General features: G+C 41.0%; 46 protein-coding genes and 3 long non-coding RNA genes across 90 annotated transcripts; 20 read left to right on the forward strand and 29 right to left on the reverse strand.

The window, feature by feature from the left end:
- Positions 1–4,845: 4,845 nt before the first annotated feature.
- Positions 4,846–53,935, reverse strand: atrnl1b (attractin-like 1b). Its single transcript, XM_086064846.1, has 29 exons — positions 52,918–53,935; positions 50,959–51,042; positions 49,987–50,100; positions 49,729–49,857; positions 49,287–49,495; positions 48,884–49,058; positions 48,122–48,209; positions 47,786–48,047; positions 46,370–46,553; positions 45,906–46,060; positions 45,158–45,242; positions 44,880–45,094; positions 44,632–44,750; positions 43,539–43,671; positions 43,024–43,211; positions 41,308–41,521; positions 40,123–40,314; positions 37,238–37,462; positions 36,002–36,139; positions 34,051–34,144; positions 24,988–25,040; positions 23,012–23,106; positions 22,612–22,690; positions 20,351–20,508; positions 18,463–18,524; positions 15,988–16,066; positions 12,245–12,355; positions 7,570–7,684; positions 4,846–6,056 (listed from the first exon to the last, which is right to left on the reverse strand). The coding sequence occupies exons 1-29, from the start codon at positions 53,130–53,132 to the stop codon at positions 5,932–5,934; spliced, it is 4,095 nt and encodes a 1,364-aa protein (XP_085920972.1). The 5' UTR covers positions 53,133–53,935; the 3' UTR covers positions 4,846–5,931.
- A 4,792-nt stretch (positions 53,936–58,727) lies between these two features.
- On the forward strand, positions 58,728–86,792 carry afap1l2 (actin filament associated protein 1-like 2). 2 transcript variants are annotated; one of them, XM_086064069.1, is made up of 20 exons: positions 58,728–58,936; positions 68,262–68,390; positions 71,053–71,118; positions 72,749–72,840; positions 77,399–77,510; positions 78,496–78,573; positions 78,649–78,863; positions 80,072–80,251; positions 80,344–80,433; positions 80,513–80,594; positions 80,670–80,774; positions 81,809–82,020; positions 83,244–83,389; positions 83,484–83,595; positions 83,713–83,970; positions 84,052–84,316; positions 85,214–85,387; positions 85,529–85,716; positions 85,791–85,970; positions 86,095–86,792. In XM_086064069.1, exons 1-20 carry the CDS (start codon positions 58,921–58,923, stop codon positions 86,119–86,121), a joined length of 2,727 nt encoding a protein of 908 aa, XP_085920195.1. In that variant the 5' UTR covers positions 58,728–58,920; the 3' UTR covers positions 86,122–86,792. The 2 variants fall into 2 exon arrangements, with proteins under 2 accessions (XP_085920195.1, XP_085920196.1); XM_086064070.1 differs by lacking the exon at positions 78,496–78,573.
- Positions 73,347–75,040, reverse strand: LOC147156527 (kelch repeat and BTB domain-containing protein 13). Its single transcript, XM_086064072.1, has one exon. It carries the CDS (start codon positions 74,983–74,985, stop codon positions 73,483–73,485), a length of 1,503 nt encoding a protein of 500 aa, XP_085920198.1. The 5' UTR covers positions 74,986–75,040; the 3' UTR covers positions 73,347–73,482.
- A 139-nt stretch (positions 86,793–86,931) lies between the features above and the next one.
- On the reverse strand, positions 86,932–94,080 carry vwa2 (von Willebrand factor A domain containing 2). Its single transcript, XM_086064071.1, has 15 exons — positions 93,942–94,080; positions 93,559–93,604; positions 93,418–93,482; positions 92,195–92,269; positions 91,856–91,989; positions 91,677–91,786; positions 91,203–91,400; positions 91,010–91,143; positions 90,236–90,365; positions 90,103–90,158; positions 89,914–90,021; positions 89,204–89,785; positions 87,907–88,458; positions 87,607–87,729; positions 86,932–87,442 (listed from the first exon to the last, which is right to left on the reverse strand). Exons 2-15 carry the CDS (start codon positions 93,573–93,575, stop codon positions 87,312–87,314), a joined length of 2,415 nt encoding a protein of 804 aa, XP_085920197.1. The 5' UTR covers positions 93,576–93,604; positions 93,942–94,080; the 3' UTR covers positions 86,932–87,311.
- Positions 94,081–94,193: 113 nt separating this feature from the next.
- On the reverse strand, positions 94,194–104,478 carry tdrd1 (tudor domain containing 1). Of its 4 annotated transcripts, none has more exons than XM_086064066.1 (24): positions 104,409–104,478; positions 103,956–104,092; positions 103,822–103,859; positions 103,680–103,734; positions 102,742–102,856; positions 102,600–102,666; positions 102,435–102,515; positions 102,178–102,357; positions 101,959–102,102; positions 100,955–101,120; positions 100,816–100,890; positions 100,514–100,690; positions 100,329–100,436; positions 100,065–100,235; positions 99,608–99,862; positions 98,791–98,922; positions 98,605–98,712; positions 98,363–98,530; positions 97,695–98,021; positions 97,264–97,380; positions 97,048–97,179; positions 95,973–96,140; positions 95,551–95,903; positions 94,194–94,416 (listed from the first exon to the last, which is right to left on the reverse strand). In XM_086064066.1, exons 2-24 carry the CDS (start codon positions 104,071–104,073, stop codon positions 94,324–94,326), a joined length of 3,348 nt encoding a protein of 1,115 aa, XP_085920192.1. In that variant the 5' UTR covers positions 104,074–104,092; positions 104,409–104,478; the 3' UTR covers positions 94,194–94,323. The 4 variants fall into 4 exon arrangements, with proteins under 4 accessions (XP_085920192.1, XP_085920193.1, XP_085920191.1 ...); XM_086064067.1 differs by having other exon boundaries at positions 97,707–98,021; positions 103,956–104,103; XM_086064065.1 differs by having other exon boundaries at positions 103,956–104,103.
- Positions 104,479–105,177: 699 nt separating this feature from the next.
- ccdc186 (coiled-coil domain-containing protein 186) lies at positions 105,178–125,162 on the forward strand. Of its 2 annotated transcripts, none has more exons than XM_086064663.1 (16): positions 105,178–105,324; positions 106,256–107,148; positions 108,592–108,718; positions 109,095–109,223; positions 110,318–110,530; positions 110,623–110,742; positions 113,016–113,120; positions 115,092–115,190; positions 116,535–116,621; positions 116,701–116,843; positions 117,685–117,940; positions 118,253–118,442; positions 119,792–119,884; positions 120,457–120,676; positions 123,492–123,711; positions 124,545–125,162. In XM_086064663.1, the coding sequence occupies exons 2-16, from the start codon at positions 106,277–106,279 to the stop codon at positions 124,626–124,628; spliced, it is 2,958 nt and encodes a 985-aa protein (XP_085920789.1). In that variant the 5' UTR covers positions 105,178–105,324; positions 106,256–106,276; the 3' UTR covers positions 124,629–125,162. The 2 variants fall into 2 exon arrangements, with proteins under 2 accessions (XP_085920789.1, XP_085920790.1); XM_086064664.1 differs by having other exon boundaries at positions 119,792–119,872.
- On the reverse strand, positions 108,188–121,014 carry LOC147156531 (uncharacterized). Its single transcript, XR_015091730.1, has 2 exons — positions 120,447–121,014; positions 108,188–108,667 (listed from the first exon to the last, which is right to left on the reverse strand). It is a non-coding gene; the product is annotated as an uncharacterized LOC147156531 (long non-coding RNA).
- A 7,302-nt stretch (positions 125,163–132,464) lies between the features above and the next one.
- adrb1 (adrenoceptor beta 1) lies at positions 132,465–135,234 on the reverse strand. The gene has a single exon (XM_086064381.1). The coding sequence runs from the start codon at positions 135,171–135,173 to the stop codon at positions 133,998–134,000; it is 1,176 nt and encodes a 391-aa protein (XP_085920507.1). The 5' UTR covers positions 135,174–135,234; the 3' UTR covers positions 132,465–133,997.
- Positions 135,235–138,584: 3,350 nt separating this feature from the next.
- nhlrc2 (NHL repeat containing 2) lies at positions 138,585–149,832 on the reverse strand. The gene is made up of 12 exons (XM_086064380.1): positions 149,643–149,832; positions 148,848–149,000; positions 147,497–147,546; positions 146,402–146,807; positions 145,037–145,158; positions 144,796–144,925; positions 143,768–143,861; positions 143,414–143,645; positions 142,540–142,662; positions 141,471–141,680; positions 141,192–141,405; positions 138,585–139,942 (listed from the first exon to the last, which is right to left on the reverse strand). Exons 1-12 carry the CDS (start codon positions 149,803–149,805, stop codon positions 139,686–139,688), a joined length of 2,154 nt encoding a protein of 717 aa, XP_085920506.1. The 5' UTR covers positions 149,806–149,832; the 3' UTR covers positions 138,585–139,685.
- A 363-nt stretch (positions 149,833–150,195) lies between these two features.
- dclre1a (DNA cross-link repair 1A (PSO2 homolog, S. cerevisiae)) lies at positions 150,196–154,142 on the forward strand. Of its 2 annotated transcripts, XM_086064510.1 has the most exons (10): positions 150,196–150,625; positions 150,662–150,791; positions 150,956–151,873; positions 151,942–152,075; positions 152,161–152,279; positions 152,899–153,042; positions 153,115–153,260; positions 153,347–153,501; positions 153,586–153,727; positions 153,802–154,142. In XM_086064510.1, exons 1-10 carry the CDS (start codon positions 150,431–150,433, stop codon positions 153,963–153,965), a joined length of 2,247 nt encoding a protein of 748 aa, XP_085920636.1. In that variant the 5' UTR covers positions 150,196–150,430; the 3' UTR covers positions 153,966–154,142. The 2 variants fall into 2 exon arrangements, with proteins under 2 accessions (XP_085920636.1, XP_085920635.1); XM_086064509.1 differs by having other exon boundaries at positions 150,196–150,791.
- A 1,371-nt stretch (positions 154,143–155,513) lies between these two features.
- On the reverse strand, positions 155,514–180,147 carry casp7 (caspase 7, apoptosis-related cysteine peptidase). 2 transcript variants are annotated; one of them, XM_086064382.1, is made up of 7 exons: positions 180,078–180,147; positions 162,363–162,478; positions 159,772–159,923; positions 159,556–159,684; positions 159,209–159,384; positions 158,987–159,125; positions 155,514–158,270 (listed from the first exon to the last, which is right to left on the reverse strand). In XM_086064382.1, exons 1-7 carry the CDS (start codon positions 180,081–180,083, stop codon positions 158,044–158,046), a joined length of 945 nt encoding a protein of 314 aa, XP_085920508.1. In that variant the 5' UTR covers positions 180,084–180,147; the 3' UTR covers positions 155,514–158,043. The 2 variants fall into 2 exon arrangements, with proteins under 2 accessions (XP_085920508.1, XP_085920509.1); XM_086064383.1 differs by lacking the exon at positions 180,078–180,147 and adding an exon at positions 162,751–162,902 and having other exon boundaries at positions 155,515–158,270.
- On the forward strand, positions 163,945–179,616 carry nrap (nebulin-related anchoring protein). 2 transcript variants are annotated; one of them, XM_086064372.1, is made up of 43 exons: positions 163,945–164,120; positions 164,707–164,801; positions 164,890–164,977; positions 166,602–166,706; positions 166,885–166,977; positions 167,090–167,197; positions 167,272–167,376; positions 167,790–167,897; positions 168,096–168,203; positions 168,789–168,896; positions 169,084–169,200; positions 169,609–169,713; positions 169,824–169,928; positions 170,145–170,249; positions 170,331–170,429; positions 170,758–170,862; positions 170,940–171,047; positions 171,122–171,229; positions 171,303–171,500; positions 171,592–171,696; positions 171,784–171,882; positions 171,969–172,073; positions 172,384–172,491; positions 172,791–172,948; positions 173,204–173,357; positions 173,439–173,543; positions 173,873–173,971; positions 174,065–174,169; positions 174,257–174,364; positions 174,430–174,543; positions 174,612–174,809; positions 174,896–175,000; positions 175,078–175,176; positions 175,237–175,341; positions 175,417–175,524; positions 175,622–175,933; positions 176,016–176,120; positions 176,405–176,503; positions 176,583–176,687; positions 176,838–176,945; positions 177,059–177,370; positions 177,477–177,632; positions 178,707–179,616. In XM_086064372.1, exons 1-43 carry the CDS (start codon positions 164,055–164,057, stop codon positions 179,016–179,018), a joined length of 5,418 nt encoding a protein of 1,805 aa, XP_085920498.1. In that variant the 5' UTR covers positions 163,945–164,054; the 3' UTR covers positions 179,019–179,616. The 2 variants fall into 2 exon arrangements, with proteins under 2 accessions (XP_085920498.1, XP_085920499.1); XM_086064373.1 differs by lacking the exon at positions 166,602–166,706.
- A 635-nt stretch (positions 180,148–180,782) lies between the features above and the next one.
- dnmbp (dynamin binding protein) lies at positions 180,783–213,156 on the reverse strand. 3 transcript variants are annotated; one of them, XM_086064603.1, is made up of 17 exons: positions 212,821–213,156; positions 204,441–204,595; positions 204,127–204,249; positions 200,257–202,308; positions 188,856–189,070; positions 188,658–188,757; positions 188,399–188,546; positions 187,632–187,649; positions 186,959–187,158; positions 186,243–186,373; positions 186,032–186,136; positions 185,830–185,958; positions 184,248–184,583; positions 183,977–184,174; positions 183,116–183,314; positions 182,464–183,035; positions 180,783–181,565 (listed from the first exon to the last, which is right to left on the reverse strand). In XM_086064603.1, exons 2-17 carry the CDS (start codon positions 204,583–204,585, stop codon positions 181,380–181,382), a joined length of 4,857 nt encoding a protein of 1,618 aa, XP_085920729.1. In that variant the 5' UTR covers positions 204,586–204,595; positions 212,821–213,156; the 3' UTR covers positions 180,783–181,379. The 3 variants fall into 3 exon arrangements, with proteins under 3 accessions (XP_085920729.1, XP_085920730.1, XP_085920731.1); XM_086064604.1 differs by lacking the exon at positions 187,632–187,649; XM_086064605.1 differs by lacking the exons at positions 200,257–202,308; positions 204,127–204,249; positions 204,441–204,595; positions 212,821–213,156 and adding an exon at positions 195,380–197,419.
- Positions 213,157–213,192: 36 nt separating this feature from the next.
- On the forward strand, positions 213,193–241,387 carry LOC147156538 (integrin beta-3-like). 3 transcript variants are annotated; one of them, XM_086064197.1, is made up of 17 exons: positions 213,193–213,278; positions 214,808–214,951; positions 219,689–219,779; positions 229,272–229,357; positions 229,459–229,663; positions 229,754–230,006; positions 230,073–230,235; positions 231,564–231,725; positions 231,820–231,915; positions 233,628–233,717; positions 233,918–234,052; positions 235,132–235,564; positions 238,362–238,584; positions 238,668–238,768; positions 238,841–238,960; positions 240,207–240,373; positions 241,111–241,387. In XM_086064197.1, the coding sequence occupies exons 5-17, from the start codon at positions 229,561–229,563 to the stop codon at positions 241,177–241,179; spliced, it is 2,115 nt and encodes a 704-aa protein (XP_085920323.1). In that variant the 5' UTR covers positions 213,193–213,278; positions 214,808–214,951; positions 219,689–219,779; positions 229,272–229,357; positions 229,459–229,560; the 3' UTR covers positions 241,180–241,387. The 3 variants fall into 3 exon arrangements, with proteins under 3 accessions (XP_085920323.1, XP_085920324.1, XP_085920322.1); XM_086064198.1 differs by lacking the exon at positions 213,193–213,278 and adding an exon at positions 213,873–213,963; XM_086064196.1 differs by lacking the exons at positions 213,193–213,278; positions 214,808–214,951; positions 219,689–219,779 and adding an exon at positions 228,270–228,417.
- Positions 215,253–225,943, reverse strand: cpn1 (carboxypeptidase N, polypeptide 1). The gene is made up of 9 exons (XM_086064199.1): positions 225,438–225,943; positions 222,679–222,875; positions 221,678–221,833; positions 219,885–220,061; positions 219,683–219,794; positions 218,111–218,250; positions 216,186–216,285; positions 215,959–216,077; positions 215,253–215,620 (listed from the first exon to the last, which is right to left on the reverse strand). The coding sequence occupies exons 1-9, from the start codon at positions 225,670–225,672 to the stop codon at positions 215,510–215,512; spliced, it is 1,347 nt and encodes a 448-aa protein (XP_085920325.1). The 5' UTR covers positions 225,673–225,943; the 3' UTR covers positions 215,253–215,509.
- A 1,096-nt stretch (positions 241,388–242,483) lies between the features above and the next one.
- LOC147156540 (serine/threonine-protein kinase tousled-like 2) lies at positions 242,484–251,789 on the forward strand. 7 transcript variants are annotated; one of them, XM_086064241.1, is made up of 22 exons: positions 242,484–242,800; positions 243,565–243,641; positions 243,719–243,813; positions 244,057–244,122; positions 244,552–244,621; positions 245,550–245,587; positions 245,715–245,810; positions 246,116–246,223; positions 246,550–246,702; positions 246,769–246,879; positions 247,819–247,955; positions 248,038–248,190; positions 248,368–248,434; positions 248,537–248,634; positions 248,710–248,791; positions 248,864–248,955; positions 249,982–250,071; positions 250,243–250,412; positions 250,476–250,614; positions 250,689–250,800; positions 250,933–251,040; positions 251,115–251,789. In XM_086064241.1, exons 3-22 carry the CDS (start codon positions 243,724–243,726, stop codon positions 251,310–251,312), a joined length of 2,178 nt encoding a protein of 725 aa, XP_085920367.1. In that variant the 5' UTR covers positions 242,484–242,800; positions 243,565–243,641; positions 243,719–243,723; the 3' UTR covers positions 251,313–251,789. The 7 variants fall into 7 exon arrangements, with proteins under 7 accessions (XP_085920367.1, XP_085920366.1, XP_085920368.1 ...); XM_086064240.1 differs by lacking the exon at positions 243,565–243,641 and having other exon boundaries at positions 242,485–242,800; XM_086064242.1 differs by lacking the exon at positions 243,565–243,641 and having other exon boundaries at positions 242,486–242,800; positions 246,610–246,702.
- Positions 251,790–251,918: 129 nt separating this feature from the next.
- Positions 251,919–255,595, reverse strand: becn1 (beclin 1, autophagy related). Of its 3 annotated transcripts, none has more exons than XM_086064247.1 (12): positions 255,385–255,595; positions 254,989–255,121; positions 254,718–254,782; positions 254,589–254,647; positions 254,313–254,403; positions 254,092–254,228; positions 253,796–253,990; positions 253,536–253,682; positions 253,322–253,471; positions 253,166–253,226; positions 252,951–253,093; positions 251,919–252,769 (listed from the first exon to the last, which is right to left on the reverse strand). In XM_086064247.1, the coding sequence occupies exons 2-12, from the start codon at positions 255,113–255,115 to the stop codon at positions 252,601–252,603; spliced, it is 1,344 nt and encodes a 447-aa protein (XP_085920373.1). In that variant the 5' UTR covers positions 255,116–255,121; positions 255,385–255,595; the 3' UTR covers positions 251,919–252,600. The 3 variants fall into 3 exon arrangements, with proteins under 3 accessions (XP_085920373.1, XP_085920374.1, XP_085920375.1); XM_086064248.1 differs by having other exon boundaries at positions 254,989–255,151; positions 255,385–255,460; XM_086064249.1 differs by having other exon boundaries at positions 255,284–255,401.
- A 213-nt stretch (positions 255,596–255,808) lies between these two features.
- On the forward strand, positions 255,809–269,142 carry LOC147156542 (uncharacterized). Its single transcript, XM_086063608.1, has 22 exons — positions 255,809–255,863; positions 256,040–256,140; positions 256,417–256,525; positions 256,617–256,670; positions 257,064–257,144; positions 257,312–257,400; positions 257,469–257,505; positions 257,576–257,667; positions 257,868–260,000; positions 260,188–260,261; positions 261,150–261,246; positions 261,409–261,466; positions 262,465–262,547; positions 262,626–262,735; positions 262,844–262,931; positions 264,678–264,755; positions 264,902–264,942; positions 265,211–265,294; positions 265,842–265,899; positions 267,261–267,331; positions 267,745–267,799; positions 268,935–269,142. The coding sequence occupies exons 3-22, from the start codon at positions 256,452–256,454 to the stop codon at positions 269,030–269,032; spliced, it is 3,555 nt and encodes a 1,184-aa protein (XP_085919734.1). The 5' UTR covers positions 255,809–255,863; positions 256,040–256,140; positions 256,417–256,451; the 3' UTR covers positions 269,033–269,142.
- Positions 269,143–272,470: 3,328 nt separating this feature from the next.
- On the reverse strand, positions 272,471–285,589 carry LOC147156543 (rho-related GTP-binding protein RhoN-like). The gene is made up of 5 exons (XM_086064803.1): positions 285,236–285,589; positions 284,874–284,961; positions 277,919–278,028; positions 275,639–275,773; positions 272,471–273,065 (listed from the first exon to the last, which is right to left on the reverse strand). The coding sequence occupies exons 1-5, from the start codon at positions 285,338–285,340 to the stop codon at positions 272,808–272,810; spliced, it is 696 nt and encodes a 231-aa protein (XP_085920929.1). The 5' UTR covers positions 285,341–285,589; the 3' UTR covers positions 272,471–272,807.
- Positions 285,590–286,374: 785 nt separating this feature from the next.
- Positions 286,375–289,944, forward strand: LOC147156544 (NADPH-dependent quinone oxidoreductase VAT1-like). The gene is made up of 6 exons (XM_086064573.1): positions 286,375–286,929; positions 288,015–288,222; positions 288,611–288,781; positions 288,852–288,941; positions 289,395–289,630; positions 289,757–289,944. Exons 1-6 carry the CDS (start codon positions 286,618–286,620, stop codon positions 289,859–289,861), a joined length of 1,122 nt encoding a protein of 373 aa, XP_085920699.1. The 5' UTR covers positions 286,375–286,617; the 3' UTR covers positions 289,862–289,944.
- Positions 289,945–290,791: 847 nt separating this feature from the next.
- LOC147156545 (putative phosphatase phospho1) lies at positions 290,792–297,729 on the forward strand. 4 transcript variants are annotated; one of them, XM_086065341.1, is made up of 4 exons: positions 290,792–290,879; positions 291,164–291,310; positions 293,042–293,442; positions 295,631–297,729. In XM_086065341.1, the coding sequence occupies exon 4, from the start codon at positions 295,652–295,654 to the stop codon at positions 296,390–296,392; it is 741 nt and encodes a 246-aa protein (XP_085921467.1). In that variant the 5' UTR covers positions 290,792–290,879; positions 291,164–291,310; positions 293,042–293,442; positions 295,631–295,651; the 3' UTR covers positions 296,393–297,729. The 4 variants fall into 4 exon arrangements, with proteins under 4 accessions (XP_085921467.1, XP_085921470.1, XP_085921469.1 ...); XM_086065344.1 differs by lacking the exon at positions 293,042–293,442; XM_086065343.1 differs by lacking the exons at positions 290,792–290,879; positions 291,164–291,310 and adding an exon at positions 291,318–292,341.
- Positions 297,730–299,355: 1,626 nt separating this feature from the next.
- On the forward strand, positions 299,356–304,578 carry dbf4b (DBF4B-CDC7 kinase regulatory subunit). Of its 3 annotated transcripts, none has more exons than XM_086063854.1 (13): positions 299,356–299,468; positions 300,207–300,363; positions 300,432–300,623; positions 300,745–300,795; positions 300,867–300,936; positions 301,133–301,194; positions 301,369–301,408; positions 301,489–301,534; positions 302,592–302,720; positions 302,810–302,936; positions 303,015–303,148; positions 303,240–304,419; positions 304,492–304,578. In XM_086063854.1, the coding sequence occupies exons 2-13, from the start codon at positions 300,214–300,216 to the stop codon at positions 304,567–304,569; spliced, it is 2,259 nt and encodes a 752-aa protein (XP_085919980.1). In that variant the 5' UTR covers positions 299,356–299,468; positions 300,207–300,213; the 3' UTR covers positions 304,570–304,578. The 3 variants fall into 3 exon arrangements, with proteins under 3 accessions (XP_085919980.1, XP_085919981.1, XP_085919982.1); XM_086063855.1 differs by having other exon boundaries at positions 301,372–301,408; XM_086063856.1 differs by having other exon boundaries at positions 303,240–304,578.
- A 156-nt stretch (positions 304,579–304,734) lies between these two features.
- On the forward strand, positions 304,735–318,424 carry LOC147156547 (disintegrin and metalloproteinase domain-containing protein 11-like). The gene is made up of 26 exons (XM_086063853.1): positions 304,735–306,215; positions 306,714–306,841; positions 307,068–307,144; positions 307,289–307,355; positions 309,717–309,799; positions 309,879–309,936; positions 310,375–310,429; positions 310,705–310,844; positions 311,839–311,913; positions 311,984–312,055; positions 312,273–312,439; positions 312,526–312,610; positions 312,678–312,768; positions 313,479–313,530; positions 313,624–313,723; positions 313,812–313,883; positions 313,966–314,058; positions 314,132–314,212; positions 315,180–315,230; positions 315,308–315,371; positions 316,619–316,724; positions 316,795–316,914; positions 317,070–317,238; positions 317,317–317,431; positions 317,899–317,989; positions 318,169–318,424. Exons 1-26 carry the CDS (start codon positions 306,164–306,166, stop codon positions 318,209–318,211), a joined length of 2,307 nt encoding a protein of 768 aa, XP_085919979.1. The 5' UTR covers positions 304,735–306,163; the 3' UTR covers positions 318,212–318,424.
- LOC147156548 (peptidyl-prolyl cis-trans isomerase FKBP10-like) lies at positions 318,173–325,395 on the forward strand. The gene is made up of 11 exons (XM_086063857.1): positions 318,173–318,186; positions 318,432–320,002; positions 320,196–320,341; positions 321,162–321,351; positions 321,529–321,674; positions 322,355–322,544; positions 322,640–322,785; positions 323,390–323,579; positions 323,671–323,813; positions 323,899–324,062; positions 324,709–325,395. The coding sequence occupies exons 2-11, from the start codon at positions 319,809–319,811 to the stop codon at positions 324,895–324,897; spliced, it is 1,698 nt and encodes a 565-aa protein (XP_085919983.1). The 5' UTR covers positions 318,173–318,186; positions 318,432–319,808; the 3' UTR covers positions 324,898–325,395.
- Positions 325,396–325,934: 539 nt separating this feature from the next.
- LOC147156549 (7-methylguanosine phosphate-specific 5'-nucleotidase-like) lies at positions 325,935–328,778 on the reverse strand. Its single transcript, XM_086063858.1, has 10 exons — positions 328,601–328,778; positions 328,418–328,492; positions 328,024–328,125; positions 327,641–327,710; positions 327,489–327,535; positions 327,119–327,204; positions 326,945–327,043; positions 326,685–326,847; positions 326,234–326,434; positions 325,935–326,146 (listed from the first exon to the last, which is right to left on the reverse strand). The coding sequence occupies exons 1-10, from the start codon at positions 328,658–328,660 to the stop codon at positions 326,018–326,020; spliced, it is 1,032 nt and encodes a 343-aa protein (XP_085919984.1). The 5' UTR covers positions 328,661–328,778; the 3' UTR covers positions 325,935–326,017.
- Positions 328,779–328,989: 211 nt separating this feature from the next.
- LOC147156550 (ATP-citrate synthase) lies at positions 328,990–344,249 on the reverse strand. Of its 4 annotated transcripts, XM_086064866.1 has the most exons (30): positions 344,092–344,249; positions 342,037–342,219; positions 341,754–341,876; positions 340,485–340,547; positions 340,205–340,395; positions 340,055–340,134; positions 339,846–339,976; positions 338,837–338,955; positions 338,618–338,754; positions 338,458–338,519; positions 338,231–338,348; positions 337,081–337,235; positions 336,899–336,992; positions 336,663–336,719; positions 336,359–336,388; positions 335,037–335,178; positions 334,790–334,958; positions 334,620–334,724; positions 334,317–334,513; positions 333,646–333,727; positions 333,426–333,536; positions 333,236–333,363; positions 333,072–333,165; positions 332,845–332,999; positions 331,767–331,917; positions 331,550–331,693; positions 330,478–330,591; positions 330,264–330,346; positions 330,074–330,150; positions 328,990–330,010 (listed from the first exon to the last, which is right to left on the reverse strand). In XM_086064866.1, exons 2-30 carry the CDS (start codon positions 342,193–342,195, stop codon positions 329,916–329,918), a joined length of 3,366 nt encoding a protein of 1,121 aa, XP_085920992.1. In that variant the 5' UTR covers positions 342,196–342,219; positions 344,092–344,249; the 3' UTR covers positions 328,990–329,915. The 4 variants fall into 4 exon arrangements, with proteins under 4 accessions (XP_085920992.1, XP_085920994.1, XP_085920993.1 ...); XM_086064868.1 differs by lacking the exon at positions 336,663–336,719; XM_086064867.1 differs by lacking the exon at positions 336,359–336,388.
- A 761-nt stretch (positions 344,250–345,010) lies between these two features.
- Positions 345,011–350,773, reverse strand: LOC147156551 (dnaJ homolog subfamily C member 7-like). The gene is made up of 14 exons (XM_086065153.1): positions 350,678–350,773; positions 349,231–349,319; positions 348,970–349,094; positions 348,781–348,894; positions 348,598–348,672; positions 347,993–348,111; positions 347,753–347,906; positions 347,500–347,664; positions 347,296–347,387; positions 346,353–346,426; positions 346,134–346,280; positions 345,899–346,054; positions 345,672–345,746; positions 345,011–345,447 (listed from the first exon to the last, which is right to left on the reverse strand). The coding sequence occupies exons 1-14, from the start codon at positions 350,746–350,748 to the stop codon at positions 345,410–345,412; spliced, it is 1,494 nt and encodes a 497-aa protein (XP_085921279.1). The 5' UTR covers positions 350,749–350,773; the 3' UTR covers positions 345,011–345,409.
- An 862-nt stretch (positions 350,774–351,635) lies between these two features.
- On the reverse strand, positions 351,636–385,839 carry LOC147156552 (zinc finger protein 385D-like). Of its 2 annotated transcripts, XM_086065161.1 has the most exons (9): positions 385,736–385,839; positions 371,007–371,249; positions 359,635–359,786; positions 359,461–359,568; positions 356,593–356,764; positions 354,831–355,163; positions 354,503–354,726; positions 354,208–354,312; positions 351,636–353,249 (listed from the first exon to the last, which is right to left on the reverse strand). In XM_086065161.1, the coding sequence occupies exons 1-9, from the start codon at positions 385,776–385,778 to the stop codon at positions 353,019–353,021; spliced, it is 1,611 nt and encodes a 536-aa protein (XP_085921287.1). In that variant the 5' UTR covers positions 385,779–385,839; the 3' UTR covers positions 351,636–353,018. The 2 variants fall into 2 exon arrangements, with proteins under 2 accessions (XP_085921287.1, XP_085921288.1); XM_086065162.1 differs by lacking the exons at positions 371,007–371,249; positions 385,736–385,839 and adding an exon at positions 366,991–367,313.
- Positions 385,840–390,691: 4,852 nt separating this feature from the next.
- Positions 390,692–395,166, reverse strand: LOC147156553 (ras-related protein Rab-5C-like). The gene is made up of 6 exons (XM_086063958.1): positions 395,029–395,166; positions 393,453–393,742; positions 393,139–393,290; positions 391,910–392,032; positions 391,743–391,836; positions 390,692–391,443 (listed from the first exon to the last, which is right to left on the reverse strand). Exons 2-6 carry the CDS (start codon positions 393,625–393,627, stop codon positions 391,307–391,309), a joined length of 681 nt encoding a protein of 226 aa, XP_085920084.1. The 5' UTR covers positions 393,628–393,742; positions 395,029–395,166; the 3' UTR covers positions 390,692–391,306.
- Positions 395,167–396,165: 999 nt separating this feature from the next.
- On the forward strand, positions 396,166–398,158 carry LOC147156554 (uncharacterized). Its single transcript, XR_015091594.1, has 3 exons — positions 396,166–396,264; positions 396,627–396,724; positions 397,989–398,158. It is a non-coding gene; the product is annotated as an uncharacterized LOC147156554 (long non-coding RNA).
- Positions 398,159–400,828: 2,670 nt separating this feature from the next.
- Positions 400,829–421,911, forward strand: cpxm2 (carboxypeptidase X (M14 family), member 2). 2 transcript variants are annotated; one of them, XM_086063957.1, is made up of 16 exons: positions 400,829–401,062; positions 401,308–401,422; positions 401,563–402,029; positions 403,928–404,026; positions 407,101–407,210; positions 407,847–407,986; positions 410,702–410,786; positions 412,345–412,495; positions 412,574–412,662; positions 414,983–415,106; positions 415,446–415,642; positions 416,787–416,966; positions 418,794–419,091; positions 419,315–419,454; positions 419,725–419,824; positions 421,095–421,911. In XM_086063957.1, the coding sequence occupies exons 3-16, from the start codon at positions 401,792–401,794 to the stop codon at positions 421,352–421,354; spliced, it is 2,211 nt and encodes a 736-aa protein (XP_085920083.1). In that variant the 5' UTR covers positions 400,829–401,062; positions 401,308–401,422; positions 401,563–401,791; the 3' UTR covers positions 421,355–421,911. The 2 variants fall into 2 exon arrangements, with proteins under 2 accessions (XP_085920083.1, XP_085920082.1); XM_086063956.1 differs by having other exon boundaries at positions 401,308–401,420; positions 401,522–402,029.
- LOC147156556 (uncharacterized) lies at positions 413,149–419,583 on the reverse strand. The gene is made up of 3 exons (XR_015091595.1): positions 418,823–419,583; positions 415,393–415,677; positions 413,149–413,253 (listed from the first exon to the last, which is right to left on the reverse strand). It is a non-coding gene; the product is annotated as an uncharacterized LOC147156556 (long non-coding RNA).
- Positions 421,912–423,258: 1,347 nt separating the features above from the next.
- LOC147156557 (G protein-coupled receptor 26-like) lies at positions 423,259–429,741 on the reverse strand. The gene is made up of 3 exons (XM_086065173.1): positions 428,978–429,741; positions 427,672–427,785; positions 423,259–427,553 (listed from the first exon to the last, which is right to left on the reverse strand). Exons 1-3 carry the CDS (start codon positions 429,649–429,651, stop codon positions 427,322–427,324), a joined length of 1,020 nt encoding a protein of 339 aa, XP_085921299.1. The 5' UTR covers positions 429,652–429,741; the 3' UTR covers positions 423,259–427,321.
- Positions 429,742–438,177: 8,436 nt separating this feature from the next.
- LOC147156558 (uncharacterized) lies at positions 438,178–451,257 on the forward strand. Of its 3 annotated transcripts, XM_086064849.1 has the most exons (8): positions 438,178–438,437; positions 438,835–438,886; positions 439,041–439,177; positions 439,349–439,449; positions 439,617–439,765; positions 441,089–441,317; positions 441,555–441,760; positions 450,015–451,257. In XM_086064849.1, the coding sequence occupies exons 3-8, from the start codon at positions 439,062–439,064 to the stop codon at positions 450,180–450,182; spliced, it is 969 nt and encodes a 322-aa protein (XP_085920975.1). In that variant the 5' UTR covers positions 438,178–438,437; positions 438,835–438,886; positions 439,041–439,061; the 3' UTR covers positions 450,183–451,257. The 3 variants fall into 3 exon arrangements, with proteins under 3 accessions (XP_085920975.1, XP_085920974.1, XP_085920976.1); XM_086064848.1 differs by lacking the exon at positions 438,835–438,886; XM_086064850.1 differs by lacking the exon at positions 438,835–438,886 and having other exon boundaries at positions 439,046–439,177.
- A 1,948-nt stretch (positions 451,258–453,205) lies between these two features.
- bub3 (BUB3 mitotic checkpoint protein) lies at positions 453,206–457,139 on the reverse strand. Its single transcript, XM_086064847.1, has 7 exons — positions 456,928–457,139; positions 456,213–456,407; positions 456,054–456,123; positions 455,627–455,778; positions 455,385–455,543; positions 453,990–454,164; positions 453,206–453,705 (listed from the first exon to the last, which is right to left on the reverse strand). Exons 1-7 carry the CDS (start codon positions 456,928–456,930, stop codon positions 453,485–453,487), a joined length of 975 nt encoding a protein of 324 aa, XP_085920973.1. The 5' UTR covers positions 456,931–457,139; the 3' UTR covers positions 453,206–453,484.
- A 377-nt stretch (positions 457,140–457,516) lies between these two features.
- hmx3b (H6 family homeobox 3b) lies at positions 457,517–459,764 on the reverse strand. The gene is made up of 2 exons (XM_086064851.1): positions 459,365–459,764; positions 457,517–458,500 (listed from the first exon to the last, which is right to left on the reverse strand). Exons 1-2 carry the CDS (start codon positions 459,621–459,623, stop codon positions 457,932–457,934), a joined length of 828 nt encoding a protein of 275 aa, XP_085920977.1. The 5' UTR covers positions 459,624–459,764; the 3' UTR covers positions 457,517–457,931.
- Positions 459,765–461,035: 1,271 nt separating this feature from the next.
- acadsb (acyl-CoA dehydrogenase short/branched chain) lies at positions 461,036–465,060 on the reverse strand. The gene is made up of 10 exons (XM_086064483.1): positions 464,988–465,060; positions 464,112–464,375; positions 463,810–464,016; positions 463,537–463,707; positions 463,253–463,378; positions 463,090–463,182; positions 462,937–463,026; positions 462,623–462,760; positions 461,632–461,731; positions 461,036–461,531 (listed from the first exon to the last, which is right to left on the reverse strand). Exons 1-10 carry the CDS (start codon positions 465,018–465,020, stop codon positions 461,455–461,457), a joined length of 1,299 nt encoding a protein of 432 aa, XP_085920609.1. The 5' UTR covers positions 465,021–465,060; the 3' UTR covers positions 461,036–461,454.
- A 221-nt stretch (positions 465,061–465,281) lies between these two features.
- Positions 465,282–468,685, forward strand: LOC147156562 (zinc finger protein Pegasus-like). Its single transcript, XM_086065310.1, has 3 exons — positions 465,282–465,725; positions 466,052–466,240; positions 466,334–468,685. The coding sequence occupies exons 1-3, from the start codon at positions 465,608–465,610 to the stop codon at positions 467,206–467,208; spliced, it is 1,182 nt and encodes a 393-aa protein (XP_085921436.1). The 5' UTR covers positions 465,282–465,607; the 3' UTR covers positions 467,209–468,685.
- Positions 468,686–468,783: 98 nt separating this feature from the next.
- On the reverse strand, positions 468,784–471,299 carry pstk (phosphoseryl-tRNA kinase). The gene is made up of 6 exons (XM_086065311.1): positions 471,014–471,299; positions 470,172–470,403; positions 469,659–469,860; positions 469,510–469,585; positions 469,342–469,435; positions 468,784–469,069 (listed from the first exon to the last, which is right to left on the reverse strand). The coding sequence occupies exons 1-6, from the start codon at positions 471,233–471,235 to the stop codon at positions 468,846–468,848; spliced, it is 1,050 nt and encodes a 349-aa protein (XP_085921437.1). The 5' UTR covers positions 471,236–471,299; the 3' UTR covers positions 468,784–468,845.
- A 441-nt stretch (positions 471,300–471,740) lies between these two features.
- adam9b (ADAM metallopeptidase domain 9b) lies at positions 471,741–478,213 on the reverse strand. The gene is made up of 22 exons (XM_086064469.1): positions 478,031–478,213; positions 477,824–477,888; positions 477,653–477,726; positions 477,495–477,570; positions 477,313–477,389; positions 477,016–477,208; positions 476,862–476,924; positions 476,661–476,732; positions 476,419–476,588; positions 476,250–476,340; positions 475,155–475,285; positions 474,820–474,991; positions 474,125–474,214; positions 473,781–473,976; positions 473,534–473,645; positions 473,264–473,444; positions 473,073–473,159; positions 472,893–472,998; positions 472,613–472,748; positions 472,430–472,529; positions 472,196–472,233; positions 471,741–472,122 (listed from the first exon to the last, which is right to left on the reverse strand). Exons 1-22 carry the CDS (start codon positions 478,095–478,097, stop codon positions 472,005–472,007), a joined length of 2,415 nt encoding a protein of 804 aa, XP_085920595.1. The 5' UTR covers positions 478,098–478,213; the 3' UTR covers positions 471,741–472,004.
- A 346-nt stretch (positions 478,214–478,559) lies between these two features.
- On the forward strand, positions 478,560–497,443 carry LOC147156565 (poly(ADP-ribose) glycohydrolase). 2 transcript variants are annotated; one of them, XM_086065319.1, is made up of 17 exons: positions 478,560–478,985; positions 479,077–479,153; positions 479,221–479,882; positions 480,094–480,210; positions 480,791–480,877; positions 481,055–481,129; positions 485,521–485,613; positions 486,536–486,690; positions 488,719–488,798; positions 488,882–488,942; positions 489,018–489,093; positions 490,520–490,667; positions 492,551–492,629; positions 493,383–493,491; positions 495,214–495,319; positions 496,180–496,308; positions 496,920–497,443. In XM_086065319.1, exons 2-17 carry the CDS (start codon positions 479,078–479,080, stop codon positions 497,045–497,047), a joined length of 2,181 nt encoding a protein of 726 aa, XP_085921445.1. In that variant the 5' UTR covers positions 478,560–478,985; position 479,077; the 3' UTR covers positions 497,048–497,443. The 2 variants fall into 2 exon arrangements, with proteins under 2 accessions (XP_085921445.1, XP_085921446.1); XM_086065320.1 differs by lacking the exons at positions 478,560–478,985; positions 479,077–479,153 and having other exon boundaries at positions 479,667–479,882; positions 480,098–480,210.
- Positions 497,444–497,807: 364 nt separating this feature from the next.
- On the forward strand, positions 497,808–531,781 carry lrit1b (leucine-rich repeat, immunoglobulin-like and transmembrane domains 1b). Of its 2 annotated transcripts, XM_086063645.1 has the most exons (10): positions 497,808–498,099; positions 513,517–513,599; positions 513,828–513,909; positions 514,452–514,562; positions 523,386–524,622; positions 524,737–524,948; positions 528,579–528,660; positions 529,153–529,613; positions 529,766–530,071; positions 530,200–531,781. In XM_086063645.1, the coding sequence occupies exons 7-10, from the start codon at positions 528,593–528,595 to the stop codon at positions 531,255–531,257; spliced, it is 1,893 nt and encodes a 630-aa protein (XP_085919771.1). In that variant the 5' UTR covers positions 497,808–498,099; positions 513,517–513,599; positions 513,828–513,909; positions 514,452–514,562; positions 523,386–524,622; positions 524,737–524,948; positions 528,579–528,592; the 3' UTR covers positions 531,258–531,781. The 2 variants fall into 2 exon arrangements, with proteins under 2 accessions (XP_085919771.1, XP_085919770.1); XM_086063644.1 differs by lacking the exons at positions 497,808–498,099; positions 513,517–513,599; positions 513,828–513,909; ... (1 more) ...; positions 523,386–524,622; positions 524,737–524,948 and having other exon boundaries at positions 528,380–528,660; positions 530,200–531,780.
- Positions 506,794–516,487, reverse strand: chatb (choline O-acetyltransferase b). The gene is made up of 15 exons (XM_086063646.1): positions 516,283–516,487; positions 515,841–515,925; positions 514,422–514,613; positions 512,865–512,983; positions 511,331–511,384; positions 511,060–511,240; positions 510,176–510,353; positions 509,934–510,103; positions 509,762–509,862; positions 509,565–509,693; positions 509,370–509,492; positions 509,153–509,294; positions 508,937–508,999; positions 508,603–508,740; positions 506,794–508,501 (listed from the first exon to the last, which is right to left on the reverse strand). The coding sequence occupies exons 2-15, from the start codon at positions 515,880–515,882 to the stop codon at positions 508,232–508,234; spliced, it is 1,902 nt and encodes a 633-aa protein (XP_085919772.1). The 5' UTR covers positions 515,883–515,925; positions 516,283–516,487; the 3' UTR covers positions 506,794–508,231.
- On the reverse strand, positions 517,185–519,694 carry slc18a3b (solute carrier family 18 member 3b). The gene has a single exon (XM_086063648.1). The coding sequence runs from the start codon at positions 519,362–519,364 to the stop codon at positions 517,775–517,777; it is 1,590 nt and encodes a 529-aa protein (XP_085919774.1). The 5' UTR covers positions 519,365–519,694; the 3' UTR covers positions 517,185–517,774.
- Positions 522,908–526,716, reverse strand: rgrb (retinal G protein coupled receptor b). Its single transcript, XM_086063649.1, has 7 exons — positions 526,477–526,716; positions 526,247–526,403; positions 524,802–524,923; positions 524,421–524,574; positions 524,225–524,342; positions 523,583–523,696; positions 522,908–523,508 (listed from the first exon to the last, which is right to left on the reverse strand). Exons 1-7 carry the CDS (start codon positions 526,550–526,552, stop codon positions 523,362–523,364), a joined length of 888 nt encoding a protein of 295 aa, XP_085919775.1. The 5' UTR covers positions 526,553–526,716; the 3' UTR covers positions 522,908–523,361.
- Positions 531,782–532,294: 513 nt separating the features above from the next.
- Positions 532,295–535,182, forward strand: LOC147156570 (leucine-rich repeat, immunoglobulin-like domain and transmembrane domain-containing protein 2). The gene is made up of 3 exons (XM_086063647.1): positions 532,295–532,634; positions 532,711–533,492; positions 533,976–535,182. Exons 1-3 carry the CDS (start codon positions 532,525–532,527, stop codon positions 534,812–534,814), a joined length of 1,731 nt encoding a protein of 576 aa, XP_085919773.1. The 5' UTR covers positions 532,295–532,524; the 3' UTR covers positions 534,815–535,182.
- A 722-nt stretch (positions 535,183–535,904) lies between these two features.
- Positions 535,905–546,173, reverse strand: LOC147156571 (cadherin-related family member 1a). Of its 3 annotated transcripts, XM_086064923.1 has the most exons (18): positions 545,929–546,173; positions 545,559–545,654; positions 544,721–544,866; positions 544,596–544,646; positions 544,430–544,519; positions 544,002–544,088; positions 542,697–542,813; positions 542,053–542,196; positions 541,898–541,976; positions 541,690–541,790; positions 541,127–541,330; positions 540,739–540,891; positions 540,472–540,636; positions 540,310–540,377; positions 539,252–539,480; positions 538,802–539,056; positions 538,361–538,554; positions 537,687–537,863 (listed from the first exon to the last, which is right to left on the reverse strand). In XM_086064923.1, the coding sequence occupies exons 1-18, from the start codon at positions 545,987–545,989 to the stop codon at positions 537,830–537,832; spliced, it is 2,274 nt and encodes a 757-aa protein (XP_085921049.1). In that variant the 5' UTR covers positions 545,990–546,173; the 3' UTR covers positions 537,687–537,829. The 3 variants fall into 3 exon arrangements, with proteins under 3 accessions (XP_085921047.1, XP_085921048.1, XP_085921049.1); XM_086064921.1 differs by lacking the exon at positions 538,361–538,554 and having other exon boundaries at positions 535,905–537,863; positions 545,929–546,171; XM_086064922.1 differs by lacking the exons at positions 538,361–538,554; positions 545,929–546,173 and adding an exon at positions 545,741–545,790 and having other exon boundaries at positions 535,905–537,863.
- Positions 546,174–549,170: 2,997 nt separating this feature from the next.
- On the reverse strand, positions 549,171–551,772 carry ghitm (growth hormone inducible transmembrane protein). The gene is made up of 9 exons (XM_086065135.1): positions 551,666–551,772; positions 551,297–551,451; positions 551,039–551,141; positions 550,782–550,893; positions 550,548–550,689; positions 550,327–550,435; positions 549,888–550,076; positions 549,642–549,813; positions 549,171–549,565 (listed from the first exon to the last, which is right to left on the reverse strand). The coding sequence occupies exons 2-9, from the start codon at positions 551,429–551,431 to the stop codon at positions 549,481–549,483; spliced, it is 1,047 nt and encodes a 348-aa protein (XP_085921261.1). The 5' UTR covers positions 551,432–551,451; positions 551,666–551,772; the 3' UTR covers positions 549,171–549,480.
- chst3b (carbohydrate (chondroitin 6) sulfotransferase 3b) lies at positions 550,555–557,668 on the forward strand. 6 transcript variants are annotated; one of them, XM_086065131.1, is made up of 3 exons: positions 550,555–550,926; positions 555,408–555,713; positions 555,796–557,668. In XM_086065131.1, the coding sequence occupies exons 2-3, from the start codon at positions 555,634–555,636 to the stop codon at positions 557,027–557,029; spliced, it is 1,314 nt and encodes a 437-aa protein (XP_085921257.1). In that variant the 5' UTR covers positions 550,555–550,926; positions 555,408–555,633; the 3' UTR covers positions 557,030–557,668. The 6 variants fall into 6 exon arrangements, with proteins under 6 accessions (XP_085921257.1, XP_085921255.1, XP_085921258.1 ...); XM_086065129.1 differs by lacking the exon at positions 550,555–550,926 and adding an exon at positions 552,213–552,469; XM_086065132.1 differs by lacking the exon at positions 550,555–550,926 and adding an exon at positions 553,609–553,680.
- The last annotated feature ends 2,011 nt before the right edge of the window (positions 557,669–559,679 follow it).

Below are 559,679 nucleotides of genomic sequence, written 5' to 3' on the forward strand. Positions count from 1 at the left end.
ATAATACATTTTATTGCGGCCCCCCCTTTTAATAATAATAATAACAATCCATTTATTTTGTGATGCACTTTATATAGAAAAAGAGAAAAGTTAAAACAAATTACAATAAATAAAACAGTTAAAAAACATAAAATATAGCAAAAAACAAAACAAACTTTAACCGTGTGACACCTAATTACTGAAATGTTGACGACCTCAACCCTTCTCTGGAGGAGAGCACTTGATTTGGTTTTTTCTTCTTTCAAAGGATGCACCTGCCTTTTAAGCATGGGAATCGCACATTTGGATCTCTCCAGTGGCATTCAGGAGCACAGATAAGGAAGAAATCAGCCGCGACTACAGTCTACATAGAAAGAGAAAACTTTATAAAGCCCTCAAAAAAAAAAAAAAAAAAACTTAGATAAGACCAAGATGATGACCTTTAAGAAAGCGGCTAAAACTTTCTTTGGATTGCTTTCCTTCTGAATCTTCAGATGAACGCGCGCCCTTCGAAACTTTTGGGCGACAAAAGCCTTCGTGACCAAACACCCGATGGTCACTCAATCAGACACTCGGGGCTTCGAAGGTACATCAACAAAGTAGTAATAAAGGCTCGTGCGAGTTCAAGTGAATTTCTGTTACTTACTGGCTGTTTAGTACACGTGCCAACAATCTCGTGATATTTATCGTATCGTGATGTTTGGATATCGTTACATCCCTAATAACTGTAATTGAAATCAAAGTAAGCAAAAAAAAAAATTTTTTTAATTGAACACATTTATTTATTTTTGCACATGTCCACATTAATGGTGGAAAAAGGTTTTATATGATCTAACTTGGTCATTTTTTTTCTGGGGATGGGCAAGCACCGATACCAGGTATTGGTATAGGGCAGATACCAGTCTTATTTAAAGGTATCGGTACCCGTGATGGCGGCCGACCATTTTACTATCAGGAAGTAGAAATGAGAAGAATTACAAATTGCCATTCATTTCACAAATGCAAATTTAATGGTTTAAAAAAAGAAAAATATATATATTGGGATATATAGGTCTTTAAAATGATCTGGCATTCGTTTTTTGAGGGAAATTTTATGTTTTAAAAGTACCGGTAATAGTTTTCTAGTATTTTTTTTTTTTGGGGGGGGGAATACTACAAAAACCTGACATTTGAACAGGGGTGTGTAGACTTTTTATATCCACTCCATCAGATTTCTTTGGTTATTTTTAACTCATTCACTGCCATTGACGGCTATAAGACGTCAAAAATTAATTTGAACTATTTCTATTAGTTTAACATTTTTCCCACTTTTGTTAAAAAGAGTATGAAAACCTAGATTTGTTTTAATTGTTCATTTAGAACAGATATTATATTTGTGATTAATCGTGAGTTAACTATTGAAGTCATGCGATTAATTATAATAAAAAATTTGAATCGCCTGAATTTTTTTTAAACTTTACTAGTTAACTCACGATTAATCACAAATTTTATATCTGTTCTAAATGTACAATATTTGTTTTCTAGGTTTTCATACTCTTGTTAACAAAAGTGGGGAAAATGTGAAACAAATAGAAATAGTTCAAATGAATTTCTGACGTCTATAGCCGTCAATGGCAGTGAATGACTTAAATAAATTTCCGCCTCCCATAAAAACATTGCCATCATGAAGTGTGTGTCATGTCATTTCCAACAGTCATCTCTTGCGCGTTCCTAAGGAATGGGCCCAAAACAAACCACCATTGAGACAGACGACACCAAGTTTGTGACACCTGCTGATACACAACATGTCAAATGCCCTCAAATGCATCGTCTGCAGCGCAAGCAAAGCAGTCTGCGATAAGCAGCAGATGCCAATCATGGCTCCAGATGGAAGCCTGAGGGCGGCTGCCACGATGCCGGAGACGGCTGTAAAAACAGTGTAGATGTAATTATGATATGGGAAAAGTACTCACGCAAAATGACACTAAAAGTTGCTTCTTCTTTTTTTTTTGGGAATGTTTGTCAGCTGATTTTGGGAGCGTCAACAATGATAAATTCCTACAAGAGAAATGAGGAAGGTATTGCAGCAAAGCATGATGGGATTTTTTTTTTTTTTTTTTTTTTTTTACAAAAGGGGTTGGTGCACTGCACACGAGGGTAACGTGAGGTTAAGACGCCCCATGAAATAAATTTACAGCTTTTGCCAAGTAATTTCTTTGGCTCATAACTGTTGTATGTACGTCCCAATATAGAAGAAATACAAGGCTGGCGTCACCCGACTTGACAAGTTTGATATCCAGCGTAGCCAACACTGAAATGATAAAACGGCGGCTCGGGTGTCAAATCATTTTGAAAAGGCGCTCCAATAGTTTGCTTGGCTTGTCCCGCGATGGGATTTCTAGGAGTCAAATTGGCAGAATGATCTTCTTCCCTCATCACAAGTGACTCGCCCCCATTTCTGCTTTTAGCCCCTCGAGATTCCTTCCAAAATTGGAAGATGGCCGTCATTTTTAAGGAACGTTCTGGCGGGCGGCGCACCTTCGTTTAACAACATGAGGTCAACTTTATACAATGCGTACAGAAATAAAGAGGATAAAATACGGCATTTTGAGATGTTGTATTGTGAACAAATTGTCACCAAATGGATGGTCGGAAGAGTTCAAAACCAGGAAAGTGTGTAAGGGAACGCCCACTAAAAAAAAGTACCCCCGACTTCACGGACGGACTACAAGTGACGTCACTCTACAATGACAGACCGTGAATAATAAAACACAAATTTACTCGAGTATAAAACTAGATAGCTTTCTCCATTCATAAATATTCGACATCATTTCACGTAACAACGTACGTGAGAGTATGCCGCTATCTCGCTGCATGAAATTATACGGCGAACTACTCAACTGGATGGAATGTTTAGGAAATAAGATAAAAACAATAAATGAAGCACAATTGCTAGAAGGCAAGTTTGCTGTTGGTCAAAATGAGTTTGAGGACCAAAATAAAAAACAATTTATCACTAACCGCCATTTTTGTTGTTTACTTTTGCCTTGAACGCTTTCAGGTCGGAACTCGGAAAAAGAAAAAAAACTCGTATATATCCGACTTCCGACCATCCTCGAATGCAGCAGTGCGTCAATTTTGAGTTAAAGTTCCTTGAACGCCACAATTTTTTTTTAATGAGTGATTAAGGACTTGGAAAGCCTTTACTGGGGGAATTCCAGTCGTGTCAATTTAGTAGTAATACATTTAATAATAATGCGTATGCTTGTGGAGACTGGAGTCAAGTTGTCGTTTACAGAATTTCACAAGTTACTTCATGTTAAAGATTAGATTGCTCTTAATATGGAAAGAAAAATGCACTGAGCTGTCACTGTCTAACAAATGCAACTATGCCATCTAGTGGCAGAAAAATGAATTCAACACAAAAGAATATCATGCTTGTTTTTTTTACAGTACATCTTAATATTAACTTATGAATTATGATTACTGTATAATTCCTGTATCAAGGACTAAAAAATACAGCCATATTTCATTTAAAAAAAATTCCACTTCTTTGTTAACATTCTGAAAACTTGGGAAAAAAATGTTGTACATTTTATTGCACATTGAGAACAATATAAAATGTGCGATTAATCATAAGTTAACTGTTAAAGTCATGCAATTAATTACGATTAAAAATTCCAATCGCCTGACTCTTCTACTTATATACAATATAAAGATTTGTAAAACGTGTCCAGACACCAAAAAGTGGCCTCCAATTCAAGTTTGCTTGCTATAATTTATCTTCAGTGTAAACTTTGTATTGGTTAGGCCGGAATGCGGATGTTCCTTTCACGAGTTAAAAGATGACTTGCCCTTCATTGCTTGCCTCCGAGCAGCGCCGTAACATCGCAAAAAGACACGGCACATGAATAAGGAGAAGCAAAAAAGGACTGACCTTGCTGTAGAGTGTAATTCACATTGATTTAAACGGCAGTCTTTTCTTACCTCCACCAAGGTGGCCCTGTCTCTTGCTACTTTGAGTGCAATTACACAAAAGCAACTTACCCACGTTTGTCAAGCGGCGGGCCAAAGGAGGAACAACGTATGGTATTAAATCGGGACGAAACTGAAAATCAAGAGAGATCTTGCAATGACAAGCTGAAAAGTGTGAACAATTGCAAGGAACAAGCAATCAATCGACATCTTGTATTTATAAAAACATGGAAATTCCACACCATAGAATGTTGACATCTGCACCTACTTATGTTTTAATTAGACATGTTTTTTCAAAAAGAGGAAAAGAAACATGCATTCCGTGACATAAGCAAAAAAAAAAAAACGGATGTTTTTCTTTTCTTTTTTAACTCATTCACTCCCAGCCATTTTCACTGAAGCAACCCCCTTGCAAAGCCCACAGAATATTGTGTTCTATTGCTATAAAAACATGGAGCCTACCAAAAGAAAGATTAGAGTCTCTTCTTTTATCAGGAAAAAAAGTATATTTTTATCAGTGTCCGTTTTGCAGCAATTAGCATTAGAATACAGCTAAGTTTCATCATTATTCAATAATCTGTTTAAAACTTTGCGTAAATGAGCTTTTTGCAATGTGGCCCTGGTTGATCTCTTATACTCTGCTGCCACCCTGCTGGCCGTTTTTGTAATAACTACCATTGCTTCAACCGTTCTCTGCAGTTCAGAGGCCGCATCAAAGCCTTCTGTATGCTCTAGCATTTTTTTAAAAACAAAAAAAACCTAAAAACGTATAAATATGTCTTTTGGACACCAGCAAATTTCTAAAATTTATTTTTTTAAATAGAACGTATTTATATGTTTTGGGGAGCAAATGAGTTCATATACCATCATGTCGTTCATCCTTAAAACACATCGCTGATCACTGACAAGCAGTCTCTCTCTCTTGCTTTTCTTTATTTTTTTTCCTTTTAGTTTCCAGCGACACCCGGATTCCTGTGTAATGACACTGTACAAACACACACGGATAAGGAACATGTTAGCTTACATACGATGCAACATAATGACCGTTGTTTGCGACAATGCCCAAAGGGGGGTTTAAAAAAAACAAACAGCATTTATTTAATAAACAACCTACTATCAAAATTTCTTTCAATGTGCTATTACACAGGAATCGTATTAAATATCAAAACATCAACAGAAACGCTCTTCTTCACAAATAGTGTGGTAAATATAATAAGGGATAAATGAAAAATATCTGGCCCAATCTGTCTTTGAAAGCGGACAAAACGACAGGAAATATCAAGAGAGGAGAGTGACAAAGACTCACGTTTGTTCAAAAAGCAAACACTGTACAAGCTTGGAAAATTCTGCCCTCCGCTTTTCGTCCGGCAATACAAAAAGGTAACAGTGGGGTCAGCCGGACGCAGAATGTCCTTGCTTCAAGTGTACGACGTCGCCTCCGCGTCCCCCAAAATCGGCCCAAAAGCAACCAAACAGAACACTGAGGCAAGATTTTCCAGTTTTGTATGTACATTAAATGCTAAAAGTGACAAAACGGTGCGATTGTAGTGCGCGGAGTTCCTTCAGGCGGCAAACCGGTGGAGCTTTTAGCACCGTGAAAAACACTTGTGGGCGTGCAAAAAAAAAGAAAAATACAAAATACAAAATAAAGCAATAATAAACAATAGGCAGCATTTAACAGGCGTCGGCCAGCTTTAGCTTCAAATGAACTGCATAGCGATTAGCTTTTTCACTCATGCCGAGCAAAAAAGGAACACAAACAAGTGAAGCTTTAAAGAAAAACAAATCCTCCGTTTCCAGCTTTTACGTCCTGCAGGTTTCTCAAAGTCCTTCGTGGCAGGGTACAGTACAGTTGCGCTGTGGTTCTTCATTTCTATCCCCCCCGGAAATATTCGGTCACAGACAAACAGGCTCTCGTCCCCGTCTCACCACAAGGGAAAGTCGTCCCGCCGGGAACCCGCGATGGTTCGGAGCAGCGTGGCGGCAAAAAGATGGCGCTCAGACGCAGGTGCCCTGATGTGTCGGCGCCAGGGCCTTGCGGTTCTTTAGCGCCTGCGACTTCTCCTTAAAATCGGATGCTTTCTGCTGGGAGATGTCGATCAGTGCGCTGGCGACGATTAGGCCTGTTGGTGGGGCGACACAAAATGGACGATCATTTCAACCCGTCGCTTTGTCGCTCACCTACGACGGCGTATTAGAGCCACATATATAAAAAAAAAAAAAGTTTAGAGGGCGGGGGCAATATTCTGAGAAAAAAACTAGCAAAAGTGGCAAATTTGAGAGAAATAAGTTTTTACTTACGAGAAATACACGTAACATACTACTCGGCTTTTTAAATAAGAAAGTAGTAATGCATTTAAGTTAATTTGTTAAAATAAATATTTACTTGTACATTTGTGTTTCTAGAATTATTATTTACACATTCATAAAAAAAAATTTTTTTGTACAAGTAGCTAAGTTGAGCTAAGTGTCAAATCTGCTGCTCTCCGTCATTCACTTGCATTTACCTAAAGTATGCTAGCTTCTGATTGGTTAGTGTTTAGTCAGCTGATAGGGGATCAGGAAGTGTTGTCGCTCGAGCTGCCGTGTATGACAAGTAAAGTCTAAATTAAGAATGAATCCGTCTCCATCCTGCCTTTTCCTTTTCTAAACACTGTGCCATTAACCAACAACAAATTCTCACAGACTATACAGCTACGATACGTGTATTTCTCATAAGTTTCTGCGTTTTCTCTCTCTCGCAAATCAGCCACTTTATTAAGTCGCAAATTTGCGACTATAAACTCGCATATTTGCACGTTATTTTCTTGCAAGTTTGCCACTTTAAAGTCGCAAATTTCTGAGTTTTTTTCTCAGAATATTGCCCCGACCCTCTAAAAATATATATTTATACGTGGCCCTAATACGCTGTTGTACTCATCATTTTTCTGTATAACCAAACTCAAAACTATAAAAGCGTTGAACTCTAAATTAGTGATAGACCGATACGTGTTTTTCAAGGTGGTTACCGATTATTAGTAATCAAGGAGAACGATTACCGATATTTCAAGACGATATTTATTTCTAGTAAAAGAGAAAATATTAGCGTAAAAAAAAAATCTTTTATTTTAACATATAAAGAATAGACAGCTTTGTTTAATTTTTTTTTAAAGAAAATTCCAGGGAGCTTTCATCAGCATGTGGTCAGCTAAATTAAAAACTAAGCAAATAGTTCCCTAAAATGTTCTGTAAATTAAGTTTTCAAACATGTCAACATAATTTCTTAATTTATTTCATTATTTATTTTTTAGTGCAGCATCATTTTTATAAATTGGACATTTAAATAAACCCATGAGCGACGAATTTAGCTAATTTGGGGTATCAGTCAGGGTTCGTAAAAGGTTTCAAAAGATCTTAGCAGACAGTGAAAAATTGTCTAAATATGTTCGAAATGTCAAGTGATGACAAGTAAAAACTGTCTACCCTAATGAAAACCCTAAATTTGCTACATTCGCAAGCATTCGCCAGATACCAGCTTTTTCATTTTTCATCCGTAAAAAAATATTTGCCTATTTTTCAAAATGCCAAATATCGGCACCGCTAATCGGCTCTAAATTCGTCCAATTCCAATGAAATTCCAAGAAAATGTTTTGTCACCTGACTGGCCGGGCGGAGGCAAGTTGGTGGGTCCCGACGGCAGCCGCATGAGAACCGTCAACACGGCAGCTTTGCCTCCGGAACACGGCTCCATGGCAACGGGTTTGGGTGCACCCTGTGGAGGAAGTACATGGAAAATAAACGCGTGATCAACAACACAATTTAATGGATAAACAAATGACGCTAAACAATAAGTGAAAAAGGGTTCCCCATGCCCCAGCAGGTGGGAAAGGAGAGCCGCCGCCGCCGCCGATGCGAAGTTTTCATTAGCTAATTAACGCGCGCAGCGGCTGGCGAATGAACCTTTCGGACAGTCAAATCTAGAGACGAGCCGCCCTCCTCCCGGGACCAGCGCTTTAATTGGTCACACAACAACAACGAAGACGGCAAGAACACTTGCGTGTCCCTCTGCCTGACAGTCGTGGGGTTGAGAAAGCCAACACTTAAGACTTGATAGCCAGAAAAGTGCTCGTGTCTCAAGCGTGAAAAACATGTCATCCTGACAATGAACGTCAAGGGTTATTTTTGTGTGCGTGTGCGCTGTGTTTGGGAGAAATTGAGGAATAATAACACGTCTGACCACAATTGACTTCTTTGTGTCTGGCAGGCTCCAAATTGCGATGACGGAGGACTCGCGAGGCGGATTGTCCGAAAACAAGAATGTGTGCCGAGGGACTGATTAGTTTCTGCTTATAGAGCCAATTTATTCTTTTGAGTACTTCATGTTTTTGCAACACTTTGTAAGCTTGCCAATTTATTTGAACTCATTCGCTCCCAGCCATTTTCACTGAAGCAACCCCCTTCGCTCCCGGCTGTTTTACTGGATTTCGACAAGATTTGGCAAAATCCACAGAATATTGTGTTCTACTGCTATAAAAACGAAAGATTAGCGTCTCTTCTTTCATCAGAAAAAAAAAGTATATTTGTATCTGTTTATTAGAATATTCATTATCATAATAAGTTTTATCGATATTCACATTCCTGGTGAAAAACACTGTCACAAAGAGCTTGTTGCAACATGGCCCTGGTTGATCTCTTATACTCTGCTGCCACCTGCTGGCCGTTTTTGTAATAACTACCGCTGCTTCAAACATTCTCCAGTTCAGAGGCTGCATCAAAGCTTTCTGTATGCTCTAGCATAAAAAAAACACAAAAAAACGTATAAATATGTCTTTGGGAGCATGGTAATATTTAAAATAGAACATATTTATACGATTATGGGTGCAAATTAGTGAACTGTCAACTTTTTTAATCTTTTCAATAGTTATGAATTCCCCACAACTTTCATGCGTCTGCCACTACGGATGATTATGATTCACTTTCGTCCGCCTTAATTCTCATAAAGTTCGTCTGGCCCTCGGAGGACTGAAACGGCCCTAAGAGCAAAATGGCTCCACACTCTCGTTATGAACAATATCCATAAATACAGTGTGATGAATAAGTCAAAATGGATGTAAACACAAGGGAACTCAAATTAAATCCAACTGCGTGCCGCGAGATAGAAAATATGTTTCCGTCACGGAATATGAATATTGATGCGCGATCCAGGCGAGGCAATTAGGTCACGTGGCGCGAGGAAAACATTAGCGTGCGTCCGCTCGGGCGCAGCGGTGACGGATTTGGCAACGTGCTCCGTCTTGCGCTGGCATCCGAGGGGCAATCAACTTGTCAGTCGGCTTCACGGGCACTCAGGTGATCCCCGCTAATGAGTAGCTACATTCCCGCAAAAAAAAGAAAAAGAAAAGAAAAGTGGGCCTAAATTGTCTCACGCTAACGATAAATCAGAATCCGCCGCATTACGGATCACTTGGTGAGACGTCATTACGGCTGTTCCAAAACAGAACGCAAAACATTGGCATGGATTGTAAAGAGTGCAAATGTGGCTTGTTTTCCTTTTCTTTGCTCAATATTAACATTCAAGAACATTTTTTTGTATGGGGACCAAATTCCGCTCTTCCGACAAAACGGTGCAAAAAAAAAAAAAAAAAATCCCAAATTGTACTCAACGTGGCAACAAGCTGTCGATTCAAACAGGCGGTCAGTAAAATGTGTTGTCAGTGTCCTCTTTGACATCAACCAGTATTTCCAACAGTTAAATGACACCAGATGCTGAGCAATTAATTAGGCTTGTAAAAAAGCGGGGAAAAAAAAGGAGCTTTATGTTTATGCGGTTCACCTTCAGCTGCTGCCAAACAATGCCATCAAATAATTGAATCACTTGACTCAGCGGTGTTTAAAATTAGCTGATAGCATACACGTAGGATTTTAACGCAATCATGTGGTCGGTTTTACTTAAAATAGCCATTTTGGATGGTGCAATTGCCTGGAATGAGGACAACGGCATTGCTGCTGTCGCCATGGCAACTACAGTTTACTAAGTAATCTATTTCTTTTTTGACAATCATGTCATGTTTTTGTGGTTCAGTAAAAAAAAAAAAATCATGGATGAGGAGCCTCAAAACCTTGCACAGGGATGCAGTTTTTCCGTTGAAGGACCTCGATACATGTGTGGTGCTCAACTTATTGGATTATATTTTCATTCGTGGACGCAGCACTTGATTAGTAAAAAAAATTGTCAGATTTTTTTCCCCACGCAAAAAAACATTTAGTTCTCTTTTGTTACTAGAAAAATCAAAACAAGTTTTTCGGTAGATGTGTGGTCCTCAATTGAATGGATTGTATTTTCATTCGTGGCCGCAGCACTTCATTAGCAAAAATATTAAATAAAAAAAACAATTTTCCATGCAAATAAAAAAAATTTTTTTTAGTTCTCCTTTGTTACTAGAGAAAGCAAATGAAAATTGAAACAAGTTTTTCGGTAGATGTGAGGTCTTCACAATTGAATAGATTGTATTTTCATTCGTGGACACAGCACTTCATTCGCAAAAAATTGTCAGATTTTCCCCCCTGCAAATTAAAGATATGTTTTTGAAATAAATTTAGTTCTCCTTCGTTACTAGAAAAAGCAAATGGAAATCAAAACACGTTTTTCCGTAGATGTGTGGTCCTCAATTGAATGGATTGTATTTTCATTCGTGGACGCAGCACTTCATTCGCAAAACATTTTTTGTAAGATTTCTTTTCCACGCAAAATATTATATTATTATATATATATTATATTTGAATACATTTAGTTCTCCATCAACACTAGAAAAAGCAAATGAAGATCAAAACGAGTTTCGCTGTTGTTTTTTTACCCTCCTGGGATTTGCTGTATTTCTCCTGCTCCCAAACAAGCTTTGAAGCATTAACTTGCATCAACCATATAAAAAAAGACAATGTGAAAAACGAGTGTCTCTGCAAGGCAATGTTACAGATATACGGTGTGATTTTGTTTTATAGTGTATAATTATGACGCTCCAGAAAAAGAGCCATTGACGTTTCAGACATGTTTGTTCTCAAGTGCGTTGGCAACTTCCTTAAAAACGACGCACGGACATCGAAGTAAAAAAGACGGTCAGCCGTTGGCTGGTTCACGCCGCATCTTGTGAGGGTCAACAAACAGAGGACGCAGGATTCTTTTTTTCCGCGGTTATCATTTCCACAACAGCTTGGGACAGTGTTTACCGCAATCGTCTCCAGTGGGCGCAAACCTTTTTCCTTAATGCGCTCTGACAAACAAACAGCTTTGCCAGGCGTCCGAAATGGGACGGACACAAACTCGCGGAACTAATTTGGCTATAATTAATGTTACACTCACAAATAGCTCACGATTATTATTATTTATTTATTTTTTTTTGGGGGGGTGGGGTGAGGTTGTGGATTCAGACTGCAGCAATGAATTGCACTCCGAGAGCAAAGAAGCATTGTTGTTCTCCTCTCCTGTTCTTTCCGCTGCCCTTCACGATGGCGTAATGGGCGGCGAGCAGCGCTCAGCAATACACTAATGGCTAATGTAGTGCCTCCTCGCTGGTTGCCACAGTGATTTTATTTCTCTCGGCGGCAGGTGACACAGCGCCCGGCCTTGGCTGAGGAAACACTGTTGCTCCCCTGATGTCAATTTGAGCATGTGGCTCCCTTTTATTGCTTCCAGCTACGCTTTTATCCCCAGTGACATTGAGGCCGCCGCTGTACTTCCTTCAAGATTTCTTTTCTGTTTTGTGTGTGATGTATTTAAATGATTGGAAGAAAGGTCAGAGGATTATTATTTTTTTTTAGACTTTAACTTACAAAAAAAAAACTTTCTCTTTTGAATGTATTGAGGATGTCTCTATGCTTATTATTATTATTATTTTCTAAAAAAAATAAAAGGTGAGATTTAATTGGAAGCAGTGGTTGCAGAGGACAAGTCATAATAAACAGAGGACAAACTTTAATTTGTAAAACAGACAGACGGTCAGGTCATTCATTGGTAAGACAAACAAAAAGGAAACGTTTTTTCAATTAATTTTGTAATGACCTACTGGGGAGTAAAAAAAAAATGTAATGTTTATTTCGCTAATGTTTTATTCTATCATCTTCAATAAGTAAATCAATTACTTATGAAAAATAATTATTTATTTAAAAAAATATAAATCTATTATTTGTTTATTTATTTATTTTTTAAATTTTACAGTACTGACAAACAAACAGTAAATACACAAATGCCAAACCGTGAATATTTATGTAATATTTCTATCCAGGCAAAACTAAGCAATTTTGAAAAATGTCATGAAAACAGAAGTACAAGACTTACGTCAGCCACCGGTTGTAGCATCTCTGTTTGTTCTCCTCCTCGAGTGTCCAGCACGACGGCAGCGGACGCAAAAGGACGACTAGCCATTTGTTGACGCTCCCTCATCAGTTGCTGGGGGGGAGAACAACAATAAATAAAGACCAGAAAAACGATATATGCCAACAATCATTTAAAAAATGTACTTAAAAATTTGAGGTTTCATTTTTTATTGCCAAGCAATTCACTTTATGTGTAAATTAACGGTAAATACTTTAAGCATACTAGTTTATTAACAACTTATCATTTTTTTTATGTAAATGAACAAATACATTTAGCTAAATTCTTTAAAAAAAAGAATAAATATTTTATAAAATATAGTTTCAGCACGTTTTTTTCACAGTGTGAAAAACCTACCTGCCTTTTTATTAGCCCTTTTGACAAAAATGAAAAATAAAAATTGACACTTCCTGTGACGGCGATACAAAATGGTTCAAATAGAGCACCCGAGATCCAAATTCAATGTTTCCCAATTGGGATACAAGCGAGGTGGAAAATGAGGAAGTGGGACTATTAACGACATTCCTCAACCCGCGGGGCATGAAGCTAAAAATCAATAGCAGATATCGATGGGGAAACACTAAAACAGCATCCATGCTGTAAAAACCTGGAGGTTGTTCCCGTGACCCACTTGTGAGCGCAAAATATGCCGTCAACTCTCAGGCAATTTTAAGTGAGCAACTGAATAAAAACATTCCATAATCACGCAATCATCTGTAGGTTTGACCCACGTTTCTGTCGGGCAGAAATGAGCTTTTCTTTTTCCCCCCCATCGTCAATCAATACTGTCAAACGACTAGAGCCACACTTCTCATCCGCAAAGCTGAGGTTGATCAATAGCGATCAATAGCTGCGTTGAGGAACGAATGAGGCCGCCATGACAATTAAGTCGCAATAACCGGCTATTCCTTAAGTTCAATAAACAGATTGCACATACTAGTGGTGGGAAAAAAAAAACATCTGCTAAATGTTCACTCCCATGAAAACATTCGACAAAACAAAATATGAAACAACAAAAGGTGAAACAATTTCAGCACTATATAAAAAAAAAAATCGATGTTAAAAGTTTGTCATCAAAAAGGAAAGAAAACGGGGTTAAAGGTGAAACAAGGACATCTGCCGCATGAAATTGAGATTGATTTTACTCGCCGTTCCTCCTGTGCGTCAAAACTTTAGCCGGCCCATTGTCGCACATCTCTGCTATTAAACACCTTATAGCGACATCACATCTATAAATATAAGCCGCCGGGCCTGGCCGAAGGTCAGCAATGAGGAAATTTGCCCTTCTCGGAGAGATAAAGAAAGATGTCGGTGCCTGCAGGGCTATTGTAGGAATGTTGTTTGTTTGTTTGTTGCTGTTGTTGTTGTAATTTCCAACACCAAAGCTTCAAATCCAACAACATCCATCCTAAATGTCAGATAGCCCGCAGTGTTATTTATCACGCCGCAGGGTTAATTTAAAGCGCCGGAGAGGGGAAGCAAAGTCGGCGAAGCGCTCGTGTCCGGCAACGGCGTAAAATGCGCTGGGAATACAATCGGCACAATAAGCGAAAGGAATCCATAAATGAATAACTTAAGTAAACGACAAAAGGCCAGAGTGAAGTCCGTAAAAACCAATTAACAAGTGATTTTGTCAAGAACACAAGCTGGAGCCTTTCACCGCCGCGATAAGCTTGCGCACGCACCACATTAATATGCGGCTTGATTAATTTGGCAAGTGAGCGCATGAATTATCTGTCGGGTGAATACAGCGGTTTCTCCCTCCTTTCATGGGGCGCTATAAAAAAAAAGTGCCATCCCGCCTCGGAGCCTTTTTCGGCACCTTAGCAGGTCACTTTATGCTTTTTTCCTGCGTCACGGTGCGCGCTCCCACGGGCGCGCCCCAAAACACGCCGCCGCCGCCGTGCATCCATTTTGGCTGAAATTGGCAAGCCCCGACGTGAAATTCTTCACATTGACGCGCACACTTTTGTAAAAGAACTGAGGTGGATCAAGTAGGATAAAACGTCACCACGTTCCACATTTGATAAGACCGACGCAGACTCGGGTCTGCGTGTATCTTGAGAATTCCCATTATTACCTGCTTTGTCGGCAGGTAAAAACCGAAAGGTGAAATCCTTATCGGGTGACTTTAGAGGAAATGACTCAAGTTCAAACTCAAATCCTCAGGCGCACAAGTGTTCTCCAAGTTGAGGAGTTAGGAATGTTTCTTCTGTAAGAGAAGAGCTGATCTTATTAAAATAAGGCAAAAAGTGTTGGCTGAGCTCTTGAAGGGAGCCGCGTTGCCGCTAAGGTGGTTCCGAAAGTCGCATCAGCGCAAGTATAAAAGCTCATTATCCCATCAAGCAGGCTTCATTAGAACTAAGTGCATTAAAAGGAAGAATTTACATAATTGATACTTGCACGTACTTATGACTGCACTTAACTTTTGATTTTCAACATGCACGCTTGCGAAACACATTTATACACAGAATGCGGGCTTGTATATTAACTCATTCGCGCACAGCCATTTTCACTGAAGCTATTGCTATAAAAACACGGAACCTACCAAAAGAAAGATGAGAGTCTCTTCTTTCATCAGGAAGAAAAGTATATCTCTATCTGTTTCCGTTTTGCAGCAATTAGCATTAGAATATAGCTAAGCTTCATCTTTATTCACAAATCTGTTTAAAATAGTGAAGAGAAAAAAAAGCAATTTTTTGCAAAATGGCCCTGGTTGATCTCTTATACTCTGCTGTTACATGCTGGCCGTTTTTGTAATAACTACCATTGCTTCAACCTTCAACAAGACTGCATCAAAGCTCCAGCATAATAAAACCCTATAAAAACATATAAATACGTCTTTGGGACATTTAAAACAGAACGTATTTATACGTGTTTGGGAGCTAATGAGTCAAGGAACAAAACGTAGGCTGCTTTTTTTTCTTTTAGGTCATGAAAAGAAAAAGCAAATAAAATACTTTAGCCTTTTTCTTCAAATAGCCTGGCCCATTTGTCCGTTAAAAAAACAAAAACAAATGCGGCACTCGAGCCCAAGCATTTGCCCGCCAGAGTAAGACACTGGAACAAAAAGTGCAAGCATGTTGCGTAAAACATCTTTGAACGTATGCTTCAGTCCCGCGGTGTGAAATGTCAGCGCCTCGCCCCTTCCACGCTGGCGCCGTCAATGAGGTCAGCGCCTGCGTCCTGCGGTGTGACATTTACAGCTGTTGCCCCTTCGTACCTTTGTCCCCTGGCTCGTGATCCAACACCGATCACATGACCTCAATGCAAATCCCAGGCATATATATTTGCGTGTGCCGCGTAGGTTTACATATCACGAACGTCAGAACTTTATGATCTACTTTGTGTGGTAATAAACGTTTTGATTCATCTCATTGTTTATTTTGACGTGGGAGCTGAAGGGCAGCGACAAAAATCGATAAAACAAACACCAACCGAGGTCCCCCCCCCAAAAAATTAAGTGAGCGGCATTTTAATGAAGGCAGACCATCTGCACGCATTCATTATTTGACTGACTTTTTAATTCTTCAGACTGGCATGATTCACAGTCAGGATGGCAATTATTATTGTTGATATCCACATATCAATTAGTGGCAGGCGGATACGAAACCCAGTTCCCGATACTCAATGTCAGACCAAAACATCGTATTCCCACGCGATTAAAATCATTTGTTATCTTTGAATTTGGACGACGGGGCACTTACTTCTCGCCGCCGTGACGCCCAGCAAGTCTGCTTGACCTTCCACACCACGGCCGCCACCAGGAGAAGCGACAGAAAACAACTGCAAGGAGACGTAAACCACAGGGCAGGGGATCAGATTTTGGTGTTGTGAAGATTTGCAATGTTTTTCCTCCCCCCTCAATATTGATGATAGCGCAATCGCTGAATCAGCGAGCTCTCATCTCGGATGTTCCTCGCGTACAACGTCTATGATGTTCATAAAAATAGGACCGCAAAAAGGGTAATTGGCGAGTCTCTAAATCATGTCTACATTAATTTCCAAGTTAGAAGGGAACATGAGCCTGCTCCTGATGCGCAGGGACAAAGATAATCACGCCGCCATGTGAACTACATCCTGTAATTCGAGCAACAAGCCCCCGTCTTCGGGGGGGGCCAGCAGCAGTAATCTCCTTTCAGCGGGGACACATTACCAGCTCGGACCCGATGAACCCACGAGCATTTGTTTGATATTGAAACCCGAGCGGGCTAGCCGGTTAAGATATATGGCCGAGATGGGCGTCGCCAAAAGAGCCGGCGACGTTGATGGCGGCGTGAAACGTGATCGCACTGGCAAGGGACGGGGAAAGCAACGGGGGCAAAGAGAAAAGGTGAAATCCGCTGTAAGCAACGGGAAACATCAAACGGCGCGCGATCACACTTCACAGCGTGGGAACGCTTTCGTTCTCTTAAAAAAAGGGGCCCGCGATTGCCTTCGCGCCACTTTGAAGATAAGCGGCGATGATATTCAAGTGGGGCGAGAGATAGAGAACAGACAGAAACTTGTTGGTTAAAAAAAAAAAATGCAAAAATCTTCTGACTGCATAAACAACTCTTTTAGTTCACCTCAACCACGATTAACAAATGTATTGGCGACGACCGTGTTTAATGTAAACGAGATGAAGCAATTTCGGTTGAAATTGCGTGTGAATGAAATATATTGAATAAGATGAACAGTTAAGAATGTCGCAATCGAAATGAATGGGGGATCTTTGGCGTGAAAATGTTGAATTGTGAGAAAAATAATAATAAATAATAGCCCGTGAAGCGTGATATTTTGGAACATGTTGAAGTTGGAATGGTTTGAATCGGTCGAGAATTGTTGACGTAGTTGAAGGACAAAAAAGGGAATAAGAAGATAACTGGCACAACAATTCTTTCGCTGCACCTCAACCACTGCTAACAAATGTACTGGTGAGCAAGTTTACTGTAAATTAATTGGAAAGCAATATCAACAATTCAGGCCATAAACAGAAAAAAAAGAAATTGTATTTATACCGACTTTCCATTTTTGTCCAAAACTGTGAATTTGGCACATCGTCGTTTTAAACAAATGATTTGCTAGAATTTTGTTAAATAGCCACAAAGATTTTAGAAGGGGAACAATATCATGGATTCTCAAATGGGAAACACATTTGGGGGGATTCTAAGAGGCTTGTTGCGAAACAATTGAAACAATATTTGAAACAACTGAGCACGAGGAGACAACAGTGGTCGTCGTTCCCTCGCCTTGTGTGTCGTATCTGCGAGGTAGAAACCCTGCGGGGCGATTTGATGTTGTTGACATCAGGCTGATTAGGTTTCTCTCTTGAAATTCACACCCAGCTTCAACTAAGTGCATCAAGGCTATATGAACATTTGGTGACAATCAAACTTCTGGTTCCAGCCAAGCAGCGTGTTCAATTTTGCCTCAATCACAACAAGGCGTGATTAATCAAGCATGAATTCCAAACAAATCCAATTTCTATTTTAAATTGCACTGTGTCTATTGTTATTCAATTGAAACGATGGCCTTTGCTACTAATTGCAAATTAACTCAAGTGCATGTTTTAATTATGTCAATTGCCATATTAGATTAAATAAGTCTGCATGTTTTATTTTTTTTTTTATTTTTTTTTGCAAGAATCCCTGAATTCAGTTTTGTAATTTGAGCTGACGGATGCAGGCGATAACTGTGCAACACTTTAGCCGGATGGCTTTTGTGGACAGGGCAGTGATGGGCAGGTGCCTCGGGGCAATGGCGGCCTTCGACTCGCAACCCTGACAGCTACGCGCATAATATGCTCGTCCGTCATCCGAGGAAATGAGCAGCTTACATTGAAATAAGACACGGGGCTCAGGACGGTCGTGAGCGTTAATACAATCCTGGAAAACCAGTTTTGTTTTGTTTTTGTTTTTTTCCCAATTTGCTTTCTTGGGTTAGCCACAAATGAGTCCTGATTTATGACTGTTTTACAGCATTAAGACCTAATTAAATGATTACTGTCAGCTCGTTTCAATTGACTGCCGGGTGAGACGACGAAGAAGTCCATGAGGTTAAATTAGTTGACTGTCAAACAGGCTGAAGAAAAATCAATGACATTAACTAAGCAAATAAAGATGAGCCTTGGCTTCCTGGAAAACAAACACGGAGACGATGATCATGCATCCATCCGAGCGTGTCGTCGAAATATTACTCACCTGAAAAAGGTCACAAAGAACTGCACAAGGTCCATGATGCTGTTGTGTTGGGAAAAGGCAATCTAGAGGGAGGGAGGGAGGAGGAGGGGGGGGGGGAAATCATGACACAAATGTTGAAACAGTCATAACATAGTAAATTAATTCGTATCTTATCTAGCATTCAAATTATTATTATTATTTTTAATTAATATTGTTTTTTATTTGTATTATATATTTTTTATTTTTTTATTATTTGTATTATATATTTTTAATTTTTTTATTATTTGTAATATATTTATTTTAATTGTATTTATTATATTTATTTTGTATTGACTTATTATTATGGATTTTGACGCTTAACTCACATCCCGTGCAACGTTAATCAAAAATGCTGTGTTTATTAACCTAGCGGGAATGCACAGAACATATTGTCTCCTAAATGATGCTGTTTTGGTTAGCAACAGAGTTTCAAAAGCACATTTAACTCTTTAACCTCCGCAGGTAAAGGATGTCTGCTGTTGGAGTTAACTCTTAATAACAGTGATGATGCATTTCTATTTCTATTTCCAGAGCATATTCCCCGCTTTGGCGAAACACAGGTCGCAGCGAGGGTAGCTGTGCGGCAGGCCACATCACAGTGACACATCATTATCTACTGTAGACGCTTGGGAGGCATCCTGCCCCGAAAGCATTTAGACGCAGACGCACAATGTCAACAGCAGGCCGATTTTCCTTCGGGGCAACACGTGCCGGCTGTGCAACGGAGCGCGAGTTGCGTTAAGAGATGGATTTGCCGTCGCGCGTTTGCATGCGGACGAGGAGCAAATATAAATGTTTGTTTAGGTACAGATTGTTGGTTTCCATCTATTAATACAGCAATTGTGTGAAGTATGCGCCTTCTGGGAGGCGGCATGAGAAAAATGTTCAGAAGTTCAGAACCTTCAGAAAAGTCTGCCGCCGTTAATTTTTTTTATCTTTAAGTTGGGGAGAAAAAAAAAATGGAGTCACCGTTGTGAGACGAGATGCGCGGTGACATGGCTAACACGGCTTACAACAGCGCACTCTGCCATGTTGTTGACTTTCTAGTAAGTGGGAACGAGTAGATATAGTCGGCTGGATTTTCCACATAATGTGGGGGTCAAAGTAATATGTTTGGGGTTAATTCAGTTTCAAGACATCCAAGGCGGATCAATGGAATCGTTTGAGAAACATTGAAAACATTCGGAGTTAGCGCCAGTTTCTTTAAATTGATCGCTCTCGTAACAATTCCACCGAAAGCTTAAAAGTGGCTCTGGAAAATACCTTCTGTGTTTTCTCCACTTTTTAAAGCAATTAGTAGGTTTGGCCCTTTGGAAAGCTTTAAATTGGATTTCATTTCAGCCGCAAGCTCATACAAGGCATGCAAGAAAAAAAAAGAGAGACCTTATCGGATCCTCCGAGCGGCTTTAACAGCTCAAACCGGTCCATAAATAAGCGATTGTTTGCCAGGGAATTTAATAGAAAACTATTATTGGAACACCTGTATAGATGAGGTGACCCTAAACATACTACCCCACCACGGTCCACCAATCTACCGCGTGGAAAGCGCGTGACCGCCACAAAATACGAAAATCAATACAAGAGAAGACAAAATGATTTGCAAAAACAGACGGCTATGTTGTGTTATAACTTTGTTTGTCTCCAATTCAAAAATCACACCTCAAATATTGCCAATAGGATGACCCGATAAAATGGATCAGCACCGGTTTGTATTCAATCTACTTTTAAATAATGGACTCCAAATCAAACTGAGCGGTATAGGATTAAACAAAGAGCGTTCCCAAACGCAAGCGCAGCATAAACGTCTTATCTGGCTAAATTGGATTGCTCCAAGGTCCACCGCGAAAAAAAAAAAAAACAACGACCTTACCTGAATCTTGATGGGCCACGAGAAGTTACTGACGTAGACATAAAAGGTGATGTTGGGGTTGCTCCTGAAGGTAAACTTCTCACAGGAGAAGCTGTCTCTGTATTCCTTGATGTTGGTCTTGGACACGATGGGCACTTCCTCGCCGGAGATGGTGCCAGCTGTTGACCCAAAGAGTGCACAGTTACACATTTTGGAGCAAATGTTGTCGTAGCAATTTAACTCATTCACTGCCATTGACGTCTATAGACGTAAAAAAAAATCATTTGAACAGATTCTATTAGTTTTAAAAAAAATTCCCCACTTTTGTTATTGTACATTTAGAACAGATATCAAATTTGTGATTAATCGTGAGTTAACTAGTGAAGTCATGCGATTAATTATGATAAAAAATAATAATCGCTTGACGCCCCTAATTTTTAATAATCTTTTCTTTTTTTTAAAAAAAGAAAAAGAAAAGACAAGATAATAAAAAAATAAAGTTTTAATTAAAAAAAGAACAAAAGATTATTAAAAATTAGGGGCATCAGGCGATTAAAAATGTTCTTAATTCATCGCATGACTTCACTAGTTAACTCACGATTGATCACAAATTTTATAACTGTTCTAAATGTACAATATTTGTTTGGGGGGGTTTTCATACTCTTGTTAACAAAAGTGGAAAAAAATGTTAAACTGTTAAACTTAAATGTTAAATTTTTGACGTCTATAGCCGTCAATGGCAGTGAATGAGTTAATATCCGCAATGAACTAAAGTCAGCTGGTTTGAATGCACTTTTTAGAAATAACCCCAAAATGTATCCAGTCTAAAAGTCTATCTACTATAGCTGCGGGTGTTTGCTATTCAGTTGATATGTAGCAAGAATGTATGAAAAAGTGCTAATGGCCGTGTCCATCATGACGACATGAACACAAATCAATTTCCAAGCGTGAGCTCTGGCAAATAATTCCACTTTACATACAATTTAAATGTTCCCAGTCATTTCATATACACGCTCGTGTCACTGGCCTCGAGTCATTGACATTCCAACCCACCGCTGGGAAACAAAAGAACAGAAAATGACAGCTTGCGTGCGGCGACGTGAGCGTGTTTATCTTAATTGAAATCGCCCTCCTGTGCCACCGCCACCTCCACCCAAAAGGCGCTTAAGGCTCTTGTCAATTGTGAAGAGGCTCCAACGTGACTTCAGAGCCAAAATATCTTTGGCGGGAGGGGATGAGAGGGGACCTAACTTCAAAAAAAATAATGACAGCGCTACGAAAAAGGTTAAAGTGGCTGCAGAGGAGCATCATCGCCAGTTGATGTTTTTTTTTTGCAGTGGGGGGAAATGTCAGGTGTTATGTGGACAGAAAAGGTTGGCGGCGGGCTTGGGTGGAGGAGGAAGGAAGGGCAGGAGATAAACACACCACAACTGGATGGCTGCAGTGTCCTTGGGTGTCTTTACACCGGCGACCTGCAATGTCCGCTACACGTCTCAAAATCAAATGCAAGGTGAGTTACCTACTCACCAATTTTTCGAGAGAACGGAAATATTCACTGAAAGACGCAACTTTTTTTTTTGCTCTTTTTGCAAAGACGTAGCCAAGATAAGGTATGCGTTGAAAAAACAAAAAGTCAAATATAAAATGGCTTCCAGGAAAGTAGTGCTGCAAAATCCCGGGAAAAAGATGCATTTCATTCCATAAAAAAATGATGCAAAATTGTCACTCTGTATTATTTTACAAATTTATGTAATATTTAGTACCTCGCTTCAAAAAATTGGGATGCTTTTATTTTGAAGGTATTCCCACCAGCGTGACTTGACACCGACAAACGTTGCCCTGAGTTATTATACACGGGATTTTTACAGTAATTGGTATTTTTACAAATTCCAGTAATTTTGTACCTGTCAAAATACGACAAAATAAAGCTGCCTTGCCGAGCCTTGCCTTGCCTTCTCTCACTAGCTGCTGACCGGAAATGTTTTACATGACATGTAAACCACGGTTAATTTCATTTTATATTTGCGTGGCCGTTAATATTTAAAAAAATGAGACGCATCGGTGCCACTGACGACATTTACTACCCCCTCCTTGATGGTCGTTAAAGTTAAGCGAGTGTTTTATTGGTTTCAAGGTGTTAATATTGAACCGGCTATCTTGCAACTACTTACTGTTAATGTTTTCATTTAAATACGGCTTGACGGTGAAAGAATATAATGCATTTCAATGAGAAATTGTTTTCTGCCAGACTGCACAGTTACTCCATCATTTAGAGTAAATACCTGTTGATCCAACAGACCAGGTGATGTTGAGGTTGAAGTTGTTGGAGGCATTAATCGACATGTCCAAGTTCTTGTTGGCCTTTGGTGCGAGAAACAAAGAACAGGAGACATCAGGCAAACACTTATGAAACTGCGTCATGCGTCATGGAGCCTAGAATACATTCGGAGCCGGTCTCCCGGGAAAACAGTGGCCGAGTCATCAAGTAGTCATCGGTGGCGTTAAATGGGGGGGGGGGGGGGGGATAATTGACTTGCGATGGCTGCACTCGTGTCACCCAATCTGAAGGGAGCAGAGTGGAAACTGGGCGCGAAGGCGAAATCACACGGAGAGTTACGACTGAGTCACGTCGATGAACGCATGGGGACAGTAAGTCTTTGCGAATGACTCGCTTTCCATTACCTGTTCAGGTGAGGCCATGAAGTTGATGGCCGTGTAGTGGTTATCATCTTCTTGGATGAGACTAAAGGTGAACTGGTAGTCGATCAGCAGATTGTCTGTTGGGGGGGGGGGGGGGGGGGGGAATGAAGAAGACGCGTTATTGAAACCTCACCAAAGCTTGAACTCTATGACGAGAAAGCGCTATTTCTTGGGAAACGTAGGCTGCGAATATCAAAAGGAAGGTCCGAGGAGCAGGAGTCTGACTGATGGAGCGGAAGTGTTAAATCAAAAGATGATTGTAATCAAATCCATTTCGTCGCAATCAGGGTGTCCAATTTTCTCCTCAGGCGGAGTGCAAAGATGCAACTTTAACAGCAGGCTCCAAAACTCTCAACAATGATTAATAAGGAACGGTAGAATTTAATAAGCATTTGCGACACATTTTCTACTTTTGTTCTACGCGCTTACCGACAAAGACTGCGATTACATGCGCAGCCCAAACTTTTAATACATTTTTGTCCCAGAAACAAACTAAAGTTGTCTTTTCTGTCCGCATTCGGGAGAACATTTTTAACCACTGCAGTTTTTTATGACCATGACATTTTCAGTCTCATTTACACCAGCCTGCAAGTTAAGTGTGTTCACAACATGGCATGTGAGTGTGCATTTTTAGATTTGAGATTGTAAAAAAAAAAAAAAAAAAGAAACCGGACGAGTATCATGAAACGCGTTTCCAGTGTTTTCAGTACGCAACCGAGAGCTCAAAAACAAGTGTCGGTGATGCGGAGAGGTTAAAACAAGCTCGGGGGCCTGAACTTCCTCCTGTCTTCTCGCTGAGCTTGGCGTCACGCGATGGCATTTCAAAAGGGGGACAAAAGCTTGGCCGAAGCTCTGTTGTCTGGAGTGTGACATGGGGCGGGGGGGGAAATAAATAAATATATGAGGTAATGTGAAGGGCAGGGGCCCAAGCACATAAATATATAAGGCAAGACCGGTGATAACATGCATTCAAATATGCAGCTAAATCGCAGAAAACAATTTGAGGTGGCTATTACTGGTAGCAATTTTTGTGTCCCACTCTGCCCCACTCTCATATGGTGTTCCACAGGGGTCAATTTTAGGGCCCTGTTTTCATTGTATTCGCTTTAGATTGATTATTTCGTTTTTATTTCTTTAAATGGTATCACTCCACCTTGTGAGACCACCAAAGTAAATTCACTGAGCAATTTTCACAGATGAAAAGCTAATATTTTGTCCTGACCAAACCCAGAAAACAGGTGAGTCGTGATTGGTCGTTACTCGTTACATATTCCCTCAGCACAGGTGATGTCATCGTCAGCCGACATCAAGTGGAAAAGTTAGTTTTTAAAGCTATTAATTGTACATGAAAAATAATGAAGTTATCAAATTAATTCAGGACAAAATATTAACGTTTTTTTGTAATAACTACTATTACTTTAAGCGACTTCTTCATGTCAGAAGCTGTATCAAAACCTTCTGCATATTCTAACATAAATTTAAAAAAAAAAAAAAAAAAACGTATACATACGTTTTTGGGAGTGAACAGCAAAGTATTAAAAACGTATTTATACGCTTTTGGGATTGAAAGAGTTAAACACCCCTAGCAATTTTACATATGTGCTTTCACTGTGAGAAGTCCATCCTCTGAGGGCATCACAACAATGCGGCCCACGATGAAAGCAAGTATGACACCTCTGGCTCTCAATGAACGAAAAAGTAGGTGGGTGACGGAGTGCGGAGACGTTCCCCTCCTCCGTCCCACTTGATCAGCTCGGATCACTCACTCCTTGTGACGCGTTTGACATTTTCCCGACAAGTCACTCTGTCAGCGAACAAGCGCGGCGGGTGGCAAAGCGCTAAGACGGCCCATCTGCCGCCGAGCGGGAGGCTCGGAGCAAAGAGGCTGGCAAGAGCCAAGAGGGAGCGGCCGGGAATAATCGGCGACCGGATATGGAGCGCGTGCAAAAGTTACTCACAATAACAGGTTCCTCTGAGTGGATTGCCAAGGTAACGGTTTTCTGAGTCGCACCTGCAGACGAGCAGAGAGAACAGAGAGTCAGACGAGTGCACAACACGTAAGCCTCTGTTGCATCATTTTGGAATTTGGCGCAGTTAATTGGTTCATCAAAATCAACATGGCGACATGAAAATTTAACGTATAGTCTGATCACAGCGGGAGCTTCAAAACATCAATCCACAGTTAAATCCGATTAAAAACGTATGTAAACGGTAGATATAATCCTCCAACGTCGAAGCCATGTGCCAACGCAGGTGAACATTAAAATGCACAATATGCAAATGATCATATTTTGGAGATGCGCCACAAGTGAGCGAGCCGCCAAAGGCGACACGAAACTTGTTTTGTATCATGTTTAATGATTCGGATGTTTGGATTTGATCATCGGAACCAGGGGGCAAACATCTTAACAGGGCTCCGAGCAAACTGGCTTTCATCTGCCATTTTGGAGTCGCCTCAAAAGCGGCAGGGGAGAACTCGCTAGATGTGGGTGGGACTTTGCATCCAAACAAAATATTAACTTGTTGGGTTTGAAATAAATAAATGCTATTGATGGTTCGTTCTTTAGCAGTCAGCGGAACATGGATTGGTTTCGCCCCACAACATTTTTTGACCAGAAAGCAGAGAAAACAAGTTTTTGTGAAAAATAAGATGTATTTGGAACACCTTAATTTATAAAACAACAAAAACAAGAATGATATATATATATTTTTTTTTTTTTATGGCAAAATAGAAGAGGAAGTTTTCTTGTGATTGCGACAGGCTTTTTCTACTACCTTCCACGACATATAATCTGTTAACTCATTGACTCCCAACCATTTTCACTGAAGCAACCGCCTTCGCTCCCGGCTGTTTTACTGGATTTTGACTGATTTTGCAAGGCCCACAGAATATTGTGTTCTATTGCTATAAAAACATGGAACCTACCAAAAGAAAGATTAGAGGCTCTTCTTTCATCAGAAAAAAATGTATATTTGTATCTGTTTTGCAGCAATTAGCATAAGAATACAGCTAAGTTTCATCATTATTCACAAATCTGTTTAAAACACTGGGGAAAAGAGCTCTTTGCAACATGGCCCTGGTTGATCTCTTATACTCTGCTGGCCGTTTTTGTAATAACTACCATTGCTTTAAGCATTCTCTTCCGTTCTGAAGCTGCATCAAGCTTTCTGTATGCTCTAGCATAAAAAAACAAACAAAAATAAAAAAAACGTATAAATACATCTTTGGGAGCATGGTTTTATTTAAAATAGAACGTATTTACACGTTTTGGGGAGCAAAGTAGTTAATAAAATTTTGCACTTTGTCCTTACAGTATACAAAGTTATGATCAATACAGTCTGACTCTTGAATGAAGTCATTCAGTATCCATCATTTCCTGTAAGGGGGGTGGGGGGAGGGCATTCTAAACTGAAAAGAAAGGACATTGGCCCAACATCATTTTCCAGCAAATACAATATATATATATATATATATATATATATATATATATATATATATATATCAAACAAGGCTTTAAATTCAACTTACCCTCGAAACACAATGAGGCAATAATAAGCCTGCAATTAACATATGGCCAGTGTGAAATGACTGTAAACTGAGGGCCAATTAATCTATGAACGCCACTAATGAGGGTCCTAACTCGGGGGGCTAAAAATGGGGTGTGGGGGGAAGAAAAAAAAAAGATGCTGGATGGGCAATTACTGGGTTGTGTTTGCCTCGGAGCCACTGTTGTTATTTGACAGACGTTTTGGTTTTCATGCCCGCGGCGTCTGTGGGATCTCGCTAAAAAACACACGCACACACACCATCTGAACGGCAAAGATGGAAAGTGGCATGACTAAACGGCGTCCAGCGGCCTGAACGGGAGTGAGACGATGACAGCAGTACTTGTGAATTTTTTTTTGTTTTTTTTGTTTGCTATCAGAGAGAAGAGAGAATGTCAGATCATTTTAATCACGCTCTGAATCACCGGAATGTATCAGCCTTTTTTTTTGGATTGCAGTTTAGTCAGTGAATTTAACCAAAACTCCAACCAAACTATTTAGGAAAAGCTCATGGGGTGGAAGTTACGGCGTCATCTCAATGATGTCCTCGAAAGGTCATAATGAGATTGATGATCAGTTAAAGTGATACGGAGAGACACACTTGTCTTGTTACTTGGCCAAAATACGTTATTTACAAGACAAGTAACCTTCGCAAGTGTCGGCCAATCTCATGAGTAAACAAAGCGTGTCATGTTCTGAGTAACTGCGCTCAGGTTCGTTGTCAAAAAAAGTCGCTGTGTGTTTGAGTCACAGTTGTGTGCCTGTTTGCTTGCTGAGGGTTTTTTTTCTCCACATCTGTACTGCGCTCCTCATACAGCAGTTTCGTCTGTCAAGCGGTTTGTGTTTCGTTGCGTCTTGTGGTACCAGCAATAAAGCTATTCTGATTCTTAACTTCAGTGAAAAGCATAAATCAAGTGGAGCATGTAGCATCTTAGCTAGGTTTCAGCTTACCATATCGCATTGCATCTTGATTTGAGCGAACTGTATCGTATCTCAACCAGTCCACGGTGTTGTTAGCCTTTAGCCACAAGTTAGCTAGCATGGGCTTCACTTCCCACAATTTAGGATTATGCGCCACAGAAAACTAGACTAAGTGCAATTTCTGCAGAAAGCTGAATGCTAATAGCTGAATGCTAAGCTGCATTCTTATGAAGTAAATTGAAAGATAAATTATGTGAAAATTACAAAGTATTACCGGTAATAGTGAAATAATTTGACAATGATTAGTATTAAAAAAATAATAATAATAAAAATAAAAATAAATCGGGGTTAATTTTTCCTTTCGGACAATCATAGAGACAAAATACAACATTCACTTTTCACGTACAATTATACCCGAGGAAAAAAGAAGAAATATTGGGTTTGTATTAAAGAGCTGAACATGAATGGGGAAAAGTTTATATTTAACGTTAATTCATTCATCACTCCCAGCCATTTTCACTAAAACAATTCCCTTTCACTTCCGGCTGTTTTACTGGATTTTGGCTGATTTTGCAAGGCCCACAAAATATTGTTCTATTGCTAAAAAAACATGATCGTTTTACGTTTTGCAGAAATTAGCATTAGAATATAGCTAAGTTTCATCATTATTCACAAATCTATTTAGAATTCTGAGTAATCTGGGTTTTTTTCAACATGGCCCTGGTTCATTTCTTATGCTCTGCTGCCACCTGTTTGGCGTTTGTGTAATAACAACCATTTCTTAAACCGTTCTTTGCAGTTGAGAGGCCGCATCAAAGCCTTCTGTTTGCTCTAGCATTAAAAAACGTATAAGTATGTCTTTGGGACACTTAAAACATTTGAAAAAGAACGTATTTTTTACGTTTTTTGGGGAGCAAATGAGTCAAATTGATGAATTTATTGTGGGAATGCTGAAGCATTCCAACATATGTGCCACAATAAATTGAACATTTGTGCGAACCCCACCACATCTGAATTTGAGTGAACGGATCACACTGGTAGCATCACGTCGTTGGAAGTGTATCGAGAAAATGCGCATTTCCATCATGATCGGCCTCGCTGATGCAGATGCACATCAATTATGAGCAGGAACATATGGCAGTGCTCATTTAGGATGTGCTGCTTTTTCACCTGTTATTTCCCACTTGTGCATCTATGGAAGCTTTTATGCAATTAATGGTCCGCAGTACACTCGGGAGTCACGACCGTAACATTGCTGCACTTTAACCCGGTAGATGGGTTATTATTACACAGCACACGCGTGCGCTACAATGCGGCGAAAGAGACCATTTGAGTTTGTGAATATCCGTTATCGCCATGCATTTGTGTCACGGCTGTAGTATTTTATGCGCTGTTGGGACGATAAGGCACAATCAAAGGGTCATAGCGGAGATTGCGTGAAGGGGGGGCAGGTCACTGAGCTGAAAAGGTGACTCCGTTATTACGCTGAAGGTGGCAGTTATGAACCATTAAGGGGCGTGCCTTGTATTTCTATAAAGCATAAGAAGAACTGGTTAGGTTCTTCTTCATTTTGAGTTTCAAATCCTCGCTTTTATTTCATTTCATTTGTTTTGCGTCCGGTCTAGACGATCGGACGAGCACCGAATGACAAACAGATTTGAGCGGAAGCGCGCCGCGGAACTAAATGCATGCTTTCAGAGTATTAAGTGACATGATCAAGTATCACTTTGACATAATATCTCAGCAGCGAATCTAAAAAGGTCAAGCAAGCGTCAGCGAGTGGATCGGAGTGATCTCCGCCGCCTGGCTGTCGAACAGCCAAGGACAGGCGAGAGTGCTCTTTCATGCCGGGAGACAAACGCCGCCGCCGCCGTGCCGCCGCGACCCTCACACGCCATTGCGCATTTGTAGAACCGACAAATACGAAAGCACGCGGTCCGAGGGGGAGTGCATAATGCGCCCTCCCTTCCTGCTGTATCTTAATTTAATCTCCGCCTGCGCGAACGCACACGCCCGTCGTCTTTACGCTGTATCTTAATTTAATCAACGCACGCTTGGACCCGTGTGCTTGTGCGCACAGCTCCAATGCAATCACACAAATAACACAAATAAACACACACTGTAATATCAATGCGGCGGAAAAAAAGGCGAAAACTTGGTTTATTAACTCATTCAAACCCCAAAAACGTATAATTACGTTTTTAATACTTTGTCCTGCACTCCCAAAAATGTATTTATAGGTTTATAGTTTTTTTTAATGCTCGAACATACAGAAGGCTTTGATGCAGCTTCTGACATGAAGAGGTCGCTTAAAGTAATGGTAGTTATTACAAAAAAGGTGGCAGCAGAGTATAAGAGATCAGCCATGTTGCAACAAGCTCTTTTTCCCACTGTTTTGAACAGATTTGTGAATAATGATGAAAACTTAGCTAGATTCTAATGCTAATTGAAGAAAAACGGAAACAGATACAAATGTGCTTTTTTTCCTGATGAAAGAAGAGACTCTAATCTTTCTCTTGGTGTCGGTTCCATGTTTTTATAGAAATCGAACACAATATTCTGTGGGCCTCGCAAAAATCTGCCAAAATCCAGTAAAACAGCCGGGAGCGAAGGAGGTAGCTTCGGCGGCTGGGAGTGAATGAGTTAAAATAAACATAGTATCTATAAATTGATTATTGTGATTTTTTTTTTTACTCAAATTTAGAAAATACTAATCAGTAAACTTGAAAAAAAAAAATGTTATCTGAAAATTCAGGCTTGTAACTGAGCCACTGTATTTACCAAACAGGTTGCAGTCGGTTTCATGTTTGAAAAGCACTGAAATAAAAATATTAAGGCTTAACGTTCCTTTAATATAACATTCTTGCATGCTTAAATTGTGAACCCTAACCCCAAGTAAGACGTTTTGTTGAATATTTCCATCAAAAATTGATGTTTAAACATCGATTCGGCCGCATATTGAATCGATTCAAGAATTGCGCAGTGTTGTAACGCGATATATTGACGAATTGATTTTTTTGAACACCCCTATCTTACACAATGCTGCTGTTCATGTATTGTTCATGAATAGCTGTCACTCCACACCAATTACTACTTTCCTATTAGCCAGGGATTTGCCGTCATTTCGTGGCATTTTAGGGTGTTACAGAAAGAACACAAAAATATGTAGGATAGGGTTCACCACACCCTACCCTAAAAGGGGGGGGGGGGGGTTATGTGAAAATTATGGACTACTGCATTTTTATGCATTTTTTTTACTACATACCACAGTATTGACTAGCCCAATAGCATAATTGCCCAAGTTCATATTTGTGCAATGTTGATCGACAAAGATTGAACCTTTTGCGGCTCGTTTGTTGAAATTGTTGTGTTTGTGTTCTTGGAAAACATTCAAAACCTAAATTAAGCAATTATGCTAGTAGGCTAACATTATGTAGTATCTGCCAGCGTATCATTATGACCAATGACAATGAAATGCATGGCAAAACCAATATTTCTCCCCCCCAACGCATAACGAATGCAATCCTGATTAATAAACACATCCGCATGTGCAAAATATTTACCTCGCCCCTCCTTTTCACAGCATCTTTTGTTTACCGAAACAATTCCACCCTCTGCTAATGTACCCTCACTTCATTATGACGTCCATTACGCCGAGGCCCTAATGGCATCCGTGGTCGCCGTGCGTGCATGTGTGAACGCCCATGTGCAAAAGACGCCATTGTGCAGAGGGCCTTTGTTTAAGGGCTGCAGCGGAACTGCCAAGGGCGGTTCGAGCGGGTGGAGGGGCGGGGGGGGGGGGGGGGGGTTGAGGGAACTGATTACAGGTAATGAGATAGCGGGAATTACATCACCAAACAGCACACCAACTCAACTGTTAATCAATATACCAATTTGATTTGACTAGAAACGGGTAATTACTTGAGCGCGCTAATGTTTGAAGGTGAAAATGCATTTTGATGTTAAAGATTAGATACCGTAACATCGCTTTGCGATGAAATAACGCCGCTTGATAATAAGGACGTTAATCAGATTAGTTAGAAATGGGACTGTGGGGTTGGGGGGGGGGGGGGGAATGCATCCGTGCGTTCTATGTTCCTGGCTTAATTTTAATTTGATAATCAGTAATGGGCACCAGGAAGCGTCCCAAATCTGGTACGAGGGCAGATCCCTCCACTAAATGACTTGTGATTGGCCTGCTGGTGTCTGGACTGCTTTAATGTTCCAGTCGGTCATTTGTAGCAACTGTTAGCCACTTGCTAGTCCAGTGTCGCTCTCCATTGTACAACAACTAGAGGTGCAAGTACATGCGACATTTTTGGCCAATGTGATGTTAATTGTGTTTCATTATTATAATAATTCATAAAATTTAGTTAAAATTAAAAATATGCTTGTGTTGAGGTCATATTTCTGCCCCTAGATGGCATAATTGTATTTGTAGGACATTGGTGACAGCTCAGTGCATTTTTCTTTTCATATTTAGAGCTATCTAATCTTTAACATGAAGTAACTTGTGAAATTCTGCACATTTTTAAAATTGTAAAATACAGCTTCACTGCTCATTTTGACACTCCTATTTATTATAATTAAATCCATGTAGAAGATTGCTCTGATGATTTACAAGACTGCGACCAGATCCGGTTAACATATTTTGATGCACCGGCATAGAAACAAATGATTAACAATACAACACACCATCGGGCGAGCTAGCTGAGCTTACTTTACGTGAAAATGTCAAGAGGCAGAAAAGTACCCTGTCAGGCTTTCTGCAGGTATCATCAAATCAAACTTTTGCTTTAAATGCCCTTTTTTTTTTCTTCTTTTTTTATGCAACTTAAAACAAATTTAATGCCCATGTCATACATATACACACACGCGCACATTATTTGGGTTGTCAGTAGATTCCAATTATCAAAATTAATTACATTAACCCATAGTTTCTCATCTTCTTGTTAACATAAAAGTGGACAAATATGGTTACCAAACGTAATTCATAAAGTTACAGTTAAGAGTTACGGTGAAAAGGAGTGTGAAACATTGAGTCATAGATTTGTGTTGAGGTCATTTTCTGCCACTAGGTGGCATGAGCATTTCATGTTGGGCGTTTGAGACAGGAACACTACATTTTTTGGGGGGTTATTTGGTATTTGGAACATTAAGCAACTCGTGGACTCCAGGCCATTTTGTTCATTGTAAATTACAACTAGTCACCAGTCCCCACAAATATGTATTTTTAGCACGTTTAATATGAATAAATTGTGTTATAGTGACTCCTTTGCACAACGTTGTATGCAAAATAAAGCATGAACAAGTTACATTTTTAACGCTTCTCAACATTGTATTTAGTGCTTCTTCATGCCCTTTAAGGACTTAATTAAAAAAAAAAAAAAAATCCAATGACTTTTAATGCTTTTTTTAATAACCTATGGAAACCATTCCTGTCAACTGATTGATTGAAAACAGCATCCCAAAAATACGGGACTAACAATTAAGTCGGCTTCCAAGCTGTGCATCAAATTCAGTCTAACAAGATCTTCACTCCCCAAAACCCTGAATCGGCATTTTTTGCTGTTTTCTGCTAAAACAGCCATTTTCGGCAGAAATGTATCACAATTTATGAATTTGCATGAAGCAGTGACCTCCTTCCGTTGCTCTCACTGCATTCAAAACCCCTTGGTGTCCATTTTGCTTACAACTGGGAAAATGGGCGGCTAAGTGGGGATGGTCCTCCTACACCAGGAGGGGGGGGGGAGTTGACCCTGTCAGCAGTAATCATGCTGGAGGTGCACTTTCTGACCGACACACCGCACAACAATCTCCATTTTTCTCCCAGCAGTAAGGAAAAAGAACAAGAATCTAACGTTCAAGGCTTGCGTTTGGGAAGGGCAGCTGATTCTCTTCAGGCAATCACCGCTTATGACTGCGCCGTTAAAAAAATAAAAAAATAAAAAGTCACGATTGAGTCACAATTAGATGCAAATGTACCTCAGAGGTTATACTTCCAATACGAGCGGTGCTCTTGTAGCTTTCAACTTTGATTACGCAATTAGGAGAAAAAGGTGAGTGAAAGTCAGTGGGCCTTAATGCGATCCAAATCCCATTAATTTCCCCTTAATGTGTATATGCTTATCTGTAGTGCCCTTCTGACTTCTCCTTGACAGCAATAATGACTCGCTGAAACGTTGGCAGACAGTTACAGATACACACCCACACATTGTTTGAAAGTCGGGGGTTAAGAACCTCAACTCATCGCCGCTTGCCCTCCATTTGTGATTTGATTAATCACTCCGTCTGATTCCATTAAAAGGAAAACCCGGAGGCAGATTTGCTAATTGCTAACTTTCAATCCTTGATTGCAAAAGATGGCGAAACAAGAGAAATACACGAAAACTCGGGGATGAAAATGACTCGACTCGGCTTTGAAAATGCTTGCATCGACATTTGACCTCGGCGTGCTTGGAAAAGGTGAACGATGTTTCAGGACCGCCGTCGGAATAGCCGACCGACCGAGTCGAGCCGTGATTGTGTTCGGCGCGCGTGTGTGCGGTACTCACAGCTGGCACTGGTCCCCTTTGATGCCCTTGGTGGTGCAGAAGCACTTGCCAGTTAGCACCTGGCACATACTCGCATGGCCGTTGCACTTACAGGCTGGATGGGGACAGATGGCGAGAATATGGAAAAGAGTCGATGAGAGACTGACATCAACATCAACAACAACAAAAGGTTGGCAAACACTCGGCTGTTTTTCTTTTGGTGTTGAACCGCTTTGAAAAGGTAAACGGGGAGGGTCTCCCCAGTCAAGCCTTAAATAATCATGAGGAGCATGATGGAAATATGAGATTAGGATGTCCTCGGGGGGGGTCAATAGAGCCTCCAATTTCCATAAGACTTTGAAATTCCAAGTCTAATAGTGTCCTATTGCTCCCTGCCTTCAAGTCAATGTATTGATGTTTAATAGACAAGGAAAAGCAGTGGCTTACAGCATACTGGATTTTTTTTTATGCATCAGTGGTGTAGTGGTCCCTGAAAAAAAAAGTGGGTATTCTTTTCTTTTCTTTTTTTAATTTTTACTTTTTTTTTAAACTTTTTAAATTAGTCCAGAAAAACGTGTTTTCCTGTTTTAGAAATGCAATTGCAAACAAATCCTTGCCCATTCCAACGCCCCCCCCCCGCATGACTCGAACGGCATGACGTCTAACGGCATGACGTCTAACATGACAATGCGCGCGTCACGCCCAACAAGCCGTTTTGGCTAATTGCTATTAATTGCAACCTCATTTCAAACTGTGATTGAGGAGGGGGATCCACGGCACTTTCGGATACTTGATTTGATTCCGCCATGAATATTTCTCTCATTGATGAGCACCCGCGTACGCTTTACAGGTTGCAGTGATTTGCTTATGCATGAACAGATGTTATCTCACATTGCAATACTCACAGCTGTGTGCGTGTGCTACTTATAAATTCCCAGCAACATGCAGTTTTCTAAGCAATGCTTTTCAATGATGAACACACAAAATACAAATTTTAATATAAGACAAAATATGAACACTGCACCTCAAATAGACTAGCATACCAACAAACGCATTTATGCCTATTGCTAGTTGTCTTGAAAACACCCCCATCCCGTTTATTAACTCATTCACTGCCATTGACGGCTATAGACGTCAAAAATTCCTTTGAACTATTTCTATTAGTTTAACATTTTTTTCCCACTTTTGTTAACAAGAGTATGAAAACCTAGGATTTTTTTTTTGTATATTTAGACCAGATATAACATTGTATTTAATTACAAAATAATAATGTTTTCTTTTTCTGAAAAAAGTTTTTTTTTTAAGATTATTTAAAAAAAGAAAAGAAAAGATTATTAAAAATTAGGTCATCAGGCGATTACAATTTTTAATTGTAACTAATCGCATGACTTCAATACTTAACTCATGATAAATCACAAATTTTATATCTGGTCTAAACGTACAATAATTTTTTCCCTGGGTTTTCATACTCTTGTTAACAAAAGTTGAAGTAATAGAAATAGTTCAAATGAATTTTTGACGCCTTTAGCCGTCAATGGCAGTGAATGAATGAAATGCCTGGTACTCATTGAGAAAATGTTTTATCAAAATGCAAGCAAAAGCTCCAGAAACAGAACATTTGACCTTCCCTCTCACATCACTGCTCGCTAAATTGTCAGCCAAACACTGTGATCCTTGATATTTGCTTGTCTTTTGATGAAAATTGTGTTTCAACTCACAATGACTGAAAGAAAACAGCCTCTGCTTGTTTGGGACATTTCGCCTGAAGCCATATGCATTTATAGTGCCAAGATAAACGAGTCCAGCCATATAAGTGATGCCCAATAGTGCCATCTGTTGGATAAAACATGCCACGACCGGATATGAACGCTGCAGATGTTTGCTTTCAAGTCAACAACAGACCAGACAAACGATATTGTTGCAAGCAATTCCTGCAACAATGACCAGCGAGACTTTTTGACAGGGGACTCACCTTGGCATTTGCCGCCGTTGGTGGGGTCGCCGTGGTAACCGGCCATGCAGGTCTGACAGTGAAGACCCGTGGTCAGGTTGCGGCACTGCTCGCACACGCTGCCGTTCACGCATGTGCTGTGGCCGTTACACTGACACGCTGTGGAGGGGAGGCGGGGCACATGTGATACGTTCGCTAATCAAGCCAACATGTAGATCTGTTTTGGAAAACTTTGACTACCATGACTTAAGAATATTTCATATCAGATAAATACTTCTGATACAACTAATTACTGGGTGACTAACTTCTATCAAAGATATGTTCTGGTAAGACACTTGTACTTTTACTCGAGTAGTTTTAGTAAGCACTTTACAAGATCAAATTGAACAAATTTGGAACACAAATATTGCTGTCACAAAAATTTTTTTTTTTTTAAAGGGTCTGAAAATAGCTTTTTAGTATACACTTATTTCCTTTCGTCCCTAACAAATTTGTGATTTTTTTAAATTCTACTGTACATTTAACAAGTCACATTTTTTTGTTAACCCCCCCAAAAACAAAAAACAAAAACAAAAAAAACAGCATTTTAATGATTTAGCATTTTATACATTAAAACCAAAGTGGACTTTTAACAATAACATTGTAGCACTCTTGGGGAAGTTTACAAATTATAAATATATTTGACAATTTTAAATACATTTATATTTTTTTATTTACTTTCATTTTTATTTTATTGTTTTGCTAATTTTAAAATCATGTTCTCTTCATGTTCTACATTTAACAAACATAATTTTAACAATTTAGCCTTTTTATAAATTAAAACTGAAATATTGTAGCACTCTTGGAGAAATAAAATACATGCTTTCAATTTGTAAATATATTTGAATATTTTAAATAATTTAATAATATATTGTTTTTATTTACTTTCATTTGTATTTATTATTTGAATTTTTTACCTAATTTAAAATCACTTCCAAGACACTCTTCATGTTCTAAAAATAACAGTTAAAGTTCAGCTTGTCCTATCGTAAAAACATAATACAAAAGATCACATTTTAAAATATATTTAATTATAAATCAACCTGCAGTGAGTTTCTTATCAGGTCACTTAACATAAGCATAAGGTTGCATGAGTCCGCAGGGAGGGATCACTTCCCCGCGTGTGCCGTAACAAGACACCTGATTAAAGAGCAGCTTTTTAAAACACGAGACGCCCGCGTCAATACGTAACCCGAACAGGAAAGTCGATTTTCTCACCGGGGCAATGAATGAAGGACCACTCGTAGCCTTTGTCTTTGGGGCAGACGCCCGGTTCCAGGTTCAAATCGTGGGACTGGCCCTGCTTGGCCGGCCTCTTCATGGGCCCCCGGTACGAGCCCTCCGTGCACAGGCCTTTGCCCGTGCTGCTGGGGTCGCCGCACCAGCCGCACTCGGGCTGCTCCAGGCACTGGCCGCACGTCCGCAGACCCGAGCAGTTCTGAGCTGAAGGTGACAAAAAAAGGAAGAGAGATTTTGAAGGTGACATTTTTTTATTTTTTTTACCCGCTGCGGCTGCCCTTTTTTGACTCCATTCTAAAAAATCATTGCGGGCATTTTGCACATTTCATTTCCAGGGTCACCTTGACGCCAACATCTGCATTGTGAACCCGATGGCAGTGTTCATTCTGTAGGATTTCTCAGCCTTGGACAGATTAAGGTGCTTTAAAGTGCTTTACGCCGGCGCATTAACGCGTTATCTGTTAAGCTGTCAGAACAACAGATGTGAGAGCAGATACAAGGATGAGTCTTTTGGTTTTAAAGAGTGGACGTGGATGAGGAGGGAAAAAAAAAGGCAGGGAATGAGGCTTGAGCGCCAAGCAGCACCCCGAGCTACAAAAGGGCTTCGATCCACTCGCAGAGCCAACTTTGGCGGCCGCTATAATTGCCTGGACGAGCCGCGCGTTGCCACTTTGGCCGCCAGACGAAGCACTTCTGGGCAGAGAATGTCGCCGCCATCTTAAAGAGGCAAACTCTGAGTGCTTCTTTTTTTTTCTTTTTTTTTTATACCTACCTTTATGTCAAACAAATCTCCAGCTCGTCTGCTAATGGATGTGTCGCCATGACAACGCGTGGCCATTTAATTGTGTTGTGACGGGCAGGGTGGAGAGCTTTAAGTGGCAGACGGCGCTGGAACGAGGCGTTTTTTTTTTTTTGTGGCAACAAATAAATACAATTAAAATTAAAAAGCATGCCCGAATAAATAGGAAACAAAAACACACAACTTAAGCACGGATTTTGAAAGGTAAATCAATTCCTGCAAGCAACTCAATCCGATGCTTGGAGTCGCTCCATAAATTGGATGGCAATCTGACAAGCGTGTAAAAGTGAATCTTTTAAGGACGAGATGTACGATCACGCCACCAACGCTACTTTTAACTCATTTTCGAATATACACGTTCTATTTTAAATATTGCCATGGTCCCAAAAACGTATTTATATGTTTGTTATGTTTTTTTGCACAAGGCTTTGATGCAACCTCTGATCTGAAGAAGTCGCTTAAAGCAATGGTAGTTATTACAAAAAACAGCCAGAAGGTGTCAGCAGAGTATAAGAGATCAACCAGGGCCATGTTGCACCAAGCTCTTTTTCCCAGTGATTTCAACAGGTTTGTGAATAATGATGAAACTTAGCTATGCTAATTGATGCAAATATATATATGTTTCCTGATGAAAGAAGAGACTCTAATCTTTCTTTTGGTAGGTTCCATGTTTTTATAGCAATAGAACACAATATTCTGTGGGTCTTGCAAAATCAGTCAAAATAAAATAAAAGAGCCGTAGCAAAGGGGGTTGCTTCAGTGAAAATGACTGGGAGTGAATGAGTTCAATGCAGACAAGACTCAAATCTCACAAGTGTAATCCAAGAGAAATATGATGTTGCAGTCAAATGTCAGCTTGTGATGAGCTTGTTCAACATTCTCGTTAGGCTTGTTTGAAGTTGTCTTAACTTTTTGTCTTTTTTACATTTTCTTTCATTTTTCAGAATCCCTGCACAATCTAATGACTCAATACAAAAAAAAATTGGACTGGCTAATATCAGACACACTTTCACCACACACACAAAATAATTTGAGCCAAAAAAAATAATAATAATATATATATATATATATATATATATATATATATATATATATATATATATATATATATATATATATATATATATATATATATATATATAATAATAAATAAATAAATAAAATAAAAAAGCCAATATAGGTCCTATTAAAGTGTAGTAAGACGTGTTTTACTGGTGTGCTTTTATTTTGAATAGATTTTTGTCAGTTTGACACACCAGTGTCGCATTGCAATGCAACAGCAAGCTCTGAGTGCCAGCCATTCGATAAAGAAGGCGAGAACCTCTATAAAATTCAAGACAGAACTTGTAAAATGGCTCATTTCTCTCCTCTCCTCACTGTGTACGCCAGTAAAAGTAAAAGTGATGTTAAATGTTCATTGATCCATTTCAGTAGTCTTTTCTATTGATTTTACACCATTTCTATATGTCAAGCTATAGTTATTCTTTATAAAAAAAAATATTTTGCGGGGGTTTATGGAACGGATTAATTGGATTTATATCATTTCCTATGGGAAATTTTAATTTGGAATTCGTACATTTCGGTTTTAGTCAGACTTCTGGAACAGATTATCATTCCACTGTATTGTAACATTCTTTACTGTCCTACTAAATACTTTTTTGCAAGTTATGAGCCTATATGCTATTTACATTACCTTCTCCATCACTGGTTCCCAAAAACAAAACAAAAAAGCCAAAGAATCAAACCGCATGCCTGGGGTGTGCTACACTTTGGTGTTTAACTTACTTTTAAATCTAGATTCTGTTTACGTTCTCCTCCCTACCTATAATAAACGTCTCCAAGGCCGCAAACGGTGGCAAGTCAATTTGCAGCTCAGTCACCAGGGAAATCAAACAGCGAGAGGGACGCTGTGCGCAACTAATTGGGCATAACAAAGCCCCCAAAACACCTCTCTAATCCAATCACAAAACACTAACACGAGAGCTTAGTTTCCTCCTTGCCCGCTGTCGTGAGCGCTGACTGGCAAGCCGAGCAAGCGACGGCGATTTCGGGACGAGGCGCTCACCCAGGCAGTCTCCCGTCTGCCACTCCAGACACTGGCCGTAGGGGAAGGAGATGACGTAGGCGGTGGAGTCCACGCAGCGCCGCGCACTGCTGCACCACATGCACTCCATGGCTTGGCTGGTGCAGTTGGTGCAGGTGGTGTGCACGGAGCACGGCTTCTTGCAGGGCAGGCGGGAGCTCTGATTGGGGTTTCCTGCGCGGAACAAAAGACAGCAGGGTGTTTATTTCCTGAAATAATTGCGGAGTGCTTCCATTCAGTGTCGGTCGTTTCTTCTAGGGTTAGACCGATAATGGTCAGGCGCCAATATTGGGCATTTTTACGTATATATCGGTATCAGCCTTTTAAAAAAAATCTAAGGTCAATCTAAAAGCATTTTAATCTCAGGAAACTATTTATTCAAATTTTGTACAAAACTTTGTAATAGAAACTGCTGATCATGGGAACCTTCTGAACCATTTCGTTTTTGTTCGACATTAAGACAAATTTTTTTTGAAAGTTTAAGATTTCAGACATTTTTAAATTTTGTAAAAAAAAAAAAATACTGTAGAAAACTACAAAGAACTATGGTATGTACTTGTTTAAGTTTCCATTTAACTTTTTAAGACATACTGATAACCTTGTGAGCGCCCTGAACATTTTGCTAGTAATTTAAAAGGATTATTTAAATATCAAATTTTTTCCCATAAATTCTTAAGAAAATAGAATTTTAAAGGCAGATTTTTTTTGTATGTTGTTTTCTTGTAGTTTACTGTTCACATGAATTTAAAAGTATGTCCTTACCTGACTTACTGCGCTATAAGACAAGTCAGAATATTTTTAATTTATATTTACAATTATTGAATTAAAATGATGACAATATTCTTAACTAATCTTTGCTGATGTCAATAATTGTGTAACACTTAACTGATCATTAATAAACTAAATCATTTGACCAGATACTGCCTCTGCAAAATTGACTTTGGAACGTAAATATTGATATTTAAGGAGAATTGATGTTCCATAATTAATCCATATTGGATTGAATTGAAGTGAATCGAATCAGGAAAAATCGAATCGAACTGAACTCTCGTGAATCAAAATTGAATCAATTGAGGAAATCAGAACCAATACCCAGCCCTAATCAATTGCGACACTTCCAGTTGAAATAAGGAGATATGCGATGCCTCCATCGTCCGTGTCACTCACCCGTGGCTTTCTCGCAGATGAGGCCGTGCGCGGTGGCGGTGCACGGGTTGGCCCTGAGGCCCGACACCTGCGGCTCCTCCAGGTAGGCGCAGAAACCCGAGTCGCTGGGCTCGCCGGGCAGCCAGCGCAGGCTGCTGTTGGTGAAAGGCGACATGTCCTCCCAGCCCCAGTACGACACGTTGATCTTCCTCAAGCCCACCCAGGGCGACAAACGCTGAGGGCGCACAAGATATTTAACACACCAACGCCTCCGACCGCGGCGCATTTGTAAGGCGGATAACCGCCGTGACTGCGCTGCTCTGTTGCACCGTTTAAAAATACATCGTGTTTCATTCAGAGTACTGAGAACGGTATTAAAAAAAAAAAAAAGGCAGAGGAAATAATTTCACAGATGATTTCTCCACTTGCCTTCGGGGCTTGAATCTCAAATGTAAAGGAAGGAGTGTCAGGATTGTAGACTGACAACAAACAACATCCTGGGGACTTGCAATAAGCAACTTTAAATCAGCAGGGGGAGAAAAGACGGGGGAACATTAATCACCAGAATTGGGAGGCTTGTTTGTGCGGGTAGAACTTTTCCCAAGGACAAAATCCGCTTTATGAGTATTTATTTGGGATACTGCATTACTGTTTAGTTGATAACACAAACTGGGCATGCTTCAAGTAAGATGGCGTATTAGGGCCACGTATAAATATAAATATAAATATATATATACATGTTTTGTTTCTCGGAATATTGCCCCCACCCTCAAAAAAAAAATATATATATATATATATATATTTTGCAAGTTGTTGTTTAAATTTGCCATTTTATAAACTCGCAAATTTACCACTTTATGAACTTGCAAATTTGCAACTCTATTAAGTGGCAAATTTGCGAGATTAGAAAGTAGCAAATTTGCGAGTTTGTAAAGTGGCAAATTTAAACAACAACTTGCAAATTTGCCACTTTTTAAACTCGCAAATTTGCCACTTTTTAAACTCGCAAATTTGCCACTTTATGAACTTGCAAATTTGCCACTTTATGAACTTGCAAATTTACAAGTTTTTTCACGCATAAACTCTATGCTAACTTGACAAAGTGGCAAATTAGCAATTTTTTTCTTGAAGTATTACCCCCCTCTCTGAAAAAAACAAAAACATTATACGTGGCCCTAATACTTCGTCGTACTTCAAGTATCTAATACAAAATGGTAATGTTTTTTTTTTTTACCCATCATGTGTTATGTATGTCAATTTACCTTGCAATATTATATTCCAGTCTCCACTTTGCAGTAGTGAGCCATTTCCATGGCTCTTCTATACAAAATATTACATACACGCACATCATCTCTTAAAGATGATATAAACCTTTGCTTGTGGACATTTCTGAGAAGTTGTGCTATTTGATTATAACAAAGGATTCAGCCATCAACCTCTAAGCGTACATACATATGCAAAACCGAGTGCGAGAGAGAGAGAGAGAGCGAGCGATTCAATTTAGTTTTGATATGCAGTGTGTGGCTGACGCAAGAAATCATCTTTCTGTTGCTAAAGTGATAGCTAATCACATCAAAAGCTGCTCGTCTGCTCGAGGAAGACAAGATGATCAAAGTTGAAAAAAAAAAAAACATCGCAATCAGGCACAAACGCCAAAGTGAAGGAGGAAAAAAATAAAAGAATCAAGCAGAATGTTAACAGCAGCAAAAGAGCAGGTCATAGAAAATGCACGTCTACCTTGTCCTGCTGCTGTAGCGTCTTCAGCTGGTCCAGAACAAAGTCCACCTGCTTGGCGGTGGTGAGCGAGGCGATGTTGCCGTGGAGGTTCTTACAGTAGTGCTTGGCGTTGTCGTAGCTCTCGCGGCTGGAGTTGATCCGCAGGCAGGCCTCACCCACCTGACTCCAGCCCTCGCTGCACTGTTGGGCTGCCAAATGATGCAAACCGCAAAATGTCTCTCTCTCTTTTCTTTGCATTGAATAAACAATACAGAAATAAGTGGAGGAGATGAGACTCAAATTTTATTTTGGGTGGGATGTTACTATTTCCACACCCCTTAAATGCTCACAATTCAGATCTATAGGAGTGTGTATTAAAAAAAAAAAAAAAAGATTTAAATCTGTGGAGCCTATATTTCCAAAATCCTTAATGTTGGTGATAATAATCAAATTTAAACTTTCCAGCGTGCTGGAATATTGATAGTCTCATACTAGACTTCCATGCGCTTTAACTGGAGGGACTTTGCGCATCTTACCGGGGAGGGCGTGGCACTCGGACTGGTTCTGGTCCCACTGACAGTTGAGATTCAGCGAGCAGCTCTTGCAGTTGGCCAGCTTGCTGCAAACCCGCTCGTTGCGCACGGGACAGGCAGTGAAGTTCCGCACGTTCTAAAGTGAGGGGAAGAGTAATGAACACGGGTGGTGCAGTATGGAGGACCAAAACTGCCCAAAAAAAACTAACAAAAAAAGGAAATAAGTGAAAATAAAGACGGATATAAAAAACATAATTCAAAAGTTAAATAAAAAAAATTAGAGAGACAGAGAGAACTAAATATCAATCAATAAATAAAATTACTCTGCTCTCACATTTATTTATTTCGTCTGCAGCATGAAATAAATAAATGTGATAGTGTTTTTATTTATTGATTGATATTTAATTATATTTATATATTTATTTTTGAATTTATTTATTTTTATATTTGTTTTATTTTTTGAATCTCGTTTTTATTTTATTTACTGTTTTTTTATTTAGGGATACATATATATTTTTTGTTTTTATTTCCATTTATATTTATTTTTTGCATTTAATTTTGGAATTTTTTATATCCATTTTTATTTTCACTATTATTCATTTATTTATTCATTTAGTCATTTATTTTTAATTTGGGCAGTTTTGGTCCTCCAAAGTGTAGGGCCGTTAAAGTGAAGTAAAAAAAAAAAAAAAGTATAAATTGAGGGGCAGTCCTTGTTTGTTTATCATCTTTATTGTCAGCCCTCGTTTGATTAAGTAAATCAAGAGTGACCAATATGGCCAGAGATGAGAATATTAAAATATGAAAAAGTGGGACTGTTAAACTGTTATGTAAGGATCAAAAGGGCGGGACTACCTGTCAAGTGATGGACGATCATTGAGGGATTTGGAGGACTATCTTTATCGCACAACTCAAGCCTAAACGTTGCCTAAAGCATAAATGGAAACTAATGTTCTAAAAAAAAAAAAATAAATACATTAGTGCTATTTATTAAAGAGAGGCCCCGACAAGAGAAATGTGTGCAGTAGGACAATGAGTTGAGGAACAAGACCACAAGAGAAACTGGTGCTCTGCCGCCCCCTGTTGGTGTACTCACGAGAGTGCAATTCGTGTATACTGAGATACACTTCTTGTCGTCGCACCACTGGCACCCATTAGTGTTCGCTGTGCAGCTGGCGCAGTCCGAGAAGCGGTAGCAGAGCTCGTCGACTGTACCTGAATACATAAAATGAAGAGAAAATGAGAAGTCAGTGTGTGCATGTTGTCTAACCACGTTTAAGTTTCAATTCCTAAGCAGAGGTCCGCATTTTTGTATGACCTGCATATTCCATTTATCAACTCTACCTGGTTTTGGTGGGCAAAAAGGGGCAGGAGCGATGCCTCCCGTGCTCATGCCGGCTTCCCAAGGCTGGCAGCGACCTTTGCTCCAGATGCAGCGCACCCCCGGGCCGGCCTTGGCGCACCAGTCCTCCGTGGAGAAAGCCTGGCAGCTTGGCGGCCGATACACGAGCACGTCGTTGAGCAAGACGCCGGAGAAACCGCCGAACACGAACATGGACCTGATGTGGGAACGGCGTTAAAACGGGCGCCGTCCCTCGACTTTTTCTTCTTCTGTGACTCACCCGTTGCTGACCACGGCGGAGTGTCCGAAGCGGTTGACGTCCCTGTGCAGGTCGGGCTTCGGGAGGATCCTCCACTCGTCGCACGCTGAGAAGAAACAAACATGCAAGGGAGGATTTGGTTAATAACTGTAATGAATGAGTCATGCGTTCTTCCGGATTAACTCATTCACTGCCATTGACGGCTATAGACGTCAAAAATTCATTTGAACTATTTCTATTAGTTTAACATGTTTTTCCACTTTTGTTAAACAAGAGTGTAAAAACCTAGAATTTTTTATTGTACATTTAGAACAGATATACAATTTGTGATTAATCGTGAGTTAACTAGTGAAGTCATGCGATTAATTACAATTAATAATTTTAAAAAATGTCATCGCCTGATGCCCCTAATTTTTAATAATCTTTTCTTTTCTTTTTTAAATTGCGTCAGGCGATTTAACATTTTTTAGCTGTAATTAATCACAATAATTAACTCACGATTAATCACAAATTGTATATCTGTTCTAAATGAACAATATATATTTTTTTTAAGTTTTCATACTCTTATTCACAAAAGTGGAAAAAGTGTCAAACTAATTTTTGACGTCTATAGTCGTCAATGGCAGTGAATGAGTTAAAAGTGATTAACGCTGATGCTTAAGAAGATAAGAACGCAACATGGAATGAGGGAGGGATACCAAAATATAACCTAAATGCCAAGCAAACACATATCATTATCCTGTTACCTCGTTGGCAATCTTTGCCTTACCGATGTCATACGCCAGGAAGTCGGCCGAGAAGCACTTCGCGCCGTTGCTTAGCGACGTGTCGTTGTGCGTGTTGCCGCCGAAGATCAGCAGGGTGCCGCTGAGGAGCACGGCGGAGTGGAGGTAGCGCGGCGAGCTGCTTTCTCGCAAGATGAACCTGCAAGTGGATTTATTGTTATTTATAGGCTCTTTTCTTGTCATACAGATAAAAAAAATAGGAAAATGGTTCCACTCGCCGTCTGGTTCTAAGATGGATTAAAGTCGCTTTCTATGAAAAATACTCGCCTGAGGAATGGGAAAAGTGGTGAAGTTGGCAACAATGACTACTTTTGTGCAAAGGAATATTAAAAACAATTCATCCTGAGAGATAAACTTCAATTAATGGATCAAACTGATTAGACCCAGCCCTCGGCAGATTCTAAAATGAGTGCTGTAATAAATCGACGTCCCTCATGACTAAACCTACCATGTCCGTGTGTCGACGTCATAGCGATAAAGGTCGTCCACAAGGCCAAACTTGCTCGCCGGCAGCGCTTTGTAGCCTCCGTGGACGAAAACGCTGCCGCTAGCTTGATAATACGTGCTGGTGTGGCCGTAACCTCCCTGTGGAATGGCACCTTTCGTCTCTGGCACGACCCAAGCGTTGGTCCCTGGAGGATGTAAATAAAGATGTCCCTCAAATTTCAACCTTGATTTGTCATCCAAAAGTAGGAGAGACTGAGCCCAGCTTTCAACAGCGAAAAAAAAAAATGCAAGGAGTGAGGTTCTAAAGGATAAAACATGAATGGGTACAATTGTGAATAAGCAGGGGATGACGATAACCACGGTTTCTGCATGCATCATCAATTCTAATTTCATGCTTTTTAATGCCATTTTAAAGCAACTTAAAACTAATTTAATGCCCAATTATTGTTAATTAACATAAAAGTGGACCAATATGGTTACCAAATACAAAATAGGTTGTATCCATTAGTTCATTGTTACAGTAATTTTGTAGTAAGTACTTCATGAAGTTATAGTTAGCTACGGTGTTGAGCTCATTTTCTGCCCCTAGAGGACATTAGTGTTTCATGTTGGACATTGGTGACAGGAACAGTACAATTAGTATTTTGGAACATGAAGCACCTCATGCCACTAGTCACCAGTCCCCACAAATACATGTATTTTTATCACATTTATTCATGCTAAATTGTGTTTAAGTGACTCTTTTTCACAAAGTTTTATGTAAAATAAAGCATGAAAAACAATTTATTATTAGATATTAATATTATTATTATTGTTTTTAAATTTAAATTTTTAATGCCTTTCGACTCTGTATTCAAACCTTCTTAATTAATTTTCTCCCAAGAACATAAATACGCTCTATTTTAAATATTACCATGTTCCCAAAAACGTATTTATACTTTTTTAAAATATCTTTTCACCTTTTTATGCTAGAGCATACAGAAGGACTTTGATGCAGCCTCAGAACTGAAGAGAACACTTGAAGCAATGGTAGTTATTACAAAAACGGCCTGCAGGTGGCAGCAGAGTTTAAAAGATCAATGAGGGCCATGTTGGAAAAAAAGCTCATTACTCACATTTCTAAATAGATTTGTGAATAATGATGAAACTTAGCTATGCTTTTTTTCCTGATGAAAGAAGAGACTAATCTTTCTTTTGGTAGGTTCCATGTTTTTATAGCAATAGAACACAATATTCTGTGGGCCTTGCAAAATCTGTCAAAATCCAGTAAAACAGTCGGAAGCGAATGGGGTGGCTTCAGTGAAAATGGCTGCGAGTGAATGAGTGAATGTCATTTAAGGCCTGAATTTGAGCAAATTCACTTCTTAATGATCCCCGGAAAAACTCATCACTTTACAAATTCATCACAAGGACTCACTCAGATTATACTCCTGAACGTTGCTGATGTAGCCGGAAAGGGGCGAGTAGCCGAAGATGACGAGCATGACCACCTCGCCGCTGTCCAGGACGACGCAGTGCGCCGTGTGACCTTCCACCGCGTATATCTGCACCGGACCGGGCGAACCCGCCACAGGGTTCCTCCGCTGCCACGTGCGAGCCGGAACGTTGAACGCCCACAGCTCGTCCGTCACGTTCGCCCAGCCGGACTCCAGCTTCCCGCCGAACATGAAGATGTCCTCCTGAGTGTGTGAGAAGAGAGAAGAGGTGTGAGGTGATGCTAGGCTTCAGTTCAGCAGGATTGGTTGAGTATTACCTGGTAGGTGGCGAGTGAGTGGCTGTATCTGGCTGTGGGGCCGCTGTTGATTGGCACGGTGTTCCAAATGCCGCTCTCTAGGTTGTAGCTGTGAAGAAATACTACCGTTAATTTTCCCAATTTTTGTGTGTCTTTTTTCAGTTCTGTCTTCTGATTTAAGAATTCTTAAATGCCCCCAAAAATATAGCGTGCAAATAGTTTGTAAAGTTTCTCAAAAGTACAATTGTAAACAGTACATTATTTTGCCATCAAAAGCACTTTTTTAAAATTGTTTTGGGGTATTTTATAGAAGGAAAGGACTGTTTGTTGCCATACGCCAATCAAGTGCAATTGCACATCCACTACAGTAGGTGGCAGTGACACTCTCATTGCTAGAGTGCGAGCAAAGTATTTGGTCCTCTGCATAAATGTACTTGGGGCAAAAATAAATATTTTGTTCTTCTTGGCGTGTATAATAATTGAGAAACACTGCACTAAAGCAAAAAAAAAAAAAAGTATAGAAGTGAAATATCTTTTCACCCAAAATCTGATTTTCTGTATATATATATATATATATATATATATATATATATATATATATAAATTAAAAAAATTAAAATCTTTTGGCCACTATTGGGGAAAAAAAATCAATAGCCACATAAAAACCCATGAAGTTAAACAATGTCAAAAATGTCCATATTGTCTTTGTAAGGGCATCACTTTTGTATTGATCTCACTCGTGTGGCTAATCAAGTGTCTGCTGAGCGTTACGGCGTAGCTTACTTGAGGATCATCTGGAAGGAGGTGACGTTAAAGGTGTAGCCGCCCACCACCCACATGACCTTATCCTGCACCACGGCCCTGTGGGACGCTCGGCCCAGCGACGTGCCGAAGGGCTTGACGCTGGGCAACACCCAGAACGACTCGGTGGACGGCACGGTGAGGGAGCAGTCCGGGCCTGAGGGGGTTAATAAAGTGAGTCATGACTACACAGCTGCTTACGTTTTGCTTTAAGAACGCGCTTCGTGACATCTTGCTACAACACTAACCTCAGACATGGGTGGAGTGACAGCATTGTAATTACGTAAGAATGTAACCACGGCAATGTACTGCCAAGCCGAAATGATCGTATGATCATTTCCTTTTGATGTGTTACAGAATCGCGACTATGTTGTACCGTTCTCACCTTGCCAGCTGTCGTTGCAAACGCACAGCTTCTCGCCGGTGAGGTCGCAGTAGCCGTGGTCGGGGCTGCCGCAGTTGTTGCGGCAGTACGGGATGTCGCAGGCCTCCCCCTTCCAGTACTTGTCGCACTCGCAGTACACGCGGCTGGCGGCCGAGTTGCCCGGCGTGCACTTGCCGTGGCCCGAGCAGTTGCTGGGACACGAGTTGATCCTGGACACAAAAACCAACATCGTTCAACATAAACTTGAACCGGATTTAACTGCTAGCCCAGTAAAATTTTATCTTTGACGTCTATAGTCGTCAATGGCAATAAATGAGTTAATAACTCATTCATTGCCAGCCCACTCAAAATCGATCTTTTGACGTCTATAGTCGTCACTGGCAGCGAATGAGATAATAAATGCCGCCAGTTTAGTATTTTTTAGCTTAGCAGTTTAACTTACGAGTAGAATATTTCAAATCCTGTCAGGTTGTAGGCGGCGTCGCTGAAGAAGTGCAGCAGTGCATAGCCCGACGTCGTCTCCACCTCGGGGACGGTCTCGTTCCCTCGCACCTCCGGCACAACGAGGCCGCTGTGAACAAAAGCATAAAATCTGATTTTGCCTTTTTCTATGAAAAGTACACAACATTTTTAAGTGCACGATGACCGTACTTGCTGATAACAAGCTTGGATTGGGAGATCTTATTTCTGAGGACCTCACCTGAAAACGGCAACGAGAGGAGCGTATACCGAGTCTCCGTCGTAAATGTACATGTGGTCCCAGCTACATTCTGTAGCAAAGTGGTTGAAGCGTAAGCGAAGCACGGCATTCGGGCTGTGGAGAAAGATGGGAACAATGCAGATTGAGGATTTTGTCTTCAAAATGGGGTGTCAGGCAATTACATTTTTTTTAATCAGAATTAATCGCATGACTTCAACAGTTAACTCACGATTAATCGCAATTTTATATCTGTTCTAAATGGACAATAAAATACTTTTTTCATACTCTTGTTAACATAGAAGTGTGGGGGGGGGGGAATTAATCGAAATATGGCTGCATATTTTAGTCATTGATACAGTAATTGTATATTAATTCATGAAATTTAAAAAGATGTACTGTACTGGAAAACAAACTATTCGTGTTGAGGTCAGTTTCTGCCACTAGATGGCATCATTGCATTTGTAAGACAGTGACAGCTCAGTGCATTTTTCTTTTCATATTAAGAGCTAATCTTTAAAATTAAGTAACTTGTGAAAATTAAAACTGTAAAATATAACTTAATCCCTGTCTCCACAAATATATGCATTATTATTATATTTATTACTGCTGAATTTTGACATGGATATAGCACATTAAACAAATTTTTAAAGGCACTTTAAATTAACGCACTATTTTTGACACCCCTACTATTTATTGTAACTGCCAGAATATTTCATCCAAAATTCCACTAAGATAAAACAGCAGAAAGGTACATGAAAATCCACTGCAGCCGGCACACTATAAGTGCAATGTTCTTGATGGCAACAGCCTTGTCCTCGCAACGACTGTGGTTGCCGTAGCAACTCGGCGGATGTGCAGGTTCAGCCGTGCCGCCCCTGCGTCGCTCCGAATCGCGGCCAATTAAAGCCAAACAGTTCAAAACGGATACGTTCTGTGCAGCTCCACTTATGAACATCAATCAGGGTTACTCACTAGGCCTCGATAAGCCAGGTGCACTTTGTTTTGTACTTGTAGTTGATCGGACCGTCCGTCAGGAACCCCGAGGGCTCGGTCAACCTGAAAATAAAACGCATACGGAGAGAAGATTAGTCGCTCAAGGCGTAAGTCGGTAATTAGAGGTCGCCTATACAGTGCGTCCGGAAAGTATTCACAGAGCTTCACTTTTTCCACATTTTGTTATTTTTTTTATTTCCATTAAGTTTTTCATGTTGTCCATGTAGAGTGTTGTGAGGGGAAAAAATGAATTGAATTCATTTCGAAATGAGGTTGCAAGGTCATAATTATGGAAAAAGTGAAGTTGGATTCACAGTGTGATGTGTGCATACGCAGCAATTATTTCCAGCGACGCCATATAATGCACAGCTCCAGTGTTAAACGCTGATTAGCGACAGCATTCAGCCACAAAATGACGAGTAGATAAGCGCAGTGGTCCAGCCCACCTATTATCAAACTGCCATATGCTTTTAAAAAGGAATGCAGTCAATTAAACTGCATTTTGGCTGCAGCACTTTAATTTAAAAGCATTCTAAAGAACATTTATAGTGAGACAGAATGAAATGATGCCTCCAAATTAAACTATTTGTTGTTGGGGAATGCAAAAAAAAAAAAAAGAGCAGGGGAAATATTTTATACATTTATATAATAATACATATATTTACAATATATAAATACAAATAAATGCCTTTCCGATAATAAATGGCTAGTCAAAAAAAAAAAAAAAACATGCCCCTTGAGAAGAAAAAGTAGCCCTTGAAACAGAACACTTAATGCATTTGATATGTTATATGCTCAACATATGAGCAAATACAGACAAACTGCCGACCCTTGAAGGGACAAACCGAGCCCCAACAACTTCTACTGCGATGGACGCTTTAAAAAAGGATGACCAATTGTACACCAGCAGCTCATTAACTCGTCAATGTTGTTGTCACACAAAATGAACCCGTGACCACAGCCAGCCCAAATATCAAATGTGGTTTTTCAAAACAAGCTGCTTGCTTTTTGGTTTCCTTCGAATCGGGAGGGAAAATATGTCGGACCCCAAGTGTCTTGAGGCCATGCCCAATGACGAGGCTTACTGATGCCAGGAGCATCCACGACTTCCTGTTGATCAATGTAACCCTACTTCCGCTACAGAGTCTTGACAATGGCGCTGCGGCAAAGTGGGGTTGGATTTCTGGCCAGGGCATACTCCAAACATCTGGTTATATATATATGAAATAATTGTCGAACATATCAAATGCATTAAGTGTTCTGTTTCGAGGGCTACTTTTTCTTCTCAAGGGGCAGATTGAGAACCAAACCTGCATTATGGGGTTTGGGTGGACATTGACTCAAACTTAATGCTAGCATACTACATTTCAGCTTCAAAAAAAGCATGTCAAGGTCATTATACACTCAGTTAGCCAGTCTCTCAATGCTCACGTTAACTATCGGTATGTCTGAATTTCCAGGTTGATTATTTTGTTTATCTGTTGCAATATAAATTCCATCTGCCGTTCAGTCTCCCTTGGAAGCAATTTATCCCACCTAACAATCTTTTTTTTTTTTTCAGCTGACACTTTACGCAATCAAACTATGGCAGTAGAGAAGAAGGCGAAAAGCATAATTGAAGTAATTTACAGTTTTCTCAATCATTCTGCCATGACATGGAAAGGTTTGTTTACTAATGGTGCCATCTGGGCTTTTGTCACCAGGAAGTGTGGGTGACGTCAAAGTGAAAGTAATAACATTTTTAAAAAAAACGAAACAAAAACAAAAAACAAAGTCAGTTGTGACACCAAGAGCATCCTGCTGGACAAAATCTGCCAATAAGTCCTAACAAATAGTTATTTTGTTTGTTTTTTTCTGCCTCAAATCTGCATGTTTTACCTTTCCATGCAATCATAATCAATAAGACAGTTTGACGTGCATATTCTGCCACAAACTTACTTGAACCTGCCCTGGCAATGCTGGCACTGATCTCCCACCCATCCTGGCTCGCACACGCACGACCCATTGTGACATTTCCCGGACAGGCACGACTTGTCACAGGCTTTGGGCGGTGAAGAGGTGTGGGCGAGCACGACCAAGTGGACCAGAACCCACACCGCCACCAAGTATCTTCCACAAGGTAGCTTAGCCGAACGTCTCGCGGCTGGATCCATTTTTTTTTTGTGAGGAAAACTGAGAAACGAGTGCGTCTTTTGGATCAGTGCTTCAAGTGGGACTAAAAAAGTTCCGCATATTTAAATCCCAACTACATGCATAGCATTAGGGAGGGGGGTTAAAAAAAAATCGCTGGTTTCCAGATTGTGGAGTCAGTCAGTCAAGTAGGAATTCCTTTCACCTGGCGTGTTGTTGGGAAAAGCAACAAAACGAGTCGAACATGGACGCAAGCGGGTTTAAAGGCTCATTTCCCCGAGAGCTAACGCATCATCCGTTAGCCTGTTTAGCTTATCCGCAGCGTCCCAGCATTGATTCATGACCGCTCGCTCTCTTTCCCCCCCTCCCTTTCAAATAGCAGCCATTTTTAACGCGTCAACAATCCTCAAGACGACCCGCGGGGAGTCGTGCCACGCCGCGCGTCCTTCCACAAGCCGCGGCAACGGAGCCGGATGTCGTCCACGGGAGAACAAAGGCTCGAAGCCCCCGGAACCAGCGCGAGGGCTGCGGCCGCCAACATGGATGTGGAGGTCCGGGGAGGAAGAGGAGGAGGAGGTGGAGGATGAGGCTGTACTCTCGCCGACTGGAACCGGGGCTATAGGACGCACTTGGAGCGCTTGTTTGGAGCCCCCCCCTCGCGCCGCCCGTCGCTGGTTAGCCGTTCCGCACGGCGAGTTAGTTTCCGCGGTGGTTCATTTTATTCCGAAATGAGAAGATGTCGGGGGGGGAAATCAGCGTTGTTGCTGTATAAACATGACAAGAATCGGTAGCGAACGCGTCTCCAGACAGCTCCTCAGGTTGGAGAAAACTAAACACCAAACGCGCATGCGCAATGGAGAACGACTCCCATTTAAAGGGACAGGTCTTCTTTTTTTGGAAGGAGTCCTTTCAGGTAATGAAACAATAACAAAACATTAATGTTTTTAAACGTTCGTAATTTTTCAGTCTTTAATGTGGAGTTTTATGTTATGTTGAAATAAGTCATTTCTTACAGCACTTAAACGACCTCTTTATTGATAAAAAAAAAAAAAACGTTCCGCGCATGCGCACTAGCGTCACAATAGATTATTGTATTCTCACCAAAAGATGGCAGTGCCAAACAGCATTTTAAAGCTGCAAGGCATCAGAGTACATGGATATTACTTCTTTTTTTAACTTAAAAAAAAAAAATAATAATCTGTGCCTCCTGAATGCAAAGTGCCATTGGGAGCTCTGGTGTATTTTCAAGCAATAAAATTCTTACTTTGCCAACCTCTCACCATTTTCACAAATGTAATAAAATAAAAAGAGGAATGTTATATAATGAAGAAAAAAAGTACAATTTAAGAACAATTACAAAAAAAAAAATAATAATAAAAAGGACAATGTACTAAACAGTAGTAATGGTCTATTTTGTGCAAAATGAAAATACGCATATAAAGCGCAAAGATGCAGGCACCGACTTCAAGTATTGCAGGTTACAGAGATATTGCACAGTGTAAACATTGAAGTGAGAAGGATTACAAAATAAAAATATTGCAGTGTTACTGGGACGTGGGAAGAAGCTGTTTTTTTTTTTGTCTTGTTCTGGGGCGACACTCAATGGTCGAAGATTTTGGTTATTTATTATTATTATTGGTAGTAGTAGTAGTATTTTATATTTTGTGTACATGTTGTATGTTTGGAGCGGTTTTATGAACATCCAATTTGTAAATGCGTTTGTTTTATTAGTATCTAATTGTTTTAATGTCACTTCAATTTTATTTTCTTAACATTCACAAGAGTCTTAAAGGGCTTCACATCCATATAACAAATTCAGCACTACAATATATTTCAAATTCTATTTCCTATTTTTTGCTTTAGCTTTACAGTAATTAGCTTAAAACAATTTAAACATGAAAAATGTTACAAATGTGATTTAAATAAATACGTCATGAAATATGTAATTGGTTATTTACATAAATAAAAAATTATATCCAGTACTAATAAAGTACTAAAAACATACTTGACTTTATATTTCCAAAATCCACATACGAAGATTCACAATGTGTTTTTGAGCTGTTTTACCCGAGTCATCATTCAATGACTGTTTATGACTCATTTTCAATAAATGTGTCTGTCATATTAAGAACATTATGAGCCGTAAGCAACACTAAAGCACCCCTCCCTATTTTCCAGCCGGCTTAACCATTAAGTAAAACCAATATTATTGCGCCGAGACTCTTCTCATCTCTGCAAGGTGTTTGCGCGTGCGTTCGCCCTCGATGTTCCCCAAACAACAGGAAAGCAGCCAAAAGAGACACTCGACTCGGTTTTCTCTGGAAATTCCCAGACGTAACAGTCAGCCGAGGCACCAGATTAGATGAAAACGTCCAAATGAAAGGCAGGGGAGGTGGCGGGGTTGCGAGGGTCTTTTCTTTTCAACAATTGACGAGGGTCCGCTGCTAATTTGGAGTTGATTCAGCGACCTTTGACCTGTGATTCACTGGCGAGGAATGCTCTTTATGTGACAGTCGCAAACAGAAAAAAGGCCCAAACTGACGCATTTTTTTCAACTTAAAACATCCAAAGAATCGTCTCCTCTACTCCTGCAAGCGAACGTGTATAAATCACTGAGCGTATTAAAAAAAAACAAAAAAAAAAAACTCAAGACTCAACGCCACCCATGCAGCCCGAGCTCTTCCAAAGGTCTGCTGCACTCCAGGAATTCCCCATGCCGGATTATTAACAAGACACTTTGTCTGCCGTGGACACGGCGCGAGGGGGCGAGAAGGGCTAAGACCACCCTCCGTTTGGAGCTCACGCTGAGACGTAATCATCATCATTCCAAGCTCTCCCGGGAAGGAAAAGCTTGCCACAAACTGCACGCGCAATTTTTTTTCAATTGTGACATTACTGGATTTTTGGTGTTTTACGCAAAAAAATTTTTGCTAGCAAATATCTCCTAAAATTTGACTGTGAGAGATCCTTTTGTATGTTGTATTGTATCTCATACAGCGATTCTCTGCGCATGACTCAAGGACAAGATCCGCCCTTTTCAAGTGCTATCATGTCGAAGCCAAAAGCTAACCAGAGCTAGCTGCTGGACTGGCCATCTGGCATAGAGGGCAGATGCCCGGTGGGCCTCTTCTGGGGCCGATGCAGTGTTTTAAAAAATATTATCCTACATTTGACCACAAGAGACTGGCCCACAATTTAGAGGGACCAGTCCGTTAATCCATTTCGAATATAGATAGCAAACTGAAACATCATCAAAAGTCAGGCTGGGCCAGGCCGGGCCGATTTTTTGTGCCGGTCCAGCCCTGGTGGTACATACTTGAGAGTTCAGCTTGGTGATGAAGTGCTGCCTCAAAGAGTGAAAATACGGACTAGTAGTAGCCACTCGCCTCGTGGCAAACTCTGTTGCGTCACTCCGAGTTGTCATGGTAACAAAAGACAGTCAGAGTACAGTGGATTGGGGAGAGGTGAGCAGGAGTTCAATGAGGCAAAAAAAAAAAAAAGGGTGAAAAGCGAGATATCATTTTTGATTCTTCGAGTATTTTGACAAAAGTATGTTATTAAGAAAGTAGAGTTGGGTAAAATATGATACAAAATGCTGTATATCCAATTGATTGCATAAAAAAAAATCCATCATATTTTGCCATTTCTATAAATACATAAATCTTTACTTTCCATTATGTTAAATCGGAGGCTGTAAAGTCATCAGAATAATACGCTATTATTGGAAAACTCATTGAAACTAATCTTTTCATTATAAGCACCTTTTGTCGTTTTTTTTTTGGGGGGGGGGGGGTGTAAGGATTTGACCACTTGTGTGAGGCACACAAAAGGTGTTTTCTGAACACAAACAAAGAAACATCAGCAGGAAAATATCCCGGGAGTCCATTTTTGCATGTGCACACAATCACCCAGCTAATAGCATTAAAGGATCTGCAGTGACCTGCATCTTTGCGGGAACAAAAAGGAATATGCGAGAGAACTTCAAGTTGGGGAGCTACCAAATTATGATCATTATTTGGCCTATTTACATATCATTTGCATACACAAGTCACACCACCTGACATGGTGCATTTGTTGTCTTTTAAAATGTTATGTACATACGGTACATGAATTTCCCAAAACAAAACATTCAAGCATCCTGAACCTTTTGAAAGAAGAAAGTTGCGCACCTAAAAGGGGAGCCCGTGGGAGAGCAGCGAGCAGGAAGAGGAATGAGAGGAATGCGCCGTAGCATAACAGAGTCCAGAAGATGATTAAAACGCATGACGGGTGCAGTCAAAAGACATCGAGCAGACAAAAACGGGCCGTGGTGGGGTTTCGGTTACGTGAATGGAGGAGGAAATGTGACATGTTGTGATGTCATCCAGTGCTGGTGAATTATTTTCTGTTTGGGGATGAAAAGAGCATCCCGGTGCGATGAAATAGCTTCGAATAATATGAGATGAAGGAGATTGAGGAGTTACGCCAGATGTCTGGCATTCGGTGTAAAAAAAAAAACAACGCCGAACAACAAAATGTGCGTTAAGACCACCGAGCTGTAGGTGGCGGTAATTTGGATTTGGAAGTGGCAGCTACGCGCAAGTACAGTAGATAAACAAATCTAAACTAGAATAGTCATTTGAATTATTTGCTTTATTCACATGAGGAGTTTTGTTTTTATCTGCATATATATATATATATAAAGTAATTTAAATGATCTATTATCCATTAAAATGTGTAAATAAAACAATTTAAAGTCTAAAATTGTAAAACAAATTTTGTTTTGCTTTATTAAAAAAAGTTTTTTACATTTGTGGATTGAAATGCTGCATTTGTAAATATGATCCATATATAAAAATAGTATTTAGTTAAAAACAACAGTAATGGTAGAATGAATACAATGTTTTTTAAAGTGAATTTTAAAAATATGTGGTTCAGGGGAACAACACTGAAAACAAAAATGATTAAAAAAAAAAATCTTTTTTTTTTTATATTTTTATTTTTTTTAAATATATATTAAAAATAAAAATAAAATAATTAAAAAAAACATTATGTCTGAAAATCAACCAAATCTGTACTAAATACCAACACTAGATATAAAAAGTCTCTTATTGTGATATTAAAAAAAAGAAGTTTTCTAGAGGGGAAGTAATACGATGTGGTTTCAAAAAGTGTGCACAGTAACTAACTTCAACTAATTATCTGTAACTCTGCAAATGGGATTAATACAGTAGTTAACTTAGAAGACGATTCGATACGTATTTTGAAACGTGGAGTTTGGTCCTATTCTAAGACAGCAACATTTTTTTTTACTTAGAAAGCAAAGGGAAAGTTTTGATTTATCTCTGTCAAAAAAATTTTTTAACATCACAACAACCTGGCTTTTTAACAGGGGTGTGTAGACTTTTTAAAATCCAATTAATATGGAGACACATGCATTTAAAACTGTATACATGTAAGTCAAGTTCATCTTTTATTTTCTCATGAGACATACTGAGACTTTAACACTAAAGGGGAGTTTCCAAGTGGTTTTGGTCAGTGTGTGTGTGGATGCTGTAGGCAGGGAGGAGGAGTAAGCAGGGACGAAAGAAGGGAGGGGGTAGAGGGGGGGGGGGTACTCCACTCACCACATTGCACAGAGTGAAAGAGGACGTGGAGTGCGGGCAGCCACGACCAGAGCCAGTCCAGTGTTTTGCGGGACCGAAAAGAAGTGAGCGCGGGGGTCCGGGGTGCGCCAGACGACTGCGAGAGAGGGTGTCATCACTCTTGTCTGAAAACTTTCGGGATAGTCGGCTTGCATGAGTGGAGCGGGACGCCACCGGGCAAGAGGGAATGGACAAGCACAAAGGTAAGCAGAAAGGGGAAAGTTGATGAAGCTTGACATGCAGTTGCTCACGTCATGTACTAAGGCTAAGGTGTCAAAAAGTCATTTTCCGTTTTCGACAAGGGGTTGTTAAAAGTGCCGAAAGCACATACAGTGGTGCCTTGGGGTAAAAGTTTAATTCATTCTTTGATCACGAATACATTTTTCATTGCGCCATGAAAAAACAAACAAACACAATGTCGAGTTAAATAACATTTTTGCAGCTTAGTCGTTCTTCGCAGAGGATAAAGAATATAGCTGAAAGTGGCATGTTTGTTGAGTAGTTGGGCAAGCCATTTTCAACACTTCCAACACTGACCAATAGTGTACATTTTTTTGAAAAAATATGAAATTGAACAAATTTGGACAAAAGTTTCGGATCGACGTCAGCGAATTATGCCTGTGACTGTATTCTCTTAACTTTCCATTGCAAAAAAGGGTTCTAAAACAGCAACTATTGATGCTAATCATTAGCATGTCTTTGGTGTTTTCCATTGTATGTTAGCATTAAGCTAGCGGGAGGTCTTTCTTTTGGCAGTTGTTTGGTTGGTTTGAATGCACAATGTGTAAAAAAACAAATTAGAAAAATGAAATCAGAAATCATGGAAAATAGTGGCAAGCAAATATTTATCTTAAGGAACTCTGCAAAGCACTCATTGACTCCCAGCCATTTTCCCCGACGCAACCCCCTTCGCTCCCGGCTGTTTTACTGCATTTTGACTGATTTTGCAAGGCCCGCAGAATATTCTGTTCCATTGCTATGAAAACATGCAACCTACTAAAAGAAAGATTAGCGTTTCTTCTTTCATCAGGGAAAAAAAAATTACATAGCTAAGTTTCATCATTATTCACAAATCAGTTTAAAGCAGTGCGTAAAACAGCTTATGGCAACATAGCCCTGGTTGATCTATTATACTCTGCTGCCACCTGCTGGCCATTTTTGTAATAACCACCATTGCTTCAAGCGTTCTCTTCAGTTCCGGGGCTGCATCAAAGCCTTCTGTATGCTTTAACATAAAATAAAATAAAACGTTTAAAAAAATGTATAAATACGTCTTTGGGAGCATGATATTTAAAATAGAACAAATGAGTTAACGGAAAAATAAAATGTAACTTCAACTCAATTGATTTAGCAAGAATCATGACCGTTTCTTTCTACTTTAATAAGCCACATAAAATGATGTGCAGAGGACCCGGAATTGAACCCTGTGGAACACCATACAATCAGTTTTACCCGCGACTTTGACATTGTTTATTCCATTGTTTTTTGCCGCTAATTTCTGCTTCACTGAGCACTTTTCACTTTTAAAGTGACAGTGAAACTTTTCCGTTTTCAAGTTAAAACGTCCCGTAACGTCGTTTGCCCTGCGTCCACTGATCAATGCCAATAGCGCTAACATTGTTCTCAAAGCATTCCTCACATTCCTGCGGTTATTATTTGTCCATTTGGGATGAGCGAGGCGCTTCGCTTCCTTATTGGCCAGTGCAAATCTCCCAAGATTCAAAAATTGAATTTGACACAGATGGCAGTGGGGTATGGGAGTTGTTGTTTTTTTGATTGATGCACTTGTTTGCGAGAACAATGTCCAGCAGTCAACGTGGCCTGGAAGCAGGAGGCTTTGAAAGGAACAAGTGTCGCTTCCACAGCGTTTACTCCCACTCGCTGTGTGTGTGTGTGTCAATGGGGCAGTGTTGGAAGATGCCAAATTCTTCATGTTTTTTCATGTCTTTCATGTCATTCCGGCGAGGGAAATGGGATTTTCTAATATGAGCATTCAGGGGCTTCTTTTTTTTTTTATAACGGATCCTCAGTGGAATTGCACGGCGGGCCGGATCAGAAGTCAAAATTGTTTGTTTTCTATACTGTTTTTGTTGTCGTCGTTAGCGTCACGTGTCGCTCCGGCAGTCGAGCCCAACAAGTGACGTGAGGTCATGTTAAGGGCAGGAAAACGAAAGTGCGCTTTGGAGTTGTGTCATGAAATAACGGCTGAAATTGAAGACGGGAGTTTTTTTTGGCAGGACGCTGAATAGGATCTCGGAGAGAGCAGCAGGCAGTCGGTGCAAGGGTGGGAGGGGCGCGGTCAGGGAAACCTGGAAAACATTCCGGGGTGGTGGTGGTGGTGGTGGTGGTGGTGGGGGGGGGGGGGGGGGGGGCAAGGTGGTGGGATGACAAGGCCGGGCATTGTTTGGGACGGCGGATGGTGTGCTGCTTCTCGAAACCTGCAGGTTTCAGTGCAGAAGAGGCGAAACGAGCTAATCTGATCTCCACCTGCAACATGGATGTTGTTTTTGGAGGAGCAGCGCTGCATAGTAATCTCAATAGTGCGTGGGAAAAATGTATTTTGCTACTTTGGTCCAGAAGATATGAGGGCAGTGCTTTACCACATCCAGCAGATGGCACTGTTTCCATGCCCATTTTTAAATATTTATTTTATGTTTAATACAGAGCAGGATGACAAAATTAATCATTAATTAATTATTACTATACCAAGGGTCATATTCGATTTTTTTTAAACTGACAGAGGGACCCCTTTTCAGTATTTTTTTTTCTCATTGTTTCATGTATTTTTCAAAATTAATTTTATGCTAACATAATGGAAAATGCCATTCACATGCTAACAATTAGCATCCAAAGCATCAAACTACATTCTGAACAAGAAAATCACACACTGTATATTCAAAAAAGCTTTGCCATAAATCTGTTTAGCTAAAAGCTAACAAACAATGAAAAACGCCATAGACAGGCTAACGAATAGCTTCTATGTGGATTAAGCAAGCCGATGTTCAAACACAAACAGTGCATCAACACAAGTACACACATAGCAATACTTATTGGCATATACTGTATACTTTAAACTATAAACAAAGCAGTTGTACATTTTTTCTTCCTTTCTGTCAGCATGACTACATTATACTGCCCCCCAGTGGCCAAATCGCCTCTAGGAACAAATGGTTTATTTCTTTAAATTATCTTTTATTATGTACTCATAGAATGCAATTTTCCTTGCTAAAAAATATTTTTGGGGTGGGGGTGGTTTTGAGTTACAAGCATGGTGACGGAATGAATTCAACTTGTATCTCAAGGCACTAGTAGTGAATGCAGAGTGGCTAAAGAGAAGAAAAAAAAACTTGCTAAAGCCAAGTAATGAGTTGAGTGGATTTACTTGAAATTTCGCGTGGACTCAACTTGACTTCCATAACTTTTGCCACAATACCTTAAGAGACTTTCTTGAAACTTGAAGGTTAAGACTTCAAACTCATACGTGACGCTAAGTAAGCTCAGCAAAGTAGGCCACGGCGTTAAGCCTCACTTGAAAGTATGTCAACGCCTCATCAGGGGGGCACAGGTAATTTAAGGAAGCTGGAGCGGCCTATAAAAATGATGAAAAGGAAAGACGGTCTTCCCGCTACCTGGCAGCGGGTGGCGGTGAGGTTGGGAAGGGGGGGGGGGTGGCTCTTACGGCCCCCCCGACGACGCACTCCTGCTAGTTTACTGGCAACAGAAGCTCCGGCATCAGACGCGGGTCGTGTTGTTTCTCATCGGGTATTCTTTTGAAGGCGTTCACATGAGAAGGGCGGGCGGGCGCGTTCGTGCACTCGCTCCGCGCCCGCCGGCACTGCCGGCCACTCGTCAACCTGATAATAAGCAAGTGAAGGAGCTTTTGCATGTTGTTAGTTGGTTTTTATTTGCTCGCGGCTGCTTCCAATCTAAACAGGGCAGTTTTGCGGAGAGAGAGAGAGAGAGAGAGAGAGAGAGAGAGAGAGAGAAGAGAGAGAGAGAGAGAGAGAGAGAGAGAGAGAGAGAGAGAGAGAGAGAGAGAGAGAGAGAGAGAGAGAGAGAGAGAGAGAGAGAGAGAGAGAGAGAGAGAGAGAGAGAGAGAGAGGCCGGGATAGTAGCCGAGTTGGAGCGACGTTATTTGGAACAACTACACTGACATTACAATGTTACTATTATTTGCACAGGCGAGAAGATTTATGCACTACTTTTGACTTGCGGCTTATTGTAATCACCATGTCTTCACAGGCGACGTTCGCAAACACAGCTGTTATTCTGTTCCATTATGATGCTACACGCCAACAAATACTCATTATTATTATTATTATGTTGCACGTATTATGGGCATTCGCAGATCAGATGTTTTTATTACAGCCGCTGCTCTGAGATTTTTTGTCCGGACAGGTCAAAGGTGATATTTTTCATACATTGATGAACCATAAAGAAGATGAAGAAAAAGTTGACGTGAGAGATGACTCGTATGTTTGAGTGGGACATTCTGAAATCCTATTGTTACTCATTCCAAGGTGCGATGAAGAATTGAACTTCAGCTGCTCAACCTTGTTCTTTCAATGTAATACATGTCTGGCAAAATAATAATAAAAATAAATAAAATAATAAAAAATAAATAAATATATATATATAAATACATGTCTGACGGCTGGTTTTAATCAATAATAATAAAAGTTTCATTTTGTACGATTTTTAATATACATCTGAAACGGAATAGAAATCAATACAATAATTTTGAAGTCACATGAGGTTTGATCTCTTGTTAGCGTTATGCTAAATCTGCCGATTCACGTGGGGAAAAAAAATGTTCAAGAAGAATTTTGTACAAAAATAATGCACTCTGGAAAGTAAAATAGTCGCAAAATTGGACATTTGACTGTATTTTCTTGATCGATGATTAAAAATAACAGGGATATGAGTGAATGTAGACTAAATATAAAAAAACCCACAAAAATAATATTTTCCCCCTCAATCAATAAGATCCATATTTTTTTTTAAATTATAATCCATGTTAGTGGGTTCGCTCCATTTTTCGAATTACGCACTGAATTATGAAGACATTCCAACAAAGACAGAGCAGCGTCTTTTGCCAACAAACAACGGAGGTCAAACGGTTGTTTAACTTTCCACCAAAGGCCTCCAATCAAGCCAGTTTTTCAAGCCAGACAGGAACCAACAAGACGTAAGGAGCCTTCGGGTCACGACCAAGAGTCAAATAGCAAAGAGAAACTTCTTCTTCTTTGTTATCAAAAGAAGCACATTGATGTCCAAACACACATACAGTGCAAGTGTCATGTTTCACTTCTACTTCTTGTGCCCACTTCCTTTATCACTTGTTTCATTGTCAGACTCTTGATGGCTACTTGATGTCTAGACTTTAAAAAAAAAGAAAAAAGAAAAAAGAAGGCACTCATTGTTGTGATCATTACTTGAATGCAAAATTGAAAATTAATGAAAAAGTCAGTTATTTGGTCAAATGGGGGACATACTTTGGGAGATAGGAAATATGACGATTACAAAACATGACTTGCAACGAAAGCAGGGAACTAAATATGAACAAATTGACGAGTACACATGAACAAGACTGGAGGGAGCTGATTGGTTGAACACAAGGAGCAGGCCTGACGACGACAAGTGAAACGAAAAGTTGACAAAACATGAATAAGACACGGATAACAGAAATGTAAAATATAAAAATTTTCATTTTTTTTCTTTTTGCCAAGTCAAAACACTACAAATGAAATACTTTATTATTTATATTATATATATATATATATATTATTATGCTTTATTTATTTATATGTTATTGGGATTCTATATTCTTACTTATTATAGTATTTTATTCTCCTCACTTTTTCAACTTGCTTCAAAAATTTGCGCCCTCTTGAGAACATATCGTCTGATTCCACATGACTTCTTTTTTTTTTTTTTAAATAATAATTACAGTATTGTTACAATTTAATGTTAAATATCAACTTTTCCCCATTCATTTTTAATGTCCCACTTTCCACGCCCACTTCCATACGTACAACTTCTCAACACAACTTTTCTTTTTATTCATTTGTCATTTAACTACAATGGAAAAAAAAGAAGTAATTTTCACATCATTTTTCTTTCAATTTCCTTCATAAGCATTCAGCTTAGCATTCAACTTCCAGCATTCCCACGCAATTTCTGCAGAAATTGCACTTAGTTCTCGTTTTTACAATATTTCTGATTACTTAGTCAAATTCAGACCACATTGAAAATAAACTAAAAACACAATTCCAGACATCTTTTTTTTCTCGACAAAATTCTAGTAAAAAGCCAACCTGATAAATGAAAACAGACACACTGAGTACGCAATTTAAAAAAGAAAAAAAAAGAAGAAAGAAAAGAGGCAGTGTGGCAAGGCCAGATGTGAAAAGAGCAATGTGAGCACATCTGCTGCTATTTTCCACATGTGCGCGCCGCATCCCAAAATACGAGCGTGATTCATCCCGCGAGGACATTTTGGAAGTGTCCAAAAAGCAGCAGAGGTCCTCGCCGAAACATCTTACATGTCGGCGGACTTTATTGCATCACCGCGCTGACTTTAACCAACGCTAACCAACCCGCCCTCACATTTTGACTCGCTTTTGCAACTTAATTCAAATCATGTTGACAAACCGCAAAAACATTGCATCACCGAGAAAGCCGTTTTTCCCCCTAAACTCCGCTGAATAGGATTTACTGAATTTTAACAACAGAGTGATAATTCAATTAGTTGCAATACTACATTTAAGTCCTCATAATAAAAAAATAATGCATCAGATTTATACACCTGCACTGGACGACACGTGACTTGGGGAGAGCCGGGATCGAACAGCCGACCTTCTGGTTACTGAACACCTTGAGCCATGGCCGAGCCAGGAAAATGTTTTGAGACCATAATTGAAAAAAATATATTGTGACTTAAATCAACAAAAAATTGTTTTCCTACTATGGAGACTGTGTTTATATTTTTGAATTAAATTAAATTATTTAATTAATTAATTAAATTCAAATGAGTTATTTTTTAATCATCATCATTATTTTTTATTTATTTTTTATTATTAAAAAAGTGAATTTTTAATTACATTTTAGCACTGATTGTATTTTGGTCTTATTTTCTTACTTGAGGATAAAGTGTTTTATTTTTTTGGGTGGGGGGTCATCATAAAAGTTAACGAGTTGCTATTCTCCAACTCCCCAAACTATTTTGTATTTGTTAATAGAATAATGAATCTAATTATCCACATCAGCAGTGGATGACTTCAGTTTGAGGCATATCAATATAAATAAAGTTGTTTATTGAATACTGTTAATGAACCAAAACAGGAAGTACAACCTCTGGCTCCAGTTAGATACCCCCCCCCCCCCCCCCGTGGTGCACGCTTGAGCGGGGGGTCGAAAACCTCAATCGATCGCATTATTCCACTTCCTGTTTACCACGTTTCCCGCAGACGATTCGAGTTAAATTTACTTGTGCATATAGACCGGGGGGGGGGGGGTTAGGGTGCGATGGGCGTCCGGCCAAAGCGGAGAACGACTACAGAGTGCCATGTCCTGTCAGCTGACTGTGTTTCCCAGGGCCCCCCGCACCCAAAAGTTCATCTGAGTCAACCTCTGCAAACAAACAAGTGGAAGCAGAGCAATGTGAAAACAAAAGTCAGATTTAAGTCACCATATGAGTTATTTGGTCATAGCGGGAGCAGCGTGTGCTCCTCAAGTTCTATGAACGCACGCCAATTGTTCCACCCACACCACCACCCCCCAAAAAAATAAGCAAAATGTAATAAAAAAGACTGTACATATTGTAGTGTGCCTTTAAGAGGCGGGGCTTGGTGGGGCGGCATGTAACATGTCAAAGTCTGCAAAAATGTGTGGTATAATTAATGATTATTTTTTAAATAATAATCATTAAGATAAAAATAAAAATAATAAATATTATACAAATAAATATTTCATAAATGTAAAAATATATTAATTTCTACACTTTAAATATGATGGTAAAAAAATCAAAAATTGTGATGGTATATTTGCAAGTGTATCATTTAAAATTTTAATTCATGAACCAATTAAATATATAAACAAATTTTGTTCAATCATATATTTTTTTATACAATGTTGATTTATATAAATTGAATTAATTATTAAATTGTGTTATTAAATTAGATGTGTAAAATAAATGTAATTATTGTTATTTATCTCGCGCCATCTGCAACATGTCTTAGCATTTGACACCTTGTGTTGCAAACGCATCCTCCCGTATTCTCACTTTGAAGGCTGAAGTTTTTAAGTTTTAAGTATTAAGTCAAGAGGCAATTAAATGTTTGAGAATTTAGAAGGAGTGTAAATCAAAAAATTGCGAGTATATTTTGTATGACAAAATATGTTGTATTTTAGGGGTGTCAGGCAATTTAAAATGTAATCGTAATTAATCGCATGACTTCAATAGTTAAATCACAATTAATCGCAAATTTTATATCACAATAAAATGTACAATAACATTTTCATACTCAACATAAAAGTGGTTAAAAATGTTAAACTAATTAAATATGGCTGCGGCTTTTAGTCATTGATACAGTAATTTCATAATCACTTAAAGCTGAGTAAAGTAACTATAAAAAAAAAATGGATTGTGATATTGATTTGTGTTGAGATTTTTCTGCCACTAGAGGGCATAATTGCATTTGTAAGACGGTGTCAGCTCAGTGCATTTTTCTTTTCATATTAGGAGCTATCTAATTTTTAACATGAAGTAACTTGTGAAATAAAATGTAAAATACAATTTGAGCCCAGGCCCAACAAATACAAGTGCTCGTCAAAAAATTTGAATGTCGTCAAAAAGTTGAATAATTTCTGTAATTCCATTCAAAAAGTCAAACTTTCATAGACTATAGATTCAGGGCACACAACTTAAGTGATTTCAAGTATTTGTTTATTTTTACATTATTTGGGCTTAAATTAACTCAAAATTAACGCACTAATTTTGACACCCCTAGTGATGTTTAAATAATGCAAAAAGCCTGTTTAGTTTCATGCTAATAAAAAACAGAATTCATTTCACTACGAAAAGATGATTTGAGAGTTTTGAGTTACAAGTGCAGCATCAAACAGTTATGCTAATTTCTGTTAGCCCACCTATGGTGTTTCGCATTAAGCTAGCAAACGCCTTTAAGTGACAAAAAAACAACAACAGCTTGACAGTTAACGTCGCTAAAAAACGAACGGCGCCAGCATCAGCTCCACCTTCTCCTTTAAGAACGTCTTTCATCCTCGCTCGCACTCTTGAGGGCCTCTGGATGCTTTTCACGAGGCCCACAGACGCACACAAAGAGCTGCCCACACGGCCTGACCCCGAAGGACGTGCGTGGGAGGCACGTCAAGGCTGAAAAAGTTGGTCTCTCCCATGCAAAAAACGCTGGCGTGAAGTCCGAGCGCTAACAGACAAATCCTCCCTTGCTGGTTTATTTTCATTCTTGCTTAGCATCTTTTGTTCTGTTCTGTCTGTGCTTGCAGTGCTGGACCAGCTCCTCATGGAGCTCCACCACTTCATGCTCATCCTAGATAAAGAGACCCTGAGTGGGAACGCAACCATCCACAAGGGATTGCTGTTCGAACTACTCCAGTCCTACACTGCATCCAACGGTACGAGTAAACAAGTCTACTAGGTCATGGTTGGGCTGAGGTTTGTTGCTAGGCAACCTTTTCTTATTCTCAGGGGAGACTGGAACGGATTAATGGCATTTCCATTCATTTCAATGGGATAAGATGATTTAAGTCGCTGAACGAATTAAACTGACATCTTTGTTTATTTTTTTAAAAGTGTCGCGATTTTGCGGACACTCAGAATTTCAAGCTAACAGGCCTCTAGCTTCAACACTAGTCCAATTTCTCACTCAACTCTCGTGAAAACATGTTTAAACAATACACCCAACGGTACGAGTAAACAAGTCTACTAGGTCATGGTTGGGCTGAGGTTTGTTACTAGGCAACATTTTCCTATTTTCAGGGGAGACTGGAACGGATTAATAGCATTTCCATTCATTTTAATGGGGTAAGATGATTTGAGTAAAAGACCGAATTAAACTGACATCTCTACTTTTTCTTCTTCTAAAGTTTTTGTGACTTTATGGGCACTCTACTTTAAGCTAACAGACCTCTAGCTTCACTAGTCCAATTTCCCACTCAACTCTCGTGAGAACACGTTTAAACAATACACCCCAAAAATTCGCATGGAAATAATCTTCTAGCCACCATAAATAACATCAGCCCACCAGCAGTTTCATGTTTTAAGTGTCAGAGCCATGAACAAGGAAAACAAACAAGTAATTCCCTGTGATGGAGTGAGCGATATTCAGTTTGGCTGCCGTGGGCGTAAAAGCGAACGATCACAAATGTTCTCCAATTAAATGCCGGGGTAATTCCGCAAACAACGCTTCAGTCAGCTAGAGTGTATCTGATGGTGAGGGCCTGCAAGAGTGTAATAATTACATGGTGGTTAGGCAGATAGCAAAAAAAAGAAAAGAAAAGTGCAGCGGGTTGTCAGATAGCCAAGTGCTGACTTACAACGTTCAGTGAATTTGTGGGAAACAAAATCGGCGACCGCACGTTACATAAGGATGAAGACTGATGAAGCAAGTTTGAATAGCTTGCGGCGAACCAACCGGCGAAGCTTTACTGTATGACAAACACTACAACATGACATGCAAGCCGGGAAGAAGCCAGTTAACAGACGGCCAATTACACTCTTATTCGCCGACGCCCACGTCACTCACCAGGCCAGGCTATGCCTTTTAAATCCATGCAGATTTAAAAGTCAGAAAAGAGCACCTTCAAAGCTATGGCTTGATTGAACAAAACTCCTCCCCCTTCTTGTCAACATAATTTGCTTAACACCAAGACGCCACTAGATAGCACCAAAGCAACTAATTTTATGTTAGACACGGCTTTGGCCTGGGCACTCAATGTGAGTTTTTCAATGAATAACACCCAAAAAATATATAAATCAGTGAACCATGAATATGTGGAGGTTCATTGTATCGGCGAATTAGCACATCAAAGGCTTTTAAAGCCTGAGATTTTTCCGGAAAAAGGCAGCTCAGATGGTCACTGCAAGTGGCCTTTAAGTTAGGTTTTTTTTTCAGTGTAACTACAATCAAATAACACTTCAAAGAAATGTTTATAAAAATACCAACATGTCCAATCATAAATGTAGTACGACCCTCTGAGGAGTCGATAAAAACGGAAACGTCCCCGGAGGTTCGCAATGAATTTTGGGTTGAAAAAGTCACAGCGAGTCCCCACTCGTTGTGTGACACCGACACACTGGAATAGTTTTCCCTTTCCATGTTCAGGTCTTGGACCTGTTCCTCCACACTTCCTCTCCTGGCTCTTAGCTGTATGATTATTCCAAAGCCGCATTCATCCACTGGGGAAGCTCGCTTCCTTTGAGCAGCAGTTTATAAATAGACCGACATCTCTCCAAACACAGGCAGACACTTTCTATTTTCTTTCTTTTTTAGATTTACCTTCCGCCCAAGATATCAATTTCAAAGGAGTCGAACACCCAAAGCCGTCTTTGATGGTGCCATCTTGGTCAGCGAAAATGTATTCAATTAGGAAAACTTGCCTTCTGTGAGGTTATGGTGACCAGCTGCCAAAAGCGCACATTTTGTTTCTTTCTGAGGACTGTTTACGGGACATTGTAAAAACCATATACTCTCAACCTACAATTACTTCTCTATGGTGAAGCCAATTTATAAAATGTTAATATTTTGGGGACAGGATTGCGATAAATTTATGAGGATGAATTTATAAGCATTTCCCAAGCATTCAACATGCATTCAGCTTTTAGCATTTCCACGCAATTTCTGCAGAAATTGCCCTTTTTCTAGCATATCAGGAAATGCATTATAATTTCACTGAAATTATTAATGCAGTTTTCTTTTTTTTATTTATCATCCAACTACAATTAATAATGAGTAATTTTTACGCAATTCATCTTCCGATTTTCTTTATAAACATTTCACAAGCATTCTACATACCATTCAGCTTTCAGCATTCCCACGCAATTTCTGCAGAAACTTTATATTGTTGATTCATTGCAATGAAAGTGATTAAAATTTTAAATAAATGTGAATATGTAAAAAAAAAATTGACATTTTCGTGAATTATAATTAAATTATTAAATAAAATAAATAACAAATGGGGTTTAATTTTTTTTAAATAATACATATCGGAATGCCTTATGCATTCAAATGTTGTCGTTCTTGTGAGTGTTAATGTTCTTTCTGTGGCCTTCACACAGGTGCGGACGAGGAGTACATCTACATGAATAAAGTTGTCGTCGGTGGCAAGGAAAAGCAGGAGAAAGGTAAACATTTTAAATTCTTGCACTAAAATTGATTTTTTTTTTAGCTTCTTTTTTTTTCCGGGTGTATTTTTCCTTTTTCATTGGTATCAACTTCACGATCCTTGTGATTAAAATGTAAAACAAAATTAAAAAAATGCAAATGAAAATCCCCCAAAAGTACAATATACGATAAAATCATAATAAAATCAATTAATCTCACAACCCGATGGTTAAATACGATTACATACATCTAGCTACTGCCTGTAATTATGCTCGTCTGACAATTTATCATACTGCGGCATTACGTAACTCCAGCTCGTTTAACAGAATACAGTGACTCCCAATTAATGAAACGGGTTTGATCAATTATTCAGCAGCCTCAAATCTCACGACTCCGTTGCAACAATCTCTCTGAAACAAAACTCAAGAAAAAAAAAAAAAAGAGTCTCAAACTAAATTCTTTCTTGTAGTCCAAACAAAACAAGGCAGCTACAGATGGCGAGGAGCTATGAAGAAACAGACAGGAAATGGCGGCGGGGTGGGAGTGGGGGGGTTTGGGTTGTCTGTGACTGTAGCTTGCGTCTGCTTTTCACTTGAATTCCGTCCCGACGAGCGCGAGGTGCAATAACTCATGTCCACTGCAACGTTTGACCCACTTGGAGAACCTCAACGCAGCAGCGACTGAGACAGAAGACGACTGTTGGCCCATTGTATCGCAATCTCACTATTTAGCAGATTTTTTTGTTGCCTTTTCTCTTTTTACATTATACTGTAAACCCTTTACATAACGGTGACAGGACTTCCAGTTTTTATTTTTTTTTTACTATGGCTTGCGGACAAAAATTTGACATCAAACACTTGCTAGATGGTAGCAGAAAACAACTCAATTCACAACATACAGTAGTTTGGGAGATATTGAACAATTACAACAACAAAAAAAAAGAAGTAGCTTGAAACTGTTTATTGCCAACCCAGTTGAAGTTTTCTGTCAAGCTAAACATAATCCCATTCCAATGTTTGGGTATTTAAAACAACCGCACAACTGTGCTTTCAGAATCTTTGCTAGCTTAATGCTAATACACAATGCAAAACGCCAAGGACAAGCTAATGAATATCATTGCAATGTTTTTTTTTTATTAACACAAATAGTAAAGCAAGCAATATAACCATACTCACACGCATATATACTTTTATCCTCTGCGAGAAACAACTCATATTACTATTACTATAAACTTTTTTCCAAGCTGAAAAACACCGCAAATAATTAAACGCCTGTTTCGCATTATTTGAGTCCCTGTGAAAACCCATTACAATCTTTATCCAATTCAAATCCAACATGCAGCCTTGTCGAATAAATAAACTATGGCACGCAAAAGGAAGTAGATCCGCTGTTTGCGTTCGCAAAAACAATCAAAACTAGGTCAAGAAATACAATACACCCAAAAGTCTAATCCGCCCCAATCAGATCAGGTCTCATCGGATTTGAATGCCGGTATCCGCCCTCCGGTGTGGGACATCTGGAGGTCCCAAAATGGTGTTAAGGCAGAAAGCACGTGAAGGACGAGTTATTTATCCATTGGCTGTGTGTTTGTTTTAAAATGGAGGGCAAGCTCATGTTACTGTTCACTTACATGTTACTTTTACATTCTAGATGAGAGATCAAATGTCCTGGTCAATGGAAAAGCATCCAAACACTCCCCCGTCCCACAGAAGAGCCTTCCGAATCTGCCGCCCCCCAGAACAGTAAGTGACTGCATCGCCATGTCAAATAGTTTGATGTTAAACAAAAAAAGTTAGAAATAGATGAAAGGATCCGGAAAATGAATCCCAAAGGCTGTATTTTCACAAATCTCATTGACCCTAGCTTGAGGCTTCTGGCCGTTTTACTGGATTTTGACAGATTTTGCAAAGCCCACAGAATATTGTGTGCTATTGCTACAAAAACATGGAACCTACCAAAAGAAAGATTAGAGTCTCTTCTTTCATCAGGAAAAAAAGAAGAAGCTAAGTTTCATCATTATTTCACAAATCCGTTTAAAACAGCTTTTTGCAACATGGCCCTGGTTGATCTCTTATACTCTGCTGCCACCTGCTGGCCGTTTTTGTAACAACTACCATTGCTTCAAGCGTTCTCTTCAGGTCAGAGGCTGCATCAAAGCCTTCTGTATGCTCTAGCACAAAAAAATAAAAAGATTAAAAAAACGTATAAATATGTTTTTGGGAGCATGGTAATATTTAAAATAGAAAGTTTTTCTATGTTTTGGGACCAAATGAGTTAATTACTCAAGGGGTGAGGAAACGGTGAAAGATCAGAAGATTTTTGAAATCCTTAGAACAGATAGCTTTTGCTAACAATTCAAGGGCTCATACCCCAAAAGAAAAACGTTAGACCTCCAGCATATCATCAACCAACCGTTCCGTTTTGTCTTTCAAAGGCATTTCCTTTTCGTTCCCCTGTGCATCCACCTGAGGTTTTGCTGGCCCCGTCTTGGGAAGCCTAAGAAAACACGTCCACAGCGATCCACTCTTCGGAAAACCCTTCATCTGCCTTCGGGGCTTCCACTCATTCCCACTGATGACGTACTCGAGCGTTAGCATGTGTTTCACCGTGAACGCCGAGTCGCCCCTTATCACGGCGGTGAACAGCGCCCCCTTGCTGTTGATGTAGTGCCCCGGCATGGCTGTCCACTGGGCTGTGGTGATATTGTAGCAGTCAATGAGACAGCGGAGAAAGTCGTCGCAGGGCCCGTTGCGCATGACGTACAAATTGTCCCTGTGGGCGACCATGCAGTGGCCGTAACTCTGAGGTCTGACCATGGTGGTGGTGAGTTTCCACTCGTCATCAGATGCGATATACTCGTAAATGTCCGTGGTATCAGGTGGCCTCCAGAAGCAGACAAACATCCGGCGCCTCGCAACGGCGCAGGCGGCCGACGCCACCGGCCTCGGTGCTGGTTGTATAAAAGTCCACTCGCCCTTCAGCGGGTCGTAACACTCCGCTGCGGCCATGCTGCGCTTCTGGAACTCGCCTCCAATGGCGTAGAGTCGGCCCTCGTGCCCCAGTAAGGTGAAGTCATATCTGGGGGTCTGGGGTCCCGGTAGAGCGGTCCAAACCCCCGATTCGGGGTCAAAGCAGAAGGCGCCGTCAACAGTGTCTTTTCCGTAGCCGTGAACTCCCCCTACGATGTACAGGCGGTTGTCCAGCACGGCCACGCCGCACATGGACGTGCTGCATCGAGTTGGAAGGTGCGTAAGATGCTTCCACTGACCTTCGTTCTCATCCAGGTAGCACGCGACCCGGTAGGCGTCGCGGAGCAGCTCCGAAGAAGGAGAATGAGTACCGATTGCGATGTAAGACGCAGGGGATAACGACCGGGAACACCGCAGCAGATTCTCAGGGAGGGTCGCCTCTGCCGTTTCCTTGAGGTCTTCGAAGGCGTCGCAAAGGAAAAGAGCGGCGCTGTGAGAAAGTTTCTCCACCCCGAAGACGCAGGCGGCATGGTAAAGCAAGAGGCAGTTGTCCGAATCAACGATATCACAAAGATGGCGAGTCAAACACGGCACCTGCAGGAAAGCGGCGCACTCCACGGCGTCGACCAGCTCATCCGGCTCACAGAGGGTCGGAGTCTCCCCTTTGCAGACCGCCAGAGCGATGAGAAAACCTCTTGCGCGAACACCGCCTTTGAGGTGCAGCTCCTCCTGATGACTTTCTAGCATGCCAGACCGGAAGAGGGCCCGGAAGTAGTTGCTGTGCCTCGCCAGGAAGGCCCTCTCCACAATGAACCAGCTGTCCTCCACCTTCACCCTCACCCGACCCGGGTTTCTTTCCACCAGATCGAGGGTCGCATTCTTGTCTTGAATGGATCCCAGGCCCTCGGGCATGTCCATGATCTCTCAAACACGGGTCTCGCGACGGAAAATATGTCCCTCCGGTTGAAATGGATCCATTTATCCACAACATGTGACCGGTAAACAAACGTTTGAAGAGTTCCATTGCGGCGATTCATTGCATGGTCTGAAAATAGAACTGTTCTATTGATAGTAACGGTGCCGCTATGGAAGGAAGAAGCTGGGGAAATGAAAGCAGACGTCCATGCTGGCGACTGGTGAGCAGCAGACGTCAAGTTTGATTGGATGGCATTGGCTCAAAATGTTTATGGGAACATTCTCTGACCGCACAATGTATACACGTATGGAGGACCAAAACTGCCAAAATTCAAAATGAATAAATAAATAAATGGCTAATAGTGAAAATGAAAATGGATATAAAAAATATAATACAAACATTTAATACAAATGGAAATAAAAAATCCGAGGTAGGGTCGCGAGGGCAGCAGCTCCAGAGGGTTTGCAATGGCTGAATCCAACCCAAGACATGCTTAAGGCCCGCCCCCCTCATTTGAATATACATTATTTTGCAAATAAATATATGTTAGGAAAAGAAGAAGAGCAGAGCGTTTTTTCCGATTAATTGATATTTATTTTTGTATTTATTTTTATTTTTTTAATCTCATTTTTTGTATTCTTTTGTACTTTTATATATATATAATAACATTTTGAATTATATTTTTATATCCGTTTTTTAATTTTTCATTTACGGTATTTATTTATTTAATTATTATTATTTTATTTTTTTTGGGGGCAGTTTTGGTCCATCACATACAAGTACTGAATGAATGTAGAAATGTCTCAAGTTTGGGAACAGGTTTAAAGGTTGTTATAAGGCGGCGTCATTTCAAACTTTATACCAAAATGCAGCATGACGGAATAGTGGTGGTGGTTTAAAAAGGTGGTCAGAATTGTTTTGATTTTGACATTTTTGGTCAAAATCAGAGTGCCAGCCACTCAAGTGCTAAGTGATTGTCCAGATAGACATATACACACATGAACTGCATCTGTGACATATTTTGGTCTTCTTTTAGCAAACCTGTGACAGTCAGTGAGAATATTTCGTTTAATTTTACTTCATTTAAAAAAAAAAAGTTGCTGTTACAAAAAAAAAAAAAAAAAAAAAAAAGATTTCTTCCACTACACGCTCCCAGATTCAGACTGTTTTTCCAGATTCTTGGCATGGGAACCAGGGATTTTCCATGTTCCTCTGCCTGTTCGTCCCTCCCCCTCCACCACACCCCGATTACTCCCCCGGTCCCCCCGTTGCTTGCTTTTGTTACATTTGCTGGATCAAGTTGCTGAGGATGTCAAATGAAAGGAAAGGAGCGACGGTAAAGCATCTTTGAGTGCAAAACACACCTTTACGTTTTCTACGTGTGCACGCAGCGTCAATGTCTGCAATGGCGGACATACGTCTCTCCCCCCACCCCCCGTATTGCAACATAGTGATAAGGTGGGTGTGACAGGAGGCTGCTGCTGCCTTGGAATGCCTTTTTTTTAATTAACAGCAGATGCTTCGACTCCTGTGTGATTTACAGTAGAAACAAACCCCGAAGATATCTTTATAAGTTCCTGTTGGGTCAAATACTTCCATGGTAAAAGCTCCAATTTGAAGTTACAGTAAAACTGAAAAATAGTGCTGAGACAACAGACTTTTGTTGGCAGTAAATATAGGGCGACCTCTTGCAAGGTGCTTCGTCGTTTTTGCACCATCATGCAGTGTCAACACAGTATTGTTTGCCTACAACTGTTTTGAGGTCTTATTGGCAGGAAAATAATCACCAAAAAGATCTGCCGCTTAATAAATTTTTCATATTAAAATTCATTTGGATCATCAACTTTGTAAAACCTTCCTACTTCCCCACTAACCTCCCCCAGGGCTTGCTTTGTATGTAATTGGCACCTCCTCTGCTCCTCTGCTCCATCTTGCATTTCTGTGATCTTGCTGGGGAATGGATGTGCCTTGGGAGGGATCCTGAGAAAGTGCAAGATTTAAGATCAGACGCTTTTTTATCAGCGGCGGGAAGAAAATGTTTCTTAATTCAACTCACAGAATTGTGCACAGTTCACTTTTGTGCAGTCGGACTGAAGCGACCTATTTGTTTCGGTGCTCGGCGGAATAGTTGAAATACCTTTTTAGATCATCTAAGTAATCTCGCATGAAAGCACTTCTCTTTTCATCTTCTGGCGCGCTTTCAGTAATGTCGTTGTATCCCACCGAAGGGATATTGTGGACTTATTCTCATTAATTGATTGATCTGGATTGTTTTATACAAAATGACCCGATTTTTTTGACCCAACTAAAAGGATCTGACCAATATTTATAAATTGGGTTATTTTTGACCCGCCACAATCGGCATTTGTAGTTTGCAGAGGTGATCTAATAGTTTGGTGCCATCTTTCCCATTAGGGCCCCGTGACTTGGGAACCTTTTCCCCTACCCGGCGTCCAGGTGCCGACCTGTTCGGAAGCCTCAGAGAGTTACTACGAGGAGGCTCAGCCTTATGAGGAAACCGTCAATGGTAAGAAGTGGCATTCAATCATGTTGTGTGATACTGTTCTTCCCTCTGTCACCTTAGGCCAATGCTTTACTTTCTTCACGGACACCTGCGTAGTCTAGTGAATTACAAAGATCAAAATATAACCTTCAGGGCTGTGCAATTAATCGAAATGTAATTACAATTTCAATTATTACACTCCGCAATTACAAAATCAGCATAATCGTAAAAAAAAAAAAAAGATTATTAATACTAATTTTTGAATTGTTTACATTTATACATTTGCGCCTTTTATAAATTTTCAAATAACTAATTTAATTTTATTTCATTCAAAGGCAACGTGCATAATAGTTTTTACGTTTAAACATTTTCTTTTGTACCAAAAAAATAAATGATTGTCCTACTGCACAGTGCACATGCTGCACTCCAACTTCACGTTTTTGCTAACATAAATAAATAAATAAATATTATTATAAATTCAGTTTGGTCCAAAATTAACTTGCATAATTATAGTATTTCAATTTTTTTTAATTGGTCTTAATAGTTTTAAATGTGTAAACATTTACTTGTTTCGTAACAAACAATAAATGATCGTCCTACTGCACGTGCACAAGCTGCAGACCAACTTCAAGTTTTTGCCAACATAAATAAATATTTATTATTAGAAATATATATTATTATTGTAAATTTTTTGGGGTCCAAAAGGAAAGTAAAAGTTAAAGTATTTATATATCTATGCTATATGCTTAAACATTTTCTTGTTTTGTACCAAAAAAATAATCGTTTGAATAATCGTCATTTCAATTATTGCCAAAATAATCGTGATTATTATCTTTCCCATAATCGAGCAGCCCTAACATGATGTCAACATTTTGAGCCAAATGCCCCAATAAAGGCACAAAGTTGTCCACCTTATCATTTTGCAAGTGTCTGATGCATGGCATATTCTCACTGTGTGTTAAACTGTCCCTATTTTCCTTCTTTTCTGCTGCCTGTGGTTCTTGTGCAGGCCTGCAAAGCCTCCTCTTGAGGCGTTGGCTGCGAGTGGCGAGCTCTGACAGCGTTGTCTATGCCGTTATCACCCGCGGTAGCTACCTGTCTGCCTTTCCAACTTCCTGTTTCCATCACCATGTGCTCACGCAGTGTCACTCTTACTTCCCAGATGACGGCGAGGCGGTCAGCAGCTCGTACGAGTCCTACGACGAGGAGGAAGTGGTGACCAGAGGGAAGTCGCTGTCAGCGCAGCACCAGTGGCCATCGGCCGAGGCGTCCATCGAACTGATGAAAGACGCTCGCATTTGCGCCTTCCTGTGGAGGAAGAAGTGGCTCGGACAGTGGGCCAAGCAACTGTGTGTCATCAAAGAGCACCGTCTACTGGTAAATAAAAAATAAATAAAAATGTAGTCAATAGGGGTGTCAAAATTAGTGCGTTAATTTTTAATTAATTGAATGTTCCTTTAACGCCACAATTTTTTTTAACGGGCGATTAATGGACGCCCATTACTTGGAAAGCCTGTACTGGCGGAATTTCAGTCGCAACGCAGCAGAAACGTCCACGTCAAAATTTTGCAGTAATAAATTTCATAATAATGCATATATTTGTGGAGACTGGGGTCAAGTTGTATTACACAATTTTAAAAATGTGCAGAATTTCACAAGTTACTTCATGTTGAAGATTAAATCGCTCTTAATATGAAAAGAAAAAGGCATTGAGCTGTTATGCCATCTATTGGCAAAAAAAGGACCTCAACACAAATCAAGATCACTCGATTTTTACAGTACAATACATCTTTTTAATTTTAACTTAATTTTATGATTTATTGTATCAAGGGCCAAGCAACTGTGTGTCATCAAAGATCCCTGCCTACTGGTTTAAAAATAAATAAATAAATATAGTAAAATATCTTGTAGTTTAGTTTTCACATCCATGAACAGAAGTGATGTATTTCTAGTAGGCGTGTCAGGCGATTCAATTTTTAAAAATCAGAATTAATCGCATGACTTCAATAATTAACTCACAATTAATAGCAAATTTTATATCTGTTCTAAATGTACAATAAAATGTTTTTTTTCTAATTCTTCATACTCTTGTTAACAAAAGTGGGAAAAATGTTTAACTAATAGAAATATGGGTTTATCTTTTAGTCATTGATACAGTAATTTCGTAATAATAATAAAAAAGTACTGTACAAATAGAGTGTGATAGTGATTTGTGTTGAGGTCATTGTTCTGCCACTTGATGGCATAATTGCATTTGTAAATTGTTTAGTGCATTTTCCTTTTCATATCAAGAACAATCTAATCTTTAACATGAAATAACTTCTGTACATTTAAAAAATTGTAAAATACAGTATTAACCCCAATCTCCACAAATAGGAATTCCCCCAATACAGACTTTCCAAGTAAGGGGCGGTCATTAATCGCGAGTTAACAAAATTAGTTAAAGGAAGTTTAAATGAACTCAAAATGAATACACTAATTTTGACACCCCTAATTTCTAGCAACATTGTAGAAAACACAGCCACAAAATAATTTTTTCCCCGTACCTATTTGATTGACAACTTGTCTCTTTTTGCTCCTTTCAGTGCTACAAGAGCTCCAAGGAGCAGACGCCCCTGTTGGACGTGAGCCTGCTGGGCTGCGGCGTTACCTACAAGGAGAAGCAGCTGAAAAGGAAGGAGCACAAGCTGAAGATCGTCCCAGTGGGAGGGGAGGCCATCGTGCTGGGGCTGCAGAGCAAGGAGCAGACGGAGCAGTGGCTCAAAGTAATGTTTGGCTCATATTTAACAAAAAAGATGTCAATTTAAAAACTGGTATGATTGGCTCGTAAGCATACCGTTCCCTTTGTGCTCATTAGGTGATCCAGGAGATCAGTCCCAAGCCGAGCGAAAACGGCGACTTGCATACTGCATACATCTCTGACTCTCCCAGGCTCATTTGCACTAAGGTCAAAATAAAATATGAATTGGGTAGATTTATTCCACGCAAATGTGACCATAACTCTTGAATGCGGTTGTTTTTGACAGGGGGAGGTAGGCGAGCGACACTCGGTGGCTTCGGAAAGTGGCAGCAGCACCGACAGTCATGCTGAGACTCCCGAGAAAGATGGTGAGCTGACGCAACAAAATTGAAACATCATCATGTGGTTTTGCTTAGCGTCCCTTGTCAACTGTTCTTTTCCAGTGAAGAAAAAATACAGTGCAGGTTTGAAGCTCAGCAACTTGATGAACATCGGAAAGAAAAAAGTGTCGTCGTTGGAAAACGCGGAGAAATGTGTCGAAACGTCCGGTGAGTTAGTCTAGTGAAAATTTAGGATTGGAGATCAGGGATGGGTAAATTTGTTGCACAAATTTGTTTAACACTTTAAAATTTATAAAATTGGAAAATAAAAAAAATAAATAAAATGCAATTTTGTTTTAAATTATATTAGCAAAATTATTCATTTTCATTTTTAGGGGGCAATTATAATTAAAACGCAACTAACATAAACACATACACATTTAGGATTTACTTTTGCACATTTTGTATTTATTTTTTATTTAAGTTTTTTGTTCATTATTGTCATTAAGAAGTAATTAAATGTTAACTCTATACATAAAATATTTCATTCTCATTCTTAAACATTTTAGTAAAAGATTATCATATTTTTTATATTAGAAAATTGTAAAAAAAATAAAAAATAAGAATTAAAAAATAAAATAAAATTGTTTCATACGTTTTGTTAATCAATTGCATATCATCAATTAACATTTATTCAATAATAAAATTAATATTAAATGTACTATCCTGTATATGTAAAAAATAAAAAATATTTTTGTATAAAGTCTTTTTTTAAATAAATTCATCATATTAAATTTTATTAAATAATCTTTGTTAAAAATACAACAGTCTATTTTAATAAGCAAATAATTCATTCTCATTCTTAAACTATAATTAATTTAATAGTATCGTTAAATTTTTTAGTGAAATAATATTTTTTTATGCGTTTTGTTTATCAATTATTAATTAACATTCATTCAATAAATAATAATAACATTTATATTAAATGTACTATCCTCTATATGTAAGTTAAAAAATATATTTTTGTATAATGCAATTTTTTTAAATAAATTAAATTATTAAATAGTCTTTGTTAAAAATGTTTAAAAAAAAACATTAACAGTCTATTTTAACAAGCAAAATATTTCATTCTCATTTTTAATTTGAATAATTTAATTACAATTAATTTTACTATTATTCTTATTGTATTATTTGCAACAAATCAATTAACCAATTGTGAAATTGCATTTTAATGAACCAATTTGCTACCGTCATTTTGTCAGGCTACCTCAACGTGCTGGTGAACAGCCAGTGGCGAACGTGCTGGTGCCTTATCAAGAACGGTCAGTTGTGGTTCTACCAGGATAAGAACAAGAGCAAAGTGAGCCAACCTGCCGTCAAGCTCGAGGGTTGCCAGGTTTCGCCAGACCCCAGCCCGGAACACCTCTACTCCTTCCGGATCGAAATGAGTGGCACGCAGCTGGCAACCCTGGAGGTATTTAGCACCCATAAACCATTTTTCATGACAGAAGCATTGGATAAGCATCGACACCAAGCCAAAGTGGCGTGTTGCTGGGCTGGGTCACGTCGGGTGCTGATGATAAACAAGCTGACGTAGGCCTTGGACGTATATTTGACCCAGATGAGGACTTACGTCGTACGATAGGTGGGCGGCTCACTTGTTATGAAAACATCAAGTCCAGGACGAAGAGAAATGTCTGGAGTGAGAAAAAAAATGTGTCAGCATTTTTTTTTTTTTTTAAGACACCGGGTGCACGGTTACATGAAGTAAACATTGTCCTCACTGGAGCAAGGGTGGTCCATGTGTTGTGTGGATCTGGGTGGAGGGTGGGGATGTCCTGGGATTCGGTAATGGAAAAAGCCCTCCAGTTTCTCCCTGCTGCATATTTGAGTATCAACAACGGTATTTAATGTCCCATCTGTAGGCTTCTTCGTAAGACATATTTCTCAAAGCACTCAACATAAATCCCATTGGGCCATAAAGGCATGGAACGGTTCAGTAAGGAACTGTTTGGAAAATTTTCTTCGGTTTCGTTTGGAGGACCACACCTATAGACACATCTTGGGGAATGCAATGCAAATGTGAAAAATAAAATAAAAATGGAAATGATGTTTAACTTTCACAAGGAAAAGCTTTTAACTCATTTACTCTCAAAAATGTATATATACTTTCTATTTTAAATGTTTTAAGTGTGCCAAAGAAATAAAAAATATGGTAGAGCATACAGAAGGCTTTGATGCAGCCTCCCAACTGCATAGAACGTTTGAGGAAATGGTAGTTATTACAAAAACGGCCAGCAGGTGACAGCAGAGTAAACGAGATCAACCAGGGCTATGTTGAAAAATAACCTCATTTACCCACAGTTTTATACAGATTTGTGAATAATGATGAAACTTTGCTATATTCTAATGCTAATTGCTGCAAAACTGAAACATATATAATTTATTTATTTTTTCCTGATGAAAGAAGAGACTCTAATCTTTATTTTGGTAGGTTCCATGTTTTATAACAATAGAACATAATATTCTGTGGGCCTTGCAAAATCAGTCAAAATCCAGGAAAACAGCCGGGAGCGAAAATGGCTCGGAGTGAATGAGTTAGTCAACATTTTGAGGAGTCCATATCATTTAAAGGCTTTGGGGAGTCGAGACCTACTTTGACCAAGAATTTGGAACTCGTTTGTTTTCTGATTCTAGGCCAAAACGTCCGCAGTCATGGGCCACTGGCTGGGCCTCTTGCTGTCCCAGACGGGGAGCAAGACAGACCCGGAGGAGCTAACCTACGACTACGTCAATGCAGAGAGGATCACCAGTATCGTCAATGCAGCAAAGACGTCATTATAGTAAGAAAGGAAAAAAACTCTGTAAGGGCTGTATGGGCCCAAAAACTCTAACATTCACTGTGCTAGAGTTTAAGAAATGTATTTGTGGTTCCAGCTTGATGCAGAGGCGCTACTCTGAGCCAAACACCTATATCGACACCCTGCCCTCCACCCCTCACAACACAGATGAGCTGTATGACGACGTGGCGTCAATAGCGGATCCAGAGGTACAAATGGGTCATGAGTCAATCAGAAATAATTGTTACCCCAAACAATAAACAATGTATTCAGGTCAAATGTTCTACTTTCAGTTTCACTGTACTGTTTTCCTTCCTGTTTTTCAGGATATTGTTGCTGGCTGTCTTCCACAGAGTGAGGAAAAGGACATTGAAGGACATAATGAAATGTCTGAAAAGTACCCAAAAGACCAAGTGGCTCAAGATGAGGACCCTGAAAACAGAGTATACCTCGACCTGGTACCTGTGCGGTCTTTTTTGCATACAGTAGCAATTGGCGGAAAAGAATCGCCTCCACAAGAAGCATCCGGAGAATCCCTTCAACCCTTACAGGAACAGAAGGACCCTTTGAGTCCAACTAAAGAGGTAACCTCGTACCTGAAAGTACGATTTGCTTAATTTGATGTTCAAAATATCTGAAAAAAACTCTGGTGCCTCCAATTCCAGGTCAGTCCAAATAACCTGCCAGAACCCCATGCAGCATCTACTTTAAACGACTCCAGTTGCGCCAAAGCCGAGGAACAGCGCTCCACGAGTCCCACCGCTCAGACACAACGTCAAACTCCGCCAAATTCCAAGACCCTGCCGCAAAGCCAGGAGCCCCCCAAGAGGACGTTGAGTTCCTCGGCGGTCCCGAAAGCTTTGACTCTTCAAACAACCTCTGGGTTTCCTCTTAGTCCTCAACCGCTCCGACCTAAAGCGTTTAGCACAGGTGAGGGGATTGTTAGTTTTTATCACAGTTAGTCAACCTCATCCTGTTTTTATTTAGTCAATTTTTAGTCGACTATAAATCTAGCATTTTAGAACTTTATTGTAGTCCAAGGACACATTTTAGTCTAGTTTTAGTCAGGACAATCATTTTACCCCAGTATAATTTTTTTGCCAGCAGATAATGTTGAACATTTCGGATCTTAAATTACTTCAAATAAAATGTTCTCTCATCTTTGTGATGAAAAACAACTTGACACACAATTACAGTATATCAACAAGTGGCTACTGTGGCTTCATGCTATAAGCTAGTAAATTAGCCAGCATTAGTTAGCGGTCGGATTAATCAACTAGTACCACTAGTGAGGGATATGAATTGGGGGTAAATACTTTCACCAAATAGGGTGTCCAGAATTTTTTTTTAAAAAAGCATGTGTTTGGCTCCCTCATGTGGTAGGCTGCAGGAACAGGAACTTTGGCTCAGTGGTCAAAATTTAGAAACACCTTGCTTATCAAAAATTCCTCCAAATCTAAAAACTAAATAAAAATATTTCTTTCTGAATTAATAATCACATTAAAATGTATCATTTTGAAGGCTTTTTGGAAGAAAAAAACCCCTAAATATTTCATATGTAATGGAAAAATAATTCTAAAATACAAGCAATTTCAATACTGTAGTTTTATTACTGTATAACAAGATAAAAAATAACATTACAAATGAGTTGGAACCAACCAATTAACCGCGCATGCCTGACCTTTTCCCCCATTCGACCATAGGGGGAGCTGTAACACCATTAATACGATACAGCATTTCAAATAGATTTTACATTTGATCCTTAGAAGATTGTACAGGCATACCTCGTGATCCAGACTGACATTTGACTCGCATGTTGATTTCCAGGCTGTCCAGGTTCCGTTGAGGGGAAGCTGGGCAAAAAACGCACAGAGGCGGACTTGGTGCGCTACAGCGACGAGCGCGAGCGATTGGAGAGACAGCGCGAGGAGGTCAGAAGCCACCTGGCCAGCCTGAAAAAGGAACGGAGGGAAACCAAAGAAGAGCTCAACGCCTGCCAAGGTAAATCCCAACTACTTAAGGCAGGGCTAAAATATTTCCACTCAAAATCCGAACGCCTGGACCCCAAAAAAAAGTCCATCTTCGAGAACATTAAAGCATCTGATTTGCATACCCGAGTACTCTTCTGTATGTTGATTTCAGATGCCAAGCAGCAGGTCTCACTGGAAGCTCGGCTGAAGCAGATCGAGGAGGCCAGTCGGCAAGCTGAGCAGCGGCGTGTGGAGGTGGAGCTGCAGCTGGTTGAAGTAAAGGAGAGCCTGAAGAAGGTGGAGGCTGGGCCCTTCACGCTGGGGACCACACTGGACAGCAATCTCCAGGACACGTCCACGGTCAGCCGCCACGAACCCGAATCAGCCTTTAAGCACAAACACATGGATTAAATACGTTTTCTGCTCACCCTCAGACAAAAACAGTGACCCCGCCTGCTCCCCAAATTGCATCATCGCCGTCCTCATCCTCCTGCCAAGCATCCAGCAGTCCCACCGGTGCAGACCCAGCATCTCCTGTCAATTCAGCCTCTGCACTAAAGAACAGGCCGGCGTCCATCATGGCCACAAAAGGCAAAGTGCTGCAGAAAGCCAAAGTGAGGCCTGTTTAAAAAAATAATAATAATAAAAAAGTAGCACACTACTGCAATCTGCTAGTTTCTGTTTGAACTAAAAAAAAAAAAAAAAAAATCACAATCAAATCCTGCTTTGTCATTACAGGAGTGGGAAAGGAAGTCCACCACCTAAAGAAGAGAGTCCAATGTCTTTCAGGTCAATCTGTTTAAGCCCGTGTGGCTAGCCCACCAAGTGGTACAGTCCAGTTTAAGTTTGTCCAGGTACGGTTTTCGTACCCGAGCTCATTTGTGTTCTTCCCATTGTTGCACAGAAGAGGCCATTCACTGTCGACCAATAAATTTGGTACTGTAGTAGAGGGTTGCTAAAAAGGTGCTCTGTACCGATTACCTCTCATGGTACCCTTGACCAATTAAGAATAAATAAAATAAAAAATGGCTGCAGCAAACTGTATTGCTTGGTGGAAAACAGGCCTTTTAGTTTGTTATACCAGACAATCAAATAAATCCGCATGAAATCGTCGTCCTCTGCACAAGAGCGTCCTCTCCGAAACCACTGGATACTTTCAAAGACTTGTTGTGCTCCAAAGGGAGGGATTTAGGTGTGGCGTGGGAGCATTCTGGCCAGTCGACTAATTGCTCTTGACCACTGAAAAGCGTCTTAAGTTTGAAACCACTGACTGTCTTTAATTGGCTACGAGTCGTCCAGGAGTTTGTAGCTTGGTTCAACATTTATGCTGGTAGCCAAGATGTAAATATATGCACGCCATTTATTCAGCCTTTTTTGGGCCTGTACTGCTAGCTAAAAATGCACTTTTTATTCAAATAAATACATACTGACTACAACGTTGGCGTAGTCATTTTTTTGGGGGGGGGGGGGTCAAATAGCACATTGAGCCCAATATTTTCTGGATGTAATGAATTCAATTTGCCTAAAAGTAAGGAGACCGGAAGATTGATTTTAGAAAACACAGTGGCTGCAAAATTCAGATTTAGTTGACTTTACTAGCAAAGGTTTCGGTAAACAATCATGGAATTTACAGAAAATGACAACATTAGGCACACGATCAAATAAGAACAGAACAAAATAAGCCTTAACAAAGAAAATAAAGCTATTATTAACTTACATGTATGTATTGTTTACCTAATGTATTACAGTGCTAAGTGTATATTGCCCCATTACCCATAATGTGATGTAACAAGTAGTGTGTATAAAACAGGGGAGGGGGTCACAAAACATTGGTAAAAAAAACATGTAGAGAGTTATGAATCATAGAAAATATTACTGAATGGTTGCTCTATAAACGTCCATGGTGTGAATTATTGGTGGATGAGTGTGTGTGTGTGTGCGCATGTGTGTGTACGTCAGGCAGCGTTTCTCCTGCGGTGCAATTTGTAGTGGCGAAGGAACTCCTGGTGGCTCTTCTGCTGACTTTTAGTCTTCCTCAGGCCAGAAGGTCTGCGAGAATCTCCTCTAGGCGAAGACCGGCTGATTGCTACAAGTACACCAAACACCCTCATTTTAGATGGAAAACAGCCATCCCCTTCTATTCCTACTCATCTTTTAAAATCATCTTTAAAATATTGCAGCCTTATATCAAGGGGAGGTCAGGGTTACCACATTTATGATTAAATGCGTTAGAAAATCAGGTCCACTGACGTATTTCACAGTGAGGTCCTTCGAAGCCTCGACACTGACAGCCAAAACTTCCTCTCGAAGGAACACACACGCCGCCATTCATACAAGGGTTGGGCTTGCAAAGGTCCACTGGCTTTTTCACCTCTGTCCAAAACGACAATATAGGAAATGTTAGAATGTCATAAAGGGTGACCACATGGTCATTTTGTGATTTAAACAAAATTACTACAAAAGCATGGAAATATTAAGTGTTGACTTTGTGTATTTCATTTCTGGAAACCTTATATTTTCACACAACATTTTTACCAGAAATCTCCTCACCTGAACACAACATCTGCGCCACCACATCCTCAAAGTATTTGAGGTCCTCGTAAAACGGCACCAATATCATGTGTTGCTCCGAGCCAGTGATTCGCAACAGGCTGTCCCTCTGCACGTCCCCGACGCCGACGACAAACAGCAACACTCCGTCCTCGCGTAACTTCCGAGCCGGAACCATAGCGTCGTCACCGCCCGAACTGTCCGTCACCAACACCACGGCCTTGTTGACCCCGGGACGCGCTCCCTCGGCCACGGTGAGGACGTCGGAGAGGACGTGGAGCAAGGCAGTGCCCGCCGACGCTACGCCGCCGACGTAGCTGGCCTGGGCTGCCGCCTTGAGGATAGTGGAGCCCGTCTCGTGGGCGTCCAGCTTGAAGACGGTGGTGGCTTTGCGACCGTAGGTCACCAGCGCCACTTGGGCCAGGTCGCGGTTGATGTCGAACTGGACGGTGAGGCTGCGGGCAAAGTCGCGCACGGTGGCAAAGTTGTCGTGGCCGACGCCGGCTGAGGCGTCCAGCACTAACACCAGGTCCACTGCTTGACCGAGACAACCTTAGAGAAAAAGAAAAAAAAATTCCCAAATTATTTGTTTGTATGTGTTTCTGCTCCATGTATGACAAAGAAGCTAATATTTGTGAGCCCATCTTATTGTGTTCCACATTATATGATAGCATTGAGCTGGCAGACTTTCATTAGATGAAATTACATGGTTTGAACATTTTGGTGTTAAAAATCTAATATACATAATATAAATATGCTACTTTGTTTTTCACTTTTACAGTACATATTAGGGTATCTAAACCAATAAAAACGCATAATTTGGATGATGTTAACACTTCTGTTTCATGACTGGATCCTAGCTAACCAATAACAATTGCAAGTTGATTTGCATGATGTTAAAAATGTTACATATAAGCTTGGTAAGTTTACAACACGTAACAGCCATACTCCTGGCGTCCACTATAACAAATAAAAACATGAGATAACCTCCCCCCCAAAATTTCCATGTTGTTCTTATGAGAAAAAATAAAAAATAAAAAAATAAAAAGAGTCAAAATCAGGTTAAAAAAAATACATAAATTACAAAGCTGAAAAAATGTGGGTCTACTGTAGCAAATTTCAAAGCCTATAAGTAATTTAAAAAAATAAGTTCCACAACAGTCCTGTAGGTGGCAGCAAAAATATGGTTGACAACTGCCAAACAACTGAATAACTAACATTTCTTTTTACTTGGTGTGTCCCTATCGCCACCATTATTAGGATTAAAATTATTTTACACAAATAAACAGAGCTCCACCTTGTGTATCCACACTGCAGATCTTAGCCTTGAGTTCAGGAATCTTGGCAGCGAGCCTTTCAGGAGAAGCGTAGGTGAGGGTCCTTTGAGGATTTCCTGTGATGTTATCCAGTTGTCCTTTCAATCTGTCCGGTCCCACCGCGATGAGAAAGAGCTCCATGTCCCGTGCGTACTTGGACGGCTCCACTACCTGGTCCGCGGATGGCGAGTCGGTCAGCAGCACCACCACATGTGGCAGGTCATCGCTTACGTCGGCGAACACGGGAGTGTTCACAAAACCGTCGCGCGTGACATATCGCAGTGCTTGGCCCGTTTTGGTCGGGCCACCGATGGGTTCCAGTGCGTCCACGGCCTTAAGCAGACCCTTCAGGTCGCCTTTGAACTTCCCCACCTGAGCTTCCACCCGAGTCTCTCCTCCAAATACAGCCAGGCCTACTTTGCTTGGTGAGTTAGAGCTGATCACGGTCTGCAGAAAGCGCTTCAGGAAGGACTTGAGGCGCAGGAAGCCTTCCAAGGTGAGTGTGGAAGATCCCTCCAACAAGAAAAGAAGGTCCACTGAACAATCTAGTGATAAAGCTGGTGCTGAGGAGAGACGATGAGAATCAACATAAACATAGAGCAACTGAAATAAATGTTTTGAAAATCCATCTATTTTCTATCTCACTTATCCTCCATCTATGCAATCAACCTTTCTGTCTGGATCTACACACCACAGTGAGGGTCTCCCCCATAGCCTGGCGGACACACACAAGTGTAGTCCTCTTGGGCTTCTGAGACGCACGTTCCTCCGTTTAGACATGGCTGTGAGTCGCAAGGGTCTAGAAAAATACACAGCAGCAATAAATTAAATAATTGACCAAATATGAGCAAAAAAAAAGAAGATAGAATAACAACTCTACCAGGACAGATAGTCCGATGGCAGATGCTCGCGTGCCTCTTGTAGGCCTTCTTGTACCTGCAACACACAAACTCATCCAACAGATTAACATGTTGATAACGGCTTCGCAGTGTATTGTGTCCATGTTTACTTGCCTGTAGTACGGACAGAGAGACGTGCTTGGGAAATACCCTTTGGAGCCTTTCCAGCACATGAAATTCCCCTGCAGCTCCTTCACGGTCTCCAATGATTTTCTTTCGCAGGCGAACGCCTCCACCTTGCAGCCTTTGGGAAAAGGATACAAGGTAATATATATATATATATAGGACTAAAAATGCTAAAAATAAATGAATTACTAAATAAATGACTGTGAAGTGAAAATAAAAATGGATATAAAAATATAATTCAAAAATGAAATACAAAAAAATTAATATAAATGGAAATAAAAACAACATATATATATATATATATATATATATATATATATATATATATATATATCCCTATATAAATAAATAAATAAAATACAAAAATATATTTTTATTTATTTAGGGATATATATATATATATATATATATATATATATATATTTTATTATTATTATTATTATTTTCCATTTGTATTTATTTTTCTGTATTTAATTTTTTAATTATAATTCTTATATCTGTTTTTATTTTCACTTTTAGTCATTTATTTATTTTTAATTTGGGCAGTTTTGGTCCTTCATAAATATGATGAGTTTTTAAAACAAAGTGGGGTACCAGCCACTGGCCATGCAATACTTATGTTAATGATAACCTAATGAGATAGTAGGCCTACTATTTTGGTGTTTACATTATGATTAAAACGGAAATAAAACACAATGGAATTAATCAACTTTTTTCAAATTTCCAAATGCCAAAGCACGAATCTGTGAGGTTTCACTCTACCTGTAGGAGTGACACCGCATAAGGAGGTGGTGGTGAGCGTTGTGTACAAGCCATTGACAGCATCATGGAAATACTCAGCAAAGAAAACATGGCTCTCCATTGGCTCACTGGCCAAAGCATGAAGCTCCTCCCATCTGGACGACAAAAAGCATCTAATGAATCATGCCCATGCCATTTCGACCATCAGGCATACCTTGGATAACGCAGGCCAACCGCAAACAAGACGACGCCTTCTTCTTTAAGCTGCGCCGCCGCTTGTATGGCGTTGTCCTGCGACATCCCGTCTGATAATAGGATGACAATGCGGGCGACGGCGGACGAGTTGCGCCCACCCGGGAAACCTTTCCAAAGCGCATACTTCAGAGCCAGGCCCGTCTGTGTGCTGCCACCTCTGTATGCCAAAATACAAAGTGTAAATGTGACATTTAAGGGAGTCTGCAATGACTGACAGCCAATTAGCATCTTGCTAATTCTTCTTGGCCGACTTCCTGTTTGAAGCTTTTGAAAATGTTGTCTTGTCAGCATGGTGACAGATCTTCATCACTTTCTTAAATATTTGCAGGCTAAAAAAAATGCCATTGACATGTCAAACTGCAAGTGAGTGATGCAGTCTTTCTAGAGAGCTTCTAAAAGCCACCATGTTGCAATTTTGCTGCATGGAACACACCTGTAAGAAATCTTCTTCAGCCGTATCTTCAGCTCTTGTTTGGTGGTGTATGAATCCAGAGCAAACTCCCACCGAGGGATGGAACTAAACTGGATGAATCCTACACGCACCTGAATGTACTCACAATGAATGTTTTGCAGTGAGATGGCGCATGACAAGGGAGAGAAGGGCCATCAAACCTTATCTGGTCCGATGTCGAGGGCTTGGCAAAGTTTCATTGCGAAATGCTTGGAACGCTCAAAGCTGCCCTTCCCCACACTGTAGGAACCATCCAAGAGGAAGAGGATATCCATGACTGCAGAGCACTGCATCACTTCCAATGGGAAATATACAATTACACACAGTGCAAATTTCAGCTCAGTGCAAAACCATTATGGACGAAAAACATGTCTGCTCAAGTCCCAAATAATCCCGACTGCCAGTGTTGTCTTTAGTTTGCGAAGCACAGCGCTAACAAGAGTTTTGAAAATCGCAATCATCGCCTTCCTCAATGCAATTAATTTATTGTGATGACCCACTCTCCCCTGCAGAGTTGATCTTCAGGATGTTATCGAGGCTGGTTTGGATTTCCAGCACCGGGGTACCCTGCTGAACTGAAGAGAACACAGAGGTTAGAGTCAACCTGACACAAACACCTGAACAACTCAAAATTGTTTAAATGCTTGTAAAAGTAAGTGGAAAAAACGACTTGGCAAAGAAGCAGAAAATACCATATATATATATCTCTCTCTCTATATATAAGGCCAAAAGTCACTATTGAAGGAAACACATGATTTACCGGTTGAATTGGAGGGCCCTAACAGCTCAAACTATGATCAAAATTTCCACTCTTTTTGTCATAAATGCTTCCCAATCCTGACCCCGATTTGAACTGCCCTGGTTCCAACATCATTGCAAGATATTCTGAACTGAGCTACTTTCTCACGACCACATGAGCCATCTTCTTCCAAAACAATCCAACAAAAAAATAAAAAATAATCAAACGCCTCAAGGTAAAATGACTACTTCCTTATTAATGTCTGCTTAATACTCGAACATCACAGTCACTGGAAATAAGTATACCGGTAATCCTTTGCGTAATATGGGGTTGAGCATTCTACATCCTCTTTGTGGAAAGGACATCTTGACGAGGTGCCGCAGTCGAGTTTGCTCAAGTTCAAAGTCCTAAAATGTTGTGCAAAAAGTACTGCAGATGGTGCTAAAGCTGTCTTTTTTTTTTAATGAGTCAAAAGATTATATTGCTCCGTGACTGACGCCGCTCGCTTTAGGCATATTTTGACAAGTCCAAGAAAAAAAAAAGAGAGAGAAAAATGTGTTGATGCATTTTAAAGAAAATACACGGGACAAGGTTTTTTTTTTTAATGGTTTGTTAATAAATCAAAAATCATTTAGCAAAACAACTTGAGTTATTGTGCAATTTAAATACAAGTAAAAATGAGAATAAATCATTCCACCATTAACACCAACAAAGCATTCTACATAGTTTAAGCTTTTTATTTTATATATGGATGACAGGGCCCATCTGTTTGTTTTGAAACTACACAAATTTGGCCCTTGAGCACAAATATTTGCCCACGCCTGCATTAAGCGTTGTTGTTTTTTGGTCAATCCACTTTGCGATGTCAAAAGGTCTCACAAAGCATTCCACACGGCATCATTAAAAAGAGTAAGTGCACTGTGTACGAGGGAGTGAAATGGAATGCAAAAGAGTTGTACAAAAAAAATAAAATAGTCAACTGACCTTGAAGCAGCAGCACTATTAGAAGAAACCCATGATGGAAGTCAACACTGAGCATATTACGACACCTGCAACAACAATGTAACACCGGTGTAGAGAAATGTTGAACTTTAAAGAGCTTACAGCAGAAGGAAAATTGCATACTTCAGTGTTTGTTCCATTTTGCCGTCCTTACTGCCGTGGCAGTTACCTGGAAAATGGCAGGAAGTACAAAAAAAAATTCTTACTAACAGTTGTCACATTCTTATACATGTAACCAGTGAACCCCTATATTTAACTGGTCTGAAATGTTGGAAAATGCCCGTAGTGCAGTGCTTTTCAATTATTTCTTGTTGAACATAAAAAGGAACTCACAGGCCACGTTAATTGTACCATAGACGTACATAAACGTTTTGATCAAGTTCCTGTTAACAGCAAGTTAAAATAACAGCCGACGTCATCATGTAAACTGAAACAATGTTACAGTTTGGTAAACAGCAAAACAACTACGTTCTGAAGCGCTGTAGAACTCATTTGTCGCCACTTACCGCATGCTTTTTTTAAATCCACTTCCCATGACCTCCTTGAGTCTTTTCCACCCTGCTGGCTTCACACACTTCTTTGCTTCCAAACTGATCTCATCCACACAAGAGAGCTGTTAACACACCTCCTCACCATACCCACCATTCATTCCACCTCCACCGGTGATCCTCCCAGCCCACACACACACACACACACACACACACACTACTTTTCTTTCTAATTTTGCACAAGTGATGTACTTTGAAAAACACTACACGTTATGAACTTGTTAGTGAACTTTTATGCAAAACACAACTTGAACATATTTAAACAAAAACCATTTCAGCAGAGAACACTTGGAACAGAATTGCAACATTAAAACAAAACACCAAAAACTTAACAGCTGCTTTAACGCTGGGAGGTCTCAACAATCTGGGTGAGCGACGACGCAAGCAGCTCCATCATTTGCTCCATGCGTTCGATGATGCGCTCCAAACGCCTCTGTGGGGAGAAAATAAAGTTTTGGAGATAATACTTATTTTGGTTAAGTTTGTTTTCAAGAGACACTGTGTAGATTTTTCTGCAATTGAGTGCTGAACTAATAGAATGCAAAGTTCAAAGTGGGTGCATTTGGAATCAGGCACACACACTATTGTGCATACCACCAATTAAAACCTTTGCCAAGTTCTTCTCCTTCGGGTATTCGTAGCAGAAAGATGGTTGGCCAAACATGTCAGCCTCCTGTAAGGTGCGGCGCGACCAATGTAATATAATTAGCGATGACTAGAACTACAGTTATGTCAAAAAAACATACGTTGATGTTATAAAAAAAAATTGTGTGTGTATTATTGAAATTAGGGTTGGACCAATAATTGGCCAGGGCGCCGATATTGCCCATTTTGTCGAATATCAGTATCGGCCTTTTATTAAAATCAGACAGTTGGTAAAAAGTCAAATTTAAAACCATTTTAATCTCAGGGAACTATCTAAATGTTCAGTTAACTTTATGGCAGATGACCCTGTGAACCCTCTGAACCATTTTTTTCTTCGATATTAAAACAAATGAATGTGAAAGTCTAAGATTTCAGGTATTTTTAAATATTGGGAAAAAAAGATTTATTGTAGAAAACTAGAGAGTGCTATGGTATTTACTTGTTTAAGTTTCCATTTAACTTTTTAAGACGTACTGATAACCTTGGGAGCTCCCTGGACATTTTGTTAGAAATCTAAAAGGATGTCTATTGTCTAAGATTTAAAAAAAAAAAAAAAAATACTTCTACATTTTGAAAAGTCTGAAAAATTGCTCAGTAAACATGCTTTAAGACATTACAACGAAGTCAAGATTGGCATTTGTATTTTAATTTTTTTGGACACCAATATTTTTTCCCACTTTTCTACTGAAAATGAATATCGGCCTCCTTGACTGCTAATAATGGGCATCAGTATCGTCCCTGAAAAAAAAACATATCAGTCTATCTCTAATTGAAATCAATGTTGGGTTTTAAAAATTGAATGAACATTGAAAAATCCCCCAAAATTCTACACACTCTCCCTTTAAAATAACACATACAACACAACAGACAGCTGCTAAAATAGAATAAGATACTTAAACTCATCAACAAAAGCAGCTCAGACCTCTGGCTCCAGGTTGTGCCCAAGGCTTGCAGTGGGCTCAGTTGCATTCACTGTATTTTCCACAATCTCACGGAGGGCAGGTGCCACTCCAGGCTGAGTAGTGCTGCTGCTCTCCATCTGCTCAGCCTCCGTGACAGCAGACTGGCTCGGTGCACTATGGACTTTTTTGCTCTCCAGTGCATCAAGGATCAGAGCGCTGAGGTGGACGCCGCCCTTTTCGGCGGGCAGGCTGACAGTGACGATGTTGGTGAAGCCGTCGAAAGACAGCACGGTGGCAAGGGTTGCGTCCAGCAACAAGCTGAGGTACATCTGCAGCACGTCTGGTGGCCAATTGGCAGGGAAATGCTCCTTACCTGCGAAGGAAGAGGAGATGGTGTCACTAACACAGAGGTGAGTTAAAAAAAATAAAAATAACTACTTACCAGTCAGAGCACAGCGGGCTATCTTGAAGGGGAGTTGCAGCAGGCGCTCGGGGATGGGCAAAATGCGGGAGACTGGCACATTTTCGCTGTTGCCATAGTCGGCGTAGAGGACTGCTACCCCATTGTCTAAAACCTCGACAACCACGGCACGGTACCAGGTGTCATCAGCTGGTTCAGGAAAAAAAGAAAGAAGACATTTTGGTGAATATGAATGTAGCAAAAGGAATTCATCCCTCAATTTTCTACAGCACTATCCTCATCAGTATCCCAGGTGAGCTCGAGCCTATCCCAGAAGACTTTGGGCAATGGAGGTACACCTTAGATTGGTCACTAGCCATTCACGGGGCAAAATAGAGACAAGCTGGATTTAAGATTCTGGATTCTTCCAAAGATGCTCCTTTGGAAATACCAAAAATCCCTATTTTGTATGTTCAGACACTTTTAAAACATAAGAAGAGCTCACAATTTGTTGTTGTATGAATACCAAGATGAAGTAATTAGTACTATTGCCCTTCACACTCCTTTTTCCGGGAACTTTTCATATATTAAATTTTTTAGTTTTTAAATAATTTTTAATGTATGAATTTTTATTTATTTATTATATTTTAGTATTTTATATTTATTTTTATGTGTATGATAGTGTGCTGATCTCAATGTGCAGCACCTTGGAAACGCTTGTTCAAAAAATGTGCTATGGAAATAAAGTGGATTGGAAAATTTACCATGTTGCAAAAGCCAGATTGTAATACTTTACGTTGCCCGCCTTGTCACGGCAGTGTTCTGAGAACTCCATCAAACTGGACCCTGTTGTTAGCCGGCCTGCGGAATGCATGCTAGGCTGATTGCATGTCATGTTTAAAGGAGGGCCGCTCCTATGCTGGGTCGCGCACACGCTGTGTAATTATGTGCTAGCAGACACCAAATAACCATCTTAGTGCACCAACTGCAGGTGGGGTTTCAAGTCAGTAAACATAGAATGTGGATTGTCTAATGTTTTTTTTTTTTTTTTTTTAGGACCAGAAATTTCATTTTGTTAAGCACCATACGCAAAGATTTTTTAAGTTGTGCGTTTCACCGGTGAACTGGGCGGAGCAGGCGACCCCGGGGACAAGTTTGCTCTTGTCAGTGCATGAAGACAAAGTGGCCTTATTGCTGCTGCAGAAGGCGGCCAGCTCAAGCATCATCTCCTGGAGCTTCTGTTGATCCACTGCAGCAACAACAGAGATTGGCAGATCAGAGCAAGTTTGAACGCCTTTGTGGTTAGAATGAATTTTAAAAAAAAAGTTCTGACCCTCGATGGGGCTAAGCAAATAGAAGAGGGAAGGACTGGTAACAGCTGTGATGTAAGGCTTAAAGGATCCATTGATGGGCAACTCAACGGTCTTCCAGTCTGTTGGGAAGGTTGGACCTGCAGGGAGGAGAGCTACATTCCAATCATGTTCCTCAACTGTCAATCATTCATTTTATTTAAGATGTGAACTGTTGGGTCACGGACAAGAAGTAAAAAAATGACAGGATCTTTAGTCATAAAACATTTTGAGGTTTACGAATGGGTAAAAATGTGTCACGTGGCACACTCAGATGAATATTTTTCATTCTCTTATCTACTTTCTGTTTAAATGTATTTTTCATCACTGAATTCTGACTTTACTATTACATAAATAGCAAAGTGTTGTGCAACAGTGACACAAGTTGAGAACCTGTGATTTAGAGGATGCTTACACTCTCGCTGACCTGATGGCGACTTCTCCTCTGTGGTCATCTGTTTGGCGGTCTGCATTTGGCTGCACTCCGCTTGTGGTACGCCCGGTCGCTGGTCGACCCTGGGCGACAAGCCTGCATGCGCCTTCTGGGCAATTTCTCCAGGATATCTGGCAAGATGATTTGAGACGAGACCGGCTGCAATGTCACCGCCTCTGCACTCCAGCTCCACGCCGTAACCTTGTTTGGTGACGGAAAAGGCGCATGCGGACAGCTTTTCGCCTTCCACATGCGACTGAAACCACAAGGTGGCTTTGTGGTCCCAATCTGAAGCTATGGGCTCCGCGCCTGAAGGAAAATGCACACAAGAACCATTTTGTGGACGTTTAGAAACACAGACTGATACGAGATTTAATGGATATTCTTGGAAATGTGCTGCACTGAACCACATCGTCAGAGTTCAAAGAATAACAGGTTTGTAAATGTAAGTGATGCATTTAAACAGCTTACCTTTAAATACAAGTCTTAACAAGTGTGCTAAGAAACCATGTGCCACACTTGTTGCATCTGATGAGGCAATTAATCAGTATTGTGTGTGTGTGTGTGTAAGGTAACAACAGGGATTTGAAATTTGACCCTCACTTCTCCCCCTCTGTTGCATGGTAAGAGAAGGTCATTTTTTTGTGCACCTGAGAGGAAGCAACGAATGGCCTGGAAGGGCAGCTGGAGGAGCGGAGGCGTAATGGAGCGAAGGTTGCTTCGTTCCACTTCCATGCTGTGACCGTAGTCCACAAAGTTCACGGCCACCTTGTCTTCAGACATGCCGCTGACCATCGAGCGGTACCAGACGCCATCACCTGAGGAGCAAAAGTGTGAGCAGAAACATTCCCAAACAAAACACAGCATTGAAAATGTGTTTGGGCGAAACCACCTGGAAACAGGGCACAGCAGGGCTCCCCCACTTTGGGCTCAAAAGTCGTCGCATCTGCCTCACAATGTTGCTTCAGCTCAGCTTTAAGATCCATCATTCGCTGATTGTCTAAGATTTTTTTCCCCCCCAGACATTACACATTTGTATATCAAAAGACACTTGATTCATCATCAGAAGTGCGCATACCCGCAGGATTGTCAATGTGGCAGAAAAACTCTCCAGGGTTGTTGATGATAACTGCGCACAGCACCACTAACTGGCCGTCAGTGGGAAGCTCAGCTGAGGACCACGTCAGAGGCTCGCATACAGAAAGTAGCGCTGAGGACGCCATCAATAAGTCACAAAAATCGTTATATTTTGTTTATTTCATTTCATATATGAATTCCTTTATTATATTAACATTCATCGAGACGTGCGTTGTAAACGCCACCAACAAATAAATAATAAAATACATAAATATGCTGTGATGCTGAATGATTTCAACTATTCCTACAGGAAGGTAAAGTAAGTGAATTCCTTCCCAGCTCAAACTGTTGCATCTTAAGTGTGAAGGCAATGATTTAACTGACATTCCACAACTACATACTGTCACCTAGTGGCATTTTTAAGAATGAATACGTTTTGTGTGAAGTGCTTTACATGAGAAAAATAACAGGGCAAAAATAAAAATAACAAAAACGTCATGAAAAGCATATACTATATATCAAAATATTTGTGTCCTAATTTACAAATGTTCCCAAATTGACTTCAGTATTGGTCTGTTGCATGAATGGTAGCAGGTGGATACACGGGTTAGTTGCACCTCCTGCTATCTATGTTTGGTTAAATAAATTTTTGTGTAATGTATTATGCATTATATTGAATTGTAATTAATTATAATGTATTATGTATTTTTCTGGTTCTATTTTTCATCAGAATTTATGTTTTTGCCACAATAAAGCCATTTTTTTATTTTTTTTTTTTAAACATGACAGTTGGGGAGAATCCACTGCATTTGTCTTACCAGGTGGTTCTGCAGCAGCCTGCGGGCTATCGTTACCCTTAACCGGACCAGCAACCGGAGCAAGTGAGGCGTACCCGGCAGAGACGAGCAGCTCAGCGATGTTGTCCTGTGGGTCGCTGGCCTCGTCAAGCATGACAACCAGAGCTTTGCCCTCATGCGCCCCTTCAACAACCGTAAGCAGGATTCTGTTGCACACCCTGCGTTGCAGGGCCAACAGGCACTCCTCGGACCAGTTCTCCCCTACGGGCTGTATCCCTGGAAGGATCCCGATGACAGAGATCTAGTCTGAGAATCACTGATCAGCAGGGAGCGACATGATATAACCACAGCAAACATGGCAACTCAAATGGAAAGATAAAAATGAAGCTATTGGTCACTCATTTGCTCAGACACACGGACAAGAATTGGAAAAAAAAATAACGATGCTTCCTTCCGTTCTCTGTACAGCTCATCTTACCTGCGAGACCACAAGGAACAGCCTGCATTGGCAAGGCGAGCAGTGAAGAGCTTATGGCTCTCAAGTGGCCTATATTCACATCTTCAGAATTGCCAAAATCAATGTAGCCGACACAGACGCGCTCCTCAGAGGAATACGCCAGCACTTTGGCCCGGTACCACTGCTTGTCCTCTGGGAGAGTACAAGAAGGCCACAGAGGATATACAGTTAAGTCGCAAGATTATACTTGCAGTGCATCAAATGTACACCAGGTGAGTTTGGTACCCGAGAACTGGGCGCAGCACACGGTGCCGGGTGCTGGTCTAAAATTTTGCATCGCAGACGCCTGATTGCAATGCTGCTTCAAACTCTGCTGCAAATCGTTAATGATGCCTGCCAAGTAAAAAAAAGCGCTTAGTCTAAAAATGTCCAAACTTCGTACTACATTGGTACTTTGACAAAACACTCACCGGCATTCTCCACCTTCTGCACAATCATTTTATCAGGCGAATGGAAGTGTGTAATCACGACATAGAAGGAGTCCCCTACAGCCAGCGTGAGAGGCTCGGGTGGCTGAGCCCAGCTGTTGTCATCCTTCCCCTCAGATTGACGCTTGAAGTTTTCCAAGGAAGCACACAAAATGGCATCTGAAGGAGGCCGCAAAATGAGTGTCAGCTTCTTGATTATACGTAGATCTTCACTACTCTTAAAAATAAAAAATAAATAAATAAATAAATAAAAAGGAACTGTGAATGTGCAGGCTTACTTATACCTTTCACTGTTGGTGATAAATCAGCTGTTTTCTTGACAAAACCACGATCGATGAGAACTGAGCTTAGACGCTTCCCTGCAAGAAGTCTTAACGTCATTTTTATACTATCGGGCATATGCACACTTACCCTTGCACTTACCGATGGGAAGCTCGATGTCCACGGCGTGTGCGTGAACGTTCTCCAGTGTTTTCACCAGCCTGACGGTCACGACCCGACCAGTCAGAAGCTGGTTCACGACTGAACAGCACTCAGCGGACCAGCGGCCATCTAGCGGTTCTACGCCAGAAACACAACACTCCATTGCCTGAAGAGAAACATTTTGAAAGCTTTTATCAGTTTTACTGTCTATCAGTGTTAATTTAATCACCGAAAACTAAAAAAAATAATTTCGTCAACACAGATTTTTCACCGCACTAAAACTAGACTAAAAGCCTCATTAATAAAGTCTGTATGCATTTTTGTCGACTAATGAAGACGAGACGAAAATGTACTTCACTTAATAAAAACTGGACTAAAATCTATGCACATTTTAGTTCATGAACAAAAACAAAATGGAAATTATATGATTTTGTAAAATGTCTCTGCTAATCTGTTTTTCATCAAAAAGATGAGAACATTTTATGTGAAATAGTTTTAGATCGGAAATGTTCAACATAATCTGCTGACAAAAAAAATACAGAAGTTAAAATGCTTGTCCTGACTAAAACTAGACTAAAATGCTGACAGTTTTTGTTGACTAAAACCACACAAATAAAATTATGTTTTCTCGGACTAAAATACTGTAAAGACTAAAATGCTAGATTCATAGTCAACTAAGAATGGACAAAATTAAAACGGGATTAGGTTGACCAACTATGATAAAAACTAACAAGCATGACTGTAATTGAACTAAAACTGAAAAACGGCGGATACAATTAACACTATTGTGTGTGAGACTCGACGTTTTTGTGTTTCAGATCATCTGCTGTACTGAATTTTGTCTTCATTTATTAATATTCATTTCATTTGCTTGCTTTTTTTGTGTGTTATCGATTTTTGTTTTACCTGACTGATTTTTACTCCATGTACAGCACTTTGTATGCAGCGATTGTTCTTTTAAGTGCTTTACAAATGAAGTTGAGTTGACTAAATGTACTACTAACACAAGGATGAAAGAGCTCAAGGTCAGCAGGCAGGGGCCTCATCCTGTCCATGGTGACGTCTTCCTCATTCCCATAGTCGATATAAAGCATGTGAGCAGACCTTTTGTCTGTGGCCAATTTCTGGACCAGAGCTCGGTACCAAATCTAGGCATGACAAAACAGCAGCAAAAGGCATTAGAGCAAACGGCCGCGTTACTCTGCCTCACTGTCGCCTCTTACCAGATCGCCAGAGAACTGCGCAATGCAGACCTCTCCGACATAGGGGACATAAGGGGGCACACAGGGATAGCTGCGAGTCTTCTGGAGTTGGCTGCCGATACTCTGCAGAGTCTCCAGCAGCTCAGAGTTTTGGATAAGCAGAAAAAAATGTCCAGGGTCGTAAAACTCCACAACGGATGCCTAAAATCCCCAAACGATCAATACTTGGCAATAACATGCACGCAAATTGTCATTCTTGGCATTTAAGGTGTAAGCACCTGAATATCTGCTTCCTTATTAATCTTAATGGGAGGCAAGTCCTTCAAATACACCCTGCGGACTTCCTTGGCATCTGCCTGCTTTATTTCAGAGGGAGAGAAATCAGTAAGTACATAAGATTGAGTATTTGTTGCATAAATGTGGAAGGCCAGACTTCTAACTACCTTTGAATCCAGAAGGTTGGTATTATTTGCCAATGTTGGCCAAGCAGCAATCTGATTCGGCTTCTCCCTTCAAAATTTAATTCAAATACTTACATGCGACTTGGAATAACGGAACTCATATTTACGGCTGTTGTTGGCTTACTTTGCGGGCTCCAGGTCAGCGGGCATGCAAATCTGCTTGTGCCCCTCCCAGTCCCGGGTCTGGCACACCGCCGAGCAGTAGATTGCCTTCTTGCAACGAGTACAACGTAAATTCCCTGGAAGATGAATGAGCACATCATCACAATTGAATATCGGATGTGCTGATCAAAAACAGTGTGGGACAAGAGAAAGTATATGTTCTATTTTTATTTAATTTTAGGACATTTACAGTTTTTTTCCTGACATTTTTCTTTCTGACCTTACCTGAGTGTTTTTTTATTTTTGCATCCTTTCTTCCATCCTGCGTTTACTGAAGCCTATTTGTCTGTCATCTTAGTTTTTTTCCTACATTTGTGACTTCCTTTTGATCTCTTTCCAGCCTTATTTACACATATACTACCTTTTTTTCCTGGCCTCTTTTCCTTCCTTACCTTTTTCCTAAGACAAACATTTTATTCATGTATCCTTGCTTTGCTTAAACATATTTTGCTTCCTTCATTTACTAATTTTATTCATGCATCAATAAATCTCTTTCCTTTCACCTCAGAATGGCTTTTTTTTCTCCATCCATCTTTCCTTCCTGGCCTTCTTCTTAACTGTTACTTTTTATTCTTGCATTCTTTGTTGATAAAGCCTATTTTCTGCCTTCTTTCCTTTGTTTATTACTCCCTTCCCTCATTACTCTGTTAAACCTCAAACCTTTTCCTTACTGGCCTCCTTCATTCCTTACCTTCCTTCTTCCCTCTCTCAAACCTGCTTTTTTTACTTTGAATTAGTTGTTCATTTGCTGAAAACATGGGCAATATTTTCAAATCCACTTTCTTTGTTCTTGGCTCAAATCCTTTGAAAATATTCATTAATTTGATTCAACAAAGAGTACAATCTAGCTACTTTTGGCCCACCCTCATAAAATGTCACATATTTAATTGGGAACATTACCTTGTTGACCACAAAAGTTGCAGAGGAAAGCAGGTGATTTCATGGTCCCAGGTGACTTTATGGAGGAAATAGGACAGCATCTTTTTAAGAATTGACAGTCAGATATAACTGAGAATTATTTTAGATGGAATACTGTATATACAGCTGGTTTATTCCCACTGGCTGGTGGAGACACTGGGCCTACAGAAGAGGAACATTAAGTAATTAGACTGGCGTTCAGGCATAAATGGTTAAAAGTGTTTGAGTCAGTACAAAAAAAGAGCTGAAGGTGTTTACCGGCTCCTTGTAACAACAAGTCCGGTTTCACAGAAAACCGACACTCGACCGGACTGGATGACGGCTTCCTCAATGGCTGGTTAGGCCGCACCATGTTCGGGGAAAATAGGTTGTTCATGGCAAATGGCGTTCGAAAACTGCAATACAACTGTATAAATATAATGTTTGCGACAAATGTTATGAGCAACTCGCTAATAACATTTGTACTTTTGCAATTTAAGCAAGAAGTAGTTGTAGGGCTTACTCTAGCAAAACGAAGCAAAATTAGCAGTTAGCTTGACGATTAGCGACTAATTGCAACTAATTGACAACGTCGTGTTCGGGGATATAACGTAGCTAATATGGTATGACGACATAATATACCACGTTTCACGTGAAAAATTACATTAATTTTAAATAACTCACAATGTTAAACTAATGGTCCAACTTTTTATGACAAATTCGCGTTTTTACCTGCGTGGCCGTGGAAGCGTTGGAGTGGGGAAGGGGGAGAGGGGGGAATTAAGGCCCTACGCATGCGCAATGATGCAAGCTGCTGATTGGTCGAAAGGTTCAGAGGGAATTTGGCGATTTGGGCTGCGTATCCTTTATTCTGTAATACATAATTCTGAAATAAATAGATATAGTTCACAAAACATTTTTTTTTTTAAGAATACAATTGAACAACATATGACTAAAGAAAAAGCTGACAAGAGTTTTCAGGTCCGTGCTACCATGGCTTTGTTATCACATACAATATCAAGAGTCCAGTAGTATTTGTTTTAAGTTTTTTGGGCTGTTTTTCCCATAATTGGTTGATTCAAATGTATGTTTTTAAAAGTAATTCCTTATTAAAGATAATAAAACAAAATGTTTCACAACATAAATATTCATACACATTATTTCAATATTTTATTATTTACTATCTGGGTTGTATAAACAAAGTGTAATAAATAAAGTTAATATTGACAAATTATTATTTTATTATTAAACAATTTAGCACATTTTAGATAGGCTTACACATAAATAAAAAAAAGTTAACTATTTTTATTTATCATTATAATTAAGTCTAACTAAAAATCAAACGTGTACACAGAATGTAATCACGTGTAATTTTTGTATTTCGTTGCGCAGCTGATGTTTCGAGACAAGGAAAGGGAGGAGCAAACTTGTGACTTAATTTATACGTCACAAAAACCTTTGCCTTTCATTGGTTCACGCCTTCTGTCCGTTTCCCCTAGCAGTGGCCATATTTGTTGATGTGTCATCCCTAAAAGGACTTGTTGGGCCGATCAGCTGGCAAGACTGACAAGAGTCACGGCTCAAAGTTCATCATTAAGTTAACCAAACCGCCTGAAAGATCTTTTCACTCATGGATTAACCAAACTCGGTGGGTAACTAGAAAACGAATTTCTATTCAAACGCTTGCCTGCTTCACGGAAATAAGACATAATAGCTTAGCTTGTAGCTGTAGGCTAGCTAAATGTTTTCATTATGATCGCTAGAAGCCAAACTAAACAGTTTAGCGTGACGGACGCATTAACGTCTGGTATCGCTTTATTGAAATACATTGTTCTGACGTTTGGTGTTTATTTATATTTAATAACGGCAGTGTCGGAACTCGACATGCTACGAGCAAGCGAATAACCTTGCGTGCTATCATCTGCATAGTAGGCTTTAGCTCGATTCAAATGACTACAAATCGCATCCGAATGCCAGTTTAGCATATTTTGGTTCGCAATCTACACGGTGATACTACAAGGTACGGCCGCCACCAAATGCTTATTTAATAAGGGCTCAAAAGTTGACGTTATGGCTTGTCATCTTGACAGCTGACACCTGTCAAAAGGAGCATCCACGCTTCTTGCTGATTTAAAGGTGATTTTTTTTTTGTTTTTTTAACTGTTTAACTTCATACGTTAATGACAGATGAATAATTCTCATTTAACACTTTCAAGGTGTGTGAGATGACTAGCATAGCTTTCTGGTGTTTCGTGCCACATATCAGGAGCTGAATCAATTCAAAGGTGACCACACCTACTTTGTAGTGTGCATTGAGTCCCTTTGTAATTTAGAATATGTATTGTGGAACTCGTTACTCACAAGGAAGTCACGATACCAAGTAGGGTGGAAGCACTGATAGAATATAGAGACTTTTTGGATACCCTTCATAACGAATATTGCTGCGATTCTATTCACAACCCGGTCAAGCAAGTAGTATGAGTTTATTCTAGGTATTATAGGTTGAATAAATAGCCTAAAACAATATTGGCACCCTTCAGTCTCCCACTAAATTCTTCCTCTCCCTCTTAATTTGTCAGATTTGATGCATAAAAGGCACCATGGAGCAACCTGATCCAGCCTCGGATGCACACATGACGGAGGGGTCGGACGTGGACTTGATAGGAGAGTTGCCGCCAGTGCAGCAGCTCCAGAACTGCACATCTAAAGGAGAAAACGAAGAACCCACGTCTGATGATTGTATAGCAGATGAATGTGCGCACACAAAAGGTGACTTCATCAAAGCTAATACCGATCGTTTTTCAACGACAAAGATAGAACGACAAAAAGGAGGGGATGAGCCGGCCTCGGATGACAACTGTGATAGTATTACATGTTCAACAGAAGAGGAAAAGCCACCACCTGTTTTAGAGAAAGGATGTTTGGTGGCCCCGGGTGATGCAGTTGAAAGCTCCCCCTCCGCCGAAGCTGTATTGACTTTTGGCAAAGACAATGATTCTCCGAACGGCAGGGAGCCGTCACCACGGAGCCACAATGGATTAACCGAGAGTCCGTCATCCCCGTCAATCCACGGCACTTCCAAAAACTCACCCTGCGACTCTACGACCACCACATCGGGCATCTCCAACGGCCCCTCCACCCCCACCTCGGACACCGTCAGCTCCTCGCCGGCCTCCAGCCCTCAAAGCGGCGCCAACATGTCGGCGCCCTCCGATTCTACGTCCAGCCCGTACGACACGGACTGCAGCCGGAAGCTGATTTCGCAGATCCAGCGATCCCTGTCGCAGGAGTCTCTGTTGGACGAGTTAGAGTCGGAGCTGATGACCTGTCAGATTCCTGAAGTTGAAAGAGAGGGCGGGAGGAAAGGAAGCCCGCCCGTCAATGGAGTCCCTTCGGAGCAGGAGGACTGCATGTTGGTTTTTGAGAAGTGCGTCCAGTACAAGTATGCGCAGCAGGAAAAGTCCATCCAGAGGTATACTCTTCTAAAATGTTCATTTTTGTCTTAACTGTTTGTTAGTTTCGCAGCTTTTTTGACATTCTATTCCCACTTAGAGCAAGGGTCGGCAACCTTTCCTGTCAAAAGAGCCATTTTAGGCCAAATAAATAACAAAAAATCTGTCTGGAGCCACAAGACATTTAAACATTGTGATGAAGGAAACAGTGTGTTGGGGTTAGTCGAATTAATTAGAGTTGCACCATAACAGAACAATTTGCAGCATCCAATATTTTGAGATTCTTGTTCTTCTACTTTATTTATGTCTTACGTTTTTTTTTTTAAATATATATTTATTTTTTATTTATCATGTTTTTCATACATTTGTATATTTTCTGCCTTTCTGTCAAATTTCAGATTTTTGAAAATTTTTGGGACATTTTATGGCAATTTTCAGGATTTCTTTTTTTGTTTTTGGACATTTTATGGTTACTTTTTGAACATTTTCTTTCCTGTCTTTTCTTAAATCAATTTTTTTTGTACATTTTTGGGCTATTTGATGGACATTCTATGGTAATTTTCAACTTTTCCTCTTCCTTTTTGGACAGTTTTATGGTCACTTTCTGGACATTTTTAGACAATGTATGATTAATCGTGAGTTAACTAGTGAAGTCATGCCATTAATTCATAAAAATTTAATCGACAGCCCCCCCTAATTTTTAATAAGTATTAAAAAAAATAATAATAATTAACATTTTTTAAGAATCTTTTCTTTCTTTTTTTAGAAAAGATTACAAAAAATTAGGGGCTTCAAGCGATTGAAAATTTTTATCACAAATTTTATATCTGTTATAAATGTAAAAAAAAAAATCTCTAGGTTTTCATACTCTTGTTAACAAAAGTGGGAAAAAAATGTTAAACTAATAGAAATAGTTCAAATAATTTTTTTACATCTATAGCCGTGAATGAGTTAATTAATTTAAAGATTCTTTATCTAAAAACAATACAGACTTCCCTTGTTTTTTTGCTGGGGTTAGGTTCCAAAAAATACCCACAATAAATGAAATCCGCAAAGTAGTTAGCTGTAGTTTTTACATTTATTATAAATGTTTTAAGGCTCTAAAACACCTCACCACACAATTTATACACTTTTCTCATCGAGACATTTTACATTTTCTCTCTTGTTAAAACATTCTCAATGTTCAAACCTTCAAAAAATTTATAAAACAGGTACATTACCGTAAAAAAAAAGCCTGCAAAATTGCACACACAAAAAAATCCGTGAAAAGTGAACCGCATTATAGCAAGGGAACACTATGAAAAAATTATAATAATTTAGACAATTTTTTTCCAGAGACCCAGAGGGAAAAAAACATTCAATTACATGCCATATTTTAAAAAAAATTATAATAATAAAATCCTCACCTTCACATTCCAATTTGTCGCATTTACATATGTAAGTCAAATTGGTGTGTTGTGAAGGTTGCTGGAGGAAAACAAGAGGCATCAGGACCTAATCTTGGGCATCTGTTCTGAGAAGGACAACATGAAGGAGGAGCTGAAAAAGAAAGCGGAGACGGAGAAGCAGCACATGGGCACCATCAGAAATGTTAGTGCCATTTTCTCATTTTCCTCTTGTTGTCTATTCTCACATTTTTATTTTCATTTACCACAACTTTCAGCGTTGAGGAGATCTTAGTGGTATTATCTATTTATTTTTTTTTATGTAATTTTTTAAATGTAAAAATGCCGTACCATACATACGTGTTCCTCTTTGGCACACAAACCGTGTTTGGATTTTATCAGCGCAAACAGATTGATGCTAATCACATCACAGACAAAAAGAGAGCAATTAAGGCAGACACAGGCCTGCCGTGACGAAATCAAAGCTGCAGAGAAGCGGCCTTTGTGTCGCCGGCGGCCTGACTCATTGGCCGACAACACGTTCGCCCTGTTTACCATCCCGTCTGTGTTTGTGCTGACAGTTGGAGGGCAGGGTTAAGGAGTTGCAGAGGGAGCTGAAGGAGACCCGGGACAAACTTATTCAGCAGGAACAGGCGGCTAAGGCTGGCCTGATGCGGATGCAGAACGAGATGGCCTCCCGCCTGGAACAGGTGAAACCGGACGCTATGTTAGGGGCTCTTTGATAAACGACTCGCGTTCGTCTAGCGGCCCCCGGGCCAGTGTTAAACCTGCTTTTTGATCCATTTGCCGCTTGGCTTCAAGTAAATAGATAAATATGCTGATTTGAAAGTGGTTTTAGGAGTGGCGCGACCAGTCGTAACGTAAAACGTCTTTCTTTGTACCATTATTTATGCTGAATTGCTTCAAATTGGAGCCTCTGCCTCAAACTTTCCCCCCCCTTCCCCAAATGCAATTTCTGAAATAATCGTTATCCAATAAATATAATCTGACATCTTTATTACTAAATGAATCATCTTTTCAGCTCGACACATTTGCATACAATGTCACAGATACTTCCATATCCACTATAGTGCGGTGGTTAAAGCACACAACTGGCATGTGGAAGGTTCCGAGTTCAATTCCCGCTTGAAGCGCCTTAGCGTTAATGCAGTTTTCCTTTTTTTATTTATCATCCAACTACAATTAATAATGAGTAATTTTCACATAATTTATCTTTCCATTTACTTTATAAGCAGAAATTGCACTTTTTCTAGTTACCTTATATTATCACACTCGATTACTCTATACATTTACAAACAATACTCACAGATACTTCCATGGCCACAATAGTGCGGCGGTTAAAGCCAAGTTACCAACACGTCATGAGCAGATTTGTCATCTGTAAGCGGCCAGTAGATTTTAAACAGCAAATTTATGCATTAAAATAAAAGCTATTAAAATTTTGTGCAATTCAGTGTTTTTTTTTGTTGATTATTATTATTTTTTTGCATTGTGCTTAACTTTAGCAACCAGAAGTTTTAGCACGTCAAACATGTTGTTATTGGAAATAATCACCTGTAAAGCAAATAGGCATTTTTCATCCAGAACCGTGCACACTTCAGTTCGAGTTTTTTTTTCTTTCTCTTCACACCCAATGAGTTTTAATTTCACCGTCCATTGAACAATAAGAGCTCGAGTAGAACCGCTTTTATCACATATTACCTGCGAGAGGTTTAAAAAGTTGGCCGTCTTGGGGGATGAGCTAACTGCTTGCATCTTAAAAAACGTGTACTCTCCCTTTCAGGCGAACAGAAAGTGTGACGAAGCACGCCAAGAAAAGGAAACCATGGTGATGAAATATGTCCGTGGGGAGAAGGAGGCCCTGGACCTGAGGCGAGACAAGGAGAGCTTGGAGAAGAAGCTACGCGAGGCCACAAAGGAAGTGGACCGCCAGGCCCTGCGAGGGAACCAGCTCGCTCACGAGCGCGGCCGTCTGCAGCAGCTGTGCGACGCCAAGGTCCTCCTTTCGTTTGCGGAAATGATCGTTCCAGGAAGTCAAAGATGTTGGCTCCTGCGGTCGTTGCATTGCGTTTGCTTGGTCGTTCTCAGGAAGGCGAAGTCGGCCGGCTGACGCGCGAGGTGGAAAAGTTGAAGGAGGAGAACAACTCTCATCTTATCAAGGTCAAATGGGCGCAGAACAAACTCAAGAGTGAGGCCGATGCCCACAAGGCAAGTGGCTTTTTTGTGTTTTTTGGTTCGGACATGAACTCATTCACTGCCATTGACGGCTATGAACGTCAAAAATTAATTTGAACTATTTCTGTTTTAAGATTTTTTTTCCCACTTTTGTTAACAAGAGTATGACAACCTAGAAAAAAAATATTGTACATTTAGAACAGATATAAAATGTGCGATTAATTGTGTGTTAACTAGTGAAGTAATGCGATTAATTACGATTAAAAATTGTAATTGCCTGTCGCCCCAAATTTTTAATAATCTTTTATTTAAATTTTTGGTGCGTCCAGCGATTAAAATTTGAAATCATAATTAATCGCATGACTTAACTAGTTAACTCGGGATTAATCGCACATTTTATATCTGTTCTAAATTTACAATAATTAATTTTCTAGGTTTTGATACTCTTGTTAACAAAAGTAGAACAAAATGTTAAATGAATAGAATTTTTTTTAATGAATTTTTTACGTTTATAGCCGTCAATGGCAGTGAATGAGTTAATATTAAATTTGAGTTGTTGAAATGTATATATTTGCACCGACTCATTTAAAGCAACACTTAGGAACTTTCAGTTTACGTTGTTTATGGCTGTGCCATATGGACAAAAATGTTATGTAATGAAGGAAAACGTTTTTTTTAGTCCTTTCATCCGGGGTAGCTTTTGACGTATGCCATAAAGCAGTCAGCACATTTGTAGTTTTATTTGTGTGGCAGTGTTCCTACCATCCAAAAAAGATACAGACCCCCCTTTTAAGTCCACGTTTCATCAGAAAAGTTATGAACATATTTAATTAATTGTCTTAATATTTTTTAAATGTTTAAAAATGTTCTTGTTTTGTACCAGAAAACAAATCCCATTTCATACCTTCTACGATATTACCAGTGTATTATTATTTTTTTGGGTGATAAAAATTGGAAATACCGCAAAATTAACGTGACGACGTAATCCGTAACATCATACGTCTTCATGTCCATTTGGACATACACGCGTCGTTGGCCGCTGCATAAAAACAATGTCGGCGCGCGCGAGACCGTGAGCATCCAGTTCGGTCGCGTCTTCAGCAAAGTGGCAGTGAGCTACCTTCGTCGTTTGGAGGCTACAAGAGGTCAGATATGATGCAAAAAAATACAATTGTTTGCAGGAAAGCTGTTGCCGTTAAAGTTAAGAGGAGAAAATAATGGACTTTCTTGACTCGTGAAATTTGCCACTGACTTCTGAAGGTTTGTGTTTTGTTTGTGTAAATGTGCTTTAAACAGTTATGTTACAATTAGACCTCGCACAGGTATTCCATTACGGTTGCTATTTTTGATATTTGTTTACATTTCAATCGTGGAAAAAAAGGTGGCTTAAATATTAAATTCAGTATTAAAAAAAATAATCTATTGTTCAGTAAATATTTTTACATTTCTTTTTAAATATTGTGGTATAATTTTTCGGCCATATCACCCACCCCTAGTCCTAATCGTGATTTCATTTATTACCAAATTAATCTTAATTAATATTTTCTTCTTAAGTATTTTCTAACCTAAACCTGAATCTGCCACTGACAAAGATGACATGATTTGTAGTAAATACTCCCAAATAGAATTTCATTTTCCCGTTTTCACTTCATCTCATTCCAATACTTTTGTCAAAATAATGTAAAGCATGAATGAGAAAACAACAACCTCAATCTGTATATTTTTATCACCCGGTGAATATGCGTATTTATGGTAATGAAATGTTATTTTTGAAAAGCAATCGAGAATCATAAGCGTTGACGTGGTTAATTAAATTGCCTCGACCTTCATTTCCAGGCAACATTTTTGAAATGTTGTTTTGATGTGTATTGTCTTCATTTAGATGCAGCCTCCTTGTTTATTAAATAAGGAGTGTTTTGAAATTGCGCCAGCTGCTGACAAAAGCATGATTAGTTGCGTATATTTTCGATTTGATTGGCAATCTGAAATGGGATGAAAATTACACAGTGAGGTCGGCGCTATTTCTTGATAATGATGATGTTTTATTTATTTATAACCTCCCCAGGGAAAACTTCATCGTAACAGGGCAAACATCTTTCCGGGTCCGCACGCGTGCGCGCACACAAAAATGGATAACCCATCATATCATTAAATGCAACTACAAGTTCAGACTAACTAAACGATGGCCGAAGCAATCTATTAATGAGCGCGGCTTCACAGAAGTAAATCAAATGAGAATCGATGTATGCCAGAGACTGTTGCTCAATGAATGAGTCATGTTTTCCATCCGTCTCTCCTGTGCGCAGGAGTCAAAAGACAAGCTGAGGGACATCACGTCCAAACTGACGCAAGCCAAAGAAGAGACGGAGCAGATCCGCAAGAACTGCCAGGACATGATCCGAACATACCAGGTCGGACACATTTTGTATTCTGTTTATTTGAAAACGGGGCGAAATGCAATCTGTTCTATGACGCTTGGGCGACCTTCCAACTGAAGAAAAAAAAAAGTTTCCCGTTGAGCTCAATTATAATTGGAATAATATGTTCCAAACGCTGTGCACTTTGAACGTTCTTAACTGTCATTGTATTCTATATATTTTGTTTCATTTTCGTATTAGTGGTGTCAGGCAATTAATTTTTTCTTAATCGCAATTAATTTTATGACTTCAATAGGTAACTCACGATTTTATCTAACATTTGCATATCTGTTCTAAATACTCTTGTTAACATAAAAGTTGGAAAAATGTTAAACTCATACAAATATGGCTGCATCTTTTAGTCATTGATAGTCATTTCTGCCACTAGAGGGCATATGTGCATTTGTAAGACATTGGTTCTTTTCACATTAAGAGCCAAGATCTAATCTTTAACATGAAGTAACTTGTGGAATTCTGCACATTTTTAACTCATTCGCTGCCATGGACGGCTATAGACGTCAAAAATTCATTTGAACTATTTCTACTTTTGTTAAGAGTATGAAAACCTAGAATTTTTTTTGTACATTTAGAACAGATTTGTGATTAATCTTGAGTTAACTAGTGAAGTCATGCGATTAATTCCGATTATAAATTTTAATCGCCTGATGCCTCTAATTTTTAATAATCTTTTCTTTAAAAAAAAAAAAAAAAAAAAAATTTTTTTGAAAATATTATTAAAAAATTAGGGGCATCAGGCGATTAATTTTTTAAAAATATTTTCTTTAAAAAAATAACAATTAATAAACTTTTTTTTTTAAGAAAAGATTATTAAAAATTAGGGGCGTCAGGCGATGAATTTTTTTATCCATAATTAAATCGCATGACTTCACCAGTTAACTCACGATTAATCCCAATTTTTAATACAATAAAAACTATTCTAGGTTTTGAAACTCTTGTTAACAAAAGTGGGGGAAAATGCTAAACTAATAAAAATAGTTAAAATGACGTCTATAGCCGTCAATGGCAGTGAATGAGTTAAAATTGTAAAATACAACTTGAACCCAGTCTCCACATATATATGCATTATTATTACTGCTGTCAAAGTTAAAGCGTTAACTGATAATTAATCACAAAAAAATAGTGAATTAATCATGAATTAACGCAGATTAATCGCACTATTAATTTTGAACCTAGATTATCCTTTAGCGTGATAGGGGGTGGCTACGTTTAAGGGAGCACAGGTTGTGTTTGAGCAATAAACATAATTACATGCATTCAAGTAAAGCATTTAATAAATGTTTGCGCATTGAGAAAATTTGTTCATGTCAAAATATTGGGGTCATTTTTTTTCTATTTTAAATTATACAAGTAATTAACTGATTAGAAAGGAGGAGGATGAGGGTGTGCAGTGGATTAAATAAATGTTGAAGACGTCCTCATAACATTAAATGTCAAAATAATTAACACATGCTCTTCAAATTTGGCAGGAAATTTCTTTTTGATAAAAAAGGCTTTTCTTTTTTTTTTAAGTGATTAATAGTGAATAATCAAAATTGTATGATGTGATTAATCTGATTAAAAAATGTTATCGTTTGACAGCTCTAATTATTCTTAAATTTATTACTGCTAAATTTTGACGTGGACGTGTCCGCATTTTGGCCTTTATTGAAAAGTGGTTCATTAATATTAATTAAATGCAGTTTAAGCAAATAAATGATGCATTTGTACTTAACAATTTTCTATCAAATACAAAAATATTCGTGAACCCGAGTGAGGATAAGCAGTGCAGAAAACCAATGGGCTGGTTAATGCAATTCTTTTTGCTGCAGTTTTCACATGCGCCTTGCGGTGGCGGTAAAGAACTGCTTTCTTCTGCGTCTTAATTAATTAATAAAGAACAATGGCGGTGGATATGAGGGCAAGGCAATGATTGACGGGGGTCTTTTGTTATTATTCGTCCTACAGGAATCGGAAGAGATCAAATCAAATGAGCTGGATGCTAAACTGAGGGAGACCAAAGGAGAATTAGCGAAACACATGCAGGAACAAACGGACCAATTAGAGGTGAGACCATTTTGCATACAACGAAATGATTCTCGCATCTACATCCTGGTTACACATGAATATTAAATGGAAATCAACACCTGATAGTCATTATTTATTGCTGGTCTTGAAGCACAAAACTGTTCCAGAGGCTTGATTGCCTTTGCAAGGAGCAAGTGATACGCATGTGCACAAGCATGGACTTAATCCAAACACAATGGCCTGTTTTTGTTTTTTTTTGTTTTGTGTTTTCACCCGCCATCATCATCATCCTTTCTAAAAGGAAGGACACTTTAAAAATAAACGGCCTAGAAATAATCAATATAAAGCAGAGCATCGGGACAGCAAGCCCAGAAGACATCACCCACTTCCTGTCTTCCCGCCGCCTCGCTCATTTGCCCCCAAAAGCCTCAAATTGAAACGCATAAATAGAAAGCTCTTAAAGCTGCTGTCGTTTTCAGTTAGCTGTCAACGTTTCAATTTAAAACGCGCGTCTTCCCAACCTTCGCGTTGAATACAAACATAACATTGCTTTTCCTTGATTCGATATCGCCTCCGTTCTGAGAAATATCGCCGCGGAAAAAATAAATAAATAAAAAAACGCAGATTTGCTTCCTTTATCATAGTTCACTATTCTCAAGAGACGTCATAAATTATACAAAACAAAACTCCATTAGCATTGGAATAAGCGCGCAAGTCATGAATTAACGGAGCAAATAGGAAATACGTTTTGCTCCGTCTCATTTGGTGGCAGGTTGTCGTGGATACCGCGGCCCGCTAATAGCTTCTTGGAAAAGTTGACTCTCACCAGTCCTGTTAATGGCTTTGTTTAAAAGATGAGACGAAACATCATTACACGTCGCTTTCGTGTTGGCGACGAGCACACCGCACCACACAAACAATTGCACTGATTTCAATGAAAAATTAAACGCTTTGTTATATGAGAACTGCTCCAATCATGTTGCGAGATGAATTTTGAGAATTGTGGAAAGCAATATGTAGTTTAACGTCACCAAGTCATTGGTGGCTTATTAAATGGTGCAGGCATGGTTTTTTTCACAGTGTGGGAAAATTTCGGTTTTCTTCGATTATAACGTTTTAAGGGGAAAATAAACGGCCACTTGGCCTAATTGGCCGATTAGTTTGAAGGGCAATAATCGGCAGATTATAATCGGGCCCTACTTAAAAAACAGATTTCAATCAAATTTCCTCTGATTGGAAGTTGACTTAATTTGAACATTCCCACTGTTTGGCTCCGATTTGCTGTGTTTTTGTCGGATATTTTATTCCTTTTTTGTCCTTAAGACGCTCAAGTGCCGTTCTTTTTATAAGACACCGAGGTTGAGAGATTTGCGACTATTGCAGGTACATCGCGTGAAAGCCAAAGAGCTGGACGACCTGAAGAGGAGTTACAAGGAGAGCATGGATGAGCTGGACACGCTCCGCACCAAGGTTTGTGTCGCGGCACTCGCCGCTCGGCTGCGTCATACCATCCGCCGCCCGCCTCCAACCTGCTTGTCACGCTCTCCAGTTAAAGTGTCTGGAGGACGAACGCCCGCGCTGGGAGGACGAGCTGAGCAAGTACCGGGAGATCATCAACAGGCAGAAGGCCGAGATCGGACGCCAGCGGGACGAGCTGAACAAGATGGCCGCGCTGCAGGAGGAGCATCAACGGTATGTCATGCGCTTATCTATGGAGGACCAAAACTGCCCAGATTTAAGTCAAGTAAAATAAATAAATAATAGTGAAAATAAAAAGGGATATAAAAAAATATAGTTACAAAATTTATATAAATGGAAATAAAAACGCAAGTAAAAATTCTGATTAAAAAAATATAAATAAAAAATCCATGTGGAAATATACAAATAAATAAAAATACAAAAATAAACGAGATTTAAAAAATTTAAATATAAAAATACATGTGGAAATAAATACAAAAATAAATAAGTACAAGTAAAAAAATAAAAATAAAAAAAATGAGTCAAACAATAAAAATTAATATAAAAATAAATGAATAAATACATAAATAGAATTAAATATCAAGCAAAAAAATAAAAACGCTCTTTTCTCTTATTTATTTATTTCATGCTTGAAATATTATTAAAATTAGGGGGCGGTCCTAAGCGTGTCTTGGGTTGGATTCTGCCGTTGCAAATTGCCTTACAATAGTCAAATGAGCGGGTCAGCAAACAAGGAAGTCTCGCCGCTCCAGCAATGGACACAACTATCTTGTCCACTGTCACAAGTCTCAATTATTGTTTATAATTATTTTTATTTTTGTATTTATTTTTACATTTATTTATTTATGGATCGTTTTTATTCCCATTTATGTAAAAAAAATTTGAATGAGATTTTATTTTTAATCTGTTTTTATTTTCACTTTTATTTATGTATTCCTTTATTAATACATTTACATTTTGGCTGCCCTACTTCTTGGCTCATTTGAATGACTAATCTATTAAAATCAAAGCAAGCCCTCTCTCCGGCTGATCGTTTGAATGCGATGTATGGCAGGGACCAGCGGGAGCTCGCGTCTCGATGCGACGAGGTGGACTCGCTGAACGGCCAGATGGCCGACCTCCAGCGGGACGTGTGGGGCAGCAGGGAGCGCGAGGCCGAGCTGCTGGGCTTCACCGAGAAGCTCAGCAGCAAGAACGCGCATTTGCAGTCGGAGAGCAACGCCCTGCAGTCCCAGCTGGATCAGCTCGGCGGCCGCTTCGCCGAGCTGCAAGCCAAGCTGGAGGAGACCAACAGTGCGCTGGACGACAAGGTTGGGGGGCGCTCGCTGATGGAGGACGCGTCGCGTAACGCGCGGCGGGAACCGATTCAAGCCTTTAGAGCATCTGCCACATGGCTGTCTGTGCTGCTTAGTTGTTCATTAGCATAACATCTGAACAGGTGCATAGTATAATAATAGTGATGTTTACTGCCAAGACATTCAGGGGGGGAATCACGAATGACGCTAATCTCAACATTAGTTACACCTGCACCATCTAACGAGACCCAATTAGAACCGCATCGAAACAAAATGCCCCCATTTTAGATTCACTAATATCTCCTCCATCTGTCCGCCATCTCGCAGTCGCGACGGCTCAAGCAGGAGGAGGTGCTGAGGCAGCGGGAGGTGCGCGGCCTGCAGGAGGAGAGGACGGCGCTGCAAGGCGAACTGAGCCAGCTCAAGACGCGAGTGGACGAGCTGAGGGACGAGCTGGTGACTCAGAAGAGGAAACAGGCGGCCAACATCAAGGACCTGACAAAGCAGCTAACGCAAGGTCAGGAAGTAACCTTGAGTTCAGTAATTAGCATGTCCTTTTAACGCAGGGATTATCGTAAACTCTTTAGATACAGTGATCCTTACAGGGGGTGATATTTTTATTTTTTTACATTGCTGAGTAAGCCACTGAGAGCTAGAGTGGGCTAACTCCCATTTTTGTTTTTTGTTAATTTAAGTACAGAAATGAATAGGTGTAAAAAAATATATATATATTTTTTAGAAGGAAAAAGTCAATGTTATTACAAATTCAGATTATTTAAAAAAAGAAAATTAAGGAAAAAATATTCTTGATTTAAGTGAGCAAAGTTGTATTTTTCAAAGTTAGTCAAAATATAACGATAGTGTAACAAGGGAATATTCATATTTCAGCAAATGATTTTACAAATATAAAACTTGTAATAATATGCCATTCATCCTGAAAATATGTATTTGGTCATAAAAATATTCTTGAAAAATGCAGACTTTTTTTATATTCATAAAATATATTAATCACGGTTATTTTGGTCATAATTGAAAATCAATATTGGGACGATCATTTATTTTTTGGTACAAAATGTAAAAATTGTCAAGACAAATACAATTATTTTGGATTAAACAAAATGTATTAAATTAGTTATTTTAAAAGGTGCAAATGTATCAATTTAAACACAAAAATATTATTTATTTGTATTTATTTTACGATTATGCAGATTTTGTAAGTGTGGAGTGTAAAAATTGAAATTGTAATTGAATTTTAATTAACTTATTCACTGCCATTGACGGCTATGAACGTCAAAAATTAATTTGAACTATTTCTATGAGTTTAACCTTTTTTCCCCCACTTTTGTTAACAATAGTATGAAAACCTGGAATTTGTTTCTCTGGTCACATACGCCAAGTTCAGCATTTCGATGACGTATGCACGTGATGTGCATACATGCAGAGAAGGTAGTTCAGGTTTCCTGAAGGCAGCCTGTGATCATTCCTCTTAGTTAGGCTAATCTTTCTCGACTTTTTTTTTTTCTTCTCCAAGCTTTTCTGAGCTTAGTGTATGCACTCTCTCAACCTGCATTACTTTTCTTCGAGCAGACGTGAGGAAAGTAATCAGACTTCGCTTTGGCATCAATTTAAATGTAAGGATTTGAAATGCGCGCGATTGAAGTGTGTTTTGAATACAGTGACGTGAAGGTAATTTGGTGAGAAATAAAAAAAATAAAAATAAATGCTCAGGTTCAGATGGAAATAGATTGACGCCTAGAGTGGTAATCAGTAGAGTGCAGACCTCCTAAGGCAGAACAATCCTTTTTTGAGGAGTACAAGATTGCCCTGCTGTTTCAACCCCCCCCCCCTCCCTTTCTGTTGTCTCAGCTCGAAAGCGGCTGGAGCAGGTCGAGAACGGGGGCTGCGACCGCGATGGCGGCAGCATGGGCAGCCGATCGAGTTCCTCAGGTGCTTCACCTGGTTTGTCACAAATCTTTCATCACACCAGATTCATTAACTCATTCACTCAAAATATATTTTCACTGAAGCAATCCCCTTCGCTCCCGGCTGTTTTACTGGATTTGGACTGATTTTGCAAGGTCCACGGAATATTCTGTTCTATTGCTTTAAAAACATGGAACCTACCAAAAGAAAGATTAGAGTCTCTTCTTGCATCAGGGCAAAAGTTATATTTGTATAGGTTTCCGTTTTGCAGTAATTAGCATTAAAATGTAGCTAAGTTTCATCATTATTCATAAATCTATTTAGAATTGTGCGTAAACGAGCTTTTTCAACATGGCCCTGGTTGATCTCTTATACTCTGCTGCCACCTGCTGGTCGTTTTCAGTTCAGAAGCTGCATCAAAGCCTTGTGTATGCTCTAGCATTTAAAAAAAAAACTTATAAATACGTTCTTGGTTAGTGCAGGACAACGTATTAAAAAACTTATTTATACATTTTTGGGTTTGAATGAGTTAAAGAAGTTCACCATGAAGTCCCAATCCCATTTTATTTTGTGACAATTCGATGAAATTAGCCGTTACCTCCCACAAGGCTCGTTGAACGCGCGGCACGGGGGCGGCGGCGGCGGCGAGGAGCGCTCGCTAGAGAGACACTCGGTGGTGGTCGTGGACAACTTCCCGGAAGTGGACAAGGCCATGCTGGTGGAGCGCATCGTCCGACTGCAGAAGGCGCTGGCTCGCAAGCAGGAGAAAATTGAGTTCATGGAGGACCACATCAAGCAGCTGGTGGAGGAGATTCGGAAAAAGACCAAGTGAGTGTCAAAGGAGGATGGGACAATCAATGGATTCATACTGACATTTGTTTATTTATTTGTTCCCTCGTTTTTCGCTGGGGTCGGGTCCCAAAAAATACCGGCAATAAATGAAATCCACAAAGTTACGTTTTACATTTATCATGCTCTTTCAATACTATGAGTAAATATGGGATAACTTATGTACATTTATTCTAACCAACCAGTATTAGTATGAAATGAATGCAACTCTCTGTATATCAATCCCCTCTTGATTGGCACTTTCATTGACCTTGAAGGACATACGCTGAGACGCATTAATGATAAGACCCCGCCCCTACTCGTCCCCGACGCGCTAACACAGACACTTACAAATTCGTACCTATGCACCAACATTCATTAAAAGCTATTTATAGCCGAGTTGAAGGCGTGGGGAGTTTATGAATTAGCATGCATCTTCGGTGATTCATATTCACGGCCGTGGCTTCGGGAAAAAAAAAAAAAAGTGCGTGAAGGACGTCCGTCGGCACGATCGCACCCGAGTGGACCGCTGCCAAGACACGGGGGAAGCGGGGAGTCCCCGCCCCTCCCCTAATCGTCTCTCATAGCTGCCGCCACTAAATCCATTTCAGTGTAATGAGCAAATCCGTTAAGTTGTATCCATTGATTAGCAAATGGCCTATGAAAAGAGTCCACCGAGGCGCTGTATCAGATTGGCTCGCTGCAAATAGTCGTCAATTGCCAACCTACATTACAATTCAGGACAGATCCCACGCTCGGCCAGCTAAAAATAGCTTTGTGATATTGTCAGTTGAGTGGCAAGGAGGCAGTGGGAGCTCTTTCCAGAGCATGGGTACGAATTTGCACTTTTTTTCCCATCCAGGGCAACTTGGTGAATATCGGCTGGATGAAAATGTGAAATTTGGACATTAGTAGTGCTGTCACGATTGTATATTTTTAGAATCTATTCATCTATCAATTATTCAATCGATTAATCGGATTCATTTGAATTTTGCATTTAAGTGTATTAACAAGCATTTTTTTCCCGATTACTGTTTATTAACCAGCGATTGGTGTTTATTTCGTACCTCACATTCGTATAGTGCTTTAAAACGGGGGTTGGTGTACTATGTTACCGGTTCGCTCATTGTTTTCCAAAAACAGATGTTTGCAAATGTCTTTTTTCAATTAAACACAGACGATAATAAGTCTTCTTTCACGAAGGACTAGAGAAATCGGTGAACAATTACTGTTTATATGCTGAAATCAGAGGGTTTAAACAATTTTGAATAAAAAATGGCTCCAAACGATTACTCGATTTCAACGGCGTATTAGGGCTACGTATATATTTTTTCAAAGACGGGGTAATACTCACAAATTTGCCACTTAATAAAGTGACAAATTTGCAAGAAAAAAAACTCGCAAATTTCCAACTTTATAAAGTGGCCCCAAAAAAATCCAGATGGGGGGGGTGGTAATATTTGTAGTTAGTTTTAGTTTTTTCTCAGAATGGAAAATACTCAATTATTAAAATAGTTGTCGATTAATTTGCTAATCGATTACTTATCGATTAATTATGACAGCTCTAGTCGTATGTTTAATAATGGAGGCTAGCTATTTATTGACAACAAGGTGAAGGTGGCTGAAATCTGATTCTCTCATGTAAGTCCACCATGTTTATTTAACCCAGTGCAGCGAGTGCAAATATTGTTGCGCAATTCTTTTTTCCCCACCCAACAGTGACGATATATTCTGGTTTTTATTTGTCGACGCCATCAGCGTGCATCCGCGTCTATAATTTTTGTCACTTTTTTTTCCAAATATGGATCCCTGCAAGTCTCGTGTCAGGTAAGTCCTTTTGTGACAAGCCTGCGTGTGTGTGGCGGGTTTTTTTTATTTTTTATTTTATTTTTTTATAAATGTGAGCTCGCATATAGTGCTTTCAAACATTCAGTTTAGTTCTTACATGTAGTTGTCATGTGTTTTTAGTCTTTTAGTTTAACCTTCTGGTTCGTATGCAAAAGGAAAAAAACTAATTAAAGAAGGAATGCACGTAAGAAAAGATTTGCGACGATTTCATCCCGTCGTCGCTCGTTTGCAGTCAGCATTTTTATTATCTTGTACGTAAAACGCTGACTTCCCTTTTTGTGCGGCTCGAGCTTTCGCTGCCCAAAATGAGCTTTTGTATTTCAAAAATATCAATGCCGTGGGTGGCTGGATTGTCACCGGCATGCTCACATGTCACATTACCTCAACAGGAAAATGTTTTTCAAGTCCATTCATAAAAAATAAAAAAAAAATTTTTTTATGCCATGGGGAAATTTTTTATTTATAATTTAAATCTATTAGATGTTGCAGTATTTTACATTTTAAACCTACGGAAGAGGATTAGGGCCAGGGAAGAGAAATAAAAAAAGGTTGGCAGGATGGAAGTGAGAATGCTGACTTTAATCTCAGAATAAAGTCAGAATCCTGAGATTAAGTCAGCATTCATTCGATATCCGTCCTTGTCCTCACTGGTAAGCCAATTCTGCGTACTAGTCGAACGACTGTCTTACTTGTGCCACTCTTTGGCCTACAAGCACGACCTTAAAATAGATATTTAATAAACGCTGAAACGTCTTTTCATAAAGCCGCTTGAGCAGTTATTCGATATGCTCCACATCCAGGATATCGAATAAATGCCGGAGCAGCTTTCCATAAAGACATTTGAGCATTTATTCAATATCCTTGACGTCCGTCCTGTTTGTCCTCACGAGTGGGACAACTTTGGCGTTAAACCAAGAGTACTTGCGCCTTCAGATGGATGTCAAACTCTTCTTTCTCCTCTGCGCAGAATCATACAGAGCTACGTGCTAAGGGAAGAGTCGGGCGCCCTGTCGTCGGAGGCGTCGGACTTCAACAAGGCCCACCTGAGTCGGCGGGGGGGCATCATGGCGTCGCTGTACACCTCGCACCCGGCCGACAGCGGGCTCACGCTGGACTTGTCGCTGGAGATCAACAGGAAGCTGCAGGCGGTGCTGGAAGACACGCTGTTGAAGAATATCACACTCAAGGTAAGCTCTAATTTGGCGAAATTTCAACAACAATATAGTCATTCATGTAGTTAGAGATAAAATGGTTGATTTATTACGATTAATGATTAAATGGTAGGACATGATGCCAGCATGGATTCTCTCGTGGGGCTCGTCCGGGATAACTGACATGCCCTACAGCCATATTTTTTTTTAATTGACCATATTTGAATGTACACGGTTTCCACCTGACAATATCTATAACTAGAGCTGTCAAAATTAACCGATTAATCGATTATCAAATTCATCGACGATTATTTTAATAAGAGAGTAATCGTTTGGAGCCTTTTTTTTTTTTAGGTCCAAATCCACTGATTTCAGCATATCAACAGTAATTGTTGATTGACTTCTGTAGTACTTCATGAAAGAATATTGATGATCTGTTTTACTTAGGAAAACAATGACCGAACTGTTAACATGGTACAACATCAATCCCCACCATTTTTTTTATTACTGTATGAATAAAACACCAATCACTGGTTAATAAACGGTAATTAGGGAAAAAATGCTTTTAAAATACACTTGAATGCAAAATTCAAATGAATCAGATTAATCGATTAAGTAATCGATAGATTAATCGATTCTAAAAATATTCGATAGTGACAGCACTAAATGAATCCAATTAGTCGACTAATCGTTTAAATCGATAGATTTACCGATTCTAAAAATGAAAATTCGATAGTGACAGCACTAAAGCAATCCAATTAGTTGATTATTCGATAGATGAATACATTCAATAAATATTCGATAGTTACAGGCAGTACTAACTATCTCTGTAGAATCCCAAACTCACTTCAGGGCTTTGCATTTTCCAGGAGAACCTTCAGACTTTGGGCGCAGAGATCGAGAAGCTGATAAAACAGCAGCGGGACCCCGTAGACGGCGCAAGGCGGAAGTAAGTTAAAGGACTACTAAGGACTATGTGAAGGACGGTCCTTTTTAAAATGGACGCCTTGAATCCAACACACGAAGGACTCTCATAAATGTGCCAGTAGCATCCTTTTGGAGACCACCACCTCCTCGTCTTCTTCTTGCCGTCACCTTCCGACTTACTTGAATTGTTCTGTCAACTTTGCAGCGGTTTCGGTACGACGGCGTTTCCTCGCCGTGAGCCGCGTCGCGATTCCTCTGTGGACATTTGATGTCATACTGAATGTAGACTCGCTCGATTCTCACAAAGAAAATGGACCAAATTTTGTTTGTCTCCGGGTTCTCTTTTCAACAGCGCCATCCGCCAAGTAAACCTCAAAAGCCAACATATTTTGGAAAAGCTTGCTTGCCGTACCCCGTAAAAAACGGAGCACTCCATATGTGAAGCAGCAGCCATTTTGTGACGCGGTGCAAGCATCTTACCCAAAAGCTCTTTAAAATGGAAGTACATGTATAAAATGCCTAAATGTGATTTATTTTAAATATATATATTTTTTCTTGCATTATGATTTTAGTCTCATCGTTCCCGGCATTTATCGTTATTACTTTCTTGATTGAGATATTTTAGAACACTGCTGTTAATTTAAATTGACTTTGGAAGAATGACCTCAAACATTTTAGCTTTTTCCTCACAAGTTGATTTCAATCACTTAAAATGTGGATTTTGATTATAATTGAATCAGTTGAAGGTGATGGATATGTTACCATTAGGTTAGCTAGCTAGCTCCCTAAAAGGTAAACAAGCACCATGGGAGCTAGCTAGCTAGCACCTGGGCTAAAGCCAAACTGTGGCAGGGTTTTTATTTTCTGGACCTGGATTTGCCACCACCAATGCATATTGGTTTCCTTGCAGTGGAAGGACATTATCAGTTGGTGGCGCTAATGCGCTAGTGCTACCAAAAGACCGCCCAGAAGAAGAACAAGTTCAATGAATGCAGGCTTTTTGTGGGCCTGGAACATGTTCATGGAAACTTTTATCTCAAGGCACCACGACAAGCATGTATATTAAGGTATCGGGTTCTTGTAGAGACTGCCGATGCCAGCCACCAATCTTGAAAGGGAATACAAATCTGATATTAAGTAAGTCCTCCTCCGCAATAATTGGCGAATCATCATCTGTATTAGAAAGAAAGTTATTTGTTCACATTTTTTGTTGTGTTGAGTGAAATTTAATACATCGAAAGTACTGGAAGTATCTGTGAGTACACATACTGGTATCGGTCAGAAAAATTCATCAGGTTCTTTTTGGACAGGGAGTTGCTTATAAAATTTTATTTATTGGGGTGTCATGAGGGATTTAACACACATTAAAGCTACCCGATTATGAAGAAAATATTAATCACGATTCATTTGGTAATAATTGAAATCACGATTATGACAATGATGAGGTTTTTTTTGGTATAAAACAAGAAAATGTTTAAAAAAAAACATATTTTGAAACACTATAATTATGCAAGTTCCTTTTGGACCAAACAAGATTTATTAACTCATTCACTTCCATTGACAGCTATAGACTTTTGAAAAAATCATTTGAACTATTTCTATTAGTTTAACTCCACCCCCCCCCCCCATTTTTGTTAACAAGAGTATGAAAACACAGAATTTTTTTTTGTACATTTAGAACAGATATGAAATTTGTGATTTATCGTGAGACTAGTGAAGTCATGCGATTAAAAAATGTAATCGCCTGATGCCCCTAATTTTTAATAATCTTTTATTTTAGGCAAAAAAAAGATTTAAAGAAATTAGGGGCGCCAGGCGATTACAATTTTTACTCGTAATTAATCGCATGACTTCACTAGTTAACTCACAATTAATCACAAATGTAATATCTGTTCTAAATGTACAAAAAAATTCTAGGTTTTCATACTCTTGTTAACAAAAGTGTGAAAAAAATGTTAAACTAATAGAAATAGTTCAAATTATTTCCGTCAATGGCAGTGAATGAGTTAAATGAGTCATTTTAAAATAAAAAAAAAGTGCAAATATATACATTAAAACAACTCAAAATTAGAATTAATAATTTTATTTTTGTTTGTTTACGATTACGCAGATTTTTGAATTTCAATTAATTGCACAGCCAATGTTTTGAATGTCAATTAATTCATGCTTAACTTTTCTCGCTTAATATAGAAATAGCTTAAATGTTTAGGTATTCTTGTCATTGTCTTTCTCGCATCTCCTGCTTGTCTCGCTGCAAAACGTACAAAAATCGATCCAGGGACAAAAGTGCAATGTGTGTCCTTCCTTTTTGACTTTATTGTGGTTTGCTATTCCGGGCCCAAGCAACGTCTGCCAACGTTTTTGCTCACCTTTTTTTTTTTTTTCTTGGATTGCAGCGAGCGTTTTGGTTTACTCCTCACGTCCGCTCGGACCGCGTTGACTTTGATGATTGTTCCATTCGGCGGCGTGATCGCTCTTTGCTTTTAGGTCTCACGCGCGCATACCAGATGAAGGGGACAACGACCGGTCGATACAAAAAGGTCTTTCTTTGATCCCTGAGCTGTAATGTTTTAGGGAAAATAATGATGATCATGTAAACAAAATACACGCTCTTACGCGGATATCCCGCAAAGTAGCCGGAACAGCGGAATTTACGCTCCGGCGGCTTTTATACAGAACCCAGCGAAGCGGGTTATTGCCACTTTCACGCGCTGAAATCGGGTCATTCGATGTGTGACGACATCGGCAACAACAATGATTTCAACATATGAAAGAGAGAACGAGCGAGAGAGAGAGAGAGAGAGAATCAAATCCTTAAGGCGATGACAAGGAGCGTGAAAGGGGCTTAAATGGGATTCCCACCCCTCTAATGAAACATGATTAAGGTATCTTTGAACTGACGCCTGCAAAATGTGATTTATTATTGCTTTTTGGGTTTGTTTGTTTTTTAAATTCAAATCAAATGTTTTTGTTCTGTGCAGAGGTGGCAAATCCAAGTCCAGAAAGTAAAAACCCTGCCAGAGTTTGGCCTTAGCCCTGATGCTAGCTAGCTCCTTAGCAGGTAAATGAGCACCATGGGAGCTAACTAGTAAGCTAGCTAGCTAGCACCTGAAAGTAAAAACCCTGCCACAGTTTGGCTTTAGCCCCAGGTGCTAGCTAGCTCCCATGGTGTTCGTTTACCTGCTAGAGAGCTAGCTAGCTAGGTAGCACCAGGGGTTGAAGCCAAAGTGTGGCAGGGTTTTTACTTTTAGGTGCTAGCTAGCTAGCTCCCATGGTGATTACTTACCTGCTAGGGAGTTAGCTAGCTTGCACCTGAAAGTAAAACCCCTGCCACAGTTTGGCTTTAACCCCTGATGCTAGCTAGCTACCTAGCTCCCTAGCAGGTAAACGAGCACCATAGGAGCTAGCTAGCTAGGTAGCATCAGGGGTTAAAGCCAAACTGTGACAGGGTTTTTACTTTTAGGTGCTAGCTAGCTATCTCCCTAGCTATCTACCAAGGGTGCTTACTTACCTGCTCGGGAGCTAGCTAGCTTGCACCTTTAAGTAAAACCCCTGCCACAGTTTGGCTTTAACCCCTGATGCTAGCTAGCTCCCATGGTGCTCACTTTCCTGCTAGAGAGCTAGCTAGCTAGGTAGCATCAGGGGTTAAAGCCAAACTGTGGCAGGGGTTTTACTTTCTGGACCTGTATTTTCCACCTCTGGTTCTGTGCAATGATTTAAGTGGGCTTTGTCAGTATGGAATATTCAAACTGTGATTCTAATATATACTTGTAGATACATTTGTAAATAGCGGATCATGTGTATATACAGTACAAAATGCGTGTGTGTGCGTGCGGCTCAAGGGAATAAAATGACATGCGTCTTAACCTTGTGTAATGTTATTGTTGTTGATTTTGCTGTTTTCACCTGCAGTGAATGTCATGAAATGGAACAAGTGTGTGCGCCTGAGACAGATTTGTATTTGTTTTTGTGGACGAGGCAGGTTTTGAGTCCTTTTCTCCTCAAAAGGAGCGCAGTCGGCAAAGCTGGAGGTCACACAGCACACTGCGTGATAGGATTTAAGCACAGCAAGGATTTACTGCGTGACATCAAAACAACAAGTCAACGCACACGATTTTTTTCATGTCACCAATGTCTTACAAATGCACTTATGCCCTCTAGTGGCAGAAAAATGACCAACATAAATCAATATCGTAGTACATCTTTTAAATTTTAACTCAATTTTATGAATTATGAAATTAATGTATCAAAAGATGCAGCCATATTTCTATTAGTCTAACATTTGTTTCCACTTTTGTTACGAGTATGAAAAGCTTTTTTTTATTGTACATTTAGAACAGATATAAAATTTGCAATTAATCATGAGTTAACTATTGAAGTCATGCGATTAATTACGATTAAAAAATGTGATCGTCGCCTGACACCCCTAGTAATTTGAATAATTGGTTAACTTTCTTTTCCTTACGGCCTTTCCATCTTAGTTTCAAGCAGGGGTCGTTTGTCATTTTCATTTTTCCTCCCCAGTCGGCTGCAGGCGCAGTGACACGCGGCCGGTTGATACTGTGTAACCATTTCAAGTCGCCGGGAGGCTATTTTTAGCTCGCTGATAAAATACCGACTCTCCTCCCGGCTTTGGATGACTACACTTGAAAATGGCCAAAGCCGCCTTTCCTGATGGGGGCCCTCTGTGGAAAGAGATAACCGGCCTGACGGACTCAAACCGCACCAGGTGCCTCTCAAACTTTTGACACCAAGGACCGCCCCCAATTCCCGTCGTCATGACTACCATTGAAGTAGCATCGCATTAGCAGAAGTTTTCATCAAAATCGAGACTGAGATTTTTTTCAGAAAAAGCACCTTTAATATTATTGTAAGCTACTATAATGTATTACACAATGTGCTTAGACAAAAAAAACTGTAAATAGATCAATTGAAAATAATAATAAAAAGAAGCTTTTTGCTGTTTAACTATTTCATGTGCTGCCACATTTGAAGAAGAAAAAAGGTTGTGATCGTGTGATAAATTTCACATTTTAGCATACTCCATTTCACAATTTAACGGGATCAATTTCATGTTTTAACATGACAGGTTTTTGCATCAAAACATGGTTAAGTTTCATTTCGACTTCAGGTCACTGGCAGAGTCCTTTTTGTGTCTTAATATAAATAAACTCATAACTATGCTGCTCTTCTATAATACTGTGAAGAGAAAAAATAAGGTTAAAGTTTTTTTGTTTGTTTTTTTATATTAAGATTGACCAGGACCGTAAGTAATTGCTTTGATTTGTTTTGCTGAATGCTTAAGTCAAACTTAACGTCTTACAGAGTTAACATGTAGAAAACGCACAACTTGTCACATTAAAACTTGAAATGTATCACGTGAAACTAGGGTGGTACAATTAATCAAAATTCTATTTCAATTATTACACTCAAATTACAAATTCAGCATAATTGTAAATATATATATATATAAAAATACATATGTATATTATATTTTGTACTTGTTTGTTTATATATATATATATATATATATATATATATATATATATATACACTCCAACATAAAAAAAAACATTTATTTATTTATTTTTAAACGCATAAATACGTCTTTGGGAGCATGGTAATTTTTAAAAATAGAACATATTTATACGTTTTGGGGTGAGTTAAAGGAAAGGTGAAATTTATAAGTTAAAATGTGAAACTTACTGGTTTAAATTGTGACATAATCTGAAACTTGTCACGTTAATATCGTAAAATTTAACACGTGTGCAATTATGAAATTTATGTTATAACGTGAAATTATATCACATTAAAACATGTAATTTATCCCACTATAATGTAAAAAAAATTGTTAACATTTTATTTGTATTATACTTGATTTTTTTCCCCTCCCTTCCACATTGAACCCAAGCTACGCCTTTTCCTTCCATTTTCTGTGCGTTCATTTGGCCTATTTTCAATACACAAAAAGTCAACACCCGTGTGGAAGAATATCACTGAATTATTTTCCAATTTTTGCGGCGAGCTCGCTTCCACTTTGGGCTCCTTTCAGCTGGAATCTGGCATTGATTCCTGAGCGTAGCAACAGACAGCCGCCGCCGCCGGCCGGGATAAAAATTAAAAAAAAGGCGAAAATCTGCCATTTGTCTAATGACGTGCGAAATTGCAGGAAACATTTGCATTAATAGTTGATATGTTGTGGTGCGTGGCGGAGCCTCCCTGTGGCTGAACGCGAGGACATGTTGGTATACAATTGATGAGCGACTCGCGCTGCTTGCTGGCTGCTGCGAGACAGATACGCTTAAGAAGTCAAAGCTTGTGGGTCGCCGTTTCATGTGCTCGCCCGCCGCAACGCAGATTTTGCCACATGCTCTTCCATCATGTGCTGCCTATTATACAAATAGAGGGGAAAAAAGATGCTCAAAGAGACCATATGCAAACAACTAATATCACATTAAATGCTATATAACGGATTTTAAAAAGGCTACACACCCCTGTTCATATACCTTTTTTTTTATGATATAAAACAGAGATCAATTTCTTCTGTGACCTATAACCAGTACCGCTAAATGAAACATCTTTCTGAATGTTTTGAATTGTGAATGTAGTTGCAAAAATATTATATTTGGGATGTGGTTCTGTATAGAATTAACCAATTACGTAACCACTGATAAAGAGTTTATTCTGTGTATTTATTTTCTTTGCTCACTTTTCTGCAAACTTGTTTTCCCATGTTACCATTTTAAATGACAATAATGTGAAAACGCCACAGAAAAAAATTATTTATTCAAGTTAGGCGGGCTAAATGAGTGGCAACGTAAAATGGCCGCCAGTGGTGTCACTTCTCCCAACGGGAGCGGCATTGACAGTAGAGGCTTACATTTTATTTTTATTTTTACGGGACAGGATTGTTGTGTTTTTTTGTTGTTTTTTTTAACTATTGTCCAGTCCTGGGACGGGACAGGATTTTTGCTGCTTAAGTGGGATGGGAAAATAGCCCCAGCTAATGCTAACGTTAGCGCACATTGGGAGGTAGCACGAAGACTCAAACTGTCGCCAATAAGTAATACTACACATTTAATAGTAACGCCACTCACCTCTCATGGACGCACAATCGGTAGGGAAAGGCACAGGTTCGATTTCAAAGACTACTTGACAGGTCGTAAATCACTTATCAGCGGCAAGGGTCGGTCACTCTCTCTCTCTCCCTTCTCGCTCGACCACGGTGCCAAAAGTCACAAGGACCCAAATTTAGCTGCACGAACAATGCCTGCCAGAAAACAAAATGTGTGAGTCTTTTGTGCGATTTCCTAATGAAGACGTCATTTATTGTATGAAAAGGAATAATAGCAATAATAATAATAATATGTATTGTATCATAGCGAATATGATATGAATGAGCTTTAAAATAAATAAACAAGCAACCCGAGGATTCTGACTTCATGGACTTGTTAGTGTGCACTGCCCCGTTTCATTATGAAATGTGTTATTCTTCAAAATGCAAATGAGTGGCTCCATCTGTGAGCGCGCTCTGTTAATCAATGCAGACATCCTGCCAAGAAAACAACCGTTAATAATAATAATCAAGCACTGCTTTCTCTGCCAAGAAGTCGTCAATGACGTGAGTCGAGTCCATTCACAAAGATCCATTTGCCAAGCCCGGATCTGTTCCATTCACCTTTTTTTTTTTTTTTTTTTTTTCTGCTGGCCGAGCATGTCTCCGGATCTAAACCCCATTGAGCATCTGTGGGGCTGGAAAGTTATGGCACTTGGAGCACAATCTAGACATTTTCACCCACGTTTGTTGCCAGCGGTCAATAAAACCCAAAGAGACAATTAACAAATGTTTCTTCTTTTTTTTTTTATTATTCCACAGGACACTCATACAAGCCACATTCAACACAATTTGGGAATCGAACCCACAACCCCATGTGCAGAAATAAATACGTAGCATTTTCAAATAAACTAATTTGGCTGCAATTGCACTTGTCGACGGCTGTGAGGTAAAACACAACGTGAGCTTAAATAGAATATGCACGCATGTTTAGAAACTATACAACACATTCCTGACTGTCCAGTTTGTGAGAACTATCGTCATTGCCAGTCACTTTACGCGTTAAATTAATTGACTGAAACAAAAGTAAAAGTGCGCTCTTTGGACCGTTAGGAATCATTTGGTAACTATCAAGTGGGCGTTAATGAAATATATAATTGAGCCGTTGAGGACAAGAGTGGGCTTAATGTCATTTTTTTTTTGTCAGGTAGTATAAGTGAACGTTTATGAAATATCGATGCATGTTTGGAATTAGACCACTATTGCACTAAACGTTTAATGGCAGCGGCCACAAAACAAACAAAGGAAACACGGAGTTAACCCACTCTGGTTCTTTTCTTTCTTTTTTTTGTACAAAAAAACTATTAAATCATTATTATGGGGTCAGGCTGTTATTTTTAACTTTAGCTAATTAAAATGAAATGTTTCAGGGGCTCTTATGAGGTTAAAAAATAAAATAGTTTGCCTACATTCCAGCAATAAGCTAAACATTTAATATTTTGGAAGTAAGCCCAAATATTTCAAGGTTTGACTACTTTAGGTGCTTTTTTATATATATAAAATCCTATTAAATTGATGTGGCATCTGGCTAAATGGAGATTTGGCACCTGCATTATCATGAATGAAAATGACGTTAAATATGTTTACAGCACCAGATCAATCAACATTTGGTTGGCCCATGAAATATAGACAGAAATTTCACTTAATTGATCCAAGAATTAACTGTACTAAAAATAATGTACCTTTGTTGATCTACTGTAACGGCAAGTGGGGTCCCTCTAGTGGTATGTGAAAGAATTATGGAAACATTTGCATTTAATTTGTAAGATCGGGTTAAAATTTTAACTTAATGTGCAATACATTTAAATTGAGTCATGTAAAAATATTTACCTCGGCTCAAAGGTTTTGTGCAATTTCACTTAACTGGTCCCCCGAAAATTACTTCTGACAAATAATGTGTTCATTCAAGCCAGCGACGTATAGTGACATTCAGAGAAAAATGCTCTTCCTTTAGATCGGTGATAGCGCCCTCCAGTGGTGCATGAAAGAACCACAGCATAAGTCAAGTTCAGTTGCATTTAACTTTGAAGTCCAACACATTTGCGATTAATTTTGAAAAAGGGTTTCTTTATATTAAATATTTAGATCTTTATCAGTATTCATTACGTTTCTTTGGCGGGTGCCATATGTGCCTTGGGTCAATAAAAGTTGCCCTATATGGTTCAAAATGGGTCTTCAGCACTTGAGGATTTAAAATAATACACATTGGCTCCTTCATATTCACACATTTGGGCTAAAAAAAAAAAAAAAAAGAGAGAGAAAAAAGTCATATTCGGCGGAATCAGAAATGGGACTCGCAGCGAGGCAGCTTCCCGGTTCCGGCCAGGCTGCTGTCGCTATTGTCCATCCCGGTGCAGCCCGTCCACAGGCCGAGCGTCCCTCCGCCCCCGCCGGGCTCCAGCGACGAGGCCGCCGCCACCAAGCCCGCCGAGTAGCGGCTCAGGTCGCACGAGCTGACGTGCAGCATGCGCTCCCTCCTCGGCCGGGGCCGGCGGCACAGCAGCCTCTTGAACGCCCTGCGGAAGTCCGGACTCCGGCAGTAGATGACCGGGTTGAAGGCCGAATTGGCGTAACCCAGCCAGTTGAGGAAGACGAACAAGTTGTCGTCCACCAGCTCGGCGCCGAAGACGCGCAGCACGTTGACCACGAAGAAGGGCAGCCAGCACAGGGTGAAGGTCCCCATGATGATCCCCAGCGTCTTGAGCGCTTTGTGCTCCCGCAGCGCGGCCATGCGCGGCGGCTTCCTTTTGCAGCGCGCCCCGCTGGCGTGGATGTGGAAGCGGCCCTCGCAGCGGTCGATCTTCCGCAGCTGCTGCTTGGCTTCGCGGTAGACGCGCGCGTACACGAACACCATGACCACCAGGGGCAGGTAGAAGGACACCACGGATGACGCCAGGGCGTACGCGCGGTTGGTGACGAAGTCGCAGCACGCCGGGTCCTCGTAGCACGCCGCGTGCGCGCTATCCCGGGACCAGTGCATGAGGATGGGCAGGAAGGAGACGAGCCCCGAGACCCCCCACACGGCGCACACCGCCGCCTTGGCCCGGGCTCTGGTGAGCAAGCTCTGGTATCGAAACGGCGCCGTGATGGCCACGTAGCGGTCCACGGCGATTACGCACAGCGTCTCGATGCTGGCCGTGACGCAAAGCACGTCCACGGAGATCCAGAACTCGCAGAAGAACGAGCCGAAGTCCCAGGCGCCGCGCAGCTGCAGGGCGGCCCCGAAGGGCACCACCAGGACGCCCATGATGAGGTCGGCGCACGCCAGGGACACCACGAACACGTTGGTGCGGGTTTGGAGTCGCTGCGTCCGGGCGATGGCCACGATGACCAGCGCGTTGCCCAGCACGATGGCGAGCACGATGAGCGCCATCAGGAGGCTCATGCCGGCCACCCACTCGCCACCGCCACCGCCGCCGCCGGGCTCCGTGCCGTTGCGGGGGTCCACGGCCCCCATGACGGGCTCCCGTCGCGCGCAAACTCCATCTGGAGCTCCGCGGCTGGAGCTCCGGACCACAGCATCGAGCCTGGATGTCAATCGGCGGGGAAGGTGGCGTCACGGACACGCCGGCCAATCAGAAGGCTCTCGTCGTTTTCCAACCGAACAGTGTTTCCCGGTGGAGTCAGGGCCGCGCAGAGGGCGGGGCCAATGGGGCAGTGGGCATCCCAGCAAGGTTTCAAATTAGGGTTTTAGAACGGGTTTGGGTTTTAAAACTATGGCTAGGTTTTCAAATTCAGGTTAGGGTTTCAAAGTAGAGTTTTAAACAGATTAAGTTTTTTTTTTAAATATATATAAATACTTTTATTACTTTTGTGCTACATTTGCAATAAATAACATGCATATTTTGTACAAGGCGCTAACCTATTTGGCTCATTGGATTCACAATAACCCAACTATGGGTCATCTTCTTGGGTAAATTTGACCCAACCTTGAGTCAAGAAATGGGTCTTTTAGTGTAAAACAGCTCATAAATATTGGTCAGATCCTTTACTTGGGTCAAAAAAATGGGTTATTTTGTATAAAACAACCCAGAATGTTGGGTCAAATTGACCCATAAAGTGGTTCGGTCCATTTTTGATCCATAATTGGGTTACTTTTGACCCAACTGTGTAGGATTTGATGCAACAACAAAACAAAAGCATTGGGGGAAAAAAAGGGAAAACTAACATACAAAGTGTTCAGCCTAAAAATGCAGACTTTCATTTGTATAATGAGGTGGCGAAACCTCTTACCCGATCCGCAGTTCATCACCTCCAATGCTGACGCTGTAAAAACCGGATGACAAAATGAAAAAGTGTAACACGCAAGGTTATATTAACCCCCCCGAATTACATTTTTGAGCCATGCAATTTGATACATAAACACATTTTTGGTTATTTAAAATGGTTTATGTAAAAGCCGAGGTCCGAGCGCATCTCGCAGATGGATGGCGGTGGTGTGTGCGCTGATTATCGTTCCCTCGACTGTGAACCCGATGACACGGCACCAAGGGGGAGACAGAAAGACAAAGACAGAGCACTTGACCCAAACATAGCACAAGCTGCTATACAGTGCAGCCTTGTATGACGGCCAGTATTCCAGAGTTTCCTGAATGCACCTCCAGGCTATTGTGCAGAACAGGATGATTTAGTGGATGTTTCTAAGAAAACTGAAGCTCTATAAGGATAAAACGGCCACATGACAAAAATTCAAAAGATGAATGACTAAGTGTATATCCAGTGCTGTAGTGTATATTTTTCCCTGGTTTTTTTTCATTTGTTTTTCAAAATATGCTTATTTTTTCAGTGTATTTTTTTCAGTTTTTTTTTTAATTAGTTTTTCTGTATTTGAAAACGTGCTTTATTTCAGTTGTACAGATTTATTTTCTGTTTTTCAGAATTAGTTTTTCTGTTTTTCAAAATGTGCTTTTTGTTCTGGGGTTTCTTTTGTTTTTTCAAAATATGCTTTATTTCAGTTGTTCAATTTTTTCTTTTGTTCAAAATATGCTTCATTTCCGTTGGTCAGATAATTTTTTTTCTTCTGTTTTTCAGAATTAGTTTTTCTGTTTTTGAAAATATGCTTATTGTTCTGGGTTTTCTTTCCGTTTAAATTTTTTTTTGGGGGGGGGGGATTAGTTTTTCAAAATATGCTTTATTTCATTTGTTCAGATTTTTTTTTCAGTTTTTCAGATTTTGTTTTTCTGTTTTTCAAAATATGCTTTTTGTTCTGGGTTTTCTTTTGTTCGTTTTTTTCTGTTTTCCGGAATTGTTTTTTTTTTACACAATATTTTTTTAAGGACAGAAAAAGATATTCCATAAAAAAGAAAAAAATGACTCTGAAAACCAGAAACTAAACAAATCAAAAAAGATTGTACATCTAAGGGAAAATATCTGGCGCATCCAAAAAGCTGAGTGCCATTGGTGCCAGAATATTAGGTACACACTTCAGGCTAAATTATTAGGTAGACCCAAAATATTAGGTTCAATTTTTTTTTGACACATCCAAATATTAGGTACACGCAAAATGTTTAGTAGGAATTTGGCCAAATATTAGATAAACAACAAAAGTAAGAGTTAACATCCGTGCGTCAATGAATGACGCAAATAAAGTCACAATAGTGAGCGAATAATGCAAGTTTACCACATGAATGGTACACTCGACAAGCTCCTCTCGACTCATTATCTTCTGGAAATATAGCACCACTTTGTTGTGGTAATGATAAATGCACGCACTGGTTATGTAATTGGCCACAAAACAGCATTTTGCGCTTAAACTGAAGAGAGTTCACAGTAAACTTTTAACATTTAAACCACACTTAATAGCTTTGAGGCAACTTTTAAAAGCTTGCCTGACCTTTACACACGCTGTTGCTTTTTAGAGTGCAGAGATAGTGAAGCGACCCAAAAAAAAAAAAATGTCAGCATTGTTTCAAGGATTGTGTTTTTCACCCCCATGTGTGGATGTATACCTTTTGTTAGCATATGCAAAGGAAAGGCACATTTTGAGACATTTGCGTCAAAAGGCCTGGACAATATGGCCTTAAAATATCACCATTTGAATCACAGAAATCTGATTTCATTCGATTTTTAAGGCCACATTTTTTTTTTATTTAAACCCTTTGAGAAGTAAAACTGTTTAGGCATGCATTTTGCAGCTTTTTAGAAAAAAAAAAGTTGTTTTGACAGACAGAGTTCTTACATATCCAAATCCCCCAGGAGGCAGAGGCACCACCATTCCGGACTGCCTGTGAGCTTACGTCACACTAAAGATAAATGATTGGGTCGGAGGGCGTGTCGTTCCCCTTGAGAACATCACTGCGATTAGGACAAATTGAAGAGCAGCAAAAATCCGCTGGGTTCTTGTTTTGACACAGCAGTGGTCCCTGAATGTTTCCCTAACCCCGCAGGGGGGGGCAGAGCACGCACCCCAGGGGGACCCCAGTTGAGAGGACACCTCTCACACATCCAGAGGCCCATTGCAGCCCCACTGAAGTGATCTGACAAGGCCCCAGGAGGACCATAAGGAGACCCCACCCTGGTCCCTAACAAGAAACAAACAAGCACTTCTTGTCAAGAGTGGATAAAAAATACTTTATTTGTTCTTTCTGTTCCATTTTTAAAGTGCAGCTTCGAGATGTAGACTTCTTGGCAAAAGGAGCCCATAAGACATAAAAAAAAAGATAAATGAAATGAGTTTTAACAGAAAAGTATTATTGCTTTTAAAAAGATTATTGCCAACGGTTTTTCAAGGCACCTTAGGGCCAGGTGGTGTAATCACGCGACCAGTGTCTCGTGATATTTTTGTTCCTTTGTTTTGTTTTTGTTAAAAAAAAATCTCATTCATTTCTGCTCTATGACATTAGCAACATTTCACGCACTATTAGCAAACTTTGAATAGCAGTAAACCTTTATTAAATTAATGTCAGCAAAGGGGCTGACGAGAGAACAGTCTGTACAAAATTCCAAACAGTAATGTCAGCTCTGATGCTAACACTTGGTAGTTGGTTTGTACATAATTCTGAACAGTATGTTAGCTCTGAAGTTAACTTAATCTAATTGGTTTGTACTCACTTCTTAACAGTTGTTTTAGTGCTGATAACTAGCAACAACTTACTACACAACCTTGAACAGTAACATTAGCTAGCCTCTGCATGCTAACTCCAGACTTTGATGATGTTAGCTCCGATGCTAATGCTAACGAGCGGGCATTTGTACTCATTTGTGAACACTAATTCTGACATCAACTACAAAAATATTTAATGGCAAGATGATTCTGAACAGTAATGTTAGCTTTGATGCTAACGCTAACACAAAACAGACGCCAGTCTCTGTTAAAAGCCAGTGTGGCATAAACATGAATTTTGAAGTTGTTCTTCCTTTCCCTATTTTGACATCATGTTCCTTTCAATTTTCATCCCACTTAATTCTCGCGTCACGTCCTTGCATAAATAAAAACCTGCCGTTCGCATTTCAAGCTGCAACTCTTGTTCAAGGTGTGTTAGCGCTTTGATTTGTAACAATCAACGTCCATTACGACTGTGATGTAATGAAGTGCTTTTAGAGTGGTCTCTCCGGCGTATGAAAATCAGGTTTAGAAGAGGCCCACTCTTACCCAAATAGACTATGCGGTCAGAAATCTTCGTCGGCTCATCCATCATGAGCCCGAATGGACATTTTGGTTCTGAAGCGACCTTCTACTGAGCTCATTTGGCATGAAGCAGGAGTTCAGAACATTCAAAGCGGGCGTCTCACTTGTTTAAATAAAATGTTTGAAAAAGTCTGAGGTCACCTTTAGATGTACAACGTACTTTGTGTATATATAAATATATTGTGTTAATTGATCATTAATTTTCAATTATTTATTATTTATTTTTTTCAATTATGGAAAATAGTCTACTTTAAATCACCGTTCCCTTTTGTCTTAACATTAACAGTATTTTTAGTTAACACTCGTATAGTTCATTTATGGCTTTCCAAAAAATTTAATCTTTTAGAGAGAATGTGTCAATTTCACAGTGACCTCCCCCGTGGCAGGAATGTCACTTAGCTGGAGAGGTTGGTAGAAGGCCGCCGCTCTCATGGTGCAGGCCGCACCCGCCGCCGTGCAGAAGTACAGCCAGATGCCGAGCGAGAGGCCCGCGCGCAGGTTTTTCAGAACCCGCGGAAGTTTGGCGGCGACGCGCAACGGCTTCGACAGATCCGCGATGGCGCCGGTGACCACCTGAGCGTCGAGGAGCCACTCGTCACCTATGGGCGGGCCAAAAATAAAGGGTTGGATGGAGACACATTGAATGGGTTAATAACCGCAAACAGAACAACGAATCGGATTGGTTTCATTGAATCAGGACGTGACGTTGCAGAGTGAGAGGCAAACACGGGCGAGGGAGCGCTAATCGTTCCGCTGATTAATGACGCTGATTCCTAGCACAGCGTTCCCAGGAGGGCCGCGACTAAAACGCCACCATTTAGTCCTGGCATGCGCTCCGAACCGCGTCCTGAAATTCCCGCAGCGGGCTGATCGGATCAGCTTAAGTCTGGGCCGACTCGGGGATCACGTAACGTAGCCTGGGCGCTAATTATGTGAAGCGAGTCGCTGCGCTCTTATCACGCTGACAAAGAAGCGCATCGTGCCGCCGATACCGTTCGGAATGATGGAAAAACTTCCTATGTGGCTCATCAACTAAGAAATCTGATTGGCTGTCCTGAGGATGGGTAAGGTCGACTTAAATTAAAACGGATTCTGCACATCAAAAAGCTTTCAGAAATAAAACATTTCTTAGTTTTTGATTTTTATGAATCTGAAAAAAAAGTGTGTGTAGAATTATGAGGGAAAAAATTATCCTTAACTATTTTTTTATTAGGGGTGTCAAAATTTGTGCATTAATTTTGAGTTAATTTAAAGTTCCTTTAACACCACAAATTTTTTTGCGATTAATGACCCTTACTTGGAAAGCCTGTACTGGGGAGAATTCCCAATCCAAGGCAGCAGACACGTCAGACAAAATTTTGGCAGTAATAAATGTAATAATAATGCATAGATTTGCCAAGACTGGGGTCAAGTTGCATTTTACAATTAAAAAAATGTGCATAATTTCACAAAAGATAGCTCTTAATATGAAAAGAAAAATGCACAGACCTGTCACCAATGTCTTACAAATGCAATTATGCCATCTAGTGGCAGAAAAATGACCTCAACACAAATCAATATCACACTTGTTTTTCTTAAATTTGAACTCCATTTTATGATTTATTATGAAATTACTGTATCAATGACTAAAAGATGCATCCATATTTCTATTAAAAAAAAATCCACTTTTATTTACAAGAGTATGAATATTAAGAAAAAATATATTTTATTGTACATTTAGAACAGATATAAAATTTGCGATTAATCGTAAATTAACTATTGAAGACATGCGATTAATTAGGATTAAAAATGTTAATCCCCTGACACCCCTAGTTTTAATCCTCCCCATCGGGGCAATATGGTTCTCACCTTCGGCAGAGAGGGCCCAGCAGCTCGGCGCCTCGTCGGTGAGTGTGGCTCCTTCGGGAAGCGACAGCGCGAGTGAAATGACCACGGTCTGTCCGGCACAAACCGCCACCGGCGGCATGTCTATCCTGACGGCCCCTCGAGGCATCTTGGGGGTCTTGGCGGGAGCCTTTGCTCCGGCAGGTGCTGAGTCTGTAGTGTCTGAGGAAATAACGAACTGGAGGAAGATATCAAATGTGAGAATCAGAAATGTCAGGTGAGACATCGCACAAAGCATCTAACCAGGGAGACGGTTTTCGACCGCAGGTCCAGCACTTTGACTTGGTGGTTGTTGGTGTCGGCTACGTAGAGGAGCTTGCCACCGGCACCTACGCAGATTCCGCCGGGCTCGTTGAAGCGGGAGGCGACAAAATCAGGACCCGCGGCGTCGCCGGCTTCTCCTGTGCCGGCCAGAGTGCTGCACTGCTTCGTTTTGGGGTCCACCGCTTTAATCTGGGCACATACATTTATTCATAACATTATTAACTCATCATTATTCAAATCCAAAAACGTGTAAATGCGTTTATTAATACTTTGTCCTTCACTCCCAAAAACATATTTACACATTGTTTTTTTTTTATTTATGCTAGAACATACAGAAGGCTTTTATGCAGCTTCTGGTGATCTCTTATACTCTGCTGCTACCTGCTGGCCGTTTTTTGTAATAACTACCATTGCTTTAAGGCACCGCGGTCCTCAAGTACCCCGAGCCAGCCTGTTTTCCATGTCTCCCACAGCCAACACAGGTTTTTCCAAACGATTAGCTAATCAACAAGCTCCGCATGAAGCCTGATAACGATCCGCGGGTGTGTTGCCTTAAAGCAATGGTAGTTATTACAAAAAACAGCCAGCAGGTAGCAGCAGAGTATAAAAGATCAACGAGGGCCATGTTGCAACAAGCTCTTTTTGACAAGTGTTTTCACCAGGAATGTGAATATTGATGCAACTTAGATATATTCTAATGCTAATTACTGCAAAACAGAAACAGATACAAATATACTTTTTTTTTGTGATGAAAGACGAGACTCTAATCTTTCTTTTGGTAGGTTCCATGTTTTCATAGTAATAGAGCAGAATCTGTGGACCTTGCAAAATCAATAAAAATCCGGTAAAACAGCCGTGGGGTGAAGGGGGTTGCTTCAGAGAAAATGGCTGGGAGTCAATGAGTTAAATGGCAAAATGGCACGCCGCTTCTTCATTGACTGTTACTGTATCTTTTTAAGGCACAATATACTAAAACGTGTGGCCTCAAAAGCATATCCAGGCTCACCGTTGAACTCTAACCACGTAGAATAGCAGAACAAATCCTAACCTTGTGATTGTAGGAGTCGGCCACATAGAGCAGGTTTTGCTGCGGGGACCACGCCACGCCGAGCGGATGCTGCAGCTTAGCGTCCACGCCCTTCCCGTCCACATCCCCGAAAGCAAAAAGGTTCTGGTTGAAATATAGAAAAAGAGCGCCAGGCGACAAAATAGGATCATATTTCTGTTTAAAAAAAAAAACATGATTATACATTAAAGTCATTCACTGCAAGATGATAATCAAATGAGTTATTTCAAGACTTAAGACAGGTAAAATAGTTGATTTTATCACGTGCCACCGCCGGAAATTATACAATTTCATTTAATTGCTCCCAAAATGATAATTTATTTACTACACACACTGTTTCTATCTATGCCCACCTAGTTAGTGGCATTTGATGGCAGAATGTACAATTAAGTTTGACAGATGATTCCATATGACATAATAAAATGCTTAAAACAGCAGAAAACAAACAAGAACCCATTCATTGCATGTCACAATTGTAAAATAATTCTTGCTTGTCGCCAGCAGATAAATGAGCACAAAGCGCCACGCTTTGCTTGGCGGATGCAAAGTGATCGTTTTCCAATTATGGCTCCCCAATTCGCAAAAGTGTCGTATTAAAAGGCTAAATAAAGAGCGACATCAAAAGCTCAAAAGTGGTGAAAGAACAGAGAAGACACTCAGCGTTAACAGAGCGTCAATTCGATAACACGCTTCTCCAAGGCATTATTATTATGACATAACTCGAGACGATTGCAATTCCTGTCGAAAATGCGTGAACTGAACGGAAGCGCTGCCGAACGAATTAATTGCTGAAACCTAAAATGTGAGACTTGGAAGTTTAGTTCACCAAACGGTGCCCGGCGGACCTTTCACCCACCATGGGGTCTCTCTCGCCACCAACCAGCAGCTTGACGGCGCCGTCCTTCAGCGCCAGCGTGCGCACGGTGCTGCTTTCGCTGTCGGCCACGAAAAGGCAGCACCACGGCTCCTCGGGGGCGGCGGCCAAGCCCGAGGGCTGGGCGAAGCCGGCCTTGTGCGGGTAGGCGTTGTTGCGGTTCTCCTCGCTGCCGCTGCCGGCCCATCGCACGCACGTGCCCGCCGTGGACTCGCTGTCAACGTGACGGTGTTGTTATGCGCCGCGGGAATTTGTATTTTTGGGACAATTCTGCACTTATGAAAAGCTCTCTTGTGTCTGAGTGCACCAAGGACGCAATTGTTAAGTCTGCCTCACCTTCCTTTAGGCAGTTTCCCATCTGCTAGGAACAAAGCCCAAATCTGATGGGTTCCCGCCATGGCCACCCACAGCACGTTGTCCTCGACGCCGCCTACACACAAACATCCAGGACATGACAGTCGCCAAGTCTGGCTGTCCACCAAAAACACTCAATGACAACTAGAAGTTGTGCAACTTCTTAAAACAACAACAACAACAACAACAACTTTCTAACGGAATCATTACAATTGAATAGGGATGGGCAAGTACCGATACTCTTGTGACCGTTTTCCGATCAAGAACTAGATATTAGAAGAATACGAAATTGTCATTTTATGCAATTTTAAGGAAAAAAATACTATATTGGGTTATATAGGTCATTCTTGTCAGTGTATTTTTTTAATTAAAAGTACACGCGGTATCATATTGGTCTGAAAAAAAGTGGTATCGAATATATTATGCATATTTATATTTATGTGTATTTATTCATGTGGCGTCTTCTAAAGCGACTAACTATAATCTGATTTATGATTTACTGACTTATGTTTACACCACAATTGTTTGTTAGAATATTGTGAAGTTATCATAGTGAATGCTTAAAAGCGTTTTTAAAAATGGACTTTCATATTAATTACAGGCTCATTTGCATAGAATAAATATAAGACCAAACAATTTATGCATAATAAATCTGACAGTTTATTGTAATACAGATTGATTTATTAATAATTTATAATAGAGGAAAATTTGATTATTTTTCAATGTAACTGAATGGAGGAAAAATAACAGGTCAAAATAGAGAAGCAGCCAATTAGGAAGTGACTTTGTGGCGTCTTCCAAATGGAAATGGGTCAATATGCGGTTCTGAGGTCAGATCCAGTAGCCCATCTGCCCCAGTTTGACCCACAAGCCTGCCCCACATTAAACACGGAGCTCATATAAGTCCCTCAGGATTACTACTACTGTGGCTTGCCAGAAGGAACAGGCCCCGAGGTTCGAGGCAATTACGTTTTTAGAGCCGCTACACAAATTGGGGCTGGAAGACTCACCGGCCGAGCCGAGTGCAACATCCCAGGGAGAGCTGATTGGCTGCTGATCTCCCATCGCACCGCCAGCTTTGTCCGTACCTTGGACGCCGAGGCCGGCCAGTGTACTCACCCGCCCCTCCGAGAGGTCGATCTGCATAGACGGACACATGAGCAAGGAAGCACAAAAGTAGCTGACACTTAAAAAAAATTAAAAATAAATAAAAGAAAAAGAGAGCGATAGGCTTCTTTGTCCTTGTTTGACCTTTCGGATCAGGTGGTTCTCCGTGTCGGCCACGTAGACCACGTCGCCCTTCATGGCCACACCCTGAGGGGAGTTGAAGGTGGCTTCAGACAAGGAGCCGTCTCGCCTTCCACTTTCAGGCCCTGTACCCCCCAAAAAAGGCAACTGTTTAACTTCTTCAGCTAAAAAGCGTTATCATATTATCAAGGGTGGGCAGAAATTATATTCAAAAGGAAAAGGGAATAGAAAATGTGTGAAAAGTGAATTCATTTGAGCTAAAACATTGATATAACTTAAAAAATAATATATTTTAATACATAAAATAATTCTCATTTTTAACCAGATTAGTTACAATTAATGCAATTACAACTGACCTATTGTTTAATATTTGTCTTATAATTTACACCAAAAAAATCAGTTAACCAATAATTTAATAAGAAAATAAATTTTAAAAAATTAAATATATTTTTTAATATAATCATCCAGTTTTAATGTATTATTTTCATGAAATTGAAATGTTAACATTTTCTTAAACAATTTGAAAAATAGAGTAGAATACAAATTAATTCTAAATGTATGAACTGTTTTTATGATTAACCATTAATATATTTAAAAACAAAATTTCCTCTAATATAAATCAATAAAACCTATTAAATCAACCAATTTTGAGGTGTAAGGGTAAAAACTATTTGCAAAATGTGTACATTTTTAATATTTTTTATTTTTCATATTAAAAATTATTGTCATGAAATAAAGTAATTCACCCCTCATTGTATTGTTTATATTCTATAATTATAATTAACCGCTCATCAATATTTTATTGCTTACAATAATTCCATTAACCATTCATTTAATGAGAAAGATGAATCAAGACAAAACACATTTTCATGAATCAATTGAAAAACCTTACAGGACTCTTGAGTAAATGCTCGGTCAAAGCGCGGCGTGGGCCGTATGCGAGTTTATATCTGGATTCGCTACACTCAGCGCCAAAAAGTAGCACTCCTCCAGCGTGACATGTATTTGGAGAGCCCAAAGCAAACAGCAGCCGCCGAATGAGAACAGCCGACAGAAATAAAAGTCCCACTGGGCATTTTTGTCCCCGCGATGGAGGTCGGTGCCAGTTCCCAGTGTGCGCATCGTCCTGGACGCTGCCAACTTGTGTGTTGGCCTGGGAACAGCCGCGGCGGCCATGCGGCTCCTCTGAGGCTTTTTGAAGCCTGGGAATGATCTAAAAATATCCGAAAGTCCTGTTTTTTTTAGGGGGGGCGGTCACAGTTTAGGGTGTTAAAAGGTGGCACTTAGAGCCAAGCAAAACCGCATTACCTTTAAGTTTGAATTTAAATGAATCATCCACACTACCAGGAAGGAAATACGGTACGTTACCTCCGATGACGTGTAACACCCGACAAGTAGAGGACACCACCAGAATCCGGTGATGACCCGTGTCGGCGATGGCCAGCCTGTCGCTGGTGTGGTCCATGCAGATCTTCCCGGGAAAAGAGAGCACGCTTGGGGGCAGGGTGTCCCGGTAGAGCTTGACACCCACCGGGTGGGCCCGCAGCATCGCCATCTCCCGGTAATAACGGAGGCTGACGTCGGCAAAAAGCATCAACCTGTCACGGTGGCCCTCGCCCACCAGCGAGAAAAGCAGGTTGCCCCGTGGGCCCAACAGCACCAGTGTGGGCCAGCAGGAGACCTCCAGCTGGTGCCAGAGAGACGCCTCGCCGTCGTTTACTACCGGGTGGCGGATGTCGTAGCGGAGCACGGCGCTGCGGACGTTGTCCAGAACCTTGGAAGGGTACGCATAATAAGTCCAAAAAAGTCATTTTTGCGATTGCGATTTAACTCATTCACTCCCAAACATTTTCACTGAAGCAACCCCCTTTGCTCCCAACTGTTTTCCTGAATAATGACAGATTTTGCAAGGCCCACAGAATATTCTGTTTTATTGCTAAAAAAACAAACATGGAACGTGGAAGATTAGAGTCTCTTCTTTCATCAGGAAAAAAAAAAGTATATTTGTATCTGTTTTCGTTATGCAGAAATTAGCATTAGAATATAGCTAAGTTTCATCATTATTCACAAATCAGCTCATCAGCAAGCTATACATAAGCCTGATAATGATCCTCTTGATTGGAATCAGCTTGTGTTGGAAGTGAGAAACCTCCAAAACCTGCAGAACTCCGGCCCTCGAGGACCAAGATTGTCCACCTCTGCTCAAGCATTTAAAAAAACGTATAAATACGTTTTGGGACCATGGCAATATTTAAAATAGAATGTTTGTATACGTTTTGGGGAGCAAATGAGTTAATATACGATTATTTTTTCAAGGTCCTCTTTCCCATGTATTTTTTTTTTAAAACATGTTTGCCTATATGTGCCCTCCACTTTTATCCGATTCTTATTCAAAGTCTGCAGCGCAATCCAAAAAAAAAAAAAAAGATTAAAATAGATACAAATCTGTGTATATTGACTTACCTTTTCATTGGGGAATTTGGCCGAATGCACGCCAACAATAACCAGTCCATCTGAGATGACATTAAAGAAAAAAAAACTATGTTGTTAAAACGTACATCTTTCGAAAGCATGTTGTATGTTTATTTTTGTTTGCAAAAGAACCACAATTAATGATTTGGATCTAATCCTTCCGTTTTTCGACTCAACAACAAATTGCGTAAGCCTGATGAAGAACAAGTTTTGCTTTCATGTTCTCAATGGGCCCCAAAGCACTTAATGAAACAACTTAGGCTGTTGTCAAAGAAAGCATCTCTATCCCGGTTACAAATTCCGCCAAACGATTTACTTGAAATCAGCTGATCGTTCCGATGTTACGCAACTTAATTGCTGCTGAAAACAACATGTTCCTCAGCCTCTCGTGTTCAGCTGAGAGCAAAAGAAGCCTTAGCCAGCAGATGTCTTGATAGAGCTCAGTTTATCTCGCCAAACAGTTTTACCACCATTTTCATGAACGCCATTGATATTGAATTGGCTTGTTGACTGTTGGTGTTGCCAAAGACATCGTTTTTTTCCAACTGTTAAAAACCTCAATAGTCGTAAGACAAACAAAACATGAATCAAATCCACAGTCGAAGTGCCTCTCTTCATCCTCTGCCAAAAACATATTGCAAAGATGACGGGCGAGCGGGGGGTGCTTACTGTGGGAGTGACCGGAGTGGGAGGCTCCCACACCTCACGGAGCACAGCGGCAGACGGAATGTACCCGAAGCCGTGCCAAAGATAAGGTTTGTGTGATAAAGTGCGCTGAGTATATATATGTGCCTGTGTGCGTGCGTGGGTGCGAGCCAATGTCCGGTTTGCCTGGCAGCCGTATTTCAAGCTCGGACATATTTTTAGGTACTCATCCGCACGCTGCACAGATGACAACGGACGTGGCACGGTGTCACGTAGGGTGAAGTCTCGTTGATTAAATAAGACTACGTGTCATAATAACCGTCATGTGTAGCGCAGTATACTGTACCATATTTTCCCCAAATAGGGGCATCCTCTCGGATAAATGTAAAAAAATAAATGCCTTACTTAATATAAACACCTCCTTTTTCAGGTGGTTGCAAATTACCTTTACTGTGGTTTCCCAAGAGCAACGCCCACTTAAAAAATGCCTCACCTCAAATAAACACCTTGCCACTACCTTTACTATAGCACCCCTGGTCTGTCATCTACGTGGATATAATAACATCTGTGATGACGTGTCAAACTGCCGCAGTAAGGCGGCAACTACTGCTGAGGAGGACGCAGCCTAAAGTATCGGTAGCTGGGATCAGCGGTCTCCACGAGTACCCGATAAAATACTGCACAAACAGTAGAGAACCTTGGACTGAGTGCTTCTGCTCAAGATGGTGAAGGTCCGGCAGGATGTGCATGCAATTGATGCAGCAATAGGTAAAGAAGTCCAGAAGCACCACTTTCCCCGCCAGCTCCCCGCTGAAAGACAGCGGAGCCTCCGTGTTCAGCCATTCCAGACCTGCAGCCAATCATAAAAGAAAAAAAATCGGCATTCATTATGCAACCAACGCATTGATCGAATGATTCCCACACAAACTGGTTTCTTCAGGTTATATGGTTGGCTCTAAATCACCATCCACTGGTGTGTTGAGGTATTGCAGAACTTGCACTCGGTCAACAAATACATCAACTAATCTCTGACTTGAAATCTTTATTTTAAAACCATAAACCTTTCTTGAAATCGTATAAATCCTACAATTGAACCAGTTATAAAAAAAAACTTCTTCTTTTTTAAACCCTAACACTTGCTTGACACTACTATAAATAAAGAGTTCATCCCCGTAGCTTTATTGAAATTGTCTCAGATGCAGAACTGAGGGGAGGAGCTTCCTTTTGTTAGGCCATAACCGTGTCTAATCGCTGAATTAGTCCACTGTATTAACTTTCAAGTTTCAGCCTACTATGTATACTGAATTTCAACTTGAGAGCCTTATCTGCTAAACAGGGGGGTAAAATGCATTCATATGGATCTCCACAGGAGACAAATGACTTCACTCGGGAATCCCGAAAACGAAGCGACGTCCATGTCCCGTCTTGTTTATACATGTAGCACTGCGAGCTAACCCAAACACTGGAGAGTGTGCCAATTTGAACGGCTTACCGTTCTCAAAGTCGGGCATCTTGAGTTCTTCCCTCTCGTCCATGTCTTTCAGATACTCATAGACGAGAGCTTCCATCGACTCTTGTGTCGTGGCGTCATTTAAAGAGCCGTCGAGCACACTTTGAAGAGGAAATAGAGCTGACAAGCTGCACCCAGAAGCCATGTTTGAAACTTCAGCGAGCCCTGCTGGGTAAACTCGTCATGTAGATTCTCGCCGCTACTTTCGTCAAAATATGATAGACGGAAATACAGGAAATTAAAGGTAAAACATGATTACATGAGTGTGTTTGTCAAATGAAAGCAAAAAAAATAATTTGTTTATTTTCTATTTGGATATACTGTAGACCGTTATGTAGATTTACACAGCTGCTTTCGGCAAATGTTTGACCAATTTAAATAAACATTTTTTAAATTAAAATAATTGATTACATGTTTTTTTGTGTGTGTGTTTAAAAAAAAATCATTTTAAAATACAATAATGTTTTTCTCTCCTGTTTGGATAAATTGTTTGAAAATGCTGCTGCGTTTCCAATAATACATTTACTTAATTCAACCTGGCACTGAGGCGGTAAGTGCCTAACGTCAACCTCATTCGAATTTCTACGGTTGAAAATGATCAATTAATCTTTATACACAATTGTTTACAATAGTCGTCCGTATTCCTTTTTTTTCTATTACCCTCAGCTGAATCGGAATGTTAATAGACGTTCATTCTCTTGTTATTACGAGGGCTTTGGGCACGTCCTGTTGTGTTGCGTGACGCCCGGAAGGCTTCACTTTTGCCCCAAATGTCCCAGAAGACCGACTCTGAAAGTGACATTTGGAATTATAAACCCCTGGCGAAGAAAAAGAAGAAACGCGAGTCGTCGTCTGCCTGTGGAAATGCAGCCAGGAGAAGATGCACGACGGAGAGAAAGTCATGTAACACCCGGGATAGTACAACCACTGCTCGTGACATACCTGCCAATGTAAACAATGGACAATGTAATCCCAGCTCGTCGTCACTTGCAAAGGAGGCGCAACATGTTGACAGTGAAGCCAAGGAAGACTTTTGTCCCATTTGCCAGATGCCATTCTATATTTTATTGGTGCAGTCGCAAAGATGGCATGTTGCTGAATGTCTGGATACGACAAGGGACACTTGCAAAGGTAAGACTGAACATCATTGTGTCTGGCGTGTCTGCTATGTCGCCATTTTGTGGCATCTATGAGTACACAGCTTTTTGGGTGGATCAATTCTTGCATTCAATGCAGCGTGGATTTCCCGTGTCTGCTATCACAGCGGCGTTGTGTTTGTGTTGTCCATTTCATAGAATGTCCTGATGGTCCCCTGTGCTCGTCCTCAATTCCGAACCACTACAAGAAGTTCAACCACACGCAGTTGGCCCACGCTCGAGCCAACAGACACGCCACGCCGATCCACTCGCAGGACATCGAGCGGCACGCTCCTAACCATAATGCCTGCGGAGACCACGTCGACACGCCGCCCTCGCCGCCGCCATCCCAAGCCGCTAACGGCCTCCTGCTGCTGCGTTCGCCCGGGCCGGAGGACATGAAGAAGAAGAAAGGCTGGTCTTCCAGTGGCCGTTCGTCTGTTACCTCCTCGCAGGGAAATAGGGCGGAGACGCCGGCGGAAAACCAAGCATCTCAGGACAGCGAGGATCTCATATCCTACTCGCCTCTTTCGGTGCTCCCCGCTGAGACAGACCCAGTTCATGAAGACGCATCCGAAGACGAAGACTCCATGGTTCTCTTCAGCGAAGATGAGACTCTTCCGGTTTTATCAGATCACCTCGAAGACACGAGTAACGTCTCGGCGACTGCTGGCGAAAACCTTCAATCCTCCCAGAGGATGGTTTTGGAGCGCTTGAAGGAAAGTCTTCAAGCGTCACCTTTCGAACCCTCTCAGTTCGGCGCGACGCCTCCTCGGAAGGGTCCCAGTGGGGCGAGTGTCGGTTCTGGACTCAAGCAGATGGACATCGGAGTGTTTTTCGGCCTCAAAGCTTTGAAAGTGGAGGGAAAAGTGGAGGCTTCTGGAACTGCGGCCAGTGGTACTTCTTCCAGGAGGAATTGGAAGAGGAATGCGGCTGGAGATGTCGACCAAGCCGGGGAAGATGTTAGTAAAGGTGGCAAAAAGGTGGAGGTAGGGAGGAGGAAGAAGTGGTGGAACAGAGACAACGACGATGGAGACGAACAACCACGGCGGTGTCCGTTTTATAAAAAAATTCCAGGTAAGTCACCTTCTTCTTCCACGTGTAGCCTGAATTTTAAAAATTAATTTTTAATGTGATTTACTCAGGTACGACGTTCACCATCGACGCCTTTCGGTACGGCGCCATTGAAGGCGTCACCGCTTACTTCCTGACACATTTCCACTCGGACCACTACGGAGGACTCACCAAGAACTCAACATTTCCTATCTACTGCAACAAAGTAAGCCAAGATGGGATTTTTTTGGGGGGGGGGGGGAGGCAGATGAAGTGGGTGAGTTGTGTGGCTTAATATGTGAAGTTGTCAGATCACAGGCAACCTGGTGAAGAGCAAGTTGAAGGTGGCGGAGCAGCACGTGCACATCCTCCCCATGAACACTAGGGTGAGCGTGGAGGGGGCGCAGGTCATCCTTCTCGACGCCAACCAGTACGTATCAGCAGTTTCTTCTTCCTCTACTTTTTTTTTGTCAGCATAGTTTCTTCTTCTTTTTCATCAGCAGTTTTTTGTTCTACTTTTTTTGGTGAGCAGCGTTTCTTCTTTTTCATCAACATAGTTTCTTCTTCCTCTACTTCTTTTTTTTTTTACTAGCATGCATAGTTTCTTCTTCCTCTACTTTTTCATCAGCACACTTTCTTCTTCCTCTACTTTTCTGTCAGCATAGTCTCTTCTTCCTCTACCTTGTTGCCATCTTAGCTGCTTGGGCATCTTCTTCCTCTGCCGGCATCGCTTCTACCTCTTCTATTTCTTCGTTTGACAATTGAATCTTCCTCTTCTACTTTTTTTTTTTTTTTTAGCTAGCAATAGTTTCTTCATCTTTTGCCAGCATCACAACTTCTTCCAATTCTATCACTTATTAGCCAGCAACACTTTTTTTTGCCTGCATGTCTTCTTCTTCCTCTGCTTCTTTTGCCAGCATAACCCCCCCCCCCCCCCCTCTAATTTGGAGCACTGGAAAGCGTCATTTGTTTTTGCATGAAAAAAGTGCGAATAAAACTAGTTTTAAAACATTGCGTCAATGACCCGAAGGCTCACTTGACTTTTTCAGTTGTCCAGGAGCAGCGATGTTGCTGTTCTTCCTGCCCAATGGACAGACCATCCTCCACACGGGCGACTTCCGAGCCGATCCCTCCATGGAGGACTACCCGGAGCTGCTGGGACGTAGGGTGCACACGCTCTACTTGGACACGACGTATGCGAAGCTCTTCCCGACGCACATCGTCGAATGAATAAAATCGGATTGTTAACCATGTGCTCCTCATAGATATTGCGGCCCAGAGTACACCTTCCCCAGGCAACAGGAAGTGATCAACTTCGCTGCCAGCACCACCTTTGAGACGGTGACGCTGCACCCTCGCACCCTCGTGGTGTGCGGATCCTACTCTGTTGGGAAGGAGAAGGTCTTCTTGGGTGAGCGGCAGGCGACGCAGTGTGCAGCCTCACAGGAAGAAAAAAAAAAAACGGATAGAAATAATTAGTTTTCTCTCTCTTTGCAGCCTTGGCGGAGGTTTTGGGCTCCAAAGTGTGTTTGTCCCGGGACAAATACAACACCATGTGCTGTCTGGAGTCGGAGCACATCAAGCGACATTTAACCACCGACTGGAAGGCGGCGCAGGTCCACGTGCTTCCCATGATGCAACTCAACGTCAGAGTAGGAGAAGACACACTAACACATTATTATTATTATTATTTGGTGTGTTTTCACTGCATTTGAATTTCAATTGTCTCCCCACAGAAGCTACAGGAGCATCTGGGGAGGTTTTCCAGCCAGTACGATCGTCTGGTGGGCTTCAAGCCCACCGGCTGGACCTTCAGCCAGCAGATGGCGTCGGTGGAAGATATTCAGCCTGTCGTCAGCGGCAACGTCTCCATCTATGGTCTGCTGATAGTGTCGCTTCTGCATTTTAGCCAGGAAATCCTACTTTTGCATAATCTTACCGTCTGTCTCCAGGAATTCCGTACAGCGAGCACAGCAGCTTCGTGGAGCTGAAGCGTTTCGTCCAGTGGCTGCGACCGCTCAAGATCATCCCCACGGTGAACAACGGCAGCTGGGCTGCCAGGAAAGCTATGGAGAAGCACTTTTGCGAGTGGCTTGGAGGAAACTCAGGCATATAAATAACTCACATCATGAATAATTGCATCATAGTCTTCGTTTATCTATCATGACTGACGTGGGAAAAAAAACGAGTCAAGAAGCAGATCTATGTAATTGTGTTATGTTACTGGAGTTTTCATTACGCACTTGTCGTATTTTATTCATGAATTTCTCAAACAATAAATATTTTAAACTCCCGTCTGTTTGCTGTTGGTATTTGAATTTCTTGGGGCCAATGTGTGTGAATGGGGTCATGGGGTCAGTCGCTACAAAGGCTGCTGGGAAAACGTATTGGTAAACATCCTGGCTACAATTGTCTTTTTTTTTTTAATTACATGGTTAAAAAGGCCAATAAAAAGCTCACTACTGTATTAGTAAAGTGACAAGAAATGAACAAATTTCCATATTGTACAAATTTTGTGTGAGAATAATTAATTCACTACAGAAAACTGATGAATGGCTGATTTGTAATAAATGTGAGCTAAATATGATTTACTGAAAATGTCGAATGGTGTGTAAACATCTTTTAACAAGCACATACATCCAGTATTAAATAAGATGAGACTATAACATGATAGATGTGAAAAGTTTACCTCTGCACTGAGCACTTTCTGCACTTTGTTTTTAAGCGCCTCAAAGATGCAGAGGAACCAGCCATCCACATCCTCGCTGGAAAAACAAATGACAAATGATTTTAAGACTCCACAAATAAAGGCAATTTCCCCAAAGGAAACCATTATCACTTTATTTCCTTCTGACGCACTCAAAATGGAGGAAATGATTCATTAAACAGCAATTTGAAACAACATGAAAAGCTATAAACTGACACAATACCGGTTTGTATTTCGGCAGCATGAAAAAACAAGGGAAATGGGCTAACAATTTAAAAGGGTAAAAAAAAAAAAAGAGTAATTGGCAAAAATATAATTAGGCTACTCATAAATTTGCAAAAAAATTTGACACTCGCCCTAAAAGTGATGTTTAATTGCCTATACACGCCACAAGATGGCAGCAACACACAACTAAGGGCACCGTAACCATGCGTCTAACATGTACATAGTCAAAATCCATGTTACATAAACTACTGTATTTAGCAGTCGGAATGTTCAACAAGCTCTCTAATTACTTTTAAAATCATAACCTTGGAAGCTTGGTTATAAAAATGACAACTGGTCAACTGGGTGAACATGCTTTCAACTTGTCACTCCACATACTTCTAGTCAAACCAACCAACTTGTAATCCCAGAAGCATGGACGAGGCACTGTAACCAGGTAAAGAAAGCTGAGGTAGCAAAAAGCAGAGGAGGGTGCAATAAATAAATCCCATAAAGTAGCGGTCAGACCTTGACGTCGCCCGCCAGGAAGAGGAAGTCGTTGCGCTTGGCTGCCTGGACTGCATTCCATTACATCGAAATGTAAGCGTTGATGTTCACATGACAAATGGTAATTAAGAGGATGTCATTGGCAACGCCTAATAAAAGGTGCAACCCGGGAGCAGGATAATAGACGCGTGTATGCGTGATTCTGTTTTTTTTATTTTTATAGTAAATATAAATAAATATAAACTGAGCAATCATTTGATATAAAATGTGTTAAATGCATATGCACAATTGTTTATTTGACACACATTTCTTTTATTTACAAGAAACAACCAATTATTCAACAAAATAAATAAATAAATAAACATTTTTAATTATGTGTGTCCGTGGTATGCGCGTGGATGAGTACAGCATGCAGTATGTGGTGCTACAAACTACTCAGCTCATAACACAATAAAATTCATGTTTAATACAAGAAAGTTTTACATAAGCATTCTTCTGTTTGGATGTTTTTTTTTTCCTTTTCTTTTAAACAATCTTTACAATTTAAACAATGGTTCAGATTATATTTCTTTTTGAATTCATGCATGCATCCAAATCCTTTCAAATAAATTAATGAGGACAACAGCATTTAACACCATAAAGCATTTAAAATTGAACCCCTAAATAAAAAAATAATCATAATAAAAAAGAAAAAAAGAAAATAGTGGCGCAAACACTCCTTTTTTTTTGTTGCACAGTTTGGGCACCACGTCACTGATCAGAGATCCATGTGTCGAGAGGGATCAATACTCGGGTTTGGGTTTTAAAATGGCAAGTTTGTCATTGCTCAGATGGATCGCACTTTCGGCACCGGTGTTTAGCATGCAATTGTGGCTTCAAATTCTTTAAAGACTGATAAAAAAAATAATGATAAAAAAAAACACAAAGAACGTGTGAGAATGAGTGTGGCAACACTGAGAAAGGATATTGTGTGGTTCACACTTGCCATCGTCAATAGCCGCCTCTGTGATTGACGCGACGTACACAAACAACTGTCTTTTCTTTACTATATTATTATAGAAATTCAATTTTTTTTTTACAGTTAAATGGAAATTTGGTGCGTTTTAAAAGGCGCAATTTTCGAAGCGTTCCAAACAAGCTAGCATTGTTTAACAGTGAAGTTCTCATCCTATGGTGGAAAATGAGCCTCAACCAGATGGGACAACTCAATAGAGCTATTTATTTTGTTAAAAAAACAAAAACTAAATTATTGTTACTTTAGTGAAACGGCTCAATTATTGATTTAAAAAAAATACTTACACAGTAAGGTGCCAAATTAGGCCATAATTGTGTCAAACAATTACATGTTTTTTATTTTATTTAGGAAAGTTTATTATTCTCAATTATAGCACCAAATTGGTCTATAATTTTATCAACATGGCAACTAAAAATTAAATGTTTCATTTATACACTAAATGAGCTGGTCCACAGGTGCCAATAAATTGCTTTAAAAAATAAATACATCTAATTAAATTTTTAATAAAGAGGTAGTTAAGAGTACAATCAGGAGAGGCTACATTATCACTGTGATGTTAAAAAAAAAAAAAAAAAAAAATCTTCTTATTCTAAACTACGGAGGCCCTAAAGTAACAAGGGGCGGCGGGGATCTCATTAGAACGAGAAACTTTCTCATTTGAACGAGAAGTTTTCTCATTAGGACGCGAAACGTTCTCGTTCTAACAAGAAAACTTGAAGAAAGTTAAGAAAGTTTCTCGTTAAGATGAGAAAGTTTCTCGCTAGGATGAGAATGTTTCTCATTAGAATGAAAATGTTTCCCATCGACCGTCACTTTAGGCTGCTCCGAACAATAAAACTCAATATGGTATTTTAATGTGTTAAGTTTCAATTGTTGGTGTGCTATAGAGAAAATCTACAATTATTTTTGAAAAGGAAACTTATCATTTACAAAACATTTCCCACCATTAATGTGACCTAGAACCTCTACAGCATGGGTGTCAAACTCCGGGTCCTGGAGGGCCGCAGTCCTGCAGGTTTTGGATGTTTCCGTTCTCCAACACAGCTGATATATGATCAGCTCATCAGCAAGCTCTGCCTAAGCCTGATACTGATCCTGCTGATTGGAAACCTCCGCAACCTGCAGGACTGCGGCTCTCGAGGACCGGAGTTTGACACCCATGCTCTACAGTGTCAACATAAAGATAAAAAATGGGAGTGATATTTCCATATTTAGGTGATGTGAATATGATGCACAAAGCTGACCTTTTTCTTGCCAAAAACAAACAGTAAGGAAATATTTTCAACGCGACATTTACCCACTGTACGGGACATGAATGAACCTGAGGATGGTAGTTTCAACTTGAAGTTGCTGGTTTGTCTTCAAATTGTAGCCAAGCGCGTTAGCAGGACTGAAACCACACACTTGTGGTCATTTTGCGAGTGAAAGTAGAGATGCAGACTATTCGGACAAGAAAATGGCAGCGACAAGTGCGGGAACAAAAGTGAAGTGGTAGTAGAAGAACATGCATATCTCACAATGCCTGCTGACAAAAGATCCGATCAAACGTGACGCCATTGTTGTGAAGAAAAACCTGAAGGAGAGGGGGAAAATAAAGAAGAGGTTTCACCATCAACAACGTGAAAGCGGAGTGCCACTATAAAAAAAAATTCCGTTTCGTGCTGGAAAAAGTGCAGCGCTGGTTCCCGCTGGGCCGGAATTATCCCTGAATGCTTTCTCGGGCTGCTCCACCCGTCCCTGAAGAGGTGGTGCCGGTGGCGCTCAGTTGAAGTAGAGCTCCTTGGTCAGCATGGAGACCACGCAGGGGATCTGCTTCTTCTCGCTGAAGCGCGGGTCATCGGACCACGACTCGAAGCTGGTGGCCACCATGTAGTTGACGCGCGTCAGGATCTGCATGATCTCGAGCTGCTTGCCGAACTCGTTGAGGACGTTGCACAGCGCCTGCACGAACCAGGAGCCGCGCCCGGGGTTCCTCCAGGAGTAGTACCCTGCCCAGGTCAGAAATGATGGGTTTATTACTTAACTCACTTAAAAATATGGTCTATTTTTAATATTACTGTGTTCCCAAAGACATATTTATACGTTTTTTAGCTCTGTGACTGCGCCACTGCAGTCTCTTACAAGAGGTCGCTTAAAGCAATTGGCGTTATTACAAAAAACGGTCAGCAGGTGGAAGCAGAGTATAAGAGATCACCAGGGCCATGTTGAAAACAAGCTGGTTTCCCCACAGTTCTAAACAGATTTGCGAGTAATGATCAAACACAGCTATATTCTAATGCTAATTGTAGCAAAACGGAAACAGATAGAAATAAATATACTTTTTTTTTTTGCTGATGAAAGAAGAGACTAATCTTTCTTTTGGTAGGTTCCATGTTTTTATCGCAATAGAACAAAACATTCTGTAAGCCTCGCAAAATCAGTCTAAATCCAGTAAAACAGCTGGGAGCGAAGGGGGTTGCTTTGGTGAAAATGGCTGGGAGTTAATGAGTTGGCAAATGTTAATAAGGGCACATTTTTAAGTTGGCGACTCAAACAAATGCGTTACGACAACTCTGACTTTTCCATATTTTGAAGTAGGCTAGGCTACTTTAGCTCCTTGTCTTCATTACGAGTGATGTTGGTTATGCTCGTCACGTAACTTTCTCCAAAAAGGTCATCAAACTACAGTTGTAATGAAAAATTAGCACCTAATGAAGTATCTCACCTGGCACGGTAGAGTAGGCAAAGAGGAAATCCGCCTCGACTGGGATCTTATGTCTTGGATTGGCGTCTGTCTCCAGGGTGTCGTTGGGCGGACCCGAATCCGTCTGTATGCCGTCATCAAATTCGGAACCCCGACAGGCCTGGTGACGTAAACCCAACGATAATTTCATGAGAACTTGTAGCGTAATTCCGCGTGTGTTAACGATAATGACGCGAGTCGTACCTGGATGAAGAACAATTTGGGCTTCCCCACCAGGCTTTTGCACATGTCCCCCCTGAACAGCGAGGTCATGGTCTTGATAGGCATGGCGCCGTCCGTGCCGTAGATCATGCCCTCTTCGCCGTGGCTTAGCAGGATGCAGGCGAAACATGAGCTGTCACTGTGGTCTTCCTCTGAAGCTAACACACACACACACACACACACACACACGCACACACACACCACTTGAATCCGTTTGGGATGATTGAGGCAGCAGGATGGAACCGAATGAAATTTCACCCAAAAGCTCAATATCGCTAACTTTTTTGCGAGGAGTCTTTGCCAACGGTAACAGGGAGCACGGCCCTCACCCTCTCTGAGGAGACGCTCCATCTTCTCGCAGGTTTGATCATTGTAGATGAAGACGTTGAAGCCCAGACTCTTGAAGCACTTGAAGAGCTCGCCGGCGTCGCGGTCCGTCCCGTTGCGTACATTCATCCCTGTCGGGGGGACGCGAGCGTGCTCAGAGGCCTCGCTTTTTTTTCTTTTTTTTTTTTTGACCAAATGTGTTTTTTTTGCTTGTGTACCTGTCTTTTCATCAAAGTTTTTGTTGTTGATGATGATGCACTTGCCCACTCGCCGGTGGCTCATCTTATACTGGAATGTTGGTGAGACAATTCTGTAATGGCTTTCAGAAGAGTAGTCCTGCTCCCGCGTCTGGCCATCCTTATTCTTCTTGCTGAATACAGACACAGTGGCGGACATTTGAATAATTATTATGAACGCACGTAATGCATTTCCTCAAATAATGAACGGTTTGCGCCAATGAATGTGACTTATTTACAACAAAAGTAAGTGAATGCAAATATTTGTGGAAATGAAAACTAAATGAGGAGTGATTGTGGGAATGCTTCAGGTATTTTTATTCTCCACACATTTTTTGCCATGTAACAACTCAACAACAACAATTTAACATTACTTTTCCCAATGGGACAAACATTGAACTTTTTGTAAGTATCACTTTCCACGCCCACTTCGAGGTAATACATATAACTTATAATCATTACCAGGTGTCTGATACTGCTCGGTGGCACAGTTGGTCAAATGCATTGTCCAGTAACCAGGAGGTCATAATTTCATAATTTATATCTCAATTTATTTCATGAGCATTCCACATGCGTTCAACTTTCAGCATTCCCACGCAATTTCTCCAAAAATTGCACTTTGTCTCTTGAATTTTGTTTCCCCCACATTTATTACGGCTCCAACTTGGCACCAGTAGTTGCACAAAAATTTAAATTATAAATACACTTTGCGGTCATCAAGGGTGTCAAACTCGTTTTTACTGCTTGATAATAGTTTGTTCGACAATTGCTCAAGTTACTGTAAAAAGGGGCTCGGTAACAAAAATCACTTCCAGTATCGCTATGTTATTATTTCAACGGATGACAAATTTTAGCAAGAATCATGGAAGTTGATGCACAAGATTTGTTTCCACGGGCCACATAAAATAAAGTGGCAATAAAATCCAACAACTTCGGGTCTCAGACAAAGTAATTAAAATTGTAGCAACTTGATTGCATCCTTCTTAAACTTAAAGCGTAAAAATGATAATTTCAACACAATAATAATTGTAGCACAACACAAACCAGGCAAAGTACTTACTCAGAGACCAAAAAGTACATATGCTCTGCAATAAGGCATAAACGTGCTGGCCAAATTAGGTCACGGTAATCCACCCTAAAATTGAATCAATCCTCACACATTTCCAAGCGGCAAAATGGAGGTAGAAGTAACGTATTAAGAATGTAAAAATTGGCAGCACCTAAAGCGAGAGGAAACGTCCTTGTGGCTATTCTGGCGCGGCTGCCATGTTGGCATTCTTTGGCGGATCCATCCAGATGGGCGGCGTGTTCCAGAAGGGCCTGGCCACGGGGTCAACAAAGGCCTCGTTGCATAGCGCGCTCATATTCTATTAAACGTGTGATTTGACGCCCGACCCCCTCCCACCTCCAAATTGTGCCAACGCGCCATACCAAACAATTGAGGGTGGGCAGGAAAGAGCGGCGGTGGGCAGGGCGCGGCGGTGAAGAGGAGGGCGGCGAGCATCACGTGGCGTTGACTTACCTGGGTTCGTCATTAAGCGCTACGCCACTCTGCATCTGCAAACGAGTATGTTTCTCCAGCTGGTTTTTTGGGGGGCTGGGTGCTAGGATACTGACATGCTCTCTGTGCTGGATGAAGAACCTGACTGGGCCGCTGCGTGCCCACGGGCCGAGGAGGGGGGGGCGGGGGGGCGTCGGAGGGGGGGTGAGGTGGGGGCGGCACGTTGTGAGCCCCCCACTACCCTCCTCCTCCCTGAGTCAGCAACCTTGCCACCGCACCAGCGCTTTCTAAAGGCCTATTCAAACCCAGGGCCCCCTGAACCTCACGCCGCCGTGACCACACTCGGGGTCAACGGGGATAGCGCTACGTTTAGAGGTGAATTAATTCAACATTTATTGTTCTTGTACTGAACGGAATATCAATTTTCAATACAAACAAATACCTCATTTGTGCATTTGGTTGCACCTAATAATCTGGCCTCAGGTTTATGTCATTTTTCCGGCATCAGTGTCCCTAATAATTTGGCCACCGGTGTTCCTAATATTTTGGGTGTACCTAATAATATACCCTGGGGTCTACCTAATACTTTGGGTGTACCAAATGATTTGGCCGACATCATATTCCTCAGAGATGCTCATTGAGTTTTGCTCCAACCAACCAATCAGATGACATGGAAATGCTGACATCTTTCTCTCTGCCCTTGTGAAGATGAGCAATACTGATTTCGAAGTGGGCAGATTAGATTGACATGACAACACATAGAGGCTGAAATCTGATTGGATGGGGGGGGGGGGCGGTATCTCCCACATACATGCACTGAAAGCAGTGGTAGAAACATCACAAAATGAAGAGAATGAACTGCTGGGAATGCATAAATACAATGGATTAAGTATAGGTTATGTAACACATTCATCTTGTTTTGTTTGTGGGTTTTTTAATTGCCAACGTCGTGGCCACAAATTAAGAGTTTTATGACAATTTCTTGACCACGAATTAATATCACCTGACACACCCACTGGGGCTCCAGAGTCACACAATGAAAGTGAAAGCACTTTTTGGTGTGTCCACTTACCCAAAAAGTAAAAACCTCCCCTTGCGGTCAGGTTTAGCGTCAGTGACGTCCACCGACATCTCCTTTTCGTCTTCTAAAGCTCCAAGTTGCGTCTTGTCAGCAGGTTCTCCAGCCATCTGTTGTTAGCACCGTGTTAGCATCAGTTTACCGAACTTTCGCTGTTTACATTTAAAAATAATAATAAACAACAGCACAATTGCAATGCTAGTTAAACTAACAGTGCCAATCCACATTCAACCAGTTCTTTCAATAACAGCGATACAAAAAGCTACTTTTTAACGCAAGTGTAATGAGTCTGACTCCGTCTTGCGAGCCGTTTGCTGAGAAAATGTAAAGTTTTATTAAGCTTCAAACTATTTTGGGTAAGAGTGGCTTTTCATAAACTCACGTTGTGTTGTTATAGTGGTATTACGCCAGGTCAGCCAAGTTGTAAAAAAAAAAGGGGGAAAAAAAGTCGTTTGTTCACCAGCGACACGCTTTCACTTCCTCAAACACAACAGCTGGAATTTTTTTCGGTCAGGTTTGACTGGGAAATCTCCAAGGAGCGTCATTACGTCACGATGTAACGTAACCTGAGTCCGCCATATTTGATAATCTGCACTTCCTTGTCGTTATGCGTGCGTATGGCAGCCATATTGGAACGGTACTGGTCACAGTGGAAAAACATAATACTGTACTGTAGTGAACTTATACAAGAAAATATGTTATGCTTAAAAAAAAAAGTGACTTAAATTTGGATTTTTTTTGTACTCTAAACACAATTATATTTTTTTAGTTAATGTTTGAATATGAAAAAGTGTTATGATCACAATGAAAATGAGACTTAATATATATTGTCAGAAATAAAAGAAAATATTTAGTATTTAAAATAAAAAAATAAAAAATACTTTATCTCATAATGATAATTACCTTTGTATAATTTCAAAAACAAAAATGGTAGAAAAACTTTAATCGGGGATATATCGAATCTATATCCTGCGCTTTTAAATTTGATTTTGGGGTTTTAGAACTGCTCCATATGTAAAGTGTCCGTGTGATTTGGCGCTATGCAAATAAAACTGAATTGAATTGCTTCTATTACCTCATAGAAGTGAAAGCAAATTAAAAGCAAATTGGTAAATATAAAGTCTGATCTTTTTGATAATTTTGTGCCATACAATAATAACATTCATAAAAACAGCAAATAATAGACCAATTTTTATTTTGGAGACTAGGCCATGCTCCCCAACACCTCAGAATATGAGAAGAATATATCAATTGTAAATAAATGCCTTCAAAAAATACTTCAAACGTAGATTTATCACTGTATAAATCAAGCAAGCCACACAACATTCAAAGTTACTTCCAGGAACATTGATCTATCCTCTATCTATAGCTTTTGTTCAGCGTGTAACACTGTCACTCACTATGTGTCATAACAAGGTTGACCTAATTGTCCCAGCAAGGGATCATTACACACATACATCGAGATGTCCTGCAAACAGACAGCTGTGTCTACCAGTGGCCGAGCCTGCTTTGTGACAAGAGGGGTGGTCCGTCATGGGACACGGTGTCAAGTAAGAGACTGCAGTGGCGCAGTCACAGAGCTAAGTTTACCACCAGCGGAGAAACACACGGGAGGGACTGCCTCATAGTTTGAAGTTTGTCTGAAGTTTTGATTTTTGAAGTGGGGGAAAGACAAAGGATTCAAAAATGCAGTCTTGTGCAAGGTGTGGGTTTGTGGTGTACCCGGCGGAGAAGATCAACTGCATTGATCAGGTATTACAAGCGAGTTCCTATTGATCATTGTCTGGCAGAAATCTTTTTTTTTTATAAATTAGTTGGCTTTTTTTTTTTTTACTTGATTTTTTTTCTTTTTCTTTCTGTATTTGAGTTTTCTCTCTCTTTGTAATATATCTTTATTTTTGTAATATTTTTTTGTTTTACCTCTATTGATCTTTGTTTTTCCAAAAGTTATGTGTTCATATTCTTGGGTAATTTATTTGTGTTTTTATAATTGTTTTATTTTCCTTTGATGCAGCGTAATTAAAGCTGATGAATTATTTTAAAACTCTGGCAACAATGTTTAAAGCAGTGGCGAACAACCTGCGGTCCATGGGCCAGAAAGGTTCTGTGATAGCATTTTAGCACCGCATCCAAAAACAAATTACATATCATAGAAACTGTTCTAAAAAAGCCCAAAAAATGTAATATATAATTATATAAAGCATGGGTAAATCAGAACTGGATGCTAATGGTCTAATAGCCTCATGCTAATGCAAAATTTGTGGTCCTGCCCCCGAGTAAAAACTGTGATTAACATCATCTCCTTTCTGAAATAATAATGTGTTTTTCCTTTTTTCAGAACTGGCATAAAGCATGTTTTCACTGCGATGTCTGTAAAATGGTGCTAACGGCCAATAACTTCGTCAGCCACAAAAAGAGGCCTTACTGCTCAGTGTGAGTACTTTCAACCATTATCTGGTTTCTTCATTTCCACACACCAAAAAAAAAAAAAGTCATAAGGTTTACGTTTTGCCGCCCGCAGACACAACCCGAGGAACAACAGCTTCACCAGCGTGTATGAGACGGCCATTAACATCGCCGGGAAAAATCAGAGCAAGGCCAGCAGTGAGGTGAGATGATGTCATGATGGCTTTAGGACACAAACTACTGTCTTTGCAAAACATTTGGAACATGACACAGGTGGCTGCTATGCTTTCCTCAGGCAGTTGTGCCCAGATTTAACACAAAAGTAGGAATTTGGTGGTCCGATTACTTCCTTAAAAAAAAAAAACATTTAAAAAAGCCCTCCATTGCATCTTTTCCCAGAAAGGTGGCTGTGAGTCTGTAGTGACGGCAGCCCAATGGAATGGAGAGAGCGCCTCAGGTTATTTCTGTGTTTCGACCACGTCGCCGACCGGCTTTATGCTTCAGCCGGCTAAAATTAAACCACAAAAAAGATCCCGGCATCGCTTCCTCTCCTCCACCTGTTCCTGTCTGTTGGATTCCGTCTGCGTCTCAAAGTCCACGCAAGGCTCGCGGCTTATATTAGCAGCGGGCTAGCGAACTCATCAGCTACTGACAGACGCACCGAGAGAGACTGAGGTCTTCACATGTTGATATCTGATCTGACCGTTGACTTGTGACCAAGTCTTGCTTTTGCTTGCATGTCCCAGCTTATTTTCCATATACTTGCTTTTAATGCGTAACTTGTTGTCAATGACTCTTTGGCTGAGACTAAAATGTTTTATTGCTGAACTAAATAGCTTTCGAAAGACTATAAGGGGAAACGAACTTTGTGACACCGACAGATTATAAAATAAATGCAGTATATGTTACATCATACTAGATGAGGCCCCAGTCCACAATCCTATAGGACACCATACAGAATCAGGTATCGTTAACAAAGGCTTTCTGGCAGATTTGATATGATTTCACTGTGTCACACACAGAAATAGATTTTCATAAATTATATTCTAGATTTATCCTAAACTGCTTGATGAGATTTTATGATGACATCAAAACCAACATCTGTCCTATATTTTCCACTCAATATTTATTAATAATTAATAATTACTTTTCATAGATGAAATACCTACAAATTGTTCGAGTAATACATGTATTACGTAACCACTACAAATAGGGCTGCTCGATTATGGAAAAAATAATAATTACAATTATTTTGGCAATACAGTAATTTAAATCATGATTATTCAAACTATTATTTATTTTTTGGTACAAAACAAGAACATGTTTAAATGTCAAAAAGAAATGAAAAATATTAAGACAAATAAAATTCTTTGAAAAACTATTATTATGCTAATTATGCACGTTCCCTTTGGATGAAACAAAATGTATTAAATTATAGTTATTTAAAATTGTAATTAATTGAATTTCAATTAATTGCACAGCTCTAACTACAAATGCGTGGGGGCCTGGCATAGAACCCTGTGGAGCTCCGCAAGTACTTACATAAGGCTTTCCTATCAGATTTTGTGTTTTTATAATTTTGTTCACGTGTTAAAACCTTACTCAAATGCGTGTGTTGATTTTACGTTTTGGGATATTACTTGACAAGTTGTTTATGAAGGGATTACCTCCGGCAAAAGATTCTACAGCCTTGGGGCCCTAATGCGGACCCTTGTGGGACTCCACACAAATGTTTATCATCATAGGCACATGTCCTGTGTTGCGCTTGTGCAAATCTGTGCTGGTCTTGGCTTTAACGTTTTGTCGCCTATGCCTGTGCACTTGTAGCTGAAGTACCGCGAGGATGGCGATCGTTTTATGTCCACCTTCCACTATGACATGAAGTCCATGGAGTTGGAGAGAGCTCGTCTAGCCAGTCAGATAGCCGGCCAGGTGAGCTCCCAAGTAGAGCAACTGGCCAAAAGAGGGAGTTCCAGTCAACATTTTATTCTATCCTCAATCCTCTAAAAAAAAATAGTGACAATGAGATATTTTGTTCACCGAATCTCATTACTTCTCTCAGCTTTTGTGTCTTAAATATCTTTGAATGTTTTTTTTTGCATACAAACAGTCCTTCAAGTCTCAGTCGGAGTTCTCGCAGCAGCAGACTTGGTACAACCAAGACATGGTGACCATGTCACAAGCTCAGACAAACATCAGTGACGTAAGTTGACTTAATGCCTTTTTCCTGAATATTTAGTATGAGTTTATTAAATGAGTGCTACGGTGAAAGGCAGCGGTGTGAAGTACAAATAAACTTGCCTTTCTAATAACAGGTAAAGTACATGGAAGAATACGAGCAGTCCAAAGGGAAAGGCAGCTTCCCGGCTCTGATCACACCAGGATACCAGGCAGCAAAAAACGCCAACACTTTGGCAAGCAACGTAAGGGAACAATTGCCAAATATGGTGCATCATTTTGTGCCCATTTTGAGCTTTTTGTGCTCTATCCCTAAAAGCTTGAATACAAAAAAGGGCACGAAGAGAGAGTTTCAAAATACACCGCCTTTGTGGACCCCCCTGAGGTACTCCTGGCCAAGAAACAAGGACAGATTGTCAGCGATGTGAGTCTTTGCCAGTGACTTTCATTCACACTTTGGAGATAATAATGCTAATGCTATGGTACATTGAATCGAGTTGCAATCATCGTTTGGTCTTTTTTTTTTTTTTTTTTTTTAAGATAAATGGATTAATGGCATTTCAATAAATTTCAATGGGGAAAATTGATACTGTTTTTATTTTTATTTTTTTACAAATGTCTTGTGCCCGTGATGCCAGAGGTGGCAAATCCAGGTCCAGAAAGTAAAAACCCTGCCACAGTTTGGCTTTAGCCCCAGGTGCTAGCTAGCTGTTTACCTGATAGAAAGCTCGCTAGCTAGCATGAGGGGCTAAAGCCAAACTGTGGCAGGGTTTTTACTTTCTGGACTTGGATTTGCCATCTTTGTGTGACGCTATTATATAATATTCTTTTTTGCAGTATGCCTACACAGAGGAATACGAGCAGCACAAAGGCAAAGGCAGCTTCCCCGCACATCTCACACCTGGATACAAGATGTCAAAAAAGGCCTCCGAACAGGCCAGCAACGTAAGCATAAAATCACTCATATGTTTAGTGGTGGGAAGTAACAAAGTGCAAATTAGTGTACTTAAGTAGATTTTGAGGAGTCATTTTACTTTATTCTCAATATTTTGAAACTGATATCCGTTCTTCCTATTCCTCGCAAAATCAGCTTTTGTAACCTCTTCTGATGACAACAACACTACTCTGTGCTTTTTGTGGCAGATAAAGTATCGTCACGTATACGAGCAGGAGATAAGGGGCAAAGCCAGTGCCGACGCGGCCACAGCCGAAATGCTCCATGCCAAAGAGAATGCAGAAAACTTCAGCCAGGTCATTAATTTTCACTACTGTCTTCTACTACTGTAATGTTGTCATGTATGCTAATCTAGAGAATAAAAAAAAACTTGTTGTGCTTCATGAATCAACTCTAGTGTGTTTAACTAGTTCAATCCCAGCCGTTATCACTGAAGCAACCTTCTTCGCTCCCGGCTGTTTTACTGGATTTTTACTGATTTTGCAAGGCCCGCAGAATATTGTGTTCTATTGCTATAAAAACATGTAACGCACCAAAAGAAAGATTAGAGTCTCTTCTTTCATCAGGAAAAAATATATTTCTGTTTCCGTTTTGCAGCAATTAGCATTAGAATATAGCTAAGTTTCATCATTATTCACAAATCTGTTTAGAACTGTGGGTAAATAAGCTTGTTTGCAATGTGGCCCTAGTTGATCTCTTATACTGTGCTACCACCTGCTGGCTGTTTTTGTAATTACTACCATTACTTTACCCGTTCTCTGCAGTTCAGAGGCTGCATAATCAAAGCCTCCTTTATGCTCTAGCATTAAAAAAAAACATAAAATATGTATAACTATGTATTTGGGAGAAAATGAGTTAATTATGCGGTGGACTTTCTGTAGATCGCCTACACGGAAGAGTACGAGCAGCAGCGGGGCAAAGGAAGCTTCCCCGCCATGATAACGCCCGGGTATCACCTGGCCAAAAAGGCACAGGAAAACGCAAGTGATGTGAGTGTAAATTTCATTTTGCGTTTTGGTTAAAGCAGGAATTTGGATTCTTACAAGTTGTGTGGCTAAAAAAAGGAGCCAGGGTCAGTTAAAACTGATTTTGGTCCAAATTGTGAGTTAGTGAGGTAAGCAGAAAACACTGCAAAAAAAAAAAAAATCCACTTTCCTTCATCTGTTTTTCTTGCAGCTGAAATACAGAAAAGACTTAAATAAGATGAAGGGCACGTCACATTTCCACAGCCTGACCTCTGAGGAGAACCTGGCCTTGATGAACGCACGGAAGATCAACAAGCTCGTCAGTGAGGTGAGGCAGTCGCTTGGCTTTTTGCCACCACGTGGATAGGACGCCAGCAAAAAGGATGGTTAGCATCTTTCACATGCCGCAGCTTACCTCCAAAGCTACTATGGCGCATCCGTCCGAAATGATGTCACCATGCGTGGTTGTGGCTATATTCTTAACAGTGAACATGTTGGTGCCTGTTGCAAGTGGCTGGTGACGGACTGGCAACATTATATTTAGAGCAAGGTGATAGTCAAGTCATAATTGAGATATTACAGTTTTTAGCAAGTACATTTTTGCCTTGTGTTTGAAAATGTTGACCTGGTGATGGTCATCATGATGTTGGTACTTGGAGAGCGAATAATTTTTTGGGTGGTAGGTACTAAATTGTTCAAACATTTTGAAACGTGTATTTTCTATACGGACCAACAGATCGAGTACAGGAAAGACTTGGAGAACAGCAAAGGCCACAGTATCAATTTTTGCGAGACACCCCAATTTCAGAATGCTTCCAAAGTAGCCAAGTTCACCAGTGATGTAAGTTAAGAATTATTTATGATAAACTGGCCCGCAGCTACAATTATACATTATATTGTGGTGATAGTGGAGATAACACATGCTGTTTTTTTCTCTGTGTGGTGCAAAAGAACAAATACAAAGAGAAGTACATGAATATGAAGGGCCACTATGAAGGCTCGGGAATCGACAAGAGGACCATGCACGCCATGAAAGCCCGGACGCTGGCCAGTGATGTAAGCCTCGTCATTTACAGACCTTTCGCATGTAAAAGAGCAAGACTCGTCAAGTCACATCTATCATAAGTTTCCGCCAAGCAAGCCCCAAGTTCTAAAATCAGAAATTTAAGTCATGTGACAAGGTCCCTTCTTCTTAGTCCATATTTATTGAACCAATGTTGACACGTTTGTCCTAAAGAATTAAGAAACTATGGTCTATCTCATGCGGTTCAGATTTCATACAAACAAGGTCACGATCAAGATCAAGGCGAGTACAATTACCAAGCCACACTGACGCCAGGCTACCGCAGCCAAAGGAAACTGGACCCACTTAAAGACGTGAGTTCTCCAAAGTCTGATTAAAGTCCTCATTGAGGGATTTGCTAAGTGAACGTTTTTGTTTTGTTTCCACCTGCGCAGAAGAACTACAGGCAGCATATCGACCAAGTCAAGTACAGCCTAGTGACGGACACGCCGGAGATCCTCCTGGCGAGGAAAAACGCTCATCTGATCAGCAATGTGAGTCCAACACATGATCTCAATAGTATGATTGTACACCACTGAAATGTTTGAAACAATGAGTTTTGGGATGAGTAATCTGCGACGTGTAATCTATTTTGATTTGACGTCACTGGTATACTGCAGATGGGCTAACTGGTAGTGGTCAAAGTGAATTTTGGTATCATATATATATTTAAATTATTCTATGCTCTTGATCTGGAAAATGATCTAAATTAACCTTCTATTTTAAGAAAAGACCATTTTATTTTTATTTGAAACACCCATCTTTTACTTTGTGTTGCGAGCCAACCTTGGAGTTATGAAAACCCTTTTCGCCTTCATCCAGCTAAATTACAAAGCAGACTACGAAAAGACCAAGCATCTGTACACGCTCCACGAGGACCTGCCCCAAATCAAAAAGGCCAAAGACAATGCAGCCTTGTGCAGTGATGTGAGTAGTCACTCATTTTCCTCAATTTCCAGGTACACATATTCGCCCACTGACACATCACGTCACTCTCGTTCCAGATTAAATATAAGGAGGAGTGGGAGAAGACCAAATCTAAAGCGTGCGACATTGGTGTGCACGACCTCAGTGTCAAGGCGGCGAAGGCCTCGCGAGATCTCGCCAGTGATGTGAGAAAACCAACATAGCCGGTGTTACTTGCAACACATGACAAACAGGTCACAGTAAGTTTGATGTGTTCTAGCTTAAATACAAGGAAAACTATCTGAAGAACAAAGAATTGGCTGTGGGTGTCAACGTGAGCGATTCCAAGACCTTACATTCGCTTCAGGTGGCCAAGATGCGCAGTGACGTAAGTCATTCCGAGTAACCTGACTCGCGTGTCTATTTATGAATTCACTCCCACTGTTGAACCTCTCCTGCAGATCGCATACAAGAAGGGCTCCAAGGAGAACCAGGGCCAGTACAGCCTGTCTATGGACATGGTCAACCTAAGTCACGCGAAAAAGGCCCAAGCTCTGGCCAGCGACCTGGAATATCGCACCAGGCTGCACGACTACACCGTCATGGCTGATGACATCAAGGTCCAGCAGGCCAAGAAGGCGTATTCCCTTCAGAGTGAGGTGAGAAATAGACGCATGATCTTAAAATGAAAAATGAACTAATGAAGTCTGATTATATACTGCAGATGTGTTTTTTTCTTCTGCCCATCAGAACCAGTATCGGTCAGACTTGAACTGGATGAAAGGAGTGAGCTGGGAAACTGACGGTTGCCTCAACATCACTCAGGCCAAGAAAGCTGGAGATCTTCTCAGCGATGTTAGTTCTCTGTCATGTGCTTAATCGATCAGTGATCTCTGGATTAAGTGACATATTGAGTTACTGGCATTTTTCACTCTTTTGTAGAATAAATATCGGCAGAAGGTGGATCAGATCAAGTTCACCCAAGTGGCAGACAATCTGTCCATCAAACACGCCAAGAAGAGCCAGGAACTGCAGAGCGATGTAAGATCATTGCGATAAAGGCATCCTTTTATTGCTGCAGCTCACCTTTTATCATTGGTTGATCAAATTGTGCTTTTTTTTTTTAGCTGGCATACAAAGCGAACACAGAGCAGATGATCCACCAGTACACCATGACAAACGATGAGCCGCTGTTCAGACAAGCAAAGGCAAACGCTGAGCTTCTCAGTGGGGTGAGTGCACCTACCATGACGATGTTAAAGGTAATTTTTTTATTAGCTGAATTCGTAAGGTAGTTCATCGCTAAGGCTGGAAGTGTCAAAGAACATGCCTACCTAAACTGAAGCGGGATGTCACTTATTGAACGTAAAACACATTGCATTAGGGTTGAACATCTGCAGAATCCGGTTGTTTATGGGTCTCAATGTTGTTAGAACCGTACATTCGCCATCAAGACAAAGAAGGTCATTCAGGGTTTGCTTTAGTTGCATTTTCAAATGCAAACTGTCATTTTTCTGCCTCTACTTTCTCCTTTTCTTTCAGAAAATCTACAAAAGTCAATGGGAGAAACAGCGGGAAAAGGGCTTTGAGCTCCGACTTGACTCACTTTCTATTCTCACCGCTAGAGCTAAAAGAGACCTGGCCAGTGATGTGAGTCCCCCCCCCCCCCCCCCCCCCGAAGAACTTAAGCCAGGACCTTTGAAGTTTGGAATTCAAGAAATAATAGTGTCCTAGGGTTCTTCCATTATAAAACCTCTGCCTAGCTAATGAAGCTACTTGATAGATCTAGCTAGCTACTGACACACAAAGCTATTAAATAACTAATGATCCACAACCTGTCTATTATGTCTACTCTGTTGCCATCCAAACCATTCAAGTTCTGTAAACCTACATACTTACATACTTGGCTAAAGGCTGTTTTAAGAACACTCAATCTTGTTCCCTGGCAGGTCAAATACAAAGAACAATACGAGAAAAACAAAGGCAAGGTGATCGGAATCAAGTCGGTCAGTGACGATTCTCAGATGGCTCACTCGGCTCTGGCCACCAAACTACAGAGTAACCGCGACTACAAGAAGCACTATGAGGATACCAAGACCCAATTCAAGTGAGGCCCTCAACTGTATTCAGTGAAATAACCACATGTAATGACTTTTTCATGTGTTCTGTTCCTGCACCAAATGTTCATGAGCTCCGGTTAAACGTACTTCAAAGGAGAACACAGAGTCTGATACAAAAGATATCGCTTTATTATGTACTATCACCTCGGAGAAGATTATGCTTTTCCTTTTCTGACATAAACACTAGATATTTATATTCTTCATCAACAGCACCACAAAGTTTCAATCTATCTTCCCTCCAGTGTTTCTCTGGACATGCTGAACATCAGCCAGGCCAAGAAGGCCCAAGACTTGGCAGCCGACTACAACTACAGAACATTCCTGCACGAGTACACCACGCTGCCAACTGACATGAAAGTTGCCTGGGCAAAGAAGGCCTATGGACTGCAGAGCGACGTCGGTCCCATGAACAGAAACATATGTGATTAATATTTTGCCAAACATTTAGAAGAACTACATGCATGTGTGTGTCTTTAGAAACTGTACCGATCCGATCTAAACTGGATGAAGGGCGCTGGCTGGGAGGCGTCAAAGTCTTTGGATGTCCAGCAGGCCAAAAAAGCTGGAGAGCTCGTCAGCGAGGTAACGTCTGACCATGTAACCCAAAAAGCATTTCCGGTTACCTGATACGATTCCGTTATTATACCTACATTACAAAAACCTAGGACCATTGGTAAAATTATCTATGGAGTGTACTGTACTGTTAAACAACTTAGGCGATGAGAAACTGTAGGTCAGAATGTATTTAAAGAGCAGGGGACCTTTCATAAACTCTTGAAACTAGGTTAAGTACCATGTCAACGATTAACAAGGGAAATGTTAATAAAGTCAGGTGTCTGGTTGCCAAGACTATTGACCTTCAAAAAGCCAATGACATTTTCAAGTCATGATTTAAACCCCTCCTGCTTTAGAAAAAGTATCGCCAGAATGTGAGTGCCCTGAAGTTTACAAGTGTTGAAGACACACCAGAGATGGTTCAGGCCAAACTCAGCAACAAACTGGCCATTGATGTGAGTACTTCTGACTTTGGTGTGGATGTAATAAATGTGATTACTAGGTATGCTCATGTGAAATTATGATGGTTGATTGTGGTGTCTTTACAGAGGTTGTACAGAGAGAAGGGAGAAAACATGAAGCACATCTACACCCTCAATGAGGAGCTTCCTGAGTTTGTGCAGGCGAAGATCAATACCTTGAACCTGAGTGAGGTAAACAGATGCAAAAAAAAAAAAAAAACCAATCCATTCCATTCAGTCTTTGTCGGACTTTTACAAGTAAAAACTGTTGCATTTCAGAGTCGTTACAAGGAATCTTGGATGAAACTACGTGACAGCGGATATAAACTGCGCCTTGATGCTATTCCTTTCCAGTCGGCCAAAGCTTCTGCTGACATCCTCAGCGATGTGAGTGGCTAGCGCTCCGGTCCCATGAGGACGAATTAGGACATCTGATGTTTGTGTCATTATAGCAAAAATACAAAGAGGAGTTTGAGAAGACCAAAGGGAAGATGATTGGACTGAGAGGGCTGGAGGACGACATCAACATGGCTCACTCCGTTTACGCCAACAAGCTGCAGAGCGACGTAGGTGGTTTCTCTCTTTTTGTATGATTTCGACCTTATTAAGAACTTTCTTTCCTCCCGCAACCCAGATTAAGTACAAGAAGGAGTCGGCCAGCCAGCTCTCCAAGCACCACCTGCCAATGGATATGATGGAGGTGGCCCATGCCAAGAAGGCCCAATCTTTAGTCAGCGATCACGACTACAGGCTCTTCTTGCATCAGTACACCTCGCTACCGGATGACATGAAGCTGCAGGCGGCGAAGAAGGCATACGCTTTGCAGAGCGAGGTAAGACGCACCGCACGCTTGCAGTAGGAGGCATTAGAAGTCACAACACACCGACAGCTATACGACGCTTTTTGTCCATGTTGCAGAGAATATACCGATCTGACCTCAATTACCTGCGGGGTGCCGCATGGATCGCAACTGGGGCTGTGCAAATTGAAGGCTCCAGGAAAGCCACTGACCTTATCAGTGATGTAAGACTGATTATTTAGCTAACTGCCTACCAATCTACTGGAGCTATGATGACTCTACTCTATTTGTCCTGTCTCAGAAAAAGTACCGCCAGCAGCCATACAACTTCAAGCACACGTCTGTGGCAGACTCCCCTGATATAGTACATGCTAAATTCAGTGGACTAATCACAAATGAGGTAAGTGTATTATTTTCCCTCAACTTGATACCGTATTCACTGACTATGCCTCTCTCTTAGCGTCTGTACAAAGAGAAAGGGGTGAATGACCAGCACAGCTACACCATCACGGCCGATAGACCGGAGATCACTCAAGCAAAGATCAACGCAGCTAACTTTAGCGAGGTAAGACCGGCCTCTGTGGCCCATGGCTTTTTTTCCCACCGGTGGACATTTTAAACCAGACGGTTGTTTCTTCAGATCCGATACAGAGACTCCTGGCACAACCTGAGGGCTCAGGGCTACAAACTGACCATGCAGGACATCCCGTTCCAGGCGGCCAAGAGCTCCACAGGCATCGCAAGTGATGTAAGATTACTATTACAGACACAGACTACTCTATTAAGTCACATTCCAGTTAAGAAATACAATGACAGCATATTTGGCCTCTTCTCCCTCTCCGCAGTACAAGTACAAACACAATCACCTCATGGAAAAAGGCAAGCACATCGGCGCCCAAAGTGTTTTGGACGATACGTACCTGCTGCACTACATGCAGGCAAACCGGCTGGCTAGTGACCAGGAGTACCGAAAGGAGGCCCTGACGGCCAGCGGGCGCTACCACCTGACGCCAGACATGGTCCACCTCGTCACGGCCAAGAACGCTCAGGCCTTGGCCAGCGAGCAGGACTACAGGAAGAGGCTTCACGAGTACACGGTGCTTCCCGACGACATGAAGGTCAAGTGGGCCAAGAAGGCCTACAACCTGCAGAGCGAGGTGAGGCAAGGCGACCGATGGCCAAAAAACACAACAACTGGGATGTGAACTCAACCGAATGATTTGACCACTTCCTGTCTAGACGCTGTACAAGTCGGACTTGAACTTCATGAAGGGCGTGGCGTGGGACGGCGTGGGGGCGCCGCAGCTGGAGTCGGCCAAGAAGGCTGGGAAGCTTGTTAGTGATGTAAGTGTGCACTTTCAACTTTAATTGTGTTGAAAATGAGCACAGCAAGGCACTTTTGCAAAAGCGCTGCGTGGACATCTTACAAATCCTGATGAAAACCCTAAATTCACGACGTTCGCAAGCATTCGCCGCTCAGTGAGATACCAGCTTTATCGGTGCCGATATTTGTCAAAATGCCAAATATTGGCACCGATAATCGGCCCGGCCGATAATCGATCTATCCCTAGTAGTTGTAGTAGTAGAACACGGTACCATTTTTGTATTATTGCGCTTTCGCCATGCAGAAGCGATACCGCCAACTACCAGACAGCTTGAAGTTCACCTCAGTAACGGACTCCCCAGATATGCTCCACGCCAAGGCCAGCTATCAACAATGTAGCGAGGTAACGTGAAGGAAAATTGAAAATGAAACTGCCAGCATTTAACCACCTTTTTGATACATGATTCCGGTTCTCCACTCAGCGGCTGTACAAATCGGGCAGGAACGACGGCATGAACAAGTACACCTTACATCCAGATGATCCCGACTTCGTCCGGGCCAGGATGAACGCCCAGCACATTAGCGACGTAAGATCGACTAACACATTTAATTATTTGACCACAGATAAAAAAAAAAGTTTAGAGAAAGTCAAATGAAGTTAGTTGATCCTGAAATGTTACCTGAAAGCTGAAGATTCCTAGCTTTTGGGTAAAGTAGTGTTTTTCTCTTTGGCGCAGAAAGTCTACAAAGCCTCTGGGGAGCAGCGGAAGATGCTGGGCTACGACTTGAGGCTGGACGCTATCCCCTTCCAAACAGCAAAGGCCTCCAGGGAAATTGCCAGCGACGTGAGTGTTGTCTCCTCCAAAATGGACATAGTCGTCAAAGTTGGAAAGCATTCCCCCAAGAAAGAATCAGCGTTCAGGAGGGGCTGACCCAAGACTACTTTCCCTTTGACTAGGTGCTCTACAAGGACTCGCACTTGCGCGAGAAGGGCCAGCAGGTGGGGCTACGCTGTGTGGAGGACGACCCGAAAATGATGCACTCATTGGCGGCCAGCAAGCTCCAGAGCAACCTGGAGTACAAGCGGCTGTCCAAGGAGCAGCACTCCAACTACAAGATCCACGCCGACCAGCCCGAGTTCCTGCTGGCCAAGAAGAGCCAGGCACAGTCCAGCGACCTGGCGTACCGCAGCAAGTTCCACAACTACACGTGCGACTCGGAGCAGCTCCAGGTCAAACACGCCAAGCAAGCCTACAAACTGCAGAGCGACGTAAGTAAGGCTCACAGACTCGTCTGTGAACATTTTCGGTCAAAGTCCAATTTCCTCGATTGAGCTTTTTTTTTTTTTGCTGACTCACTGTCATCACAAATCGCAGGTGAACTACAAGTCGGACCTGAACCGGATGAGGGGAGCGGGCTGGACCCCTCCGGGCTCCCACAAGGTCGAGCTGGCCCGCCGGGCCGCCGAGCTGGGCCTGGCTGAGGGGGTGACCACAGATGAGGCCATTGCCAAGTATCAGCGCATGATAATGGTGAGACTGAATTCTTCCGTCTGGCCATTCAGCATCAAATAATCGTTCATTTTGTCTCTTATAATGCCGTCACTATCAAATATTTTTTGAATCAATTAATCTGTCGATTATTCAATCCATTAATCGACTCATTGGATTCATTTTAATTTTGCATTGAAGTCATTACAAAAGCATTTTTTTCCTGATTACTGTTTATTTTGTGCTTCATATTTATATAGTGATTTAAAAAACGGGGCATTGATGTACAATGTTACCGGTTCGATCGTTGTTTTCCAAAGTATAAAAGAGATGTTTGCAAATGTCTGATTTTGATTAAACACAGATGATAATCAATCATCTTTCACGAGGGACTACAAAAATCAGCGAACAATTACTGTTGTTATGCTGAAATCAGATGATTTGGACAATTTTAAATAAATAAAAAAGGCTGTTGATTAATTTGATAATCGATAACTTGTCGATTAATCAATTAATTATGACATCTAGTCTCGTACTGCCTTTGCTCTCATCAGCGGTTACTCGGCACAACTGCACATTTGTGATTCGGCCCTGACAACTAGTCTGTTGGCATGGCTGCTTTAGAGCGCCTCGTTGTCAACCGTGAGTTTGCGTAAGTCTTGCAGATAGCGGCGGAAGAGTGAGTGCAGAATTCTTCTCTTTTTTTTTTTTTTACGTCTGAGTTGATAGCCAGGATGAGGACTGATGTGGCCGCTTTAGAGCGCCTCATTGTAGGTTGTGAGTGCATGCATGTCATGAAGAGAAGGTGAAAGAGGGATAAGATTTATTATTATGACATGACAGCCAGTGTTTAAGACAAGGACTTAACCAGTAAATAAAAGGGAATGAATAGTTTCCACAGATTTTAATTGGTTTAAGGTGGTCGTGAAAGAGCCGAAATGTACAATTTGGCAACAACAGTATATTATTTTTATATTTCAAGAAAAATCTGACAAAATCTGACAAAATCCACACCCTTGAGAATTTACATAACGCAAAAAGCATTCAGTCGAATTGGTCATTGTTGATCCCAGAGGCTCAAAAAAAAACTTTCTACCAACCTCTTCCATGTTGTAGCTGCACTACCAGCAGCGGATGGAGGATCAACAACAACAACAACAACAACAACAACAACAACATACGTCCGAGCAGGTGGAGACCAGCAAGGAGATCCGGCAAGGCGTCAACATGGACGCCACGGAGGTGCTTCACGTCAACAGGACCAAGAGCTCCCAGACCGTGCAGAAAAAGACCACCACGACCACCACCACAAGTAGCAGCAGCGCCACCTTCAAATCCATGGAAAAGAAATCCAGCAGCACCTCGTCGGCCGCCCGGCATGGCACGCTCAAGACGTCCAGTCAGGCCAAAGCCATTAAAGATACTTAGAAGCTTTGGAGAAAATGGCTACACTGAACTGAACTGCCGCTAGATGGATGATTCGCGAAGGACACAAGCATGTTGAATAAAAACGGGGACGTGTTATGTTTAGCAAAAAAAATGTACTTAACACAGTGGCGGACTTGTATGAGGAAAAAAAAAAGTATATGGCGCGCGTAACCACTACAACTATGGATTTAAGCTATTTGAGCATTTATTCAATATCCGTGATATCCACTGTAAGGTTGGGAAGGAAAAGTCACAGACGCCAAAGAATGCTGGAAGAATAAATGCTGGATCTGGTGGGGCACTCAACCACTTGCCCCGCATGCAAAACCGCCACTGTGTGTTGTTAATGAAAATTAGCAAGAAGAATTGTGGGATTGAATGGAACAGACACGTGACCTGAAATATTATTTCAATGTTAATGTTTGCATTTAAGAATGTATTTACAGCAGGAAGTGGCCATTTAGACACAGAATAAATTGTTTTCACGTAAGCAGACATATTTGACACAACTTTTGGTTTGGTGACGATGTTTTCTTAGAGGCTTGATGTCGTACACTTGGAGCGAGGTATCAACTCTTTAAGTCTGGCAGGTTCAGCTTTAGTGACGCGTAAACTCAAAGCTGGGCTCGGAGTAAATGCTCCATTTTACTGCTTTCAAAATAAAAGTTTTTATTCTCACCAGATCTGTTTTTGAGGTTGTTTTTTTAAAGTGAATATTGAAATAAAAAACCACAAACACATTAGTCAAATACAGTGGTATGTTAATGTACAAAATTTTCGAGATAAACGATTTACCTTGTCTTTCAAATAAATAATCGAAAACAACTCTTCAAGCTGTTTGCCTCTACCTGTTCAAATGTATCGTAAAACTAAACAAATAAAAACTAAACAAAAACGACTCAACTTTTGCTCATGAAAGTCTGCTAGCTTAATGCTAACATGAAAAACGACATTGGCTAATAAAATTAGCATTTATTGTGTGTCCTAGGTTATAAACAAACTGATATTGGAACCCAATTAGTGCAACAACATATAGACCAAAAATAAAACAATACTCACTGGCATATATTGTTTTTTTCATCCTTGAAAAATTACTAATTTTATTGGAGGTCGTCTTCTTCTGTCGCATCATTTTACGTGTAATATTTGTAGTACATTGCTGTGTATAGCACTGCCCCCTGGTGGCTGAGGCACCCCTGAACAAGCAGCATAATGCTCATTATCATCATCGAGACCCAGTCACGTGAATTGACCATTTATTCTATTCATTTATTACTTCCAATCTGGAGCCCGACTCATCCATCTCCCTACCTAGGTTTGTGTTAAGATGCGTGGTGTTGAAACTAACTTTGTTTTATTGACTTGTACTGGTCACCTCATAACAACAACAAAAGTTAAAGGACAAAAAATATTTAAAAAAATACGGTGATGCCATGATGCTCATTCTGGTTTGTGGCCACATGGGGGCAGTATGAGGCATAATGTACTGTAGCGTGGGCTAATCTCAGTTTGTTGCTAAGGCAAACGTTATATGATTGTGAGTACTGTTCTGTAAGTGCAAAATCGCCACATAGATGCTAATCGTTAGCCCGTGTCCCCTGGAATCAAGTCGGCTGATTATTACAGAATTTCGTACAAAACTTGTTTAACATATTTTTGGATTACTTTAAAAATCGTAATTTCTTTGCAAGGTGTACGCCGCCCCTCGCCGGACTCAAGAAAAATGGATGAAATGTAAAAGAGTAAGTCAAAACAGTATTTTTTTTTAAAACATTTGTTTTAATCAAAAAGGTGTGATTGCACACAAATATTCCATATACAGCATTACATACAGTAATGTACACGGGGAAAATATGCTCTCCCTATTGATGAACCTTTTTTTTTGAACCTCTGTTTTTCCACGTCTTCTTTTCACAGTGTCACTCCATGTAAAAAAAAGAAAAAGAAAAAAAAAGTAGGCCACAAAAAGGAGTGTTGTTTTAAATTGCACAACACACCATACTCTCCTCAAACTGCACCCTCACTTTTATAAGTGCCTCACACTTGAGAACAGTTCGTCATAGTCACACCATTTATATGAAGCCAAATGGAGAAAGTGCAATGAACACAGTGATCGGGTCCAAAAAAATAAAATTAAAAAAAGTCTCCTTTTAAGCTTGCCCGATGTGCTCCTCTTTAATACTCAATGCATTGTCCTCATTACTTCACAGGGTTCAATAGAAAGTACAAAAAAAATAAATCTATAAATATAGGCATATGACACAAGGAGCATAAGTCAGTCACTCAAAACACAAAAATAAGCCGCTTGTTTATGGTTGTATTGCGTACACGTAAACAGTCTCACCGGCCTGTCACAAGCGCTCAAGTGTACTCGGATTTCCGGATGTAATTGGAAGGCACGTAGCCCCGTTGGCCGCCGGCTTCGCCGAGCCACCACTCGGAGTTGCCGTTCATGTCGTGGAACTCCAGTATACGCAGACGCTGGTTGGCGGAAATGCTCAGTTCGTTGGCGCAGCGAGCGCTGAAGGAGTACAGGGCAAAGTAGATCTGAAAAGCACAATTCCATAGTTGTCATTGGTTTCCAATATGTTGCCGAGCTAGCCACGCACCGCTAATTTTCATTTTATCTTCATATTTTTGTAAATATAATTCACTTAATTCTGACTCACTATTTTACTAAATACATTGTTTTAAAATATATATGTACATTTTTATATAGATTTATTACTAATATTTTCCATTAATTACAACATAAATGGTCAAACATTACTTCACAAAATTTAATATAAATCCCCAAATAAATTAGTATTAAAACATTTTTTTTTAAATGACAATAATATATTAAGTTAGCCAGTTAAAAAAAAAGAAAGAAAAAAAGGCTAAATCAATGCAATTTCTTTTATTTATGTTATTTTAGTTCATTTAAAATGTATAAATAGCTTGATACACATTTTAATATAGATATGTTTATTACTAATAGTTTCCATTAGTTCCAGGAAAACACAATATATTTAATATACCGGTACATTAAAAAAATTAAAGGTATTGAGAGATTAAATAAAAAATAAAAAAAATCACAGTAATATAATTATGTCACCCATTTTCTTTAAATGTATAAATAAATTGTTTATTTAAAAAAATATGAATCCAATTAATGTAATTATAATTGTAAGACCTACTTTTTTTGATGGCTAAATCAACCAATAAAATTAATAAAAATAATAATAATGCTAATTGGTTTAATTAAGCTAATTAGAATTCATATTATTTAATAAAGATTAAAAATATTTACTAATATTTTCATTTATTTAACAATAAATGTATACAATTATATATTAACAAAATAAGCAAATAGGTGATTTTTCCAGAAAATAAACTAAAACTTAGAACTAACCACAATCCCTCTCTACTATTCTAAACACAAACCATCCAAAGTAAACCTCACCTGATGTCTGTCCACTTCGGCATCCTGCTCAGATTCGGGCTCACTGAAGTCGTCGAGAGCGCAGGCGGACTTCTTGTGGCCGCCGTCCCTCAACTGACAAGAATTATAAGCTTTGTCGCCGTGTCTCTGCTGCGAGCCGTTTTTGTGCAAGGAATAAGAGTCTGTCTCCGACTGGTCGCTTGGGCTAGCGTGACTGGCATCGTACGAGTCTCTTTGGCGGTTCGAGTGCTGGTAGGCAGACTCTGCATTCCTGTGACCAGAGGTGGCGCTCAGCTCAGCAAAGTCCTTGCGATTGGAGGGACTGGCCGTGTCGGGGTGAAGCCCACGAGACGTGGTGGAGTCGAGAGACGGGTGCGGAGACGAGTGGCTTTGCGATTGCGTCGTGGAGAAGCTGACGGCCGCCGTTTCCTGGTTGAAGGTGAGCGTGCTGCTGCTATTCTGGCGGGAGAAAACGGGCGAGGAGCCGCCGTAGCCCGACTCGTTGGACGATTGGCTCTCGATGGACACGTCCGACTGGCTCCTGCGTGGGTTGTAGGGCTTGAGGAAGGAGGTGTACACGAAGCCCTTTGTGACTGCGGATCAGGAAACAGACGGGTTGAAATGCTGTTCACGGGTTTTCGGCCATTTTGCTGCACGAGCCAGTTCGACCTACCGCCGTTATCAATCAGCCAGCGATTGTTGCTCCCCATCGGGTCCTGCTGCTTGATGATGCCCACCAGGTCCCCCTCTAGGATGGACACGTCCAGATCCTGGGTTGCATTGAAGTTCCTCTCAGCCTGGAAGAGTTTCCCAGGACCGTAACGCGACATCAAGCCGGCTCGATGCTCATCGGTCTGCAAGATGCAGTTGGGCTGGATGGAGGGAAAGGACAAACGTCAGATGGCTCTAAAAAAAAGTATTAGCAGAAAATGCTAAACATTTTTTTTTACATATTTTGTAGATAAAATATTCAAATTAATTAATGATTAAATAAAAAATGAATATTAAATATTTAAAATGTGAAGAGTCCAAAGTTAAGTGTTAAAAGTTATATCTAAAAATTTCCAAAAAGTGACCAGAAAATGTCCAAGAAGAGGAAAAGCGGAACATTTGCATAAAATGTCCATGAAATTACCAAAAATGACAAGAGAACTAAATAAAAAAGGCAGAAATAAAAAATGTTCAAAAAGTACCCATAAAATGTCCAAAAACAAAAGAAGAAATCTTCAAAATTACCATAAAATGTCCACATAATTGCCAAAATGATCAGAAAATTGATAGCAAAAAGGCAGATTTTTTTCTCTCTCAAAAAGTAACAATAAAATGCCCAAAACAAAAGAAGAAATCACAAAAATTATCATAAAATGTCCACAAAATTTATAGCAAAACAAGGCAGACCTAAAATAGCTCTATTGACAGGTAAAGGTTGCTGAGTCCTGGGTTAGATCACGATAAAACCACCCACGGCGATGACCTTTGGAACGCTGAACCAAAACCAAGTTAAGATGCAGATGGCGTGAATTGTTGAACTCACAGGTCCTTGGAGTTGCTTTTTCGAGCTCTGTTTCTCGAGGGTTTTCTTGTTGGAGGTGTTTGTTGCCGTGGTGATGGTGGTTGCTGCGGGCAGGTTTTCAGGGCAGAAGCTGAAACTCTGCAGAAGCTGAAGAACCCGACCATACTCTTCTTGGAACTGGGCGACCAAGTTGCCCTCAGTGCCGACCTTGCGAGAAAACTTAACCAGAAAAAGTCGCTATGAAGCAATTTCCAGAAATCACCGATAACAACCCTACAAAAATTGCACTCACTACTTGAAGGAGAGGTTTGAGCTCTCCGAGGGTCGTCTTCATGAAGTCTTTCTGGGCTTGAGCGAAAGCCTTCACGCAGCCGGTGAAGAGCTCCTCGGCGGCGCCGTGGAACTTGGGGAGCTCGTCCAGAAGTTGGGCGTTGAGCGCCTCATAGTTGCTGCGCGCCACCTGCAGCTCGTCTTGAACCCGCCGGTCCTTGAGGCGATCGGCGCGCTCCTTGCAGTTGTCGTAGTCCAGCAGCTTGTCGAAGCGCTTCTGGACCAGCTTGTGAGGTCCGGCGAACATGAGGAGCAGCTGGGTGAGTGGGTTGATGACCAAAGCTTCTGTGCGCTCCTTCTGCTCGACAAAAAAGGAGAATGAGCGGAGATGTTCAAAATGTTCAGTGGCATCAGACCTATCCATACATATGTCGTTTTTATTTATTTGCTTTTGATGCCCTCCATGGAAAATAAAAGCAATATTCTCCTAAGAGCATAACTGTCATCTGTACATATATAAAAAAAGAAATTCAAAGGACATAGGAAGCACACAAGTCAGCTCAACCAAAAACGATAATTAGCTCTAGCGCCATGTGGTGTATTAAGGTTTTTATGACTCTAAAGTCAAAAATAATAATTCTACGTTTAGTTGATGCCCCAGTGAAGGGATACATTGGGAAATCACGGGAAATGCACTATAACACATCAGGTGTACAGGGCATCAAAAAACATGAACAATTATGATTTATAATGGCAGTCAATGGGCCATAATTTGGACATTTTAACTCATGTGTACCATAAAAATGTGTTTCCCACATATAATAATGACAATTATAATTGTGAAATTTTGGACCGTGCCATTTTGTACTTCAACATATTTTGGACAACTGGGTGCAATTTCAGGACACTTTCCTTAGGTATTAATTGTACATGAAAAATAATGACGTTATCAAATTAATTCTGGGCGAAATATTAACTATTTACTGCTGAAAATGGCTTGGTGAGTCGTGTCTCACATTTGATACATTTTGCCACTTGCTATCGACTAAAAATGACATCACGTGTGCTTAGGTATCGACCAATTATGGCTCAGTTTGCCAACATGTGAGCCGTGATTGGTCGTTACCTGAGCACCTGTGATGTCATTTTCAGTCGACAAGTGTCAAAATGTATTTTTAAAGGTATTAGTTGTACATAAAATTAGATAAAATATTGAAGTTATCAAATTAATTATAGACAAAATATTAACTTTTTGTTGCTGAAAATGGCTAGATGAGTCAAGTATCCATTTAAAGGTATTAAACTCAAATAGAGTTTACTATTGGCTCATTTTGCTTTATTTTTATTACTCATTTCGTTAGCAAATTTATGGGAACATGTAGCATAAAAGTAGAGCCAAAGTTTGCCAGTGGTTAAATAACATCTGACAAGTAACCAGATTTTTTTTAATTTAAAACATATTTCAGTCTATACTTCTTTTTTATTTATTATTATTATTATTATTATTATTTTTATTTTATTATTATTATTTTTTTAATAACAGTACGTTACATGAGTTGAATCAGGACTGGAGCGAAAACATCCTGAGGCTGAACTTGACTTACAAATTTGGTGAACTGTTGGTCGCTGATGCAGCGATGGGCTCTCTGGAAGCGCTCCGGGTCGGGCATACTGCGCTCCGTGTAGATGTCGCAGAAGCTGATGGCCGCCAGCACCTTCACCGAGGCCGACTCCTGCGCACGATTCAAGACAATCAGAACCCTCCAAACTGTGGATTTATTGAGAACCATGCAAAAATAAAAGTACCCTGATATGCTGCAGGTACAAGGAAATATCCCGGATGAAAGATTTAATGAGCCTCTCCTGCAGCCGGAATTTCTTCTCCGCCTCGTCGAACGCCTCATCTTTAATCTGAGCAAAAGACGGTGAAGCTTAGAGTGGCCGATTTCCCACACTCGACACCGAAACTCAAGCAGCGTCAAGAATCTCGAGCACCCGTGGGAAGCCTCGTTTGTACCTGGGGTGAAATTCCCGTCAGGTGCTTGAGGTGACTGCTGACACGGTTAGATTTCTTGATGATGGAATGCATGCTCAGTTTGGAGATTTTGTCGATGAACGTATCCTCATCGCCCTTTCGGTATTTCACCACTGCGGACAGCGAGGGGGAAGAGAAGGGACAAGATGAGCCAAGGCAACACATTTCCCCAAAAAATATTCCACTTGGTTTTTTTCATGATGGATATGTCACTGAAGCAACCCCCTTCGCTCCCGGCTGTTTTACTGAATTTTGACTGCTTTTGCAAGTCCCACAGAATATTTTGTTCTATTGCTATAAAAACATGGAGCCTACCAAAAGAAATAGAGTCTCTTCTTTCATCAGGAAAAAATATATTTGTATATGTTTCTGTTTTTCAGCAATTAGCATTAGAATATAGCTAAGTTTTTCATCATTCACAAATATTTTAAGAAACACTAGCAAAAAGAGCTTGTTGCAACATGGCACTGGCTGATCTCTCATACTCTGCTGCCACCTGCTGACCATTTTTTGTAAAAACTAACATTGTTTTAAGCGACCTCTATCAAAGACTTCTGTATGCTCCATCATAAAAAAACAACAACATATAAATACGTTTTTGGGAGTCATGGACAAAGAATTAAAAAAAAACATATTTATATATTTTTTTGGGTTGAAAGAGTTACATGTAACATATGTCATTGCATTTGGATTCTCACCAAGATCCTTCCGCCGCTTGCACTCGTTGATGTTCACGTTGATTTCCTTGACAGCCTGCAGGGCCTGAGCGAGCTGCGGCCGGTCATGGTGGCTCTCGGGCGTGGCCCCCAGCAGCTCCATGAGCAGCAGCGGGTAGCGCATGACCCGCTGCACCGGCTTGATGAGGAAAGAGCCCAGGTTGATGTAGTTGGTTTTGCCCCTGAAAACAAAAGGGAAATGAATGAGCCGAACCAACATTGTTGACCAGAAATGCGTCATGTGGCTGAGTGCACATGATGACATCATCAAATGATGACACATTTCAGGGATACGCCACTAAACAATAAGGAGGAATTAATTTGCGTAACACCATCAACAGGACAAAATAGCTCAACTTTGAAGCTGCGTCTGTTATTGTTTTGCCGTTTTAGTCCACATGATGGCGTTAGTTGCCCACTTCCCAGATTATGCCACATATAATAAATAAGCAGGACCAGCAATCTCATTCAACGTTCTCACATGCAAAGATGACAACAATCTCAATCCAAGGAGGGGAATGACACACACACACACACACACACACACACACACAGGCGAAAAAAACACACACACACACACACATAGATCAATCAAAGGGTGTTAGCAATCAGGATGATTGACATGCTCATAGCAACACTCTTTGTGGAGACTTACCACTCTCGATATATGGCCCTGTGGGGATTGAGGGGGCGAGAAGAGATAAACAGGATTCATGAGGCTAGGAATGTTTCACATTTGCATACATTCAGACCCGGATGGAGGCCCAGTGCGGGTTCAATTGGTGGCCGAAGTTTTCTTGTAACGTAAAATGAGTGTTAAAATGGTTTGAAAACAATGCTGAAGAGAAAAGATACATTTGTTTATCATTCGCTCGGTCGAAGCAGGTTTGAAACCAACCCTGTGTGTATCTATCAACTAGTCGTGTCGACTCAAGTATTTTAACTCACTGCGGGCCAAACGGGTGCAACTAGGTAGGGCGCATTCCTTAACTGCCTTACTTTGAGCTGTAGCTTGGCATTGTCAACCAAAAGCCAAATTGACAAGTAAGAAGGCGACTTTAAAGGAAGTTTATTTATCCACTTTTGCGGTGTAAAGTTGCTTAAATCAACACACTCTGATCTGAAAATGTCAAATTTAATGAATTATGAGTTCATTAAACTTAATATATTCACCTGAATTAAGTTGATTTAAAGTGACATTCACTTTGGACTAATTTAGTTAAATGTTGTGTTACCAATTAAAGCGATTTTTTTTTTTTTAAGTTGGTCAACAATTCAATTTGTAATCTTAAATTGGTTCACCAATTCTCTTTTTAGAATTTGGTAACTCCAAAGTAGCCCCGAAGGAGATAATGTAAATATAATTCATCTGTTAATCTCGGGGTCAAATTTTCCACACGCATATCAATCGATCATTCTTACCTCAACCTCTCCAGACACTCCAACACGTGGCCCTGGATGTTTTCATCTTTCTCGTAGCTTTCCAGCAGCGCGATGGCGTCGTCGTGGTTCTGGCAGTACACGTTGTACACGGACTCCAGCTCCGTTTTAAAGTCGAGGAACACCTTTCCTGGACAGTCACAAAACGCAAAAACGTTTTGAGTTAACGTTCCAAGCGAGAAAACAAATGGATGTTCTTCCTTCAAGGCCAACTGTGAGCATTTTCCTCTTCAAGGCTTACCAATAGAGTCCGTTTCCTCCAGTGTTTCAAACAGCCGCTGCGACAGATCAATCACAGAGTTGATGTTGCCGAAAAGTCCGTCAAAATCCACGTTCTTCACCTTTAAAAAAAAAAGAAAAAGAAAAAAGAAAGACACCACTTGACAAATCTTACCATTGAACCACACAGTGTAAATTCCAGATTGAAGCTTCTCTTTACCTGCTTCTTCTGCAGAGGCTCGACGATCTCCACCACGCACATTTGGAGGTCCTTGATGTAGTCCTTCTCCGTCTGTAGGAGCTCCTCGATCACCTTGGACCGCTTCTCCAGCATCCTCAGCTCGGGGTCCTCTGTGCCAGCGTCGGCAGTGGGCGTGCTGTCGCTGGGCGAGGCGGGCTTGGAAGGTTTGGGCTGCGACGACAGCTGTGTCATCTCTGAGAAGAAGACATTTTTGATTTAGCGACATTGCATTTACAATCCAAACATTTCGATTTTTTTCTGTGTTGCTCTAGCGAGAAGGTATGGGGTCTGAGAATGCTTTTAGAGCTTTCATGTCAATTGTTAATCAAAACCCACCCAAAAAAACTGCCTAGCTATCTCCCCATGGTGCTCGTTTACCTGCTAGGGGGCTAGCTAGCTAGGTAGCATCAGGGGCTAAAGCCAAACTGTGGAAGGGTTTTTATTTTCAGGTGCTAGCAAGCTAGCTCCCGAGCTATAGCTCCCGGGGTGCTTGTTTACCTGCTAGGGAACTAGCTACTTAGGTAGCATCAGGGGCTAAAGCCAAATTGTAGCAGGGTTTTTACTTTCAGGTGCCAGCTAGCAGGTAAACAAGCACCATGGGAGCTATAGCTAGGGAGCTAGCTAGATAGCTAGCATCAGGGGCTAAAGCCAAACGGTGGCAGGGTTTTTACTTTCTGAACCTGGATTTGCCACCTCTATTGATCAATGTGTCTGAACCTAACAGGGCCACATTTCTCAGGGTGCAAAGGGCCACGGGGAGAGCCCGGTTCACGCACCACTGCCTTTCATGAATGGGTCCAAAAGCGGAGTGGACTCCGGCTCTTTGTGTGTGTGTACAATGTCGTGTGACAGCGAGGGAAGATTTGGTGGCTCGCAGGGAGCCTAAGAAGGCAGAAGGGAGGGGAGATAGTGGAAATGCAGTGATGGGACCAAAATAGACCAAGCCAGATGAATCACAGCCTTAATTTAGGGGTCAATTATGTATTGTAATTTACTGGGAAAAAAAATGTAAACATCTATTATAAAAGGTCACTGGACTCAAAACATTTGAGTGCAGATTGAGATTGTGCTGTTTGATAAGGGTGACGTCACCATTGCAGATCCAACAGATGCTGTCAGACGCTAATAACGTTAACGCCGATTATCCTCGCCGCAAAGCCAAGCTAACACAGGAAATTATTGGATGACGCCACAAAATGAGATGCATTGTCACCGTCTGACTAAATATAAATGACCCCAAAAACCATGAAAGGGGGGGGGGGGGGGTGAAACACGTACTGTATATAGGGGAAGTCAAACTAACTTTTTGGGGGGGGGGGGGGGGGCAATGTGTTCTATGCAGCCCCACTGGTCTAAATATGGTATTGCGTTAGTGGAATATGAATTAAGTAGCAAAATCCATCTCATCTTTATCTTTATCCATCTCAGGGTGCGGCCATTTTGCCACTTGCTGTCGACGATGACATCAATGTTGCTCAGGGCTGAGGCAATGACCAATCACAGTTCACCTGTTTTCTGAAGCAGAGCTGTGATTGGTTGTTAGTTGTTACCTGAGACCTAAGCAACATTGATGTCATCTTCAGTCGGCAGCGAGTGGCAAAATGGCCGTCCCATGAGATGGATAAAAATGGCTAGATTTCCTGCCTAACTCTTATTCCACAAATGTAATATTAATCAGAATAGTGAGGTCACATATAACATATTATTGTCAATAAATGTTGAATGTTGACTTCAACTTTAACAGTGATCCAGAACAGACATGATACATTTCTGTTAATCAAACCAAATATTTGTTTATGTGACGTGTGGACTCCCAAATGTGCAAAATAATCAATTGTGATCCCTGGAGCCACCTGCCTCGTCTCTCCTTCTCGGCCTGACCTCATCTCTGTCGCTCCACCTTCACGCGATTTAGCTAAAGCTCAGCTCAGGGGAGCTTTTCTCCACCAGCGCCATCCGTCCGCTGGTGCGCCAAGTCGAGCGTACCCAATGAGAAAGCAGTTGGCTAATGGGTTAGTGCAAATCGGACAACAAGGCACAAAAGAGTGGCTAAACAAAAGACTGCGCGTATAATTGGAATCAATCGGCCCATTCCCACGTTTGATCTACGGCACGTTTTGAGCTGACCCACTTTTCTCAAGTGACACTTTTATTTGCTCCGCCATGTGGAATCAAAAGGGTCTGACACACGAATTTGGATTTGCATTCATTTACAGTATAAGTAGGACAACTTCCAAAAATACACACAAAATGCCTATAGAAAAAGTGTCACCTTATAAAAGGGAATACCAGACACTACGTTAGATACACCTGGGCTCCAATACACAAGCTGCATCTAATTTTGTAGTGTAGAACTTGATTGTTTGTCAAACATTTTCAGGAAAAGTCAAATAAGCCAGCAAACAACTTCAGTAGTATGCAGTGGCCTCTCAGAACCTCAAAAGTAAACAATCTACTCAAACACTATGAAAAAAAAAGTGCAAACTAGAGCAGCTTTTAATGCACAAGTAAGGTTCTGAAAGTCTTGTGGAAATGTGCTCTTCAAACAGAATTTTGATCTAAAATTCATCGCACTAATTTCAACACATTTGTAGCGTTAATTGAGTGGAAGGCGATGATGAAGCTTCACCCACCTGTTGCAAGCAATTTCCTTTTAGACCTCTTCCATCAAACACAAGCACCGCCCCCCACCTACCCCCTCGATTCCTTCTCATTCATAAACAAAAGTAATTCAAACAGCACCAGCCATTTGAAGATAGTCCATTGTCAACATGAGAGTCCAGCTCACCCGGCCGCTGGTCCGATGTGCAGAATCGCAATTCCACAGCTCCAATTACCATGAGAAAAGATTGGGAAGCCACCATGATTGCACACACCAGAGAGGGCGACCACTGTGGTGGATAATAAAAGCTGGAAGTGGATGTATGATCACATTTACTACTGTTTTTTTCCCCCACAAATTTTTGGGTTGTTTTTTTGGGCTGCATTACAAAAAAAAAAATTGGTTTTATACACATAATATATTTTAATTTACTGTAATGTAGTGTGGGACAGGATTAATGGTTTGGCTGCACTCCAGTCCAGGTTTTGGATGCAACCACTAGATGTTTTCACAGGCACCTGACCTAGCTCCACCTCAGAATGATATGCCAAAAGCTCCACATGAAACCCAAAATGCTCCACAATTACCTCACAATGTGAGACTGCAACTTAAGTTGACTTTTTTAACAAAAACAAAACAAAAAAAACAGCCAGTCAAAAGTCAAGTTGACGTTTGGCAAAATCAAGTATGTTCACAGGAGAATGCACGGTCGCCCCGGCAACCGGGCCAGCAGGAGGGAAAGCGGGGGCCCCTCATATCACAAGCCAAAGTTTTTGAGAGTTCAGGGAGGGAGTGATTTTTGCTTCCAGCAATCACAAACCAATCACAATAACTTTTTTGTATTTTTTAGTTAGGACATGATACAACATGAGAGAAGCTTCATGGAAACTCAAGCGAGTTATAACTTGCAGTTTAGTCCTGAATGTACCGGAATGAACTCTGATTCTGGTGACATAAAAAAACAAAAAAAACTTTCACCCTGTGAAGTGGATATATTATTCCGCAAAATTGTAGCATCTGAGGTCTCTTTTAAGCATACTGCAAATCCCCCAAAAATGTCTTATTACCTGACACGCTCATTTATGGCTTTGATACAAAGACGGAAGCCAGAATAGAACAGTTGGCTGCTAAATGCCCTTAATTTTCACCCAAAACAAACAAAAACAAAACAACTATCTAAACTGGCTGCATCCTTGGTTGTTGTCTAATGAGCTTGCACAGAGGGAAGCTCATATGGTGACATACCACATCCTGCTTATCTCTGAGGGTCAAATGTTAAAGGGTCACATTCCAGCTTGTGGTAGACTCTCACAGTAACCTCTCTGTGCCATCACTGGCACTACCTGCTAACAAACGCAGCTGTTACCGCCATGCTTGTCGCACTGTGAGAGTCTCCTGACCTCAGAATTTTCTCATTTTGGCTGCACCGCTTCATAAACAATATGCAGTTGATTGAAGAGACCTTCTTCAGTTTTGCATATGAGGAGAAAGCGGGCTCCTATTTGAGGAGCCCGCTCATCTATTGGGGCTTTACTATGGCTATTTTTCATGCTATAAAGACATTGCCTGAATGGTAAAGTACTTACTTGTGGCACAGCCTGTTTGCGAAGAGCTTCGCCAAATCTGTTGTCATGATAATTGTTGGAGACAAAGGCTCCTTTTACAATGCATGGAAAAGCCGGCGTACAACGTTGCGTCAACAATTTTCCACCTTTGGAGGTAGTATAACGGAGGCATGCCGTAAAAAATGACACTTAGGTGTGACTTTATACGCCGGAAATTCCATTTATGTACTGTTGAAAAAATTATTCTCATATAATCTCTTATGTTTAAGCAATAGAAATATTGATACTTATGTATATGAAGATAGGAAGTAGCGGTCCAAATCTGACATGGTCAAACATCAGCAGCATTTGTTTTTCCCACAACTCAGTCTGCAGGTTTATCAGCATGTCTACCATTTTGTTTTCACACGTGGACTGTGTGAAGAAAGAAGAATAAATCTGCCACATGAGCAATTTCATGGGCAAAGCAAAGCTCGTACGACTTTAATTCTAAACCGATACTCCTATTATGAGCATGTCAATAACTTGAACCTTAACTGTCGCAAGCTCTCGTGTGGCGTCACACGTGCACTGACTCACGCTGACTTTTGGACCGACAACATCGGGTGTGATAGACTTTGGAACAATGTTGTGCTACGACTTGAAATATGGTCTGAAGATTTGCTCGCTTAATTAAACACCCAGCTACTTTACCTCCTCCGCCCTTGCCCGGGCCCAGCCAGCCCACCCACCAATGGTGGTGATTGTTGTAACGGATTAGACAGGACAACGCACTACACGGCATATGCTGCTCGATCATAGCAGCATGACAGAATGGCCACAGACGCTGACAAATCTGAGTGACCATTTTCATAATCAAACACGATTTAACACCTTGTGTACAGGGGATATAAAAACGCTACACGCCCCTGCTAGGGTGTGTACACTTTTGCAACTACAGTATTTCTGTTTTTTACGTAACCCCTTGAAAGAGTAAAGAAACAAAAAAACTGGTTTTAAGTAGAAAATGGTTTGGAATGGCATTTTAACAGGGCTGTGTGTACACTTTTTATACCCACTGCATGATTTAATTACACAAATCTCTCAAGACATTTATTCTATATGTCAACAATAGCTTCATCTTGAACTGAAATAGCACCGTAAAAGTCACCAAACACCCCCCCTTCCATTCAATGTACCGAGGTCAAACAGAAAATGTCGCTTGGCCATCACAATGACACCGCAATGCACTTTTAAGCACTGTAACGGGATGGTCAAAATGTTTTCAGCCATGCAATCAAATACAAACTCCTGACAGGGCTGAAAATCTTTAACAGGATTAAAGGATGACAAGCCAGTAAGCGTGCATGTGAGTGTTTTGAAAAATGGCGTCGCCTCTCAGACAAGCCCCCTGAGCACGCACACATGCAGAATCAATCTCACAGTGAAGGAGTCAGGAGCAGCGCTAGCCAGTGCCTGGCACCAGACAGGCCCCCGCCATCCACTCACCATGCTGACGCTAGGGATTAATACCCGGGCTCCCGAAAGGGGGCCGCCGCAGACTGTGTGTGCGGCCGTGCACGTGGGGCTAGGTGATTGGGGGAGGGGCCGTGTGGGGCGCCACCTGCTTCTTCAAAGACGTTACATTCAAGACAGAGTTCGAAGTACACACAAACAACAAGACTTTCAAATAGTCTTGGTTGGCAATTTTCCAGGTCACTGACAGACCAGACTCAAATCAGACCTTAAACACTTTACTTCCTCTTATATCAACTAACATAATACCCCGACTTTAAGGCTTTCCAATATCATTTACATTTGATTAAACTCTATGAACTATGATATAATTGGTGTCAGTATACCAAATTTCCCTTTAAGAGAAAAGGCAGAGCAGCCTTTTATGTTATATTTAAACTAAACAGACTCGTTACGTATGAAGACTTCTTTGGCAACTACCTCGAGGACAATGACAACAAAAACCAAGAAGCTACTAAACTAGTTCTGCAGGTCGGCAGACCCAAGAAAATGCTCTCTTCCTGTGGGATGGCTAGTGCGTATTATATGCACACAAACACACCCTCGTCATGATGAGACATCTTGATGTGAAGAATGATAATCTGGCTACTTTATGTTTGAAACCTCAGACACTGACTGGAGGTCACATGGGAGTTGACTTCCTCACTCTGTTTTATCTCCTGAGAAATAGTTCATCTTCTGTTATCTTCTGTCTGTGGAGGTGATCTATGTGTTGCCTTTAATCACTTCATGTGTTCTTGTTCTATGATTAGTTTAAACATTCGAATGACACACTTCAGAAAACAGGACATTCTGTCACATGACCACATCCAGGTATTTACCTTGGTTTGGCTTCCTGGTAGTGGCGAATGCTGACTTTCTCAAGGAGCTGGGAGCTGTCTTCCTGTAGAAGCTATTGCGATCTAGAGAGCCCACATAAACAGGCTTCCGACCACGTTTCGGTCCAGTGTTCCCGGTGCTTGACTCGTATCCTTTTTCCTGCTCCCCGCTCCGGTCGTATATGATGGGATCCTCAAAAGAGCGCATTTTCCTGAGCTCCAGCTTCTTGTTTTGCTGTTCGACCCATTCCTCACAATGTGTCTTGCATTGTTTTGGGGTGTAATCCTCATGATGCGAATCCACAGACAAAGAACGCAAATCTCGATATTTGTCTCTGGGTTTGTGGGGGGAACGTCCTTCATCTCTGAATTCGTAGGGTTCTGTTTCTGTCCGGTTGTGACGGTATTCCTTCTCGTAACCGTAGGAGTCCTGGCGCTCATAGTGCTCCTTTGCTTTGTAGTCGTCCCTCCGTGTGTGGTCGTAATGCTCATCTCTCCTGTCATCTACATCCTTGTATCTGTAGTGGCGGTCCCTCTGTTTATCACTGCTGCGTTCATCCAATTCAGAGTCATAATGGCCCCTTTGTCTATTAGAGTAGTTTTCTTCACTTCTTCGGTTGTAGACGTCCTTATCTTTGTAACTATGTTCTCTGCGGTCATATTCATCCTCTGAACGCCTATCATAGTAGTTATCCTTGTATTTTCGCTCCCTGTAACGGTCATCCTCTCTATAGTGGTCTTTTTCCCTAAAGCGTTTCCTGTCTGTAGAATCGTAATAGTCCCTGTCTTGGGCATAATAACGATCACGATCTCGGGGATCGTCTCTGCGGGGATCGTCTCTGCGGGGATCGTCTCTGCGGGGATCGTCTCTGCGAGCATTGTCTCTGCGATCGTCTCTGCGAGCATCGTCTCTGCGAGCATCGTCTCTGCGAGCATCGTCTCTGCGTTCGTCTTCATAATAGTCATCATATTCATTGTACCTGTCATGTTCGCGATGTCTCCTCTCTTCAAAATGTTCTCTGTCATCATGGCGGTCATGTTTTCGTCGATCATAATTATCCCTGTACTTATATTTTTCCTTATACTCATACTCCTCTAATTCTCTGTGACTCCTGTGGCCATTACCGTCCGAGTTACGGTGGCTGTCTCTACCTCTAATGTCTTGTCTTCTATCCTCATCCAATTTGGCATAGCCTTCATGGCTCCTGCTGTCCTTTTCATGTGGCACTTGGACGTAGTCCTGGTTGCAATCCTCTGGGCCTTGGTAAAAGCAATGTTTGCCTTTCCATTCTGATATCCTCACATCTAGGTGACCGTCCTGTGAACCTGGATGGTAGTAAACATTCTGCCCTTGAGATCTCTTCTGTTGTTCATCATATTCCCAGCTTGTTTGGTTGACCTGGCCCTGGTTATCCCATTGTACAGGCCATGGAGCAGCCACATGCACAGGAAGTGGTACTGCCCCCCCTACAGCTATTTGGGCTCTCTGCACAGGCATCATTCCACCATGCATTGGCACTGGACAACCAGGAATTGGAACTGGAATACCAGGCACTGCTGCCATCATGGCCTGCTGCGGGTGGCCGGGAGGAGCTCCTCCATAGCCGGGATATACAACCTGTTGCTGCTGCAGCTGAAGTTGGTGGAGTTGCTGTAAATGTTGAAGATGTGCCACTCTCTCTCTTTCCTTAGCCCATCCAGCATCCCCCAGCTCTTCCACACTCTTCCCCCTTCTCACTGGGTTCTCATGAGCGACGTTCCAGTCCACAGGAGCAAACATGACAGGGTTGCCATAAACAACCGGGCTCTTCATACTGCTTGAAGTTTAAATCAGCCTCTCAGAGCTGATGCTGTTTGATCTTCAATGAGGTGTATTCCTTAGCTCCATATTCTGGCATTCCTTTACAAAGCGCTGTGGGAGACTCCACCTGTCAGGCATTTTGTTGAATTGTCTCCAACTTGTTTTCTCTGTCTCCTCTACATGGCCTCAGCAGGACTGCCTGGCCCAAGCGCCTCCCAGCTCTCAGCGTAACTGAATCATCCCCTCCCTGCTGTCATCTCAGCGAATTGTTGAAAGCAAGGGGGGTGGGGGGTGAGACTGAAGGAGGGGCCTCCTTGGGTTAATGATTCAGTGGAGTCACATGAGTGGAGGATTAGCCCAGAAGCCACTCCCATTGTTTCAATTGGCTACTACCACTACTTGCAGGAAAAACACTGTCCCTGGGGACATGTCTTTGATGTAAGACAAATTCCAAAGTATGACTGTGTAAGACCAAAGACATTAGCACAAAGTGAGTTTTCCCCCCCACTTCTATGAACAATCCTCCACTCTATCCTGTTTGTTTTGTTATGCAATTTCCTGGTCACCAGATTATTAATGCAGTACCTTGTAGTACCTGCAGAGATGCTCCTCAACAATAAAATTACAGAGACTTAAATTCAGTTTGATGGTTTGGACTTGTGTGAAAAGTAATCAAAATACAAAGAAAGTAAGAAAGTATTAGGCCATTAGACTGAAAAGGTAGAAACCAGAGTTCACAATGAGCTATTGTAGAACACTGTTCTCACTCTCAGAGGCGACCTCAAACTTTTATGTGTGAGAAAAAAAAAACAGGCCTATTCATACAGCTTGGGTATTGTACATCCCTCCCCCTGTGCTCTCAATCTCATCTATCTCTGAAAGCGGCAGCCACTACACGGACTGGTTTAAACAACACAATTAGACGGAAAACTAAGGCGTACCCATGGGAAGTGTCAATTTACCAGCAATTTAAAAAAAAATCCGAACAGTGTAAGAAACTCGTAATTGAGTTTACTTTCGTGACAACGAATTGTCTTGCAAACTATAGAAACATCTTCACCAAGAGTCATTATGGGATGTTTCACAGTGTATAGAAATACAAAAATAAAATCCTCATTAAATGTCCTCCCTCTAGTTGCGTAAGACAGTTCCAATTATCAATCTTAAGACAGCTCAGCTTTCATTTCCAAATCACGACCGAAACTATGTGTGTGTGTCTAATACAGCATTCCTATGGGGGTGTTAGCGTATGCAAATGAAGTTGTCGCGGGCTCACATGTAGTAAAAGGGGTAGTGATGCCCATGTAATAAGATCATGTATCAAACTGTCTGCCGTCTCACCCCGTCTCAAAGTGTCCCATTTTGTTTGGCTAGTCGGAGTTGCCAACAGACCTTCAGAACAACATTAAATACATTGGGCGGCGGTGATCTGGAAGCTGAGAGGGGGGCGTTTTAATAGTGAGTTTTAAGGAATTAAAGCAGGCTGAAGGTCAAAGAGCTTAAACACACATAAAAGAGAAAACAAAGAAGACTGTTTAGGAATGCTGGTACCATGCCCCATACACATGTACAGTAGTTTTTATCTCACAATGTAGCTGCAAAGATTTTTTAAAAACAAACCTCTTCTTGGCACTAAAATGAGTGCCAAAGCTCATTTTGAAGTTACACAGAAGCAGACAACTTAAGTGACTGGCTGTGTTATAACAATAAGCTGCCATTGTTTCTCAAAACGTCATATTTTGGTCTACGCCCTACTGAAGCGCGGAAAAACATTCGCTCCTGAAGTGTGTGTTTGTGTGAATGATAAATACGTTTGCCGCTACAAAGATCTTGATAAGAACAAGCCTTTCTATGAACTGAGTCCTCAATGGGTAACTTAATATATCCATTTTAACAAAGCAACTATCATAGTAAATAGTAAAATGAAAGCGGATGTGGGCAGGCATTATTAGATGTTATTGTTTTACATGAAGGTGTGGGAATTCCTGCCCAGTGACGAGTTAATGGTAATGCGTTCTTGCCCTCCTGCAGATTCCTGCCATTGACAGACAGCATCATACATTGGCAGTCCTGTAAAATTGACTCATTCGACCACATTGAGATCCAACACGAGTTGTCACAAAATATGGTACACATGTTTGTGTAGTTAACTGAAAAAGTCCCAAATGGATTGCTACTCGTCTTAGGTCACTCTTAGGTCCCTTATTTATATAAACAATTTGATGATGAGTTTACATTTTTGGGGGAATCCTTGCCTCAATCAGTATTCTGCACTAATACATTGACAGTCCAACATTCTCCATCCTACCTTCCAATCCGCTGGATGTATCATCCTCCGAGAGTCCAGAAAAATTATGCCAAGGGCCACGTTACGGCTCTCCACAACCGCTCTTTGAATCCCTTTTCAAAGAGGATCATGTTGAGTTCTTACCAACCCTAGTGTGAGTCTTCTCTCTTTTTCTTTCCATTTATACAGTCAGTAGAGGCAAGGAAAGAGTGGGGAAAAAGGGGCCCAGGCTCGCACTATGTGCAGGATTGCATTTGATACCTATGTGACAACACGTGCGTATGCCTCATCACATCTCTGGCCATCCGGCTACACAGATACGAACACAAGATGGAGCTAATAAGAGAGAGAGGTAGCCACGAAGGCGAGCCACAACTTTCAAGATGGCAGAAGGTGCAATTCACCTATATCAAACTGTTGTCATTCAAACAACTCAGTAGCTTTGCGTTCCAAATAATCAAGCCCATATTTCAATTAATACATTTGTGATTAAATTGCAACAAAATCATCATTATTCCAGTATACAGTATATACCTTTGATTTGTTTGGAGATGCACTTGGCTCTAAAGGTTGGAAAACAATGGTTTGGACGAACAGTATTCAGTAAATCGGAGGCAGCACACACAATAAAACATCCATCCATCCATCCAGTCTCCAAGAACATTCAAAACATGCGGACATCTAACTTTAACACATTCACTGCCATAGACTGCTTTAGACGTCCAAGATTCGTTTTCTCCTGGTCTGGCAGTGAATGAGTTAAGAGTTACTCCATCAACACAAGAAACTTACCCTGCAGTTGCTGCTGCTCCAAGGCCAGCGTCTCCAGCGTGTAGTTGCAGAACTCGAGGTTCTCCATGACCTGTACGCAGGCCGTCTCATCCTCTTCCTCTTCCAGCATGGCCCTTAGTTCCTCGGCGGTGCGCGCATACATGTCCATTTCGCTCTCCACCTCGTGTAGCCGTAGCAACAACTGGTAATTCTCCTCGTCCATCTCTGTCTCCTGATCCTTCTCGGCTTCCAGCTGGAATTGGACCTCATGATCCTGGGCGTCCGCAAGGTCAGTAAGATCCGCTTGCCCTTCAGTTATTTGGTCAAAAAGGTTTACAGTAGGCTCATCGGGGGCAAAGAAGGGATTGTTGTGAGAAGAGTTTGCGGTGGGTCTCGGGGTGGGTGGAGGTGGACGTAGAGCAGGGCGGGCTGGTCTGCTCACAGGTGCAGCTTGGGGACGAACGACTTGCGGACGAGGAGGCGGGGGCCGGAGGGTCCTGCGTCTCTCTAATGAGGAGGGAGCAGAGTTGGACGCCGGGGAAAGCGAGGACCCTCGGATGATGTCGCCTTCGTCGCTGTAGCCCAAAATGGAGAAGTGCCTGGAGATGTGAGGCTGCTGATTGGGCTCCATTGAATTGTCGGCACATATGCTGATGTCACTACATGACGTTAGGCTTTTTTCGAATTCAAACAGCTGTTGGGATAGTTTGGTCTCTAAGTCGCCGGCTGATGCCAAAAAAGCATCCAAGGTGAGGGATGATGGCATGAAGCCTTTAGAGCCCGAGCGTAAATTCTGCTGCGAACGGCTTTCAGCATCACTGACGCTTTGCTTCATTTTATGGTTCTCAACGAGGCTAATCAATGCTTGTCCAAGCGTTGCACTTCGGCTACAGGCGATGACACCGTTCCCTGTCGGACAGTGGTAGTTTTGGGGGTCTTTTGACCAACCCGAATGTGTGCTGGGAAGAGTCAGGCTATGAGATAATTTAGGTTGAGGTTGGCGGTTTCCGTTAGTATAGTTGGTCTGTTTTGCATTGATACGGTTCATTTGGCTACGTGCAGGCAGGCTAGGGCGAGGAGGTGGGGGTCGAGGCCTTGTCGGTGGCATTGATTTGGGTCTCTGTGGCCTTTGATGGGTTGGGCCAACAGGTCTTTGTGTCTGAGAGCCAATCCCACTGCCTGAATCGCGCTGCCTTCTGCTTTCATTTTGAGCCGCGCTAATCTTTCTCTTACTTTGCCATTTCTCCCCCTCACTCTTCTCAAAGTAGTCCAAGTCCCATATTGTCTGATCTTCATAAGAGGTTAAATTAAGGTCGTTCCCATTGGGGCATGGAGAATGTGTGCTGTGCTGTGCTTCTGGTTCATCATGATCTGTTTCCTCTGCCATTTTCAGGCCAGAATCTTCAATTTTGACAAAACGATATGGAAAGACACCACACCGTCCTTTCAGTTCCCCCTCAAGCCAGCCATCGTCCATAGTGTTTGTAACACGTATGCGGTCGCCCACATCAAAGTCCAACTCGCCAGGCTCCATGGCTCGAAAATCATATAGCGCCACGCCGTAGACAGCACCTTCCACCTCTTCTTCATCTTCTTGGACCGACACTTTCTGCTCCTCTACCTCCACGTCGTCTTTAGTGGACTTTGCTACATCATCATGGTCATTACTTAAATACTGGCAGTGTACAACCTCCTGAGGAGATCGAAGAGGATTCAGGAGCTCCACAAACCCCTCCGGGAAGATGCCCACGCGGCCGTCGAGCTCCCCCTCGAACCAGCCCGGCTCGGGCAGTGCGGTGATGATGATCAAGTCCCCCTCACGGAAGTCCAGCTCCTCGTTGAGCTGCGCATGGAGACTCATAAGAGCCCGGGCTTGGCCGAGGGCGTACGCCGGGAGGTCGGAAGCCTGAGCCTGGGCTGAGCGCTCCGATAGCTGCCTGGAGCGGCATGAGAGGTTCAGCCCCTCCACGCAGGATGTGGGGAAAACACCACGGGCCCCCCAGGCATTACAGCCACGAAGCCAGGACTCCTCAAGTTCCATGGACTCCCCTTTCTCTCCAACTACCACATCACCTGTGAAAACACAAAATAATGTTGACTTATGTCACCTTTTCATTTTGACCCAGACCTTTATGAGACAACCACTACTTGTAATTTAACCAGTGGAACTTTTAGATTTGACTTTGTCGTTTGGTCATTTCTGTAGTAAATAAACACATAACAATATAGTGCATTTTTACTCTTCCTATACAGCAGCCAATAAATTTGTTATTCTGACTTTTTAAGAAAGCTCAGTTTGCTTTAGCTTTATTTAATGTATTTATTTTATTTTCCCTTTTTCAATGTCAAGAAAAAGATCAAATTATTTATTATTTGCTTGCATTTTTATGAACACCATAACGGTGAATTATAATTAATAAATTAATTATTATTATAATTTATTTTAATAATAATAATTTTATCATTTTTCATAACTTATGTAAGCCATAACAGGTATCATTCCAGTCCAATTGAATGCACGTTTTTATATTTAATTTTTTTAAACACAAAATTCGTCATGCTTATATTTGCGCTGCTTATTTTTCAATAGCATTGTGAATCTGCGGACTGACTGGTCAGCTGGAAGTTATGGGGGTCAAATTCCACAGATCCTGTAGCTCCACCTCCCATTGTGTCTGTGGGCAAAACTGGTAAATGGCCAACATGGAGCGTGTAAATTCCTACTGGAAATGAACGTGCCACAACCAGTAAGGACAATTTCCTATTATGCAGGAAATGTCCTTTGCTGTATCTATTTAAAACAAGTAAATGTGATAATTCTATTAAAGTTATATTTTGGTTTCAGCCACTGCTAACACTATTAGTGTTACATAAACTACAGCAATTTTACTAGCGCGAACATCGTCTGTCATCCTGAGCATGTTGGTAAACGAATGACACACAAAAAAGAAAAGAAAAAGAACATAGCTCCTGTGGTAAACTAAAAGGAAATTCAACAGATGATCTCACTACACTAGCTTCAGTTAAGTATCTGAGGACATCTAGTGGGGAGTTTGGGGAAGTTGCCTGACAACAGAAGAGGGGAAAAGTGGGGTACACATATACCAACAATAAGGCCAAGCGTTTAGTATTTTCCCTCTCATGTCAACAGAGGCACAATTCCTGGATGTCCTTGAAAGATGATCCTGAATGATTACTTTGTGGTGTGAGGAAGTCCTTTTTCCTATACGTTTTGCCCAGAAAATGATCAAGGCGAAAATTATTAAACAAAGCCTGTTAAATGTTTTGTTTTTTTATGGTGAATCCTTATGTGCTACATCTAATTGTGCTAATTAGGAAGCGTAGCTGAAGCTCGCCGGACATAAAAATTAAAAAAAAATGGTTATGATGTTAAAAATCGGTATGTGCGTATCCCATATAAGGAGTCTAAAGTTTCAGGAATCACTTCAAACTGCATTTCCAGGCCCAAAATATTACAAATAGTACTTTACCTGGGTGCAGTGACATCAATAAGTGGTGTTATGCTAAGTCAGAAAACACCATTCATTAGAAATCATTTCACAATACGACTAATTAAGTTGTAACTTTTTAGACTGACATGTTGTATATTTATATTACTGGACTTTTTTTTCCAAGTTCAAAATAAAGCATAATCAGAGGTGGCACCACAGTTTGGCTTTAGCCCCTGATGCTAGCTTGCTAGCTCCCTAGCAGCTAAACAAGCACCATGGGAGCTAGCTAGCTAGCGCCTGGGGCTAAAGCCAAACTGTGCCAGGGTTTTTACTCTCTGGACCTGGATTTGCCACCTCTGATCATCATACTCATATGTCAACCACTTAAGATAATGAAGTCAGGGCACAAATGCCAATGGTAAAACTTTTAACTTCCTACCTCTCATGAGGGGAAGACTCCCCGGTTTCGTGGCGCAAAAATCATTAATGCACACGTACAGTTGATCTCCAGGCTTGGAGCTGGGAATGATAACCTCTTCCACAAAGGTGCTCGGAAACTGACCTGAAGACAGCACATCAAGGGGAAAACCCAACTTCCTTAGTTTTCATGATCTTTAGTCATTCTCGTCATATTTTAAGCAACTCAATGTTGGCAGCACGCAGACTAATGTATAAATATCGTCGACACTGAATAGCAGAAAGCTTCTCACGGGGTTTGTTTACGGAAACCGTCCGTGCCTGTCGATATCTTACCGGTGACGCCATCTTTGTTGCCGAGCAACCAGAACTCATCCACCACGCTGAGCACCTCAATGACATCGCCGGTGAAGAGGGGCAGCTCCTCGGAGACGCTGGGGAGGAATTCGAACACGGCGCGCACCAGCGATCCCGCTTCCATTACTCATAACCTGCGTGGACAGGAAGTCATGTCACTATTTTGAAAGAAACCCTCATGTGATCCTCGCCAGTATGCCAGAACACAAAAGAAGGCTAAAGGGGACGTTCATGAATACAGTTACAATTTTGTGTTAATTTTATCAGCCATTTTAAAATTTAGTCTCAGTTTTAGTCCCGTTTCAATCGCGCTTGTTAGTTTTTAACATAGTCAGTCATCCTCATTCCGTTTTTATTTAATCGACTATAAATCTAGCATTTTTGTCTTTAGTCTAAGAAAACAATTTTATTCGGCTAAATTTAGTCAACAAAAACTGTCAAAATTTTGGTCTAGTTTTAGTCAAGACGATGATTTTAACTCCCTGTTTATTTATTGTCAGCAGATAATATAAGAACATTTGAGATCTCAAATTATTTCACATGAATTTTTCTCTCATCTTTTTCATGAAAAACAACTTGACACACATTTACAGTACATCAACAAGTGGCTATATAGCTCCATGCTATGAGCTAGTAAGTAAACTAGCATTAGTTAGCGGTCAGATTAACATTATTGTTGGAACGTTATAGCTGTAGGATAAATGTTACATTATAATTATAATTTACTTTTCTTTTTTTACCGTTCACCGTGAATCCACCTCCTGTCTGTCCCATGTGTTTGTGCACGTTGCACTCGCTAGCTACAGATTTGAAAGGGTGTGTGTAACAGTGACAGATTAGCAGACAAGATTGTACAAAATCATCATTTCCGTCTCATTTTTGTTAATGAACTAAAATGTCCATAGGTTCTAGTACAAGTACATTTTTGTCTCGTCTTCATTAGTCAACGAAAATGCATACTGATAATAGTCCCAGTTATTGTTTATTAATGAGGGTTTTAGTCTAATCTAGTCTCGTTTTAGTCTGGTGAAAAATGTGTTGACTGAATTATTTTTGTTTTGTTTTCGTTGACGAAATTAACGCTACCACAATTTCAAATAGAACAGCTATAAATACAGGCATGGAAATAAATGGCATCAGAGTGACTGACTAATTCCAGGTGTGGATGGCCTGGCTAAAAGACAGGAAATGAGAGAAGAGGGATGCAGTTTCTCATAGAATCAATGAGGCCTCTGTTAGGAATGATGGGAGTAGGGAGAATGCAACGGGAGGAACAGGACTCAGGATCCATTAAGTGCTAACCTCACTAGGGAGTTGCCGGGGCTCAGATTAGCCTGGAGGTGCTTAGGCAAAAAAACTGATGGAACCAGATGTGAGCAGGTAAAAAGAAAATATTAATAGTCGGATGGGTGGAGGTTTCCCAACAAACATAGCATCCAGTTATAATATCAAAGCCACCACATTCCTTTGAGTTTCAGCTGTTAGTAACTTAGTAGTACGAGTACGCAAGCCTATGATTGACTGCCACCTGCTGGCAAAAAAAACAAATTTTTTACTCCTTTTAATGCGAATCTTCCCATCTCAAAAGCAACATTTGCCTGCAAGAATCTGTGACCCAATAAGCACGTCCTGGCATGAACAAAACTAAAATCATCCTGGAGGGAGTGGACTACAAGTTGCAACATTTGCAGTTGACATGCCTAATGTGTTTGGAGTAAAAATGTCAAGTGAAGAGCGCCAAAAAATAATAATAATTCCATGACACAGACCACAAATATTTAGGCGGTGCCGTTAGCTCACATGTTCTGAAAAACGGCCCAGTTGACACCATGGTTGTGCTCACAGGACTTGCAAAGGGCCGCTGGGCTGCTGCAGCCGCTTTCTGACGGCTAATCCAGAGATCTGCATGCAGCCAGACAAGCTCCTTATTGTTATTTATGGGTCTGGGTGAGTGTGTCGCCGCGTTGCCTGGCGACTTCTACGCTAGGCTCAGGAAAATGGGATGGCAACGCGCTTTCGTTGCCAGCCATGCACAGAGTTGTATATTACGGATGGGGTCCAATGGTTGTTGGCTGTTTTCAAAGAAGGGTTCCCAGAGACCCACAGAATAAATGTCCACACCGTTTTTCACTCTTAACTCATTCACTGCCATTGACTGTTATAGACGTCAAATATTCATTTGAACTATTTCTTATACTTTCCCCCCCCACTTTTGTTAACAAGAGTATGAAAACCTAGAATTTTTTTTATTGTACATTTAGAACAGATATAAAATTTGTGATTAATCGTGAGTTAACTCGTGAAGTCATGCAATTCATTACGATTAAAACATTTAATCATCTTTTCTTTTTTAAATTGCGTCAGGCGATTACAATTTCTTATTGTAATTAATCGCATGACTTCAATAGTTTTCATACTCTTGTTAACAAGAGTGGAAAAAATGTTAAACTAACAGAAATAGTTCAAATGATTTTTTTACGTCAAAAGCCGTCATTGGCAGTGAATGAGTTAATAACATGTAGAAACCGTAACAATGGACCATACGAGAAGGTTATAAACAGATTCAGAGGGTTCTTGGATTATAAATATTTTTTGTTTTGTAATTGAGTGTGTCAGATGCTTCTGACTCATCAAAAGCACCAGATGGAGGCCAGTTTTGTTTGGGTTTGAAGAATAAAGGGAAAACATGATCCTGCCTCAAAGACAAAACAAGTCAGCAAACCTAGTAGGATTGCTTTGCTATGAACGTTCAAGCTTGGCATCTCATGGGTAGACCAAAACAGGTGTGTTTCCTCTAAGGTCCTGATAACGGGATGAACTTTGCACATTCTAACAAATACTGGCGGTTCGCTTCTTGCAACATTGGAAGGAAACAGGTGAGAACCAGGGTTATTATAGTTTGGGAATTTTTCATTTTAGTTTTATTTTATTTTGTTTTGAGTTTTGTTTTTTAAATTGAGTTAGTTTTAATTAGTTTTCAGGGTGGTTCTGTTAGTTTTTATTAGTTTTAGTTATTTCATAAATGCTTAGTTTTAGTTTATTTGTAGTTAGTTTCAGTATTAGTTTTAGTTTTTTATCTATTTAAAGTGTGCATTACTTGTGCGCAATATTTAAAAAACACCATGGGAGCAACGTCATCTGAAGGTGCTTCTCTATTGGCTGCTGCGAGATGACTTTTGACTTTTGTGTGACACACTTTCAAATGTCCTTATTCCGGTTAATGTCGAAATAAATCCTCCCCAAAGGCTCATGCATTAAATTGATCACCAAAGACTAAGACTAAAAATGCATCTATGGTAGGTTTTTCATAACGGGATCTGTTCTTGATAAAGCACAGTGGAAAGTCACTGTTGAAAACCTTGAACTCCTAGAGCAGGCATTACCGCAAAGCCAGGACTGCTGCACTGTATTTCATCTGTCAGAAAAGTTCGAGTGAACCCGTCTGAGAACGTTAAAACTTTACCTGTGATTTTTTTTTAAAGACAACTCAAGATTATGATGCTCACTAACCAAGTGCAGCGGCCTGATGGATTTTCCCTGGCTTTGCGCAACTTCCTGTTAGAGATAGACCGATAATCGGCGCCGATATTGGGCATTTTGACCAACATCGGCATCGGCCTTTTTTCAAAATCTGACGGACAATAACAGGTACATTTAAAACCATTTCAATCTCAAGGAACTATTTGTTTAAATTTTCAGTTAACTTTATAAGAGCTGATGCTGACCCTAGTAACCTTCCGAACCTTTTGTTTTTGTTCGACATTAAAACAAAGAAATGTGAAGGTTTAAGATTTCAGGCATTTTTAAATTTGGGGAAAAAAATATTTACTGTAGACAACTATAGAGATATATGGTATTTACCTTTTTAAGATAACCTTGGGAGCTCCCTGAACTTTTTTTATTTATTTATTTATTTAAAATTAAGTCTATTGTCTAAGATATTTAAAAAAATCTACATTTTGAAATGTCTAAAAATTGTCCAATAAGCAATAATGCTTTAAGAAATTAAGACATTACAACAAAGTCAAACTTGGCATTTTGACACCAATATACCCCCAAATTTATATTGGCTTCAAATATCAGTCTTCTTGTCTACTAATAATCGGCATCAGTATCCGCCCTGTAAAAAAACAAACATATCGGTCAATCTCTACTGCCTGCACTAGGAGTTTGATGTTTTCATCGTAAATGGTAGTAGCAGGTCTTCTTGCTTGGTTCGTCAAGAACAGATATTTTTTTCTAAAACTTGCAACAGTTTTAAAGCTTCTCAAACTGGTGCAAACTGGTGTTCATTCATTTTGCAATAGAGACTTTTGACTTTGAGTCAAATTCCTATACCGAGCGTGATTTGCGTGACTGTTGCTGACAGTCTGCATCCTTTACTGACTCAATGGCCAACAATGTCGACACACGACTCCAACCCCATTCATCCCCAATTCAGTGTGTCACAGTGGCAGACTGGCATACACGCGCATATTGGCAGAAGCCTCTGGAGAGGCCTGGATATGTTTTGATACTAATTGTTGACTGCGTGGCTTGCTCATTCAGACTGCTGAGTCGGCGGGAATGCAATACAATACCCAAACAGCCTCAGTGGACAGTTCTGGATATAAAAAAAAAAAGAAGAAGAAAAAAAAAAGGGTTCCAGCACGTGCAATCTGAGGCGGGGATTGAGTTGGGGTGGGGTCGTCTTTGGCTTTTGCCAGCTGTCAAGCAGACCATGTGGTTTCTCACCATGTGAGTCACACATCAGTCTACTGCTCATTTTCTTTCTCATCTCAACAGCTGCAATAAAGCGAGGACACACTTCCACCCTCCAATAAAACAAATGTTCATCTTTTCTTTTTTTTCTTTTTTAGCTCTTCAATGACCAATCAAAGACAACGGTCAACATTTGAAAGGAAAAATGTACACACTGAGACTCAACTCTTTGTTTAGCTCTTGCCTGACATTGTTTCAAGTTCTACCTTGAAAAAAACTGCTGTGTGCCATCGAACTGATATTTAGCATCTCTAGCAAAACAGCTACAGCCAAATTAAACGTTAGTATGAGATCTTTGGCTTGATCTACCGCAGCTTTTGAGAACATCTTTCAATGCGATGATGGAGCACTTTGTGACCTCAGCCAATTGTTTATTGTGTACACTGTGTTTCTATGACTTTGGCGATGGCGGGAGCGCGCCACCTCTGCCTCACAACCAGGAAATGGGCGTGTGCAACGCTTGCTCCATGATCGGTTTCTTCTTCGGTACATTAAAGTAAAAAAAGAAAAAAGAAAAAAAAAAGTAGTTTTTTCTTCGGTTGTTGCTTCCGGTCTTTCCAGTGAACTGCTGTTGATATAGCGCCTCCATAATGGCGCAACACTGCAACTGCAGTTAAAATGTGCCGAGCTCACCGTAGCGCTGTGTTGAACGAAGTCAGTGGCTCAGGCTGGAGGAGGCAAGCAAATTAGGTGGAGGTGGCCGTCTCTGAATTTTGTACACAGGAAAAACCCTGGTGTTTAATCAAATTAAGACACCTACAAACATCTGTTTTTACTTTGGAAAACAATAACTGAACTGGTAACAAAGTACAACACCATACAAAGTGCGAAATAAACACAATCTGTATTCGATGAAGACAACATGTCTTCAGTAATGATGAATCATTCTGTTGTGTGTCTAGCTGGAAATAACAACCAAAGGATGTGTCAGTGCGACTACAAGAACGTAGGAGGAAACTCTGGGTGCGTCCACTGGAAAAAGGGATTCGTACGCGGCACCGTCCAACACACAGTTTTCATATTTGGTGAGCAAACGTCAGGGCATTCCACAAGAGAATGCCAGAATCTTGCACACTCCCCCTACTCTTTTCCATGTCCTTTCTCAAGCACGTGTTGAATATAAATGACAAGACACATTCTGAGTGGGACCGCTCTTTTGCATAAACATGAGAACAGCTCGGATGTTCTGTGCTCACATCGCCTCGGAAACGGGAGATCGTGTTTGAAAAAGACGAGAGAGGCTTTTCCTTGAGGGGACACGCCGCGCCCTCAAAACACGGAGGCCCTAATAGTTTGCATATGAGCCATTATGTAACTCATCTCCTCCTCGGGGGTGGATTTTTCATAGCAAGACTGCGGAAGCATCGATCCAGGAGGAGGAAATGTGCAAACATGTCGATTGTGAACTGCTCGATTGCAGCTTTGTTATGATTTAGAAACCATTTGTCCTATTAAATAATGCACATAGAATGAACTGTGGCCAGCATTAAACCTTTTTTTTTAACTGTAGTGTGAAGAAGTAGTGCTGTCACAATCCAGGGTTTTTCCTGTGTGCGAAATTCAGAGGCAGCCCACCTCCACCTAATTTTGCCTGAGCCATTGATATTGCTCAACACTGAGCCAGGAAAAACCCTGCTATCTAATATTTTTAGAATCTAATAATCTATCAATTGATGAATGGACTAATCAGATTAATTTTGCATTAAAGTGTATTAAAAACATTTCCCCCCTGATTACTGTTTATTAACCAGTGATTGATGTTTATTTCATACTTCGTATTCATATAAAAAAAAAATTTAAAGGGCGGGATTGATTTTGTGTTATGTTACCGGTTCGGTCATTGTTTTCCAAAGTAAAAACAGATGTTTTCAAATGTCTTATTTTGATTAAACACAGAAAATAATCAGTCTTCTTTCATGAAGGACTACAGAAATCAATGAACAATTACTGTTGATATGCTGAAATCAGAGGATTTAGGCAATTTGAAATGAAAAAATGACTCCAAACGATTACTCGATTATTAAAAATAGTTGTCGATTAATTTGATAATCGATTACTTGTCGATTAACCGATTAACTTTGACAGCTCTACTGTGAAGTCAAATATACAGTAAGTTCTCAAAGGACTAAAAAAAGAATACTTTTCATCACAAATGTGGCAGGCATAACAAAAATTACAAAAACACAACACTAGCGTGTCATGAGAGGTCATCAGGCGGGACATAGAAAATTATCCAATTGGTCAGAAAAGTATTATTTAAGACAAATAATGTATCGCTGTACTCAAATGTACTCATACTCAAACTGATCAAAAGTGGCATTGGTGACGCTGTAAAAAATATTGATGAAAGAAGGGAATAATGTAGTCAGAGGCTTGACTATCTTCAAGTTAACTGCTGTTTAACGTAAAATTATTACAGTAGACGCAAGGCCCCCTTCAGGTCCTACAAAACTTTAGCTGGTTAAAAAGAACAGGCAGCAAAGGAACCTTTCCCACCACATGAATCATATTCAGGAATGCACATGCCTTAAACATGTCTTACATCACGTTAGCTTCATTCTGCACATTTTAACAGCCTGTCTCTTACGAACACAACGACAATGAAAGTTCTTCTGATTCCTCGCGATGATAACTAACACTTAAGATCTGCACTAAGTGGACGTTTATAGGCTTTAATCACAGTATCAAAATTCACGTAAATTACACGTTCACGCGGGATTAATTGGAACATGTAAAGCCGCGCAATTTAGAATCAAGCATCTCCAGTTCCTTTTGTCAACGAGGCCTCGATATAAAACCTCATTGGTGGTGTTTAATCATTTAAACCTGGCAATGAATACTGCAGCATGATATCCCTCACCTCAGATGACAACTGCACTGACACAAGCGGCATAAACAGACAACCGAGGAGGGGTTACCTTGTACTCTATGCACCATGCAAATGCTCAGTTAACATTTTGACAAACTAGTTTCTATTTTCACAGCATTGACACCATAAATGACAATAAAGGCTTTCTATTTGGGAAAAGTGTGGAATAGCTGGAGAACATGCAAACTCCGCACAGACTAGAGCCAAGATTCGAACCCTGAACCTCGGAGCCTCTAAATGTAAGATTTCAATCTATTTTGAGGATCTCCAGAGCTGTGAGTGAATCCTGCAGAGTATCAACAAGTGACAGGTGAGAGACAGTAGGCGGATTATTGAGTCTTGAGCACTTCTGTTCCGGGTCATTTAAAGTTGTGATTCCCAACAAGTGTAAATTGGCCTCCAGATTAATTCCGTTTAATGGCAAATTATAAATACTGCATCATTGTTTTCCTATACCAGCGACATATGGCTGAACAAGTAACTGCGGTTCCACTACTTTACATTATTAATCTATGTACAGTATTTCGGGGTTGTTGTTGTTGTTGTTGTTGTTTTTTAAATACAAATATCTCCCTAGGCTGTGTGAAGTTTGGGATACACTGACGTAGACTTGACATCCATCGTATACATTCGTGATTTGTTATATTAAGCATGATGGCGTGTGTTATTACAAACTTACACGCGCCAACACTCATGCAACCCCCCACATTTTAAGAAATAAAGTCTCACCTATTCGAGTGATTGAAGTCCAGCGGCAAACGACGACTTTCAAGATGCAAGCAGATTCGCGAGAGGCAACTTTTCCCTCAGCTCGTTGCTGATGTGTTGGCACTCGTGTCCGCCAGACGCAACATTAGCGACTGCGCAACGTATAACGTGGAACCAATAACCGTAAAGCGAGGAAATAAGATATTCTTTTGGGCTTAAAACATGTCGGAGCAGTCCTTCGCGTGTCGCGGCCGAATCAGCTGTCATCTGGTCAGACGTCAGAGACGCTGGAAGGCGAGCTTGTCTTTTTGCGTGTCAATTCTCCTCCATGCCTTTACTCACACACAGACCACCCACTTTTTTTCCAAAGAGCTCCCGTTAGGTGCCCCACCTTGATGCCTGACTAGAAAGAAAGGGAAAGTGTACATTTTCCAACACGCTGTCGTAGCTGCCCCACGTAATGCCCGACCGAAAACATAGTACGTACTGTCTCTACATAGTCTGAAATGCATATTATCCTTTTTCATTACAAATTTAACATCAAATGTATATAACATTTATGCCTTTAACACGAAACGACTATCTGTGTACTTAAAATGCACTATAAGTTTCTGTCCGTGCTGAAGTTAAAAAATATATTTTTTAATCCTGTTATCTAATGCTAAAATGCTAATGCTAAGAAACGGCTAACTTATTTATAACCAGTTGACGATACAATATGTTTGTTGTAAGTTTTTACAAATAGGTTTAAATGCTGTAGTTGCAACTTCTAAATGTGCAAATTTATTTTAATTATAACACAAACACGAATTAAAATTTACCTTTATGTCTGTCCAGGTTATGCTAACGCTAATAACAGCTAACTCCTGTAAACTAGATGGCCATTTTTTCAATATGATTATAATTATAATATTAATGCTTTTGTTGTTGGTATTATACACAGTGTAATTATGTTGTAGTTGTCTACAACAATTACTGCTGATGTGAGGCAACAATTATGTAACAATTGGATAGATGGATGGATAAGGGATGAGGTGTTATTTTGTAATTTATTTCTACATTTAGTATATTACTGATGCTGTTAAGAAGTCCTTTTTGATGAGCTCATTTATTTCCTCCATGATATGTTGCAACCAATGACTGCATCAAACAGACTGGAGAAAGGTATTATTCTGTTCCGGATTAGCACTTCTTTTGTTCAGAATACATTTAGTAATCATAAATAAATTGAGCAACATAGTGATTATTTTTACTACGTACAAGAATACTCAAGCATCCATTTGTTGGTTGAACACATCGCTGTTTGTGAAGTGAAGAGCTATGTGCAGTTTTTTGCTGATTCTGCATGACAGCTTCCTCATATGTGGTCTTGTATGCACAAAAACAATGGCAGGAAACTGAGCCCAATCTCAAGTGTGAACATGGAAAAGGAAGGGATTTAAGTGACACTAAAACCTATTTGGGGAATAAATACAAAGGTGGGCAATCTACTGCCATACAAGGCCCGAAAGAGCATTTGATCGCACTTCAAAGAGGGATGTTGAAAAATCGAACACTTGTACAACATTTCAATTAAGGCCTCAATATTATGCTCAAGTACACTAAATGTACTAAGTCAAATGTTAAAAGAAAACAGATGGGCTTCTATATTTACAAATTATTGCATGTAACAAAATATGCGAAAGTATATGCTTTTTATCATATTTTACAGTTACCATTAAATAGTGTCGTGGTTCACATCACTTTCATGACAGTGAAATCATAAATTGTCAGTCAATGGACGCGCTTATGAAAAGTGTGGGAGATGCCCGGCAGCGTAGGTCCACTTGAGGTCATCTATGACGCTACTTTTTGTACACAAACGCCAATGAGAATGCTCCAGAGTGTTGTGTCTGCATGAAACGCTGCCTTTGTGTCTCCCCTGGCAGTGGCCACTTTCATTCAAGAGCGGTTTGGAGGTCCATTGTTGTCTTTTGAATATTTGCTCTGGTCATTTTATGCACTGTAGGAGGACACAATCGTTCTGTTGTGGAGATGCTGTGGCCAGGCCTTCCGGTGGGTGAAAGGAGAAAGGTTAATCAGTCCAACTCGTCAACTACCGCTAAGGATGAATCACCATGACTGCTTCACTATTCCTACACTATAAATTCAGGTAAAACTGAAGAGGGCTGTAATTCCCAATCACACTATAGATTTTTTTAAAAATGTGTTAGAACTTGCACTGAAATACTTCAATATTATGGGATTTATTTTTTATTTTCGCAAAAACAGTTTCCAGCTGCCTTATAACATGTCTGTGATACGCTTTCATCAAAATTACCCAATGAATCTAGAATAATAGCATCGCATTTGTCTCTCATCAAAAAAGGTTTCCCACCCACTCGCACTTTTTAGACTCATTAAAAAAAAAATAGTACGAGATGATTAGGATGTTCAATGATTACATCACATCATGACATTAGAAGAAAACACATTCTTTTATTATTATATTCAACAAATAACGTGTCATGGAAAAATATCCCAAATAAAGGACAACCATCTTCATGTGCATCTATACTGTTACATAAATACACCATTCTTGGAATAATTATTTAATTGAAGACAAAAACATGTATTAACAAACAAAAATAAAACAATCACAGGGTTACAAAGGTCAAATTCCATATTTACTCACTTCTGTGTGCGTGTGCATGTTCCCTAAATTGCGGCCTCATCTTGGGCCCAGCTTTAAGGTGGACTTGGGCGATGACAAGTTCCTCCTGCCGTGATGCTGTTTCGTCTTCACGTTTTGTTTTGGTGCCTTTTTCAAGTAAATATTATGCTGCCGTAGGAAGAAAGCGCACAAGTGATCAACATGTTGAACAGTGGTTCTCCAACTTTTTACAACCGCCTACAAAAAATAATACTTCGCTCCATCATGACCAACATTAAAATTCAGTAATTGTTTGAAAAGATAAAATGCAACTCAATTTAACAAAATCTACTATCCCAGATGAAAAGTGTTAAAGCAACTTATGCACAGTTTGAGCATTTAGTTCAGTAATTGTCTTTGCACCACTAGAGGGAGACAATGTACCATTACCACACATAAAAAAAAAACTGATACGTAACATTTGAATTTCTGAACATAAGAAGTGAGGCTTGTGATGAGGAACCCACCTGGGTGGCTTCAGCCGGTCCCACTGTGATGGTACTGGAGGAGACAGTGTAACCCGGGGCTGAGGCTGTCACTGTGTACGTGCCTGGCAACAGGAGTCGGAAATAGTCGCCATGCACTCCTGGAGAGTCAATAACAAACTTTTATTGAAGTGTGCACTTAAAAAAAACATTTTCATTTCAGACCACTAGAGGGAAGTATCAGAGGGTGGAAAAAAACAGCAACTGACCACTGGTGACATCATGGTTGACGCCTGACACAGAGATCTCAGCATTCTTGATGGGGTTGTTGTTTTCATCATACACCATGCCTTTTATCCCATGATGCACCTGCAATGGAGGGAAGCCCGCTGTTTATAATAACACTCAGTTTGGCCATATTTCAATATTAAAGAGGTGACTGCCCCTTTGCTAACCAAAACAGCAGCACTTACATAAGCATGTTGACAGTATGGAGTCTGACCAAATGTTTCCTGTATAGTGTTAAAAATCTTACATGATGTGTAGACACAGACAACGTATTTAATGGACATTAATCAACTCGACTTTATTTATAATGCATTTTAAAACAACCATCGCTGCACATAGTCGTGGCTAATTGAATGCTAACATACATGGGAAACGCCATAGGCACATGGGCTAACAATTAGCATCTATTTTAAGAGTGTTTTGCCTTTAAAGTCAAGTCAAACGTTTTCTTTACAATAATATGTTCTATGCACCCTGACTAGTCTCAACACGACATTCTGATTGATATTGCGTTTGTGGAATCCATCTCAGGGGGCGGCCATTTTGGAAATGGCCGCCCCCTGAGATGGATTCCACAAACGCAATAAAAAAAATTTAACAAGAGGATGAAAACTTCAGAAAATATTTTATTGTACATTTTATTGTACATCTAGAACAGATATAACATTTGTGATTAATCGTGAGTTAACTATTGAAGTCATGCGATTAATTATGATTAAAAAAATTAATCGCCTGGCACCCCTAATTTGAAGGTTTCATATATTCAAAAATAATTCCTTTGCAAAATGTTCAGACAACAATAATGTATACTGATTTTATATCAGTTTTGCCACAATTAAATAATTGGTAGCTATTGTAAACATGTCTTGTAAACCACCCATCCAGCATTCTGCCACTTGTGCAAAATTACAACTTACAATAAGTACATAAGTACAACATCTTTTAACAATCCAGGAGACAAAATTCCATTTCAGTATTTAGCAAATTTGCAACAATTAGATTTTTAAAATGATGATTAATCGAATTAATAAAATGTATTGCCCAGCCCTATTTTATAAAGTAAGATATCATAGCGTACTAATTTTCTCATTAAAAAAAAATCATTACAACAATTCTTCAAATCTTTGTTAGTTTTTTGGGGGGGGGGGGGGGGTTGGGGGGAAGGCTAGCACGGATGGATGTCATTTCCATGGGGAAAGGTGATTTGTTACGAGCGGGATCCGTGAATGAATTAAACTCGTATCTCGTGGCATCACTGATTTCCAAAAAGTGTCTCTTTGCGCTTTGCGCTAAAGTAAAGAGAGGTGGAAAGATTTTCTGCTCACCAAAGGTTCTGTTTCCACTCTCACTATGGAAATGGAAAATCGATCCAGTTTGCCTTTTAGCACAGCGTTGTTTTCTCAAGCTAGATTGAATTGTGCCCTGTACAAGATTCCACATTAACCCACCCCCCTCCACCGCCCCTTTTGATGCTAGCTTCCTCCACCCCCCCCCCCCCCCCCCCACACACACACACATTTCTTTTTGGGGGGGTGGCAACTAGTTTCGCCCTGTGCGACCACACATATAGCACATGCCAGAAACCGCCACTGACCTCGCCTAAAGTCCCCCCCTAACATCAGTGCTCAAGAATGCAAACAAAAGTCTTTAATTTAGTAAACAAATGCCGTATTTTACTTCAGTCTGGTATGTATAATTACAACAAAAGCGCTGGTTTGACCCTTCTATCATGGCTTTTGAAAGTGTATGTTGCCTGACTGTATACTTTGCTTAAGTGGACCGTGCACTTCTGCTTCTTCACGCAAGTCAAGAACTGTATCCAAAAATGTCTACGCTCCATTTGAACTGTTTTTAGTGATTCCGAATTTCACTGGGCGGTTTTGATGGCAGGATTTTGGTCACCAACCTGTTCCACAAACGAAACCAGCGCCTCGCGGTTGCCCAGCCATTCTCTGGGCAGCGAAGACTCGGCAGGGAACTTGTCGCAGCTCAGCTCGAGCGTGATCTCAAAACAGTTGGTGTGTAAATAGTTGAAGTCTTGCATGCCTGCAACACAGATTGACGCAAAAAATGATGCTGCCTGAACATTTTGAAATATGCAACGCATTCTCCACCGAGTTCAAGGGTAACGTACAGCTGCCAACAAATGGAGTCATTAAACAAACATAACACACTCCTACCAAATGTGATCTTGCGCAAGTTTGAAGCCTTGCAAAAAAACAACAACAACAACTTGATAGCTTCAAATTCCAGACAAGGACTTGCAGCTCAAACAAGTCAGTATTTGGCGGGTTGTTTTTTTTTTGCACTCAATTGATAAAGCGAGGCGAATATACGAGCCAGCGATTTGATGAATGTGGAGCCCGGAGGCGTTTTTGCGCAAATGTATTACTGTAAATGCTCAACCAGCTTTGCTGCAAAGCACTTAGCCAAGAAGGATGAGGGCATTAGGTTTACTGCCGCTGTTGATGTTTGTATAAAAAGTTCTCTGGTGGACGATGCCCAGGAAATATTCACTATTTCTATTCTGGACATGACCAAGAAGTAAAAAAAAAAATGGTAGACAGGCTGCATACCAGGCAAAGTGCAGTATTAAAATTGTGGTTTCTCGTCCAAATCTTAATACTATACTTTAAATCACAGAGACAACAAAAATTGCATGTAATATATTACAAAACTTTATAACAGAAATTCAAGGTGAAGATCTACAAAATGGGCTCTGTCTTGTTTTCCTTGACCTGTCACATTTGATTGGCTCCCTGTTGCTAGGCAGATTTAATGCAAATTATAATTTTATTAATTTTTTTATTTATTAAGCATTCCCACATATCTGGTTGTGATTTTTATTCGGCACACTTTTTACGTAACAGTAGTCACACAATTGAACGTTAAATATCAACATTTCCCCATTAATTTTCAATGGGACAGACATTGACATTTCTCAGCATCAGATGACACTTTTCAAAATAAATACGCCATTCGCCATGAATTGTAATAAATCAAGTTAGGTCAGTGCTTAGAGCAATTGCCTGCCACCACGGAGAACCAGGGTTCAAACCTCACTCAGACCACATTTTAGTACATTGGTTCGATACCAACTGACTATCAGATTAGGAAATGGATTATAATTTCTCTGAAATGATAAAATCCCATTTTGGACAGATTGCAGTTCAAGTTTTCTTTTTACCCCCCCCCCCCCCAAAAAAAAAGGGATTGCATAAGTGTGCACACCTTCTTATAACTACAATGTGGCTGTGTTTCAAATTAACCAATCACACTCAAAACAATGTTAAATGGGATTCAGCGCACATCTACTACCACCATCTTCCGATTAATCACAAATAAATTTCAGATGTTCTCCTAGGCTTTTCCTGTCATTTTCTTTGCTTTCTACTGTTTTTGCGTGGAGTTTTTAATATTCTGAATGCCACTTGGTAACAAGCAAATGCTATATTTCCCTTACTGTTTATTTACTGACCCTTAGACAAGGAGTACCAGCTGGCTCCATTGGTGATACCCTCGTCAAAGTAGTCGCCGCAGTTCCAGCCCTTGTGCATCCAGCTGTGTGCGTACGAGTAAGTTCTCGCCAACTGACACCGCACACACACACACACACACACATATGCAAATTAGCTATGGGTGATGTTTCCGAAAAGCCACAGTTCTATCCGGTGGCTTACGTTTCTGAAGATTTTGTCATCCGGAGTGGCGGCGTAGGTGGTCCTCCCTCGGATTCGGGCGTCCCGCGACTTGTCAAAGGGGTAGTTGGCCACCACGGCTCCGCCATGGAGATTGGCAGACAGGACGAAATTGTGGTTTTGCATCCATTTTATGACTGCACGCGTCTCGGGTTCCACCTGGGGATGGGATTGAAGGATAGAGCGCGATTAAGCTGCTACAAACCTAAAACTAAAATAATAATAATAATTAGGGGTGTCAAAATGTGTGCGTTAATGTTGAGTTAATTTAAAGTTCCTTCAACACCACAAATTTTTTTAACGCACGATTAATGACCACTCCTTACATGACCATATTTTTATTTTAAAATATTCCACTTTTATGTTAACAAGAGTATGAAAACTTAGAAAAAGTGTTTTATTGTACATTTTACTGTGCAATAACGACAGATATAAAATTTGCGATTAATTGTGAGTTAACTATGGAAGTCATGCGATTAATTACAATCGCCTGACACCCTTAATAATAATATCATTTGACCTACTATATAACAGAAGGCTCTTGCCTTTTCTATGTGCTGTATCCAGCATGTTTCAACCAAGGGAGGTATTGATTAATATGACTTTTGACATTTTCTGCAAAAATGCAGAGCACAGAAACACATCTGGTTTTCTTTTTACTCCCATACCTACTTAATGGCTTCACTTCTTGGCCGGTCAACTGGACAAATGTTGCTGCTTTTTCACCGCTTTTCCTCAACTTGCATAATCTTCAGACATGCATGTATGATTAATCCTGCAAAGTATCTTCTCAAAGCGCTTTATGAACTCTTTGGCCTTCCTTCACTGCAGTGTTTCTCAAACTTTATACACCAGGTACCCCCTAAAAAAAATACTTAGCTCTAGTATTAGCATTATGACCAACCTTTTAAAAGTGCAATAGTGTAGTTTATTATAAATTAGTCAGGCAGCGATTTCCTCAAAAGTGCATTTAATATTATAACAATCCACTGATGATTCTGCCTTTTTTTTTTTCTGGAGTGGTAGGAATAGCCGTGCTCATGTGAGGTATGCGCGGCAATAAACACCTCAGGAGTACAACGGCCTTGAACCAGGCGGTAGCAGTCTGGCAGCTATTTATTATGAGTGGAGCTTTGTTTAGCTTTGAAGCTAAATCTGTCGCTACGGCGCAGGCTTACATATGGACACATAGGCAGCCGTATGTGGCTGGGTGTTTTTTTTTTTGCGTAAACACTAAGGAGAGAGCGGACCCCCGTGTGATCCACAGTAAGTAAGGTTGAGTTTATGAGAGGGGATGTAGCAGGGGTGGGCACATTTTTGGGCTCAAAGGTTACATTTGATGTTTAAAAGAGACAGATGGTCCAGGTCATCAGATGGTCCAGGTCATTTGTAGATGAGATACGAAAAAGAAGTTATGTTAAATGAGTTAATTTGAACGCTTATATTAATTCATTGTCATTTTGTTTTTTATTTATTTATAATTAACCAAATATTTAATAAAATGTCATTTAAATTGTTTATTTTTGTATTTTTATTTACAATAGATAACTACTAGATATAACTAGATAAATTAATTTAATAAACCAATAAATACATTAAAAATAATTACATTTTGAATTGTCTTATTTTTAATTAATTTCATTCAAACATGGTAAAAAAATGAATGGATGGACTCAATTGCTGAATAAGAAAAGCTGTTAGCTGTAAAGTGGATATAAAAAGTCTACACACCCCTGTTCACATGCCAGGTTTTTGTAATCCTGTTCGTGTCTGACCTGTTGCTCCCAGTTGTCGGGTAGCGGCAGGTGGTGGTTTCGTCCGTTGGTCTTCTCGTAGTAATACATAAGCGCGTTCAGGTCCGGAAAGTTGCGATTCAGGTCGATTTCCCGCACATTGCCTCGGCCAACCAGGTAGCCGTTGAACTCTGGACCCTGTTTCGCAAAAAGGGGGGAAAAAAGCAGATTTTAAATGAATTCATTGAATTAATTTGGACTTTTTCTTTTGATATTAGGGCTTTTAATGTAAAAATAAATGCATCTTTATCCTCAAAATTAAATACTTACATTTGTATTCATTATATTTTGCCCCTTAACCTTTCCACTTTTTCCTCACATTATTATAAATGTATTCTCGTAACATTTCATCCTGCTTCTCTAGTTTTAGGTATGAGTGCGACTTTATTTTCTCTCTTGTAACTTGCATGATATATATTTCTCCAAACATTGGAACTTTTTTCTTGTACCTCTAGGATTTTTGCCCCATTTTCTTCTTAACTCATTCACTCCAAGCCATTTTCACTGAAGCAACTTCCTTCGCTCCCGGATGTTTTACTGGAATTTGGCTGATTTTGCAAGGCCCACATAATATAGTGTTCTATTGCTATAAAAACACGGAACCTACCAAAAGAAAGATTAGAGTTCCTTCTTTCATTAGGAAAAAAAAGTATATTTGTATTTGTTTCTGTTTTGCAGCAATGAGCATTAGAAATTTGGTAAGTTTCATCATTATCCACAAACCTGTTGAAAACACTGGGAAAAAGAGCTTGTTGCAACATGGCCTTGGCTGATCTCTTATACTCTGCTTCCACCCTGGCCGTTGTTTGTAATAACTACCATTTCTTTATGCAACCCTTTTAGATCCGGTTTTTGGGAGTGGAGGACAAAGTATTAATAAAGTTAAGAACACCATGATGTTTTTCTTGTAAATTTAAAGTTTTCCTTTTCAGTATTTATTTTCATTTACCAAAGGTCTCATGGTGCATCTGGGTGCGTGTTACCTGTCTCGCAGCCACCTCATAGCCGTCGGGGTTCATTGAGGGCATGATGTGGATGCGCGTGTCGTAGATGAGCCTCATGATCCGCTGGTTTCCAGCCTGGAATTCCTCGCACAGAAATTGGGAGAACTTGATGAGCAGCTCGCGGCCGAGCACCTCGTTGCCGTGCATGTTGCCCACGTACTTGAACTCGGGTTCCACTGGGGAGGAAATGCACAAGAGACGACGGGTCATCAAGGCAAAACAGGTGCTTTCAGGCGGAATCATTGAAAATGACTGCCAGAGCATGTGCACACATGTACACATAGTGAACAGAGCACTTCAGCTCTCTGTTATGTCGCAAAACACACTTGGGTTGCCTATTACTCCAAAACATTTAATATTTAACGTTTATATTTTCAGCAATCATAAGTTAACAATTATGGGACTTGTACATGAATAAAATTTACACTATAACAACGATACCTACAAGGAAAAATTTTAATAATTTTATGTAAGCATAATGAAGTCACAATATTACAAACATTTTTATTTTGTTTTACAAGAATAAAGCTGTAATATTACAATAAAATGTCAATTTGACCCCCCAAAATGCTACCCAGGACATTCCAAATAATAAATCACACAATCTTGTCTGAAGTATTTACTTAATTATTTACGCGTGGTGTCCCTCAAGGCTCTAAACATGAGCCCATGCATTTGAGATGCGTGATGAGACAGAAGTTATAACACTCCTATTCCCAAACAAAATTACAAGAGAGAACAAAGTTGTAAAGTTATGTGGAAGAAATTTGTAATTTTTGCGAGAATAAAGTTGCAATAGTTTTGAAAAAACAAAATTAACAGCTAATAACTCATCTTCTCCGTCTGGTCTGCTGACTTCCTGACAAAACGTTGAGCTTCAGGATGAGTGACTTATCTGGATAAGGTCATGGGTTTAAATACCAAAACACAAATAATGTGGCCATATATGGCCCACATTCCCTATGTTGCCCACCCCAAATTTAAAGGTTACAAGTGGATGGAGCCAAACAAGTCCACGCAGGTCACTCCCTTGCGCAAAGCGCACAGTTCCTGTCTTTCTCCCCTGTGGCACCTTGCAGCAGAACAGGCTCACATCCTTCCATTCTATTGAAGGAAACCCATGCAATGAAAACCGAAGATAAGTTAGGTCTCTTGAAATGCACCAGTGGAAACGCTGGCCAACGCAAACGGCGGCGGTTTCACGTTGGCCTTGTGTAAAATAAACATGCGGCGGTCTAATTTTTGTGGTTACAAGCAAGAGCTTGTACCTTAAATATTGCAAACAACCCCCTTGAAAGTGATTTGAAATGAATTACAGATGTTTTTACAACCCCCCCCCCCCCGCTCCAAACGTGCCGATTTGTCTTCAAGAGTTGTGCATGTAATCAACTTTCTAGACGCCAAATCCAACATTCTTCATGTCTTTTTTTTCTTCTTTTTTTTACCAGGAAAAACCAACACATTGCTCCGTCTTGCAAAAATAGAACGCAATGGCATGCAACCCAACCCAACCATGGCTTTCCCTATGCCAATTGTACTAAAACACATAATCTCTCGTCACAATGTTGACATAGAAAGTGGATATAAAATGTCTGCACACCCATAGTTCAAATACCAAGTTTTTTGTGATTCAAAATATGAGATCAAGATAAATCATTTAAAAAATGTTTTCCACCGTTAACGTGGAAAGTAAAAATAAACAACTGAAATATTGTGGTTGCACAAGTGCGCACACCCACTTGTAACAGGATGTGCCTGTGTTAAGAATTACCCAATCTCATTCAAATTCCTTTTAAACTGGAGTCTGCACAGACATGCCACCATTTTAAATATCTCTGATTAATCCCAAATAAAGTTCAGCTGTTCGAGTAGTAACATGTGCCTAATGAATAAAATAGCCCAGTTTTACAAAAAAATAAAATAAAAAAAGTTATAATTGAACCAGTAAATTCCCAAGATTAAAATTGTTAAATTGTAACAAAAAGTTGGAATTTTACTGTAGCAATATGTTCTTAATTTTTATCATCAAGAAGTCATAAGTTCATGCGGAATTTTTATTAAAGTCCTAATTTTGCTAGGAGAAAAAACTTTTATGAGGGGAAAAAAGTTGTTTCAAAAGAATAAAGCTGCAGCATTATAGTGAGGAAAAAGATGGCAATTTTTTTTTAACAATATGAAAAGTGAAATAGAAATAACCAACTGCGATAATAACACGTTGCATACATTCCTATAGTAATAGGAATGTGGCTGTGTTCAGAATTAACCAATGGGAATCAGCACACACCTGCCAACATTTAAAGTGCCTCTGAAAACAAAGTTTAGCATTTTATTTTTATTTTTTTGCCTTTCAGCAGAGTCCTGTACGTTTTGTGCTCACACTGTCTCCTATAAATGTTCATAATTCCTTTTTTATCATACCAAAACAAAACCTCTCAAACACGGGGCAATTGTATCACAAAAACCTGGCATTTGAACAGGGGTGTGTAGACTTTTTCTATCCACTATATATATATATATATATATATATATATATATATATATGGGTTTTTTTTCATGGAAGGTTGCTTCAAATGAAGTCATAATTCGATGAGGAAAAAAATGCTGTAATTTATAAAATAATTAATTTATAGCGCCTGATCAATTTCCCTTGACAATTGGCAACTCAATGACAAATTCTTTGTGACCCATTTTGGCTTTGGACACCCGGTTTGGCAACCCCTGTGCGAGGTGTTACTCACGCGCCTCGTGGATGCCCGGGTTGTCGCTGAACTCCAGCACGTAAAGGTGGCGCGCCTCCACGCTGCGGCCCACGCTGTAGATGCGCGTGACGTAGGGGCACTGGTTGTGCACGGCGAACAAAGCTCTCACCATGTCCTCATAGCGGTGATGCTGGAACTCCGAGCCGGCCACCAGGAACCCCGCCAGGAGCGCGGGGAGCCAGGGAAGAAAAAGAGCCCTCCCCCTGCAGTGCATGATGGCTGGAGTGGAAGGCGAAGGAAGGCTGACCGTTTTTATTTATTTTTTGCCTCTCTCACATGCGTTCGCCCGTGCACACAGCAAACATAAAATGACTGGGGCTCCTCTTTAGTCCCTCGCCGTGCCCCCTCCCACGCCAAGGAGAGCAAGTAAGGACAGCCCCCACTTGCTCCTTCTTTGTCTCACTCTCCTCCTCCAACAGCTGCTTTTTTCCCCGTGGCTCCTTGTCAAGTACATGCGACTGGCTGTAACGCGACATGGAATGCTTCAAGGCCCACCTTCGCTTCCCCCTCCACACTTGTTGGGGTCTCGGCAAATACGCAATTTTCATTTTGGGTCCCCCCTCTCTTTTGTCCCCTGTGCTCCTTTCCTGGGAAAAGAGGCTTGTTTCCAAGGCGCTGCTCCCTCTACAGCTTCCAGTCATCCATTCATTAACTCTTAAGTCAACACACAGTGCTACTTTGTGTGCGTGTGTGTGCGTGCGTGTGTGTGTGTGTAGACTCGGAAGATGAATCAGAGTTCTTAAGCAACCTTTTTGTCAAGTTGCTTGCATACGTTGATGCCACAGCGAATGTTGCAATTCAAGTCTTGAAAGATGCACGACCATGCCATGACTTGCACCCCCTTAACTTCCCAAAACACGCACAAACACAGTAGACATAGTGTGCAAGCAATGCTGTCCGTCAAAGGAGGCGGGAATTAGGGGAACTCTTTCCTCTCCGGGAATTGAGTAACTGTTTGTGGAAGTAAAAAAGAAAAGAAAAAAAGGCCAGACAAAGATTTTACACAAGGACAATTGAGCAAGAGCAAGGTCAACAAGCACGAATACTGGTGCAATCGGATGAAAACTACTCATTTAACTCATTCAATCCCAGACATTTTCACTGAAGCAACCCCCTTCGCTCCCAGTTGTTTTACTGGATTTGGACTGATTTTGCAAAGTCCACATAATATTCTGTTCTATTGCTATAAAAACATGGAACCTACCAAAAGAAAGATTAGAGTCTCTTCTTGCTTCAGGAAAAAAAAGTAACTTCATTATTTAACTTTATTATTTTTCATGTGCAATTAATACCTTTAAAAAAAAAAGTGAGTTTTTTAAATTATTTTTTTATTTATTTTTCTTATTATTCATTTTTTAAATAAAATTATTATTTATTTATTTTATTCATAAATCTAGCAGTTTTTATCAGTATCACAAGGCGGCCATTTTGCTACTTGCTGTCGAGTGAAAATGACATCACAGTTGCTCAGGTCTCAGGTAACAACCAATCACAGCTCAGCTTCAGAAAACAGGTGAGCTGTGATTGGTCGTAGCCAGAGGCCTGAGCAACAGGGATGTCATTTTCACTCGACAGCAAGTGACAAAATGGCCGCCCCCTGAGATGGATAAAAACGGCTGGATTTTGTTGCTTAACTCATATTCCACAAATGTAATGTTGTGGAATGTCATGTTAAAACTAGTGAGGACACATATAATATATTATTGCCAGGAAAGGTTGACTTTAAGGAGAGGCAATAAGTCGAGTTTTAATTCTACATAATAATGAAAAAGTTGTACTATTACCAGGGAAAACATATCATCAACAAGAACTATTTGCAGTTTTATGAAACTAAAATTGTAATTTAAACGTTAGAAGAGAGAAAAGAGTTGTAAATAAACCAGAATAACAACATGATACGCTGTCCATGACATTCAAAAGAAGTCAGACAACCTTGTCTGAAGTACTTACTTCATTGTTTTCACGTGGCGTCCCTCAAGGCTTTAAACACGAGCCCATGCTATTGCTCAGCAGTAGCCTTGATATGATTCACAGTTACAAAAATAACACTGACATGTACCAGAGCATCAGATAAATCCCAACTAATGGTTTCCACTCAAATATTTTACCTCAAGTCATAACAAAGGAGCACATTTCAGATAAATGAATCTAGCTCTGGATGTTGACCTTGGCTGCAGAGTTATGTGTAAAAAAAAAAGCAATGCTGCAATGTATTCTGTTTTAATGTGGTCAAGTCAGCAGAGATTTTTAAAAACAGGCCAAGAAACAAGTGTTATGTTTCCAATTTATTAATATGCAAAATGAAATCAAATTGTTGAATGGGAAAATTCATCGAAGAATTTAAATGTATTTATTTATTATTAAAAAAAAAAAAAATGAAGGCACTATTGTTGAGTCAAATGAAGGTGTTCCTCTTGTGACATCCAGTGGTTAAAATTAGATACTACAAACACTCATCCAATGGGTTATGGTGAATGCCTGGTTGGGTTAGAGTTGTTTTATGGTTTTGTTTGATTGCGTAGGTGGGTTATTGATTTTTATAAGCAAATCAGCTGCACCATCGTTTTAATTTGAAGTGAAGAAAACAATAAAAGTAATGGCAAAAAGTGTCAAAAACTTTACAGAGATTTTATTGTTCATGTATTTATTTTGCCACCGGCGTTCTCATTGCACTTATCCTTAACCTCCACTAAAGGGCAGTGTGCACTCAAGCAAACCTCACAGAGATTCAATAGTGTTGTTTCATGCCCGCCCCCTGTACTTCATAGTGAGAGTTGGGGGCGGCTTCCAGACATTTGGTCTTTCAAGACTTGAGTGGAGTACAAGTTTTTTTTTTTTTTTGTTTTTTCATTATTCTTTGCACTCGGCTGAGCCTTCCCAGAGTGCACGTATGCAGGCAGCAGGATGGACGCGATTTGGATGTGCCTTTGGATCATTTTGGGAATAACTGGAGCTTATGGTAGGGTCCAATTTTGTACAGTTTTGACTTGATGTGAAGCGGAGGAAGGATGGCAATTGTCCTAAGTAAAGATTTCATATTTACCTGTTCACATCATCCTGACATCATCTGACCGTGTTTGTTAATAGAAATAATTGACAGTGGTATCATCTGTATATCTTTACAATACCTTTTTTTATTTGGCCATTTATGACTGAAACATTTTTTTAATTAGTAAACACCTCAGCTGTTCACAATGGAAACTCCTGGAAGCCTTTTGCCAATAGTTTTCAGACTGGATTCGGGTTTGAATTTCCCGTACTATGTCTGCTGATGTGAACTCTCCATTCATTTTCACTCTGGCACAGCAAGGCATCCTTCTATACCATTTCACACAACACTTACACAATAACTACAGCAGAGGTGAAGGTTCGAATCCCACCTTAGATTGGTTGCAGTTCAACTTCTCTTTTTTTACATTTATCATACAACTCCAATTAATTAGTAATTTTCCACGTAGTTTATCTTTCAATTTACTTTATAAGATTTCACAAGCATTCCACATGCATTCAGCTTTTATTAGCATTCAGCTTCCAGCATTCCCACACAATTTCTCCAGAAATTGCACTTAGTCTAATATGTTTCCTCCCCAAGAACTTTTACATCTTAACATTGACATATCCTTATTTTAAAAACAAAGCATTGATTTATGGATTTTGATTTGATGACCGTCCAAAAACTGATCTACGACCCGTTTTGCGCACTGAGCCAAATATCAGTTAACCCCAATCAGAAATAAATGACCTCATTTTACAACATTACAGTACAGCTTTTGGAATAATATTTGAGTTTCTAATGTCTTTCTGCTGTTCCAGGTTCAAATGTGTGCACCTCCAGGGGTGCAAGCACATGTAAGCAGTGTCTGGCCGTGCACCCCAGCTGTGCATGGTGCGTCCAAGAGGTGGGTGGCTCTGAGTCCAATTTCCCCAATTTTACTGGTGTTGTGAAAAAAATGGCGATAAAATTCTAAACCTGGACCGATATGCTGCCTCCTCCTGTCAGGAATTCGGTCACGGGGAGGCCAGCTCGTCCCGCTGCGACCGAAAAGCCAACCTGGTGGCCGCAGGCTGCGCTCCTTCGGCCGTGGAGTCTCCAAACAGTAGAATGCAGGTGATAGAGGACCGCCCCCTCAGCAAGAAGGCGGCGGGGGCCACGCAGGACGTGACCCAGATCAAGCCCCAGAAACTTCACATTACCCTCAGACCTGGTGAGCCAGCACAGAAACAATTTTCATTTTGGCGTGTTGTCTTGGGTCCCGTATAAGTTTGATTGTTTTTTTTTTGTATCGTTTTCTAAGACGACGCCAAGCGCTTCACAGTAAAGGTGCGGCAGGTTGAGGACTACCCAGTGGACCTCTACTACCTCATGGACCTCTCTTACTCCATGAACGACGACCTCTACCGCCTGAGGACGCTGGGCAAGGGCCTGGCCGAGGCCATGAACCGCACCACCAGTAACCTCCGCATGGGCTTCGGGGCTTTTGTGGACAAGCCCATCTCACCTTACATGTACATCTCCCCCAAGGAGGCCGTCAAGAACCCTTGCTACAGGTACAATTCAAAAGAAAAAAAAGAAATCACAGAATCTGTCGTAATTGGGTTCTGTTTAACGCACAGCATAAACACCACCTGCCGGCCCCAGTTTGGCTACAAGCACGTTCTGTCGCTGACGGATAAAGTCAGCCGCTTCACCGAAGAGGTGAGGAAGCAGATGGTATCCAGGAACAGGGACGCACCAGAGGGAGGCTTCGACGCCATCCTCCAGGCGGCCGTCTGCAAGGTGCGCACATTTCTCTTCACTAGCTCAGTTGGGACAATTGAAGGCTCTGATATGATTGGGGCATTTCATAATGTAAATCTGACTCCCCTGCTTGAATAAAGATGAGGCAAAATTGGAACATTACTGAATAAAAAAAAGGTGTCTTATAACACATAATATCCTATTTTGACTTTTTATTTTGACAAAATACAAGATAGAATTTTTTCTAATAATTATTGATTTTCATTTATGTGAAGACAATGATCATGTTAATGATTTCTCCAAATAATAATTAAGAAATATAAATATCAACAGTCAACACTTTATTTTTCAAATTCTTTGCCAGCGTTTACATTTTAAAATCACTCCTAGAAAATTACAATGTCCCATCAATGGTGAGATAGTTTTACAACAGGCCTGCAGGCTACTAATGAGGACCTTGGGGGCTACGTTGGTGACCCATGGTTTAGAAAAAAAACGTTTTTTCAACCACATTTTTTTTCTTTAAAAAAATATGCAACTTTTTCATTTCTACAGCTGTAAGAGGTCCTCGGGGTAGACAAAAATTGGAGGACCTTGGAAAATTTGTACTCCTATAAAGAAAGAAAAATATAAATCTAAATAAAAATATATAAAAATTATATATATAAATCCTGCAACTATAAGGTTCTATAGTACAACACATTAACCTAATACAATAATTGCAAATCAATACAATCAATATTATCAATTATATCAATACAAATATGATTGTTTTTGCTCAAAAACTCATTTTTCCCCCAAATGTCTGTGTAGCGTCTTAGTCAATAAGTAACAATAATAATAATAATAATAATAATACATTTTATTTATAGCCGCCTTTCTATGCAGAGGTTGAGTTGACACAACTGAACCCTTGTTGCCAAATCGATTTTTTTTTAACACCCCTAGTTCAATCTGATATTGATTAATTGTGGAACATCAATTCCTCTTAAATATCAAGGACATGATTTAAAAAAAACTCCACAAACATTAAATTGTCATAAAGTGCAATAAGTCAGGTCTTTCATAAATATAAGAAAATACTTTTAAATTCATGTAAACAGTAAATTTCAAGAAAAAAAGTCATACAAAAAAAATGGCGTTAAAATTCAAATTTAATTTATGGGAAAAAAGAGATATTAAAATAATCGATTCATGGTTTTATGAATATCACCCTTGAAAATAAAAATCTATTCTATATGGATTATTCGATTTTTTAAACCCCGCCCTAATTTTTTTAACTTAAGCAGTCATGCTAATAGACTACTAAAATGTGTTGCTATTATAGCCTTTCGGCTTTATTTTGTTGCGATTCGATGGTAACCCAGGAGCAGATCGGCTGGCGCCCCGGCGCGTCCCACCTCCTCATCTTCACCTCAGACGCCAAGACGCACATGGCGCTGGACGGCCGCCTCGCCGGGATCGTGCAGCCCAACGACGGACGCTGTCACCTCAACTCGGCCAACATGTACAGCATGTCTACCATCATGGTTAGCGTGCGGTGTGTGTGTTTGTCCCTCACACTTGGGTAAGAGTGTGTGCACGGAGCTAAATAAACACGACTCCTTTTGTTGCTTTCAACAGGATTACCCATCCCTCGCGCTCATCACGGAGAAGATGTCAGAGAACAACATCAACCTCATCTTTGCCGTCACCAACCCTGTGGTTTCGTTGTACCAGGTCAGCACTTTACGATTGCTGTGGGAATGAGCCAAACGTTTAGCGGTTCGAACATATTTGATAAAATTATGGATGGAAAAAGCAATAAAGTCACGGTCCTATAAAGCGTCCAGTCAGATCGCTCGAATGTCATCTCCTTATGCTGTCATGTATTTTCGTCATCACTTCAATTTGTTCTTTGTCATTTGGGCTCTTCACAAATATCCCTCAGCATTCAAATATGAAGGATTTGTCTATGCTACTTATTTTCAACACACATTCGTGACATGTATGTATAGTATTTAGCAAAGTATTGAGGAAAAGTTCCTGCAAAATCAAAAACAATAGTCCTAGACACGAATGCAAACTGAGAATTGCTGCTCTGACCGGTCTGTTATTACTTAATCCCGAACACGCAGCGCGTTCTTAAACTCTTCCAAACCTCACTGGCTTTTAAAAGACATTTTTGAACGCCGCTGCGGAGGAATGGAAATTCTCAAATTTATCACCCATGCACAGTGTACTGACTCAGCAAGTTGCAGTCAGAGACAAATGAATGGAGTTAAGACAGGATGCAGGGAAAATTCTTGAAAATGTAAAAGTTCAATGTGAATTGCTAGATAGCAATTGTGGCGTTCACATATGATATTGTGATTTTTATTCTCCACACTTTTTTGCCGTGAAACAACTCCCACATAATACTTGCGATTTACTTGCTTCAAAAATTCACGCCTCCTGGGGTATATATTGTCTGATTCCACATTACTTACAGTGTTTGCACTATTTAACGTTAACTCATTGACTGCCATAAATTCATTAAAAAAAAGATTATTAAAAAGTAGGGGCGACAGGCAATTAACATTTTTAATTGTAATTAATCGCATGACTTCACTAGTTAACTCACAATTAATCACACATTTTATATCTGTTCTAAATGAACAATACATTTTTTTATAGGTTTTCATACTCTTTTTAACAAAAAGGGGGAAAACATGTTAAACTAATAGAAATGGTTTAAATGAATTTTTGACGTTTATAGCCGTCAATGGCAGTGAATTAATTAAAAGAAAGAACAATTTTATATCTGTTCTAAATGTATGATTAAAAAAATACTAGGTTTTCATACTCTTTTTAACAAAAGTGGAAAAAATAATTAAACTAATAGAAATAGTTCAAATTAATTTTTGACGTCTATAGCCGTCAATGGCAGTGAATGAGTTAAATATCAACTTTTCCCCATTTATTTTCAATGGGACTCACATTGAACTTTTTCTACTTTCCATGCCACGTCATTGCCAGGTGTCTGATACTGCTCGGTGGTGCAGTTGGGAGGTTGCAGGTTTGAATCCCACCTCCGACTGTACGTTGCAAATATATCCGTGGCCGTTACGCTAAGTGATATACATGCATACCAACCGACTATCATATCAGGAAATGGATTATAATTTCACTTACTGGTAAATGCATGTTAGCTTTCAGCATCAGATGACACTTTTCATAATGAATACGCCAATAGCCATAAATTTGAACAAGTCAAGTTAGGTCAGTGTTTAGAGCAATCGCCTGCCACCACGGAAATTGCACTTTGTCTAGTTAGTTAGTTTATATAGTAGTATAGATTTGTACAGCGCTATACTAAATGTTTTATTGAATGTTTTTGTTGTTGTTGTGTTGTTCAAGAAACGATTATCTTGACTTTGTAGTATAACCAACCTTCCATTTTATTTTTGTAGAACTACAGCGAGCTGATTCCCGGCACCACGGTGGGAACACTGTCCAATGACTCTGGCAACGTTATTCAGCTCATTTTGAAGGCTTACGCTGTAAGTGTTGCTTGTGCACACGGGAAACACATTTGTGGCTCAAGGATGGCATTGGTTTGTCGACACATACTGTGCGAGTCACACGCAGTCTGGTCAAATCCTTTTTCAGAAATACCGTCATGACGGAGATTCTAGTGGGATTTTTTTTTTTTTGCGTACATTCTTGTGTGTAACATCTCGGTCTCACACTATCGCTGCAGAAAATTCGCTCCAAGGTGGAGCTGGAACTTCTGGGCGTCCCGGAGGAGCTGTCCCTCTCCTTCAACGCCACGTGTTTGAATGGAGAAGTCATCCCGGGCCTCAAGTCCTGCTCCGGACTCAAGATAGGAGACACGGTGAGTCCAAGGCAGCACTAAAACGGAGTTCCAGCAAATGGATTCATCTACCATCTGTCAACATACGGGGATCTGTCACGTCGAGCTCTATTCCAGACCACAGACACTTGTCGTGTTTGAAAACCATTTTACATTTGTTTGATGAATGAACTATATAGTCCACTATATAAATGATGAAACAAATTTTGAGTTCTAATACTTCATGAGCTAGTTCCTTTTTCCATTTCCGAGCTTCCTGCTATCTATTTGTAAACTGTCTTTTGTTTCTTCCTGTTTTTTTGTCTTTCCATCCTTTTCTAAATTTGCCGTTTTCTCCTTACCACCCCAGGTGACATTTTTTGGCCTGCACACATTTCTGTTTCAGGGTCTCATTTTCTCCTTATATGGTCGTCCCTCCACATGCCGTCACTGCCTGCTTTTGGGCCTGGACCAGATTTGGATGTAATGCCAAATGAATGATTACTCACGAGTATCTGGAGGCAGTCCTGGTGTTATGTCTGTACAACAGAGCCCATAAGAGTTGACGCTACATGAGGCCTTTAAATGCTACTTTATTTAATCCATACCAAAAAAAAAAAAACTAAAGACAATTAATCTTCAGAGTTTCTCTGCATTAAGTATTTACATGTTATTTTTTTCTTATGTCAAGAAAGGAAATATTTACTTGTGTGAAAAGCCATGAAATCCTCCGACACTGTTGCATGGATTTAATAATTTATAAGTGTGCATATTTATGTGTGATGTCACATGAGTTTGTGCTAGCGTGTCAAATGTTGTGGTTTGTTTGTGTCGAATAATCCAGCCTTAATCTAGTAGTTTATTTTTTTCAGGTTTTTTTTAATGGCTTTGATGCTATCTTGTGGCATCCATAGGCAATTACAAATCCCTTTTATAGATGCTGCCAATTGTTCGTAGACTTGCGCAAAGTGTGACGGGTTTTTACTGGACCACAATACCGGTTAAAAATGGCATCCAACTATTACAACGCTGTTAAATAACAACAGTTTTCATGATGTCAGTTTTTGAGTGTCTCAAACTTTTATATGCAAGAAAGTTGATTTTTTATGCTATTGTGTTAGGTGTCTTTCAGCGTGGAGGCCAGAGCACGAGCCTGCCCCAAACAGAAGAAAAAGAAGACCTTCATCATCAAGCCGGTCGGCTTCAAGGACTCGCTCTCCATCACCGTCACCATCGAATGCGACTGCAAGTGCCAGAACAAAGCACAGCCGAGCAGCCCCAAGTGTCACCACGGCAACGGCACCTTCCAGTGTGGCATCTGCATGTGCCACCCGGGGCGCCTGGGCCCGCACTGCGAGTGCGCCGAGGGCGACTACGGGCCGGCCGAGCAGGACCGCTGCACCGAGTCCGGCGTGTCGGGTGTCTGTAGCGGGCGCGGGGACTGCGTGTGCGGCCAGTGCGTGTGCCACAGCAGCGATTTTGGCAAAGTGTGGGGGAAGCTGTGCGAGTGCGATGACTTCAACTGTCTTCGTTACAAGGGAGAACTCTGCTCTGGTATGTACATGTTTATCATCCATCCATCTTTTTGACTTTGAGGTTTATAGTCTCCAATGAACTTAACGTAATTCGCCAAAGGCTGCCAATAAGTGTGTTAAAAAAAACAAAAAACATTTGATCTAAATCCGCCTCCATCAAAGGTGGCAAATCCAGGTCCAGAAAGTAAAAACCCTGCCACAGTTTGGCTTTAGCCCCTGATGCTAGCTAGCTAGCTCACTAAAAGGTAAACGAGTACCATGGGAGCTAGCTAGCTAGCACCTGGAAAAGCACCAGAAAGTAAAAAACCCTGCCAAAATTGGGCTTTAGCCCCTGATCCTAGCTAGCTAGCTCCCTAGCAGGTAAACGAGCACCATGGGAGCTAGCTAGCTAGCACCTGGGGCTAAAGCCAAACTGTGGCAGGGTTTTTACTTTCTGGATCGGGATTTGCCACCTCTGCCCTCCAATGAAACAATTTCCAGCAAGGGTTAACACTGAATGAACCCAGAGTCTTCCAGAATGCATCTGCAGTGTGAGTTGGCAGCCGTCATTACCGCATACGAACTTGCCACGCACCTCATCTGGTAAGAATTACAACCAAAAACACTTCTCTTTAAGTCCGGGACATGGGCTCCATTCACAATAAACACGTGCTGCACTGGGAGGGAGTGTTATGAGGATTCACGCGCACAGCATGACTTTTGAAACCTGAAAGTTCCATTTTGAAGGCAAAATGAACACAAATGAAGTGTCATTCAGTGGAAATTATGACGAGTAAGTTAAGCGGGGATTTTTTTTGTGTGACAACAGATGGTCTGTTACAAGATGCTGTCAGTAGTTTTCCTTGTTCGACTCATTTCTAACAACCTAATCTGAGAAACTGAAAAGACAGTGGAACGTCGAGAAATTGTATTTAACTATGTACACTGTTTACCAAATGCCAGTCTGCTCTGGCAGATGTTCACCGTCAAGCCGGCTAGCTATCAGTGACGCTAGCTCAGGGGTGTGCAACCTGCGGCTCTTCAGGCTCTCTCCTGTAAATTAAAAATATATAATATTTAATATATAATTTTTAACATACTATTTTTTATTTGTGTTAGATTTAAAAAAAAAAAAATATATATATATATATATATATATATATATATATATATATTTGAATAAATGTCCAAAAGGTGATCATAAGATGTCGGGAAAAAAATGACACCATTCACCCTCTCAAGCTATATCTCATTTAGATGTCCTTTCAAAATAAATGTTCATGCAATGTTAATGAATCTTATTATCTAAGACATTACAGTTATTATAGTTATTTAAAAACATTAGTCAATTTACCAAGAATTTATCGTAAAATTACAAATTTTTGCTATTTAATTTCTCAGTAATTTTAAATGTTTTTCCCTTTTTTTTAGTTTTAAAGTTGCATTTTACGGTTTGTTCCCTTAAATAACAGAAAAATATTTGTGAAATTTAGATTCATTTGGAACATATTTTAACAATAAATATATCTATTTCTAATGTGTTTTTTTGTGATTTCATGTTATTTTACATACAGTATATGACTATTTATGTCTATGTCTATTTTGGAAAATCAAAAAATATATAGGACAAATAAAAGTGACAAAAAAAGAGTAAAATGCCAAAAATAGCAATAAAAATGCCAAAAATGTCAGGAATTTGAAAATTGTATGAAGAACAAAGTATGAAAAATGACCCCCAAAAATCCCAAAACGGAAGATGAAAGGTAGAAGAAAATGAATCTCAAAGTATTTCATGCTGCATATTTTTCTGCTATGGCGCAGCTCTAATTAGCTCTTGGGTCCCCAGCACATAACACTAACACACAATCTTCAAATGTTTTGCGGCTCCAAAAAGTTTTTTTTTATGCTAAAATGTCTCTTTTGACAGTAAAAATTGCTGACCTGTTCCTCTGCTAACATGGCGGCAAAAAATAATACATGAATTGGTTCAAATGGGTGCATTTTTCAGGGAATAGCTGTTAGTTAGTCTGTATGTTAGCAAAACAGGCAGCTTCATTGTATGTTCTTTCATGCATGATTAAAGTCAGCACATCCATTTTTTACCCATGGAAAAACACTTCTCAGGAATAATTTTTGGAGCAGTAATACTAACCATGTCATTATGTCAGTATAGCATATGGCATACCTCATTGCATCTTAACATCAATGGCATGTTTAGCCTTGCTCCCCAGAGCCTACAAACGCATGTATTCCCCCAAGTGGACAGATTAACTTGAAAATACCTTTGTGCTTACTCATGGGCCCGGCGTGGTGTAATGATGCTAAAAATAAATCCATGTTTGGGCTGAAAAAAGGGGGCAGAGCGGGAGATTTGGTGGAAATGTTGCCTTAAATGTCTGAAGAAGAGGAAGCATCTTTACTGCGGTGATTGTTACTGATCATTGTTTGATGTGGTTATGGTGAATGTGGCCGCCATGTTTTGTGCACTGTCACTCCATTGTCTGAATGTAGACAGATGGGGGGAAAAACATGGCAATAATAAAAGCTGACCAGAGCCACAGATGATGTTTTTTAAGAGTTCTGAAACATGAAAAGACAAAATAAGAAATGTTATAAGAAATGCTGGGATGACATGAAAGGAACACATATGCCCAACCCCACCCCCCTTCCACATGTTTTTGTCAGTATACCCTAGGGAGCTAAAATAATATTTTGGAGGAAATAACAAGGCGAGATATATAACTGAAATGCACTTTGGCAGTCACTAGAGGGAGCCCTTCAAGAACCACTGGTTTTGGTTTTCGACGACTTCTAATTTGCTCTCGTCTTCCTCCCAGGTCACGGCGTGTGCAACTGCGGCTTCTGCCAGTGCGCCCCCGACTGGCGGGGGGAGAACTGCAACTGCTCCACACGTACCGACACCTGCATGTCGCACCTGGGTTTGCTCTGCAGCGGGCGCGGCCAGTGCGTGTGCGGCGCCTGCGAATGCACCCAGCCGGGCGCCTACGGGGCCACCTGCGACAAGTGCCCCACCTGCCCCGACGCGTGTACCATGAAAAAGTACGCAGGGACATTCACTATGTCCACTTTGGGAATCTACTTGGAATTTACTCATTTTGTATGTTCCCCCCCCCGAACGTCAGGGAATGTGTGGAGTGTAAACATTTCAAGAGAGGTAAACTGTTCGAGGACAACACCTGCGCTCGCATCTGCAAGGATGAGATCGTGCTGATGGAGGAATTAGGTGAGGATAAAAGCAACTTAACAGCTGCAAAAGAAAAGCGTAGCCAAGTCTAACAAGCGGCAATTTGACTAGTGCTTCATGATACGAACGCGGTGAACTGCACTTACAAGGACGAGGACGACTGCGTGCAGCGTTTCCAGTACTACGAGGATACCAGCGGCAAGTCCATCTTGTTTGTCGTCAAGGAGCCAGGTAACAGAGCCATTCATTGAGAATTTAAACTTTTTTTTTAATAGGTAATTGGTTATTTAACTCATTCACTGCCATTGACGGTTATAGACGTCAAAAATTCATTTTAACTATTTTTTTTATTAGTTTAACATTTTTTTTCCACTTTTGTTAACAAGAGTATGAAAGCCTAGAATTTTTTTTATTGTACATTTAGAACAGATATAAAATGTGTGATTAATCGTGAGTTAACTCATAAAGTCATGCAATTAATTACGATTTTTAATTATTTTTTAATTGTAATTAATCACATGACTTCAATAGTTAACTCACGATTCATCATAAATTTGATATCTGATACTTCTTTTTTACGGGCTGATTAAAAAACTCAAATAAGGCCGGCCCACCGAGAATTGTCCCCCTCCCTCCAGATGGCCCAGACCGGGCCTGGATGGAGGGGTAATTTAGCTAAAGATATTACAACGGAACATTATTATGATTGTACAGAACTTTTTTCATTTTTTATTATTAAATCTGTGCCGGTATACCTAATGAAGTGTCCTATAACTTTGGTCACTATACCTTTTTTGTCTTCTTTCAAGTCATCTGCTCGTTGGGTGGTGGTGGAGAAGGGAAGGGGGTCGTTTAACGGGCCCCAATTGCCCGGAGAGAAAGTCTGTCCCGGGGTCTTTTGCTTCTAATGAATGCGTGCGTCTAATTTACACTCCACATTTGAAGCGGGGAAATACGGCAAAGTTTACCTTGAACACGTTTTTGCGCCCCGCCGAGGCAAAGTGGGTCGTAAAACATCCCGGCCCAGCTCTTCTGGGACCCGCTGACTCCGCATTAACAGAGCGAGGTAAGCAAAACGGAGCGCAAAACAGACAGGAAAGTGAGAAAACTGAGTTCAAGTTATATAAGCACTCCGAAAAACGTTGCAAGATTTGGAAAATAGATTTGATAATGAGCATGTTATATGCATCAGAACGCTCAATGGGATGACAGGAAAGATGCAAAAATAAAAGCACACGCACGAGAGGAGGAAGTGGAGCTTTGATGTCACTTGTAAAAGGTGGCCTCTCCCCAAGGGCACCGTGCACGTCACACACTAATAAGTCACAATATTGGCGAAAAAAGCAACGAAGTGGACCAATGAGAGCTTATTCTGTAGACCAGGGTTGGGCAAAGTATGGCCTGCAATGTTTGGAGTAATTTAACCATTTTTTTCTACAATAAAATAATTAATTTGGATCCCTTGTGCCCCCCTTAGACTGTCCCGAGGGTCCGGACGTTTTGGTGGTGCTGCTCTCGGTGGCGGGGGCCATCTTGTTCCTGGGCCTGGCGGCGCTGCTCATCTGGAAGTTGCTGATCACCATTCACGACAGGCGGGAGTTTGCCAAATTTGAGGAAGAGCGCGCGCGAGCCAAGTGGGACACGGTGGGTGGAATGCGTCCTGATGTTTCGATCAGTTGCAATGGAATCCTATGTTGTTTATGAACTGCAGAGAGGCTTAAAGGGGGCATATTATGATGTATTATTTTCCTTCCGCATTCAACATACGCGAGCTTGCTGACAGCGTAGGCAATGTTATTAGCATTTAATGAGCAAATGGTGGACTTTCGCTTAGCAAGTCAGTCCACAGGTAAAATAAAAGCAGAACATTTTTGGCTTTTCACTGTGGTGTAAATGGTGCTTATGGGGGCCACACACACATTCTGCATCTTGGTGTCTTTTTATTATTTGCGTGGCCTGCTGTTAGCCACAGCACTACAAAAGGCAGCTCGCGGAAGGCTTGGCTTTATATTAGCCGACGTCGAGTGGCTTTTCCTGGTAATTGGCTGCTGTGTGGCGCTCGCACTAAACCGCAACAATTCATTTCAAGGCCGGCCAATCAGAGGACGGAAAAATGATGACATTATTGAGGGCCTAAACTTGGGCTCTGTAAAGACAAATTTAAAATTGGATTATTTTTTTTAACAGTCACATTGCTAATATATCTTAAATTACATCAGCCAGCACGATTGATTGTGAAGGCCTTGGGCAGATTACATTGACATGGCAACACCTGAGGCTAAAATCTGATTGGTCCCCCCAAAAAACAATCATGCAAGAGAAATGCTACGAAATTAGTAGAATGGACTGTAAATTAATATATGTGTGTATTTCCCTTCCAGGGACACAATCCTCTTTATAAAGGGGCCACGTCCACCTTCACAAACATCACATACAGAGGAAAAGACTGACGCTGGCTGAAAACATTTCAAGGTTGAAACGGACTTCCACTGTGGAAAGGCACAGAATCATGTGCAGGTCTCTACTGTCACAAAGCAATAAATAATAAGAATTATTGTTATTTTGTAAATATGTAGAAATGACTGTGTGGCTCTTGATCAAGGATTTGTCACAAAACAAACCTTTGGCTTTAATAAATGTTGTTCAGTTGATGATTTACATATCGAAAGTTCATTCATTGTGCCGTGGGAAATTATTCAATTCCACTTAATTGGTCCAAAAAATTATAATTTACTGCAGATAATAGGATTTAGTTCAGCTATGACAGTAACATATAGTGACAGGCAGGACAATTAAGTCCTCTTCCATTAAATGAAAAAGGTTACATATTTGACCTGTGTACACACTTTTTGGTGCCATTTCTGTCTGCGCTGTAACATTTTTGTAAAATAAAATATGTGCCTTGGGTTAATAAAGGTTAGGAAACACTGGCTACACAGTATCGTTAAGTTGATAGCATAATTTTTTTAAGTAATTTTAAAAAACTTTTTTGGGGGGAAACATTGCAAAATATCATGACATTAATACACAAGAAAAAAAGCGACATTTAACAAGCACGATGGCGGTTTTTTTGTTGTTGTTTTTTTACATTACACTCTACTGCTACCTTCTGGCCAGTGGGTGCAACTGCACTGTCGTCGGGTTACATTTACAGTGTTGCTGTTTTGCTGTTTTTTTTTTAATACTGTGAAATAATTATAGCAACTGTACTACTTAGCTTATTTTTGTACATTCGTCACATTTAAATTTTATATATTTTCTTTATTTTATTGTTTTCATTTTTGAGCACGGATTAAAAGAACTATAATGTTTGTTATATAATTAAGTTAAAGAAAAAGTTACCAGTTTCAGCTTTTCCAATGCATTTTTTAGGTGACTGGTAAAACAAACAAAAAAAAGTTTGACAACCACTGATTGAGCAATGGACATTTTTATTCGCAAATAATACGCCAAACCTACCTTTCGTGGGTGATGTTTTGTAAAAAGGTGCCGAAAAGTCGAGTCATTATTTGCATAAGCTTACTTTCTCAGTGAACAGTGGAGAACCGGAGAGAGGCACCATCCCCAAAGCTCCCTGGGAAGCCCAACATCGACCCACTCAGCGGGGTTGAGCCACTCGGGAAGGACCTGGACTTCACTCCTTGCAGACGACTTTAAATTACGATAGATGGGAAATTCAAACTACGGTGCGGGGATGTGACAAGCACCACCAAGGAAGAGGAGTAGGGGGGGCGAACCAGGGCCATCAATGGTGGGGGTGTGGGGGTGCTCCGGACAGGTCTTTACCCGTGCTGAGGCACCGAGACACGGAGGAAACCCCGAGGATCACGGCCTCTTGACACCGCCGGCCACCGGCCACCGGCCACACTGCACTTCTTCAGTTAGCGTCCGCTAAGCTAACCAATGTCTTCCAAGGACTGGGAATAAACGTAGCAAATGGCTTGTTGGATTTATTCATTGCAGCGAGCGTGCGGGACTTGCTAGGGGTTCTTTTCGCCGCCGGATGGACGCCGCGGAGCCGCTCTGCTGCGGGCCGTGATTGACAGTTTAAAGAGCTAAAAGGCTCCCCAGGTGAGACCAACTGGACGGCTAATGCTAACACGGACTAGTTACGGTTTGGCTCGATAAAACATCGTCATGGTCTTAAACAGTGACTTTCATACACATGGACTCCACGAACACCCGTGAAACTTTTTGCTAAGCGCTCGTCAATTCTCAAGACACTTTTTTCCCCCCGTTTGTTGTCAATATCGAAGATGTAAATTAGCATGCTAAATTTCGTAACTGTACAGTACTGTACAGCAAGTGGCTAACGTTCGCCGAAACGGGTTTGTCGTCCATGTCACGGTATTTTCTGTTCATATACAACAATATGCGTCATTAAAAGGGGGTTAAATGTTGTATTAAAGTTTCAGGATATGTCTCACGAGTTTCTGATTTGATTAAATGCCACTCAGTCAGTACGAAGTAAATGGTCATTTTATGTATGCAACTAATTACACAAACCAGCCGATCCGTCGGCATCCAGTGTTTAATTCTTCTTTAATCATTAATTCATCTAATGATCATTGAAGGTGAATTTAGAACAAGTGGACACGGTGGACATTAAAAAAATATATATATCTACACACCCCTGTTCAAATGTCAGGTTATTGTGATATATTCCACCACTTATGTGACCTCTAACTTGTATTGCTCAGTTGGAAGAAAAACATATATTTTCCATGAGATAATGCAGTTGCACAAGTGTGCACTGTGCAGTCATCTCAAATGGGAGCCAGCACACACCATTTAAAGTGCCTCTGATAGAAGACCTTTTTTTTTTCCTGATGCAGATGAGGATTGGCATCCATTTAGAAAGTTACGCAGTTGGGAACACTGTTGGTCAGACTGCACAGGACAGACACGTTTGGCAAGTTGCTTGATTTTGAAGCCTAATTGACATGCACGTTTAATTGTTTGTTGTTTGCTTTGGCTTCCGTTCTCAAGGCACGATGGAAGGACTTCACGGCCAGGCTTTAAGCTTGGACCCTCGCCGGCAGGAATTGCTCGAAGCTCGCTTCACTGGAGTCGGCGTCACCAAGGTCAGTGGACTCGAGATGTACTAATTCCAGTCGACATTGTCAAGCTAAAGATTCCTTAAAACTCTCCTATCATGCATTTGACACGCCTCGATCTAAGCACGAACTCCACAAGTATGTTTCTCACATTTTGGTTACTTTGTTGTTTTCGAAGTCACATATAGAAGCTCAGCTTCTGTTATGTTCTAACTATAAGTAGCAGATGACTAATGGATCTACTGTCTTGTCCTGTGTTCTGCTTTCCAGATCAACAGTGAATCATCCAGCCAGTCTCTTTGCAGCGTCGGGTCCCTTAGCGACAAGGAAGTCGAGGTTGGTTGGGCTGTAGGACCGCCAGACTATGTCACTTTTAGATGGAACGATAGGTCGCTCATTCGTCTGTGCTAAATTAGATATGATGCCTGTGTTATTTAGGCACACATGGACAATCCAGTGAGAGTCACAGTATCTAAAAGTGGTTTGCTAGTCATCAGGGTTACATAAGCCATTGCCATGATACGACAAGGGAGGTTATTGTTTTTTTTGGGTCAGATGGTGTCCCAGTAGCTTGTTGACAGCGTGACTAATGTCCACTACCGGTTTATTCAGCAAGTAAATTTAATGTTGAGGTTGGTTTATATATATATGTATGTAAAATGTTTATAAAAAGAACAACATGGATGTTATGAAGCACTTTGTGTGCATTTCTGTCTGTAGTCCCAGCACAAAAGGTGACAATATGTTGCCTATGTTTGTTTTCAGCCACCGGAGAAGAAGGCCGAGCACAGAAGCAGGAAGAGAAAAGTGGACGCGTGTGACGCCAACAGTCAAGGTAAATCCAATCTGCGTGTAAAACAATAAATCTGTTTTTAATGCGGTCCATTTGTTCAAAAATTAACTACTGAATCAATCAGTAATTAAAAAATATTTGTACAATATTACAACTCAATTTTACTCTTAATTTTATTTTTTAATTAGATCATTTAAAATTATACTTGCATAAATACGTGTATGAATTATGCATTTTTGTTTAATTTAAAATTAAATATTTTTGTTAAAATACAAAATATTTTTATTATTGTGTTAAGTAATTGGCTAATTTATTGTAAATTAATTAATTATACACAATGACAAAAATGAACATTAATTATTTTGTTATGCATTTTTATTTATGTAAGATACAAAATATTAGTAAAATGAATAATTAAATTTTTTTAATAACTATTTATAGAGCACTTTAAAAGAACTATAATTATATTCATTGTAAAAAATAAAATAAAAAACACCCCAAAATTGTATCAATGATTTTAAATGACAATTAAATAAAAAAAGAAGAAGAAAAAGCTAATGCAAAATATTTTTATTAAATAATTGGCAAATTTATTGTAAATGTTTTAATTATACATAATGACATAAAAATAAACATGAATTATTTTGTTATGGATTTTTATTTACACAATATACAAAATATTAGTCAAATATGAATAATTTACATTTTTGACTAACTGTATTTATAGAGCACTTTAAAAAACAACAACCTGATGTTCATTCTAAAAAACACCCCACAATTGTATGAATTATTTTAAATGAACAAGTAAAAAAAAAAAAATTTACCTTAGCGATCTCATGTAAGTGACTAATCCACTACAGTTACATTCATTATAAACAATACAATAAAAAAAAATAGCATGAATTATTATTTACTACTCTTGCCCAGACGCAACATGTCCTTTCTCCACTCCTTCTTATTTCCCTTGCAGGAAAGGGACGAGGACACAAGGCGAGTGATTATTTTGAGGTGAGCGCAAATACGAGTCTCACCCCTTCAAACTCTTTAACTTGCATTCTCTCATTTTAACACTTGCTGTCTTCCGACTCTTTTTATTCCTTTCTGACTTGAAAATCCGCACCCACTGTGCGGCCAGTTTGCCGGCAGCAGCGGTTCCGGCACCAGTCCGGCCCGCGGCGTACCCGTGCTGGTGCGCTGCTGCTCTTCTCAGCACTCACTGTCTTATCCCTCGGTGAGACTCGGATCGCTAACGTTGATAAACCGAACTCCTCACGGTCATACTGAATAGCACTTAAAGTTACGATATTCACGGTTGTGTCATGCAATTAAAAAAAGAAAAAGAAAAATAACCCTAACCCTAACCCTTTATAAAAAATAAAAAATAAATTAAAAAAAAGTTAAAAAAGAAAAATAATCCTGATTATATCTTTTTATTTGAATTTAATAATCATTATGTCCTTGTCACTATCTTATCTATCTTAGCTTAGCTTAGCTTAGCTTATCAATCAAATATTTTCCGTCTCGTGTGTTTTCTAGTTCCAGCTGAGCAGTCCTTCATCAGCAGGTTCGGCCCACACCGATTCATCGTCGTGCAGCTCTATCAAGATGGCCCCCGCGCACTTTTGCTCCCACAAAGCCACCCAGGTAACAAGAAGACATCGCCCTGTCGCGTTTTCACCCCCCAAATGTGCCACATTGCCCAATTGAGTCCAGAATTAGAATTTTCTTCCGATTTTAAAGTCTATATAATGAGACTACCCCTAAAAAAATCATTCACAGCGCTTCACATTTTCCACGTTTTCTTACTTTTACAGTCTCATTCCTAAATGGAATAATTGTATTATTTGCACACAACACTCCAGAACAACAGTATGGAAAAAACAACAACAACAGAAAACATTCTTCTCACTCACAGTTATGTCCCATTAAAATAACCCACTTGACGCAACGAGGCCATGTCTACAATCTAGAACGCCCGTGATGACCGAAGCGAACGTGACAAACGTGTTTTTGCTGTCCTTGCCAAAAAGTCTGAGCTGACTCTGCTGAAGCTGACGGTGCTGGAGAGGAACAAGAACTCGGACTTGGAGAAGAAAGAGGGCCGGATAGATGATCTGTTGAGGGTAAGAAGAGTAAGGCTGATGGATTTTGGGAAATAATTGTGAACTAATAGCCGACGTTGTTTGCAGGCTAACTGCGACCTGCGGCGTCAGGTGGAGGAACAGCAGAAGATGTTGGAGCGCTTCAAGGAGCGCCTCAGCAAGTGCGTCACCATGAGCAAGAAGCTCCTCGTTGAAAAGGTTTGTGGTGCGCGTGATGTGATGCTTTGACTTATGAGTGGTCCACCTCACAAGGTGTTTAAAGTGCAAGTATGACCTCACTAGTCTAAACATGACATTCTGATTGATATTATATTTGTGGAATATGAGTTATGAAGCAAAAATTCTGCCATTTTTGTCCATCTCAGGGGGCGGCCATTTTGCCACTTACTGTCGACTGAAGATGACGTCATTGTTGCTCTGGCAACATCCAATCACAGATGTTTTCTGAAGCTGAGCTGTGATTGGTTGTTACCTGAGCAACTGTGATCTCATCTTCAGTCAACAGCAAGTGGCAAAATGGCCGCTCCGTGAGATGGATAAAAACAGCTGAATTTTGCTGCTTAACTCATATTTTTCTAACATAATATTAGCCAGAATACCATATATAGACCATGGTATGGGGGACCAAAACTGCCCAAATTAAAAAATAAATAAATAAATGACTAAAAGTGAAAATAAAAACAGATAAATATAATTCAAAACTTATATACAAACTAATACAAAAATAAATGTATAAATAAAAACTCTGCTCTCACATTTCTTTATTTCATGCTGCACACGCTCTGTCAGGACGAAATTATTATTATTCAAATTAGGGGGCGGTCCTAAGCGTGTCTTGGTTTGGACTCCGCCGTTGCGATACATTTATATTTATTTTCTTCTTTAATTTTTGAATTCTATTTTTTAATATCTGTTTTTCTTTTCACTTTTATTTATTTATTCATTTATTGTCGGTTTTGGTCCTCCATAGCATGGAACATATTGTCAAAAAAAAATTGTGCGGTTGACTTCCCTTTTAACTACAAGACCACAAAATCTTCAGATACGCCACACTTTGAATGAAGTGATCATTTTCGCCACATCTGCTTATTTGATCTCTTCTAATGCAGAATTTGCGTTTTTCCCTCCAAATGTTAGTCAAAGCATGAGAAGAGGGCGTGCCGGGACAAAAGCATGCAGGAACGTCTGCGTCTGGGACACTTCACCACAGTTCGACACGGCGCCTCCTTCACCGAGCAGTGGGCCGACGGAATCGCCTTTCAGAATCTCATCAAGTACAGCGAACGGCCACCGACGATGCGTTCCACATATCAAGCCTAACTTTTTGTCGCCGATTGTCATCTGTGCACGTTTTAGGCAACAGGAGCGCATCAACTCGCAGCGCGAGGACATCGAGAGGCAGAGGAAGCTGCTGGGGAAAAGGAAGCCGCCGCCCGTGGCTCCGATGCAGCCCCCGAGCACTGAGCACAACAAACGGAAGAGCAGGAGTAACGGCCAGGAGAATGAAGCGTACGTTTTAAGGGCTGTGTTGCAATGTTCCTTTCTTTTCACTTGAATACTTAACATGGCATTATCTGTGTCGTGAGAGATCATCGGGCGTGCCGTGGGAAATGATCAAATCTATTCATTTGTAATTCATCGTAGACACTTTCGACAGAGAGACATCATTATTTTTTTATATTCCAGGCTGTCACTAGCAGAATATCACGAGCAAGAGGAGATATTCAAACTCCGGATTGGCCATCTAAAAAAGGTAACTCGGCTCCTCCCTCATATAAAAAAAATAAAATAAAAAATAAAGGAAATTTTTTTTTTGTCATAAAGCAGCATAAGGATGTATTTGTGTGTCCTGCAGGAAGAGGCGGAGACCCAGACGGAGCTGGAGCGGCTGGAACGAGTCCGCAATCTGCACATACGGGAGCTGAAGAGAATTCACAATGAGGACAATTCGCAGTACGTGCCGTCCTTTTCGAGTTGCTGGCCATATCATTAGGTACGCTTTCTAATGCCAACGAGGTCTCGCTGTAGATTTAAAGACCACCCGACGCTGAACGACAGATATCTGCTGTTACATCTACTTGGAAGAGGGGGCTTCAGTGAAGTTTACAAGGTTTAGTAACTATTATTACGTTGGATTTTTCTTGCTTTATCTTGATTATTGTTAGCTTTTTCTCCCACTCAGGCTTTTGATTTAACAGAGCAAAGATATGTGGCCGTTAAAATCCATCAGCTGAACAAGAGCTGGCGGGAGGAGAAGAAACAGAACTACCATAAGTGAGTCAAATTTTGTGTTTATTTTTTGTTTCAACTGCAAAAAGTTCTCTAAGCTCAGCAATAATTTACCTTTTCACAATAGTATGGTCCTCCTACTTTTTTTTTTTTTTTTACTACCTCAAAAAATACTGTCAAAGTACTTTTGCTACTAAAATGAATGGCAAAATAAATAACAATTACTACTTTCCTATTAACTAGGGCCCGACCAATATGCATTTTTTGAGGACAATGCGATACAGATTTTTGGCAGAAAAAAATACAGATTACCGATTAATCGGCCAATTATTTTTACAAATATATATAATTCATAAAATTATAAATTACTAGTTACTTATTGATAAAAATAGGAATGTGAAATAAGAATAGATTAACTGAAAAAATAGTAAGAACAAATACTGACTGTTCCTGTCCGTTTTGGCCTCTTGGGGGCAGTGTGGTGCCGTGTATCCATGGTGTGCACTTAAAGTGAGTACAGAAATAAGTTACGATTGAATTCTAACTAATTTTTCACACATTGGGAAGAATTTGTGCCCTTGCGTAGTGTTATCTTACCTGTGGCTGTGTGTTCCCACAGCATTATGTGAATATTCTTTATTTGAAGTAAAAACACTCTCTAAGTCGATGCTAACTTCCGGTTAGCATTTGAAGGGCATCCTCCCTTCGCTTTTAGCATTAGCGCTAGGCTAGAGATGTTTTAAAAACAAAGCATGTTTTGTATTTAAACATACAGTAGATGTAATTCTTATTGTCGTGTGTTTAGCTTTACAGTTAACTCCAGCTGGGATGTCATTAAACAGTTTAAAGGATGTTTGGGGGACAACAGAATAACCAGAATGACATAAGCTACACACAAGCTAGTTGCTAATGCTAGGCAAGCAAAATGGTGCATTCAGGGTACTTTCACAGCGTCGGAAATTTCGATTTTCTTCTATTATAGCGTTTTTTTGGGGGCAGATGTTTGAAGGGCAATAATTGGCCGATTAATTGGTCGGGTTCTACTATTAACCTCGATAATGTTTTTCCCAGGCACGCCTGTCGAGAGTACAGAATCCACAAGGAACTGGATCACCCTCGGATTGTCAAACTGTACGACTACTTCTCGCTCGACACAGACTCGTAAGTGCTTTAATAAAGTAAAAAAAAAAAAAGTTTATTCCCAACATGCAGTTCAGCACAGTAAACATTTTACATTTTTTTAAGGGATCTTAGTAGAATACTCGATTCTGAAATTAGTAGCTAATTGTAGCATGTCATATTTTTATACTTTTTCGGTGTGATTTTTGTCAGGTTCTGCACTGTGCTGGAATACTGCGAGGGCAACGACCTGGACTTCTACTTGAAGCAAAACAAGCTGATGCCAGAGAAGGAGGGCCGCTCCGTGGTCATGCAAATCGTCAACGCGCTCAAGTACCTCAATCAGATCCGCCCGCCCATCATCCACTACGACCTCAAGCCAGGTATTCAGTATTCATGTTTAAAGCGCGCAGGTACGTTTTTTTTCTCATCATTTACCATTTCAGGCAACATCCTGTTGGTGAACGGCTCCGCTTGCGGCGAGATCAAAATCACCGACTTCGGCCTGTCCAAGATCATGGACGACGACAGCTGCAGTTCATCAGACGGCATCGAGCTGACCTCGCAGGGGGCGGGCACCTACTGGTACTTTTGCTTCGGCGCGGCCCAATGGTGGAAACGCGGTCATATTTAAATACAACGTGCCGTGTAACCTCCAGGTACCTTCCTCCCGAGTGCTTCGTGGTCGGCAAGGAGCCTCCTAAAATATCCAACAAAGTCGATGTTTGGTCGCTTGGGGTCATCTTCTATCAGAGCTTATACGGACGCAAGGTACGGTTGTTTATTTTTTTTATTTTTTTAAATAACAAACATTAAATACTCAAAAATCTAAATGTCCAAAATGTATCCCGAGGAGCATCCTAAGATGGTCTCATGCAACTTTTTTTTTTTTCTTTCCTCCAGCCATTTGGTCACAACCAATCCCAGCAGGACATCCTCCAAGAGAACACCATCCTCAAACCTACCGAGGTGCAGTTCCCCCCGAAACCTGTAGTCACCCCAGAAGCAAAGGTATGCCACTCAAATACACGAATGCAGCATTTTCCCAACCTTGGATGCGGTCATTTTATTTCATACCCTCCCAGACGTTCATCCGCCGCTGCCTAGCTTACCACAAGGAGGACCGCATGGACGTGCTCCAATTATCACGGGAACCTTACCTAATGCCCGCCATCCGAAAGACCCTCGGCGGCGGCGGCGCCGGCGGCAATGCCGGCGCATCGCCTGCCACCCCTCCTTTCCCCTCCACTTCCAGCTGCTGCGGAAACAGCGCCTCCAACTGAAGTCACGCGCCGGATGTAGGTCGTCGTCTTCCAAAATGGCCGCTCCCCTGCATTGCACGACTGCTACAAAGCAGTGTCAAGTATTGTGCCCGTCACTATACGGCGCTGGCATAGATAGATGAACACCCGATTTATTTGTGGACAATTTTTGTGAAATTTCCTGCGACACAGAGGTTGGGAAAGCACTGCTATGAAGCACTCAAATTTGCACAAACTTTATTGGGAGTGTGGCTTAAAATCAACTTTTATTAGAAGGGCTCCCACTGCCAGTGACTTAACACCAAAGTATAGAAAGGGGGGCAGATTATTTTCAGGGTTTAACTGGAAGCTGTCAGTTGATTTGATTGTGAAATGGTAAATGCTACTTTCAGGAGGGGGGGCCGGGGGGCTCGTATGAGTGTTGTGAAAAGAGAAAATATTATCAGCAGAAGTAATTATTAGTATGTAACCAATAAAATACATTTGGTTACCCCATTGTTTTGATACCAGAATGTCTTTTTAATTCTGAATAATGACCTGAGAAATATTCGACATGATATTGCCAAGCTTTTTTGGCCAATGAGTATTTTGAGGATTCGCCGTAAAAGAGGGCCAAGGGCATCTTCATTTCAATCATTTCCATGTCATTTTATTGTATTTTTGATATAGTCCATGTGTACATTATATATCTAACAGCAGCTTTTTTTCAAAGAATGTTTAGTAAGTTAGCATCAGCTCTCAGTGCAACTTAGAAATTCCTTTGATGCAGGGCTGGGGAACCTCTATAGTTATTTTGTATTTTTTTAATAATGTCTTATGAGCATTAAGCGGGTTAATTTTTTTTTTTTTAGCTCGGTTTCCCCCAGCTCTGCTTTAATGACACCCAACAAAACTGTCCTACCTGACCTACACAAAAGTTGCAAAGGGTTGGAGAATTTACAGTAAATTTCCATGGGAAGTTATGAAAATTGATGGTAATTAACGGAATTTGGAGTAATATATAAGCTTATTTCTGTCATAAGCGGAAATCTATGCACAATAGATAGCTCGCCTTGCCCACATGCACGGGCATCACTGTACTCTTAAGGAACCAACCGTAAATTTTTTCCCCGCCATAAATTCCCATGGAAAGTTTCCAACTTCCTGGAATTTTGTGACCATATATGGTAGAACAAATGTGATATGTTTCAGTAAGTTTTACATTCAAGTCTGAGGGAAGGTAGGCTTTTCCCAACAGTGTTCCATCCCCACGTTTCTTTGTCACGCCATCTCCGTGGCTCTTTTTTTTTTTTTTTTTTTTTTTTTGGGCTTATCTGTTGTAGAACTGCGATGTGACCCAGGCCAGCCCCCACTTGAGGTTGGTGAGCATGAACTTGAGCGCCTTGGTCCACTGCTCCTCCGAGTTGAACTGAGTCTTGATGGAGTACGAGCCGCCGCTGCCGCCCGTGTCCTCAATCTTGCCCTTCTCCACATCCATCCTGACGCCACACACACACACACACACACACACACACAGTCATCACATTGTGTAAGTGCGTTGTTCCTCGAGTATTGGCCGTCTCGCTAGTCAAAAAAAGTCCATCAGAGAGACTTGACATGCCTCGGTAGGTGCTGCTGTTTTGGTTAGCAACAGAGTTTTTCGTTTATTGATCATCTTACCTGTACGGAAGACAGAAGCCGGTGTCGCCTTTTTCCACCTCGTCTTTGAACTGCTGCACGCAGTCCAGGAAGGCCACCATGGCGTGGTCGAACTTATTGTCCCAGAAGAACCTCAGGCCGCCCGAACAATACAGCGGAAGTTCCTGGAACCACGAAAAGAAAAGAAACGTGAAGAGTGTGAACTTGGAGGGAAATTTTTACAAAATGTCTATTACTTTTGACTTGTCTGTAAGGGACTCCAGGTAGGAATGATTTCCATAGGGCACGAGGCGATATCTAAGCAGAGAAGACAGACACATTAAAAACAAAATTAAATTAATAGTTAAGTTTTTTTATTTTTTGCATTATTCCGAGCTCATACGAGCGCTAACCTCTGGAAGCGCAGCCCCATCTTGTTAGCCAACGCGTGCAGCAGCAGCACCGTCTGCCCCCAGGCGGCGTTGATCTCGTTCCACTCCACGGGCACGCTAGGAAGTCGACCCAAACGGAAGTTGTTGATGGTGCCAAACTGGCCGCTGTGCCTGAACGGGACGGAACCATTCAAATATTGAAATATGTCGCGGCTCCACTGCATCGCAGACCTACCAGATGTGAAAGGTGGCGTTGAAGACGTTGGTCTTCTTGAGTCGATCCAGTTGGATCTGGCTGTAACGCATCTGGTTGTCGACGCTCTTCAGCTCGTCGTCCAGCTCCAGCTGTTGACGTTTGAACTCGCTGTACTCCTTCTGGTACCTGGCATCAATTACACCAGTTAACCTCCCACTTCAAAAACTGTATCACTGAGTGCTGAATAAAAGAGGAAAGTAGTAATTATTCCACAGCTCCCGCGTCCCTCCGCCACTCACTGCAGCTCTTCCGTGTCCAGCTGCTGGGCAACTCCCCGGCTCTGCGACAGCTCCTGGGCCACAGCGGCCCGCTGCTCCTCCACGGCCTCCAGCTGCTGCACCAGCGCCGCCTCCTCCTCTTTTAGATGCTCCAGCTCGCCCAGCAGCGTCTCCTCGTCCTCCACTGGCAGGTGTGATAGGAGCTCCAGGCACTGCCTGAACATACCGGACGTTTTTTTTTTTTCTCCAGTTCATTACATAGTAACTTTTTTTTTTTTTAATCTATCTAACATTAACATCACTTTGCCATCACTCACTTGTAATTCTGACATTCATTCTCGGTGATGTTGAGCTGCGTGTCCAGGTGGTCCAACAGCGTGTCTGTACATTCCTCACACAGCGGGTGGTCCACATCCGTCTGACCAGACATGATGTCAAACAGGTCACTCGTCACCTGCCAAGACAAGTACGGTCGTTCGAATCAGCATGGGTCGCATACCGTCGTCTCTTTTGGCTATTTTGCAGGCCCGTCCGTCACCTTGAGTCTGCGGCTTAGATTTTCCATGGTGCCTCCGTCCGAAGTGTCTCCGATCAGCGTGAAGCTGTTGGCGCTCTCTGTAGACATCATCCTGATAACAAGCCAGGTCAACAGTGAAAATAGACATACTGTAGTGTATATTTAAATACACATGTTTTACAGTATATGTTAACAAATTTAAAACTTTTATCTATCTGCTGTGGATATTAAAAAATAAATAAATTAAACCGTATTAATATCTAAAATTTTGTTTAAAAAATAAAATAAAATGCTCACCGTGCTGGGGGGATGTATTTCCTTGACACACCATCTTGCTTGTTTTCTACAAAGGTCTCCTGAAATTCATTTGCCTTCATTTTAGAGATGAAAATAAATGCATTACAGTTAAAAGTGCATTTATTCTACCTCTGTTGTTGTGTCTCCTTCACCGCAATCAGCCTGTTTGCTGGGCGTCACAGTCACCAGTGGAGCTGAGCGGAGGCACGCAGATAAATTACGTTTTAAAACAAATACTTTGGTTGATGTGTGTCCTTGCAAACCATTTTAAATATTTTCAAAATATGTTGGTCATTATGATCGCACTTGTAGCTAAATATTTTTTTGAGGGGGGGTTCTTGGTATGAAAAGCTTGAGAACCACTGCATTACATCTTTGTGTTTAACAATCCATTCCATACCAATCAATTCGTGGATGGTGACCCGGTCCAGGACATTGAAGGATGTGTCCAGCTTCAGAGGCTGGCAGCATCGCTGACAAACGAAGCTAACCTGCATCGTCGTGCTCGAAGTCTTGGAGCCCTCCATCCCTCACTACAAGTACAGAGGAGGGGTGATATCGATCTGAGCAAAAATCACACAATGTCACAAATGTCGTTTCTTGCAGTGATGATTTATTTATTCCCAAACCCACGCTAAGGTTAGCTCGTAGCTAGCGCCGACAGGCTAGGCAAGTCAATAAAGCTGTGCGGTTACCTTAAAGCGATTTTAATTCATATAATCTCTTGCTGCAGTCACTGCATAATATGTTTGACGATCACACCGTGGGAATAAGAAATGTAAATACATATAAAAACCTGTCAATTGTGCGTCCTACTTCCACTTCCGTGTTGATGTTTACGTCCTCTTCATTGTTTTTTTTGTTTTTTTTTTTTTTAAAGACCGCCCTCTGTGGATCGTTTGAATAATGCATGTAATCAACAGATTCAAGACGAATACCTTTATTTTTAAAAAGTGTTATAAAAGTAAGCAAATGTACAGCAATGAAAGCAAATAATTGAGGTAAAAGGGTTGATAAGACGGGAAGGGAAGAAGGGGGGAATGAAGTACGTGAGGTTGTGAAACAAGAGGTGGTCAGGTGGTGCATCCAGTACAGAAAATGATTTTCCATTTCTTGTGTTTTTTTCACTCCGCCCTAGAGAATGAATAGTGTCGCGAAAATATATAATAAGACAAAATGCTTCGTTTGGACTGCTTGAAAATCGAAACTACAGAGTTCATCTGTCAAAGCAAACGTCGGTTCTTTGTAAGAAAACCTCCCCCTGACGACATCAAGGTAACCAAGTGGTTCTTAAACTTTTTTTTCTTCCAGTTAACAGTTTAGTCCACTATATAAAATATTGTACCTTTATGTGAACTAGCCACAACAGCCGCTGTTTTTTTTTTAACACAATATTTATTTTTCGATGCTTGCTTTGACGATTAAACGCTGTAGTTCCACCTTCCCACCAGAAGATGGGATCCGCTAACCCAAACAGAAAGCTGCTGTTCAACACATAAGAGAAGAAGAAAGTTTGCGGGAAAACCAAAGCGGAAGAGTGGCTGCAAAACAGGTAAAATGGTCACAAAATGTCCGTTAAACTAAAGCGGCGACATCTTCCATCATTTTGTGTTGTCCTTTCGTAATGTTTGTGTCGTTATTGTAATTCCCATGCTGTGTGTTATTAAAGTAGTCAAGCCTATCGCCACACTTATTAAATTACAATGGCTGATGTCACAACACCAAACTGCGACAGTGACGACATTTCTTCATAAAATGTGTCCTCATGTATTTGAATGCGACTGACGTGTTGTAGAAACAGAGTCATTGTTCGTTTTGTTGCGCTTAGATTAAAAAAAGAAAGAAAGAAAAGAAAAAGACTTCATGGCACCAGCCAAAGACACCGATGTGAAAAGAGGGATTTCTGTCCTGTGGGAGACCCTACAATGCCCCATATGGTAAATGGCATTAAACAGACTATCAAATTACATAAAACAGCCTTTTTCATCGAAATGTGTTTCCAATATTTTAAATTTTTTTCATTAATAGTCTGGATTTGTTGACGCAACCTGTTTCCACCAAGTGTGACCATCAGTTTTGCAAGTAAGTATCATTTCAAATACTTTTCACGACAATATTTTTAATGAACATAACATTATGAAATGCTAATAGAACTTTGCATGTATGTAAACATCATTCAACCCTTTTACCCTGTGTAATTGCTCTCCCTTGGTCATATTTGGGTCTGGCCCGTAAGTAAATATGGCATGGTGAAAAGGACTACACAATTAATACTGTACACACTGATTCATTTTAAACCTTCTTTTGAAAAATTTCCCAGCACGCCACAAAACAAAAATGCCTTCATTCAATGCCTAAGTTTGTAATTCATGAAGCTCCGATATAATCAATTTAAATGCTATATAGCCTGAACCTGTACTTGTATCCATGTGTTTTATTAGTGTTTTATTCAACACTTTGTGTTCACTACCTTAGGTTTTGTATGCTGAAGCTGTTGGACAACAACAAACTAAGCAGAGCCGATTGCCCTGTGTGTAAAGAAAAGATAACAAAGAGGTTGGCCATATTCACAATAACAAGCCTTAGATGCTCTCGTGTCTTTTACGCAGAGACCCTGCAAAAATATTCATGATAGAAAGTTCTGTGATTAAACCTGTGTATCTTTTAACATGGAGACATGGCCTATAAAAGTGTCTCAAAATCGTACTTTTTCTCTCTTACAGAAGCTTGCAGGAGAGTCCGGGTTTCCAGAGACTGGTCGCAGGACTGCAAGACATGATCCAGGCGTACGAACACGACACTGGCACAAACTGTAAGTACTGTGCAGTCATTATTAACTCAAAAGGAGGGGCCTGAATGACTTTTACTTTCTTCATTCAGACTTCACTGGACAGGCCCAAGAAGGAAGGCGATCTCAGTGAGTGTGATTGAAAATTCTATTCTGATTTTAATTGTCACTTGTTGTTGATTTGTTTCAATCCAAGCAGGGCAAATGATGACAAACAGGTTGATGGAACATCTGACAACGTGGAAGGTGTTGAAAAGGCACTTCCGAGTTCTCACTCATCAACTATAGCAGGTAAAATCTTGGGGGTCGACAAAAGTTGGACATGTTCACTTACATTATGATCGACAAAAATACTTGGACACCTGGCAAGATTAAGGATTAAAAGGAAGTGACACCTCACTGATTAATTAAACTTAAGATATATGGTCATTCTTCTTTTGTGTTCAAAATTGCTTAAATGGTTGCGATTTTCCCTCTTTTTTTTTTTTTAGCCCTCAATGGATTTGCAAGAGTCATGGGATTTAAAGATTCCAATCCTTTGACAACAGAAGGTGAAGTTGAGGACGGCTCCGTTCAAACGTCACAATCCGTGGAATTGATTGAAGCAACAATCAAAGCATCGAGACTCACAACTGGAAGGAAAAGGCGAAATGACCAAGTTGTGCCGGCTTTTATGGTGAGTCAACCTCTAACGCAACCCCCCAGGCAGAAGCAGAAAAAAGATGAGGATCAGGACCAAATCTTTGAGAGCAGGAAGAGGCGGAGTAAGGAGAAGGTCGCGGAGTGGCTCATGAAGGTTCCCACTGAGGGGAACCTTCAGTTGGAGGAACCCAGAGAGGTTGACCACGTTTCCAACGATTCGGACAGCGGCGCTTCCGTGCCGGACGTCCAAACGTTCAACAAGAAGGAGCAGATCGGCAAATCTCTTGAAGCGCATGTTTTTGGGGTCACCTACAAACGAAAGCAAAGGGTTAATCAAAGCGCAGGCAGCAAACCGCCATCGCATGCCTCAAAAAAGCTCTCTAAGAAGAAAAAGGAGACGACCAGTTTGACTCCTACTGACTTCACAAAAAGCCCCGAAGAGAAACTTTTAGATCGGGAAGAGCCTGTAATGATGGACGTTTCTGAAGAATCGGCAAATTGTGAGACTCCCAAGAAGAATCTGGACAAACCTCCTGAAAATAACGAGGCGATGAGCCTCGAAACCCTTCAGCATGAATGCAAGCCAACCAAGAGGTTGCGTAGCACCGTGCAGCAGGTCAACTCTGATTTGCCGGCCAAAGCGGAGACCAAAACTCCCGCTGCGAAAAAAGGGCGACGCCCCTCCGAGAAGGGCAAGTCCGCCCGAGCTGTGAAACCTCTGCTCCTTGTCGGAGTTCAAAACGGAGACGTCGCCGCTAAGAGTAAGCTTCCGACGGAGGCGGTTCAGGTTCATATCGAGAACTACCCGAGCAGCGAGGATCAGGAGGCGGCCGTCACGACGGGCACCCGGAGATCCAAGAGGCTTCGCTTGTCTTCCCAGAATGTCCGACAGCCGGCTCCCAAAAAAGCTCCGACTCGCCAGAGGGCCAAAACGCTCGGAAAGGACGTTAACGATGGCGGAACATCGAATCCTTCCCGTGCAAATGCTTACAAAAGTAATGGTTGCATATATGACAACGACATCTGCGCAATCGAAGACTTGGAGATCTCCCTTCTGGACAATCTCGTTAAGGGACTTCTTCCCACTCAGAACGAAGCAGGCGCCGATCGCGACCCCCCTCTGGTTCTAAGTTCTGCAAGTCTGTTTGGGGCGGCGCCGGACGATCCCGCTCCTCGTTCCTTTGCGAGTGCCCAGGAGGACTGCAACGACAGCGAGATGGACACCGCCCAACTCCTCAGGAGCTTCAAGGCCACCACAAGGAAGTCGTTCCGCCTCGCCTGCTCGAGTAGGAAGAGGAGACGGAGCGAGGACGAAGAATTCGCGCGCAGCCCGGAGAAGAGCAACAGCACTAAATCGGGAGTCCAGCAGGCGCCGCCGAGATCGGACTTTACCGAGCCGTCAACTTGTAGCGATTTGATCCCCCCAACCGATTGGCCCACACGGAAAATGGATGCCAAAGTGGTGGCTGCTCCCGTGCTCCTCAGGAGTACCGTCAGCAGTGCCCTCAGTCCGAACAAAGTGACGACACATGAAACGGAAAGCCCCCTCGCGTCCTTCGTCCCACAGGTCGTGGATTCTGGACTCCTTTTACATGAGCGCCAGAAGATTCCAGAGAGTCCGTTTGAATCGGCCACTGGAAACTGCCCAGCAACCACATCGCAGCATCCCTTAAATCCCGACTGCTCCTTGACTCCGGACGGCCTCGGAGTTCAGCCGCCCGGCGGAACCCAGACGAGCGTCCAGTCGTCCGTTGTCAGCAACCCCAGCCGCAAGACGCGGAGCAGGACTCCGAGGCTGGAGTACTCGCCAGAGACGTTGAGCAGCTCCAATGAGGAGTTGCCCACTTTGGTGCAAATCTTCCAGCAGGGCGCCACTGAAGCTAGCCAGCGCGAAGCCGATGATGTCGCGGTGCGGTGTGTGACTCCAGACTACGTCACCGACAGTCAAGCGTCCGTCGACTTGTTTGACCCTCCAGATGAATGTAAGATGATATTCAAAATTCTCTTGCGGGAGTAAAGAACTACCTTACATCTACTTACATAACTACATTAAACTGAATCCATTTCTTGTCGCAGCCTTGTCGTGCACTCCACTCTATTTTGCCTCAAGCAATACAGTAAATAGCCTTTCTATGAATGTGATTTTCATTTTTATGACTTCTTATGCAGCTGATGTGCCAGCCAACGGAGCATGCGTGTCTGCTGAGTCGTCGCAATTCACAAGCGAGGTTCTCGTTACACAGGTACATTTCTTTTATATATTTTAAGGCCAACTTTGCTTAGCATTTTCCATCCAAAGTCCTGTACAATAAGGAGATGTAAACAAATAAATGGGTAGAAATGTGGTTAAAATAATAAATTGTATTTGTATAATTTTAATTATATTTTGTGTCTATAAATATGTAGATTTTTTTTAAATCTTGTGTCCGTTTTTGTTATATTTTTAAAATTACCCTCTTTTTTTTTTTTCAAATACATTTTTATCATTAACATTTCTAGCTTCAGGCTTCACCAGGTTCTTAATTCTTTTTTGTTTTCCAATTTTGAAATGTGATGGAATTTTTCACAAAGTTCCCATCCTAAAATTGCTTTTTGACTGAATAGGTATAGAAACCAAATCTGAGAATAGAATAAGATGCCAGCTTCTCTGCATGCATTATCCCGCCCGTCCTACAGAGGGCAGCGTCCTCATTGTATTCAATGGGCTGTCATCTCCAGAATGACTGATGACTTGGGGGAAAAAAACAAAACATCCCTCTCAGCAAGTTTTAAATTGCATTTTATTTACATGGGCTGCAGAGGAGATGATGCTTGTTGTTCTTCTCATCCATCATCCTGCATTCTCCTTTTTATCTGTCCACTGTCACGCCTCAGTAAATTTAGGTTCATATCTCACTCTATTGAAAATATTGCATACATCATACTTTTACTTCATCATGCCTCTACTGACAAAGTAAAGCAAGAACAAAAAAAAACATTACATTTTCTGTCACTTTTAACAGCTAAGTTTAGTTTGTGTCCCCCGCTGATTGACACTCATTATTGTGCATGTATGAACTCGAGGTGGCTTTCTTCCTCCTACTCTATTCAGTCAATTGTTTCTTCTTCTTTCTTTTTTTCTCATTCGCCAGCAAAAGCTGGAGATGCAGCAGGATCTGGTGAGGCTGAAGAAATTGATGGCGATAGTGACTGAGGTGCTCCAGGAGAAGGAGGCCAACCCTGCTGTGTGTAAGCAGATCACACTGACTGACTTGTCCATCTACCGTACATGATCTAAATTGTCATTATTACATTCATTTACTTGATAAAATTCTTGTTCTTTTTTTTTTTTGAGGATTTTTTGTTAAAGTTTGATTTATTCATTTTGTTTTTGTTCGTGGTTTTCGTAAGGCCCATACGTGCAGAAATTGGGTCCATGTGAGCCGGATGCAAGCCGTGATGCAGACAGGTTAGTAAAGCAGGCCGTTTTGGAAGATAGACACGCATTTTTACATTTGCATTTACACCATGATGCTAAAGACTCCCCACTTGATTTCATCTGAGATGCTGGTGCTGCTGATTTGTTTAGCAACAGATGGGCTCAGTCGTTAACTCTTTGTTGCCCCCTCGTGTGAATTGCGATAATTACATTTAGATGCAGTACTTTCTATTTGTAAATAAAAAGGCAAGTGGTACTCAAACATTGAACAGCTGGACATCTAAAAGTTTAGAGGTGGTCAAATTATTCAATCTTATTGTCATTTTAGGTTCAAACTGAAATTTCTTCTTTTTACTTTGAAGAAAAAACAAACAAATATGTCAGCATATGTACTTGTTTACACATTACACTGCTATCTTCTTTATCAATAACACGTCCCGCATGCGGTAATTGGGTGGCTGCCCCCTCGTCTGGCAGGGCGATGAGCAAAATAATCTCTCCAATCAACCCCCAATCCGCTCCAGCTCCGTAGAGATTAAAAAAAAGTCATTGCTTGCCTGTATCTTCTATCGTTTTCAGAGCACTTAGAAGGAAACTTGTGTTGCCTCGGTAATATATCTCTCCCGCTTGACTGATGCCCCACCCACCCGCCACCCCCCCACCTGGAAGCTCTCGCCTCGCAGGGTTCTAAGTGCTCTCCTCCGAGCGAAGAAGAGCTGGCGGATGATAACATGAAAGGGGCTTAGCGAGATGAGCTTGTTGTGGAAATGAAAAAAGCAGGCGGAAAAGTGCACGGCAGAAATAATTGTAACCAGCGTTACATGCGGCGTCCTCAGTGAGACAAATTGTTGTTCAAGCGATGCAAGCTGAGGGCATTTCTTTTCAACATTATTCGCTACAAATAACGTCTTTAATCTCTTGAGATTCTCTCATTTTAAGGCCTGCATTTTTGTTGTGTTTGTTTTATTTTCAGTATGGCCTTGATATAATTCTTTGTAGATTTGAAAAGCTGCATGGTTATTTTTCAGGAAAGACCTTGCAGAAGGTGCAGAGCAGCCCGGAAGGCATCCCCGTGATGGAGAAGAGTTGCCTCAGCCCGCCGCCGAGACGCGTAAGGCTATCACTCTTATTTTACATTCATTATTTGACCGAATGATTTGTTCATTCTCCTGCTCGGCGCCGCCACCAGCTGCGAAAAGCGGCGCCGATTCCAATTCAACCTCCAACGACAAAGAGAACAAGGCTCCCCATAGAGCCAAAATGGTGCTGGTGTCGTCTGGATTGGCGCCCGCCGAGCAGGTGTGTGTGTGCGGGATCATCCGGCGAGACTGCAATTATCCATCTTAATGGCGTAAGTGGGGTCGAGGGACGGCTAACGTTGGCCAATCATATCTGTCTGTCTCGCAGATGGCGGTGAGGAGGTTTGCTAAGAGAGTCGGCGCGCGTGTGGTTTCCCAGGTGACCGCAGAGGTGACTCACATTGTTATGTGCACAGGTACGTACGACAGCTGTAGAAAAGTCACTTCAGGCAGTGTGCGTGATTGCGCAACTGTTTTTTTTTTTTCAAGGGGCGGTCGGTCAACACCAAATTTTGATATTTATATGGCGTGGCAACCATTTTGTCACTTTGTCGACTGAAAACGACATCACAGTTGCTCAGGTAATGACAGATCACAGCTTGGCTGGCAAATGTCACATGGCCAATCTTAGAAAACAGGTGATTGGTCGTTATCCGTGCCCTGAGCATCTGTGATGTCATTTTCGGTCGATGGCAAGTGGCAAAATGGCCGCCCCCTGAGATGGATAAAAATGGCTGGATTTTGCTGTTTAATTTATATTACACAAACACGATATTAATCAAAAGGCTGCTTTTAGACTATTGTAGGCGCATACAACATTTTTTTGTGTTGTCTTCCCTCTTAAAAAAAAACAAAATAATAATAATATTTATTATGAACTCTTGATGAGAAATTCAACTCACACTAGCTTGCAGTGCAGATGCAAAAAAAGACATACAAGTTGACAACCTTGTTTTGAATTTAGCCAAAGTTATGGGAAAAGTACTGAAAACATAAACAGTTGGACATTTTAATTAAAAAGTTTATAGAAGTTCAAATTATGTTCACCTGTACAAGTTATAACTTAGTTAAAGAATTGAACCTTAACGTTTTGTGGTTAATGTGTCTATTTGTACAGTTTAATGGTACCTGCAAACATAATAAAAATGCCACGCAGTGTGCAGCTGGTCTTTTGGATTGAGTTAATAAATTGTTTAACTGGAGAAATTCAAATGAGCTCTGACACTTTTAAGCTTTCTAGTTCAAGAAAAAGAACATTTTCATTTCCAGCAGTACTTTGCTGTTTTGTGCGGCTCCTTAACACAAGTCTTTTGGAGATAAGCCGCCAACCTCATTCTCTTGCTCGTCGCTAATTACCCTACCTGATAGATTATTTTTAATTCGCCGGCTCCAAAGCGCCACATTTCGACAAGGCCTTTTAAAAGGCGGTCGTTTCCCTGGCAACCAAGAAATGGGGAGCATTTGGCCTCCTGATCGTGCCTGGTTGAAGGTTGAAGGAAGTGGAAGGGGTGCCAACAATACAAAATCCTGGTTGTTAATTTCTAAGTAATAATAATGATGCTGAATCATGTTAAGTCATTTGCTCCCAAAAAGGTTCTATTTTAAATATCACCCTGCCACCGTTTGGCGTTAGCCCCTGATGCTAGCTAGCTAGCTACCGAGCAGGTAAACTAGCACCATGAGCTAGCTAGGGAACTAGCAAGCTAAAGCCAAACTGTGGCAACTGCAGAGAACGCTTGAAGCAATGGTAGTTATTACAAAAAAACGGCCAGCAGGTGGCAGCAGCTGAGTATAAGAGATCAACCAGGGCCATGTTGCAAAGAGGCTTTTTTCCCTAGTGTTTAAAACTGATTTGTGAATAATGATGAAACTAAGCTACATTCTAATACTAACTGCTGCAAAACGGAAACAGATAGTACTATACTTTTTTTACTGATGAAAGAAGAGACTCTAATCTTTCTTTTGGTAGGTTCCATGTTGCTATAGCAATAGAACACAATATTCTGTGGGGCTTGCAAAATCAGTCAAAATCCAGTAAAACAGCCGGAAGCGAAGGGGGTTGCTTCAGTGAAAATGGCTGCGAGTGAATGAGTTAAGGTCTTGTAAATAACACAATGAAATAAAAACAAAATAATTCTTGCTCCTTCATTTTTCTTCACCAGATGAACACCTGGTATGCGAACGTACCCTCAAATACTTCCTTGGCATTGCAGGCAGGAAGTGGGTGGTGAGCTTTCAGTGTAAGTAATGTTTTTTTTTTTTTTATGCCTTACTCACTGTTTGTTGTGATTTACATGGTGACAAGTACGCCCGCCTCAGTGACAAATTCAACCCGACACTTGCAAGTCCGGCTGGAATAAGTGAACTTCTCATTTGCTCCTCGCAGGGATCGCCGAATGCTTCAAGCAAAAGAAAGTCGTGGACGAGGTACGCTTGCCCCCGTGTTACGATTCCCCGTAGAATCAAAGCCGCTTGACGAAGCTTTCCACGGCGTTAGCCGCGATACACCTCATGCATTATTTGTCCCCCATTTGCTTTTGCATTCCCGGCATCTGCCGTAATAACTCCAGTGCATCATCGTGCGCTCATTATAAAACCAAATAAGTGTTTTTCCAACTTGTGCTCGCCGGCCCGTCTGACAACAGTGACGTGCTTGGAATGTTTACATTCATATTGTTGTTTCCCCTCCATGCAGAGCTTATTTGAAGTACGAGGCGACGTGGTGAACGGGTCCGATCACTTTGGCCCTAAGAGAGCTCGCACCACCGGAGACGACAATGTGAGAAGCATAACTTTGTAGTAACAAGACTTGTAAGCTGGCGCGTGTTTGAATTTGGTAATAATTCCAGGGTCTGTTTCAGTCAAAGCAGCTCCATACGTTTGAATGAACGGATTACCTGGCACTCCCAATATGTCCCGGAGGACATTATTAGTGTTGTCTAAATTAAAAATCTGCAACAGCGAGACTTTCATCACACAAAGCACCTCTGGCTGATGATCATTATAAACAGACAAGTGCTGAGAGAGAGAGAAAAAATCATTTTCCCCTCCGTACAAATGCGTCCAACCTCACGCTGTATGAATTATGTGGCCACCATAGCTCAAGGAAGCCATTTAGCATTACAATTTCCCAGCCAAGCGAGATGACCCTGAAAGCAACAAAGTGCTCGCCCTCCTTGTTGGATGGCTTGTTTTTCATTTTGCTGATGATAATGTCACGCCATAGGCAGCCGTGTTGGCTCTTAGTTTGTTTTTCAAGCAGGGAAGCATGAACCAAGTTTGAGCCAATTAATTGCTTTGCATGCAATGACCTTTTGTTTCCACAGCTTCTCATGAAGGGCTACGAAATCTGCTTCCAGGGACCTTTCACAAATATGACCACAGGTAAATGCTCACATAAATGGCGTGTCACATCACGCCAAGCTAATCACTGAACTCAAACGGCAATTTTGACACTTTTTAGGGATTCAACGTTGGCTTTGTAGGAAATTCAACATTTTAATTATTAGGGGTGTCGGGCGATTAATTTTTTTTATCATAATTATTCGCATGACTTCTATAATTAACTAACGATTAATTGCAAATTTTACATCTGTTCTAAATGTACAGTAAAAAAAATTCCTGCTCTTGACATAAAAGTGGAAAATGGCTGCATTAGTTATTGATACAGTAATTTGATAATTAAAAAGATATGCTGTAAAAAAAAAAAAAAAAAACGATATTGATTTGTAATTTTTTTGCCACTAGATGGCATAATTACATTTGTAAGACGTTTGTGACAGCTCAGTGCAATTATCTTTTCATATTGGGCTTTCTAATCTTTAACATGAAGTAACTTGTGAAATTCTGCACATTTTTTAAATTGTAAAAGACAACTTGACCCCAGTCTCTACAAACCTATGCATTCTTATTAAATTTATTACTGCAAAATTTTGACATGGACGTGTCTGCTGCGTTGCGACTGGAATCCCCCCCAGTGCAGGATTCATTAACCACGCGTTAAAACAATTTGTGGCATTAAAGGAACTTAAAATGAACGCACACCATCATTTTAATATGTGTCCAAATGCTCTAAAATGGCCGGCAAAGCTCTGAAAACAGCTGGCAGTGGAATGAGTTTGCTCAAATGGCGTTTGGATTTTGAGGAGGCTGTTGTAAAAAAAATTTCTCTCGGGAGCCAAAAAGTTTGAGAAGCTCTTCTTCAAACAACAACAAAACATTTGCATCCGCCTGTGCTTGTGCCATGCCGGCGTGCGCTGCTGTTTGCAGAATGGTAAATGAATCTGCGCTGCAGTGATGTCGGCGTCCTGTAGGCCTGCCATAGGCATCGGCGCAGCACAAGCTGACTTCAAAACCAGTTCTTTTTATTATTCCTGGATACTGTGCTCAACCCATGTATTCGTCCAGCACCCAATTCAATGAGATTTATTTATTTGAAATGAACAATTTCACACACATTTTCACTTGGAACAATGATGAGCAGGTGCGTTGACTACAAAAAAACGCTTGTTATTGTCTATTCTGTACGTTGCTATCTATGGAAGTTGCTCACGTGAATGCTAATGGCCGCCGCGAAGCTGAACTGCCAGAGGAGAGAAATAATGGAATGAGGAATGACGTGCTGGCTCACAGCATATCACCCGTCGCTCCCGTCTCGTAGCGTCAGACACAATTACTGAGTAGCTGTGGTTGCCTGTAATTTGCATGTTTTAATGTTGCCGTCTTTGTGTTTGTTCATCTCCCAGAGGAAATGGAGTGGATGGTGCAGCTGTGCGGAGCCACGGTGGCCAAAGGCCCGCTCGCGCTCGACAAACGGGTGAGACCGTCGTCGCCAAAATGACCATTGATTCGTATTTTGTCGCAATCAAAACAGATTGGCCTTCATTGGATTATGCTCTGCTATGGTTTAATGAATTATACCTCTTCGGCAAAGCCCCAGCCTCTTATTAGATGGTGCGAATGTGGCTGTTGCACTTTTAATGAATCCCTCATTGCATATGGTTCATATACACTATGGTGTATTATTTAAACAAAGTACAACCCTGCACATTGTACGTGTCGGTAAAGCACTTGGCCCCTGCCAACGCTGCAATTATGATTACTATTCATGACCCCCTCCGGCTTGGTTCGCAGTCGAGCGCTTAGTGTGCAACGCTAAATAAAAGAAAGCTAAAAGTAGCATCAAAGCTGTGCGTTTATTTTACTAAGTCTGTTGTTTTGGTCTCACAGAAGTCCAATCAGCTGGTCATCGTTCAACCTGGATCAGAGCCATGTTCGTACAGCAGTAAGTTTCGTCATATCATATACACAGCGCACGCACTGTTAACTAATGTGTGAACCCTCCAGACAAGCCCGCAATAGGTGAAAATGTGCAAAAATAGTTACCCTCCTCGCAAATTGATTTAACATTCATATGTTGAATTTCACTGTTGCCACGATTGTCTTTTTTTTTTCATATTTTTTTTTTCATTTTTTTTTTTTTCATCCTTGCAAACAAAAAAGCTTCTGCTCCCTCTACAATTCTCACACTCAATTAGTGTTCCCCTTTTAGTGTGAAACTCTCACCAAGTCTGACAAACAAGGTGGTAGACGTTTTTTTCACCCGACAAGACGGATTTGCCGGGGAGAGCGAGTGTGAAAGAATTCGGGCGGCAAAGAAATGGCCGAGAGCAATTGTCAGACAGTGGAGGGTGAGGCGGGAGATTTGGAGGAGGGGGATGGTTGTTTAAACAAGTAGGAAACTAAACTGGAATAAAAAAAAAAAAACATATATATATATATATTGTATATAATAGCAATACATATTTATAACTGAATAAAAAATGACTAAAAATAATACTTTATGTATACCTACAAATAAAAAATTATGTATCATATGTAATATATAATAAAAATAATATACAATAAAAATATATAATGTAATAATAAATCAAATTTAAATAAAACTGCCTACAGTTATGTACAATACATAAAATATTTAAAAACATATTATAATAATAGTATTATCTACCAGTGAATGAAGAAAAAAATACAATTTGCTTTAAAATAAAATATTAATGAAGCTATATTTAAAAAAAATAGTAACCATGTACTGTTATGAGTGAATGAGAATATTAATTACAAACATTTAACAAATTAAGTAATAATATAAAATAGTAGTGGTATTTACCAATAAATGACGAAAAATAAGTGAGACATGTAAGCTCTATTTATGGGTTATTTAAATATATGTAAAAGTATATACAAATAATGAACGGAAAACTGTATGAAAAAACTAAAATATGTATAGAAATGAGTACAAATTAAGACTGGGTAGAATAGAAGTTGCCACTTAAGATTCTCAGGACTAACACACGATGTACGACTAACATTTGATGGCGATTATGTCATCTTTTGACACCATCTTGTTCACTGCACAGGTCTGGCAAAACAGGCCACAGTTGTGACTCGCGGTTGGTTGTTGGACTCGCTGGCCACGTACACCCTTCAAGGTTACGGAAACTACCTAACGAGCTAAGGACGTTTTGATCACGTTTTTATTATGTTCTGTACATAAATGTGCATTAATGCAAGACCGGAGATATTTAAAGTTCAACTACAGTAATAAATAGTGAACCAAAAATGAAATGGTCTGTTTATTTTTCCCATTAGGACCCGGGGCTGGGTAATTAATCATTCAAGTTTCATTGTCAGGGCTGTTTATTGTTATTGATTTTTCCAGGTTTATGTATTTCATAGCATGTTCTTGCTGAGAATCACGAGTTCATACATACACAATTAGCGTTGTTTTGCACAACAGCTGGCTGAAAAGAGCACGCGTGAACGAAAAACAAAACGGGAATGTCAGCACGTCTCCTCGGAGGCCTTTTAAATGCCAGATGTGTTGGTGCCAGGGTGCTGCTTTCTTCCAGTCAGCTGTTTTTTGTGTGTGTGTGTGTTTTTTGTTTGGTTTTTGTTTTACACCCCCATTCAGTAGCATCCCTTTTGAATGGAGTGTCGCGTTCCAACAATGAATGGGATTTGCTTTTCTCCTTTTTATGAGGACGTGCTAGTCTTGTTTGAATGAGTCCAATTACTGATGTTATGTACAGTGCTCGGAATGCTGGCGGAATTTATCAGTCACAAGGTTCTCTCTCGCTAAGTGAGTTACGGCCGTGTGGCATTGAGCGCCTTTGTGTACGAATCAGCCCGCTAGTTAGACATCCCGACATGGATGACGCTCTCGTGGAGTAGTGGGCATGCAAATCGGCCTCGGAGCGCAAACGCGAGCGAGCGACTTTTCTCTCGCGCGACCCTAAGGCGAAAATTCTTCATCAACGGCGGCAGAAGAGCGGGTCGTTCTTGTTTAGCGCACTGTAACGAGAGAAGGCGTGTTTGTTGGAGGTCACGCGGTGCCTTGGATTCAGTATTGCATTTACATTCACGTGATCTTCATTTGGTACATTTGCACAATCTAAGGAGAAGTGGGATATCCAAAGTGGAAAAGGGGAAATTCCCAACAGGAAAAAAATGTAAAGTGAATGCATTTGTCCCATTTTTAATTGTTAGGAACATATTTTGCTATTAGAAAAATCGAGACCCAACAGGAAACATTTTCCATATCAACTTATTTGCTCCCAAAAACATATAAATACGTTCTATTTTAAATGTTTGAAGTGTCCCAAAGACTCATTTATACGTTTTTGTATGTTTGTTTTTTATGCTATAGCATGCATAAGACTTGAATGCGTCCTCCGAACTGAAGAGAAACGGTTGCAGCAATAATAATAATAATTATTACAAAAAACGGCCAGCAGGTGGCAGCAGAGTATAAGAGATCAACCAAGGCCATGCTGCAAACAAGCCCCACAGTTCTAAACAGATTTGTGAATAATAATGAAACTTAGCTATATTCTAATGCAAATTGCTGCAAAACAGATAGAAATGTACTTTTTTTTTCCTGATGAAAGAAGAGATTCTAATCCTTTTTTTGGTAGGTTCCATGTTTTATAGCAATAGAACACAATATTCTGTGAGCTTGCAAAATCAGTCAAAATCCAGTAAACCAGCCGGGAGCGAAGGGCTTTGCTTCAGTGAAAATGGCTGGGAATGAATGAGTTAATGTCTCTCTGTTACGACCGTTTTTTTTCTTTTCCCTTGCCAGCCCGAGTCAATGCGTTTGACCCCACACATTTTTCCACCACATATATTTTTAATCCATGCAATTGTACACACTGTTTAAATGGCTCTTGCATTTTTGATGACTGCCTTCCCCCTCTCTAAGTGACAGGGCAACCCTTTTTTTCTGTCCCAGCGTCATCGCTTAATTCCCCGTCTTCCTTAAATCCCTTAAATCCCTTCATGCTTGACCCTTTTATGAATAGAAAGTACAGTAAACCCTCATCCAACTCACTAACTCCATCGTTTTCGGTTGAAAATAGGACTATCGGCTGATAATACGGAGAGAGTTCCAGAAAGGTCTGCAGATTGGAATTTCAAGTATTCGATTTAGTACATGTGACAACAATCTCCTGTTTGGGCTGTGTGGTAGAGAGATGTCTTTATTTATGGAGTTGTACAGGTAATATAGTCAATTTAATGTTTGAAATAAAAATAAGTTTCTGGTTGTTTTCGGTCACAAATAATATAAATAATAAAAGCTCCCTTTGATAGTCTGTGACGCTCAAGGTGCGAAGGCGATTTCATCACCTGACAAAAATTATTCATACGGCCTTGAATAGCTGCAGCCTTCCCTGTTCCAGTGTGTAAACGCTTAACAGTTGCCATGCCAACGTTTAACGCAACAGCCTGCAACCTGAAGAAGAAAGCGTTAGCCCCCCCCCCCCCCCCCCCTCCCTCCCTCCCGTAATACAAAAGCTTTTTGAGGATTTTCTTAAGGGATTTTAATTGTTTCCTGAAACGTGCTTACATATCTACAAAGTGTGGTGTTTGTTATGTTAGCTGTTAGCGTCAATGAAGAGGATGCATGGGCATGACGGATGACTTGTTTACTAAATACGTCCAACCCCTTTCAAGCCCAAGGCGAGAAAAGACTGCAACGTGACACACCGTACTCACCCTCCACAAATATTTCTTCTGGAGCTTAGCCTCCAGTGTTTAACCCTGACTTGATTTACAACAAAAGCTGCTGGAGAAGAAAAAGAAAAAAAAGAAGCAATTTCTGTAGGAATTGCGTGTGAATGCTGAAGAATTAACGCTGAGCTGAAAATGCTGTGGAATTGTTGAAGTTTTGAATGATTTTATGATTTTGAATTGGTCGTTGTAAATTTAAATTAGCCAATTTGGCTAACGTGATGAAATTGATCCAGTATGTTCTGGGTGAGCTCAATATTTTGATGGTGGAGAAATGTGGAAAGAGGAGGGGCAGTATGTAAAATAATGGGAATGTTGACTAAAACAGTTACACAGTGTGACGAATGAGCTGAACAGTTCCAAGTCAGAATGGTTGGAATTGGCAGAGAAATGTGGAAGGAGTAGAAATAAGCATTCAAATGATTTTTTTTTTTTTTTGTGGAATTTGGGGAACTTGGAAAATCCCAAAATGCCCTAAAGGTGAGGTGAATTTTTCTTTTGGGAATTGCTCTTCAGCATTCCCACAATCATCTCTATTTTATTCCGCAACAATTTTTTTCTTTTATTTTTAAGCATTCCGCATGGTAGCTTATACCAACGCGAGTGCCCATCCCCGCGACTGTCGGTCTCGCTCTGGGCACGTGGTGTGACCTCTCCGCGTGGCGACGTGGTGGCACTGCGAAATGTCACTTTGCGATCGCTCAAAGAAGCAGCGCCAGCAGCTTGGGGGAGGGAGGGGGAGGGGGGGGGGGCTTTAGCCACGGATGCACAATCACACTTAAAGGTCACATAACCAGCCTCATGAATAATGGCTGCTACAGTTCTATTCCTTTATGATGATGAGTGCGAAATATGGAAAAAGTCATGTATGCGTGTGCTCCAATCACCAGTCTTCAGTTTTTTTTTTATTTCGCTGTCACGTGAATAAAATGACATCCTGGATCCAACTTCCTCCTTCCATTGTGAGTCACCTTCCCAGTGTTAGGACAATATCAATTGAACAACATTAATATGTGATGTTAATAATCAAAGCACTTGTGGTTTTAGGTAATCGGTGGTAGACTTTATAGTGTGTCTCCATTATCCAGGTCGATGGGTTGTTTATGTTGTGCTTGGTTGTGGATCAGGAGCTCCACCAAAACAAAACTTGTATGGTTTACCTCACAAAAGTCAAGCAGTGCAAAGACTTTGGGACACAATAAATTAAGTTGCCGCGCGGCTCACATGAGCACGCAGCTCTTGGCGCGCTCCTTCCTGATAGCGGGCGGGTGCTCGTGAATGTCAGTCCGAGACGGCTGCTGCGAGACCCGCTTGAGCCCCCGCCGCGAGCCGCCGCGCTTGAGCGCGGGCCGGGGGGGGGCGCGCGTTACCGACGCCAGGGTGGTGACGTGGAATACGTCGCGGACGGTGTTCTCCGAATACTTGGAGGTGCACTCGGCGTAGGCCACGGCGCCCATCTGTCTCGCCAGATGAGAACCCTACAAGGACAAAAAGGGTTTTGTTTTAGTGTAACCCTCAAATAAATCACCCTGATAAAAAAAAGAGTGGGCCTGAACCGAAAGAATGAAGCAGCAAAAACAATGAGGCGAAGGACATTAAAGTGCCGGTCGAGTGATAATTCTTCGCTTTCAGCAGATCCTTTCATATTAAAACGATGTGCTTTTAAGCTTTCTTCTTCAGCATTTCAATCAGTCCTCCTCCTTTTACAAGTATCTGTACTTCAGTGTTTGTACTCTTGCCATATCGGTTCACCAGCAAGAATATGACTCACTGTGCTTGTCATCATTTGTCACACCTTGAATAGAATTTCTCCTCTGTTGGCCCTTTTCTGCAATTCCCTGGTCACTTTTTTTTTGTCTCTATGCTTTGTAGGGGGAATCTCTGAATGTCTCACGATTCGATTCCGATTTTTGGGTGTGCGATTCGATTCAGAATCGATTTTCGATTAAGAACGTTTTTTGATTGACAATGATTTTTGCTTCAATCTATAGATGTGCAAGGAATTGTAATGATCTACTCCAGTCTCGCTCGCTAACGCTAATTAGCGCGCTACTCGCGGCACTTTTATCACTCAAAACGGCTCCACGCTGAAAGAAAAAAACTTAGTGGAATAACTTGATTGTGACTTTTTCCTTCAACTCTCTAATGTGGCTACAACTTAACAGTGTATTAGACCGCGTGGAACCACACTGCCCCCCCTCCCAGTGGCCAAACCGGGTACAACATGAACAGCGCTACAAATAAAGGCACACACAGACAAAGGCAAGACGGTATAAAATAATTGAAATAAAATCGATTTTGGGACATGTAAAATCGATTCAGAATCGTACTAAATGAAAATCGCGATTCTTATGAGAATAAATTTTTGGGGCACACCCCCTAATGCTTTGCAAATGGAGAACTCCTCAGAACGGGTTTCATTTCAAGGGTCAGTTTACATTAACTTCAGAAAAAAAATCTAGTCTGCAACCAAAGACATAATTTTCTTGAGGTTCTCAAGAAAACCAAGTGAGCCATGGTCAGCCAGTCTGGAGATAATGCGTCAACACTAAACGCGTTTGTATTCCGGAGGCAGTCGTCTTAATCAGGTCCAAAGGCTCTGTTATAAAAGTCTAAGCCAAGAACATTCAGATCAACTCGCATGTGGAAAAGTCACAATCATCAAATTGAGTCCAATCGACCCTCTCTTCTTCTTTTTTTTGTGTGTATTCAAGAGTCTAAAGTCTTTGGTAAAGATAAGCAAGTTTATAATAAAGTCTTCCTCAAAAATGGTCATAGCATTCTGTGGAAAAATCTTCGAATTAAAAATTGTAGTCGACATTTGTTTTCAAGATCATCAAGTTTGGCCATCTTTGATATTCAAGAGGCACTAAGGCCTTGTCTAGACTGCCATTTTTAGCCCATCTAGATTGAAACCGAACGGCTCTTTTATAGTGTGAGATGTGTCTGAACAGCTCCAAACACACTAATTAGGTTCTGTTCCGATGTTGATCTTAGAATCATCAAGTACCGTAGTCCAACCCGTCAATAGTGTAGATTACAGACGCCCTCGATGAGAAAACTCCCAAGTCAGGATAAAAAGATCTTTTGTTTTAAAGAATCAATCGTCTCTCGTCCAGACTGACACGAGTAAAGTCTCCAGATAAAGACCACGGTATCTTAAATCCAACACCATGGTATGTTAAATCCGTGGCCATATTTGGTATACTTAAGATCCACTTCAGGAATAATTGTGTAGACTTGAAAGGTCCAAAGTCAAACATCAAAGCATCTCAAGTCAAGGAGCGAAAGAACCTTAAGTGGCGGAAGACTTGTATGTTCGATCAAGAGTCTGTGCTGAAGTCACTCAAATCATTTCGATTTGTTGTGAAGAATTGAGATTGAGGCCCACCTTTGAATATAATTCCGTTTTCAACATGGATTGTCTGTTGGCCACAGTTGTCGCACGCCTTTGTCTTAGTGGGCAGGATTAAAAGCGTTGTGGCTTTTTTTTTTTTTGCTCAGCTATGCCCAGGCTGCTTTTTAGCCGTTCGTTCAAGTTAGCTCGCCAAAAGACGAGGTCAAAAGAGGTTTGCGTTCATCCAAATTCCAACTAAAGTCGCTTGATGTCGGATGTAAAAGCTTAATGCTGCAATTACTGTCAGGACAATGAGGGTCGTTACCTTTTGCTTTGATGGGGAATTGGGAAAAAATAATAATAATAATAACTTGTTGGCTTCCCAGAATAGGGAATTCACATTTACATGAAAATAGGCTATTAAAATTCATGCACGGCAACGCTCCTTCCTTCAAGACACAAACAAAACAATTGTATTGGTGCGCATCCCGTGTTTGTCTTCCTGTGAATTTTTTGTATTTGTTGAAGCGAATCCGCTGCGAAACTTGAGACATTTATTTTTCAGAGGGTTTGTGGATGTAATCAGCTGCGTTTTGTTAAGGGGGGGGGGGGGGGGGTCTTAACTGGTGAAATACTTTTTGAAACGGGAGTTACCGCGCACGCTTGAGGCGGCGGGAATGGGGAACAAAATGGAGGAAAGGAATTTCTCGTCACCTGCTCGTGGGTGACTGGAATGAGTCTGTGTTTGGAAAGCTCCCTCATGATGTTGACGTCCGTCCTTAAGTCCAACTTGCAGCCCACCAGCACCACTTTGGCGTTGGGACAGAACTCTTGCGTCTCTCCTTGCCACTGCAGCGACACAGATTCCCCAAAAACAATATTTTGGTTAGAAACTATAAAAAAAAAGAGTCCTGAAATCCTGAATAGCAATCCAAGATTCGTGAAATGTTTTTGGGGTTAGCAAATTTCAACAACGGTAACTCGTCACCGAGCATCGGCGCTGGCCAATCCGCTTGTACCGTTTCTCCTTTTGCTCACAAGGAGATCTTTTCTCGCGGATGGCCTGGACGAGCCGCCGCCGCCGCCGCCGTCGCTCGCTTGGCTTTGTGGAACGCCGAGCAACCAGTGAATGGCAGCAGTTGAGATGCGTCACAAAGGATCCGCGCGAATGAAGCGGTGCATTGTCTTCTGCTAATAATGCAAATCAGTGAACGTTTTGTGAGGTAGAGAGTGTGTGCGCTGCTGTCGGGAGTTGCGCGAGTGGCTAATCAAATGATGAACATAAAGGTTGTCCTTAGTTAACTCCCATAATGTCATGGAATTTTTTTACATAATATACAATGTTAAATTCTTTTTTTGCTCAATGTTCAGTTTGTATGCATTTCTGCTCCGTGTGTGTTAAAAGTAGCAATTTACAGTAACGGCTACGCTAATCTCCGCTACAGCATTTCGCAATGTATGTTAGCGTTAAGCTACTTGACTTTTTCATTTGATGAAATTATAGTTTGGTTCACTTTTTGGTGATTTTAAAAGTAATGTAAACTGGTTGATTGTCTTTTTAATGCTCTGTTTGTATGCGTTGCTGCTCTGTGTGTGTGTGTTAGGTAGCAATTGTTTTAAGGTTTAAAATTACCGTGACAGCTATGCTAATCTCCGTTAGCCTGGCTACAGCATTTCATAATATACAGTACCTTTTTGGCTTGATGCAATTATGTAGTTTGTTCACTTTTTTGGTGATTAAATGTACACAGTTTATTTATTTATTTATTTATTTTGTATGTTCTGTGTTTGTTGCTGCTCTTAGCAATCGTTTTAAGGTTTAAAATTACCATAAGAGCCATGCTAATTTCGGTCTACGGTGTTTCGCAATATGTTAGCATTTAGCTAGCGGACTATCATTCGATTTGGAATGATATGGTTTGGTTCACATTATGGTGTTGAACTATCCAATTGTTTTTTGTTGTACAATATTTGTCACTTTTTACGATAAGCCTGAACGCAACTTTACTGGTACGCATAGCTTCTTGTCTGGGTTTAAAGCGTGCGGGAGAAGCTACACTTTATTTTTAATATGGTCTATAATGCGTATTTTCATCGCGGGTGTGTTTCCTGTGACGAACTGGGGGCTCACTGTCATAATATTTTATTGTTATGTGCGCGTAATGCACTTCACAAACGAACACGCATGGACCTCCCAGGCGCTTTCGAAAGATGGCGAGTTCCTGCACTTTGCCGCGCTTCTGGCAATATTGAATGAATTCATGCTATATGACACATACTCTATGTAGGATTCTGCTATTTTTAGCCTTGCGTGCCTGCGGCTTGTCATTGCGTTCACTAAGGGCGTGAATATTTTAAATTATGTTTGTTTGTTTTTTTGTCTAGTTTTAGCTCAGTAAAATTGAAGTGATGACTAATACTTGGCTAATATGGCGGATTGTGTTGTACAGGTTGTACCGCTGTTGAATGACATTTCTTACATTGGTCTATCGAGGATATTGGCTAGTATACCACATAGGAATACATATTTCATGTCTGAAAAATTGTGAGTCATATTAATCACGCGGGTACCTGATGAGTCATTTCTCCCAAAATAAAGATTTTAGAGACAACAAAGGACACGGAAGTGAAAAATAGACGCGATTAAAACTCCAAGGGCTATTTTTCAAACTCTGGGGAGGAAGAGCGAGAGAGTTGAAAGGATAATTGAAGGGCACCGCGATGGCTCACTCTGTCAAGCGCAGTTTATTAAAAATACACAATGACGCACGGCGTCAAAACACATTGTCACCTTTGCGCGGATTACTCAAGCACGTTTAATTGTTTGCCCTCAAAATCGAATTGAAAAGCACCGCCCGATGTGTCACGCGCATTGTGCAACCGTGTGAACTCGTCACGCGAGGGCAGAGTTCAAGTTGGCCGAATGAAGAATTTGTCCACCCCGTCCCCTAAAAAGGTCAAAAAAAAAAAAAAAACACCCAACGCCACACTGACCTTCTTCACCACGCTATCCAGCGTCTCCGGACGGCTGATGTCGAAGCAGACGAGGACGGCATCTGAATCGGGATACGCTAACGGCCGCACATTGTCGTAGTAGGCGGAACCTGTTAATGACACGCACAAAAAATGACACGTTGACTTAACCAACCAACATTTACAGATAGATGACAGATTTTTTTTTTCCCGTTACTAAGATGACTTGATTATCAGAATTTTTTTTTTTATCGCATCAGCCTAAAAAATAAATAAATAATCCAATATCAGTCAGGCCCTAACTCAACCTTGCCCTATCTTATGCAGTTGAGTAATTTATGGCCCACGGACACTATATGCGGTACTTACTTTATTAGATTTTTTTATGGCAAAGTAATTAATAACAAAGATAAAAATGTGATTAGTAAGCACTCTGTGGTTGACAGTGATGAGTGTGCCAAAGTTATGTTTTTAGAAATGAGCGAGGGGGCCGGTCCCATTACTCAAGCGAGGGACGAGCTCGTCACCTGCTAGTTGACAATGCCATTTTATTCTCCCAGGGGGCCCCCGGGGTGAATTAGGGGCATTGTGACAACATTCCAACGCCACTTGCATCAGAGTCCGCAACATGTTGTGCTTTTGTGGCCTAAATAACGCTGCATCAGCACGTTTGTAGGATTCCAGTGACATTCCACAACGTAATTTGCGGTTGTCCTGCCTAACGGTGCAAGAAACATACTTTTTGTTTAATATATTTATATATACTTTTATATCTTTTTTTTTATGTATTTCTTCGGATAGTTTTTTTTGTTATTTACACAATTATTTTATAGGTAGCTTATCTAGAAAACTTACTCAACTTTAAATTGCGTAGAATAGAGATATACTGATTATTAGTAGTCAAGGATGCCGATAAACGATATTTGAAGCCGATATTCATTTTCACTAAACGGGAAAATATTGGCATCAAAAAATACGAACTCCAGCTCTTAATTTTTGGGGGGAATTTTAAAACTTTTTCTTTCTTTTTTTAGCAACCTTTAGGATTCGTAAAATATTGGAAGACATCATTGTTTTAAAATTCAAACAAAAAGTTACGGTAAATCTCCCGGGGGGGGAAGTGGGGGGCAGTAGCATGTTTTCAAAAGTTAAATAAAAACGTAAACAATTACGTAAGTATTTAAAAATATTTGATATGAAATTTTTACTTAATTGTTTTAATTTCAAACAAAAACAGAAGGTGCAGAGAGTTCCCAGGGTCATGAGCATCTCTAAAAAAAATTTTTTTTAAATTAAATTAGTTCCCTGAAGTTAACACTTTTTTTTTTTATGGATCTATTATCGGCCTTTGATTCCTCAAAATGGCCAATGCCGATTATTTGTCAAAATCTATCTATCCCTAGCGTAGAAAACACTGAGTATATGTATGTATATATATTAGGGGTGTGCATCTCTCCAACAAAATATTTAATACGTACTTTGATGCACACGCACGTGTATATATACACATTTCACACACTTGTATAGTCAATATTTGATTTAGTTCATTAAGTGAGCACAAGCAACTGCGACCAAACCATCATCTTTGTGTCCATAAACTCATTTAGTTTGCTTTTTTTTTTTTTAATCACATTACTGTCAAAACAGGGAGACCATTCTGCCAGTAAAAGCGAATCGTTACCAGTAAACAAAACACTGACAATTTTCATCTCTGGAGATTGTTTCATTTGCGTCTGCTGTCAACTCAAATCTCAAGGTTTTCCTGATGTCCACTAATCCATGTTCTGTGCTAATGTGTATTGATCCGGGAGCCTTTTTGAATCTACTCACTGGAGTCCTTGTACTAGTAGTAGTAGTAGTAGTATGATTCCCCCGGAGGCCACGCTAAGAAGCCTCAGCCCATCTGTCTCCTTCCAAAAAAAAAAACCCCTTAAAGAGCCTCCAGCGTGGACCGCTGGTGAACAGCAGGCATGTTGCGATGTCAGTGGAAATTAGGCGAGTGCGGGAAGAATACTTATAAATAAATGAGCTACTTTTTGTTCTTACACGCTTCCGCCAGTGTTACACAATTAAAGCGCACTTATGTAAAACCTGCATTTAAGCCCTTGGGTGGATTGAAGTGGGTGACAAATGATATACTCAGCCGGAGGAGACTTTTTTTTACAATCGAAGGTCTTTGTTAGTAGAATTTCGTTTGGTATAAAAAAATATAACTTTCAATATGTTATAACTATAGTGACGGACATCAATTGTTAGGAGTTACAAACGATACAAACAACCAGAAAACTGTCAAGAGATGAATCGCACATAATCGTCTTTAAGAGACATCTGACATTCGGGACCTCGTTAAATTTGAGGTAAAAAAAATGCTCAAATTTGGCCTGATTATTTTATGGGTGTACAGTACCCCGCTTAAGACAATTTTGCCATCACAATCAAAAATTCCGTATGTTGTAAATATTAACTTATTCACTGCCATTGACGGTTATAGACGTCAAATATTCATTTGAACTATTTCTATGAGTTTAAAAAATGTTTCCACTTTTTTTTAACAAGAGTATGAAAACCTAGAATTTTTTTTATTGTACATTTAGAAAATATATAAAATGTGTGATTAATCGTGAGTTAACTCGTGAAGCTATGCAATTAATTACGATTTTTAAAAAAATGCCGCTCCTAATTTTTAATAATCTTTTTTTGTGCGTCATTGTTCTGAATTCTGCAAACTTTGATTTATTTTCTTCTTTGGCAGTGAAAATTTTCAAAAGCAATTTTCCTCATTTACGCTTGTGAGGCGTGTCAACTACTTTTTCACTCATTTCTTCATATTTTTCCATTCATTTGCTATCAGGCCGCGTAACCGTGAACTTAGAGTTGAGCAAAGTGGGATATAAAGTTTTAATGAGGCAGAAAGTCTCCAGTGAAACAACCTTTTAATGAGCCCTACCGAGCACCTCTTCTTAGACGCCCCAAAAAAAAACAAAAAAAAAACAACCGCAGGGCATATTTATCTAGTCTACATTTATACTAAATCTTGTTAGCAATTTTCAACGCTCTTATCGACTTCTTCTTCGCACTCAGTCGCCGCTCTGACTTAAAATCCACGTTACTTTCGTCAGTGGAGCTGAAAGCTGTAAAATAACTGATAAGAGACAATCGGGCTGCCTGTTCTATCTTTTCGTCTTTGGGTGATGCTCTGCATAATTCACGAGCGTGCGCTCGCACACACCTTTAATCCTCCCTGATGACATCTTCCATCACAGCGCAGTAATTCTCATTAATATTAAAAGCATGTTTGTCCTTTTTTTTATTATTTTTTGTCTACCCTTTCTTTCTTACACATTCCCGCTGTGTTTTGTGATCCATTTTTCCACCGACTCAAACTGCGCGTTGATATGATTATTGTTCAGTAGCGGACAAACAAACATAAGCCGAGTGCGGCTAATTGCTTAGCGTACGCGCGCGTAAACAATCTAAGACGCCCTGCAGAGATGATGATGTTCTGTCTCTGGCTTAAAATGTCAAAATTTCTTGATTTGTTTTCATCCCTGTTGAAATGGATAGTGATATATTACGCAAACGTTGTAATAGTATTACTTGACATTTTTTGTGGATTCAAGAGATTAGTTTCCTTTTCTCTGCTTCTCCGCCTAATAACAGTTTTCCAACCTTTACTGAGCCAAGACTACTCCAAAAAGTTTGCGCTATTGCGCTTTCAGGTGAAGTTACACAGCACGTTCTTGACTGGATAAAGGGGCATGAAATGGGGCTAGCCTCATGACGCTAACATCGGCTAGCCCGATCGGTGCTAGCATTAATTCATTCACTGCCATTGACGCCTATAGACGTCAACAATTCATTTGAGCTATTTTTATTAGTTTAACATTTTTTTCCACTTTTGTTAAGAGTTTGAAAACCTAGGATTTTTTTTTGATACATTTAGACCAGATATAAAATTTGTGATAAATCTCATGAGTTAACTATTGAAGTCATGCGATTAATTACAATTTTAAAAAATTAATCGCCTGATGACCTCATTTTTTATCTTTTCTTTTTTTAAATCATCTTTTTTTCAAAAAGGAAAAAAAATCAAAAAAAGAAGATGAATTGGAATTCATCGTATAACTTCAATAGTTAACCCGTGATTAATCACAAATTTTATATCTGGTCTAAATATACAGTAATTTTTTCCTAGGTTTTCATATTCTTGTTAACAAAAGTGGGAAAAAAATGTTAAACTAATAGAAATGGTTCAAATGAATTTTTGACGTCTATAGCCGTCAATGGCAGTGAATGAGTTAATAGTCTTACCAATGGTAGCGGGCGGCGAGGAGTTTCCAGATCATTGTGCTTACAAGAACTTCTAGTCAGTATGTGTCTAAAAGAAAGATCCAGAACCGCCCACCTCGGTCGGCCCCTCCCATGGGATCGAGACTTAGACTTAGAGAGCCCATTGATTTTCAGTGTGTCCTCGCTCTCCTAATGGAGCCGATCGGCATCGGAGAAACCTGCCCAACCCTCGGCCCCAGCACTTAAGAGCGCAGCACTTTACTTTGATACCGTCTCGTCACTTATTTTTGGTGGCGCAAACCTTTCAGAGCGCGCACTTGAACCAAAAAGCACAACAAAGTAAATAAAAGCCTCATTTCCTGGCACCGGGGGCTTTCAAGGAAGCCATCGGAGGTCATCGGAGCCGCTCATGAATGATGGATGCGTTGTTGGGATGATCCCGATGGTGGATGGAAGAGGCCAAGTTTTCTATTCTCTGCATTCCATAAACGTCACCAATGAATGACCCGCCCCAGCTGTTTTAAAAAAAATCTAATGTTTGGTGTGGAAGGATACGAGATCATCACGAGGGTGAGCTCTGCTGAGAAGGCAATGAAAAAACGATTAAGAGAGCAAAGGGGGGGGGGGGGGTCGTGAAGACGGATGGCGGCAACAGAAGAAGAACGAGCGAGTGAGAGTGCTGAGAGAGCGCCGCCTCGATACAGCGGGGACTCCTGACCTTCACACTTTTTGGAGGACCGGTGGAAGGACGAGTGCAAATGAGGAGGCGGCCTCCGCAAAGGCGGAACATTTCCAAACCGGCCCAAGTGACCATTTTTGATATTCTTCATTAGGGCCACGGGTGAGCTGGAGCCCCTCCCAGCCAATCGCAGGGCACGTGTAGACAATTATTCCGACTCACATTTAGAGGAAAAAAATCAGATGGCTGCATCATAATGTACGTCTCGCCCAGCACCGATGTCAAAAGCCCGTCCATCTGGTCCGTCAGGATGCACGAATAATGGAACGCACGCCGCACACTCATTGTGTGCAAACTAGTTTTATGTTGTTTTGTTTGTGTCGCAGCCGTTTGTTACTTCAGTCCGATTGAAATGCTTCCTCTCGGACGTTTGGGGTTCGCAACGTGACTTCAGTGGGCAAACTTGTATTTGAGATCCAAAAGCAAGCTGAATGAAGAGTCACTCTCACACACGCACGCGCATGCTTTCTTTCTTTCACACACACACATTCTCACTCACACTAAAAACATTTGGTAAAAAAATTAATAACCCAACTTGGGTTATAAAAAAAAAAAACTTCTGTACAAAATGGGGAAAAACATTTTTTTTTTTAAATTGTTTTAATTGGGAGACCCTGGATCGTCCTTTTGTTTGTTTTTTTACCCAACTGTTCTGTACCAAAAGGTTTTTAGGGGTTTTGTTAAAAAAAATAAAAGAAAGAACCAATTTTTGTTTAGTTTTTTCTTTTTTCGGAAAGTTAGGTCAAATTGACCCAAGTAGTGGACCAGTAGTTTTTTTTTTTTTATCCAAATTGGGTTGTTCTTTTACCCATTTTATTTGTTATCCTGTTCAGTACACAACAACCAAATTTGGAGGGTTTGTTGGAAGAAGAAAAAATATCCTTTTTTTTTTCAAAAAGTTGGGTCAAATTGACCCATATAGTGGATCGGTCCAGTTTTTTGTCCAAATTGGGGTTGTTGTTTTTTTACCCTTCTTTTTTTTTGCCCTGTTCAGTACAAAACTACCAAATTTGGGTGGTTTTGTTGGGGGAAAAAAATAATCCCAGGAAGTTTGGTTAAATTGACCCATAAAGTGGATCAGTCCCGTCATATGCCAAAATTGGGTTATTTTTCAGCCAATTGTCCTGTACAGAACAAAATTTTGGGGGTTATGTTAAAAAAAAAAAAAACTTTTTTTTTGTCTTTTTTTCCAGAAAGTTGGGTCAAATTGACCCAAGTTAGTGTATCAGTCCAGTTTTTTTTTTACCCAAATTGGGTTTAACCTCACAGTTTTTAGACATCAGAATATAGCTCTCACACACTCACATTGTCTAAATTTCAATCATATGCGCCCACACTTATTTTCACTTTAACACATTTTTCTCATGTACACACGCTCTCGCACGCACCTCACACACTGACTCTGACACACTCCTCTCACTTAGTCACAAAATGCGTGTAGCTTCTCACACCCACTCTTACATCAACAAAACTCTCACATCGCTCTTTCACACCCCTCACTTCCACTCACAATCACTCCCAGCCTTCACATCCACACACACTCTTTTACACACACGCTCTCAGCCCCCCCCCCCCCCAATTCTTCCTACATCCACACACTCTTACATGCACACCAAACACTCTGTTTTTCTGTCACGCACACTCAATACACACACCCACACACACACACAAAAAAAAAACTTTCAAAACAAGACCTGACCTGCAAACTAAACTAAAACTCTACATCAATAAATATTCGACATGCCAACTATCAGTAGCTGAATTGCATTTTGGGTGCGAGAATTTTCTTTTGAGTTAAAAACAGCATTTAATAAAATACTTTCTCCAAACCTATTTGTTAGCTGGAAGAAAGAAAAAAAAACATCACAGTTTTGCTATGTAAATATATCATTATACCAGAACACTGATTTTACTCCTAGAGAATCCCTGGCCTAAAAACAAAGATACCTGACGTGTCCCACATGTTGAGTTCAATGCGTTGCTTATCGATCTCAAAGCTGGCCGTGTAGTTCTCGAACACCGTCGGGACGTAATTCTGCAAAGAGAACAGACAAAAGACGCAATGTTAAGTCAGCCTCTGGACAGCTATAACAACTAACCTCGCCTACACATTGCACTACTCCGTTTGCTCATTTCTTCTAATATTCTCAAAACTGTTTAGTAAGCATTTCAATGAAAATCGCTCGTTTTAAGTAAGTGACAATCGTGTTTTTCCTCGTGCGTCGTTGCGTAAAAAAGCGCACGGACTTAACGCCAACTCATCTAGACCGAATAAAAAAACAACGTATGAAATGTTCGTGCACGCTTACCTCTGGGTACGAGTCTTTGGCGAAAACGTGCAGCAGGGCCGTTTTTCCACACTGCGTGTCACCGACCACCACAATTTTACACCGGAGTGGTCCTTTGCCCTCCATCGCGCGTCCTGTGCGGGGGTCACTGCGTGCCTCTTGTCATTTAAACTTAAGTGTACTGTCCACCCGACGCCAACAAAATTAAAAACAACAATAACTTAGAAGTGTAGCGCCGAATGATCCCCTGTGAACGTGTACTGTACAAAAAAAACAACTTGTTCAGCTACACGGGTGTGAACGAGGAGGGAGAGGAGGAAGGTTTGATGCGCTGCATGCTCTGAAGCGCCTCAAAAAGGAAGGTGGCACTAAAAAGTCAAGTGAGAATAATTGGCTACGGAATTTCCGGTTTGGCGTCACAGTGATTATCCAAAATAAAACACGTGATTATATCCAGTGTATTTCATACTTCAGTGACAGCTCTGCATATTGACGCCAATGTTGTTTTATTTTGAAGGCCAAGTCACAGGTGACGGCGTTTTGAGCCATACCGGTTTCAGTTTCATTCCGATTATACATATCACGCTTTTATCATTTTATTTACAATATGGGGTGAGTTGGGATTTTTTAATTAGAACATATGCCGTCATATGCTAAGAAAAAAAGAAATAAGAACTAATTTTGCAACATACCCGCGACAGCAACAAGATGTAGGCCTACTTCTGAGGCCCTTTGGCGCCATCTTGTGCCCAAACGGTTTAACGCAACGATTCAAGTTCAGTTCACATTTATTTAGTAGTTTCGCAACAAACATAGGAAACCAACTTCGCCGTTGTGTAACCTAAACTGTGTTGTAACACTTCAAATTTGAGCTGTATCTGTCCAGCAAATCTTAAAACCAGCTAGTTTACCATTTGAGCTTGGAAAAACATGTCCTACAAGTCTCGGGAGTGTTTAAAAAAATAAATAATCAACCGGAAGTTGTGTTTTAGAGAGCCCTATAATGCATTTTCTCCAAGTCTCTTAATATTTTTTCTGTTATAGTTTTGTCAAATCACCCGAAATGTTGATCACCCCCTTTTTTTGTATATTTTCTGAAAATACCAACCAAATATTTTTTACGAAGTCGTCATTTTTGTTTGAATGATTTTTTTTGGCACCATGTTTCTTTCTTTCTGATAGATTTTAGTCTGAAAACCGGAAGTAGTCTTAAAAACGCGTCTTCTTTGATGACTGACCACTTGTTGCGAGCCCAGCCCGCTGTGCGCGTTCACGTCAAACCGTGCCGTGCACTCACCTCACATGAACGCTGACAACCAGTTTGATCGCATGTTTTCACACTGAGCCACACACACAGGCTCGAGTAATCGATCCACGTCCCCCCACCCCAAAAAAAAGTGGTCATGTCTGGCGAAGATGCTCCACCTCAGCAGCCCAACCCTCCGACGGGAGCTCCACAGCCTCTCTCGTGCCGGTCCCTGGTACTCACCGGCTACGGGGGGTACGACAAAGTCAAGCTGCTGGTGAAGCCGTTCGCACGGCCGAATCTGAAGTCCGATGAGGTTCTGGTGCGGGTCAAGGCGTGCGGGCTCAACTTCGCCGAACTGATGGGCAGGCAGGGGCTGTACGAACCGCTGCCCGCCCCGCCAGTCACCCTCGGCATGGAGGGGGCCGGGATCATCGAAGCGGTCGGAGAAGGGGTGAAGAACCTCAAGGTGAGGATAGTGAAACTATTTGATTCATTTTTTTTAATTGACAGTGTTCCCTCGCATACTCGCGGTTCGGATTCACATAATCTATTGCAAATTTGAGCTCCATTTACCCCCCAAAAATAAATAACGTTAGCATTTTTGTTCGTCTAAGTGACTAAAACCTAAATGTAATTATTTAGAGTGTTACTATTTGTTTCTATTACTGCTGCAGATCTTTTTACACATTGAGAAATGTGTGCTATATTGTGCCTCCCTGCGGTTAAAAATGTTAAAATTAAACTTTATTCTCACCTCACTCTTCTTGCAGGAACTAAGGTCACATAATAATCATGATTAAAACTGACTTTGATCACACAGCAATCTATGATGGGTGTGTTTATCTCGGGTAATAAAATAAGATATCATCTACATACACACCAAGCGACACCACTCTCTGGTTGGTTTTCTTCCTTTTAGACATTCCACATTATTTGCACACATTGATATAAAACGATGTTGCGTCACCGCGCGCCGTTTGTAACTGTTCTGTAACGTTTGAGCTGATCCAAATGCATTCCATGAACCATGTCATTTATTCACCTCCCTTGAGAAGCATTGCAACAAACAAACAAAAAATAAAAAATGCGCTTATCATTGGAGGCAAGAAAGTAGTAGCCGCTTTTAACAGGATGTGGCAAAATACAATCTGGCATGTGTTTCCTGTGGCCTTCACATTTTGCGCCACCAAAAATAGCTCACACGGCATACAAAACAAAATGGGGACTTTGTTTTGCATAACCGTGAAATATGTAAAATAATTATTATTTGTTTACTCTAAAACTGACCCATAAACCAAGACATTGCCTATTTAACACTGGTTGTATTTTGTTATTAAAAAAAAGAAAGAAGTAAATAGTGTGGAAATGTTCGGCAAAATACAGTGCAGTACTAAGCTGCAACCTGCGGAGGCACTGTTGATTCAGTCTTGACTAGTTTGCTAGCTAGAGAAGTTGAATTGTTAAAAAAAAAAAATGATGTCTACTACCATCTCAAATGTAACTTCAATGAGTTTATTAAAAGTAATCTTCTGTTATGCGATGCATTTTCAGGTTGGCGAGCGCGTGATCGTGATGAGCCACAGCGGCATGTGGCAGCAGCAGGTGGTGGTGAACGCCAAGCGCGCCTTCGCCATGCCCGAGTCCATGAGCTTCGAGGAGGGCGCCGCGTTGCCCATCAACTACCTGACGGCGTACTTGATGCTCTTCCGCATGACCAACCTCACGCCGGGCAAGAGCGTGCTGGTCCACATGGCGGCGGGTAAGCCAAAGCGAGACCTTGAATTTATGCTGCCAATAACTGATAGCGGTTAATAATTTGCAGGCGACCATAAACGTGCCATTGCTTGTTTTCTATAACTGTCTATCGAGATCATTGTGATTAAAAAAATCCTCCTCCTGGTGTTTACGCCTTTCTCACTGTTATGTGCGCGCACTCGTGGTCAACAACGAGGCGTTCTAAAGCAGCCACGCTACCCCTGGTAGGAGGTAGGCGGGGAAAAATTACCCCCCTCCTGGTATTTATGCCTTTCTCACCGTGACTTGCGCACACTCGCGGCTGACAACGAGGCGCTCTACTGCCCTTATCCACACGTTGTCTGAAATCAATAAAAGTCCAATCCCCATGAAGTTGTTGCTCTCGCACGCAGGTGGCGTGGGCATCGCCGCCACCCAGCTGTGCCGGACGGTGCCCGACGTGACCGTCTTCGGCACGGCGTCCGCCTCCAAGCACGACATCATCACCCGGGTGGGCGTCACCCACCCCATCGACTACCGCACTAGAGACTACGTGGGGGAAATTCACAAAATTAGCCCCAAAGGTCACACCCTGTCCTCTCTTTACTTTACGTGAATTTTTTTGTTTTACGTGCAATTACATTCTCTTTGCAGGTGTGGACATTGTTTTGGATCCGCTCGGTGGCGCCGACACACAGAAGGGCTTCAACTTGTTGAAACCTTTGGGCTCGCTCATTGTTTTTGGTAAGCAAAAGCAAGCGTTTAACTCATTCACTCCCGGCCATTTTCACTGAAGCAACCCCCTTCGCTCCCGGCTGTTTTGGCTGGATTTTGACTCCTTTTTTTACAAAATTACAAAAAGGTAATTTTCTATCTGTTTACGTTTTGAAGCAATTAGCATTAGAATATTGCTAAGTTTAATCATTATTCACAAACCTGTTGAGAACACTGGCAAAAAGAGCTTGTTGCAACATGACCCTGGCTGATCTCTTATACTCTGCTGCCACCTGCTGGCCTTTTTTTTATTTTTATTTTTTATTATTTTTTTAATAACTACCATTACTTTAAGTGACCTCTTCAGGTCAGAAGCCGTTATCAAATCCTTCTGTATGCTCTAGCATACAAAGCCAATGAGTTAATTGTCATAGCAACATCCATTTCGAAGGAATCAACCCCGAAACGTGTTTTGGGCGCCAGGTGCCGCCAACTGTGTGACGGGCCAGAAGAGGAGCCTACTGGCCCTGATGAAGACGTGGTACAACCAGCTGTCGATCAACACGCTGAAGCTGATGCAGACCAACAAGGCGGTGTGCGGCTTCCACCTCAGCTACATGGACGACGAGCACATCGGCGCGGGCATAGACGCGCTGCTGCGCCTCTACGCCGAGGGCAAGATCAAGCCCCGCATCGACTCGTGCTTCCACTTTGAGGAGGCGCGTTGAAAAAAACATTCGCCAGGCTCATAAAAAATTTGCGGGAATTCTATTTATGACATTTCAACCAAGTCTTCATTCATGAGAAAAAAAAACATCTGTATTTTGTTTGATCTTTGTCCTCAGGTCACAGAGGCGATGCGACGCATGCACGAGCGTCAAAATATCGGGAAGGTCATCCTTCTCCCTGAGCCCAAAAAGCAGGACGACGAAAAGGCGGCAAAGAAATGACATCATTGAAGGGTTGAGTAATATTGGATTTCCCAGCGATGCTTTCCCTTACTACCCTTGATAGCGTTCAGTATTTTGCACCTTTTTAAACAAGTTTTCACACAATGTCTATAATTTTTTAGCAGCATGTGTATTTTAATGAATAAAATTGCTTCATTGTGTTGCAGTTATTAGGAATTTTTTTGGGGTGATTTTGATTTAGTTGAGCCGCAGCAGCCATGCAAAGCTTCTGACTGATTGTTTTGTTTTTGTGGCAACTTGTGAGGCTGCACTCTGGGCAACAATGAAAAGCAATCAGGCGGGATTTCCTGCCTTGGTAATCGCTCTTCTGCCTCCAAAAAAACAAAATCCATAAAATCATTCTCCAATGTAAGACATATTTATGACTTTGACTCAAACAGGGGGGAAAAAAATACATTCAACATAAACGGACATATTTTTGGGTGATTGGTGGGCAAGTGTCGTAGTCTTGTAAGGACTCTGATTATGACATTCTTCATTACAAGTTATAAGGTTGCTTATGTATTTATGTTTTACTTACTGTTCAGTTGTTTACTTCAATTGAGACAAAATCCAATAGCCACATTCACATTAAGTCATACAATGCGATGGAATAAATATTATAATTGAAGCTATAGTGCTTCTGAAAATGTCACAGGAAAAACACTTACACAAATTCATCAAACTAATTAATGGCTTTCCGTTCGTAAATTCGAAACGTTATGCCCTTGTTTACGTTTTTTAGAGGAAGTTTTATTTTTTTACTCTGAAAGGGTGTGACGGAAGTGACTTGCCGCTGCATGTCCACCTTGACGCTGTACCTTTTAGCGAGAATGCCCTCCTGTGAGTCGTCGGCTTCGTCATAGACGTACATACGTTGACTCTTCATTGGCTGCAGTAGCGTACGACGACGTCGCCGCCATACTGGATGTGGCCGAGTAGAGAAGACTGCCTCATTCACGCAGTAACCGCTGAACACTCAACGACTAATTTGAAAGACGTTATCCATCTTTCACAGGTGAGAAGTAATGATTTTTTAAATTGTGCTTTGACATAATTATGTGGCAAACACTGTACTTCATAATGACTATACAGACAGTAAAGGCATTTTTTTTTCCTCTCACAGTGCTCTGTATTTTCAGTTGTAGTTACGCTACATTCAATGTAGACTAACATGTAGCTTAGCTCGCTACATTTGCCAAGTAACTTGCCTAACACTTGAAATCATTTTGCTTTGGCCTCTGATTCACGGCGTTTCTCTTGCCACATCCAACACGGCGGACGCGCCGACGTATCGCACAGCGTGCCACACCGCTCAATGGGGCGTTTCCTTCCATGTGTGTGTCTACGGTCGCCGCCTCCTCCCTTCAGTGAGCTGCTGCAGCGGTGGTGATTCTGGTGAAGTGTACCATATCCTCTTGTCACTGGGATGCGGCTGCTGCCTCGTCGGTAAGCGCCTCTGTTTTTAATATGTCCATTCAAAAACACCATGTTTGCGCGCGCGCGTGTGTGTGTGTGTGTGTGACATTATCTTTTTTTTTTAATCCCCCCTTGACCGACCAACGCTCGGCTTATGACTTTCAGCGGTGACCTCGCATGCCAAAATAGCGACACTGTGTTATAATTAGAGTGTGCAGATATTTGCGGAGCATACTTTCGTGTGTATGCTGGACATTTATGAATGAGTGGAATGTCATGTATTCTCTCAGGGGGTTGGCAAACCAAGGGTGGGGTGCACCGAATTGGCTCCTGTGTCACACTGTTGGGGTCACCCATAGGTATTTTTAACCCTCATGCCCTTTCTGCTACGGAGCCCGGGAGGGAACATCACGAAAATATTGCAATATAACGCAATGCCATTGCGTTATATCGCAAAACGGTTGCGTTTTATTGCAATACCATTGCGTTATAACGCAATATGTATTGCAAAAGTACTGCGAAATAATGCAAATTTGCCAGCGAACGAGATATTCCACTTCCGGGTCATTGTCAACACACGCTCGACAAAAATAATGCAGCATGAATGGGTTGATTTTATTGCTTTTTATTTTTGATTTGGGATTAAAATACAAAAACATAACATCCGTGCTAGCCAGTAGGCATAGAGTTTTGTTTTAAGTGAAAGGCAATTTAAGAGAGTGTTGCGGGACAGGGGACACCCGAGACGCAAGCAATTCCCCTGACCTCGCTATATTGGTCGGACTCATACATACTCAACTTCAAGGTTCTGGGCGGCTTCATGGATATAGGTTGGATGTACGCCAAGTGCCAGAACAGAAGATGTGGATCCCAAAATGGCGTGGCCCAACGACTTCGAAGACGCAACTACTTCTCCAGAGAGGATCCTAACTTTATTTGGCGTATTGACATGGCATTTGTATCAATGGTTCTATTGACGGGGTTTTTCAGGAAAATTCGATGGCTGTTTTTTTGGGAGAGAAAAAACCCTTCTGCAGTTTTGCTTCATGGGTATAATACAGGTGAGTAAATGGATTGACAGTAGAATCTAGAAGAGCGAACGCTGTAGTTTACGTCCGCAATTGATTTGAAAATGTGATAAAAAAAAAATGTTGTTCGACTGCTATAATAATATGCCTGCTTTGAATGCTAGTTGCAGACAGGCAATAACAATATATATATAATAATAATACGCCGTGGAATTGTAGAAATAGCAGAAATGCTCGGATGTTCATAGCCTGGGAGCGAACCAACAACTAGGCAAGATTGTCGATTGATTTGAACAAAACAGCGTAACGACATTTTCAAGTGAGGGAAATTTATTTTACAATTTGTTTGTTAGGCAAAGGGGGAAAATGGAAATCTGAATGTTCACTTTTATTTAAAAAATAAACTTAAAAAAAAAAACTGGGCTAGGCGCCACCGCGCGTTACAATAATTGTGCCTTCCTGGTGTCAAAAACATTCACTGCCACAAAAAAGAAAAATAACATGTCCACAAAAACAAAGAGGCGCCACACTGCAGATTGTTACAACAATTTGCTAATAATAGAGCTCTGGTGCCCCCAACTGGCAACGTGGATAATGCTCATGCATCTTCGTAAACACAATTACAAATTATACATAATATATATTATATATATATATACGGATTTAAACTGTCTTTTAAATTCAGACATGCACATTGCTGCCAACATAAATAACTACCTGTATTATTTTACAGGATGAGTTGGATGACACTTGTCCAGGTTCGGAATGCCCGCAACATCGGACCATCTCCGAACCCGAACGTCCCCAGCGGCCAACCCAACGTGACGTATTCACTGCCTGAACTGTATGGAACAAGAGACCACACCTTTCTCCAGTTGACAATGATAACCTGCAAGTGTGCGGAGCCAGTTGTACATTTCGCCAGTCGATACAGATGTATATGAACTGTGCAACATCCTGATGAGGGAGTTCAACTTGTCTATACCATCTGAGATGTATAAAGCCCTGTATATGTCTCTTAGAGAGAAACTTAAAGAATGACTGTAAACCAGGGCTAGGGGAACCCGATCGAGATCTTAGATGTTTCCCTCCTCCAACACAAGACGATTCAAATGATCAGCGCCGGAGAAGCCGGTATGTATGAAGTGTGTTGTCTGAAAAAGCAAACAATAAATGCTGAAAAATATTTTTTTTATCTTCTTTTTTTTTATTATAAAGAATGTAAACATTGTCTTTAACATTTTCAGAATACAAATGACATTCTTAAAAATGAATCGGTGAATGTTCATTTTATTTGACATTTTCGCATAATGCAAAAAAATATTAAAATAAAATCGGTGAATGTGCGGCAATATGCAAAAAAACAAAAAAAGTGCAACGTACAATTCTAGCAACTTATTTTAGTAGAAAACGTAAACATGGAGAGCAAACTGTGCCATTCAAAAACTACTCGATGTCAAAGGATTGCTGTAAAAAAAAAATGCATTTAACAATAGAACCAAACATGAACAATCAATCTAGAAGAGCTTCTATGTCAGTGTTGTGTTGATGGCAGTATGACAAAACCGCAACACGATCTCCGTAGGATGGAATATATTTTTTGATAACCAATAACACAGCCATGTCAATCTAAAATGAGTAAATAAAGTTAGTTCAGATTCTGCCGTAAGACCTATATCTCTAAATGCTACTGCACATCCCGGGTTTGACCGCATGGTGGCGCATGTGCCCCCAGGAAATCATTAAATGAAGCTTAGTGTTAATGTTTAGAGCCGTGAAACAGATCTACGCATTTTACCATGGGAAATAATACTATTTGTGGATAAAGCTATCAATAAGAAAGCAAAAAATGGTAAGCAATAAGCATGTATAACAACGTCCCCATTCAGGAGAAAACATACTGCCTACCTGGCATAACGAGTTAGCTAGCAAACTAAATGATAAAAGAGAGTAATACTTTATTTAGGCAGTGCAAACTTTTCATTTAGAGCACAAGGGCGCCATCGGCGCTCGTCATTTCGCCATCCGCGCCTCGTGTGCGCCGGGCTTTTAGCGAATTTGTTTTGTCAATTAACTGTTCACATTTTGTACATACCTTATCCCTTTGCATGCGAAGTATTTCCTCGCGAGCGTAAAAGTCTCTCCAAATCACCTTCCATCTTCCTGCCAGCCCCGCCGTACACTTAAATGAATGACCCGGAAGTGGAACCTCTCGTTCTCTAGCAAATCATTTTGCCCACATTTTGCAAAAGCGGCCAATTCATGCCGATTTTTTTTCTCCTGTTGTCAATTGTTTTTGCCAGTAATTAATATCTTTGTAGTTGTGTTAAGGGACCAAAAATTATATATATTTTTAATTTATCAAATGATTCATTGTCTTTCTGGATGTTGTTCCTTCAAATATCCGAATTGGCATTAATCTAAAAAAAATCAGCAGTCCGGCATTTTTAAATTTGACTACAGATTGCCTAAAAAAAAAACTGCCGCATTCACTGTTTTTGTGCTCAGGTCAAAGCCATGTCTAATATAAAAATATTATTTTGGCGCCACTTTGTGGCCAAGAAACTCTGTTTAAATTAGGGAAGGGGCTTCATTTAGTCATGCCATAGCCTTGTCTAATAGGAAAGAAAGTGCTTTTGCCGCCATGTTGTGGCATGCTATTAAATCACTTGCATATTTTCACTATATATGTTAGCCGTCGTGCCCTCCCCAGCATTTTCTTACATTTTCCCTCAATCTACACCCCTTTTCCCCCTTTGTGTGCCCCTCGAGTCTTGCTATACTCCACCTTTAGCCCCACTTCTTCACCTTATCTGCTAAAAACAGCTCTCATGCTGGAGTCGGGTGCAACACGCAACATGGCCTGTGTACGGTCATGCACAAAACCTTATTTCTGTTCTGGCAAAAGACACGTTTTTGTTTGCATTTTTTCACCTCTCCGTCTGTCAACATGACTCATTGTAATGTAAGTAACTGAAACTTAAATCAAATGTTTTGTTTTCTAGTAGACCATAGCAAAATGGTTCAACAGTAATACATTTGTCAAATTAAAGTCTGGACACGTTTTTTTGATTGGCTGCTTGTTGCTAGGCAGAATTCATAGGGCTCAATCATGACTGTCCCAATGGACAACGGATTTCACATCTAAATAAAGTGTTTGTTTTCGAGTAGACCATAGCAAAATAGTTTAACAGTAATGAATGTGTCAAATAAAGTCGGGACACGTTTTGATTGGCTGCTTGTTGCTAGGCAGAATTCATAGCCATCAATTGTAACTCCAATGGATTTACAGCCCAATGTAACGGTAACACTTTGTCTGCAGGAAGCCTAAAAAGGACCAAAGATGACCACAGAGCCTCAACCGCGTTTCCTGGTCCTGTTCGACTTCGACGAGACCCTCGTGAACGAGAACAGCGACGACGCCGTGTTGCAGGCTCTGCCGGGCCAGCAGCTCCCCGATTGGCTGAAGAACAGCTACCGCGAGGGCCACTACAACGAGCACATGCAGCAGATTCTGGCCTACATGGCCGAGCAGGGCGTGTCCCGCGACGCCATCCGCTCGGCCCTGGAGACCATCCCGCCCACGCCCGGGGCCCTCGCCCTCCTGCACTTCCTCCAGAGCCACCAGCAGGACTTTGAGCTTGCGGTGGTCTCGGACGCCAACATGTACTTCATCGACACCTGGCTGAAGCACACGGGGGTCCGCTACCTCTTCCGGAGGATCTTCACGAACCCGGCCAGCTTCGACGCCAACGGCCGTCTGGTGCTGCTCCCGTTCCACGCCCACTCGTGCCCCCGTTGCCCCGACAACATGTGCAAGCAGGTCATTCTGAGGGAGTACTTGGCCCTGAGGCAAAAAGAACGCGGCGCGCCGTTCCAGCAGGTGTTTTACGTCGGAGACGGCGCCAACGACGTGTGCCCCTCGCTGGTCTTGGGACCCCGAGACACAGTCTTCCCGAGGAAGGACTTCCCCATGCACAGACTGCTGAAGTCCGAGGGTGCCGATTTCAAGGCCAACATGGTTCCCTGGAGCAGCGGTCAAGACGTCGTGGACTGTCTGAAGAAAATCGTGGAGGAGAGATGATAATTGAAGAGATGTAAATGATCATAACAAAGGTGCTGAAATAGAGAAATATCCTTTTTTTTTCTGACAAATATCATAATTATTTGCATTTGTTAAAAGAATATTTAAAAAAAGATGAAAATAAATAATATAAATTATAATTAAAATAATAATAATCTACCAGCACTGTTTAAGCAAGAGGTGTTATATATGCAAATCTATATCTTGTCTGAGTTTTAATTTAAATTTCTAACATCTCGAGTCAAACATTATTTTTTAATTTAATTTAAAAATACTTTTTAAAACTTAATTTTAAGAATCATCAAAATATTGTTCTAAATTTTAAAAAGCTAAAAAAAAAAAACACTGTCACATGATCAGTGGAGCGTAATTTCATTGGCTGTACATTGGATTCATCGAATTACCTCAATTTTGACGTCTTAATGGTAATTTTTGTGCCATCTAGTTTGAATTTAGAATTGAGATATTCAGTCAATTCACGCATACATTTTTCAAAATTAAATGTTCAGATTTTCGGACAACTTCAAATTGAAACTCAGACAAGTACAGTGGATCCCCGCTGCCGCGAAAAGCGAAAAGTATGCAAATAATTGACACGCGTTATAATTGCCATGAAAACAAAATGCGCAAATTAATCCGTGAACGTGTGGGAGTCCACTATATATCCAAGTGGTCTTCTTTTTAATGCTTAAGTTGTATTACTGAGTCATTGTATTGCTATTGCTAATGCTAAGCTAGGCTAACAAGAAGATCTTTGAGCAAAATGGTGTTTTCGTGGTGTTAAAGTGTTGAAAATCTGCCACTAATAATGATAATCACAATTAGTACACTTCCTGTCTTTCATCATGACGGAAATATTCCTATTTAGGTTTGTTCGCGGACATCTGTCTGTACGTTTTTGTCAACGAGCAGACTACTTCCTGGTTTACAGGCCATGCCAACCAGACAAGGAAGTGAACGATTTGACGTCATCAGTCCATGTCAAGATCTCATTGTGACCTGATCAATGACCTCAACCAATCACAAGCCTTTGTTGTTATCTCAACACCCGATGAGTGCGTCGTAAGTGATCAAGTATCAACAAAAGGGACAACGCTAAAACAACAAGATGGAATCAATGCTCAAACAGGTTTCCATAGGCGTTTCAATGAGATGGGATCAGGTGCGAAACGTGCGGCGTATCGGGTCGGGACGAGCCGATCGGATGACAAAAGGAGGCGATACCTAATCTAGGCCTTGATGATACCGCTGCTGTAATCTACACCAGCATATAAATAACACTGTATACAGTGCCTGCACTTTGGTCCTGTGAAATTCAAGTGAGCGCACATTCTCGGTCCGAGTTTGCAAAGTGAGGGTCGGGGTGGGGGGGAGCGGTGCAATAATTCTCTTACAATAAAATCATGCTTACATGTATTAATTTGTTATTGCGTGGCCATTTTGACATGCGCATTTCATTTTTTATTTGTGCAGTGTTACTTATTTAATCAGTGTTTCGCAACACATTTATTTCATTCGATTTAAAATTGTCTCCTATAGTTACAGTGCAAGCACCTTTTGTCATAATGTACTTTAAACAAGACAGTGTTAACCAAAATTCTTATATTTGTTGTAAACAGAATGTATACGAGAGTCAGAATAAATTATAATTGTGGAAGAAAGGTTTAAAATGAGGTCACTGTCACGATCCCCTTTAGGAGCTTCTCAGGGAGAAGAGTTGATTTTGTCATTAGTCACATGTCCCCACTTTGTGTTGCTTTTGGATATGTGTGTGCAATTGAAATATGTGCAATAATTAAACACGCAATAGGATACATAAGGGAAACAGAATTATTTATTTATTTTTAAACCACTACTACTGTCCCTGTTTGACTTTTCCTTTCCTTTGACTTGCTGTATTGGGATTTCAAGTATGGATGTAACACAACATTGTAACAACGGGAATATAAAAGCCATCATGTCATTAGTCACGCCCTCTCGAGTGATTATTCTCATCCACAGAATATAAATAGCTTTTTGTTGTTGTTGCTTGCTCCTTTGCACACATTTTAAAATTAAAAGTGACTTTAACTTTAACAAGAAGCACCATAATCATTTATTTTAAAACAAAAAACAACAACAACGTACTCTTGGGTGAGAGCATCCTTGAGGTAAATTGTCCGTGATGAAATAAGAGGCGACAACATGACGTCATGTCGCCTCAGCTGCTCCAGAGGGAAAAAAAAGAACAGAGGGATGAATGAGGAAACGGGAAAGCATTTTGTTTTGAGTGGATGTGATCATTATGTGAAATCAATTTTAAAACGCAAGAGCGCCTTGTGAGTCATTACGGGACCGTCATGGGAAAAAAACATTTGATTATTTATTTGAGTTCCCCGCTACTGCACTTTGACCACAAGAGGTCACCAAATTAACGCAGCTGAATCTTTCCTCCACATGATAACTCTGAATGGTTGATGCAGACAGTGACTTTTGTTCTATTTGCACAATAATAGAAGACTCACTGTGAAATGTAAACGTTTGCTGTCTGTTTATTGAACATGTAGACAAAAATAATGGAACATTTTGCAATAGAAAGTAAAAAAAAAAAACATTGAATAGAAGAGAAAGCATATAAATGGTCATCACTATTCACTAAGCACAGTTTTCATGTTCAAAACGGAATAACAAGTAATAAAGTTATCTAGTCCTGCCCTGTGTTCATTGTATAGTTTGACTTTAATCTGTTACTTGACATATTTAACTCTTAATGTTGTAATGGAAAAACTCGACATTTATCGTGTACATAGTTTACAATTATAACGTTAAAATGAAAACACAAACAAGCACACAACAACTACAGTATTACCATGCCATTTTGTAAGTACTGTAGAGTCTTAAAAAATCTTTTTTTTTTCAGGGGCACCCAAATGCAACATCGTAACGGATGTAACGTTGTGACGTGATGTTCTCCGCCGGTGTTTTTTTTTTTTCTTTTTTTTTTTTTTTTCAAAAAAGCGGCGGTCTCTCGCTTTTTTTTGTCAGACTTTTAGAGTCCTTACTAAACCAGAACTTCGCCAATACAAACTTCCCAAAGGCAAGTAACGCGAATTAAATTTCTCCTGGTGATACGGAATTCATTTGTGCTCCAAATTGACCGTTTCCGTCGAGTAAACTTGACCAAACCGGTTTGCTAGTTGAAGTTGCAGCTAACATACTTAGCCGCTTTGTGAGCTAGCATAAATTGGCTGGCTTAGTCGCGTGGAGTTACTAATATTAACCTTATTTAGTCATTTACACTGCTCTTCCTACATGTTCAACTAGGTCACAATTATATATGATTTTTGTTCTTTATTTTATTCTTAAAATTGTATTTAGTCCCACACATATCACCCTGGAATATGTAATTTGTGGTCCTTAAACCAAACCAGTCGGTAACTTTTAGTCGCTAATTGTTCCACCTGTTTTTGACATGTCGATCACTTTGGATGTGTTACGACTTGAGACATGACATTTGCCAGGAGATGTTCTTTTTAGTAGTTTGTTATAATTGGCAAATGTAAACAACAATTTTAACTCGTCATTAGAAGTGCGTCACAAATTGTTTGATTGACGAGTAATCAAGCGAATTGACTGTCTTGAAGATAATCAAATTGTATATAACATTGTATGTAACACTGAAAATGGTTGGCTATTTGATTATTTGAATCAGGGCTGACTTTGATTTAGGGATTCAAGATTTTTTTTTATTTTTTATTTTAGCAGTTTGTTTGTCTACATCCCCATGCTTAAAAAGTGACCCTAGCTAACTTAACCCTGCACCTGGCTGGAATAGGAATATCATGCTGCAGCAGCAGCGTGCCGAGCAGCCAGGACTTTTGGGAAAACTTTATCCTGGGGATAAAAAGCTAAAGGGGAAGACCTTCTATCTGGACAATGTGAAGAAACGTCCTGCGGCCCTGCTTTTGGAAGCCATATCTCTCCTTGGAGGGGTACGTCATATTTCGTCATATTATTGCTCCACACCAGAAAGGAACATTTTCTTCTTTTTTTTCCAAAGGGGGTTGAGAGCTTCCTCCACAGAGATGTGAGCTTTGTGGTCACGGGAAGTCAAGAGGGCTTGGAGGAGAAAAGGCTTGCAGGAAGAAAGATGGGTGATGAGCCTCAGCGGCCCCTCAAGCACCAAGAAAGTGTTCTTGACAGCAGCAAGCGGCGGCCAGTAACTCCTCGGCCAGTAACTCCTCGGCCAGTGGTGCGACAGATCGTTTATTATTACTGCCACTCACCATTTGTATCAGTTAATAAATATAAAGTGTATGTTGCCCACTTTACAATGTTTTGATCAACTTGTACTGTCCAACTGTCTTCTCCAGGCTTGTGGCAGCCGAGGAAAAGCCCTGCTTGAAAAAGCTATTCGCAACAATGTAAGTCACTGGATTTTTACAAATTGCACCTTTGCCATTTGTCTTGAACCAAATTTTTCTTCTTCTTGTAGGAGCGGCTGCAGGCGAGCAACGTGTTGGCAAATGCCCGCTCATGGGGAGTCAACATTGTTCACGTGGATGGTATCCTTTTCGTTGCACTGAAATGCAACAATTTCAACCTTGACACATTATCACAGAGTGTAGTGAATGTCTGCTCACAGCAGGTGGCGCCATGCAAGTGCCAATGCATCTTCCAGATTGAGACATAAAAGTCAGCGATGATGATGAAAGGTTTGATTTGCCTTTTCATATGTACTGTTCCTTAATGTTGCCTCAGACGTTCTCATTTACTTGAAGAAGCTGAGCAGTGAGCGTGTCGTGAAACACAACAGGGCCGAGGTAAGAAAGGAATATCATGTGAACAACTTCAAAGTAAATACTGTCACGAAGAGTGAAAAATATGCTGCAGAACCCCTGAAAATTGTGGTTCGGGGTAAATAAGTAACAGTGATGTCTATTAATGTTAAAAAGTGCTACTGTATGTAAATAAGTGGATGCGTGCCTTTTTCACAGAAGACTTCCACCAAGCAGCCTTCTTGTCATGTTGTCAAAGGTTAGTGACGTTGGCAAAAATATATAACAACGTTTTGATCCGATCTACTTTAATGTTAGTTGCGTTGTTTTTTTTTACAGCCGCACCTCTGAGATCTCCTTTCCTCAAAATTGAAGATGTCAGCAGGTGAGTTTAATGTGACGGCACAGTGGATATAAAAAGTCTACACACCCCTATTCATATGCCAGGTTTTTGTGATGTAAAAAAAAAAAAAACACGTTTTGCTCTTTAACTATGGTTAATTCTGGACACTGTCAATCTTCACAGTTAGCATTATCTCAGTTAAGTTTTACTTCCCCTCTCAAAAAGATTGTTTTTTCAATTTATTGTTTACTGTATCGACACACTTTTTACATACATTTTTAATCAGGGGTTCAAGTAAAGTTGTTTTTTTTTTTTTTTAATTTTTTTGCGTTGATTCCAATTCTGCGCTCATTTTTTCTTTTTGGACATCAGGTTTTCATAATAATAATGTAATATGTGTAATCGTAATATTTATGAATTGGTGGTTATGTTCAGTAGATTTATCTTTTATTTTTTTAACATTATTTTTATAACAAAACTGTTATTTGAACAGGATTTTGTGTAGACTTTTTGTATTCACTGTACAAGTTTAAGTCCCAAGTTTTTTTTCAAAGCAACCCTTTCAAGTCTGCGTCTTATGTATCCAGTGTGACGACTAAAACAACTTTGGATTGAAGTAGCTCGAACCGCCTTTTCTACTTTGCAAGTATACCACACTGGGCTCTAGTAGAAAAGTTTCCTAATTGCGCCTGCTAACAAATAGCACCGTGTAACATGACGAGCTTGCGGCCCCCCCAGGGTGCCCAGAACGCAGACGGATAGCATTTCTCGTTCTGCTCCTGCGGGGGACGTGTACACTAACAACTCGTTTCATTTCTCCTCATTTACGCTAATTGAAGTGCTTCCGCCTAATGCATGTTCATTACAGAAGCCAATGAACTGAGACGAAGGAAATTGTTAAGCAGATGAAACGCATAAGTTGGTGTTGGCTTGAAATAAATACTTTTTCTGTTGAATATGTATTTAGATTTGTTTGTACTTTTAATTCACTTTGCAGCATTAATTTAACCCCCCAAAAAATTATTATTTTTTGCATCATTTGATTTGACAGTCATTCAAGTGGTCTCGATATAAAAAGTGCACTGTTTTGTGTAACCAGGAAGTACAAGCCCTTGCATATGCAATCGATGAGCTTCCCCTCGCTGTGCTACTTGGGCCGATTCAGTCCCTTCGAGGCTCCGCCTCCTCCTCGCTTTGAGAATACGGCACAAGGAGATGATAAATCAAGGTTGGGCCAACAAATTCGGTCGCCTACCTCATGTTGAATTCCACTGTGAATTTGTAATGATGATTTTATTTTGGATTTTGATCTGTCAGGCCAAAGAGCAAAGCGGAAAGCTGCCGCAGTAAGGACCAATCTCAAACGATGTCGCCATGGCCGCCGCGCAAAAAGAACATCTCTTACTGTGAATGTTGCCTGCAGTCTTTCGCCAACCTGGACGAGGTGGGGAATCTTTTCCTCAACGTTGGCGATACTTCTCTGCAGTTGAGTGTTTGATTTGTGTTTGTTTGTCTTGGGCAGCACTTACAGTCTGACCAGCATCGCGCCTTTGCGATGGGGATCTCAAATTATAGCGTCTTGGAGCGTCTTGTGGTCAAAATGGTCCCCGCGTTTGAGCTCAATCCTTCAGAGCAAGCTGAAGAAGCACTGAATAGGTGAAGATACGGTTACTTACGTCGTCCTGACATCCAAATTGTACCATCCTTGCCAACTAAGCATGTTATAAAATAAATATTTTGTTTTTAGAGCGCCAACTGCTCTGCCCATTCCAGCCAATTGTGAACTTGAGCCTCTGACTGATGCCGAGATGGAAAATGAAGTTCAGGCCATGAAAGGACAATCCTCCTTCCCCATACCTGCTCCAGATCCTCCTCTTCAATCCGGGAAACCACCCGAGGAACCGGATCCCGTCCCAAATCCAACCACGACGTCATCTGCCATCCAGTGCCCCAAATCTGATGACCTCATTCACACTGCAACGACACCCTTGCCGGTTTTGGACACGGAGCCGCCAGTCCATTTTCCTCCAGCGCTCTCCCCCTGCCCTACTACACAAGATGTGTCTTTTGACCCGTACGCCATGCCTCCCACCCTCAGCCCGCAAGTCTTCACCCACAATGACATAGAGCCTCGTAGTCTTTACTCAGAACCTCCTGTCCTCAGTCCTCAAAACGTCAACCCTTACGATTATGAATGTGAAATGGAGACTACATTAAGTATGTCTGAATCGCTTCCTATCGCCTTCCTCACACTTCCTTCTGTGGCGGGGCCCAATATGGACGAAGTGAAGGGCCCTCACCCAGAGTTAGTTTCAAAGGAGGCCCCGTGTCCAGCAACTCCAAACCTCAAAAAACGCCGTCGGTATTCGAGCTGCGACCACAATCGCAGGAAAAGAAAAAGGACGGGAGATAAAGAACGCGCAGGATCAGAAAGTCACATCATTTCTGAGAGGACTTCTGTTCAAGTAGTGCAGCCAATTGGAAATGCGTCTCTAGTGGACCGAATGTGTCCTCCTGTGGGAGACAGACTACCCTCCTCACCATTTAACATGTCGGGCCACACTGTTGAAACAAGATGGTCGCCCGCTGCAAAGATGCCGGCACGCCTCTCCAGCCAAGACTGGCAACAATCCACCTCGGTGTGCATCGACCCGGCCCTCATCCCGGACGTAGCCCGCCTCTCCCCGTCTTCGTCCGACTCGGACTGGGACTGCGAGCTGCTGTCTTGCATGGGCTCGGCGAGGTCCGCGTCCCCCCCGGGCGACGCGGCGGCGGCGGCAGGCGAGCTGGACACGGACTTCATTCACAGGCCGTGCGCGTGGATGAGCGACACCAGCTACGAGTCGCGCCTGCACACCGCCCTGCGGCCGGCCACCCCCGCGGGGGAGAGCGCGGCCTTCTCCAGGACGGTGGTGCCAGTTGTTGAGGTACTTCACTGACTGCACATTTATGGACCGTCGGTATGATGAACTCATTGGATCCTGTGCATTCTCTTGTAGAAAGTGTTTACAGCTGCGCATCGCTCCTCATTAAACAAGCTAGGCAGGATGCAAAGCAGGCAAGTGAATAAATATTAGTGCAAAGTTTGTATACTCTGCCTGCGCTTGTTTAGAGTTCAGCAAGTTGTGCAAAAAGTACCGAAGCGTTAAAACGGTGGGATGTTCAGACAAGGTCAAATTAAGTTCACAAGTCGGGGTTGTCATGCAATTTAGTTTAATTGTGAAATTTAACCCAAAATCCCGATATTGCTAAGTTTGTGAGTCATCTATACACTGCCGGACACCTTCATCCTGCCTTCAACTGATCCTTCTGAAAACAACCTTCACTTCACCCTCAAATAGTCCACATTTCTAAATTCAACCCTGACAGTGTTACTTAAAACAGAGCATTGTTATCTTTGTCAATCTATTTTATGCTTGGGTAAATGCACCTAAAGTCTGGACACTGCTTATTTTCAATAAAGTGAAATATAACACCGTTTTATTCAATTGGATCTACAATATATGGTTTCCAACTTTAGTGATGCAAAATTTGACAAGTGTTGCAAGAATCACATGAACTCATTGTATGGTAATAACTACATTGCCGTCATAAACTGTCCAGACTTAAGGGAGACCCTGTATATTATTTTTGCTCTTTCAGTGAATTGGAAGAGAACACATTCTTTCTTTGTGTTTATTTATTTTCGTCATCCGCGAGACTGCTGCCAGTGTTGTGCTGACATCAGTCTTTCAGCAGCTGTCTGGAAACACACACTGGGACTTTAATTAGGTTTTTCTGAAAGGGGCATTATTCAATTACTATAAGTGCTTTGGAGCAGATCCCAATTGAGCTTGTCTTGATGGTCCGACATGAAAAAAGTGCTTGGAAAAGTGGAGCTCCTCGCACTTACCGCTAGGATGGAATCAATATGGAAAAAAGACATTTTGGAGGTGGGCCCAAATGTTCTGACTGAATGTGAAGTGAAATTTTATGTTTTGTTTTAAAATAAATTGTGTTTTTTTTAAACTAAATATTTCCTTGCTGTTTTTAGGATAGATGACTGCTGAGTGTAGAAATGATTTACCTGTATTATGAAGGTTTGCTAAACTTGTGAGTTAATAGGGAGCTACAAGGTGTGAGCGGGTGGGCATGTGGGCATGTGATGTAAACATAACCATTAGCCGACAATGAGATTTTGTTTTGTTTTAATCCACTGGCGGAACCGTGGTTTAAGACACACACAAAAAGAAAATAAATTGGCGTCTGACAGTTAAACCCCCACTGGCGGAAACGCACTTCTGCCCTGTTCTCACTGGTGTTGCTGCGCCAAGCCAAGTTACACTCACTATCGCCTCCATGAGGCTGGAGTGTTGAAACGCACCGACAGCTCTGCAGGTTGCTCAGTTCGGGGGGTTTCCACAATATACTCCAGGCGCCTTCCAACCAAGTAACTTTCTCCGTCCACGTTGTCTCTCCCAAACACGATAATACACACGTATGGAGAACCGTTTACAATTTTCTTCCATGGACTCCTCTTGAGTGTCAGCGCGCCGAATGAGACCTCTCCAAACAGGGGACCGCGTTCGTTCGGGCTGGCAGCCGTCCACTGCGATCCCGCTGCCCGCCTCCTGCTTCCTCGCTTGACGGCGCCTGCACCGAGGGGGACACCAGCGGGACTATGTGAGCACCATGCGGGCTGTGAGATGCCTGCTGTTCGCTGCAGTGTTTGCACGGGTGACGGGTGAGCGTGGCTTTTGAATTGCTTTTTGCGTGGCATTATTTGACGATGTGATTACTTTCCAGCTGTAATTGTTGATGGTTGCATTGAATGAGCATTTGATATTTCAGTATAAGGCAATAATTGCCAGCTGTCACAAATAATACGCCCCAAAAATGCTGGGTTGTTTTCCCTAACGCATTTGCTGGGTAGCTGTGGATTTTAACCAGATTGGGTCACCTTTACCCAAGGTTGGGTTTATTGTTTTGACCTAGCAGATTAGTTTGAAGGTTGGATTTGTATGTTCAGAAGTTTGCCAATTTTGACAGTTTTGTGCTTTAAATTTAATCCATATCTTAGAAAATGTTGCTCTGGTAATTAATAACCCAGCATTGGCTGAACTTTTTGAGTTTAATGCGTAATCACAGTTTCTCTGTAGTCGTAGCATATTTTTAACACTGCAGGTAGGTTCTCTTTTTTCCCCACTGTAAAAAAATACAAGTACACTGATGTCATTTCTAGGTAGCTGGCAGCCTCCCGCTGAAGATCTCGTGCAGCCCAAGAGGCTCCTGCAGCAGATCCACTCTCAGGACGAGCTGCTCCACAGCCGCCTCGACACCCGCGTCCAAAACTCCTCGTCGGGGCCGCAGGTGGGTGCTTTTAAAAGGCCCATGAGAATATATCATCTTTCTCTTTCTGTAGGAACTATCGTCACCTTTTAAAGATCAATATTGAAAGGGAAACAAAATAGGACACCGTGTTGTTAGAACACATTATACTACACCCAAACGATTTTCTAAATCTCAATGTGTCCCATCTCGAAAGATTTCATAGACAGCCTGTATTTCATTGCATTTTTCTCTCTTATCGCATCAGCCCGTGCATCTGGCCCAGAGCAGCTTCCTGGTGGAGGCCTTTGGCAGCTCATTTGTCCTCGACCTGGAACTCAACCAGTAAGTTAACCCACCGACTCGACATCGTGTCCTTGGCGTGCCCGTGTGTGACCTATTGACATTATTTTGCACTGACGCTAGCACTAAGTGATACCCAATACTCCAATGAAACATCCCCTTATGATTCCCTCCTCTCATCTCCAGTCATCTCCTGTCGACGGACTATGTGGAGAGACACTTCGAAGATGACGGACAGCCGTCGCAGATTAAGGTAACGCCAACGTGTCCCTCGCCAAGGACGTTAAGAACCATGTGCAACAAACACCAATCCTTTGTCGTATTCCGGAGCAGAAATAAACAATAGCGCCGTCTTCTCGCTATCGCCGCACGCGGGTTTCTCCGCCACAGTACACCTGACCAATCAGTGGACGGTTGTCATGGTAATCAGCAGCAAGCAACAGTGGGTCTACCGTGAGGGGAATCCAAATAGGCTCCATTTTCAAGAGCTAAACCATATCTTATGATAGCACAGGAGCTTTAGGGTGTATTAACATTATTTAAATGAGTAGAATGGTCATGAAGAAAGATTAGTACAATAAACAGACTATAATGTGGGAAGAAGAGGGGTGGGAAAGTCATAGACTATACTATAAAATAATTTTTTTTGAAAAATGACAAAAATTAATTGGGAGTGAAAAAATAATATAAAAAAATATATATATACTGTGATTTAAAAAAAATAATCTGTCATCCATATTTTGTTGTTGCTTTTAATTAAAACAAATTAACAAGCAGTTTTTATATAATTTTGACAATATCAAATGTACTGTATTATTGAACAATATTGTTAATGATTTTTTATTTTTTTTTTAATCCAGTTGGCTTGCCATAACAGACAAAAAGAAAAGAGGACAATTTATCAATCACTTTGGCATTTTTAAATTGAAATTGTGACACTATCATAAAAACGACTCAGGCAATTGCACTATTAGACTAACCATATGTTTATTATTGTGATGGTAGCTTATATTTGCTTTCCATTTTTTCTGTATTTTAAATGTTGTCTTGTCACTTAATGTACTCTCATTGAAGTTTATTAATTATTTAAGTAGTCAGTGAAATGATTTTGCCATCATATATCAAGGCCAGATAATATGTAAACAATCATTGCTCTCGAACAGATCTCTGTGGAACGCCATCTAACAAACTTTCAAACTCACTGACATTTCCGGGAACGCTAATTTTAATTTCACAGCTTTTCTCTTTCCTGCCATCACCACCTTTATTGACCTGCCAATAAAATTCCTTCTGGCTTTGTGTGCCCGCTTTTGCTTTATTGATCCCCGCCGACCACCGCTCGCTCTCCCATTAAATCACCCTGACACACAAGTCAAAGGAATTCAATTAGGACTCCTTTTAAACGTGTCAGTGTCGCCTTGAATACTCTTTGACATATGACAACTTGCGGATATATCGTCGCCCGTGGCTGGGAAACAAGAAAGGACATATTCCCAAACAAGCACGGTTACATAGCGTTTATCTTTGCGCTACATGCTAATGCACTTGTAATAAATGTCCTCTCCACTGACAATGTGTTCTGACTGATTGATGAGGGCTTACTGTGCATCACAATGTAATGCATTTCTGCCCTTGCCGGTGTCCATTATATGAAGAACGTGCATCTCCTCCTCCGCGTTCAATGAGGAGTGCTGCGTCAGGCAATTTCACGACCTCCTTTTAAGCCTTGTAATCCCACCTTTTTATTTATTAGCCCTCTGTGGCTAAGTGCTGCAGGCCGCCCTTTCCGTCCCACCGCTCTATGTGATGAAAATAATTTTTGTCCTCAACAAACAGAACAGGCAGGGAATGTAAATGGACTCCAGGAGAAAACAAGAAAAAATCCAAGGTACGCGCGACAGCATCATTTCGCATCGGTTTTCTTGCAACTCCACTTTATTCAACAACCACCGCTGCATAAAAAGTGCTGGACATGGAGCAAATATTAGTCATAAAACAAGGCAGTCATGTTTTCTTAAGATGGAACCCAGGGAAGCAGATACAATGAAAACAGCAGAGGCCCCAGAATTGAACCCTGTTGAACACCATTTGTGATTATTTGGTCACGGGACAAATTAAACTCAAGGCACTGCATTAGTTGCTAGTCCAAATCTATATTTCACTTTATTTTGTACCCAATGTTGTTGTTGTCATTATTGTTATTATAATTATTATTGTTGTTGTTAATAAAAAATAACTTTTTTGTGGGGTATCAAAATTAGTGCGTTAATGTTCCTTTAACGCCACTTTTTTTTTCAGTAATCAATGTAATAATAATGCATGTATTTGTGGAGACTGGGGTCAAGTTGTATTTTACAATTTTAGAAATGTACAGAATTTCACAAGTTACTTCATGTTAAAGATTATATAGCTCTTAATATGAAAAGAAAAATGCACTGAGCTGACATGCAATAATGCCATTACATTTTATTGTTCATTTAGAACAGATACAAAATTTGCAATTAATTGTGAGTTAAATATTGAAATCATGCAATTCATTACAATAAAAAATTCTAATCACCTGAGACCCCTACATTTTTTTTTTAATAAGAATTTTTTTTGCTTCTTTGCCCAGGGAGGAGAACATTGTTACTACCACGGACGTGTGCGAGGGCTGCCCCAATCCTGGGCAGCTGTGTCCACTTGCAATGGCCTGTGGTGAGAAAACCAACGTGCCCTCATGTGGACTCAACACAAACGATGTGGTTGCATAAGTGTGCACACCCTCTGCTTGCAGGGGGATGTTCTCCGACGGGAATGTCTCGTACGGGATCGAACCCGCCGGCAGCGGCGAGGTGAGTCCCGATTGAATTAGCATCAAATCCGGCGCGCGTGAAGTCTTCGAAATTGTCGCTAGAATTTGGCGAGGCGCGATTGTGCACGAGCAAAAAGTGGAAGGAAACGGTGGGAGAGAGTGGAAGGGCTCGTTATCCTTTGGTAATGGAGCTCAGTTACACAGACGAGGGAGGCGGATCAATAGCAGCCCTTCTTCACAATCACCCCCCCCCCCGCTAATAGTTGTCCTTGGCTTTATATGTCAGATTTTCATAAAGTATTCATCCCCTAGCTCCAGTCTGCGAGTGTTATGTGCCATTACCACCGCCCACTGAGCGATTGATTGATTAATTATGCATCAGCCGAGCTCTCCTGAGTGAAGCTTTTGAAAGGTTTGATAACATTTGAGATATTTACGTCCATTCCAATCTAACGTTTGCTTTTGTTTTGCTGAGCAGGTGGACCATGTTGTGTATCGCATGCCTCGCATCGACCTCCTGTTTCTACCTCCAGGTTGGGAAGTCAATAATTGCCCTCAATTAAAATAGTTTAGACACAAGGCTTATTTTCCCTTCTTTTCTCATTACATCTTAAAATGTTGCAATGACACTCCCCATCTTCAATTTCTTATCCGGACATGTCCTCACATTCCCATCCTGTTCCCGCCCCGTTCATTTGTCTCCTTCCGTGGCCCTATTGATTTCTCCAGCAGACCAGCGCACCAAAAATACACGGCTGATGACTAAGCCCTCTCTTTCTTCTCTCTCTCTCTCTCTGGTGTTTCCCAGCATGCCGCATGAACGGCACCCAGCCTAAAGGGCAGACAGGTGGCGGCACGGGGGACGGGAAGAGGCGGGATGGAGACGACTGGTCTGCGCTGGAGGCAAAGGAGAAGGTTGCCAACAGTTTAAGACGATCAAAAAGACAAGTCAGTCATTAATACGCTTTGAGTTTTTTTTTCTTTTTATTTGTATTTCTTTTGCATCCATGCAATAAATTAAAATCCAAGTTGTTGATAATGGGGGACCAAAACTGCCAAAATTCTAATTGGATAAAAAATAAAAAATATAATTCAGAAATTAAATTTTAAAAAATATATATAAATTAAAATAAGAACACAAAATATGTATACGTGTATCCATAAATGAATAAAAATTTCAAAAAATAAATGTGAAAATAAATACAAGAATAAATATATAGCTAAAATTAAATATCAATTAATAAATAAAAACACTCTGCTCTCACATTTATTTATTTCATGCTGCAGACGCTCTGTCAGCAAGAAATGTTATTCAAATGAGGGGGCGGTCCTTAGCGTGTCTTGGGTTGGACTCCGTCGTTGCAAACTGCCTTTCAAATAGTCGAGTGAGCGGGTCGGCGAACAAGTCTCGCCGGCTTGCATGGAGAGCTCCAGCAATGGGCGACTATCTCGTCCATTCTTCGAGCAAGTTGTGGTTACAGAGGATATTTAATTCCATTTATATATTTATTTTTGTATTTATTTTCACATTTATTGTTGTTAAATGTATTTATATTTTTTGCATCTCTTTTTCTTAAGTATTTATTTTTTACTTGTATTTATTTATTTATTTATTTATTTATTTATTTATATAGTTGTTTTTATTTCCATTTATATTTATTTTTTGTATTTAATTTTTAAATTATATATTTTTTATTATCAGTTTTTATTTTCAAATGTATTTATTTATTCATTCATTCAGTTATCTATAATTTTGGAAGTTTTGGTCCTACATCGTTGAATAATTAATCAACAATTAAGTTCCCAAAAAACAATCATAAACATACTTTTTTGTGCATTTTATACACTGTCAACTTGAAATAATGATCCGAAAAAAATTAAAATAAACGCATATTAAATCGCAATATTGTTGTACCCATTTTCACCCTTTGTCTCCTTGCAGGTGCGTCGGGGTCAGCGCACAGTCCAGATGGAGACCAAATACATCGAGCTGATGGTCGTGAATGACCACGAGCTGGTAAACTTTCAAGCCTCTCCAATAAAGATGTCTGCTCAGCACTTTTGAACGCGCAGTTTCTTCTCTCCAGTTTGTCCAGCAGCGTCGCTCCACCTCTCAGACGAAGAACTTTGCCAAAGCGGTGGTGAACATGGCGGATGCGGTGAGTTCTTTTTCCACCTGCGCACACACAAAAGTGGTTCTTTTTTAAATGTAGTACACGATCATGAAGATGGGATGAAGTCTTGATGACAGGTTGATGTTGTTACCGGCAAATACAGTGGCAAGCTCAGTTGTTTCCATGGCAACCAACTTCCATATCACACAGAACCTCAATAAGATAAAAAAAAAAAAGCTGCAAATTGCTTTTGTTCTACAAGATCTACAAGGATCAACTCAACACGCGCATCGTCCTGGTCGCCATGGAAACCTGGTCGTCCCAAAACCGCATCTCGGTGGGCGACGACGCCCTGGTCACCCTGCGCGACTTCATGAAGTACCGCAAGGCCAGCATCCGCGAGCGCTGCGACGCCGTGCACCTCCTTTCGTAGGTTTTGACGCCCCTCGCCCCCGGCCGCCGTTTGACCCCGCCCCCGTCCGCTCATCCCTCACTCTCTTTGTGTCCCCCTGCAGCGGGAGGACGTTCATGAGCAGCCGCAGCGAGGCCGCCTACATCGGCGGGATCTGCTCGCTCAACAGAGGCGGCGGCATCAACGAGGTGAGGCCTTCACAACTTCCGTGTTTGTTTTCTCCCAACAAGCTAACTCGCTTTGTGTGTTTGGAAGTTTGGCGCCGTGGGTCCGGTGGCCATCACGCTGTGCCAGAGCCTGGGTCAGAACATCGGAATGCTGAGGAACAAGGACAGACCTGCTGCAGGTTACTTAAGTCACTATGCAAGAATTTTAGTAGGAATGTTTTGCCTTTTTTTTTGTTGTTGTTTTAATCTTTTTTTCTTTTTCTTTTTTTCTTTTTTTTACTTTTGCTTTCCTTGTTCAAACTATATCATTTTTTTTGCTATTAAATTTTTGGTTTTGTTGGTATTTTAATGTAAATTTTTTTAAAAACTTTTGCTCTTCAAACTATTTCAAATCCTTTTTGCGATAAAAAAAATAGTATTAATGTTTAAAAAATGTTTTACTTTCGCTCTTCTTGCACTTAAAAATATTTTTTGTGTGATTAAAGAAATAGTATGTTAATTATAAAAAAAACCTTTTGCTCTTCAAAATATTTCAAATCTTTTTTTTGCGCTAAACATTTTTGTTGCATTTTTTTTTTACTATTGCTCTTCTTGATCAAACGATCTCAAATCCTTTTTTGTGTGATTAAAAAAAATGTTTTTTTTTTCTTTTGCTCTTCAAAATATTTCAAATCCTTCACAATATACATCAATAATGTGGTGACATTTTTGTTCTTTCAAATCCCTCTAGTGTTCAACATTGGAATTACACCCAAAAAGCACAGCGTTTGACTAAAATAGTAATATTAACTGTACAAAAAAATCCAAGAAATAGCATAACAAATGCCTCTTGGAGGAGTACAGACTCACTGCTCTCGTTTTGAGCTATTTGGCTGATTTGTGTGGCCAGGAGACTGCAGGTGTCCAGACCCGTGGTTGGGATGCATCATGGAGGACACGGGGTAAGTGCAAATTACAAAACAAGTTTTTTTCGCCCATCAAAAGTAACTGTGAACTTAAAAAATAATAATAATAATTTTTTTATTATCACCCAGCTACTACCTACCCAGGAAGTTCTCTCGCTGCAGTGTGGACGAATATCTCCGCTTCCTGCAGCAAGGCGGCGGCAGCTGCTTGTTCAACAAGCCCTTCAAGGTGACGAGGGCGCCAGCAAATGCTGTCATTCAATTTTGCAGAGTGTACCTAATGAAATGTTTGTTTTGGACAACATTTCGTATTGCAGCTGCTAGACTCGCCCGAGTGCGGCAACGGCTACGTGGAGCTGGGCGAGGAGTGCGACTGCGGCACACTCGTGGTAACGACTCGCTCTATCTCCATCCGAGCCGACAATTGTAATCACACGAACACACGATAAAGCTACCTCGCCGCTCTCGCAGGAGTGCGCCCGCAACGGCGCAAACTGCTGCAAGAAGTGCACGCTTACCCACAATGCAATGTGCAGCAACGGCCTCTGCTGCAGAGACTGCAAGGTTAGTTGCCGACGTGCTTTTGTGTGTATGGTTATGTACAAATTCCCACGCCTTTTGTCCGTCGACTTCACAGTACGAGCTGAGAAGCGTGACATGTCGCGAGGCCGTCAATGACTGTGACATCCCGGAAACCTGCGTAGGGGACTCCAGCCAGGTATGAAAAAAAAAAAAAAGTTGAAAACGTTTTGAAATAGTTTATACTAAATACTAAAACGTGGCATACGCACAGAAGCGTTTTTGGCATTTTTGACGTATTTGCAAGAACGTTCGAACTTATTTAAAAATGTTCAAACTAGGGGTGTCAGGGGATTACATTTTTAATCGCATGACTTCAACAGTTAACTCACGATTAATCCCCAATTTTATATCTGTTCCAAATGTACAATAAAATGTGCCATAAAAATGTGTTTCCTAAGTTTTCATACATACATCATAAAAATTTTTAAAGTAATAGAAATATGGCTGCATCTTTTACTCATTGATACAGTAAATTCATAAAATTGAGTTAAAATGAAAAAGACTACTGTAAAAAAAAAAAAAAAAGGTGTGATATTAATTTGTGTTGAGGTCATTTTTCTGCCACTAGATGGCATAATAGCATTTGTAAGACATTGGTGACAGCTCAGCGCATTTTTCTTTTCATATTAAGAGCTATCTAATCTTTAACATGAAGTAACTTGTGAAATACAACTTGACAAATATATGCATTATTATTACATTGATTACTTCTAAATTTTGACGTGGACGTGTCAATAACCTATGACGTTATTGGGAAAAAAAAGAAATGCACTGCAGACAATAATAAATCCTAAGAATTACTAATAAACAAATTACTTTTTATTGATTTATTGTTTTTTAATGTATTGGTATAATGTGTACCAAATGCTAAAAAATTGTTTTTTTTTTGTGTTAAGTCAATATCCCATAGCATTATGGGGAAAATGCTAAGTTTTTAGCATTTAACCTTCAAACATACTTGAAAATGCGTTTAAACGGACTTACAAATACAATCAAATATATTTAAATACATTTATTTACATATATATTTGAACATATTTACTTGTCATATCAACTGGAGTGTGTAGGTTTTTTAAATCTGCTGTCCACTCTCTGTCCTGCAGTGTCCGCACAACTTCCACAAACTGGACGGTTACCCGTGCGAGGCCGGTCAGGTAAGGTCGCGCCCCCGCTCAATGGGCGTCTCCTCCACTTTCCTCCACCGTGACCCTTAACCTCCTCCCTTCCCCAGGGCCGCTGCTACGGAGGCCGCTGTAAGACCAGAGACAGCCAGTGCAGGAGCCTGTGGGGCTACAGTAAGGATGCGCTAAACACTAGGGTGGTCCTTCCAGTAGGGTACATTTTTAAAAGCCAGCGGCGTCGGGCGAGGCGACGGTCGGGCGAGGTGACGGTCGGGCGAGGCGACGGTCGGGCGAGGCGAGCGACGGTCGGGCGAGGCGAGCGACGGTCGGGCGAGGCGAGCGACGGTCGGGCGAGGCGACGGTCGGGCGAGGCGACGGTCGGGCGAGGCGAGGCGACGGTCGGGCGAGGCGACGGTCGGGCGAGGCGAGGCGACGGTCGGGCGAGGCGAGCGACGGTCGGGCGAGGCGAGCGACGGTCGGGCGAGGCGACGGTCGGGCGACGGTCGGGCGAGGCGACGGTCGGGCGAGGCGAGCGACGGTCGGGCGAGGCGAGCGACGGTCGGGCGAGGCGAGCGACGTTCGGGCGAGGCGACGGTCGGGCGAGGCGAGGCGAGCGACGGTCGGGCGAGCGACGGTCGGGCGAGCGACGGTCGGGCGAGGCGAGCGACGGTCGGGCGAAGCGAGCGACGGTCGGGCGAGGCGAGCGACGTTCGGGCGAGGCGACGGTCGGGCGAGGCGACGGTCGGGCGAGGCGACGGTCGGGCGAGGCGAGTGACGGTCGGGCGAGGCGAGCGACGGTCGGGCGAGGCGAGGGCGAGCGACGGTCGGGCGAGGCGAGCGACGGTCGGGCGAGGCGAGCGACGGGTCGGGCCCGGTGAGCGACGGCCCGTGAAACAGCGAGCAGGCCCGGCTAGCGTCGGACCAGTTAGCAGGCCGACTTCACATTTCGGTTTCAGGAAATGAGACGATACAACTCCATAACGTCCCCAAGATGCCAAACGGTCTCTGAAATAGCCAAAGCAGTTATGGGGCCACTGGAAGATTGGACTGCGGTGAATTTTGGAGTATAAACAGAAGTTTCCTCCATTTTGAAGACCGTTTAACATGCAGCTTGACAGTCCAAAGACGTTTTAACAGTCACGCTTACAGTTCGGCAGACGGTTTAATAGTTTAGATTTTAAGAATTTCATAATACAAATTTTAATCATTGTATGTTACATTTACCTGTAGAAAACAAAAACACTATGGAGGTCTTCTGGGCAAAACTTCACCAGGAGATGTTTTTCAACTACAACAAACTTAGGGAGTTGGAGCTCAGAATTTCCAGCTTTTAATTTTAAGGACCACCCCACTTAACACTCAACTGTGCACGAGTTATTTTTCATAATCACCCCCCCCCCCCCCCCCCCCCCTCTCATCAGACGCCGCTGACAGGTTCTGCTACGAAAAGCTCAATTCCGAGGGCACGGAGAAAGGGAACTGCGGCCTTGAGCCTGGCGGCCAGGGATGGATGCAATGCAGCAAGCAGTGAGTGAGAAAAATGAATCAATTTTGCTGTTAACCTAACAAAACAACTTTTGTCCTTTTTTTCTCGCAGGGACGTTCTGTGTGGTTTGCTGCTGTGCACCAACGTGACGGAAAAGCCGAGCTTTGGCGAGCTGCAGGGCAAACTCACCAGTTTGACCATCTATCATCACAACAGATACCTGGACTGCAGGTGAGCATTCTCAGATGCATGTTATATATTGATGACTGAAGAAAACAAGTTCTGTTCGAGGCAAACGAGCTGGCTATATATGCACATGCTCGCTGCTGGTAATAAGTTGGTTTTATTGACTTTTTCTTTCTTTCTTTTTCTTTTTTTTATAAAAGGGGTGGCCACGCAGTGCTGGACGACGGCTTGGACTTGGGCTACGTGGAGGACGGAACACCGTGCGGGCCCAACATGATGTGTCTGGAACGCCGCTGCCTCCCGGTCACCACCTTCAACCTCAGCATGTGTCCGGGATCGTCCGTCTCGCGCGTCTGCTCCCATCACGGCGTCAGACTGACACACCCTCCAAATTGGATTTTTGCCTTTGGTAGCCGATAATGACGTTTGATCTTTGGACACTTTCAGACATGCAGCAACAAGGTGAAGTGCATCTGCGATCGCGACTACACTGGGAAAGACTGCAGCGTGTTTGACCCCATTCCCATTCCCACGCCACCCGAAGGCCCCGAGAAGTATAAAGGTAACTTGTTGGTTTAAGGAATTAGGAAAGTAGAAAAATGTGCAATACATTTTATTTTTTATTTATTTATTTATTTTTTTAATTTATTTTCTTTTTTTAAGACCATTTTTTTCACTCTTTGTGTGTATAAATGACAGATTTTTTTTACTTTTTTCAGTTTTTTTTTTCCTTTGAAACATTTTTTTTTCTCCTCATAAAACCGATTTATTACCGATTTATTTATACTTCATTACAAAAATAAGTGCCTTTCCCCCACATGACTGTATATAAAAACAGGCAAAAATTAGGAAAAATAGAAAATTGCCAATTTAATGCAATTTGAAGAAAAAATGCAATTTGGGGTATCGGTCTGAAAAAAAAGTGGTATTGAACATCACTAACCACATAATATATTTGTTTTACGTTTTCACTTGGTGAAGCAGCATGTGGCTCGAACGTGTCATGGCAGTTTTTGATTATTTCTGCAGGTCCGACCGGGACCAACATCATCATTGGCTCGGTGGCCGGTGCCATCCTGCTGGCGGCCATCGTCCTGGGCGGCACAGGATGGGGGTTCAAGTAAGAGAATGCACGCATGCACTCCGGCCGCCATTTTTTGAATGCTAAATGTCATCAAATGCTGGAATGCTAATTGTTGCTACGGAACTGTTAAATCAGAATCTGAATACAAAAATCCCCCAAATCTGTCCCATTTGTCCCCCCCCCCCATGTTGCTGCTTTCGTCCTTGCGGATCCAGAAACATCCGGAGAGGAAGGTACGACCCCGCCTTTGAGTCCTGAATTGCAATCTACGAAAAATATAATCATATAATTTTAGGGCTTTTTTTTGTATAACAGATCAAATGTTAGCTCAATGACAATAAATATTAATCAAATAAAAATAAATCCAATGACAATAAAGCACCGTTTTCCCATTTTTATCATCATTTTTTTCTTATTGCTGAATACTTTTTCCTTCTCCTCCTTTTCCTCTTTTTCCTTCTGCTCATTTCCTCCTCAGATCTTCCGGAGTTTGATTGTCATCCCAAACGACGTCGTCTTACCTCTGCATGTTTTGAGGCACCATCTCACCTTTTTGGGGGCGCTATGGGAGCCCTCATCTCTCCCTCCTTTCTTTCGTTTCCTTTTCTTCTTTCAAATGATGATGTCACTGAGCGAGGCATGACCGACATGCTGCTGTTGATGCTCCGCCCCCTCGCACATTTAATGGCAATATTTATAAATAGCGGCAAGCTCCTGTTCTCATACATAATATGCATCGATGAATGAATGTATCTTTTGGGCGTGGATCATATCTATAGTCTGTATGTAATCCGTGTAAAGTTAGTTAATTATTACCCCTTTCCAAAAATAATCATAATCGGCAATAATTTTGCCACTTAAATGCCGATATAGTCTTACTTTAAATGATGTTCAGTGTTGTTGTCACTCAGAATGATGTCTTTGCGCCTTTTGTCCATCAGATGGAGTCTGACTCCATTCATTCCATTGCACATCGTTCCTGAGATGACATTTACAACAAGGAGAAGAGAAGTTTTACGTTCTTGCTGCAGAAGCTTCTTAGCAAAAATATTGCTTAGAAAAACAAATACAACAAAGATTGGCTCCAGCAACACCATAAAAAAAAGAGCTGTTTTGACATCTGATGAAGGTGTCTTTGGATTTTATTTTGAAGTCATCGCTTCATGGTAAAGAAAATTGATAATAGTAGAAGAAATGTGATTTCATGTTAATTTCCCTCATTAGGTTGCCAATAATGTAGTGTATACCATATACATTTACAGCCTAATTGTAAATCTAAAGATAAATATTTATCAGTTAGTGTTTTTTTAAAGTCTTTGTATATTACTTTTTTTAGTCATTATATATATTTTTTAATTAGTTGTCCAATTAATCGGTTATTGGAATTTTTTTCTGCCAGATATCAGACTCGGCAGATTGAGTTTGTTTGACTTAATTTGTGGCAATAATATGTAATCTACCAGCATTGACTGGTATTTTTTAGGTTTGTTTTCCAATAAATACGTTTTCTTAAGAAGTCAGATGTGTGTGAAAATTGTATATATATTTTTTTAAGTGACAACGTGTACTTTTACCGAAGTACGACACACTACAACGTTTAATTGTGACACCGGAAGTTGTTTCCCGGAAGCGCGGTGTTTTCTCCTGATCGCTGCCTTGACTAAAGACGTTTTTTTTGCCCACTCCCAAAAAGTCCGACATTCCTCCCTTGGAATCGCTGCGGGCTTCGGAGTCTACTGGAGGTTGTCCACGTTTGCAGCCATCTCACAAATCTGTGCAAAGAGGCCTCCATTTTAAATTAACAGCCCAGTTATTATTCTACTATTATTTTGCAAGGGTTATTTTTGCCAAGACAATGTTTGCCTGTAGCATCGTCCCCGTGTTCGTCCTGTTTGCGTGCTCCGTGGAGTGCAACCCCAGTCCTCTTACAGATGTAGTCGTGGACAGACGCTTCATCCCCGCAACATGTCCGCGGCCAGCCAAAGACGGAGATCAGGTTCGCTATCACTACAACGCCACATTTCTCGACGGAAAAACTTTCGATTCCAGGTAGGAGCATCCGCATTATTATTATTTTTTTCATCCCATGAAGAGTTTTCCTTAAAATGACTTGGTCGAGTTAAAGTTACAACTTTGTGCTGTAGATGGCGTCGTCGCTTCCATTTTCTGAAGAGACTTGACACGTATGATTTTTTTTTCTCTTTTTTTTTTTTCTCCCCCTTTTTCTTCCATCCCCTTATAGCCACCAGCGAGGGGCGGCTAAGGTGGGCCTCCTCGGGGAAGGTCGCCTGATCGCTGGCATAGAAAAAGGCCTGCTGGGCATGTGCGTTAACGAGCGACGCACCATCACCGTCCCGCCGCACCTGGCCTACGGGAGCACCGGAGCAGGTAACACTCAACCAGCGTACCTTTTCGGGGGGGAAAAAAAAAGTATATATAATTGTAATATCTTATATAAAATTAAAATATAGTAAAGAAGTTCATAAGTGTGTATTATACTGAAACAGACACAGGAATGTACAACAAAAACATTTTTTTTTTGATTGGTTGTTGGGATGGTAAATTTTTTTAAGACTAGCTATGTTACGAATTTTTTTTCATTGTCAATAAAGCTACTTTTTTTTTTTTTTTTTACAAAAGCTACTGTATATAATAGCCAAATTTCCCCCCAATAGTTGGATTTCAGAAGGCCAATCGCCAATTTTGTCTTTTTATTAGCTGTATGCTATAACATAAAAAAAATATTTCTGTTCATCTGGCTAGCTAGTCCATAATCTCGTAACCATCCTTTCTACAGTACAGCGTAAATAACCTAACCTTCTGACCTATTAACTTAACCAAGTCACTAACCCACCCACTTAGATAACTAGCTAATCTATATACCTAGCTTACCTGCCTGTACAATGCAACCTACCAACTTTCTTTATTACTGTCCACCCAATTGACTTTTGCACTTACTTATATTAGCTCCTCAACCTGACCTTATGTAACCAATTTACACACTTAGCCTTCCGAGAGTAGCGAATTTAACACTGCCAACAAAACGGTTCATCATACAGATGAAAAGCACAATTAATTAATTTGAACAATAAGTGGCACCAAAGTAATACTTTTATTTCTTTGGCCTGCATTAGAAAACAAATAAATGTTATTCGAACAGCTGAATTTGCGAACCGCACAATCGACATCCTTGACTCTTTGACGGCAGGTGACGTGATCCCTCCGGACGCCACGCTGGTCTTCGAGATCAATCTGCTGGATTTGTGGAACAAAGCCGACCTGGTGGTCACCAACACCATCAGGACCCCCAAAGACTGCAAGCGCTCGGTGATGCGCGGCGACTTTGTGCGTTACCACTACAACGGCACTCTGCTGGACGGCACCACCTTCGACTCCAGGTGAAGTCGGGCGCCGGGGGTGCGGGGGCCGCCGCCGCCGCATTTTCACGCATATGCATTGGGAACGAGCTTCCGGTTCCGGTCCGAATGACGCTCCTGTTTGCTGTCTGTACTCTGTCACGCAGGGGCGTTGTCTGTTCTGTGTTTGACTTTTTGGCTTGTATGAGCTCCACGCAGCTATGCGCGGAAGCAGACGCGCGACTCCCTGGTGGGCGAGGGCTGGCTGGTCAAAGGCATGGATGAGGGCCTGCTGGGCATGTGCGTGGGCGAGATCCGCAATATCGTCATCCCGCCCTTCAAAGGCTATGGAGAAAAAGGCTCAGGTAGGCGATGAGGACGAGTATACGGCGGGGATGGGCAACTTTTCCTCACTACAACGGGTTCTTTTTCATGCATAAAAAGGATCATTTAAGGATAGCATAAAGCTACTAACCCTAACCTGATTTTGTGCGTTTTTCACCCCCAAAAAAACAACTCCTTTAAAATTTCAATATTATTGAGCTAAGTTTGTCCTGGATATCAATCCAAAGCTGTGAAAAAAATATTTGGCCTATTCACCATGTAATACAAGCCAGTAAGCTAAGACATGACTGCCATCTAGTGGTGAATGGTGATATTACATTTTTAAACTATTCAGCAAAAAACAATGGGTGTCAATTATATTTTCGCTATTCGCAGGTCGACCCGATCCTTATGTATTACGAATGGGTAAACCTTTTTTTTTCGTAAACCCAAATCATTTTTTAAAAACCGCTGATAAACCTCCAGTATGCATTACAAAATTTTAAATGCATGAAAAAATTGTGACTTTTCTGGTGCTGAGCTGTGAGTATTTTTGTCCACTGCAGTAGAGAAAGGCTGCCGTACCCCAAAAAAATTAAAATTGTGCAGCATAACAGCTAAAGGCTGCCTCACCATGTTTGCTTTTATTGCGTAAAATCATGTAAAAAAAAATGACTTCAATTTTTACGAGACATTGTGGACCACATTTTTCTCGAATCAGGAGTGGAGGTCCCCCCCCACGCCACTCTGATATTTGACGTCCTGCTCGTGGACATCCACAACCCCAAAGACAACATCACCGTGGAGAATCAGGTGGTGCCCGAGTCGTGCACTCGCAGGTCAGTGGCGGGCGATTATATCCGCTACCACTACAACGGGACCTTCCTCAATGGCGTCACCTTCGACACAAGGTCAGTTTACCGTCTTTTTTTCCCCCCCTGGCCTTCATTGAGCCAATGTACTCCGTTGGGAATGAGCGAATTCACTCCGTGTGCCGTGTGGACAGCTACCAGAGGAACAACACGTACAACACGTACATCGGGATGGGCTACGTGATCGCAGGTATGGACCAGGCCCTGCTGGGGGTCTGCATGGGCGAGCGACGGAGGGTCATCATCCCGCCGACCCTGGCGTATGGCAAAGACGGAGCAGGTAACCTCCCCATATTAGGTTGACACAAAAAAAAAATCATTAATAGCCTATTTAAAAAAATTAAATAATGGCATTGTGCCCTTGCTGTAGCTAGATAACTCCTTCAATGAAACACCAGTTGATGAACTTAAGACTTATGTGTTGTTGTGAAATGAAATACAATAAAAGGTTGTGCCCTACTTGTTTGCTGTATGATAAACAATAAGATAGCATACTAAAGTTCGCTAGCTAACGCGCTAACCGTTAGCTCGATGCTAATCGCTAGCTTCGATGCTCATAGTAAATAAACGTTTCTAGCATCTCTTTAAAGCAAACAATTAACAACCCCTCTAATGTATAAATTAATGACTGCACATTTCACCCAAAATAATTTTATATATACACATGTACAGGCACTGCTTGGCTCGGAACTTGAAGACACGGATCTGTAGCTTGCGTAGCTTTTTGACGCTAAACAAGAAGGGCTTAACCTAACAACATCCGGTTTTCACAATAAACGCAACTTTGCAAAACAAAGCAGCTTTATGACCATAGAAACAAGAATAAACAATACATGGCTCATCAGGAGTGTCAAGCTAAAGAATGGTGACCCGTGTTTCCCCAGGCGACGTGATCCCGCCGTACGCCGTGCTGGTCTTCGACACCCACATCATCGACTTCCACAACCCGAGTGACCAAGTGGACGTGAAGGTCCTGCACCGGCCCGAAGCGTGCAACCACACCACCGAAGTGGATGACCTGGTGCACTACCACTACAACTGCACCCTGGTGGACGGCACCCGACTCTTCTCCTCGTGAGTCCGCGCCACATTTTGCCCATCGCTGAATTAGGATAGTTTTTGGAATTTTTATTTAGTTGTAAATGTCGGCGGCGATTTGTGACAGCCACGATTACGAGAACCTCCAGGACGCGGTTCTGGGCTCGGACAAGGTGATCGACGGGCTGGACCAGGCCTTGCGAGGCATGTGCGAGGGCGAGAAGCGACTGGTCACCGTGCCGCCTCACTTGGGCCACGGAGAAAAAGGAGGCGAGTGCTCGCACCCTCTTAAACTCTTTCATGTTAAGAAGGGGGGGCAAAAATAAATCACTATCATCGCCTTTGTCCATTTTAGCCTCGGGTGTGCCGAGCAGCGCCGTCCTGGTGTTCGATATCGAGATGGTGACCGTGCAGAAAGGCGTGCCGCCGGGTTACCTGTTCGTGTGGCTGGAGGACACGCCCAAAGATTTGTTTCAGGTCATGGACGTCAACAAGGACGCGGCCGTGCCCGAGGAAGAGGTGACGATGCCTTCGCTACTGCGTTTTTTTCTAATCGACCATTTATTTATTTATTTTTCGACCATGTATATTAAAGCGTTTTTGTTTACTTAATTTTTTTAAATATTTATTTTTCAACGACCATGTATATAGTAAGGTGTTTTTTCCCCCTTTTTTTTGTTTTTTTTAAACGACCAAGTATAGCAAGGCGTTTTTTTCATAAAAAACCACGACCAAGTAAGGCGTTTTTGTTTCCAATTTTTTTATTTTTAACGACCATTTATAGTAAGGCAGGTTTTTTTTTCATTAAAATTATTATTATTATTTTTTACGACCATGTATATTAAAGCGTTTTTTTCATAAAAAAACACGACCAAGTATAGTAAGGCGTTTGTTTCCTTTTTTATTTTTTTTATTTTTTTGCAACCAAGTATAGTAAGGCGTTTTTGTTTCCAATTTTTTTTATTTTGAACGACCATTTATAGTAAGGCGTTTTTTTTTTCATTAAAAAACAAAAAAAAAATTAAAAAAACACGACCATGTATTGTAAGGTGTTTTTTCCATTAAAAAAAAGATCATAGTAAGGTGTTTTTTTGTCCTGTTTTTTTCTTTTTTAAAAGGCAATGTATATTAAGTCTCACGTGCCTTTGACGCGGTGTTTCCGCAGTTCGCCGACTTCATCAAGCTGCAGGTGTCGGAGGGCAAAGGTCGCCTAAAGCCCGGGATGGCCGCCGAGCAGGTGATTTCCGACATGTTCGCCAACCAGGACCGCGACAAGGACGGCCGCATCACGGCTGACGAGCTCAAGCTGAAGGTGGACGAGGACAACGAGCTGGCGCAACACGACGAGCTGTGATTGGTCGCCGCGCCTCCACCTTTCCTATTCTCCACTCAGGGACAAATGTCAACAATTTAAGGACACACAATAGACTTTGCTGTTTTTATTTTTGTCTTTTGTGTTGGACGGCTTCTTTTCTTGGAAGACGAAACAAACGAGCACCCTGACAAGTCACATAATTGAAAGTGTCCCGTTACCTGCCACATTTGGAAATATCCTATTGGTAATTGACACAAAAACATTAATCATCACAAGGTTGCACTCGGAAGAAAATATGTTTTCATGTACAAAATCTTTTATGTTTTGGTATTAGGAGCATGAGGTTACAAGATGCTCAGTTTTGCAGTAAATAAAATGACAACTGTTAAATTCACAGGTGGAGTGAAGTGTATTGTAGCAGCTACAACTATACTATCTAATTTGACATTTGAGGGTTTTATACATTCGATGTCATTTCTTAGATCCTGATTTGATTTTTGATTAAATTTCGCATTTGTGTAACCAGGCTAAAAACGACACTTTTTGCTTCAATCGTGTTTTTTTTCCCCCCACACTCCGCCAGTACCTGAACACACCATGATATTCCAATAACCTAGCATTGCCTAAAACACGTGTTACACATTCCATTTCAATTCCAATTTGATACTTATTTTGGTTCAAAATAAAGCAAATGGATTTGATTCAATGATGTCGTCGTTTACGTACAGCTCAAGTTAACGGTGCAGGTGTACCTCATGTTGACTAATTAGCAGGGCAGCCACTCATTTAAAAAATATTGCATCCAGAACGTAATCACAACAAAATGTGAAAAAGTGAAGCACTGTCAATACTTTTCAGATGTACTCTGTATAGTATATAAATTTGCTTAAAAAAAAAAAAAAAAATCATGTCAACATGATAACGCAGGAATTCTACGGAAGGGGATTAGGGCCAGTGAAGAGAGGAAAAAAAAGTTGGACAGGATTCTGACTTGATTCTCAAAATTCTCACTTTAAAGTCAGAACTCTGAGAATCAAGTCAGAATCCTGCCCAACTTTTTTTTTTCCTTTCTTCACTGGCCCTAATCTTCTTCCATAGAATTCCATACAAGATCAAGAGTGTAAACATAGTTTGAGGAAACGTTTCCATTAAGTGCCCGTCAGTCTCGACTGTCCTTTCCTGATGACGTCACAAACCTGAGGACGGCGTTGGGCACGTCCATCGTGTCGTCCTGCGCCAGCACCACAATGTCAAAAGAGTTGACGTATGACTCCCTCCTTGCGTCCACCTGAAGGAAACATACATATAGCCACATTTTGAATATTACATTATTATTATTATTATTATTATTATTATATGGTATCTGTGTTCGGACCTGGTCGTTGAGGAAGCCGACGGTGAGGAGGCGACGAGGCTCGGGCACGCCGGCCGCCATGTTGAGGTCGCCCAGAGAGTCCCCCAGCAGCAGCACGCTGCGTCGGGCCTGGAGTTCGGGGAAGCGGGCGGCGTGCGACAGAGCGCTCTCGCGCTTGTTGAACGTGTGAATCAGATCACCCTTGAAGGCCCGCAGGATGCCCTGGAGGAGGTCATCGTTTTAAATTGTGTTTTTTTTGTGGCACCATTATAAGGCATAAATTGTTTATTCACACATGGGTAGTGCTATTTTGTATTGGGGTCTGTTCTGGTGAGTGACGTGGGTGTCAGCAAACGAGAGCATATCGTAAATAGTAATTTCATAATTATTTAGAGTGCAACGTTTAGTCTTACTTTGAGCACAATTAGCAGCTACTCTACCCACCTGCACTGTACGGTACGTGACAACTCACGGCGTGGTCAAAGTCCATGTAGTTGGCGATGACGTGAACGTTAGGATGGAAGACGCCGTGCTGTCGGATCACTTCCTCCAGCACGTCCCCGACGCCGCCGGAGAAGATGAGAAGAGGGACGTCGCGATGGGCCAGTTGGTCGAAGAACGCCTTGCAGCCGTCCCTGGAGACGCGCGTGTGAGACGTGACATCATCATGATCATGAGCAATTTAAAAAAAATAAAAATAAATAAAAGTGCCACTGGTTTCGCGCCTTCTACCTGAGCATGGACGTGACGGACGTGGATTCCCTGACAGCCGCGGCTAAAAGGTCCTTCCTGATCTTCTGCTCCACCAGCAGATTGTGAACCTTCGTCCACCTCCACAAATACAAACAAAGTCATAATTATTATTATTATTATTATTGTTATGAATGTTTCATTTTTTTTTCTTACCACTCCACCATGAAGGGCAGCTTCTCTTCAACAGTCCGGCTGGCGTCGATCTCGATGGGATAGTAAGTGTTCAACAGCTCCCTCATCTGGAAGAAAATAATACTACACTTTTATACATTCTCATTATTATTATTTTTTACAGGGTAATGATCATTTTATATTTTTTGGAAGAAAATAATACTACACTTTTATACATTCTCATTATTATTACTTTTTACAGGGTAATGATCATTTTATATTTTTTTATGAAGTAAAAAAAAATCAAACAAACAAACGTGTGGATACATAACAGAATAATCAAAAATAATACATGCATATTTCTTTATGCCAAAAAAGGTACACAAAAATTATTGACACTACTACTGTATACCTTTTTGCCACACTCCTCATCCACCAATAACCTGTTGTCCAGAATGTCTGTAGATGTAAAAAAAGGAAAACAAAACAACGATATAGTAATGAAATAAACTATGATGCAGCGTCTTAAAAATACAGCACAACAGGCACGCCGGTGTGTCTTACTGTGAGATGTCGGAACTCTTTTGCCATTGTGAGCGAATCTGGTCAGCGTCATGTCAAAGTCAGAAATAACCTGAAGACAAAAAAAAAAAAAAATATATATATATATATATATATAAAATAATAATAATCATTTTAAAAAAATAAAGAGCAATGACGATGACATTTCCGAATGAACAATACTGAGCTCTTTCAGAAAAAGAAGAAAAAAAGAAGAAGAAAAAAAAGGAAATAACCTGAAGACACACGACAATGTTTTTTTTTGTTTTTGTTTTTTTGAGTAACTCAACTGTAAGCCAATTAGTGCAGGTTTTACGAAGCCTCTCAATGCGGGATAGCCTCCAGTTAACTTTCTAACCCGATATTGTAAATCCTGTTTCATTTACATGCAGACCGGCGGTGCCATCTTGTCGCATGGCCTCCAGCGTTTCTTCCACTCGGTCGCGCCGCTTCATCAGCACGGAGCTCCTACTCAGCTCCGACATCACCTGAACCAAAAAGAACACCATTTTTATTTGTTAGAATGTTTAATTACGAAAGATGCAGCACGGAACGTCAAAGTGACTCGCGTCTTTTAAATTCATGTTATTAAAACGAACCCCTAGATTTGTGATGAGTGAATGGTGCACGATGAAACAAATAACTTATTTTTTTTGGCATTTATTTATTACATTAAAGCCTTATCCTCCTTTAAAAAAAAATCACATACGACATAATGGCAACGTGAGAAGGAAAAAAACAAAACGGTATTTAAATCGACAGTTTTATCCAAATCCTCACCTCAGATTTCGTGAGCTGTGGCCATATATCCACGAGAGTCCGCAATGGCGTGCATAGCCAGGGAATTTTATACACCTGCAAAGTAAAACAGTATTGAATTAAACAACTGTCATAGCGTCGAAAAAAAATAAATAAAAATAAAGACTACAGATTAGCACACAAAGTAGCACAGATGTTACTTACCAGTTTTAAAAGCAGCAACGAGTTGTCGGCGGTTTGTTTATAACTTTTTAATCCAAACATCGCGTTGACATGCTTTCAAAAAACAATTTTATGTATTTAGACAGGTGTCGCTTAAAAATATATTTATACGAGGATTTGATTTACGATTACCGTGCAACACTACTTGTATGCCGACGGGTTCGCTGTTAATGGTTCCGGATTACGTTCGTTCCGGCATCACGTGGTCTAAAATGACACCTGTGATTGGTTGCTGTTTTCGTAGTTGCTGAATTTGTTTCCGAATAAAATGTTAAATTCAAATTCAAATGAATGAAAATAAATAACTTATCCAAGAATTTCACATTAAAAAAACCATCTGATTCACATACAACACAACACAGTAGCCCAAATGAAAAGTAAAATACGGTCTTTATTAAACTACTATGACAGCATGTTACCAAAAAAAAAAAAATGAGTGTGTTTTCACAGTTAAATAAAAGCAACACAAGGATCACACAAAGCGAGTTGTGAGTGGGGACAATTATACCACCTCAAGGTTATGGCGAGTTTTGAAAGTGAAAGATGTTCGTGTAGTAGGAATCATTCCCCGACGCTGAGCTTCATGGGTTTTCTTCATTTTTGAGAGATTACAGTAGTCTACTTTGTCTTCGTCAACTAATTGAAGTTATGCAGGAGCGAAAGGAAGGCCATTTTGAAGCGTGTATGAACTCAACCAGTTCTTCTCAAACTCAAAAGTACCATCAGATTTTTAACGACCGCAATGTAAGGTTTAAAAACTGTTCATGGAAACATTACTGCAAGTCGTGGTAAGATTATGCACAGTTTGAATGTGAAAACTGTGCCTAAATATAAGAGAATTGTCCTAAAACGTAAACTACAACAGACCTGTACCTGGGCAGTGATTAAAGTATCACCCGAGTGAGCCCCAAGTACCACTTTTGAGAATCACTGAACTAGACCTTAACGAAGTTAGTAAACAAGTAGACGTAGCGTCTGAACGAAGGCCTAAACCATTAGAATAAATAAGGTATGATAAATATGAACCAAACAAGATATTGTCTTGCGCCCGATTCCATGCGGTCCAAATAAGAGAAGCAATCCAAATCCCGTTTCTTTGTGCTCTGGCCATTGTCAAAAACTCAATCTTAAAAAATATACTTCCCCCTTTCATCCGTTTAAAACTAGATTGAATGCTTTCTACTCGGAACCGTCAATCAGGATGTGCCGTACTATTTCTGCCAACTTTTCCCCAAGGCAGAGAGAGAGCGAGCGAGCGAGTGAGTAAACGTTAAACAGGCGAGCTGGCGCTGTTGCTTCACATGGACATGTGTTCAGGAAGCACGTAGGAGATGTCGTCCCAGGGGTGTCGGTACAAACCCTGCTTGAGCCTCTTCTGGTCCAGGTAGTGGCCTGTGAGGATAACGAGTGTGAGAGAGGCCATTCTCTAAAAGTCTGTCCCGCTTGAGGACTCACCAATGAAGCCCATGCTCCGGCCGAGGACGAAGATGCCGTTCAGCGCGCCGATCTCCACAAACTCGTCAGCCTCGTCGCTGGAAGTCACGTGGCAAACCAATACGTGACAACGTGCACGCGAAAAGCCGCCATTCGGCGGGGGGATGTTGCAATTCCTCCACGCCATGGGGTTCGCTAAACCGGTTCTTACCGCGTGAAGCCGCCGCACGTCCTGAGCAGGTCCACAAAGGCGACGCCGATAAAACCGTCGACGTTGAGGATGAGGTTGGGTTTCTAGAACGAAAGGGAAGCGGCGACAACCGGATTGCTTAGCGGCAGGACCGAACGAAGTGAGATACTGCGCTGCGATTTCAATTTGGACGCGATGAATTGTTTGGTCCCTAATTAGCGGCAGCCGGTCGCACCTTTGAGGTGGTGATCTTCTCCACATCTAAGGCGTAGTCGAGCAGCTGAGTGGAAGGGAAATGCTGCTTCACAAAGTCCTTCAGAATCTGCACCCGCATGTCCGGGTTGTTGATCTGGAACGATAGGCAAATTTAATGAAAGCTACATTAAAAAAATAAAATAAAATGCTCGTATGACTGATTTATAAGAACGATAACCGCCACAGTGGCTAAAACATTCCTAATTAAAATTAAACTGCGCTAACAAATCAAACACCAGCGGGTGCTAGAACTACACAAATGGAATACAACCTCGCCTATTTAACAAATGTACTGCTTTTAACTCATTCCCTCCCAGCCATTTTCACAGAAGCAATCCCCTTCACTCCCGGCTGTTTTACTGGATTTTGACTGACTTTGCGAGGCCCACAGAATATTGTGTTCTATTGCTATAAAAACATGGAACCTACCAAAAAAAAAAAAAAAGATTAAAGTCTCTTCTTTCATCAGGAAAAAAGTACATTTGTAATTAATTTAGTTTTTTTTTTTTAAACATAGTCTTGGTTTATTTCCCATGCTCTGCTGCCACCTGCTGGTCGTTTGTGTAATAACTACCATTTCTTCAACCGTTCTCTTCAGTTCAGAGGCTGCATCAAAGCCTTCTGTATGCTCTAGCACAGGGATAGGCAAGTTCGGTCCGAGAGAGCCGCAGTCCTGCATGTTTTCGATGTCTCCTGCCTCCAACCCAGGTGTTTCAAATCATCAGCTAATAATTACATTCTGCAGGAGCCTCTCAGCTGTGTTAGAGGAGGGAGACATTAAAAACATGCAGGACTGCAGCTCTCTAGGACCGAACTTGCCTACCCTTGCTCTAGCATAAAAAACAAATAAATAAGTCTTTGGGACACTTGAAACATTTAAAATAGAACGTATTTATACGTTTTTGGGAGCAAATGAGTTAATATTGTGACAATTTTAATATCGCGATATCGTTACATCCCAATTCATTTATACTGCTTTTATGTTGGAATTCCCTCATCAAAAAATTTTCACACGCTTCATCTCGGTCTTATTTTTAATCCGCGGTACTTACTGATTTGACGCGGTGTCCGATGCCCATGATGAGCTTGCCGTCCTTCTTCATCTTGTTGACAAACTCCATTGGCAGCATGCCACTGTCGAAGGCTTTGCTGAACTGCTTGGCGGCGGCGTCGAGCGCGCCGCCAAAACGGTCACCCTGGAAACAGGCGAGAAATGGCTTCAAACGACGGCTTCGATTGCCATAGGAAATATACGCGCCGGCTACTGACGATGGTGAGCAGTCCGGACGTGAGGCTGGAGATGAGGTCTTTGCCGGCTCGCGCGCACACGATCGTGTTGTGCGCGCCGGAGACGGCGGGCCCGTGGTCGGCCGTCACCATCAGGCACATTTCGATGAAGTGGCAGGCGTAGCGAGGCAGCCTGGAGAGCCAAGAAACCAGACGCTTTCGAAAAAAGCTCGGCAAGTGCTTACATTTTCAAACGATCCGCTTTCGTAACATTCCTAGGAAATCACAAGTAAAGATGTTTTAGAATATGCCCACGGGTTATTCGTGTGGTCCTTGAGGGCTACCTTAAAACCCTACTTTGAAACCCTAACCCTTCATTGAAACCTTAACCATACTTTAAAACCCTAGTTTGAAAACCTAACCCTAATTTGACACCTTTGCCCTACTTTGCTAATCTTTGAAATCCTACCCTTTCTTTGGAACACTAAACCAAGTTTGAAACTCTACTTTGAAAACCTAACTAATTTAAACCCTAACCTTTCTTTGGAACACTAAACCATGTTTGAAACCCCAAACCTAACCCTACTATTTGAAACCTCAACCCTACCTTAAAACTCTTAACTGAATTTGAAAGCCTACTTTGAAACCCTAATCTTTCTTTGGAACACTAATCTAAGTTTAAAACCCTACTTCCAAAACCTAACCCTAATTTAAACCCTACTTTAAAACCTTAACCTTTCTTTGGAACACTAAACCAAGTTTGAAACCCTACTCTGAAACCCCAACCCTATTTGAAACCTCAACCCTACTTTGAAACTCAACTGATTTTGAAACCCTACTTAAAAAATAACCCTAATTTGAAACCCTAACCCTACCATTTGAAACCCCAACCCTACCTTAAAACTCTAAACTGAATTTGAAAGCCTACTTTGAAACCCTAACCCTAGATTGAAAATCTAACCAAAATTTGACACCCTAACACTACGATGAACCCTTTAACTTTATTGACTGACCCTTTTCCTAGCGATTATACATTCTAACCCAGCAGTCATCTCTGACTAGGATGCGGCTGGCTAAGAAAACGAACACCGAGGTTTTGTTTTTCGGTTTGCCGGCAAACCTGCGTTGGAACCAAAGAAGTCCCAGCACGCCTCCCAAGCCCATCTCCTCTTTGAAGACCTCGGTGATGGGCATGCCGGCGTAGATGAGCTCCTGACCTCGCTCGTCACAGATGCTGGTCATGAAGGAGGCGGGTTTACGGATCAGGCCCAACTCCTGCAGAAAACCACCACGATCAACCACGACGGGTCTCAAACTCGGCTCTGCAACATGAGATGAAGTTCGTACCCTGGCCCAAGAGTAATCCATCGGTACTGTCGGGGGCGGGACCTCTTGGGCAGGAACGATGGTGCCGCTCGCCACCAGTTCATCATACACCGTCCTGTTTTACAGAGAAATGTAAGAGATAAAAAAAAATCCTCACTTATAAGATCGTGAAATGAAGACCTCACCTGATGACATCACCCAGCTCGTCAAAGCTCTTGGGTACGTACGCGCCGGCGTCCCTCAGGGCCTGGTTTTTGGCCACCGCCGTTTCGGACGCTTGGTTGGCGCATGCGCCGGCATGGCCGAACTGGACCTGACGAGGACGTGGATCCATTTTGTTTTCAAGAACTGCAGATGTCATCTCGACCGACATACCTCAGATGCAAACATGGTGGCGCAGGTTCCGATACACCAGCACACGACCGGTTTGGTGATCCTCCCTTCCTTGATGCCCTGGCAGATCTTGTACTCTTCTGTGCCACCAATCTGAACCAAGACAGGAAATAGAAAGCCCTCACGTATTTGATTTAACTTCATCTACTCAAGATGACTAATCACAACACATGAAAAGAAAAATTCGAAAATCTTCTCGTACCTCTCCCAGCACCACAATCATTTTAATGCCCGCAGTGTCCTGGTAGCGAAGAACATGGTCCATAAATGTGGAGCCGGGGTATCTACACATACAAGACATCGTGTGAAGGAACCGTTCATTTGGGGGGGGGCGGGGCAAAGGAGTTTGAAGTATGGAGGACCAAAAATGCCAAAATTACAAATTAATGAATAATATAATTGGAAATGAAAACAACAATATATATATATCCATAAATAAAAAAAGTAAAAATAAATAATAATAAATAAACTTGTCAAGCAATTCAAGTGGCAAGTTGCGGTGACGGTGGACAAGATGGCTCTCCAAGCAAGCCGGCGAGACTTCCTTGTTCGCCGACCCGCTCACTCGACCTTTGAAAGGCAGTTTGCAGCAGCCCAAGACACGCTTATTTAATTTCATTTAAATAACCGACAGTGTCTGCAGCATGATATACATAAATGTGAGAGCAGAGCGTTTTTATTTATTGATTGCTATTTAATTCTATGTATATTTATTTTGATCGAATTTTTTTTAATTTAAGGATTTTTTTTTTGTCGTTTTTATTTCCATTTATATTTATTTTTTGTATCAAATTTTTTAAATATATTTTTTATATCTGTTATTAATTTATTAATTTTGGTCCTCCATATCGAGGACGTCGGCAAGTCCGGTACCTGTCTCCTCCGATGGCCACGCCCTCATAGACGCCGTCGGTGGTGCGCGAAATGATGTTGTTGAGCTCGTTGGACATGCCGCCTGAACGCGACACGTAGGCCACGCTGCCGGGCCGATACAACTTAGAGGCCAGGATGTTGTCCAGCATGCCGCCGGTGTTGCCGATCTTGAAACAGCCCGGCTTAATTCCGCCAACCTGAAATTTTAAAGTCATTACTTCCAGAGTGCGATTTTTTTTTTCCAGGCTCACACTATGCTCCCCTTTTGGGTCCCGGGGTTACTCATTAAATAAAGCCGATTACCGTCGCGGGTCCGATGATGGTGACGCCTTTCTCGTCGGCCATCTTGATCAGCCTCCTGGTCAACGCTTCAGGGATGCCCTCGGCGATGATGGCGATGGTGCGAATCTGATCGCGGCAAACGGGAGACATTTCCATGCGTGCCGCTCGTCCGTCAAACTGAACGCGTTTACCTGCGGGTGCTGCATGGCCTCGACCGTGCTGTCAAAGGCCGAGCGCAGCGACGCAAAGCTGATCAGCACGTCCACCTCGGGGTGCTTCTTCATGGCGTCGGCCATGCTTTTGTAGACCGGCACCAGGATCTCCTTGTGGCCCCAGTAGAACTTCTGCTTGTGATCGCCGCTGTCAAGTCAAGAAACACATTTTTAGTCCGATGGGGACGGCTCGCGACAAGTTGCAAACTCATTCTGGGGAACGCACGTAAACGGGTAAACCATGGCGGCCACGGAAGGTTCGTCACGGGAGCACACGTAGTCGAAGTCCAGCATCCCTTGCACGGCTCGCGTCTGCATGCCCCACACCACCGCCTTGGTGTGCTTGCTGAACAGCGTGGTCGCTTTGGCTGAAAAGCACAAAGTTGTTGAGCTTTTAAACTCCTCCAACGTCGGGAATAAAAAGGCTTTTAATGAGAAGGGGGGGTCTGGTTAAGAGCGATGCACAGAGGAAAGTCACTCTGCAGACAGTTGTGAGACATGAGGCGGGAAAAAAATAATAATTCAGCACAAGAGAAACACACCCACAGATCTAAGGGGTTTGTTATATATATATATATATATATATATATATATATAAAAAACATAAAACCGCTCAATATAATGGGCCGGACCCTAGAATACAGGAAATATCCAGCCCCTTTTATGCAACAGTTAGAAATTATTAACAGACTGTTACAGAAATACAATGTGGGATCTAAATCAGTTTGTCGTGCAGTGTGGTGTAAAATCAACACACTTATGCAACCGCCTGCTTCCCATTTGTTACCTGCGTGAGTGTGTGGCATCATTTTGCCTCCCACGCACTAGCGTGGACATTTTAATTCTGCATGTAAGAAAAAGAAGAACCACTAGATGGCAGACTGTTCGTCACAAGGTCAGAGCCGTATATAGAGAGAGTTTGGCCAACTCTGTTTCAACAGGGTAACAAGATGGCGTCCATATGTCATGTGACCAGCAGTTGACCACACTTTGATTGGTGTGTCACACTGTGATTGGTCAACTGCTGGTCACATGACATATGGACGCCATCTTGTTACCCTGCTGAAACAGAGTTGGCCAAACTCTCTCTATATATACGGGAGCAGTTTTAACTTTCAACTACGTGTTTCATGAAGTATTTGGAACATAAATTCAACTCAGCTGTTAATGCAATTTATTTATTTTTAAATCCTCTAATTGGTTGGTGTATAATGTAAAGTATGTTGCGATGCGAGTACATGAACATTTAACAATCGGCATCTATGTTAAGTACGATGTATCTTATTAAGATTTAGGTTTCAGTCATGCTATTAAATATTGACTGAGGTTTAGAATGGTATTTGTTTCTCTTCATTCCCACTAAAGGCCCAGGAACCAAATGCAAGGCTGCCTAAAAAGAACGCTAGTCCACCACATTAGTAATAAAAAGCAAAACACCTTCTTAAGCCACAATAAAAAGGAGAAGGCTGACAAAAATAAAAATAAAACACAAGGCAGACAGGGAGAAGGCGGAAAAAACATGAACATGATTGTCACACTCTTTCGTACCTCCGCCGCAGCCTGATGAGGCCTGCACTTCTGCGAGCCCACACGACCCGACAATTAAAACGAACACAAAACAAGAACAAAAAATGAATGCATGTTGCTAAAATACGTTCGATAAACAAGAGGCGTGGCACATGTGAGAGCATGCAAAGCTCAGCGTGGCTGGGCTGAACGCAACCGTTCACATTTTCCTCCCAAAGAGAGCAGCTTTCACGGGGGCCAGAGACGACTAGTGGGTATGCTGGGGGGGGTCAAAGTGGAGCGCGTGTGCAGACCAGCGCAGTGCGGAGGCGCACCCAGAACTTACCTTTCCAATCACCTGTGACCACATTCTTCAGAGGCCACAGTAATGAATGAAGAGGGTCTTAGAGAAAACAAGCACGGAAAAAACAGATGAGGGTGAGTGAGCGGACAGTTTGTGCAGCAAGAAATAAATAAAAAAAGGAAAAAGTGGAAGAAAGGCATCAGGGGAGGAAAAAAAAAAAGAAGAAGGTAAGCAGACACGAGAGCCGGACGAGATGCGAGCACTGCGCGTTGAGATACCTGCCGGTAGACCCGCTTTGGGCTTTTTGCTCGGGGTGACGTCGTCGCACGGCCTGGCTTCTGAAAAGGAGGCGGTTCTTGTGGCAGCTGGAGTCTGGCAATGAAGACACGTTGCCGCTTGTGACACATAAAGAACGCTCACTGACAACCTCAAACTTCCACTCTTAGCGTGTTCAAAATACCATCACATTGCTGCTTGAATTGAGCAGGAAGTTGGCGGTGTGAGCGTCCATTGGTGGCTGGTTGGGGATGGGCTTGTGTCCGAGGGCCATGCCCACAATGGCTGTCATGTGCGTCTCTGTGCCAAACACGTGGATAGGGATGCCTGTGGTCTTCCCTGCAAGAAATCAATAAATACAAAAAAATAAAATAACATTTACAACAGTGTAAGTGCTCAAAAGAATATGCCATATTTGCAAACCATATTTTTAATATTTGGATGCAGTCTATATAAAGTCTCAATGACGTCTGGAGCACATTCTCCAAATTCTGAGTTTTCTCCCTTGAGATTCTTAGCTAGGCCTTCTCATCACAAACGGAGAATCCACACAAGTGGTGTGGAAATGAAAAAAACAAAACACATACTCTGAACAAATGCAACCTTAAAACTGATTTTTCTTAACACATTTTAACACACAAACACAATTCTAAGGATAAATCTATTGCAGCCGGTGTGTTACATTAGTTCCTTTCCAACTACAGGAAATTACAGTATGCATGTACATACAGGTAGTCCTTAACTTATAAACACAATGGGTTCCGAGAGGTTGTTTGTAAGTTGAATCACATTGAAGTAAAGTGAAATTTTATGTTTGTTTTTTTTTATAAAAATATGTTTAAAAAAATTATATACAGTATATACTGTCTATATAATGAATAATAATATATATATTTTTTTATTATAACTATATTTTAATATTTTTTAATTTATTTACAATATTTGGTGTATGAAGCATGCATGGGCCATGCCATGACTCCTGTGCCGTGCATCACAGGACGGTGAGGTAGATAAATTGCACAAATGGCGCGCTGCTGCTCGGTGGGGTTGTGGCAGAGAGCAGAACTACAGTACAGTACTGTACCATAATGTATGATGTGGCGCGCACCTAAAAATATTAACGTGCGGGTAAAATACGGAATTTATCAGCCTTTGTTTGTATCTGCGAAACGTTCGCAAGTCGATTGTTCGTAAATACAGGACTACTGTATACTATAAAAAAAATTTAAATAAAAACTAAAAACTTTTTTCTTTTTTAATTGCTGGCTATAGTTTGGTTCTCTTTGGTATTTTGTGACTGCACCAAAATAAAAAAAATAAAAAACCTCACTCACCCACTTCTCCCATGACCCTGAGCCCCTCCTGATAGTTGGGTCCTCCCCGTCGAACAAAGATGGTGACCTCGTTCTCCTTCAAAGGACCCTGGTAGTCCTTGATGGCCCTGACGATGCCCTGAGGACAAACCCAAACGCTTAAAATCTCAGCTATGGTTGTTATTATAAGAACCTTTTTTTTTAAGGGAGAATTTTGTGTGCCCAGTTTTACCGTCCACATAATTCACCTTGAATGTGGCTGCGACATTAGTGAAGTTGGCAATACTTCCTCCGATGATCAGCACCTTTCCTGCGGGTGAACACAAGAGCAACGTGATGGATGACGTGAAAGGCGACTCCGGCGTCGCATAATTGCGAGGGAGTTTATTACGGGCGCCGAACACACACCTTGAGGGTGCTTCTCGCGGGTCATGAGCGAGAGGATGGTTTTGGCGTAGTCGTACGTCTGCTGCTCGCTGGGCGCGCCGGAGTACTCGCCGTAGTTCGCCAGCTCGTCCACGCCGCCCAGGTCGCAGATGGTGTCGCTGCACGGGCCGGAGTAAGTAATCACGATTGATTTTGATCGCGGGACAAATGAAGTATTGATCCATTTGTGTGAAAGTCTACCTGTATACGACAGAAGCTCCGCCCCCTGCCACCATAGTCCAGATCCTGCCCCGAGGATTCAGTAACGTCAGTTTGAGACTGGCGCCGCTTTTGGCATCCAGGTCGGCTATGTAGGCCTCCTACAAGAGACAGACAACATACGCTATTCAAAATCAAACTTTATTGATCATCACATTTGGGACAATGACGTCGCCATGCATAACTGAGATCTGTTAAGCTTAGAAGAGTGCATTAAGCAACATTATTATATTTAACGAAAACTAACAAATAACTAAAGCAAAAATTGAAAAAAAAAAGTTAAAATTTAAAAAACTAAAACTGCATCTTACATAATAAAATAAAAATAAAAACTACCTAAATGGTAATTATAGCGAAAATGTCTTCCGTTTTTGTATTTGTCACTTAATATCATATATAAGCTTTCAGGGTTCATTTAAAAAATATATATTAACTAAGTTTTGATTTCAGTATTGCAATACTTTATTACACAATACAATAATCTTGCACTCAACAAATACTCCACTTTTTTTTTTTTTAACTAAAACTAATAAAACTAAAACTAAGCATTTTCAAAAACTAAAAAAAAACAACAACTAACAATCCTGCTCGAACAACTAATTAACGCAAACTCAATTTAACAGAAAAAAAAATCACAATGGAATAAAAACGAGTATAACGGAAAATCCAAAATTATTCTAACAAGCAGGAATGCAGAAAAATGTACAGGCAAAAATGAACATGGCGTTTAATAAACAGAATACATTTAAGATTGGATGCAAGAATACAGTACAATAAGTTTATCATGTCTTTTTAATATGACATGTCTGTTCAAATTTGTCCAGTAGGACCAAGTTGCTGAAACAAGCTAAGGTTACTTGAGGTCGTTGGTAGAGTATAAGTATTGTGTAATTTGGCGTGCTCATTTTATTTACATTTTGTAAAAGACAAATAATTAACAGTCAAATAACCTGGAAAATGTTTATTTTCCCCCTGCCCTTGACATTCTCACCTCCGGATAAGCTTCTCTGCCGAAAGGCGGCGGGAATTCCACATCGCCCCATTTGGCCTTGCAGATGTAATCGGCCGTGGCGTCGATCTTGGCCGCCATGTCCAGGATGTAAACGCCATCTTGGGTGACGACTGGTACGGAAGACGATTCAAGTAACTCGAGTGGTTGCGTGAAATCGATTGATTTTCCAAGGAGAAGTTTGGAATTACCTAAAGGGTTGATCTCCAGGTATGTGAAATACAGATCCTCATAGAAGTTGAAGAGGCCCACTATGAAGCTGGCCAGGACTCTACAAGGAGAGAACGTCGATTTGATTAAAAAAAACAATTGGCAAGTGGCACGCGGCGGTTTATACGCACTCTTTCCTCTCATCGGGAACGTGCGCGAGCAGCTGCTTGGTGACTTGATCCTCGGCCAGCTTGTCGTCCACGCCGACCATCAGCCGCTGGGCTTTGGCGTCCACGTCGCCAACCTCCACGCCGCCCTGGTGGTGGAAGAGCACGTGATCGCCCTCGCGCGTGGCGTACACGCACACGTAAAACTCCTCCTCCTGGGGGCAAACACAGGATGCAGATGCTTTTTCTTTGGCTTTTTTTTCTTTTCTTCTCAATATTTACTGTGCAAATGCGATTCAATTACCTGCTTGTGCGGAACAAAAGGCTCGATGAGGAATTTCTTCAGCACGCCCTTTGCCTTGCCCACCTATCGAAAACAAACACTTCATATCACAAGCCATCGTGTTGGTTTAACCTTGTGCGACCAAACAACACCACGCCCTCCCGTGTCAACGCGTGAAGGACGGAGACGCGTTCTCCCGCGCTGCTCCAATGCAGCGTAGCATGTTTGCATGTATAGAGGACCGGAATAGACCACCCTCACGTTATATAACTTGCGACCTCGTATGTGCGCGCTCATGCCTGGGGTGGACGACGAGTGCTCTCCTGCTTGGGCAAGAGGATAAGACAAGAGATTTATAAAAAAATAAAAATTCTCATCACAGAGATGGGAAAGTCCTGTCAATGATGGACCTGAGCCGGAGTTTGAACATAATTCGTTCCTGCGAAATGTTCAAAGTCCGAACTGTTCAACCTCCGAAATAAATTTTTCCCATAGGAAATAATGTAAATGCAATTAATCCGTTCCAAAGCTCCAAAAACAGAACATTCTTATTTTAATTTCTATTTATGTTTTTTTAATATTTACAGTACAGTACAGTATTTAAACAATGAAAATACCTTACCTTTTTTGTTGTGGTGTGATGGCATCAGTGGATGATAAATGCTATGTTAATGCTAGCTTTAGTTCAGTGCTGAGTTTGCGTATTTTACATTGGGCATATTGTTAGACTACTAAGCGGTCCTTGCGTGCGTTGTTTAACATCAGGCACGTTGTTGAACAGCTAAGGGGGGGGGGGGTGCCTCGCCCCAGTATTTACAGAAGTAGTCACAGTAGAGAGGCCAGCAAGGGATGCCAATTTTCTGAAACTATTTTCGGACAATGATTTTTGGATGCGTCTGTAAATAGTACGTTTTCAGTTTCAGTTAGAATTGAATGTGCCGTTTAATTTTTTTACAGCTTTTGAAAGAAAAAGTCACTCTTTAATGGCGCAGTATGAAGCAGCCTATCATTTCAACTGAATAAAGATTTGACAAATGTTATTTGTTTGACTATCTACAATTGAATTGAATCGCATCTTATTCTTGAAATCCACCAAAAATTGCTGTGATCAAGAATCATTCCGATTTTTAGGATCAAAGTTATCCCAAATCCTACTAAAACGTTTTAAACAACTAAATTAAAACCAACATTGCATTAAGTGATCTAATCCGATTTCAGAATTACTTTTGAAAAAGGGGAGAAAAAAAAAACAACTTGGACGGGAATTGAGGAAAGCTGCAGTCTCCTTACGGTGGTTTCCCTCATGAGGCGGCTTTTGAGCCACTCCTGAACGCCTGACAGGTCCAAGTTGATGCCCACGAGGCCCAGCTTCCCGCGCCGCTTGATCAGCTGATCCGGCTTCACCACCAGTCTCTGTGGCCAAAAACAAACACAAACACCGCTCTTTACTTTAGCCACCATTTGGCTGTCTTTTGGCAGGTTTGGTGTCGCATATTGTCGCAAAACAACATTCTGTTGGTCTTGAAAAATATCTCAATATGGGGCAAATTTAAGTCCACCTAAAAATGTCTACCTCCGTTAGCAGCCAAGGGTGCTCCTGTGTCAGGCGAGCCCAGTCGGTGTCGGCGGTGACGCCGGCATAGAGGAAGCGGTTCTGGACGGCCGCCGAGGTGCAGATGTATTTGAACAAGAACTCCTTGCCGGTCTGTTCCGAGATGGCCTTCGCCGACATGGCAGCGGTAGAATCGCGCAGGACCTTTTGGGAGATGAACAATTTGATACGCTGTTCTCGCTCACTTTCAATTTCAGAACAAATTTGCCAATGCCAAGTGATTGGAAGTTGCGAAATGGATCACACTCACGCAGACGTCAAAATAAATTTAGTGTCCTAAATTCTTATCATCCAGACTGATTATTTTATCGAGAGCCAAGGCACATATTTGACATTAGACAAATATCACAAGAAAATTACTGTGCGCTGAATCGTCATTATTACTTGCACTATTACTACTATTGTGAACAGTTGACAATCCAGTTGTCAGCGCTTTTTTTTACCTGCATGCAGTCAGACCTGCTCAACTTCCTCCTCGAGTGTATGAACTCACGTCGGGAGGAAGCGCAAAGCTGACGGCCAGTGAAACTCGTCCGCACAACTATCTCAATACTTTTACAAGTTAAGCAAACAGATCAACGCAACCTGATAAGACTGTTCTAAATATTTGACTACAGATAAGATTTTTTTGCTACTGAATGCAATCAACTCCGTAAACATCTGAAAGATTAAAATGACAAAGTGGTAGACTTTTTATTTTTTTTATTATCCTAGTGACCAAGAAAAATTGGAAATGGAACTTTCTGCAACACGGGAACCGATTTGATTGCACAATGCATGCAGCTATGAAATGCAAAGATGAAAAGGTGATTCTTTTTACTTTTTGTATGTATTTAAATTTTACACAAAATGTTATAACACATTACATGTCAAATTAAACTGTAACCAACTAATTTATTCGACATAATTTTTTTATGGTCAACTTGGAGGTTCCACTGTATGTCAACTACCAGATGTAGGTGGATTGCTGTCTGTTATTAAAGTGCTCTGCAAATAAAGTTGAGTTGCGAGACTTTGGAGGCAGATGTCCCCTCTAATGTAGCCAGTTGAGCCCATTGTTCTGAGTTATTAAGGCGTAAAATGCATGACACTGTGGATGAAGGCGATTAGATGAAAAGGAGGGAGGTGCTGACATTAATATGGCCTTTTAATATTGCTGTGCAATTAATCAAAATTCAATTATGATTTCAATTATTACACTTCATGATTACAAAATTGGCGTAACAGTTTAAAAAAAACAATCTTCTATTCTGATGCATTCTTAAAATAGTATATAAATAGTGACAATTTATTGGTGGAGAGCAAGTAAACACCAATGCACTGCAATGTGAGGCAATATTTCGAGAGGGATGTCCATTAGTCGGCAATTTGTGTCTAGGCTTGGCCCCTAACACCACCAACATATAGCGTGCATGAGTTTGCTAAATGACTTCCATTTTTTTAAAATAGAGAAATCAGGTAGGAATTAGCCAATTTAAAGCTTTCCCTTCCTACTTTTTTCCTTTTCTTAGGTTATGAGTTTCACTTTTTACATTAAATCACTAACACATACATTTTTGGAGCTGCACCTGCATGTTTCCACAACATTAACATATACTATAAACTAGAGGTACAGAATATTGAAACTGAACGCGTCCCAATTATAATTGGCTCCGGGAACTATTTTAGCTTCAGTCCCCTCTTGTTTGGAAACCCCTGCAGCGGACTCATAAGGCGTGGGTAGTTCGCCTCAAGTTAGCATCTTTTAAACTTCAACTAAACAATGCACAATTCAAAGGGGAACGTGCTTTTTATCTCATAGGGAAAACACATACGACAGACGTGTTAAAATCAACCAGTTTTTTTGTTGTTGTGTGTCGCTGTAATGTGATGACAGGAATCATAAAGAGCATCCCTCACGTCACGCGCACGAACGCCCGCTCGCTAACCTCGAGCTGTCACTAAAGCTAACATGCTAACATCAAGCGGCTACGATGACGCGTGTCGCCAAAACGTTCTCGGCGTGCACGCACTCACCTCGACGACGAAGTCAGCTGCTTTTCCGGGTTAAGAAGAAGTCACCCGTCGGGGGGAAACGACACGGCGTGACTAGGGCGACTTCTCGTGCTCGTTGCCAGCCGCCGCCAAACTCGCCAGTCGTCGCACCATAATCTGGCGAGTTGAGTTAGGCTACACGCGGCCTTCTGATTGGCTAGACTCCGGTCACGTGGTGTATCTGACCACGCCCATACCGTGTGTCACCGGACATGGTAAAAAAGAAATGTCATAGAATGCAACAGTCATGTACATTTTTGGAATTGTGCGTTTGGAACGTTCAGTGATTTCAGTAATTCTGAAATCGGGCTTGTGACAAGAGTAACGACATTAATTATAAATTATACACAATATGAGGCATTTAATATATTGTCAATAACCAATTTACAAGTCCAGCATGACAATAAAAGACGAGTCTTTAGAAGAAAAACATTACCCTTGAGCATGTAAAAGAAAAAAGAAAAAAAATACAAAGCACAACAGCAATTAAGCAGGAATCTTTCCGCCTAGTTTTAGTGGGCCTTTGAACTCGTGGACCAACAAAGGTGTCAGTCAGGAAGGCTAGCCAGCCCCCCCCCCCCCTTCCATTCAGAGTATTTTTGATTTTCGCATCTCATATTCATAGATTTAGTGTGCCTCTTGGTAAGAATTTACACAAAAAAAGTAGCCTGCTATAATAGTTCACTTGCAACAACTGTTGGGTAACAAGTTCGCATCATTTCCTTCTCATGAGGAACCATTTCAAATAAGAGTGCTTGGGTAAGGATCGCTATCAAATTACTATCTAAAGAGGAACATCAAAAAACACAAACACTCTTGCCTGAAAACACTTCTACAGATGCAAAAAGATGCACGTTTTTTGATGATTACTTAAGAACAATAAATATAAATTCGACCACAATGAGGACTTAAAGAAACATTTATGGACTTTACATTCATGTGAAATATACATTGCAGCATGATGGAGAAAGAGAGGAAGAAGCCTGGATAGGTTTGCATGAGACTTTTTCTGAAGATGTCCTGAGGTCTGGTATTGACAGCTCATCCCACGAGGACAGGAAAAAAAAAAGTAATATGAAAAACTAATCAAGGAATCAGTTGTTTTCATTTTGGCAAAATAGCAGCATGCTCCAATGGTGCTCATTTCATTACTTAAACTGTGTTGTTTTTATTTCGCATCAATTTGGGATTGAATCCAAAAGTCTGAACCAGCGGGAGACTTTTCAGGTGACTGTGGATCCGTCTTGAGGCTGTACATTGAAGAGCTGCGTTTGGAAATCTTGTGATCCTTTGTTGTCTTTTAGCCAAACTGGAAGAAAAAATTTCCAGGTCCGGAATCTTGAGGGGGAGTCATAAAACAAAGGTTAGTTTAGAGTGTGCAGTTAGATGTTGAGAACATACAAAAAGAGGTATGAGGGCCGCAATTATTATTATTATTATTCTTTAATTATATAATAAGAAAAAAAAGACTATTTTATTTTATTTTCACAACTTTAGGATTTTGTTATTTTCAGTGTGGCCCTATTACTAATAAAAGTCTAAAAATAAAATAAAAATCTTACCTCCACTGGAGTCGAAAGAAAACCCTCCACCGTGGCCACCGAAGAAAGCCCTGAAGATGTTGTTTGCGTCGACATCTAAACAGAAAAAAAAAATACATTATTATATTTAAACTGTGCTGAAAAACTACATTGAAATTGAAATGTCAGAAAAATATGACTTGTGGCGCCATCTAGTGGCCAACCTTCAAAAGTTCAACTCCATTTAATTATCACAAGTGAGCATGTACCTCCGCCGTCGAAGGTGCCGTCGTCACCGAGATCGTGCCCGTTGTCGTATCGGGTCTTCTTCTTGGGGTCGGACAATACAGTGAAGGCCTCGCCCACTTCCTTGAATTTCTTCTCCTCTTCCTTTTGCACCTCGGGGGTGGCCCCACTGTGGCGATCTGCCGCGCGCGAAAAGAAGGGAGCAATTTAAACAATGTACGTCGAAATTGGGCCAATCGAGGGATACGTTTCCCGTACCTGGGTGGTGCATCAGGGCCCGTTTACGGTAGGCTTTTTTGATCTCGTCGTCTGTCGCGTTTTTGCCGACTCCCAGCACCTTGTAGTAATCTTTCCTCTTGCTCTTCTTCAGCTCCAACTTGGCCGTCTTCAGAAGATGTTTGTGGTCTGGACGCGGACGCGAGGTTTTAGTAACTGGCCCCCCGCCGGTCAAATCGGCAAAGACGCACAAAGGCTTACCTGACGTTTTTTCAGTCTGGTAGACTTTCTCGTAGTCTCGGACAGCTTCTTCGTACTGCTCGGTGTCCATGAAACTTGAAACAACAAAGCACACATATAGGAAAGGCACTCTCTTGCGTTGCCTGTAAAAGACGGCATTTTCCGCCTTTTTTTAATGTTGCCATTTCACACCTGACAATTAATTGATTCTCTCTGTCATAATGTTAAAGAGAGCTAAGCCACATTTTTTGGGGGAGACAAAACAAAATAGGAGAGCTACAAGAATAAAGTATAACGTTTTGGCAGAAGAAGTTGGAATGTCAGGAAAATTCCGTCACATTTCTTTGAGCGACAGAAACTGGAATGTTTGAAGAATAAAGTAATTTTTGGCCCAAAATTAGTTGGAATTTTACAGAATTAATTACCATTTTTTTTGGGGTGGCAAAAAAAATTAATCGGAAAACTTTTCAGAATGTCAGATTCTTTCAAGAAATGAAAACAAAATAGTACAAGAATGAAGTTGCTTGTTTCAAGATAAAAAGTTACAATATTGTGAGAATGCGATATTATTTCAAGAAATAATGTTGCAAGAAGAGTTATATTTTGAGGGGAAAAAAACCTACCTAATAATTATGCTGGGATTTTTTTTTTTAACTGTCAAAAGCCCATTTCTGCCAGTTTTCTTTTTAATGTCATTCTTTCCCCCTTTTTTTTTTATGTGGCACAACCTGGCCGTTTAGGAAAAGTAAAAATCTAATAAAATGTAATTACAAATAAAATAAGACTTCATGCAATCATGCTTTAATAAACATTGCTTGCTTCTTGATAAGTTTTTGTTTTTTTTACCTGCCAGAAAAAGTATTTTCAAACAAAGGTAAACTAAACTAAATTAATCTATTGGTGGAGGAAATGGGCTTCTGACAGTAAAGAAAATAATAATAATTAACGACACTGTACTACATACCACTGCGCTCTTCTCAAGTAGGCCTTGATGTAAGTGTCGTCGAGCTTGATGGCACTGGTGCAGTCTTCAATGGCCTGGTTGGGTTTATTCATCTATGGTGGAGCAGGGAGGAAACGAGGACAATAATAATAATAATAATAATAATAAAGAAATACAGGGGTGACTTAAATTTGCCAGATGCGGGACTAATAAAGGCTCTCCTACCTTGGCTCCTGCTGCGGCTCTGTTGCAGTAGAGTTTGGCGTTGGTCTTGATGTTGTTGGGGTCTATCCTGAGGGCTTGGCTATACAGCTGATAGGCGGCTTCATAGCCGTTGTTCTTAAACGTCAGGTTCCCTTCCTCCTTCTTGGCTTTTAAGGCTTTGGCATTCTGAAATTCACATTTGTTTTAAATCTGCGGTCAGAATGTGGAACTCGAGAACGACCAAGCAAAAAAAAAAAAAAAAAAAAACACCCACTCTGCAGGCAAGCCGGGCCTTTTCGTGGTCCGGCGCCATGCGCAGCGCCTGCACGAAGAACTGAACGGCCTTATCGATACAGTCCTCGTAGTAAAGACACAAGCCTCGGACGTAAAGCGCGTCGGCGTTCGTGGAGTCCATTCTCAAGATGTCGCTGTGGAAAAAGGAAAAAAATCGCAAATTCACGCGATCGCGTTGAACGTACGGAATTTCCCAACATAAAGACGCATGTCGTCTTACCTGGCGACAGATTGAGCTTCGGGGTAGCGTCCGAGGAGAGCCAAACATTCTGCTTTGAGGATTTTGAAGCGATGGCAGGCGGAGGCCAGAGCCAAGGCCCGGTCCATGCAATACACCACCTGCTTCCAGATGACACAACGTTTCGTGATGACACGCTCGTAGGGGAATTCTAGAGTAAGTAGTAATATTAGCCGTTCTTTGCAGAGGATAAGGAATGTATGCCTGAGTGTGACGTTTATATTATCAGTCTGCATGTGTTGTTACACCATGTGCTCAAATATGAAATATCCACAGCAAGGGATATAACACAACTATACATTGGTGCTATTTATTAGTGCATCAATAGCATTTCACATTGTTTGCTAGCATTAAGCTAAGTGGACTTTCCTTTGGAAAAACTGCGTGGTTGTAAATACAAATGTGTTATCCTCTTTTTTTGTTAAAGGATCTTTGTGCAGTTTGTCACTTTTTTTAACTCGCCGACTGCCACCTCTGGCCCCAAAGCGTAACTGCAACATCTGTGTCGGGCTCGTTCACGGTGCGCGCAAGCCATGCAATTTTGCTCCGTCAGCAGTTAAAAGTTTACACTGTAGTAAAAAAATGACCTTTCTGAAGTCTCGCTTTTCAAAGCCAAAATCCGCCAGTCGCTCAAACTCCAGCAGAGTTTCTGCATTCTTGTTCTGGAATGAGAGATGAAAACGCATATAGGGCACATTGTACAAAAATGCACTTGAGGTGATTTATTTATAAAAAAAAATAAAATTAAAAAAATACTGAAGTGGTCCCACCTCTTGTTGCGCCTCTCTGTTGCTGGGCTCCAGATGGAGAACCTTGTGGAAGCAGCGTGCTGCGGCCATGGCGTTCCCCAGAGACAGGTGGCACTTGCCCTCGCGTAAATGACCCTTGCGGAAGGAAAGAAAAGAGGGCGCCTCGTAAAAAAAAAACGACTCACACGCTTGGAGATTTGCTAAACCCACCTTCATGAAGCAGTCGTCCAACCGCACGGCCTGCTGGGAATCTTCCAAGGCTTCCCGGAAGCGGCAGAGCATCATGAGGGTGGCTGCCCTGTTGCCGTAATAGCTGGCATTTTTGGGACATGCATCTTCCCGATGTGACGGGAAAAAACAAAGTTAGATGGACTCGCATGACATGCCTCTAAACCTTTTGATAGAAAAATCCTCCTGTTATCTTTGTCAGTTTCTCTGAAGGTGGTTTATGGCAGATAAGGGTCACCTTACCAATAGCCCTGGTGTAGTAATTGAAGGCTTCCGAGTAGTCTTTCCTGCTGTAGAACGCATTGCCCTGCTCCTTGAAGCCTTCGGCCTGACTGAAAAAGGGAAAGCAGAAGCACAAAGTGAAGGAGGTCAGAACGGTTCCATAATCCGCGAAGCATATTGATCACAAATTCAACAGCGGTCAGTGGCTGCTCTCTAAACTTTAAGAGGAGCTGACACTCACTTTGTGTAATCCTGTCACACGAGTCAAGTGTTAAGTGACAGCAATGTGGACTGACACCGTGTGCAGGAAGTACCTGCTGTGCTGCTCCCTGAAATATCACATTACAGTGCACCCGCAATCATTCGGGAATTAACCTACTTAAAAATTGTTCTATAGAACCCAAGTAGAACTATTCTGGGCAGAGGTCTGCAGTTTAGGTTTTTTTTTTTCAAGCCAGCTCAAAAATATCATGTGGTTGTCTTTTACTCGGGCACTCGTCGTATACAGGTCTCCGGAACATGCTGAAACTTTGCCTTACGAAAGTAGGCTCGCTCATCGCTACCACACAATGCAAAACACAATAGACGAGCTAACCAAACTAGCATCATTGTCTCTGGAGTTATGACTTGGGCCGAACAACACCGACTTTTCTGGGCAGGTGCCGAGTCTCATATTTAGCAGGATCAAATTTAGAAGAAAAACTCCCCACATATATTAAAAAATATATATAATGCGCAAAATTTGATACGTTTTACAATAATTTTTCCTGTAGCATTTATCGTTACACCAGGTGGCAACAATGGTTGAGTGTCATTATCTTTGTGTTATATGTTAAAGTGAAAGTGAAAGGGGGAAAAAAACAATTGGGGGAAAAATATTAAGGAAAAAAATAAAAAGAAAATATTAAATTATATTTTTATTATTATTTTTACAGAATTTTTTTAAGAACAGTAGGGCTATTTTTCTTATTAAAAAACACAAAAAATGATTGACATTTTTTTGATGTGTTATTCTGGTAGGCTCTTCACTTGCTGTTGAACTAGTATAACTGCTGTGGAGTAAGTATATTGAATAAACGTTCAAAAATAATGCTGCCTTTATCGTGTCATTAATATTTGGCAACCGTTCATTTCATTCTAAAACGTTGATTGCAACGTGTGCGTGTGAATGAAACAAACACGAATTCAGAAAACAGCTTCGTTAATCGATAGAGGAGATACGTCCAATATTTAAAGTGTATGATTAAATCTTTACTATATACTACATCAATGAATTTGTCGGCAAATAAAAATCCATCGCGTTGAACACGTTATTTATTAGGGGAACGCTAGCTACGTTAGCTTCGAAGATAGCACTGCTTTGCCGGAAACTCGTCTAACGAGCTCATCTTTCTCATTGGGATTATTCTCAACAATGTAATATATATTTTTGGAAGCGCAGTTAAAGCCAATTAATTTCCAATTTTACCGTTCCAGGTCACCCGCATTGTGAAGCTGAGGTTCGGCATCCACCGGCACGTCGATGTCAACAGCGGCCATTTTTTTTTCTAGAAAGGACGATTTGGACGTGACGTAATTTCCGAGTGACAGCAGCGGTTTTTTTTAAGGTCATGAAAATATGGGCCATCCGAGATGAGTCGGTATATAATATAAATATAAAAAAGTATCTATAAATATATATATATATATATATATATATATATATATATATATATATATATATATATATATATATATATATATATATATATATATATATATATATATATATATATGTATTTTTTGTTGTTGTTGCTAAATATACAAAATGTAACACTAAATATCTACATATCAATTGGGTCATTACAAAATTGGAGGACAATTTAGGCATAAACATTTGTTTTTAAACTGACAATTTATTTGGATTTCATCAACAATATTCATCCTGTACATTTTGTCATAGGTGCATTGCTGATTGATGCAAACTTTGTAATATTCAGACACCTGAAAAACATATTTAAAAATATTGCTGACTAAATGCTTTACACTTAAATAAAGTTATTTTTATTTTATTTTAATACTAATTTCACTTTATTATTACTCTAATTACAGCTGCTAATGTTGGAACTAGGTTAGTTGCTTTGCTAAGTGGTTAAGAACAACCTCAGTTATTTAATAATAATGATCATTATAATTTAAAAACTTTATGTATATAACGTTATTTCTGCTGAGTCATGTTGATCACTTTTTTTTCTCTTCCTCTAATGGCTATAAAACCTTTAGTAAAAGGGTTGTGTATAGAAAATGGTTGCATGGATTTCGCATATCATTCAGCCCTGCTTTTATCTAGATCAGAGGTGGGGAACAGTTTTACTGTCTATCAGTGGCCATTTCAGAAAATCCTCCCAGGGACATACTGTACTAAATTCATGAAAACAAGCCCAAGATGTCAAACAAGTGTTTAATGTTAACCATTATGAACATTTGTGGGTTAAATGTTTTATTTAACAGTTTCTATGAGGTTTCATAATTCCATGGCTGATCCGAGCAAAGGTTTTGCAAAATATTTCTACAGTTAACTTACAGTGTATGAAATAATAATAATAGATTTTAATTTACTGATTGTTTCAATGCAGGAGAAATAAACACAACCACAACTACATACAAATGAATACATTACACGCACTTGAAAACATTTATCACATTGTAGCCTACATTATTGCACTTGATGAACAATTACGCCTGGACGGAAAAAGCTATAATAAAAAATATATTTTACAGACAGATATAATAACTCATGAAATTGGATTTTTCTCAGCTTGCGTCTTCATGTTGCACAAAAAGCATCTCAAAGTACATAACAGTAAAAAGTATTTGAAGACATTTTGAGGAAAAAAAAAAGTTCCCAACCCCTGCTTTAATGGCTCATGTCAAATATACTTTCCACTGTTATTAAATTAAATTACAAATCATTCACCAAGTATGGTGAAAGTTCTTGGCTTTATTTTATGGCACATTTCATAGAAAGACAGAGACAAATGGAACAGTGCTGCATAATGTATTTGATGCAATGCAAAGTGACTCTGCTGTTGTTGTTTTTTTTGCTTTGTGCTCAGTAACCGTGATATATATACTTTATATATATATATATATATATATATATATATATATATATATATATATATATACATGTATATATATATATATATACGGAAACTAATCCAGGAATGACACAGTTTTCCCAGAGTACAACTAGAAAGCTCTCAAATTCGGCAACAGAAGTTTAACATGTGCAATGGCAGATTGTTCTCATAAATAAAACAACATATATTCACTATTATGGCTTCCGATAAGGGTTCAAAACCCAGGGAACACGCGCTCAAACAGTTGAGTGATGGTCCCGCAAGGTGCTACCTTGATTTACGAGTTTCATTCATTCCATAACTGAGCTTAATTTACTACACATTGAAATGAGATCTGAACAATTAATCAGATTCGAATCGACGTGGCAATGCGGTAGAATGCAGTTTTCAAATTGTACATACTTATGTAGCATACATATTTCTAATGAAGAAAATACAAATATTAATGCATGTGCTTTTATTCTATATTTGTGTTTGCTTGCTTATCCCGTTCCATAAACGGCTGAAAGTGCATCAGTGACTGTAGCTTTTTTTCTTCACTTCACTCGAGTCAAGATTTTGCTCGCAAGACAAAGTCAAAAAAATAAACCAAGTGACAGCTCTTAAGTCGAAAGAATCATAATTGGGGCACTCATAAGTCAAGGTAGCACTGTATTTAGTTTGTGATGTGCCATTTTGTCCTCAATGTCAATAAGGAGAGAAAATAATGGGTGGGTGCGTGGGCCTGAGGGGTCCCGGGGCAGGCCTGAAGAGGGCGGGGCTTATGAGGGGACTGTGGAAGATGGCCGTGGGACCCTGCGGCAGCCGCAGCGCCAGCGGTGAGGACGCCAAAGTGCACAGGGCAGCTGGATTGAGGGCGCTGGTGAGGAACCCTGCCGGCAGGGCCTTGGACAGCTGCTTCTGCAAGGCCAGTTTCGTCTGCAATGCAAGGGATGTCTTTAAAAAATGGACAGCAGGGGGCAGTGGTTCTTAAACTTTTGACATCAAAATAAAAATCATTCAAGGTAAAGTATCAATTAGGGGTGTCAGGTGATTACAATTTTTAATCCTAATTAATCGCATGACTTCAATAGTTAGCTCACGATTACTCACAAATGTTATATCTGTTCTAAATGTACAATAAAATGTACAATATTTTTTTCATACTCTTGTACAAATATGTTAAACTAATAGAAATATGGCTGCACCTTTTAGCCATTGATACAGTAATTTCATAATAATGAATACAATTGAGTTAAAATGAAAAAAAATATGTACTGTATGGTAAAAAAAAAACGAGTGAGATGATTTGCGTTGAGGTAATTTTTTTGCCACTAGATGGCATAATTGCATTTGTAAGACTTGGTGACAGCTCAGTGCATTTTTCTTTTCATATTAAGAGTTATCTAATCTTTAACATGAAGCAACTTGTGAAATTCTGCACATTTTTTAAATTGTGAAATACAACTTGACCTCAGTCTCCACAAATATATGCATAATTATTCAACTGATTACTGCAAAATTATGACATGGACATGTCTGCTGCGTTGCGACTTGAATTTCCCCAATACAGTCTTTACAAGTAAGGGGCTGCCATTAATCGCGCGCAAATTTTTTTTGTGTGGCATTAAAATAACTTTAAATTAGCTCAAAATGAACGCACTAATTTTGACACCCCTAGTATCAATCTACTGTGGTGACTTGAGATACAAGTTTAATTCATTCTATGACTACTTTTGTAACTCAAAACAAAAGCATCTCAGTTCTCGTTCCCCATTGGAATGAATGGAAAACTCACAAGTGTGTGTGTGTGTGTGTGTGTGTGTGTGTGTGTGTGTGTGTGTGTGTGTGTGTGTGTGTGTGTGTGTGTGTGTGTATGTGCGGATACAATTCTTACCGCGAACGCAGTGCTGGGCTGCAGTTTATTATAAGGTGTGAATTTGGCCTTCACCTTCACTGGCTTCCCGGCCAAATGTTCTTTATGTCTCCTGCTGTTCATGTGCTGTTAAACACATATTGATAACATTATAAAAATTTTAGATGATTTACGATGGGTGAAAATGACATTTTGGGGCGTTCCGGTGACATTTCCGGCTGAAGCTAAAATGCACTATAACCTCTACAGGTGAACTTCATTTTGAATGTACGTCCAACTTGAATTCATTTGGTCGAAAATTCTCGGTGCCGTTTACCTGTTTGAGCTGCGTCTCCGAGTTGACGGCCACCTGGCACAGCTGACAGTGAAAACGCTGGCGGGTGACGCCCGCCGCCGCCGCCGCCGCCGCCGCTGCGGTCTTTCTGGTGCCCGTCCGCTGCTTTACAATTCGGCAGGGCCGTCTCGGCGAGGACGTCCTCTTCGCTCTGCGGTGCGACTGGCTGCTGTTGGGGCTGTGGAGCATCTGCTTGTGTTTAGAGCCTGGTGAGCGGGGGGAGACGAGGGCGTGTGCGTTACACACATGGACACAAGTAGGAAATGACCCCATTTGACATCAATTGACACGAAATATGTTTAAAACACACCGCTACAGTGAGCTTCAAGTTGGGAGCTGGAGTTCACCGTCACTTTGCACGTGGGACAGTGGAGCTGTTTTTTGTTGGCCTCCTTGTCGTCCGCCTTCACCCCATCATCTTCTTGTTCCTTGACGGCAGGGGGGTCGAGCGGCGCTGCCGAAGTGGGAGGTGTTTCGCAGCCTTCCGCGGGTGTCTCTTCTGTTGTTAAATGCGGAAGCGGAGGGCTCTGAGGGAATTGCTGGGACAGCCGAGGAGAGTGGTTTGCAGAGGTGTCTGTCGTGACGGGAGCGGGGGCCGGGGGGCTCCCGTGGCATTTTTCCACTTGTGGCGATGTGCTTGAGTCTGAACGGGCACGAACGCACAAGCATCACAAATATGAGTGACTATCCACTACTGGTGTATTCTATACGATAAAACCCATAACTGCCTGACTTTTTTTGTCATCCATCAGTTATATTGTACCATGTCTGATTTCTTGATTTGTATCATTTCAGCCCATCAATCATTTCTGCCGTCTCCGTCGTTCGTTCGCTTGTTCGGCCAACGGCACATCGATCAAGCGCCATGGCAACCGCTGGAACTTATCATTACGTGGCCGTCGGGAAATGGATGACAGCATTTAAATTTTTTTTAGTCATGCAGCATGAAGAACAATTGATCTAAGAACCGCTGCACTTACTGCACTATAAAAATATATTGATTAAATATTAGTTATAGAGGAGAACATTTAGTTATTATTCATTTTCTATTTAATCAATGGTTTTTATGTTTACTTATTAAATTGTGTCCCTACTTAAACACACCATTCAGATTGTTATTGCATTTTTGGAATATTAATTAAACAGCAAAATCCCCCTGTTTTTATCCATTTTAGGGGGCGGCCATTTTGCCACTTGCTGTCCACTGTAAATTACATCACAGTTGCTCAGGGGTCAGCCAATCAAGGCTCACCTGTTTTCTGAGTTTGGTCATGTGACATTTGCAAGCTGAGCCACGATTGGTCATTTACCTGAGCCCCGAACAACTGCAATGTCATTTTCAGTGGACAGCAAGTGGCAAAATGGCCGTCCCATGAGATGGATCAAAATGGGTGGATTTTGCTGCTTAATTCATATTCCACAAACACAATAATAATCAGAGTGGGGTTGTATAGAACATATTACTATAAAGAAAGTTTTTTGGTTGACTTCCCATTTAAATGTATATTTATTACAAATATTGTATTGCATTGTTTAATTTATTTAATTCAGCTGTTTACATGGACATGGCACATGAGCATTTAATTGAAATATTTAATTAAACACAATTGAAGCCTTAAAAAAATGTCTACTGATATTTCTTTTTTTTATTTTCATTATAATTATTTACAATATATGTCAGGGTTTACATGACCATTCAAAGTAAAATCTACCACACCTTTTAGCAAAAAAAACCCCAAAACGAAATAAGGAGGTGTGCCAATGCTGAAAACAAAAAAAAACGCATCGCTTTTCAGGTGCTATTTGCCTGCTCTCGTGCCTTTTCGCGGGACGTCTGTGCTTGATGGTAGTAATTAGCTGTGTGACAGAGGCTATGATTGCAGGGCAGGTAATAACTGCTAATCAGTCAGCAGTGGCAGCTACAAGACTGAGCATCGTATAGTCGACTACCTCAATTACTACTCATCACATAGAGGAGGGAGAGTGTTTTTGAAAATATGGATATTAGCTTGCGCAGGTGCACTTATAATGCGGTTCATCGTTCATCCCCCACCCCTGCATATATTTCATACCTGTTCTGTCGTTTGAATTTAAGTCTGTTTGTGTTCTACGTCCTCCCGTCGTCCCTTTTCCTTTCTCCGCTGCGGGTGGCTTGTGCTTGTTCCTCTGCCGGTTCCTCTGGTTCTCAATGGCCTTCAGCTTTCGAGTGTGTTTGTGACCCTTGTAGTGGGCCTCAGCCTGGTTCTGGTCATGATACGCACGCAAAAGGATGCACTTAGACGTAATTAACTCATTTGCTCACAAAATCGTATAGATAGGTTCTATTTTAAATGTTTTAAGTGTCCCAAAGACATATATATACGTTTTTTTAATGCTACAGCATACAGAAGGCTTTGATGTAGCCTCGGAATTGCAGAGAACGGGTGAAGCAATGGTAGTGATTACAAAAACGGCCAGCAGGTGGGGAGGGGCCATGTTGCAAAAAGCTTTTTTGCCCACTTTTTAAAAACAGATTTGTGATTAATGATGAAATTTAGCAATATTCTAATGCTAATTGCTGCAAAACGGAAACAGATAGAAATATACATTTTTTTCCTGATGAAAGAAGAGACTTGAATATTTATTTTGGTAGGTTCCTTGTTTTTATAGCAATAGAACACAATATTCTGTGGGCCTTGCAAAATCAGTCGATATCCAGGAAAAACAGCCGGGAGCAAAGGGGGTTGCTTCAGTGAAAATGGCTGGAAGTCAATGAGTTAAGTGAAAGTATAGCACAACAGTCACGTAAGGTAGCGATACCTGAAAATCTACTTGAAGTGCAGGAACAAAATATGACTGTGCTTCCCACCGCTGACATATACGCACAAGAGCAGAACAAGCGTATACTGTACTGGGGTGATTTAATTAGTGAGGGTCAGCATGAAATCATTTAAGTGTAATCGCTCCATCTGCTCCATCTCTTCAGCTTCGCATGCAAGCGCGGAACTGGGAGACAAATGATAATAGTCAACGTTTGACTGCGAGGAAGCCCCCCGCACGGCCATCCCGATCATCAACAGCCTCGCAAATGAGCGCCCCGTTCGGAGTCGCCGTGGCATCTCATGACCATCGTCGTGAGCTCATTTGCTCATCTCTCCGCTGATTCAGTGTGACACAAATTGCCCTCACGTCTGTGAACACTCACATGACCTCTGAGCTCATCCCTGCGAAAGCATGCGGACGCCGCACGGGCTGGAGAGAGAGCGCAGGGACACGTTTCCAGCACGCGAGCACGAAAGAAGTGAAAAAAATGTCCATCCACGAGCCATTCAGCGTGATGTTATGGAGTCAGAGGAAGAGTCCGCTCCCACTGTGTGGCATGGTATGATTTTACTATCTTCTACTAGGGCTGGGTGATAAGACCTTAAATTTTTTTTGACTGATTCCCCCCCCACCCCCCCAACAAAAATAAAATTGTATTTGATTTTTTTTCTCTTTTTCGAAAAAGCAAACGCAACTAACATTATTCAAAACAAGTAGAACAACATAACTATAAGTAAAAGACATACAATACAAACAATAACTAGATTAATAATAAGCACACAGTAACGCTTAACATTATTTACAAAATGTCGTTAGGCATGCTAGGAAGATCCACTCCATGTTTGCCTTCCACCAGGCTCCTTTCTTGTCATACGCAGAACAATGTGAAAACGACTTTGCCCGTTTTTGTAAAGGGGTCAGAAAACATGCTAAATTTAGCTAAATTAGCACTAAGTGACTCAGCTTTTATTTCATTTCTGTTTGAAGCCATGTTAGTGTATCGGCGCGAGCAAGTACAGAATTTCATGTTAAAGATTAAATAGCTCTTAATATGAAAAGAAAAATGCACTAAGCTGTCATCAACATGTTACAAATACAATTATGCCAACTAGTGGCAGAAAAATGTCCTCAACAATCAATATCATGCTTGTTTTTTTTTTTACAGTACAGTACATCTTTTTAAATGTAACAACATTTTATGAATTATTATGAAATGACTGTATCAATGACTAAAAAGATGCAGCCATATTTCTATTAGTTTAAAAAAAAAAATCTATTTTTAGGTTAATAAAGAGTATGAAACTATATTTTAGTGTACATTTTATTGTACATTTAGAACAGATATAAAATTTGTGATTAATCATGAGTCATAAATTAAAGTCATACAATTAATTACGATTAAAAAAAATTGATCTCCTGACACCCCTAATAATAACACATAAATACACAGACCAATCAGGTGCATTGTAACACCTCCTGCATGACACCACACAGCCAATCAATGGTTCATTTCGAGTAGCTTGAGCAAGTGGGTGTGTGCAAGGCAGGCAAGCGGTGAGGAGAGAGAGAGAGAGAGCGGAAAGGCAAGTTAAGTTAAACAATATTTTAAACATGTTTGGGGTTTATAATCAGTTGAGACTGTGTTTAAAGAATGCATCAACTCAAAGTACTTCTTTCATATTTTGCATATTTACTTTATGTTTCCATTTTCAAGCACTTTAGAATACCTTGTGAAAATTAGTTAGCATCAAATAAACAATAAAGTGAATTTTCTTGAAGTTACCGGAACACGAGGCGTCTTTATGCTTGCTTGAAAAGACCACGAAAAAGAGGCAGACGAGGATGTGATCGCAAATGTGCCACCGCTCCCCCTCAACTTGCAAAAATAATAAGAGAGTGGCCTTTATTCCACTCGCTAACAATATAAATGCAAATATGTATAAAAATGAACTGTAGAAGGAAAGGTAGCTTAATGAATGTGAAAAGGAAAGTGCGATAAGGAGACGCAAGACGAACGCGCTGATTGGTTTCCTCTCAGAAGCCAGCAAAATGGAGGAAAGATAAGAAGAGGCTTTCTCGAGAATATTTGAGTGTACAGAGAGACCATATGATATGTAAAATATGAGCAAGGCACTTACAGTGGAGTTGAAGCGCAGGTGACAAATATTACAGGTGATAGTTGTTCTCCTCTTTGGCGGGGCGATGCCGAAGGTGTGGTTGATCACCGCCTTTTGCACCGGATCCATCTGTGGAGACGCGTGGATTTTGGTCCATGATCTAAAAATGATGCTCCTCGGGCTACTGAATCTCACCGTGTTGAAATTCGGGAAAAGGCTGAGTGGTGATGATGTGCTGATCCTGAGGGGCAAGAAGTGCTCCAGGTGGTTGTGCGGCTGGAGGCTTGCTCGGCCCGGCAGTCGCAGGGAACCCAGGAGGGGGTGGACCTGGTTGTGGGACAGCGCGCCTGCAAAGAAAAACATCAATCAGTGTTGTCAAACCTTTGCCATTTTAGAGCGAAGCTACACAAGATAATAATACTTGGCAATGATTGTATAAAATCAATGAAAAATATCAGCATGACAAATCATTCCGCATGACTATCTCGTCACACTTCACTGGCCTGAACACTATCAGGCTGCTCATATTTTATATTGTGACCTTTGTCTAAACCCAAGGCAAACATCAGAGCGCTGACATTTACACGTGGTGTGATACAAAGGTGTAAACATTTAAGATATTAGTCATCAATGATGCACAAAATGTAATTATATTCTATTTGTCTTAAAATAACCCAGGCAAGGAAAAAAAGAGTGCAGTGCAGATTTAGTCCTAACTAGCTTGATGGCTAAAGTGGCGCAACTTGACAGCTAAGGCTTACATCAGTGTTTCCCAAATGATTGTTGAGACAAATTTAGCATATATATACATTTGGCATATAGGCTAGCAGTTAGCACACAGGTAGCAAATTTACCATACATGCTAGGGAAGATAGGACACAGGTGAGGTTTGCTCAAAGGCTAGCAAATACAACATACAAGTTAGCCAAGCTAGCACAGGCTAGCAAAGGCAACGTTTATGATTCTGAGTTTAGGAAGTTCTTATTGTTGAGACAAATTTAACATACAGGATAACAAATTTGGCATATAGGCTCGCAGTTAGCAAATTTAGCATACATGCTAGAGAAGTAAGGACACAGGTGAGGTTTGCTCACAGGCTAGCAAATCGAATATACAAGTTAGCCAAGTTAGCACAGGCTAGCATACATGACCGATGGTTTATTTTCCCTGTATTCAATTATCATCAAATCCCTTGTAAATGGCTTCAGTACAAGCAATTTCCCTGTTGAAAATGTGAATTTCAAAATATGAAGCAGGTTTTCAAACTCAAGAATTAGCATCAGCATGTCAATTAATCCAGTTTAATCCTCCACATTTTCTTTAAGAGTCTTAAAAACCAGAGACAGTAAAACAGCTTAAAACTATTAATGAACACACATTTATAAGTCTTGAGATATAAGAGTGAAAGAAGCTCAGATAGATCCACTTGCGTTTATCTCCTCGTCAATGTGACGCTGGGTGGGTTGGCGGGGGGTTGACAATGACTCCCACTCCAGCACAAATCTGTAATAGATCTCATTAATCTCTTGGGCCACATAACAAAGCAGTGTGGAATGTTTGATTAATGGAATTTTGCAACCATCTGCGGTTGTTTGCAACTCTTTTCAACTCAACTCGTTTGACGAGACGGCACAGTGTCCATTGACTTTCACGATAGCATCATTGCATCTTGTTTGGAACACTCGTTTAAGACACTTGCACTAGGAATGTACACCACCAGCGGTCCTTGAGAGATTTTTGTTGTCATAAAGCTTAATTAGGAGCTCTTAACTTATAATGGAAAAGGTTCAGTGGGATTTAATCAATCATCGAGCAAAGAAGTAAATCACAAGAAAAGGGAATAAACACCAGAGTCTACAATACATGGTAGATTATTTTGTGCGAAATATAATGTACAGCAGTAAATACTCAAAATGAAAATTCTTTAAAAAAAAAAAGGTGTGAGTGTAAAAAGATGCTGACGACGTGTATCTATGTTGCATTTACAGTAAACCGCAAATTCTTGGTAAGAAAAACTCTATACAGTGAACCCTTGCGGCAGGGTTTAGTCCCGATCTCTCGCGAGCAGCGAAAATCTGCAAATAATTCATTATAAATCATAATGCACCAATGCCATGCTTCTGGCATGTACACAACCGTGAACCCATGTTACATAAACTGTAGCTGACAAAAAAAGCAGAATGGCACATCCTGGAACACTTAATAACTGTAAATGTATATAAATATACTAAACTGCGGCAAACCACTAATCTGCATTTGTCCCCTTTTTCTATCCACGAAGGATCCTTTTCATAGACTGTAGGTCACAGCAGCCAGCTTTCTCATTTCGAGTGGGTATAAAAGATTATGAGGAAAATAAAGTACCGTGAAAGAAAAAACTGTGAAAAGGCTTAATCTCTATTATTTCCAAGATTAGTCTCTGGGTGACTCAACACCACAGAGGGAGAGATGGAGGAAATGAGAAGCTTTCATTGCGGCGTAGTGGCATCGGTGGAAAAGGCAGCTTTGGTTCTTTTCACGGTGATCATCTGTCTGAGTCTGGTTCGCTTGTCAGCACTCTCACGGTGGCTCTCGTTTCCTTATCGGCTTTTTGGGAGATTCTTTTAAACGTGGAGAATTTAAGAACATAAATAGGGTTGTAGTGGTGGAAAGCAATGCTGCAATTTGTGTCGATTTTTCAGGCGTCTGTAATTCACTTGAGTGTTAAATTTTCTGATAAATTTGTACTTTTCACCAAATTTCACACACCTGCTCCCCATTTAAAATCTGAGACCTCACAATACTTAACAAGTCACATGAGTGGGCTTAATTTGGACATTTTCACAAAGGGGTGTACTCACTTTTGTTGCTGATTTAGCCATAATGTGCTGAGTTATTTTCACAGCAAAAAAGAAGAAGAAAAAAAGCTGTAAACTGACTATAATACATTTTAGCAACATGTAAATTTTTCATTGTTGTCCCATAAAAATATATCAAAATATTGACAAACATGTGAGTTACTTAAGTACAGCATGAGTACTTTTGCCTCCTCTGAAAAGATCATTAAAAAACAAGTAGAATGAATTCATCTTTGGAGTCCACTTTAATTGAAGCAGATCGAATGATACAAAGCAGAAGCTAGAGCAGCGTTGATGTAATGTATTGCGAGACAAAATGCAGATGGAAAATATCGGGACGTACGCGTTTATGGAGACAATTTCCGTACGTAGTTGCATTATTAGTGATGACATGTTATGCTTTGATGTTTTAATATCGGTCAGATCAAGCGATGTTTATGTTCCATATTGTGGTTGGTACGTTAAAACAACTGTCACGTACTGTAATGATATGTTTTCTACTCTATAATGGAATGAGGCTTAGGTTTTTGTCAAACTGAAAAGCCACCGATGCCATTCAGAGCCAGCAAACAAGGCAGTCAAGAGGATCTGCAAGATGAATTAACATCCATTAAAACTTCCGATGACGGCTCTTCACAGCTCCCCGTTGGAAACAAAAAAAAAAAGTTAAAAAGGGAGGATTGCCTAATTTCCAGCACTGGTGCCTCTTTATGCTGTGGAGTCCTTAAATTAATTACCTTCACTTGTGACAGAGGACATATCTGGCCAAGATTGTGTGACAAAATGATCCAACTGGCTCTCCACTGTCCGTTTAATCCCAAACTGCAGCAGCAGCAGCAGCAGCACGGTGAACGCTTGAAGAGAGTTGTACCTGCGGGGCACCACGCAGCCCAGATCATGCTCCCGGTGGTAATCTGGCCTACTTTCTGGGAGCCATTTTCAGCCCAGGGGTCCTTAAACTGCTACGGTATTTGTTCAAGGTGACCAAAAAAGCATCCAAATGGGGTTCTGTGTGAGTACTCTGGCTCAACACAAGATGTCTGCCTAAAGATGTCTGCCTAAAGATGCTAGCGGTGCAACAGATCACAAAAGTCAAGGTTTGGATCGGATCATTTTGTTCAGATCAGCAAAAAAAATTTTTTTTAATAAAATGTAAAAAATGATATATAGTACTTGCCTTCATTTATTTTGTAGAACGTTTTTGCCCATTAAAAAACAAAATGTCTTATATGGCAGTTTAGGATTTAGTAACACAACTTTAAGTGCAATATGAAGCAGATGCATTCTTATTTTATACATGATCCATGTGAAAAATAATAAGTTGCGTTCTTGAAATCTTAACGGCTATAATGAAAAAAAAACAATTTAATTGAAGGCACATTCCCTTCCTTTAAACTTGGAGAGTGAATTCCAAAGTAGCCTTGGTCCAGAATAAAGAAAGCAAGCTGAGGTGCCAGCTGTCAAACTCGTGGGCACGCATTACTAATGCTAACAGCTAGCTGCGAGCCACTAACGTCGGATAATTGTGCCGCGCCATACAGTGATGGCGTAATTAACTAACAGGTTCTTAGCATTCTGAATTAGCGATTGAAAATAAGTTCGCGGTAGCGTTATTTTGATGTTTGTCGCAACTATATAATATCAATAAAAAGAACGATAAAGAAATCCTAAACGTCAAAAAGTCAAGTCAAGCTAGCTTCAAAGTAAAAGTCTACTAAGGCTATTTGCATTGCCGTCAGTTTATTTTTGGGTAAACTTTATTGTATACTGTACAGTACATAAGACCTGCTTTTCATCCTCACTTGATGGATGTAAAAAAAAAAAAAAGCATGTTTGTTGCCTTTACGGCTAACAACTACAGGGCATTTGCAGCAACATTTGGAGGACAAATAAACCACATCTCCAAAGTGAAGGTTATTTAAAACGATAACATCCCTGCAATGTTCTCCGAGCACTCAAAATGCCTGTTTTGCAAAAACTGACGATTCAAAACAACAATGGCGAAACACAGGACAAGATGATGAGATAATAATCTTGATTAACACATCAGAAAAGTATGTTCATCATTTCTGTGGCCAGCGGCTAGTTGCAGTTAAGGCTGCCTCTTAAACAATCATGTTACTCATCTGTACTGATAGCAACTTATTTACCAAATTGACATCCGCATACGATTAACAAAAAGTGCAGAGAAATGAGCATGAATGTTCCATCAGGGCTGATCAGATGGAGCCCGTGCCCTTTCAAAGTGCTCCGTTATCAAGACCACTTAAAATAAACTGCCGCCATCTGTTTGAATTGAGATAAGCCGGGCCCAGTCAAACATGCTGAATGACAGCCCACAGATGTGTGCCGCACATTTTTGCGATGCTTTCAGCCTGCTCGGAAAGCGTTAATGCGGCCCATGAGCTGGCTAATTACGCTCTTTGGCGAAAGTCGTGCGGAGAATCACAGCCTCTCTTGCTTACTGCTGAAGATATTTATCAGAGCAGATTCATCACCAAAGTTATTATGTTGTTCATTGTGCTAGGAATATCTAGTATAAAAATTAGGGGGTGTAAAAATGTGTGGATTCATTTTGAGTTAATTTAAAGTTCTTTTAACGCCACCATTTTTTTAAAACGCGCTATTAATGACTGCTCCTTACTTGGAAAGCTTGTACTTGGGGAATTACAGTCGCAATACAGCAGACACGTGAAAATTGAGCAGTAATAAATGTAATGATAATGCATATAATGCAAATGTGGAGACTGGGGTCAAGTTGTATTTCACAATTTTTAAAATGTGCAGAATTTCACAAGTTACTTCATGTTAAAGATTAGATAGCTCTTATTATGAAAATAGAAATGCCCTTGTCACCAACATCTAACAAATGCCATCTAGTGGCAGAAAAATGCCCTCAACACAAATCAACATCACACTTGTTTTTTACACTCTTAAAAACAGTTGGATCAAAAATAACCAAACTATGGGTCAAAAATGGACCGATCTCTACTTTGAGTCTCATAAATGTTAGTCAGATCCTTTAGTTGGATCCTAAAATTGGGTAAGTTTGTATAAAACAACTCAGAAAGTCGGGTCAAATTGACCCATAAAGTGGATCGGTCCATTTTTTATTCATAATTGGGTTACTTTTGACCCAACTGTTTTTAGAGTACAGTACAGTACATCTTTTTAATTGTAACTTAATTTTATGAAATCACTGTATCAATGACTAGTTCACTATTCTGTTAACAAGAGGATGGAAACTTGTAAAAAAAAATTATTGTACATTTAGAACAGATTCAAATTTGCGATTAACCGTGAGTGAATTATTGAAGTCATGCGATTAATTACGATTTAAAATTTTAATCGCCTGAAACCCCGAATAAAAATAGTGCTTTTGCGCCATCTTGTAGCATCTTGGATGTCAAGCAAATTAGCAGCGCTACAAAATGGCTAACCTATAGGGTGCTAGTCTGCCAAATCAAAGTCACGCTGTCAACACGCTGCATCGTCTACATTTGATTGGGGCTTTCAGGGCCCGAAGCTGCAAGTGAGCGTCAAGTGCAGAAGCACCAGGCACATTTAAAAGAAAGGGAAAAAAAATCGATCCCCCTCTAATTTATATGCAAATGTTATTCAAATGAGCTCCAGTAATCTGATTGCGTGTTTATGCACTGAGCTGGGCAAATCACAGTTTATGTAAGGATAGGGTGAACATTGTTTACTCGTCTTCATCAAAGATGTATCGCAGTCACTCTATGAACACATATTCATCCATCCATCCAATACTCGAACCGTTTAACCCTAGTGGCCATGTTGGACAAGAACGCTGTAAAATATTTTTCTCAATAACTTTTCATCTCAAACATCTTTCGATGTAATCCCCAAAGTTTAAAGGTGATCAGATCAATTCTGTGGGAGAAGTTTGTTAAAATATGGTCTCTAATCCAAATGGCCGACTTCCTGTTAGGGTTAGCATTATGAATCACAGCTTTAGGTGAAACATACTACTGGGAAGGCTTCGTTAAAAATTTGCAGGGGAGAAAATTGCTATTCTTAAACAAATTGTTAACTTGCGAGCCCATTTGAACCTTGTTGCGAATGAAAACATCAGCACCTATTGAGACAAGTACACAGTTTCAATGAAGAGTTTTAGGGAAACGCTGTAAAAAATGTATCTTGTCTACTCAAATATTTCCTTAACATTATTTTCTGACTTCTGATTTCAAATTAATCTTGCGTCAACATTAAGCCTGCAGAATGAAGTAAACTGTTTACATTCAAGTTTGCCAAAAGTAAGCCAGTTCTGAATATAAAAAGTCCAAATATAATCAACATTCCATTCCAATTGCTGGAAAAACATACATATTAATGACTAAAAACCCTCATGCACGCTGCTTTTATCTTTAATAGGCTCCAATTATGTGAGCTAATCCGGCCATATTTCCTCAGGGAGGCATTGGCATAATTGGCAGCAATCTGCTGTGACATTGACGTTTTTTTTCTTGCCTTAAAATGACTTGACACATCTGGAGAACGGCAGGACGGCATTGTGGGGTCACCGCCCCCCAATTGACCCCTATAAGAGGGGCCAATTACTCCAAGTAACAGGCCTCACCGGTGCGGGAATTCAGCAGCAAAACGCTCGCTGGCATAAGATAAGCGAATTGAGCAAATTTACCAAAAAGAAGTTGCTCCGTTCCTGACAACCGCCACATCCGAGTGAGCTTACCTAAGAGCATCTCCGCTTGTTTTGGGATTCTTCCGCTAGTCACTCAACTTGTGTCAGTTTAACTCCCATCAGGAAGTTTGGGCAAATCCCGAGCTCCTCTCCGTGCGTCTCTTTGGACCGTTGCGGGTGAAATGGCAGCCTTTAAGTCAGCGACACTTGGTGGCTTCCATCCAGAGCGGCGGGCGGTACGCGTCGCAATTAAAACGCGCCATGCTCCGCTGGTTCCGATGCCCTTTTTTTCCCCTGAGACGGCGGAGGGAAAGTGGGATGCTGAGTGTGCGTGAAGAGCAAGTGTGTCCTCCTCTGTGTGCGTGAGAATGTAAGAGCGCAAAAGATGGGGCGAGAGAGTGAGTAAGTGGGAGAGAGAGAGAGAGAGAGAGAGGTTGGCTATTAACACCGTGATCATCCTTCATCTCCCTCCTCCTCTTCCTCTTCCTCCTTCCAGGGCGGATTTCTATTCAGAATTCCCACCTGCATGCTACCCCCCCCCCCCCCCCCCCCCCACTCAACTATAATGTCTTTCCTTCCCGGAATTACATGAAAACAATGGGAATGATTTATTAGTGTTCTCTTATTTCTTTGCAAGATGCAGCCATGCTACATGGCAAAAAGGAATTGGAAGGGGGGGGGGGGCATTTAAAAGGAAAAATGAGTCATTCGCACAACAGATGTGTTATTGTTGAGGTTCATACAGAGGATTGGGGTGTAATTCATTAGAGTTGTTTATATTAGCATTCCTGTTAAATAATGCCAAGGTTAAGCACGCTCCAGATTTTAGCCTTCAGGTTTGAGTTTGACGGTCGAAACGAAGATGAGGTAAATTGCTTGGAAGGGAGACAGAACGCCGGCTGTCGTTTACATTTCATTTGTTTTTTGTTTTTTTCTTCTTCTTTTTTTTTTGTCGTTTACATTTCAAAAGACGAGCTGATTTGAAAACAGACCTGGTGGAAATTCAGACTTTGTAAACATGATCATTGAGGGACTGGCTAATTCATTGACCTTTCTGTTACAATACTCGGATTAATGGCACAGATGTCCTTCTTGTGACGCTGAAATGCATAATGCGACATATACTCTAAAAACTGTTGGGTCAAAAATAACACAATTTCGGTCAAAATGAGACCGACCCGCTACTTGGGTCAATTTGACCAAACTCTCAACTTGTTTTGTACAAAACAACCCCCCCAAAATGGGGTCATTTTGTACAAAGCAACCCAGAAAGTTGGTTCAAATTGACCCAAGTAGGTTGGTCCCCCCAAAAATAACCTTTTTTTTGTTCTGAATGAAAAATCCCCAAAATGGCGTCGGTCCCTTTTTGACCAATACTGGGTTATTTTTGTATAGTGTAGACTGATCAATTTGACCAAACTTTCTGGGTTGTTATGTTCAAAAGAATCCTCCAAAAATTGGGTCATTCTGTATAAAGCAACCCAGAAAGTGGGTCAAATTGATCCAAGTAGTGGCTCAGGCTTACTTTGAGACTGAGCCCTAACCCTAACCCAAATTGGGTTATTTTTGACCCAATTGTTTTTAGAATGTAGGGCTGACGTTAGCTGGCAGGCTAGCTATTAAGTTTTGCTAAATCACTCAACCAAATATTTGTAAGCAGTCTAGCGATCTTCTCTGTACAACTGAACATCAGATAAAATACTAAATCAGATTTTCTTTTATCTTTGAAAAAAATAAATTTATTCAAGCTATTTCATTCATCGTTTCCGCCCTAAGTAACAAGATGAGTAACGTTTCTTAATATTATTCAAATGGATTTATCTAACTACATTATGATTTACATACAACGTTGTTACATTGTGGGGGAAAAAAAAGAAGAAGAGACTGAGCAGGTGTGAAGAGCACATTTTTCCCCCTGGACATGATGGGACATGATCCAAGCAGCATGTAAAAAAAAAGAAAAAAAAAAAGAAGAAGAGAGAGAATATCTCCTATGTGGCTATGGAGATTATCGAGAGGTGTAAAGAAGTAGAAAGTGCTCGTCTCCATTCCCACTTAGAAAGCGGCCCCGCAGAGAACAACCCTATTAAAGCGCCTTTCATTCTCACAACTGCTCCATGCTAGCTGAATAAAAAGAAATAGTAGCTCAGCTGCAGGATTGGGTATTATTAGGGTCCTTTAATCGCAGAGCAAGCGGAATTGTGGTGAACGTCACCTTAACTGACTTGACTCGTCCTCGTTTTGTCCCGAGCAAAAAATAGAAGGAGAGATTAAAAAAAGATTGCAGGATTGTCTGATATCTTATGGTGAAGAGATCTATCGAGCAGATTATGTATCGTCTAACGAAAAGATTTCATAGAGATATCAGTTAAAACTTGCAGACTTAAAAAAAAAGTATTATTCATGACACCAGTAAACTCACGCATAGCCACACAATTAGACACTATTAGGAAGTCAATTTTGAAAGTTTTGATATTAGGAAACTCGGGAAAAGTTGCGTGTCTGGTTGAAACCCCCCCCCCCCCCCCCCAAAAAAACCCAAGAAACTTATAAAACAAAATACAAAGAACTTCCTCGAGGGTCACCGGCAAACTTTTAAGTATGACTGACCGTGGCTAAAGGTTATTATCTTGCACATGCAAAATGCCAATAAGGTTGTGATGATGACAAAATGAGGTTGCAACAAGCGAGACATTAAACAGTGGCGACTGCATTAATTTAATATTACGCGGAGCGGCTAAATACGTGCGTTGAGCTCATAGCCTCGTACATCAACATTAGATGTGGCCATTGTATTGGCTGGCGTTGGCTCATTACAGGTTTTTCTTTGGAGTAATGGCAGCGAGTGAGGGTGATGGATGGTCTCTTGTCAAAACAGGTGCGCGGGGAAATTCTTTGCATGCATCTCCTCTGGAATAGTAAATAATGCATATGACTTATCGTAATGCGAACACATGGGAGATCAAATCTGATAGTACATACTTAGGATGAGAATTGAAGAAAGTTGCGATTGAACTCTATTCATATGATTCGTTTGTCACGGTTTGGAAGTTTGGAAGATTTGTGCCTTTGAATAATGTTATCGTACTCCTGTGTATGGGTTTGTGTGTATTTGTGTGTAAATATTCATTATTTGACGGAATATCACTCCCGAAGTCGATGCAAATTCTTCGTTACCATTTCAGTGGGATATTCCATTGACTTTAGCATTAGCGGCTAGCGTGTAATGTGTGTAATTCTATTTGTTGTGTGTTTAGTTTACAGTAGACTCCAACTGGGGTGCCATTAAACAGCTTAAATGACACGTAATGATGGAAGTATCACATATGCTACATGTTTGCTACACAGGCAACATGGTGCATTCAGGGTACTTTCACAATGTTGGGAATTTGTAAATACACCACGCTTTTCTGTACATTAACTCATTCACTGCCATTGACGGCTATTGACGTCAAAAATTCATTTGAACTATTTCTATTAGTTTAACATTTTTTCCACTTTTGTTAACAAGAGTATAAAAACCGAGAAGAAAAAAAATATTGTATATCTAGAACAGATATCAAACTTATGATTAATCGGGAGTTAACTATTGAAGTCATGCGATTAATTACAATTAAAAATTGTAATCGCCTGATGGGATAAAAAAATAAAAATAAAAGATTATGAAAAATTAGGAGCGTCCGGCGATTATTTTTTTTTTAAATTGCATCACTTCACGAGTTAACTCAGGATTAATCACAAATTGTATATCTGTTCTAAAAGTACAATTAAAAAATGTAGGTTTTCATACTCTACTCAAAAAAAAGTTAAACTAATAGAAATAGTTAAAATGAATATTTGACGTCTATAACCGTCAATGGCAGTGAATGAGTTCATCCTTTTTTTTCTTCAAGATGGCAAAATTGAAATCATGATTAAATTTCGAGTAATCATCCAGCAGTGACTGTAAGTAAATATTTTATGATAAATAAATATATAAAAAAAATAGAATAAGATATTTTAGCGAGTTTTATTCAATTAACCACAAAAAAATGTCAAAAGAAATCTAAAAAAAAAAAGAGCTCTACCTGTCCCGACAAACTTCGCCAGCCTGCGCAGCCTCCTCTGGTGCGTCTTGCCCTTATAGTGGATCTGAGCCTGGGCACCAGAATTGAGCCGGATGCTGCACACTTGGCACACGGTGGCACTGGCGCTGCCTTGCCGCCGCTCCCGCTTGGCCCTCGGCGCCACCTTCTTCTTGTCTTCATTTTCCTCCTCTTCCTCTTCTTTCTCCTTATTACTCTTGGCAGGAAGGCAGGGGCACTTTAAATCTGGGGCAGGAAAAAGGTGCATTGTTAGGAATGAAATAAGTATATTTTTTTGACATAGAGAACAGTTCTTTTGCTTTCATACTTGGATAATATTTTACTTGGTGCAAAAAGTTTGACAATTACTGACGTGAGAGAGGTGCGAAAGAATCCATCTAACTGTAAAGGTTCTCTCAAAACAGAATAGTCCGCTTACAACAATCTCTCTCCCCAAAATTGCCTCACTCCACGGGCAAAGTGGCCACTAACAACAGGCAGGTGAACAACCAGTTGTAACACATAACGGCCGTTTGCCGCCCACACCTGACAACAACAAACCTCAAAACACCAAGAGTTGACCACCCCCATGGGGACGCATACAAACGCAAAGAACTCGACATCAAAAAGCCTTTTGAAGTTGAAACGTCTTCAACCATTATGAAAAAAATCTAGTTGCCTCAGATTACCATGACCTGGATGACTGAGAACCTACGCAGACATTGTATGTGTGGCATGTCACTGAAGTCCCCACATGGGGGCAACATGACTCCACGGGACTCTAAATCATAGTGTTGTCATTACCGTGATGGAGCATGCTAATGTGGTGAGCATTCTTTTCCCAAACAGAGATATCACACAAGAGTGATTGCTTTAGGTTTAGATTGATCTGCTAATAATCTGTGGTCGGCGCCACCATGTGAACAACACAGCCGGCAGAATGAGCTGTACATTAACCGCTAATAAAAAGGACTATACAGTATCTCTGGCACGTGTCAGGGTAATATATCATAGATTGCAGTACGGCGGTAGTCCTGCCCATTGAGGTTGTGAAGTTTTGACAAAAATGTTCAGGGAAAATAAGCAAGTGAGCTTCATCATTATTGTTGCAATTAAACATATGACTGAGCACTTGTTTACATCGCATCTTTAATTCTAAATTAAGTGGATAAATTAATTGTCTTTCATATTAATTGTCCTTTATATTATGAACCAGGTATCGGTACTTGTGGCTGTTTTACAATCAAAAACTAGAAAGTAGGACTCAAAAGAATAGAAAATTGCCAATAACTCATTCAAACCCAAAAACAAATAAATGTGTGTTGTTGTTTTTTAATACTTCGTCCTGCACTCCCATTTATATTGTTTTTATGCTAGAGCATACAGAAGGCTTTGATACAGCTTCTGACATGAAGAGGTCGCTTAAAGCAATGGTAGCTATTACAAAAACGGCCAGCAGGTGGCAGCAGAGTATAAGAGATCAGTCCAGGCCATGTTGCAACAAGCTCTTTTTCCCAGTGTTTTCAACAGGTTAGTGAATAATGATGAAACTTAGCTATGTCCTAATGCAGATACAGATACAAATATACTTTTTGATAAAAGAAGAGACTCTAATCTTTCTTTTGGTAGGTTCCATGTTTTTATAGCAATAGAACAGAATATTCTGTGAACCTTGCAAAATCTGTCAAAATCCAGTAAAACAACCAGGAGCGAAGGGGTTTGCTTAAGTGAAAATGGCTGCGAGTGAATAAGTTAATTTAATCAAATTTACGAACAAATTCTATATTGGGATATATAGGTTTTTTTTTTTTAAATGATCTGTCATTGTTTTTTGGAGGGAATTTTTATGTATCGAATGTACTAGTGGTATCGGCAACTTAGTATCTGTGACTACTTGAGAGCGGTGTACTCACAGTGCTATTAGTCTGGAAAGAAAGTGGTATCGAACATCCTTCATAGGACCTTAAAAAATGGAGCCACAATATTGAGGGGGCGGTGTGGGTGGGTTAAATCGCAATTATATTGTTCTTTAACAAAATTCAGTACTAATGAGCAAATCTCATTTGTCATTAAAACAGTTACTAATATTAAAATGCTTGTAGAGTTAATAAAGTTTATATTACAATATTCCAAATGTAATTGATCCCATGTGAGAAATTCCAAATGTCCACAAGCTTCAGCATCCACTGTCATGTTGGCCCAAGTGTAACTCAATTATTTGTTTTAGCGCTCTTCATGTGATACGAGCCGCAATTAAAAACCCCAGCGTATTTGATATTTATCCCCGCGCCTCCCCTCATTTACCCCCCCAAAAAATCTGCTGGCAGAAATTTCAATTTGTCCACCGCAGAGATGAAAGCGGAATGGAAATCTGTTTCCGCTGGAATTTATCTGCCTCCGAGCAGCGACGCGGACTTCAAAGCCAGAAAATCCGTCACCAGCATTAATTTGAGTGATGCTGCGTTCCCGCCATCAGGCAGGCTGCTGCACAAAGATGGTGACAGAGTAATGGTTGGTAGTTGGACGCAGGCAGGTGTTCATTTACACCCTTAGACACCTTCGCTGTGCTCTCAGACCGCGGGCCTTCTTTTCATTTAATAGACCCCTTCACGAGTCACGGGTTAGCTGGAGCTTTTCCCAGCTATATTTATATTTTATAGATTATTATTATTATTATTTATTTATAGTTACATTTATAAACAATATACATTATAGAAGTAAGTAAGTAAGTTTTACCATTACAGTCATAACAATTAAATATGTTCGGTCATAAAAGACTGCCTTTATTTTATATACATAAAAAAATGATGTTAAGTGAGGTCTAGAACTATTTATATATTTATATTCAGTGAAATCCAGAAATACAATTTTTTTGTGAAAACAATTATTTATGGTGAGTGAAAAGGGCTGTCTTTTTTTTTTGTGTTTAAAAATGCATTTCTAATAAAGTATTTTATTTTTACGATAGGCGGTGTTGTCGGCATCTGCCGAAAGTAACTGATAAAGTAACTTCTAATCTAAATTTTAAAATCAAGCGATCAACAAAGTAACAAAGTTACTATTTCAAGTGTAACTGTAGCAACACTGCTCATAAATTGAGGTACCACGATATTTGTATTTTAGTTTTGAGGCATTCGACCTTTGAGGTGCACATGCGTGGGCTGGCTGCCCGCTGGCATTGTCATGTCTGTAAATACCAGAGTGGGTCATAAAGGCTGATTCATGTCTCTATCTCCCATTAGCGAATGCGACCAGATAGCCACCGCAAAAGCAGTCAAAAGTCACAACCACATCCCGATGCGTAGTAATCACCGCGTAGAAAAAGCATCATGGAGGTTTGCTCTTCATGTTTTGCATTGTGGTATTAAGGCAAACCTCGTTGGGTGACACAACGAATCGGACAAACACACGCACAGAGAACTTATTTCAACGAAATACAAACGCTCCTCAAACCCGACAGTCAGAATGAATACGGAGAAGCTTGATTAATGCAGAATGACAGGTGGACTATAATTAAAGTTGTCGCTAGGCAACCGCGTGGCTTTTGTGAGCGCACGAGTTTGAAACCCCCGTCACACACAAATGGCAGCTCAATTATGCTGTAATTTGAGCACAAAAGGCCAAGAAATGGGACAGTTTCTGTTGAATACGACTCGCGAATACAGCTGCCTCGAGCTGTTGTCAATATGAGACTGTCTGCAATGCTGCAAAAATGATTGGCTTCGTTAGATAGACGAGCACTTTGTTAGCAATAACAACTTGCTTAATTTCACTTTTAATGCAAACATGTTGATTGGAAGGTTTTGGAGATTGTTCATCCTGTAAATCAATCAATCACTTACTTTAAAATTAAACATGAAACAAACAAATTGCATTAACTTTCTTATGAAAACCCACTAGCTTAACGCTAACACACAATGCAAAATTCCACTGAAGGGCTAACAAAACTAGCATTGATGTCATTATAAATCTTTAAACAGTTTATACAGTATATAAATTCTGAACTCAAGCACATCTCTATGTATGTCACATGATTATATTAGCATTAAGCTAACTTACTTTTCTTAAGCAAAATATTATGGACTAGTTGAACATTTTACACTCTAAAGACAGTTGGGTCAATTTGACCCAACTTTCTGGGTTGTTTTGCAGAAAAAAAAGTATTTTTTTATAAAACAACCCAAAAAGTTGGGTCAGATCTTTATTGGGTCAATTTGACCCAACAAAGATCTGAACTTTTAGACAAATTGGGTCATTTTGTGTAAAACAACCCAGAACGTTGGGCCAGATAATTGTGTCATTTTCTATAAAACAATTTGACCCAACTTTCTGGGTTGTTTTGCACCCAAAAAACAAAAACAACATTATCTATTTATCTTCTTTTTTTTTTTTAAAGGTCATTCTGTATAAAACAACCCATAGCGTTGGGTAAGATCCTATACTTAGGTTAATTTGACCCAACTTTGGGTAAAAAATTTGGTCATTTTGTATAAAAACAACCCAGAAAGTTGGGTCAGATCCTTTACTTGAGTCAATTTGACCCAACTTTCTTTTCAAAAAATTGGGCCATTTTGTATAAAACAACCCATAACGTGGATTGGTCTATTTTTGATCCATAATTGGGTTACTTTTGACCCAACTGTCTTTTCTCTTCTTTTTTTTTACGTGTCCTTCTTTTCTTTTTTATTATAGACTCTCTCTCTACATTACATATTTTCATGTGGTGGTTCTTAGCATATTCCCGCGTGACAAACCTAAGGTGACTGGATTTAAATTTAATCGTGCTTCACTTATTTTGACACCCCTATGAAGAAGGTTCAAATGTTACTTACAACATCGCCTGCGCAGTTAACAGAGTTTTTTTTTTTTATGGCAACATGTTACTTACAACATCGCCTGCGCAGTTAACAGAGTTTTTTTATTTTATGGCAACAAATAGTCCTTGTGTCAAGGTCATTTGCAAACTCAAATACAGCAGTGATTCACACTGTTAGGTAAGTGAGTGGGAGTTGTTAAGTGGATGCATATTTTTAGTCACTCTCTTTCCACCGGGACTCTCAACATGCGGAGTCCGGCCCAAATAAGTTGTTTATTTGTCAAGCGAATAGACAGGAAAAACATCTTAAAAGACGCGACGCTCAACTCAACTGTATCATGTAGGCGCTCGCTGGCAGAATCCCAGCGCACGCATCTGACATCCATCTGATGGACACCTCACAGTAATCAGCAGATAACACACAGCACTGTGTAGCTGGAGATTAGCTGCGGTGTTAAACAAAGAGGCTGAGCAGGTTTGGGACATGCCAGCTCTTTAATTAGACCCCGTGTTATCTGACAACATTCACCAGCGCATACACGCGTGCAAACACACCCCGTTTTTGTTTCAGTTTAGACAGTATAAAATATTTAATCCCGGCGGAGTAGCGGGAATTTATTTGATGTAAAGAGATTGGGGTATGGCGTCTATTAGAGCACAGGTCAGTATTTTATGATATGTGAAAAAATAAATTGTGGCTTTAAAGGAACTTTAAATGAACACACTAATGTTGACACCCCTAAAAAAAAATTACAGTAATGAGAGAATTAAACATTTGTTATCACTTCTTTTCTTTTTGCTTCATTTCAATGGCTGTGTTGCTCCTTCTGGTGTGCACACCATGGCCACTTGGGGGCAGTATAACATAAACATACAGATATATAAATGGAGAAGGAGGAGATATCACAACTCCTCAGCAGCGATATTAATTGTTCTTCAAATATCGTAAAGAAACAATGAATTATTTATATTATATGTCTGAGTGGGTAGTGACCGCCCTTTGCTGTCGATTTAGGCACTGTGATGTCATTTTCAGTCGCCAACAAGTGACAAAATGGCCGCCCTGTGAGATGCTCCTTAATTCATATTCCACAAACAAACAAATCAGAATACCATAGTTTAGAGGCAGCATAGACATATTATTGTAAATACATTTTTTGACTTGATTTCCATTTTAAGATTTTGTACGGAAAAGTGTGTTGTTTTAAATACACAGCTTGTATTTTTCCCCTTTTTTTCCTTTGTAGGTGGCAAATCAAAGAAAAAATAATAATCAGCTAAACAACCGCTCATATCGCGAAAAACGTCTATGTCAAGGCACTGCTGTACTTTCTAATTATTTTTTGTACATTTAAAAAATATATATATTTACACAGAGATTATGCATTATAATATCAGACAGGGTTAAATGGCAAGTGAAGAGTTCCTGGCTCCTGCTGTGCTGACGACCCAGTAACAGGACACACAGCGGGAGCTAAACGAGTGGACACCTCACAGTGGCGAAAACCTCTTGGCGAGCATCCAGCAGTGTAAAGGACGTTGGTGCGAGTGAGCCAAGGACAAGAGCGGCGCGGCGGGAGAGGGGAGATAAGAGGTTAGCAAGGCAAAGACGACCAACGCGAAGAGGAGAATGTGATAAACACGGCGAGTGGGGAAAATATTAGGACAAAAGCCTGAGAAGAAGATGATTTATATTGCGATGCAAATATTGTGTAAAGCGGTCGAGACACACAATGGCTGATGGTTCGAAAAAGTCGAAGAAAAAGCGTCTTTGTTTTTATTTTAAACTGCAGGGAGTGACTGCACTCCAGCCAAGGACAACAGCAATTGTGGGCATCTGTCACCGACCATCTGGGTGGACCCTAAGGCTGCTAAAAGTGACCTCTGTTTAAAGTGGAACACACACAAAGTGCTAGTGAGCGACATGACATCATTTTGTGCTAGCTTGCGCTAGTTAGCTCATACTTTTGAAGAGCCTCGAGAAACGTTGATGTTGGTTTGTTTTTGTGGAATAACTACACGGTAAATTATGTAGAGTGGGACCAAATAGACTCAGTTTTAGAGTAGGCTAATATTTTAACTTGGAAGAGAGTAAAATAAAAAATTGGGGGGGGGAAAAAAGGAAAAAATTAAAGTGACTCAAGGGTTGAGGAACGAACTCACCACCTTGAGAGACAGCCACACTTCCACCGGAGCTACTGTTTGCTTATCTCCAAGAAGAGACCAAAAATTATGTTTTTGCTCTTGATTCCAGCTGACACGAGCGATATACTAACACACAGCAGGAGCTGCGTGGCTCAGGGAGTAGATCGGCTGTCTCCCGAGCTTTGTTGTTCCTCAACCCTTGAGTGACTTTTATTTAAAAAAATCAATTCTTTATTTTACTCTCTTCCAAGTGTAAATATTACTCTATTTGCTACATCTATAGTCTACAGAATTTCAGATAAGTCATTTATGTAACATAGGTTCATGATTGTGTAAATGCTTATCACTTCTTGTTCAAATATTTCAGTTCATAGAAAAAATATGTTATTAAATATATACTTTAAAAATATTAAATTGACCATATTTGGAGATAAGACGTGTCTATTTACAGTACAATATTGCTAAAAACAAATATGAATGATTTAAAAAAAAATGATATTCGTTCAAAGACTTCATTTAAACAATTATTCAGAAGTTGTTATATTGATGAATGATAAAATCCACCACAATTACATTACACCACCTCTGCCACAACTTAGACCTGCTCCAAGCTGGTCTTAGGTCTAGTCATCAAATTGACGAAAAGAAAACGTCCTAGCCATGACGAAGGCGACCAAATTCGTAAACAAAATAAATTAGATTTGTCCGACACAAAATCAAGACGTTTTTATGACGTACAAAAATAGACCTCAAAGTGGTCCAGATCTGGCCCTCGGGCCCTCGGCTTTTCACACTCGCGAACTATACGAAGGCGAGACAAATGACACGGAAGAGCCCCCTGAACACACTTTTATTAGTCATCCTCATTAGTCATCCCTGCCTCCATGTTTCCTCCCACCCACCGCCTATCACGCCGCATGGAAAGCATACGGTCCGCTTGGCCTGCCATCCCTTCGCATTCATCGCAAGTTGTAGACGGCGAGGAAATGCCTCCGAGCTGAATGTAAGCATCGGCTTATTGAGTGGGATGGAGACAGTCGGTCATATTGCGATAAATGCGTAGCATCCCTCGCAGAGACGGGACATGTCATGCGTCCGCGCTCCACGCATCCATTACCAGCGTGGCACCGTTGCCGTTCCGGGAGCTGTCAAGGAGCGCAGACGAGGCAGGAAGTGTCATAACCCTGCTATGCCCTGAGATTGTTTCCAAATGTAAACGCGCGTTCACACGCTTGTATCCCTGCCAAGAACACTTGAATAGTTCTTGTCCGAAATTCCACGGATGGCTTTTTATAGCCAACTCTCTTGTGGGATTTACATATTCAGTACTAATAATGGAGCCGGTGTATCTACTGCTCGGTATTGACATTTAGCGGTGCGACGTTTGGAGCGTTAATGTGTCTATTATTAATATTAGGATGTGTGCTCAGCGGCCACAACATTAGGTACACCTGCTCAAGCTAACAAGATACAAAGCACACTATAAGCACTGTATTAATAATCAATTTGGTTATCTTATTTAGCAGGGCACAACTGATATGGATTTTGGAGGCCAATGCTAATAATGATATTTAATAGGGGAAAAAAATCGGATTAATTGGTCAATTAATTAAAAAAAAAAAGATAATGAATAAAATTGCTTATTTTTTGGTCCCTTACAATAATAAATGTATGAATTACAGGCAAACCATTTGACTGCGACAATACTTTGTACTTAATAATGTATAATTCATAAATATAACACTCCTGAGAGTTGATATCGCCGTGTAAGTGAATTTTGCAAGATAAATAAAAACCAGAGAAAAGACAATACATATGGTCACAAATTGTATTGTCTTGTTTCTTTGTCAGATTCGGACAGCGTGATGCACTTTCGCACTCGCAACAGTAACCATGCAGTGCCATATCAGTTCATACACTGTCAGACATCACTGACTCTTCCTTTAAGCCTCCTTGTTGTCAAAGCTATCCAAAAGCATCGTGGGGAAATGTGGGTCACGTCTTATTTTGAGTGTGGAAGGAAGGAAAGAAGGAAGGAAGGAAGGAAGGAAGGAAGGAAGAGGCGGATGAAATGTGACTGGATGCCGATTTCCTTCAACAGCTCACAAAGAACATGCGTCTTAGTCTAATTCCACTGTGATCACTCTCAAGATGCTTTATGGATTCTCGAATAATTTATTTATTTATTTATTTTTATTTTTTTTTTAAGAATAATTTAGATGCACTTGTCCTGCACAATTTAATAAGATCAATGACAAGAACTGTATTAAAAAAAAGAAGTTCATAAGCATTGTTTTTGATTCATTATTGTCCAGTGTGTGTCATGTTGTCCTAATCCCTCCGTTAGTTATCCAACAGATTCAATTACTTTACCCTTCAGCAAAAGGTGAAGAAATCCAATACAGTATTTTTGATTTCCGGACCAACTCATCCCAACACTAGATAAGATCGCTCACATTCCCAGAAATCCATCCATCCTGCAAACGTCTTATCTATGCCGACTCCTCTTGGAGCCCTGACAGGTTAAATTGAATAGATTTTTTTTAAATTAGGTTCACTCTCTGGGTAAATGGGCTTAATTGCCTGAATTATTGCACCTGCTCCTTAAGGTGGTTCGGGTTAAGCACAATATGCGTTGCTGCTCCGGTACACAAAGCAGTCACATTGAATCACATTCTTATCAGGAGCGAGCAGGTGATTGTAATTAAAAGGCAAGTCGAATGTTGGCAGGTATTATGTTTATATCATTATTGTATCCACATTAAGACTGAATTACTTCATAAAACATATTATAAAATAATAAATAATAAATAATATATATATATATAATAATAGCATGTTTATTGTTTCAGTGACTCTTGGCGAAACAGGCTAGCTGGCTAGCTTGCTATCAGATCGGTAGCTTAGCATCAATCTGCTTTGACAAGCGATAAAGAGATATTTTTTGTCACTTTTCCGGTTGTTTCTCTTAAAAATCCACTTTAAAGATAGTTGGTAACCTCTCTGTGTGTCGTATTGATTGTTGTGTTTACATCCCGGATATTACTCAACCGATTAGCAATAATGCTAAAAGTGGAACTTTTTCTACTGTGATGATAAACAGTATAAACTCTCAACTGATGTTGTTTAAAGTCCCTGTAAAGTGAAAATAAATGTTCTAAATTTGACATATGAATGAGAAACGTTTTGCTAGCAATGCTGCCAATTTTGAATGATTAAACAAATAAGCCTATATAATGATTTTTTTTAAATTGTGGAGTTGTGAAAAATGGATGCTTATTTGTCTGGCAACTTTTCCTATTGCCTACACATCTCTAAATGTTTGCACCACAAAAAAATACATCTGCTTAAAGCCTCCTGTACCATAAAATGCCATCATAAGAGGTGCTAGCCACTAGCTACCTTGCTAGTTAGCATGCTTCTGGGTGTAGCATGCTGTTCATGTAGCGTTCAAGAGAAGATGACGTTTCAGGGTTAAGGCATAGCTAGCTAGCTTAACACTCTGCAGTGGTAGATATTAGCTTAGTTATATTTATGTTAAATAAAGTAACTCATGATGCAAACAAAGGTGAGTTTTTTGTTTTGTTTTTATAACTATAATAATATAATTAACTATATCCACAAATGCATGTTCTTGACCTTTATACAAATTTACAGGGTCTTCTTTTAAAAAAAAAATAGCATTGTTTATCGTGTTCAGTGAATGTAAACACAGCGACGCAAATATAAAATCTTTCTCTACATAAAATCATATGAAAAGCCATTACTGTGAATCGCAATTGGCTGCTTTGACCTGCAATGTAAATTCAGCCTTAGACTGAGGAGAGATGATGAAAGTGGCCATTTAACAAAATAGTCTACCTACAGTGTGTTTCAGTCATGACTGGGGGGAAGAGCGTCACAAAAATCAGCAGAGCAGTGAATGCCATAATGGCTCCCTAATTTAACGGCCATTTAATTTGGTGTGCAGGGCGAGTCTTTTGTGTTGGGCAGGCTTTTGAAAAGGCAATAGAACTCGACGATTAATGGCAAAATTTGCTGATAATAGAAGGCACCTGTCAATTTTTTTCACAACGCTGTGTGTTATGATTTTGGTGAATTTTTTTCCCATCTAAATAACAGGCAATAATGCAGATTTCTGATATTTATATATACAAAAAAAAATTGCCCACAATTTGCATCGGTCGCGCCTCATTTTCCCACCCTGGGCTTCAGCCAGGAGCAGAGGTTTATTTATTTGGGGGGGGGGGGGGGGGGGGTCCAGCTCTATCGTTGCTTGTGAGCAGCAGAATAAAGATCACAGTTATCAGTGCGCAGGCAGGCTGTCATGTGACTTGTAATGACACAGCCCAAAGACGAGCCATTACAATCTCTGAAGGGAGCCTCGACAAAAATCCATTTGGCCGTGTCTGAGGTGGGGGTGCGAGTCTGTCGCGATAAGCCGACGCGCCGTCTCCGTTTGTAATTTCGCCAGTCGCACACTCCATTTGAAATGTAGTTTTTGAGATAACAAAGACAAAGGGTGGATTTTTTTTCGCATTAATTTAGGTAATTACGCCCTTTTTTTTTTTTTTTGGGGTGTCCTACCATCAAGACATCTGCGGGGGGGGGGAGGATTCGCGAAGCTGGCCGGCGGCGAAGCACACGCCATGACAGAAAATGGCTGCTCGAGGCACACGGGTGGATGCACAATTCCATCATAGTGTTTCTCCCACGCATATTTATACGCGTTGAGTCTTTGTTAGCGACATTTACATTAAATTCCAAATCGAGGTAAGAATCCACGTCAAAAAACACATGATGTTTTTCACAGAAAGTGATCAGCATGGGCGGCGAGTCTATATACGCGGCGAGGGGCGAATGTCGGGAGGGTGGGGGTGTACTGCGGCTCAAGCTGCTCCCATCGCAATCCTGTTCCACTTGGTTAGTCTCAATTTCACAGATGATGTTCTTCACCGAGACCAAGGCTGGAAGTCAAACGCCAAAGCACAGACGAGGCGCAGAGAAAATTCAACTTCATCACAACTGCTTGGCTTAGAAGTCATCGGCGAATGTCGTCTTTCGTTCGGGGCGGGGCTGCGAGGAATGCGGCGAAACCCGAGTCAGCTGGACACGAACAGACATCTAATTACATGCTTACCCTTTTTGAACAAAATAAAATTGAAAGAAAAAGCTTACTAAATGCCTTACTCCTAATAGACTCCTAAAATGCCGAAAATGATGAGAGAGAAAAAAAAGAATGTGATCTATGAGCATACTGTATATTTCTTCAAATAACCGTCTGTGCTCTTCGAAAAAAATAAACGCCACACCCTATAAAGATACCCCCCTTCTTGCTGCAGAAAAAAAAGAGCCATTACAATACTTTGTTCCAGCATGTGCAAAGCTGACGTTTATAATGATGTTTAAAGTGTAACCTGCATTAAAATATATTTATTATATATATATATATATAGTATTAGGTATAATTTGTGGTAAATATATGTATATATGTGCCATACATACATGTACCAGTATGTACAAATGCAATGGCTAGATGAGTATACTTATCTAGTTCATAAAAAAAAAAAACGTTTACAAAAATTTACATTTAAAATTGGCAAAAACTACTAGGAGTTTTTATTTCTTTAAAAATTGTCACTGCCCTTTGAATGATGCAAAGCTGCACTTTGCAACTGAGTTTTTATGTATTTATATTGTTTATTAATTAAAGTGCCACCATATGTACTTAAACTGTATTATGTTTTTTAATATCACAATAAAAAATGATTGATGACTATTACCTGAATAAATTCCTTACCACTATGAAATAACATACTGCATTATTTTAATTAGGCACCGGTATGTATTTATGGAAAATGATTTGCTTTATTTAATTTTACGGTAAAATTGCCATTGTCCTCTGTAATTAAGCAAATAATATATAGGAACATTTTTATTTATTATTATTATATTATTTTTATTATTATTAAAATATCAGTCAATTCTAAAAAATCATCAGCAAAAATGCTCAGTTAGATTTTTTTTTTTAAATTACATTACAAGTTCATCATAATCATCTTTTTAAATTGCTGAAACAAACCACAAACAGACTCAAGCTCCTATTTAATAACAATTGCGTTTCAACACAATTGTTTTTAACACGCACGCACACACGCAGGCACGATACAATCACCAGCGTGAATTTCTCACACACATTTTCACAAACCCATTTTGACACAAATGAGCTGGAAAAAGCCCTGCGGCAGGACTCAAAGATATATTTATGATTTCTGAGCAAAAAGAACGGCTGCCGGTACCAAATCCACAGTGGGGAATTCATTTGAGAATAAACTCCCAACGCTATTCTAAAGCATGGTAAGATATTGTGTGCTTTGAGGAAAAAAAATATGTATATGTATCATCTTCAAGTGTTGGGGAGTGAGGCCCTTGTGTGTGCACACCTACGCCCCAAAAGACGAGCGGCGGGCAGGTGAAGCAGCTGCTGAAAATGACAACATGGCTTGGAGGAGTGGGCAGCGGGAGGCGCAGGATTTGATGAATCAAGGACCTTTTGTTCAGCAGGGACAAAAAAAAAAAAAAAAAGACTGCTTGGCGAACACAGCCGGGCGTCGTTTAGAGCCATTTAGCCGACGCGGAGGATGACGGGGGACTGGAAGGTCATTTAAAAGAGGAAGATGATGCGGGCCAGAGTGGGCCGTTTAAGTGGGCCTTGAATCAGTCAAGCCACCATAACTACACTATACGTGTGAAAAAATACAGTCAAGAATTTGTTTATGTTTGTATATAATGTGTGTTTGTGGGTTAGATATTTGAGGTCTTTTATTACATTTGCTTTCGGAATTGTTCAAATGCTCTCACAGTGGCCCGCGAGCCTTACGTTGCCCACCACTGCTTTAAACAAAACATTTAGTAAAAATACATTATTTTCCTTTTTTTTTTTTATGTGCTGGGGGGGAAAAATCACCTACTCCATCCTAAATAAAACACATACATTAAATTTGAGCAATTTGGTCATTTCTGTGTGTTTGTTTTATGTAATTTAATGGGGGGGGGGGTAATAAAACACTAATCATGTAATGTTAGGAAGTCAATTTCAAAGAAAAAACTAGCAAAAAAATGCATACACTCCTTCAACGATCACAATTCGGGCCCTACGTTTGCTTTTACTAGCAAGGCCATATTTTTATAACGGAAACACACAGCAGACAAATCACTAATATTTTACCTTATGTAGTAAAAAAGAAAAGAAAAAAGAGATAGAGAGAGAGAGAGAAAAAGATGTACTAAAATATTAGCAATAGATCTTTATTTTAAAGCAATTGACATCTTTACACTACACAACTGCAAAAAAAAACAACAACAACATATTGTTGCATAAAAAGCACTCAGATTGTCGATTAAAAGGACAAATCACTAATTGAAAACATTAGCCAAAGCATTAGCATCGTTTTTCAGGAGAGAGGAAAAAAGTGTTTTTAAAAAGGCTAAACTGCAGGCTTATGTAGTAGAGTAAGTTATCTCAGTGGCAATGCGCGTGTAAAAGCTGTTTTATACGTGTTTTAAAAAAAATAGTTCTACATTAATTAATCAAAAAGAAGGTTTTATTGATGAGTTTGTCTGAATCTCAATCCGTCTGTTTTAAGTGACATTAGGGTTAGTTTTGAGACCATTTCAGTGTACAAAGACCAACTAAACCCCCTCTGGAGATATACTTACAAAATAAATATAAACAGTCATAGAGTATAAATGTGGAAAAAGTATCTCCTACCTGCGGGAGGTGGCCCCTCAGCTTCACCGCTGCTGATGTCCATTTCCTGGCTCTCGACCTGACTGAGCCGGAGCTCAGCTGCCTCCTTCTCACTCTCTCACTCTCTCTCTCTTTCTCGCTCGCTATGCCACATCAAATATGGAAGCCACGTCGACGTACGATTCCGCGCTCTCGACGCAGTCCTCACATATAGCTCATACGTTTTCGGGCCGTCATAAGCGGGTTGGTGTGTTGCTGCGATACGTCCGCGCGTCTGCCATATTGGATGTGTCATATCCGTCCTGTAAAGGAGAGCCAATAAATGGACTGAATACATTTGTTTACACAAACGACTACAAACAGATAGGCACCAAAAACAACGTACATGAATTTTAATCTGATTATTACAATTTTTTATTTTGTTTACTGTTAGGTAGACCTTTTCATAATGTTTGTAAACAATACTGTAAGGTGACAGGATAGATTAAGTTGGCAGAAAAATGATTAACTACCACTTACTACCACTCGTAAATCAAAATCTTGCCAGAAAAAACAGATATACTCCCATTTTTTCCCAATTTCCTTGAGAAAAAAAAAGTAAATTAATCCATCTTAACCTGTGGATGAGGTGACTAAATCGAGTGGATGTCACACAAAATTGTACAGAGATAGACTACTACTAAAGACTACCTGTAAACGAAGTAACCACTTCTAAATGGACAGAGCATAACCTTTTATCTAAATTACATGACGAAATCATATCAAATGTGATTAAAATAAATCATACTCACCAGAGATGCTGATTATTAAGTATTACTATAATATGTGCAGCTCGAAGTTGAGTGGAACAAGTTTTTTTTTTTTTACTCATCAACCAATCAGTTGAGGGAAGAATGCTGATGTCATCAAGGGCCAGCGCTGTGGCCCTGTGAGGATGGTTTTGAAATTTGATTGGTTACCAAAACAATTGGACTGCTTATCGTATTTTTGAAGGCTCTGGGCAGATTAGAATGGCCTGGTAACACAGAGGCTGAAATCTGATAGGACAAAAAAAAAAAACACCTACATAGTTGTACTGGAAGCAGTGGAGTCAATAGAAACACTACAAAATGAAAAGAACAGTGTTAGAAATCAATTAATATAGTTTAATGGAACAAACTGATCCTATACCCCCCATTGACAGGTATGTTAACTGCCCTCCAACAATGCTATTACAGCTCTAACTTACGATCAATTAGTTGTGCGGCCAAAAGCAAAAGTCGTGCGATGCCGACACGTCAAATCCTCCCCAGCTGTCGCTTCTATTGTCTGCCGTGGGAATGCCTGTCACCAGTCATCCTGGGCCGATCCCACCCACTTGAACCCCCCCCCCCCCCCCCCCCCCCCTCATCTCCTTCTATTAACATTGCTGGGCTGCGTTCAAAAAGCGCATGCCTGGAGATTAATTTCAGGAGTTAACCTGCTTCGGTGTGTCGCGGCTCAGCTGTCAGCCGTTTGGTGAAGGGTGAACAGTGGAAACATACTTGGAGTTTGAGTTATGTCCTTCTTAGTGAAGTCAGCACATAACCCCGGCGTAAGGCAGCTCACCCTAAAAATAAAAACAAACATGTGCAGGCGTACAAGCGCAGACAAGGGTCTCTGTTTGGATATATATATATATTTAAAAAAAAAAACTATTAGAATGCTAAAACCATACTTGTTTTGAGGTACACCAAAAACACAATTGGTCCATTTCAAGAAAGGCCAATCAGCACGTGCTTAGCATTGAATTTAGCAGCAGCACTTGGCGCCAACATTAGCATAAGTGCTCTTATTAAAGTACATTTTTGTTCTTCATGTTCCGCACGAGTGGCAGGCCCACGACACATTTCAATTAAGCCTGTCACTGTAGCAACGGTTGCCTCCACTCTAAGAGACATCCTGCATGGTGCTCGGAAAAATCAACGCCGCACCTCGAATGAATGCCTCCAATTTCCCCTTTGGATAAAAAAAAAAAAATACACATTTACAATTTTCTATGGCAGTGGTTGTGAAACTTTTTATATCAAGTACCTAAAAAACGACTTGACATCATTTATATGCAGCGTGGTGAGGCTAAGTGATCACCAAAAGACAGGTTTTATTGCAAAAAAGTACGTATATTCAATATTAATGAAAGCCATTGCAACATTATGCACAGTTTGAACTTAAACATTGCTGTTAAATATAGGAACATTAAAAAAAAAAAAAAATGATTAAATTAAAATGTATTGCGCATAAGTTATCTTAAAATTGCTTCTGTACTCTAGTAAAGGCCTTACCTCGAAATAATAATTGAATGACCCTCCTAAGGCCACTATTTCAGGAATTATGGTAACAATAAAAACACCTTACCTTTATAATTTATTTGAGGAAAATATATAGAAAGATAGGCACAATTATCTTAAAATTGCTTCTATACACAATTAAAGGCCTTACCTCTAAATAAAATAATTAAATGACCCTCCTAAGGCCGTTAGTTGAGGAAATATGGCAATAACAAAACAAAAAAAAACCTTACCTTTATAATTTATTTGAGAAACATATACACAATTATCTAAAAAAATGCTTATATACTCTGATAAAGGCCTTACATCTAAATTTTACAATTAAATGATCCTCCTATGGCCACTATTTGATCAAATTTGGTAACACCAAAAAATAAACACCTTACCCCAAACTGCACTACATATTTAAAATATCAATTTAATTAAGAATACTAACAACACATATTTGCAATAAATATAATTAGAAAATCTATAATATTATTCTTAGTCATTTGAAAATGTGTACTTGTAAAGGCAGCCAACAAATAAAGGCCTTACCCCTAATAGATGACTGGTATTCTCTGCAGTACGTTGCAGTACACTGTATAAATGCACTTTCAGCTTCAACCTAAAATGTGCTATAAACCTGTGAGGTGTGAAGTGACCTTTGACCTTCCCTAAACTTTTGAATGCCCATTTTTTGTACTTTATTCCACGACATTCTGTGACTCTTCCAGTCTCTTTGTTGCTCAGAGTGAGGGTTCAATTGAGCATAGGAAAAAAATATTCTATTATATAAATAATGTCATATTGGTGGTAGATTAAATAAATGCCACGGGATGCTAGTTAGCTAGCAAAATGTCCATGTGATCATTTGTGTTTCTTGTGCATTTCAACATTGCACGTGACCCATTTTTGACTCACGCAGGCTATTTGCTGGCAACACTGCGCGATCTTTCATTATAGATAAGAGACAATTATTGTAGCACGTCGCTGATGGGATTGTTATCTGCGCACACCTCAGAGCGAGGCACGCAGCGTGCAATCCAAAACTGCGCCGGCATGCCCTTGCTAGTCGCTGACAATTCTTCCAAGCCCCCAAAAGATAAACAGAATACTTTCGGAGTTGCGTTTCTCTATTTTGCCATTTAAATGCATTTTACTACACAGGGGGCTAATTCTGAAAAAGCCTTGTTGTTATGACAACCATTACGGCCACTTTTCCTCTTTCATTTGTTGTGAAGATTGGACACAAACAACAATTATCACCGGCGGAGGACAGAAAGGGCTAAAAGGCGCGCGAGGGGTTTCTTCCGCCGCTGCCATTCACACAGGCCAAGCATGAAATGAGTTCCTCTCCATGACACGTGGTGATTGACAGCTCCACAAATGAGAAATTATTTACTGTGAACAGAGCGGGCCGCCTGCTCTTTGGCAGCGATGCTGCATATCTTGGAGGCGAGTGGAAGGTCTGATGATGATGATGCATCATCACAACCACTGCAGCACAAGGGATGGGGAGGGGGTGTGGGGGGGGGGGGGGGTGACAGAGCCATTATGATTCCCATGGAGACATGACTTGATTTTGGTGATGGATGTGTCATACGTTGGACATCTGAAGCATTTCTAGACATTTTATGAAACTGGCAAACACAAAGAGTATTGGGACGACAAGTTGGTACTTCATTTTGCAGCTATTACGCACATAAAAATGGACGTTGGCATCTAAGAACTGCCAGTCAAACAACAATTGCATATTTGCAGGGGCAAAGATGGAAGGGGAAAAAGATACTCATCAAATAACGTAATTAACTTGACTAAATCGTTCTAACATAACATTTTTATTACAATCATTTAAAAATGGCAATGTTTGAAAAAACAAAGCTCAGGTTAATTCAACACAAACAAAATATATGTTTCTGACAAATGCATGGTTAGTTAATCTAAGCAATATTTTCAATATTTTTTCCTTTGGTTTAATTAAATATTGCAAATTTAAATACAAGATGTTCACTTTCATTTTTAAAATCAAATAAAAAAAATTACATTTTAAATTTCACTTAGAGCATATTTCTGTTATTGGCCTAAATTTTACATTCAATTTGAATAAAAAGCAACATTTTGTTTTGACACAGTCCATCTTCAAAGGAAAAAAAACATTGCTCGGTTTGTTTTACACTCATTTTCCTGGGACAAATGTATTTTTTCAGTACTTAATGTAAGCAATATTTGACTAATATGTATTATTTCTAGTCTGTACTACACAACCTACTGGATTCCAGTGAGATGCTGCCATCTAGTGGTCAAAGACGCTCTGTACTACATTTCCCCACCCCAGATTCATATTTCTCTTATTTTATTTTTGGGGGGCAAAATATCTTTGTCAAGTTGAATTCCTTTAATAGCTTTCATCCTAAAGTCTACACATCCATGTTCAAATTCCTGTTGTAATTCCCACCATTAATGTAACCCGCAACATAACTCAATTGAAAAAAAAAATATTATTTTTTTTTAAGTAAAAATATATTGGTGGCACTATTAGTTAAAAAGCCAATGTAAAAAAAATATATATATATTGCCCCTGTTTCCCCCCCCCCCCCCCCATCACAAAATCCTTGCATTTAACAGGGGTGTGTAAACTTTTTATACCCACTTGTGACTTATCGAAATAAAAATCACAAACTATAATAAATCGTCTTGCATGAGCTTTATTATATTTCATGTGTACACCTTATTTCCACCATTCTCATTAAAACCAATGACGATGACGTCAACCTTCCTTTAGACTACCACTCGTGGAAAACAAATCTCTATTTTCTGGTGATTGCTGAAAAGGGAAGTCAATGAAAGCTACTACACACGGTATGTATACAGTATATAATATATATAGTATTCATGTGTGTATATAAATATATATACTGTGTTTTTATATACACATAAACATACATAATATACACACAATGTACCCACGCAAAAATGGGAAGAGAAAAAAAAATCACCCACCCCAAAATAAAAAAAAATTGAAGACAGTTTGGAAACAGGAAGTGATGAAGATGATGAGGGAGGTAGATAGATGGAAGAAAACCAGTCAGAAGGGATCATCCCACTTAGCTTGTGATTCTTGTCTTTAAAAAGAAAAAAAAAAGAAAAGGATCCAGATAATCTCATTTAAATTTCAGTTTTAGAGCAAACAAGGAGGAGGCGGAAGAGGAGGAGCAGGGGGAGGAGAAGGAGGAGGGGGGAGGCGAAGGGGCTCTGCCTGTCCTCCAGTGTTTCTTTTCTTAAGTGCGGTCCTCAACGAAGGCTTCTAGTTGCCGCCGATGGCGCCGCTACAGCATCGGCTGCTGCGGCTCTGAGAGGCGGTGTCGTGCAGATTCACTCCCGTGCCGGGCCGGCCCGCTTGCCCGGCGCCCGCCTGAGGGTCGTTCTTTGGTAGCTTGTTGGCTGACCGGATAAAAACGGGACGCAGTTTACAGGAAGCAACAAAAATAGTCATTTTCCATAAGAAATGTGACAACTTTTTTGGTGGAACTAAAAATGTTCACTGCTATTTCCGAAGCAGACTTACCAACAAAAAGCAGCACAGTGGATTAGACAAAGTGTTGATGTTTTATGTTTTAAGTGCTTTGCCGCCATCTTGTGGCATTTATACATATTTTCAAACTTCTTTTCCAGTCTGGGGTTAACTGGAAATTATTTTTTTAGAAATACTTCATACTTTACATAAATAAATAAAGACTTACCAATTGCCACAAAAATATCATTGACATAGAGGCCGGTCTTGGCTGATGTTTCCATGAAGAGGAGCCCGTTTTCTTCAGCGTATTCTTGCGCGTCCTGAAGACAAAATGTTTTTGGCGTCAATTGAAGGCAAAGATGTTTCTTTTGTTCGTACAACTCCTCTTCATACCTGTTGCTCCACCGCTCTCTTGTCGGCGATGTCGGCCTTGTTGCCGGCCAGAGCGATCACGATGTTGGGGTTGGCTTGTCTCTGCAACTCCTTCACCCAGTTTTTGGCGCGCGCGAACGTGTCCTGAGGGCCAACAAGCTTTACTTGCACGGCTGTCACTCGTACCCGACTAAATGCAATATTCAGCTGTGCTTCTCGGGATATGAGCAGTTTTTTTCTTGATTTGTGAGCAGGTTCGAAAATTCAGGGCAGTTCATAACTCAATTTATAATTTTAGAAAATTAACTCATATGGATTTTTGTAAGGCTCATTATTTGACAGAAAAAAATTCCAATAGCCGATTAAACAACCGATCAATTTTTAAAAAACATATACATGAATCCAAAAAAAAATAAATATTTTTTTGGTCCCTAACAGTTAATTAATGGGTTAATGTAAATTATAGGCAGAATGTCTTTGGCAACTTTACAAAAATAAAAATCTGCCAAATTTTGCAATTATTTGCGGAGTGTTAGAATGTCATAATTACGTTATTATTATTTTTTTTAATGTATAAATAAACATCAGCAAAAATATTTGACTAGCCAATTAATCAGTCATGCTCTAAAATTAACAAATTCATTAATGACTCCCAGCCCTTTTTCACTTGACTTTGTTCTATTGCTATAAAAACATGGAACATACCAAAAGAAAGATTAGAGTCTCTTCTTTCATCAGGAAAAAAAAAGTATATTTGTATCTGTTTCTGTTTTGCAGCAATTAGCATTAGAATAAAGATAAGTTTCCTCATTATTTACAAACCTGTTGAAAGCACTGGGGGAAAGAGCTTTTTTGCAACATGGCCCTGGCTGATCTCTTATACTCTGCTGCCACCTGCAGGCCGTTTTTTGTAATAACTACCAATGCTTTAAGCCACCTCTTTATGTCGGAAGCTGCATCAAAGCCTTCTGTATGCTCTTGTATTAAAACAAACAAACGTGTGAGTAAATATGTTCTTGGGAGTGAAGACAAAGTATTAAAAAATGTGTTTACACGTTTTTTTGGGTTTGAATGAATGAATTACATGAATCCATTCCTGCCCTCAAAAACGACCACAATATTTGATTCATTACGCGTAGTTGTGAGCGTGTGCAAGTTTAACTCACAGTGTTGAATTATCTCTGTCTTCCAATGACATATATTTGGACAAAGAGCATGGAAACATTTAGGCGCCAAAAAGTGCGTCTCACCGTGTTGGTGATGTCGTAGACCACGATGGCGGCCTGAGCGCCTCGGTAGTACATGGGCGCCAGGCTGTGGTAGCGCTCCTGGCCTGCCGTGTCCCAGATCTCGAATTTGACCGTGACGTCGTCCAGGTTGACCGTCTGAGTCAGGAAGGCCGCTAAGAAGATAAAAAGTACACACGTCACTACATCATTTCATATAATAACTATGAAAAAAATATATATTTGAGTGATTTTTTTCCCTTCTATTTACAGTAGTCACATAGATAGCAAACATTACAACCCTGACCAGGTTAGACAAAAGCAACTTGTGATCTTACCTCCAATGGTGCTCTCCTGGAATTCGTGGAACTGGCCTTTGACAAATCGCAGCACCAGACTGGACTTGCCCACCGCCGACTCCCCCAGCAGCACCAGCTTGAACTGGAAGCTCTTGTTGGCCGCCGCGCCGTTGGGCCTGCTCGCGCCGCTGCTGCCGCCGCCGCGTCCCGCCATTGACACAGATGGATGAGGCTGTTTACGGATGGGGCGGGCCCGGGCTGGAATGAAACCAGACTGGCGACTCAGGCACTGGCGGTGAGCGACGTTGACGATCAGACTCCAGAAGCTGCTGCATGTTTCGCACGCAGGAGGGAAGAAAAAAAAAAATCAGATTTCCTCATATTCAAACTTGAGTTAATTTGTGACTGTCTATACCTTTTAATTTCTCCCTACAATTACCATTAAAACTTGTTTTTAAACATTTGATTCATCAATTAATCAACAAAATTAATCATCAAGTTATATTTGATGAGGAAAAAAGAGGATTTATCTTTAGCAAACCATCGATGGGTGTTTTGCATTGTGTGTTAGCATTAAGCTAGCAGACTTTCGTACGACAAAAGTATGATCTGCTTTTTCAAAGTTTCGTTTTAAAGTAAACTTCGACGAGGAGTGGCAATAAACAGCTTGAAGCTTATTTTGTCAATAATTCTTCGTTATTTGCCAAACTGCTGCTTGTTGAGAAGTTAGTGATCATAAGTTAATTTTTTTGCTCAAGACAAGAGAATTGTGTCAAATATTCCATTCTAAATTTGACATGTAAAAAATATTAACATTTCCAAAAAATGCGCAGAACAATTATTCAATGATGTAAATTTACATCTAGTTGCCAGTTAGTGATCCTTCCACTGTCAGTATCACGTGACAGTGGAACGCAATTTGATCGGCTGGATTTTGGATAAACATGAGAATCCAGTTCGATTGCTTCTCCCTGGTTACCTGGATGTTGACCAAAAAGGAAACATTCGTATTATTTTAATTTTAAGATTTTTATTTTATTTTTTACTTATTTGTGTTTTAGATGTAAAATTAAATTGTTTGACTACGTTGACATTTTTAACATTGTTTTTTTTTTGTGTGTTTTTTTTTTTTTGGGGGGGGGGTGATTTGTTTTACGTAAAATGTCTTTGACATGTTCAGGTTTTTTCACGTCGAAGTTTGTTGATTTTTTTGATGAATTCTTTACGTGTCAAAGTTTTACTTTGATGCAAAAAAAAATATATCCTGTATTCCAAATTCCAGCTCAAATGGCACGAACGCTCTATCGAAGGCCAAGCCTGGTTTTCCACAGAGTTGTTTAGTCTGCCAATTTATTTCCTCAATCATTTAGGAAACGACGCCTCCTCTATTTTCGCCTAAAAATGGCATTCCAGTCATAAATAAATACAAACATGGCCAGATAAAGGCATTTACACAGCAAACCTGTCTGGTATTTATCTTGTGATCAGTCGAGGAGGTGTCTAAACAATACTGTCAATTAGCCGCGAGGCTAAATCCTGTTAGCAGCTCTACTACCTGTCGTCTAACACCAAAAGTATACCCGAAATAAAACTATCACCGCGCCAAAGTTCTTACCAGTAACGAAAGCTCAGTCAAAAATCAGCAACGACCATGTCAGTCTTCCGTGGCAAGAGTTTTAATCCTTTTCTTGGAGCCAAGTGTTGACAGGCACAACAATAATGTTGCACTTCCGCCTTGTGTAACTTCTTCCTCTGGATCGGCTAAGTTTGCCCAGACTGTGCGCCCCTTGTACGCTACTGCCCCAAACTGGTGAGTTTGGTCATTACAAATATTTAATGTTATTCTGTTGATAAAAAATTTAGCATCCAGTGTTTGTAATTATTAAATGGAATATTAAATAACGTAAAACAATACTAATATATATACAAATTCTTAAAATTAAATGGAGCTAAATTTAATACCTCAATTCCCTCCTCAACTATTTCCCATCAAACGATTGCATAGTAAAGTAAAGAAGAAATTGTATTTTTTTTTATTCCAACGTATTAAATCTATTGCCAAATAAATACATAGATAAACATATTTGTCTTATGTATTACCATAACCGGTTTAATTTCCATAAAATAAAGCCCTTTATCCTAAGTATCACTTTTTATTAAATTTATGTATTTTTTCATTTTTTTCTTTTATTTAGTTTTTTTTTCAGTTAATACACGATAATAGGTTTGTGCAAAAATAAATAAATAATAATAGCCACTTATCTGTAAGCTTCTTATTTTTGCCACCAGGTGGCAATACTTGGCAGGAAAATACTTCAATCCACTTTCTGTAGTATAAACATACAAATTAAATACTATAACAGCTACAGTTTACTGAAATTTCTGAATACAAATCGGGCACAGAATCGTGATTTCTGGTCCAAGAGGCCTGTGAAAACTTCCACATCATAAATTAAAATTGTTTGCATATTTTTTTGGACGTACGTGGACTGCTTTTATGCTCACAAATATTTTTAAGCATCTTTTCACGTAATGCATTGACTGACTTGAATCTGGCCCAGTTAAATTTGCACGACTAGGTGTTAAACATTCGTTGTTAAAATGACAATCGAATTAGACGCTACGTGGGGCTTTGACCTCTTCGTAGCGATCAGGCTAGCAAAGACTTAGTACGGGTGGGGGTGGGGCTGCGAATATTAATAAAGTTCACCTCGGGGAGGGGGGGGGGGGGGGCTTTGATTTTTGGAGCCACCAGGCTGGATGCATGCGGAGGCCGAGCTTCTGAAATGCCACTGGAGCACTAGTGGGAGGGTGACGGAACAACAGAGCAAAGATCACGTTGGATCCGGAGGTGAATATCACTCCGTGGGTCTCCGTTTGCACGACAGCATCACAGCAATCCTTTTATTCATCGTGAAACGACCAAAACTTGCATAAGGCTTCATTCAAGGCTTCATATGCAAACACCGTTTTTTTTAATAACCAGTTTCCACATAACATGTGTGTCATATTAAGCGTTGAGCGTAAAAATATGTGATTACGTTTTATATCTTGGGCATGTACTTCAGGGTCAGTCAGAGCTTGTTATTATGATCGCGCTGCTTATTTCTTCACACAATCCTCTATTATGGTCCAATTAAAAGCACATTTTGAAAGCTCATTAATGTAAAGAGAGACCTTTGACCTCCACTTGCTTCTTGTTGGTTTTTTTAGGTTCCAGTTGCTGAAGTGTTGAGTTGCTTTGTGCTGCTAAGTGTCACCTTCGAGTCCAGCCAGGCGTTTGGCAGAGAAGGCGCTCAGAATTACAATCAGTACGTCTCCTCTATAAGCGTGTGCTTCGTATGTTTTAAGACCTGCATTATATGTCTTTGTGTTAGTAGTGCGTGCTCGTGGCGTGACGACATCGAAGGCACGCAATTCTAAATTTGGTTAAAAGGGACGTCAAGTCAAATATATATTTTTTGACAATAATATGTTCTGTGCAGCTCCACTAGTTTAAACATGACATTCTGATTAAGATTACATTTTTTGGGAATATAAATTATTATGAAGCAAAATCATCCATCTCAGGGGTCGGCCATTTTGCCACTTGCTGTCGACTGAAGATGATGTGAATGTTGCTCAGGTTCTCAGGTAACAAACGAATCACAGCGCAGCTTCACAAAACAGGTGAGCTGTGATTGGTCGTTGCCTGAGCCCTGAGCAACATTGATGCTATCTTTAGTCGACAGCAAGTGGCAAAATGGCCGCCTTCTAAGATGGATAACAATGGCTGGATTTTGCTTCATAACTCTTGTCATCTTTAGAATAACATATTATTGTCAAGAAATGTTTAAGGTTGACTTACACTTGAAGTATTACAAAAAAAAGGGTTTCAACAATTACCGGTTTGACGGTTTACCGTAGTTTTTAAAAGTCAATGTTTCAATAATCGCTAACACTGCCTGCCACCAGTTACGATCTCGTCTTTTCTTTTTTTAAGGGAGACTCCCAAAGTTGTGCACATTATGATTGGCAGCTAGCAGAGTTGCGTAAACAGCCGCCATTTTGAATTCAATTGCAATTGAACAGATGCCTCTCTAATTAGTGTGTTTTGTTCTAAAACAGGAAAAAAATTGGTACCAGTGTGTACTAGTAAGCCCCAAAGACAACATAAGTAGCACATAGGTCTGTTCTAAAAATAACAAAAATGTAAACATTTAATTAATTATTTGATTAATCAGACTATTTAATTTCATACTTACCTAGTCTTAACGTTGCACACGTTTCTTTCTATATTTTGTGTAAAAATAAAGTAGATTGTTATTTAAAAACATTTTTTTAAAGATCATTTTAGTGCTGTTATTTTGATACCGTGATACAGTCATATTTTTGCGCACTATTATGACACTGTGAGATTCTAATATTGGCCCATACCTAATTTCAACTAACACTTAAATCTGCGTGTCTGAAATGTTTGTAAATCCACGATATAGCGTGGGAACACTGTAGAAAGACTTTAATTCCACTGCCGCTGTGCATGTTTAAGCTCAGACATCTGTTTTGTTTTTCCCCATCTTTCTTTTTGAACTGCAGTCCAAGCACACGGAACACGTCGCCAAAGTGGACACGGGATTACAAAAGCAGGTGTTGGAAGGGGAGGCAAGCGGGAGGAGGAAAGCGTGGGCGACTGTGTGGAGTCAAAGTGACACTGTTACTGCAGCAACCTGCTGTCCAAATGGGCGCATGTGTCCAGGTGTGCGTGTGATTAACTCATTCACTGCCATAAGTTCATGAAAGAAAAGATGATTAAAAATTTGCGGCGACAGGCGATTGCAATTTTTAATTGTAATTAATTGCATGACTTCACTAGTTATTTATTTATTTTTTAAAGAAATTATAAAAAAAAAAGAAAAAAGATTATTAAAAATTAGGGGCGACAGGTGATGATTTTTTTAAAAATTGTAATTAATCGCATGACTTCCCTAGTTATGTATTTATTTTTTAAAGAAATTATAAAAAAGAAAAGAAAAAAAGATTATTAAAAATTAGGGGCGACAGGTGATGATTTTTTTTAAAATTATAATTAATCGCCTGACTTCACTAGTTAACTCACGATTAATCACACATTTTTATATCTGTTCTAAATGTACAATAAAAATGTTTTTCTAGGTTTTCACACTCTTGTTAACAAAAGTGGAAAAAAAAAGTTAAACTAATAGAAATAGTTCAAATTAATTTTTGACGTTTATAGCCGTCAATAGCAGTGAATGAATTAAAAAAAAGAAAAGATTATTAAAAATTCGGGGCATCAGGCGATTACAATTTGTAATCGTAATTAATCGCATGACTTCACTAGTTAACTCACGATTAATCACACATTTTTATATCTGTTCTAAATGTACAATAAAAAAATGTTTCTAGGTTTTCATACTCTTGTTAACAAAAGTGGAAAAAAATGTTAAACAGAAATAGTTCAAATGAATTTTTTACGTTTATAGCCGTCAATGGCAGTGAATGAGTTAATAAGTAAACAGATAGTTCTGTCCCTTTCAGTGGGGGCATCCAGTAAAAAAAACACACACACACACACAAAACATTGAGTGGTACCGAGTTTCACACGGTTGCCAAGGCGACGGGAGAGCAACTGCCGTGATTAAACGCGCCGGCCTCCAACCTCCTCTTCTGATCACCGATGCCCCCGCTTGCACTGATTGAGTTCAAAATATTCCGAAGCATAAAAAGTTTGTTCCCCCAATTCAAACACATCAATCCGTTCTTCATCCATGTTTGAACCCGTGTGTCAAAGTCGTCGCTTTCAAGGTTGTAACACGCCTTCTCCTTCAGCCATAAATGCATGTGTCAGCGTACATTTTGGTGAGACAAGACAAAGGACGTCGGTCCTGGTTGAACATCCGAATTCATTAGTGACATTGGCAGCCGTCCAGTCCAACACACCCAAGTCGGCTTTTGATGTATTGTGCATTTTCGCTTATTAAATATGATTAAAACACTCTCTTTGAAGAGCAAAGCTGTCATTATATTTCTCTCTTTTTTTCCCCCTCCCAATTATCTCAAACAGTCACTGGAAAGGAAAGGCGGCCTTGCTATCGCCAGAGAGACTTAGGACTCTTTTTTTTTCTTTTTTCTTTTTCTTTTTCGCCATTAAGCAGCGACAGCACAGGGGTTATTTGCCTCTAAATTCCATTAAACTGAATTGAAGCAAGGCCTTATTAAGAGATTATGGCAGGCAGGAGGCTGAAGCCATCACTCTTCCACCTTGGTGGTTCTTCTCAGCCTCAAGCTGAGCGCAGAGGCGACTCGTTTAACATTCCATGCGTGCACAGCAAATAAAAGACTTTCATCATTCAGTAGAGTGGCGGAAGGACAATTCATTTATTGTTGCTGTCAAATGTTGACGTCAAAAGATGAATATGTGATGATTCAGCTTTTATTATTATATTATATTATTATTAATTTATTCTGTGACTAAATTAATATTTGTTATTTATATTTATTTATTAAAGACATAACTAAAGACAATGTAAATAATATGCTGTTTTTATGAAGTGTACTGTAATGACTGGTATTATTAGCGTGTCGTGCCTTTAAGGGGGCGTGGTCAAGTGAGTGACATCAGAAGCTGCAGTGAAGTCGACCAGTTGTTTCATTATGAGTGTCTGTATGTGAGTATTCTCATTTTGTGTTTATCTATTTGCAAACTCGGGTCAATTTGTGGAGACCGGGTTTTAAAGCAGACGTGGTGAAGCAGCATTTAGCTGTTATGCTGCACACAAATGGGATCCCAAATATAAATGGCAAATTTTTTTAAAATATTTTTTTAAATCAATTTCACCAAATTGTTTCTTTCTTTCTTGTGCTTTTAAATGTCTTAAAATCATTTGTTTGTTCATGTGTTTACATGTTGTCAATGTACGTTATTTTAGTAATTTTAATTAGCTACTTTTGTTTTCTTGCTTTGCGAATATTTTTTCAGCTGTTCTGTTTGTAAATGTTTTTTTTTTAAGTGTTTTGCATTTGGTTATGTGAAACAATAGCTGGCGCAAAAAAATCGGCCCTGGCATTTTGACTTCTGCCCACCTGCTCGGTCTGGTCCGGCCCACTCTTTTTTTTTTGGAACGTATATAGGCTAGACCGATTGATTTTCACCTAAGAAAAAAAAAAAGTCAGTTAATTAATCTTATCATAACAAGCACTTTGGAAATGTCCTGGAGAAGAAGAAAAAAACCCACTTCTGTAGCCTACTAAGATGACAAAACCTCCTGTTTAAATATAAAACAGATAACAACATGAGGCCACGTGTCTCCCACTTGAACCTTCATATTGGAAATAAATTGAAACATGATGCGCGATCATCCACGATGAAAGTAACTCCTCGGAATGTTGACCTCTCCTCAGCCAAACCTTGGAAGAAGGAGTCAGAGGATCAGATCGTCAGGAAGTGATCAGTTCGCGTGGGCGTGCAGATGTCTTTGCTGCCGGAAAATCGGCCGCAGAAATCCGACCATCCCCTCGACGGTTCCCGTTTTTGTCTCCCTGCTGTCTCGGATGTGGATTGGAGTGGGCGAACTGAGACAAGGAGCGTGTGCCAGTCCACCCACTTTAAGAATCCAGCGCTTCATCATCTTGTACTTTCAAGTCACACAAATGTAATTTTTTTTTTTTGTACTTTTACAATTCATTCCGCACCGCTTTATGTGCAACGAAGCAGCACGTTTCATTTAAAGCGAGTTGACTTCGCCAAGTTTGTCTTGCCTCAGCTTGATGAAATGTCAAAAGCTCCGCCGATCCGTCTCGCAAACTCCTCTATGCCCGAGGCGGGACGTTCTCTCTCTCTGTGTCCACAGACAACAATTTGGAGGGATGTTCAACTTTTTCTTTTTCACCTTATCAGGTGTTTGACTTCCCAAAAGGAGAGAGAGGAAACTTTCCCAGGCTTCCAGGAGACAGAGTGGGAGGAGATGGGAGAGGAAAAAGCGGATCTTGAACACTTCCCAGAGACTCCATGTGTGTGTAGCCTGCCTGAGGAGAAACACACACACACACACACACACACACATACACACAAGATTTCTTTTGGAGTCACCTGCCAACGTCCAAACTCAAAGCTCTTCCCCTGCCTCTCCCTCCCTCTCTGCATTTTTCACAGGCTGAGGCATCCATGGACCCTCTGGCTCCGCCGCTCTCATCAGCGACTCGGAGAACTTTGTGAACTCTGCCGGAGAAAAAAAAAAGCATTGGATGGGAAGCGGCGTGGCGGAGGACAGCAGCAGCAGCAGCAGCAAGCTCCTTAGGAGTCACCAGCAGGACTTTTAACTGGACCCCCACCCGCCCCCGCGCGCATACCCTCCCCCCCCCCCCCCCACTTGGGTGGTGTCATGACGGGTCAGCGCCCCAGCCTCCTCTTCCCCCTGGCTCTGCTCGGACTCCTGGCGGGACTGGCCGACCTCAGCCAAGGTTCAGCCAGTGATGACGAGGACTACTACATGCAGGAGTTGCTGACAAGGGAGCAGCACGCTCGGGTCCAGATGCCCGAGGGGCCGGACCGGCGTGAGCCGCCAAGGCAATACAGCAAGAAGGCGGCCAAGGGGAAGGGAGACGGCGGCAGGCAGGCAGGTAAAAAAGCACGACTGATGTTCTGCATGTCGGTTCTCGGCAGGGTTATTAAAGTTATGGAATTTTCATTTTAGTTTGTTTTTATTTCGTTTTTGAGTTTTGTTTTTGAAATGTAGTACATTTTAATTAGTTTTCAGGAGGGTTCCGTTTTTATTAGTTTTACTTTCAGTATTAGTTTTTTTTTTTTAAGTGTACCACTTTTGCACAATATTTAATAAACACCATGGTAAAATGAAAATAATAACTACTTTCTTACCTAGCGATGCATTTCGGCTGTGTTAAATGAAAACGCAGCCGAGCCGAGCCATTGGAGCCAAAAGTCAAGCACGTCAAAAATTGTCGCTGAGGAGCGACGTCATCTAAAGGGGCTTTTTCTGTTGGCTGCTGCTAGATGACGTCATCACTTCTGTGTGATACACTTTCAAACGTTCTTATCCAGTTAAATAAATATACTTAAAATCACATTTAAAATCATCCCCAAAAGCCCATACATTAAATTAATTACCAAAGACTCAAACAAAGGATATTTTCACAAAATTATAGTTGGATTTAGTTTCTTCTTTTATTTTTATTTTTAATGAATTTCATTAACAAAACTGTTAACAAAATACGGTTTTTTTTTATTATAGTTTTTGTGGAAGTGGAGGATGGCGGTTTGTGTACCTCAAGAAACTGAAACCCTGAAGTTTGTCATTATTGGGTTTTGGGGTTTGGTGGTAAGCATGAGTTTTAGTTTAGGGTTAGGGTAATGTAGTGTCTTAGTGTGTTATAATTCAGGGTTAGGTTTAGAATTGTGATCCGAGGAATTAGGGTAGAGTAAGAGTTAGGATTCAAGATCAGGATGCCAGGGCTAGCATTAGCATTAGCAACATATTTTTTTCCAAGTTTGCTTATCTGTCCTTGTCTTTTACGCGGCTTGATTAAGTCAGACAGAAAGTTCAGGATTGGCGCTGAGTTCCAGCGGCCCTCCGGGAATTCAGCGGACAGCTTAAATCAATTGACAACATGATGGATGTGCTGGGAAAACGTACTCAACAACAACGTCCACCGCACTCCATCAACGCTTTTGCGGTTGCTGCCAAGTCAACTCGATTTCCCCCCCCAAAACATTGTGAACAATGGCATAGTGTTGTCTGCTTTAGCATGAGTTCATGCTACGACATTTAGCTGTTTGTGTTGAAAAGACACTGAATAAATGAAGGGAAGCGTTAAAGACCTTGTATTTTGGCATTGCGCGACGCACAGTAGCATATGGACATCGACTAGCGCTCGAAGTGCTTCCGTCGACGGGTGTCAGCTTAATGAAGAGCAGCTGCGTACACAACCTGACCTCACGTGTCACCTGTCTGTCTGCTTCTTACATCGAACCCACTAAATGTCCTTCTAGGAGATATTTAAATACTTGAATGCAAGTATTTCCTGACAGCATCTTACCCCGTATAATATACACCTTCCTCCGACACGCTAATCCAATAACCGTATCTCCTCGATGCATCTTGAATCTGCCGAGTTTTAACTTTCTGAACGCGCGTTTGCGGCCCGCCGATGATGACCTGACGCGAGTTGGAGGATAAAGACTTTCAGATGTGCAACGGATTGTTATCACATGGGTGCACTCTTGACGTTTAGCTGAATAAAGAAAAAAAGAAAAAGAAAAAAGAAAAAGAAAAGAAAAATGTTCCCCTCATTCCATCACCAGTGGAATGTGACTCCCCGGCCCAGTCGTGCCTCTCGTAGGGGTGTTTTAATGGATGAAAGTCCGGACTATACCCGAGTTGAGGGTGTGAGTAAAATGCGATTGTCAGTCTACAACAGTTTCAAACAATCAACCCTTCACAAGCATTTTAATTGCATTTCCTCTCTCTCTCTCTGATACAATTCAATTCCTCTTCCTTTAGACAAAGCGTCCAACAAAAAAGCGGACAACAAGAAGGGCAACCCGAAAAGCCCAAACGGAAGCTCAGAAGGAGATGGACAGCCGACGCGATTTAAAGACGGTAAGTGGAAGAAATGATTCAACCCGACCATTCAATTCAATGTCGAGAGATCATTGAGGGCTAATCTGAATTTCCAAAATTGTCGAGGTGGACGTAGGACAGAAAGTAGCAGTGCAAATAAGCCTTCACTGTAACAAACTGTAAAGCAAAAAAAGCACATATTTGTTCATCATGTCAGAAAAAACATCACAAAACAGATCTTGTGGAGTTATTAAAGTTTGTGTTGCCAAATTTTGCTACCGTTTCACCATCCACATGCAACAAAAATAGCTAAATGCTAAATGAGGAAAATGACTCCTAAAATGGCTGCTTCAACACAAAATGGCGGACTTCCTGTGTCTTTTTCAGCATGACTACTAATGACAGACCGATCTGCCAAATTCCACATTGATGAATAAAGCTATCTTAAGGGACAACATTTTCTAAAATCTTGCTAGCTAAGTTATTACTAGCTTTTTGTTTTGTGGCAAGTCGTCAAACCTCACTGCCTTACTCTGCTTGCACCACATTGACCAAAACTCAAAATTCTGAATAACTCAAGGCTTGGGTGAGTTCATCTTTGAAGAGCCACTGAAAATGAGCAAAATGACCCTCCCCTAAAATGGCCACTTTACCCCAAAATGGCAGACTTTTTTGTGTGTGTGCACTTTTTTGTACATGTACTCATGATAGACATGCTCACCAAATTTTGTTGCTAGAATGCACACGGCTTAAAAAAAATGTTTTTTATCCTCTAAATGTCAATGTAATTGCCCAAATTATATAGAGTACCCAACCAAAGTAAAGCCAAATTCTACTGCTAAGTACAAAAGTAGATTCAGTGTAAGATGGGAAGAAAGACGTTCTCCTAGTCCTTGAGTTGAAAAAAAATAATTGGAAAGAGCATTCAGGCAGGGAATTATCCCTGAAAAGGAAATGTCTCGCAATAAATACAATTCTCAGAAGTGAAAACAGAGAGACATCCTCTTAAGTAAAACCAGATTTTAGCTTTTTTTCTTCTTTTTTTTTTTATCACACATGCAGGTGTATGTATCTGTATCATGTGGCTATGCTAATGATGCTAATAATGCATTAGCCAAATGTTGGGGACCACTTGACTGGTCCTGTGCTTGACCAACGTTTCAACTTTTGGCCAAATCCTTTTTGTTTGATTTCTGATCTGCCTGGATTGTCCGCTATCTGTTCGTCGCTCTTCACGCCGACCAGATGTTTTATTCCTGCACGGTTCTGCTGGAGGATTGCATACAGATGCTGTTAATGATTTAAAGCCTGGTGGGCCCGCTCGGGGGCTCTTAATATGTTATGATCGTTACGCCATTCAGTCAAGTCTGTATAAGGATTCCAAGTGGATTTTATATGCAGTGTTTGACATGTTTCTGACGGTTTTTAGCTGCTTTTAGTCTTTGGCCTTGCCTTTAGCTTTAGCCTTCAGACCTGTTATGAGGTTTTTTTTCTTTAGACGAACACTTAATGTTAACCAAACCAATGAAACCTTTTGGAGGAAATTTCATGTAATTTCATTTTAAGCTGTGCAGGTTTTATGGTTCCTCCATCATGCCAAGGTTATTATAGTTAATGAAAACTAATGCAATAACTAAAACATAGACATTTTGGTGTAACAGTCGTTTAGGAATTGTAGTTGAACAAATCTAGTGTTTCTTTGTTTTGTTTTGTTTTGTTTTGAATCTTGCACGCTTCAAATACTAAATTAACCCCTTCAGACCCACATTTTTTCTATTGGGCATTTTTTAAAACTAATTTAGACTATTTTTCCACATAAGAACAAATTTAATTTTATTTTTTTGGGGGGGGGGTTCTCATGTTTTTATTTGTTATAGTGGATGCCAGGATAGTATGGCTGCACTGTAAAAAATGGGGAGTAATATTTACTTGGAAAAAAAACTAGTAAAGGTTTCTCACTGAAATTCAAAGTCTATTTTACAAGGAGAGTTTTGAGTACATTTGACTATTTATAAAAAATTTAAAAAAAGCTATGTACAAACTCCTGACTTGGAAGTACAACATATAGAAGTAGTGGCATGGCTCATGTGATAGAGTAGCTGTCGCCAAAGTTGAAGGTCATGGATTCGTTCCTCAACGCTTACAGTAGCTTCTTTTTTATTATTTTGAAATTTTAGATACACTTGTAAAATGTACTCAAAACTCTTTGTAAAAGTTACTTCGAATTTCTGAGTGAACAAACTTTTTTCAACTAAATATTACTTGCAAATCAACATGCAATTGCGATTAGTGTATTGTGTCATTTGGGACATGATTTTCCGGATTTCGGCTTGAGTACATTTTCCCTCAGTAGTTTTACAGCAGGAATCAATTTAGCTGGTGGCACAAAACCTAAATTTTCTTATTGGATGGCAGAGTTGGATGTTTATTTTCTCTCAAAAAATGAGGGCACATTTTGTCTGGTGTTAGGTAAGCGTCCACAGTGCTCATAAAAAAACAAACACTCTTCTTCTTTTGTCTGGCTGGTCTTCTCAGATCTTACATCACTCTTGAGCGGGAAAAGTGCGGAGAACTCCGAGAAAAATTTCTAAGTTGGCCCTAACTCTTCCATCGCCATTATGGTGCCTAAAAGACCGTCCAATCTGTCATTTCTTTTCGCGTTTCTCTTCGCCTCTGCAAGTACTTAATGGCCGACGTCGGCTCCAAACTCCACTTCCAGCTGCAAAATGAAAACATTCCTCCATCATGTGCAGCCCCCCCCCCCCCCGTTTTTTTTTTATTGCGGCTGTAGTTTTCCAAAAGAAGTGCATCCAGCACACTGCCTCACCCATGCCTGTCTATTGATGTAGTCGACTCATTGGGCACTGGCAAAAAAAAAATACGGCCCTGTTTCTGAGAATGAAAATTGCTTTTCTGGGAGACAATAAAAGCAACAGGCATTACCACATTGTATGTTAAGATGGATGAAATGATGTAGTTGGATTGGATTCTTCCACACCAAATATATTCAGTTGTATTCAGAAAACTTTATTTAGCAGTGGTATAACACAGACATAATATACAATGGAGAGGGACACAGTCAAAACTCCTCACCTTATTGTTACTTTACCCAGAGTGCCCTCCCATGGGATTGGAGACGCTGAAGATCGACGACTTCCAGATGCACGCGTCCACCAACAAGCGCTACGGCCTCGGCGCGCACAGAGGTCGTCTCAACATTCAGGTGCGGCTTGTGCTTGCATGCAATATAGAAAGGCGCGAGTGATACGGAAGCGTAGTAAGAATTTGAAACAGTTTCCAGGTATTTTATATGCTACAATGTGTTTCAAAAATATTTGGATACGTTTACGTATGTTTAGAGCAGGTAAGAAGGGTAAAAAAAATAGCGCCTCGCTAGCCGAGATGTTAGCACGTTAGCATCGGTTGAATTCGGCGTCCATCTGAAATGTAATATAGAACGAACTGAGTGTTACGGAAGTATAGTAAGAATTTTAAACAGTTTCCAGGTGTTCAATATGCTACAATGTGTTTCAAAAATGTTTTGATAAGTTTACATATGTGGAAAGCATGTAAAAGGGGTAAAACTATGCCTCGCTAGCCGAGATGTTAGCACATTAGCATCGGTTGAATTTGGCGTCCATCTGAAATGTAATATAGAACGAACTGAGTGTTACGGAAATGTAGTAAGAATTTTAAACAGTTTCCAGGTTTTTTATATGCTGCAATGTGTTTTAATTTTTTTATTACATTTTTAATTAGTATACAAATGTTTAGAGCAGGTAAAGGGGTAAAACTACGCATCGCTAGCCGAGATGTTAGCACGTTAGCATCGGTTGAATTTGCGGTGCCCCCCCTGCAGGCCGGCCTCTACGAGGACGACCTCTACGACGGGGCTTGGTGCGCCGGCAGGGACGACCCGCTGCAGTGGCTGGAGGTGGACGCTAGGAGGCTGACCAAGTTCACGGGGGTCATCACACAAGGCCGCAGCTCCCTCTGGTCGTGAGTACGGACGCACGCCGAGGCGCAGATGGTCACGCGGCGAGGATGATAAATGTCCGGTAGCGCACGCTCGCTTTGAAGGAGAATCAGGGCGAGGGTAGTGGGACCGACGTAGCATCTTCAGCTAGTTTTTGGTTTCCAACTTAGATCGATGGCAATATTGATATTTGGAACAGCCGTATTGGAACTGTATCGTAAAGCCAGACGTGCTCAGTGTACCTAATAAAGTGGCCTGGCGAGAGTTCTATGTGCCATCCAGCAGGCAGCTGCAGAGGCTCGCGGCTGCCGTGACACAGGCGGCAACAATCTAGCGTTATATTTGTCAGATGATCCGTAACGGCGCCCCCTGCAATATCACAGCAAAGACAAACACATGGCAGCAGCACTTCTTTTTTTTTTTTTTTTTTTTACTGCTATTGTTCTGCTCAACAACAATAGAAGAGAGCAGGGCTGGCGTGCTGAAGGGCTACATTCGAGCTTGGAAAGGGACAGATTTGCTAGTAGATGAGGTTTAAAGGGATACTTGACTCATTGAGACATTTTCAGCAGTAAAAAGTTAATATTTTGTCCAGAATGAATTTGATAACTTCATTATTTTTCTTCTTGTACAATTAATAACTTTAAAAACAAATTTTTCCACTTGCTGTCGACAGAAGGAAGAAGGTAACAAGCAATGATGGCTCACCAGTTTTCTGGGTTTGGTTACCCACTTCCTCAGCACCGGTGATGTCATCTTCAGTCGACAGCAAGTGGAAAAATTAGTATTTTAAGGAATTCATTGTACATGAAAAATAATGAAGTTACCATATTCATTCTGGACAAAATGTCAACTTTTGCTGCTGAAAATGGCTTCATGATTCCTTAATGTGTCCATGTTTGAAATTTTTTGGGGGGGACAAGAAAAACTGTTTGCGACCATTCAAACTGTTGGCGAACATCTTTGCGACTGTTTGCGACCTTGAACGAACTCTGCCGAAAAATCAACATTTGCTACCTTTGCAAACACTCGTAAACCCTCACCAACGGGATATGTGATAAATAAATAAATAAAATATATTAATATATTAATAACATTTAAATTGAAATAATAATAAATAATAAAATAAATAATATTTAATAAAATTCAATACAATAAAATAAATAGATAAATAAATGCTCGGTGGGCCGAACTAAAGAACGGATTGGGCCGCAACCCCAGAATTGTGGCTAGCACTTGTTTTGCAGTAGTATTCGACAAATTTTAATTGGAAATAGAGGCATCGACCTCGTGAGGCTCTCATTTTGCGTGCCGCTGTTTGCACCATCCGAGGTCCACGTACAAACGCACCGAAGCCTGAGACAGAATCTCTCGCAATTTGCTCTGTGGTCCATGGAGCCGGCCTAGCTTGCGCCTTTCTCTCCACAACGGCGCCTTAATTAGCCGAGCCGGGAATTCCTCTGAGGCGGGACCGGCCGGGCGCTGATGTCTTGATCAGGGAGCGTAGGAATCTCTGCCAACCTGCAGCTAGCTCGTATGTACACTGCAGCATTCCGAGGCGCGATGGGACAACGTTGACCTACTTTACTGTCATATTCCAAATCTTCATGCTCTGAATTTGTCAACGTTTGAGTGCGGAGTTTTGTTCAGTACTTTGAAACTACTTTCGAGTATCACTTGACTTTTGATGAACTTTGTTGGAAGAGTCGCACATGTACATCATGATTCGTTTGTTTGTTTGTTGATTAGTTAGCAAGGTTATGCCAAAACACCATCATATCTATGTCCATTAAGTATTTAGTTAATTTGTTAGCAAAATGATACACACAAAGTAGTCTAGTTTTGGTAGTTTGTCACTCTACTACCAATGAAAAGCAAAGCTAGTTTACTATTTTGCAGGTTATGCACAAATAGTTAGTTTTTTAAATTTTGTTAGTTTGCTAGTTTGATTAGTTTGTTTGTTTGTTTCTCATAAGAATCGCGATTCTCATTTAGTACAATTCAGAATCTATTTTAAATGTCCCTTTATCGATTTTATTTAAATTATTTTATACTGTCTTGGCTTTGTCTGTGTGTGCCTGTATTTGGAGCGCTGTTTATGTTGTACCCGGTTTGGCCATTGAGGGGCAGTGTGGTTCCACGCGGTCTAAGACACTGTTAAGTTGTAGCCACATTAGAGAGTAGAAGGAAAAAGTCACGATCAAGTTATTCCAATAAAAGTTGTTTTTTTGCAGTGTGGAGCCGTTCTTTTGAGTGATAAAAGTGCCGCGAGTAGCGCGCTAATTAGCATTAGCGAGTCAGACTGGAGTAGATCATTACAATTCCTTGCACATCTATAGATTGAAGCAAAAATCATTGTCAATCAAATAATTTTTAATCAAAAATCGTACTGATCGAAAATCAATTCTAAATCGAATCGCAAAAAAAAAAACAGCAACAATGCATTAAATATAGCAAGCCACTTTCCTGTCTGGAATAAAATATATAAAATAAAATAAAATAATATTAGTTTGTTTGTTTGCTAACAGTTTAATTCACTGGTTATTATCATTCGTTTGCTAGTGAGTTTATTTGTTAGCTTATTTGTTTGTTTGTTCATTAGCTTATTTGTTTGTTAGCAGGGTTAAATATAAACACCGGTCAAACGTTAAATCACGTCAAATTATACTCTAATAGTATGTCAAGGTTATTTATTTATTTATTTATTGATCTCTCTTTGGTTTGGTGTTGTTGAACAGGAGCGACTGGGTGACCTCCTACAAGGTCATGGTGAGCAACGACAGTCACACGTGGGTTTCGGTGAAGAACGGCTCCAAGGATATGGTAAGGAGGATGTTTTGTTCCGTTACTGCGGGAGAATCGGCAAAAAGGATGTCTGTGCTCACGCCCCGGTTTAATGAGCTGTGAGTTAACAGTAAACACTGACGACCCTTGAGAGGAACGAGACGCTCATCTCAGATCTCGTGACCGTCGGTGATTCTAATTATTGATCCTATAAATGTGATTAAGTGACTATTCTGTGCCCTGATTAAGTCGTGCCGCAAGGGGAGTCATTCGGCCTCCGCCTTACGCCGCCCACTCCTGAGTCTTTTTGTGCCAAATGCCAAACGCCACCATTTGTCTTTCTAAATGCCAAAAGGTGCGACGGGCGTAGGCGTCAAAAACTTTAGCACAGCAAACCTCCGAAAGTTTCATTCAACGAGAAGTGCGTGAGAACGGCCACGACGACGACAGAACTTTTGACTTTAATGAGCTGTCTTTGATGGATTATGCACTGAGCATACAATCAAATGTACTGCAGTCTCCTTGGAAGTTTTCCAACAAAGTGCTAATAAATTACTGAGTGTTGGCCACCTTTAGCATGTGGGCCAAATTACAGCCCACAAGAGCATTTTGATCTGGCCCAAAGTGTTGGTTGGCTAATTTTGTGGTTTGTTAGCTTGCTAGTTTGTTTGGTTAGTTTGTTTTATGCAAAAATAACATATCACATGCCAATGACAACCAAAGTTAAAACATTCAACCCCTTGTTTAACAGCATTTTTTTGTTTTTGTTTTTAGCAAAACAAAAGATGGCTGGTTTGAATTAATTTGTTTGTTAGTTTGTTAGCTCACTAGTTAGCTTGTTATCTCATTAATTCACTGGTTTGTTTTTCAGTTATCAGTAGTTAGTTAGTTAGTTGATTAACTCATTTGTTCACTAATTTGCTACTTAGCTCTTTAGCTCATTAATTCACTGGTTAGTTTTTCAGTTAGCTAGATAGTTCATTACCTTGGTAGTTTTTTAGTTAGTTGGTTAACTCATTTGTTCACCAATTTGCTACTTAGCTCTTTAGCTCATTCATTCACTGGTTTGTTTTTTTGGTTAGCTATGCTAGATAGTTCATTAGCTTGGTAGTTTGTTAGTTCACTCGCTAGCTTGTTAGTTGGTTAACTCATTTGTTCACCAATTTGCTACTTAGCTCGTTAGCTCATTAATTCACTGGTTTGTTTTTCAGTTAGCTAGACAGTTCATTACCTTGGTAGTTTGTTAGTTAGTTGGTTAACTCATTTGTTTACCAATTTGCTACTTAGCTTGTTCTTATTAATTCACTGGTTTGTTTTTTAGTTAGCTATGCTAGATAGTCCATTAGCTTGGTAGTTTGTTAGTTCACTCTCTAGCTTGTTAGTTGGTTAACTCCATTGCTCACCAACTCGCTACTTGGCTTGTTGGCTTATTAGGTTGTTACCTGTCTTGTTCACCATTTTGCTGGTTTTTGAACTGTTGTGAAAAATCGAGTTGTCAATAACAGTTGGTGAGTTAGCGCGCGTTAGCAGGTTCATGCAACATTGAATTGAATGTGCCTGAATGTGTCCTGACTCCGCATCTCGTCTGCCTCAGTAGATCTTCAGAGGGAACAGAGAAAAGGAGATCCCAGTGCGCAACATTTTTCCGACCCCTTTGGTGGCTCGCTACATCCGAGTCAACCCTCAGTCCTGGTTCAACAGCGGCAGCATCTGCATGAGGGCCGAAATCCTCGGATGCCCCTTGCCAGGTGAGTTGGGATTACCGTATGTCGCCTTGTGATTGCTGCCAGGCAGATTTCCAACGGATATTTATTTTTACCCCACAGACCCAAATAATTATTACCACCGGCGCAATGAGGTCATAACCACCGACGAGTTGGACTTCACGCTTCACAGTTACAAGGAAATGAGGCAGGTCAGTCATTTGGTATTACACACTGTTCGCTTGTTCACTCTGGTTATTGTAAAATAGTCATGTTGTGCCTATATTTCATATCTTTATTGTTGTAAGTGTTCATTCATTATATATACACAGTATTTATTTTATCGGACAATTAATCGGTTATCGGAAAATAATTTTGCTAAATATTGGAAAATAAAAAATAAAAATGGGTTGGGCCCTAGTTTGGAATGATACACTCAGAGAGGTATACTGTATCAAGTTTTCCTAATTATTATTATTATTATGATGTCAATCAAAATAATGTTTTTATGGACTGTAATTAACAATTTGAATACAGCTCTTGAAACAGGTATGAGTATTCATGTCGTGAGGAGAACAGCTGCGTAGGTCACCATGCACATACAATTACAGTGATTAAGGAACACAAGTGCATCTGAGGTGCTCACAGTGTCCCGAACGGCTGTCGCGTACAACGGGTGAACCCCTCTGGTGCGAGTGCGGCCATGTTTTTTTGATGCGCCGCCTTGAAACGCTCCAGCGTAGCGATCAAAGCCAACTAAATGGACCGCGTCCTTCTTGGCTCTGCTGCTTCAAGGGGAGGCCCTGGCAAAAGAAAGGAGGCGCTATTTTTAAACCCCTGGAGCCTTTTCACCTCCTCTTCTCTACCCAACCCCTTTGACATTTCTTTTGAGCGTGCGAGTAGCTGATAGCGCACCTCGCCTTCAACCTTGCTGCTTTTACATAAGGCGCTGACTATGGCCCATTGTGGAGAACACCCCACGCCATAATAGTGATTAGAGTAGAAAGATGAGAAATTACCTCATTTGCTGAAAAGGGAGGATAAGAATGTGGTTGAGTATACTTCAAGATGAAGGTGCTTCAGTGCAAGGAAATTTCGAATACTTGTCAAAAGAAATATTCTCTTTATTTCATAGTGTTTCTCTTGCCTGCACTGTATTGAGTGTTGTATTTTTTGTCCAATCAGATTTTATCCTATGTGTTGCCATGTCAATCTAATCTGCCCAGTACTGCTGACTGATGCAATAAGTCTGTTCGTTAAACCAATCCGTTTTCAAATCAGCATTTTCTAATCCCCTGATTGGTTAGTCAGAGCAAAAAGTGTTCTGCAAAGTTCGACTAATAAAGAAAACTTTATTAGGTCGTTTTTTATGTGACGTTTGGGAGCCTTCTGACCATGGTTTAATGAAATCTTATTGGAAATCACTTATGTGGTTTTATGGTGCGATGACAGGAAGTAGTCATTAGGGATAGACCGATTTTCGGCACCGATATTCAGCATTTTGACGAATATCGGCATCGGCCATTTTGAATAATCATACGCCCAATCATAGATCCATTTAAAAACGTGTTTACTTCAAGGAACTAATTATTAAAATTTTCAGAGATGCTGCTGGCCCAGCACTTTCTGTTTTCGTTTGAAATAAAAACTAAGATAGGTAAAATACAACACTTCAGATATTTTAAAATTTTTGAACTTTATTTACTGTAGAAAGCAATAGGGGGCTATTTACTTAACTCATTCACTGACATTGACAGCTATAGACTTTAAAAAAAAATTATTGTAACTATTTCTATTAGTTTAACATTTGTTTCCATTTTTGTTAACAAGAGTATGAAAACCTAGATTTTTTTTGTACATTTAGAGCAGATATAAAATTGTGATTAATCGTGAGTTAACTTATCATGCGATTAATTACGATTACAAATTTTAATCGCCTGATGCCCCTAATTTTTAATAATCTTTTCTTTTAAACAACTTTTTTTTTAAAGAAAAGCTAATTATAAAAATTAGGGGCACCAGGCGATAACAATTTTTAAACGTAATTAATCGCATGACTTCACTAGTTAACTCACAATTAATCACTAATTTTATATCTATTCCAATACAATAAAAACAATTCTAGGTGTTGATACTCTTGTTAACAAAAGTGGGGGAAAAATGTGAACTAATAGAAATAGTTCAAATTGATTTTTGACGTTTATAGCCGTCAATGGCAGTGAATGAGTTAACTTTTGAAAACATGCTATGGGAGATCCCCAAATTAAAAAAAAAAAAAGGATTAATTTTTTTACTCCAATATTTAACAAACCCTAAAAGTTGTTCAATAAACATATTCTTAAAAAAAAAATATTCAGAGCTGTATTTATTTCAAATTTTGATGCCAATATTTTTCCCTTTTAGAAAATGAATATCAGCTCCAAATATCAGCTATCGGCATCCTTGACTAATAAAAATCAGTATCAGTGTCAGCCCTGGAAAAAAAACACATCAGTCTAGCTCTACTAGTCATGTTTGTTTGTCTATGCACAGATGATGAAGGTGGTCAACGAAATGTGCCCCAACATCACTCGCATCTACAACATCGGCAAAAGCCACGGAGGCCTCAAACTGTACGCCATCGAGATTTCCGACAACCCGGGGGAGCACGAAGTGGGTGAGTGCGTTTGCACCTGTTCAGCAAACTGCTCAGAATTCCTTCCAGCTGGAAAAAAAACATCCAAAACTAATTCTTCCTAAAAATGTGTTGCAGTCTGATGAATCCGTGGTTAACCAATTTTGGCCATAATGTTGATGGCAGCTAGATCTGATTTTGAGAAAGTGGAAAGAATTATGAACAGTTCAAAAAAAGAAGTCAGCGTTAGTACAAAACCTTTCAGGCTCAAGCAAACCAAAACCAAAAATGTCAAGGAAAGCCAAAGGCACTTAGACTTATGACTTACTTCTGTCTCTGCCATTTACTCAAAGGCAATTTCCTTCTCCCGTTGGCGTCCAGGTGAGCCGGAGTTCCGCTACACGGCCGGTTCCCACGGCAACGAGGTGCTGGGTCGCGAGCTGCTCCTCCTGCTGATGCAGTTCATGTGTCTGGAGTACCTGTCGGGCAACCAGCGGGTCCGACACCTGGTGGACGAGACCCGCATCCACCTGCTGCCGTCCGTCAACCCCGATGGGTACGAGAAAGCCTTTGAAGCGGTAGGTCCGCGCGCTGCACGCCTGCAACGTGTCACCTGTAATCAAGCAAATGGGATTTCACCAAGGCGAAATCTGCCAGACTGTATAAAAGGAGCAGCTTCAATCTCGGTTAGGGGTGGGCAAAATGTGGCCTGTGGGCCGTATGTGGCCCGCTTCTGTCTTAAATCTGGCCCAACGAGCATTTACGGTATCAAGAGTTCTGTATTTAATAAACTTGTTTGGCTTTTTCCCCCCCTAAAATTCTTAAATTAAAAAATATTTGTTTAATTTACATTAATTTAATGCCATTAAATAATTGGCAAATTGTTGTGTGTGTGTGTGTGTGGGGGGGGGGGGGGGGGGCTCTAAAATAAGCAAATTTGCATTTACATTGAAATAATGGCACGTCAATAAATTGTATCTTGTTAATTTTTTATTTTGAAAAATGGGAATGACAATTTTACTATCAAGAAAGAGTATTTTACATACACATTTTACATATTTTTAAGATTAAAAATCGAATGCGGCCTTCGAGGTCAAGAGTTTGTCATGACTGGAGCAACAAACACAAAATAAAACACAAATACATTTTAAATAATATAATTTTCTAGTAATAAAGTAATACAAATAAATACAATTTAAAAAATTACCTTTTTCAAAAAATTCAAAAATAAATTGGATAACATGCAATTTAAATACTAGATATTTTGTTTTGTCATTTGAGGGGTTAATAATTACAAATAAAATTTAAAATATTACACTTTTTTTTAAATCAAATATTTTTTGACAACAATTACATTTTTTATATATAGTTAACACAAAGTCACACTCTCTTTTAAACAACTTCAACGCGTTGAGATGTAACATCACATTTTGAGGGGGGTCCAAAACAATTCTGAACTATGCTGTAAAAAAAAAATCAATACATAGAGAAATGGATGAAGATGAAAAAGATGACACCCAGATTGGAGAAGAAAAACATCTTCAATCTGATTTCTCCGGTTAACTTTTAAAGTGCTACCAAATCCAGATCAAATCTGGATTCAACATTTCTATGTCAACCATGTTTACACTGCAATAAAAAAAATAATAATAAAAAACCTCTCACCCACAGAAAGCTCATGTTATCTTCGTGAAACTTGAAGGTGTGTTCCTCCTCGTGCAGGGTTCCGAGCTGAGCGGCTGGTCTCTGGGCCGGTGGAGCAACGACGGCATCGACATCCACCACAACTTCCCTGACCTCAACTCCATATTGTGGGAGGCCGAGGCCAAAAAGTGGATCCCGCGCCGGACGGCCAACCACTATGTGTCCGTTCCGGAATGGTACCAGTCCAAAAACGCCTCGGTTAGTTCGGCTTTTGAAGGGTAGTTTCGTCTTGGTGCTTTATTTATTATGGTTTAGTTTAGTTTCTGCCAAATTTCTACTTCAAACAGTTCCAACTTCAAAATATTCAAAATCCCAAAATTCCTACTTTTACCACAATTGCATATTTTTTATTCAGTTCCTGTTCCTCTTACTATGGAAATCTCTGGAACTATTTTTCACATTCTGTCAGTCATGTCATTTAGTTTGTTAAAAGTGACAAGCTACTCTGTGACTCAGAGTCGACTCCCCCACCTCCAGGTTGGCAAATCCCACATCCATGCCTAGAAAGGATTTACGGGGGGGGGGGGGGGGGGGGGCAACGCACGTGGGCGTAGAAAGCGGCGTCTATTTCGGGAGGTGCGGATGCGCCGTCGTCTGCTAGTGACAAGCGGAAATAGAATCCTGGCGTCTATAAAAAGCTCATCGGCAGCGTTGTGACGTTTTCTGGTGTGAGTCACGAGCAGGAGGGGGGTCCCAAAATAGCTGCTGAGGTGCTAGGACACCCGGCCCTTTGGCATCAGGATCAGTGTGCTGATATCACAAGGCTGCAGAAGACATTTTAATGCTATTTGACTTTTTTTATTTTTTAGACCTATACGATATTGCCTTCAATAATTACATATACACAGAATTTCTTTCATCAGGAAAAAAAATAAAATAACCACATACTGGGATTTATTTTATTTTATTGGTATTTATTTATTTTGCATAAAAAGAACATTCATTAAGTATGGCACATAACTGCTTAACAAGAAACTAAGATTGAGTGTGAGAAATATTGTGCATTTTTCATTAAAAAAAAAAAGTCAACTCAATCAAAATGATTTAGGCACTGTTTGTCCTCCATATCATTCCTACGGAAGAGGATAAGGGCCAGTGAAGAGAGAGAAAAAAGGCAGGATACTCACTTTAAAGTCAGAATTCTGACTTTATTCTCAGAATCCTGAGAATAAAGTCACAACCTTTTTTTTTTTTCTCTCTTCACTGGCCCGAATCATCTTCTGTACATTCCAAATTTGCAAAAAAGAAAGAAAAAAAAACATCTTAGACCTACTCAAATATAAGGCAGTATAAGACCAGGTAAACTAAACACACATGCAAGACATGTCTGCCATCTAGTGGTGAATAGTGCTATTACAACATAAAACTAGTCATGCATACTTTTTCCCCCCAATATTTGTTTTGGATTATTACCAATTTTTTTCCTAGATTTTTTTAATCCTCCAAGTCCTGTCATTTTTAATGGAAATGTTTATTAAATGTTTATTTTTGGGGGATTTGTAAAGAAACAAACTTAAAAAAAATATATACATTCGGGGACTGTAAATTACTCAAGGGTGTCATGTCTGCCATCTAGTGGTAAATGGTGATATTACAACTCAAAATTACAATTGATGCTTATTAATAGAATTCGCAAGTTCGCTGATATTTTTTTGTCATTATTTTTTAATATTTTGTTCCCCCCATATGTCCCATCTTTTTGCAGAAAACGTATATGGAATTTTTATCATAATTTTTCAAGAATTTTGGTGGTTTGTATTTTTTTTTTTCCAGGAAAAAAAAAACATATTTTTATGGAAAATGTATATAGAATTTTTTTATCCGCATTTTTTGATCATTATTTTTTAAATTTTAAAGACTTTTTTTTTCTGAAAATAAGCTTCTTTTTGTGGAAAACATATTGCACTTTTATCAGCATTTTTTGACACACACACGCAAAAACTTTTCAGAAACTGCCAGTTGGCCATCCCTGCTTTTAAACCCCGCCTACTTTCTGAAATCCCACCCACGTGCACCTTGCCGCAGGTTGCCGTAGAGACGCGCGCTTTGATCACCTGGATGGAGAAGATCCCCTTCGTGCTGGGCGGCAACCTCCAGGGGGGCGAGCTGGTGGTGACCTTCCCCTACGACAAGACGCGCTCGCAGGGCGTGACCCGGGAGCAGACGCCCACGCCGGACGACCACGTGTTCCGCTGGCTGTCCTTCGCCTACGCCTCCACCCACCGCCTCATGACGGCCGCCAATCGGAGGGTGTGCCACAGGGAGGACTTTGCCAAGGAGGACGGGACCATCAACGGCGCATCCTGGCATACAGCGGCAGGCAGTTAGTGACCACATTGAAATGCCAAAAGTATTGGGACGCATTGAGCATAACATAAAACCAGGCGTTAACACTCAGCACTGATGATGTCACGACAGCCATCACTCACTTCCATTTTGACTTGCTGAAGGCGTCCCAATACTTTTTCTTCATATCATGTAAAGATGACACTGTTAAGGAGACACGTGTGTGTGTGTGTGTGTGTGTGTGTGTGGCGCGTTGGCAGGTATGAACGACTTCAGCTATTTGCACACCAACTGCTTTGAGCTCTCCATGTACGTGGGCTGTGACAAATTCCCTCACGAGAGCGAGCTGCCGGAGGAGTGGGAGAACAATCGCGAGTCTCTTCTCGTCTTCATGGAACAGGCAAAGCAGCGCAAACGCGCAAAACAACACACACGTTAAAAACCCACGCACGTGAAGAAAAATAACAAACGCACACCCTGACTGCGAAGCAAGTTGGAGGTCGTTTGAGAGTTTGTCTGTCTTCACATGTGCTTGACTAGTAACATGTAGTTACGAGCATACTAGCACGTGGACCTTCGATGAATATCAAGGATTATCAAATAAATGCTCAAGACGGCGTTTACGGAAAGTTACTGCGCGCACAAAAATTCAATTTAATCTGTGTTCCAGGTGCATCGTGGGATCAAAGGCATGGTGAGGGACCTGCAAGGCAAGGGAATAGCCAACGCCACCATCGCCGTGGAAGGCATCAGCCACGACATTCGCACAGGTACGCAAAAGCACCTTTTTCTTTCTTTTTAAATCCGATACTTTTTTTTTTTTTTAGCATAATGCCTTGGAATAAATGTGGCTTTCAAAAAGACAAAAAGTTTTGTATTCAGAGCTTGAAATTGAATGCGCTAAAAAAAAAAAAAAGTACATTAGAAATATTTATTCTGGAAGTACTTATATTTAAGTCGACGCTTCTCACGACAGATGTATGCATTTTAATTAAGACATTTGCACGTAAATAAAGACTCCAAAAACTCAGTTACTCAACAGACCAGAAATAAGCAAGGCTTTTTATACTGAAAGTTTCTATGAAAAAAAACTGAAACGTGGAATGATTTTCAATATGTAATGATATTGAATGGTATTGGTGAAAAACGTGGAATGATATTGAACGATGTGGAATGATATTGGAAGGGCTGGAATGACAGAATGATATTGGTGATAATGTGCAATAGGTTGGTGAAAAATGTGGAATGATATTGAGTGATACGGATTCAGGATCATTCCACATTTTTCCAATATTACAGAACTATATGGAATGATGTGGAATAGTATTGGTGGAAAAAATATGCAATATATTGTTGAAAATGTGGAATGATGTGGAATGCTATTGTAACACATGGAATGATGTCGAAAGGGCTGGAATGATGTGGAATAACTTGAAATGATAATGGCGAAAAATGTGCAATATGTTGGTGGAAAATGTGGAATGATATTAAATGATGTGGAATGATATTGGAAAGGCTGGAATGATGATACTGAACCACATGGGATGATGTAGAATAGTATTGGTGGAAAAATAGGCAATATATTGTTGAAAAATGTGGAATGACATGGAATGATAATGGTGAAAAATATGCAATATGTTGATGGAAAATGTGGAATAATATGGAATGATATGGAATGATGTGGAATGGCTGTAATTATCTGGAATGACATTGGTGAAAAATGTGCAATATTTTGGTGAAAACATTTGGAATAATAATAATAATATTGAATGGTATGAACACTATGAAAATATTTGGAATGATATGGAATATTATTTGTGAAAATGTGCAATATGTTGGTGAAAATGTAAAATTTCTGGTATTCGGAAAATTGTTTACAAGGTGAATTAAATGAGCAAAAATTTGGAATTGTGAAAAATTGGGGAATGAGTATATATATATATATATATATATATATATATTTTACTTTTTTTTTTTTTTTTTTTTTATTCCTTAAATTGTGTTTGCCCATGTAGAATGCTAACACAATTGCGCACACAGCTGCTAACGGGGACTACTGGCGCCTGCTGAACCCGGGCGAGTACCGAGTGACGGCGAGGGCGGAGGGATACAGCATGGTGAGCAAGAAGTGCGAAGTGGGTTACGAGATGCGGGCCACCCGCTGCGACTTCACGCTGGGCCGCACCAACCTGTCTCGCATCCGAGAGATCATGGAGCGATTCAACAAGCAAGGCGGCGCCACAGCGCCCGTCAGGCCGCTGCAAGCCCGCCGCTTCGCTGAGAGACGACCGGGGATTTAATGGAAGAGCGCGGACGAACTTTTTAAGATCGGAACCAGAAGCTAATCATGACTGTGGGGACCTCCAAGATGGAAAGAGATGCCAAAATTGTTGTTGACAATATGTACAAGAAATAATAAGGCAGATTTATATAATGCAGTGAACCCCCGTCGACTGCAGGATGAAAATCACGAATATGGCGAGAATATAAGAACACGTATCAAAACACAAGATTTGAAATATTTCGTCGCACCTGTTGTACAGTTCAAACTAAATCGTTACCGCCAGCCTATGCTAACATAATAGGAAACGGGCTAATGAAATTAGCATACACGTGTTATATAACGAGATGCGAAATGATAAACCGTGACAAAGCGGGGGAAACCGCGTACTGTATATGATATAATACTCGTCACAATTCAAAAACTTGATGTAAATAATGGAAGACAAAACAAGATTGCCTGAGCATCTAATCTCGTGTATGTACATAGAGGACCTGTTAAGTTATGTAAACCACTACAGAGGCCATGCAACACATATGCGCATTACTTCCCATGAAATAAAGTACAATTATTCCAAATAAATGCTGTTTGGATTTTCATTTTGGTACTCAGCACTATATGGAATGCAGTGATGTATTTTCAAATTTCACAAATTATTAATGTTGACATTTTGGTGATTTTTGTTCTGAGAAATTTTTGTAGTCAGTTAAAGAAGAAACTGGACTCAGTGTGAGATTATAAAACATTTTGAGACTATAATAGATATTTTTCCCATTAAAACCCTGACGTATATGATCTGACACATGCATTGCACGGATAATCCATTAGAGGGCAGTATCACCCAGCTGGTGGCTTTTCCAGCAACCTTGCAAGATCGCCCCAATTGAGAAAGGAGAGACACCTATACTAATTAATAGAGGGAAATTATCTGATTTTTGAAAATACTCATGTTTGATAGGTCTATTTAGTATTATATTTTTGAGAGGTATAAATGTGCAAATTTAAAGTATGTATCAAATATGACACATCAAAAGTCATGTGGAAGAGATTTAAAAACAATTTTTTTTTAATGTGTGCTCGAAAGGACCAATAAATAAAAATTATTATAAAACAGATTATTATAAATTGGTTAAAAAAAACAATATGTCACTATATTCATATTTTCTAAAAAATGTATAATTTGGTAAAAACATGAATGTGTGTGTAACTTTGTGTACATATTATTACTCGCCTCTCACTATTTTATATACTGTAAATGAATAATTAATTATTACAAACACACAAATGAGGGAACAGATATCGTACAAATAGACGACTTTAGATTCTTATTATTAAAGTGCTTGTAAATTGACTTTTCAGTCTGAGGTTGTCAAAATGTCAACACATGGTGGCGCGAGGGGTGAAAAAAAAAAAAGAAGCACTTTGTGTTTTCCCGCCGAGGTGTCCACTTCTCACTTTTCGTGGGTTGGAGGGGAATTAATGGGCCCAACCAGCTGCGTTTATGTTCTCGAGGTGCGAATGTGCGTACGGTCCTGTCATTGGCGCCCATGCTGAGGTGCTTCCAATTTTTTCGCTCGCTTTGAGCTACGCGAGACACGGCTGAAATGTTGGTCGCCATCACGAAAACACTGTTGAATCAACTGCGGAAGGCGCAGAGGCGACTGTTTATACATTTTTAAAATGACGTTAAATTATGTTGACGCTGTACAACAATTCTGCTTAGAAAAAGTCTACACACCCCTGGAAAAAAAAAAAAGGTAAATAATTTTAAAACATTGTAATCTGAACAATTAAAATGGGGGAAAAAAAGATTGAAAAAAAATCGCCTTGCAAAAGTGTACACACCCTTTTCCTTTTACAAATGGGATGTGTTCAGAAGTCACATTCAGTGCCTCTGTTTAACCCCAAATAAAGTTCACATGATTCGCTCCATGTTATTTAATCACAGTGCAACAAGTGTTATTACGAATTATATTATTAGATATGCTTAAGTTAAAAAATACATTAATACATAAAAATGAATAGATAAATAATAAAGTAATAACAAAATACTCAAAATAAAAACATTAAAATTTGTCAAAATCATTACATTTAATATAAAACAAATTTCATACATATTTAGTATTGATTTATTTACTATTATCACTATTATCATTATTTCACAATGACTACAGCCAACATTTATCTCCTTAAGCACATTTGCTTCTAATTAACGACAACAGCATCAGCCGCGATTGTGTTTACACTTTAATCATAGAGGTCATAAAATATGAACCCGCCATCATGCTCTCCAGCCGCATTACAATTATGATCATCGTCGTCACCATTGTCATAAATATCACATCATCATCATCATCATGAGCAGCATTTAGCTGTGGACGTTTTAAACGGAAAAATAAAAATCAGCACATTTCATGACACCACATTGTACTTTCTATCAAAACACGCCCAAAATGACCATTTAGAAACAACCACCACTCATAAGGTTAATTAACAAAGTTGTCCATGTAAAGCATCAGCCACACCAAATAATTCGATTCTAGATCAAATACACAGATGTGATAAGGCAACAAATACACTAGTCGTATATTTGAATGGAAAATAGTCTACGTCGCCCATGTTACAGCATTTAAGGCATTCGTTGTCTTGGTGTGGCATACAGTTCAGTACTCCACATAAACTAATAGTTTAACTTAATGCATTGATTCATATTTACATAAAGATTGAAAAAAAAAAAATCAGACTGTTCGCAAATTTTTGTACCAAGGAGTAATAAAGCAAAGTAATATTACGCCAATAAAGAAAAATCTGAAACATACGCGCCTACTTCTGCTGAAGAGGAAGAGAGAAAAAGTTTGGCAGGATTCTGACTTTATTCTCAGAATTCTCTTGACTTTAAAGTGAGAATTCTCACTTTATTTTATTTATTTGATTAAAGTCAGAATTCTGAGATTAAAATGAGAATTCTGATTTTAAAGTGAGAATTCTGAGAATAAAATCAGAATTCTGAGATTAAAATCAGAGTTCTCACTTTATTTTATTAAAGTCAGAATTCTGAGTCTAAAGTCAGAATTCTGAGATTAAAATCAGAATTCTCCCTTTAAAGTGAGAATTCTCACTTTATTTTATTTATTTTATTAAATTCAGAATTCAGAGATTAAAATCAGAATTCTCACTTTGAAGTGAGATTAAATTCAGAATTCTGATATTAAATTCAGAATTCTCACTTTATTTTATTTATTTTATTAAAATCAGAATTCTCACTTTATTTTATTTATTTTATTAAAGTCAGAATTCTGAGAATAAAGTCAGAATTCTGAGATTAAAATTAGAATTCTGAGATTAAATTCAGAATTCTGAGATTAAAGTTAGAATTCTGAGATTAAATTCAGAATTCTGACTTTAAAGTGAAAATTCAGAAAATAAAGTGAGAATCCTGCCAAACTTTTTCTTTCTCTCTTCACTGGCCCTAATCCTCTTCCGTACACTCCAACAAAATGGCGGCGATCTTGCTGCTTAACCCAATTTTTGGTAAGAAACAACCCAGCACTTTTTTAGTGGACACTTTGTGTAATAACTCTCGTAACGTCACAACTTCTTTCATAATGTACCATTCCGACTTTCTTCTTCTTGTGATGATAAGTTTTGTTTCTTTTGTCTGCTCCGAATACTGGCTTCATTGAAATGAATTGCAGCTACGTCCTTTGGCTTGCTGGATTCATTTTTGGCACTGTACATTATTAGTCAGTTGCGTTGACGACTTATTAATCATCTGCGCAAATGCGCGGACGCGGTGTAAACGTGAACGAGGCGTGCGCGGAATCCTTTCTCAAAGCAATGAGCCCGCATTTAATAGCGGTCGAACCGCTTTAAAATACTGCACATTTGTCATCAAATTAGCGGCTAATCGCGCACAAACTCGCTTTGGTAAGGACCATTTATTGATTGATAATAATGGTGATAAACATTGTGCCCCGTGCACCGGCGTCATTAAATCAGGTGGGAAATTATAACCGCATTAGACGAGACTGCAAGTTCAGTACTTCCAACCAATTTAATAAAGAATTTAAATTACCTTTGAAATTCAACTGTGTGAAGACACTTATCATTTCTCAATGATAATTTAAAATGACAGGAGAGATGAATATCAATATGCAAGACTATTTCTAGAAATTCTACATTCCTAGGAAATTACGACGTCCCATCATTGGTGAGCTATTTTTAGACAACAGCTACTTATGTGATCATTAGGCACGTGCACACATGAGACCCCTAGAGGTGCTTGAGGACCAGCCCCTTTCAAACTGTTGATTTATTTCAAATAAAAAAAATAAAAAAAATGATGTCATCAATTCCTCCTCAAAGTGTAAGCAGTGAGAATTGTGCCCTCGTGTTAATTTTCTCCGCCATTTTAAAATTTAGTCTCAGTATTAGTCCAGTTTCAATCACAGTTAGTTAACCTCATCCCGTTTTTTTTTTTAGTCGACTATAAATCTAGCATTTTAGTCCAAGAAAACAATTTTATTTGTCTAGTTTTAGTCAACAAAAACTGTCAACATGCTTAGTCTAGTTAAGAGTCAGGACAATCATTTTAGCCCTGTATTTTTTTTTTCAGCCGATAATATTGAACACTTTAGATCTAAAACTATTTCACATCAATTTTTTAATGAAAAATAACAACACACAATTACAGTATAGATGGCAAATCCAGGTTCAGAAAGTAAACACCCTGCCACAGTTTGGCTTTAGCCCCTTGTGCTAGCTAGCTAGCGCCTTAGCATGTAAGCGAGCACCTAGGGAGCTTGCTAGCTAGCACCTGCGGCTAAAGCCAATCTGTGGCAGGGTTTTTTACTTTTTGGACCTGGATTTGCCACCTCTGCAGTATATCAACAAGTGGCTACGCTCCATGCTATGAGCTAGTAAATTAGCCAGCATTAGTTAGCGGTCGGATTAACATTATTGTTGGAACGTTATAGCCGTTGGGATTAATGTTCTAACTATAATTTATTTATTTATTTATTTTATCTATCACCGTGAATCCACATCCTGTCTGCCTCATGTGTTTGTGCATGTTGCACTCGCTAGCTGCTAATTTGGAAGGGGGTTTGCCACTGTGTGTGACATTTCCGCGTCACAGTGACAGATTAGCAGAGACAAGATTTTACTAAATCATATCATTTTCATTTCGTTTTTGTTCATGAACTAAAATGTCCATAGATTTTAGTCCAGTTTTTATTAAATGAAGTACATTTTCGTCTCGTCTTCCATTAGTCGACGAAAATGCATACTGATTTAGTCCCGGCTATTGTTTATTAATGAGAGTTTTCGTCCAGTCTAGTTTTAGTCCGGTGAAAAATGTGTGTTGACAAAATTATTTTTGTTTTTCGTTTTTGTTGACAAAATTAACACTATTGTTATTGTGCCTTTAACCTATTTTGGCGTTGGGTGTCGTTTTTTTTGGGCTTAAGCACCTGCCCGCGAAAATGTCCGTGCACGTACCCGGGTTTTTGCAACCCCTGTCCTACACCCTACAGAGAAAAGGAAAACAAGGTTATGCATTTGGTCTTGCAGTCAATCTTTCTTGGGGGGGGGGGGGGGCATCAAGTTGTCCCCTTTGTGTTTGGGGGAGGAAAAAAACTACCTGAGGGCCTAGAATGGGTCCAATCAACCCATCACAAAGCACAATCAGTGGAAGCATGAAATAAACAGAATTGTGATTTTCCATCCACTCGTTGAGGAATAAAAGTCCTTGTACCTGAAATCATTTGGATTAAGATGCACTCGAGTACGATCAGAGGACTTGATCAAGAGTGTTCAGCGCTACATACCACTCTTCATTAAATAGCTCACTCTCGTAATGTGCTGGAAGATCCAATGTAGCTACCCTTGACTCCAGGAGGCGCTTGTGTACTTAATCCACGGCGGCCACCCCCTCGTCATCCGCGGAACCCGATCCCCCGGACGGTCGTCACGGCAACGCAGCCCGTCACTCGGCCCTGGGCAGGTTGCCGCTTCGCCCCTCCGGGCTCTGTCCCAGCTCGTTCAAGGAGCGGCTGCGTTTGAGCAGCCGGTCCACGATGTCGCCGCAGGTCTTGCGGTACTGGTGGCGCAGCAGCGAGTACACGAAGGGGTCGCACGCCGCCTTGCTGTACGCCAAGCATTTGGATACCGCACCCCAGTGGGGGTTGATGGGCACCGCTGGGAACAACTCCACGATCCTGTAGGGTGGGGGATGCAAGATTTAGGTCTAGGCGCGTTCGAACCCTTCCTTCCATGTGTGGTGCTGCTCAGTGCAGGGGGAAGAGACCCCGCTCTCCCAAACACGTTGGCGCTCACCTTGTGATGACGTAGGGAGCGAAGCAGACCATGAAGGTGCCGATGAAGGTGCTGATCTTCCTGGTGGCTCGCTGCCGCCGCCGCCTCTGCTCCTCCAGGCAGCGCTGTCGAACACTGCATAGAAAGAAAAACATTTAAAAGTGGTTGTTAGCATGATCGTATCTCATTGGTTGAGGTTGCAAAAGGACTATGGAGCTTCCTTGGTGGAGGTAAAAAAAAAAAAAAGGTCAGTCGCATTATTTCCATGAGGTATAATGAAAACTTCTTGGCGGAGGTAACAAAACAGATGTTGCAACTTCCTTGGTGGAGGTACACAAGGCCAATTGAACACCTTTTGTGGAGGTAAAAAAAAAGAAGACTGTCTGCATTATTTGAACAATGGAAACTCATTGGAAGAGGTAATAGAATGGCTCTTGAACTTCCTTGGTTGAGGTAACAAAATATTTACAAAAAAAAGTGTGGAACCTTCTTGGAAGAGGTCACAAAAACTGCCACCTTTATTTGGAAGCATGAAATTTGCATGATGGTTGCTCCTTGATGATTAAGGTAAAAAGTATTGATTTGTGTAATGGAACCTCCTTGGTGGAGGTAACAGAAAAGGCTTGGAGCATTATTTACATGAAGAAATCTCCTTGATGGAGGTAAAACGTATTGATTTGTGTAATGGGACCCCCTTGGTGGAGGTAACAAAAAGACGGGCCACATCATTGATAGCACATATAATTTCCTTGGTGGCGGTAACAAAAAAAAAGGAGTGCTGCCATTATTTACATAATAGAACAGGCCTGGAGGTCAAATGTAATAGAACTTCCTTGGCAGAGGTAACAAAAAGACGGGCCACATCATTGATGGCACATATAATTTCCTTGGTGGAGGTAACAAAAAAAGGAGTGCTGCCATTATTTACATAGAACTTTCTTGGCAGAGGTAAAAAGAAAAAAAGAAAACACTGGCAGCCTCATTGATGGGACATAGAATTTCCTTGACGGAGGTAACAAAAAAGGCTTTGAGCATTAATTTGCATTGTGAAAACTCATTGATGGAGGTAAAAAATCATTGGAACAAAAAGGAGTGGCACTATTAATTGCATGATAGAAACTTTGAGGGAGGTAAAAAGTTATTTTGTGTCATATAACTTCCTTGACAGAGGTAACAAAACGAATGGCAGCATCAATGATGGGACATGTAGAACTTCCTTGGTGGAGGTCAAAAGACTAAGCCTTATGAACGAACGCTCCTTAGTGGAGGTAAAAAAGTAACATAAGTAAAAGTAACATTTGAATAACTTTTCCCCCCCCTGGACTACCTGGGGTGGATGTCCACCAGCAGCACCAGAGTTTGCATGGTGATGACGTCGATCCTCCTGCAGTGGAAGCGGGCCACTTTGAGCACTTTAAGGTAAGTGACGCACAGCACGACGAACGACAGCAGGAAGGTGAGCGAGTGGAAGAGGACCGTGAAGACGACGAACTGCGTGCGGCCGCCCGCCCGCTCCCCGGGCTCGGCCAGGGTGCACGCGGCGTACAGGCGGTGGTAGCCCAGCCACGAGAGGCAAGTGGCGGCCGCGGAGAAGCTGATGGAGTGCGCCCAAGTGTAGCCCAACACCAGGGCGGCGTCCCGGTGGCGCATCTTGGAGTGGTAGCGCAGCGGGAAGACCACCGCGACCCAGCGGTCGATGCTGAGCGCCGCCATGCTCAGCATGGAGTTGGTGGACAGGAAGGTCTCCAGGAAGCCCGCCGCCTGGCACAAGGCGTCGCCGCCGGGCTGCGCGCGGCTCGCCAGCGCGGCCAGCGTCAGCGGCATGTTGGCCACGGTGAGCAACAGGTTGCAGAAGGTCAGGTTGAGGTTGAAGAGACCCGGAACCTGCTTGCGGATCTCGGGGCTGTACAGGAAGCAGATCAGCACCAGCACGTTGGACAGCAGCGACACCACGATGATGACCAGCACCAAAGCGAACACCAACGCCTCCGCGAGGTCCATCGTCAGATCGCCGAGAGAGACACTTTCCGGGCGCTCATGTCCGTGCGGCGGTGCTCCTCAAGCGGCCACGGTCGACTCGGTGAACCCCCCCCCCCCCCCCCCCGACTTGCCCTCCCCTCCTGCGGGTGGAGAACCCCCCCGTTCTCCTTTCCACTACATTGCTTCAGAGACGAGCAAGAAAAGGCTTCCCTGCCTTTCTTTTTTTTATCTTTTTTTTTTTTTTCTCAACCAAACGCTGCGTCTAGCCGAGGGCTTGTGTCGTCCTGTGATGCGCTTGTGGAGGCATCAGCCCTCCACACACGCCGCGCAGTGTGTGGGCTTACTCCAGCGAAGACCCTCAGACGCACACTTTGGTACAGGAGGGTGCATGCCTACAAGAAGGACACTCCATTAGGAACACCCAATCAGACCCAGTGTCAGTTTTAGGTCTATTATTGGATTTTTTTTGATGGGGGGGCACTACTAGAGTGAAAGCTGTTTCTAATATTTTTGAGTTGAGGCTCTTCCATTTTTTGCCAATAATATTGATTATAGCTCATCATAATCACTTCAAATAACAAATGAATATTTATAAAAATAACTTTTGAAAAACCGGATCAAATACATTACACAATAAAATGTCAAGCCAATATTTTAATATGATTGAACGGTTCGGGAAAATGGATGGCTGGATGGATGAACAAACGTGACAAAATCATAATGTCAAGTTGAATATGTAGGCCTAATCTTAAAAATTGAAATTATATGAAAATATGCTAAAGTTCTTGTTTAAAAAATAGTCAAAACTAATTATCTAAACTTCTTTATGCTGCTCTGTTTTTAATACTACTATAAAAAAAAAAAAAGGGGGGGGGATACTCTTACAGGATGTACTGATTTCTCTTGGGAGCCCCTAGTGGTCGGAGGTCCCTAAGCATTCCCGTCTCAAATCATCTTTCCACATTAAAATGAATGGAAATGCTTTTAATCAGTTCCAGCTCCTTGTCAAGAAAAATACTACTCAAATATTGTACTTGATAAAAACATACAGTAGTGATATAATTACATAAAAATAAAGAAACATGAAGACACAATCGCTCAGCAACCTGTAGTAAAATTATTTTATCCAGAGGATGAATATATGCTTGTGAATGTTGTTGTATTTGTCAGTCCACATGTCCAAATATCCATTACGTCAAGTGTTGTACACTAATACTACTCGTTAGCCTGTCAAAGGCGTTTTGCGTCGTTTGTTAGCATTGAGCTAACCAGGCTGTCATAAGGCTACGTGGTTGTTTAAATACACAACATGTCATTTTCTTCATTTAAATTGACAGTATGTGTGCGTGACATTTGCCTCGCGACTCATCCATACAGCACCGCTCGCTATTTTGCACTGAAACCCACGTGGACGGCGGGCATCCCATGTTTGGTCTCCCAGGACTCCCAATATGCTAATCGCGTCTGCTCCGTTGGGTTGTTAAGACATCTCGCGGTTCCCTGCGGGGAACTGACGGATTACGCCCCCGCACTTTTGCAACACCGCCCCCGCCGCGCGTCAGCGCCGTCGGTACACTGTGGACTTTCCTGTTCAAAAGCATGGGCATCGGCACGTGACGGGGGAGGATGGAGGCAATCGGGGTGGGGTGGGGTGAGCGTGACAGTTATTGTGGTTGCACTATACTGTACACGCTTGAGAGCGGTTCAAGCTTTTTAGCTTTTTATATTAATAAGCTCCATGTACTATATAGCATGCTCCTCGTCCTCATTAGTAAGACAATTCACCGGACGACAGAACGACTAGGGCGCTCTAGTATTACAACTGTCTTACTAGTGACATTTTTTTTTCACACTAGCAGGTCCAACTTATGTCATGATGCTAAGTGTGTTAGCATAGTTAAATTTACCAAAATGTAAGTCTTGGTGGTGGAAATTTAGAAGAAGAAAAAAAAATGTCAAAAACATCTATTCTGCCTAGCAACAAGTGGGTGTGCTTGTATTACAGCTGTGTTTTACTGGTACAACATTTTTTCTATCACTGTACAACATTTATTCACAGTAGTAAGGCAACTTTAGCATACTAATAGGACAACTACGTGTTGCTAACAAGGCAAAACCACCACGACGAGTCCAATGTAAAAGTAAATGCAAAAGTCACTGCCACAATCTCGCCTAAATACGTCATGAAGCTAAGAGGCTACATGTTAGCATTGCTAAAATAATCCACCAAAATGTACGTCTTTGTGTCAAAAATTTAAGACAACAAAATGTCGCGCATGCTAGCTAGCAAAAACTTAATTTGTGTTTTTTATGTAATTGTTGTCTGCGTGTTTTGTTTTTTTCTCTCTTCATTTTCGAGTTGACTTGGACAATTTGAATAAACTAAGAACTAGTCATAAAGAGAAAATAAAAACATTGAGTAATTGACACCCCCAAAAAATGTTTACAACTGCCTAGAACAAGCGTTTAATGCGTACATATACCACAAATCGTGTTCCCACAACATTGTATAATCATTTCAAACTTATGGTTTAATATAACACTTAAAAAATATTATTTTTTTCTTTTAAATCGAATTTCCTTACTAAAACATGTGAAAATTGATCATTTCTCGCCTCACACCTGATGATCTCTCATGACACAAATTATGTGATTGTCTTAAATTCCATCCCGTCTATTATACTGAGCAAAAATTTCAAGTGGCCAAGAATGTTAAGACGGCTAGCTAGCTAAAATTTAATTTTAATGTTTTTGTTTTTGGAAGAAAAAAAATGTAGCGTAATTTTAGTAAAAATAACTATACAAGAGAAATGCGCAATTAGCTCCTCCCCTAGTACATGTAAAACTTGTTTATCAGTGATGTATCATTCCAACATTACAGGACTAATTTCCACTTTCAAAGGGCGTTGGCGCCATCTGGTGGTATTTCAGAAAGAGCACAAAAAAACCACATGGGTGAGTTTTTTTCCTGGATAAACGACAATGTTAAAAACACACACACAAAAATTGGTTATGTATCACCTAAAAAAAATCTTGATAACGACGTACTCCGTTGATGTGCAGCGCGTTTGATTGGTACAGGGCCGACGTTTGAGTCTGATTCCTCCTGTCAGACGAGCGAACGAGCGCAGGACTCGACAGCGTGCGAGAGGGCCCGCAGCTCTTTCCCATTTTTGCTGCGACAGCGTCCGTTTGAACGCGCTGCCGCTTCCCATCCCACACTTGATTTGCCGCCGACTGACAGGCCCGCCCGCCCGCCCGCGCCGACTAACCCAAACGCAAGCCGCCGGCCGCGCTCACCTTTTGTACGTGGCATTTTTCGCACGTTCAGATCTCAGGGTTTCCTCTCCAAGAACTTCATCCTAGAAGACGTTTACGAAGACTCTTTTTGAAAGGTGTATAAAATGTCTGGCGCTTTTTTTAATGGGCTGGAAAGAGGAGTGAAAACGTTGACGCGGCTTTGAGCCATCCGGAATAAACAACGGATGTGACAGTCTATCACGATTTCTATCACGAAGATATCTTAAAAACAATTTTTTTTTAATGTAGGAGTATTTGGGGAAAATATGGAAAATCTTACTGTCTGAACGACTGTTTGTGTTTGAATATCGGGTAATAAAATCGCTACATCCATGCTAGTTTTGTTAGCCTCTCTACACTGTTTTGCATTGTGTGCTAGCGCATAGCTAGCTGGCTTTCGCTAAATACACATGTAATTTGGCAAACTGCTGTTTATAAATTTTTCTGCTGCCTCAAATAATTTTTTGCTCTTAACTCAAAAAAAATAAAAAATAAAGGTTTAAGTCAAGGTGCCCCTATAAAGGCATCATTTTGTATTGGCTCATGTGCTGCAGCTGTACCTAATAATGTGGCCGGCGAGGGGAGCTAATAGTATATTCATATCAGCGGTATTTAAATGAGAAAAAAATCTGCTAATGAGCATGTAGCAGCTTAGTGGTTATTCCATAAAAAGGGTTGCCTGGCAATAAGATTCGCCTCATATTCTATTTGGGCTCCCTTGTTAACCTCAAATAGCAGAAAACATGATCACACGCTCATTTACAGCAGTTATAAGGCTCCGTTTTGTTTTAAGATACAAATTTAACATTATTATATTCATATGTTGGAACACACAAATAGTAATATTAGTAACATATTATGGGGTTACTTTGTTTTTCTCTCTTTTCAAATTAATTATATTATAAAATATATGTCATGTGAAATCACAGTACATCCTTAACCACTTTGGCAAAACTGAACATGGCATAATTATTTGTTAAATACTAAAAATGTTACTGCATTTCCTTTAAGCCACTGTGAAAATTATGGAGGCAAAATTTTGTAGCATTTTCCAATTTACTTGGGGGGGGGGGGATCATTTAATCTATTGACACTGCATATCTTTTAGAACGTTTTTACAATTTACAATTGTTATCATTAGTTATGTTTTGGGGTTACACTTAATAACCCTTTTTCTTTTTTTAATTCAGACATTGCACAAATCCCTAAATTTAAAATTTAGGAGAATTTTCTACATTTGAGAAGTGCCGTATTTATACTTGTATCATACGCCAACATTGAGTGATTCAATCACTGCTGCCCTCTAGCGAAGCACCACAGCATGAGCATAAATAGACTTCATGAGACTGCACTAATTAATCTGTGGCGTCCTCTTGTGGCCGAATCTGTAATTCCACTCAAATGTAGTAAAAAGCTTTTATCTGTAGGTGGCAATATAGTTATACTAGTATATATTATATGACAGTCCTACAGTGGAGTTTTTAAATATTTGTATTCTGTTACCTAGCAACAACAAAAAATTAAATTAATTTAATGTTGGCTCACAAACTTTTTTTTTTTTTTTTTTAATATAGCAATGTTTCATTTTGGTCGGTGATTGCTGTAACTTGTAATGAAAACATATTTTAATTTTTGTTGTTTTTTAAAGAAATGAGAGATATTTCTTAGATGATTTCCAACATTTATAATTTCTTTCTAATATTCTAGCCTTTTCAATATGGTAGCAACCGGCAAAGATAACAACATTTATAATTTGACAATTGCAGAACTGTGTGTTTATTTTTTAAAATAGATGAATATAAGCTACAATCATTCAACATGATGCAATAATTATTAAAACATTACAAATGATGAATTATGGTGTCAGGATGTTTTGCGTGTTTTCAATTTTTTTTGGGGTCATATCATCGCCAACCAGTAGAAAAGAAACCTAATGTAAGAATCAACTTTTATGATGAACCGATAAACACATTTAGAAAAACACCATCACAATTTGGCACATTTTTACACGGTAAGAGTTGACTCGCAAGTGTGAAGCTTTCCTCGACTCGATAGTGAAGAAAACGCCCTCAAAAAGAACAATTCTGTGACTTCTCCTTACTTCTTTAAGGGTGCAGGTCTGACATGGTGTCCTCTGTCCAGTCATCGAACCATGACTCATTTGCATCGCTTAACAGTCTCTCCTCACTTCCTCCTCTAATCAACTTGCGTGCTCGATCCATCTGAGGCTGTATGAAAGTCGGCAAAGCATCAAAGCAACACCTTGTGATTGATGTGTTTTATATAAGCACAAAGGCGCATAAGCGAGAGGTCCCGTTCCCGGCGTACCCTCACGGGCGCTTTCACTCCCGAAGTTTGGGGAATTTTCCATATGGATTATTCACTTTGCACTTTTCTAAAAAGAAAAGTCTCAACGTGAAAGTCTTTTGTCACTCAATCTGCCTTTACCCATGATGCCACTGTTGAAAGTCTCCTTATGCTGTCGCAGTACACCAGAGGGATCTGTGAGCTGAAGTGCCAGGATGAGGCCGCCAATTTAGCCTAAATTATAAATATAAATGTGTGAAAGTGGCGTAACTATTGCGTGTCCTTACCCATTCACAATTATGCAACGTCATTTTTTATGAAGTTCTAAATTCAACCCGAGCTGCGCCATTGCGATCCATTTAATTAGCACACACAGGAAATTAGCCAGTGAAAGTGCTGATAAGCAGCCAAAAACCCGAAGCGAGCCAGGAGGCTTCACCATCTGATTGCCTTCCACGTTCATCGTTAATATATTTATCAAATTAAAGGCCCAGAAAGAAAAAGAAAAAAGACAGAAGACCCGATTCATTTGTGGCTGGCTCTTTTTTTTTCCTGCTCATAACAGTGTTGCCAGGTGCACAGTGTTTTTTTGTGACAGAAAAATAAATAGCCCGTCTGTGTGTGAAGATGATGATGATGATGATGAGTGGAAGAAAGATGAACCAGCCACTGGGTGTTGGGGACAATCACAATGGCTGCCTTGTTTGGGAGAGTCTTATTCTACAAAGGGAATATTAATCAGAAAGCCATGCTTAGACAAGCGGGGTCACATAGAACGCCCATTGCTCCGCCCTAGGCCACACCTCCCACAACCAGGCCACACCCACCACCCCAACCCAGCAACTTTTTATCCGTCAACATTTTATCCCGTCCGGACCAGACTGGACTTCAGACACATTGTTGATTTGGAGAAGAAGAGAAGAGGAGAATAATCACCCCCCCCCCCCCCGCCGCCAAAAAAAACCTTGTTTTAGAAAAGTTCCTAAGCAAAAACAAGAATCCGAAGAGACCCAGCTTGTGTCCAAATTCAAAAGGCTGCGTCCTGTCGGCTGCATGACGTCACTTCCGACAGCACGCACGGACTTACATAGGAATGGATTGTCAATGCTGCTTGTCGGTAGGGGTGGGGGCGGGGGGGAGCGGAGGGTCTCTTGTGTTAATAATTTAAGTAGACGAGCGTGAATGAATGACACTATTAGCCCACTTTGCCAAATGAGACACTTGGTTTAAAAGGATGGTTTAAAAATGGAAATAGTGGTTTTAACAAAAGTGAGACGCTGAGTGTCAAATATAGAAATCCAAACCACGATTATTGTCTTATAATCATGTCATTTTATACACTCACTTGCTGGCCATAACTAAGTACACATGCATAATCTAACGCAGGATATGAACTGCTTTCTTTTGTTTTTCTTTAAAGCTACTGAATGTAGAATATTCCATTTTGAATCGCTACTGCCACCTGCTGACGAAAAATGAAACTGCACATACCGTTCTTTACATACACATCACACAAAACTGCGTCAGATCCGCAGACAGGGCGCGGGAAATTCTAAACCGAATCCAGTCTAGAAGGCATTTCACTCATAAATGGTCAAATAAAAAGCTTATTGTAAAGTTATTTTGGGGGGAAAAAAGTTCCATATGGCAACTTTAAAAAGGTCGTGGTTAAAATGTGGAAACCGTCCACATGCTGTTTGCATTCAAATTTTGCATCGTTTGTGTAACACTAACAGTGGCGATACCGTCAAACGCAACTTCCAATAGCAAAATGATTCCAAAAGGCGTCGATTGGGAACAATATGAAAGCACAACGCTGCTTTTTGTCCTGCACCTCTAGCCGCTATCGCTTCTGCTTTAATTTAATATCTGTTTATCTCCCTCCATTGTTTGTCTTTTATTGAGGTTGCGCCTGCATTGCTGTTATCGTCGCCGATCTGCGAGCCAGAAGTGAGGGTCAGGAGGAGCAGAGTGCCCTCTTGTTTATTGGCTTCCATTCAGCCGCACGCGCAGCAGCTGATTTGGCTATCTGCTCTCATATTAAGCTCTTTCACGTTCGCATTTGGGGCCACGCGGATATTGTTTGTAAGCACATGGAGATATTCTCGACCGCGGGCGAATTATATATGCTACCCTCGCGTTTGTAATATCCTCTCGCCGGGGCCCCCCGTGCAGGATGTGAGAATGCTGCTGATCTTTATGTTGACTATCAAGTTTCAGGCGGGAAGAATTCAATCTTGATCTTCAGCTCTGCCCCAAAAATATATATTACATTGTAAAAATGAGTGTATACCTGGGTATTTGTATTTATATTATTGGACACTAGCTAATAATAAACAAAAAATTGTATTACGACAAAAACAACGCTCAGTTTCCATTTTCTATCCTCATTAGGTTAGCGGTTTTGATTGTATGAAATAAATCAACACTATGCTGAAGAATAGAGGGCTGTTACTGGGGGAAGAAAAACTATATGCATATTTTAAAATATGATTGCGTGTGTATTTACAATTCCGAACATGTGGGCTTTTTTAATATTTCCGCAATGCAACACAATGTTAATTCTTCCTTTACACGGCCTGTGACTACCATCCAAACCAGGCAGATCATTATAGTCAAACGACATTTCATCACGTTTTGAAATCAAAATAGTCTTCACAAATTCCAAAGTCCAGTGCTTTTTAATGCGAGTGGATCGCCATTTTGACTTGTGACTTAGGCTCGAAATTGTCTTTATATATTCATCTTGTCTTTATATATTACCAATGTGACAATAACAATTATATAATAATGATAACAACACTATAACTGGAAACTTTTTTTCTTATATTTTGCTATTCAAGTGTTTTCTTTAAGACGTCGACTTTGTAAATAAGTACTAGTGTCAAAGCCTTGGCTCACGTCCGTCAATGACGTAGTTACGCACGGGCTGTGACGTCGTGACGCCGGTTGCGAAATGTGACGCCGCGTATGGCGCACATGGCCGCTTGTTTACGTCCAAGAAGGATGGAAAGCGATGCAAAGGAAGAAAGCGGGGGAGGGGGCGCCGAGGATTGTGAAACTGGCTTTTCAGGATACTGTACTTGCTTACGAGACCGCGACGCTTGGCGTAAACACACCGGCAGACGTTTACTGTCTATTAGCAGGGGAAAATGCCGACATAAGTTTTATTTTTAAACGAGTGCGCGAGGACATCGACGGTATGTTGTGGTTTTTGTTTTGTTTATCACTGTGGTTGTAGGCATGTGGGATGGCGGTGGGGGTGGGATCGTTACACGAGGAAGGATTACACGACTGTTTTGTTTTGCTAACTAGCTTGCTAACCTTTCATATGCATTTCATGATATGTAGTCGAAAAAACAAATTGTAGTGTAGTCAACAATAATAACCTGCTTCTTCTCTGTATTATAAGAAAAAAACTATACGACAGCAAGTCCATGATTAACTAATATAAAAACACTTGAACGTTATAAAACAGTTTTTAAATACTATAAAAGCATTTGATCACAACAAAACAAACCACAAGCTAAACATGTACACTTATAGAAAGTATTGTACATATTGTAATGCCTGTGTACGTATGTGTGCCTTTAAGAGGCGGGGCATTGGTGACTGTGGCTCTCCTTTCCCCACAAGTGAGGGCATTATAGTAAGTACACTGTAAAAACTTGGCCTAGAATGATGAATTATTAATTAATTTAATTTAATTACCAATAAAAAAATAATTTAAAAAAACCTGCTGCCTTTACCGTTAATGCCACTGTCGTTTTGTGAGTAAACTATCTTTAACGCCTCCATCCAAGGTCAGGAAACACAGCTATAGGATGCTCCACCACGGAAGCCTGTTGACCCAGTTACATATCAGCGGCTGCACGACTCCAGAGAGTTCAAGAGGTCACAAAGTGCAACAAACGCCAACCGACTTCCTGCCACGTGTCAGGTAACAAGTTGAACTGCACTCGTCTGGCAAAAAAGGCGAGGCTTAAAATGGACCCACCTGATCTTTTTACAGCCTTGCCATCTTGTCTCACATCTGTAAAGACGAGACATGCAGTCGTCACTAGCGGCTTGTACCGTTTAAAAACTCAACTTTGTCTTGTGTATCTGTAAGGAAACTCACCGGGCTGAGGAAGGAGAACGTCTACTGCAATCTGCGAATCCCCGACCAGTTTCAAGTTGTCAAAGATGATATTGACATTGTGATTCTCACAGGTGAGAATAGACCCATCCATTTTCTCTATAAGCACACCAGGGGTCACTTTTTTTTTCTTCTTCTTTTTTTGCAGTGACACAAGTGAGGAAATGTAACCAAATTTCTAGTTCCACCTTTCACTACTCTCATTTGATCCATGTATTTTTTCCCCCTCCCTCCTTCCAAGGCCAAGGGATCTTCTGCATCGACGTAAAACCCTGGCGAGGTCTGGTGTCCGCTCACGATCAAAAGTGGCACGTTCAAGTAAAAGAAAAGGATCAGAACTTTGGCAACACCTGCATCGAACAGATGGACGACCCCCTACACGCCATCACGGTGAAAAAGAAAAAGAAAAAAAGTGAACTTTTCAAATAGCTCGTGTCAAATAGGCACACTTGTGTCCGAGGTTCAAGCAATTGTCCGGCAAATGGTTTTCATGCAAACCGGAGTTGGGGTTAAGAGAGTCACCCTGGCAATTTATATGTAAATTTCCAACACTTGTCGTGGGCTTCCGAAACTTGCCGAGTGGCTGCACTTCAATGGAAAGGCCGCAATTATGTTCACGTGGGGGGGAATGGGGGGGGGGGGTGCCAAAAAACACAGCTGGCTCCTCGTGTGACCTGCTTCATCACACACGCACACACACATTATTGAAAATTGTTTAAACAGCCCGTTTAACTTGATTAGTTTACACAAAGTGCCTCTAATCGTATGTGCCAATTATAGATTGTGTAAGACATGGAAAAAGGGGGAGTTGCTATTTTCAAAATACAGAAAGAGACTAATAAACTCCTTCAAAGCAGAATTCCAATGAAGGTGAACAAACCTGTTTTGTAATTGCAGCAAATTGTAGACCAAAAACAACAACAAAAAGTGCTTTTGCTGGATAGTTAGAATTTTAATTTCTTTGTATAATTTTTATTTACTTCAATTCATTAAAAAAATGTTTTTTTTATTAATAATAAAAATAATTGTTTAATGATTCCCAGAGGGGGACATTTCAGGTGTTAAGCAGCACATTTACACACAGCAGATTGTTTAAATAAAATAAAATAACATATACATAGTAAGAAACTTTTAGATAAAACAACTATCTTGAACTTTTGAGCGTTTTTTTTAAGCTAAGGACAAATACAGGCACTAAAGAGGCATAATGTGTAAATGAGTTGAAAAATGTAAATAATCTCAAAAAAATCTCAATGTTTGCAATATATATGTGTTTATTTTGTTTTATCTAATTTATCTACTTATTAATTTCTATGTTTTATTAAAAATGCAAATACAGTAATGGCATTAAAGTGTTACCAAACTGGAATTTTTAAAATTATAAATTTGTAAATTTCTTTTTACTTGTAATTTTTTTTTATTTGTGTTATTTCCATATTTTGTAGACTTTTTTTTCCTTCAAAATAAAATACAATAATAATTTAGGTTTGTACATGTTTTTTGGGGCGATCTTTTTCACCATAAAACAATTTCTATATAATGTTGACAATTTTTATATAATTATTGTAACGCTAACAAAGAAGCAAATATTTACAGCATATTGTTACAGCTGCAATTGTGGATAAAGTATCATCAAAAAAATGGGTCAGAATGTTCTGAACGCTCCTTGGTGGAGGTAACGAAGTGACTTCCTGTTACCGTTTCTCCTTCCAGATCAAGACGTCTCACCTATGCAGACATCTGAGGCAGAGCGGCGTGCCCGTTCAGCAAAATCTCCTCTTCCCCAGGGTGGTCTTCCCTTCGCCGGAGTGCGAGCTCGCCGAGGGGCTGCGAGAGCGACGGGAGTTGGTGTCTCATGACCAGGTCGATCACTTCCTGAGATCTTTCAGGGAGGACTACGTGGCCTGGATGGTGGACGCGCTGACTCCTTCCTGGCTTTCGGGTGAGAGGGTGAAGTGTTAAATTGAATCTGTGGTGGGCAAAATATGGCTCGGGGGCCATAAAGTGGTGTGCGCTTTTCTGGAATCCGGCCCACTAAGCAGAGTTAAATTATCAAGAGTCTTGTAATATGTATTTTTTTTAAATAAATACAACTTTTTTGTATAATTATCGATAAATAAATATTTATTTATTTTTTAATTACATGAATTTTAGACCATCTCACTTGGTGCATTCGCAGGTCATCTGTCGTACAGGCAGATGGCGTCGGCGCAGGAGAACCTGAGGCGCTCGGGCACGTGGGATCTGATGCGGCTTCACAGCGGCGAACTGCTCCGAGGCGACTTCAAGGGGTGTGGCTACATCGCGCTGGACCGCAGCCAGACCGACACGCTGGAGTTCTCCACGCTCAAGACGATGTGGGCCCTACTGGGACGCGCCCCACAGGTTGGTCCACCGCCTGTTATAAAAATTGCATTGGGGTGGGGGGGGGTGGGGGGTTCACCTCTACCAAATCATCGAGATTGCAGAACAAGAAACAATTATCATTCAAAGTCTTTATTGGGTTTTCCATATTCAATTCAACAACAAATATTTTCTACAATTTACAGCTGCTCGATTATGGAAAAATAATAATCACGATTATTTTAGCAATAAGTGAAATCACGCAGTATTTATTTTTGGGTTAAGAACTAAGAAAATGTTTAAGCATTAAAAAATATTAAGACCCCCCCCCCCCCAAAAAAATAGACACTATAATTATGTAAATTCCTTTTGGGCCAAACTGAATAAATAAATAAATATATATATATATAGGCATAAACTTTCCTTTTCAAGTTCCTTTTGGATTAACCAAATTTGATTAAATTAGTTATTTTATAATCTTTTTTTTTTTTTTCAATTATGATTTTGTAATTTTGGAGCATAATTGAAATTGCAATTGAATTTCGATTAATTGCACAGCCTTGCTCCAAAGGGGCACAGGAGAGCCACTAAAAAAAGTGTGTTTGAGTGTGTGTGTTTCCTTACCTATGACATTTGTAATGAAAGCTGAACCTCCATGTGAGAAGTAATGTCACATGACCAGCAGGGGGCAGTAGCATTTTAAACCTGGATTGGTTTTGGAGTTGATCCTGCTAAACTTGACATGTTTCTTTAGGATTGATTGACATGGTTTAAATGACAATTCCATTTTGTTTCTTCTACCAAGTGGCACTTCATGACAATAAACAAAAAAGGAAAAAAACATGTTGGGTGTCTTCAAATTGGAATCATGTCTCTTGTGGAAAGTTGACAAACACGCTTCATACACTTGGACCCAAAAAATAAAATATTGCAAATTTACTGGCAAGCTTAAGGCTAATGGTCACTTTGTTAGTGAACTTGTAAAAGGTTAAACAGACAAAGGTCAGCCTTGTTGACACTCATCTTTCTTCGCCCTCTCCTCCCCTTTCAGCTGCCGTGTAGTTGATACATGACCCGCCAATCATTAGACGCTCGCCCACGAGGCATTCACTGACACCAAAATGTATGACTCCCGCAGAAATAGTGGGCTTGATCCGTCTCGCCTTATTCACGTCGAGTAGGAGTGACGTTTAGTTTTTTTTTTTTAAGTTTTTGGCTGGATGGATGGATTTTTTGATGACTCTTATATCTGCAAGTCTGCGTTATACTGCCCCCAGGTGGCCAAGACGCACACACCAGAAGGAACAGTACAATGTCTATTGATCTTGCTTGCTGAGCACCAGCTGCCGGTGGGGAGCTGGAGGGGTTTTGTGGGATGGGAGGGGGGGGGGGGGGTGCTCGGGAGTCAAAAGGAAAGCGGATACCTCCCCCAGGCATATTTTGAAGAGCCCAGAGAAAATGCCTCCTTTTGATTTGTGACTTGTAAACACACAGGCCACAAGATGGGCGATACGAGCCCTCGCGCCAGCTCACTGTGTGTGTGTGTCTGTGTGTGTCGGCTCAGAGTGTGTTTTCACGGGGGGCGCAGTCAATTACTCTGCGGAGGAGAAAGGGATGTCTGCGACCCCTTCTCTCCCCCCCCCAAAGTGGAGAATGATTGAGTAGAGAGGCTGTAATTTATTAATTATGGTCTATATTCTTAGACCACAGCTCTGGCTTCATTCAATTTGTATGGATTGAGCGGTAATTACTATCCGTGTGTGCGCAAGTGTGTGTGCGTATTTGGAACGAGTCAATTGCAGGTTACTTACAGTATGTTGTTTGTCCTCTTGTCGTCTCATATGCCAGATTGTTTGCTTTTCTCAAAATCTTCCCATTTAACAGTAATTGCTGTAAGGGGTATGAAATCATTTGTCGTTGGGGGGGGGGTCAGGTTTTTTCATGCCAATTATTAGTAGTCAAAGAGGCCAATAACCGATATTTGGAGCCGATATTCATTATCAGTTAAAAAAAAAGGGGGGGTTAAAAATAAAAGCAAAAAATAGATATAAATAGATACATTTATCACTGCTAAAAAAAATTATAATAAAAAGAAGGGAGGGGTGGACATTGGCTTAAAAAAACAAAATTGTATTAAAAATAAAAACAAACAATAGAAATAAATAAATAAATTTATCACTGCAAAAAAAAAAAAGGGAAGCCAATCTAGACTCTGCTGCAATGTCTTTAAGCAGTCTTTTCAAAATGAAGAAATGTTGTCTTTTTTTTTTTTTTTAATCTTAGACAATAGACATCCTTTTAAATTTCAAGCAAAATGTTCAAGGAGCTCCCAAGGTTATCAGTACATCTTAAAAAGTGAAATGGAAACTTACACAAGTAAATACCGTAGCTCGCTCTAGTTTTCTACAATTATTATTTGTTCCCAAATTGAAAAATACCTGAAATCTTAAACATTTATTAACCCATTTCTTCGTTTTAATTTTAAACAAAAACTAATGGTTCAGACGGTTCCCTGGGTCAGCAGGATCTCTTATAATGTTAACTGAAATTTTAAATAAATAGTTCCCTGAGATTAAAATGGTTTTAGATTTACCTTTTATCTGTCGGCAAATAAATAAATAAAAAAGGTCATAAAAATCGGAATATATTATACACAGTTGAAACGAATGAGTAATTGGCGCCCCCTCATTTCCTATTTTAACCATAAACTAACCCAAATTGTGATCCCAAAGCAAAACAAACAAACAAAAAGTCTGTGTGGACTGATAACATTTGACTGCTGGTTAGCATTCTGCTGTAAATATTTAGCTTCCTTGTGGCTGTCAAATTGTATGTAAGTAAAACCAAAATAACTCTTTAATTTGCTGCAACTGAATGGTTGGCCCCGTGCGCCCCAAAATTAGCCTCTATTAGATGAACAGTATTGCTTAAGCAAAATAAATAAATGGAAATTGTGGCCAAAAGTGAGCACGATGCTCAGCTTTGTGTAATTGCAGCGTCGCTCTCAACGGGGAATTGGAAATAATAATTGGAAATAATTTGCCGGCGCGTGTAGGAAGCCGCAGAAGGACGGCGAGCTGCGCAATTACGCGCCGCGAAGACGTCGAGTGTCCCGCCCGCCGAGAGACGCCGTCCGTGTGTGCGGCGATGACTCAACGCCGCTTCCGTCCCGATGAACGCCTTGCCGGTTCGATGCCAGAGGGCCCTTGTGGCTCACTTTTATTAATTTATGGAACACGAGAGGCGGAGAGAGTTCATGTTTGACACATTACAGCTTCACTCGGGTTAAAAAAAAACACATTAATATTCATTGGGAAATAATTTCTTTGACTATGGGTTGAAGTGAGTTGTGTCAAGACTCGACTGTTTGAAATCATTGTGTGGGAATTATAACAAGATTTTTTTATTTATTTTTTTAACTACCCACTCTGACACAGTGTTGCCAACTAATTTTTAGGATGTTGCTAAAGGCGGGTCTATTTGTTGCTAAATGGCGTGACCATTGCACGATCATGTATTGCTTGCCTTGATTACGTATGTAGGCATTACTCAAATTAACTGGCCAAATCTGAAGAAAAAAAAAGGTTCTAATTTGGTAACTCATCTTAATTGATCAAGATTTAGTTTGATTTGTAATAGTAATATAAAATCAATCCATACATTTATTTTGTTCATATTTATCTTAGGGCTGGGCGACAGGGCTGCCCGATTATGAAGAAAATTAAATCTAAGCGCGATTAATTTGGTAATAATTGAAATCAAGAATCATTTGGGGTTCTTTTTTGGAACAAGAACATGTTTAAACATGTAAAGAATATTAAGACAAATACATTCCTTTGAAACTCTATAATTATGCAAGTTCCTTTTTGGACCGAACAGGATTTATTAAGTCATTTTAAAATTTAAAAAAGGTGAAAATATATAAATTTAAACAACTCAAAATGAGTATTAATATTTTATTTTTGTTTACGATTGTAATTGTAAAGTGTAATAATTGAAATTGTAATTCAATTTTGATCAATTGCACATCCCTATTTGGGTGATATGGCCACCAAAAAAAAAACCCTGATCATTCTGGGCGATAATGCTTTTTCGATTTTAATCGCAAATAAACCCAACAAACATTTATTTAAATGCTTGATTTATTGAAAAATAAATCTATTTTGGATTTTTGCTATTAATTCAAGATTAGTCCCAATGCTTGAAAATGATAAATGGCAATATGGGGAACTGCAATTTGAAACCGGATGGCTTGGATGACTTTATAAGCAGCGGTTTACTGTATATTTGTATCTCAGGTATTTAAATGCAAAAATAAAAATGCAGCTCGGCCGATATGTTTTATGACTGACATAGTAAGTCATTTTAAAAGCTGCTAAACGTGTTGCCTAGGGTCTGCAACCCAAGTGCTAGGTTAGCGTCTGTGCTCTGAAAGTCTCCAAAAACAATTCTGTCTGTGTCCGTGTGAAACATTTTTTTTGTGTCCTCAGAGTGGCAGCTGCGTGCGATAAGGCTCTGGCCACAGTCTCAGCCGCGAGATATGATCAATAGGCGGCCATGAATAATGAAGAGGGCGAGCGCAGCAGATACTTAATTACACTTTGGAGAAGCCATTCTGGCTAATTGAGGAGAATAAAGATGGCTAAAGTGGGTGAATGCTGAATGCAAACGGAATTTTGTCTGTTATTTAAAACGAGTTAGTTTTCTTTGCCTCAAGTCATTTCCTTTGACCAGAGTATTGTTCTTTTAATGTCAAGAATAATTGCCGCGCATCCAGACCCATGCCGTGTGCCCGCCATCTGTTACGGTTAGGTGCAATTAGCGCTAAACTACTTAACAGACACTTTGGCCCATTGTCTGCTGTCGTCATAATCACCCCGAATAACGGGCGGCATCAATACAGTCTTGAAAACCCGATTTGGGAGTTAATGGAGTCAGATGGGGGGGGCGTGCTCTGGGGGTTAATGCTGTTAGAGATGTTGGCAGAGAGCAAATTAAATCAGTCATAGATTGAGCCCTCTACACGCAGCCAGACAACCAGAGTCATTGAGGAGAAAAAAAGAATTGGGGGGGGGGTTCTTATTTGGACCCCCCCCCCCCCCCCCCCCCCTCACAGTCGTATGGAAATAAAAGTCTGGATGTCAGTGGTCATTGCAGTCATTGAGTCTAATGTGCTTCCTGTCATCCGGGGAAGCAGACGCTATGTAACGATTCCGAACTTGGCCGGCCCTCAAGTTGCGGTCATGGCTCGGGGGCGAGGGCACCCGTTGACAGCTGACGCAGACGCCCGTGTCGCCAAGCAAGAGTTCAACCGCAGTTGATTTATGACTTTAGCGGATCGGATGATTAATAAGTCAGCGACTTCACACCTCAAGCTAATTTTTTATATATTTTTTTGCTCTTATGGCCGCCACTTAAAACGTAGGTCATGCAAGTTTGACTCCTGGGGTCAGTCAAAGTCAGTCGCCCCTGGTGGGAAGAGCACCAGGGTTGCGTACCCCGGAGCACGCTAAACATTATTATCCCTCCTTGGAGCAAAATCCAAAGGTAGGTCGGTCAATCAATCAATCAACCTCCTAATTCTCAAGGAATGGAAGTGAAATAACTTTGCAGGTGCGGATGACAGACAAAAGTCTCAATCCAACAGTTGTCAAAATCACACGCAAGCCAAGTTTTCCCGAAAGCAAGTTGACAGTGAACCGGGGCAAGATTTATGACCACCGGCAGAAGGTAAACAAGAAGATGTCCCCTCGCAACCTGAAGATAGATGGCGATGCTAGTCCGGTCGGCGCTGAAAGTGAGAGGTGGACTTGGGCCAGTCAGGGGTCACGCAGACCACTCAGTCTCAACCTTGGCCCCCCTGAGGGCTCTATTCTAATCTCGACCATGACGTATGGCCATGCCTTTTAAAGCCATGTACACTCAAAGTCACAGAGTGTAGAGCAGGGATCTCTAACCCTTTTTTTCCCACCGTGAGTTACTTTTAGAAAGTTAAAACAGCATTGAGCTACTCATGTTTCACAACATTTATTTTATAGCCAAATTCATATGCATGTATTTGACATTTTGATTTGAATGTTATAAAATAAATCAAGGCAAAGTTCTATATAATGAAAAGACCTCAAAGTGCAATTTAATGCACATTCCTTTCCTTTAAACAGAATGAATTACATTGGTCAGAGTAACGAAAGCAAGCCGGCTACCAGCTGTCAAACTCATTTATGTTACCAGCCAGGCAGGCGTTCCTAATGCTAGCAGCTAGCTGCTAGCCACTAACGTCGGAGATTTGTGCCGCGCCATACAATGGCGGCGTAATTAACTAGCGGTTTCTTAGTGTCCTAAATTAGCGATTGAACACGAGTTCGGGATAGCATTGTTTTGATGTTTGTCGCAACTATATAATGTCAATAAAAAGTACGATGAGGAAATCCTAAACGTTGGAAAGGGAAGTCAAGCTAGCTATCATGCTAGCAATGTGGCCCAATTGCCGTCAGTGTATCTGTCCGCGAGCTATTCAATAATGACTGTACCTCACATGCGCATTTTCTTTAAAAATGCAAAAGTCATTCTTCTCCGATTACTCAGTGATAACCGGTAGGAGAATACATTTTAAAATGTTTTAATAAGTGCAGCCCGAGCTGTGTTGTACTTCTTTAGACAGCAACTGTGTTTTTAAGAGCGGCGAGACCGAATCAACTGCACCCCAAGTAGTGTATAGGAAGTCGAGTTACAGACGAGTTCCGTTTCTGCGCTGGCGATGTAACCCGAATTAAGTCACCGTTAAAGTCGATATTTATATCAAAATACTTTGTACAGTAATTAAAAAAAAATTTTTTTAAAGCGCGACCCGGAAGAACCAATATTCCGTGTTTCCGCATGGACATTCATTGCTGAGCTAATGGTAACTTTTAAACACAGAAATGTGACGCGCCTGATGGCGAGCCGACCTGCCCGATGTATGTCCATTGCTGGAGATGATAACAACACAACTTTAAAATGGCGCGATTACTGTGGGAAACTAACGGGGAAAAAAAAGGTGCTACGGACGAGCGCCGTCAGGTCACAAACGACATCGGTCGCGGTACTCGCGTACGACGTAACCCGAGGACTCCCTTGTACTCCTTTTTTTGCCGCATTAGTTTCAAGAAGCAATTATTTGATGATCCCCATCATATTCAGCCAAAATCGGGCCCTTACCTTTTGGAGGAACAAATGTGAAAAGACTCTACTTTGATGCCACTAATTGCTAATTGTCAACTTTGCACATGGCACCGATCCTCTACAATGTTTTTGTGTGATTGCGCGCTCCTCTCTGCCACCAGCTGTCATTATTTATAGACACCCCCCCCCCTTCTCCCGGCGTGGCAAATTAACACACAACGGCCGACCTCTCAAGTATGTGACGCCGCTAATGCAGCGCAATACAGGACGCGATTGTCTCACTCTCGCCTCTTTTTATTGAATGCTCGCTAATGAGTAAGTAAATGGTGGGAAAAGGTGCGCATGTGAAACGGTAGCGGCCTTTGTGGCGGGTAATTAGTCGTGGTGAGAGGCGTGCAGGTGTTGAGCCAGGCCGTCAGGGGGGTCGCGCTTGCAGAGCTTTGCCGACTATTAAAATGATCACTTTCAATAGCGGACAAAGGGAAGAGGGAGCATATCTAGCGGTGGGTATTTTCTCCACCTCTAATGCGTTATTCTGCCTTTTGATGTGGCTGTCATAAAAGGCCTATTGGGCTCCCACAATGACCCGCGAAATGGACAAGGGCTGGCGTCGCGGGCTCCGACTGTCGCCGCCATTAACTAAAAGGCCCGGACATTATGAGAGAGACCGACGGATGAAAGAACACGCAGGGGGAGAAAAAGAAGGAAAAAAACAATAATTGAAAAATTGCCTAATGCTAAAGTGAAAGAAAATGGAGCTGTGAAAAGGCACTGTGATATTCCGTTATCTCCGGTAAATGCGGCCAAACAAGAAGACGCTGCCAGGCGTTCTGTTTGAAATGGATATGCTTCAATTACCTGCATAAGTCTAAATCTAGTTAGGACGGCGGCCATTGTCTGGAGCTTGGATGAGGTGTTGAAGCGAATTACACCCTACAACCTGCTTCAGAAACTCCAGAGATCTGCGACGACCACAAAAAAGAAGTGCGAACAAGGTTACAAGGTGGTTAGCTCAAATCTAGCATCGCTTTGGAGCTTTTCTTGGATAATAAGTACGATTAAAAGGGTGCGTAAATATCGGGTTGATTGTGTGGAACTGATCGTTGTTTAACCGGCCGTTTCGCCTGCTCTGCAGGTGACTGTCAAAATGTACAAGCGTGGCTCCAACGGATGGTTGGGTAAGACGCTGAGCGCCACCGCCACCGTGCCCTCCGACACCCCGGTGGTCTTTTGGGTCAACGGCGACAAGGCGGACACCAAGATCCCGGCCAACACCATCCGCAGCATCACGCTCAGCATATAGGACGGCGCAAATCTAGCGAAGCGAGTAACAGAGCCCTGAGTGCCTTTTTGTTTGTTATATTGTAAACGACGGTTTTCGAATAATATTGTGATTGTTTTTTTTTTCTCCCTTCCTGTTTCTTGATAAGTTTGCAGGTTGATTTAAGGCACGTCTGTAACCATCTGAATCACACTTATGTCGGTCATCGTGAGGATTTAGTGGAAAGTCATATAATGTCCCTTTTGCACCACTTTCTTGGAAAAACTCGCAGAACAATATATTCACACGGCCGTTGCGGCTTTGTGTGTCAGATAATCAGATGTACTGCATCATCAGCACCAGCATGTGTGAAAGTGTGCAGCGAGCGGTTGTCAGGCGTTACAACTTTTAACTCTTGGTTGCAGCTGTCCGTTTTTCCACCTCTGTTATAATTGGTCCGTAATAATTATTTACTACAAATAATGTATCTTTGTTGATCCATCCATACCAGTGACATAGTGGCAGAGATTTTTCTAATACAAAATATGTGCCTTGGCGCAATAAAGGTTGGGAAACGCTGCCTTACTCTCAGGACAGTCAGCCCACTATGCATCCTTGGCTCCCCTGACAGGCGCGATATGAATCTTAAGTTATTAGAATTATTAACTACCTTTGCATAAGATACTATATGCGTACATATGCTAATACTAACCCATGTCGCGATACACGGGAAATCGGAACGACTTTTAGAAAATAAAAATAGCATAAGCTTTTTCCAAGACACTTTTTTAGTAACAATTTTAACACATTCTCATCAAACTGCATAGCCACTTGACATTGTACTCAAGGTGTTCCTCAGGGACACAATGCACTCATTTTTAGCATTTGTAAAAAATAACGAGTTTTGTCTTTTATTCACTGTGACTAAATGATTACAAGTTCTATTTATGTATACTTACCTGAGAGAGCGCTTTCTACCCCAAACAGCACTTGTTTTAATTTTCTCAATGGTTTTGTAGAGCTTTTAGTTGGTTAGCCAAAGTAGTAAAGTGTGGTGGGTGCTTGGAAATGTTTGTATTTGTACTTATGTGAAGTCAGAATAAAATTTGAGTGTAAATCATTGCTTTTTTTTGGGGGGGGGGGGGGTGTCTAGTTATTCCACCACAAGCTGTTTCGGGTGTTCATTGTGTACTCCTCAAACACAATTGAAAGCAGGCAGTGCGTATCCAGGACAGGAAATTGATAACATGATGAGACCAAGAACGGGATGTGACAACTTGACAAGCTAACAAGGTAAAATTCATCTGACGGCTTCTAGTCCTCGCAGAAATCGATGGTCAACTTAAAATGGAATGTTGTATCGGCTTAAGGGAAAATCTATAATGCAATGTCGTTAGCTGTGAGCGTGCACTTGTAGATATGAACAACAGGTCCTTCTCAAATGTGAAGGATTGGGATAAGTTTCTGCTTGCCTCAGCAAATACGTTTGCAGCATTTTTGTCATTTTCGACATCTTAGCGTTTTTGCCTTCGTTTTTCTAAAGCTTAAAATTGGTTTTGAAACATTCACTTTTAAGGCCATTAAAATTAAAGTAAGGAGAAAAAAAAGATGAGAATAAATTATGACATTTCAAGTAAATGGCAACGGCAAACCAATTATTTTCCCGATAAATTCAGCTTTGTTTCATTTAAATACACAAATTAAAATTTGTCTGAAAATGACGTGGAAAAAAAGCACCAAATCAAATATTTAACGGAAAACAATGTGCATCCCTGCTCACCTTTTACCTCCCGACACTCATGACATAATATTCCAGCTGTGCCAAAATAGTGACCAAAATTTGTATGACATTGTCTGATCTTCCACCTGTGTCGAAACATGAACAAGTCCATTGAACGTCAAACACATTTTTACACGTAAAGTGCGTCTGAGTGCTCGGTCAGCAAATCAATGGCAAAAACTGAACGCTTTCATAAAATAACCTCATTATTGGACGTGATTCCTTTTCAAGGGTGGGGGTAGTTATCTGTGTGTTGATGCCGTTGCGCATTAGGCGGACTAATGCGCGTAGTATACACAGATCAATGTGGTCCATTGCTGATGTTTTGTGCCACTAATTGGTCGCTTGCGCACATCATTATTGACGCCTCTGGTCCATTTACTGTACGGCTTTTGGGACAGTTGACAATGCTGGAGGCTGTTTTTCATCACAGCTTGACGATTATCTGACAACATTATGTGCTGAAAACTCGAGGTCAGGGCTAATGTTTTTTATCATGAAAAACTACCAAAAAGTTTTTTTTGGGTTAATCAAAACCTGATTTCATTTTGAGGTTCAATTTTCAACAACATCAAGATCCAATAAAAGAGCTTTATCAAAAAAGTTTTTTTTTTACAAGGATGAAAATGATCAGTTTTAGATTGACCAACAGGTATAAATCCTGTGTTATATATATATATTCTGGGAGCTATTAGAAAAACCAACAGGCCATTGGGTATAGCTCGAAGGATCAATTTTGGTGTGTTTTTTTTTGTTTGTTTTTTAATTGGACAGTTTCTAATGGGGTAAAAATTTGAACCACTTTGATGCGCAAAAGGTCAGCGACGTAAATGCCATTTCATATTAGGCTGTGATCCGATCAGCCGTCCCCTATCATGGGAATGACTGAAGCGAAAGCCAGCCTAATCATTTCCAGGATGCAGCGGAGGCCCATTGAGCCATTACCACTTAAATAGAATCATTGACTGGATATCTCCATCTTCGCTTTGGCTGAAGGGCCTCCCAAATTCTATTAGGCGCAATTGAAAATCCAAACTGAAGGAACAAGAAATTCGCTGCTCCTGCCTGTTTTGTTCTGTATCTCGATGATCTAGAATGGATCATCATCATCATTGTTTTTGGTGCGAGTTGTTCTCCCTCCCAGCCTACCGGACGCAGACTGCCGCGATTACTTCCTCGCCAATAAAGCGGGATCTGGTTTAGTCCGCTGATGCCTTATCAGCGTCAGGCCACCGTCTGGCCACACATACCAGAGAGAAGACCTCAAAGCAACCCACGAAAAACGTATTAAAAATGTTGTTTAATGACAAAATGAAGACATTAGAGCAAATAACAGAAGATCGTAGTAGAAGAAAGCCAAAAAACTATGTGACAGAAATACAAAGAAGTGGAAAAAAAAACTGACTGCATGCCAGTACGTAAAGGCTTTGCAATGTAGAGGCCACCGAACAAAGTTTTTTGTGGCAGAATAAGTCCAATAACTCAAATGGCAGTTTTTGTCAGTCTGTCGTTTTGGAAACAGAACAGCGGGGAGGCGAGCTGCGAGAGGGTGACGAGGAAGGACTCACTTGGGCTTGGTCTCGGCGTCGGTGACCTGGCGGATGTAGACGGCGTCTTCCGGGTGGCTGATGTCGCCCATCTCGAGCATGTAGGAAGCGGCGATGGCGATCAGGCCGCCGTCGCTGTTGAAGGCCAGCGAGGCGATGCTGGTCGGGTAGCGGTGGAACTGGCACAGGCGCTTCTTGTTGAACGGGTCCCAGATGTTGACAAAACCGTCAGAGCCGCCTGGAGGGAAAGGAAGCCAAAACATTGACACTATAGCTACCAAATTTTGGAAAAAGATCAACTTCAAAGGGGGGGAAAAAAAGGCCAAAATGAGCCTAAAATGGCAGCTTTCAAACAAAACTGTGTCTTTCCTGTATATTTTCTGCCGTGTGCTTTTTTTTAGGTATCTGCTCATAGCAGACATTCTGAACACATTTCATGTTACCAAATGAAATTGGCTTCTGGGACTGTCAACTTCAAAGACAAGGAGCAAATCTTACTCGTACCCGACCAAGCAGCCGTACCTGTTGCAAAAGTGTTGTGCATGCTGTGAAAGGAGATGGCGTTGACGGGGTACACTTGCTCGATGCCGTCCTTCAGCCGGTGGCACTTGAAGGCGTACTTCTTCTTCTGGACCTCCGCGCTCGGGTCCAAATACTCCACGGCCACGCGGCCCTCGATGGAGCTCAAAACGTAGCCCTGCAGATGAGAAGAAACGTTTGCGACAGCAGTGTAGTTACAAGAAAAGCTAACAGTTCAAAACATTATAAATAATTTACATTTTAACAATGTTGACAACCATCAACCAAATAAAATTTACCAATTTTAAGCAACATTTTTAGGATTTTTTTTAATCCATTCAATGCCTTGTTAGCCTTTTTTTTTTATCCTACCCCACTGAGAGAAATTTAATAAGTTTAGATAAATTCTCCTCAAAGATTTATGAAGTAAATTTGGTGTGCCTCAAGGTTCAATTTGAGGTTTTATATATCTATATTATTTTAACATACTGTATATGCACTCTTGGCAGTGTCATTAGGAGGCACAGATTGACGTTCCACAGCTATGCTGATGACACACAGTTGCACATCTGATGAGAACAGTCCAATGGATGCTTTCTTCTTTTTAACCCAAGTAAAGCAATTTGAGTTCCATTTTGTATGAAAAGTGCTGTATGAATAAAGTTTGACTGATTTGAGTTTGAACAGTTATCCTAGCTCACTGATCTGAATATATTACTGGATAGCCCATACACGCCCATTGAAGCCACGGGGGGCGGCCATCTTACTCCTCCCATCTCGCGAGCAGACTACTGTATTAACTATACGTATAAGTACAGATTAGACATATACAGCTCATAGGCTCTTAGTATAGGGCGAAGGGGTCACTATTTTTTAACAAGTAGTAGTAATAATAATAAATAATTAAAATAATAATATTTTATCACTCAGCTCCTTAGACTAGATTTGGCAGGGGCATCTTTTGTTGAATTAGTTATAATTCTTTAATAAATAAAAGTTTCCTCCTGTAAACATCATTAAGCATATAATTTATACATGTATTGAAGGCAAATTGTAAAATGTCTGAAGTCCTCTCGTCTGTTTTAAAAAATTAAAACATCATAAATCATGTTGTTTCTACTAAGTACGGTCTCAAATGTTCTCCAATTTCGATACTGTAAATGTATAGGATCTTATGCCGAGAAACGTTTGTTGTCTTGGCCTATCGGCTATCAGTGTCCTAGCTCATTCCATATCTTCTTCTACTACTACTACTACTACTACTACTATTTCTTCTATGTATTTCCCAGCATACTGCCTCATAGCGCCATGCTGCCTCTCATAGGTCAGTCTTGGTACTACAACAGATAAAGACCGATCGTTCATTAATCAAAGGGTTCTTGTTTTCCTGAGCCGCACCTGCTTGTTGGGGAAGGCTCGGATGCAGCGGGTCTGAAACTTGAGACTGGACTCTCGCCTCTGCTGCACGTAGCCCATATTCCTCAAGTCCCACACCAGCACGCGTCTGCCCGCCGTGCCGACGATCAGCCGATCACCCGCAACAGACATGGTGTACACCTTTGAACGACAAGGGCCAATTTATGCTCAGACGCACTCGGGCACTTCATTAGGTACACCTGATCAATCCAATAATGTCATACCCTCTCCGGTTGTGTGAAGGTGCCGGCATTGCAGGGTGCCCTTGGATCCCAGAGTCGGACTGACCTGTCCCAGCTCCCCGTCACCATGACGTTCACCTCCGGGCAATGTTCCACACAACGAATGGGGGCGTCGTGCTTTCCCACTATGGTGTCTGTAACCAAATTAGAAAACCACAACATATACAATTTACAGTGTCGTAAAAATGTCTACACACCCCTGTTTGAATGCTACGTTTGAAAAAAAAGAACAAAAACTTCTAGGTAGGGGACATAAAACTAAACACCTCAGAAACTGGTTGAATCGATGAAACTCAGGTCGCACAGTCAGTGTTTTGGTCAAGTTGTAGGTGTCATTAATGGTATTTTTTTTATAAATGTATCCATCTTTAGAAATCCCAAACAAATTATAAACTTGGTCAGCACCTACCTTGGTCCGTGTTCAAGTCGTGCATTTTCAAATTTGTATCCAGATCGCCACTCCAAGCATGTGTGGGATCCTGGTGGGGAAAAAGGGACATTGTATTTATTCTCTTGTGATAACACGTTAAAACATGAACATCTAATTCACACTGGGCCTGCTACATACATAAAAAGCACAATCCAGAACCGGAGCTGTGTGTTGATACTTCATGCGCATGGTGTTGGCCACCACGTCGTAGAGGCGGACTGTGCAGTCCCAGGAGGATACAAGCAGAAAGTTTGCGTTGCTGGGGCTGAACTTAACAGCGGTGATGCCATCTTCTGGCCCCTGGTTAAGTTTGTACTCACTTGAGACCATGCTCTGCGGAACAGAAACTCAGGTGACCCACTTCAAAATGTGATTGTTTTGTCGGCAATGAATGTGAAAACGTATTATTCACTTAGATGGCAATTTGTTAAAATTGCTTAATTGTTTTGTTACATGCTACATAGAGACACTACTAGGGAGGGGTAATCTTTTCTTGTTTTATTAATTCAAATTTGTTAGTTAGGTATGTGTTTCAGGACGCATGTTTGCCTTCCCTTACTTGAACAACTAACTACAGATAGAGTTGGCGACATGGACCAGCCCTGCTATTCTATTTTGACGTCTTGTTTTTATTATGCTCAAAAGTTGAATAGGTAAAATATTACAAATCTGGTCATTTCTATTTAATTCATCTGACGAATATAACCTCATCCGAAGATGATGTATGTGGTAGAAAGCGATATTTATCTTTCAAACAACGAACTCGCCCATTCGGGAATTAGCCTTAGCCAGAGCTAACCGACTACTGTAATGCTAATGCTAGTAGCAGTGCTCGCAACAACTTTGTACTTACCATTTATGCTTTATTGTTTGAGAGAGGACGGCAGGAAATACGATGTTTTATTCTCGGCTAGAGAACGTTTTTCTAAAATACTTAGCAAACAAACACATAAATAATCGTCGAAATGAAAGCGCTAACTGCCTCAAAAGCAGTCCGGCTAGCGATCGTTTAGAAGCTGTTGCTGATAGGCTGGAACGAAATGCCCACGTTTCCCGCTTGCGTGTTGATTGGTTGGTTTGATTCTGAGTAGTACTTCCGGTGTCTCTACGCGGGTCATGTGACATCTGACGGCAACCTGGTGTTTGCGCATGCGCTAGGCCGAAGTTATTCTAAAATAAATGAACCCATGAACCCGTTACATTATTTAATTTACGGTTAGCCCAGTTGCATAGAGATTTGTATAAATTAAGAACACAAATACAACACATTATTGATTATTTGTGAAAACATTTTTTTTGAATTAAAATAAATTGACTGTCGATCATATTCACAGTACAATAAAGCGACATTATTTTTAAATGCATCACAAATACATTTTAAGTCACAATATATTTACTGGGAAACATACAGGATTTGAGTAACAAATCATATTAGGCTCCATAGTTCGCTTGATTTGCCACAGTGATGTTTTTCTTGTGTTTTGCCAATAAATAAAAGTGTTTTTTTTGTGGATCATGAGCTTTGTAACAACAACAGTATATTGCACAAGCAAGGGAATATCAAAATATTTAATCCCACAATTTTACAAAGTCACGACTAGCACAATTAAGAGTCTTAAAAATACATTATGTAAAACTTTGCACATGAAAATATATTCAAACACTCTGGAGCAATTTAGGACAATAATGGAGATTTAAAACACCCCAAAAAAACAAAACAAAAATAAATGCAAATGCATGGGACATAGATAAGAGCACACAAGAATAATCAATTCAATCTACAAAATATATTGAAAAATAAATGTACAAATAACGTATTTTTAAAGCCGTACAGAAAATCCAAGGTGTGCTCAGGTGTTAAACAGGCCTCAGTAACGGAACCGGGTGGGGGTAGTACATATGATGAGAAAAGGCCAGGATTGACGCCTGGTTGCCTGAGGAGCTCCCGGCCGCACTCCCGCTGGTCTCCCGAGCTCCGTTGTCGTGGTACAGGATGGGCACCCGCACGATCCTCTGTGCCGCGGCGTGGTTCAGGTTGGCCGCCTCCAGCTCGGCGGCCAGCTGCCTCTTCCACTTGTTCCTGCGGTTCTGGAACCAGATCTTCACCTGGGTCTCGGTCAGGCGCAGCGAGGCGGCCAGGCCGGCGCGCTCCGAGCTGCTCAGGTAGCGCTTGATGTCGAAGGTGGACTCCAACTGGAACACCTGGCTCCTGGAGAACACGGTGCGGGTCTTCTTCTTCCTGCAGGACTTCCCGTCAGAGTCGTCGGGCTTCTTTCGCCAGTCGTCCTCAGCGGGCTCGGAGTCCTTCTTTGGCTCCTCCGGGTCACTTTCGTCTTCTTCTGCGCTTTCTTCTTTGGTGTCTGGTTCGCTTTTGGGGAGGTCGGGTGAGGGTCGATCGTGGAGCAACAAGTGATCTTTCTCTGAAGCTGCAAAAGCAACACAATAAAGTCACTCTCAAAGTTATATGCAAACCCTTGAAATGAATGCACCACCAATTAGAGACATATCTGCTATGAAATATTTAAATGATATGTACTGTATGTACGCACAGATCTCTCATTCATAAATGTATGTACATTGCAAATTTGTAATTATGAATTGTCAGTCACATCCCATCTTTACACTTTTTTTTCTTCATGTGACTTCTCATTCATACTGGCCATTTTATTCTCAGCACATTCAATCAATCACATTTTATTTGTAACGCTTGAATTTATTAAACATACACTTATATATGCACATATTAAGCTATATATAGCCTACTTGTCTGTATTGCATTTTTTTTACTTTGCATTTTAGAAAATAAGAAAATAAAAGCGATGATAATAAATCTACTTCATCAAATATGAGATAACTCATACAGTAACACAGTCAAGAATAATTCAATTTGTCATCACCAAAGCATTTATTTTATTAACTATAAAAGTAATTAGTTTGAATATTTTTTTATTTTTCAAATAAATATTTATGTTGCATTTTCCTTAACAATGTATTAGTTCATGCTTAATACATTTGTGACCATCCATTTTTAAAATTATTTACTCTTGTACTATTGGTAATATTGATGATAAAAAAGTTTACTTTGCGGCGGGGGGGGGGGGGGGGGGGGCACCCAATACATTTTAAGCAGTTTCCTGATCTTCAAATATCAAGTATTATGAGTTCAATTTGATGTTTATTGAACCACAAAAAATGTGTACCAAATATGCATACAAGCAAAATAACCACATTTAGGTATGTAGAACCTTTTGTGTGTGTGTGTATTCAGAATTCAATGAAATTAGACGTACCTCCAGTTTTGAGATGAGCACCGAGCGTGTAGGGATACCACCAAGAGGACACTGCGGACAAACCAAGCCGCTGTGAGGGTAGAGACAAATCGGCGAGCCGGGAAAAGAAACTACCCTCCAGGGAGCTTCTGGGCCTGGTGGGCTTGTTGTTGTTGTTGTGCTGCTGGTGGTCGTCGATGCTGAGCAGGTTCTTGATGGAGAACTTGATGGAGTCTTTGGCGGACTGGCGCGTCTCATGTTGCGCGTCAGAGTCTGCCATCACCCTTTAGTTCCACAGCATCAAAAGTGAAAGTTGAAGAAAACAGCAGTGGCCTTGCAGGTGGGGGTGGGGGTGGGATAGTCAAAGGTCTGAAAAGTATCCAAAAGGTGTGCTTTCGGTGGTGCTGAATAGAGGAATCAATGTGCAGGGTTAGTTCTTTATGGAGATGTAATGATGACATAAAAATGACAGCCCAGTTTAAACATACAGGGTTCTTGTGATTGGCCAGAGCAGCGAGCAAATGGGCTTTGAGACTCCAAAAGGAATACAAAAAAGATTTTTTTTTTTTTTTTTTTTTTAGTGACTCAACAGTAGCCACTTCTCCAATAAGAGCAGGGCTAGGCAAACTACGGACTGGGGCCATATGCGGCATTCAAGAGGTTTTGATCCAGCCACTTTGCAATTCTAAAAACAGCGTTTAATTGTATGAAGCTGCTACTGACTGACAATAAATTGTTCATAATATTGTAATCAAGTCAATATATCTTTATAAGACATTGTGCAGTTATTTATAATAAGAGTAACGATCTGACTATATGTGTTTAAAATATATAATGGACTGAAAGATAATTAAATTAAACGCTATGCATGTGTATCTACTTATTTCCTTCCTTTTAACTGTTTGGCTGTTCAATTTTTTTTTTAAATATTACACAGTATTGATTGCATCCTTTATTTGTTTGTATTACTTTTTGTATCTATAGAGGCCATCAAATTTAAATTGAGATATAAATCCGTGACACTAACGCCTAACCTATGCTAGCACAAAAGTCATAATTGTAGTTATGGAAAAGACGTAAAGGCCATAAATATAAAACAAATCAAATGATGTACAGCAAGTACAGCGGTAACAGCGTTATTGTTCGTAACTGTGAAACTGCGCATGCGCGTCTAAAACGTAAACTGCTCATGTGTACCTAATGAAGTCGCTGGTCTTTGCGCAGTCATTGTAATGTGTTTCACGTGCAAATTGAATCAGCCCCACCTTAAAATAAAAGATCAGCGAGTCAATTATTCATTACAGGCTCTTTTTAATGTGAAGCACCAGCCAATGATTAATATGGCAGTCAGCTCATTAGAGGGTGACGGGCTGCACTCAGCGATTGTAATTGACTGCTGCAAGTTTCAGCATCATCAACTGTGAGGATGCTGCCATCTAGTGACAGCAGGGAGACGGAGCTTCAGCCATGGGGTGGACTTTGTTGTGCTAATTGCTACCTTTTGCTCAATTCAGTTTGCGCAGCACACTTAAAAAAAAAAAAATCAATAATCATTTTTGATGTGTTTTAAAGTGAATTTAATACTAAAGCAATAGCATTTGCTTTAAAACAACATTAACTTTATTTGTCTGCCCCTGGTCATAATATTCTGCTGCGATTCAGCCATATAACAAAAAAGCATTTACACTCACATTCATTCATACCCATGAACAATTTAATCTTTTCGTAACAGTTCCTCTACTTTTACTATTAAAGTTAAATGAAATTGTCTCGTGCCCCCACTGCGTATTCAATCCATGTGTAAATAAACCGCCATTTACATTAATGAGCTTGAGGCACGACAAAGGCACTGAAACACCCAAAGTGAACCGATTGCACGGTGATACATTTTCTGCATGGTCATAATTGAAAAATCCATACAAATTGACAAAACTGCACTGCAAAAAAAGGGATATTAGAAATAACAAAGTGTAACAGTAAATCGCTATCTTGTATGGATGCAGAGAGACGACAACAGATGCAGGGCCAGGGAGTGTAGCATGGTAGTCCGAAAGTCAAAAAACAACAGCAGCTTAGTAGTGCAATCTGTCAGGCGCCGGTTAGGTATCCTATCAAACGTCATACTCCTTATCGATGAATTTGGCCATTGTGGACAGCTGGATGTTTGTCGTGCCCTCGTAGATGGTACCTGTAGAAGAAAAACAATCAGGGCTCATTTTGGTCCATTCAGTACCGTGCCCACCTAATACCTTGTGCTCTATTACCAGCATTATACTGCACGTACGTACCAATTTTACAGTCCCTGTAATACTTCTCAATGGGGTAGTCTTTGGTGAAGCCCACCCCTCCCATCCATTCGATGCATTTCGATGACGTTAACGTTGCCACCTGAGGGAGACCAAAAGAAAACCAGTCAAGCATTTGGGCCCAAATTCAATGATATAAAGTGTTATCGATGGAAAAATAAGTAACAGAATAATTCTAGAGTATTTTAACAGAAGCAGAACTCACAGAAATATGCAGCGCAAGGAGTACAATGGCACAGTGGAGAGTCAATAATATTTGAAATGCAAACAAAGTTCAAAACTACAGTTCTGATGAGTATGCGGTGTCACCTCTAGGGCCCGACCGCTTATTGCCCTTCAAACATTTGCCAAAACAATCGGCCAATTATTTTCCCTTTAAGACGTTATAATGAAATAAAACCGAAGTTTCCGACGCTGGGAAAGTACCCTGAATGCAACATTTTCCTTGCATAACAATGAGCAACTAGCAAGTGTTTAGCGTATGTTATTCTGGTTATTCTATTGTCCCTAACCGTCTTTTAAGCTGTTTAGTGACATCCCAGTTGGAGTTAACTGTAAAACTAATCACATGACAATAAGAATAAAATCCACTATTATTTAAATACAAAACATGCTTTGTTTTTAAAACATCCCTAACCTAACGCTAATGCTAAAAGCGAAGGGAGGATCCTATTCAAATGCTAATGTTACGTTAGCATCGACTTCAGGAGTGATTTTCCTTCAAATAACGAATATCCACACACAAATGCTGTGGGAACACATACCCACAGGCAAGGTAACACTTCGCAAAGGCACAAATTCTTCCCAATGTGTGAAAACTGAGTTATTTTAATAGAATTCAATCGTAACTTTCTTCTGTGCTCACTTTAAGTGTGCACACCATGGATGCACGGCACCACACTGCCCCCAAGAGGCCAACACGCACAGGAACAGTCAGTATTTGTTCGTACTGTTTTTTTCAGTTGCTACTCACCTCTGCTGCAAAGTATTTGGCCATGCAGGCCTCCTTGATGAAGGGTCTGCCGGCTTCCTTCAGACGAGCGGCGTTGTACGTCAGCAAGCGCGCGGCTTCGATCTGTGTCGCTACGTGGGCTATTTGGTGCTGCATCCCCTGCAACGCAAAATCACAAAAGAAAACGTGTGTATTAATAATGATTGATACATGTGGTATTTTGAAGAAAGCGTGTCTGTTAATGCGATTAAGACAAATGGGAACTGTTTTAAATTGTGGGGGGAAAATATTGTAAAGGGAAAGAGAAGTATGGTAGGTGTTACTGTTTAATTTACCTGGAAGTCAAAAATGCGTTTTCCAAACTGGATTCTCTGTCTTGTGTAAGGAACCGTGTGGTCAAAGCAGCCTTGTGCTAGCCCCAGCATCTATAACACAATGCATCTTAAATTCTACTCTTTTTATAGATTTTATTTTTTATTTTTTTTTACCTGAGCCGCAATCCCAATCCTTCCTTCATTGAGCATTCCAATAGCGTATTTGTATCCGTGACCAGTTTGGCCCAAGATGTTCTTCTCGGGCACCTGCACAACACAGAGCAAAATTTAGTAGAAGTCACGAGATTAATTTGCAATCTCGGGTCAGAGTTCGGACCTTGACGTTGTCAAAGTTGAGCTGGCAGGTGGAGGACGCGCGCAGCCCGAGCTTGTTTTCCTTCTTGCCGATTTCCAGGCCTTGTGTTTCCCGGTCGACAATGAAGCAGGTAATGCCTCTGTAACCCTGTCTTTCGCAAATCATAAAAAGTGGTAAGCAGTAAAGGTCAGGAAGCCCTTCCCTACTGGTTTAAACACGATCACAATTACTTTCTGTCGTCTGATTGATTGGTCAGGGCGAGCCTAGCAAAATATCTGCAGTGATCCCCACACATGAATACTCACGGCTGAAGGGTCGACATTGGCCATCACCAGGAACACGCCGGCATGTTCCGCATTGCTGATCCACATCTTGGATCCGTTGATGACATAGTAGTCCTTGTGCTTTTCCGCACGCGTCTTCAGCGCAAAGGCATCACTGCCCGACTCAGCCTCGGACAGGCAAAAGCTGCCTATCTGTGTGCGAAATGTATCCTTATAGACGTACCTCGGAATGTGCCGGCCTCAGACAAGGTGTTCTCAAACGGAAGTGGCTATTTTGAATGCAAAACATCTCACCATGTCAGTTGACAGCCTGCTGAGGTACTTCTCATTCTGAGACGCCGTGCCCAGTTGCATGAAGAGCGTGTTGATCAGAGTGTTCTGAATGTCGCACAGCACAGCCACAGAGGGGTCCACTTTCGCCAGCTCCTCGATGACCAGGATGGAGGAGAAGAACGTCGAGCCGGTGCCGCCGTATTCCGCGTTGATCTCGATTCCCATGAGCTGCCCGGGGATGAGATAACAAAAAAAAAAAGCATCAGCAAACCACATAACTCCTCATTTTGTGAAGATACATGGAAGAAAAAAAAGGCTCTTACACCCTGCTCAAAGAGAGACTTGATCATTCCTTCATCCATATATGAGTGCTCATCCATCTTCGCAACAAGAGGAGCAATACGTTCTTGTGCATACTTTTTCACTGATTCCCTCATCATGCTCTCCTCCTCTGAATATGACTGCAAGGGAGGGAAATTCACCACTCCAGCCGCCTGGACGGAGTCCACATCTAGGGCAGACTTGGTGGATCTGCTCCTCCATCCTGGCTGGCATCTGACCCACGATCGAGTGAGCTGTCGGCAAGACTGATACAACAGAAAATATCAAATAAGACACATTTGCACAATGCAATCATTTGCAAATGTTGAAATAGCTCACACACAAGTTCCGGCTGTCAATTTGTATACCACAATGCAGTAAACAACTGATCGTCACTTAAATAATATCCCACAGTGCATTGCGCCGACAACATTAGGAAAAGCAGCACGACTACAGAGAGCTGACTTTGTGATTTTGTATTTATTATGTAAAATGTAAAATGCAATCTAAACCATATGGTGGTATTATTCAATATTTATTACGTAAGGTCAAACAACCTGAGGTTGTCAAGTGACAGCAATTACGGTACACCCGATTTGTGTTTCTAATTCCAAACTATCTTTAATTTGTTTGATAAATTACCTATGAAGTCCGCCATATAGAAAAATCCATACAAAGTGATTTGGGAGTCGGGAATGATACAATGATCTTGAACACAGCCAGTGATTTTCAATGCTAGCTGTTACCAGCCATCGTGCTAATAATATTAGTAACGTAGCTGTCGTAAGGACGTGCAGTGCCCCAGACAACATAATAAAAAATACAAAATGAGGCAAATTTAACATGCAATGATGTGATATCACCGTTCACTGGTTTACCTTCGACAAAGTCCTCACCAACACAGCAGCCATGATTTGTTACACAATGTTTACATGCGTACTCGAGGAAGATGTTGCATTTAAAAATATTGGGTATTCCGCAAGCGTTGACCGTTATTGATGACAGGACATGACAAGATATTTTTAATTCGTAGGAATATTTGACAATATTTTATTTTTTAAGATATGTTCATATGCACGTAGTGTTATAGCATTACGTTGGAGGTAGAATTTTAGATTTGGGTGAACATTCTGTTCGATTTGAAAAAACTCTTACTGCCATTGAATGCAACACTTCCGAGACTGACGACAATGGCGTGTTGGAAACCAACCGGCAGCTGTTAAGCGTTTACCTGCCAACATTATTATAACCGTGTTATTTGAAAAATATTTCCAAGTAATCGTTACATTTCAGTAGACGCTTGATGGTGTTTTAACGGACGACACTGTCGTATTAGGACCGCTGCTTGGGCTCGAAATGGCGTGCTAACGTTAGCAGAGTTGCTACCATCCGCCTCCGTACCGGTTGAAAGTGCTGTTTTAAGCACATACTGGATTTGACACACACATTCTGTGTCCTTTTGGGAATGTTATTTAGGTCGCAACGCTAAACGAGCATCATGGACGAAATTAAGACTGAACCTGTGGATTTTGTGAGGGAATTCCAAGAGTATCTAACACAGCAAACGCAGCACGTCAACATGATCTCGGGCTCGATTTGTGAGGAAAAGGATCCAGGTATGGATGTATGCAAAGCAGACGCTAAATTAACCAGTACCCCCGACTACTAGTGCCACTTTTGTCCAACTTGTACCACCTGAAGTTGATCAATTCCATGTCCTCGATATCCAACAGTAAACAATTTAAACATATTAGTAGAATGATTAAGGTACGCTAGTAGAACAACTGTCTCAAACTAGCAACACATTAGCCTACTAGTTTGACCTAACCTGGATATCAATGTACAACACTTTTTCCTCACTAGTAGGGCAACTTTGGTGTACTAGTGGGACTAGTAAGAGTGGGACTAGTAGGAGTTACTATGTTTGTGTTTTCACCATCAGTGGCCCCAAGGAGTGAGCACAATGGTCTGGACCCCCCGTCCGTGGAGGTGAGCCTGCCCGTGGAGGAAGGTTCGGACGTGCAAATGGACGGCCTGGAAAGGACGTGTGATGGCAAATACAAGTGCAGCTTTTGTAGCTACGCCAACAAGGGCATGGCTCGCTTGATAGAACATATCCGCATCCATACAGGTTAGACCACCAAATTCCAAAATTCATTTTTTCCCCCTGTGGCGAATATTAAAAGTACTTTGGTTTAAATGTTCCCTCCCTTGTGTCCTACAGGAGAAAAGCCGCACCGCTGCCAGCTGTGCCCCTTCGCCTCGGCGTACGAACGCCACCTGGAGGCCCACATGCGCTCTCACACGGGCGAGAAGCCGTACAAGTGCGACCTGTGCGCCTTCCGCTGCAGCGACCGCAGCAACCTTTCGCACCACCGGCGCCGGCGCCACAAGCAGCTGCCCGCCCGGGCGGGGCGTCCGCCCTTCGCCGGCAAGCGAGGCCTGGCCACCCTACAGAAGCGGAGCGGCTCGCTGGGCTTCGGCAGGCGCCTGCTCATCAATTTCACCCCGCCGCCCCCGCCGCCGCCCAAATCGGACTACGGCAATAACGTGCCTCACAAGCATCAGCACCATTTGAACATGACCGAGCATAGGAACCCTCCCCGGCTGCTGCAGAGTGACTTCAACAGAGGAGCAAACGCTTTCAACAGCCCGCTTGAGCAGCTGGCTTCACTGCAACCGGTCGACCTCCACGCCGAGCCCCCCCACGCACACCCAAACAGTGACGAGAAGCCCATAGTGATACAGGAAGTCACTGGCGCCCGAGCCACGTCGTGCTCCAACGGCGTGCAGACCGTAACGCCTAAAACCGAATACCCCGCCTCGGAACACAGGAGTTCCACGTTGGACGCCCACGATGAGGTTTTGTGCGCGGGCAGTAGCCGGCCCGGCACGCCCCTCGCCGCCGACACGCCGGAATGCGACAAACCGCAGCGGTGCCCGCATTGCGATATCCACTTCCCCGACAACATCCTGTTCACTATCCACATGGGATGTCATGTGTACGAGCATCCCTTCCGCTGCAACATCTGCGGCCACACGTGCACCGACAAGTACGACTTTGCATGCCATTTTGCTCAAGGGCAACACAAAAAGTGACAGACTGTATTTGGAATCACGCACAAGATAATATAGACTACTCACGAAAACTTAACGTTAGGGATGTTTGGTATCACTTTTGGACTATTCTATTTTCTGATTTCTAGTTCTTGATTGCAAAATGGCCACAAGGGGGATGTTGTGAGAACGATACCTTGAAATAAGTCCGGGTATCGACGGTACTCGGCCATCTGTACTTACAGTGTAAGTATATTGGACTCTTGGGCGAAATTTAGGTCTCAACAATTTTATCAAATTCAAATTGCAGCGTAGTAGAATGTAGCACAAAGGCTATAATTTAGGTTGGGTTGGTCTGGTCGTGTTTTTTAGCATATGTATATTTTATTTATTTATTGAGTGTCCAGATAAGTTAAATGACTAGAAAGCACAGTCCTCATGTTTACACGTCATTGTTTCATGAAACTTGAAAAGTTGAAATGATAAAGCCACAGATTTGTTTGCATTATTGTTGCAAATGGATTCATGACTTATGTATGTTTACGCCACACCTGTTTGGTAGAATGTAGTGAAATCGCAGTGAATGCTTAAAAGGCTGCAAATCAGAGTTTAATTGAAGTAGATAAATTGTCTTTCATCATAGTTCATGGTTAATTTGCCTTTGTTTTAGTGCAAGCATAATATGTAAGACATTTATGTTAACTATAATAATCTGATATTGTTGTAATACAGTTTCATTTATAGTTTGTTAAAAAAATGGCTTAAAAAATAATCACAATATTGAAAAGGGGAAAAAAATTGCAATTAATATTTTTTTTGTTCAAAATTAGTCTATACACAATTTGCTTTTCTCTTTCAAGAAACAGAATGGTGTATTACTCGACAGGTGTCTCATTTAAGTCTCGCAAAGTGGCCGTTGATCTTATTTATAGTGTCATCAGCAGGTTGCAACAGAGACTGGAAGAGTCACAGAAAGACATAAAAGTGCACTTTTTTTCCATTCATCCAAAAATGTCACCCAAATGCCCAATACTGAAACTTTATGTGAGTCGTGTATAGTACGTTGAGTTTGTCATTTATAGTGCTGTAGCAACAACACATGCCTTGGGGAGAGCGGGGATCGAACAGCCGACATTCTTCTAATTTAGCTACAATAGTTACTTAAAATCATGCGTACGCTCCAAAAGATGCCAATTAAGATGCCTAAATTGTCTGCAGTTAGTACATAAACACGGCTGGTCGCTATTTTGTGGGAATTTTGCCTTTCTTTGCAGGAATGTAGTTTTACATAGGCAGCTGTACATGAGGCTAAATACTAATTAAAAGTATTTTACTTATTTTGTTTTATATATCTTGGCTGAATTATCTTGATACTAACTGTGCCTGTGGTTTTTTTATTTATATCATGTATATACTGTACATTGCAAGACTTATAATTTGCTTGTATTTAATTTTTACTGTCTACTTGTTTTATAACTGAAGCAGCATACAGTAAAGGTGAAATTCTTCATTTAAATCATTGATTTGAGTTGTAATGTGTGTTCTGGAAAAATATTCAAATTATTACCTGATAACTATTTTATTTCCAACATATACAATTCAGTTCATGTACATATAGACAGTCTGTAAAAACAATAAGAAATGCTTTATTTTTAATTTTTTTTTAACAGACTCACCGACTAAAAGTGAAAATGGTTCTGGAATACTTTTAACAGAATTTCTCGTCTTTCACTGTCGAAACGTGCTACTGCAGTCTTCACAAGATGATCCACATCAATATCCTCTCCTGGACTAAAATTCTCATCTTGAAGAAAGTGGCTGCGCAGATTTTGGAGGAATTGCGCTTTGGATTCGCTGAGTTGAGTGGCCAAGGACCTCATTTGTTGAGAGGATGCACCAGTTTCTGAAATATCACAAATGGAGGCTTCTAATCAGCTAAAAAGTACAGAAGTAGCTAGCTATGCAAAATTAACAGTGTCGTTGCGCAACCTAGTGGAGAAATTTAAAATGGCATTTTTGTCTTTAACCCCCCCCCCCCCCAAACAAAAAAAAAGGCATAAATTGGAAGACATTTGTTTTTAGTCCATGAGAAGATCTAAAGTACAAACAGTGAACATGTTCAAACTAAAATACTCTTAATCAACATAAAAAAACGTAATAATGTGAACAGCTGACCTCTGGCTTTTTTCATTGCCTCGGAGATGAGACGGCGACAGGCCTGGTCGGCCTGGTGAACCACGCTTGCCGCACATTTTTGACGGTCTGCCTCCTGCAGGATTAAAGTTCACTACTTCACTGTTGTGTTTTAGTAAATTCATCATTTCTAAGCTGCCTTTTACAAACTTTTTGTTCTCCATCGTCCTCAACTGGGCTCAAAGGGTCACTCAGTGCGGAGGAGATCAACTCCATCACTTGCTGACTAAAAAAAAAAAAAAAAGAAGTCTTATAAATATCAAAAGAGGAGGGAAAAAAAGCTCATGTGTTCATCTTACATGTCACACTCTGACAAGTCGTCTGCTGTGTCCACTGTGATGCTCTTTGCCTCCCACGGGTTTTTCTTCGGATTTGGAGACTCCAGGCGCTTTGCCATTTCCGCAATCACCTCGGCGGGGACGGGACGAGGGCGAATCTCATTCCGGCTGATGCACAGATCCAAGGGGCACTGCACGTACACCTGGCAAAAGCCCAGTGAATCTGCAACGGCGGCGTGGAGAGGTGAACAAATTAATAGCATTGCCATTCATTTTAGGTCAAGATATTATTAGCTAATTGAGCTTTTTTTTGTTTTTTTGTTAATCTGTTCACATCGTTCTAAGCTAAGTTATGGTATAGAAATGTCAGTAACAATTCAGTTTTACTTTTTTACATCTACTTAAGGAGTGGAATCCATACATCTATTTTTTTCCAGTGTTTTTTGTTTTGTTTACACAAGCATCCATACTTCTAGTTAAGTACAGTAAACCCCATCCCATTTTCCCCAAATAGTGCACTGCAAATATGCCTACACTTTCTAGCCAGCTGGAAGACCTCATATCTCATGCTTGGGTAGTAAAAGTTGTCATCCAGAAGAAACAAACGTGGCTCTGCGTCAGCCTGGACGGGTGTCAGCAGAGCGCGGATGCAGCGATCCCACGCGGGCCCATCGATTTTGCTGTTGCCTGAAAGCTCGAGCTCTTTCTCCAGGAAGTCCTCTAGGCACTGCAGCACTGCATTTCGGTGGAGCTTCCACTCTGTGCGCTGGAAAAGGTAAAAAATGGCCAAACATTCAGCAGATACTTTATTAAGACAATTACAGAGCTGTTTTTTCAAGTGATTGCTCATTTAATTCTGACAATATTCTTAATGTAATGTCCTTGCATGTGGGAAAGGAGAGCTAGAGACACCAATTCAGCTTTTTATCACATACAAGCACTACAAGAATACTGACACAGGAGCTGTTGTTGGCCACAGTTCACACCCAAGGCACTCACGAACAGACCTGCCGACGTCACATGCCACTCCATCAGGTTCCGCCTCTTAAAGGCACATGTACCCAGACAGTATTGTTTTTATTTAATACCTTTGCTTTCAATAATTTTTTTAATGTGGTTAAATGAATGCATTTTCAATGTGTTTATTAGGCATGTTTTAACAAGTTAAAAGTTTAAGAGAGTAAAAACGTTTTTAAAATGTAGTCAATTACAGTATTCACATTCGAACCATTACAAATTAATAGCGAACTCTAGTCTAAACGTTGTCAACTCGTGTGTTCCATTAATAGTATCAGTAGATAAAAAAAAAGACTTACAAGTAGATATGACGAAAAACACCACCACCAACAACAAGAAAACACAATTTGAAAACTTACACCCTCTGGTGACGTAGCTTCCTCGCCTGCCTCTCGGGTATGAAAAGCCTGATTTGGGATCAGCTCGTCGTATTGCACAACAGCGGCTCTCCACCCGCGCTGTCTCGCGGCGAGACTGACGCTGCGGGACAGCGAGGACTTCCCCGCAGCGGGAAGACCGCAGAGGACGCACAGACAGGCCCGAGTCCGGTCGACGTGCTCGAGCTCAGCCACTGTTGCCATACGACCGCCACGAAATCGTTTACAGGGATACCGATCATACCGCGGCCATATTTGTTTACCCCAATGCAGCTTACTTCCGCATTCACAGAAGAACCGCCCACACCCGGTTGCAGACCAGACGATTCCTTTTTTTTAATTTTACATTTCTTGAGCGACTTATAAGTGTTAATTTGCCCCAGGGTTGTTTTTTCTTTTGTGTTTGTGTCAGAATGAAGGTTAAGTTATGTTATGCAATAACAGTGATTACCGTGACATGTTGGAAACGTTTGACCGTACTTTGAAGCCGCAAATATTTGGTCAAGGTTTCTTTGACTCACCTGTATAACTACATAAGAAAAGAATGTGAAAGTTGGAGAGGGTGCGGCAACACTCTTCAAAAGGACCAATTGAACAGCCAAGATATAACAGGATATCAGATTTTTTGTGGGATAATAATAAATCTGACATTTTATTTTAAAGCCATATCACCCAGCCGTATATTCCCATATCACTTATGACTCAGTGGTCAAGCATAAAACAGATTTATTTATTACAATTGACATTTCCTTTAATTCACAAAAGCATTAAAAATGTTTGGAAATTATACAAATATATATACAGTATCTGATTACATGCAATGACATACATTCCAATAAATATTAAGCGTGAATACACATGATGGCATACTGGAGCAATCAACTTCAAAGACTTCAGAGTGCATTATTTGACGGTTTCTCCTCAGCTGTAAATATCTTCTCACATTCAGTAGACAAAAATAAAAAAATCACTTTCATTGATGTGGGGGGGCAATCGCTTTGGGGACTCCGGGGCCCTGCCTGAGAGCCTGGGGATGTGCAGAGGTAGTGTTGTGATCCGTATTCCAATAATCCAGCTCTCCATACCTGAGACTGAACGCATGTGCAAAAAAAAAGGAATGAGCGTAACAAATGTGAATGATTAATACAATAAATGAGTTCTTACCCAGAAATCGGAGCCGAGGTCGCCGGTGGATATGGAAGCTAAAATGACAGAAAACAACACATTGCAGGAACTGTTTATTACGTTGAAGTAATTAGAAAAAACTATTTCACGCACCAGACTATAGTACATCCTGAATTCTATTTATTGATGGCATGTATCTGTTGAATCCAAACCGGTTTGACCTGCTACATGAACAGATACCCGGTAGCTATCACGACTGTTGACAATATTTACCCTTTGAGGAGGAACTTCAGTTGAAATATGAGTAGCAGCATGCGTGTCAGTATTTCGGTTTGAATGTCCATTGGCATTTCCAGGTTCAGCATGATGTGGCCTGCGAAATCAAATATGCTCACTTGCATATTTTCGTCATACTGTATTTTTTTTTTTAATATCATATAATAAGATTGTGTATACCTGAAACGGCGGACTTTTTTGAGGCACGGGTTGAGCGCATCTCTCCTGAAGACGAACAGCAGCACCAGGATCAGAAGAACCAGTAGAGGAAGAACGAGCAGGAAGAAGATCAACAGGCCGTCCCTGAGGGAATGGTCTTGCGGCACAATGGACATTGATAAGGGTCAGCAAAAAAAAAATCACAAAATTGTCATTATTGGCTTGTTTAACTGAACATTTTGATGAATTCATAAATTAAAATTATCATTGTTTGTAAAAAAAAAATAATAATCTCGACCACCTATTTTAGGGGGACCACTGTCTACGCTGCCGCCTATCCCTGCCCGGTTACAGTTGGGCGGGCTCCACCCATCATCGCAGTGGCAGTGTCCTTGGTCGTTGCATACCTGGAGACAGTGAACAACGCATACCGTCAGTCTTGACAAGACCAGGAGAGGTGGGCCGAAAGCGCCATTCTAACCCCGTGGCTGTTGCACGTCCTCTTGGCATCGCAGTCCAAATTGGGCAGTAGAGCCGAGGCGTTCACGCACTTAAAATCCAGACAGGTCTTGAAAAGAACAAAAGCAATGAATCGTGGGTGGAATGTTAACTTCGAGCACAACTGGATGACAGCAAGAGCAAGTTTGATTGGCTGGTTACAGTTCTTCTTACTTTTCCTTCCGCGCAAGGACTCCCGTGGTTAACATAGGCGGGATCCAGCACGTCCGTACCCAGGTTGAAGTCAGCGTTGACACACCTGGACCCGTTTATGATCTGAATACTGACATGAGCTCCAGGAGGCGGGTGGTTGACATCCACGTTGGTGCACTGCACCTTCCCGCACATGGCGTCCCTATAATATAAACCCTCATTAGACCTTTTTCGCCACTCACATTCATATTTCAAGTTTAGACCAGCAGATGAAAAAAAATTAACACTCACGCCACAGCACATCTGATATATTCTCCACTGTTTGTGATCCCGCAGTTCCCGAATAGGTTTCCCTGCATGTTTGCATGCAGAAAACAAACATCTGCTGCTCTCGTTGCTGGATCTGGCAAAATTAGGGGGGGGGGGGGGGGGGTCAAAACTGAGAATGAAATCAATTGATGACAAAAGAAACAAGGTAATCATGGCACCACAGTCAAGTGGCCGTTATGGAACACAGTACTACTGATGAAAAATGTACCTGGAGCAAAGAGACCTCGACACTGGGAGTCGTACGTCTGGCATCGGCCCTCGTAGCAGTACGCCGCTCCGTTCTGACAGGGCAGGCCGTCCATGATGTAGAAGTCGTTGGGGCAGAAGGCGCCGGTGCCGTTACAGAACTCGGGAAGATCACACGCGTTGGCAGATCCCCTGCATGGCGTCCCGGCTACTCTGAGCTAGGAGATGAACCGTGTGAAAATTGGAATTAAAAACGCACACCTCCACAAAATGGTGGACAAATCCGGAAGTGGATCAGAACAACGGTGTACACATTTTAAGATCCCCTTTATAAAGTGCATTGGGAATGGGTAAATGTGTGCCCACCTGACAATTGTTGCAGCAGCTCCCTTGAGCACAAGAGGATCCAGAGGTGAGTTTGCAAGTGGCAGCGTCACAGCATTTATTGTTGCATTCCTGTGGAAAATATATTTTTATTTTGGGAATTGATCCGGTCTGTCATGAAATTTAAAAAAACACCAAATAAAACCTCAAGGACTGTCAAGACAGCAAATATTTAATCCAGTCATATATTCAGAACAGTGGTCCTAGCTGATTTCAAGCGAGATATACACCATGGATTGCTCACCAGTCAACCGCAGAGCATACAAACTTTCACATCACCACGAAGGGGGAAATGAAACCACACTGTTTCTACAGAGGTCAACCGCTATCACTCAGTTACTTACGAGAATTCTCATGAGAACCGAAAAAACCCTGAGCTTTGACTCATTTGATTTCTGATTGTGCACTGATGATAATCACAGCATTTACATGGACATTTTTGTCAGCAAATGAAAAAGTTGAAAATGCAAGATTATTTCCTCACCACCCCCCCCCCCTTTTTTTTTTGGAGCCGCTGTCAATCATGGTGTTGCTCAAGGTTCCATGCTTGTCGCCCTTCTTTTCTCCATGTACTTGCTGACACTTAGTGCACCATTTTCTGTTAGTTACATGTTCTCTTAGGGTCCTTGAAAGACGCTACAAATCTATCTACTGCCGGGTTTCATAAAATGCGCTACCTCTGGCGTGCCACAGTCACACTCCTCGTCTTCTTCCAACAAGCCGTTGCCACACTCGGCGGTGCCAACCACGTCCGACAGGGAGGGCTGGTTTATCAGACACACCCCTCTTCCGCTGAGGATGAGCGCTTCAAAATCTTCGCCGCTGCAGCGGCTGAAACTTGTGGCGCCGCTAAACAGTATCGTGGAAAGAGCAGATGTATAAATGGCACAATTACGTGATGAAATAAAATGAAGAAAAGAGATTCTTAATCTTAAAAGGATTTCCTTGCCTGGTTAAATAAAGGAATGAATGAAATGCACAAACTCTCGTTTTTATTATTATTATTTTTTACCTCGCAGTGGCTGCCATAATGCAGCTTTCTCCATTGCAGCTGCAGCGGTTATCGTCGTGACTCATGCCAAGGTTGTGACCAATCTCGTGGGCCACAACACTGGAGGCGAAAACCAGATTATCGTCGCCAAACTGGTAAATCACATTAAGTCAGTCAGCAACGATCAGAAAATGGAGGCAATATTTTACAAATATGTCAAATTGCATTAATTGCTTCAAATTAAGAGTAAAAAACAAACAAACTGTCTCCCTGTTATGTATTGTGATTTAAAATTTCACTATTGTGTGGCTTTTTAGCTAATAGGGTTAGGATGTTTTTTTGTTTCCATTCAAAGGCTCCCCATTACAGGAGAATGGAAGGAATTTAACAAATCCGCCTCGTCATTGGCGTAATGATGTCTCGGTCAAACTGGTTGGACTCCTCCTTTCTCCTGTACAACACGTGAGTGTGAGGCCTCCCCATGAATTATAAAAGGAGTATCATTTTCCACACAAAAGATCGCGCTCCCCACGTGCGATGCCAGCTGGCATTTGGAGTCAAAGAGGAGTTAAATAAACCATGGTAATATCCTCTCCAACTCCAAACAAGTTAACTCATTCACTGCCATTGTCGGCTATAGACGTCAAAAATTCATTTGAACTATTTCTTAGTTTAACATTTTTTTCCACTTTTCCAAGAGTATGAAAACCAAGATTTGTTTTATTTTTAGAAAATATATAAAATGTGTGATTAATCGTGAGTTAACTATTGAAGTCATGAGATTAATTACAATTTTTAAAAAATTATCGCCTGACGCGAAAATTCGGGGCGTCAGGCGTTTAAATTTTTTAATCGTAATTAATCGCATGACTTCACTAGTTAACTCACAAATTGTATATCTGTTCTAAATGTACAATAAAAAAAATAAATAGGTTTTCATACTCTTGTTAGAAAAGGGTTAAAAAAAAATAAAAAAAATAAAAAAATAAAACTTTGCCTGACTTTCCTCGACTTAAAAAAATATAGTACTTTATAACGTGTGGCGCCCACGCATAGTGTCTCGGGTGTGTTAGGCGTGAAATCAGCTATGGTGATGAGATTAAGTGTCAAACTAACCACAGTGATTCCTCCAGAGCTGGTGGCCGAGCAGGCCGTGCCGACGAAGGCCATCCCCAGCACATTTTCTGGGTACGAATTGGGCCGCCCACTAAAGAAACAACAACAAAACAACCATCATAACCTGCGGATCGCATGTCTCCTAATCACCTGATCGCTGTGAACTCACACCACAAGCTGAGCGATGTCGTGCCGGTTCCTCGGCAACAGGTCAGACTTCCTCCAATTGACAAAGTTGCGCAGTACAGTGCCCGCGGAACCCTCCACTACAAAAGGGTTGGATTGTCTAAAAATCTCCAGGCCCATTAGCACCACGCGGATGTTCAGCTGTTTGTAATACTACAATGGACCAGAAAGGATATATAAAAACTGAAAAAAATAAAATGTCTACATTTGTTTTAGATATCTTACCCCATCTAGAAGGTTGGCCATTTCCACCATCTCTTCTCGTATCGCAGTCTCATTTCCTTGCTTAAACTGATACTGTCAATTAAAATGAATACAGTGAACCCCTGCCTATTCGCAGTCTGCTATTCACTAATTCACCTGTTGAAATGTTTTCATGTGTAATGTGCGAGAACCTCGTTTTCTTTGACATAAATTTAAACTCACCCTGAGATGATCCACAACTAAAACTAGCTCCACGTATCTGGTCTGAGGTAAATTGCGTTTCTTCTATAGAAATAACGAGAAGAAAAAGGAAACTATGAATCTCCTTGTTAAAGTGCAAATCACATCACACATGTCCGTGAAAAGTGAGGCACACCCGCAGCAGAGCCGAGATGGTGTGTCTGGGCTGAAAGGGTTCATGGCTCGGGGTGGTTGCGGCCTCATGAATGACACCGCAGGTGACGGCTTCAGTCTGAATGTCGGCCAGACGGTACAGAATGTGATCATTGGTGGCGGACAGCGGCACAGGCTCGAGTCCATAGCTGTCGTTTGCAAAAAGGATCACACCCCTAGAGAGGAATGATGGGTAAAACACAACCAAGAAAATGCGTGTATTCAACCCGGCACAATGAACCAATTGATCATCAATCAAGGTCAGTCAACATGTCCAAACCTCAATCCATAGCACGTGCTGAGGGCCACCACCGAATTTTCATAGCCTTCCACTTCCCCATGATAATAACAATGCACCTGGATAAAAATGAAAGCAACAATTCAAAGCAGCCTATTAGACAAGTTTATAAAATGAGCGAGGTTCCTGAAAGGCAAAATATTCCCCATCCCGTAGTAACTTACGTGTTTCGGACGTGTGGTTGTGTGATTACCAGTGATGTTAAAAGTATCCCAAACAAAATCTGGATGTAAGAAGTCTCTGAGAATCAGTAAAGAACATTATGACTCATAACATCGGCAGCATGTATTGAGATTAGGTAAAATAAGAAGTGGCGCAAAACCTGTTTCTCTTAAGATGAAGGATGTGAGGTCTGTTTCCTATTTTTAGCGCATACGATTGATCATCCTCGGATTTCTGAAAGTGTTAAAAACAACAACAACATACTTGAAGTCTTAAGACGGGGGGAAACAAACATTTTACCTACTTTTGACCACAACTGCCCGTCACTTGCCTGCGTTGGAAGCAGCTGAGGTTGCACAATAGAATACTTTGTAAGTTTTAACCCATTCGGAATGTCTGGAAGAGAGATGTAGCGAAGGAAAAATATATATATGCCATTAATATTTACACATTTCAACGAGCTTAGGGTCGTGTTTTCTCATTTAGCACCGAAAGGTATGCCTCATGCAACATTAAACAAACACGAGTCACGACTCACCTTTGTTGTCTACTCCAGAAATGCAAAAAAGCAATAAAACAGCGACGATGAGGTATTCTTCGACCATGTTCTCACAGCACCATATGCTAACTGAAGCGAAACGCCAATGGCAGTATTTTTAGGTCAGTCTTTCTTAATTGAACTGAGCGTCGAACCTCAGCTTCCTTCTCCTGGGCACTTGGGCAGGTGCGTCATATAGGGTGTGGCCAAAGACATCTCTTGCTTCTTTTTTTAATCCTTATTTTCCATTGCAGTTGACAAATTACAGCTTCTTCAAACTAAACAAGTTATTATATTTTCAGTATTTTATTTTGAGTTGAGAAATATCGTATAATAATACTTTAATAATTAACATAAATTAACATTTTCTTCTGTTTACGGTTTTACTGTTGAAAACGTTATTTCTTAAAATTAGAATTCAAATATGAAAAAATCAGTTTTAATTTAATTTGAAATGTATTGTTTTAGCTGCTGAAATACAAATTTGTGAGTAGGCGTGTAATTATCGCGACAACATCCGAGATCTGACGTCACGTAACACGGAAGTTGTACTGTATGAAGTTCAAAACAAATACATTTCAGTGGTTTTCGCGTTCTTTCCGCTTCAATCTAATATTTCTTCCTTTGAACATAAAGCGATGAGTGTTTCATAACGTTTCTAAGGCATGTGTGTCTTTTCAAAATCGGGCGTTCACTGTGTGACTTAGTTTTTAAGCTAGCGAGCTAGGTTCGCTAACCTGTCATTAATGTCTCGGCTGTTTACACCAGCTGGATACATTTGTCTAATTCTACAGGCCGAAGGCTACTATTGTATTATTTCGTAGACAACATTAACACAATGTCCGAGTAGCCTAGGAATGCGGCTAACAATTTCGAGAGATTAGATCAGGTCACATAAACGTTATAAACTTCATTTTGTTGGAGACGAAGCAACTGGTCATCGTGAAGTTTCCTTGTGAGTACTTGAGTGGGTCACCTTGTGTTAATTTGCAATGTGTCTTATTTACTGTGCTCATCTTTGTTAGTTTCTTCCGCTCATTTTACAGAATGACAGACTTTGAACCTTCAGTAAAGAGAGTCCGGATTGAATCCCCAACTTCTCCATCAGAACCATCTCTCCAAAGTAATTTGATAATTTTCAAAGAATTAACTACTACACTTTGAAAATAAATCCTGTTTTTCTGCTACAGATTCAACATTAGGCATTCACAACAACAATAATGAGACATTAGAGCAAGAGGAGGACAGCAAAAAAATGAATTCGAGGACAAAGGCTGATACGGATGGTTTGCGAGGCGTCAAGACAAAATCTTCCCATCGCAGGATCATCCCCAGGCAGCAACTGTCTAGAAACACTCTGGAGAGATGGCTTATGAAGCCCACCCTAAACTCAAGCACTTCTGAAATGATGGTTGATGAAGGCCCTGGAAGCCCCCGAGGTCACTCTCACGATGGTCACAATGCTGTCTCAGACTCTGATGAAGACACACAACCTTTATCCCCTCAAGACCTGGATTGCGACGGCCTTGTCCCTGCTCTGTCAGTGGATTCAGAAAGTCAACACATGCTTCAACCTGGCAGTTCAGGGAAACAGGAAGTGGCGTCAGGCTCCACAAGCTCGGGGTGCTTTCTCAAAGCCAAAATAACAGACTTCTTTTCAGGGGCTTCGTTCGCAGGCTCAAGACGAGACACGCATGATAAGAGCTGGAAAACACAAGACACAGATGAGGATGATGAACTTGAAGCCACCTGGCTTGGGACGCCGATTGGCGAGCTGCAAAGGATGCCCCAATGCGGCAGACCACTTCCTCCACTGAAGAACGTTCCCGGCGTCCACTATGTGATGATAAGGGTTTGAGATGTTACTTCATCACATCATTGATACATCCACTACTCACACTAAATTCGTGATATTCAGCTTCTGGGTGTAACCTAAAATGCTCCATAACTTCCCATGGATATAAATCAGTTTACCTGAAAGCTGAATATCTCAATTTTTTTGTGAATTGTGTAAATATTTTTTTAAAAATATGACACTCGTTTCCTTTCCATGATGTTGACAGACAGACTTTCTTGGTCATGCAACTGTTCCGTATCCTGACACTTTTGACGATACGTGGGATGATGTCCATGTCAAAATGCCCTGTTCAAGCAGGAATCTATTTCCTGTGCAAGATGAGGTAACGTAACACTAATCCATTCATCTGTCTATTTCCTTCAGCGCATTTGCTCATTACAGTCGTGGGCGAGGGTTAAAAAAATCACACCACTGGACAATTTAGAATGTTTAATGATGCTAGCAGGCATATTTTTTCTTGAGTAAATGGGGAAAATCCAGGCAAGTAAGACAAAGACATGCAAACTCCACACTGAAAATCCAGCGCCGACATTCAAACACTGAACCTCAGAACCACACTTAATATTCACTAAAATAAGCTGATTTAGAAATAAGTAGCAAAAAGCATCTTCACATTTTGTGAGAGACATTTTGAACGGTGGACTTGTGGTTGGCACATCTGCCTCACAGTTCTGAGGTTCCAAGGTTCAGATTTCTGCTCGGGGCTTCCTCCACGATGTTGTATGTTCTCCTTGTGTCGGGTTTTCCCTAGCTTCTTCTCACATTTAAAAATGAATGGATAATATGCACTTGATATAATAGTGCACCTATTTAACCATTGTTTGTAAAATGGGTTTTGCAAGGTTCTTTGACATGAAATGCATCGTTATTATACACATCTAACAAAGCTTCTCTTCTCACAGGAAACACGAGAACTTCAGAACATGAGTCGGTGGGAGTTGATTAAGCAGACTTTGACGAGGAGAATTAGAAGCACTGCTGAGTTGAAGGCAAGTTTCTTTCCCAGGGTGCAGTGTTGTTGTTGTCATTACCACATTGTGCCATTAGGTGGCGGCCTTATTCAACAAAACAGACCTACTCGGCATGCCAGACTGAATGGAGTTTGATTTCTTGTTTCTTTAAATTTGAATTATTTAAAAAGAAAACAATTATTTTATGTATTACAGACTGCAATATTGAAATACTGCGCTTCTACTGCCAAGAAGTGGGACTTCACTGCATTACATTTGTACTGCACTAAGGTAAGCCTGTTTGACAGTAAGGGTAAATTGATTGCTTTTGATTAGTCTATGCATGAAGATTGATCGATCCTATCTTAATCTTGTATGGGAAATGTTAAAAGTAGCAACATTCAAACATATCCACTCCTTCGTCCATTTAATATTTAACATCTATACATTAATTTCTGACCTCTTCTCTTAGATATTACGGGTAAAACTGACCTGAAATAGCACTAATGTGTACAACCACTCAGGACATGCACAGAACTGGACAGGGTAGACTGAAACATATAAATCCACCCATTTTCTATAACGCCTGTAAGTTTAATATTTGTAAAGGCAGTATATTGGGTGCGTTTGATCCTTTATTACAGTTAAAAGGTCAACAAAATAATCACAAAAGCCCACTCATAGCTGGTTGACCGACATACATGTCAGTGTTTCATCCGAACCCCTCTTAAAGGCCATTCATCATGTGACAGCTTGATGCACCTCTACACCCTCCTCCCCATCTTTGTGTGTGCATCACTGTGTGTAGAGGACCAGTAAGGGCTGCACTGACTGACTGTCTGGCTGTAGAGGTGGTGGGAATATTCCATTTGTTCAGTCAGACAGGCTGCGTGCAGTGTCATTAGGTGATAGGAGAAATCTCTCCTGAGCTTGTAAACATGAGAAATCTTAAGAAGTGTGATTTTCTCTAAGGGAGAATCCGTTCACTCACACCGGCGCCGCCGCAGCATCAAGAATGCATCACATTTTGTTGCTAAAAAAAATGCATGAATTGTTTTTTTTCCTCCACGTGGATGCGGTGATGAAAAATGTGTTGCTGTCAATCTGGGGGGGGGGGGGGGGGAACCCAACTGTAATGGATTTCGCATGAGAAGAATGTACAAGCAAAGTGGGTGTGTGGAGCAATAATTTAATCTGCCCAAAAGGTCACGTTTGGTAACTTGTCAGGAAGGAAAATGGCTGACATTAGGAAACGCTTTACCCCGCCCCCTTTTTAGTGTCGAATCAATCGGGCATCACATGCGTGTCATAAATCATGTAAGAATGGGGGATAAAATCCCGCGTTGACAGCTTTTTGAGCTATGCAAAATTTGCAAATGTTTATTGATTTTTGATACCATCTCTTTTGCTTCATTGATGACATTTCATATACATAGTACTATGTAGACTGAGTTAGGCTATGGCTCGAGTTGGGTTTTATCAACGCTTTCATGACTGTTACAGACTAGTATTATATTTGAGTGTCTTTGTTGATGTCATATAGAGCAGTTCACAACCCGTTCTCTAAAAACATGACCACTAGCTTTTCATCATCATCATCACCACCATTAATGTAACCTGTACAACCTAACTCAAGAAAAATCTCTTAAACGCATGCGGGAAAATGTGTTATGGTCTTGTGAAACCTAAGTCAAACTTTTTTTTACAAAGCATGGTAGACACTGAACAGCCTACTAGAACATCTGAAATTGATCTTGTGAAACCTAAGTCAAACTTTTTTACAAAGCATGGTAGACACTGAACAGCCTACTAGAACATCTGAAATTTATTTGAGGTTAGTCGGAGGCATTAACTCTGGCATTTCTTTTTTACTTTCCCTCAAAGATTTCAGTTTTATTGTAATTTGACTTTTGTGGCACATTAAAAGTTTTGAAAACATTTATCTTGTTCTCATATTTTTCTATCACAAAACATTTTAACATAGGTGTGTTGACTTCTTATACCCACTGTAGTTTGAGCATTGGCCAGGACTGGGCAGATGAGTTTTTGACATGGCAGAACTGTAGAGGCTCAAATCTGACCTAAAAAATAATAGGGATGGGTGAGTATTGGTACCAGGCCGAACTTCCAATGGTATTGGTATCGTGATGGTGGCCATTTTATGATCAGGGACTAGAAATTTGAAATAATAAGAATAGAAAATTTCCATTAAGTTAATGCGATTTTAATGTCTTTTAAAATTTGTTATCTGTTATTGTTGTTGTTTTTTTTGGCGGGGTGGGGTTATTATTTATCAAAAGTATGGGTGGTATCAGTACTTGGTATTGGTGACTACTTGAGTACTCGTACTGGTATCGGTCTGAAAAAAGTGGTATCAACCATCCCTAAAAAAAAATATGCAAAATGGAAGCAGTGCAGTTAACAGAAACGCGATGCACAAAGAGAATAGTGTGTCAGGAATAAATAAACGCAATTTCATGGAGGCCTTGCTATCTCTGACTGCTACCTCTGGCGGTTAATTACTTCATTTCCTTATTGATTTGATAAAAAATGTACCAGGTTTATTGCAATCTCTATTTGTATAATCATTACATACGTTTTAAGTATAATCAGGAAGCGTTTTCAATCAATATTTGTTTCTCAGACTACAGGAGACAGCGAAGCGGGATACGTTTGAGTGTCAGAGGGAAGTCGACATGAGTGGCACGGAGTGACGGGCCCGGCGCCTCCCTTGAATATTCATCTCGCCGCGCACACTCTTCACGCATAACAAAAGCTGTTGACGGACAGTTTTCCTCGGGCCGTATTTACGAGCGCGCGTATGTGTGTGTGTGTGTGTTATTTGCGCAGGCAGCCAAGCAGATTGTTTTACTGCTCGAACCAGTGGGGAATAGAAACAGGAGGCGCACACACACACACACACACACACCCTCACGTGCACGCAACCCTCTTGACTATGTTGTCAGTTTGGCGTGATGTACAGGCCCGAATCAAGCGGCGTGCAGTTAGTTCAGCTGATTTGATGCACAGCCTGGCACGGATTTTAAAAAAGGCCGGGCCCCGGACCGGCTCGGCCCCATCCACCGGCTCGTCCTGGCCAAGTGCCTTCATTCATCACACCAAGCCCATTACTTAGAGCAGTGTTTAGTCAGGCTTCCTTTGCCATGGTACAAATGTCCCGGGCTCCTCGGCCTGGCAAGTCCTCCACTACCCTTGGCCATTTGCATACACACCCCCACCACTCCGAAGAGTGTTTAATGACTTGGCTCGGCATAGCACACTACTGATGAGATCGCTCCATGATTGATCTTTTTGACATTTGTGTGGGTGTAAACATGCCATATGTTTAATAAGACATGTCTTCTTATTTGGCTATCAGTTGTTGGTTTTGATATGATCTCGAAACTTATGAAGCCATCCTCGTGTTTTTGGTCTTGTTCGCTTAAAATGCAAAGGATTTATTTCAATTTTACTGATTGTTGCCTTGTTAGATGCAATGAGACCTTGACTTGTTCTAATTTCATTAAGAGTTTCTATTCAGCATCTTTGTCAAGAAATTCAAGCAAAAGCTTAATGGGAACTAGAATTGTAAAGCAACTATTAAAATAAGGGGCCTTATAGACCTGTTAATATATATTTGTTTGAGATTTTTAATTTCAGTAAATGTGATCCTCTAATGCTGCAAATTCAACAAATAACTAACAATTTTCATTTCTTTCCAGTCAGTAAAATGGCTTGAAACGTGCGTAATAATTTGGAACAGTGCATTTTAATTTATTTTTAAAATGCTGTTATCTTTCTGATTTTGGTTAAAAACAAACAAACTTGGAATTATACTCTAATGGTTTATAACTTGAAGTTTATGTTGTCGTACTTGGACAAGTCAAAGGAAAAAATAATTTGCACAATTTTGAATGCATTTTACTGTACATAGCAAATAGAATTCTGTTCATAGCCTCAAAGTGCTACTGTAAAAAGGACAGTAATCGTATGTGTAGACCTGTGTAAATACTGTATTTATAAACTTTATTTTAAATGCTTGGATTAAACCTTTTTAACTCATTCACTCCAGGCCATTTTCACTGAAGCAACTCCCTTCGCTCCTGGCTGTTTTACTGGATTTTGACAGATTTTGCAAGGCCCACAGAATATTGTGTTCTATTGCTATAAAAACATGGAACCGACCAAAAGAAAGACTAGTCTCCTCTTTCATCAGGAAAAAAAGTATATTTCTATCTGTTTCCATTTTGCAGCAATTAGCATTAGAATATAGCTAAGTTTCATCATTATTCACAAATCTATTTTAAACACTGGGGGAAAAAGCCTTGGCCCTGGTTGTATCCCGTATACTCTGCTGCCACTTGCTGGCCATTTTTTGTAATAACTACCATTGCTTTAAGCAACCTCTTCGGGTCCGAGGCTGCATCAAAGCCCTCTCTGCTCTAGCATAAATAAACATAAAAAAATGTATAAAGTCTTTGGGAGCATGGCATTATTTAAAATAGAACGTTTTTATACGTTTTTTGGGAGCAAATGAGTTAAGAAGGTGCACAAAACCAGCTATAACCTTTTTGTAAAATTAAACATGTCCTCCCAAACTTGCAAATCATGTCACATGCAGTTTAGTGGCAAAGCAACAAACATAAACAGATATTTTCTCTTTTGCTCTCTCGCTCTCCAAGGTCCTGGAGCCTGCCGCTGCGGAACATCTGTTTGGCTCCCTGCTGCCAAAGCTGGTGCAATTAGCGCTGAGGGCGTCGGAGCTGTGCACCAAGGTAACAGCCATCGCTAACCAGCGAATTCACTCGACCGCGTAAGAGTCGACGTCCATGCGCTGCAATGGCCGCGGGTTGACCCCGATGGTCACTCACACACAGCATGATCCCAAACGGCAGTCAAAGTGTGAGGTCAAGGAGCCTCGCTATTGACAATCCCATGTTCATGCTCTTTATGGGTATTATGGTCCAGTTTTGTGCATGTGAGGGGATTTCAAGCTAATAATTCCTTAATTAAATTTACATAAATGTGTTTCTATCTGGGTTGATTAAACATTAAATATATCATCAAGTAGCCCCTTTTACACTGACAGTAAAAGAGAGCATTTTCTATTCCCCCCCCCCCCTAGTTATTGCTCCTCTGTATAAACAGTATCAATGTAGAATGACGTACCAAGGGTTTAGTTTTGAATTCTGTTCCTGATTTGTGAACGCAATTGTTGCTGTTCGACTCGTGTTTAGTTCATGGTTCATTTGCATGTATTTTAGCATTAGTATTCCTGTAAACTAAAATGTTTATGTATAATACATCTGATATTGTTTATTATTGATGATAAAAAATTGCAGTTAGATGACTTTCAAAATTGTTCACTATTATAATGTGTTTCAAGTTAATGTGCAAATTGGGTTTATGTTGCCACTGTAGAAACGGAACTTTGTCATAAACGGAGGACTTTGCATTATCTCTGAAAGAGGCTTGTCTGTCTGCCTAAAGATCGGAACAACAGAATGCCTTCCACAGCTCTTACTTACTTTCTATATTTAATGCCCTTGATTGTAGCCATGATTCAAGAGGCGGGCCAAATTGGCGCCAAATTAGCACTCTTACGCGACATCCTTCAACATCTCATTTGGCAAATGGACTAAACAAATGATTTTGACCTTCCTCTGCGGTCGTGCCGCTCTGCTTCTTCTTTTCCAGCCCATACCGCTCCTCAAGAGAGGCACCAGTCACTCCATCAGCATGTCGCAGGAGCAGGTGGCCTGCCTGCTCGCCAACGCCTTCTTCTGCACCTTCCCGCGGCGCAACTCGAGACGCAGCGAATACGGCAACTACCCGGATATCAACTTCTTTAGGTAACGCTCAAGCCTAATTGCGGGCTGAAAGATGTCAAGCAAAAGAAGTCCGTAGATCGCCGCGCAGACATAACCCACCCCCCCTCCCACCCCCCAATCTCTTTTGGCATTGCGGTGTAATTACCTAAATGGAGGGGAAAATTTGATTTGCATCGAGTCAGACGGAGAATGCCATTGGCGGTTTGGTAGAAGCCTGTGACAGTGTGCAGTGGCATCGCTCGTTCATTTACATCAAGGTTTTGTTTCTGTGATATGCAAGCAAAGAAAGCCCGTGCTTCTTAATTGAGCTTACTTACAGTTGTTTAATTTTTCAATGTGTTGTTATTTTGTGTTATTAGAGGACACGGAAATAAATGTAACTGATATCATGTTAAGCATTAAACTTGATGAATTTAGACACAAATTTTTAATTAACATTTTAAGATGACTCATAAATTATAGTGTCTGAAGTATTTTAGTTTAATTGGAGTTCCAATACCATGCGCGTAACACACGTGTATATCAAATCGTCTTTCCCCATTGAAATGAATGGAAATGCCATTAATATGTTCCAGCCCCCCCACACACAAAAAAAACCAAATTGTTCTTAATATGTTTTTAATAAGAAAATTAGCTCTTGTATTGCATTCTATTTTATAGAGGCATACATTAATGGCATGATTTAAAGGAATGTAAAGGAACTCAACATTTTTTGCTTTAATTGTGCTGCTCCTTCTGTGGTGCATGCAGTAATATTCATTCTTTGCACTGGTATTTTATAACCCGTGTATGGTGTTTCCTATTATGTATTAGCATTAAACTTGAGTTTAAGTTCAGTGCCACCCATATAGCTCTCAGCTTGTATCTTATAGAGCATTTACAGCTCTCTGGTTATCATCACACTTGTACCCATTGTTATCTCATTATAAAAAAAATTTTTTATTGTTCATTGAGCTGCAGTCATGTGCAATAATGGCTTTGCTTGACTTTTGAGGGATATTTTTTTCCAGGGAATTTTGGTTGAACTCCAAATTGTACAACTTTTGTGGTTCCATTCTATATTATATAATCCTGTATGGATTCTCCCTAAGACCATATTGCCTTCCTTCATCACTTAAAAGCCTGCTGTCGCCAGCAAGGCAAGTCAAAGACACTTTACCCTCAAGGAGTGTACGACGCAAGATTGTTGCTACCGGCCTCCAATGGAAACACAAAATGAGACTCTGAAGAATGAGATTGTCGCTCCCCCGAGGGGCTTTCAGAGCATCAAGCTTTTGTCATTTCATTCCCCTCTCACCACATGAAAATTCTTACAACACGCTCAGGACTGGAGTGCGACGGCGTTTTTAATGTGCATTCAAAACTTTGCCACTAGCAGCAATGCGTACATTAGTTGTCAGGAAAGCGAGGTTGACCTCACGCTTCCTTGCTTTAAAAGCAACACAGGACGTCTTAATGTATCCCCAAGGAGGAGGAGGCCCAAGCTCCTGCTTTGCTTTTTTTTCGTGTATGTGTGTGTGTGTGTGTGTGTGTGTGTGTATGAGAGAGAGTGCTACAAAGTGGCACAAGTGATGGCAAGCCTGAAGCAACTCCATTGTGCCCACAGCAGAGATCCTACATAATCGGCAAGTGACTGAAAAGGAGGCTGAGTGAGGGCTCAACTAATTCATATCAAACGCTGAAGCATGACTGAACTCACGTGGACGACTCCCGTCTCTGTCACACTTTAATCTCCATTTAGTATGTGGTATTGTGATGTCACAAACAACCCCCTTGCTTAAAAAAAAACGTGCTTTTTGTTTTAAAAAAATGAATGTAAAGTCGAATGACATTCAATGCAAAAACTATGTCAAAGATGATAACGTTTATTTTTGATTGACACTGTCGGATAGGTACTAGTTCACCCTGTGGTGTACATGCTCTTGTAACTAATTGAAGTGCATAATACCTTACAAAATTAAACCAATGTATTTAAATATATTCTTAATATTTACATGTAGAACAAATAAATACTTCATTAAATCTAACGTGTCGTCTTTTTGCCTCCAGGCTGTTTGAAGGATCGTCATCCAGGAAGATTGAGAAATTAAAAACTCTAATGTGCTACTTCAAAAGTGTCACTGAGCATAGTAAGTTTTTATTTTATTTCTACTACTAATATGCTTAAGAGTACATGAAGACAAATGTATTCCCTCCATTCTCTGTTTTTCAGAGCCAACTGGTCTGGTGACGTTTACACGAAAAAACCTGGATAATCTTCCAGATTGGGAAAGGTGAAGTTAATTGATTTTGATCATTTGAATCAAAGTTTCTGATGCAATAACTTTTTGTTGTTGTTGTTTTTTTAGCTCAGAGACTCTCCTCACAAAGCTGTACATTGCATCTGAAGGGACCATTGAGGATGATGGTTATGGAATGCTTCAGGTAAGATAGAGGCGTAGTATGGAACCGTGATTTTCAAGGTGTGGTGCGCGGGAGAAGAATCACTAAATAAGGTGTTGAAACTTGTCTAATCCAACAATTTAGAGTTTCCCAGTATTACAGTAATTTCTGCACTATAAGCCGCTACTTTTTTCACTTGCATTCGACCCTGCGGCTAATACAAAGGTGCGGCTTATCCATCAGATCACAAGGGGGCACACTATAAAGGAAGCGCAAGAGCGTCAGGCAGAGCAAAACAAACCAAGTGAGCCCAAATACAGTAGGAGAGCCAGAACGAGAGCGAGACAATTTGCGTCCTCATTATGGAAAAGAAAGTAGCTGGAACCCGGTGCAGTAACATTAAAACACCTGCGGTTTACAGTCGGGTGCGGCTTATATGTGTAACAAACTCGAGTATTCCCCAAATTTAGCTAGCACGGCTTATAGTCAGGTGCGCCTTATAGTCCAGAAATTACTGTAATGTTAAAACTGCATATAGTTACAGTGTCTTACGATAATATAAAATATACCTTTTAGTGGGTGTGTAACAAAAAGCAGTTTGAACCAGAAAATCGTTCTTTGGTTAAAAGTTGCGAGTGCATCGAAATGAATCAAATCGAATCGTTCCACTTTGAAAAACGTTTTAGAATTGTCCCCCTTCCTTTTAGGAATGAACAACAAGACTAACACGGCACGTTTGCGGGATCTCTGTCGCTAAATTCTGTAGCTCTTCATCCAAAATGCTTACCACTGCTGAAAAGGCGTACGAGAGGGTGCATAGGGACCGGGGTCGCGGCCTCCGAGCCCGCCCCGCTTTCCACATCAGCCGCACTTCCTGCTCTCTTGTCAGAATGGCCCATTTTGCCTTTCACCTTTTGTTTGCCTTCAGTCGCCACCAGCTGACAGCTGACGAGCGCTCATGACCAGCCCTCGGGAACGCCGCGGCCCGGATTGATGTCCGCTCCACCGGGGTGGGGGGACGGGGGCGGCTGGTGTGCTGACAGCCTGTCAAGTAGACTTTGGCGGCCTGGCTGATTGTCCTCAGAGTTGAGTGACCAGTTTGGGGACATCCGCCCCGAAACGTCTTCCTTCCAGGGGTCGTGAACGGGGGGTTGCTCGCGGCTGTCTGCAGGCCAATGAGCAACAACTGACAGTCTTCAAATTGAGAATCATATCTTCCGCATGGCTGATTTCAGACTTTTATATGTCAGAGCAGAAACAACGGATTCCTCGAGCTGGTCCTACTTGAAAATACTACAAAAGATGTCAAATGCTCCACTCAGCAGGGGGTTTCTTAGGACCTAAGGACTCAAGTCCTTTCCCTGGGGTCAACAGATTTAGGAGTCAGCCTCCGAAATTGGAGGTTTTGTCACAAAGCGGTCAATGTAATACACTAAATAAAAATAAATTCTTCCATTTTGGGTTTCAGGTCGATTTTGCCAATCAGTTTGTGGGAGGAGGAGTCACCAGTTCAGGCCTCGTTCAAGAGGAGATCCGTTTCCTCATCAACCCCGAGCTTATCGTGTCTCGCCTCTTTACTGAAGCTCTGGATCATGACGAGTGTTTGATCATCACAGGTGAGAAATGCAGTTCCTCAAAATTACAGTTCAATCATACGGCTGAAGACGGAAGAAAGTCATCCAGGTCTTCTGTTGACCCCATCTTGCCTCAACTAGGGCTTCAATAATGTTGGTGGCAAATGCTCAGTTTTCTTGTCACACGCCTACTCTTGATTGTGAGCCCGGTTGGTGGGGCGGAGATCGAGCTTGCCTGATTGTTGGGCTGAGTAATTCCCACTGAATGTCCTTCAGGAGTGAGTGGCAGCAACATGGCAAGCAAGGTTTGGGACAAATCGACATCAGCCGAAACCAGCGTGAGAATCAGGGAGTCCCAGCACGAGATCATCACCCTCCTGCTGAGACTCCCATTTTTTTTTTTGTTTACTCTCTTTAAAGTTGTGACACATTCAGACTCTGGCGGCTGCTTGATTACGTCAATGAAAATCAATATTTTATTTGTCAATCTAGAAGAAAACTGCACAAAAACAATCGTGCTACTGTGATGAATGACGTGTTTTCGTCAAATAGTGTGTCAACAGTTACAACAATTTAAAAGCCAAGTCACAGAAAGGAGGAGTGAGTGAAAGGAATTGCAGATGACTTTAAGATCCTATGGGCGGGTCCCAAACTGGAAGTAAGAAGTAGAGGCCCTCACGCTCACATTAACCAATTAATTTATAAAGCCAAGTCCAAGCAAAAGGAGTAATTGTGTCGACTGAGGGGATGGAATCAGTATTTTACGATCCCGATGTTGAGTGTAAGCACCAGAGGCGTCACCGTCTCAGTAACCATTCAAGCCACGCCGTTTGCCTCAAGAAGTCACCTTCTCATTTCTCCTGCTCGCGGTTGCTCTCTTGCCTCCACTTAACATGATTACAGGAGCCCGGAATTAAATATATCTGGAAGACCTGCCCAAGACCTGCTCCGCTAATGCACTCTCCCATTCCATCATTTTTATTAAACCCCGCCTCGTATCTCTCTTGTCCCTGTTACGGCATGCGAGCTGTAGCTACATTGTGGCCGTGCAGTAAATCATATTATCCTGTGGTGCTTTTTGGCACACATGGGACGGAGGGAACGTAATGGATCTTACAGCCACGATGAAATCTGCAAAAGTGCTCGGGGCCTAATTGAATTGATTGTTAAGTTGATTGGCTGACATCGGGGCGGTCAAACATTTGCTGTAAGAAGGACCAAGGAGAAGCAGAAGATGACACAGGATTGATACAGTGGGGTAAAATGCTTACAATTTCAGATGACTGTAAATTTACTTTTTAGGGTGCATTTATTCTTCTTCACTTGTATTAGATGACTGTATTATACTGCATCCTGGTGGCCAAAGCGGGCACACCAGAAGGAGCAGCACAGATCAATCGCAACACAAACTGTTTAATACGATACATTTTTATAAAGTATTATATTGTAGAGTGATATTTTTATTTTGTTAAAAAAAAACACAAACCCCAAAATTACTATTATAAGGGGACAATGTACTGGCTTGACTTGTCATCCTTCCTTGTCGTTTTACTGCCTCGTGGCTTACGCCAAGTATTTTGCGGGCCACACTAAGTAATATAGCCGGCCGAATCTGTCCCGCAGGCCTCGTGCTCGAGAGATTCGCTCCCCCTCCCCGCCGCGCTCTACTTCCAGACCAAGCCCCCACTGCTAATCACTTGGTTTATCCACTGCAGTGTGTGGAGCGTCTCAGCGAGTGCTCTCGACAGCCAGCGTCCTAATGAGCTCTAATGAGAACCTCAGCCCTTATGTTTTAACCATGACCACTTCAAGATCACATTTCTATTTGTCCATCATCTTTATTACTCAGGTGAATGTGGGGTGTGTTGCCAAGCATTAAAAAAAATAAAAACATTGTTATTAACACGTCTGCTTTTACTTTGCAGGGACACAGCAGTACAGTAAATACACAGGTTACGCACAGACATACAAATTTGGCGGCAGCCATCAGGACACCATTCCCAGGTAATTAACCAAACTCCACTTCATCTAAAGACACCTAAGAACTATTTTTAGCCCTTGCATCGCAGGCTGTGTTTGATATGCTAGCAATGTAGAAACATTTATGTGATTTAGGTCCACCCGCTTGACCTTGGCGCAAAATGAAATGCATCAACATTTGTGTGTGAATGGGTTACCATGAAGGGTTAGAAAAGATTTATGGTATAGAGTCAAACCTTTCTCTTTACTTTATGACTGTAGTGTGCATATATATATCCCCCAAAATTTTAATCCGTCATGCATCTTGTTTTCGAAAACTGAAAACTGGTTTTATGTACGCTAAATCACAACCAATTTTGGGGGGTTTCTACTAGACATTGTATGGCATGGTAATTTCTCATGTGCTGTCATATGCTACACAGCTTGATGAGAATTTAGTAGGGGGGGAAAAAAGTTAACATCGCTAAGTTTGGTTTTTTTCATCTTTATAACACTAGTAGATTTTTTGCCAAAATGGCCATTATTTCCAAACAGCTATTGGTTAAGAGCATGTCGTTTTGTTAAAATTCCTTCATGTAAATTATTATTATTATTTTAACTAAATACTGTATTGTACAAAAAAGGAGCCACAATACAAAAAAAAGTTAAGATTCCTTCATATTTTTTGATAGTATTTAAAAAAAAATATATATAAGCAATTTCTAAACTAGCAGGCAATAATTGTTGCTCCTTTTGCTACATTTGTGTTTTTATGATGTAACAAAACATTAATTTCAGAGACGACTGGCAAAGAAGATGCACAGAGATCGTGGCAATCGACGCTATGCCGTTCAGGCACTACCTGCAACAGTTTCATCCAGATGGAATTGACCGCGAGCTCAATAAGGTTTTTTAAAAAATTTTTTATTCATTCTATTTGTACCAGTACTGCACTACATAAGCGTCATAGTTATATAGTGGTGTTGTTGAACCTTCCATCCCCACCCCCAATTGATGCATGGTAGCATCAACTCATTGGTTCATGTTTATGATTCTCACTGCTTCTCAATGTAAATATTTGAGAAGGACATGCATGTGTTGCAAACAGATGGGACCGTGACATGTTTACAGAATATACTGCAGCATATCTCTGAGCATCCATACATTTAAGATAATTCATCGAAATGTATGCATTTTGAAATGACAAAAAATTTAACCGTGAATGCGGCGGTAAAAGGTATCCAGTTGTTACGGGAAATTAAGACATTGGCAATTTCAAGGCTGCCATCAGACGGCTTGGGGAAATGTTTGACAGCTCTGACAAGGGTGTGAGGAATGCACCAACATAAGGATCAATCCATTTTGGAATACTGTACTTTCCAGATAAATGCCTGCTGGATTTATGAGCGGTCAAAGGGGTTGGGGGCGGTCCATGTTGTCTATTTACTTAAAAGGCCGGTGGGAGAACGAATGTGCTGAGGTCAGCCTGCTATTAGCAACGGGCTGTGCGACCCACTCATGGTGCTGTCATCCGTGGCTGTGGAAGTGTAATGACATACGGTTGATATATGATATAAATGTATGTAAAGCCAGGCTGACTAACCTGCATGTGCTCATGCATTGAATGACTTGTCAAGCGCAAGCCTTCAGGCAAATAGAATGACTTTTTAGAATTGCTGCGTTCCATAGTCCATTTGCATTGCATTGTGTGGAAATGTTATGTTCTAATAAAGCCTCCCAATGACCTGTGACTGTACGGTGACCCCAAAAATGACTGGAGCCTCAACGACCTCGCTTTTAAGTACAATATCGAAATGTGATTTAAAGTGATGTTTATGAGTTTTATGAAAATAATATAGAGAACTCCTATACCCTAGCGGCTTTGAAAGTATGGCAAAATATATTGTAGCACTTACTAAATTATCATAGGAACATATTGCATCTGATGCTCAAGACATATTACAAATAGGGCTGCTTGATTATAAAGACAATATTAATCACGCTTATTTTGGTAATAACTGAAATTTTGATTATTTTTTTGGTACTAAACAAGAAAATGTGTAAAAGTAAAAATTTTTTAAGACAAATACAATTATTTGAAACACTATTATGCAAGTTCCTTTTGGATGAAACAACATTCATTAAATTAGTTATTTAAAAAATTTAAAAAGTTGCAAATGTATAAATTGAAGCAACTCAAAATTTGTATTAAAAATCTTTCTTTCTTTTTTTTTTTACGATTATGCTGATTTTGTAATTGTGGAGTGTAATAATTTAAATTCTAATTGAATTCTGATTAATTGCACGGCCATAATTACAAATATAACTTTTCTCCCAATAATTTAGTTATTGGGAGAAATAGAAAAAAAAAATAGAATTATGTGTATTTTCTACTGTATTTAATATTGTTAGCCTAAAAACATATTTGCCATTTTTTAACCTTAAAAAAAAACCCAACACATTCAGCTAGCAAGAATTCTCATGACCTGGATAGATGAGAATCTACACAAACATAAATTGTGAAAATAAATTAAGAATGACTCACGATAAATGTTTGGGACAACATTTCATATTTTACTCAACACATTAAATTGTGTATTTTTTCTTTAACCCTTTGTCTCTGCTCCAGGCTTATTGTGGCTTTGCCCGCCCCGGCGAACACAGTGACAACCTTTCCGCGGTGGCCACAGGAAACTGGGGCTGCGGGGTTTTTGGAGGCGACGCACGTCTTAAAGGCAAGTGGTGATGCAACGCGGCTCAAATTCTGCCCTCGCCGATCGTCTTCCTGCATAGAAGGCAATAAATGTCAGGATGAGCGGCTCCAGCGCTGGAGTGCGGTCATTTGTCTTGCGGGAATACATTCATTTACTTATGGCCTATTCGTCGCCTTCCTCCTATTGATCAAGTGACAAAGCTAATACGGTTCATTAATAGTGAAATTGATCGCTCGTACTAGTCCATCAATCTCCTGCTTTCTCTTCTGCCTCAGCTTTCCGCCATGAGGAGAGTTGATGCTGCGAGCTGCACACCTCCATGCATATTTGTTAATTATGTGGAGTGACGTGCAGGCCTCCATAGGCCCAATCATCTACTGTCTGCTTAATGATATGCCTCCTGGATCTATCTTTGTAATTGCTTTCTGGTAGTATCCTCGAATTGGGTGATAATTGAAGAAAAAGCGTAGTGGGGAAATTTTGTTTGGATTCAGACAAACACTTGACTGTAAATTGGGTACCTCTTGTTTTGCACGTGCCTAATTCAATAAGATTCCTGACTGTCAGAGAGTCTTAATTTAACATCATATTGTGAGCTACTATAATAATAGTAATAATAATAAGGTAACATAGCTAATGACTTGGCTGCTGAGTTTATTTTCAGTCTCTTTAAATATTCACACCTCAGTGGGGGTTAGACCCATTCCCCAGTTTACCCCTCCTTCTCCTTACCCATGCGACTTAGTAGCATTCATTACCAATTTAATAAATAAGACAAGGTTACTTGTCTATAGGTACTGCAAGTTGTTTCAAACTTTCTTGACATGCGGAGAAACATTTTGCGGCACTCTTTTCTCTCTCATTCTTTCTTCCCAACCCAGCGCTGCTCCAGATGCTGGCAGCTGCCGAGGCGGGACGCGACGTGGCTTATTTCACCTTCGGAGACAGCCAGCTCGTGGCAGATGTCCACGCCATGCACTCGTTCCTCACGCGGAGGTGCATCACTGTTGGTGAGGGCCTCGTCGTGGTGTCCCACTTGCATCTTGTTTATATGCAACTTTGATTTTTTTTTCACCTTGAGGATTGCACACCCAATGGGAAAACGAAACAAAAACGTGCAGCCCTACACTAAGGCTGAGTACCTCTAAACATGTCCACCTGACTCATTTGATTGAAATTATGATGACCATCTGGGCTATACTGTTCCATTGCAGTCTTGTTGGTAATGTGCTGTAGGTCACTGCTCTCACTTGATTTAAATAAAATTAATTGCTCCTTACTTGGATCAAAATTCAATGTCTGTACAACACCATCTTATTTATTCATTTGTGTCTGCATGTTAAAAGCTCACTTAATACTTTTTCTAATAACATACAATGATGGGGCTAAACCATTTTTTATTCTGTGGCACTTTGTGATTCACCTCACCTGTTTTGTGAAGCTGATTTTCAGTTGACAGCAAGTGGCAAAATGGCCGCCCCCTGAGGATTTTGCTGTTTAACTCATATTCCAAAAACGCAATATTCGTCAGAATACCGTGTTTAGACTAGTGGAGCTGCATAGAACATATTGTTGTAAAGAACATTTTTTTTCTGCTTTCCATTTTTTGTTTTCATTGCAGGGGAGGTGTATGATCTCATTGTCCAGTACCACAGCGACGTGTGCAGGGGCTGCGGCACTCGGCGGCCTGACGTCAGCCTCTACTCTTTCATCTACAGACAGGTCGGCTCCTCCTCGCTTACCCTGTGACTGCCGCCAGAAGACACATCCCCACCGTTGACTCTTACTGTCAGCTGGCCCATGAGTCACTGTGCCTTTGGAATTAGAAAACACACGTACACAATCGAAACCCTTCTCACGTTGCCGTTAAAGCACATTCAGCTAATAATGGTAGCTCACACGAATGTTTACCTCTGGCAGTCCAAAACTGAATGAACCACAGGAGGTGATTAGTGCGAACGGTCTGGACAGTGTTTATTTTGCTGCTAATTTGCCGATTCAACAAGTGTGATTTTTGAAACAGAGGTTGCCATCCGTCTTTTTTCATTTAGCTGTTTTTTGTTTTTTTTTACACCCACACAAATCCAGCCTAATTGAATTGGCTGTCAGAAATCGAGTTAGAGGCTAACTAGAACGGGGGCATTGGAAAGCTTGGGAGTCATCTGGGGGGGGGGGGGGGGGTAGTATGGACTTGAATAGCAGAGAAAATATTCCTGCTGTTTACAAATCCTTGATTGATTAGTAACAACAGAACTGCTCCTCCCTGTATTTATAATTGACACATTTCTTCCATTTGATTAAAAAAAATGACAACTCGTACTGTCCTGTCACTGTGAGCAGGCAAATGGGCTCCCTTGCCATTTATCTTTTAATAAGGTCATCCTACCCTTATATAAACTGTACATGACGCCTCGTTAAGTAACGAGCGGATCATGGAAGAAGCAGTCAAAGGTAAACGTCGGTCAGTGAAAGTAACGTGGCTCCGTTGAGGTAAGTAGACTTGACACTTAGATATTTTGCAGGATTTGTGAAAGGTTGAAAGAAAGTCGTGGCGCGGATGGAGACAGATACCAGATGATTTACGAAGAGAAACCACCCGCGGAGGTCAGTGCAGATTTCCAGCGTTACAAGTTGACAGGATGGCACTGATGACTCGGTTATGCTTTTCGTGAGCCGAGGAGCAGCTCTCAAGACCTGAAAGGAAGCCAAGGCCACGTGAAGGCTGCAACATTCCAATCACCAGGTTCAGACGACTCAAACACAAGAATTGTGGATCCACCTTGCACCGGTCAACCATTCAGGTTAGTTTTGGTGAACTTTGAAATGAATGGAAATTCCATTAATCGGTTCCAGGCTGCCCAAAAAATTTTTTTTTTGTAATGTGTATATTAATGAGGAAAAAATAGCACTCTATATAACACTATATATAATAATAGAATGTAAAAAAATAAACTCACATTTTTTTTGCAGTTTATTACAGTTTCAACTTTGTATCTTCATGCGATGTATCTTGCTAAATGCCTAATTAGCAGTTATGTCAACTTACAAAGGAACATTGGTTGAATAATATTTGCCAAAGGTTATCAACAATGTCGGCAGCGTGTGCCAAATGGACGCCATGGGGGGGGCCCCCAAAGGTAGTAAATGAGCTCTACGGGCTGTTTGCTAGCATGAGCTCCAGGTGGGGGCGTGGGCGTTCCAAGGGGTGCGTCTGTCTCTTTGTGGCCTGGTGAGTTCAAAACTCGCAGTTGGTGGCATCCCTGCCCCATTGATCTGCAGCTCGTGAGTCTGGTGTGTCTTTGACCTTTTGATTGCCACCTGCAGTAATCAAGTATGCCAATTTCTAATCCAATTTTGACCAAATCTGAACCAATAGAGAACAGCTGCAATAAGTCTTAGCGTTTTAATACTACTTTCAATCTTTATTCAGTTGAGTGTACAGTATGTCTTATTGCTTATTAATGAACCCCAGACGAGAATAAAATGCATTAAGCATTCATCAATACATTCTTTTTGAAGCTTTTTGCAAGAAGGTCACCTCTCATAATGCAGCTTTATGAATATGAAGGCCTACTTTGAATGAATTACGCTTATTTACCCCCCCACCTTTTTTTTTTTTTAATCATTAGCGTAAACTCCCCCCGATCCAAGAACCTCCTGGCCGCACATTAAAGGCGTAATCAGATGAATATTGATATGTTTGATGAACCCCTGCGAGCTGTGGTTTACATGTGTTTTGGTCTTAAAGATGGAAATAGGATTTGCAGTCATGATCCTACAGATTAACAAATTATTCAGCGGGCTCCTCGACAGCATTCTTTTCTTGGAAACCATGAATGAAAAATTTAGTGCAAATGAGCATTTATTCAGAGGAATCTGTTAGTTGATGTCCAGCTAATGTGTGTTAAAATCTGTCATATATAGAATTTAGAAGACTTTTTTTTGTAATACCCCATCCCACATGCACATTTAAACACTTGTACTTTTTTTTGGTTATTCCTCATCATTCAATACCATTCGGCATAATTATCTTTCCACCTGATTCAGTATGATTCCATGTTTCAATTTTTTATTACTCCCAAAATGCTTCATTGTTGCATGAGAAGCAAAATTCACTTTATTAGTTTAATGGTTGTCACTCTCCAAATAACCTTTCAAAATAATTTGGGGGGGGGAAACGAGTGTTCAACTTCCGGGATGTTTTACAGTGTCATGGTGCTGTTAAGAAATAGATTGCCCCCGCCCGACCCCGAGTCACGCCGCTTGTAGCTGCGAGCGTGTCTGAACCCTAACCGCTCGGCCACTTCCTGTGAGCGCGGCGCAGCGGAGGCAGTGCCACCAACGTTTGATGGTAATTGCGTCCCCTCCCGCGGCTTTATGCATGCTGAGATGCTTCCTCGTCCAAAGGCGCTTCCTTTCCCAGCCACAAAAACTTGCTTGCATTGTTTTTTGTGTGTGTGGCATGAATGCCCTGCAGTCAAACACTGTTCAGTATCAGCTTCTTGTAGTGCAAGGGGTACTTGGCATAAATCCTCCACCCTGGCCATTATTTATCGGTGACAGCTCTGGCCGTTTTAGTTCAGTGTTTCCACGGCAATTGATCCGAAGGGGAAAATCCATTTTTATGTGATAGCCGTAGCTTTTAACCAAACTGACTGCCGTCTCTGTAAGGTCAAGGAATGAGTGAGGGAAGTTATTTTTGTTCCCGGCTTTCCTTGATTGCCAATCTGTCATTGTAGCGTCATGTGATTGATACTGACTTGCCCTGAGTGAAAGATGGAGCAAGGCCAACAGTAAGGTGGAGCACGATCCCTATGGGTAACTAACATGACTGCAAGCATTTTCTATTTTTTATTCGTATTTTTGTCAACGTCAACATATAATTAATTGTATTACCACTTAATTTCGAAACTGTACCACATACTGCTGACCACATTATTAGCGTTCATGCTTATTTCCTTATACCCCATATTAGCATCCAGCATGTCAAATGTCTCCCAATTCACCAGAAATTAACTATTGATGTTTGCCGCACACGGCGGATTGCTTTACACTTCCTGTTTTTGAACTGAAGGCATCTCCTAAGGCATCTAATTGCACACGTGTTGCTCCTTCCACACACGGAGTTGCTGCAGATAACACCATCTGTTCGGCGTCCGCACAAGACCCGTCGCAATTTTTTACTTTTTTTTTAAAGAGAAAAATATATGCCACACCTTGGCAATCAGTTCAAAGTTTTCTTCTAGCAGTGTGTCAGAGGGACGCAGCTTTTAAATATTTGAAGAGTAGTAGTGATAGTAGAGACGAATGCAAACATTGACGGTGGCGTTAATGTTTGACACGCCGTGCTCAAGCAGATGTCTGGGAGCAGCCAAGAGGCAGATGTTTCCCGCTCATTTCAAAGGCCACATTTTACAGCCTTTTGGCGCTGATCAGGACGTGATTAGCGCCGACACATGGCAACAGTCGTTAGCTAAGGTAAAAATCTCATCTTAATTCCTGCGTCGATTGGGAAGATCCTGCTTCTCTTTATTATTATTATTATTATATTTTTTTTTTTACGCATCTTGAATTTTATCTTGAAACCTTTACATCCTGAAAGCGTAGCAGCTGAGCTGAGTAGCAGGTGGTAACTTGGCAATCGAGTTAACTAGATAGCCACTAGACTAGTGGCTATTAATGTTAGCATTGGACTCTTCCACCACAAAGACATAAGAAAAAGAAAAACATTTTTGTTGCTGGCTGAACTGAGATAGTGAGGTCGTGAGTTTTGTGGAAGTTTCACACAGTATGCTCTTGCATGTTTTTTTGTGTGCAAAAGTTGAGACATTTTTTCCATTCAGTACTACTACTTTTGTTTTGGAATTTGAGGCACTATAATACTTGTGCAAAGATTAGTACACAGGCATACATAAGAATGTCTTCATAATACTTTTTTTTATTTTAAATTTTGATTAGTAGTATAATCAAGAAGAATACCAAAAACAGGACCAGGAAAAGGCTAGGCAATATGCGAGTCTCCGTATAGCGGAGAGCTGTCTAAATGTGTCATGAGTGCTTTTTTTTTTTTTTTGCTAAGAAAATCTCTGGCAGGGTGGACCTTCCGGCTCCACCTTTCATCAGGGTTGTTATGGAGCTGTCACGGTTAGGGTGACAGCACACAATGTAACAGACCCCCTGCCCCCCCACACACACTTCCCAACATGTTAGACGGGATGTATTTGGAGACCATAAAGGCAAAAGGGCAGAAGTAAATGAGTTGTTCTCAGGCCTTGCCATGCGCTTTTTGACAGGTTTCACAGCTAAAGGAACTGTTTGATTGTTGCACAGAGAAAACTTGCTTTAAAATGGGCACTGATGCTGCTGTTGGTGGACATCCTGGGTAGGAAAAGACCCCGGCGGGGGCTTCTATGGATTGTCAGTTGGAGATTTTTTTTTTCTTGCAAATTACAATAAAAAGATTCCAGCTGTCTTAATAGCATATCGGTGACATGTCTTGGTCAAAATATTGTAAAGTGCAAATGTTATAGCTCACGTTTAACACTAATTGTTTAGTCATGGTAAAATGTGCGTGTTTTGAGGGGACGGTGCTGTCTTATGCAAATTAACCATTGCTCAGCCCGCCGACTTGCACATTTGGGCCAATAGAAGTTTTGTTACCACAATGAATAGGGCAGTACAGGAACAGGCTCAATCCGTCCGAGAAACATGAAAAACAATGACCTAATAGAGTAGCTACTTGCTAAAAAGTGCCCAGAGATCAAAGATAAGAAGTGAAGATGCGAGGAAATATGTAAATAACTAATAACTGCCCGTTATTAGAAGCTCATGATGGTGTTCTGTCACTTTACTTGCTTTGTAATTTGTAATTTGCGAGATTGTGCTTCCAAGCCACTGCTCAAAATGACGTAACTTCGCCTAGCGTAGCTGGCAAGTCATTGGTAAAGAAGAGTGCACGGGCAGTGTAATGTGAACTGGACTAATTGTGATGTCACAATCCATCAAAATTCAGAACAGCTTCGTCACAGATTTATTTTTTAAAAATACACACCGAACAAAAGAGTTAACAAAAGATAGCCAAACACAGGTACTTTAAAAGTTAACATTTTGAATCCAAATATACAATCGACGGTCCCATGGATTCATGAAAAGTTTAACTAAAGTTCAAGGCTTTATAGAGAAAACTCACTGAAGGATCGGTCCCCTCAACAAAACAATGTCCAGCCTCTTCTGTGGCCGAGAAGGATATTTGTCACTTTGCGATATGTTGTTTTGTCTTTCTCTGCGCGGGTACTCGAGCTGTCGGGCAAGGCAGTTTTTCTGAAAAGTGGACGTTGAGGGGCCATAAAACCTGTCTGCGGTTATATATGAACCCGAGTCTAATCAGACAGGCTTATTTACGCCGGGACACATGTTTCCTTGAAAACGCCATCTTTCCCGAGCCAAGTGCCGCTGGTCCGCACACAGATCTTTGTGACAAACTAAGAGAGAAAGCCAAGCGGGAGGGGGGGTTAAAGAGGATTCACCCATCATTTTATTAGGATACGCTTTCTTTACGGATAAGTGGATTAGACACTCCAGCTGTTCAATTACCCAAGCGCTCGTAAAAAAAGCTGAAGTTGCGTCTCCCGAGTGAGATATTGTCACGCCGGCTGTGTAGCCATAATGGTAAGATTTAGGATCCGCCGCTCCTCTGTGACAAGAGTCTCAGCTGAGAGATCCTCTCCGTCACCAGATATTGCGCTCCCCAGCCGCTCATTAAAGATGGGAACCATTAGTTTGGGCACGGCTCGCTTCTCACCGCTGCCGCTTCATCTACCTTCACAGCCCCCTGGAAGTAAATAAACATAAATGAGCTCAAGAACGGGCAGACGGCACCTGGGCCAAACCTGTGAAGGATTTTACTTTGGCTGTGTGGTTCATTACTTTCTTAATCTGTTTCATCATATCTCGAGTTAGACTGCTAAGTGGTTGGGTTCAATTTATTGAAGTCCACATGATGAACTGGGACCATTTTCCCTTCTTCTACCCCATCAGGAGGGCTATTAGCTGAAATCCTTAAATGATCTTCACATTTTCTTGGATTAGGTTTCAGAGTTGATTGAAATCATCGGGGTACAATGACTTGACTGAACACTCTAAAAATAGTTGTCAAAAGTAGCCCAATAATGGATAAAAAAAAATGGACTGATCCAATTTGACCCAATTTTCTTGGTTGTTTTATACAAAATGGCCCATTTTTTTACACAGATTTGGGTCAACTTTCTATGTTGTTTTATACAAAATTACTTTTTTTTGGGGGGGGGGGGGGCAAAACAACCAAGAAAGTTCGGTCAAATTAACCCAAGTAGAGGATCTGGCCCAACTTAATTGATTGTTTTATGCAAAAAAAACAACTTTTTTTTGTTTTTCTTTTTTGGTGCAAAATAACCCAAAAAATTGGGTCAAATCGACCCAAGTAGGAAATCGGTCCATTTTTGACCCATAGTTGCGTTTATATCTGACCCAACTGTTTTTAGAGTGAACCCGACTGAACTGTCGTTCAGTTGAGGCATTCGTCAACTAGGTTTAATGAAATGCAGACAGTCAGCAAATGGTTTTCAGCGAGCAACTGTTGCAGATATAACAGCCGATCCAAAATGTCGAGCATTTGGTGCGGTATCCGCCTGAATTTCCAGACCTCGGAGAGTAGTAACTGGCAGCTGCGGACTCAAGGGGGCCCTCTTTTTTTTTTGTCACGTCTACCTCCTCTAGCTCCTCAGGGGCGACGATATGAGGACAAATGGCCTCTCGGGATCGAGTATTTGCTGAAGCGCACCTCTTTGACTCTCCTCAGTCAACCCCCCATTCGGAAACGCCAACACTCACGCCATCTCGCATCTGGAAAAGCGGCTCGGACCAACTCGTATGCATGCATGCAAACTCATGCCTTTTTATTTACCCCGTGACAAGCGCCGCTATTAGCTGCCTGGTGGCGCTTTTCACTTGTCAACCCTGATAAGACGTCCCTTCGCAAGCCATGGCCAGCGCATGAATTTCTCGCTGTTACCCGAGACGGGTTCTGCGAGGAGCGCGGCACTCCTAATGAATTCATTCCATCGAACTTTTTTTCTACGCACTGTCGCCTCGCATCCGCTCACGGGGGCCGGCGGTCGGGTTAACGCTTGTTACTCTGATGCAAAGAGAGCATTTATGCGACTGCCTCTTCGTGGTGCTTTTGTGGATGATTGACTCTGTCAGGGATGAGTGCCCGGCGTAACCGTTTACCTTGTCAGAACGACACTTGTGTCTGACCTCTTGCAACTAATCTTTACTTTCGTCGGACCTCTCGTAACTGATTGAAGTGATGCTCAGTCCGTCAATAAAAGTGATTATGACGATAGTTGTTTTTTTTTGTACTTGTTGACTCGACACCTTGGCCCGCTCGCTTTCTCGTCCACACTTTTCAGTCAGTAACCTCTCTCTCCGGAGCCACTTATATTAGCTCAGGTCTGTTTGATGAGAGCCGGGGCAAGGCATAACGTGTCGCAGGACCGAGGGGGGCATAAATCATTCCCAAGAGCGGCGGCCGTGGCAGGCCGGAACGTCGCATCCACCGGCCGAGATTTACACCGCGCAGCAAAATATGGCCGCCGCAATCTGGATCCTCTTCCACCGGGTTATCTTAAAATTGGTTATTGATCCACCAATCACAGAATGAATCATTGGGGTGCCAACTAGTTGCTACATTTACAGTAGCACGGCTCGTCTTACGTCAGCGATGGATTGTTGTTTAGGGGCAAAAAAATACTGCACTTTCAGGGAGTGAGTCATGGAAAAAGTCTGCTTTGAGATGAATGGATGTCATATTGTCATCCGGAGGCTCATTAGAACAAATCCCAAACAGCTGCAAATGCTGACAGCCAACTGAAGAGTTTGAAGTTGTCGAACATTGCAGGTGTTCTCAACATATTGTGATTGAGTCGTTTTGATCGTTTTATTCGCAGACATGGAAAAGCTGTTATTTCAATGACTATGATGCTGAATTGTATGTTTTTCATTACACTGCAAAGAGAGCCTGTCAGTAAAATCTGCGTTTTTCCTCATGAAGTGCTATTTTTTTCATGGTCGCATATCATTTAATGGGGCTTCACTTCTTGCCCAATTAGACTTGAAGATGGTTTGTAAATGCAGCTTCTGCGCTGGGAGTGCTCCCCCCCCCCCCCCCGCCCCCCCGCCCCATAAATGCCAGGGCGGCTATTATCAGAATTCCTTTGTGAGTGAAAACAGACATTCTAATAATATAGGCTCGGCTCTAATTGAATGATTGTGACAATGGCGGCGGCACTTTCTTTGAATTTTCTCCTAAATGTCAATATTGGAGAAAAAAGACAAAAAGGACATTTTGGGAGGCAAAATGTCAGGAGCCATATCATTGTTGTTGAACCCTCTGAATTGGATGGTTCTGGATATTTTTAATATTATTCCCAAATGGTATTATGCATTTTTTTCAAAGTCTTGTGAATTTCAAGATATTTTATTCACCAATGTTGTCTTTATTTTGTACAACCTCTTTATGGGGTTGAAGTGCAGCCCTTTTGCTGGATGCAAACAAGTCTGCAAGGTGCCTTTTGAGTCAATAGCGGCATGTAAGACTCGCCTGCGCTTATTGGCGTTGAGGGTCTCCAGGTGGGCATCCGCCATTGATCCAGATGTCAACTTGCCACTCCCCTGTTGTCGCCGTTAGCGTTGGCTGCAGATGACTTGGGTTGATGCTCTGTCGATAAACTCGAAGGTGCACAGCCGGCGTTTGAGCGGCGAGGTGATAGGAACAGTATGTTTATCCCTCAGGTCACGACGTTCAATGCGTGATTTGTCCATGACTAAAAGTGGAAGTAGACCCAAACCGAATATCGACTGCAGAAATCATTCAAGTACCCTTCTTGATGCCTTCTTTTGGAGATTTTCTGGCAAGAACAGACAAGAAGACTTGCCCCCCCACAGACGACTTTATTTTGCACCCTCAAAGAAGGACACGTTATTGCCTTTTCGAAAGGCACTGGGAAATAGACGGATGAATGCTTATTAAGTGTAAGATCGAGTCATTTGTCCTCTGCGAAATGGATTGCCGTCCAAATCCATCTTCTAAGCATTGGACTGTACGTTGTGTGAAGTCTCTCATATGAGCATGCAAATCAGTTTGCTGGATGGTGGCAGTGCGGTGAATAATTGTGTACTTTTATGCAAATCCACTTTCAACCAGCTTGTTATTTTGTGTTTGTTTTATTGGTTGAGCACTGATGCAGTGATAAAACACAGCATGAGCTATGATAATAACAATTAACACGCTGAGTTGTTTAATTAATAGGATGTGATTATGGAAATGAATGATGTGTACGACTCCAAAGTCAGTTGGACCTCTCCGTAGAAGCTGGGCAAGGCATTAAATATTTTGAGAGTCTTAACCAAGAGTGCGCACGGCAGACAAGCACACAAAAATTCATGACAAAAAAAAAAACATTTAATCATTTTATTTTTCTTCTATGACTAAAATATTCGTATATGATATTTCTCATTTTAATTACATAATATTCAAGAAAATACTCTAACTCCTCACCTATCACTGCACATTCATCACTGACGTATGTTACAATATAATATGTATATTTTATTACTCCGTCTATACGCAAGCCATTATTACAGCAATGCAAAACCGTACATTCTTTAGTTTTCAATCATCACTCATCAACAACACATGTAACACTCCAATAGACATATGTTTACTTAGTACAGCTGAAATATAGTATTAAATAGATTCTGCATCTCTTAAGGCATTTTTTTTTTCCTGCATACTCTTACAATAATATATTTTGTCACACATTATGAGCTTTGGACATATAAAACTACAGGTCCTCTATAGGAATAAACAATCATGCCTTTGTTTTTCTCGATTGGTGTAATAAATCTACATTGTATGCACAGAAACAATGCAAATTAAATGTGTACAAGTGTATGACGTAGACAGGATGACAACACTGCTACATGTGTCGTGACAGTTAAACAATTTAACAATTAAATCACATTACATTAAACTCCAATCAGAACTATCTATAACAATTGAAAATATTACTCTGATAATTACAACTATCAAAAAATTGCATGTGATCTCTTGCTGAATAAATATTACAATGTGATAAATTGCACATATACCCTCACGGCACGGTTATATTATTGCACATTGACCCAACTTTACAACAACTAGCTCTAGAAAAATAACTTATTTTCTGTACACATGAACACAGTGGTTTGCCTCATTCACCACACACAGTACCGTATGTCTTGCGTCAAAGTATTATTATTGCTATAATCAAGAACACACCAACATACACAATTTAAGACTCCACACTGACAGTCGTTTATATCCTGTCAGCTAAATTTGACAGGAAAGCACATCTGCACGCAGCATCTTTGGCAACTTTAGTATCAGCAGCATCACATCTTACGCAGAACTGAACTCCGTCATATTTAATAGAGCACGAAAGAGCTTTCGACAGAACGGAACACGCTAAATTTAAATGTAAATGTAGCATGTTTCCTGCTATACGCTCTATAATATATCAATATATCAATGACGGGCTGTGCATTTGATGCCTTTAAAAGGCAGAGATGGCCGCCGCTGCTGCATATAAACCATGACTTATGCTAATACTGTATCTGTACAATTCATCGGTATAACTCAAGTCACTCATTCTGACAGGAGAACATGGCTTTGGTTTCCTAAATGCTGCCAACTGGTTTCTCTGCCCAGTCAAGCAGTTAAAGTAATCACATAACGTCACATGATGATGTTCAAGCCTTGCATTTTGAGGGGAAATAAACTACATTGCACAGACAACCAAGACCCATCTCATGTTTTTTTTTTGTTTTTTTAACATTGGTTGAGTGGGACGAGAGCTATGTCCCCGATCTGTGGGGTTTGCTACCACCCTGGCGGCCGTCCGCCATCTTGGTCGCAGCACCGGTGCGGCAAGCGTCGCAAAGGTCCCTGATTTCCAGCAGGCCCTCGTTCAGCGCTTTGACAAAAACAGCCGAACTGGTTTGTGTGCTCTCCCAGAAACTGGACACGCAGAAGACAATGTGGTCCGGTTGTGGGTTGTAGCAGGCACCATAGCCGTTGGGCACCACTGGACCGTAACAACAGAACATTTCTACCGTGGTCGGGACCTGAAGACCACAGGAGACGAGATGGACAACTGAAGCACTTCCTATCATGAATACTGGATTTTCAATAATCAAATTTCTTGGATCTGAAGCGATAACCATACCTGACTCGTAGACAGGATGAATTGGTTACTAGCCAGATAGGTTTCATCACAAAAGATCTCTGGACGCTCCATATTGAGTTCCTTGGCGCTCTTCAGTAGTCCCAGGAGGTGATTGTCTATTGCCATTCCTGTAATAGCCTTAACACATTTTGACGTTTTAAATCAAGGGGTAGTCTTTAGTATCAATCTGGAAAACAATATTTATTTTTTGTGGCGTCAATCAATGAGGGATTGTTCGGAATCAGCCACTCAATGCCTCCCCCCTGAATTCCAAACACAGCCTGTGATTCATTTGGCAACTAGTAATCGTTAGCTGATGCATTGTTTCACTTACTGCAATTGTATAATTTGTCTGGGCATTTATTGCGTCCCTCAGTCGTTTCATTTTTTCAGTTTCCTGTAACAAAATCACAGGTAGGTTATCATGTCATTGTTGTAATGGAAATCTGCAGGGATCATCTGTTCCCGTGCGTTGGCTGTGTTGCAACTGTTACGAGAGTGCCGGATGAAGGAACATCTGGAGGTAAACTGCGAGAAAAAAATGGCTCACTGTGTAAGTGGACCTCTCATCCGTCATGGACTTGACAAAAGCCAAAGCTTCAACAGTGGCGGAGCGAATGTTATCCACCCGGCCGTCACGGAAACGCCTGATGGAGGCACTCTCGTACGTGGAAACCAGCTTCCCGTTGCACCTGTGCACAAGATGAGTGGCGTCAACACAACATCGTCGTCACAGTGGTCATTAATTCTGAAGTTGAATTCTTTACTTGAAAAAGGCAAGCTGTAGGGCCACTTGTACAAATGCGTCCGGGCTCATTTTTTGCTTCTTGATCAATTCTTTTCCATAACATTTGAATGTGAAAACGTCCATGTCCAGATTATTCACTAGCCTGGAGGGAAACCACAAGACGCAACGGTATAATACCTGCCCCACTGGAAAAAAAGCATCCTTGATGGTTCACCTCTGAAGTCGCTCTCTGGAGTCTACAATGAATCCCTGGATTTGAGCGTTACATTTCCATAAGAGTCTTCTTGGGGCCGCAAGCTTTCGACTACTTGCCGGTTTCACAGCCTCTAATGTGGTCCTCGCTCTGTTCAGAAGAACAAAACCTTTATTTATATTCAAGATTCGATGTGGTCTTTCTCTGCACCAACTTACATGTGCTTTGTCAAATACTCCGAACATTGCACCAGAACAACACCCTCAAACGCGGAATGCTCGCACACCACTCCGCATATTCCGTCCAGTCCTACAACAAACTAAGATTGAGAGCAATTTAGCTTATCATCCAAACTATATTTACAGACAGCGAATGTGTCATTGGCCTTACCTGCATTGATTTGTCATACCAGCGATTTGCGCCGTTCTTTTCCCACCCACCACCGTGGAGCATCAGCAGGGCGCGGTTGGTATCTGTGGGCTTCGTCCCACTGGCCTCATCCAGGCATAGCACACACAGGCAGGTCTCGATCAGGGCCAGAGAGTCCTTGTTGGTTTGATCTAGAAGAGAGACATAGTTGTTAGCACTTAGCACGTGCTTGAATTTTCTTTAAAAACGTTTGATATTTGCACCTTTTGCGAGAATATCTCGGGCTCGCGCCCATTCTGTTCGGCCATCGGATGTCAGGATGCCGAAAGGAGGACATTTCTCTTCAGCGTTTCCTGCCATCGACATGATTTTCTCCAATTGGGATAAGATCTCGGTCTCATTGAGTGACTTGCTGTTGGTGACTACGTCCAATGCGAAAAGCTGTAACGAGAAAAGTAGACACCAGAAATTAAGCATTTCTTAACGAACCCAGTTTGTTGTTCCGTGTTTGCTGAAGGTGCAACGTACCGCAAATCTGTCTCCTGCGCTATATTTAGGTAATGATGCGACTCAAGGAAGCTCTCAGACAAAGTGGCAGATTTAATCAGTTGTAATTCAGTTAACTGACGATATCTCCGAGGGGATGGGCCCTCGTGTGCTGCAGATTGATGCTTGTCAGAAACATAGCCAGATAAAATGCCTGACTCTGCTCTACCTGATTTAAGATCCCAACACTTTATTCTGAAGAGACATTTGGGCTTAACCCAAACTGTCAAAGCACTCCAGCAGTACAAGCGACTTTAATTTGGGTGGAAAACTGGCTGACTTGGTACAATTTTTTTTGAGAATGAAGCAAGGAATTGCACTCTTAAATCACCTGCCTACCCCCAAGTGGGGATCGAAACTTTCTTAATAGCTCACATTTAACACGAGGAGCAACGTTGAGGGTGTAATTCATTAATTAGCTCTTTAGCCAATCATTGTGCTGTTAGTTTTGAAAGATCATTCTCAATCATTCGAACTCCCATGCAGGGGATCCGTTGGTCTGTTGTCTCGCCCGTGTTCCTGTGCATGCGCATCGATTGCAATTCAACGGTCACACAGTTTGTCTCACTCATACTGGCGCCGCGAATGTTAGCGACCTGACCTGGTTCTTGCACGCCACGATGATGTGCTCCGATGCCGCGGAGGCTGCGTTCACGCGGACCTTGAGCGTGTCTGTCTTCAGGCCCGGGTAGCGGTATGAGGTAAACAGGCGGGAGTACTGCTCCATGCACAGAGGGGTCCCGGCCAGCTGGCCTCGGGCGAACTCCACTGGGAGCGCTCGCCTGCGAGACATGGAGCAGGCGAGCACACGTGTTGATGCTTGCTTCATAATTTCATCATGGCTTGCGTTGATGAGGTTTTGGGGGACTTACGCGTCAATGAGGGCCTTGTACTCCAACACACCTCTAATAAGACGGGCAGCGTATCTGAAACGAGTCCCAATTAGAAAGTTAAGGCTTTTGCTGAAGGCACAGAACGTCTTCTGACCAGCAATCATGATGGGGGTGCACTCCCGCCTCTTTAAGGACCGGTGGTAATCACATTAGTGGACATTACCGGGCTGGAGAGGGGAAAGCTCGCAATGTGCGCATCTGTGTTTATGCGAGTGGGCGACGTAGGCAACGAGGGGAAACACTGAGGCCTGTCAGCCGTTATCCTGCGAGTCATTCGTCTTGTGCGTTATTACGTTCTGAAAGCAGATCAATGCAAAGGGGGCGTCCGCTGAGCACCACACCCCTAAATGAGGCCTGACTAGCGGTCTCGACGGGGAGCTTAGCCTTGTCACTCCCAATTAAATAAGTATCTGTGGTAGTGGATCATAGCAGCTGCTTGTGGTGCTCTGGAAATATTCAGTTAGTGCATCAAAGCTGTCAAAAGCTAATGGCGATTTGGCAATGATGTTTTCCATTTCCTGTGGTTTGAATCCACACTTACGCCGATGTCATTTTGGAACTTAAGTGTCAAATAGACCGAGTTGATTAAAGAAGCATGTCTGCCGTGGTGCTGCCGCAGCCCGGGAGGCCCCGAGGGGGCCCTGGGTGGCTGTGCTTGCCTAGTCGGGCCGAGGTCGATGACTCCCCTCTTTGGTGGAGGTTCTCATGCATGCTAGATCCACCACACCAGCATCTACTGAAATTCAAACACAATTTGCTTCTCCCACTTTAGTCTTTCCTCTGGTCGCTTGAGGTCTCCCTAATCTGTTGGATTTTAGATGTTTCTGGAGTTGGTGAAATATTCTGGTTTTGTAACTCTGTGGGTGGTAGGTGGTGGATTTCACTTTGTTTCATCTTTCTTTCCTTTGATCCTTCCTCTGGTCTAAGAAAAGAAGCAAGTCTCGTGTACTAAACTAAAGACTTTGTAAGAACATCAAGGGAAAATGCGAGTTATGTTCTCCATCCAAGTGTCCCTGATATATTTGATTTTTTTTTAAGATGGAAAGGCAGGTCAGCTTTCCTTCGTAACTCACTTCTTGAGTATTCAAATGTGGCCATAATCTGCGCCAGTAGCCCAGAATTTTTTGCTCACGGGTAGCGCTCTGGTTCGGTCCCCACTCCTCCACACCGTTAAAAACTAAATAAAAAATAAAGACGATTGCGGGAGTAAAAAAAGGTTGGCCTTAGAACGTTATGTCATTACCTATTCATTTGTCAAGTAAAATTTAAGAGGCATACGGTAAAATAGTAAACCTTGAGTATTATTTACATATTTCAAGGCCGGGCCGAGTGTCCTCATTTTTTCATCAAAAAAATCAAAATACGGTCGCCCTATTGAAACAATACCTTGAGATTTAAACGACACTGCCCTATAGTAACCCCGACTATAACTGCAGGTCATAAACATTCTGTGTGGATGTTTTCAAAGTCGTTTTATGTTAACAAAAAGTGGAAACAAAACTGCACCGCCCACCTGAGTGCATCCTTGTGATCTTTAAACGTCTGCTTTGGAAACACCATGGCGGGACTGGAGTTGACCGGTAGGGCCAACTTGTTGCACAGATACATGTCCTCTAGCCAGTAGTCGTACACCTGGATGATTTGTGTAAAAAAAAAAAAAAATGTGAAAAAAAGTGATTTTTGACTCGAGGGATTATGTTCAGAGTGGAAGTATGAGTGCAGTCGAGTAAAAACCCCATTTAGTGCATTTCTGCTGGATGTGAAAGGAGCGTGGGTGCGGCCCAGCCGGAGTGGGCGCTGTGATGGATCTCACCGAGCTGACCGAGTTGCAACCTGTCACCCAGAGTCTCTTAAGAGATATCGAGGCAGCAACAACAAATAGAGCCTCGAATAAATCTTATTTACTTGTCCTTTTTCAGGCTCATTACATGAATCTATCATTTTAGGTAATAAATAGGGAACATGTTCGGCTAATTGATGCAAAATGGCCCCTGGCTAATTCGCTAAATCGATAGATTCAATACAGATGGCTGCCGCTAAGGACTAAAGCAAAGTTGAACGCAACGCTTTAGGAGATGCTTAAATACTAGCGGTGCGATTTGAGTCAATCTGTGTCTTTGACTCATTTTTCAGATGAATTGTTAACTGTTTCGTGTCTTTTTCAGGACCGAAAAGTCAAGCATCCAAGGGTTCAACAGCAGCTCATTTAAGGATAACGCGCCACTGACAAGTCATTGTACCCCTAAAGGTCTAATGTTCATTTTTTTCCCCAAGCGTGTCCATTTTACTGTCACTGTTATTCATCTTAATCCTCCTCTTAATGTCACCACTATCCTGTCGCCATTATAGAAACCATTAATAAAATATAAAAAACGAAATATGACATGTACTTCTTGTGGAGCAGTTCACCATTAATATTTACACTATATGATAGCTTGACCCCAAAAAATGAATACACATCATTCTCATGCTACAGATGCTTGCTTCTCACCAACCTGAGGACGGAAAAATGATGTCATTGAGGACCATCTTGGGAAGACAAATTTGAAATCTGTTAGGTAAAAAATGGAAGTCAGCCCCCCCCCCCAAAAAAAAACTGTGATGATAATATGTTGTATGTGCCCCTCTATCTAAATATTAATTAATATTACATTAGTGGAATATGAGATAAACGGAAAAAAATCCACCTGTTTTTATCCATCTCAGGGACGGCCATTTTGCCACTTTGCTGTCGACTCCAAATGACATCACAGTTGCTCAAGACTCAGGTCATGACCAATCACGGCTCGGCTTGTGAAAATCACATGAGCAAACTCAGAACAGGTGAGCCCTGATTGCTCGTTACCTAAGCTTTGACCAACTATGATGTCATTTGGAGTCGACAGGAATTGGCTAAAGAGCCGCCCACTGTTGTCTCCTAAAATGTCACCTTTTTTAAAGCATACTATTCACCCCTAATAAGTGAACATCCAGCAGCTGTAATATGGACATTTTGATACGGCATCATTAAAAAAAAAAGATGATTCTTTACATTGTGATATCCACATTTTGTCCCACCCCTCATTTATACCCAGTTTTCCATCTTGTCTCTCCTCTCCAGAAGCTTCTTCTGCAGAACCTCGCCGCCGCCGCCGGGCGCTCCGAACTTCTCCACGATGGCCTGGGTTTTGCGGAACTGCTCGTCCTTCACCAGATGCCGTACGCACTTCAGGTAGGTGTCCAGGGTTTGCTTCAGCGGGGGCACGGGAACCTTGGGCAATCCCTGACATAATCATACGGGGAAAAAGAGCCACCAGTTCGATTACAGCAGAACAGCTGTGAAATGTCATCACCCCCTCATTGCCTCCTTCCAGTGATTGTTCATTAGTGAGATGGATGAAAGAGAGGTGCGTTTTACGCGTTAATTATTAGACAGTTAATAATTGATTGTTAATGCTTCAAGGCCGATTAGGCGATAAACTCCCAACACCCTTTGGGGAATACTGTATATACGAATATAGTCTTCTTTGAAAAAAAACGGTTATATGCAAATGAATGATCTTTTCTGTCTGATGTTTGATCATTTGCATGCGGTTGCCGTGGGCGACCAGCTGTTAGGGCTGACCCATGCATTGGATCTAACGCTCAAGGTATTGTCATAAATTGGTCTTCTTCTTTTTCTGCTTTTTAACAACACAACCAACTAGAGATGTCCCGATCACATTTATTTTTTGCTTTTTTTTTTTTATTAATCTGACGATATCGAGACTCGATCCAACCTCTCGGCAATGCATTATGAAGAAAAAATGAGCACATCCAAATTGTTTTAAATAGCTTTGTCTTTTTTTAAAAATTATTATTCTGAACAATGTTAGCCCAACATAACTTCAAAAGGTTCCAATTAAGTAAATCAAATATTTTTTTCTTGACTTTAAAAATGGAATAATTCAAAACTCATTTATTTTTCAATTAGCTGAAAAATCACGTGATTGGCCCACATTTCCGATCAAATAATTGGATGGGGACAACTTGTTGGTTATTTTTACACTTGCATTCTCCAATAAGATCAATACAAGAATTTTGCCTTTCTAAAGATAATAATGCGTAGTTATGTGGTTTTAGTGTACTTTTTTGTTGTTGTAATTTTTTTAATTACCTTATTTAGCTATCTAATTCTATTAAATATATTAATTTAAAATATATTTTAATTTGGATTTTATTGAGCCGCAGCACACATGGGAAAAATCTCAAATGTCACAAAAAGTGAATTAATAGTTTAATTATGTACTTTCTTCTGTCTAATGAAAGAACATTTTAATTATCCTGCCCTGTCCCTATACATTATTAGTTGTTCGTAATCACTGCATTAGACAGTCCAAGTACTGTACACTTAATATTTGTAAGATAGACTGCAGGAGCTGTTCCGGGTGCTGAAGTTGCAGCAGCATGCTACATGTAAAACTTACACATGTATTAAAAATAAAATATATAGTGTCAAAAAGAAGTATACCTCCGGAGATGCTGCGGCCACGTCTCTCTCCAAACGAGACATCTTTTCCGTCAGGAGCAGTCGGGGCAAACGCGGGGACGGGCGGCTGCACGGAGCATGCAAAGGCAAAAGAAAGTAACGTCAAGAATGATACATACACATTTCATAATGTAATTTTCTGCATACAATAACAATCTGATTTGACTTTGCTTGTATTTTTATGAACAGTGGGATTTCATTTTGATCCATTTTTAAGTGCGGCTTTTATTTTCTTGCGACAAATGTGCATTACCATCCACTTGCATTCATTTCGAGCATCGGTGGGAAACCTATGGATCGTGGGTCATAAATGGCCTATAATAGCATTTGATCCAGCCAGACATGCATCATTAAAAATGGCACTTCCTAAAACTGATAGGCTGCATATGATTCATTATTTTAATAATAAAAAAAGTTACCATACCTGTTCAAGGGAGGCTCAGCGAGACCCCCGCGTTCACATCGCCGTATCCCATATTAAGACAAGTCCCCTGCTTGGAAGAGGAGGACGACAAGGAGGGGGGCGGAGGGGGGGTTGGTGGACCCGGGCTGCTCCTCTATACTCGTCCTCATGCACACTAGCCGTGTGACAGTCCACGTGGAAAGGCGGCCGTGCAAAAAGATGCCAAAGGAAGGTGTTGAGAAGGACTGTACCTATACCCTCCCTCCACCCGCCACCCTCCAACCCGGAGGCATCAAACTCCTCCCATCAAAATCTATTCGTGAGGGAGATTATCTAACTAACCCCCACCATCCCAACTCGTCCCCCTCCCCAACAATCACGGTTAAATTATTATATAAATCAGAGACAGCTGCACACTTTTGCCTGTGCATAAAAAGCAAGCAAAACTACACGGAAAAGTTTTTTTTAATGATTTCTTGTGCACGCCTGCCTCTCATTTAAAAGGGCTTGGCCGCCATGAAAAAGGAACGCATTGGCATCATTCATTTAGGCTCATGTGCCAAAAAGCAGTTGGGTTAGAAATAATCCAGTTATGGGTCAAAACTGCTACTTGGGTCAATTTTACTTTTTTTTTTTTCATATATATTTTTTGTTTTTGTTTAAAGCAATGAAAACACCTGAAATATGATTTTTGTTTGTACAAAAATTGGTTCAAATTGACCCGATCCTTTTTGACCAATTGTTGGGTTATTTTTGACTCAACTTTTTTTTAAAGTGATCTATGCTTATCATGCAATTCTAGAAACTATAATGCAGTCCCAGATAACTTAATAATATATATTTTCCCTAATACATTTTTGATATCCAGCTAACAATTTTGATTTTAAACCCTCCCATGCATCAATAAGAAACAAATCCACATCTCACAGATCCAAACAGATTTATTAAAACCACAGTCAATAAATGAACACACAGGATTTATTTGTCATAAGGAGATCTGACGTCTTGACAAAATGCTCCGTACTGACAGACGCGCTCACTCACACACACACTTGAGCTTATTTTTTTGTGTACTTTTTTTTTTTACATTGTGCATCTTGTTTTATCCACATATGTACAAATCCAGTTGTGCTGATACATTTAATTCCCAACGACAAGAAAAGAGATTGTGGCAGGCCCTCTTGTTATATAAAATAAAATATCACCAACAATATACTAAAATCTGACCCTTTTTTTAAGTAAAAACAAAAAGACTAAAAAATATATAGTCTAATTTTTTTGTGCTAGTGGATGTGTGCTTTTTATATTTGGTCCCACATTTATCTACACTTTTTTGTTTTACACTTATCAAACTCACAATGAAATTACAACCAAGAAAGAAAAAAAAAGTCACACTCACACAATCGTAATTTTGGTGATTGGGTGTTTTATATTGCACATAACTTGGAATTCGACAGTGAGATCCACACGGAGGGGGGCAGAAGGGGGGGGCGTCTCATGAATCTCGCCCGCCTCAAGTGAACTCTGCGCCGGACGACTCCTCGGACTGCGAGCGCTGCGCCTTGAAGGCGTCGAAGCCGTTCTCGTCCACCGGCAGGCAGTTGCCCGCCGAGCTGTAGCCCTTCTTCTTCTTCTTCTTCTTCTTGGCCCGCCTCTCCTCCATGCGGATGGTGTCGTACAGCCCCTGCGGAGCCTCCTCCAGCAGGTTGTCCCTCTCCGAGTAGGACGGCCTCATTTGGCACACGTTGCGCAGCAGCAGCAGCGCGGGCGCGTACAGGACGTTGACCAGCCCCATGCCCAGGTTGAGCTGCACGAAGCCCATGTTGTGCACGATCTGCCCCGCCACCACCGGCCCCATGGCGTACGCCACCGAGTAGGAGATGTCCGCGATGGCGTACACGCTGCCGTAGACGGACACGTGGCGCACGTCCACCAGGAAGGCGAGCGTGGGCAGCAGCGCCGTGTCCACCAGCGCGATGCCGAAGCAGATGCCGCACAGCGGGGCGATGAGCTCCCCGAAGGTCTTGCACGCCGGCACCGTGCACGAGCTGGCGCCGATGATGACCATGCCCAGCGCGCCGTAGAACCACTGCAGGTTGGGGTGACGCGCCGCCAGCTTGACGGTGATGTACACGCCGAAGACGTGCGGGAAGAAGGCGGGCAGCCACGTCAGGCCCATCTGCCACTGCGTGGAGTGCATGGTGCTCTCCATCCAGTTGGCGATGGTGGGCTCCAGGAAGGCCAGCGGGATGTTGCACACCGTCAGCGCGCCGGCCACCACCGCGATGTACGGGTCGATCATGAGCCGGTAGATGGGGGTGCCCACCGGCATGTTCTCTCGAGTCCTGTTGGAGAAGGGCCGGATGACGGTGAGGACGAGGAAACCGTCCACCAGGCACACGAAGGCGAGCACCAGGAAGGGCACCCGCTTCCCGGCGAACTCGTAGAGGATCCCGCCGAAGGGAGGCGCCACCAGGCTGCCGAAGGAGATGAAGGCCAGCGCGATGCCGAGCGCCCGGGTGCGCTCGGCCTCCTCCGTGTACTTGTCGGCGATCATGGCCAAGCCGGACGTGTCCGCGAAGGCCGAGCCCAGACCCTGCAAACTTCTGGCGGCGAACAGCGTGGCGTAGTTCTCCCCGAAGGCGAAAATGCACGTGGAGAGAAACATGATGGTGAGCCCGATGAGCAACGGGATGTCATACCCGACCCGGTCGATGAAAGTGCCGCTCAGCGGGTTGACCAGCAGCTGCAGGATGGCTTTGGACGCGAACAGAACTCCGATTTGCACATCCAAGTTGTTGCTTTTATCCGGACCGGCGGCTGTGCCGTTGCCGTACGCGCTGGCGTTTGGGTGCAGCACGACGTGGACGTGCTCCGACTGCTCGTTCTCCAGGTCGGCCAGGTAGTCCGGGATGATGGGCACGATGACCATGTAAAGCATGTTGTCCAGCAGCAGCGCCACGCACACGATCACCAGGATGATGCGCCGCTGCTGGTGCGGGTCCTGCATGGCGGTGCCCAGCTGCTTGGTGCGCGCGCCCATCTCGGACAGCTTGACCGCGGCCGACCTGGCCAGCCCGGACGGTCCGACGTCAGCGTTCATGATAATGTGCTTCTTCTTCTTCTATCTTCTTCTTCTTCTTCTTCTTCTTCTCCTCGTCGAGTCAAATTGTGCGGAATTCTCTCATCGGCGCGCTACCCTGAGCTCTTCGCCCGTGCGTAAAAGGAGAGCAAATTTACGCACACCCCTCGGCTCCCTTCATGCTTCTCGGTGCTGCTTGCTGGCGCCGCCGACGACGCGCAGAGTCTTCCATCCTCACCTGTGGCACACTTTTGCGCTCGGCTCAAGACAGCATCAGTGCTGCCTCCGTGGCCATTGGCGCGCATTAAGCCGCTATTTTTGGTGCCTTTTTTGTCCCCCTCCCCGCCCTCCTCCTCCTTGCACAGGGATGTGACATCAGCATCAGAAAACCTGCGCAGAGTGGATCCCTCCAACACTTTGCATCTTTTATGCTAATTTGCCACGCTGGCTTCACGCACTTCAACCAATGGGAGCCGCCATGGGAGAAATCAACACCGTCGCCCTGCAAGATAAAATCTTTTTTTTAAGTTGCTTAACTTCAGTGATGACTAAACCCGTCTGCAGTATTCTTGTGTTAAAAAATGTGAAACTCGTGAAATAAAAGTAAAAAAAACGAACTGAATTGTACAATTCAAGACCCGGTTTGATGGCATAACATTTGTTCGAGTACAAGGGAATATTGGCATATATAGTGAAACCTTCACTCACCATAAAATGGTTTATTGCCTCGAGATGCCACTAGATGGTGCCAAAGTGTTTTTTTGTTGTTGATTTGAAGCAGCAATTAGGTGAGTTTTTCAGCAGAATAGATTACCTTCCAAAATTCTGAAATGTGCAAATTGTGAATCCCAAACCACAAATAGAGGTAGTTTATTTATATGAACTTGTGCTCGAACTGGTTCACGTTCCTCCACTTTGCTCATGGCCTTGTTTTTTTGGTCATTTTTCAGTTTTTGTCGACTTAGCCTCTTTTATTCGTGTATTATATCAAATCGTCATTTAAAAAAAAAAGCAGCAAAACTATTTCTAATTAAAAAAAAAAGTTTTTCAATGTAGAACGTAAAATCAAAAAGTCATCACAAAAATAATGCTGTATGCTACCAGTCCAAACTTTCGTTCAATAGCAACTTTCAAGGACTGACTTTTCAAATCCTATCCTGGTAAAGTTGAACTTTTGTCCACTGACGACACCTTGTGGTAGAAATGGGAGACGCACACAAATACAATTTCTTTTGATTGCCTCAACATGTACTTCGGTTGCATATGATTAAAATTTGGTAAACCGACATATCATTGGATAATTTTGAGGAAAAGCGGGGGAAATTACATGAGCTTACCACATTTTTTTAAAATAGGAATACTGTGTATATTTTCTGCCCCATAATTGAGCAATGTTGTTTGTAAAGGTCGGATTTTTGGATCTGTAAGTGTACCTAATATTGTGGCCGAAGTGTTCATGTAGCATAAAAAAAAAGATCGTTTTGTTTTTCTCACGTTCATCATTTATCATCTGCACTGTTTTGCACTTATAGTTGTCATTTATGTTGTAATGTATAGTTGCTAATTATTTTAGTCCAGTAGAGAGCAGCAAAGACCTTAAATCGAAATACTGTGTACGGCCCAAAACGGTGCATGACTTTTCGGGAAGCCAATAAGAGTCAAAAACAATATGTTGTTAAAAAAACAAAAATACAGTGATATATTGTAACAAGCAAAATCATTTACAATTTTAACCATCGTTTTTTTGTGTTTTTCTTTTTTACATTTAAAAGTTTACCTTCTTTGCTAACCGATCCTACAATAAGCACGGATTTACTTGTACAATCTCAATTTGACCCCCCCTGCACCCTACAAAAAAAAATTATACATTTATTCCAAACAGTCTATAAACTTGTATATGTGTTGCCAGGTCAATTCAATCTGCCCAGGGTCTTCAGAATCAGTAGTACTGATGTAACTATAATCAATGGGACTGTTTGTTCAACTAATCAGATTTCATATTTGTCCTCACAGGGGACGAGCTGATTGGTTGGTCAGGGAAAAAGTCGGTAAAGCCAACTTCGACTTGCGAAATATATTTGTAGCAATCGCCACACATTTAATAATCAGTATTTCAATTGTAATGTATTTAAATGTTGACGATAAATATTAAACTGCGTGAAATGATGGACGATGATGTGCTGCAGTTGCCTTCAAATCCATCTTAAGGAGCGATCATGTTGAAGAAAAAGCATTTTTTTGGTTTTTAGAATTGTGACATATCTCCGGGACCAAATCGAACATGAACGTGTTTATTCGATGATTTGATGCGGAACATTAACAAAGCAATGTGGGAGGATTAGGACAATCCAAGGGAAGAGGCGCAAAATAATCTAATGACAGCGGGCCCTGCACGTGTTATGAGCCGTGCTGAGGTGACACTAAAAGGATCTGTGCAACATCACCCACCCCAGGGGGGAACGTTTTAATGAATATTCCAGACGACACGCTCCCATCACAAACCTCTGACGCATGTGAACGTTTAATCCCGTTGTTGCCGCAATCATTTTCCAAATGGTTTCAAGTAAAGTCCCCACGATGACTCGCGGCAGCAGCAGCAGTATTGCGTAATCTCTTCGGCCAACTGATCCAACCTGCAGACGCTGACGTCATTTGACCTTTGACTTTTCCCCCTTGTAGCTGCTTTAGTGTACAAGACTACGTAGTAGCAGTTATTTAAATGTTTATAATTACTGTAACATCCTCAGTATGCTAATTCGTGTTAGCCCAGCTATGGTGTTCCGCACTATATGTTAGCATTAAGCTAGCTGACATTAATTCATTTACTCTTTATGTGTTGTTACTTTGCGTGTAAAAGTACTGCTAGTTTGAAGGTATACAATTAGGGCTGCATTTATGCTAATTTTTGTTAGTCCTTCTTTGGTGTTTTGCCTCACGTTAGGATTAAACTCGTGGCTTTTGTTAGTCCTTCTTCAGCGTACGCATTCGCAGTCGTACTCGACGTGTTTGCAGCCTGGCTATATCCGTCCATTACAAGATGTCCTCCTTTGATTCCTATTAACACTCTTACGTAGCGCTGCTTCCAACTCAAGCTCGGGACCGAATTGGATCACTAGTCCAGCCGCTCACTTTGTGAAAGTTTTCCAAGAATGCCACATGCTAATCTCTCCACGCACTCGGTCACCTGTATGAGGATTATATTAGCGCTAGTTTAACATTCGAAATCTGTTTTGCAACCTTTTCTTCAACACGATCGCTCTTTAAGATGGATTTGAAGGCAACTGCAGCTATAGGAATAAACACTCATTGGCCACTTCATTAGGTACACTGGTGTTTCCCAACCGCCGCTCCCACCGTCGACGCTACGGCTTTCGGTCCCGCAGGTTAGTGTGACGACCGGCTTGCGTCTCCTGGCTGTTTATTTCTGGCGCAAGTTCATTAAGCAGATCAGGGGCGGTGCGTTTAGGGACCTCTCATTTGTGAAAGCAAAAATAATTAAATAAATACATCACACTCTTGTATGTCGTAGTTATGATTCAATCATTACAAAGACTCCATACCAGATACCATTTTATGTATTTATTTATGGATTAACATGTCTGACAACACAGTTAGTGTACAAAAGTATTAGGACACTTACAGGAAGGCTGTGGCCATATACAATTTTTAATGACAGAATCATGGAAACTGTTGTCTTACCAGCATGACAGTAGTTGGGTCGTTTTTAACTGCTAAGCCTTTTGCTTAATGTGTCCGGATGAATTTGTAGAATTTCAAGCGGCTTAATCGTTCGTAATCACCTTGATTTTTGTATGAAAAAAAAAACACTGGTACCTTAAATGGACATTTTGCAACCGCTGAAAAAGTCATCAATAATCTGTCCAAATACTTTTATCCATAAAACTTGAGGTCCTCTGACAAGCCTTGAGGCATTTTCACATTCATATAAAGAAATACCTTGCAGTGAAATATAATGAAAACTGTACACACAGTTCCAAAAAAAGGTCAACCTTTCCATCTATTTTGACTTTGGCTTCTTCAGATCCGGCTCGGCGATCTTCTGCCCGGTGAGGAAGTACCAAACGCCTCCGCGGTAGAACTCGTTGCCAAAGGAATAGAGCAGCGCGTTGAAGATGGGGTTGGTCTTTGCTACCACCGGAAGCACCTTGAAAGGAAGAAAGCACAACCCAGACAGCTCGGAAAGCTCCCACGTGACATTTTAGGACTCGTTTTGCTCACCATTCGTAGCTTCGGAGATATAACTTTGACGTTTTGGAAGCAGGCGTAGATGCACATGAGGACGTAAGGGCCCCAGCACATTAGCATCGCTCTCAATGGCAAATTGGTGTTGAACTGAAAAAACAAAGGAGTCCGAATTTGAGTTTACTGTAATATCATTCGCTCCCGGCTGTTTTACTGGATTTTGATTTTGCAAGGCCCACAGAATACTGTGTTCTATTGCTATAAAAACATAGAACCTACCAAAAGAAATATTAGAGTCTCTCCTTTCATCAGAAAAAAACGTTTATTTGTATCCGTTTCCGTTTTGCAGCAATTAGCTTAGCTAAGTTTCATCAATATTCACGTTCCTGGTGAAAACACTGACAAAAAGAGCTTGTTGCAACATGGGCCCTGGCTGATCTCTTATACTCAGCTGCCACCTGCTAGCCATTATTTGTCATAACTACCATTGCTTTAAGCGACCTCTTCAGGTCAGAAGCTGCATCAAAGCCTTCTGTTTGCTCTTGCATAAAAAAAAAATAATAATTTTTAAATAAATAAATAAATAAATTTTTGGGAGTGAAGGACAAAGTATTAAAAAACTTGTTTTACACGTTTTTGGGGTTTGAATGAGTTCAATTGGTTTCTAGGTGCGCTTACCCGGTGGTAATGGACCTTCTTGAACTGTTTGTTAATGGCGCTGTAGCATGACAGCATGGTGAGCATCGGGAAGGTCAAGTAGAGCAGCACCAGGGTGAGCATGAAGGTGATAAAGTCCCTAAAAAAAATAAAAATAAAATCACTTCCTCTTGTTAACATTCTCTGTTGTTTTAGTTTTGCTCTGTATCTGTCGTACCTGTCTCCTCTGGTGTAGTCCAGCGTGCAGCAGGTCCTCATGGGCTCAAAGTCATACACGCCCCAGCCCATGAGCGGGACCGCAGCCCAGAAGATGGACAGGATCCAGATGATGACGCTCATCACAATGGCCGTGCTCCAGAAGAGCTTTTGTCCTGCGTGGTGACACAGCAGCACAAAAATGTCCGTCCGCCTTTGTCAAGGTAACTTCAATAGCATGTTTGGTTACCTAAAGGAGTACATTTCATACTAGAAATCAATCGAGATACTCCCCTAAAAAAAAAAAAAAAGCGCTACTGGCATAATCTTTGTTTCAGCTCTTGAGTTGGATCTCATCGGATTGCTTTAATGCTGATGTGTTCATCTTCCAAAATGAACTCACTGGTGCAGTACTGGTGATATCGGTCCCAGGCAATGGTCGCCATGAAGCTGATGGACGCCAGGACGGCGATCATGCCCTGGAAGCCGTGAAAGGCGCATCCGCTCTGGCCAAAAGGCCAATGTCTACAAACGGCGAGGGGGGACAAAGGTACACATGAGGCATTCATCCAAAAGTATGAGTACGATCTGGAAAAAAGTCAGGAAATGCACATCATTTATTATTTTTATTTTCTCTTCTAAGCTTCTTAAAGACTTTATGAGTGATTTTCCTAAGTGCAGACTCCAAGTAGTAGTATTGGAACACTTCATTTTATCAGCTTAAGTGATTGGATCACATTGTTTGTCTTTCTCGCGGCAGGATTTTACACACAATCTTGCTTTCACTGGAATATAAAAGAAACCCATTAAATATGAACCTCATCTGGTTTAAACAGTATATTATTATCAATACATATAGTTGTATTAAGTTTTGATGGATCCTCAATATGATTTTTTCCCGGTTACCAATAGCTATAGCTTAGTGATATGATACTTGTAGTACGTGAAGGAATCATGAAAAAAAAATTGTGATACAATCAAACATTTTAAAATGGATTTCATGTATTTGTTTGTCAGATGTGCTTTACATACAGGACATACAGCATAACTGTACATTTGTTTACAAGTTTATACATTTCATATTTAACTTTTGAATCCATTGCATGTCATCTTTATTAACTTTGTGTTTTAAATATGTATTTAAAGCGAATCCAGAGGTTTGTTTCTAAATACATTATAGGTCTAGCCTACATGTTTTAACAATAAATGATAAACGGGAAAAGATATGAGAACTACACAGTATGGAATTATGGAGATATACACTATTTTTCACTAAAATTTTCTGATTATGTTATTATTATCATTGCTAAAATTTACCCAGTAATGCACTTGCAGATACATTTTCCACACTCACAGCGGTTTGAGAGCAGAGACATGGACTTGATTTCCCCCCCAATTTGAAGGCCCATTTTCCATACTTAGAAGGCCCATTTTCCATACTTAGAATTTTTTTATCATTCTAATTTGGCAGTATTGTTAAGAACACAGTTGAAATGGGCATTTATTTTTTAATTATATAGGACTTCTAGGTACTTTTTTTAATCGTTTGAGTGCAAAAAAGTGTACTTGAATTATCTCTTTTTTTAATTTTTTTTTTAAAATAAAATACAGTTAGTTTATGCTTAATGTTACAGTGACTAGAAATAAGAGAAAAAAAAATTCTCATCTCATTTTGTATGTTTACATTATATATATTACATTATGGTGGTACTATAAGTAGAAGTAAAAAAATATATATATATTCATTTATTTTTGAGGTGTTTCTTGTCCAAAAAAAAAAACTAGTACATAAGATGTTTTTAAATGGTTCGATAAGGAGCTTCCGGTGAGCGTCCGGTGTTACCGGACCGGAGGTAGCTGGCGTAGGCTGCCGTGATCCCGTTCACGTTGAGGCTCATGTCGGCCAGCGCCAAGTTGAAGATCAGGTAGTTGCTGGGGGTCCTCAGCTCCTTGACGCGCAGGAAGGAGGCGACTGTGACGCCGTTGAGGAGGAACCCGAGGACGCCTGCAGGTGGACGGAGGGCCAGTCTTAAGAATAATAACCCACAACAACGTTCGTGCTCCTCGTTTCTACTTACCGCCGATAAAAAGCGCCGAGCCGAACATGAACATGTCGAAGTCGGCGAAGCCTTCAGGTAGCGTATACGCCGCCATGTTGTTGACCGAAAGACCACAACAACTTGTGGACTTTTTCCCCACTGAACTTTTTTTTTTTTTTTTACGTTTCCCTTCTCACACGAAGAGTAAACAGAACCTTTCCTTCTACGTCCTCGCCCCACAAAGTGAAGCTTTGTGTTGCCCTCCTGTCACATGAAGGGGAGGGCGGAAAAAAACTGAACAATGAGCTTAAGATTTGTAACTCAGTGCTGCTGCAATCCCCCCAAGAATGTCCTAACAAGAACCCTTTGCTCTCATTTAGTAAGAAATGTGGGGGGGTCTTCATTTTTCATGAGTTCAAATGCTCCCTCGATAGATGCGAGAAGACAAAATGGACAATATGAGCTTGTAATAAATATAAAATGCAGGCATGGTGCTTGACTGGGGCGAGGGGGAGCTATAGCCCTGTTAAAGATCTGTATAGCCCCTCCGGCATTTTATTTTGGTATACTAATATATATTTATAAAAAATGTCGATCAAGGGTGGCTGAGAAAATATATAATATATATATATAAAATATATTTTTAAATGATCAAACAGATACAGATTTCTGACAGAGCCATAGCACCCCGTAGCACAGGTGTAACACCGTTTCTGCTATGGCTTCCTCCCAAATCCTAACAAACAAACAAAAAAAACATGTATGCAAATTGATTAAAGAATCAAAAGTGCCCATCGGTCGGAATGTAAGTGTGACTACACCCCTGCTTCTCACACAAAGTAAACCGGGGTTAGGCTCCAGCTCCCCCGTGGCCCTAATGAGGACAAACACTCTAGAAACTGGATGGCTGTTTTTGGAAAGTCGTTTTTGCTCTCTCGGGAAAAAAACCCTATTTTGAAATTGTGTGGCGAGAGTCTGATTGCAGATTGCATTAATCTGCTCACAGATTAGCAGCAACTCATCAACAAATGAATTATTCATGTTTCCCGGTGGACATCTTGTTGAGCCATTGTAACAGCTGCTCCCTAAAACTTTTAACCATCGAAATGTGAACTTTGTGGTTGATGTTTTAATAATTGTACAGTCAATTATAAACATGCTTGTTCACCAGTGTGATGATGCCCATATAAATTCCAGTGCTCTTGTATTTGCAGGGATGAAAATGAATTTGAAGGGTAAACATATATATTTAAAAAAAAAAAAAAAAGACAGATGAGTGGATTAAAGGATTTGTCCTCTTGGTTTTTATCAAAACTGCACCTGTTTAAAAAGAAAAAAAAACACAACTGTGACATACTTAAAGTAGGTCAGTGAAGCATGAAGATTGTGTAAATTATTGACTCAGTAATGATGAGACTTTGAAAGACACTTAGCATTTGTCAAAACTTTTAAATGTACAACGTCACTAATATCTCTCACTGGGTGTGATCGACACTAATATCACTGAAAGGATGATTTTGGACAGTGAAGTGAAGAATATAATTTTTTAACACTCTAATGTAATAAATGACTAATGCTGCCTGCTAGTGGTGGGTTTGCACCAAGCAAGCACACCGCTTGTTTGGACTTCTAAATAAAAAAAAAAGAATGAATGAGAAAACAGCTGGACGAGTCACATGAGTTGATATTTCATCAAACGTCAGGAATTACTCAATAAAAATCCCACTACAAATTCATCGAATTTTCTATGGAAGGACCTGTTGAATATTCTCCAGCAGGCCCCAGTTGTGCGTGTTTATAAAATGGCAACATTGGAAAGAGAACAAAAGTGGCAAGTATGCAACCTATCAGCTTCTAAAATAGCCCTGGTGTAATCGTGTGAATGGAAATAACCCCAAAGTAAGCTCCTCCTCCTCCTCCTCCTCCTCCTGCTCCTCTAATCCCAGCGCATCCTTTTTATCTGAGGATTGACAGCAGGCGGAGCAGAATGGAGCTGATGGGACCACCATGCATCTCATGTCCCCTTAAACAACAACTTTTTTAGGATTCTTATTTAGTAGTGAACTAGTTTGTAGCATTTAGGAGCCTTGTGGGAACCAAAATGAGTCGACATTTTTCTTGTGCTTTTTGCGTGGCTTTAGTTGTTCTCCCCCTCATGAGTACTTCGTGTCCTGCACAGTGCAGCTGCTTCTTCCACAAACTGAGCGACGGTTCCAAAGCCAGGTAAAGATGAGTATTGACACCAACTTCTTTTTATGAATTCTATTTTTTTTTTGTATCTTGCGTGCAAAATTGACAGCCCATTTGGTGCTTTCGTCAACTCAGTAGTGGAGGATTAACTTGGAGTTGCTCTTTAATCTGCTTTCCTTGTTACAGGACAATAGGCCACTACTTTTAAAAACTGTTTAGTTCAAATAAATGTTATTTTTAATTTGTATTTTTATATATATCGTTTTTATACTATGATTACATTCTATCAAATGTCTGCACAATCATGCATAATTAATTGTATTTACTTTTTTGGGGGGCAGGTTAACAAAATATATTTAGTTCTACCCACTACAATTTTTTGGGAAAGTTATTCCTGCGCTATCATGATAACTAACTGCAGTGAAAACATATATTCCTTACTTGAACTAAAATGACACATATTTCTAATCAATTTATACGTTGTCATAAGGATTCCTACAGTTATTTATTTAATTTTTTTCGCAGAAGCGTCCTGTGCAATGATCCCAAGACCAGCGTCATTCCTACAAATTTCCCCACGGACACCTCCAAGATACGTATTGAGAAGACGGCCATTACGAGGATTTCTAGTGGCAACTTTCGCTACCTCAGCAGCATGGAGTTCCTCTGGATGTCTTTCAACTCCCTGAGCTCTCTCAGTGTGGACAGTTTCCGGGGTCTCACGAACCTGGACGAGCTGAGGCTGGACGGAAACGCCCTCGCCTCATTCCCGTGGGAGTCTTTGAGCGACATGCCCAACCTGAGGCTGCTCGACCTGCACAACAATAAGATCTCCAGCATGCCTGCTGAGGCTCTAGTATACATAAAGAACATCACCTATCTGGATTTATCCAGTAACACTCTCACCACCGTCGCCGCAGATGTCCTCTCACTTTGGTTAAGTGTGAAACCGCTTCAGGATGCTGATTCCTCCAAGTTTATTCTTGGTGAGTTTCAATAATCAGGAGGCTTCTTGTTCTTAGTCGCTATATTTTACTTTCACCACCAAGGACGGATTAGTCTAATTTTAGTAGTTGTGTGTTGTGTTGTTATAATAGCTCACATGCAACAAGGTCTCAATGATGCATTTGGTTTTCAGGTCTCCATGACAACCCGTGGTTATGCGACTGCCGGCTTTATGATCTGGTTCAGTTCCAGAAGTCTCCAAGGTCATCAGTCGCGCTAATAGACCCCAGGCTGCGTTGTGCCGACCCGGAGAGTCTGTCTGGGGTTTTCTTTACTGAAGCGGAGCTGCAGAGGTGCCAGGGCCCTCGGGTGCATACGGCTGTTGCACGTGTCCGGAGCTCGCTAGGCAACAATGTCCTGCTTCGTTGCGGCACGGTCGGTGTTCCAATCCCTGAGCTGTCTTGGACCCGTGCTGATGGCAAGAAAATCAACGGCACTAGTGAGTTCTCCTGAACCAAATTCAGAGGTGCTAAGATTAGAACGCCATCTATTTCAGTGTCAACGGGATTAAAGTTATTCTCCTTGTACCAATCTACTTAACCCTACCAACCTTTTCTTTATTTTCAGTTCAGCAAGAGATCTCAAAGGAGGGCATCATTTGGTCAATTTTGAGCGTGCCCGCAGTCTCTTACAAGGATTCAGGAAAGTATGTGTGCAAAGCAACCAACTTTGTGGGTACCGCAGACGCCTTCATCTCCTTGGTGATCACAGACACCTTTCGGTCTGAAGACGCCGGAGGTGCAGTCGCCAAGAGACCGAGAGGGAAGAAGCCTGGCGGTATTGGGAGGGCCGCATATCAGGAAAAGCTTATTGCCAGATATGTCCCTCCCCCGACCACCTCGCCAGGCAAGCCCATCATCGAACCCCTCAATGGCAAAGGTGTCACTGGGAAGTATGAGGTCGAGAGCTACAGCGTCTCCTCCGGCTCGCGAGGGCGAGGGCGGGGGTCAAACCCTCAAAAGCCGCAACAGGTTGCTTTGGGTAACATGGTGGCCAACGCCTCGTCCTTACAGCAAGCCCCTGAGAAAAGGGTTGTGCGTTCGGTGAAGGTGATCGGCGATACCGACCACACCGTCTCGTTGAACTGGCGAGCCCCGACGGCCACAAACATCACCGAGTTCAGCGTCCTGTACGCTGTTTTTGGCGAGCGGGACATGCGGCGGATCAACGTCGGAACGGGCAAAAACCGTATCACTATTAATGGCCTGGTGCCAAAAACAAAGTACATCGCTTGTGTTTGCGTCAAAGGCCTGATCCCGAAAAAGGAGCAGTGCGTAATCTTCTCGACGGATGAGGCGGCCAGCGCAAGCGGGACCCAGAAACTCATCAATGTGGTTGTCATCACGGTAGCCTGCGTCATTGCCGTGCCCCTCACTCTGATTGTGTGCTGTGGTGCCATTAAGAAGCGTTGCCAAAAGCTCCTGGGCCGTCCGTCCAAGGAAATACAAGACTCCTATGTCACATTTGAGACGCTCGGCCCCGGGGCCAAAACTAAAGGGATGGAAGGTGAGTTTCTTACACGGCTAAACCCTGACGAGTCCAACAGGCTGCTCTCTGCGAGATCTAGCGTTGATTCTGAGGCCATAGCAAGGACTGAGGGGCCACCTAATGAGTACTTCTGTTAGAACCCGACATTTGCCTCACCTTCTGGGAGATGCACTTTGAGACTGGAGTAGTGAAGACTGATCCCTCTTTCAGAGTTCCCCAAAGGACATTGACAGCTCATTTGCCACCGGATGAAATAACTTGACAGCCTTGTGGAAGAAATCCAAATATTATATATGACAGCAAAAAAGGGAACTTATACACAGTGAAAAGGTTATTTACATGTGTTTTTGATGTATTGTGTCTAAATGTGTTTTGGGACCTCACATGAAACGGTGACATTTCATCTTTTCAACCTTAACAATATATTTCTTCTAATGTAACCTCCGCACTGTGTACAAACCTTTACATGAATATATTATATTTAGAAAGATTTACAATGGTTAGTCTTGTTTCTGTTTTGTATGTCGTCATGTGCCAGGTTTTCCGTACAAAACTCAACACCTCTTGCACAATTTCTAATATGTAAATATGTTGTCAACTGAAGCATCTGTACATGAAAGTGTTGCATGTAAATAAATGTGTTTTTTTTAAAATATATACCGAGACATGATTGTTTATTATGTTTGGTTGAAACGTGTGGATGCCATGAGTTGAGGCATGTGTTTGGTACAGTAAGCAAAAAATAATAATTCCATCAAAATAATGTTTGAGTTATTGACACTTTCCACAGCCAAAATCTAAACCAGTTTGTATGCACACTACAGTTAGTCAGAACAAGTGGTAGAGAGAGAATCGATTTCTGCTGCCTAAGGTACAATCTGCACTAATGTACCTTATTGGGCTAATTACAGAGTTTATTCAAGGGTACAAAAGCCTTTTAGCCCCAGAGCCAATCCATTATTCCCCCTAAAGGTACAAGGATGTATCGCGGCTAATAGAATACGAAGAGTACTGCAACTGATTGCTGATAGAACAACCTGCCGAGTCCTGTGGTATCACTGTTTATCGAGGTCAGATTACAGTCCAATCCAGACATCTGCCACCCCTCTCTTGGCACCGCTAACCGGCCCATTTAGGCAGATGGGCCTCCTGCTGTGGCCCAAAGCCTCGTTATACTGGGTGGCTGACCAAGTCACATATCTGGAAAAATCCAGAGACAACAGAACAGGTCAATCAGTGCGGTGAAGGGGCAGCCCCCAAGAAATACACCTGAGTGTGTCTCATGTCTGCTGCTGCCTTAAGTGTTACATCAAGGGAAGCTTAAGCTAATAGGCTTAGGTCACGTAGCCTGTCCATGTCGCATCCTGCCCTTAACAGGCTGGTTTCCCGTGCTCCTCTAGGAACATGGATGGCTTTTGTGTCGTGTTATACATTACTTTTGTGTTTTATCTCGTCACGCTCGGATCATCAACTTGTCTGAACGGTTGCTCCTGCACTGACGAGACCCTGGGAAGGTGAGTTGACTCCAATTTGTGAAAGCCAGGTCATATTTGAAGACTCCTCATTTCCCTTTCCGGTAATAACATTTAGGTCTTTGCTATGCATGGAAATCCCCTTGAGTCAAATTCCGGAGGACATCCCACACAATTTCACAAAGATCCGTGTGGAAAACTGCCACCTGACGGAGCTACCTCGAGGATCCTTCTCCAAAGTCGGTGCCTTGGAGTTTCTTTGGCTCAATTTCAATGATATCACCCTGATGAACATCAAAAGCCTACAGGGGCTGGCCAACCTGACCGAGTTGCGGCTGCAGGGCAACAAGCTTTCTTCAGTTCCATGGACTGCATTTCAGGACACGCCGAAGCTCAAAATTCTGGACCTGAAACACAATCGTCTTGATGTCTTACCGGAACATTCCCTGAAACACTTACCTATGCTGACCTACTTAGATTTATCCTTCAACCACCTTAGTGTTGTATCAAAAGATGTGTTCGTAAATTGGCCCCTTTACCAGAAAGCAGAGAGAGTATGGGCAAAAGAGGGATTGGTCGCCAATGTGGTTTTAGCGCTGCATGACAACCCCTGGCTGTGCGACTGCCGCCTGAAAGGCTTTGTGGAGTTCATCCGAGCGGTCGGCCCTCCCATCATTCTCATGAACTCTTATTTGAAGTGTTCGGACCCCGCCTCTAAAGTGGACAAGTTTTTCCACAAGATCCAGTTGAAAACATGCACACAGCCTGTGGTCTCCGCCCCGGAGACTAACATCAGTGTGGCTCCCGGAACAAACGCAACACTCTCATGCTTAGTCAAGGCCAGGCCAAGTCCAACCATTGAGTGGATGTACAGTCAGAAGCTTATAAGAGGATTTACGGGTAAGATTTTTTTTTTATACCGTTGTCCATTAAACAGTTGTAAACCTGCTGTCGGAGCACTCTGACCACATTTCTAGCTAGCAGTATATTTCACTCTCACATTCATCTGATTTATAATTCCAGTGGGTGGTAGGTAGAAAGGAAGGGGATAGCTACTGTATGTCACCTACAAAACAATGTATATCAGATTAGTATAATAGCAGTTTGGAATTCATTTACCACTGAACCACTGGATCGTACTGTCAAATGACTTCAATAAGAGGAAGAGTGCAAAGTTATCAGTGTAAGAGTAATTTCGGACTTCTTCCCATTCTGCTCCCTTTGCTATAGAAGTGACCATTCTTTGTACTAGTTAATGGTCAGGAACTCCGCCACGTAGGTACCATATTGCTGCAGTTGGAGTAAGAACGATTTTAGAGACACAACTTTAGTCTTAGACCAAGAAGTAAAGACACATAATCTAGTTCCATTTTCTCCGTACAGCAACTGTGACTCCCATCGACGAGGAAACCGTCAACTCCACTCTGGTGATCCCCTCCTTGCACCTTGGGAACGGAGGACTCTACACCTGCCGGGCCAACAATTTCATCGGCAACTCCTCTGTTGGGATCACAGTGAACGTCAGTGCTTTGAGTCACTCCGCTCCTCTCCCGCCACCTTCGCCCATCTTCTCCCCAGACGAGAACACCTACATTGACATCCGCATCGCCAAGCAGACAGTTTATGGCGTCACCCTGGAGTGGCGCGCAGCCACCGACAACCCGGCAGAAACGTGGTTCACCGTCCACTTTGGCAAGTATGACTCACCCAAAAGGGAGACCATCTACATTGGACCAGGCATCAACAGATATTCAGTCAACGATTTGCTTCCTGTTACCAAATACGAGGTGTGTGTGACCCTGAGGAACCACCCGCCGCGGGAAGGCCAGTGTGTTGTCTTTGTGACGGGAAGTGATGTCAGTGAGATGGAGCAGAGGGAGCGTCTGATCCACATAGTTGTCGTCGTGTGCGTCATGGTGCTGGCCGTGCCGGTCGGCATTTACGCCTGCACCACCGAGGCCCGCCTCAGCTGTGTGGAACCCTGTGGGATTCTGTGGAGAAAGCGCCATTTGCGGTCTCACAATGGGAACCTGCAGGAGGTCGAGAGTCAGGGGACGGAAAGTCAGTGTCCCGAGAGTCAGGGGCCCGAGAGTCTGGGCACTTTTGACAGCCTGCAGGCGGCCAGTGATGAAGTCCTGTGCAGGGACTTGCCGGAAAATGCAAAAAAGAAGCACAAGTCTGACGACAGATGCAAAAGAGGAAGTGCGGCCTCTCTGTACTAAATCAACTCCTATCCATCAAAACATTTTCTATACCACTTATCTTGTTGAGGGTCACATGGAACTGGAGCCTATCCTGGTTGACTTTGGGTGAAAGGCGGACTACAATCTGGACTGGTTGCTGTTCAATCACAGGGCACATTTTGTGAAAATCCACAATTCACACTCGTATAAATCAACAACTCTGCCTTTCTTCTTTAACTGTAAGAAGTGTTTATATTTAATTTTTAATGTACGGAAGGATTTCTATTCTTTATTTTCATTTTGATAATCAAATGTATATACATTATGACTTTATTACATTTGTATTTGTCTTATGATTAATGTTCAGTATGTATCATTCCTGGATTAAAATGATAAAGCCAGACAAATACTGAGGCATTCTTTTCTTTTTCTTTTTTTTTTCTTTTTAGCACAATCACTCAGAGGATTTGTTACATAAGTGCTATATTCCCGTGCATTTATCCATACAGTCCTAAGAAGATTAGAGTGATTTTCTCTCTGAACCCTTGTCAGCGGGACATGATATTTCCATTTAATGACAGGTCCCATTGCCCATGTTCTGCACAATGATTGGTAAGGCAAATCCATGTCAACGCTGTCTACATGATTTTTTTTAAACTGCAATTTTAGCAATGTTGTCAGCTTAGAATTTTACAGAAAAAACAGTTGAGGAAAAATATATTTTCAAATGGTTTTGTCAGTGCCACAGTAATATCAGAATTTATCATTTTTTTCCCTCTGGTCTGTCCTGTTCTATTTATATGATTTTAGAAATGTGGTCAATGTGTGACAACAAACGTTTTTTTAACGTCTTTTTTATGCTAATTTAAGCACTAATTATTACAGCATGCTAACATCCTGAAACTAGCATAATGTTCATGCTGTGGCATCATCATTGCTGCTCTTGGTTTTAATTTACGACATTAATGGAAAGAAAAATCAATATTTCTCCACCTCACTCCGATTTAATGAGTCCTTTGTAATCCTGTTGTGTCACTGACGACGTTTAAGGCTTTGCATTAATCTAATAATCCGATCGACTGTAGCCTCTGCGCACATGCACACCCGCAAAAACGTAGCAGAGGCCCTATTATGTTGAAATATTTATTCAAAATCAATCAAATACAAAGACGGTACAAATATGTCACATGCAAAGACCAGGCAGTGTCTTTTATAGTTAATGCCGTATGTTTCAATGTATTTTACAAAGTCAGATACGAGCTAATACATTATAATACAGTAATCACATGACTCTTAAGTTGCCTGCATTTGAAGGCATTGATGAGACACAGAAGAATGCGCACGATCTTATATATTTCCACGTTAATTCTAATTATTTTGAGTACCTACAAAAGGAAATGTTCATGCATTTGAAATTCAAACGTGTCGAGCGTCGTTATAAGCTTTATATTTGATACATCCAGACACTTTTTTGTACACACATTGAAAAAAAAAAAAAAAAAGCTCAAATCTTATAAAAGCAGGCATTTTAATACAACTACACAAAAGCAACCATGCAAGCAAGCTTGTGTTAGAGCGCGATGCGACCGTGGCACAAAGGATAATCGTACAAAAAGAGCAAGCTTTCGGCGTGTCATGCTAACGTCAACTTCTAATTTCTATGCATTAGATCAAACAAAATAGTACAAAAGGAAGCTGCTGCGTGAAAATATTTTACGTGAGAACCAGTGCAAGCATGAGCAATGTTAGCACTGTATCGCAAACTGCGATTTTTTTTTTCTTCTTCAAACAACCGTTTCAAGAAGAGACCATGAATGTACACAATTATTGATTATTGTCTATTGCCCGTATACTAATATTCGAGCGGAGGGCTGTGTTTCCTTTGCAGTCACACAAACAATACTGTACAGTATCTGTCTCAGTGGTTAAGATGATGTGAACCTCCTCAAGGTGGCAGTGTGGTGATTATCTTCAGCTCTCTATTGTTTTCAGTTATCTACTTTACTTGAGCATTTATTTTTCTGATGACTTTTTGCTTTTAATCTGTACACTTAAAAGCTATCTGTACTTTCTATGCGTTAAATAGTCACAATGGACTTTTTTTTCAACCTTGACAGATGACAACGCCACATTAGAGATGTAAACAAAAACGTGGTTGAGATCTTAATGGACAGATACCTTGAAAGTCTGTAAGGCGGAAAAAAACATGAACAGCAGCGACTTTGAGGACCATAAATAGTGAATATTAAGAACTCCGCAACAGATTCGGAAAACCAATATATTCTGTATTTCCCTGTCCACAGCAATATTTACGAGAATTGTTTATAACTGTCGCCTTGTTGGAGTGATTTCTGGCTAATGCGTTAAAAAAAATGTCCCTGTCCAATCTATAAAACCTCACCTGGGGGATTTTTTTCCCACGTTTTTCTTGACCTTAAGTAGTCAGTGCTGTACTTCTACTTTTACCAGAGTCTATTTTTACACAAGCATCTGTACTTCTTGGCATAAGTACAGAGGGTGAGCGCTTTGCCACTTCGGGTTAATAGTAACCTTGGTTGTTTTCTATAATCTTCTGCTCCAGTCTCATTTTCAACTCCGAAACCAGTGCAGAGCTCATGTTGCCCTCCTTACGACGGCCTGATTTGCCCGTCTTTGAGCCTTTGGAGGCCAAGGCTCCCGATATGGTGGGGACAGCTCGGGACCTCTCGGGCGGTCTGTTGGTGGTCGGAGGCGGCGGGGGCAGACATGGGGCGCAGGGCGGAGGTGGCGGCCTCATTCTCGGGGTGGCGGTATCCTGCTCGGGGTTCCCCTCCAGATTCTCCATGAGGAATTTCTCGGTGGGGTTGCCGAATTTGAACGCGGGCATGTTGAAGGTCCAGGGCTGCTGGCGCCTGGGTCGCCTCTTGATGATGCGGCGCGCAGGCGTCACCCTGTTTTGGGACTTGGCATTGCGCATGTACATGGCCGTGGAGATGAGAACGGTCGCCCCTACCAACAAGCTAATAATCAACGTAAGCATGCCTAACGCTTTCATGGGGTCGTCCCTACTTTTCATTAAAAAGGCCGCCATAGGCCCTTTGAGAGGAGTCTGCAAAAGAGCACAAATAGAATTGGAATCATCCAAGCATCATTTGAAGCGTGCAATAAATTGATAAGCAAAGCTAAGGCAGAAGAGGCCCAAACAACTACCCTAACACACCATCTCTATGCCAGGGGTGTCAAACATACATCGTAAAGACTAAAACCAGACTTATTTACACATATTGATGCTATATGCTATACTTTTACTAGTCTGACCCCTTGACAACATACAATGAGTTTGACACCCCTGCAGTCTGCACGCTATGATACATGATATGTTTGTGAGCGCGTCTGAGCTTGGTGCATTTGACTTTGGCATGGAGCTGATGAGGGAGGACACATCACGAGCCAATCAGAGTACAGGAGCATGTTTGTGTAAGAAAAAAAACTTGAAATGTGTAAAAACAAAAGATTTTGCAACACTTTCAAACATGCTCGAGTACTTTTTCACAAAGCAAACCAAGAGACAAAGACAACGTGACATGGAGGTTTCCCTTCCCTCACTTGGGTCTGCGGATCACTTTGATATAGTTACTCTCCGGGTTGATTCTGGACTTTTTCACGGCGTTACAGTACTGGGTTGTGGATATGCAGACGGTTAGCAAAATGAGAGTCATGACAAGGCTGAAACAAATTCCGAAAACAGTCAGCGGACGCTTGCTGAGGCCCAGGAAGTATGAAACAACGCGTCCCTTGACCTGAAAAGCACGATGCACAACACACAAGACCAGAAACAGACAATCACCAACATATGGAGTGACGCAATGGAAACATATGATAACCAAAAATGGTTGCGTCTAAATGAATGAAAAACACAAATCCTCGTACAGTGAACCCCCCGCCAAGTCGCTATTTGTAGCAAGCCAGCAGTTTATAAATGCAGCCAATCTACAGCAAAGGTCGGCGTGAGCTGCGCGCTTTCTAGAGGTAGAGAGACGGTCTTACCGCCTCTGTGATGTCGATGTTGACCACGGCGGTGGTGCTGAAAGACGGAGAACCTCGGTCTCGCGCTTGCACCACAAGCGACCACTTGCAGTCTTTCTGCATGGTGATGTTCTGCACGATCTCCATGGACTTGATGTACGGCTTCAGCTGGATCTCGCCCGTCTCGGCGTCAATGTCGAACGCATTGTCGGGATCCGCTGTCATGATGGAGTACTCCACCACGTTGTTGGGCGACTCGGCGTCCTCGTCCACCGCCTGCCGGCGTAATGATTTTAGGTGTCTTGCTAACTCAGCTTGTCACACTATAGACCATTTGTAACATCTATGTTAGAGTTGTTTTAATCGTCCACAACAAAACACTCAAATGAATTGAAAAAATCGATTTGCCGTATTTCTTTTGGCACAAACCCAACAAAATACTTCCAAGAACCGACCCTCTACAGCACACACCTCCACTTTGACAGGCGTTCCGATGATCATGGTCTTCTCCAGTAGAGGGTCGCCAAATTCGGGCGAGTGGTCGTTCATGTCGAGCACGGTGACGAAGACCTCGGCCAGGCTGTACTTTCCCTCCGAGTCTTGCGCTTTGACGTAGAAGTTAAACTTCGAGCGAACCTCGGCGTCCAGGGTTGTCCACGGCTGCGTGGAAATCAGGCCCGTCGACGGGTGGATGGAAAACCTATGAAATAACAACCAGATCATGACTACTTTTTTATAAACTAGAAATTTGGATTTTGTGTGAAATTGGAGTACAAGTACAAGTTTTCAAAAAAAATGCAAATAAAAATGCTATCTCAGCAATGACATCAATAACAAATTGCTACAATGTCTGTGTTAGATTATTAGTCCTACAGGTCATGGCAATCTGCAAAGGTTAAATCGGACCATCTGACTCTTCTTATTTGCTGTTGTTTTTCTTGTCTTCCAAGAAAAAAAAATGACGTAAGCAATTATGCTATGCTAGTATGCTATTAGACTAATTCTATTTTTATATTATACTTCATCAAATAACAGCGGATAAATTCCATCCCCCAAAAATCTGAGATGGTGAATCGCAACAATGCACGGGTTCACTGCACGCGCTTTTCATCGAACAACTGTATGGTTGCATCCGTGGCTTACTGCCATTTTATTCACTGTGATAACTCACAAGTTACTTGCTAACTTTCACACAATTAACTCAGGTGGCCGCCTGCAGAGGAGCATAAATTTGCACTTTCCCTTCGTCACGCACGCTTTCTCGCCTCGCCTCACCGCCATGTCTCGGGCTGCAGCTGTCACCGTGTATGTTAATTGGCTCTTCCGACGACTATTTTTAACTCTCCAATCCAATTAGGAGATGAGCTGGAATCTTGCAGCCATCTTGAGGGGCGAGGCTGTTTGCGTAGCGTGGTGGCTAAATAAACCCGTTTTGTCTTCTCTTCTTTATTTGCGAAGCTATTTGTAGATCAGGACCTCCTCTTCCAGGCTGAAGAAGAGGTTAAACATCTAATCTAGTGTTTACTCACAAATCTGATCCTGATCCATAAATACTGTATTTGACTTCGCCCCAGGGTCCTGAATCGGGATCGTTTGCCTGGCAGAAGAAGCAGGACAAAATTTAAATACACGTTGTGAATCTTAAGTTAGCGCTTGCGATAGTGTTTAGATCAGCAAAGAAGCGGACTCACTGTGACAGCAGAAACACTGGTGCCGCCGGGCGAGTTCTCGGCGACCCTGGCGATGTAATACTCCGACGTGAATTTGGGAGTGTTGTCATTAGTGTCCACGAGGTTGATCACGATGTCCGCCGTTGCACTGAAGCGCTCGGGAGTGTCGAGCTCCACTGCCAACAACTGTAATAATAGTAAATCATTTTATTTATAGACAAATGTGTATGACAATAATACAGGGGAAACAAATCTTAATTCCATAACAAATACAATTTCAGTACCAACCTTAAACGAGAGGGTTGGCCCCTTTTCGTAATCGATGCCAGATGTGTCCTCCACGATGATGGTCACCTGGGCTTCGTTCAGGACCGTCTGCGGGACCACTCGCAGAACTCTGCTTGGTCCCACCAGCCTCAGTTTAAACTTCGCATTTGCTCCCTTGGAAATAAAAATGACTGTCAAGTCAATATTTAAAATTTTATATAAAAAATACATGTGTAAGTGTTTTTATTATATCTATGTAGCATTACAGTAAGTGTACAGTAAAAACCCATAAGAAACAATCGCTTAAACATGGGGAAACACAAGTATTGGGACCATATGGACTATAGTAGCATTTATCAAAATCAGAAGTATTAACGGACCAGTAAAGTTTGCGGCACAGTGAACGTACTTGATCAGAATCGTTGACGGTGATCTTGAACCCGCGCAGGATCTCCCCCGAGGGAGGGTGCTCGTGCATGGTGACCTCGAACTTGCTCTGCGGCCCGTTCTCGCCGTAAAAAGTGGGCGGGTGGTTGTTGAGGTCTACTACTCGTACCATCACCACGGCGATGTCGTAGTCCTGCAGCATATCCTCGGCTCCCACCTCAGACGCCTGGTTGGGAACATTACACGGGTACACGCATACAGACTAAGAACCAAATGGTCCACCACATTTTCAGAAGCGCTTATCCTCGCTGGGTTGCCGGGTGAGCTGGAGCCCATCTCAGCTGACTTTAGGCAAGACTCTTTGACTGGTCACCAACCAATTCCAAGGCATATAAAGACCAACAATGGATTGATTACCAGTCAGTGTTAGCGCACATGTAAACTCAAGCACAAGGAGAGCATGCAAACTCCACACAGGAAGGCTCAGAGTCAAACCCTGAACCTCAAAAACGGTATGACAGAAATGATAACCACAAGTCTACTGAGCTTCCAAGCAAAAAATATGCGTAAGCTTAAAAGTGCTACCTTGACTTTAATTTCGTAGAGTTCGTTTTTGAGCAGGGAGGGGTGGGTCGTCAAGGTGATGCATCCACTGGTGCTGTTTATGTCGAAGACACCATCACTTCCTGTAAGAGAACGTTTGTGTTATTGTGCCTAGACATACTTTACCCCCCCCCATGAGTTTAGAGTGATCCCAGTGGACGCTGGTTTGTTTTTTTTGTAATTGTCTCACCATCAACGATAGAATAATAAATGGAGTTGGGATTGCCTTGATCGCCATCTCTGGCATACACGGTGAATATCTCTGAGCCCTAAATGACGAAAGCCGTGTTAAACTTGTGCATGTGTTATTATGGGATGGGGGTGGCGAATCGGTGGACAACTTACAGGGATGGACACTTCGTAGATGTAACCAAAGTAAGGCGTTCCTACGAAAGATGGAGGCATGTCTTGGGCATCCAGGACGTTGACCGTTATGGTGGCCGTGGAAGTCAAAACCTGATGTTTGCCCTTGTATTTCCCTCCTCCGTCCTGAGGACAAAAAAGACACAAGACTAAGGAGAGTTTACACTTCAATCATCTGTAGCTTATGGCCCAGATTTGAACCGGCAAAACTAAAAGCTGTCAAGCAGACGTGCTGACCACGACATGTATCACGACTTTTAAGAACACTCTCTACTGTGTTTTGTACACAATCAACAAGCGTGCAAAATTGAGCCTGGATTACTGGAACTGGATCAGGCTCGTTGCTATCTCCGCAATCCTCCTTAAGGCCAATTAGAATAAGATAGTGGTGGTTAATGACAAAATGAATTCATCAGCTGTTATACGAATGAGACTGAAATTTGATCCCTGGCTAAACTCGCTGAGTCAGGCAGGACTTCAGACCTAAATGGCCACACGTTGTCCCTAAATGTTTTTGACTTTTAGACCCTGTGCTCCGTAGAAAAGTCTGGAGCACCTGGAATTGTCTTTTGTTTGGATTGTGCCTATCAATCTCTTTGGGTCTGTAAAACCTTCAGATCTCTCACCTTGGCGACCACTGTCACAAAGTGCGTGGGCGTGGTCTCGTAGTCCAGCCACTCGCCCGGTTTCACCCTCAGGATCCCGCTATGGCCGTCGATGGTGAATTTAGAGAACGGCGTGGGCTGATGACAGAGATGTCACGCAAAGGGGGTTCAAATTCTGGTTACTCTGATCAGCGACAAAACGGACAGACATTTGTCACTCACGTTGTTGGCTGGTTGGAACATAAGCGAACATAAGCCCTTATTAAGCTCTCAATGCGTTGCTCAAAATGTAATTAAAAATTAATCCACTGAAGTCACACTTTTCCAGACTGCTCGTTTGGTATGAGATTAATCTTTTCCCTCCACACGCTATTCCATCACTCAAATGACCTTTTGTTGTTGTTGTTGTTATTCCCTTCCCAATAGCTGCCTGGTAATGTCCGCTGGTCATTTTGCAAACTCTTAAAGAGAAGAGAAATGCGCCATGCTTTGAAACCAGAAATGTATTTGGTATAGCAAGGACCACGTTTTACTCCCAAGTAGTAAGAATTAAAAGCCAGGTCAGCACAGTGTAATAATCATCCATACCAGGGGTTGTGTTGCTAAAATTCAATTCATCATACTGCTAACGGGAGCCATTATCGTTGTGCTTACCACACTTTGAAAATCACTGATCTATACATTTTCCGACAATGTACCAACAAAGTAGTATCAGGCCATGCTGAATCAGGATTACATCCTTTCCAAAAACATACGCCCCCGTGCCCACCCAGTGACATTCCTAGAGACCCCCCATATCATTTTGGTCCCAACTCAGGACTTCTTACCGACTGGACAAACTCAGAAACCGTCATTAGATGCATGGATCACCTCAGCAGTGGCTGCCTTTCAGACGTTAGATCCTGATGCTTATTCAACCCTTGTAGTAAAAACACAAACTTGAGTTCTGAGCTCTTAGTGTATGGAATTTAAACAGGAAGTGAGCCGGAGCCTAACCCAGGTGACTCTCAAGCGTCCGGGGAGCAGAAAACCTCGGTGCCCCCCCCACACCCCACCACCACCACCACCACCCCAGTAGAACTGGAGACTGGGAGATCTAACTGTAACTCTATGCTTCCCCCGCAAAGAAAAAAGGAAGAAAGTAGCAGGAATATGAGCAGGACAAAAGCCTTTCAAAATGGATATTCAGAGCAGCTTTGGATTTCTTCAAATTCAAAATGCAAAATAAATCCCACTTCACACTCAGTATCATCAAGCTGTGGGGCTGAAATGGAACAGCTCTGCAACGGCGCATCATCTGCATAATACTAAAAGCTTGGAGTTCACCTGCAGGGAATAGGAGACGCTGCCTCCTGAGCCCATATCTTTATCCCGCGCCTGGACTCTGTAGATGCTGCTGCCAGCCACCACATCCTGGAAAAGAGCAAAACAAGACCATCAAAGGTTTTTTTTTTTCTTATCTTTTTTTTTTTTTTGTATTGGTTGTGCCAGCAGACCCTTTTTTAAGCACGTCGCCGCCACTTGCAGGTGGCAGAAGAAGACGACACTTTCCACAATTAAACAAAACAGTTCTACGTCATTTGAGCAACAATAACGTTGTGATTAGGAAAATACGGTAAAATGACTTCAATGAAGATGTTGGCCTTCAAGACCCAATTTGTGAAGTGTCAATCAAAAAAGAAGATGCTACGTGAGGTCAATTGCTTTGGAAGAGAAAAAGTTGTTTCATTGTCATTGTTTCAGTTCAACCCTACCTCTGAGATAGCGACGATAAAAGGCAAGTTTTGAAACTCGGGAGGTTCGTCGTTGGCGTCGGTGACAAACACTCTCACGTTTTCAACCACCTGGAAACAAAACACAAGACTCTCCGAGAATCGGATGATTTTGAGTGACTCGTAATCTGCCATGTTGCTTACTTACTTTATTACGCCCATCCGTGACGCTAACAAGCGCATAAATCTCATCTTGTTTCTACAAAAAGAAAAGAAAAAAAAGTCACTTGCAGCAAACTTCCCGAGCTCCGAGGGTAACGCCAACGGATTTACCTCTCGATCCAGCTCCAGGACGAGGGTCACGTTTCCGGACTTGGGATCAACCTGGAAATACTCCTTGGAGCCCGTTTGGAACGTCAGACCGTATCGTATGGGATCGCCCTCGGGATCGGTACCATTGAGGACATATATTTGCGTTCCTGGATGGGATCATTGAAAAAATAATCATAATCCATCCATCAATCTGTTTTCTATACAACTTATCCTCATTGGACCAAGCCAGGTGTTCTTCTTGTCTGCTAGCTTAAGCCAAGGATCCATTGGCTGGTGACTTGCGAAGACTTAGCTGAGAAAATAATCGAGATGAATTTCGTGCTGTTATCAAAATGGCTGAGAATTTTTTTTTATTTGATCATTTCACGGAAATAAGATTACAGGTGCACAGCTGTTCCTGCTACAAAGACACTAGCATTCTTAGGAAGACTTCATAAGACTGCAACTCTTGGTGGACTCTTTACCACACTGTGGAAACACTTGTCGCAGTACGCAACACTCTGCTAGAATAGTGCTAGAATAGTGCTAGAATAGTGCGGAATTACTTTACCGAAAATGAGATGATCGTTCATGCCTTTCCTTAAATACAATCAAAGAAACTAAAACTTCAGGGAAATGGTGAGTTGTATTTGTTTCGGTGCCCGTCTGTCAAAAAAAATGTCTTTATGTGACATCATCGATGAATCGACTTGGACTTTTTCATCACGTTGTAGTCTACTAAGAGAAATCATTAGTAACCACATGTCCTCCGTGCTTCCCGATGGTATTGCAAAAAATAAAATGACGTTAAAGGAAAGCAAAAAAACGAATCCAATGAAGCAGAAAATTCATCTCATACCGACTGGTGTGTCCTCAGAGATGCTGAACAAATCCATATTCCCATTTGTACTGCTGGGTCCATTGTCATAGAAATATGGAGCATAGTCTGATTGTCCTTAATTGGAAAACCCAAAGGAGCAAGAAATTAGCAACAAACACGTAGACCAATAATCTTTTGGTTTGTTTTTAACAGTAACTTACTTGCTAGAAACAAGGCAGGAGGCGAAAGCAGTTGTGATTAAAAAAAAAAAGGGGGATCTTTCATTAATGTGAAATGATGCTGTTCGATACAGAAGAGCTGCGCACTAAAGACGGTCCGTCCCGGGAGGGATTAAGCGCCTAAGCAGTCTTAACCACGCGCAAAGACGTTAAAAGAAAACAAACCTTACCCGAGCTGAAGTGCAGAAGGAGGACAAACGTGAAAACCGACGTTTTCGTCTCTTTCTTCATCCTGGTGGGGCGACGAGGCCCGGCTGGCTCATGTGGAAGGTTTCGCGGGGGCGCGGCGGACGGTCGGTCGGGCGGCGAGCTGTGCGACCTTCTTCAGGCAGCTCAGAAAGCGAAGGAGAGGCTGGCACTCGCAAGGCGCTAATCCAGTGACGCATCCCTTCCCTCCGCATACATCTTCCCACTACGCTGCCAGCGCTTGCTTTGAGTTCCCGCAACAGCTCGCACCTTTTTGCATGTGAGCAAAAAAAGAAACTCAATGACACTTCTTTCAAACTGCCAGAAATGTGGATACCGTGTGCCACCATTTTTGTTTTTCCAAATAGTTTTAGACCTTCCACACGTTTTCAACTGGGGCTGTCTATATTTTGAGTATAGATTATGCTTGTTGATTATTCCATCGATTAATCGAATATATAGAAAGTAGAGGGAGAAACCCTGCGAATGGCTCCAAACGACCACTCGATTATTAAAATCGTCGATTCATTTGATAACCGATTTAGTTGGTGATTCCTTTTGGCAACACTACTTTTACCGCATTTAAACATATCAAAACCATTTTTTAAAGACAATGTAAACACATTTTAAACATAAAAAATTACAAGCACTAAATAAAAAAAGCGGTTCTCAAACTTTTTATACGAAGCAGCACCTATATGCAAATATACTGAAATTGAAAGTTAAATGAAAACTGAACTAAATACTCTAAATCAGGGGTGCCCAAGTTCGGTCCTCGAGAAACCCTATCCGGCCTGTTTTCTATGTTTCTCTCCATTATCACACCAGATTCATAATCAGGACCGTTATCAGGCTTCTGCAAAGCTGCAGGAGGGAAATGCTCTAAATTGTCCAAAGGTGTAAATATGAGTGTGAATGATGTGTGAATCTGTGCCCTGACAATGATTTTGGTCTATATAGCAGATATAAAAAGTCTACACACCCCTGAGCAAATGGCAGAATTTGTAGTATGTTTAAAAAAATAATAATTACAAATGTTTTTATGGGACCTACAACTCAATTGGAAAAATAAAATCAGGGTGTAATCGGTTAAAAATAAAAACGGACGGATGGTTGTTCTATCTATGCTAGTGTCGTATAGTTACAGGCAAAACAATTCCACAATTTCCCACTAGATGGCACAAGTTCCATTTACAAGCCAGAATCCAGTATCTTTTTCGGCCAAACAAGATTCACACTTGAATAAGTACATTTCTATGTAAATGAAGATGAGATCATCTCAAATGCATGTATAAAATCATTTTATTATTATAATTTTTTTGGGGTGGACCATTTTTCCGAGGGTCTTAAAGCCATGAGTCGATCCAGTGGCCTATGAGCCTCAGGCTGCTCTCTTGGCAGCTCGACAGTCACGCCGATGCACTTTAGCTGCCATCGACGCTCGCTTGCCGCCTTAAGTCGCAAAACTTTTCCTGCAAAAACTTTTGCAACGTTTATTTTCTTTTTCAATTTGAGCGGAACCTTCTTAGCACAAAGTGTGTCAGCGTAGAGGAAAGTGATAACTAATCCCTCACATAGCCGTAAAAAATGTATTTGGAGGGGATGCAGCGGAAAGAGAAGCAAGGAAAACAAAAACGTGACATGAATTGACATTTTATTGGTTGATGTCACATTTAATGGGCTTCATTTACATGCAAATGTTGATTGCGTGTGCAGTTTTAACACCCGGGCACAATGTTAACGGGTTGAATTGGTGTCAGGCAGGGTTGACAGTTTGCAAGTGCGGAATAAAAATAGCGTTTGACGCTCGGTGATGTCAGCCAATCAAAATGCAGGATCATTCAGGATTGGAAGCAGACGATGTGTAATATTATTATGGTTCTAAAAATGGCGATAGGTACATTTAATAGACAGCCCAACTTTTTACATTGCATATTTTTATTATTTTGTTGCATGATTTTGATTTTCTTAATTATTTGAATACTAAAATGTTTCTGCCATTGACGACTATAGACGTCAAAAATTCATGTGAACTATTTCTGTTAGTTTAACTTTTTTTTCATTTCATTTCTTTTTTTTTATGAATACCTAGATTTTTTTATTGTACATTTATAAAAGATATAAAATATGAATGCGATTAATTACGATTAAACGGCCCTTATTTTTTATAAATTTTTAATTAGGCCTGTCAGGCGATTACATTTTTTAATTGTAATTAATCACATGACTTCACTTGTTAAATAACAGTGAATCAAAAATTTTACATGTTTTAAATTTACAATAATTTTTTTCTAGGTTTTCATACTCTTAGCAGAAGTAGAAAAAAATGTTAAACTAATAAAATTTGTTCAAATGAATTCTTGACGTCTATAGCCGTCAATGGAAGTGAATGTGTTCATCACAAATTTTATATGTTTTAAATGTACAATATTTTTTTCTAGGTTTCCATACTCTTAACAAAAGTGGAAAAAAATATTAAACCAATAGAAATAGTTAAAATAATTTTTTGACATCTATAGCTGTCAATGGCAGTGAATGAGTTAATTGTTTTGTTTTTTTGTAGTATTTTGACAGAAAACCATTTTTAACTTTAATTTTTTTACATTTACATGTAGAAGTAGTTTACGTGTGACATGATGGTGAATTTGAAGTCAAACATGGCATCCACATGTAGGCACCTGTACGCCGTTGAGCTCCAGTTGTTCACATCTGCTGTGAGTGTCCTTGCTTGCTTGGGAGGCTTTAATTTGAGCGGAGCAACCAGATGGTGGACAAGAGGATTAGTGCGCCCTTTAAGCCTTTGTCATCTGCTGCTACACTACACACTGCACTCTGTATGTGTGTGTTGCAAAAGAAAACCTCTTCTGGGTCCCCCACACTGATCATGTACATGTATGTTAGTAAGGCAATGAGTTGACTTTATAAACCCCCAACATATAAGTCCATAAAATATAGCGTATTAACATGTTTTTGGATCATGGTCAAATATGAATTAGCAGTATTTAAAAAATATATTACTCTTAATTCACCACTAGGTGGCGGTATCATTCTGCGAACACCATCCATGTCTGTAATGCACCTTCACAAGGAGAGTACTTATTTTTGTTTTACAATACTATGGTTAAGTTCTCTTAATACAATATTAGGAATGTAAAAAAATTATTTGGGGCTTTAAAAAAAAAAAAAAAAAAAGATTGTGATGAAGTCAAAATAAAGACAAATGTCATCAATCGGAGTCATTTATTGAGTCATTAAAATAACACTGCTCCCTTGCAAACAAATTGAACAGATCTGTATTTAACAATAAATACAATCGACGACGAACGACAGGCAGAAACTAAAGAAACACTTCTCCCATCAGTGAGGCCTGTGCGCCTTTAAGAACTTCATCACTTCTGTATCATGTGAAGTGCTTGCGTTTAAAGACCGGTGGCGATAAAGAGCATAACACCTCGTTTGCTGCCAACTTAGGACACCATTCAGCTCTGCAGAAGGGAAAAAAAGAAAAGAAAAGAAAATCTTTGGCGCTTAATTGTTCACTTCCTCCTGCCTCCGCCATTTGCCAAGATCATCACCAGCCTGGTGAAGATGTTCAGCGTGTCCAGATAAATTCCCATACACCTGGAAAAACACATTTTTATTATTATTATTTTTTGTATCAAGTAAATGTGTCAGTCCTCATCTGTTGTGAACTTACGCATTAATGGGGTCATATTTTTGCACTGCATAGAGCGGATGCGTCTCGGCCCTCTTGATGACCTTCTGCGTGTCGTAGAGGAGGAACAGGCTGAAAAGGACCAGGCCGCCGTAGATGGCGACCGAGTACAGGCCGGCCCCGAACGCCGAGGTGGGCGGCAGGAACATGGACCCTGCCGACAGGGGGTTGGACGTCATCTAACCCAACTTCCATCTTCAATGTGTGTGCGTGTGTGTGTGTGCTCACCGATAGAGGAAGCAAAGACCACCCCGAAGCCGACGGCCAGGGGTCCGCCCATGTTGAGGAACTTCTCGCTCGGGGCGCACATGGCCACCGTGGAAAGCCCGCCCACGATGCCCGCCGTGTACCAGGCGGCCCGCATCATCAGGGGGCCTCCCAGGAGGGTGAGAGGGGCCACCACAGCGCCCATCACACCTATATGTTAAAAAAAAAAATACAAAGAATTAATCACACCGTAGACCATTTTAATGGGGGAGCGACATTTGTGAGAAAACTGAAAGGAGATCATTATTTCACTAGGCAAATAACTTTTAATCATGATTTCAATTTTAGCTTCCCGTAATTGAAAATCATTCTCTTAAGAAAAATCATTTGATCTGTAAGCTGTGTCAAATATACATTGGGAGACTCTACATGGCTGCCCTCTAGTGTCGCGTGCACGTACTTGCTTGCAGTATCCAGGCCAGGTGCTTGGGCACGGGGCTGTGCTCGTACGAGATGGAGCGGACCAGCATGCCAGCGCCGATCATGGCAGCAAATGTAGCTCCCATAGCCTGGAGGGGGGGAGAGGGGGGAATGGGAGGGAGGGGGGGTGTAAGGGGGGGGTGACTTTTCCATTCCTCCATTTACGCTGATACTCCCAATTTTTTCTGCAGTCATCCTCACCATCCAGGAGCCTCTCATCATGAGTCCCATGAGTGCCGGGGTTCGACTCACAGCGACCGCCGACAGAGCCGTCAGTCCCACGCTGCCCGCAAAGTACATGTAAGTGGAGTGGATCCGGTCCTTCACGTACTGAGGCCAGATCCTGCACAAAAATAAAGTCATACATACAGTCGGGAACAAGTATAGCGCTACTTTGGACGTGCGTAGCATATAAAAGAGCTGCCGTCGACTCACACTGCTTTCTCAATGGCACCAATCTCACTGGACATCCCCAAGCCGTAGTAGCATAACGCTCCCAGTCCCACTGCAGCACCTCCAGCGAGAATCATTCGTCCCATGCTGTCAACTGGAAATAGATCCAGAGAGGAGAAGACAAAAGGTAAGTCATGTCTCTTACTCTCCTACACAAAACTATTTAAACAGCAAGGTACTCTATTCCAACCCTTGTGGGTCACCACTGGATGATACCTCATTTCACTTGGAATACTTACTTTTTATAGCCGTGCCTGTGGCTGGCTCGAACGCCGCTTCCTTGAGTTGATCTCTGGTCGTCTTCACCCGGCGGAAACCAAATCTGGCCTTTGAGGAAAAACCCTGACGGAAACAAAACATTTGCTGTAGAAAAGCAAGACAGCAAAACTGATATTGAAGATTTGACATGTACTTGCTAGGATTCAGGTGACATTTCTAAATGAGAATTACAATTCGAACATGCTAGCTGCTGCTAGGCTAAATTTTCGAATGTTTACCTGGCGCGGTGTGAAGAGGGTCGGGCATGGCTTTAGGTTGAGGGTGGAGGACCGCAGGGCAGCGGAACCTTTGGCCAGCCCGGGACGCAGCCCGACGGGGAGGCTCCTCAGGCATGTCAGTCTTGCCACAAGCATGGTTTCGTTTGTGCGTCAACCTACAACAACAACGACACTAGTCAGCACTATGATAATGTCACATAATTAAAAACTACAGTAGGAAGCTACGGCTACCAGAACTTAGCCGACATTCATTTGCTTGGCATCCCTACGTTGACACATCTTATTCGTGTTCATGGTTTGACTAAATCAACTGAGCGCTATAATTAAGTGACTATAAAATTGTTGAGGAGGTAAATGAATGTTACTTACTACAGAGATGTGCGTAGTCGTTCACCTTCCGGACGTCAAGTATTTGTCGTGCGCGAGCTTCTGACGCAATTGTTTTGTAAGCTTCCTGAAGGTTCTTGTGACGTCACAACAGCGCGACGACGACGCCGTTGGGAAATGTAGTTCTTAAGAGTCGAGTCGAAGGCGGCATAATGAACGCCATAAAAACACAAATAGAAATAGTTGGCAAATATAAAGCTTATAAATCTATATTAAAGGTTAAATATGCTGTAAACAAAAAGTTGTATCGTCTTACTTTTATCTTTCATTTGGATTTATTTCGTGTGCGTGTATTTAATGAATAGTCCGACGCCTGTTTGTTCCTATGCGTGAGTTGCAAAATGTACTCCACTAGAGGGAGCCATTCCGCTTTTGTTGTGACTATGTATTCAACTAGTACAATTGGGAAAAAAAATAATTAAGACATACCTTTGTGGCATGTTTTGTTAATTAGCATGTATGTTGCATGCATTTTTGGTGGCATATTTTTGTGCAAATGTGCAGTTATAGTTGTTTTTTTTTTTTTTTACTCATCCATAAATCCATGGGAGGTCTCTCCCTACGTCATCCAGCCAGAGGCAAACAGTTGGTCCGAAAACTTTTTCATTCAGTCCAACGCGAAGTCTGACGTGCAGCTACCCCGCTGGAAATACAGAACCCCTCGTATTTGCCTCCTGTTGGACTCCTGGACCACATTTGTTTTGTCCTGGAGGAAATGATGGAATTAATAATCCGAATTGGACGCGCTCAATTTGACGGATTAAACATCGTGGGCACATCCGCATGGTGGGTACGCGACTAACGGACACCTGAGGCAGTTAGCATTGTGGGAATGAAAAGTTCAGCTCCATCAAAGTCGCTGCATGTAATGTAGTGAGCTGCTCACAAACCAACTCAGTTGTTAGAGGGATGTGACTTCTAATTTAGGAGTCCTAATTAGCATAGCATGACTACAGTGTGACTTCAATTATTCACTTGTTAACTCTATTATATTATGTTCTGTTAAAAAACACGTTTTGTTGTCTTAAAAAAATATTTAAAAAAAAATCGAATCTACAATTAAAAAAAAAAAATGGTGTTCATTAATGTCTGTATATAACATTAAGAACCTCAAAATCAGTCAAATAAGGAAAAGAAAATGTTGTATTTTCAAAAAGTCAAATAAATAAAGTGTTTAATTGTTGTAAAATGTCTTAAAAAGGTATAAAATAGTCAAATAAATAAATTGCATTGTCTTTACAAGTTAAGTCTTAAAATGTTATATAGTAAATTGTATTGTCTGAAAAAAAGGTATACAATACAGTTGTATTACAATTTAAAAAGTTATATTGTCCATTATGTATTTAAGTAAGTCATTACTGTCAGAGATGAACAACTTAATCTTACAAAAAAAAACGCATTTCTTTTCTAAATGTTGAATTTCAGATACAACTGCTGGTACTGAACTAATCACATGCAGATGTGTTGGTTTCTGTGTGACAATCGTAATCAATAAGTCAGGAATTCATTTTCTTTTGTTTAACATTGGAAGAGCAAGTCACACATAGTGTGTTGATTGATTTCGTCATTTTTGTTTAACTTTATATTTTAAGAATAGATATTCATTAATGACTTCCCTGTTAATAAATGTTGCCTGTCAACAGAAAAATACAAAATATCTGCACTTTCCCAAAAAGTCCGTCCTGTGACTTGAAATGCAATTTGCGAATGTATGAAAAAGGAAAACTATGGTTTAAAAAAAAGTTGGGTTTCCCTCCCTCAGTCCTATATCAAAGGCACACAGGTCTGTCACTATTTTGCAGGCTCTCTGTGTGAACTCTTTAACTCTCACTGGCGTCACATGACCCGAGACCAACCCGCGTCTTGACGTGCGAATGACCCCGTGGAGTTTGACGTTTTGTGGGGGGTCACTCCTGCTTGAAGGGGCCTTTTGTGGTCGCGGCATGCGGCAGAGTGGTGCAAAATGGAGCTGAAAAACGAAGCCCCACCCCCACCCGGTACGTCTCCGCCAGGGATTCCCAAACATTCCCAATTTGTGTGTATTTACTATCGATGCCAACTACGTATAGTGACAGGCAGGGCGTTGAAATGCTGTTCGCTTAGATGACAGAAGGTACAGGACATAATATTATCATGGATTTACTTCTGGCGATGTTTTTCTAATACAAAATTAGAGCCTTGGCCTGTTCAAGGCTGGAAAACACGGCCTTTTTTTATGACACACCGTTCCGCCTCAATGACTTCAAACTTCCCGGAGAATTTCACAAGCAGTGTCCAAGCATGCCGAGTGTTTAGACTGCGTGCAGTCTCGGGACATGCTTCTGTGCATGCGAATGTCAAGACGGGACGCAAGGACTCGACTTCTAGACGTGTTCCATGGAAATCAAGGCAGAGTTTGATGTCCACCCTATTTTGTCCTTACATGCGAGCCGAATCCCAGTCGACCAAAAACACCATTATGAGGTCAGTGAAGGGTGTAAATTGTCCATGGGCGTGATTTGGAGTTTGTCGACGCGCCCTGCGATTGGCTGGCGACCCCGTTGAAGTTGCACCCTACTGGAGAAAGAATGAATGTTCAACTTGGGTCCAGTTCGACAAGGACATCAGCAACCACTTACATTTTTCGTCTTCAAGGTGACTGCTTTTGGGTAAATGCCAACCTTGCGCGAGAGATAAGATGCCAAAGATGTCACTTGTGAAGATAACCGTACTTCTCAGTAAACTAACGGGCTCGCCACTCCTACGGCATTAGCCACAACATTTTGGCATCTTAAACCGGCAACAGGGCAAAAAACGCATCTGTACAAGGTAAGACTTCTTGCCATTTAGAATGATTTTGCAGTCTGGTTCAGAGCTTTTGTCTAAATTTCTCCTTATAAAGAACCTGTTAGGTTGTTATTGCTGACTCGTCTTTTTTTTCGAGGTATAACATTAACGTAAGTACCCAGTGCCCACAACTTGGACAAGCCCCCCCCCTTGTTGAGGAACAAAACCGAATTCCGAGGGAACTGTGAACCGTCGTCAGCACCTCAGCAGATGGTCGAGTTGTGCATCAGTAGCTGATGTGTTGAAAAAGATCTCCCGCCGGTGTTGACAGGGAGCAGCAGCTGGATGTCAGGGCCGCAGTGACCTTGGGCCAGGAAACGGCAGGTGTCAGATTACGACCCTGAGAAGAGTTTTTGCGTCAAGTGCCCACGGACTGGTATTTACAGTTTGGATGGGCACGGTTCGGAATGCAGGGCTGCTCTCGATGAGTGAGCGGCGGAATTAGACATACTTCCTGTTTCTATTTTTGCCTTCTTTTCTCAAAGATGCGGTACGGTTGTCAAGAGATGGGAAATCCAGGTCTAGAAAGTAAAAACCTTGCCACAGTTTGGCTTTAGCTACAGGCGCGCGCGTACTCAACCGGCAGGTAAACCGAGGTCATTACGAGAAGCACCTGTGGCAAAACTCTGGCAGGGTTTTTTACTTTCTTGACCTGCTTTTCCCATCTCTGACTGTGGTATACCTTGACTTGCCAGTCATAAAAGACAATGCCAAGAAATAAACTGGCAACACAAAGCAAATTGACTTAGATCTAAATGATGATTGTATTCTTGTCTTTGTGACGGCGCTTCTCTTTATCACACCTCCGCCATGTGTATCCACAACTTCCTCCACGTTTTGACCAAAACGCGAAAGCAAAATGTGTTAACGCGCAGTCTGACGTTGGTTTCGTTCACAGGTTGAAACATCGCAAGAACCAGCCCAGGGGAGACGGGAACATAAAAACCTGCAAGGCTCAACTCATTCAGTGCCATTGACTGCTATAGACGTCAAAATCCATTTTGAACCGGGCTGGCAGTGAATGAGTTAAGGGAATCCTTGGCAGCGGGAAGGGGGGGTGGTGGGGGTAGTCGATTGGCAGAACCCATTAAGAAGCAGACCTAGGAGCTGCCACAGCCAAGAGAATGAGGATCAAGTACAGCATACCCATCGTCTTCTTTGTGGCACTCGTTATCATCGAGAAGGAGAACAACATTATCTCAAGGTGAGTCCGGAAAACTTTAAAGTCATCTTAAGTTATCTTAATAACTCAAACTCTGCTCTTGTTATTCCATCCACCGACTCAGGGTGTCAGATAAACTGGCCTTGAAGCAGACCCCCCAGACCCTGGTACAGCCTAGCCGACCCGCCGGCGCCCCACCGAAGGGCAATGTTTCCGTCACCGCCCAGGGCAAGCGGAGCTCGGCTTTCATGCTGATGAAGCGGCGCCTGGAGGACTACAGCGACTACCGGCCGGCGGCGGCGGCGGGGGCGGTGGTGACGAGCCGCAGGAAAGACATCCTCCTTCTGGCCACCACCAGGACTGGTTCTTCCTTCGTGGGCGAGTTTTTTAACCAGCAAGGCAACAACATGTTTTATCTCTTTGAGCCGCTGTGGCACGTGGAAAAGATGCTGACGCTGGATACTGGCGGCACCAACGCTACGGCTGCCGCCAAAGCGTACCGGGACGTGCTTCGGAAGCTCTTCCTGTGCGACTTCTCCCTGCTGGAGAGCTTCATAGACCCCCTCCCCGTGGACCACGTCACTGCCTCGCTCTTCCGCAGGGGGTCCAGCAGCTCCCTGTGCGGGGAGGCGGTCTGCAGCCCCTTCGTCAAAGGGGTCTTCGAGCGCTACCACTGCGGGAACAGGCGCTGCGGGCCCCTCAACCTGACCATGGCGTCTGAGACCTGCCTGGAGAAGGAGCACAGAGCCATCAAGTCAGTGAGGGTGCGGCAGCTGGAAACGCTCCGCCCTCTTGCTGAGGACCCGCGCCTCGACCTGAAATTCATCCAGCTGGTTCGTGATCCTCGGGCGGTGCTAGCCTCCCGCATGGTGGCCTTTGCCGCCAAATACAAGAACTGGAAGCAGTGGGCCACGGACGGGGACGTGCGCATCGACGACGACGAGGTGACGAAGCTGAGGAGCAACTGCAACAGCATCAGGATGTCGGCGGAGATGGGCCTCAGGCAGCCGGCGTGGCTGCGCGGCCGCTACATGCTAGTGCGCTACGAGGACGTCGCGCGCTTCCCCATGAGGAAGGCGTCCGAGATGTACAAGTTCACCGGGGTGCCGTTCACGCCGCAGGTCAAAGCGTGGATCCTGAAGAGCACGCAAGCCTCCAAGGAGGCCAGCGGCATCTACTCCACGCAGAAGAACTCCACCGAACAAGTGGAGAAGTGGCGCTTCAAGTTGCCCTTCAAGATAGTCCAGGTGGTCCAGAAGGTCTGCGGGCCCACGCTGAAAGTCTTCGGCTACAAATTTGTGACAAGTGAAGAGATGCTAACGGACAAGTCTATCAGCTTGATAGAAGACATTTTGTAGACCCTGACGGACACAACGTTATATTTATTAGCCTCTTTTATCATGAAACAGATTTATTCTGATATTTAACACGTTTTTACTTTATTTAAGATAGTCAGAGGAAGTCGATTTAGTCGTGTCCACATATTGCTTATTTCAAAGCAAACCACGGCATGTGAAAAGCTTGCTTTGTGTGTTTTTTTGCACTCAGGACCATTTTGTCGCTCCAAAACAAACGGGCTTGTCGTGCGAGTTGAGTTTCTGAGTAAACAGAAGCATTCCGAAAAGAGAAAGTTAAACAGTAACGACCAGGCTCTGGGAACCTCCACTAAATGTTTACAGCTCCTATGTTGCCAACCAAAGAAACTCCAAATGAAGTGGTAGCTTTATAAAAAGAAAGAAAGAAAAAAAAGAGCAGGAAGAAGACATCTCCATCAGTATTCAGTCAACCACAGTGTTCTCAATCTTCTTCCTTCTTTGCAGGTTCATGTCCCCCCCCCCCCCCCCCGCATATTGCTAACTGTTTGAAGTCATCTCGGCGTATGTAAGGACCAATTTGGTGAAACCAGATGTTTCCATTGCCGTCCAAATGCAAACATTCCGGACCCTGCAGCTGGTTTGCAGATCGGTGTGACGTTTGTTTGCGAGTCTCGCGTCTCTCTTGACCGCTGATAGAGAGACGCGGAGAAGGAGCGACGCTTGATACTGTGGTCAGCACGAGCCGACCCTTCAGGTTGTTTCTTTTAACGTTGGTCGCAATAAACACGCTTTGACACCGACTTGTGAGTCCTCTTATTGTGGCGAGGGCGCCGGGTTAGCGCCGCATCGTTGTGTTGGTTTATGACCTTGTTTAGAAGAGTTATTGCTTATCTTGTTCAATGATCATTGGGCAACGGCGCTGTGAAAGGAAGTGCACAAACACTGTACAAGAGGGAGATGTAGAGGGAAAAAAAAAAAAAAGTACTTTGTACAATTCATCAAAAATTAGGCTGCCAAGTTTTTTAACGCCACAAAGATTACATTTGAGAAACAATTACGCACTGTATTTCAAACAACTTCTTAAAAATGGCTTAATGCTATCCTAACATGGTAAACACCGGTCACATGCTAACAGTTAGCATCAACAGACGGGGCAACATGACACAAAATGACAAATATTAACGAATCTTAATGAGTCACAGCTGGGCAGCTATCACCATGTAGCCAACACCAGCTAATCCTCCGCTAACGTAGTGCGCTCAACTTACTCAACATTTTAATTACCCCATGACTTATTTGCCTTGGATTCCTTGTAAGATGCTAGATAAATCTAACCTATTTTTAACATCAATTTAGTCTAAATCTAGTTAGCTAATGTGCTAGCTAATCAAAAAGAAGAACAAGGACCTCAACTTGAGACATTCTTTTTTTTCTTTTTTAAGAGCTCAGTATTGTTCATTCGGAAATGTCATCATCATTGCTCTTTTTTTTTTTTTTTTTTTTTTTTTTTTTTTTTAAATATATATATATATATATATATATATACACATATATACATACATATATACATATATACATACATACATACATATTTTTTTTTTTTTTTTTGTGTGTGTGGGTGAGTATGTGTGTGTGCGTGCGTGCGTGCGTGTGTTTGTTAGCTCACCAGAAAACCTATTAGAAAAAAAAATCTTATACCGTTCACCTAAATCGAACACCAGGAGACCCGAGGGGACCGAAGAAAACCAAGGAAGGTGAAATCCAGCACCGACCAGACACCCCCCACCAGAACTCCTCCCCAGCCCAAGAAACATCCAGACCCCAACAAATCCAAAAAACATAAAGTCAGGGAGGCCTCAAGAGACCAACGGAGAGACCGAGAAAAGGAAGGAAGGACAGACGAAGCCGCGTGAGATCCGAGACACCAGCCTCCACCGATTCAATAACCTGAGGAGGAAACAGATTGTGTCTGAGTTTCGGTAGATGCTGGTGTGGTGGATCTGGCATGCATGAAAATCTCCACCAAAGAGGGGAGCCGTCGACCCCCGCCGGAACAGAGCAAGCGCAACACCTCAGGGCCCCCCAGGCCGCGGCAGCGCCAAAGGACGACCCCAGGGCCCCACCAGGGCCACCGGCCGGAGAGCAAACCCAGGAGCAGGAGCGCCCCCCGCCCCAACACGGCCCGCGCCCCCGGCCCAACGCAGCAGGACGGGGCACTGCAGGCCCACCAGGCACCCCACCGGCCCCCAACCCCCGCCCCCCCACCACCCCCCGCCCCCCATCCACCCCCCGCCACCCACCCCAACCCAGCCCCAGCCGCCCCCATGCCCCCAATCCCCCAGACACCCCCCACCCCCAGCACCCCCCCACCCCGCAACCCCCACCACCGCCCCCCCCCAACAAAGCCGCCCCCCCCCCCCCGACCCCACCCCGACCAACCGGCAGCCCCCCAACCCCCGACCCCCAGCCCCCGGGGACCACCCGCACCCAGGCACCGGCGCCGAAGAGGGGCCGGACAGCGGAGCGGAGAGGGCAGCCGCGCCCACCCCACCCCCCGCCGTGTGGAAGGACGGAACACCGGGGGCAGAAGGGGGAGATGGGGGCACCGGAGGGCGGCCGACACCCCCGAACCCCAGGCCCAGCGGGGGAAGGCCCCGGTCGTCACCCCAGCGTTCTTTGTGAAAATTAACCC

This window comes from Leptonotus elevatus, chromosome 20 (genome assembly GCF_054856555.1).
Source record: "Leptonotus elevatus isolate MCC_2025b chromosome 20, RoL_Lele_1.0, whole genome shotgun sequence".
Classification (NCBI taxonomy): Eukaryota; Metazoa; Chordata; class Actinopteri; order Syngnathiformes; family Syngnathidae; genus Leptonotus; species Leptonotus elevatus.

Excerpts from the sequence above, each read along its gene's own strand:
- atrnl1b (XM_086064846.1), bottom strand. The coding sequence starts at position 53,132 with ATGGATCCAGCCGCGAGACGTTCGGCTAAGCTACCTTGTGGAAGATAC. Across the intron at positions 45,095-45,157 it reads TCCGCCGTGGTCAGCAACGG|GTCCATGTTCGTGTTCGGCG; the intron begins GTGAGTCACAGA and ends TTCCCACATCAG. Across the intron at positions 43,212-43,538 it reads CGAGTGCCACGCCCTCCCCG|CCCAACAGTGCAGCGAGGGC; the intron begins GTAAGATGCGCA and ends ATCATTTGGCAG.
- afap1l2 (XM_086064069.1), top strand. Across the intron at positions 72,841-77,398 it reads ATCTGCCGCCCCCCAGAACA|GGCCCCGTGACTTGGGAACC; the intron begins GTAAGTGACTGC and ends CTTTCCCATTAG. Across the intron at positions 78,574-78,648 it reads CTATGCCGTTATCACCCGCG|ATGACGGCGAGGCGGTCAGC; the intron begins GTAGCTACCTGT and ends CTTACTTCCCAG.
- LOC147156527 (XM_086064072.1), bottom strand. The coding sequence starts at position 74,985 with ATGGACATGCCCGAGGGCCTGGGATCCATTCAAGACAAGAATGCGACC.
- vwa2 (XM_086064071.1), bottom strand. Across the intron at positions 92,270-93,417 it reads AATAGTGCTGCTGCTTCAAG|TTCAGCAGGGTACCCCGGTG; the intron begins GTCAGTTGACTA and ends TGTTCTCTTCAG. Across the intron at positions 89,786-89,913 it reads TGGGGGAGACCCTCACTGTG|CACCAGCTTTATCACTAGAT; the intron begins GTGTGTAGATCC and ends GTCTCTCCTCAG.
- tdrd1 (XM_086064066.1), bottom strand. The coding sequence starts at position 104,073 with ATGAACAACCTATTTTCCCCGAACATGGTGCGGCCTAACCAGCCATTG. Across the intron at positions 102,103-102,177 it reads CGCAGTTCTCTGGCGATCTG|ATTTGGTACCGAGCTCTGGT; the intron begins GTAAGAGGCGAC and ends TGTCATGCCTAG. Across the intron at positions 94,417-95,550 it reads GGCACAACCTGGAGCCAGAG|AGGCGTTTGGAGCGCATCAT; the intron begins GTCTGAGCTGCT and ends TTCTCCCCACAG.
- ccdc186 (XM_086064663.1), top strand. The coding sequence starts at position 106,277 with ATGGAGCAACCTGATCCAGCCTCGGATGCACACATGACGGAGGGGTCG. Across the intron at positions 108,719-109,094 it reads ACATGGGCACCATCAGAAAT|TTGGAGGGCAGGGTTAAGGA; the intron begins GTTAGTGCCATT and ends TTGTGCTGACAG. Across the intron at positions 118,443-119,791 it reads GACAAAGCAGCTAACGCAAG|CTCGAAAGCGGCTGGAGCAG; the intron begins GTCAGGAAGTAA and ends CTGTTGTCTCAG.
- adrb1 (XM_086064381.1), bottom strand. The coding sequence starts at position 135,173 with ATGGGGGCCGTGGACCCCCGCAACGGCACGGAGCCCGGCGGCGGCGGT.
- nhlrc2 (XM_086064380.1), bottom strand. The coding sequence starts at position 149,805 with ATGGCTTCTGGGTGCAGCTTGTCAGCTCTATTTCCTCTTCAAAGTGTG. Across the intron at positions 149,001-149,642 it reads GATGCCCGACTTTGAGAACG|GTCTGGAATGGCTGAACACG; the intron begins GTAAGCCGTTCA and ends GATTGGCTGCAG. Across the intron at positions 142,663-143,413 it reads GTGGCGAGAGAGACCCCATG|AACCTTTTTGCTTTCGGGGA; the intron begins GTGGGTGAAAGG and ends TATTTCAACCAG.
- dclre1a (XM_086064509.1), top strand. The coding sequence starts at position 150,431 with ATGTCCCAGAAGACCGACTCTGAAAGTGACATTTGGAATTATAAACCC. Across the intron at positions 152,076-152,160 it reads TTCCTATCTACTGCAACAAA|ATCACAGGCAACCTGGTGAA; the intron begins GTAAGCCAAGAT and ends TGAAGTTGTCAG. Across the intron at positions 153,728-153,801 it reads CGGCAACGTCTCCATCTATG|GAATTCCGTACAGCGAGCAC; the intron begins GTCTGCTGATAG and ends GTCTGTCTCCAG.
- nrap (XM_086064372.1), top strand. The coding sequence starts at position 164,055 with ATGCAGTCTTGTGCAAGGTGTGGGTTTGTGGTGTACCCGGCGGAGAAG. Across the intron at positions 171,048-171,121 it reads CGCGAGATCTCGCCAGTGAT|CTTAAATACAAGGAAAACTA; the intron begins GTGAGAAAACCA and ends GATGTGTTCTAG. Across the intron at positions 175,342-175,416 it reads ACGCAGCTAACTTTAGCGAG|ATCCGATACAGAGACTCCTG; the intron begins GTAAGACCGGCC and ends TTGTTTCTTCAG.
- casp7 (XM_086064382.1), bottom strand. Across the intron at positions 159,126-159,208 it reads CCAAATTGTTCTTCATCCAG|GCCTGTCGGGGTTCCGAATT; the intron begins GTACGACTCGCG and ends TTACGTCACCAG. Across the intron at positions 158,271-158,986 it reads TGCCTACTCTACCGTGCCAG|GGTACTACTCCTGGAGGAAC; the intron begins GTGAGATACTTC and ends TGACCTGGGCAG.
- dnmbp (XM_086064603.1), bottom strand. The coding sequence starts at position 204,585 with ATGGAAGCGGGATCGCTGGTGCGCGCCGTGTTCGAATTCCTCCCCAGC. Across the intron at positions 184,584-185,829 it reads ACCAACAGTTCACCAAATTT|AAGGAGCGCACAGAAGCTTT; the intron begins GTAAGTCAAGTT and ends TTTGTCGAGCAG. Across the intron at positions 181,566-182,463 it reads CCGAAGTGGACAGACATCAG|ATCTACTTTGCCCTGTACTC; the intron begins GTGAGGTTTACT and ends TGTGCTTTTCAG.
- cpn1 (XM_086064199.1), bottom strand. The coding sequence starts at position 225,672 with ATGCACTGCAGGGGGAGGGCTCTTTTTCTTCCCTGGCTCCCCGCGCTC. Across the intron at positions 222,876-225,437 it reads CCCGGGCATCCACGAGGCGC|TGGAACCCGAGTTCAAGTAC; the intron begins GTGAGTAACACC and ends TTTCCTCCCCAG. Across the intron at positions 216,286-218,110 it reads TGGTTTCGTTTGTGGAACAG|GTGCATCATGGGATAAAAGG; the intron begins GTTGGTGACCAA and ends CCTCCATTGCAG.
- LOC147156538 (XM_086064196.1), top strand. The coding sequence starts at position 228,363 with ATGGACGCGATTTGGATGTGCCTTTGGATCATTTTGGGAATAACTGGA. Across the intron at positions 230,236-231,563 it reads TCCAGGCGGCCGTCTGCAAG|GAGCAGATCGGCTGGCGCCC; the intron begins GTGCGCACATTT and ends ATGGTAACCCAG. Across the intron at positions 235,565-238,361 it reads CAAGGGAGAACTCTGCTCTG|GTCACGGCGTGTGCAACTGC; the intron begins GTATGTACATGT and ends TCTTCCTCCCAG.
- LOC147156540 (XM_086064241.1), top strand. The coding sequence starts at position 243,724 with ATGGAAGGACTTCACGGCCAGGCTTTAAGCTTGGACCCTCGCCGGCAG. Across the intron at positions 247,956-248,037 it reads GCCTTTCAGAATCTCATCAA|GCAACAGGAGCGCATCAACT; the intron begins GTACAGCGAACG and ends TGCACGTTTTAG. Across the intron at positions 250,413-250,475 it reads CCACTACGACCTCAAGCCAG|GCAACATCCTGTTGGTGAAC; the intron begins GTATTCAGTATT and ends TTACCATTTCAG.
- becn1 (XM_086064247.1), bottom strand. The coding sequence starts at position 255,115 with ATGGAGGGCTCCAAGACTTCGAGCACGACGATGCAGGTTAGCTTCGTT. Across the intron at positions 253,227-253,321 it reads ATGGGGCTGCGCTTCCAGAG|ATATCGCCTCGTGCCCTATG; the intron begins GTTAGCGCTCGT and ends TTCTCTGCTTAG. Across the intron at positions 253,094-253,165 it reads CCCTTACAGACAAGTCAAAA|GAACTTCCGCTGTATTGTTC; the intron begins GTAATAGACATT and ends TCGTGGTTCCAG.
- LOC147156542 (XM_086063608.1), top strand. The coding sequence starts at position 256,452 with ATGGCACCAGCCAAAGACACCGATGTGAAAAGAGGGATTTCTGTCCTG. Across the intron at positions 262,548-262,625 it reads TCAGCCCGCCGCCGAGACGC|CTGCGAAAAGCGGCGCCGAT; the intron begins GTAAGGCTATCA and ends CGCCGCCACCAG. Across the intron at positions 264,756-264,901 it reads GTGGGTGGTGAGCTTTCAGT|GGATCGCCGAATGCTTCAAG; the intron begins GTAAGTAATGTT and ends TGCTCCTCGCAG.
- LOC147156543 (XM_086064803.1), bottom strand. The coding sequence starts at position 285,340 with ATGGAGGGCAAAGGACCACTCCGGTGTAAAATTGTGGTGGTCGGTGAC. Across the intron at positions 284,962-285,235 it reads CCAAAGACTCGTACCCAGAG|AATTACGTCCCGACGGTGTT; the intron begins GTAAGCGTGCAC and ends TTCTCTTTGCAG. Across the intron at positions 275,774-277,918 it reads TGGATAGCGTGGTGAAGAAG|TGGCAAGGAGAGACGCAAGA; the intron begins GTCAGTGTGGCG and ends GTGTCGCTGCAG.
- LOC147156544 (XM_086064573.1), top strand. The coding sequence starts at position 286,618 with ATGTCTGGCGAAGATGCTCCACCTCAGCAGCCCAACCCTCCGACGGGA. Across the intron at positions 286,930-288,014 it reads AAGGGGTGAAGAACCTCAAG|GTTGGCGAGCGCGTGATCGT; the intron begins GTGAGGATAGTG and ends ATGCATTTTCAG. Across the intron at positions 288,942-289,394 it reads GGGCTCGCTCATTGTTTTTG|GTGCCGCCAACTGTGTGACG; the intron begins GTAAGCAAAAGC and ends TTTGGGCGCCAG.
- LOC147156545 (XM_086065341.1), top strand. The coding sequence starts at position 295,652 with ATGACCACAGAGCCTCAACCGCGTTTCCTGGTCCTGTTCGACTTCGAC.
- dbf4b (XM_086063854.1), top strand. The coding sequence starts at position 300,214 with ATGCTGCAGCAGCAGCGTGCCGAGCAGCCAGGACTTTTGGGAAAACTT. Across the intron at positions 301,535-302,591 it reads AAAATTGAAGATGTCAGCAG|GAAGTACAAGCCCTTGCATA; the intron begins GTGAGTTTAATG and ends TTGTGTAACCAG. Across the intron at positions 303,149-303,239 it reads GCTGAAGAAGCACTGAATAG|AGCGCCAACTGCTCTGCCCA; the intron begins GTGAAGATACGG and ends TTTTGTTTTTAG.
- LOC147156547 (XM_086063853.1), top strand. The coding sequence starts at position 306,164 with ATGCGGGCTGTGAGATGCCTGCTGTTCGCTGCAGTGTTTGCACGGGTG. Across the intron at positions 309,937-310,374 it reads AACCCGCCGGCAGCGGCGAG|GTGGACCATGTTGTGTATCG; the intron begins GTGAGTCCCGAT and ends TTTGCTGAGCAG. Across the intron at positions 316,725-316,794 it reads TGGATGCAATGCAGCAAGCA|GGACGTTCTGTGTGGTTTGC; the intron begins GTGAGTGAGAAA and ends TTTTTCTCGCAG.
- LOC147156548 (XM_086063857.1), top strand. The coding sequence starts at position 319,809 with ATGTTTGCCTGTAGCATCGTCCCCGTGTTCGTCCTGTTTGCGTGCTCC. Across the intron at positions 320,003-320,195 it reads GGAAAAACTTTCGATTCCAG|CCACCAGCGAGGGGCGGCTA; the intron begins GTAGGAGCATCC and ends ATCCCCTTATAG. Across the intron at positions 323,814-323,898 it reads GGGCCACGGAGAAAAAGGAG|CCTCGGGTGTGCCGAGCAGC; the intron begins GCGAGTGCTCGC and ends TGTCCATTTTAG.
- LOC147156549 (XM_086063858.1), bottom strand. The coding sequence starts at position 328,660 with ATGTTTGGATTAAAAAGTTATAAACAAACCGCCGACAACTCGTTGCTG. Across the intron at positions 328,126-328,417 it reads CACAGCTCACGAAATCTGAG|GTGATGTCGGAGCTGAGTAG; the intron begins GTGAGGATTTGG and ends TTTTTGGTTCAG. Across the intron at positions 327,711-328,023 it reads ATGGCACCGCCGGTCTGCAT|GTTATTTCTGACTTTGACAT; the intron begins GTAAATGAAACA and ends TTTTGTCTTCAG.
- LOC147156550 (XM_086064866.1), bottom strand. The coding sequence starts at position 342,195 with ATGTCGGCGAAGGCCATCTCGGAACAGACCGGCAAGGAGTTCTTGTTC. Across the intron at positions 336,993-337,080 it reads ATTCAAGCAGCAATGTGATG|ACTCCAGCTGCCACAAGAAC; the intron begins GTATTTTGAACA and ends CTTCATTGCCAG. Across the intron at positions 336,720-336,898 it reads CAAAGCGGGTCTACCGGCAG|ACCCTCTTCATTCATTACTG; the intron begins GTATCTCAACGC and ends GTTTTCTCTAAG.
- LOC147156551 (XM_086065153.1), bottom strand. The coding sequence starts at position 350,748 with ATGGCCGCTGTTGACATCGACGTGCCGGTGGATGCCGAACCTCAGCTT. Across the intron at positions 346,427-347,295 it reads TACTTGAGAAGAGCGCAGTG|TTTCATGGACACCGAGCAGT; the intron begins GTATGTAGTACA and ends TGTTGTTTCAAG. Across the intron at positions 345,448-345,671 it reads TTCTTTCGACTCCAGTGGAG|ATTCCGGACCTGGAAATTTT; the intron begins GTAAGATTTTTA and ends CTCCCCCTCAAG.
- LOC147156552 (XM_086065161.1), bottom strand. The coding sequence starts at position 385,778 with ATGGACATCAGCAGCGGTGAAGCTGAGGGGCCACCTCCCGCAG. Across the intron at positions 359,787-371,006 it reads GGCGAAGTTTGTCGGGACAG|GCGCGCTGTCCCACAACCAG; the intron begins GTAGAGCTCTTT and ends TTTTCTTTGCAG. Across the intron at positions 353,250-354,207 it reads AGCCCAGCACTGCGTTCGCG|ACGAAACTGGCCTTGCAGAA; the intron begins GTAAGAATTGTA and ends CTTGCATTGCAG.
- LOC147156553 (XM_086063958.1), bottom strand. The coding sequence starts at position 393,627 with ATGGCGGGACGCGGCGGCGGCAGCAGCGGCGCGAGCAGGCCCAACGGC. Across the intron at positions 391,837-391,909 it reads AGAGAGCGGTGGAGCAACAG|GACGCGCAAGAATACGCTGA; the intron begins GTATGAAGAGGA and ends TTTTGTCTTCAG. Across the intron at positions 391,444-391,742 it reads TGATATTTTTGTGGCAATTG|CCAACAAGCTACCAAAGAAC; the intron begins GTAAGTCTTTAT and ends TTATCCGGTCAG.
- cpxm2 (XM_086063957.1), top strand. The coding sequence starts at position 401,792 with ATGACGGGTCAGCGCCCCAGCCTCCTCTTCCCCCTGGCTCTGCTCGGA. Across the intron at positions 404,027-407,100 it reads GCCGACGCGATTTAAAGACG|AGTGCCCTCCCATGGGATTG; the intron begins GTAAGTGGAAGA and ends TACTTTACCCAG. Across the intron at positions 407,211-407,846 it reads GAGGTCGTCTCAACATTCAG|GCCGGCCTCTACGAGGACGA; the intron begins GTGCGGCTTGTG and ends CCCCCCCTGCAG.
- LOC147156557 (XM_086065173.1), bottom strand. The coding sequence starts at position 429,651 with ATGGACCTCGCGGAGGCGTTGGTGTTCGCTTTGGTGCTGGTCATCATC. Across the intron at positions 427,786-428,977 it reads CTGGTGGACATCCACCCCAG|TGTTCGACAGCGCTGCCTGG; the intron begins GTAGTCCAGGGG and ends CTTTCTATGCAG. Across the intron at positions 427,554-427,671 it reads GCTCCCTACGTCATCACAAG|GATCGTGGAGTTGTTCCCAG; the intron begins GTGAGCGCCAAC and ends CCCACCCTACAG.
- LOC147156558 (XM_086064849.1), top strand. The coding sequence starts at position 439,062 with ATGCTCCACCACGGAAGCCTGTTGACCCAGTTACATATCAGCGGCTGC. Across the intron at positions 439,766-441,088 it reads ACCCCCTACACGCCATCACG|ATCAAGACGTCTCACCTATG; the intron begins GTGAAAAAGAAA and ends TTCTCCTTCCAG. Across the intron at positions 441,761-450,014 it reads TACTGGGACGCGCCCCACAG|GTGACTGTCAAAATGTACAA; the intron begins GTTGGTCCACCG and ends CCTGCTCTGCAG.
- bub3 (XM_086064847.1), bottom strand. Across the intron at positions 454,165-455,384 it reads GAGCCTTCCCCAACAAGCAG|GGCTACGTTTTGAGCTCCAT; the intron begins GTGCGGCTCAGG and ends TCTCATCTGCAG. Across the intron at positions 453,706-453,989 it reads GCACAACACTTTTGCAACAG|GCGGCTCTGACGGTTTTGTC; the intron begins GTACGGCTGCTT and ends CTTTCCCTCCAG.
- hmx3b (XM_086064851.1), bottom strand. The coding sequence starts at position 459,623 with ATGGCAGACTCTGACGCGCAACATGAGACGCGCCAGTCCGCCAAAGAC. Across the intron at positions 458,501-459,364 it reads TGCTCATCTCAAAACTGGAG|CTTCAGAGAAAGATCACTTG; the intron begins GTACGTCTAATT and ends TTGCTTTTGCAG.
- acadsb (XM_086064483.1), bottom strand. The coding sequence starts at position 465,020 with ATGGCTGCTGTGTTGGTGAGGACTTTGTCGAAG. Across the intron at positions 464,017-464,111 it reads AGTCTCTCTTTGAGCAGGGT|CTCATGGGAATCGAGATCAA; the intron begins GTAAGAGCCTTT and ends ATCCCCGGGCAG. Across the intron at positions 461,532-461,631 it reads TTACAGGGACTGTAAAATTG|GTACCATCTACGAGGGCACG; the intron begins GTACGTACGTGC and ends TTTCTTCTACAG.
- LOC147156562 (XM_086065310.1), top strand. The coding sequence starts at position 465,608 with ATGGACGAAATTAAGACTGAACCTGTGGATTTTGTGAGGGAATTCCAA. Across the intron at positions 465,726-466,051 it reads TTGTGAGGAAAAGGATCCAG|TGGCCCCAAGGAGTGAGCAC; the intron begins GTATGGATGTAT and ends TTTCACCATCAG. Across the intron at positions 466,241-466,333 it reads ACATATCCGCATCCATACAG|GAGAAAAGCCGCACCGCTGC; the intron begins GTTAGACCACCA and ends TGTGTCCTACAG.
- pstk (XM_086065311.1), bottom strand. The coding sequence starts at position 471,235 with ATGGCAACAGTGGCTGAGCTCGAGCACGTCGACCGGACTCGGGCCTGT. Across the intron at positions 470,404-471,013 it reads AAGCTACGTCACCAGAGGGT|CGCACAGAGTGGAAGCTCCA; the intron begins GTAAGTTTTCAA and ends TACCTTTTCCAG. Across the intron at positions 469,586-469,658 it reads GACTTGTCAGAGTGTGACAT|TCAGCAAGTGATGGAGTTGA; the intron begins GTAAGATGAACA and ends TTTTTTTTTTAG.
- adam9b (XM_086064469.1), bottom strand. The coding sequence starts at position 478,097 with ATGGTCGAAGAATACCTCATCGTCGCTGTTTTATTGCTTTTTTGCATT. Across the intron at positions 475,286-476,249 it reads GCTCTGGAGGAATCACTGTG|TTTGGCGACGATAATCTGGT; the intron begins GTTAGTTTGACA and ends GTGATTTACCAG. Across the intron at positions 472,999-473,072 it reads GGACGTGCAACAGCCACGGG|GTATGCAACGACCAAGGACA; the intron begins GTTAGAATGGCG and ends CACTGTCTCCAG.
- LOC147156565 (XM_086065319.1), top strand. The coding sequence starts at position 479,078 with ATGACAGACTTTGAACCTTCAGTAAAGAGAGTCCGGATTGAATCCCCA. Across the intron at positions 485,614-486,535 it reads CGTCGGAGCTGTGCACCAAG|CCCATACCGCTCCTCAAGAG; the intron begins GTAACAGCCATC and ends CTTCTTTTCCAG. Across the intron at positions 488,943-489,017 it reads AATCTTCCAGATTGGGAAAG|CTCAGAGACTCTCCTCACAA; the intron begins GTGAAGTTAATT and ends TTGTTTTTTTAG.
- chatb (XM_086063646.1), bottom strand. The coding sequence starts at position 515,882 with ATGTCTCGTTTGGAGAGAGACGTGGCCGCAGCATCTCCGGAG. Across the intron at positions 510,354-511,059 it reads TCGTGGCGTGCAAGAACCAG|CTTTTCGCATTGGACGTAGT; the intron begins GTCAGGTCGCTA and ends TTCTCGTTACAG. Across the intron at positions 509,000-509,152 it reads ATGAGAGGTCCACTTACACA|GAAACTGAAAAAATGAAACG; the intron begins GTGAGCCATTTT and ends ATTTTGTTACAG.
- slc18a3b (XM_086063648.1), bottom strand. The coding sequence starts at position 519,364 with ATGAACGCTGACGTCGGACCGTCCGGGCTGGCCAGGTCGGCCGCGGTC.
- rgrb (XM_086063649.1), bottom strand. The coding sequence starts at position 526,552 with ATGGCGGCGTATACGCTACCTGAAGGCTTCGCCGACTTCGACATGTTC. Across the intron at positions 524,575-524,801 it reads ATATCACCAGTACTGCACCA|GACAAAAGCTCTTCTGGAGC; the intron begins GTGAGTTCATTT and ends GTCACCACGCAG. Across the intron at positions 523,509-523,582 it reads TATCTCCGAAGCTACGAATG|GTGCTTCCGGTGGTAGCAAA; the intron begins GTGAGCAAAACG and ends CTTCCTTTCAAG.
- lrit1b (XM_086063644.1), top strand. The coding sequence starts at position 528,539 with ATGAGTCGACATTTTTCTTGTGCTTTTTGCGTGGCTTTAGTTGTTCTC. Across the intron at positions 529,614-529,765 it reads TTCCTCCAAGTTTATTCTTG|GTCTCCATGACAACCCGTGG; the intron begins GTGAGTTTCAAT and ends TTTGGTTTTCAG. Across the intron at positions 530,072-530,199 it reads CAAGAAAATCAACGGCACTA|TTCAGCAAGAGATCTCAAAG; the intron begins GTGAGTTCTCCT and ends CTTTATTTTCAG.
- LOC147156570 (XM_086063647.1), top strand. The coding sequence starts at position 532,525 with ATGGATGGCTTTTGTGTCGTGTTATACATTACTTTTGTGTTTTATCTC. Across the intron at positions 532,635-532,710 it reads ACTGACGAGACCCTGGGAAG|GTCTTTGCTATGCATGGAAA; the intron begins GTGAGTTGACTC and ends AATAACATTTAG. Across the intron at positions 533,493-533,975 it reads GCTTATAAGAGGATTTACGG|CAACTGTGACTCCCATCGAC; the intron begins GTAAGATTTTTT and ends TTCTCCGTACAG.
- LOC147156571 (XM_086064921.1), bottom strand. The coding sequence starts at position 545,989 with ATGAAGAAAGAGACGAAAACGTCGGTTTTCACGTTTGTCCTCCTTCTG. Across the intron at positions 540,637-540,738 it reads GGCCAACCCTCTCGTTTAAG|TTGTTGGCAGTGGAGCTCGA; the intron begins GTTGGTACTGAA and ends CTATTATTACAG. Across the intron at positions 539,481-540,309 it reads TATGGATCAGGATCAGATTT|GTTTTCCATCCACCCGTCGA; the intron begins GTGAGTAAACAC and ends GTTATTTCATAG.
- ghitm (XM_086065135.1), bottom strand. The coding sequence starts at position 551,431 with ATGCTTGTGGCAAGACTGACATGCCTGAGGAGCCTCCCCGTCGGGCTG. Across the intron at positions 550,894-551,038 it reads CACAGGCACGGCTATAAAAA|TTGACAGCATGGGACGAATG; the intron begins GTAAGTATTCCA and ends ATCTATTTCCAG. Across the intron at positions 550,077-550,326 it reads GGCCTGGATACTGCAAGCAA|GTGTGATGGGCGCTGTGGTG; the intron begins GTACGTGCACGC and ends TTTAACATATAG.
- chst3b (XM_086065131.1), top strand. The coding sequence starts at position 555,634 with ATGAGGATCAAGTACAGCATACCCATCGTCTTCTTTGTGGCACTCGTT. Across the intron at positions 555,714-555,795 it reads GAGAACAACATTATCTCAAG|GGTGTCAGATAAACTGGCCT; the intron begins GTGAGTCCGGAA and ends CCACCGACTCAG.